The sequence below is a fragment of the Lissotriton helveticus genome, chromosome 5_1, assembly GCF_964261635.1.
Source record: "Lissotriton helveticus chromosome 5_1, aLisHel1.1, whole genome shotgun sequence".
Classification (NCBI taxonomy): Eukaryota; Metazoa; Chordata; class Amphibia; order Caudata; family Salamandridae; genus Lissotriton; species Lissotriton helveticus.
This window is the reverse complement of record NC_136065.1, coordinates 1,971,533,771-1,972,110,486: the sequence shown is the minus strand read 5'-3', so window position 1 is coordinate 1,972,110,486 and position 576,716 is coordinate 1,971,533,771. Positions and strand designations below refer to the sequence as shown.

General features: G+C 46.7%; 1 protein-coding gene across 3 annotated transcripts; it reads right to left on the bottom strand.

Moving 5' to 3' along the window:
- Positions 1–158,558: 158,558 nt before the first annotated feature.
- PPP1R1B (protein phosphatase 1 regulatory inhibitor subunit 1B) lies at positions 158,559–509,424 on the bottom strand. 3 transcript variants are annotated; one of them, XM_078645648.1, is made up of 8 exons: positions 507,897–509,417; positions 327,488–327,551; positions 243,781–243,803; positions 197,792–197,867; positions 192,508–192,702; positions 161,825–161,995; positions 161,041–161,211; positions 158,559–158,797 (listed from the first exon to the last, which is right to left on the bottom strand). In XM_078645648.1, exons 1-8 carry the CDS (start codon positions 507,975–507,977, stop codon positions 158,742–158,744), a joined length of 837 nt encoding a protein of 278 aa, XP_078501774.1. In that variant the 5' UTR covers positions 507,978–509,417; the 3' UTR covers positions 158,559–158,741. The 3 variants fall into 3 exon arrangements, with proteins under 3 accessions (XP_078501774.1, XP_078501777.1, XP_078501776.1); XM_078645651.1 differs by lacking the exon at positions 161,825–161,995 and having other exon boundaries at positions 507,897–509,424; XM_078645650.1 differs by lacking the exon at positions 161,041–161,211 and having other exon boundaries at positions 507,897–509,410.
- Positions 509,425–576,716: the final 67,292 nt, after the last annotated feature.

Genomic DNA, 576,716 nt, shown 5'->3' with positions numbered 1-576,716 from the left:
GGTTTAATTGCTCAGGCACTAGCGTCTACTAAGCCTGTATTACCTAGGCAGCATGTAATGTTTCCTTTGTGTCACTCAAGGTCATGAGGTTGTTACATGCCGCTTTTTTAGGTCTCGCCTGTCAATGCGCTTGCGCATTGAGCTTGCGAGAATATAGGGGCTTATCCAGAGCTTAACCATTCGGGCGATTTCATGCTGTGCCCGTGAAAAGCAAGCTCAATGCGAAAGCGCATTGACCGCAAAGCGCGTGCTCATTAAAGCCATCTGCCTCCCTCCCACAGGCATCCCCCAGCGTGCATTTCTCCTCCCCTAATTATTCACGGCCGGCCGGCCGTACTTTCACTTTCACGGCCGCCAGGCCGTGTCTCTCGTTTCTCCTCCCCCCTTCCCCCCTCCCCACAGCAATGCATTTCTCTTCCCCTAATTATTCACGGCCGGCCGGCCGTACTTTCACTTTCACGGCCGCCAGGCTGTGTCTCTCGTTTCTCCTCCCCCCCTTCCCTTTCTTTTAGTTATTCAACGTGGTTATGAATTCGTTCTACTTTTGTTGAGCATCGGCGATCCAATCAGATGAGCCAGTCCTGAAAACAGAAAATACAGCTTGTTTGTATTGAGTTTCAGTGCTTATTTTTTTTATTGCCGCTCGGCGCCAATGCTTGTTGTTTTATATTTACATATCAAATATTTTAAGGGCTCAACTTGTTTGCTCTTTTATTCCGTCTGCTTCTTGTTTCATCTCACTGTCTCCCTGCCCGCGCCTCTTCGAGCCTGCCTTTCCTCCCAACCTCGCCTCACCTCTACGCTGCCTGCCCACACATCCATCCCTCCCGCTGTGTTTTTGTTAATGAGCAGAATCTTAGGCAGTTCGCAGCCCCTGGCGCTCTCATCTGTCACACCAGGCCTTGCTACCGCCGTCATTGAGGCGCCTTGGACACCTTCACTGTTTACCCTGCTTCAAATCCATTACCGTTTGCTCCCCCCTCTTCTGCGACCCTGTGAACCAAATATTTTAAGGGCTCAACTTGTTTGCTCTTTCATTCCGTCTGCTTCTTGTTTCATCTCACTGTCTCCCTGCCCGCGCCTCTTCGCGCCTGCCTTTCCTCCCAACCTCTCCTCACCTCTACGCTGCCTGCCTCTCACTGTCCAAGCCGCGCTCAGCTTCTCCTCAGCTCATCTCCCGCTGCGCCGCCCTCATTTCCCCTCGCCTTTTCCATTCTGATACCCCACCACCATCCTTCCCTCCCTCCCTCTGTGTGCGCAGCAGTGTGCCACTGGGTGCGCCGCTGCCTCTTCTGTCAACACACATCCATCCCTCCCGCTGGGTTTTTGTTAATGAGCGGAATCTTAGGCAGTTCTCAGCCCCTGGTGATCTCATCTGTCACACCAGGCCTTGCTACCGCCGTCATTGAGGCGCCTTGGACACCTTCACTGTTTACCCTGCTTCGAATCCATTACCGTTTGCTCCCCCCTCTTCTGCGACCCTGTGAAGCCCGCGGTCTTTCCAGGCTGCATTCTTCTGGTCATGTTTATTACACGCCCCGTTCGTATGGACTCCAGTTCCGTTCTTCATTGCCGCGTGTAATGGCCTCTTTCTGGACAGTTTTCACCATTTTTTACTCACTAGCAGTTCAATGTTTAAAGTCAAAGCTTGCACCACACTCTGCACATCCGACAACAAATGTTAACGTAGAAAAACAAGCATTTTTTGTGCCTTCTTCTCCTCTGATTGTACTCGTTTTTCGTGCCTTCTGCTCCCCTGATTGCACTTGATTTTTCTTGCCTTTGGCTCCCCCCACTCCATCCATCCATCCCCCCACTCCATCCATCAATCCCCCACTCATCCATCCTTTGCCCCACTCCATCCATCCCACTCCATCCATCCATCCATCCATCCCACTCCATCCATCCACCCCCAACTCCATCCATCCCCCCACTCCATCCATCCATCCCCCCACTCCAACCTTCCATCCCCCCACTCCATCCATCCATCCATCCCCCTACTCCATCCATCCATCCCCCCCACTCCATCCATCCATCCCACTCCATCCATCCATCCCCCACTCCATCCATCCATCCATTCATACCCCCACTCCATCCATCCATTCATACCCCCACTCCATCCATCCATCCATCCCCCCACTCCATCCCCCCGCTCCATCCATCCATCCCCCCACTCCACCCATCCATCCATCCCCCCACTCCATCCATCCATCCATCCCACTCCATCCATCCATCCCACGCCATCCATCCATCCATCCACCCCACTTCATCCATTCATCTATCCACCCCACTCCATCCATCCCCCCACTCCATCCATCCATCCCCCCACTCCATCCATCCCACCCACTCCATCCATCCATCCATCCCCCCACTCCATCCATCCCCCCACTCCATCCATCCATCTCACTCCATCCATTCATCCATCCCCACCACTCCATCCATCCATCCCACTCCATCCATCCACCCCACTCCATCCATCCATCCATCTATCCCCCCCACTCCATCCATCCCCCCACTCCATCCATCCACCCCCCACTCCATCCATCCATCCATCCATCCATCCATCCATCCCCCAATCCATCCATCCATCCATCCCCCCACTCCATCCATCCATCCCCCCCCACTCCATCAATCCATCCATCCATCCCTCCACTCCATCCATCCATCCCCCCACTCCATCCATCCCCCCACTCCAACCATCCCTCCCCGCCCCAAACTCCATCCCTTCCCCGCCCCACACTCCATCCCTCCTCTGCCCCACACTCCATCCCTCCCCCACCCCACACTCCATCCCTCCCTCGGCCCACACTCCATCCCTCCCCCACACTCCATCCCTCGCCCACACACCATCCCTCGCCCACTATGCGCTACCACAGCATCACTGAACGCCACAGCATCACTCGTCGCCGCCACAACATCATTCAGAGCCACTACAGCATCAATCTGTGCAACCATTCAACAACAACTGATTCAAATATGTCCTCTCAATGTTTCAAACTTTATTACAAATGTCACACAAAAATGTTAATATTTCACTTCTGTTCTTGTATTTTCATCACAATAAAATACACTAAACATAATCTTCCAAAAAGTTATTTGCAAAAGTTTAAGCTGTTGCCATTATAAATTACAATAACTTTTATTTAAGTATTAAATATTGGAAAAATTACAACCCATTGTTATTTTTAATATTAATACATCTAAGTCATGTAAATACAACACATATTGCATTACAAATGCTATAGGTGTCACGTTTGCAAAGTTAACACTATTGGCATTGTAAATGACAAAGTTATTAATTTTGTTATTTTCAAAACAAAAACATAAATAAAAAATGTGTAATTTACAATACTAATACCTCTAACTTTACTAATGCGAGCCCTATTGCATTGCAAATGTATTATTTATAATATTTTTGAAAGATTGTGATTTGTCAGATCAATACATGTAAGACGGGAAACTAAACATGTACCTTTACTAATGCTATAGATGTAACATTTGCTACATTTATAACTATTGGCATTTCAAATAACAAAATTAATACTTTTATAATTTGCAAAACATAAACAAAAATTAAAAAAATATTTACATTTACCACACCAAGGGCCAGATGTAGGTAAATCGTATTTACCGATTCTTAAATACCGAATTTTACCGATTCGGTATTTAAGAATCGGTAAATATGAAGGGGTGAGATGTAGGTAATTTTTTAACTTGGAATACCGAATCAGAAACATTCGGTATTTACCGATTCGGTAAATACCGAATCGGTATTCCCTATTGATTCCTATGGGCTGTGAAGCCCATAGGAATCAATGGGAAATACCGATTCGGTATTTACCGAATCGGTAAATACCGAATGTTGCAAGGGTGCAGGGGGTGTCACTTTGACACCCTCTAGCACCCCGAATTCAGGCACGTGTGACATGTGGCACACAGACATGCCCTAGGGGCAGGTCTGTGTGTCACATGGCATAGGTGTGCATGCACAAAGGTGCATGCACACCTGGATTCAGTATTTTACCACCCAATTGAATTGGGTGGTAAAATACCGATTCTGTATGGCCTTTGGGACTCAGAAGAGTCCCACCTACATTTAGATTTACCGAATCGGTAAAATTACAGATTCGGTATTTTACAGATTCGGTAAATTTACCGAATCTGTAAAATGAATGCCCCTACATGCCGAAATCGGCCGTTACCGACCGGTATTTAGGCTCCTACATCTGGCCCCAAAAGCTCAAACTTTTCTATTGCGAGACCTATTGCATTTCCAATGCTTGTCTTATTGGCTGTTTTTCTTAGAGCCGTCCTGGCGTTCATGGTTATGCTTTATATCCACTACCATTATCGGAGGAATGAAGTTCATATTATACATTGAGGGCTCACTCTCGCTGATCCTTGGACGACTACAAGACCCGCCCACAATTTGAATAGCTACTTGGTGAGTAACATTGCTTCGGCATTGTATACAATGCCTTGATGTCTGAACAAGCTGAATGTTTGTACTGGCGGACAAATATAGACTTGGGTTCATGCATTCGGTTGTATGGAATCCAACATAGGTGGCACTCAAATAGATGGTATGTGGTTGTTTCATACTATTTATGCCACATGCTTTCTCTCCACAGATTATTATTACTGGTTCCTCTTGATGAAAAGTTCCTATGAACAATCATATGATCTGTCAATAACACAGATACACCGATACCGACCTCTACATCACGTTTTGAACATCTTATGTGAGTACTTGCCTCTGATAATCTTCATGTAATTTGAATGCTAGGGGGGTTTTCACCTTTGTGGTTAGATTGTACAATATATTCTTACCGGTGATTATATAATGTTTTACAGTTTGGGACATATCCAGTCTCTCACGGAAGAGCTGCTCTTCTGACCAGGCTCCTTCATTTTTCCTGGTCCTCAGATACTACTACAATAATAACTTTTTGAACCCTTCCTTTTGATGTAAGACACCTTAAACTCTCTGCCTTTAAATTATATGGCTATTAGCAAGTTTGGCGTCTTATAAATAACAGGCTTTCTTTCTTTGCTCTCTATCAACAATAAGAACTACCCAGCTCCAGCACCATTTTTGAAAGCGACGGATATAACGAATAGAACAGTTCAGCACGATCACATAAAGCTAGAACAGAACGGTATGTTTGTTTTTCTTCTATACCAAATGCACCCCCCCATTCTAGGTTGAAATTTTGGAATCTTATTGTTTGTTTCAACCTTACAGAAACTAAGGAATGACTCTCTTAAGCAAACTTCCTGCTCTTATCTGCTCCTTTATTCTCTCCTTACTTCTTAGACCCATCTTGTGCTCAGACCCAATTATCACCTTGTCTCATCTTTGCATTGTTAACTTAAAACTCTCCTTTGCAAATTGTTCTGTTAAACATGGACAGCAGCAAACAATTAGCTATGTTCCATAATATATGTGAAACTCTTCTTCGGTAAATGTGATTGACTAGCTCTTGATTCAATAACATTACTATCTCTTAGAATGAGACCTTGCACACAATTATGTTGCAGTGATTCATAATAATTCTGTTCTCGACACCTGGCTGAACATGGAATGTGTTTTTAATTGTATGTTTACATGTTTGTTTTTATGACAGCCCTGAAAAAGTCCCTAGTGGACGAAACGCTAATGTCCTGTGATGCCTACGATATTTAAGAAGCTCACCCGAAAAAAACAACATTAATTTACTCCTAGTGGGGTTTGTTTTCTTAACCTCCCAGTGCTATTAAAGAGCAGCATTTCTAGCGAACATGTTAAGAAAAAAACAACACGGTGAGATAAATATTTTTAAGTGTCAGGGAGCTCCTCTTATCTGCTTTCAACAGATTGTCACTGTTCTATCAGGAATGGCAGCCAGATGCGTCTCAAATCTCCATCTCCATACTTTATGAATTGCTTTTATAGTATGGAGAGAGCAGAACATCGGGCATGTTAATTAAAAAAAGCTTCTCTGACTTGAATTGAGAGAAACTGTGCTTGCAAACCATGCATATCCATCAGTGTTCTTTATTAAAAACAAAGTAGTACAACTAGTCTGTGTGTAATTGTAATTGCAATTATATATCGCTTACTACCCCTGATGAGGCGTCAAAGCTCTTTTCGGCTACTCTGGAACTCAAACAGTATTAGTGGTGAATTAGTATAGGGTAATTTGAAACAAATTGAGCAGTGAGCATGTGATCTGTTAATTGGTGTAGTGATGTCATATAGATCTTAGAACTGTGGCATGTAGTCATGACCACATCTAAAACATAAGGCATGTCAATATTCCTGGCATCACATCGTTGGTGACCGTGTAGTATCATACTCATGTTCTAGTTCTTGTTATGCCCTTTACTGCCCCTGCTCAGCCAGTGTGTTTGTGAGTGTGCTGAACGGAACGTTGGAGTGATGATGCGATTGGAATGTTGGGTGCCTGAGAGGTTGGAAGTGACAGTTGAGAATGGACTGAGCAGCATGCAGGCTGCTCCTGGTGGGGCTGCTTTACAAGATCGTTTCTACTTGTAACTATCTACAATTGAGGTGCCGGGTTTTTAGGAACCCGGTGGTGCCAGGGGGTAGCACCCGAAGACCTCTGAGTTCTCCCTTGTTCCGGACCACAGAAACAATGAGTCTTCTAGTTACCGTCAAAGATCAAGTTTTATTGGTAGCTACCAAGTAACACGTGTCCCAGAAGTACACCACACGGAGAGTAGGTTCTCGGGAGACTGTTCGTTTTTACAGAACTAGCCGTCTCCTTATATACAAAAATAATAGCTGCAAGCAAGAATTCCTGAGTTTATGATATGGCTATACACATATTTCTACAATAATACAAAGAGCGAAGTCATGTAAGCAAGCCCATACTTTAGATGTCCAGTTCGTTGATAGATTACCCAGTTAGGCCTGGAACTCCCATCAGATATCGATGAAACCTCAATAAAGAAAGGTACAACCCAGTCATAAAACTGGCCATAAACAAGGAACGTGGACAGGTGCATGTTTGCAGAAAGCATGGTCTGTATGTAGTGAATGGTTTGTGGAATGTTATGTATTGATGCTATCGCATTCGGCCACTGGGCGGGGAGCTGCTAAAACAGGTTTGGCTTAAGGCAATGGAGTCAGTTGGGACAGGTCAGGGGGAAGTCAGGGAAGGTGGACGTGTCCCTTTTGATCAAGCTCGACCTTTAATTGACTTAACATAAGGGCAAGATGCAAGATGGATGTCGTTCACAAAATGGAGTTTAAGGGATGGGGACGGAAATTACGATTTCGGGGTGTTGGCAACCCTCGATTGTGACGCAAATACATAGGAATGATGTCCTAATTATTATCGGTTCATAGACACCAAAATCGTCTTGGTACGTTGAGGTTTTGTGACACGGATATTGGACCTCGATATCGGGAGAACGGCAGGGTCCGGATTTTTAAGAACCACAGACCCTCCTTTTGCCCTCATATAAGGCAATAACTCATGCTAATCTGAGTCCAAATCGGTGTGAAGAAATTCGTGGAGATGTTGCTGTAGCATCATTCTGTTACTCAGCTCGTCCTGGGACACAGGCTTCCGTACACACGATGTAGCACAGAGGCCACATAGTACAGGAGCACACTGTATACACAGGCAAAACATGAACAGAAGTGCCAAGATCATCCCAATGAAGAACAAGGTTTTCCATCCCCAGGCAGTGATCAGCTCCCAGAACCACCCCAGCAGGGACCAATCCCCTTTCTCAACGTGAAGGGAACCAGATATTTCGTGTAGTTTGGAGATGGCCTGGTATACTGTCGGTGCGTTATCAGGGATGAAAATGCAACAACTGGATTGGATGACTCTACACACACCACCACGATCGGCGAGTATGATGTCTAAGGCAATTCGGTTCTGAAGGGTCATAAGTCGATCCGACTGAAGCTCGGTTGTCAGATTGCCAAGCGCTCCGGCCGTCGTAGTCACGGCGGATTCAACTATCCTCGATAACTGGCGAATATTTCTGCTGTTCACCATAGGCCCCCAAAATGGCAGAAAACCCTTTGCGAAGTCAGCGAATTCCTGACCCGCGGTGTCGTCTTTACTCACGACACCCCTAGCGGTCCTTGTCCGATGGTAATCTGCTCTGGCCGTGTAGGTGGGAGGCAGCAGAAATGAGATAAAACATGTACCTGAGAAGTCAGGGGGCAACCACGTGTAGGCTTGGTTGTGGCAAACGAAATACGTGCCTTTGGCTGGCAAAAGTATAGGGGAAGTTCGGGAAGCAAATACATATGTTTCCGTGCAAATGCTCTTTCCTAACTGTGCTGTGGGGTCCCTACCAATACCCTGTAAGCATAAGTGACCTCGGTGGGGCACTATCCAAACTGGGCGGGATTTCCTTGCTGCCTGGCTCTTGATCAGGTAAACCCCATGTTTAGTCACGTTCCAACGGGTGTAGGGACTGAGTTCATCTTTGGGTATTGTCAGGTATGTGTCGATATCCCTACTCATATTTCTTATCCCTGCAATTAGTGCCTTGTTACTGGAATCGCTCTCAGTGGAGCGGGTCGGGTATGGTTCTAGGGCGAATAGGAACATGGTCTGGAAAGCCCACAGAGAACCATAGTAACTGAATGGCAAAATGAAGTATGGGATCCCCTAATCGGTTGTGTGTGGCATGAGTCCGCATATCCAACAGTTTGATGTGTTCATTATGGACTGGTGTTGGTGTAGAAGCTGAATGAAAGAGTTGTTTACAAATTCGAGTCTTCGGGCAGACTCGTGTTCAGGTAGAGGGTGAAAGTAATGTGGAGAAATAGTGGGAGGAGGTGGTGTCTGGGTGTCATTCGAGAATGTAACTTTAAATACGAATAGAGTATAACCAGTAAAAAACACAAGTATGCTACATAACATTAAAACACATAGTATCAGGAATCTTCTTTTGGACAGTATCGTGCATAACTGTTTTCCGAAGTTCGTGAGTCTGATAGGTCTCTCTACCCTTGGAAACTCCATCCTCTAGTTGCTGCCCGCGGTGGTTGATTGATTCTCCCAGGGGGTGCGCTCTGCTCAGTCCGGGGTAACTCCCGTTGACCAATCAGAACCGTGGACCTAGAACTTCCCAGTTGCACTCCCCAGACTTCAACCGCGACCCTAGCAGCAGAACCGGATGGCGGTTCGAAAAATCAAAAATGAGCTAGTTCCCTTGGGGCGAGAGAGCTGAAAAATCTAAAAATAGTTCTTAGGGGAAAAGGAAATCACATTAGGTCAATCGTTTATTAGTCCCTTTGTTTAGACCGCAGGTCGTACCGTCGTTTCCCAGGTACGGTGTGGTCTTCAAACAGCGTCTCAGGTTCGGTAGTGTCCAATTACATAGATGGTGACACAAGTCCTTGTAAAATATGATCACTCTCCTTTTCGGTACTAGTTTCTTTCAAACGTGCATCGCTGAAAGGGATGAAGCGAGGTACGGATTCTGTCTCAGAGTCGGCAAGTCCTTTGTTGACCCACCGGTCGTATGGAAGGGGTAGAGGGACCCGTTTACAGTGGGTCCCATGTACCCAGTTCTTCTTGCCTTCCACCCGAACAGCAGATCTCGTTGAAAGCAGCACTAGGTGCGGTCCGGTCCACCTCGGCTGTCCGTTGTTGGTGCGCTGGAAATTTCGCACCAAAACCCACGAGCCGGGTTCGATGAGGTGACCTGGATCGTCAGAGGCTGGTGGAGAGGAACTGTGAACCTGTTGGTGTAAAACACGTAATTTAGTTGTCAATTCGCACAAATAGTCAAGCAGTACGGGGTGTTCTATCTCGCTTAGTTTCTTGGGTCTTGGCACGCCCCAGACGTTGGCTGGGCGGCCAAACACGATCTCATGGGGGCTAAGTCCTAATCTGGAGTGGACAGTCATCCTGGTTGATAAAAGTGCTAGAGGCAAGGCGTCAGGCCATTTAAGACCTGTACTGGCTTGGATCTTGGCTAGTTTGAGTTTTAGAGTGCCATTGTAGCACTCTACTAGTCCAGCTGATTGGGGGTGATTTGCAGCGTGGAATTTTTGGTGGATGCCTAAACACTCGCACACTCTCTTCATTACGCATCCTACGAATTCACTTCCGTTATCACTCCAGACAATTCTAGGCATACCGAACCTCGGGAAGAACTCTTTGACAAGGGCTTTGGCAGTTGATAAGGCGGTGTTGTCCTTAAGGGGGTACGCTTCCACCCACCTTGAAAAGGCGCAAACAACAACGAGCACGTACTTTAGATTGTTGCACCTCTCCATGTGGATGAAGTCGAGCTGCAAAACCTCGAACGGATACGTTGGAGGCGCAAAATGATCAGCTGGAGTTGGGGTTCCCCTACCGGGATTGTACCTCAAACACACCATACACTTTTCGACCACATTCTTTGCATATTTTGGGATATTGCTATTCTGCCATACTGGGGCCAATAGTTTACATATTCCTTTCGAACTGATGTGCGCAATTCCGTGTGCCATCGTTACTACTGCAAGTACGTATGCATTAGGTAATAGCCATCGCTGGTGTTCTGATAGCTCGACCCAACAACCATTCGCATCCAATCTACCTGTGCTTTCTCTCCATTCATTCACCTCGTTCTCAGTGGCCTCGGCTTGTATCGATTTTACGCTTTCAATGGTGTCCTCACACATTCCTACATCAGCAATCCATCTGGCGGGACCCATAACATACATCCGACTCATTGTGTTCCTTGCAGTTTCTTTCGCAACCTCATCTGCAAATGCATTCCCGCGGCCAACATCATCCTGAATCTTTTTGTGCGCACTGCATTTTATAATGGCGACTTGTAGGGGTAAGGTGAGTGACTCAAGGAGCTCATTGACTAGCTGGCCATGTTGTATCTTTGCACCATGGGTCGTAAGGAACCCACGTTCACGCCACAATCTCCCAAAACTGTGAGCCACACCAAAGGCATATTGGCTGTCAGTGTACACATTCACTCGCTTTCCTTTTGCCAACACACATGCCCTAGTAAGCGCAATCAGCTCTGCAGCTTGCGCAGAATTGTGGGAAACGCGTGCAGTCTCTACAATGGTGTGTAATGTCGTTACGGCATATGCTGTAGTCGTATCACCATTCGGCAACTTGAAACATGAACCATCAACCCATAAAGTATCATTGCATTCGGGAAGGGGAGTGTCCTGTAAGTCTACTCTCCCTTTTGTCTCTTCTTCTGTCCTGAAACAGCAGTCATGTTTGTCAACTTTGTCTGTCTCTGTTGGGATGGGTAATAACGTAGCAGGGTTGAGTATATCACACCTCTTTATGTGGATGTGACTTGCTAGCAGGGTAAGTTCGTAACTGGATAGTCGAGCGCTAGTAAGATGTTGTGTCTTTGTTCTATTTAGCAAAATGTCTACTGCATGCGGAACCATAACGATCAGAGTGTTATTCATGACTAATCCAGCAGACTGTCGAATGCAGACAGCTGCTGCGGCGGTTGCTCTCAGACAACTTGGCAGTGCCTTAGCCACAGGATCCAGAGTTGCCGAAAAATACGCGCATGGGCGCTGTTTGTCCCCAAAGAGTTGCGTTAAGACTGATAATGCACAACCTTCTTTTTCGTGGACATACAATGTAAAAGGCTTACTGTAGTTGGGGTTTCCCAACACAGGAGCCGAACACAATGCATCACGCAACTCGTGGAAACTCGTCTGACAATCTTCAGACCAAGGCATAGGATTAGGCGTGTCTTTGCGGAGTAGTGCCAGCAAGGGCTTGGCTAGTAGTGAGAAATTCGGTATCCATTGTCTACAGTACGATGTAATGCCCAAGAAGGCTCGAATCTCTCTCTGTGTCCTTGGGGTACTTAGTTCTGTAATTGCCTGTATTCTTTCTGGTGTCAGTCTCCTTCCCTCCTTCGATAAGATGTGACCTAGGTAGGTTACTTCTTGTCGACAAAATTGCAGTTTTGAAAGGGAGACTTTGTGCTTCATGTCACATAAGTGACGCAGTAGCGACAACGTAGCTTCCTTGCAAATCTCTTTAGTGTCTGCAGTGATCAGTAGATCGTCTACGTACTGGATCAAAGTTGACCCGTCTGGCAGCACAATTGTGTCTAGTTGTGTTTTCAGAGCCTGACTGAATATTGATGGGCTTTCGCAGTAGCCTTGAGGAGCGCATTTGAAGCGGAAGCTTCGTCCTCCTAAATTGAAGCCGAAAAGGTCTCTACTCTCTTCGGCGATCGGGATGCTGAAGAAAGCGTTCTTCAGGTCAATCACCGAGAACCAGTCTGCTGAAGCTGGAACCATTGTCAATAAGACGGTAATGTCGGGGACGACTGGAAACTGCGGGATAACCACCTTATTTACTTCTCGGAGGTCAATAACAAACCTATACACAGGGGGCTGTGAAGGATCAGTACGTTTTAAGACCGGTAAAACTGGACTGTTACAAACGTTCCCTGTTGTTTCTTCGATAACATCTTTATCGATCAAATCATAAATGATCGTTAACAATGCCTTCTCGCATTCGTTAGATATTTTGTATTGGGGAATACGTGGCAATCCGACGTTGGCTTTCAAAGTTATGACATATGGTGTTATCTCCAAACGACCTACATCATTGGAACCATTAGCCCACAGTATATCAGGAAGTGATGACAATTCGGTTGGAATGCCTTCTTTTGACAAGTACATTGGAGAAATGACTTTTTTCCCCAATGTAAGTTGTACTCCCGAGGGAGAGCAGTACAAAGTCGCATACAACCTCTTTAGCAAATCCAATCCCAACAAATTTTCACCGCAACCTGTTGTAAGAATGAGGGGTGTTTCTAATTCACAGGGGCCAACAGAAAGGGATATAGGACTAGAGATCGGGTTTCTAACAGGGGCGCCAGAGAAGCCTACTGAGACATTCATTTCGCCAGACAAAGGTGCGCCAGGAAGTTTTGAGTGCATAATAGAACTTTTTGTAGCACCAGTATCCAGCAGAAATGGCTCTGACACTCCTGAGGTAATTACCTCGACATAAGGTCCATCCTGATCTACTGGAACTGAAACAACTCCCTCTCTTTGTCCATGGCTGTCCTAGCGATCGTTACCCTCATTGTCGTGTTCGGTGTAGTAGTCGTCAGCATAGTACTGAGCTGACCTAGACGATGCGTTATTCTGTTGGTCAAAGCTATTCATGGAATTCTGAGGCGGAATAGATACTGTGTTCTGGGAGAAATTTCCACGGCCCCTACCTCTGGGGGCATGTTGAACACCTCTCCCTCTTACACCTGAAACACCGTTTAAGCGTCGCGCAAGAGCCGGGCAATTACTTTTAAAATGACCCTCTTCCTTGCAATACGCACATTGATTCGGGCCATACGGAACACGCTGATGGGAAGACTCATTTCCTTGCGCGTCTCTAGAATACTGCTTATTCTGTTGATAATTGGGCTGGCTAGCCATACGGGGCGGATAGGCCTGTTGGAGAAGAACTTTCGTTTTTAAATCTTTCGTCTTTTTGTCTGCCTTGTCTAGCTCGTCTTTGCGCCTGTTTTCGTAGTACTGAGCTGTTGCTAAAATCTGCGCTGACGTAGAGACAGCCCAAGCACTCTCTGAATCTTTTAGTTTAGCACACAGTTCGGAAACCAGATTGTGTACAAACTTGTCTACAAACAATCTTTGGCCACCCTCGGTAGCCATATCCTGACCACTATGATCACTGAAAGTTTCCTCAAATCTTGTGAAAAAGTCAGACACATTCTCGTCTTTCTTTTGCTTGCACGTAGAAAGCTTGTCCCAGTTCACGCGTACTTCAGGCATAATGGTCTTCATGTACGCAATAATTCTACCAGGAAGTCCAGCTATTAACGGCTCAGGCTTGAAACCACCGACTTGTCTAGCATCTGTAGTCGCAATGTTCGCCCACGAGTCACCTAATTCTTGGTCATGATCTGTATGACGTATCTTACTCCATAAAGGATGTGGAACAACGTTCCCAAACAACATGTCTATATCCGCTAAATTCATTATACATGAGCTTGCAGTTTGGGACAACTCCTTATAATACCCAGTCGGGTTTTTACGGGGATCGGGTAGTGTCTGTTTGAGTGCTAAAACTTCGGATCTTTTCCAGGGGACATGTACCCATACACGCTGGAAATGAGGCAGAACCGGTGGAACTGCAGTTGCGTCACCTTCCCTCCAGACCGGAGGAACCTCTCTCATGGGGTACTGTCTCGCTCTTTTCCTGCTAGATGTACCACTGTCAGAGGATGACCCAGAATTACCACCCGTACTTCGATGTGACAATAATATCTCAACTTCTTTTTCAACGTCGGGACCAACTATCATACCCTCCCCAAATTTAAATCGTACCCTACACAACTCTTGCTGGTTGCTCTTCTGACCATTATCTTCCAAATCCTCACACAGAAAAACACACATCTGCTCAAAGACGTATCTTTGCGTTGGTTCATCCCATTGACGGAAAACGTTCAAGACAGACTCTACATCATATCTTGCTGTGTCAATAGCCCAATTCCGTGCTAGCTTATTCAATGATTCTCTTTCCTGATAATCGGGCATTTGGCTTCGTGATTGTCTTCGTTCCGTGTTAGGGGTCGTTTTAGGCGACCGAAAAAGTGGTGAAGGAAGGTTAGTAACAATGCTGGCCATTTTGTGCCAGACGGAAGGTGAAAGTGGGGGAATAACTGGTGGTAGAACAGAGTCACGCAAAGTAGAAACAGAAACATTCGTAGAACGAGTATCAGAGAGACTAGAAGGTGCGCTAGGCGAAATTTTAGAAGGAACAGTAGGAGAAGTAGATGTGATCGGTGAGCCTTGAGGAGGCTGCACCAGAGAAACAGGAGCCAGCTGAAGAGCAGCTGGTGAGTGCTGTAAAGGAGCCTGTATAACAGCTACCAGAGGTGCAACTAAAGGTTGCGGAGGTGCTGTGGCATTTTGTGCATAGGGCGGTGGCGAATTTAATAAGTGGGACATTAATGGATCTTTCTCGGATCCTTTTTCTTGACCCTGTCCCTTATTTGGTAACATCGGGTAACATTTATCTACTGCTAGTTTCTTGCTCCTAAGCATTTGTTCGCTTTCCTGCTCTTCCTCGTTATCTCTGTATGCAACGGCAGCTTGCACCATCGACATATCTCTTTTATTTCTTTTTGCCAATTTTATTTCTTTCTGTTTGGCTTCTTTGCGCCATAAGCGGAAAGAGTCAAACATCGCCGGTCGGGCTTTCTTCTTGAACAGTTTGACCTCTAGGTTATCTAAAACTTCTGAGTCGAAACTACCGTATTGGGGCCATTTTAAGACACCATCCTTGCGGGTGTATTTTATCCATACTTCGTTATATGTTATAGGACCTACGCCGTGCTTTACATAGAGCTCATACGTTGGAGTTCCAATTGGAGGAACCGGACAAGAATCCTTTAATCGGGAGTCCTTACCACAACCAAGACACAACAAGTTTCCAAGTCTGCTAAAACCAGGCATCTTCGCTCACTAGTCTAGCTTCAAACTTCAAAGGATTATCTATTACGATATTTCTCGTGAATACACGAGTCCTTCGGCTTTGGGGCTTGCAAGTACCAAATCAAGACGTATCTCAAGGATACCAAAAACTAAGGACAAACTAAGGACTGGGAGACGCTCCACTTATACTTAACTGAAGTATTTGAAGATCTGTGACGTCGCTAGAAGACTCTTCTATCGTTTCGCTCTACCAAGGATCACTGGGTCCAAAACAAGGCGATAGTCAGGGCAGCAGTCCTTCGTAGCCGTCGGGACGCGGGGAACCTCGCAGCAAAGACCTTCGGAACCACGTCGACATACAGGGGTCGCTGAAGTGGCTGGCCGTCCTCCGGAATTTTCACACGAAGCTCCTCACGAACATCTGGCTTGGACCGTCACCGCTTGATATCGCCCCGAGTTGGGCGCCAACTGAGGTGCCGGGTTTTTAGGAACCCGGTGGTGCCAGGGGGTAGCACCCGAAGACCTCTGAGTTCTCCCTTGTTCCGGACCACAGAAACAACGAGTCTTCTAGTTACCGTCAAAGATCAAGTTTTATTGGTAGCTACCAAGTAACACGTGTCCCAGAAGTACACCACACGGAGAGTAGGTTCTCGGGAGACTGTTCGTTTTTACAGAACTAGCCGTCTCCTTATATACAAAAATAATAGCTGCAAGCAAGAATTCCTGAGTTTATGATATGGCTATACACATATTTCTACAATAATACAAAGAGCGAAGTCATGTAAGCAAGCCCATACTTTAGATGTCCAGTTCGTTGATAGATTACCCAGTTAGGCCTGGAACTCCCATCAGATATCGATGAAACCTCAATAAAGAATGGTACAACCCAGTCATAAAACTGGCCATAAACAAGGAACGTGGACAGGTGCATGTTTGCAGAAAGCATGGTCTGTATGTAGTGAATGGTTTGTGGAATGTTATGTATTGATGCTATCGCATTCGGCCACTGGGCGGGGAGCTGCTAAAACAGGTTTGGCTTAAGGCAATGGAGTCAGTTGGGACAGGTCAGGGGGAAGTCAGGGAAGGTGGACGTGTCCCTTTTGATCAAGCTCGACCTTTAATTGACTTAACATGAGGGCAAGATGCAAGATGGATGCCGTTCACAAAATGGAGTTTAAGGGATGGGGACGGAAATTACGATTTCGGGGTGTTGGCAACCCTCGATTGTGACGCAAATACATAGGAATGATGTCCTAATTATTATCGGTTCATAGACACCAAAATCGTCTTGGTACGTTGAGGTTTTGTGACACGGGTATTGGACCTCGATATCGGGAGAACGGCAGGGTCCGGATTTTTAAGAACCACACAATAAAGCTTCCTGAATTACATCTTACCTGTGTGGGACTCCACACTACATTTATTTGGTGACGAGTTGGTGACAAACCTACGTGATTGTTAGATGAATAAATCCAAGGAAATCCAGTGATGGAGAAGTTGTAGTTTATTGAAGTAAATACTCCACCCAACACACGAAGCGTCCGTCCCATAGAAAGCCCAACGGTGACTCCCAGTCATCGGTACAATGAGGTGAGGTGTTATAATGGCACACTTTTTGTTTATGAAGTCTTCAACATTAAGATAACACGCTAATGCTGTGTGAACCCCTTCTTTGATCACTTTGTTCCCCCTCTCCACCAAAACATTCGATGAAGGTGAGTACAAAGCGACTTTTAATTGCTTAATGTCTAATTCACTTAGGAATTTGCGCATTTTCTCAGATATGAAATGTGTTCTGTTGTCAGTGACGATCACTTTAGGGGCACCTTCCAAATTAAAATTTTTCCTTAAAAAGGAGATTGTAGAATCAGAGTCAGGAGCTTTTACAAATTCATAATACATCCATTTTGAATAGTAATCCACCAATAAAATGATATATCTATTTTCTTGATTCAAAACGGCCCAGAAAAATAAAGACCAATCTTCTCCCATGCAGCATGTGGAAATTCAGTTGGGTGCAGGGGAACTTTTAAAGTTTGCCAGTGTTTGTCCGACAGAAGATACTCGGGACAAGTATCAATCAATTTCCAAACTTGGTCGTCTAATGCCGGCCACCTGTAATGCTGTTTTATCCTCATGATGGTCTTAGTAACCCCTAAATGACCCTGGTGAGCTTCATTAATAATTGAAGAACGTAAATTTAATGTAGGAATAAACTTGTCACCCCTCCGAACAATTCCATTCTCAACGGAAAGTTCCTCAGAAATCTGCGCAAATCTGCGTAAATCTCCTTCTAAGCACCTAGGTTCAGGCCAACAATGTGTGGAATAATCGATAACCTTCTGTAGGATGACATCATCCTCGTAAGCAGATTTCCAATCTTTTTCAGACAGAACTGAACTCATCTCACACACAGCATCTACCACAGTAACACATTCAATATCCTCAGCTGAAACATCCTCATCATCATCTTTCACCATTGATAACCTTGAAAGGCAGTCTGCCCGAAAATTCTTTCCCCCTTGAATGTGTCTCACCTCGAAATGAAATTCTTGTAATTTGGACACGAGTCTCATCAATCTTGCAGACATACAAGCTGAATTTACTTTGTTAAAAATATAAATTAATGGCTTGTGGTCGGTAACCAGTTTGAATTTTCGACCCCAAATATACATTCTGAACTTTTGCACCGCACAGACACATGCTAGTGCCTCCCTTTCGATTTTACTGTACTTTTGCTCAAAAGGTTTGAGGGACCTAGAAGAGAAAGCCACGGTTTGCTCATGACCCCTCACTCTTTGAGTAAGTACGGCTCCAAGGCCTGACATGCTGGCATCAAATGTTATGACTGAAATACAATCCTCTCTAAAAACATGATGAGCTCGTGCGGACTCAATCATTTTCTTGACCTCACAGAAAACTTTGTCGAGTTCAGAAGACCAAACAAAACTATTACTGTTCCTTAACAACGTGCGTAAAGGTTCGACTAATTTGGAATAAGACGGAACGAATCTAGCATAATATTCTGCCAACCCAAGGAAGGACCGTAAGGAGTCCTTGTCCGTGGGGTGTTTGGCATCCTCAATGGCTCTTATAACCGAAAATTTTGGTTGAATCCCCAGATGAGAAACAGTGTGTCCCAAATATTCGAGCTCTTTAACTGCGAATTTACATTTGTCACTATGAACTGTCATGTTCTTTGACATCAAAATTGAAAGAACACGTCTTAAAATTATATTGTGTTCATCCAATGACTTTGCAAAAATTAGGATGTTGTCAAGAAATGCCTGAACCACCTTTACTTCATGAAAAAGAGAATCCATGAGCTTCAGGAAAATGCTTCCGGACGACGCCCGGCCAAATGGAAGACGTAAGAACTTGTATGCCCCAAAGGGAGTGATGAAAGTAGTTAACTCTTGGGACTCTTTTGATAATGCAACTTGATGGTATGCTGATTTCAAATCAATCAGCGAAAACCATTTAGCACCACCGAGATTTGCGAGCAATTCATGGATTTTGGGTAAGGGGTGGCAGTCTACGATGATATTTTTATTTAATGCGCGTAAGTCCGATCTCACCGGACTTTTTGCGCGACTACGATGGGGGCTCTCCACTGTGAAGAATTAACAGGTTCCATGATACCCTGCTCGCATAAATTCTTTAAGGAATCTTTTAATTCCCTCCTCACACTCAAAGGAACAGACCGTACTCTGTGAGCAACCGGTTGGGCCCCATGAATTAATCTGATCATTTGTTCAAAACCCAGTACACTGCCCATGGTGTCGGTAAACACTGACTTGAACTCAGACATAATCTGTTTAAGGTAATAGAATCAGACTCAAGCACGTTACACTCAATACTAGAGACTGGTAGTTCCCCAACTTTGATTGGATTTTCGTCCCCAGGAACTTAGGGGTCGATAAGGATTGCGGTGAATCCGCAACCTCCGGGCCGGCGGAAGCCACCGCCGGCCCAGAGGATGCGGATTCACCGCTGCGGCACAAGAAAAGACCCCCCGCCACATTAGGATGGCTGGGGGTCAACAGTCCACTGCTTTTCCGCCGCTGTCGCCTTCCGACCGTGGCGGAGAAGCTCTAATATGGTGGCGGTGTCTATCTGACACCGCCAGCCATATTAGGATACGTGTTCAAACATGCTTTTCCGTGGCGGTTTTTCCGCCTTGGAAAAGCATGTGGTCCTTTGCTTCTGGGGGCCCGCATGGGCCCCCAGAGGGAAGGGGGGTTGCACATGGGGGGTACCTATGGTACCCCCCTGCAGTTGCATGCACAAAGTGGCAGGCACCGCGCGGTGCCTGCCGCTTTGTGCATGTAAATGCAAAGCGTGCATTTTTAACCTTGCGGCGGGTGCTGCTTTAAGCAGCACCCGCCGCAAGGTTAAAGATACGGGATGTGACCGCCAGGGTGGCGGTCACATCCTAATTGCACCAGAGGGACCGCCGCTGCCCCTGCGGACGGTCCCTCCACCGGTCCGTCCGCCATCCTAATATGCCTATAAGTACAGGCCCATGCGTGCGAGATCTTTCCCTCCTACTATATTTTTCCCTTTCTCTGCAACGTAAATTTTAGTCATAGTTTCCCTTCCAAGACATTGAACTAACCCAGGGAAATACCCAATCATGTTAATGTCTTTTTCCCCAAATGCTTTGGGGTTTTTGTCAGACTGCAAAAGGTCAACTTTTCTTTCCCAGAAGTCATAAAAAGTTGTATCCCTCAATATAGTAAATGGGGATCCGGAGTCGGCCATTACCTGTAAAGGAACATTACCAGTTATTGCAGAACATAAAGGACCTTTTATAGAGTAGACTTCACCAATGCAATCTAACGTAACCACTATGTTGTTGAGGGAGTTGCTACAGTTATCAACATCAGAGTCAATATAGTTCACATTAGGGGTCTTCCTAGCATTTCTGCATACCCCCTGAAAATGTACCACTTTTTTACAAATTACACAACGTTTGTTGAGGGCAGGACAATTTGGAGAATTTCCTATGTGACTTTTAGATCCGCATCTATAGCAAAACATAGACTGTTTCTTTTGAGGAAACTTAACACTTCTGCTCTTTGTATTTACTGCACATATGGCGTTGTCCTGATCACAATCGGATGTATTAATCATGTAAATTCCGCTCTTTGCTGTACTTTACTTGAGAGTGTGGAGCCTTCAATGCTCAATGCAAGATCAATAACTTCGTTCAAAGAAGGATTTTTGCACCCTAAAATCCTCTCCTTGATTTTGAGGGATGCACAATTGAAAACAAACTGATCTCTGATATAATTATCGGATAGTGGGCCAAACTCACATGTGATTGACAAAACTCTTAGAGCAGAAATGTACTCCTCAACTTTCTCCTCCTCTTTCTGTTTCCTTGCATAAAAGTTATGACGCTCTAACATAATGTTTGGCTCCTCTGCAAACTGTCACCAGCATGAGAAGCAGGAGGAGGAATAGGTAGAACGCTTTGGAAAATTCTTTGCCCAGCTTGGCCAAGGCATCCAAAAAAGAATAGTGAATTTCCGTTCAGGTGACAATGCAACAGCGACAATAGCAACAAGGTGGTTTTTAAAAAGACCTAACCATTCCACATGATCTCGGGACTCCCAGGCTTGCTTAGAAAAGGGGGTGGTTGAGTAATTTGTTGCAACTGGTTATTAGACATAATATCAGATAAAACCACACAAACTCCTAGAAATTGACAAATAAAGCCTGTGAAAGTAAAGTGTGAACTTACAATTACAATTGTAATACAACATAAAAATGTTCACAACATGAAACTAAGTGTATGTGTTACTGATGAAAAGGCTGGCACCATTGCTGAGATCGATGAATTAATAAAATAATGAAATAAATGGAATCCCAAGCATGCGTATCGCTGTTGAATAGTGACACGCCGTGAACTAACTGAAATTCTAATCATAAGTCAAGCTACCGTATCGCTGCAGGATAGCGAGACGCAGGTCAAGCATTGCTATGATACTTGTGCAACGACGGATTTAAATTGTAAACCAAGCATGCGTATTGCTGTAACAAAACGCGTGTTTAAATCGTAAATTGAGAGTGTTTATTGTTGAAACAATACGTAGCTTTAAATTGTCGAGCGTGTGTATCGCTGTAGTAATGCGCTGGTAGGTGTTGACAAAATACACTGAATATTAGAAATGAAATGCAGATGTGTCGTTGGAACATCGCATTGCCAACACAGACTGAATAAAGTATCACTGCGATAAAATGTAACGCTGTAAAAACCAATCACAGTAAGGAACGAAGCTGAACCAATCAGCGTGGATGGAAAGTTAAAAGACGATTGGTTCCCTTAATTTATCGGAGGAGGTCACAAGCTGAAAGTATATCATTTTACTGGCCAATTACGAAGTGACTGTTAAAGTATTGAATGTGAAGGCCAGTAAACGGGCTTTTAAGAGTTAGCCAATTACGCTCAAGTAAACAGTTTGGGGCATGTTCAGTAGGCATATAGAAAATGCAGAAGCGCCATCTTCTAGTAAAGGGCCGCTCTACCTAACAGCGTAAGGGGAAGTGTTTTCCAGTGTTGCACATCGGCGTGAAGGCGGCGCCGAGGGGGCATCAGATTACAATCGTGGAAAACAGAGGACTCAAGCGAGATATAAATTCCCAAGCACTGAAAGCCGCCTGCTCAAAACGTAAATTAGGGATTTATCCCAATTAATAGTGTAACCGGAATACTTTTGCAAAAGAGTAAAGATATGCAACACCCAGTGGATGGAAAAACAGGGTCTGGCCAAATGGAGCAAGATATTGTCGGCGTAGAGGGAAATTTTATCCATCCAATCCACTGACCAATTGAGGCCCCTAATAAGGGGGTCCCCCTCTTAGCCAGATAGCCAAAGGCTCATGGGACAGGGCCTAGAGCAGAGGTAAAAGTTGACAACACAGAGTCCAGCATACAGTGTGCAGACCCACTTGGGATTTTACAGTGTAGTGGGTGTTCGGAACTTTGCAACTCACTGAAGTAATACTCCATGCACTACAGTTACCATCAGGCCACACTGGTGGCCACGCCCAGTGGGGCGGAGATAAATTGTCTACCTGCAGTGAACGGAAAAAGCTGGTTTCGAACATCACACCCGCAGCAGTCCATGTGCATTCACAGCACGAAACGCGTCGGAGAAGGGGAGGAGAAATCACGATAGTTGCAGCTGTGGCGGTTCCCTGTGCTTGCCTTCGTTGAAATAAAGGAGCAAGATTTGAACTCGGCTCTGTGGTGTCCTCTCTCAACAGGCAAAAAGGTGTTTGGATATATATATTTCGATTAATATTTGTGGCCTGCTCCGGCCACGAGGACAACCCCACTGCTCCCAAGCTGATCCGTGTGTCTTATGTTACAGGGCACAACAGCGGAACAACGTACCTGTTTGGTTTGGCACAAGTCGAGCATCAAGGAGGGCTGGCCCAGTCAACGACCCAACGGGAGCAGATAATGAAAGGAGAAAGAGAGCGATAATCACTATGAATGTTAATTGCGCTACAAGACTACGAGAACCACAGTGCTTAGCGAGCACACGCCCAGTGGGGCGGGATCAATACCTTTGAAAACGACCTGAATAATGGAAAGCGCGATCTTCTCTCCTTCAGATGCGCCACGGCACAGATGAAGGGAAACACTGTTCCGAAACGCGTATGGCGAAGATGGTGCGAAATTCACGTTGAGATGGACTATCTTTCCTTGCTGCTGACTCCCAAATAAAGAAGGTGAATGAAAACGTTGTGCGGGTGTCCTCATTGCGAGAGCAACCTTTTCGATTAATATATATATATTATATATATTATATATATATATATATATATACATATATATATAATATATATATATATATACTGCTGGAGCAAACTTCTTCACCAAAGAAGACACCGCACACCACTTTGAATAACGCTGATTTGTTTATTTTCCTGTAGGTTTCCCCACGGAGGAAAATAAACAAATCAGCGTTATTCAAAGTGGTGTGCGGTGTCTTCTTTGGTGAAGAAGTTTGCTCCAGCAATTTACAGCGAGGCTGTCCCAATCCTCGCCGCCAGCACCGACTTCCAGTCGCTCCCCCCGCTTGGGACATTTGCTCGAGATATATATATATACATATACACAAAATGCAAAGTGTAATGTTAGAGTAAGGTGAAAGTTCCACAAATACGTCAGCGAACACACATATGGATGATGTATATATTCAAGAGGAAGAAATTGTTTCAAATATGATCTATGGAAGACATCTACTTTTTTTTTTTTATAATTCTTTTCATTAAACACTTTCGACATATATCACAGAAATTACAGTCAGGCCAGCGACTACATCATTTTACATTATTGACATTTAAATAGCAGTAACAATCAGGATTAATGAGCTAAAGAAATCAAGGGGATTCTAGAGTGTCAGTAGCAACCTGTCGTCGATTTGGTGGGGCGCAAATGTCAACTCTAAAGTGGTTCCATGCTCCCCACACCCCACACCATTTACCAGGGCATTCTCTGGCCACATTGACCGACTTTTCCCTATACATAGTCCAGTCTAGATTGTCCTCCCATTTCCTTAGTTGGGGCGGTTGGAGCGCCCCCCATAGCTGTGCAATATTCCTTTTAGCGATCATGTATGCCAGGGTTACCCATTGCGTGGCATTGGTATTCAGATCTGTGGGTTCCCAAACGTTGAGGATACACCTTCGTGCCTCTGGTTGCAAGCTTACACCCAACACTTCCCGCAAGGTGTCATGTACGTGTCTTCAGTATGCTTGTATGTATTGACAGTCCCACAGTATGTGGAGAAACATCCCTGGTTCTCCACACCCTCTTTTACACTCTGCACTCTCTGTCTTTCCCATCTGGACCAGTCGAGGACCTGTCACATATGTTCTGTGGAGTATTTTGAGCTGTATTAACTGCTGGCTGGCCGGAATTGCTACCTCCCGTGGGGATGATATCGCCACCTGCCAGTCTTCCTCATCAAGTTCCAACCCATCACTATTCCGTTTCCCCTTGAGGCCCTGTAGCGGGTCTGCCATATTGTTAATTAGTTTCTTGTATATGAGGGAGAGGGTCTTTTCGGGGAGGTGCCCGTCCAATATTCTATCCTCCAGAGGGGAGGCTTCAGAGAGCGTGGCATTCCTCGGTACCTGGGAGAGTAAGGCATGTCGAACTTTGAGATATCTGGAATACTCTGTATCAGCCAAACCATGTTGTTTTTTCAGTGAGGCAAAGGAAAGGACCGTGCCCTCCACCTAGATGTCTTTTATCCGTGCGATCCCAATAATGTCCCACTTATCGAACCCCTTAGAACGCCAGAGGCTCCCAAGTTTCTCAGAGCCCCACAGCAGAGTGGCCAGAGTGAGTTTATTTTCCCATTGCATGTTTCGGTTAACTGCATGCCATACATGGGCGGCATGAGCTGTGGGTCCAGTCAGGGGAAATCTACGAGGCTTGGCATACAAGGCTCTATTATAGTCACCTCCAGGGAGCAGCCACCTGTCCATTGCATACCGCGGATCATCCGGGCAGCCGTAGATCCCATGATTAATAGCCGCAAGTTGGGACGCCCAATAATATTTCCGGAGGTCAGGAAGGCTGATCCCCCCGTCGCACCAATTGAGAGTCAGTTTAGAAAGCGCTATACGAGGTCTACCCTCCCAAAGAAATTGCCTATGGAGGCTCTCCACGTCTCTGAAATAGGACGCTGGGAACGGGTCCATCACGTTTTGGAGCGCGTATAAGAAGCGAGGCAGGGCCATCATTTTAAAGAGGACCGCTCTTCCTAACAGAGAAAGGGGAAGGGATCTCCAGTGCGTTACGTCTCTATTAAGGCGTTGCATGGGAGGATCCAACAAATCGGAGCCTCGAATCCAACGTCACGTAGATGCCGAGATATCGGAAGCCTTCGGGTACAATCTGAATTGGGCAGTTTAACGGAATTCTGGGTGGGTCCCCGTGGATGACATAGATCACTGACTTGGACCAATTGACAGTGAACCCCGAGTATCTCCTGAATATTGCCAATATGTCCAGGAGACCGATTAACGATGCTCTGGGGGATGTCACGTATAAAAGGATATCATCTGCATATAAAGATATCTTATCCTCCCATTCATGCGACCACCTCATTCCGCGGATTACCTGATCCTGTCTGATCCAGGCAGCTAAGGGTTCCAGAGCCAACGCAAAAAGAAGCAGTCACAGGGGGCATCCCTGGCGTGTCCCTCTCTTAAGCTGCAGATTTGCGGTTATTAACCACTACTCTGCCCTTAGGACCAATCCCTAGCTTATGTAAGACCGCAAATAAACAGGACCACTCGACCATGTCAAACGCCATGGTAGCGTCTAACGATATCACTGCGGCTGGTTCCTGTACGATGGGAACTCTGCCGAGCACTCCGTGCATTCCGCGCAGGTTAAGGGCCGTGTTTTGGTGAGGCATAAAGCCCGATTGATCAGGGTGCACCAGGGTGTTTATGACTTTGATCAAACGTGTTGCCAGCAATTTCGGGAGGACCTTAGGTTCCACATTCAATAGTGAAATTGGCCTGTATGAGGCGCAGCTGGTCTTGGGTTTGCCGTCCTTATATATTACCACTATATTGTCAACTCGTTGATCGTATGGGAGTATTCCTTTATCTTTACTTTCGAGCCACATAGCGCAGATATGGGGCACTAGTTTATTCAGGGTCAATTTGTATAATTTGTTGGGAATACCATTAGCTCCTGTTGCTTTCCCGTAGTTCACCCCCCCTAATTGCCTGCGCTACCTCATCATCTGTCAGTGGGGATTCCAAGTATTGGACATTTTCGTCCGAGAATGTGGGCAACCCTATGTCTCTGAGTAGCACACCTTTCTCCTCCTCGGTGCATCTCCCTGCCGAGCTATATACCCCTTGATAATAGTTCGCGAAAGTATCTGCAATTTCTTGCGGATCTGTTTTGGGATTGGAGTCTACTCCCTGCACCTCAGGCACCAATCGTGACGCCCACTCCCTCTGTCTAGCCACGCAATAAGTTTTCCAGATTTATCCCCATGCTCGTATATCCTACTTTGGACTTCTCTACTCTGTGCCCTGGCTCTATCCCTGGCAATGCTGTTGAACTCTTCTTGCCTCAGCTTAAGGAGGTGAAGCCTTTCTGGGGCTACTGTGTGGGCTAACTCTTCTTCCAGCCTCACCACCTCCTTCTCTGCCATCTCAAGATCTACCTGTCTTTCTTTCTTTTTCCCCACAACCAGGGAGAGAGTTTCTCCTCGGATGACTCTTTTGAAGGCCTCCCACAGGGTTTGTGTGGAATCCACTGTGCCCTCATTGTCCCGAAAGTAGTTGTCTGTGGCCTTGACAATGTTTTTCCTGATGGGCGGGTCCTTGAGGTACCAGGGGTTGAGAGGGGCCACCCTACCGACGCTCATTTTTCTAGCCCTATTCTTATCCACGCTGGGGAGTGATCTGATATGCCCCGACTTAAGTGCTTTACTTCCCGGATAGTCTGCGCCTGCATCGCCGCGACAAGGACATAATCTATGCAAGAGAGACTATCGTGCATGCTTGACACATGGGTGTACTGTGACCTAACTGGGTTCTGTGTCCTCCAGACTTCTACTAGCCCCGTTGTCTCTGGAAAGTTCTTTAACCAACTCAGTGTGGGCCTAAGTGCACGCGGCTGGTGGTGATCAAGTTCTCCTGACATTACTGCATTGTAGTCCCCCTCCCCATATCAAATGGCCTATTCGGAGTGAGGGGAAAATGGTGCTTATATCTTTTAAAGTGTGTGCCTGTAGGCCTGGTGGGGCGTAGACCGACATGAATGTGGCTATCTTCCCTTCCCATTGGCCCGACAGCACAATATATCTACCTCTCTTGTCTGCCCACGTTGCCTGTATAGCGAAGGGAAATGAGTTTTTGATCAATATGCCAACTCCTTGCGACCCAGAGGTGAATCCTGTATGAGCTACTAGTTTATACCCTCCTCTATGTAAAACCATACATTTGATCCCAACTAGGTGTGTTTCCTGTAGGAGGATTACATCTGGGGTGTGCCTTCTGATAAATTGGCTAATCATGCCCCTCTTAATCTTGTCACCCAGGACATTCACGTTCCAAATAAGCACTCTGACCCCAAACTCTTGTTTAGTGCACATCAATGCCTCTCTTGCAAGGTCGCAACCAAGCGACCCACCGCGAATGAGAGTCTAGCCCTGCGCTGCTGTTCATTAGTGTAGAAAAGAACAAATAACCAAACATAACTAGCATTGACACAAAACTCGATACAACCCCTACCCCCCACCCACCCTCCCTGCACCCCTGCACACGGCACACGCCCCACGCCCATCCCCAGATAGCAGAGTGCCTGTCGCCCTACACACAAAACTACAAAGCTACTAAAGGTAGTAAAGAAGGAGGATGCCGGCATCCCGTTCCCACCCCCCCAACACCGCACTCAATAAACTCAATTGTCCATCTGAGCTTACAAGACTAGGTACAGTTCCGGGCAGGTCTTGCCAGGCCATCGGCAGAGCGCTAACCCAATACCTGACAATATACAGACAGTCCATGCGGTTATACCCAGACTTAGTCCTGTGCTTCTGAAGCTTCCGCACCACCTCGGTCTCGGGACTCAGGGCCATCGGGGGGACGGCTGTCGACCCAGTCGGATACGACATCTGGGTTATCAAAGAACCATGCCCTTCCCCCGGCCTCCACCCTTAGACATGCCGGGAACATCATGGCATTCTTGACTGCCAGAAAGTTCCGGCGTTGATTCTGCACTAGTTAAGTAAAGTCCGGAAAGAAGGAGAGTGTGGCATTCTCGTACCGTAGGGGTCCTCCCTGACGGGCAGCCTGTAGGATAGCGTCTCTATCCCTAAAATTCAGCACCTTGGTGATCATGGGGTGCGGGGCGCTCCGGGCTTCGGTCTTCCCCTGGAACCCTGTTTGCACGCTCGATGGTAAAGAATTTTCCAATCACTTTGGGCTTGAGATGCTGGAGGATCAATTCTTCCACAAACAGGTCAGGGACCGGGCCTTCAGATTTTTCGGGCACTCTTAAGATTCGGATATTGTTGCGCCGAGCCCTCCCTTCATATTCATCCAGCTTACGCTCCACCAGGTCGTGAGATGATTTGAGTTCATGCACTTCCTGCTGTAGCTGCGCCACGTCATCCACCAAACTAGCAGTCTTGATGTCCAGAGATTTGACCTTTTCATTAACTTTAGTAAGGTCTACGCGTATGAGGTTGACCTCTATCGACACCGTGTCCAGCTTAGTGTCCAGCGCCTCCATTTTTTGCCCAAGGGAAGATTTAATTCCTTCTATTGCCACCATGATGTCAAGTAACGTCAAGTCCACCACCGGGCCCGCTGAATCTCCTCCGCCCGCTGTGTTGTGCCTCGAGTCGGATGGGGAACTTTTTGGCATCGAGTTGCGGTCCAACTTATTAGTCTGCACTTGCTTCAGCCCTTTCGATACCCTGGATGAGTGCCTCTCACTATCCAGTTTAGTCACCATAGCTTGATCCGCTCCCGCCGCTCACCAGTCTCAGTTCAAGGATTAATTGCAGGGTATATCTTTCCAACCCTACACGGGGCTCGTGCATAGGGCCGCCAGGCCACTGAGGATCGGTCTTGCGAGACTCGCCGGTGGGGGCCAGGGCAGACAACCACAGCCCGAATCTCTTGGCACTGGCACTTCCCCAGCGCAATATTTCCTCTGCCACCGGGGTGGGGGGGGGACCCCTCGGGCCTCTGCACCCCGACCTATGAGCTGTCAAAAGGCCTTTCAAGCTGTCCAGAGGCCCCCCCCGTGGGACCCCCTCACACAGAGCAAGGTCTGACTCCTGGCTTCTTCACCTCTCCTCGCACCAGCGACGGAGGGGGTCTCCAAGGACATGATCTCCGCTCACCCCGGTCCCCTCTCAGGGTGCAATCTGCCACCACTCCAGTCTCTCCCCAGCCTCCTCCGCCTCCGCGACGATTCCGACGGGCTCCGACACACGCCCGGTCGCCTCCAGATGGCAGCATGAGGGGATGGGGGCTCCTCCACCACAGTCTCCACTGCTCACCCCCCCCCCCCGCCGTTCACCTCCACCACTTCCTCTCGTCACTTCTTCCAGCGGGCAGACACGACCGGCGACTTCCGGTCCGGGCCTCCGCTGTTGTCGCACTTCCCTGCAGCCTCTTCTCCACTCCAGACCCCAGCTTCAGGCCCGGAGCAGGCCGGAATCGCACCACCTGTATCTCCGGCTTCCGACGTCCCCGGGGAGGTAGACTTGGCTCCAGATGCACTGCACACCTTCCGCAAACGATTTCCAAGCTCAGTTGGCCAGATAATTATCAGGATGTTGAGGCTGGGGGACGGTCCCGGCGGAGCCGAGAGCTTACGCGGCCATCTTGGTCAGGCGCGTAGCTCCTCCCACACCTCTACCTTTTTTACATCACGGATGAGAAAACAATTGCTCAAAGATGGGACAGATGGACACGAATATTTGAGCATTTTTTGAAAGCTACAAGCAAGAAATACATTGATGCTCAAGCTAAAGATCTACTACTTAATTTAGTGGGTGATGAAGTAGAAAATATACTTGTCACATTTTTGGATGCACATAAATATACATACAAAGGGATTATGAAAAGCTTAAATGAGAGGTTCGACCCACAAAGAAAACATAGATTTTGAAAGATACACTTTTAACATGACATGTCAGCAGGATAAGGAAACAATTGACGAATTTGTGACAAAATTGAGAAAGTCATGATCCTTGAATTTGATAAGTTCAGTAATGAGGAAGCGGTCAGATTTCGAATTATCCAAGGATGTAACTCAGTCGAATTCAGTAAAAACCTATTAGCAAAAATGTTTGATTTGTGGGCGTGGCCAAGCCACCGACCGACATTGCCATGCTGGCTTGAAGCTCCACCGTCATCCCATGATGTAGAGAGCGCCTGGGGACGATTCAGGCAGCTAATGAACAGGCGAATGAAGTGACGGAGATGGTGTTGGCAACTATCGGATGGCCCGCAAGCGGCGCGGTGTAGGCTAGCACCATAAGTAAACGCCCTCATGGATGCGACCTGGTTGGGGGAAGAGGAGCCGGAGACTTGTGTAGTGGGTGCAACTGCTCGCCGCAAGAAGCTGGAGCCGCAGGATGAGGACGCAACTGCAACAGGGCGTTGGGGGTAAGGAGCGGGGATGGGGGGGCTACCAGTACGCGCTACTTCCTCACTGATTGACACTCAGGTACATCCACGGAGGCCCCGCTGTGACAGGGACTGCGGTTGAGCCTGGGGACCGGCAAGCGGGCCGGATGCTGCGTGTGAATACCAGGCAGCCCCCACTCCCACCCTGCAGGATCGGCTGATTGGGCACACGGGGAGGCAGATACCACCTCTCCATGCAGTGACAATGCCCTAGGAGCCCCAAGTACGACTTGACTGCCACCCTTACCCCTGCACTGCAGCAGGGGGTGCACAGCTACCACACTGTGCAACAGCATTGGGCGACCCACTATCGACCTAGGAGCAACAGAAGGGGGGCTACCAGTGCACGCTGTCCATACTGCTCAACATCATCCAGGCACACTCCCGGAGGCCCTGCGGTGATAGGGGCCACGGGTATGCTTGGAGGCAGGCCGGGTGTGGCATGTGCATGCCTGGTGCCCCCCGCCTTTAGGACCGGAAAATTGGGCCCAATAAGAAGCAGCCATTGACTCTCCGTGATATAGCGACACTCGTGGGACCCCAGGAGTAGATCAACTGTCTCCCCTCCCCCTCTGGTGCAGCGGGGGCTCCGTCACTGCCATACACTACACAACTGCGATGGGCATTTAGTAACCAATTGTGTGTTGCGCCTACAGGGGTCCGGAGATCGAGTCAGGCCTGCATCGCAGGCCATACAGGGCCCAACATCAGTGGCATGGGTTGCAAAGACTCCGAGCAAAGCACCCTTTCCTTCAAGCCACCTGGAACCACTGCAACTACCAAGCTGGCAAGCATGGCGGAGGGAGGTAGATCCTCCACAGCTGAGATGGGGGTCCCGATGCCGTACTTACTGAATTGATTGGGATTCGGGCCCTGAATACCCGCTTTGATAGCTTAGATAAACTAATGGAGGCGATGGGGGCCCGGCTTGATAATCAGGAGGGTCGTTTAGCCACTGCAGAAGTTATAATATCAGACCTAGAGGATGGTATCGCACAGACCACCAGGCGACTGGAGCATATGGAGAAGCTTCTTAAAGCTGTTGCAGTAAAGAATGAGGATTTGGAAGCTCGGGGGCGCTGCAACAACGTTCAAATTATGGGTATGACCCGTATCTACGAATACAGGGTGGCTGGACCAGTTCGTGAAGACGCTACTCACTGATTTGGTTGGAGCGGAGTCCTTCACCGCCACATTGTAGTGGAGCAAGCACACCACATTCTTGGGCCGTGACCCAACTCTGGTTGCCCACCGAGGTCAATTATTGCACATCTGCTTAATTTTAGACATAGGGACACTGCTGTGAGAATGGCGCGGGAAAAGGGTAAGTTGGAGTAGCAGGGCTCTGCCATCTCCCTGTACCCGGATTTCACTGCCATGGTGCAGGAGGCGAGGAGGAAATATGCCGGGGCCAAGGCGAACCTTCGCAAGCTGGGTGTGCGGTACGGGATGCTATACTCCGCGAGGCTCAAGCTGGACGTGGATGGATGATCCTGTGTTTTCGATTCCCCTCAAGAGGCCCAGGAATTCTGCCAGAACTATTCCAAGTCGGGCCGGAAATGCAACACACCCTCCCCATTGCAATTGCAGAGTGTCCCGACCTCTGGTGCCAGCACGGATCTCTTTTCAACTAGCTGAATACAGTTGTTGTCCTATGTACATTATATAACAGATCAGAATCATGTGTATTTTGTACTGCCTGAATCAGACAGTTCTATATTCAAATTGGTTATCCTTTACCACTCCACCGGGATTGGATGTCATGCTTGTTTTTTCAATCGCTTAAGTGCCATTATAATGTGGTACGGGTGATGTGTTGCCACCCCTTATGTGCGGACGCACTACTTCGATTGGCATTGTATTGGTATTGTTGTTTTGTTTTTCATGCTTTAACTTAGTTGATTGGGGTTGGGGTTTTCCCCGTAAGTTTGCTATGGAGAGAGGAAGCAGGAGGAGGGGGTGTGGGTTGTTTCAAAGCTTACTGGTTACACAGCTCAGTGGATGTATTAAGTAACAGTGCAGGAACAGTAGTACAGATGCAGGTACTGGCAGAGATTGGGCTGTTAGGAAATGGCTAACAAAGTACAACCTGAAGCACAGATTGTATTAATGACTTGGAATGTAAAGGGCCTCAATAATACTTGCAAGTGCAGGTTGGTGCCTAATTACATGCAGCGTCATCATGTGGATGTTGCCTTTGTGCAAGAAACTCATTTGTACCCTTCCGCGAAATCAGCATTTGCAAGTGGCTGGGGAGCGCACCGTTACTACGCTGGATATAGCTCATATGCAAGGGCGATGGCGATATTGATACACAAAAGAGTACCATTCAGGGAGGTAGAAATGTACCAGGATCCTGGGGGGAGATTTCTCTGCTACCTGTTGGAACATTCCGTACTCTTTGTGAATGTGTATGTGCCAAATCTTGATGACCCTGAGTTCTTTGATTCCATTCACACGCACATCACACGCTTGGGGGCGGATCAAATTTGTTTGGGGAGAGATTTTAATTTATTGCTAGATCCAGTGCGTGCCAGCACCACGACACAAAACCAAGAGCTAGGAGGGCATTGCTAGATATTGTCGATCGCAATGGGCTGGTAGATACATAGAGATACAGAAACACCAGTCAGGACGGATTTACACACTACTGCGCACCATATAACACGTGCGCCTGACTAGATTACAGGTTCCTGTTGCCCTGGTTTGGCGCTGTGGGCTATTGGTATGACAACTCTCCCACGTACATTATCAGATCGGTTCCCCGATATGGCACTAAAAGATACAGGGGCATATGTAGGTAACTTCGAATTTGCGTTTCGGAAAATGCGATTTTTGGCGAATCGCACTTTCTGAATCGCAAAACCGGATGTAGGTAAAAAATCGCTATTTTTTAGCGATTCTCAAAAATTTTACAGATTTTTTGTGCAATTACTCAAATAGCGATTCCTTATTAGCGAATTCGCTAATAAGGAATCACAAAAACGGGAAAGAGCAATTCAGGTGCAGAATGATGACATCACAACCAGGAAGTGTGAGTCTCCATGCTGCACCTAATTGCCTGCACCTGTCCTAGAGTCAGTTGCTGGCTGAGAGACAGAGTGGAGGGATTGTGGAATTGGCTCTGACTTTAAACACTACAAAATGGAATCACTGGGTGCAGAAAAGCAAGGTGGAGAGAAGCAGACAGAAGAACAATCCAGAAAAAGGAAGCAGAAATTTTCTGAGAGGGAGTTGGAGGTATTAACAGAGGAGGTGTGGAGGCAACATGACCTTCTTTTTGGAAAAGCCTCACTTAGTGTGTCTGAAGCCAGAAAGAGGAAAATATGGGCAGACATCCAGGAAAAGGTAAATGCAATTGGCGTTACCCATCGTACCACCGATGACCTCAGGAAGCGGTGGTACGATATGAGACAAAGGTCCAAGGAGAGGGTGGCCAAGAGATTGGCAGAAGCCAAAGCAACTGGAGGTGGGAGCTCCACTACACCTGAGCTGACGCCCCTGGAGGAGTTGGTGGAAACAACCCTAATGCCTGAGGCAGTGATGGGCGTGGCTGACCTGGACAGCTCTGAAACCAGAGACACCACAGGAGGTAAGATGCATGCTAAAATCACCCAATGCATTGCCATCCCACCCAAACTCCAAAATCCACATGCATGAATAAGAGTCCGGTCCATGTTTTTTGTAATACCCAGTGAAGCATATTGGGAAATGTAGTCATAAGTTATGTAAATAGGGGCAGATACACATACAAAGGGTATATAGGGAACAGCTCCAATAGCAATATGCAAAGTACACAAAATAGACAAGCAGGCATGTAAATAGTGTTGTCATAAATATTTATTGAAAAAAAAGATAATTACACACAACTCATGAGTGATTTTTTTTTGGCAGATGGACCAACAACACAGGACACAGTTGCAGCAGTGGGAGAGTCAGCTTCAGCAGAGGACCAGGCAGGGCAGGAGAGCGAGGGTGCCACACGTGACACACCTTCTGTGCAAACCAAACGGCGCAAAATAGTACCTGCATTAATACATATGCAATCTGGGTCCACAGATGGTGAAGACGAAATACAGACTGATGCATCACCTAGCACAGCTCTGGGCAGATCCCAAACACCCACATCCAACATGACTGGTAGTGGAGCCAGACAGAGGGCACGCAACAACACCTGCAGTGCCACAACAGGTTCAGAGTCTGTTTTTGCTGGGCTGGAGGGCCAAATGTTACATGTGCAGCGCCTGCAAAGCAAAGGCATATCGTCAATTCAGCGTCAGCTGGCGCAACACAATCGGCACATATCCGAGGTGAGAGTTGGCATCAGACAAATTGCAACAGCAACAGAGGCACATTTAAATGAAGCTAGGATTTCTAGCCAGGCCCAGTTCAGGGACCAACGACGCTTAACAATACGGCTTGACCAATTTGCAAGGGCTGTGAGTCGCCAATCTACAGCCATATCCATGCTTTGTAGAAGAACAGTGAGCATGCAAAATGCAATGGCACACTGCTGTCAAGATGTTGCCAAGAGCCTGGTGCAGGTAACACATTCACTTGATCAGCTGCATGCTGCTGTAACTGGGGGGATTGTTACGCCAGGTAGCATAGACACTGATGGCCAATCAAGCAGAAGCACACCTACTCCACCGATATCATCAAAAAGGCGTAGGAGTGGCCATCAGGGCAGAGGTGTGGACAACAACACCGAAAATACAGAACAGGCTGACGGTGGTGCATCAGGACGTTCACGCCGTGGGTAAAGGAGCAGAATGCACAATGGTATGTTGTGAAGCAACACATCCCATGAGGACTTACGTTAATGACATTTGGGCACTGTGTGGAAATGAACAGGTGCAAATTTCAGACTTACAGTCACATTGTGTGACATTGCATATCCTGCATTTAAGGAAGTAACATTTTTTGTGATTAATAAACCTGGGCGTAGTTCGCGTAGTAGCGCTACGCGAAGCTACACGAAGTGCACTTCGCACTCCGCGAACTTCACGTAGCACTACGCGAATTGCGTAGTAGCATGTTCACACTGTGCAAGATGCATTTTCAATGATTGCACAGCGCGAACAAGCATCCAGCACTGTGCAATCATTGAAAACGGCATCTTGCACAGTGCGAGCTGTAGTTTTCTGCTGCTCGAGTAGATTTTTACTCGAGCAGCAGCTTTCTCAACGCGAACTGGTAGTTTCTCATCACGAGCGGTCGCGAGCATGCACGACCCCTCGCAATGAGAAACCTGACCTCCCCGCATTGAGAGTCTCACCAGGATGTCATTTTGCTTGCTCGCGGTCGCGAACATGACGTTGAGAACCGCGAACCAGCAAAAAATGACCACTGCACTACGCTGCGCTACGCGTGTTCGCACTGTGCTAGGCTACGCTCGCGTAGTGCGAAGTTGCGCAAACTTCGCAAACTACGCGAGCGTAGCGTAGTGCTTCGCCCAGGATTAGTGATTAACAAAATTGGGCATTGTGGTTTATTCTCTTACCTAGAGGTAGTTCTGTGTGATGTCATCACGTCGCATTCGCCCAGCAGCTGCCCCAGCTCCTCCTGCACGTCTGCATTGGGGGTCTGGTTCCTCCTCATCGGAAGTGTCGGAGTCAGTCAGATCCACTGGGGTGCCCTTCTTGATGGCTATATTGTGTAGCATAGCGCAGGCCACCACTATCTTGCAACATGTCTCTGGACTGTAATGTAGAGTGCCTCCACTCTTGTGGAGGCAGCGAAACGGCTTTTCAGGATTCCAAAAGTTCTCTCTATGGTGGCTCTTGTGGCTCTGTGGGCAATGTTGTATCTCCGCTCAGCAGCTGTGGTTGGATTCAGGTAGGGTGTGAGAATGTAGTCACGCACAGCATATTTACTGTCTCCTGCATGGAAGAAGAATGGTGAACTTTAGTGAGATGTTGAAGGTTGGAACATTTCATACTATTGTTTGTGTGTGCCATGTAATTACCTAGCAGGTATCCCTCTCCAAAATCGCCATTTGTAAGTCTACGATGTAAAGCACAGTGTCTAAAAATGAAGGAATCATGAGTGCTCCCTGGAAATTTAGATACGATATCGGTGATGAGATTTTTTGCATTGCAGACTACCTGGATGTTAATTGAATGGTATGATTTTCTGTTTCTGAAAACATACTCACTGTGTGATGGGGGGAAGAGTGCGACATGTGTTCCATCTACACAACCAATCACGTGGGGAAATTGGGCAATTTGATAAAAATCCTGTGTGGTTTGGTCAAGTTCCTGCTGTGTGTTTGGAATTTTGATGTGGGTGTGCATCCTCTGCATCATAGCATTGAGAAAAGAATGAAAGAAATGTGAAAGTGCGCTCTGGGACACCCCTCCCACTGTGGCAATTACCGCCTGGAAACTCCCTGACACTAGGAGGTGCAGTGAGCACACCACCTGTATGTGTGTGGGTATGGTGTGGGCCCTGTATGTGGGGTGCTCAAGCATGGGTGTAGCTCCTCTATCAGCTCCAGGATACTTTCTGGATACAGCCGGTAGTGCACATGGATGTCCTCCTCAGTGCGTTGGAAGAGGGTGATGCGTGTCTTGTAGATCCTCTCCTGGCGTCTCCTTCTTTCTTCAACCTGTCGGATGTGCAGCCTCCTGGCTATAACATAAAGCCCAGCCATTGTGAGAAGCCACTGAGGCATTATGGGCCACTTTATATAGGTTGCACCTGGTTACCACCTGATCTGAGTTGGTGGTAATTGAGAAGTGCAAAATTGCGATTTTCGTTGATTCGCAATTTGCGATTTTTACCTACATTTTGTGTGACGGTATTTGCGATTTTCGCAAATACTGCTACGCAGATTGCGGATTCGCAAATTTATTCGCAGAACCCATTTCTCCCAAATTTTGCGATTAGCAATTTTGCATGGAACATTTCTTACCTACATAGCATAACACACTTTTGCGTTCGCAAACACCAGTAATTCTGCGAATTACGGCATTTGTGAATCGCAAAAGCCTACCTACATATGCCCCACAGTCTTTGTTGCAGAACTATGTGCAGCGATCAGCGAATATATCACATTAAATGAGGAATCGTGATATCCAAAGCCACACTATGGGACACGTTCAAGGCATATGCTAGAGGAGAGTGCATATCAAAGAGAGTGGGGATCCTAGGAGACTGGAGGCGCTGTCCTGCCGACGGTCATTAAGCACGTTCAAGATGAACACGAATCTGAGGCTGCGGTTGAATTGGGAATGAGACTCGTAGGCTCATTTTACTTAGTTTTCGATCTAGTCCTTTCTAATATAAAGGGATGCGGTGAACTTTCAAGTTTCTAATGCCTTGCGCGAGGTTCCCGATGCCAATAAACCCCGTCAGTTGCCGAGAATTATTACGGTGGCTTATACGACCATAGGCTGTAATAGTTTTGGTGTGAAGCCCTTTTCTACTAAGGATAAAAAACAAAGTCAGGGTTTGAAGTCTGAAACGGACGTTCAGCCTACAGCCGCAAAGAAAAATTGGAACAGAAATAAAAAACAGGAGAAACAGCAACAGAAACAGTAGTCCCGTCCCCCATCACCAGTGCCTGCGTCTACTGAGCGCGTTTATGATTTGCGCGACCACACTACGATTAAGTCGCCTGATAGATTTCAGGTTCCTGATCAACGCTCTCCTTGTTCTTTAAAGGACACATCGGCCTCTTCGTCCGGTGGTGGAAACGGCGGCAGAGGTTGGGGTGGCCCGCAGAGTCGCGACCAGCCCCACCCGAAAGACGGAAAAGGCAAGCAGGGCGATTCTTCACAGAAAAGACCCCAGTTTCAGAAAAAGAAAGTTGCCGCTTTAGCAGCGAGATATGCCACAGATAGTGAGAACGCAGCTGTGGAATCAGATATGGGCGCTGACGTTGTTGGACAGCGCGTCGGAGATTACCATAGTGCAAGAGGCCCTGCGTCCACTACTGAAGGTGACAGTGACTGACCAATATGTTGTTGTAGAGACAGCTGATACTAGAGTAGCTCACCCTGATAGGCTTTTTGAAATTGTCCTTTTAATTGAAGGTGACATACAACGTACCATAAAAGGGGTATTTTGGGAAAATCTTACAACTACCTATGACATTTTGTTAGCGGAGGCTGACTGGCCCCCGCCTTTCGTTCTCACAGCTCCGAGAGGGGAGGAGGTGATCCTCCCTAGTTTCGCGCACACGGTCTCAAAGGAGCATGCGCTGAATTCTGCAGCAGAGTGGGCTAAAGCCCTTGTGCTGGCTCTGTACCGAACTCACTGTGTTTGGGATACATTTTCCCCACACCACGAGATTCCCTTACGGTCTATGCCACAGCCTCAATATCCTATACGGCGTGAAGCAAAGGCTTCCGCAGCGGAAATCCTTGAACAATTACAATTTCAAGGAGTAATTGAAACTTGTGTGTCACCGATGAATAACCCACTTTTTACTGTGACCAAGCCTGACGGTTTGTACCGTTTGGTATTGGATTACCGGCATTTAAACTCGCATTGCCATACTTGTGCAGTTTAGAATACCCACAGTTTAAAACCACACTTGACATATCCAATGTTTTTTTTGCTCACAATTTGTCAGGACTGAGTTCCAGTGGACCTGTTTTACCAGTGGCGGCAAACAATGCCAATTTAAACGCCTGGCCATGGGCTATAAGAATAGTCCAGGTGTGTTTGCTGCCCACATTGTCTCTCTTTTGGAGAGAGTTGACCCAGATGCGTGTTCGTATGTGGATGACATCTATCGAACTAACGAAATTTGGCCGCATCTGTGTCGCGTTTACCGCATTATTTGTAACTTTGCGGACTCCAGTTACAAATTCAACTTTGCAAAATCTCACATTGCTGAGTACAGTGTTGTTCCTGGGCTATGAGCTCAACAATGAAGGTCGAGGTTTAGCTCCTCACTTCTTGGAGAAATGCGCACAGTTACGCGCTCCTACGGCACTGAAAAAATTACAGTCCTTGCTGGGATTTGTAAATTTCGGGCGTACATATATTCCCGAATATGCCCAGCGTATCAAGCCATTGTATGCCTTGATACAACCTACTTTTACCAAATCGTGCTGGCTGCCTGAACATTCAGCCATTTTGCAATCTTTGTAGGCTGATCTTCTAGAATCTAAATTCTTACTGAGTCGTGATAACCACACCAACCTGGTGATAAGAATCATCCCTGGGGTAGTAGGTTTCACGTACTTACTTTTAACGAAGGTGACACAGTGCCTATCGCTTACAAGTCACACTTGTACACTTCGGCTGAAATGCGGTTTTCCACTGTGGAAAAAGTTTTAACAGCTGTGTAAATGGCGATTCTTAAAGAACTTGCACTGTCGCAGGGAAAACGCATGTTGGTTGTTACCCCGTATCCTGCACTAGAGGCAGTGATGAAAGCCAGTGTACCAAATTCTAAAGCTTTGCACCCACGGTGGATACAATGGGCTGCATCATTGACATCTCCGGATGTCACGTTTATTTTTGATGCCTCCTTGCAGTCACAAGAGTTTTTGCAGTATGAGTTTGTTCATCCGGTGCCATTGACTATGCGGCCTTTGGAGGATTTCCATTGTATCATTTACACCGATTGTTCAGCGCAAGTTGCACATGGGTATAAGCATGCATACGTCTCAGCTTGCACCATTGTGGTAGGTACCATGGTGAATGATGAATTCAAGTTCGATGTCCTACATACACAGACATTAGGGGACTGTACCGCACAATTGGCTGAGCCCCATGCTCTGATGCTTGCATTGGAGTACGCTGATCCTAGTGTGACTACTCTTATTGGGAGTGACTCTTATTACTGTGTCCAGTCTTACAATGAAAACCTGTTCTTTTGAATTCAGAATCATTTTCGTGATTCCAAGGGTAGCACGATAAAACATAAAATGATCTGGGTTCGAGTGGCTGAACTTAAAGAGCAGCTGCCACTCGCTTGTGTAATTCATACTCTCGGTCATCAACGTGTAAGAGTTCACGCTGTTGGCAATAGTTTGGCCGATGAGGCCGCAAAAACAGCAGTATCGACATATTTGGTTGCAGCAGTTACACGTTCCAAAAGTAAGATTGATGATGACACCTTGGCGGCTGTTGCCGCTACTGAGAAGGGAAGTAAATATCCTAAGGGGTTCCCTTCAAAGTATTCTTATCACTTAAGTCCTGATCAAGTTCCTTATGTGAAGATTCCGGAGGATGGTGAAAGATTGATTCCCAACGTGGACCGCAGGTCCACTCTGATTACAGCTGTCCACGAGGGTGTTGCGTGACCCCACCGACCTCAAAAACTTCCGCCCTATCTTGCTCCTCCCTTTTCCTGCCAAAGTCATCGAGAAGATCATCAACAGACAGCTTGCCGCCTTCCTCGAGACGAACGGATCCCTCGACCCCTCACAGTCCGGTTTCAGAGCCAACCACAGCACCGAGACCGCCCTCATCGCAGCCACCGACGACATCCGAGCCCTGCTCGACAACGGGGAATCAGCGGCACTCATCCTCCTGGACCTCTCTGCAGCGTTCGACACTGTCTGCCACCGCACCCTAGTCCAACGCCTCAGCAACACCGGCATTCAAGAGAAGGCACTGCAGTGGATCATCTCGTTCCTCGCCGGAAGAACACAGAGAGTCCGCCTCCCCCCGTTTCGATCCGAGGCCACCGAAGTCACCTGCGGCGTCCCGCAAGGATCTTCACTCAGCCCCACCCACTTCAACATGAGACCTCTTGCTGCCATCGCACGCCAACACAACCTCAACATCATCTCCTACGCCGACGACACCCAGCTGATCCTCTCCCTCACCACAGACCCAGACACCGCCAGAACCAGCCTACACGAAGGGATGAAAGACGTCGCCGAGTGGATGAAGAACAGCCGCCTGAAACTAAACTCAGACAAGACGGAAGTCCTCATCCTGGGACAATCACCCTCCGCTTGGGACGACTCCTGGTGGCCCCGAGCCCTGGGCACCGCTACCAAGCCAACAGACCACGCACGCAACCTAGGCTTCATCCTGGACTCCTCCCTCTCGATGACCAGACAAGTCAACGCCGTCTCCTCATCATGCTTCCACACCCTTCGCATGCTTCGCAAGATCTTCCGATGGATCCCGACCGAAACCAGGAAGATGGTCACCCAGGTGCTCGTAACCAGCCGACTGGACTACGGAAACACCCTCTACGCCGGAACCACAGCCAAGCTACAGAAAAGACTCCAACGCATCCAGAACGCCTCCGCCCGACTCATCCTGGACATCCCCCGACGCAGCCACATCTCCGGCCACCTGAAGGACCTGCACTGGCTCCCCGTCAACAAGAGGATCGCGTTCAGGCTCCTCACCCATGCACACAAGTCTCTCCACGACCTGGGCCCCGAGTACCTCAACGACCGCCTGACCTTCTACACGCCCACCCGCCAGCTGCGGTCCACCAGCCTCGCCCTCGCCGCCTTCCCACGCATCCGAAGAGCCACCGTCGGAGGCAGATCCTTCTCCTACCTGGCGGCCAAGACATGGAACTCCCTCCCCATCCACCTTCGGCTGACCCAGGACCACCTCGCTTTCAGGAGACAACTGAAGACCTGGCTGTTCGAGCAGTAACGGACCCCCTCCCCCAAGCGCCTTGAGACCCTTCCGGGTGAGTAGTGCGCTATACAAGTGTTATGATTGACTGATTGAATGTGACATTTGTCAGCAGATTAAGCCTTCGACTGCTACACGTCCGCCCCAGACACAGTTGTACATTTCTAATAGACAACTTGGTTGTGTTTATTTAGATCACTGCGGTCCTTTTTCCTCGTATACTGCGTATAAGTACATCTTAGTTGCAGTTGATTCTTGCACACGCTTTGTTTGGGTGTGGCCACACCGCAGCGCTGATTCGTGAACTATTATAAGAGACTTGCGTATCTTTATAGGAATTTTTGCCTGTGGTACCAAGTCTCTATGCACAGTTCTGTGTAGGAGCAGAATCCCTGCTACAATCTTATGGCCAGAATGTATGCTGGCCTTACTGCCCTCCTGAGACGCGGGGGTGCGTGCGGTGTGGGAGTGTGATCTTGGTCACCCCATCACCGACTCACAATGGAGCAGATGCTGTGCGCAAATCCGCCGAGTCTCTCCGAGTAACAGACAGAAACTGTTACATTTAAAATTTCTATGGAGGGCATGTAAATCACCAAGTGCGCTCTACCGCATAGACCTGTCTAGGTCACATTTACGCCCCATTTGCCGCTCTACGGATGCAGACTTCACACACCTTACATGGACATGTTCAAAGACAGGCAGTTTTTGGGCAGCAGTATTTGTGGAGATTTCCAAAATGATAGACTTTGCCATCACGCCCCTAATGGCGCTACTTGGATATACACACGACCTCCCCAGATCCAAACAACATTTTGTTGCTATTGCATTGCTTATTGCTAAGCAGGAAGTGGCCATGAACTGGGGCAGTAGGCGTACACCAACTGTCAGGTCATGGCTGTGCAGAATGACATACTGTAACACTAACAGCAACACTTATGCACAATTGCAGCCGCCCACGGCCAGACCCCTGGATATGTGGCAACCCCTGCACTTGTATTTACTGGACACACCAGACATTGCAGACACACCAGTGTCCTCATGACCTAGAAATGTAGCCCATGGGGCAGGGAGAGACGTATTAGAGGTAGATGAGGTATTGAATCAGTTGCAAATTGTTGATAATTGTGATACCGCCCTACTTCATCATCATGTAATTAGACTCCGGTGTTAACTTTATGTTTACACACCTGCACACTTTATAGTATTTTTATATATATGGATCATCTTGTACTGCACTGTATCTACTGTTTATCATGTTAAAATCAATAAAAAAAGTTTTAAAAAAAAGTATGATTAAAAAAACAAAATTCATATGGCATGCACTGACACACAAGCAAAGAAACATGCAAATGACATGGAACAAGGCAGAGTAAACCAATCATTCAATCAGGGAATTGTAAGTGCACTACTCACCCGCAAGGGTCTCAAGGCGTGGAGGGGAGGTAAGCAACTCTGTTCGGTCAAAGAGTCAGGTCTTGAGTGTCTTCCTGAAGACGATCAGGGAGGGGGCACATCTGATGTTGTTCGGGAGCTCCTTCAGGGTCTTGGCCACAATGTAGGAGAAGGCTCTTCCTCCTGTTCTGACTCTGCAGATGCGTGGTGTTTCAGAGAGGGTGAGGTTGGTGGATCTCAGGTTTCTTTTGGGTACGTGGAAGGAGATTCTCTCGTTGAGGTATTGGGGGCCGGTGTTGTGAAGGCATTTGTAGGCATGGGTGAGTATCTTGAAAGTAACTCTCTGTTCGACGGGGAGCGAGTGGAGGTTTCGTACGTGTTGCGTGATGTGTTCGTCTATAGGGATGCCAAGGACGAGTCTGGCTGTGATGTTCTGTATTGTCTGGAGCTTGCAGAGTGAAGACTTGTTGATCCCGGTGTAGAGGGTGTTTACATAGTCCAGTCTGCTGGTTATGAGTTCATGGGTGTTGGTCTTCCTTGACTCGGGGGAGATCCATTTGAAGGTCTTTCGCAGGATTCAGAGGGTGTTGAAGCAGCTGGAGGCGACGGCGTTGACTTGTCGGTTCATGGGGAGGGAGGAGTCGAGTATGATTCTGAGGTTTCGGGCGTGGTCCGTGGAGATCGGTGGTCTACCAAGGGTGGTAGGCCACCAGTTGTTGTCCCATGCTGATGGGGAGGTTCCGAGGTTGAGTACCTCTGTCTTCTCTGAGTTGGGCTTCAGGCAGCTGTTGCTCATCCATGATGTAATTTCCTGCATTCCTTCCTAGAAGTTGAGTTTGGTGGTGGGGTCCTTGGTGAGGAAGAGGATGAGCTGAGTGTCGTCGGCGTAGGACACCATGCTCAGGCCGTGCTGTCTGGTGATGGCAGCAAGTGGGGCCATGTATCTACATGAAAAGAGTCGGCCTGAGCAAAGATCCCTGGGGTACTCCGCAGTTCATTTCCGTGGGTTCGGAGAGGAGAGTAAAAGCTTTAGAACAAGTCAGGCAAATGAGCAAGAAGGAAAATACGAGTGAAATGGCCAAGAAGGATAACAGAAATGACAGTGAAGTGGATAAAACAGCAATTTCTTAAAAAAAATATGAAAGAGCATGTTATAGGGGTGGGTAACCATTTTTGCATACAAATATATGTCCAGCGATGGGGCAACAGTGCAAACAATGTGGAAGATTGAATCATTTTTCAAGTGTGTGCAGATTTAAAAGAAGAGATAATGGAAAACATGTAAACGTCAAGTCAAGAGAAATAAAAATTATATTAGGCAGATGGAAAGAGTAGATGACTTTTGCGGATGAAGTTGAACAAGAATGATTGTATTTAATAAAAGAAGAGAGTAAAGATGAAAAGATTAATTTGTTAAAAGAAGAGCATATTAAAAAAACAGCATCTGTTGACATTCTAGTGGGGTCCCAGAAAGTTCAGTTTGTTCTGCACAGCGGAGCAGCATGTAAAATCATGTGTGTAACTGAATATGATAAGATGCTGGAGAAACCACCCCTTGTTTCATCGACTATCAATTTTTTCAGAGGGGAGCAAAACGTCCTGTACCTTGTTTGGGGAAGTTGGAAGAAAATCTAACATATAGGGAAAAGTCTCTCAAAGAGAAAGTGCATGTATTAAAAGGAGAAACTGTAGGACCCTGTTTACTAAGCAATTTTACAGCTCAATTAATGGGACTGTTGGCCATGACATTTCACGTAACAGTGGAACAGCCCATATTGAAGGAGTTTGCTACTTTGACTGAGGGTCTTGGAAAGTTAAAAGGAAGAACCATTTCTCTAAGCATCAATGATAAAGTGAAACCTGTAGCACAGATGCATATGAGAGTCCCAATTCATATGCAAGACAAAGTTGAGCAAGAAATTAATTCACGATTTAAGCAAGATGTCATTGAGCCAGCAACTGGTCCAACTCCGTGGTTGTCTCCAATAGTAGTAGGGCCTAAAAAGAACACAATTGAGATTCGAATTTGTGCTGACATGAGAGTTGTGGGTAAATTATGATGCATTTTTATTGTTGTTAGAAAGGGGAAGATGTAGTGATGTCATATAGATGTTAGAACTGTGGCATGTAGTTATGACCACATCTAGAATGTAAGGCATGTGAATATTCCAGGCATCACACGGTTGGTGACTGTTATGTTGACAACAGGATGACTGCTCCGTGTTTCGAGGAATAAACAGTTTAACCTCAAATGGAAGTCTATGTTGTTACAATTGGATTGGAAAGAATAGTGTAGGAATCCAAGAGGTAAGGGTATAGAAAGTGTTTATTTTTAATTCATAGCAGCAGGAGGAGGTTTGGAATGAGGGGAGGAGGGAAGATACAGAGGGAAGGGGTGAGAAATGCTTTTTTGGGGATCATTTTAGTAGAATGGGGTTTGGGATGAGTCAGAGAGTGGAGATGAGGATATATTGAGAGAGGTATAGAGTGGGATACAGGGTAATGGTTGAAGTAATGCAATAAATACAAAGATTCATAAGCACATGGAATGAACACGTATAAGCAAGGCAGTACACCCAGACTCAAGTTGCACTTAACAAACTCAGACTTTCAAGCGCTGCTGCACTCCAAGCCAATCCACTTGTCCTTACACATTTTTTTAAATATTCAATAGTGAATCAATTGTAGGCGAATAGCCATGACAAAAATCCACTCATCTATGAAGTAACCCACATGCATGCCAAACACAGAACAACTTAACCATAAGCAACATGCACACCTGTTAAGCAGAACCAACAAACATTCATATACTCAAAAACACGATCACTATACACATCTGTACACTGGAATACACACACCCAAGTACACACACAGAATGTTTTAAATAGGTAAATGTCATGGGAAATGGTTAGAATACGCTAAAAAATCACAGCACTATTTGCTGCAGGACACTAAGACAAGGTCTTACAGCTGAACCCGGGGTGTTTTGTAGAGCTCAGAATTTACTGCACCATTGACATACTAAAATTAGCCTTAAATGGAATAAATGAAACTTCTAAGGCAGAGGTTTTTTTTCTCAACCCCTATATGGAGGAAGTGTTTGACTGAGTCCCACTAAGAGTGCTGCTGTATCGCAGTCTTGCAAAATATTGCTTGCTTTCTGAGGCTCCAGTAACTCTAGCGCCTCAATTGTACCGCCTAGAGTAGGGGTCTCCAACATTTTGCGTAATGAGAGCTGCTTCTGATCAGTGAAAAATCCATCAGACGCCTCCACTACCCAAGTTCCAGAAGGACCTCAAGACCTGGCTCTTTGACGGAACTCTGTAATCTTCCAGGAGCTGTGCGCCCCAACTTCTCCTAAGTTCCTTGAGACCCTTTTGGATGAATAGCTGTGCTCTACAAACCCATGATTGATTGACTGATTGTGAGCTACTGAAGGCCAAAAACTTGGTCATTGTTTCCAGACATTACCTCACCCAGCTTCACTAACTTTAAAACTATTGCCATTGAGCCTGCTACTATGGTTTGAAGACATTACTGTGACTAGGGGTACTATGATGGGGCTGCCATGTGTGTCAGTGAGTGCATGGTGCGTGGTGGGGTATGACATGACTGAATTAATGTGATCTATGTGTATGGGTGACTGAGAGCCTGTGTTGTGTGTACTTGTGACACAGGACAAACCTTTTGACATATGTGGCACTGTTACATGTACAACACAAACATACAACTTTTTCGGTTTTTAAATGGGAGAAATTTAAACTGCAGAAAAATGTTCCACAAAAATGTTTATTATAAAGAAAAATGTTCTGCACTTTAAATTTTTCGCCATTTAAAATAAATGGCTGTATTTTTCAGTTATAAATATGCTAACAGGAGCAAGATGCCTGTAGTGTGTAAATGCGACACTTTGAAATGGGGGAAAATTCAACTGAAGAGTTAATTTATGTTTATATGTATTACAAAAAAACTCATCATTTAAATTTTCTTCCTTTTCAAATTGTCTTTAGAAATAGCATGCATTTTACTCCAAGTGCCCTGTAGATATGATGCCTTATTCATAACAATAAAATACCGCAAAACAATCCTTAGCACTTAATTGGCTTAATTTAAAGTGGAGAAATACAATTAGACAATGTTTCCTACACATTTTTCTTAATTTCAATGTGTCCCATTTAAAGAAAATGACTGTTTTTTTAAATATAAATATGGCACTGTGTCTACCAGCCACAGGGAGCAATATGCCTGCTGTTTGTAAATGGACACTTTGAAAATGGAGGAATATAGAAGAGCAAACATAATCATTAAGTTAACTCTTCATTTTCATTTTCTATCATTTAAAAGCATCCAGAAACATGTTCTCATGCTCCAATATTGAGTTGAGAATTACTTTTATTTAGGAGTTCATTAAATACCTCAGTGCTTCAGTTCTGAACCTCTGTAACTCACCAGGGTCATAATTTTGAACACCGTGACTGTTTGTACCACGTCTTAGTTAGATGCATGCCCGTAGTTACGGGCTGTGGGATTTAATTGGGATCTCCTTTACCTGACTGATACCATTGTTTTTGTTTATACTGCTAATGCCTTCTTTTATGTGATTTGTGTGTAACTTTGTGAGCACTACTGTCATGTGATTATTTATTTTCATTTCATTAAATTTTGTATATTTTTTGCTATTTTGTAGGGGTATCGTTTTTCTATCATTGATTGTTTTTCAATTTTTCTTTATGTGATATAGTAATGATTTTTCCGTGTTTGAATTATCTAGTTTGTGTCTTGTGTAATGAGGAACTTGAACCCTTGTTAGGATTCTAGACATAAATCTGAGTGGAGCACTGCTCATTGTCAGGCTATGCTATCTGCAGCTTAATAATAGTGTAAAATAAACATAGCCTTTCCTTAACTTAACTTTAAAAAGAAAATGCAACATTTATTGCAGTTCTTAGTTAAAAATGAACTCAAGACTGGGAGCTGCTCTGAAGGTTTCTACAAGCTACGTGCAGCTCATGATCGACTGGTTGAAAACACCGGGTCTAGAGAGAGACAAGCCACTAAAAGCTAGGGGTGTGTTAAATGTGCGTAATTTGCTTTCGTGTAACTATGTGTAATTTTAGCTAAATTATGTGTAATGCAAATCTATCATTTAGAGCTATATTTTAGCCTGAAATAAGCCCTTGTGTCAATTTATGATAAGCAAACGCATTTCACTCTAAAAAGTGCAAAAACAAAAGCACTGAGAACAGCTGCTCGCGTTCTGTTAATCTAAGACAAAAACAAAAGGCAGTGAACCAAATCTAAAATCCACGCACACAACTGATATCTCCTAACAATAAATTTGTCTAATGAGATAGTTTCAAATATGTGCACTCACTGTAAGCACCCTCAGCCCTACGAATGCCATCCTACAATAGGTGAAAACAAAGCAACAGCAGTGCACCACTTCCACAGTCCCCATAGTTTCAAGTATATCCACAATGTTTTGGAGGTAGTAGAAACTCTTCTTTTTTATTATTGTGTCATCACTGTGTATCAAAAGGTTCAGCCAAAGCGTTTCATCAACTACATGTGGATTTCATCAGGGCTGTAATACGATAAAAACATATACTTATATGTATAAAAATACAAACAGAATACAGGACTAAACAACATTGACAAAATTAAACAAATAAAGAGAAAATATACAAACAATCTTGTGTCAACAACAATTCAACATAGTGGAGAAGTGTGGCTCAATGGTTAGAGCGGCAGACCCTGATGCAGAGGTCTAGCCCGGGACCAGGGTTCAATTCCTCGCCTAGGCGGGTCTTGGGCTCAAAATTTCCACGGACCTGATAATTCTCGCCTCGGTGCCTATTCCAATCATGGAGTCCCACTCTGCAACTCTGGTCAATAGCTTGCTTAATCTCCACAACGGCCCCCACAACGCTAAGGATGCCTGGCCTCCACCTTGGGGGTGTCCAGGAGTGGACACCTCACAGGGAAAGCCAGGATGGGTTCCACAGCGGTATTCGTACAAGCGCCTTGAGACCCTTGCGGGTGAGTAGTGCGCTATACAAGTATCAATTTTACATTTTAACATACAGTGTAGAGACCAAAAAGCCCAGACAAGCTAAAATACCGATATGTCGGTACAATAACACCTTCTATTTAGAAATGAGAATAGGTGATTTCTTCAAAGATTATTATAATCTCCCAAAGAGTGACAAATATAATACAATATAAAGTATTAAAAGTACAGAAATAGACAACATTAGAATGAGGAAGTCTAAAGAACACACACCACGGGGATTTTGCTAATCTGCTATGTGTTGCTGCTTCAGTGTCTCCAACTCAAGAGTTACCAGTAGGTGGTGAGGGGTAGATGGCCGTGATAGGGATCATCCAATGAGGAAGGGTAGAGATGTAAAAAGTTGGCGAAGTGGGAAAGGGTAGTGCCATTATGATGTATATGGCCAAGAAACAGAACGTACCACTTTGATACATACGACCAAGAATCGAAAGTTATCCGTTCTTGTTTGACCAAGGGGATATTGCGATTCCTTTCCACAGTAAATGGCGATGAGATATTAGTTTGTGGCAAGAGCCATCACATAAATTCTGGAATTTTGCGTAACAAGTGTACCATGAAATTCCTTAAATTATGTGTATTATGCTGGTGTAACTTACATTTCTCAAAGGTCTACTAAAAGCTTGAGCCATGCTAGAGATCCTCTTGGAACCTAAAGCCCAAACTGAGCCGAACTTTAATGTGGATTCTGTCTGCACCTCATGTGACAATAATTAAAAACAAAGCAGTAACATTTTTATGTAAAGTGGGCAAGAGATAGATACCCGTCTAGTGACTGAATTACACAATGTAAAACCAGACAATCTGGGCTCAATCCTGGTTTCCGCGCTTTACCGAACTGTATGATCCTGAGCAAATATTTAATTTCACAGAACCTGGTTTTCCTTCGTTATTAAATAGGAAAAGCACCTTCAAATAAGTGAGTTCCAAGTATGGGCTAGACAAAAATCTCTTGCTTGATTTAATAGACTGTAATGTTGCTTCATCTGTAATAAACCATGCCACAAGTACGGTACGCATGCCAACTCACTTGCCTTTTGGCAGTAGATGTTTGAAGCATTTTTGCAGTTGTAAATGGGCCGATTCACATAATGGGGTTGTTGGTGTCTGCAAGAATGCATTTTAGTATGTATTAATCCCAAGGTCCCTACTTTTGCAGCAGGTACATTGCCTCTTCTATTATATTTTTGTCTCTATTCTTTATTGACTTGTGCTCTAGCTGAGTATTTTTTAGTCCTGTTTTACTTCTAATACTGTTTGTGGCTACCCTGTCCGATCTTTTCTTCTTCTTTGACCAGGGGGCATATTAGCAAGGGCTGGCGATATAATTATTGCCGCTTTAGCATCCATTTTTGGGGAAAAGCGGCAAAAATTATATCACAATATCATCAAGGACACGCTAGCGCGTGTTTCCTTGATGTAAAGCCCTTTTATTCACAGCCTCGCCTCGCATCGCTAATGAGATGCAAAGAAGGCGTGGCTGTGAAAACAACACATGCTAATATCGTGTAGTCAGGTTCGCGATATTAACAAGGAGGTGCAGCAATAAAACAAATCGCGCTACCTCTGCCTTAACTCAGGAATTTAAAGTCAGTTAAATTCTTGACTAAGGCATACTTTTAATGGGAGATGGATTATGCTGATACGACCAAAGGGTTGTATCAGCAATGTTATCGCTGTTTTCAATGGAACATCGCTGGAAAACCAGTGATGTTCCATTGAAAACACTGCTACCGCTGAAATATTATCGTCATAGCGCTATGAGTTGTAAATATAGCTTTATCATAGCGATAACATTCAGCGATAGCCAGCGATAATATTTCTGTCGCTACGTACGGCCAGCGATAATTATCGCTGGCCGTTGATAATATGCCCCCAGATTTTTCTGATATCCTGGAAAATCTTATTGCTGAATTATTCTAAATCATTCTCATGTATTTGAGTAAATAACTGCATCACACTGATACTGTGAACATCTGTTCTACACTAACCCGTCTCCGTATTTGTAAAATCCTGGAGCAAAAACTGTCGAAGAGCATCCAAGAATCACAAGTCTCTCAGAAACCTTTAATACTGTTTAGTTTGAATCACTGTGTTCAGTTTGAAAGTGTTTGTAGGGAACTCTGTGTGATTGCCGTGGTGCTGAATGGACTGCATTGTTCTTCTTTAAGAGGATCTCTTTGACTTCACCTTTTTCATCTCTAGTAGACTCCGATAGGACAAAGAGATATCACCACCATTGCTGAGTTCCAGGTATTTATGACTCGTATCTTTGCTGGAAGTGAGTTCTATAATTTACCAACTTGAAAGACAAGAAAGTTCCATCTATGACTTTCTTCTTGTAAGGTTATACGATGAACTTGGGATTTAATCTGATATGCAATGTCTTCTTCTGAGTGTCTTTATAGTATCACCTATAAGAATCTTCTCACAACAGGGAGACTGTGAAGGCCTCTTAAGATGGGGATATGAGGTCTCATAGGTTTACATGCAGAAGTTGCCTTGCTGAGACGTTCCAAATTGATCTCACAAGGTGAGTCAATACATGTTCAATGAGCATTCTCTTCCAGAAGGTATTCATGAGCATGCCATTATAGCCACAATGGCGTCTGTGGCGTTATAGCTTCATCATGTGTGCCTGAACATTTGCGAAGAAGAAGCTGCTAGTCTGACGAAGCATCACTTTTAAAAACATTTTGCATCAGAATTTAGCTTGAGATTAGAAGCTCAATCACAGGATTGACTAAAGGATAAAAATTAGCAGGTATGAATAAAACATAAATGAGGGATGTGACAAACAGTGAGAAAGGTAGAGGTTAAAAGAGTGATTTCCCATTCTGCTTGTCTTATAGATATGTCCAATGTGTTGTCACTAAGGACCCCTGATGAGAGCCCATAGAGAAAACCACGAGGCTTGAAACGCGTCGGCAATGTTAATTTTTGATGATAAATAATTTGATGTACAAATAGATGATGACAATTGATGAATTCAGGACATGAGAAACGCAAAAGAAAAGATTGTGGCGTAGTTGTTGTACATACATGTCATATTTGTTTAGTGTTATAGTTATTTTGAAGTTTATGACATATTGGTATTGTATTATGTTTATGTTTATAATATCAAAGTAATGTCAATGTTATTCGTGGTGAATATTCTAAATGTTGTAAAAATATGTATGCTAAACAAACAGGATAGCCAGACAGATTTATTTTCAGATTTTTTGATCCCGCCCAGCCAATTAGTTCTGGAGGGTCATCTATTTTATTTTAGATTTTTTGTATTTTTAGAAAAACATAACCCAATCTCATTTGTATATATCATTAAAAAGACAATCCGCAAACAGTGAAAATATACATATAAACAAGTGAAGTGTGCGATAATGTACAAGTGCTATACAGGTGCTTAAAAATAAGTATTGTCAGTTGGTACAAGCGACACCAAAAACAGTAAATCAAATACCTAATGATCAATTCACATTAGAAACCAGTCCTTTATATTAAGTACAAATAGATAGGCGGACAACAGTTCAAAAATAATGCCTGCCTATCTGTCTAAGCCTAGGATAGGAAAAATAAATTAATGGGTTGCAAGACTAGGGAAAACACTGTATAGATTTGAACAACCCTAGTGGCACCCTTGTTCTGTTTCCAAGGCTCAGGGTCAACGCGTTTCGAACCACGACGTTATTACGGGTTCTCCTCAGGACATGGACTGGATGAAGCCCAAACTGCGAATGGCAGGAAATTGTCACTCTAAGACTGTTGCAGTGTAGTGGAGGGCCTCCCACGTGCCACGTTCTGTGTGGAAGGGCGTTATTAGCGCGAATTATTGGTCGATTGTCACATGGGACAATGATTTACAAGGAAAGTCCAGCGGGAGCCAACAGCTTTGTTGTGGACCCACGGCGTGGCTTAGGGAATTCCCATGCGCTTCAGTGTAGGTTAACTCGATTCGAGGGGCTCTTATTGCTGCTTGTTCAGCCTGAATTTACTGTGCGGCTGGAACGATCCGTTATCCTCACTCGCGGGCGACGTGTAGCATCGTGTAAAAATATGTATGTCATTCTGATATGTGTTTTTCTATAAGGATATGAGTTTCCTTACAGAATAAGAAATAGAGGTATTGAAAACGTTGGGTGGGGGGAGGAGCTACGCGAGCGTCCGTGATGGCCGCGTGAGCACAGAGCTCCCCAGACCTTCACCACTCTTTGCACCTCATCCTGACCAAATCCTGAATTTCTGGACAGCTCGTTGCTGAGGAACCTTAGCTGATGCCATAACTCTTTTCAAATTTTGATTTGGACTTTGGGAACCGTAACTGCTTCGTTTTGAACTTTTGAGGCCCGCCCGAAGGTGAGCCGGGGTCTTGGTGGACTGTAACGCCGGGACAGAGTTGAACAACATCGGCGGAGGGGTTGTCCCCCAGTCGCCCTGCCTCGACTTTCAGTTTCGCTTTCGATTTCTGGCGTTGTCAAACTGCGGACCAGCTCCCATCGGGATTCGGCCGGCTCGGTTGGCGTGTGCTCCTGGCTCCTTATGCAGTCGGGTTTGGCTGCGATTCTGCCTTGGTCGAGCGAGCCTTATTTTGTGGACTGTAGCTGCCTTGCCCGCTAGCGGCCATTTTCACCAGGTCCCACGGGTCCCTCCGGGGCGCATCTTCCAGCATGACTGCCAGGATCGACTTCGAGAAACGGAAGACTAAGACGCCCCTCCGAGGAGGCCCGGTCCAAACCAACGTTATGGACCGATACACTTTATCCAAAGGTTCTCCTGGTGGCACCAGTCAGCCCCCGGGGGACCCCAAGGACGATTCCATCGCCTCTACGGAGCTGTCTCTCCAGGATATCATGGGCGCCATTTCCAGTATTAAGGACACCATAGGCCAACAGTATGAGGCTCTTGCCAGTAAAATCGACACGGTGGCGATCGATATCACCCTGATCAGAGCTGACCTGGCTAAAACCAACGAGAAGGTGACATCGTTGGACCTTAAGACTACTAGCCTCACGGCTGATGTATCTGAGCTTCAGACCGAGACTGGCACGCTGAAATCTGCTGGTGATGTCCTGTCTCAACGGTTGGATGATTTTGAAAACAGGGCAAGGCGCAATAACATTCGCGTAATAGGTGTTCCAGAGGATTCCAGAGATCTCCCGACGGATCTCCTGGTCGAGGATCTTGTCCTGAACCATCTTTCCCCTTCTGGTCTGAACAAGTTCTTTGCAGTGGAATGTGCCCACCGCGTCCCGGGTGGTAAGCCCAAACTGGGCGCCCCTCCGAGGCCTATCATCGCAAAACTTTTTCATTACAGAAACCGTGATACTATCCTGCAGGCTTCGAGGGTGGGCGGCCCGGTGAAATTCGAGAATTCAACTGTCAACTTTTACCCGGACTTTACTCAGCTCGTCCAGAGGCAAAGGATGAGTTTTCAGGGGGTAAAGCGACGTCTTCGAGATCGGGGCCTGAAATATGCAATGCTTTTCCCTATTAGGCTTCGCGTGGAGTACGAGGAACGGATGCTTTTCTTTGACCGACCGGAACCTGTGAGTGACTGGCTGGACTCGCTGCCCGCCCGGAGCGATCGCACTGAGCACCCTGGTGGTGCCGAGGGTGGTGAGCCTCGCTAAAACTGATGACTCGGTCCCTCTTTCCAGATATTTGACTTTGGCCGGCTGGATTCTGGGGTTGTTAGATGTATGTTTCTAATTGCTGTTCTTCTTAGGGTGGCAGGGGAGAAGGGTCTCTTTCCTCCTCCGGGGTCTTTTTGTAGAATGGGATTGTTAGGGCGACAGGCACACTGCATGTTGGGGTGGCTATTTAGTCTATTGCAGGGGTGCAGGGAGGGGGTGTTGTAACGGGTGTTGGTGGGGGGGTGGGAAGGGGTGTTTGTAAGTTTGTTTTTCTTCCTCAAGGCGACGTATTGGTTTTTTTCACTTTTCGAATGCTCTGCTCTCTGTGGGGTGACTCATGCATTATCTGTTGGGGTGGGGGGTAGTGGGTTGAGGTTGATGTCTTGGAATGTCAATGGATTGGGAGACCGTATAAAACGGGGTGTAGTGCTGCAATATCTGCGTCGCTTGTCGCCTGACGTTGTACTTTTACAAGAGACGCATCTGGTGGGAAATGTGTGTCATGCCATGAATAGGTGGGGTTATCGGCTGGTTGCTCATTCGAGGTTTACCACTGGTTCTAGAGGGGTGGGCATTTTGGTGTGGTCTTCTCTCCCTTTCGAGATTGATGATGTGATACTTGACGGTAGAGGGCGCTACGCCGCCCTCGCTGGTAGGTGGGAGGGTAGGACCCTAACTCTGCTCACTGTGTACGTTCCACCGGGTCTCCAGACTTCTACCTTCTCTGATATTGGTTGCCTGTTACTGGAACTCCCTGAAGGTACCCTCCTCATGGGTGGGGACTTTAATGCGGTCCTGTCTGGCACTTTGGATCGTCACCCCCCCAGGGATATTCCTAATTCCCAGTCATGGCTACGTGGGTTCCTGGATACTTTTGGTCTGGTGGATTGCTGGAGACTGATGCATCCGACACAGAGTCAGTACACCTTTCACTCTGGGGCCCACGGGAGTCTTTCCAGACTTGATTACATTCTTATGCCCGCTGTCCAATCCTCTTCTGTCAGGGAAATTAAGCACTTGGCTCGGGGCATTTCCGATCACTCTCCATTGTGGTTCTGTATGGACACTGGGATGAATGTTGAGGGACGAGTTGCCCCTATTAATCCTTGGCATTTGCGTAATCCCAAAACCCGTAACAGTTTGGTAAAGTCCCTAGACCTCTATTTCCTGGAAAACGAAGGGTCTGTTTCTTCCTCTATTTCCCTATGGGAGGCCTTCAAGACTGTTATCCGTGGACAGGCCCTATCCCTCATTGCAGAAGCCAAGAAAGTTAGGAATCAGGCGGTGGTGTGTCTGGAGGATGAGCAATTGAGGTTGGAGGCTGACTTAGAATCCAGTGTCACCCAGGATAAACTCCACGCCCTTGCTCTGAAGCAGTTGGATTATAAATCTCTTGTTACTGATGCTGCCAAGTAGATGTCTAGGGAGCAACAGGGTAAATTGTATGATGTTGGGGATAAGGTGGGTAAACTGATTCTATGGCTTGATAAGAGGGAGAGAGCGAGTCGTGTGGTTCCTGTGATTCAGACTTTAGATGGTGTGACTGTGACTGACCCGAATGAGGTAGTGGAGTGTTTTGCGGCCTATTTTCGTGATGTGTACTCCCCGGTGTCTGACAGGGATGAGGAAGACTCTCATTTGTTGCTGTGCGACATTGCGTTGCCTTGCCTTTCTGAGGAAGATCGGAAGTGCATGAATGCCCCGCTGTCCGTGGATGAGATTGCAATAGCTATCCGTTCTCTCCGTTCGGGCAAGGCTATGGGCCCGAACGGCTTACCTATCGAACTGTACAAACTACGGCCTGATATAATTGCTCCGTATCCTCGTGATATGTTTTTGGAGTCTCGTGACCTGGGCACTCTCCCCTGTGACCAGCGTCTGGCAACGATCGTGGTCATTCCCAAGGAGGGTAAGCCTCGGGACCTTTGCTCTTCATACCGGCCCATTTCCCTGCTGAACGCGGAGCCTAAGGTTCTTGCTAAGGTCCCCGCTAACCGTCTGCTCTCTGTTATTTGCGACCTGATCCATCCGGATCAATCCGGTTTTATACCGCATCGTAACACTGCCCTCAATCTGAGGCGGCTGCATGGCGTTCTCGCGAGAGCTGGGTCTCTTTAGGAGCCGGCCATCTTGGCCTCCTTGGACGCCACGATGGCCTTTGATACGATCGAATGGCCTTATCTTTGGGCCGCCCTTGCGAAATTCGGTTTCGGTTCGGAATTTGTTGGATGGGTGCAACTTTTATACAAGGAACCGTTGGCGCAGGTTGTGGTCAACGGTCGGGTGTCCGCGCCCTTTGTTCTTGGGACGGGCACCAGACAGGGGTGCCCACTATCCCCCCTCCTTTTTGATCTGGCATTAGAACCGCTAGTGGCCTGGCTACGATGGGAGCCGTCGATTAAGGGCATCCGGTGGGCCCCCGAATTTGAAGACCGAGTTTCGTTGTATGCAGACGATATTCTTTTGTATCTCACTTCTCCTTGTAAGTCTCTCAACGTCTTGTTTGACGTCCTTTCTTCATTCGGTAGGAACTCCGGATTGATCATAAATTGGTCGAAATCCTGTGTCTACGCCATCTCGGGTGGCCTTCCCTCGTTGCCAAGTAGATTCCCCATTCAGATTTCTCGTTCTGGTTTCAGGTACTTAGGGATTTTTATATCACTGGATCGGGCTGCCCGCTATGAACATAATCTCCTTCCTCCTCTCCGTCGGTTGAGACTAGACGTGGCGCGGTGGCGTAAATTGCTGTTGTCGCCAATCGGCCGCGCCGCACTTTTTAAAATGATGTCTCTGCCTCGATTTCTATATGCTCTCCAGAATTCGTTTGACGTCATTCCTGCGAGCTACTTTCGGGAGGTGGAGGGCTTGCAGAGACGGCTCGTTTGGGACGGCCGTGCGCGAATTGCCCTCGTAAAACTGACTCTTCCCTGGTACGACGGGGGCATAGCGCTCCAGGATATCAGGCGGTATTATTGGGCCTCCCAGCTGTCCGCCATCAATCACGCATTGTATGCTCCCAGTCCGAACCCTGCTTTCGAGATGGACAGGTATCAACTGCCGGGCGGTGACTACAATAGGGCGCTCTACTCTCGGGCAGCGGGGAGGGATTTGACTGGACCAACTAGGATTGCGGTGCGTGTGTGGAAGGATGCGAATGCGGCCATGGGATGGTCCGATCGATTGACGCGAGCCACCCCTTTGTACGCGTCAGAAAAATTGGGAAGCCTCTGGACATCGAAGGGTTTTAAGAAATGGGACTTGATAGGTATAAGCAGGGTGGGCGACCTCTGGGTGAAGGGCGCGGTTAAGTCCTTTGCGGTCCTTCAGACGGAGTATGATTTGAGTGATAGAGAGTTCTTTAGGTACGCGCAGATCCGCCATGCTCTAACATCGGTCTTCGCCGCCGGCACTGACGTTCCTGAGTCCTCCCCGCTTGAGGACCGTGTTCTTGATGGTCACCTGCCCGATAGTACGATTTCGTTGATATATAAGAAGCTGATTAATGTTCGGGCTGATCTTCTTGTGCGTCTCAGGGTGGCCTGGACTGGGGACGGGCTGGAGTTGGATGACGAGGACTGGCAGTCGGCTGTGTCGTCCCCGAAGGAGGTCGCCATTCCGGCCCGTCTCCGTCTCGTCCAACTTAAAATTCTTCATCGGGTTTATGTTACTGGTCCTCGATTGGTTGCCATGGGCTTTTCCTTGGATGGGTTGTGTAAACGCGGGTGTGGTTCGAGTGCCACTTTCCTTCATATCATTTGGGAGTGCCGGGATGGGGCTGCATATTGGACTTGTGTGCATGCAGTAATGGAGTGTGTTACTGGGGTTGCCCTGCTGCCTGAGGCTCGGAGATGCTTGTTGAATGTGTGGGAGCCGAATGATTACAGCGTCGCTCAGACCCGGTGGGCGGCCCTCGGGAACATGATTGCGAAGAGAGACATTGCGCAGCGGTGGGGTTCCCGACAGGCCCCCTCCGTCTCTGTGTGGAAGGAGAATATGGACTGGTGTATGTTTCGGGAAAAGACCGTGTATTTGGCTAGGGGCAAACCTAAGGCATGGAATAAAGTCTGGAGTCAATGGAATGCTTATCGAGGAAACATTTGCACACCCCCACTGGATGACACTCTTGATCTTTCCCTGTCCCCCTGACTCGGCATTCCTGGATGACTCTATTTCTCTCCTGATTCACCAGCTTCCCCACTGACCCGCCCCCCGGCGGTTTCTGTCTATTTCCTGGTCATTTGTCCTTACTGTGGATCCCCCCCCCGTTGGAGCAGGCTTCATTTACCGTGGTTCCCGCATTGAGTTTGTTTGTTTGTTTCTTTCTTTTGTGTTTTTCTAAAAGCAAAATTATGATATCCTTAGTTCGTCCTGTGTTGCGGAGCCTTCCATACTGTATGTAACCAGGCCTCTGGGCCACCGACCGATACTTTCTGATGTTCGAACACGCTTAGGATAATTTAGAGGCCGGCCCCTATGGTTGTAGGCCCATACTTGTATCATATTGCTTTGCACAATAAAAATCTTAAAAAAAAAAAAAAAAAAACGTTGGGTGAATATATAACCCCATCACTAAAGGAATATAGTGTGGTTGCTTTTTTTCAAAGTAAGTAGGACATCAGGTTTTTTCGTGATTTTTGCATTTATAAACGGCCCTACCTGAGTCCTGTCTGTTGGGCCTGACCCCCTTCTTTGTTCAACTTTCTAAAAGTGGCTTTTTTAGAATTGTGACTTAAAATCAAACTTTACCATTAAAGACAGTTTTAAATTAAAAGATTTTACTTGACTTTGCTACCTGCTCCCATTTAAAAGGTGTGTTACAAAGAACAGGATTGGAACCCAAAAAAAGTCACTGGGACCTGGGTATATAAGTGTTATGGACAGAGGGGTCCCGGACTTAGACGAGCAGTTTATATACAATACAAAAGATTTCGGAGTAATTAAGAGAGAAAAACAACTAAAGAGGTACAATGTTTTTATGCACAAAAGCACCTATAGTAACCTATTCATGGTTATAAAATGTATCCAAAGAAAACATTGGCATATTCAAATTATTTTTACGCCCACATGTGAGGGGAGGGAAGTGCTGTGAGGGAGATCAGTGACCAAAAAGGGAAATAGAACATAGTATTCATTAATATACACAAAAAATCAATGTTCATATATACATACTTGAGGTGGTAACCTTAATTCGGTGCCACACAGAAAAATTGCAATTGTCAAATTATTTAACACAAAACCAAAAACTCCTAAATGGCTATACGAATCCTGAATAACATTAGGAGATGGTGGATACGTGAGACGTAGTCAACGTTTCGACCCTAAGGCGGTGTAGGGTGGATAGCCCTTACAAGATGGGTCTTCATCAGGACTGGGGGATGGGTGGGCAAACCTCCTAGGGTAAGTAGAATAAAGGAAAATAATCAACAAGGGATCTTTCCCCATAGACAGTCATAACGGGAGCACCCGTTACGCTAAACATTAAAAACAGACCTACATTACAGGAGGACTAGTATCATTAGACATTATTGACCGTTAAGTGAGAAAACTTTACCGGAGGTGGGAAGGCAAGAGAGTGTATTACCTTAAAAGAGGAGACCGTTAGTGAGAAAACTTTACCGGAGGTGGGAAGGCAAGAGAGTGTATTACCTTAAAAGAGGAGAATCTTGGTCTGGCTTCGAGTCTGTTCTGAAAACGAATCTTTTTCGGAAACGTGTCACCCAAGTTAGATTAGATCTACAAGGGAACCGTGATGGGGCATTAATAAACTGGTGCACCGAATTAAAACACACACAGACCCTGGGGTTGATCACATAGTTACCAGATAGCCACAATTCAGAGTCATGGCCGGTCGGGGTTGTTCGTACCACTAGAGATGGGGGAAAGGAGGACTAATCAGTGATGTTACAATCGAAAAACCGCCCTTGTTCTTACAGGTTAACGACTGGTCTCCGATAATTGTTAAATGGTAGCTTACCTCTTCGGATTATAATCTTCGTATTATTGGGGATTAGTCAGATTCTGAAGGCAGTATTCACGCGTCAGTCGTAACCAGGAAGTAACCTGGCGGGAGGCGTGGTTACGTTATATCCCGAAGTACTAGAAAGTGAAAAAAGACTTCCGTTGAGTTGCTAAGCAACATTATAAGCAATGCACCTCGTCGACAAACACGGGATGTTACCTGGTGTACTAGACAAAAGATTTGTCGAGGGGATGCACGGTAGTTGGGAAACATTGATAAATGGTACCCTAAATTAATGGTTATTGTTAATCAGGTAACTCCAGGATTGTTGAAAAATTGTTCGTTGGTAATTGCACTAGATTGTTATACCGACTAGTCCGGCCTAAATGAACCTTTTAAAATGAGGAGGTTGCTCCAGACAATTATCTCCCGTAATGAAGTATAAATACTTAGGACAGGTGTCAGGTAGATTATTGTGGTATAGCTATTACAGTAGATCGAAAAAAGGGCTGGTGTACCTAACAAACATGTTGGTAGAGACCATGACCACAGGCTACTATAGTTTAAAACAAGCATTTTTAACAGTAACATCCTACTCGAATAAATATATATATATATATACATACTTAGGACAGGTGTCAGGTAGATTATCGTGGTGTAGCTATTACAGTAGATCGAAAAAGGGCTGGTGTACCTAACAAGCATGTTGGTAAAGACCATGACCACAGGCTACTATAGTTTAAAACAAGCATTTTTAACAGTAACATCCTACTCAAATGAAAAAGGCAAGATATTTATAAAGAACTGATTTCAATTATTTGGTATTGTAGTTATTCATTGTGGGCTGACATATAGCGTACCTAACACACATGTTGGTAAAGACCGTGACCACAGACTGATATGTGTTAAACAAGGGATAAAACAGGAAAATTTTTCATTGATTATACAGTGTTGTGCAGGTACCTGCCCAACATGGTGGTAAAGATGCACATTTCCATATTATCATATTGGTGGCGACCATCAGATAAGTAGATAAAAAGTAAGAAGACAGCCAGATATAGAAAGATTTTGTTTCAGAGGTAGAAGGATTTATAGGACCGCCAGTTGTGAAAAACTACTCTCAGACTCATTCAGGCCATTGTGTACAGAGTCAAAAAATTCTATCCATTTTAGTTCTCTAACATTGTGGATAGGGGCAATACTTCCGCCTCTAGGGCCAAGTTTCACTTGTTCAAGTACAAGCCATTTAAGACTCTCAGGGAGATGGTTTTCTTTTATACAGTGTTCCACCATTGGCGCCCCATCCACTTTGCACCTGACCCGGCTGCAGTGTTGTAAAAAACGCATCTTGACACGTTGTTGAGTTTGCCCAACGTAGATTAGGTCACATGGGCAGACTATGCAGTACACCACATCAGAGGTGTTGCAGTTGGTATGTGCTTTCAATTTTACGCGCTGGTTTTTGAAGAGAAACTCCTTCGTTTGAATGGTGCAGGGACACGCCTTACAATTGCCACATTTGAAATGGCCCACAATAGGTGGAAGGTTCCAGAGTGAGGTGATGGTTGGGGTAGCTGGACATTCCAAGTATGAGCATACCACATGGTCGCGAATATTCTTTGCCTTCTTGAAGGAGTGCAACGGTGGGCTGTGGGAACCAAGATCTTCAGACACTATTGTCCAGTGTTTGTTCACCGCTTTTTTAATAGCATTACTCTTGGTTGAGAAAGTGGTTACACATATTAGACGTTGTTCTACATTTTCGGTTTGTTCCTTTGCTTGTAGAAGAGTCTCCCGAGGATTGAACCATGCTCTCTTGCGTGCCTTCTTCGTCAGACGCTTGGGGTAGCCACGTTCAATCAGGCGATCCATGAGAAATCCTGACTGTTCCATGTAATCCTCCTTTTTGCTGCAATTGCGGCGGATTCTAAGAAATTGGCCGAAGGGTAAGTTGTCCCTAAGACCCCTCGGATGATGGCTGGAGTACTGGAGCAAGGAGTTCCGTTTCGCTGGTTTCCTAAAAAGGGTTGTGTGTAAGACTTCATCTTCTGCAATAATGGAAAGGTCCAAAAAGTCTATTTTCGTCTTATCAAATTGCATGGTGAATTGAATATCCTGGGATTTACCATTGAGCCACTTAAAAAAATTGTTGATTTCAGTTTCAGTACCGGCCCAGATCAGGAGGATATCGTCAATGTACCGCATCCATAGTTGTATGTTAGATCTGAAGGGATTGGAATCATGGAGAATGAAGGTATGCTCAAAGGTGGACATGAAGATTATCGCCAGGTCAGGTGCATAGGCCGACCCCATAGCAACTCCTTTCGTCTGTAGGTAGAAACATTCCTGGAATATGAAGAAGTTCCGCATCATTGCGATTTTGAGCAGCAGGATGATAAATGCAGTAGGGACACGTAATGGTGCTTTCCGTCTATCCAGTGCCAAAGTAGCCACCACCAATGCTTCTTCCTGAGGGATACTGGTGTACAACGACACAATATCACAGGTGGCCAGGAATTCATCATTAGAGTTAAACGGACGTCCGTCCATTAAATTGATTGTGTGCATGGTGTCTCGTAAGTATGTATCTGTTTCTTCTGCTAGTGGCTTCAGAAGAAAGTCTATGTACCGGCATAAAGGTTCAAGTATTGAGCCACAACCAGACACAATAGGTCGTCCGGGCGGTTTTCGTAAGTCTTTATGTACTTTGGGCAATGTATATATAGTTGGAATTCGGGGATTCTTTTGGTTCAAAAATTGGTATTCATGGTCAGACAGGAAACCTTGTTCTAGCCCCTCTTTGGTGACTCTTAGGATCTCAGCTGCAAGCTCTTTAGATGGATCACAGGGTAGTTTCTTATAGCTGGTGCCATCATTCAGCTGCCTCATGATCTCTTCCTTGTAATTTTCCACATCCTGGACAACGATGGCTCCACCTTTGTCAGCAGGCTTGACTATGACATTCTTGTTGTCCCGGAGAGATGATAAGCCAAGTTTCTCAGCTTTGCTGATATTGTATTTCGTATACTTCTTCTCATTTAGGATTTTCTTTACATCACGTAAAACTAAGCTCTCATATGCCAGGATCCTTGGTGTCATCGCATAGGTTGGAGGGACGAAGGTAGATGGTATTCGAAGACCAGTGGCGGACATATTGGTCTGTGATGGTTTGTCTTTGAAAAAGTGTCGGAGTCTGATTTTTCTAAAAAAGTTGTGTAGTTTAGCTACCGTTGTGAAAACATTGGGTAGAGCGGTGGGTACAAATGATAAACCGCGACTGAGTATTTTAACTTCATCCTCCTTCAGCGTGTAAGAGGAGATGTTTATCACCGGGTTGCTCACTGCTCTCACCACCTGTAGTTCTTTCGACGGGTTGACCTCTCCCCGTGTTCCTCCTGGGGGAAGTGAACTTGTTTCACACCTCTTCCTCTCCCATTGTCCCAAGTCGGCTCCATATTCTGCTGACCCCTGCCAGTGCCTCTGTTCCAGTTGTTTCCTCTGCCTCGTGGTGGCCTCCATCCTCCCTGTCCTAAAAAAGGATTTGTTGGGTAGGATGGACCGTATTGGTCTTGATATCCGTAGGCTCCGCTGGGACCGGCCTGCTCAGAGTCTTCTCCGGAGCTATAGGATGAGTCAGAGAACGTGGTATAGTTGCGTCTGCCTCTGAACCCACCACGTCCACGGTTGGTGAATCTACCTTGGGAGTCTTGCCGATAGTATTCTTCTGTTAGATAGGGGTAAGTCTTCTTTTTGTCATACAGTCGCACGTCACGTGCAAGCTTCTCTAGTTTCTTCTTGATTGTAGTGGTTTCAAAATCCTGAAGTGTCGCAACTAATTTCGTCAAGGCTTCCTTTGAGTTGGTTAGAGTCGTATCTCCAGCAATTTCAGCTTTTAAATCAGTTATCTGTCTGGTGAGAATCTGAACTTGCTCAGCTGCCGTCTCGATTCCCAACACCATCCAGTGTCTTGAACAGTTATTTGCGACAAAACTGAACCCTTCCCTAAATTTCGGGATGTCCACAAAAATCGCAGGTTCTACCTTAACTTGCAGTCCAGTCGGAATAATGTTAGATTGTAGACACTGTGCCAGAAAATGTCCATGCAGTTTCGTTCTAATCAATTTTTTCTCTAGGCGTTCCAGCTTACTGATCTTGTCATTGAGTGTAAAGTCAATAGGTGGTATATTAGGAGAGAGGAAGTTGTTCGCAGGATCATGTAAAAGTTGTTGTATATAGTCCTCCGTGTAGGTGAGAATGTCTTTGTCTACCATTCTGTGTTAGCTCCAAAAGTCAAAATGTTTTCAAATTAAATATTTAAAGGGAAATGAACCTCGCAGACAGCGTCTGCTCGAAGTATGTTACAAAGAACAGGATTGGAACCCAAAAAAAGTCACTGGGACCTGGGTATATAAGTGTTATGGACAGAGGGGTCCTGGACTTAGAAGAGCAGTTTATATGCAATACAAAAGATTTCGGAGTAATTAAGAGAGAAAAACAACTAAAGAGGTACGATGTTTTTATTCACAAAAGCACCTATAGTAACCTATTCATGGTTATAAAATGTATCCAAAGAAAACATTGGCATATTCAAATTATTTTTATGCCCACATGTGAGGGGAGGGAAGTGCTGTGAGGGAGATCAGTGACCAAAAAGGGAAATAGAACATAGTATTCATTAATATACACAAAAAATCAATGTTCATATATACATACTTGAGGTGGTAACCTTAATTCGGTGCCACACAGAAAAATTGCAATTGTCAAATTATTTAACACAAAACCAAAAACTCCTAAATGGCTATGCGAATCCTGAATAACATTAGGAGATGGTGGATACGTGAGACGTAGTCAACGTTTCGACCCTAAGGCGGTGTAGGGTGGATAGCCCTTACAAGATGGGTCTTCATCAGGACTGGGGGATGGGTGGGCAAACCTCCTAGGGTAAGTAGAATAAAGGAAACTAATCAACAAGGGATCTTTCCCCATAGACAGTCATAACGGGAGCACCCGTTACGCTAAACATTAATAACAGACCTACATTACAGGAGGACTAGTATCATTAGACATTATTGACCGTTATGTGAGAAAACTTTACCGGAGGTGGGAAGGCAAGAGAGTGTATTACCTTAAAAGAGGAGAATCTTGGTCTGGCTTCGAGTCTGTTCTGAAAACGAATCTTTTTCGGAAACGTGTCACCCAAGTTAGATTAGATCTACAAGGGAACCGTGATGGGGCATTAATAAACTGGTGCACCGAATTAAAACACACACAGACCCTGGGGTTGATCACATAGTTACCAGATAGCCACAATTCAGAGTCATGGCCGGTCGGGGTTGTTCGTACCACTAGAGATGGGGGAAAGGAGGACTAATCAGTGATGTTACAATCGAAAAACCGCCCTTGTTCTTACAGGTTAACGACTGGTCTCCGATAATTGTTAAATGGTAGCTTACCTCTTCGGATTATAATCTTCGTATTATTGGGGATTAGTCAGATTCTGAAGGCAGTATTCACGCGTCAGTCGTAACCAGGAAGTAACCTGGCGGGAGGCGTGGTTACGTTATATCCCGAAGTACTAGAAAGTGAAAAAAGACTTCCGTTGAGTTGCTAAGCAACATTATAAGCAATGCACCTCGTCGACAAACACGGGATGTTACCTGGTGTACTAGACAAAAGATTTGTCGAGGGGATGCACGGTAGTTGGGAAACATTGATAAATGGTACCCTAAATTAATGGTTATTGTTAATCAGGTAACTCCAGGATTGTTGAAAAATTGTCCATTGGTAATTGCACTAGATTGTTATACCGACTAGTCCGGCCTAAATGAACCTTTTAAAATTAGGAGGGTGCTCCAGACAATTATCTCCCGTAATGAAGTATAAATACTTAGGACAGGTGTCAGGTAGATTATCGTGGTATAGCTATTACAGTAGATCGAAAAAAGGGCTGGTGTACCTAACAAACATGTTGGTAGAGACCATGACCACAGGCTACTATAGTTTAAAACAAGCTTTTTTAACAGTAACATCCTACTCGAATAAATATATATATATACATATTTAGGACAGGTGTCAGGTAGATTATCGTGGTGTAGCTATTACAGTAGATCGAAAAAGGGCTGGTGTACCTAACAAGCATGTTGGTAAAGACCATGACCACAGGCTACTATAGTTTAAAACAAGCATTTTTAACAGTAACATCCTACTCGAATGAAAAAGGCAAGATATTTATAAAGAACTGATTTCAATTATTTGGTATTGTAGTTGTTCGTTGTGGGCTGACATAGGTGTACCTAACACACATGTTGGTAAAGACCGTGACCACAGACTGATATGTGTTAAACAAGGGATAAAACAGGAACATTTTTCATTGATTATACAGTGTTGTGCAGGTACCTGCCCAACATGGTGGTAAAGATGCACATTTCCATATTATCATATTGGTGGCGACCATCAGATAAGTAGATAAAAAGTAAGAAGACAGCCAGATATAGAAAGATTTTGTTTCAGAGGTAGAAGGATTTATAGGACCGCCAGTTGTGAAAAACTACTCTCAGACTCATTCAGGCCATTGTGTACAGAGTCAAAAAATTCTATCCATTTTAGTTCTCTAACATTGTGGATAGGGGCAATACTTCCGCCTCTAGGGCCAAGTTTCACTTGTTCAAGTACAAGCCATTTAAGACTCTCAGGGAGATTGTTTTCTTTTATACAGTGTTCCACCATTGGCGCCCCATCCACTTTGCACCTGACCCGGCTGCAGTGTTGTAAAAAACGCATCTTGACACGTTGTTGAGTTTGCCCAACGTAGATTAGGTCACATGGGCAGACTATGCAGTACACCACATCAGAGGTATCACTTATTAAAGACAATAAGGTAACCCAATATTATCCTATGCGAGAGGCAGGCCTTGCAGTAGTGAAAATTAATGTAAATTTTTTTTACTACCAGGACATGTAAAAGTTAAACATACATGTACTACTTTTTTAATACAATGTACCCTGCCCTATGGGCTGTGTAGGGCTTACCGTGGGGGTGATATATCTACTATAAAGGAAGGTTTGGACTTGGCCAAAGGCTTATTTGGCCAGGCCAAAATAGCAGTCCAGACCTGCACACCAGGCTTCAATGGCATGCCTATCACATGTTTGAAAGGCTATGTAAGTGGGTGGCACAATTAGTGCTGCAGAGCCATCAGTAGCACTTAGCTTTACTAAGTTAAACAAGTAAATTAGAATGTGTAAATTGGGTGTATGCCATTTTCACCATGTTCCAAAGAGAGAGCACAAGCACTTTAGCACAGGTTAGTAGTGTGCAGGATCCTAAGGCCAACCAAAACAAATTCAGCAAAAACAAGACAAGTGAGGTAAAAATGTTTGGGCGCAGACCACCCTAAGGCTGACGTCTTACAGGAATCCTAGAATTAGGATGTGGACTGGTGTCACTTGCAGTTCACCATCCCTGTTATTATAGCCAATCCCAGAGGGTTCGAAAATGGCAATCTGTTTAATGAATATTAATTATGTATGCAGTTCTGCGACGCTCTGCTATTTGCTTTTGCACGGAACTATTTGTACATAGGTTTGTTCACAAAATACTATTTCATTCGAAAAAGTTGGTGCGCAAATTGCAACCAGATTTTGCTATTTGAATATCAGAACATCAGCCCCTAGAGACCTACCACTCTCTCCCAACAACGTACTGGCATTAAGGATCACGTTCTATGAGCGGGCATTAAAAATTGCAAGCTTCTTGAAATTTGAAGATGTGTTCTGCAAGGAATAAAACACTGCTCCCATTGTGTCGTTCAAAGTTCCCACTCTCCGCCGGTGTGGAGGGGGGTGTCCCAATTTGTAACTTCCCATATGGACTGACCTTGTTACATGGGCACTTACGCTGCATGTTATTTTAACACTTGTAAGCACTATTTCTTTAACTGTCCTCCAACAGCGGTGGCTCTCGGCTGTCCTCCAGCACCGCTCACCGCGCGCCTTTATTTATTTATTAATGGCCCGTATGCTTATTACTGGCTTACCTACAAACCCTTCCACCTCTGACACAGTATGCCCACACGTATTTGTTTATTTAATAACATTCCCATGTGCTTCATTTCGCTTGCCTCCTCTGATGCCTCCTCCTCCCCCCTGCTTATTATTTCAAGGAACCCACCTTTTAACAACACTCCTGCAGCACTCGCACTCAGCTGCTGCTCCTCCGTCTGGCTCCATACTTGATGTTGCAGGATTCTTTTTGGAGGCAGTATAATCATTTAGGCATATAAGGTTTGCTTTACATTATGTTAAGGCTGCGCGCCTTTTAACGACACTTAAGCAGCACTCTCGCTCAGATGCCGCTTGCTTCTCTCCTCGGATGCTTCCTCCTCCCCCAGCTTCTTATTTTTAGGAATGCACCTTTCAACCACAGGCAGATAAACAAAGAGTGCTGTATCTCCCCGTGCGGAGCCCTCCCTCCACCACCAGTCCATTGCATGTCATCACTCATTGTAATATGGCCAGGTTCCAGTGCATTATGGTAACCATGTTGTTCCTGCTTACATTCCACCTGCTTTTCTAAATCTTGTTTTTAACAGCAGTCCGCATGGCCCCGGAGGGCTCCAGACATGCTGCAACGCTGGGATTATTATCGCCCAACCCTTACCCCGTCCTTCCATAAAAATGGTGGCCATCCGCTTTAATTTAGTTATGCAGATCAGTGAGGCACTCCATGCTTTCTCTTTCTATGTATCAGCATTGGATTCTTGCACTGCCGGCACACAACAGTTGGGATTTGTTCTCCCCCTCCCCACACTGGCGGAGAGTGGGAACTTTGAACGACACAATGGGAGCAGTGTTTTATTCCTTGCAGAGATTAAAATAGGTTTGCTCTACATTCATTTAAGGCTGCAAGCCTTTTAACAACACTCTAGCAGCACTCGTGCTCAGCTGCCTTCGCTCCTCCCCTCTGCCTCTTATTTCAGGGAGGGCGCCTTTTAACATCATGCAGAAAGACAGGCAGTGCTGTATCTCCCCGTGAGGTGCCCTCCCTCCACCACCACTCCATTGCATCTCATCATTCATAGAGCCAATATCGGAAACACTCCTCAGTTCTCATACAGCAACATACATAAATAAACCACACAACACCTCTGTTAGTGGAGAAAATTGCTGCAGGTTTATTTGCATAACAAATATGCCAACATGGTGGGTCACTATAGCTTAGCACCCTTGATGTGCTGCTGCACTAAGTACCCTTCTGTACCTTGCAGACTCTGGATCGCCCTGTAACTCCTCCTGCAACACAAAACAATAAGTTTGATTCTTCCCCTACGTGGCCGCCTGGGCAGCCTTGGCATAGTGCCAATATCGGCAACACTTCTCAGTTCTCATACAACAACATACATAAATAAACCACAAGACACCTTTGTTAGTGGAGACAATTGCTTCAGGTTTATTTGCATAACAAATATGCCAACATAGTGGGTTATCTTACGGGCGATCCAAGGGCAAGCCAGTCCCTATGCCGCCTGCCCACCTGATGAGCCAAATTACACCGTGGCCGCCGCCAATCAGTGGTTACCAATATTGGGACCGCCAGTCCACACACTTACTCATGCCCCCCAAAAGGTGGGCGGAGCGTTCCAGGCAGACCCTGGTTGCTCAGCCCCACATCTGCCCGTAGGACTAACGGGGCATCGTCACTCTTCCAGGGTACAACCCTAAGACATCCCTGGGCATACTTGGCTTAGCACCCTTGTTGTGCTGCTGCATGTAGTACCCTCTGTAACTTGCAGACTCTGGATCGCCCTGTAACTCCTCCATAGCTCTGGGGATGGCCACCTTCACAACCAGGGCCCCCCACCAAGGTAGGCATCTTACCTACATCCTGCTGATTTCTGTGACTCTCCCAGGACCATCCAAAACAAGTCCAAGCCATTACTGGACCGGAGGACAGCCTGTCCCTTCTAAACAGGTGCCACCATCCTTTCTCAATTCCCTGTGGATTTCAGACTGATAAAACCAAAACCCCTCTGTTCAGGGATGGATGCATAACTTACACCGGGGGAATTTAATTCTGGCAGCAGGACCCTCCTACCCTGGAAAGTCAAATCCTTGCCTCCCAGCTTTCAGCCCCCAGTGATGTGAGGGGAGACACCCCCCCTGCCCGGGCCGCTGCTTCTACAGAAGCTGTTCCAATGTCTTCACAATTACACCACCCCTCCCAGGGTGGCTTATGGCCAGGTGTCCCCTAAATGCCTTGAGATTCCCATCGCCCCACCTGTTAGCCTGTCCTGCTAGTCTGCAACTCGGAGGGGGACCTAGTATCTGTGGTACCCGCCTCGCCCAGCACTTCATGTATATATGCCCAGGATGACCTCAAACAATTAGCTTGGTGTTGGTTCAATGTTAACATTGCCTGGCTGAAAAGCAATACCTTTGACAAGCCACTCCTGACAAGAAGTGCCAATGCGGGTGGAAGTAAGAGTAATCAAGCCCGCCTTCATTCCTCTCACCCAGTTATTTGTGTATAGCACTTGTCAGACTATGTCCCTCACATTACACCAGTCACCACCCCAGGTGATGCCTTGCTCTCCCAAACTTCTTTTAGTATATCAGGGAGCAGACAGGACAGTGTGGACCGGAGGGGAACCAAATGTATAGATACCTGCTCTTTCTTGAGTACTGGGAATGCCAAGTGTCCTTCAATACTTTGTAGCCTATTTGTGCTTAACCCAAGGGATTCCCCAAAATTGGCCCATAGCTCACTCGTTGGATGACAACTTCCACAACCTGCATTGCTGCCAGCCAAGGCTAAAGGGTGGGATAAATTGCCCATGTTATTGTTATGCAACTCAATGGTACCCGTTTCATCGATCTCAGAAGGACGAGATACTAAGTGGACCTACCAGGGTCTGAACTTGGAACCAGAGGTCGAACCCAAGCCCAGTTCTGCCGCTCCACACGCCTGTGAACCTGTATCCCAGGGCAGACTTCAGGCACCTAACCCATACTTGGACATGCCTGAGCTAAAGACACATGTAGCGGTTGCATGGTCAAAGGGGCAAGTGTCACACCCACCTTATCAGCCCCGTAGTTTGTGCGTTCGATGTGAGAATGTTCGAGGCCGAAATGACTACAAGTACCAGCATGCTAAGGGGCTGGCATATGGAGGATTGAGGCGGTTCATACAAAAGCAACTCCCTTCTAACAGGAAGGTGCTTGTCAATTAACCCGGAGTGTTTGGATGTGGCGGATGGTGTTCCCCGCCGGAATTCAGCTAGAAGACAGAAGCCTGTCGTATCTGGAACCTGTGAAGACCTTTCTACTCGGAAAAGACGTGGAATGTTCGCATCTAGCGATAAGTACTAAGCCGACCGGAGTGCGGGCCCGCCTCCGGCGTGTGTGTGTGTTTTTCGAGACTCTTTATCTTTTCCTGTGCAGATAGTACCTCGGTGCCGTGCAAACGCGTTTTGCTTTTGTTTTGGTATCACGAGTAAAAAAAAAAAGGATCTTGTAGAGAACGTGACTGAAGTGAAAGACGCGCTCTCTTTCTTTCCTTTTATAGTAATTACTCAGGACCCGTGTTTTGGAATCCTTATCAGAGGAAACTGTTTGTTTTTGGTTCATCGGACTAGGGAGCATTACGAGTAGGGCAGTGACTTGTGTTGTGCCTTATCAACCTGAACTGTTCTAAATAGACTTGCACTATTGTTGTTACCCTGCTATCAGGCGGCTTACTTGGACTGGCTTGTGTAACGGAGGAGTTACACATCTTTTTTCTTGGGATAGTATACCTTCTCATCGACAGCCTTTGTCTGCAAGAAAGCCTATGTTAGTATTTCCTGATTGGGTGGTGTGACACTCGGGTGAGTACACAGAGAAGCTTTTTGAGCTTTACCTTGACCCTCCCCTAAAAAAGGATTGAGATAACCTCTTGTTTGTCCTTCTTCTCTGCAGTGAGGACGTTCCTACTGATATCCCGTAGACCAGTTGCCTGTATTCAGAGGGATCCACAGAAAATCGTCCACCACCTTTTGTTATTTTTTCCACTTCCCTTTTTCCTATCTGGGCACGTATTCACACAGAGAGTTATTAGTTTCACTGTGGGGGTCGTGTTTAGGTGGTTCTGGGGGGTTTTGCTTCAAGCATTGTTTCTGCTGGTCGTCTGAACAAGGTTAGTGGCGAATTTTATGCTTGCGCTGCTGCCAGTCCTGACGGATTGACAAGCCCAAGTATACACGCCAGCCTAGACGATGGATATTGAGGTTGTGTTGGCCTCTTTGGTGGAAAGCATGGCGGCTTTGCAGCAAGAGGTGCACACGTCGAGAGATGAGAATCAGGTACTATATAAAGAAGTAGGCACCTTGCGGAGAGAGGTAGCTGGGTTCTCACGGAAGGGCACAGTGGGGAACCCCTACATTAAACCTGCTACATTGCCCCCTCCTGTTTCCTCTACACACACTCCTTCCTTGGGAGCTGAAGGGGGTGGGTTTTTTGCCCCTCTTCCTGTTGACCCTCCTTCTGCATCTTCCTGTGTAGACCCTGTTCATACAGTACATGTGGTACAAACTGTGGGGATTCCGTTGGCCCCTCCTGAACGCTTTTATGGGGACCCCAGGAAGTTTGAGACTTTTTTGAACCAGTGTAGATTACACTTCCTATGTAAACCTGGGGTGTTTCAAGATGACCCTGCAAAGACGGCATTTATGATGTCCTATATGGGTGGCAATGCCGCGAGTTGGACCATACCTCTGTTGGAGAAAAACGACCCAGTGTTGCACAGCTTTTCTGATTTTTGTTTGGAGCTGCGAAAACTATTTGATCGGAAATCTCATATGCTGACTCTCGACAGGGAACTGTTAACTTTACGTCAAGGTCCTCAGGATCTGTTGACATATATTACGTCGTTTAATCGGCTAGTGGTCGAAACCGACTGGCCTCCTGCAAAATAAATCTCTTTGTTCTACCAGGGTTTAAGAGGGGAACTCAAAGATGTTCTTGCACAAGTTGTACAACTTCCTGACACCTGCGAAGAACTTATAGATCTAACGGTTCAGTTGGATCATCGTCTTCTTGAGCGTAAAGGGGACAAAAGTAAAGGAGAAATTCGTCCTTTTTATCCTCGCTTTAAGAGTCCAACGGAGGAACGCCCTAAAGCTTCGGAAGGACCAGAACCCATGCAGATTGGAAGCATACGTGGTCCCCTTTCCCAGGAGGAGAAGGATAAGAGGCGTCGATTGAAACAATGCTTATATTGTGGCAAAGGAGGGCACTTCATTAAGGACTGTCGAGCAAGGAATGCATTACCCGGAAGATCTTTTGTGCCTCAAGTTCAGGCCCTTGTCCAGTCTGAAAAACCGGCGGAAAACTAGAAAACCCAAATCAGGAGGAGGTCTCTGCCTTGGGTTGTCAGTATCAAATGATCTCACCCTTCCTTGCCAATACGTTGCATCCTGCTGTAGCACATATGAATCTCAAGGTCATTCTATGGGTTACTGCTCAAAATGCTTTGGATATTGATGCATTAGTAGATTCTGGTGCTACTGGGAATTATATTGATCAAGAGTACGCCATGAGAATCGGATCACCTGCGAAAAGAAAGAAAAGCCTGAGCTGGTAAAGGCAGTTGATGGAACTGTTCTGTCTTCCGGTCCCGTGGCATACCATACATGTTCTATGTTGATGCAGACCAGCCAAAACCATCAAGAATATATCCAATTTGACATTATTGATGCTCCTCAATTTCGTCTTATTCTGGGCATGCCATGGTTGACTCTTCATGATTCCCTCATTAGTTGGGCAGCTCGTACCATTACCTTGTCATCCAAGTATTGCATGGAACACTGTGTTCAGGACACTCCTCTCGTCAACTCTCCTGTGATAACACCTTCAGTATGTTTGGCAACAGCATGTGTGCAGGAACAATTCTGTTGTGCTACAGTTCTTCCAGAAGAGTATAACGAATATCTACCTGTGTTCGATAAACAACAGGCTACTAACCTGCCTCCACATCGGGTATACGACTGCCGAATTGAACTAATGCCCGGAGCAGATATCCCGTGTAGTCGGGTCTATGCTATGACGGAGAAAGAATCACGATATCTACAAACTTATATCGAGGACAATCTTGCATCTGGCTTTATCAGACACTCGACATCACCAGCCTCCTCCCCTATGTTTTTTATTCCCAAGAAGGATTGTGCCGAATTAAGACCTTGTATTGATTATAGGGCTATAAATCGTGTGACCATCAAGAATCGATACCCTCTCTCCTTGATACCAGTACTCATGGACCAGCTGAAAGGAGCCTGTTTTTTCACCAAACTCGATCTTCGTGGAGCGTACCATTTGGTCCGAGTACAAAAAGGGGATGAGTGCAAAACCGCGTTTCGGACAAAGTTCGGGTTATTTGAATATAGGGTGATGCCTTTTGGGCTGTGTAACGCCCCTGCGGCGTTTCAGTTCTTTATGGACGAGGTCTTGCGAGGGTGTCTGGAAACCTATTGCGTCGTATACATAGACGACATTCTGGTCTATTCTTCTAATTCTACTCTTTTGGAACATGTCACTCATGTGAAAGCTGTGCTTGGCAGACTGCAGCAGCATTCGCTTTATGCAAAACTCGAGAAATGTCTGTTTAATGTTCAGGAAGTCAATTTCCTTGGATATGTGATCAATGCGCAAGGCTTCCAAATGGACATGAATAAAGTCGACGCGATCACGAATTGGGATACTCCTCGGAACGTTAAAGCTGTGCAGAGTTTTCTCGGTTTTGCGAACTACTATCGGAGATTTATCAAGGATTTCTCTAAAATAATACATCCGATCTCCAGCCTTTTGAGGAAGAATACCCCTTTTGTTTGGAGTCCAGAGGCTGCAGCATCGTTCCAGTTCCTAAAACAGCAGTTCACCCAGGCTCCTATCCTCCGTCATCCTGATCCTACATTGCCTTACATACTGGAAACGGATGCATCTCACTATGCAGTGGGAGGTGTGCTATCTCAACGACATCTTGTTACAGGCCAAATACATCCTGTTGCCTTTTTCTCAAAGAAGCTTATGCCTTGTGAAATCAATTATACCATCTCAGACAAGGAGCTTCTTGCTATTAAAAGAGCATGTGAGACATGGCGTCACTATCTCCTGGGTGCAGTGCATACAGTGGAAATCTATACGGACCATAGGAATCTGTTGTTCTTAAAGACTGCCAAGGCACTCACCCCTCGACAACTATGATGGACGTTGTTCTTTTCTGATTTTGATTTTATAATCAAGTATAAACCTGGGCCACAAAACAGGAAGGCGGATGCCCTTTCCCGTATGGGAGAAACGGAAGAACCAGAAGAATCTGATGTGGTTGAACCCCCTTTGATTCTAACGGAAAGGGACGACCCTCCTTCTTCAATAGCTCTACTGTCTTCACATAACTTTTTGGAAGACGTGAGGATTGCCCTAGCTAACATGAACTTGCTGGAATGGATCCAGGAAGATCCAGGACATCGTGTGGAAAAGGACGACCTTGCTTATCATAACACTGCCTTGTACGTACCAACTGAAGCATTACAACAACAAGTATTAGCCTGGACCCATGATTCCATGTTGGGAGGACATCTTGGAATGTATAAAACTATTGTGAGTGCGGAACGTTCCTTTTGGTGGCCCCGATTGCGAGAAGATGTTCGACATTATGTGAGGAATTGTTCAATTTGCGCACACGGAAAGGCCATCCATACTAGACCTGCGGGCCGTCTCAGACCTTTACCTATTCCTCCTCAACCCTGGCATACGCTCTCCATGGACTTTATAGTCGAAATGCCACCTTGTGATGAGATGACAGTGATCCTGGTTGTTGTGGATCATCTAACAAAGATGGGTCATTTTGTACCGTTGGCAGGACTGCCTACCTCTGTGGAACTGGCTGGGTTGTTTCTCCAACACATAGTAAGGGCTCATGGCATACCTTGTGTTTTGATTACGGACAGGGGAACTCAATTCACGTCTCATTTCTGGAAGGCTCTTTGTAAAACCCTGAACATTGATGCCCGTCTTTCCACCAGTTACCATCCCCAAACGGATGGTAAAACGGAACGTCTGAATCAGACATTAGAACAGTATCTTCGATGTTTCACTCTGCAAAATCATTTGGACTGGACTACGTTGTTATGGACGGCAGAATTCGCCTATAACAATGCTGTGCACACTACTTTGGGTTGTTCTCCTTTTTTTTGTCTCCATGGTCATCACCCCAATATACTCCCCTTTGACTGGCCTGTTCGTTCTCCTGTACCTAGCATTCACGAACACCATGCACATCTTAGAGCGGTGCTGATAGCGACAAAACACAGTCTGGCAGAAGCTCAGTCCGCACAGAAATGTTGTGCCGACAAGAGACGAACGATAGAACCAGACTATAAGGTGGGGGACAAGGTATGGCTTTCTACTAAACATCTTCATATCAAAGGGAATTCCAGGCTTAAACCTAAATATGTGGGTCCATACAGTATTGTTGAGGTTATAAATCCTGTGGCAGTGAAACTCTCTCTTCCTGATTCATGGCGGCTCCATCCCGTATTTCATGTTTCCCTCCTTCAGCCCTGCCTACCCAGTGTGAGACTTTCAGAGAAACCCCTTCCAGTTGAGGTGGACGGTATGGAGGAGTATGAAGTGCAGTCCATTCTTGATTCCAGATTGGTTAGGAGTAGGGTCCAGTATTTGGTGGAATGGGAAGGATATGGCCCTGAGGATAGGACATGGGAACCTGTGGGGAACATGAACTGTCCCGAGTTGATTGAGCGATTCCATGCCATGTATCCGGGTAAGCCGGGTCGACCGCCGGGTCGGCAGTCCTCGAGAGGGGGTTCTGTAGCGGTTGCATGGACAAAGGGGCGAGTGTCACACCCACCTTATCAGCCCCGTAGTTTGTGCGTTCGATGTGAGAATGTTCGAGGCCGAAATTACTAAAAGTACCAGCATGCTAAGGGGCTGGCATATGGAGGATTGAGGCGGTTCATACAAAAGCACCTCCCTTCTAACAGGAAGGTGCTTGTCAATTAACCCGGAGTGTTTGGATGTGGCGGATGGTGTTCCCCGCCGGAATTCAGCTAGAAGACAGAAGCCTGTCGTATCTGGAACCTGTGAAGACCTTTCTACTCGGAAAAGACGTGGAATGTTCGCATCTAGCGATAAGTACTAAGCCAACCGGAGTGCGGGCCCGCCTCCGGCGTGTGTGTGTGTTTTTCGAGACTCTTTATCTTTTCCTGTGCAGATAGTACCTCGGTGCCGTGCAAACGCGCTTTGCTTTTGTTTTGGTATCACGAGTAAAAAAAAAAAGGATCTTGTAGAGAACGCGACTGAAGTGAAAGACGCGCTCTCTTTCTTTCCTTTTATAGTAATTACTCAGGACCCGTGTTTTGGAATCCTTATCAGAGAAAACTGTTTGTTTTTGGTTCATCGGACTAGGGAGCATTACGAGTAGGGCAGTGACTTGTGTTGTGCTATATCAACCTGAACTGTTCTAAATAGACTTGCACTATTGTTACCCTGCTATCAGGCGGCTTACTTGGACTGGCTTGTGTAACGGAGGAGTTACACATCTTTTTTCTTGGGATAGTATACCTTCTCATCGACAGCCTTTGTCTGCAAGAAAGCCTATGTTAGTATTTCCTGATTGGGTGGTGTGACACTCGGGTGAGTACACAGAGAAGCTTTTTGAGCTTTACCTTGACCCTCCCCTAAAAAAGGATTGAGATAACCTCTTGTTTGTCCTTCTTCTCTGCAGTGAGGACGTTCCTACTGATATCCCGTAGACCAGTTGCCTGTATTCAAAGGGATCCACAGAAAATCGTCCACCACCTTTTGTTATTTTTTCCACTTCCCCTTTTCCTATCTGGGCACGTATTCACACAGAGAGTTATTAGTTTCACTGTGGGGGTCGTGTTTAGGTGGGACTGGGGGGTTTTGCTTCAAGCATCGTTTCTGCTGGTCGTCTGAACATGGTTAGTGGCGAATTTTATGCTTGCGCTACTGCCAGTCCTGACAACACACATCTAAAAGGCCTGACAACATGCTAACCACCAACATTGCAGTCTGAATGTTCGCTGACAACTGCCAAGGAAAATTCGCTTAACTGAAGCAGCTGGTAACATGCCATCAATTAATCAATTTAACCTTCTATGACTGCAAAATGTGCTCTCGTGGTTGTCCATATAAGTGCTCACTCCCATCCATATCAGTCCTAACCAGGCAACCAGCACCCTCATGGGACTGGCACACTCCCGCCCCAGCTGACAGAAAGAGCATATTCGTGTGTAGCCCATAACCTTATGTTTATCACTGACGGTGTACCAAGGTATGTTGAAACTCAGCTAGCTCTACTGCTAAGTGCGCATTGCACCATCACAGGTATGTCTTTGCCTATTCCGTGTCTGGCTGCAAAGTTTGATGACATTGCCAGCCCCAATCCCGGGCGAAATAGAAGGAAGCTAACTGCTACCCCTCTGAGCTGCTGCTGGTACTAATGATGGTACAAATAGCCTGTTGAAACTAAATATAATTCCCTTACTACAGTTGTGCAAGAACCCACCACTATTGTCTCTCCATGGTTCAATACCTTCCTGCTAATAATGATTTCCTTGAAGAATGTTGACAATTCTTATGTTCTGCAATGGAAGGACTGCAAGATCTAATGGGTTTCTTGTAAGGTACAGCCTAGTTCAACAACCACAAAATTACCACTTTATCGCCATGTTGCATGAGTAAGGCAACCTGTCAAAGTATCCAAACGCAACAAAGAATTCGAACCTTACAACGGACAGTAACCATAACTGGCCCTGAAGCAAGGCAAACAATGCTAGGGCAACTCAGCAGCCTCCCTCCAACTTTCATGTTGGCTACATGCTCAAAAGACTGGCAGCTGATAGCTCAGTCCCCCGTGTGACCCCTGCTTACCATCCTTGTAAGGGGTGGGCCTTCAGGAATACTTAGCATGCACCATTTCTCACCAGCGCCTTAAAAAGACCTTTGTCGTACTGCAGTTGCCTAATGATTCTGGCCCTGCACTAGAGGCCCTCACTTTGGCCTAGGATCAAAACAATTTACCAGTAACATTGCTTAGCATGGTGTGCTGCAAGGTTATGCCTCCTCAGTCATCGCATCCAGTTATGTAATCAACACGCATCACTCCCCCTACAGCAAGCAAGACTATGCACGCAAAGGCTCACATCATGAGTCACAGCCACTATGCCGGAAACTGACATGCTCACCACTGTTCCCTCTAGGGCGCGCGTGCGTGCGCGCGCAATGCTCCTGACCTCAGCGCGCACCACCTTGCGTGGAGCGCGCACTCGGTCAGGATGTCGCGCTGCCGGCAGCTTTGAAAAGAAGCGAGCGACGCTAATGCGGCGGAGCGGTCATGCCGGTAAGGAGGCGGGGGAGGGCTTGTGGCGCTTGCAGCTATGTGGGAGGGCGGGGCAGACTCTGGCCTTTTGTTTCATTATTGCTGCTAATCAGAGCCCCTTCACGGGCTCCGATTAACAGCAATGCTTAAACAAAAGGCCAGAGTCTGCCCCGCGCTTTCCTACCAAAAGCGTAGGCAGTTTCCAAACACACACTGTGTGCTGTGATCTTAGCCCCAAACAATGAAAGTCTTCTATCCTGTCCCTCCTTGGTGCATCACCTTGGCCTTCAATGACAGGGACCCTCCCGGGAACTTCCCAAGCCCCTTGTAGGCCCGACTGCCTCACTTGCTGCATCCTGCTGCAGGACAGTTGGGCAACTATATGCCAAGACTCACCTCAGGCGGCCACTTCAGTTTGCCCCACACCTAGCTCCTGCCGTGCTGCCAATCATCGTACCTCACAACTACTAACTCTGAGCTTGTGCAAGTGTGACAATACTGACTATACCAGGCCCCCAATGCTATGAGAATGGCTTGGGCAGCAGGTAATAGAATTTCAATGTCTATTGAGTTGATCGATGCCTGTTGATGTGGTCATCTCACACATAGACAGCGCCCTTGTGGCAGTCTGTCAGGGTGCCGGCGTTGAAAATTACGTGATGGTGCCACTTCCTTAAGACTCAGATATTGCATCATACGGAATATGTTGCAATAATCTGTATACATACTAGGAATGAAAAGATTAAGCATTCCCGCCCGCGCTGTGTCGGGGACCACGGATTGACCTCGCTGGAAAGGGTTACTACAGGGGACGCAACAGATGGGCAGCCGTGAAGAGGCTGCACAGTGGGCGGGGGAAGGCTTTTGTACCCTTGTCCCCCCCCACCCCACGGCCGGAAGTGATGTGGCCAGCTGAACCCCTGGTCCCTAGCCCAGGGAGCCTAGTCTGCTGACTCCTGTGCCTTCCTGTGGCACTAAGGTGGCCACCCTGTTGGAGGGTCCCCTATGTGGCCCAGCCTTGGCATTGTAATATGGCCAGGTTCCAGTACGTTATGGTAACCATGTTGTTCCTGCTTACATTTCACGTACTTTACTTAATCTTGTTTTTAACAGCAGTCCACACACATTCTCTTTACATGTATCAGTGTCTCTACTCTACGCCATTCTACGCTGTCCCACGCCACTTAATGCCACTCTACTCTACACCACTCCACACAGTGCCATTCCATGCCACTCTATAATGCCACTCTACTCTATTCTGCCCCACTTTACTCCTCATTGCTCTACTCCACACGACTCAACTCTACTCAGTGCCACTACACGTCACTCTACTGACACCACTCTATTCTAGACCACTCTTTTCTACACCACTCTATGCCACTCTACTATACACCTACCTGCTGCATACAATGCCACTCTCCACCACAGGAATTGCACCACTCTATGCTGCACCATTCTACTTTATGCCACATCATTCTATTCTATGCCACTCGCCACTCAACTCTGTGCCACTCCACTCCACTCTAGAGTACTCCACTCCACGCTACTCTAGAGTACTCCACTCCACGCTACCCTACTCAATGCCCCTACATTCTACTCCACCCACTCTATTCCACACTGCCCTACGCCTGTCTCCACCGTTCTGCTCTAAGCCACTCTACTTCACCCCACTCTAGACTACTCTACGCCCCTTCAGGCCGCTCCCCCCCACACAATGCCACTCTACTTTACTCCACTCTCCTCTACACCACTCCACTAACATTTAGCCTTGCGGAGCAGCAGCCACGCTACTGTACAACAGGGCTAAAAGACATTGGCAAAGGCAACAGCCTCACATAGGCGCGACCTATTGGCTTTGCCAATGCTTGTTACTGATGATTTCCCTCTTATCACAACATCCAATGCCTATTGCAAGCACAAATGCATGCAGAATTGTGAGACAACTTCAGATTCGAAAATGGGGGCACTTTTATATTCATGCCCAAGCCTAATTTCTGTCCCAGTCCGACACTGGGGAAGTAAACACAGGGCAATGCGCACGCGGGATGCACATTGGTGCATCACTGCAGCTACATGCTTTCTAAGAGTGTTTACCACGGAATGTGACACGGAGTGTGTAAACACTTCAACCGCAAGTGCAAAGTCTACTCCAGAGCGTCAGCTGATTAGCCTTGTGCTTGTAAACTGTTAGACCAGACACCAACAGAAGTAAACAACAAAATGTCTACTGTGCTAGAGGGATTTAAGCACTGTGGTCAGAGTATGCATGACTTCAGGCAGAGATTACCAGTTCATCCATGCCAACACACCCGATTGTCATGGGAGACCCCAGATTTTTTATGCTGAAAATGGCTTTTCTTTATCATTCTCCCACCTAAAATTGCCTCCACTTCAATGCATGTAAATGGGAAATCTAAGCTCTCCAGGTGTTTATTTGAAAATGTCCTTCTTTCCTGTCTCCAAATCTTGCATGTATGCAGCAATGGAACAATAAGGGGAGAGCATGGTTGAGAAATTGTATTGTTGTGAACTCCCAAGGAATAGAGGCACAAATGAATAAAGTGATTTGCTCATAATAATTGGGGCAAATGGGTTAGGCAGGAGGCAAATCCAGGATACCAGGGTCCACAACTAGGGTTGCCACATTTCATAGAAAAAAATACGGGCCGTTTATTACGTTTTGTTGTTCTGGAAGGGCCAAGAGCTGGTAGGTAAAAATATATTTGTGTAAAATTCTTGTAACATGGCAGAAATTCCTCTGTTTGGTTTCATAATAATTTAAAGAGTATTCAGACAGCTCTCAAATAATTTTTATAGCAATTTCTTCATGTGTTTGCTGTTCTAGGTTTTCATTTTAAAACCGGATTGCACAGCTTTTCCTATTTATTTTTACTGACATGGACATACATATACAGACCAGTAGTGCTTTGAATGGACAGGTACTTTCCGGTACTGAGTACCTGCACTTCTTTAATTTGAATGGAAGAGTACCTGCAGCTCTCATCACTGCTGCAATACATTTAATGGGAGAGTACTGGCACTTATCAGCACTGTTACAAATTAAATACATTTAATGAGAGAGTACCAGCACTTTTTAGGCGCAAACTGGCACTCGGGACAGTGAGTACCAGCACGTATATTTTTTCAGTGAAAGCTCGGTAGCCCTGCCTGGTAAATGACCATTTGGCACCCTATTCACTGCCTGCCATTAAACCTCTCTGAGCGCCACTCATTTGTCAAGCATAACCTGAAAAATAGACGCAGCCGATTGAGGTGCTGTATTCAGAGACGCCCGATCTATTTTGGTGGCCATCTTAGGGGAACTACTAGTTCACAGCGCTCTAGCGCTTCAGACTGCGGTATAAAGGCAGACGGTCATGACTCCGCGCAGCGGACGCGTTCAGCGGACGTGCCGTTGCCGCGCCGAAGTCGAGCCAAAGTCCAGCCCGTCTGCGCCCGTCCGCGCTGAGGATGGGCCAGGGCCCGGACATATCGCCCAGGTAAATGCTAAATATCAGCTGTCGAGAGATTATATATTATCCTTGAATACACAGTTTAAGCACTGCCATCAGGCTTTAAATGTGGACAGATGGGTAGGCCCTACCAACTGTCGTATATGTAAGCAGGTAGTGGAACCATACCAAAAGCCAATGGGGAAAGGTACATGTATAACACTAATGGGGGGTCTTATTAATGCACGCTCTATGTGCAAGAATGCACTACACATATATGACCTTATTCTTGAAAACAATCTTGACTGTTTGTTAGTCACGGAAAAATGGCTTAGAGATTGGTCCAACCCTGATATAGTGCATGCTTTACCTCCAGGCTTCCTAATTCAGAGGCTGGATAGACCATTACAGCGAGGTGGGGGGTTAGCTATTATCCATCGAGATTCCCTTACATGTACCACAATGGAATTACCGGACATCAAAGGAGCCGAAAGCCTCGGTTTTAGCATCCAGGCTCATGATTCCTTCACTTTTGCTGGGGCACTGATATATCGCCCTCCAGGACATCCGACACCGTTTTTGGAAAGTGTGGGGGAAGTCCTTAGTAATTTGACTATTAAATCCACCAATTTTACTTTACTGGGGGATTTAAATTTTCATCTGGACAACACTGGCAATCCCAATGTCTCCTGTTTCAGAGAGATTCTGCAGGTTCTGGGACTGACGATACATACGCTGGAACCTACCCATAAAGCAGGACACATACTGGACTGCATTAGCTCTAACCTGGACACATTGAAGGTAGAGCCCCCCTTGATGCAAACTTGGTCTGATCATAAATTCATTGCTTTCAGCCTTAGGGTAGATGAAAATAAGGCTATGAAGAGGATGGTATGTAACGTTTACAACGAAATTTTTACAACGCACTACCATTACAACGCAGGTATTACCACGCATACCATTACAACGCATTGCGCTGGGGGGCGCTCTAGGATAGGGAATAAGTTTAATTTTCTATCCAACACCTTCCCTAGTGTCCACGGGGACTGGAGTTGGAATAGAAAATTATACTTACCACTATCCAGCACCTCTAAGCGCTATGCGTTGTAATGGTATGCGTGGTAAAAACCACGTTGTAAAGGTATGCGTGGTAAAAGTATGCGTTGTAACGTCATACATCCGAAGAGGATAGTACCAAATGATGGGAAGCCCACGACATGCTGGGGAAAAATCATATCAGATCTTAGAAACTGGGTGAAGGAGAGTAAACCTTCCCTGTTAGGAAACACGACAATAGATAACCAGAGGTTCGAGGAGTGGATGAGTGCTATAGGAGATAGGTTGAAATCACGAGGCACTAAGTCTAGATCTAGGAAAGGGAAAAAATCTGCGCTCTGGTTCACGAGCACACTAAAACAAATGCTGGGAGAGTTAAGAATACTAGAGCGCAGATGGCGACACCATTACGATAGTAAGGAGCATGAGGAGTACAAAATAGCCAGGAGACGTTATCTCGCATCAATTAAGCGTGCCTAAGCCACCTATTACACAACTATGATCGAAGCCACTAAAGACAAGCAAAAGGAAATCTTTCATATCGTCAATAGTTTCAGGAATCCTAAAATCCTATCACAGGAAATCCCTCCGTCCCAGACTCTATGTGACGAAATAGCGGATTACTTTGAACAGAAAATACATAATCTTACGAAGGATTTCCCACAAGTCAAGCTGGGTGACTTAAAATCAAGGGACATTATAGATACTATAGATTCTCACTCAGCCTGCTGGAAGACTTTTGCCCCGATCAGCCTGGAGGATTCCTTCCAGGCCATATCTTCAATAAAGTCAGGATCACCGTTTGACCCCTGTCCACCTGTGCTGTTAAAAGCTATAATAGAGGAGGTCAATCCGGCGATAAATTCCATCATTAACTCGTCACTTCGGACGGGCGAGATCCCAGCTCACTGGAAAGTTGCAGCTGTAAGACCTATACAGAAAAAGGCGCTGAGGGATTCTACGATCCTTTCTAATCTGCGACCTATCTCGCTCCTCCCAGCCCTCTGTAAACTGGCAGAAGCCTGTGTTAATAAGTAGCTCACAGCTTTTTTGGAGGAGGAAAACATTCTTCATCCTAATCAACCTGGTTTCAGAGCACACAACTCTACAGAGTCTGCTCTGCTGTTTACAACAGAGACCATACGTACTGCACTGGATCAGGGCAAGAAGGCAGTCCTGATCCTAATAGATCTATCTGCAGCGTTTGACACAGTGTCCCATGCTATCTTGGTCCATTGTTTGGCCAGTGCTAGCATAGCGGGCACCGTGTTAGAGTGGCTCAAAAATGTCCTGACGCATAGGCGCCAGGTTACCACGTTAGGACATTTCAGTTCTGAGGAGAAGGAGCTGACGTCAGGGGTACCGCAAGGCTCGAGTCTGAGCCCTACTCTCTTCAACCTGTATATGGTCCCACTGATCAAACTAATATCCTCATTTGACATCAGCATAATAGCCTATGCTGATGATACGCAGCAAGTCCTAGTCCTAGATAAGGACAAGGATATGGCTAATGCTGAACAGACCCTGAAAGAGTGCTTGACAGCAACTTTCGCGTGGATGACAAATAACCATCTTAAATGTAACTCCGCCAAAACTGAAATTCTGCAGTTTGGTCTAAACAACTTCTTTTCTCTCCAGACATGTTGGCCAGAGGATGCAGAACTCCCGCCCAATATAATCGTGGCAGCACGAAATGTAGGGATTAAATTCGATGAGACCCTTTCGTTCAAACAGCAAGCAAGAGAAGTAGCTGGCTCATGTTTTAACATAATAAAGGGCCTCAGGAAATTCTTTGATCTACTTCCCCTGCCAGCCAGACGCACGGTTGCAGAAGCGCTAATTACATCTAAATTGGACTACTGCAATAGTCCGTATGTAGGGGCTAATAAATCGGCCCTACACAGGCTTCAGATGGTCCAACATGCTGCCGCTAGACTGGTGCTCAGATGGCCGTGGAAATCCTCGGCCTCTGCGGCACTGGATGCCCTTCACTGGCTACCAATTCAGAAACGCATTCTGTTTAAGGTTCTGACGATTGCCCATAGGGCCTTCTATAAGCAAGGCCCGCTGTACCTTAGAATTTTTTTTAGGCAGTACTATCTCTCCCGAGAACTTAGATCTGCCTCAGCCAACCTTATGATTGTCCCAAAATTCAGACTGTCGACCAAGGGAGGAAAATCCCTGGCAGTGATAGGTGCAAAGGCATGGAACAAACTGCATTACCAACTCCGTTCGATCAGCCCCGAAAAAATCTTTAGGAAAGTCCTGAAGACTTGGATCTACAGCCTCGCTGACTCAACATGCAAAGCAATTATCTGATTTTCCCTCTGGGAGGGGACAGTATAGCTGCGAACAGCTTGCGGCTATGGGAGTAAATGCGCCAAGATGCTCCTTGGAGTGGTAGTGCGCTATACAAATGCCTCTCACATCACACATCGCATTAGACGCTGTCCTAAACTCACAGGTGACTCCGATGCCAGTTCACCTGATGCGCCTGACACTGCCCCAACACTGCTGGACTTACAGAAAAAGTCCTGCCTTGTATGTGACAGATTGACTCTCCCCCAGTCCTACCACCTTTCAATTGTAGGCTTTCCTGATATGAATGACTTGGTATCGGATATTAACAAGTCAATGGCATTATTTTCTCTCAGAGGCTCGAAATGGCAGCCAGCGGGCACCTCTGTCCATGGAGCGGAATGCACAGAACTTGTCCTCTGCATGAAAATAGGCGCCAGGGCAGACAATTCTAAGGACCACAAAATAGACAAAAAACGGTTTCCTAAAAGGAAGGTGGTGGGCATGCCAGAAGATGCCCTAGCGCGTGGCTTTCCCTAGGAGAACAGAACCAGCAAGGTGAGGCAGTTAATTGGGGGGTAGTGGGTCAGGGGGAGACTTGGGTGGTCTCACACAACAGGAAAATAAGGTACATAAAGGGAAAGGAGAGAGAGAGAACGAGAAGGAAGCAGGTTGGGTGTGACAACAGCTAGGGCCCCACCTGGAACTTACACAGTCAGGGGCCACAAACAAACTGTGAGCTAAGAGATTACACTGTGGCCTGGGCAAGAGGGCGAAGCCCAAGAGGGTTGCTAGCATAGATGCCAGGCTATAAGGTCCGAAGGAGCCAGGCCCCCAGAAATGTGTTAATGGATCGTTAATTCTAGCCTGCAAGCTAAGGAAGGAGACAGAGGTGCTCACTTTTACTGTGAGTCAAAGAGGAGGGATCTGGGGATGTGATAGCAAACAAAGGCACAAGGAACTCACTTTGTCTTTATTCATGGTGCACTATTTCCTGGTGCTACCTGCTTTATGAGTAGGCTCCCGGTTTTATGGTAATTATTTTTTTGACATTTCCATCTGTATTTATCCATATTTATTTTTTGTCAACTTTATCTGTATTTATCCATATTTATTATGGGTTGTGTGAAAAAATTAAGCTGAAACTGGTATATTTTCACATTTATTTAACCAATAAATATGCAGTCATGCTTGAATGCCTGTCAGGTTTCAGTGTGTTCAACACCTGCAGAAGATGCACTTTTATGAAAATATGCTTTTTTCAGTATCAGTCTTGTGCAAAGCTACTGCTGTTTAAGCCTCTTTACTAAAATGCCTTTCTTTGTAACCACTTTACCTATCAATCCACACAGTTATTGGCATGGCAGTCCTGGAAATGTGTATTTAGAATCACTCAAATAGCACCAATTTCCGCATAATCCACATTAAAATATATACAGACAAGAAAAGAAATGGTTTTCTGTCTGTATTTATCTGTAAAAATCAGTAAAAACGGAAAACAGAGTGAGCCACTGAAGGTGTAAAACAGGGTCAGGAATGCTAAAGGTGCCTGTGTAGAGGTGTATATAGTTTAATTGTATAGCCATCTCTTACTCTAATCAGATCACTAGCACGGAATCAGACTGAGGGACAGTTTTATGGTTTTGCATATGCTAGTAGTTTTGAACAGCACTGCAGGTCCCTTTATTTTATTTTAAATGATCTAGTCTCCTTAAGTAGTTACTGCACTCAGTTGTCCAATCTGAGATTTTGTGTAAAGATGTGGTCCTGAGTTTATCTGCATTTTATTGACATATCATTCTCTCACACAGTTCTTCCCACACACACTACATGCACAATCTCTCATAATATGCACATTGCATCCCATTCACTCATAACATTTGTTTACAAAGTGAGCTTCTCACAAAAAACATCCTTTCACCTGCCAACTCCCACCTTACAGACATTGCACTGCATCAGCTCATGCATTGCACAGTTCTGAGATCCTTGGAGCTGCCTCAGTGGTGGCTGCGGAGCAGGAGCACACACTGTGCTCACTGCTCGCCTGCCCCTCGCTCCACCGAGCAAGCTGAGGCGGCCCAGTTGCTACCTAGTAGGCAAGGGTTCTGGGTTGCCACCCAGACTCCAGACAGGTAATAGACAGGATCATGGCTGTCAGATAATGTCCCCCCAGCTCTGGGCAGCAGGGGTTAAAGTGCATTAAAATAAGTATGGGAGCTGTGTTGCTGTGCACAATGAGGACAGGGTCAAAGGCGTGGTTGGAAAAGCAAATCAGGTAACTGTATATAAAATAAGGCACACCTTAAATAAAAAATAAATGCAAGTTAAGCTAATGAGTGAGAAATGTAATATCGGACTTTATGAAACCTCTATTAGTTAATGCCCTTTAGACGTCAGTGTCTGTTACCCGAGAGCCACTGAAATGAATCTTGGTTGGAGTAGTGGAGAGTAGTTAAGGACGTAACACAGGCCCCCGCAGCCTATGCGGCACAGGGGGACCACCAAACCTTCAGGGGGCCCCTATTCATTCCAAGGGCAATACAATCTATGCACTATGGGAGACACATGCCCCTCACCACATTTTACAGGGGGGAGGCGCATACATTTGCATCATATACCTAAAAACAGTGACTTGTGTATGTTTAGTGCTAAGAGATCCTAGTCTTTGATTGAAAGCATTACTAATATTTAATTCATTATTTTAAATTTGCAGTATACACAGTATAAGATAAGATAGGGTCATAGAAAATGCAAAAAGTTTTAGATTTTAGTAATACACAGACTGCGCATAGTTACATTTTGTTTATAACTGTCCTTTAAAAGCACACACTTCACAGCTCAGCTGGTAACTTCCTTGCAATACCACTCAAAGAGAATAAATGTGTGTCATCTAGAAGCTTCAAGTGGTTCCATTAATTAAAGCCGATAACTCATCCTCCAAGCACTCTTTACATTTGCAGATTGACCAGTTTGCTCACGTCTACATTTCTTTCAGGCAAGCAGGCACCCTGGCAAGAAGGCGTGTTTACTTTTTTGCCCCTCTCTCGGTTTCACAACACAGGAGACTCCCTGCCTTACACTGCAACTGAAGCATTTCAGCGGTCGGAATGAATGTGTTTTCACAAAAAGTAGGGGGAATCTTTAAATAAAAAAAAAGTAAGGGCACGTGCCCCCCCCCCCTCCGATCCCCACCCACCTCAACTACTGCTGGGCAGAGAGCGAAGAGGTAGACGGTCGGGCATGTCACCCTGCTGCTCGGGCACTGAGATGGCACGTTTCATGTATGCTTTCGCCTCATAGCATGGCACAAGGGGGTGGGGTGCTGTAAGTGGCACAGCATTGCGGTCACAGAGACGCTTGATAAGGAACTTACTCTATAGGAGTGATTCGAGGGGCACGCGTGCCGTGCACCACGAGAGGTGATGTTGCCACCCCCTCCCCTCTGGGGTGTGCATAGACCGGAAACTGCACGTGCGCCGTTCCTGCGATTGCACTCAGTGCAGATTCACAGATGGCACAGGGCACTATAGGCACACCCACACCCCGTCGTTTGCCTTCCCTCGAGGCACGTAGTAGCCCTCGCTCTCACGACCCTTCCTTCAGTCTTCTGTTCGCAGAGGTTAGAAGCAGACTAAGGGTGGTATAAACGCTATACACAAGTTCCCCAGATTGCTTCATGGCCTCAGTAGCACCACGTTCGTTTCGAGTCACGTGTTCCACTGTAACCTAGTCCAAGTTGTTCTGTGAGGAGGACTGGACTTTAATTTTCCAGACTGAAATGGGAATGTTAATGAATGCATACGACTCAAGCATGATGACCCCGATACCGTGGGATCATACCACAGCCTGAGCACACGCCCCTTGCCTGAGATGACATTCAAGCCATGAACCCGTAATGTGCGGAGTCAGGATGGCCTCTCACCCCAGGTACAGAGTAATGTCTGCAAGTGTGTATTTGATGAGAGTGTTTACAGTGGATGGAAATAGACGCGCTGGCAGTACGTCACCAGCATCACGGGTTAAAGGCAAACATTCCAATAGTTCAGGCCAGGACACAGCAGCCAGTGACAGTGCTTTGTGGGACGGCTGTGCGTAATGCGTGCGGAGCGGCACCTTCACGCCACAGGTGGTAGGGGCGTTCAACTCGCTGCTCGTAGGCTCAGGAAGAGACGATCTAGGTCACTGTGTTCACCTTTCTCATTACAGGCCCTAGGAGAAACCATCAGCACAAAGGGCACACGTAAACAAGCATCTACAATGCAATAGGCCTTGCATTGGGAGAGTTATAGCTATAGGCGTTGTAAATGACTATGCCTTTTATTTATGTGTTTTGAAAACCTGCAAGTGGTGCGCAAACATTTAAGTAGGCGGGGTCTGAGCACCGGCAGTTATTTTCAGGGGGCCTCGAAACGGGTCTCTATCAGGCTCTATTTTCGGGCCTTGCAAAGGTAGTCCGTTTTCTTCTTTTTTTTTTACTTGGACTACAGGAAGAGCATGCATATCAATGTGCGCATGCTCATTTTGCTCCCAACTTTTTGCTTCTCTTGTTGCCGCCAACCGGACCCCTTACCGCTGCCCTGCTGGTTCTCGTAGGCCAAGGCAGGGACTGCTGTTGCCTCTCTCGGCTGCCGCCGCCATTGCCGCCATCACCGCGCTAAGTAACGAGCGGAGACTACACCTCCCAGAAGCCTTCTGTGATACGGACCAATGCTTCACAGCATAGCGCCAGGAGGTGCTCAAAAACCTCTTAGGCCTCCCTCAGCGCGGGACTTTTTGCTTCTCTTGTTGCCGCCAACCGGACCCCATACCGCTGCCCTGCTGGTTCTCGCAGGCCAAGGCGGGGACTGCTGTTGCCTCTCGCGCCCGCTGCCGCCTTTACCGCCATCACCGCGCCAAGTAACGGGCGGAGACTACACCTCCCAGAAGCCTTCAGTGGCGCTGACCAACACGTCACAGCATAGCGCCTAGGAGGCGCTCAAAAACCTCTGAGGCCTCCCCCAGCGCGGGACACGTGCGGGCGTGCCTGGGCGCTGCCTGGGCAAAGCCCGGGCCAAGGGCGGGCCCGTTCGCGCCCGTCAGAGCCCAGAGGAGGCCGGGCTGGGCCACCCTATTGACATTTTGCTGCAGAGAATTGTAAGAATTATATTCTCTTTTGGGGTTTGTTTTTAAGTTAGTCTGTTTTTTTGTAATTGCGTGGCATTGAGGCCCTTAAATATGAGTAAAAGAAAGGTTGGGATAGGGTGGTGGGCACATTAGATGCTTTTTTAAATAGAGCAGAATCTGTCCTAATGCATGAGATCCAGGCAACTGAGCGAAGGCTCTCACTGGAACCTGTACCTTCTCGGGGAGGCTCTTTGCCCTGTGCCCAGATACCCCAACCATCGTCGCGTAACGAATTAGAACCAGCTTGTGACATAACACCTCCTAGCTTGACACGTGAGGAGATTCTGACCCCCACAATGGGCACCCCGCAAATCCAGTGTAGCACACAGAGCCCTGCTATGGTAATGACTAGGGGGAAGAAAACAATGTGGGGACTAGGGGCCAAACCACCTACTAATAAAAGGAAAGGTCGAAGTATAAAACAAAACTCATTGGCTGCCATTAACGAATCTAGTAGAGTACATGTTTTTGGGAAGTCGGGTGTCACTATCTCGGATGTTAATCCTGTTGTTAACCCAACATCAATTTTATTAACTTCCCAACCCAAGCAGGTAACTTGTACCAATATTCAGTTCAATCCAGAGGAATTGTGCTCACTAATAAGAGAACAAATAGCAGCCCTCATTGAACCAATTTCCAAGAGATTAGACTCAGTTGATGAAAGGCTTAATAAGATCGAACAATGTCTTTCATGTAGTAATCAAAGGAACATCGTCCAACCTACTATCCATGCCAAAGAGGGGGGTCCAAAGTAACACCCTAGGGGTTGTACCTAGCACGCAGCTTGGAAATTCGGTAAATGCCCAAACAAGTCGTGGTTTAGTACAACCGGTGATAAGTCCAGCCTGCATCTCCACCTCTAGTGCTAACAATGGTACCCCTGCAGTGTTGGTGCAGCAAAGTGGGGACGAAGATAATAGAAGGAGACAAGTTGATCAGGGTACAGAATGGGATTCTAACGTGCTACCCAGTCTCCATCTTCCCCCTGAAGCTACGCCCTACACGGTTGTTTTAGCCAATGTGCCCCCACTTCCAATGGGGACCCGTGAGCAATGGTCAACGCTCAAAAATAAGGCTCTCCACTGTGAGTAAAAAGACAGGCATTAGACACCAACTATTTGACAAATTCAAAATGGTGCAACAAATTCATTGGGTAGACCACTCACATAAATCTATGGCTGGTGCCTGTGTGGTACTGAGCTTTAGGTCCCCCTCCTTGGTTCAATATATTCTAGAGATGGCTGGACACTACCCCCCTGCAGTAGAGGAAATTAGATTACTTCCCCTAGGATTTTTTTACAATCCACAGAGGATGCCTAGATACAAAGAAGTGAGGGCCCCCAACGGTGGTTACAACCAGTTCAATTACCCGGTACAAACTAATAATCGGTTCGAGTTACTATAAACCCTCGAAGATATTGACTGACTGAGAGGGAGGGACAGCATACCGTGGTTTTGTAGGTAGTGGGGTTAAAAAGGTGGTTGAAGGGAACCAAGCCAATTGTCTTGGTAACATGTTAGGAAGTGAGAGTGTACCTCCATGTGTCACGCTGATAGTTGGCACAAGGATTGCCCGTTTGGGTAGTGAACCGAGGGATATTCCCACTAAACTTGTCGCCCAACCCCACTCAAGAACGCCTCTATCAGTTGATGGGAATGTAGAGGAGGGTTTGTCAAGTTTTGTGATTAAAGGCCCTAGTTCCTCGAAGCCATGTATGACACTATCCTCCTGGAACATAGCGGGATTAGAAACAAAAACAATGTCCACAGACTGGTCATCATATATAGAGTTTACTGATGTGTGGGCTTTCCAGGAGACATGGTCTGTAGAAGGAGTCTTTCATTTAGGCTATTTAAACTTTTTTAAAGCAGCGACCAGGGGTCCGAGGGGTCATCCAGTTAGTGGGTTGACTTGTTGGGTGAGACAAATAGAGGGGATAAGGGTGGATGAGCTAATGATTGATAGCCCGGATATAATGGCCATACGGGTCAGTTCATCTAAAGGGCTAGACATAACAATATTTAATGTTTATTCGCGGGGTCAACCGAGTGGCAGGAGTTCAAACATCATTACAATTCTTGAAAGTCATTTGATTTCTGATGTAAACACCAGCAACCTGATCATTGCTGGGGATTTCAATACTTGTTTCGAACCCCTGGATTTCGAAGATGGTAGGCTGAGTGTAGATGTGGATGCATTATGGGGCATCCCTCATTTGGACCTCCAACCAATAAGGAAATGGTCTGAGGCCACCCTCCAATTGACGGGGCTTTGCCTGGAAAGGGGCCTGAGGGCAGCCAATGGGAGGACGCAGTCTGATAGGCAGGGTGCAAAGACATTTGACAATAGAAGAACTGGTAGTCGTATAGATTACATTCTTGTCAATGTGGAACTATGGCCATCAGTTCTAGATATGGAGGTTCAGACGAGGCCAGAAAGTGATCACAAGCCTCTGGTTTTACAAATTAACAATAGAAGCTTTTGTAGCTTCTTACCGAGGGAAAACGAAATAACCTCTGAAATGGTAACTATTGCCAATGATCTAAGATGGGTTCGGTGGGCAAGGGAAGCCAATATTGATATAACGTTACACAGATTAGGGCCATGGTCTCTGGTTCCTTGATGACACTCTCTGATTGTAAGTCTCAGGAGGAGTTAAACGCCACGCTATTGGGTGTCCACAATGAACTCTTCATGGGTTTGAAAAAGTTTTTCATTAAAGAAAACTCCCGCAAAAAGAGTAGACCCCTGAAGCCAAGTTCATGGTACAATAGCACCTGTAGAAAGGCTTACAAAGCCCTTGTGGAAGCCATTAGGTCGAGGTCACAGCGTGACATCAAACAGTGTAGAGCTAACTATAAAGCTTCACAGAGATTAGCTAAGAGAGAGTGGGACAAAGAAAGATGGAAGGACCTGTTACAGGCATGTAATGAGAGAAACATGACCCAGTTTTGGCAACTACTTAAATGGGGGAATAGTCCGCAGCAACAGATCCTGTGTAACTATGTCGAACCTGAACAATGGGTGACGTTTTTTAAAGCTCAGTTTAAGGCAGCAAATAGTAGCGATGAAATAGCCCCTCTTATTTTATCTGAAGAGCCATTGAAGTTTACATGCAGCGAGGTGGAGTCTGTGTTTAAAATAGTCACGAGTGGCAGGGCCCCGGGGCCAGACTGCATCCCTGCAGATCTGTTCAAACAAAATCAAGACCTGTGGGTCCCATACATAAAGCTATAGCAAACGCCATAGTTAGTGGTGCCCCGCTCCCAGCATCCTGGTCTGGTGCAGAGATCATACCGATCTATAAGAAGGGGGATCACTCTGCACATGCAAACTACAGACCCATCAGTCTAATTGACGCTGTTCAAAAGATAGTAGCGAGATTAGTACTAGGGAGGGTACTGGGATGGATGACCAGAGGTGACATTCTAACACCCTTACAGGCAGGGTTTCGGTCCCATACAGGAACCCTTGATCAGGCCTTTAGATTTGTGTTAATTTATTGGAAAGAGGTGGCTTTAGGTGGGGGCTTTCTTTTCGCGGCATTTGTGGATTTAAAATCCGCATTTGATCTCGTTCCAGGGGAGAAACTGTGGAGGGCACTATTGAAAATGGGGATGCCCCAATGTTTGGTTGCCATTCTGGTCAAACTACATGAACACACTTATGCGCAGGTCCGTTGGGGTAAACCAGGTGAGACCACAGAAGGGTTTAATGTCAGCAAAGGGGTTCGCCAGGCTGCTTGCTGGCTCCCACCCTGTTTTCTTTATTTATACATGGGGTGGTCCAGTACTTCGCAAACCACCCAACTGATGCGCCAATGCTTGCTGGCATGAAAGTTCCACTGCTCATGGTCGCGGACGACACCTTGCTTATATCCAAAACGAGACAGGGGCTGCAGTTGGCACTGTCTCGTTTTGAGGTGTTCTGCCGCGAACATGAGCTTGTGGTAAACATAGGGAAGACAAAGTTTATGGTGCTCCATAGGTCCAAGCCAGTTAAAGCGAGTGTTTATATGGATGGTGTCTTACTGGAGCAAACAGATGTCTTTACCTACTTGGGTGTTACATTTAATGATAAATTGAGTTGGAAGCCCCAAGTTGAAATGCTAGCGCTAAAGCACGCCCAGCTGGCCGGTGCCCTGGTTAAGGAGCATAGGTTGTCTCTAACTAAACCTATAGCCCCTATTGTTAAGATATATACAACCAAAATCTGCCCCGCCATATTATATGGTGCTGAAATGTGGGTTTTTTGTAATTGATCTCCACTTTCTTTAGCCCGAAATAAGTTCATGAGATTGTTAATAGGTTTGCCGCAATCGTCCCCCCTAATACCACTGTTTCTCGACCTTGGCTGCTACGCACTTGAAGATGTAGCTCGCTACAGACCACTGGCATTTTGGAGGCGTCTTTGGATCACCCCAGAACTTTCCCTGTATGCTAAGGCCCTACTGGGAGTGAGGGGCTGAGTCGATCATATAAGATCCCATGGTTGACTGCAACTAGGTCCCTGCTGACTGATATGGGGATGAGGAATCTATGGGAACACCCAGAGGCTGCGGAATTTCCCTCGAAAAGGTCCTATAGAGCAGCATACTGGGAGTTGGTCAAAATTAAGAGATTCTCCTCCCATATCAGCCAGTCACTGTCAAGAGACTTCCTTGAGATAAAGGACGAATCATACTTGGAAGGTTACTGGGATCTCATTACGAAGCCTCAGGACCGTAAACTGTATCACCAGTTCAGGATAGGCACATTACCCCTACAATGGTTTACAAGCAAATGGAATCCTGTTAGTAGTGCTAAGTGTGTATTTTGCCATGATCTTAGCAAAAATATTGATAATTTTTTATTTGTATGCCCTGCATACCATCAGTCGAGGAGTATCTGGCTGAAACCAGTATGTTTGTCTATGAACACAAGATCGGCAATGGTTGCAAGGAGGATATTGAAAACTGATACTTCCGACCTTGTTGTAATTGGTGTAACAAAGTTTTTGAGCTGGGCGTGGGCCTTACGTTATAAAATGGGGGGGCAAAGTAGTTGTGTAATGATCAAAGATGGGCCTTTTAAACAGTGGACGGAGTTGGAATAGTAATACTTAGTTTGTTTTAGAGGATTATTCAACCTTTGTAAATAATGGTTGAAAGATTGAGGGCCAGATGTAGGTCGGTCGGTAACGGCCGAAAATCGGTATTTTCGGCCGTTACCGACCGGTATATGGGTGACAGGTATGTAGGGGGCATTATTTTAACGAATCGGTAAAATTACCGAATCGGTAATTTTACCGATTCGGTAAAATAAAAATCGGTAAATTTACCGATTCTGAGGCACCGAGATGTAGGTGGGACTCTTCAGAGTCCCAGAGGCCTTACAGAATCGGTATTTTACCATCAAATCTAATTTGATGGTAAAATACTGATTACGGTGTGCATGCACATGTGTGCATGCACACCTATCCCATGTGACAGGCAGACCTGCCCTTAGGGCATGTATGCCTGCCACATGGCACCCGAGCCTGTTTTGGGGGTGCCTGAGGGTGTCAAAGTGACACCCCCTGCACCCTTGTGCAAATCGATATTTACCGATTCTGTAATTACAGAATCGGTATTGCCCATTGATTCCTATGGGCTTCACAGCCCATAGGAATCAATAGGAAATACCGATTCGGTATTTCCAGATTCGGTAAATACCGATTCTTAAAGATTCGGTATTTACACATCTGGAAATACCTACATCTCCCCCCTTCATATTTACCACTTCTTAAATACCGAATCGGTAAAATTCGGTATTTAAGAAGTGGTAAATAAGAATTACCTACATCGGGCCCTGAGTCTTTTGCTGTTATATATTTAATTCTTTTTAAGATACTTTTTAATATGTATATATATATATATATACATTTATTTATTAATCATGGTTGATGTGGTATAGTATTACGTTTTAGATTTTTAGTACGATGGTGCATTTTAAAGTGGATGAAATCTGTATTAATTTTTTTGATACTTGTCTTTTATGATGAAAAATCGCAATAAAGACTTAATGAACTGAACTGAACTGAACTGAGTAGTGGAGTTCAAGGCATGACGTCATACCAGGTGTGCTGCATTGTAATCCTTTAAAGAGAGCCATTTTCTCTCAGGATTTCCCTTCTCATTTTGCAGTTAGTAGCAGCCATTGACAAAGCCAATAGTCCTGACTTGTAGGTATTATGTTACTTGTTGTATCATATATCTGGATGCAATGACAGAGACAGCAAAATACAAGTCGGGCGGCACACTATGCTAATGACAGATTTTTGGCTTATGTGTTTTAAGCCATGCCCTTAATTACATAGGCCATGGCCCTTCGAGAGACTCCCCAGTTTTTTTAGCCCACTTAAAGCCCCCTTATAGTTTTTGCTTACTAGAAGCAAGGCTGGCAGTAAAAGAGATGTAGTTACTGCAGGGGCGTAACACAGGCCCCCTCAGCCCCCGCAGTGTGGGGGGGCCCAAAGCTCCAGATGGCCCCCTCAGCACAGCACTGGGGCTGCAGAGCTCCTGACTGAGCCCAGAGGGGGCCCCTTTAAGTGCCTTGCAGGGAGGCCCCCTCGAGTTTCGTTATGTCAGTGAGTTACTGGCAGCATTGCAAATGCTTCTTATTGCTATGGAAATTCTTAATTGCCCTTTTCAATCAATCAATCAACCAATTAGGGAATTGTGAGGAGCGCTACTCACCCGTGGAGGTCTCAAGGCGCTGGGGGGAGGAGGGAGGGGTGCAGCTCCTAGTTAGCCGAACAGCCAGGTCTTGAGGCTGTTCCTGAAGGTGTGCAGTGTGGGGGAGAGTCTGACCTTTTAGGTCCTGTTGCTGCAATCATGCAATAATTCCAACTTTTTCTATTTTAGCATTCTTTGTGTCCAGCTAGAAAGGGCAGGTTAACAACGAGAAAGGGCTGGGCTGTTATCTGCACACAAAAGTGCCCCACTTTGCCTTGTAGTGAGTCTAGTGTGGGTTCCTTGGTTTGCATTGCCAGCATAGGCTCCTAAACATTCATTTTTAACTCTGCCCTAAAAACACGCAGGTATCAGCTTAACGCTGAGAGGGAAATAAATCATTAGTATTTCTTACCAGTACATTATGCACCTTTTTGCAGGCCCTTCGAAACCTAACAGTGCCACTTATTTGTGTGGAGAAAGACTTGCCTGTGACACAGCACAGATGTTTCCTTCTGCAAGTTCTCAAGTAGCAACAAGTTTCTTCCTAAAATTGGTCAGGTGGTTGGGATGGACAAAGGGACATGAATGTAAATGAGCACATGGGTGAAGAAAAATGAGCAAATCTATATATATATATATTTAAGGTATGCAGATGTGGAGTCAAGATTAGTAAACCTATTCTTACCTGAATGCACTTACCTGTCAATATTTTGTCTGCCAATATTCTGTCCTCGATTTGTTTTGTACCACGATGTTCTCGGGGTCAGTACTACAACGCAGTGGGTAAAGCAAGGGCATGACTGGGAAGTGGATTAGGGTGGGAGCTTTAGGAGGGATATTAGTAGCAGAGGGTGCAGTTTGGTTTATTAAACAAAGAAGCAACTTCAATGCCACACAAAGGTTTTGCTTTCATCTTTCTAGTGGGGATTAGGAGTCTGAGGGTGGGCTGAAAATTTTAAGTCAATGGGGCTAGGCTGGAGGTGGAATACATTTGATAAGGAAGTTAAAGAAGTTAGAGTGGCGGGCACACTTTTAAGGGTAGCTGTTCAAGATTTTGATTGTGTCTCCATTGGAGGTAGTTCCAAAGAAAGGAGAAGGAAGTTCAGGGTTACACACCATTTGTCCTGGCCAAATTGTGTTTTTGATTAACAGCTTTATTGCATATTAGGATATGTTGGTTACATTTTCTGGTGTGGATAATGTGGTACGTTTGGCTGAAGTTGCAGGAAAGTCTCAGAGATTCTGAAATGTGACACTCTGCTTGTTGTTTGGTGTTGATTCATCTGGTTGGTTTCTAGTTTTTGGGTATGCAATTTGTAGGGAAGATTATTGTTAACACATATTGCCAATAGCTCGTTCCATGTTGTGTCATTATTTTAAACATTCAGTACGTTACTGCAGTAGGTTTTCTAATTTGCATTATGAATTTGCATAGTTATGCACTATTTGTAGGATGGATGTTTTCTTTGTGAATAAGATTAGAAGTGAGGAGTATGACGTGGCTTTGACGCTCTTTCAGGATTTGATGGGTAAACTAGGAGTGCGTTTGGCACAGGAAAGGATTGAGATGCTGATTTCTTGTATTGTGCTTAAGCTTAAGTTTTGATTAAGTTAGGTTGGGGATTTAGAGCCTGATTCATGAAAACCGGAATCTGCGATTTCCCAATTGCGATTAACTGCGAATCGCAATTTAGAAATCGCAGATCGGCATTCATGATTTTTTCCGATTAAAAAAAGCGATTCGCACGCGGCCGCAAAAAGCGTTAGCGAGTGTAAAAAATCGCATAATAATCGCTATTTACGGCAACATCCGTGTAGGATTTGCGATATGGCAAATAGCGATATCGCTAATTGCGAAATCGCTAATACGCGTGATCGGGAAAACGGGAAGTCGCTTTTCGAGCACAGTGATGACATCACAACCAGGAAGCAGCCAGTTCCCACCCCCATTCACCACAGTGAGGCAGACCTCGAGGTAGCAACTGAGTCAGCTCCTGCAAGGACACCTGCAAACTTGGAATACCACACCCAATCTCACTGCAGCAATGGCAGAGGAGGCTGTGCCAGGGCCCAACAACACCGGGCGCAAGAGAAAACTGAAGTTCTCCGAACAGGAGTTGGAGCACCCCATCGAAGGAGTGGTAGAGAACCACTCCAAACTGTTTGGGAAAGAGTCAAGGAGGGTGCCTGAGCAGGAGAAGCGGAGAATATGGCTCGGGATAGCGGCCACAGTGAACTCCGTGGGCGTGGCAGACAGGTCACTGGATGAACTAAAGAAGAAGTGGTACGACCTCCGAGGTCGTGCCAAGGAGAGGGTTGCCGAGAGGCTGGGAGAGTCCCTGGCCACTGGAGGGGGAGGACCTACAGTCCCTCCAAACACCGCCATGGAGGACCGCGTCGAGGACACGTTGGAGTCCGAGGCGTGCATTGGGGTCATCAGATTGGACTCATCCCGCCCCACCCAAGAGAGCCAAGGTAAGTGGCATGCGACTGCGACCCTGTCCCCTATGAATGGCCATTACCCTAAAGCCTCCCATAATGTTCCAAAGTCATGCCATCGGTGCACATTAGGTAATGCCCTAAAGCATTGTGGGACATGTAGTGTGACCACAATGTACAAGTACCCCAATGCAGCCAGACAGGTTCCAAAGTACGCAATGCCACAGCCAGTCAGGGAATGCCATCCAGCATGCATGTAGCAACTGCACGTGTGACAGATACATGCAACTAATGGACGTCCACTTCCCCTCACAGGTGGCGCAGACAGCAGCGACAGTGACAGGCTGCTCATCGATGAGCAACCACAGGATGCGGAGGAGGTGCCGTCACAAACACATCCAGCACCAACAGGCGCTGCACCAACCCCTGCAGCCAGGCCCACAGCATCAGCGCCAGCACCAACAGGTGCTGCACCAACCCCTGCAGCCAGGCCCACAGCATCAGCGCCAGCACCAACAGGCGCTGCACCAACCCCTGCAGCCAGGCCCACAGCATCAGCGCCAGCACCAACAGGCGCTGCACCAACACCTGCAGCCAGGCCCACAGCAGCTGGAGCCTCCACATCTGCTCCAGCGACAGCGGTGACACAGCGCCCACCCAATGTGGGCAGCCAGCAGAGCAGGCATGGCAGGGCTCGCCTGCAAAACAATGCACGCAGCGGCAGGAGGGGGATGGAAGTGCGATTGCCGAGCATGAGCATAGAGCGTAGAATGCTACGCATTCACCAGATGCAGGCACACCGGCAAGGGGCCATACAGATGCAGCTGCATAATATTGGCCGCAATGTGGCAGGTGTGGGGGAGAGGATGGACCGCATGACGGCAGCCATGGCAGGTGTGGGGGAGAGGATGGACCGCATGAATGCTGCCATGGAGGCCAACACTGCTGCGCTAATATCACAGCGCAACACCGGGCGCCGCCACCACCGGCAGCTACTGACGCGGCTGTCGTCATACACCAGGTCTAACTACGTGATCGACAATGCGACATCCCAGCTATCGCGACGGTCCCTGGCGCAGCAGCAGCAGCTAATCCAATGCTGCGAGGATGTGGCCAGAGTATTAGAACACCTCACCACTGCCGTTATTGCACTCCACCCCCCTGTACCTGGCAATGTCGGGGGGGACGATGCCAGCGAGGGCACCTCAAGTGTGAGCAGCCAGTCTGCCTCACAGGTAGCGGTGTTATGACATAGCACCAGGCCCACTGCAGGGTCACGTGCGGTGGCAGAGGAGGAGCCGGAGAGGCGCTTGGGTGATTCGCGCCGGAGGCGCTCCTGACTAACATGTACTTTTACAGGCACAGGCTGACACTATAAGCCTGCCCTGTGTTTTGGACGCAGCAGTATGGGGCAATACTGATTGCATAGGAAGGATGGCAACTTGCACTATTATTGTGAATCAAACAATAATATTTATTCTTGCATCATACATTGGCGTCCTGTCATTATTTCCATTTGCATGCAATTGTGATTTGTTGGGTGAGGGGAGTGGGTGCACTAGAAACTGTTCATTGTGATGTGGTTGCGGCGTCTGTGGCCTTCAGCTGGGTTCTCCCCGCGTGCATGATGCCCATGTGCAGGTGGCCGGTCGTCCCCTTCCGACTCACTGCCAGAGATGTCTACAGGTATCCTGCGCCTGGTAGCAATGTTGTGTAGTATTGCACAGACAGCCACAATGCGGCAGCACACATCAGGACTGTAGTACATGGCCCCACCTGTCTTGTGCAGTATGCGGAATCTGCTCTTCAGTAGCCCAAAAGTCCTTTTAATGCAATTCCTTGTCCGTATGTGTGCAACATTGTAACGCCGTTGCTGTGGTGTAGCAGGGTTGAGGTATGGGGTGAGGAGGTATTCACGGAGGGCGTAGCCACTGTCACCTGAATGAGAGGAGCAGAGGGTGAGTGCCTGTGCAGCGCAGCTACTTCATCGCAATGTGACATTGTGGACAAAGTGTACTTACCAAGTAGGTGTCCTTCCCCAAAGTCTCCCCTGGCCAGTCGTGTGTGGAGGCCGCTGTGCCGGAATATGAATGAGTCATGGGTACTCCCTGGGTACTGTGCCACTATGTCCGTGATGTATGTCTTAGCATTGCAGACCATCTGGATGTTGAGGGAGTGGTAGGACTTGCGATTGCGGTACATGTACTCCGTTGCAGATGGTGGGCAGATGGCGATGTGGGTACAGTCAATGCATCCTATCACATGTGGGAAATGGGCAACATTGTAGAATTGTAGCTTGGTCGAATCCAAATCCTGTTGGCTGGTGGGAAATGTGATGTGTTGGTGTAGCTGGGTCAGCATTGCGTCAAGGAAACTCCTTAGGCAGCGGGACATGGTGGGCTGGGATATCCCCCCAGCAACCGCTACTATCCCCTGGAAGCTCCCAGAGGCCAGGAGATGCAGGCTACACAATACCTGGACATGTGTAGGCACGGCATTGGTCCGCCTTGTTGGGTGCTGCATCAGGGGGTCAAGGTCCTGTATTAGCTGGATTATCATTTCCCCATTCAGGCGGTACTTAGCATATATTTGCTCTCTGGTTTGGCCCAGCAGGGTGACCCGCTGGCGGAATATCCTGTCCTGGATTCTGCGTCTCCTCCGTGCTGCTCGCTGTAGCCTTCGCCGCCTGACCACCATGTACATTCCTGGCATTGTGAGACTCCAAATGCTGCTGCTGATTCTCCTTATGTGTGTTTGGTCAGGCCTGCACCTGTTACTGATTGGCCAACGGTTTTTCCCCAAAAAATTTCAATGGCTTTTATGGTTACCACCTGCTTTGGGTTGTCCTTAATTTGCGCCTCGCAAACAGCGATTTTGGGGATTTTCGCTATTTGCGAATTTTCATGATTACCGATTGCGAGTGTATAGCGAATTTGCAATTTTTTTCGCAGTTTCCGTGGTTTGTCGCATTTTCCGATTCTATTTGCGGATTCGCTATTATGTGTTTGCAATTTCGCTATTGTCGTGGTGAATGCCGATTGGGGAAATTGCGGCCGCAATAGCATTTTCGCAGCTATTGCGAGCGCAATTTTGCTTGATGAATCAGTCGGTTAGTTTCCCAAAGGTGAGGTGTTGTTGTTAATAACAGAGGCTTTGTCCAAGAGAAGCTAGTGCCGAAAAAGTTGCAGCATTTGATGGGATATTTGAATTTTATGGCACGACACGGAGCCCATATTATGCAAATCTCCTTTATTACCACAGCTCAGTAGCAACAATTGAAGAATACAGAACTTCAATGAACATTCTGAGTAAGAATAAAGTTCCTTAGAAACCATCTCTCATCCTTCTTTGTTGCTGCTGCTCAGAAAGATAAGTAGCTCTTCCTTATCCTCTGACTCACTTCACTAATTACCTTTTCTTTCATAATATATTTACCTTATAAGGGTACTACTACATTGGGAACCTCTCCCTACAAGCTTTACTGTATGTTTTATTAATTATTACATGTTTTATGTTTTATTTTTTCAATATAACCTCGAGTATCTATGATATGCTTATAATGCTTTCCCACTCTTGGTAATCGATTTCCTTTCACCCTTCACAATGCCCCTCTCCGGTTCTATTTCGGACTGGTTTCAATGCTTGTTACTGTTTTCATCCCGTTACATTTTGAATATATGCGCGCGCCGCACGAGGATCACGATTAAAAACGCTCACCTCCGTGGTTCTTCCAACCCCCCTCGGTCCACTCCATCTCCGATTACAAGGATTTTACTTTTAATCGCCATCCGTCTCCCTTTTTCTCACTAATTTCCTGACCCCTCATTAACATTACTCGAGAGGGGCCGGATTAGAGAAATTGTCCTTGGCAACGGCTGACGCACGCGTAGTGCGTGCGTGACGGCCATTTTAGGCGATTGGGCACTTCCTATGCAATTCCTATTAGACGGCCATTTTAAAACGTTGGGATCACTTACTGTCTCGATCGAGTGACAGTTTGTCCCCACACATAACCTCGTATTTCAAGAATCAACAGCGTTTTTACTGCAGAAGACCTAATAATCGAACTACTTGACATTTAGTCTCCATATCATAATATAATAATAATAATAATAATCCACATTTGTAAAGCGCACAATCACCCGTAAGGGTCTCTAAGCGCTGGGGGCCGTCGGGAAGATTAAGCAAGCTATTGCCCAGAGTCACATGGTGCTGGGCTAACCTGCCGCCGGAGCCGGGGATCGAACCCTGATCCCCAGATTCCAGCGTCAGTCGCCCTGGCCGCGGCGCCACACCTCTCCATATCATTAAGTGAACATAATACTATACTAACTCCTCAACTCGGGTAAGACCTTACCATGTCAGACCCTATCCCTAATATTGAGGGACATCTAGAAAAACTAGTTAACAAGGCCTTTGAGAAGGTCCTTGATTCGATTGATGAAAATATTAACAAAAGGCTTGAGGCCTTACAATCCCCCCGCCCTTCTACTAGCGGTACTCAGTCAGGAGAGTTAAGGCTCCCAAAAAACAGGCAATTGGAGGTAAAGAACGGAAAGACTCAAAAAACCTAAGACCACCTCCGCCCCTTCACGCCCTCGTGGTGGTGACAAAAAGGGTGCCTCAGGCACCCCATTCGGGCAAAATGAATGCCCAGAGCCCCCTATTAATATTGATACCGAGGATAGTTCGGATCCAGAAATAGATCTATCCTATTCATCTGAATTTAATACCGACGAAGATGAATCTCAAAAAAGGGGAACAGGGAGCTCAGACGGGACACCTAAGGTCCCAGACAAAAATATGGCCCTATTAGACCCTTTTGGAGACCCTATGTTCGAACCACTCTTGATTAAACACCCTCTGTCCCCCGAGTGGGCTCCTTCCCAACATGTAGGTGATTACCTCTCATTCTGGCTACGAAGGGAGATCCCACAAGAAGTCAGGGCAAGACTCCGCTCAGAATGTCCCAGACCCTCCCTACCTAATAAAATAACCACAACCCCTGAACTTGACCCCAAAGTGGTGGCTTTTATTTCTAAGACCTCTCGAGACCGTAGAAAGGGACTAGATAAAGGCCTTAGGTCCTGCCAAGACCGTCTACTAGACTCAATTGGCCCTATAACAAACATTTTTGAGATGGCGGAAACAGCTTATCTGGAGGACCGACAAGTCGACCCTAAAGAATTAAGAGAGTGGGTCCAAAGGGCTACATGTCTAATTGGTAATGCCAATACGGCCTTATCTATAGAGAGAAGAAAAGGAATCCTATTCAAGATCGACCCTAAACTAATTGAGTTAGCAAAAAACGATGGGGGTCAAACTACTCAAGGTTTTCTTTTTGGGGAAGAATTCATAAAAGATATGGCCAGATACGTGGGAGCATTTAGCTCTATTCAAAAGTCACAAAAAGATATAAAGAGAGTATTCCAAGATCGTGTTTTTACACGGGCCGGGAGAATGCGGGGTCGTTTTCCCGGCCGAGGAAACTCAAACTCAAGACCCTTCATGTCTGGTGGTGGTGGCAGATTCAACTCCAACAACTCCAACAACTATGGACAATTTTATCCCCAGAGACAAAGACCCCGTGGAAGAAACTTCAGAGGCGAGAGGAGACAACGCTCTTTCTCTTCAGGTAAGAACCTTACCAGACCCTTCAGATACCCCTCCAAAGGTGGGAGGGAGACTACTCCAATTTGCTGGAAACTGGAATTTGGTGACCAAAGACCCATGGGTACTCAATACAGTAAAGGGTTACAAAATAGATTTTATAAACACTACCTTTCAGAGAAAACCCCCAAGAGAGATAACATTCTCTGGCAAGGACAAGACGTTAGTCTCTCAAGAAGTTCAAGAACTCTTTAAAAAAGGCGCAATCATCGAGAGTTTTTCTGTGGGTTTCCTCAGCAATATATTCCTGGTGGAAAAGAAAAACAAAGAACAAAGACCAGTGATAAATCTGAAAGAACTAAACCAATGGGCTGTCTATCAGCATTTCAAAATGGAGGGAATTCACCTCCTAAGAGACGTATTAAGAAAAGGAGACTGGTTGACGAGACTCGACCTAAAAGACGCATACCTAACGATACCTATTTGGAAACCCCATCAAAGGTTTCTTCAATTTACAATGGGAAGGCCATCTATACAAATTTTGTAGCCTCCCTTTCGGCCTCTCATCCTCCCCCTGGTGTTTCACCAAAGTACTTCGACCCGTCGCGACTTGGTTGAGACAAAGGGGAGTGAGGATGATTATTTATCTCGACGATATCCTTATAATGGCACAGTCAAAAAAGACTGTCTCGTTTCATACAGATCTCGCGATACGCCTTTTGCAACACCTCGGTTTTGTCATAAATCTAAAAAAGTCTTGTATAATTCCTTCTCAACAAACCCAGTTCCTAGGTTTCTTGGTAGACTTTATCAAGACAGAACTCCGTCTTCCCAGCGACAAAGTAAGGAAAGTGAGAAAAGAACTGAGAAAAACACTTCTTTTGAAAGTTTTTCCCCTGAGATATCTAGCGAAAATCCTGGGCCTTCTTTCCTCCACAATTCAAGCCATATTCCCAGGACCCCTACATTATCGGGCTCTACAGAGACTGAAATCGAGACACTTGAGATCCAACGGATCGTACTCTCAACTAATCTCATTAGACCAAGAATCGAAAACCGAACTACTTTAGAGGCTCAAGAATTTAGAAGCATGGAATGGGAAAGCCATTTTCGGAGAACTACCAGATTTAATAATAGAATCAGATGCGAGTTTAGAAGGCTGGGGTGCAAGATGCGGGAGCTTATCAACAGGGGGTCGCTGGACCCAACAAGAAAAAGAATTGCATATCAATTGCTTAGAGTTACTAGCAGGTTCATTTGCGGTTACGTTGTTTTACTCAAGATTCAATGAAATGCTGCGTAACTTTACGAATGGACAATGTGTCCGCAGTCCGCTATGTCAGCAAACTGGGCGGCCCTCACTCCAAAGATTTGACAGACTTAGCGAAGGGCCTATGGAACTACTGTTTGAACAAAGGTATTTCAGTTGTTGCGGAACATATTCCCGGACTGAAAAACGAAGTTGCCGATTGGCATTCCAGAAATTTCAGGGACTCCAGCAACTGGAGATTGAACAGAGATGTGTTTCTAACCATCCAATCGAGATGGGGCCCATTCAAAACAGACCTATTTGCGGACCGTATAAACACCCATCTGAAACAATTCTTCAGTTGGAGGCCAGACCCTCAGGCCACGAAAGTAGATGCCTTTCTACAAGACTGGACAAACCTAGCGCCTTATGCCTTTCCCCCCTTTTCAATGCTCCCTCGCCTTCTCCTTCATGCTCGACGTTACAAACAGAGCATGGTCGTGATAGCCCCTCTCTGGAGATCCCAGGCGTGGTTTCCTATCATTCTGGAAATGAGCATAGATTTTCCAATTTTAATTCCTTCCTTCACGGAAATCCTCCTAGATCTAGAAGGTCATACGCATCCCCTTGTAGAGCAGGGCCTTCTAATTCTGACGGCATGGAAGATTTCAGGAGACAATGGAAAGTCCCTGGACTTTCGTCAAATGCTTTCAGACTCATTTCAGAATCATGGGCATCTGGCACAAGAAAAGCTTATAGATTGGCATGGAACAGATGGGTTTGCTGGTGCATTCAACGATGTTACGATCCCATTTCAACTGATCTAGTCAATGTTATCAATTATCTTTCGGATCTTTTTACTTCAGGTCTGTCTTACAGAACTGTTAACGTTTATAGATCCGCGATCTCAGCCAGTCATTCTTTAATTAATGGAATATCAGTTGGACAAAATCTTCTTACTAAAAAGATAATGAGAAGCATGAGGGTTATAAACCCTCCTGGCCCTAAATATACCACACTGTGGGACGTCACTCTTGTTCATAGGACTTTATCGGCATGGGGAGATAATTCTTCTCTATCTTTTAAACGCATCTCTTTTAAAATTACTGTTTTATTATGTCTAGTATCTTTTCGTAGAACTGACGTTAAAGCTTTAGACATTTCAAGTAGGGCTTTTCAACCCGAAGGAGTTTGGTTTTACCTTAAGAAAAGAACAAAGACCATGTCCTCTTCAATTTTCTATCCCTTTTTCTCTGCGAATGATAGACTCAAATGTGGTCAAATGTTTGAAGGAGTATGAAAAAAGAACAAAACATCTAAGAATGAATGAATTACAACTGCTAATTTCTTATAGATCTCCTCATAAGGGAGTCTCTTCCCCAACTTTAGCCAGGTGGGTTAAAAATGTTATGTATGAAAGTGGTGTTGATATTTCCATTTTTGGTGCTCATTGCTTAAGAGGTGCTTCAGCCTCAAAAGCTTTCTGTTTAGGAGGAGGGTTACAAGACATCCTTAGGGCTGCAGATTGGTCAAATGATAGTATGTTTAGAGCATGTTATTTCAAACCAATACCTAATGTGATTGATAATGTTCTTATTGCACTTTAAACTTGCATAATATGGCCTCTGTGTCGTGCCATAAAATTGAGATTTTTCACAGCCTGCTGGGCAGAAAATCTGGATTTTAATAAGGACACGGAGGCTAATATTATCCCACCTCTTTCTTCAAACCCTCCCATTTATATGATTTTACGATGTTTATTCTTTTCTTTCAGAATAACCTCGTTCTGGATTTTTGGTTATGGAGTTTGGATCTTCAACTTTTGATCCTCAAGTTTATCTCACGTTGATCTTTCTTTGCAGTTTGAACAAAGAAGGATGAGAAATGGTTTCTAAGGAACTTTATTCTTACTCAGAATGTTCATTGAAGTTCTGTATTCTTCAATTGCTGCTACTGAGCTGTGGTAATAAAGGAGATTTGCATAATATTAGCCTCCGTGTCCTTAATAAAATCCAGATTTTCTGCCCAGCAGGCTGTGAAAAATCTAAATTTTGCTTGCAAATGGGTGAAGGCCGGTCGGACTTTTTGTACAAGAATGGGTTTGGCTCAGGTAGTTCTGCCACTTCATAGGTTAAAACTGAAAGAAGTGGAGAAGGCAGACCTGCAGGTATGTGTTGCGTTTATGTGGTATTTCAATGGTGCCACCATGTGGCCACTGGCGAAAGCAGAGTTGAGTTAGCAAATATATTTTTATGCAGCTGGAGCAGGGGGGTTTGGCTTTACTGGCAGAGAAATTGGAATAGTGGCCAGAAAATTAGTTGAAGCAAGAGCGAGGTATAACAATTTTAGAGTATTTGGTGTTGTATGGCGCCATGCTTCTATGGGATAAAATAATGACAAACTAGAAGGCAACTTCTGTTGTGGAGTTATTGAGCAGGCAGATGCCAAGGTAAGAGAAGATTTTGAGGGTGTTTGTAGTAAATACTCAGTAGACTTCCAGTGCACAATAACAGGTTTAATCCACAGAGATACAGCAGGACATCTTCAAAAGGAGCTGGCCAGGCACAAACTGTCTCAACCTAGAATGTCAGGAAGAGACCAGAGCTACCTACATTCTGGAACATATGAAGTAAGGCTAAAGGAGAGGAAAGCATGGAAACAAAGGTAGAAATAATATACAACACATCTTCTCTCGTTGAAAACAAAAGCAAAACAAGGAACAACAATAAAATGAAAGCAAAAAGAAGAACAGAGCAAACAGAAATAAGCCAGGAAAACAATATGAAAGCTAATAGAAGAAGGGAAATTAAAGTTAGCTAGAAGAAAGCTAATAGAAGAAGGGAAATGAAAGCTAGCTAGAAGAAGGGAACACATCTCGGTTCATTAAACATAAATCAATCACAACAATAATCATTAAGATACAGTGGAGGTCTACGAGACCTTTGACACCTTGAAGAAGACTGAGAAGGGCTAGGATCGGGAGAAAGGACCGACTGGTCAGAAACCTCACTTCTGTCAGGAGCATCACCCCCACCATCTCTTCTTCCAGAAACCTGAACAGAATTGAAAGAGGGAGAAGCACGGGAAGGAATGAACATGTAACCAGAACAATCATCCCCAGAATCACGCTGAACCTGGACAGGACGAGAACTAGAGACCATAGAATCAGTCTTGTGAACTTTCCTTGTTAAGTCAGACTGTAGTACTAAACCCTTAAGCCAAGAAGGAGTCAACTTGGTGCTAGGAACCCTACCCCTCATGAGTTCAAAGGGAGACTTGAGTTGAGAACCATGAAGAGTAGTACAATAGGCATAAACCATTTCACTTACAAGACCCGAAACAGAAGCACCTTTAGAGACAGCCATCTGAATGGTACCTTTGACCAACCTATTTAAGCGTTCACATAAACCATTCCCTTGGGGATTATAGAGAGAAGTTCTATGATGAGAAATTCCACACTCAGTAAGGAAGGTGCGCATGTTATGTGAAACTAACTGCGTGCCATTGTCTGTAATCATTACATTAGGAAATCCTTCTAAGAAAAATAGGGATCTTAGATGTTTGATGGTAGAATCAGTGGTGATAGCCTTCAAAAACTCGACAGACAACCATTTAGAAAAGCAATCCACCACAACAACAGCAAACCTCTGGGACATAGGTAATTCATTCATAGGACCTATAAAATCCAGACAAATGGTATGCCACGGAACTGGACAAAATTGAAGCTCACCAAAGTGAGAACCAGCAAAAATTTTCAACCTCTTCTCTCCCACCTTACATGTAGGACAATCCTCAACCCAGGAAGAGACCGAGGAGTCCATTCCAGGCCACCAAAAGTTCAACTTAAGTCTCTGTTGCGTTAAAGTTTGGCCAAGATGGCCCTCATGCGCTATGGCAATAAGCTTAGACCTTAAGTCAGCAGGAGGAACAAATTTGTCACCACGCATTATGACATTGTCCTCACAGACAGACAGATCATCAATGATCTTTAAAAAAGGACGAACAGAGACATGTACACAACTTTCCCTCCTCGAACCCAATTTAACTAATTGGATAACTTCTTGCAGAACACTGTCCTTAGACATAGCTTCCAACCAATCAGCACGTGAAAAAGAACTCTCACCAAGAAAAAGAACATCGTTAATCCAAGCAATATTTTCTTCAGCACCCTCGAGACTGAAGTCACCATTAGACTGAATATTAGTAGGTACAGCAAGTCTGGACAGGCAATCTGCTTGGAAGTTTTTACAACCCTGGATATGAGATATGTCGAAGTGATACTCCTGAAGTTTAGAGGCCAACCTGGCCAACCTTGGGGAACTGCAGGCTGTACCACCAGGGGAAAGAATTCGGATAAGAGGTTTCGGATCAGTCTTTAGATTAAAACGCGTACCCCACAAGTAGGTGCGAAAATGGTGAGCGCCCCAAGCAGCGGCCAAAGCCTCTTTCTCAATGACGGAGTAATTCCGTTCACATTGAGAAAGAGTGCGGGAAGCGAAGGCAATGGGCTTTTCCCCATCTCTATGTGTTTGCACAAGAACAGCGCCCAGACCACTTGCACTTGCATCAACCAACAAAGTAGAGACCTTGTTGGTATCAAAAGGCGCAAGAACTTTCGCGCTGCAGATGGCAACTTTGATGTCAATAAAACAGAGTTCAAGCTCGGGCCCCCAAACAAACTTACAACCTTTCTTTAACAAAGCTCTCAAAGGTAAAGTTCTTTCGGAAAATTTCTCAACAAATTTAGAATAATATTCAATCAATCCCATGAAAGAACGTAATTGGTCCTTATCAGCAGGACAAGGGGCAGAACGTATAGCCTCAAGAAGATCTTTCTTTGGTTTTACTCCGCTAGACGATATCTCATGACCTAGATATTCAATGTCTTGAACAAGGAAAGACCACTTCTCCCTACGCAAGGTAAGGCCAGTGTCCCAAATCCTGTGTAAAACATTTTTCAGAACATGATTATGATCGGCCACCGAATTTCCAAAAATCAAGATATCGTCCTGAAAGAACACTACATTCTTTAGCCCCTTGAAAATTTCAGTAACTAACCTTTGAAAAACACTCGCCGCCGATATCAAGCCAAAGGGAAGGCGAGTGAACTGGAAAATTCCCTCCGGAGTGATAAAGGCGGTAAGGTGCTTTGAGGATTCGTGAAGCTTGACCTGATGGTAAGCACTCTTCAGGTCTAGCTTAGAAAAATACCTCGCTCCCTGAAGAGTAGACACCATCTCGGAAATATTAGGTAAGGGAAATGTGTCAGCAACGATACACTTATTCAATGCCCTGAGGTCAACGCAGAACCTCAATTTTCCATCAGCTTTTTTAGAAATGACGACCGGAGAAACCCACGCTGATGCTTCCGTGGGTTCTATCACTCCAGACTGAAGCATTTCATCAATCAACACTTTCACATCCTCATGAATGGAAATGGGAACCCTTCTCACACTGTGCTGTACAGGTAGGCTATTCTTCTTAAGTCTAATGAGATGGGAATACCCTCTCAGCTCACCAAGTTCTTCTTTGAATACAGAACTAAAGTCATTAAGAATGCTTTCAAGAGAATCATCTTCCACAACCATAATTTGATTTTTTGCTCTGGGGTTGATCACAATGTATAAATCGTACTGACGTACCCAACCAAGGATGGGAGGACCATCAATAGAGACGTACACCTTACCAAATGTAGATCTCTTCTCAAAACAAATCTTAGACTCAAAGAAACCAAGAATTTCGATCTTTTGACCGTTGAAACCCTTTGGTGAAATATCACTCTCTTTCAAGCTTAAACCATCCCAAAAAGTGTCAAAGATGAATTTAGGAATGATGGTATGACTCGACCCTGTGTCCACCATCAATGACACTTCATGAGAGTCAATCTTGAAAACAGCTTTTGGTCTGTTCTGTCTTGGATCCTCGCTAACTACATCAACCTCATCCACAACCAAGAGCCTTTCAGCCTCAGTTGTACTTTTGCAATCATAGTCATCCACAGTAGCAAGTCTTTGCTTATGCTTGGCTTTACACATCTTTGAGAAGTGTCCAATTCTGCCACACTTGAGACACTCCTTGTTTGCAGCGAAGCAAAACCTTGCGTTGGAAGACTGACCATTGCTTCCACACCTATTGCATAACTTGTTGGTAGTGAAGCTTTTCTTTGGTGGAATTCTTGGTTTATTTTTTACCACAGCAATATTGTCGCCTCCACAATGTTCACATTCCGCAGCACTTTTCCTATCGGAAACTACAGAGACTTCTTGCTGAGGACTCAATTTATGAGAATCCAGAACCTTCATACATTTGCTAGATTCTTCAATGACTTTTGCCAAGTCAATGGCATCCTTTAATGAAGGATTCTTTGCCGCCCATAGTCTCTCCTGAATCTTTTTACTGGAGCATTGGACAATCAGCTGATCCCTTATAAGTTTGTCGTTCATGGCACCGAACTTACATTTAATAGACAACTCTCTGAGTCGAGCCACAAAGTCATCTATTGACTCTGACTCCTTTTGAAGCTGAGTGTAGAACTTGTAACGGTTCATGACTAGATTCTCCTGCTTTGAGAATCTGACTTCGAGCCTTGCTACAGCCTCCTTAAATTCATCATCCATATGCTGACCGTCAGCTCTCAAAACTATTGGCAAAAATCTGAAAACTCTCTGCCCTTCTTTGCCAAGAGTGCTCAAAAGAATAGCTTTTTTTTTTTGCGGAAAATTCTTGTCCATCAAGTGCCTCAAGGTAATTGTCGAACATAATATACCAATCCTCCCAAGGTATCTCCGGGATACCAGGTTCAGGTAGAAATTGTGGTGGTAAGGTAACAAGGATCTGTTGCGCCATGTTAAATGAAGTCAAGTCAATGGAAAACAAAATGCTAGAACAGACGCAGTATTCAGAAAACAACTGTTGTTAATATGAAAGCATACCTGAAAAATATTAGGTTACATCAAGTAAATTGTTGTCCTCACGAAGTTGCAGTGATCTGTTTTGAAGTAAACTGGCACATAGAGAGATTGCAGCTCTCTCGAGTGAAGTGACAAAATCAAAATGGCAGCCACGATGATCCAATCGAAAACGTGGCATGGAGTAGGCAGAAAATAGTAAATAAAGAGTTAAGATGGCCGCCACAAAAGGAGGAATCAAAGCGAGGCTTGGAACGCATGCAGAAGAGGCTTGAAACGCATGCACAGGGGACACGGTACTAGCGCGATGACATCACTATAATGAAGAAGGCAATGACGTAGTGACCAGCACCTAGCAACAGGAGCGGTTGCGGGTGCGCTCGCGCTAGAACAACAAGGCTACTCACAATTTGGTGTAAATTCTTAAAATGAAGGCTGGTACAGGATAGGAGTTAAGGATGCAAGGCTGCACACGATGGGTTCTTTGTCTTTCGAAGATGAGTGGCTGTAACGCTGGCACAAAATTAACGATACTCCAAAAATGAAGAAAACATCTTGGAATCGTCGGAAGTCGAGGGGAGTACTACTGACCAGCTGCAAAACGTCGCCAAAATTGTAGTAAATACTCAGTAGACTTCCAGTGCACAATAACAGGTTTAATCCACAGAGATACAGCAGGACATCTTCAAAAGGAGCTGGCCAGGAACAAACTGTCTCAACCTAGAATGTCAGGAAGAGACCAGAGCTACCTACATTCTGAAACATATGAAGTAAGGCTAAAGGAGAGGAAAGCATGGAAACAAAGGTAGGAATAATATACAACAGTGTTGCGGTTGATTGTTGATAGTTGGTTGTATGACACACATTCGTATCAGGTGCTGCGCCTTCGAGGGGTGGAGAATGACATTGAGGATGCTTTGTCCTGTGCATTGTTGGAGATTACATGGATTGGTGCTGGGAGCCATTAGTCTTATGAGCACTAGGGGAATATTGCTGCAGCAGTGAATTGAGAGATAATCAACGGACTCCACGAGAAGGACTTACAAGCAGGTGTTGGGGGAATGTTTGGCATGTGGGGTAGTGAAATGAGAGGGGTGTGTATGGGTGTTGAAATGTGACGATATTGGGTAATTTGTTTTATGTTACAGTTGATTGACAAAGGATTGTCATCTGTCACAATAGCAACGAAGTTTTTGTGGTTACGAGCCCACAGTGAGAGTCAAGAAGAGGAAAAAGTTAGAGCATGTTTACCAGAAAATGCCTTCAAGAGGTTGGATTTGAGGGAACTGACCCAACAATGATGGAATTGATCTTAATTTGGGTTGCGTTTGTCAGGTTGCTTTCAAGAGAAAAGCAAATCTCCAGACTAACACTTATCAGCAATACACAGAACCAACTATAGACCCTGATATGTGTCCTTGTATAGAGAGAAGGTCACCGTTCTCAATACATACATTGATTTAGATGAAGACCCTTGTGATGCGTTTGGGTAGATTGGAATTCCCATATGGAATTAAGCTCTAACTAACAATAGTCTGGTGTTATTGCCCCTGGTTTTCCCAGATGCGGGAACAACGCTGGCTGGAAAAACCAGCCAGAAAAATAACTTTAGGTCTCAGCTGCAACAGTTCCCAGGTCATGTCCCTATGCCGCGCCCGACCTTCTTGTCTGGCACAGGAGGGCATGCAAGGCACTTTTCCTATTCACAGACACGCCATATTCATATACACAGTGCCATGTATTAGTACTCTTAACCTATGCACTCATATATTTCATAATTTCATTATTAAATACTTTGCAAAATTATAGAATTTACACCAAGGAGATTTGTAGTGCTTCCAGTACCTGTGCTTTATGCTTAGTAAAACCAGGTCTGCACAATTATTCCCCTGCCATGGGGTTTAACTAATAATTGCATGGTATTGGCAGGATCTTACAGCACAGTACCGACAATTATGGGTACAGTGTCAGCACCCCTACAGGACTGTGCCACTTGTACCAAGGGCCATATATATGGACAGGTGTAGTTTCTTAGCCACTTAGCGTAGGAGCCAAAATCATGTATATATTGGGGTGTCCACTTCACTGATTAAAGAACTCAGAAGAGACCAACGGTATGTAGGGGAAGGGTGCCTGGCAATTTTCCGATTGAGAATCTCAGGATAGACCATCCGTGTAGAGGGAGAGGGGTGCTGTCTTCTCTGATTAAATACCACCTGCGTACAGACAAGGGGAACCCACTTTTCTGATTATGGGGAGGTCGTTCCAGGACTTGGCGACGAGGTAGGAGAATGAGCATCCTCCACTGTTGAGTCGGCGGGTGTGCGGAGTGTGAAGCAAGGGCAAGAGAGGCCGAGCTCAGGTGTCTGGGTGGTTGTTAGAAGTTCAGGTGGTGGTTGATGTATGCTGGTCCTTGGTCATGGAGGGCCTTGTAGACATGTGTCAGCATTTTGAATCTTCACCTTTTCTGGATGGGTAACCAGTGGAGGTTCCAGAGGTGGGGGTGATGTTGGTCCTGGTAGCTATTTTCTGTATCTAATGGAGTCTCTTCAGGATTTGGGTGGTGGGTCCTGTGTAGAGTGCTTTGCCGTATTCCAGCCAGCTGGTGACTAGGGCTTGAGTTACAGCTTATTTATAGAAGGGTGCGCATACTTACGATTAAAATCCTTGTGAGTGACCATCTGGATACAGGAATGTTCATTTCTCTAAATATACACCTTGGAATCGGAAGAGACATCTGTATAGAGATCTTGGGAGAAACTATGTCTAAGTAAGAAACTAAGTTTAAAGTAGGATGTTTATCTTACAAATTAAACAAGTGGGCAAGGCCGTCCATGTGGAGCGGTGCTCGCTTTTTTAATTGCATACCATGGTAGAAAACTGTGATATCTCAATCAATACTCGGTGCACCTAAGGTTTCTTTCCTGTGTCCTCTTCTCAGTCTTCCGTTCCACAGTCTGTGAGCCAAGCTCAACTGAGATGCAGCCCAGGTACTTCACATAAACTCACCCCAAACCCTGCTTTAGGTACATCCCAAGTCCTCCTTCCAGGTGCACCTCAAGTTTTTCCTGCTTGGGGTCCCCTGTCTATCCTCTGACCATGGTTCAGGAAGAGAGAATTGTTTCTGACCGCTCCAATGCACGTCGATGCATTGTTGCCCAAGAAATTTCCAGATGTGGGTACCGTGGCCTTCAATAATTCACAAGTGCTGGGAAAGAGGGGTCTATGCCATGCGTGGGCATGCTTGGCAGAAAAGTTACCTTTGAGTGTTCAGTGCCAGGTCCATGGTGTTGAGAATTTTGGTACTTTTGATCCATTCCAGCTGACTCCTGGCACAAACCAGCAACCCACCTGCAGGCTACAGGCACACAATGGTGAACTTATTTGGCCTGCCCAGAACTAGAAATAACTCACCTGAGCATGTGCAGTCTACTGGGTTTGGCTCCAGGGCTGCAGTGGATTTTAAGAGATGACACTACAGAACTTGCCTACCCAATAGGGTATCTCGTTGTCCGGCCATGGACTGCGGCTATGAGCCTGCGTTGGCCCCATTCCGACAGCTGGAAGTTACCTGCTCACCTTTCTTAGTACTTTGTTTGCTTAAGCTTGTCTTGATTTCTGAAGGATCTTCGGCTTTCTCACCCCTTACCGAGTCTTAGCTTTCTTGTCCCTGCTTGTCAGGCTTACAGTTCCCTATCAAATAATCACCTGAGCTTAAACCAACCTGGTACTGGAATATGACATTAAGGAAGGGGTGGTCTAGGTGCTTTACCAAAGATGTTAACTCTTTTGTCATTTTCTCTGTTTCATGACAACTCAAACTTTGTGTTTGTGAACACCCACGTATGGACCCACGCAGAACCAGACTCACAAGCGTGCGCCCGGTGCTACAGCAGATGTTACTGAACACAAGTGTATTTGAAAAGGCCATCAGCGGTAATCTGCTACCGCCGGGCATCAGCACAGCTATTACAACCATGGGATAGCTGCAGGCTGTTGCCTAGCCAGAAGTGATGTTGCACTTAACTTGACATTGCGCATCCCTAGGCTGCACCCTACCTAAAGAGTCGGGTCACATCTCTGGGCCAAAAATGGGGCTTGGCACACACCTCTGAATCACAGCTTGCCCTATGAAGACTTTGCACATGGCAGGCCGCTGCATCACCAGAGAGCATTGAGCACATCCCAGTAATGCAGCATTCCTAGAACCGACCTTGCACATGCCAGGCCGCTGCATCACTAGAGAGCATTGAGCACATCCCTGTAATGCACCGTACCTAGGAGCGACCTTGCACATCCGAGGCCGCTGCATCACCAGAGAGCATTGAGCACATAATGCTGCATACCTAAGAGCGACCTTGCACTTGCCAAGCCGCTGCATCACTAGAGAGCATTGAGCACATCCCTGTAATGTACCGTACATAGGAGAGACCTTGCACGTGCGAGGCCGCTGCATCACCAGAGAGCATTGAGCACATAATGCTGCATACCTAGGAGCGACCTTGCACATGCGAGGCTGCTGCATCACCAGAGAGCATTGAGCACATAATGCTGCATACCTAGGAGCGACCATGCACATGCAAGGCCATTTTATCACCAGAGAGCATTGAGCACATCCCAGGAAGGCAGCCTAAATAGGTGCAACCTTGCACATGCCAGGCCGCTGCATCTCCAGAGAGCACTGAGCACAACCCAGTAATACAGCATGCCCAGGTGCAACCTTGCACATTCGAGGATGCTGAATCACCAGAGAGCATTGAGCACATCCCAGTAATACAGCGTACCTGGAAGCGACCTTGCACATGCCAGGCCGCTGCATCTCCAGAGAGCACAACCCAGTAATACAGCATGCCTAAGAGTGACCTTGCACATCGAAGGAAACGATCTGTTGCATGACACGCAATCTGGGTTCCGTGCAAATTTTAGCACGGAACCGGCTCTTCTCGAGGTCACGGATGCCATCAGGGAAGCACTCGACTCTAGGGGAAGAGCCATGTTGGTAATGCTAGATTTGTCGGCGGCTTTCGACACCGTTCCTCACGATCGCCTCCTTGTAAGACTCTGGGAGAGCGGCATCTGGGGAACGGTGTGGAATTGGCTTAAATCTTTTCTGGCCGACCGCCGGCAAACGATCTGGGCGCCCCCTTTCTCCGCTGATATGGCTCCACTAGAGGTAGGGGTTCCGCAAGGCTCCATTCTTAGCCCCATGCTATTTAACATCTTTATGGCCCCTCTGGCGGTAGTCGCGGAGTCTTTTGGCGCCCAGATCGTATCTTATGCCGATGACACCCAGCTCCTATTCACTTGTGATAGGGGCGGGTCATTCGACGGCGTACAGATTAGGGATTGCCTTGGTGCAGTCTTTGAGTGGTTCAGGTGTAATGGATTAAAGTGCAATTCCGATAAGTCGGAGCTGCTCTTTTTTGGATGCACCTGTGAACCAGATTGGAAAGCTTGGTGGCCACAAGACTTGTTTCCTCCTGATAATGTGTCCCTCAAGGCTAAAAACTTGGGAGTGATTGTGGACAGTGAACTGTCCTTTGGGCCACACATTTCGTGCCTTTCAGGTAAATGCTTTGGCATTTTACGGATGCTGAGGAAGTTTCTTCCTCTAGTGTCTTTCCCGCATAGGAAGATTGTTGTTCAGGCCTTGATCGGATCTCGACTGGACTATGCAAACGCTCTTTTTCTGGGTCTACCAAAATATCTTTTGACCCGTTTGCAAGTAGTCCAGAACTCGGCAGCCCGTGCTATCTACGGGCTCCCGAGACGAGCAGGTGCCACTGTCCTACTGAACACCTTACACTGGCTACCGATCGCTAAAAGGATTCTTTTCAAGTGCTTGACTTTTGCCTTTAAAGCTCTACAAGGCTCTGGCCCCAAGTACATAAGGAAACGCCTCTCCCGATATGTACCCGGCAGGTCTCTGAGATCATCTTGTTCATCCAAAATGGCGGTCCCGGCTATCAGGCGTGCAAGGATGGGAGGTCGATCTTTCCGCTACTTAGTCCCGAAGGAGTTGAATGAACTACCACTTTCTCTCAGACAGGCTCCCAGTCTCCTGGCTTTTAGAAAAGAGCTTAAAACGTGGCTTTTTACTAAATAAACCTGTTACTTTTTCTGCTGTCTGATTTTTAGTTGTTATGTTGCTGTCTTGCTTGCTGTTTTTCTTCGCCAAAGCGCCGGGATGCTCCTCGGAGTAGCCGAGCGCTATAGAAGAAATAAATTAACATAACATAACATAACATAACACATGCGAGGATGCTGAATCACCAGAGAGCATTGAGCATATCCCAGTAATACAGCGTGCCCAGGAGCGACCTTGCACATGCGAGGATGCTGAATCACCAGAGTGCATTGAGCACATCCCAGTAATACAGCGTACCTGGAAGCGACCTTGCACATGCGAGGCGGCTGCACCACCAGAGAGCATTGTGCTCTTCCCAGTAATACCGCAGACTTAGGGCCAACCTTGCACATGCGAGGCATCTGCATCACCTGAGAGCATAGAGCATATTCCAGTAATGCAGCGTACTTAGCAGCGACTTTGCACATGCCAGGCCGCTGCATCACCAGAGAGCATTGAGCACATCCCATGGAGGCAGCCTGCTTAGGAGAGTATTTATACTGCCAAGACTGTAGTCCTCCTGCCAAATTTATATGCAGGTAGACCTTAGGTTTACTCACAGCAGAGATTACTCCATCTCCACCGTGATTGAACTCTCCCAACAGCACTAGGTGTGAGGGCCATCTGAGGTAGACCTTTAATTCGGCCCACCTAATTTTGATGGTTGGAATTAGCGGTCAGATTTCAGGAAAACCATGGTGGTGAGGGGTAAGCCTGGGCATAGTTCACAGAGTTTTGCTACGCGGAACTCCGTGAACTTACAAAACAACTCAGCGAAGTTCCGCGAGTAGCGGAGTGCAGTGCAAACTGCAGTTTGTGCTAGTATTCCTGCCGCTCGGGTAGAAATTCTACCCGAGCGGCACAGCTCCCCCTTGCAAACTTACTATTCGCGATCCCGAACTTACCGTTTGCGATCGCGAGCAGGGAAAAAACTCAGCTGCACATCGCAAAGTGGAGCTTTCTGCACTCCGTGGAGTGCAGAGGCCAGAAAACTCCGCGAACGGAGCGAAGTTCAGTGCCCAGGCCTAGTTAGGGGCAGTAAAAATTGCTAAGCGCTCACCATGCCATGGGGCCGGCCTCCCCTGGTGAGGGGAGCATTTGCTTTTTTACTTTCAAAAAGAAAATTCTGCTTCATGATTTCTTTCTTGAAAAAACCAAGAAAACAATTTGGTGCACAGCTCCGCCACTTTGACAGAGCTGCCCACCAAACTGTAAACAAAACTGACAGGAACCTCTGTGACGTTGGTTCCTGCCAGTGCTTTATAAATGACAGCCAACTTGGTGGTCATTTCCATATATGTGGTGGGCGGCCCTTCAGACAGTGCGATGGAGTAATTTACTCCGTCTCCCTGATGGAGTAACAGGCCGTCTGCCAAAAAATAAATCAGGCCCTTAGTTGTATTGGGATTCCATAGGCGTATATCCAGAGTCCCTGGTGCTTTTTTTTGCCCAGGCAAGATGGGTGCTTGCCTGTTCTTCTAAAGATTGTCAACAACAATGATCATGCCCATACCCAACAGCTATTACCGATTAAAAAAAGATGGATAAACCGCCCTAAAACACTCAATTCTGGGGTGAATGTTGAGGTGAGGTGGACACAAAGTGGGTGCTCGTAATCAAAATAATGTGTCGTGTTTTGACCATGGGCATACAGCAATAATAAAAGGTTGTATTTTATGTCAGCAAATGACCATAAATTGGAAGCAACCATAATGATTACTGTCAGTTACAAACTACTACAAACACTGTGCCATGGGTTTCTCTACATACCTACTTAAGTGATAGAGGACTTTTTAAAAACCTTTCTGGCCATAGGGTTGTTCACTCAAAACTCCATGGCAGCCACTTCAAATGATCAATCAATCAATCAGAACATTTGTATAGCGCACTACTCACCCGGAGGGTCTCAAGGCGCTGGGGGGGGGGGGGTCCGCTACTGCTCGAACAGCCAGGTCTTGAGCTGCTTCCTGAAGGCGAGGTGGTCCTGGGTCAGGCGGAGGTGAGTCGGGAGGGAGTTCCAAGTCTTGGCGGCCAGGTAGGAGAAGGCCCTTCCTCCTGTGGTGGCTCTTCGGATGCGGGGGACGGCGGCGAGGGCGTGGCTGGTCGATCGAAGCTGGCGCGTGGGAGCGTAGAAGTTGAGGCGGCTGTTGATGTATCCTGGTCCTTGGTTGTGTAGGGCTTTGTGTGCGTGGGTGAGGAGCCGGAAGGTGATTCTCTTGTTGACCGGGAGCCAGTGCAGGTCTCTCAGGTGTCCGGAGATGTGGCTGCGGCGGGGGATGTCCAGGATGAGTCGTGCTGAGGTGTTCTGGATCCGCTGGAGTCTCTTCTGGAGTTTGGCGGTGGTGCCGGCGTAGAGGGAGTTGCCGTAGTCCAGCCGGCTGGTGACGAGGGCCTGGGTGACCGTCTTCCTGGTTTCGGTGGGGATCCATCGGAAGATCTTGCGTAGCATTCGCAGGATGTTGAAGCACGACGAGGAGACGGCGTTGACTTGTCTGGTCATGGAGAGGGAGGAGTCCAGGATGAAGCCCAGGTTGCGTGCGTGGTCAGTTGGTTTGGGTGCGCTGCCCAGGGTGGGGGGCCACCAGGAGTCGTCCCAGGCGGAGGGTGAGGATCCCAGGATGAGGACTTCCGTCTTGTCCGAGTTCAGTTTCAGGCGGCTGTTCAACATCCATTTGGCTACGTCTGTCATCCCTTCGTGCAGGTTGGCTCTGGTGGTGGCGGGGTCGTTGGTGAGGGAGAGGATCAGCTGGGTGTCGTCTGCGTAGGGGATGATGTTCAGGTTGTGCTGGCGTGCGATGGCTGCGAGGGGGCTCATGTAGACGTTGAAGAGAGTTGGGCTGAGCGAGGAGCCTTGAGGGACGCCGCAGATGACTTCGGTGGCTTCCGATCTGAACAGGGGGAGGCGGACTCTCTGTGTCCTTCCGGCGAGGAAGGAGGTGATCCACTCCAGTGCCTTCTCCTGGATTCCGACGTTGCTGAGGCGCTGTACTAGGGTGCGGTGGCAGACAGTGTCGAAGGCCGCGGAGAGGTCCAGGAGGATGAGGGCCGCTGTTTCTCCGTTGTCGAGCAGGGCTCGGATGTCATCTGTAGCTGCGATCAGGGCGGTCTCGGTGCTGTGGTTGGCCCGGAATCCAGACTGCGAGAGGTCGAGGGAGCCATTCGTCTCGAGGAAGGCGGCCAGTTGCTTGTTGACGGTCTTCTCGATGACTTTGGCTGGAAACGGGAGCAGCGAGATGGGGCGGTAGTTCTTGAGGTCGGTAGGGTCTGCTGATGGTTTCTTGAGTAGAGCGCTGAGTTCGGCGTGCTTCCAGCTCTCCGGGAAGGTGGCGCTGTCGAAGGAGGTGTTGATGATGTCCCGCAGGTGGGGTGCGATGACAGCGTCGGCCTTGTTGAAGACGTGGTGAGGGCAGGGGTCTGTTGGAGATCCGGAGTGGATGGAGTTCATCGTGCGGATGGTGTCTTCGGTGCTGATCGGGGTCCAGGCGCGGAGGGTGGCGGTGGGGGGGCGGTGGTTCGGTCGTGGCGTGCGTTGGTTGAGTGCTGAAGCTGTTGTGTATGTCCGCGATCTTGTTGTGGAAGTAGGAGGCGAGGGAGTTGCAGAGGTCTTGCGAAGGGGTGATGTCGTTGTTTCCGGCGTTGGGGTTGGAGAGCTCTTTCACGATGTTGAAGAGTTCCTTGCAGTTGTGTGCGTTGTTGTCCAGTCGTTCCTTGAATGCGGTTTTCTTGGTGGCGCGGATCAGCTGGTGGTATTTTCGGGTGGCGAGCTTGAGGGCAGTCATGTTGTCCGGTGTTGGGTCTCTGCACCAGGTTTTCTCGAGTGCTCTGCAGTTCTTCTTGGAGCTCTTGAGTTCGTCGTTAAACCATGGGGCTTTCTTGCTGCCGGGTCTGCTCGGCTGGGTCTTCAGAGGGGCGAGGTCGTCTGCGCAGTCGCTGATCCATTTCGTGAGGTTGGTGGCCGCTTGGCTGGGGTTCGTTGTGCTGGTGGGAGGGTTCTTGCTCAGGGAAGTAGTGAGCTGGTCTGCAGTGATCTTGTTCCAGCTTCTGCGGGGAGCCTGTTGCTGGAGATGGTGGAGCGTGGTCCTTCTGTAGCTGAAGTGGACGCAGCTGTGGTCCGTCCATTGGAGTCCCGTGGCGTGGCTGAAGGCGATGTCCTTGCTGGAAGAGAAGATCGGGTCGAGTGTGTGTCCGGCGTAGTGGGTGGGGGTGGTCACCAGTTGCTTGAGTCCGAGGTTGGCGAGGTTGTCCAGCAGGGTGGTGGTGTTGCGGTCGTTGTTGTTCTCCAGGTGGAAGTTGAGGTCTCCGAGGAGGATGTAGTCGGTTGAGGGGAGGGCGAGCGGGCTGACGAAGTCGGCGATGTCCTCGCTGAATTGTGCGCGTTGTCCCGGGGGTCTGTAGATGAGGGTGCCTCTGAGGGTGGTCTTGGGGTTGACGTGGATCTGGAAGTGCAGGTGTTCGGCGGGTGCGAGGTTGTCGTCGGTGTTGGTCGTGATGCGGATGGAGTTCCTGTGGATGATGGCGATGCCTCCTCCTGTCTGGTTGACGCGGTCCCTCCGGATGATCTTGTAGCCGTCCGGGATGGCGATGGCGATGTATCGGGCGCTGAGGAGGCGTTCATCCAGGTTTCCGTGAGGAAGGCGACGTCTGGGTCTGTGGTGTCGAGCAGGTTCCAAAGCTCGACGGCGTGTCTGTGGACGGAGCGGGTGTTGAGCAGGATGCACTTCAGGTGGGTGCTGCTGGAGTTCGGCTTGGTGGGTGCTGGTGTAGCGTGGGTCCGGTTGCAGGTGAGCTTGCAGGAGTGGCAGCTGAAGGGTCCGTGGGTGCGTCTCGGTGTGGCTCGGTAGCAGCGCGGGGTTCGGCCGGTGTTGAGAGCGTTGAGTTCGTTGGAGTCGTAGGTTCGTCTGGTCGGCTTCCGGCGGTGGGGGCCAGGGGTCCTGGCACTGGGCGCGGTCCAGGCGCCGACGGGCGCAGACGGGCTTACCTTTGGCGCACCTTCGGCGCTCAATCGGTGCTCCCGCTGCGCGCGTCCGCTGCGCGGTCGCTCAAGGGGCGTCATAAGAAGGGGGATGGGAGGGCGGGTCTGCTGGGCTGGGCGAGCGTCCGGGCCAATGGGCCGGTGGTGGGCGGGGCCGCAGGGGCCAGCGGCGGGAAAAGTGGCGAGCGGCCGGCTCCGCTGTGGCTGGGCCGCTCGGGGGTGCTGGGGGGGCGGCGGTGGCGGCAGGCAGGCGGCAGGCAGGCAGGCAGGAGGCTGGCAAGGAGGCTGGCTAGCAGGGCAGCAGGCGAGTGAGGGGGGTGACCCGGCCTCGAGAGGCACAGTGGTCACTGTTGACCACACTAAGCATTACTCCTTGCTCTTAACATATATGAAACAGTGATCATTTATAATCTGAAGACTATAAGGTGGCTGTTGTTACTCGTAAAGTTTGCAATGACATAACTATTACACCTTATCTATATTCTTTTTTTATGTATACGAAATAATAACCTTCACATTTATTGGATACCAAGATGAATTCTCCCCGTCTTGTTGCCTCGGAGACCCACATGATAACAATATGTGATTTCATGACGCTGCATATAAGACATTAGACACACTGGCACTAGGGAACAGGGCCGGTTGCACAGCAAATGTGAGTCCTCCTACTTAAACAAGCATTGGCAAAGCCAATAGATTTCACCTGGGTGATAGCTATTGGCTTACCCAATGTCTTTTAGCATTTTGTACATCAGTGTGGCTGCTGTTGAGCATGGCTAAAAGTTAGTGGTGTAGAGGAGCATGACCCAGAGTAGTGTAGAGTAGAGTAGAGTGGAGTGTCAAGTAGAGTGCCATAGAGTGGAGTGGTGTAGAGTAGAGTGGCGTAGAGTAGATTGGCAGAGAGTGGAGTGGCATAGAGTGTCATAGAATACAGTGGCATAGAGTGCCGGTGACTGGAGTGGAGTGGCACAGACTGCCATAGAGCAGAGTAGCATAGAGTTGATTGGTTTAGAGTAACGTGGTGTACAGTAGAGTGGTGTGGAGTGGCATGGAGTAGCATGTTGTGTTGTGGAGTAGAGTGGCGCAGAGTTGAGTGGAGTTGTATAAAGTGGAGTGGTGTAGAGTGGATTGGCTGTAGGTAGAGTGGTTTTGCGTGGAGTGGAGTAGAGTGGAGTGGAGTGAAGTGGCATGGCGTAGAATAGAGTGGCATATAGTAGAGTGGTGTCAAATGGAAATGGAGTAGAGTGGAATGAAGTGGTGTAAAGTAGAGTGGGGTAGAGTGGAGTGATGTGGAGTGGCGTAGAGTGATGTAAACTAGAGTGGCATTGAGCAGAGAGGCGTAGAGTGGAGTGGCATTAAATATCACAGAGAAGAGTGGCGGAGAGTGGTTTAGAGTGGAGTGAAGTGGGGTAGAGTAGAGCGGAGTGTTGTGGACTAGAGTGACATAGAGAAGAGTGGAGTGTCATAGTGCGTAGTGGTATAAAGTGGCATAGAGTGGAGTAGCGTAGAGTGGCGAAAAGTAGTACAGTATGTTATGACTTGTCAGGAGAATAGTAGAAAGTTGGGGTGATCATTTTAACCCTGATGCTGATGTGGTACAGTTCCGCGGTGTGACAGTTGGAAGTGCAGCCTTAGGAGTCGAAAGCGGTGGCTTCATGTATTGTATTTAATTCTCAATAAACGCTGCCTTAAGCTCACTCTTACCTGTGTCCTGGATCATTTGCTACAACATAGATTGACAATCAGGAGAAGCCATCCCACAGAATCCATGCAGCTGAGTTGATGAAGAGGTGAATGGCCACTCTAAAGTTTTTCCAAGCCTTCATATTGGTGGTTGATGAGCCCCATAATCCAAGGTGAACAGAGGGAGTGTGAAATAGGACCTGCCAAAGTAAGCTACATTACTCCGCTTTAAAATACTTTTATGCCGCTTCTACTTCTACGATCTCATCAGGGCCTCCGAAGTTGCTCTTGAGCCTAGGGGGAGCGGAAAAGGGCGCAGTGCTTTTCCTGCATGGTGCCTGCTCAAACAACAAACTCTCTCGGGAGAGACGTCTGTGGCTCCAAGGAGATTGAGTTGATTGCTATGGTTAGCAGGGTGGAAGGTGTGCAAAAGAAAATAAAAAAATATATTTTCTCCAAAAATGTTTTAAACTTCTAGACTTCCGGGCAGGGGATGTGGTATGAATGAAAAAAAATAATTTTGTACAGAAGGGTGATGCTAGTTATGGGGAACCGGTTACAGTGGAAAAGGTGTGTGGTAATGCTGTGAGGGTTGGGGGAGCCATTAGAGGAATATGGGTGAAGGTGCGGATAGATATGGTGGGTCCCTTTCATTTTCTACCCCATCACCAGTGCTATGCGTTTGTAATGATATATTATTATAGTATATGGCCAGAAGTATGGTTTGTTTGGTCTCCTACTGCAGATCAGGTGGTGTTATTTGTGAGAGACATTTTCATGAGAGAAGTATTCCCAGAAAATATCTTCTCCGATAATGGGGTTCAATTTGAGAATGCTAACATGGAAAAATGTCTAAAACATTCTGGTGTTAAACATTTAAGGAGTTTGCTCTATCATCCTCAAACCAATGGTATGGTGGAAAGGATGAAAGGATTGTGGAATGCATCAGTTGAGCTAAGAACAATTGGTATCACATTGAGAAAGCTGTGAAATCAGTGCTTTGGTTTTGTGTTACAACTCCTCATTTTCTCACCGAGGTGTCTGCTTTGAGCTGCTATGAGGTTGTCAACCCACGTCAATGCTTTATCCTGCCTGGGTATCTAGAACTGTTTGCGTCAAATTTGTTAGGAATGTGGACCATGAAGCTATGCTTAGCAGGGTGGAAGGTGTTCAGAAGAAAATAAAAGAAAGATACAATCCCAATTTTTTTTCTAAACTTCCAGATTTCTGGGCAGGGGATGTGGTTGAGTGAGAGACCAATTTAGGGAAGAACAGCATGCTAGTTATGGTGAACCAGTTATGGTGGGAAAAGTGTGTGGTAATGCTGTGGGTGTGGCCATTTGTAGAATATGGGGAAAGTGATGAAGGTGTGTGTTAGACCCGGCTTCCTGGGCACCAGGGCACTCAGGGGTAACTGCGCTCCAATCGCATCAACTGGAGGGTTCCCTCACTGGTGTCCTGGGGTCTCAGTACTCAGGGACCCAAAACTGGATAATCAAGTACTCCTCTCCAGCACTTGACTCTCTCAGGGTAGCGAGACAGAGCAGTCCAAGGCTTACTCAAGGAGGTGAGGTGGGGTTAGACATTCAGAATACAGTGTAAACCGTATCACCAGCTAATAAACTCAATGTCCAGTCAGTGCTTTACTTTTTATAAAAGAAAAGTACTTTAATACACACAAGATAATTATACTACACATAAAACTAGGATAAACAGTGAAAACCATATGTCTCTACAACCCTCTGGGACAGAGTTCTGATCCCAAACAGTATTATAGCGCCTAGACGCCAAGCACTATTAAAACACAGTTAACATGAAAACACACAGTAAGCATTGCATATTACAGATTATGTTACACAGGGCTGCTCTCATTCACTAGAGCCTTGATACCAAACTTTGGATTGAAAGGATATAGTTTCATCACATGATGTGAAGTCAAATGTTCTTGATCAGCCCCATAACCCCCCACCCAAAGCAATAGAAGTGCCCTCCCGTTGTAAGTGAGGACACCGCTCTAGTGGTGTCAGGGATCTGATCACAGGTGCCTGATGTCTTGGCACAGTTTACTGGAGTCCCACTAGTCCAGTAGCCACTGGCTAGCTGTAGGAGGGTAGTGGCTGGACAGTTCCCCTTTATACCTTTAGAGATCACAAAAAGAAAGGTGGAGGCCTGCTTCACTGGCCTCTATTCCCAGTTACTGCTTGTACAGGCTCCCACAGCGCAAGGGAGGAGCCTAGAGGGGATTCGATCTCACCTTCAAAGACTAGAATCAAGCTTCCTCCTCTCTGGCTCTCGTCATGTGCTGCAAGCTTCTTTCCACCAGCTTTTCTTGATGTGCCGTAAGCTTCTTTCCACACCTTGGGTGATGTGCCGCAAGCTTCCTTTCCACACCTTGGGCAGATGTCTGTTATTTCCTTGGTCCAAAGAGCAGGCTCCCCCAAGCCTCACAGAACAGCTGGTCCTTAATGTTGCTGATGCTTTCCTTCCAGACGCAGTGAACAGAGTCTTATCTCCTGCCTTCACACTGCGGGTCATGCCTGGCTACCATCAGAGGGCTCTGGTTTGGCCACCTCTTCCGTCATAGACCAGTCTTTGAACAACAGCTGACCACTCAGGCCAGACTTTTATCACCTCTGATTGATATGCTCATCCAATCAGAGGGTCTGCTACTTTTGCATCCTGAATACACCTCCAATCGCAAACCATTCACCGCGTGTTCAATGCATGGGTAAAGCATGTACCAGGCCCCGTTCTGGTATCAGGCTGTGCAACTTTCTAGAGAGGAATTTTAATTAACTCCAGCCCAGGAGGCCCTGACCAGTGCGGGAGGGTCCTCTCCACACAGTTAGTGCAGCTAAACCCAGATAAGAGCTGAGTGTCTCCCCCAGCCCACCAGGCCTTTCCAATGAAATAGGGAGGGGCACAGGGGAGCTGGGATGTCCAACAGAACAGCTCGCATTCCTCACACTGTCTTAAATCACCATTATTCCCCTGTACACCCACGGGCTCTCAACCATACATCAGTCAGACAAAGGCAACAGGACCACAGGCATGGCAAACTGCACAGACTTAGTCAGGAGGGTGCCTAGGGACTCACCCCTCCTGACTATAGATGTATTGCTGCCACCACTGTCAGTCTACCACAGCCTTAATAGAGAGGGCAGTAGCTACTCTCTGAAAAATAGAGGTGCACTAGGCATGCCCCCTTGACCTTAGAACCAAGCTCCAGGGTCTCAATTCATGTAAACAGGGAGAACCTCAGTGGACATGCATGATTGTCATGCTCACTCAGGTAGGGATCTAGAAACTATACAGTAGCTTTTGAGCAACTTGCCTGGAGATTAGCATAAGGCAGGGGAAGCACTCTCTCCAGAGACATGCAGGAGACTTCCCGTCTCAACATATTCCCTCCCCAGATCAGAATAGCCGGTACTTACTTCCCAGTGGTAGAAGACCGATCATCTGATTGGATAAACCGGCGGGAAAGTCCATCTGCATTACCGTGCTGTAAGCACAGTAAAATCTAGTCCCTGCAGAGATATGGACCACCTGAGCAACTTTGGGTTCTCCCCCTCCATTGCCATGAGCCACTTGAGGGGCTTGTGATCTGTCTGAACCACAAACCTTGCACCAAACAAGTAAGGCCTGAATCTTCTAAGGGCCCACACAATGGCAAAGCATTCTTTTTCATCTGCAGACCAGTTCTGCTCCCTGGGGAGTAGTCAGCGGCTGATAAAGGCCACTGGATGCTCCCTTCCCTTTTCATTGAGCTGGGCAAGAACTGCCCCAACTCCCTTGTCTGAAGCATCTGTCTGCACAATGAAGGTCTGACTGTAATCAGAGGCCTTCAACACAGGTGCATTGCATAGTGCAGCCTTCAATCCATTAAATGCCTTCTGACACTCTTCAGTCCAGATCACCTTCCTGGTCTGCTTCTTAGCAGGCAGGGTGTCCCCTGTGTCTGTGTCAAGTGCACAGACAGGCGTCAGCCAAGGGGTACGCGAAAAGAGACGGAACAATCTCCCCAGCAGCTCTTTACACTACACCTGCTGTTCAGGTGTCAGTTCAGAGGCAAGCTTAACTCCCTTAAATGAAACATCCTTCTCATCACCTTGCAATAAGTCAGGGGGAGACTCACTCTCCTCTTCCAACTCTTCAGCCATTGCAAGTAAAGAAACCGTGTCATTCCTGGGAAGAGACACCACCCTCCCTAAGTTTACCTCCACAACTGGTAGGGGAACAAAGGGGGCCTTCATCGGGCCACCAGACATGCTGTTGGCCTGACAGACCAGACAGGTATGGCAAAACTTCTCCACATCCTGACCAACTCCTGGCCAGTAAAACAGAGGTGCTAACCTGTCCTTTGCAATTTTGATGGCCCAGTGCCCAGCTAGGGGTACTTGAAGGGCTGGCTGCAGCAGGAAATTCCTGTGCACCTGAGGAACCACCAACCTTTTGCTGGCTCCTGGCTCTGGGCCAGCAGGCTCACTGTAAAGGAGTCCATCTTCCCAAGCCACCTTGTGCTTTCCGACTACTCCAGTGGAGACCTGCTGCTCAGCAGTCGTCCGCAGGCCAACAAGTGTAGGACACTCAGCCTGTGCCTTACAAAACTCCTCACGGGACGGTCCTCCTGCCACAAGCAGCCCCTGCAGCTCTGGCAGGGACCCAGACTCCAACACCTTATCCGCCTCTGGATGCTCATCCTCCTCTCCAACCGGAGCAGGAGGTGCAGACACCAGGACAGGTGCCTTCTCAGAATCTGCCCTTAGTTCTTGTTCTGGCCTGTTCCCCTCTAGTGTCTCTTCCACTAGAGTGGTCCCCACTTCACTAGGAAGCAGTTTTTCAGTCTGTGCCCTAGGGACCACAGCTGATGAAATCCAGGCCATATAGGCCTCAGGGCCTGGTACTAACCAGGGTTCAACAAGATCATTCCCCAGAAAGCACCCAGTACCCTGCTTCTCTCGCACCCCAACATTGACCATGGCCTTCTTGCCATTCACCCCTACCTGCACTCTAGCAAGAGGGTACTCCATGTCATCACCACTAGCTACAAGTCCATACCCCTTGGAACCAGGAATGATCTCTTCAGGTTTGAGATATTTGCGTTCAACCATAGTCCTGTGGGCACCAATATCCCTCATGGCAGGAACCTTCCTTCCATTGATACTTGCCACACTCATATACCCCGTTGAGTTAGGGTGAATATGCTTAAGGGCTTCTGGGTCAAGTTCCCAGATGTCCCTGGTGACTAAGTTAAACTCACTTGGGCCTCCCTTAATGTCTGCCCCCACTGAAAGCACACTTGCTATCACGGGTACCACTGGCACCACGTCCTTCACTGGGCAGTCTGGCTTTAAGTGTCCCTCTCGGTGGCACTTATAGCATTTAATCCCCTTCGGAGTAAAATGACCCTTTCCTCCTTTCCCCTTCTGGTACTGACTAGAGGCCCCATTCCCCTTAGACTCTTGTCTTGACTGAAAGCCTTGGGAACTGTTCTGGCACTTACCCTCTGGTTTAGGGCCAGCTTGCTGGGAGTTCTCCCCGTTGGGCTTGGAAAGGGGTTGCCCCTGCCCCCTGTTCACTCTGTTGGCAAGCCACTTATCTGCCATCACTGCAAGTTTCTCAGGATCCCTCTCAAGAAGGTCAAACAGATACTGTCTGAGTGGGACAGAGCACCCCTCCCGGAGACGCTCTGCAATCATCACCTGATTTATGGGCTGGTAATCATTTGCTTCCATCCCTCTCACCCACTCATTCAAGTCTCTCGCTATGTCATGGACTCAATTCTCAAAAGGAACCCACTCTGCCTCTTGTTCTCACGGAACGTCTGCAAGTACTGGGCTGGTTTCAACCCAAACCGCCTAATCAAAGCATCCTTCATGCACTCATATGTCAGACTGTCTTTTTCAGGCATTCTTTCAATCACTTCAGTCCCTTCCCGAGGGAGGCGACTCAGTAAAGTTGCTGCTTTGGACTGACCATTAAGACCTTGAGACTTACATGCTAGATGAAAGGCATGCATCCAACTGAGAATATCAGTGCAAGGGACATACATGTGTATCAATTCTTTAGGTACCTTAGTGGTATTTTCCTTTCCCTGGGACTTTGAAGTGGATTCACCATCCACAGAGCTAAGCCCTCTATCAGCTGTTAACTTGAGCTTCTCTTTCTCCAGGGCTATCCGCTCTTTCTCCAATTCCCTATCCTTCTCTTTCTCCTGTCTCTCCCTTTCTTTCTCCAGCATCTCCCTTTCCCTCTCCTTCTCTTTCTCCTGTCTCTCCCTTTCTTTCCCCAGCCTCTCCCTTTCCCTATCCTTCTCTTTCCAAGCCCACTCTTCCTGTCTGACCCTTCGCTGCTCCTCTTCTGCCTGGCGGGCCATCCTTAGCTTTTCCCTTTCAAACACTCTTACTTTCTCCTTTGCTAAATCCTTAGCTTCCTGGAGTTTCAGCTGAAGTTTAAGGGTCTCTGCTAGCTCAGTCCCTCCTAAGGAGGCGAATCCTGGGGCAGGGGGAAAGGTAGCCCTGGAGATAGGGGAGGTGAAAGTCTAGGGGCAGGTTTAGGGGAATACCTAGGGAAAGCATAGGGGAAACCCTTGGGGCTGGTACAGGAGAAGCCTGCACTGACTGACTTGGCAGGCTTGTGGTAACAGTGCTCTCCAACTGTTGCACAACAGTGACCTCTTGCTCAAAGCATTGTGTCATGTGGCTAATCAAGTGCTCCCTGTCCTTAGACCTTGGGACCTTCCACCCCCTTTCAGCACACATCTGCTTTAATTGCTCCACAGTCAAGTTCTGCAGTTCCAATTCCTCTCCAATGTTATCTGCCATTTTACATATAGCTTATGGATATCTGCTGGAATTATCAACTGGCCTCAGTGTCTACTGAGCCTGAAGTCTAGTGATCCCTCACCGCTTGCCACTAATGTTAGACCCGACTTCCTGGGCACCAGGGCATTCAGAGGTAACTGCGCTCCAATCGCATCAACTGGAGTGTTCCCTCACTGGTGTCCTGGGGCCTCAGTACTAAGGGACCCAAAACTGGATAACCAAGTACTCCTCCCCAGCACTTGACTCTCTCAGGGTAGTGAGACAGAGCAGTCCAAGGCTTACTCAAGGAGGTGAGGTGGGGTTAGACATTAAGAATACAGTGTAAACAGTACCACCAGCTGATAAACTCAATGTCCAGTCAGTGCTTTACTTTTTTATAAAAGAAAGGTACTTTAATGCACACAAGATAATTATACTACACATAAAACTAGGATAAACAGTGAAAGCCAGATGTCTCTACAACCCTCTGGGACAGAGTTCTGACCCCAAACAGTATTATAGCGCCTAAACGCCAAGCACTATAAAAACACAGTTAACATAAAAACACACAGTAAGCATTGCATATTACAGATCATGTTACACAGGGCTGCTCTCATTCACTAGAGCCTTGATACCAAACTTTGGATTGAAAGGATATAGTTTCAGCATATGATGTGAAGTCAAATGTTCTTGATCCGCCCCATAACCCCTCACCCAAAGCAACAGAAATGCCCTCCCGTTGTAAGTGAGGACACCGCTCTAGTGGTGTCAGGGATCTGATCACAGGTGCCTGATGTCTTGGCACAGTTTACTGGAGTCCCACTAGTCCAGTAGCCACTGGCTAGCTGTAGGAGGGTAGTGGCTGGACAGAGTGCCAGTTCACCCTGATACCCTCAGAGATCACAAAAGGAAAGGTGGGGGCCTGCTTCACTGGCCTCTATTTCCAGTTACTGCTTAAACAGGCTCCCACAGCACAAGGGAGGAGCCTAGAGGGTATTTGATCTCACCTTCAAAGACTAAAATCAAGCTTCCTCCTCTCTGGCTCTCGTCATGTGCTGCAAGCTTCTTTCCACCAGCTTTTATTGATGTGCCGCAAGCTTCTTTCCACACCTTGGGTTATGTGCCGCAAGCTTCCTTTCCACACCTTGGGTGATGTGCCGCAAGCTTCCTTTCCACACCTTAGGCAGCTGTCTGTAATTTCCTTGGTCCAAAGAGCAGGCTCCCCCAAGCCTCACAGAACAGCTGGTCCTTAATGTTGCTGACGCCTTCCTTCCAGACGCAGTGAACAGAGTCTTATCTCCTTCCTTCACACTGCGGGTCGCGCCTGGCTACCATCAGAGGGCTCTGGTTTGGCCGCCTCTTCCGTCATAGACCAGTCTTTGAACAACAGCTGACCACTCAGGCCAGACTTTTATCACCTCTGATTGATAGGCTCATCCAATCAGAGGGTCTGCTACTTTTGCATCCAGAATAGACCTCCAATCACAAACCATTCACCGCGTGTTCAATGCATGGGTAAAGCATGTACAGGTCCCGTTCTGGTATCAGGCTGTGCAACTCCCTAGAGAGGAATTTTAATTAACTCCAGCTTTTGAGCAACTTGCCTGGAGATTAGCATAAGGCAGGGGAAGCACTCTCTCCAGAGACATGCAGGAGACTTCCCGTCCCAACAGTGTGGGACAAGAGTCCAGGCTTGACCTCAAACTTGGTTCCTGAGGATTTGGTTTCCTCACTGTCAGGAGGAGCCCGGATGGGAGTCCCCTCATGTCTGTCCCGGTGCTCGGCCCATAACCATGATGGAAAACGAGACGGGCATGTACAGGGTTAACAAGATGCTCACACGCTCTCCCTTAAAGGATGACGTATTGAGGCCGGAGGAGACGGCCCAATCAAAGACAGGAGAGGCAGTGAAAAGAGGCAATCCCGCGAGAGGACGGGGAAGGAAAGAAGCAGAAGTGGATGAAACGGCGGAAAGCGGCGGCAAGAAATAGGAAGACACCCAGGAGGAAGATTCCGGGATGTGGGAGAGTCAAGAAGAAGCAGAGGAAGGAACGCTTTGGTATCGCTTTGTTCGCCCTAAGTTTGCAGGGTATGTCCAGATGTGGGTCCCTTGCTCACTTTGCCACTGGATTCAAGCTAGCTTGGCTGATGACGGCTGATTAGCCAGAGACCGGTCCCAGGATGCTTGTTTCCGGTCTAGGGAAGACATGGCTTGGGAGTTCGGGCTGGACTGTTCCCATGAGGCACAGGGTCAGACGGATTTGCATATGGCCATGTCTGAACTGGGGTGGTGGAGTGAGCTAAAGAATGATGATGTATTAAACCCAGATTAGTTGACTGGGGGTGAGTGTTTGATTTGCTCCAACGCTCTGTCCATCATCCCCTTTGGTATCGCTTTGTTTGGCCTAAGTTGGCAGGGTATACCCAGACGTGGGTCCCTTGCTCGCTTTCCCATTGGATTTAAGCTAGCTTGGCTGATGACGGCTGATTAGCCAGAAACCGGTCCCAGGATGCTTGTTTCCTGTCCAGGGAAGACATGGCTTGGCAGTTCGGGCTGGACTGTTCCCATGAGGCACAGGGTTAGACTCATTTGCATATGACCATGTCTGAACTGGGGTGGTGGAGTGAGCTAAAGAATGGTGATGGGTTAAACCCAGATCAGTTGACTGGGGGTGAGTGTTTGATTTGCTCCAACGCTCTGTCCATCATCCCCTTTGGTATCGCTTTGTTCGGCCTAAGTTGGCAGGGTATACCCAGACGTGGGTCCCTTGCTCACTTTGCCATTGGATTCAAGCTAGCCTGGCTGATGACGGCTGATTAGCCAGAAACCGGTCCCAGGATGCTTGTTTCCTGTCCAGGGAAGACATGGCTTGGCAGTTCGGGCTGGACTGTTCCCATGAGGCACAGGGTCAGACTGATTTGCATATGACCATGTCTGAACTGGGGTGGTGGAGTGAGCTAAAGAATGGTGATGGATTAAACCCAGATCAGTTGACTGGGGGTGAGTGTTTGATTTGCTCCAACGCTCCGTCCATCACCCCCTTTGGTATCACCTAATTCGGAGTGGCAAGCTTAGGACCGCAGGAACATCAGCACAGCGGTGTTCTATCTATACTCTGCCGGTTCATGGAACTCTATGTGGAATCACGTGGAGTTTTTCAGTAACTCAGTGGAATTCTCTGGAGTGAAACTCTGCGAGCTCCGCCCATGCCTATTTATTTCTCTAACTTATCTCTACTATATATACTACAATAACAGCCCTTAAATGTTACAGTAACTAGAGACGCTTCCCTCCATATCTCCTTCTATGGAGCAGCACACTGTGAACAGTGCTAATTTTGATGATCTGAAACAGATAAAGGCTAGAGAAGGCCCTGCAAAGATTTGACACTATAACCTATAGTTTAATGGCAATTTTGTGCAGCAGGGACTGAAACTACCGAGCTGCTTTGTTCTAGATGCAAATAATGACATCAGATCTCACAAACAGAATATCACCATCCCAATGGCTACCTTTACAGCAAAGCTCCCTGAAACAGACACTTGCATATTTAGAAATGAAACATACTGGGATGAACATTTGAATCAAAATACGTAACATGAGAACAATAACAGATTGAAGTGCATTGGCAGAGATGTGTTTGTGTCTCTGTACATTGGTTGGGATTTAGAGAGGGCGTCGAGTGTAAAGACAATAGGCATTCCTGTGATCCCATGTTAGATGATGTCACCTCGGGTTGAGGCATATTCACCTGATGACCCACGTAAGTACATTCATAGCATGCCTGGAAGATTACAATCCTAATCTGACTCAGAACATGTTCTAAGGTGATTAATTCATAGATCTTGGACTATATATAAACTCCTCTTATATTTATGGTATTTTGCAGTATGCTTCAACTTCTTCCTATTTCCTCTTGCTCCCCCTCCCCATCGATGTTACCTCTACCATCCATGTCAATCCCCACACCACCCAGTTGCATCACTATGCTGTTAGGTGTTTTCCCCTCCTTGCAGCTGGTAAAGCGAAATAAGACCTGGTGCACTATTATGCTTATATATGTATCTGTCATTGTTCTCTATAAAGCACCTTAATGCCTATTTGGTGGGAACAGCGCTATATAACGCTGTTAAATCCTCATATTGCAGAGGATGCTTTAGATGGTGGAGCTGCATCAGGCACTCCAGAGGGCCCAAAGAAGAGAGTGCTGTAAATCAAGAACATCAACACAGAATCAAGGACCACTCCTAGCCATGAATTTTCTCGTAATTGTATGTATGCCGCACATAGGATTATTCAATGTGCTTTACAGTGTTACTTTTTTATATTTGAAATATTTATTTCACAATAATTTTAAATCATTGCAAAAAGATACCAATAAAATCACTACAAAAGCGTATGTCAAAAATTCCTTATTCTAAATAGGTGTTAGCCTTTCAATGAATTCAGATAAATTAGTCATATTTAAAACTAGGTCCAAAAGTTTTAAATCACAGCCAATTAGTTGAGGATCAGATCGACTAAGGCTTACATTTACTGCTATAGTGAAATTCCCGAGTTTTAAGTGCAAAAAGGGCTCCCTTAAAAAATTCTGCATTAGAACAAGCAACTCATCCCAGATGTAATAGGTTGAAATAATGATTCCTGGTCAGTCTTGCAGAGGCGACATGTGGTGTCCACCTCTTTGATATTTACTGATGATAAATGGATCAACAATAGCGACTAATTTCACGATTGTTTTGTAAATCAGGTTTAGTAGGAATTAATCCCTATTGGGAACCCGTCTCTCAATACAGTTTATATATCCAGATTAACACAGAGCTATTCAGGTAATCCTGAAATAACCTTCAACCCCAACCCCTCTTCTGAATGGGCACCAAAAAAGTTCCTCATCAACTATCTGGGACTGTGCCTGTTTTCAAACAGTGCGCGTATAATGGTGTTAAAGTACCTGCCCATTAATCTATATTGCCTTTGAAGAACACCATGGGTAGCCCGTATGGGGCGAGTGCTCCGTCCTTGCATATATTCTTTAGGTTGGATTTTTTTTTCGGTTTTAGAAATCGCAAACCTCCTGCTGATTGGGGATTGGATTTGAGAGAACCATTGCTTATTCCATATAGACTTTTTATATACGATGCCCATTTTTGCATTGGTACACTGCTTATATCAACCCTTTTGTCTCCCGAAAGTAATTTGTTTACGTATGTTGAATATTTCCGATGATATTGTACTTGACATGCATTGTGCAGCCATCTTCCTCCCTTCTCTTTGCATTTTGGTTCCCAGATTATTTTCCTTTTTAGAGCTCTTCTTTTTCTTATTTCGTCTCTTAAATTGTGATCAAATTTCCTATATTTGGCTTTATTGATGAACTGATTACACATTTTCTTTAGCGACTTAATTTTACTTGAAAATATAATTTCTGCTATACCATCATTTTGAAATCTTGGTATGACGTCACCCGTCAAGCTTTCCAGTAGGACGGACATGCTCCCTTGTCACCAGTCCTTATTATTTACTTTGCCCTTCCATCGAGCAGTGAACACTATTTTCTACAAATGTTTACCATTATGCTGGTTCTCTAATGACCATCTTATTGTCTTCAGGGAGCTGACTCCTGCAACATTGACTGTTAGGGATTATTTTGTAGTTGAGATGACTAATATTGACTTTGATATGCTCAGGTAAATGGTCACTGTCTTGAACCGGAGGAATTTTGAATTCATCTATTATGTTAAATTTGTCCACTGAGACCAATATATGGTCCAATACAGCAGGTCTATTTGGGGAAAAGTGTGTGCCTTGCTAATCTACAAGTTAAAATTTGCAGACCCAGCAGATTGAGGGGGGGACATAAATGTTATGCCCAGGCTATCCAATCTTGGAGTAGGGGTAGCTGAATGGGGAGTCCTCCTATATTATTTATCCAAAGACGTCCCTCTTATTAGATCCTCTCCACAGAACAAGTTTAAGTTAAAGTAAATAATAAAAGGCTGCTAGCGTGTTCCCATTTTAGCTTACGTTAGTTCTCCGGGATTGACTGCACTATCATCTTCTTGCTCACTGCAAATGAATGTCATTGAATGTTATAAATAACCATAGTTTTATTAAGCTTATATAGTCAATTATGTTAGGGAAGTCGATTTTTAAAGATAAAATGAAACTGACATTTGGTCCCATTCAGGTAAGATTATGTTGCATATTATTTTTTGATGCATAGTGTAGTGAGGGCTGGGCCTTACTTACGCACATTACTATGTTAGCATAGGCTTATTAGTAGTTTAAACACCATTTTACCTTTTTGCCTCTTTTGCACACGACACTATATGTAACTGTTGTTGTAAGTTAGGCTACTTGAATCGCTTCACATGAGAATGGCTTGTTTTCAACGTTCTTAGACTTACAGCTCGACCTTAGTCTGCACAGTGAGTGCTGAAGCCTCCAAGGTTATCAAAACAATGTTCGGTGTTGTTCGGGCTGATCGACTCATGCACTAGACTAAGCATGGGCGCAAAATCCGTTCCGATCTTGCGGATTTTCGGCAAATTCGCAATCCCCGAATTCCCGCGAATTTGACGAAAATCCGCAAATCCGCGAGCGGAATGGATCCGGGGGGCAAAAGTTCAAGCTTCAAGCTTGTAACTATTTTAGAATGGCGCCGGCAAGCTGCCAGCGCCATTCTAAAATAGTTACTAAGTTAGCTTCAACAGGAAGCACTAATACAAGTAGGTGCTCGAGTTTAACTGAATTCGAGCACCTGCTTTATTTTATCTATTATTGCTTCCTGATGAAGCTAACGTAGTAACTATTTTAGAATGGCGCTGGCAGCTTGCCGGCGCCATTCTAAAATAAAACAGGAGAGGGGCAGAGGGCAGAAGGGCACAACAATGAGTGTGGCAGAGGGCAGAAGGGCACAACAACGAGTGGGGCAGAGGGCAGAAAGGCACAACAATGAGTGAGGCAGAGGGCAGAGTGGCACAACAACGAGTGGGGCAGAGGGCAGAAGGGCACAACAACGAGCGGTCTCGCATAAACAAAACCCCGCGAACACGCAAAGCGCCCCGCGAACACGCAAATCGCCCCGCGAACACGCAAGGCGCCCCACAAACACGCAAAAATGAAAAAATCCGCAAATTCGCACGAATTCGCAAATTTTGCGGATTGCGAATTCGCAAATCCGCAAATTCGCGGATTGCGAATTCGCAAAATTCGCCCATACTTACACTAGACATAACATGCACGCAGCTGCATCTAGCTGAAAATCTGGCGTCTTTAATATCACACTGCATGCATGATTTAGGCACTCTGAAGAAAGCCCGTTTCCAGAGAGACATAGAGCTATTGCAGATCCTGATGTGATTCACTTCTGCTGATCTTGGAGGTATGGGGTCCCCTATACAAGCCTAAGAGATCTTCTACATTTTATAAAACATAGTTCCTAGCTAGGGAGGGTGTTATACTAGGTGCTATATATCCTGTTCCCACCATTGTTATAATATGATTTCTCCTTTTGTGTTTTATGGAATTGTAACAATGCTGATCGTATTATTTTTAATCATATGTCTGCTTATGCTCGCAAAAATACTGCATCTTAGAGCACGACGTTAAAATAAATATTTTAAACTTTATCGTGTCTCTTTATTACCCATGTTGTGGACTGGTATGAGAATATAACGAAAGAGTGTTCTTGATACCCACCATTCCTGAGAGTAACCTAAGTCACATGTTCTGGGTTGTCTAATCATTGGTACCTTTGCTATAGGACGAAGAGCTAATGTGACACTGATGCTAGTCGGTTAGGGGTTCTAGGTACTGAGGTGAGTTTTTTGGTACACCACAGATATTCCATGAGGTAATGAGCAGCGTAGACAGGTCATGATTATCTTTTACCTGCTCAGAATCCATAGCCAGTTTTCCTCTATGTTTTGATTTGGAATGCTCACACTCCTCCAATTTATTCCTTTATTACCCACTATTGATAAGCTGTTAACCTCTTTACGCAGATTACTTCCCTTGGCCCCAGCCAGGGCTTTAAGTGGGCCGGGTCTCAAGGGGTCGGAGCACCGGCAGTTTTTTTAAGGGGGCATCGAAACGGGTCTCTATCGGGCTCTGTTTTGTGCCATGGCACCAGCGGTCCGTTTTTTCCCCAGACGGCAGTGACAGCAGCCACCTCGATGTGTGTGTGGTGAGCGTTGCAGAGGAAGGGAAATCCTTTAGAGAGTAATTTTCTCTCTGCATTTCCCTTCTCTTTTTTAAACTAAGGAGCACTACCATCATCGTGGTGTCACCAGGGCATTATATGGAAGTGTTTTCAATATTATAAACAAGCCATAGTTGCTGCTTATTTATCATATTCAACTAGTAGTAACTTGTAGGTATGATGTGACTTGTTATATCATATTTGGACGCAATGACAGGAACAGCAAAATACAAGTCGGGCGGCACACTTAGCTTACGTGGTTTTAAGCCACGCCCTTAATTACATTGACCACGCCCATTTGAGAGACCCCCCAGTTTTTTCATCCCACTTAAAGCGCTGGCCCCAGCAATGTGGGACATGTTTGACCTATGATTTTTCTTGTACTAGTGCATCCCCTATTATATGTGGGTATCTTTCAGTCTGTAATATATTTATATCAATTCAGATTGTTTGCCCAAACTCATTTTCCAATGTATTAGTGAATAAAGGATACTTTTGCCTCGTTTGCTTCACCGTTCCTTGTAGCTATAAATACAACCGAGGTATTATATTTTGAACCAAAGTGTGATAATGCTTCAAAACTTTAATGAGATTCCTCTATTTAATATATCCACATAGATCCCGGAAGAATAATCAGTTTGCCTAAAAGTCCCTCTGAGTGGGTAACCATGGAGGGATCTTGTTGCATTGTCTCCGTTGCTATGGCGACACTGCTGTGTGACAGGGTGTTTTTGATATAAATAGAGATTGAGATGGATTTTTTCCTTCTGTAGCAACTGTATTGGAATGACAGAATACTATTTCTTTTTAGTTGGCTCCTTCAATTTCTGATGACTTTAAACTGAAAGTGAATTCATTCTCTCAGTTTTGTCTGTGTTGTGCTCTCCTATTTTTACCTTTCTTTTCTTTGAGCAGGAAATATGGGAAATGTTTTGATTGGCACAGAAGGATGGAGACCCTGAACTGTGACAGTAGAATGTGTCTTTTTGTTCAGTTTTTTTGTCTCTTTTTTTTTATAGCAGCGTCATGTGATGTGGATAAATAAACATGATCCATAGTGTTAGTGTGTTGAGGTGCTCTGTGGACAACTGTTTCTTTCAGTTCATTTGTTTCCTGTACTTGATGTGTTATCAAGAGAGGTGGTTGCCTGGGCATCACAGGTATAGTCTTCATGTTGGTTGTGACTGGTCTTTCTGTGTTTTTCTTTGGTTGTCCTTATTGCCTTGACATTTTTCTTGGCCCCTCACCTATTTTCATTTTTTGTTTAAAGTCTATGAGTAAGGTGCACAGTGTCTCCGGGAGAGTGGCTAGTTTATTTAAGAGCATGGAGCAGGCAGAGAGGAAGTCATAGCAGCCCCCCACTCTACGGGCTGCATTTATGGGGTTTTGGCGTAGGGCAGCGCAGCAAGTCACCTTGCTGCTCTGCCCTATTACGCTGAAGTGAAAGGGCAGGAATGCACTGTATTTATCCTAGTGCATTCCTGTTCTTTCCCCCTGTGCTGGTGCAAATGTTTCAGACTAGCGCTAATGCAGGCACCCTTGCACCAGTATGCCTGTATTGTCGGCAGGATTGTTATTGTGTAGGAAGGGACACAATCCTGCACAAAAATAATCCGAACTGCATTCACCTCGTTCTATGTGTGCTGCAGAATGAAGTACACATAGAAAGAGGAAAAAACGAGGAGAAATAGAGACATTTCTCCTCATTACGCCTCATCTTGGGAGGCATATGATTTTTATGCAATCCCAAATTTACAAGTATTTGTAAATCTGGGAATATGTAAAAAAAAACACGGGGGTTGCACAGCAATGCCCATGGAATGCCTCCCTACGATTTGCACTGCGCTGACTTACTCAAGATCTATGAGATCACTCAAAGCCATGCAAGGTGGATTTCGTGGCTACATGGATCTGGCTCAGATCCTTGTGTCATGCATGTGCAACTTTGCGCGGTGAAACGTGACACAAAGCTCCCATAAATAGGCTCCTATGTCTTTAGAGATGCTCTTATTACTAGTTGTCATCTCTGTTTCCAGATTACAGACCTCAGAAACTGGTATGCTATTGTCCATGTTGCTGCTACTAAACATTTCAATGTTGTCTTGTAAGAGCAGCAGCAGCGACAAGCTTGTTCCCCAAGTGTATTATTCGGGCTAAAGTCACTGGGATCTGAGACTTTAGACTGAGAGACTTTAGACTCCACAGATTGATATCACATGCCGTTGGATCCTTCGGTGGTATAGCAGTGGCGGCTGGTGGATTTTATAAGTGGTGAGGCTGGCATAGCGGACCTTCAGGTTTTTGGGCCCTGGTGCCACTGCACCTGCTGCAGTTATGGGCTTCTTGCCATCATAGAAGATACCATTAGATTAGTAGCAGTAGAAGTCCCCAATCGTCACCTCTTGCAGGTAGATGTTGCTGTGGTCTATATGTTGTGTGCTGGAAAATATATTTGGACTTTTTTAATAGCAGAACTGCAAGTATAAGTATAGAACTGTGCAACAAAACACCAAAACTTGTCGAGCTGCTCTTGCATGACTTTGAAGTGCCTGAGAGCTATCTGCTGTGCAGCGCACAGTGTTGGGGCATGTTTGTTACATGGCTGCACCAGTGCAGGCAGTTTCTATTTATATATACATATACTTTACATGGGCACCCTGGCAGTAACACTCAAGGTTGTATTTGTTTCTCTTGGGGGGGGGTGTGGGGTGGATACAGGAGATTAAGTGATTTGCCCAGAATCACAGGAGGCTGAGCAGTCGCAAGGACTCGAATCTAGTTGAAGGCAGCTCTGGCACTTTGTATCTCATTTGGGATTTGGTGTTTAAATGGGAGTTGAGGGATTCCAAATATTCATATGTGAAATAACATATAAACACATATTCCATACTGATAATACTAAAGGTCAGAGAAAAAATAGCTCCCCCTCTTTTACCCCAATCAACATTTGGCAGCAGCAGTAGCACAACCCTAAATCCGACCCTGCTTTACAGTACACATGATTTGGCAGGGCAGGGATTTAGCTTGCGGGATGCTTTAGGGAGCCTAGTGGTCCACTGAGGTAGGTGCAGACAAACAACTGTCTCCTGAGGCAGCCGTCCCGTTCTGCTTCAGAACAGTCTCACAGTCATAGGCGGCGCTATGAAAATAATGACCTGAAGTTTTCCAAAACACTGCTTTTTTGTCTTTTTATAGTGCACCAACATAAACGATTTAAAAAATCACAAACAACTGTAGCGCTTTAGGCAAACCTCAGAACATTATTTTTTATGCTACAACCTCAAAACATTAGCTCACAGGGTACTGTATAGTGGACCCTGGCGTAGGCAAATAAAATGAGAATGTGGCGGTTTCATTTTCTGTGAAAGTTAATACAACATTTTAAACATGAACAATGATGCCCCAAACACCATGTACATTCAGGGCAGTGCCGATTGCAGCATGCACTAGGCCCAAGCTTGGAGACCTGACTGCTCTGAAAAGTACCTGCTTTACGCACCGATTCAATCCTCTTGGCAGCACTTGGTGATGAGACAGCACGTGAGGTAGGGGAGTCACTTCAGATGGCTGAAGTCTGCCTGTGGTTTTTGGGGGTGCCGTGAGCTGGATTATGTGTCAAGCAGCACTGTAGGAGGGACAGACAGGGACTCGGTAGGGTGCTTCCTGGGCAGACAGCACTCTGCAGTGCAGCAGATAGAGAACACTTGGTGTTCCCGCCTTGTACACTGGTTCCTTCCTCGACGTACACCCAGGATCGGTTCATCTGCCCAGCACAACAGTAAACGTGCACTGTCTGACAACAAAACCACCAGTGCAGACAGGACAGCAGGACTAACATGGTTCACAAACATTAACCAATGACATGGACACACTACTCTGGAGAGTATAGAAGACACGCTTCACCGTTAATAAAGCACACAACTCCAAACACCGGACCGCCATTTCCTGTCTAATAACAGCATTTATGCACGCATGACGTCCACGCACGGCACCTCATTGGAGAAGGAGTTTCTTCAATATACAAAGGGCGCTTTCCTAAAGGAGCTTCACTATTGTTCTACAAACGAAGATTGTATGTGACCACAAATGTACATTGCGCATTAATCAGTGGTAACGTGATGGCTATTTTCATTTTTTTTTTTTACTTGTTACCTGAGTCTTGGTATGGTAGACACAAATGACGTGGAGAGAAGTAGTCAGAATCGATTTCTGCGGGGACTTTGAGGTTCGCAGCAACCTGTTTCCTTTTATCATGCAGACAGGTCACTTCGTGGACAGCCAGCCTCGTGTTCACTGTAAACCTCTTCCAGAGTGGGGTGGGGTCATGGAGGCTTGTTCCCACCCCACGCTGTGACGAGTTAGGAAATGGGTGGGGTGCAGTGCTACACCCTCGCTGATTGACAAACAGACTTCGAAACCCAGGGCTTTTGCTTAAAGCGCCCAGGCTGTTTTCAATCAGCGAGGCTGTAGTGCGTCATAAGGGGGCAGTGGCTCACAGTGTTATCCGCCACCGAGGATCAGGGCTGAAACCAGGTAAGCCCTCCAAATCCTGCGACGGCACATGCGCTTTAGCACATGTGTCTATATTGAAAGTACCCGAGTTTGCCTGACCCTCGTCACACTCTTTTTAAGTTTAACGGATTAACTGTTTGTTAAAAATAAATAAATAAGAAGGCAATTGATGCAGACATTGAAGTGGGGGCGGAGCCCTGCCGCCCTAATGAAGAAACCGCCGCTGCTTAAGGCCCAGTGTATATATCCCAAATTGCTCCATGATTGAAGGAAGGATGACAACATGGTCTCATTGTTCACTCGATACACACCAAAGATCCACCCATCACTCCCGCCACCACCTCACATGATAACCACACCCCTCAACAGACCCTGCTCAACTGGATCCCATTCACCACAGATGATACCCTCAAAACCATGAAGAGTATTCACTCCAAAGCCCCCTTGGACATCTGTCCGTACCACGTCTTCCACAGAGCCGCCACTGCCTTCACCCGAACTATGCCACACCATCAACTGCTCCATCAAAACCTCCACCTTCCTCAATGACTGGAAACACGCCAAGATCAACCCAGTGCTGAAGAAACCGTCAGCTGACCTGACAGACTTCAAGAACCTCAGACCCATCTCCTCTTCACAGCCAAGGTCATCAAAAAAGCCATCAAGGCCTAACTCTCCGAGTTCATTTAAGCCAATCACGTCCTGGACTCCTCTCAATCTGGCTTCCAAAGCAACCACAACACCAAGACCACCCTCCTCTCTGCCAACAGCAACATCCTCTCCCTCCTCAACTGGGAGAAACAGAAGTCCTCCTCCTCCTCGAACTTTGGCCACCTTCGACGCGTCTCCCATTGTACCCTAATCACGAGACTCCACGACGCCGGCATCCACAACAAAGCCATGGGCTGGATCTATTCCTTCCTCACCAGTAGAAGACAGAGAATCAGACTTCCCGTGTTCCTCTCGGAACCCACAGAAATCAGCTGCGGAGTGCCTCATGTCTCTTCCTTGAGTCCCACGCTTCTCAACAACTACATGGCCCCACTTGCCAGCATCGTCAGGAGCCACAGACTCAGCATCGTAACCTACACCGAGAACACACAGCTGATTCTCTCCCTCACTAACAAGCCCACGTTCACCAGAAACAATTTCCACAGTCGGATGAAGGCTGTCGCTACCTGGATGAGAGACAGCCATCTCAAGTTCAACTCTGACAAGACTGAAGTCCTCATCCTGGGGCCCAACACATAAGTCTGTGTAGACTCATGGTGGCCCCTGAGCTACGAACACCCACCTACACACCCACTGACCACGCACGAAAATCTTGGCATCATACTGGACTCCTCGCTTACCATGAACCCCTAGGTCAATGCCTTCATCTCATCATACTTCCACACTCTTCACCTGCTTCGGAAGCCCTGCAGATGAATCCCCACTGAGGCCAGGAAGACGGTCACCCATGCACTCATAAGCAGCAGACTCAATTACTGCAATGCACTCTACAAAGGAACCACCTAGAAATTCCTCAGATAACTTCAGAACGTTCAGAATGCCGCAACAAGACTGGTCCTCAACATCCCCCACCACAGCCACATCTCCGAACACCTACGAGAATTCCACTGGCTCCCAGTCAACAACAGAGTCAGCCTCAAGCTCCTCACACACACCTACCAAGCCCTTCACTACCCCGGACCCGCATACCTGAACCACTGCCTCCTATTTCACGTCAGTTGGGCGGACACTTCGCTCAGCCCAACTGGCCCTCTCCACCATCCCTCGTATCCGCAAGACCAGGACTAGAGGAAGATCATTCCTCTACCTCGCCTCTATATCCTGGAATGCCATGCCTCTCCACCTCAGGCTCTCCCCGTGTCTGAAACAATTCAGTAAGGATCTCAAAACCGGGATCTTCGAGTGAACCACAGGGCCCAGTCGGACCTGCACCCCAGACCCCCTCAGCGCCTTGAGACCCTCACGGGTGAGTAGCCACACTTAACAAGTACTGATTGATTGATTGATTAATTGATTGACCAGCAAGAAAATTGAGACCCCCCTTCCAGCAGCACCTTATTTTGAAATTTGAAAAAGTGAGAATAGGGGTCGTACGCTCTCAGTGATCATCCTGAAAGCCTGGAACAACATGCAAATCCATTTGAAATCGCAAACTGATTTACTTAGGTTAAAAAAACAATTCAAAACATATTTGTTCAACCTCGAAATGTACTTTAGAATACAGCCCATATGATACACTTCATTTTGTCTATCCTTTTCGCTTCTTTTCTTAATGATTACCATCACCATGTAGAGCTGGGATACCGGGGTCGGACTGGCCATATCAGGCACCGGGCGTTTCCCCGGTGGGCTGCCAGGGTGGGGGCTGGCTTTGGGCCCCTGCGGGCCGTTTTGGCAGCGTATCTGCAATATCAGCCCTGTAACAAAGTCGACTGAAACCGGCCCTGGCAAACAGCTCGGCTGTCCCCCACAACCCCCCGGGGGGAGGTGGATGAGCACTTTGCCAGGGCCGGTTTTGGTTCTCAGTCCAGCCCTGTGGGATACCTCAAGGTCTGATTTTGCACTATACAAATCCAAACTCATCATCATCAAAGTATTCTGATGCAAGCCCTTAGGAGAAATGCCTGTTTTTTGTATGTGACATTGTTGCGGATTTGTAGGGACCAGTTGCCCTGCTGTTTATTGATACGATTGGGCTTGAAGTTTGCTTCTTTACTGTGTTGTGGTGGACGCCACCTCTCCTTTTATTGGTACCAAGTGCACCTCAGGTAGGATGCAGAAAGGGTCACTTGAGCCTCCGGGGTCTTTCAAGAGTGTACATAGCACACCTTTTACATGCTCCCTCTTCTGTTAGCCGCTGTACAGTGTCTGTTTACTGATACATATAAGGGGCATTAGCACACCAATAAATCAAGTTTACAATTTTAGAGAGAAAAGTTATACATGCCAATGGACCTGATTCAGGCAGGAAAGATCCGATTTTTAAAGCCAAAATGGCTTTATTTTGGCAGCCGCCCATCTGAAATTGCCTCTGCTTCAATAGAAGTCATGGGGAAAATACCTTCCCTTGATTTGTTTTTCAAAATCTCCCACTTTGCTGTTCTAAAATGTTGGCATGTATGAAAAGGTTTTGCCAATGTGCGGCATCTACAAATGGAGGTATTCTCCAGTCTTCTTCTATGTACTGATCAACATGACCTTATGCTGCCATTTTAATAATATATCATTCGGCCCAACCCTGCTTGTTATAGCTGTGTCTTGCTGGGCCCACAAGCTGAACCGGGAGACGGAACCACCTTCACACCACCACTCCCCATCCTATGTCGTGCCTCCAAACAGCATCCCCCAACTCCCATCATGGCCCCCCATAGCCCACCTGTAGCCTTCACTGTCAGCGATAGCTGGAGGGCTAGAGCCAGGGCTGGAATGGCTGTACCAGGATTCTGGCACTTTCCCAGGAAGCTTGAAGGGTGAGGGCTGAATTTGCAATGGTGGGGGTCGGTTTTGTTACTGCGGGCCGGTTTTGCAGTGGTACTGCAATATTGCCCCCCAGTAACAAAAACAGCAAGCAGGAGTTTGCAGCCTCTCAGGGCAAGGCAGTGCTTACCCAGTGGTTGGTCTAAGAAAATTGCCAGGATGGCTGTGGGTACCCAGTCTAGCCCTGTCCAGACCAGGCAATGGAAGCAGTACGGGCAGAATTCCTCCTGAGGGCATGCATATGTGGGCAGCCGAAATGTGTGCTACCTTTCTGGGGGAGTAGACCAGGCGAAGAATGAGCGCTCGCAGCCGCAGCCCCCAGCTCACATCCGATTCTCCCTCGGTTTCACGTCAACATATCAACACCACCAACCTGCTTTGTAATTTACTTGTAAATAATGAACCAAGTAATACTGTTAAACACATTGAAAAATGTGCACATGTGGCATTTAAAATTATGGTGTATTAATCCATGACTGTAGGCGGCCCTTGATTTTATGCTGATGGAACTGATCCCTCCCTATGAGCCCTACGTGGATCAGACACATATTTATTGCAAGTCAAGAAGATAGCAGTGAGCAGTGATCTGTTGAGGGGTGGTGTTGTGGTTGACTCTTCCCTCTTCTTCTATCCCTCTATTATCCTATTCAATCCAACTAACAGACCCACATGATCACTGCTCAAATTAACTCATATTTCTCTATACTAATCCACCACTAATCCTTTTGGGTTCCGGAGTATCGTGTTACTTGCCAAAAAGCGCTCTGGTGCCATTTCAGGGATAGATAGTAAGTGCTATATAAATACAATTATAATTACTCCATGCTTGGTGGCCCCACCCTCTCACCAGCATGCCTCTCTGACCACATAGAGCAAGCCTCTCTTTCAGCATGGGCTGTGTGCGTCCCTGTGCATAGCAGCCCTTACACACCTTGCATTCATGTGGGTCTCGGCTCTCTTTCGGCTGCCTCCACCTACCCGTCCTAAGCGCTACGAGGCCTCAGGGTAGAAGTGTGCTCTATAAAACCCCATTTCATTTCATTTAATTTCATTTCATTCATTTCAATTCTTTCACCATGTGACTTTGGTGCCTTGCACACATAAGGATCACGTCATTTCTTTCCATGTGCCTGAGTGTCTCTGCATACGCTGAGGTTATGGGCTCAAAATCATCAGGTGCATGGATGTACCTGCACACACAGGAGCTCGAAGTAAGGTCAATTATTTAGCATACATTTTTATTATTCTCTCTATAGAGGATGTCAGCATAAAAATAATCAATACGATAACGTTTGTTCATACATACACTTACATGTTGTAAAAAAGTTAAGGAGAATAGCAGAGAAAGAGGAGTTTCAAAGCAGGTATTAGTTTGATTTAAAACAAAGTGATATTTGAATCTAGCTTATGATAGTAGTCTAAAGAAAACTGATGTTTAATTTTCTGTTGTATATTAAAATATGGAACTTGCACTTACTGACATAGTTCTCATGTGAAGAAAGCCTCCCATCAGCTATTATTTTTCTCTCTTAACCCATTCCCATTTACCCTTGGGTATTCTTGTTACACACTGAACTTGTGTGGGCCTGGAGCACCTTCTGGAAAAGTTGGAGCAAGCCTCGTTGTATTCATGGTGTTTCCGCAGAACAAACAGCTCTGATAAGACCTCAGAGTTCATGGCAATATCCACACGGTCAGTGCCCGAACTGAAGCTGATACTGAGTGCAGAGGTGCCACAGACGACTTGATAGAGGATGCAGGGTACAAGACTCTTACCGCTGTTGTGGTTAGGTGTTGATGGGCATCACGTCATCAGGGGCGGCTCTAGGCTCATGGCGGCCCTGGGCAGGGAGCGTAGGTAGGGGGCCCCGGAAGAGGGGGTCTGGGCGGGGCGGACCGCGGAGACCAGTAAAGAGGGGGGGGGTCAGGGTGTTTGGAAGTGGAACAGAGCTGGAGGCCGCCAAATCCCTGCCAGGGGCCGCCACGCAAATATGTATCCATCCTCAGAGAATTATTATATTAAGGATATATATTGGTGTGGTGGCCCCTGCGGTTTGGTGGCCCTGAGCAGGTGCACAGCTTGCACATGCCTAAGGCCGCCTCTGACGTCATTGTTACATGGAGGCACGCTAGTGCAGATCGGACCAGTGCAGCATACTACATCAGCCAGGACCCGACTCGAACTGGTGACCTGGTGAGAAGACCCCATTTGCCTTGCCAGCCACCCGAACTTGAGGGGTGGTCTACTCCATGTGGTGTAATGGCCAGAGCTACCGACTTTGGAGCTGGGGAACCAGTGTTGAGTCTCGGCGTCAGCTCAGCATCCTGTGACTCCAGGCAAATCACTTAGGGCCAGATGTATGATGCTTTTTAGCGTGCGAAAACCGGTCTTAGACCTGTTTGCGCACGCTAAAAAGCATGGGCCCATGTACAAACAGTATTTTGCGACCCGCAAATAAATTACGACTCGCAAAATAGTGTTTTGCGACTCGCTATTAGGAAGGGGCATTCCATTCCTAATAGCGACTGCAAAGCTATGTACCAATGTTTTGCGACCGCAATTGCGGTCGCAAAAAGCTTGCAAATTACCACCTAGTTCAAGTAGATGGTAATGTATTCGCAAATAGTAAGGGGGTCCCCAGGCGACTCCTTCCCCTTTGCAAATGCATGCAATGTTACTTTTTTAATAGCAGGCAGTGGTACCAGGGACCACCTCCCTGCCCTTAAAAAATTCAACAAAAACGTTTCATTTAAAAAAAAAAAAATGCATCCCGTTTTCCTTTTAGGAAAAAAGGCTGCAGTAAAAAAAAAAAAAGAGCTGCTTTATATAAAAGCAGTCCCAGACATGGTGGTATGCTGAGCCCAGCAGGCCACCATCCCTGGGAGGGCCTGTCATTCCCAAGGGCTTGCAAATTGCGAGAGGCTCATTAATATTCATGAGCCTCGCAATTTGCGACCCCATTGGGGAGTGCAAACACTGTTAAACACACTGTTGTACATGCCAAATTGCGCCTCACAAATTGCGAGTCGCAAATGCAATGCAATTTGCAAGGCGCTATTTGGCAGGTCGTACATCTAGCCCTTAACATCCTTGTGCCAACCAAAAATGAATGTGTCCTTGTGCAATGTATGTGGTGCTCATGTAAAGCACTCCAATATATTCAGGTCGAATTCAAGCTATACAAAACTGCAAAGAAAAAAAATACACCCCTTAGCACATGTCTATCTGACCACTGGATCTGTGGACAGTGATTTTAGTGTTGTAACTAGGAAATAATGATCCAGGTTCTGTATATGAGGATTTGATGCTGATGCTATCTGTCTGGGGGCATCCTCACTGGGATTTCAATAAATATGAACACTCATAAAGCCACCCACATCATTCTGAGAGTCTAGACTATTGGAATTATAATTTATATTTGAAAGAGATTTAATGAGGACAGCATTAAACACAGCTACACAGTTGGATTTCACATTAAGCATATTTGCATATTTACATTGCATTGTACTTATTGGCTCAATCAGACACATGCAGAGGAATGGATTTGTCTAGAATCGCGATTTTTAATGAAATACCCAGATTTGATTCTAAATATGCATCTTAACCCCGTGCCTACTTCAGCATCATTCATATGCACCTGTTTTAGCGAGGTGTCAAAGGTCATGAGCCAGTGACGCGGGCAACAAAAAAGTATCTTCTTCCAGAGTACCAAAAGTCTGTGCATCCGCCATGAGTTGTTCATCAGTTTGGAGAAAGAAACTCTTCACCACTCAAATATGTCTTTCTCTGGGACAAGTGGCCCAAGACCAGGTTGGGATAAGTTTAGCCTTTATGGACCAGACCCACAATTTATACATGGCAAATGAAAGGGTCTGAGCTAACAAGACACTGGCCTACTTAGATAGTCTGGCCTTGAAGAAAATCCCAGAAGTGGCAGTGGGACAACTAGGAGCCCCCAGTATAGATGGGGAGATCAGGAAGGCACTCGCTTCATTTCCCAATGGGAAAACTCCTGGTACGAATGGCATGCCAGTTAAATATTTCCAGACAGATGCTACTGTGCTGGTACCCAGATGCTAAAGCTCTATACTACAGCTTGGGAGAAGGGTAGCCTGTCTAATACCACCAACGAAGCACTAATAATCTGTATACCCAAGCAGCGGGGACAGGGCACATGATATCTCGCTCTACGCAGATGACATGCTACTATTTTGAGGAATGCGGAAGAAGGGTCGCACCCACAACTGGGTATCTGGAGGAGTTTGGTAGGTTGTTGGCCGAAGACATGTGCGTTCCCCTTGAATCAGCCCACACAGTTGTGCCTGGGAGTGCTAGCCTCATGGCGACTTCATCTGGGAGCACAGACATTTAAATAGTTGGAGGTGAGGATATATTGCAGACCTGATTACCTCTTGGGTGGCATTTGGGTTCCGCAATGAGGTATTTGAGAGGCAGTCGCTGAGGCTGTCGGTGATGTGCAGAGTGGCCCTGGTCAAAATGATGTTGCTTCCAAGGCTGCTACACTACTTTAATCATCCACTCATCTGGGTGGCAGAATATTGGTTCATGGCCCTGGAAGCTCTCCCTAGGGGCTGTGAACTGGCATAGGGCGGCTCTAAGTACCCTCCAGCTGCTGCTAGCAGACTGTGCTTTGGGGCTGCCTACCATGATCTGTATAACCTTGTTAGCACGGATGCAATGGATAGCCAGGTGGCTAGACAGTGGGCTCACACAGGGATTGGGTCAGATGGAAACAGCAGTAGCCAGGGGCGATGTGATGGCACACCGCCTGGACCCAATATGGGGGATAATTGTGCCAAATGCCTTGAAGGTTGTGGCTCTAAAATGGTGGGTAAGTAAGATGGGTGTTAAAAACTAGATCAAGACCGCTGTATGCGCCAACTATTCCACTGATAGGGTTCTAAGGTGGCTGAAGTTATTATACAACCCCTACACTGATTTACTGGACAGAAGATGGGCTGCCGAAGACTGGCAATCACTCCTTTTAATCAGATTTTTAGATGACTTTGGACTTACAGCCTTCCAACTCCTGACCTACAGGGCTATAATTCAAAATATTAAACTCAGCTGGGCCTCTTTTATTAGTGAACCTGGCACTCACATACTTTTACAATTAACCCCTCCCATGCTGGTGACGGAACCGCTCCATCACCAGCCTCGGACGCGCTGTGCTGATGACGGAGCGGTTCCGTCACGGTCCGCTCGGCGCGCCTGCGCGACGCTGATTCCGTGCCTGCGCTGGACGTTCTGTTGAGCGGGCGGAACCGCTCCGTCATCAGCACAGTTTGCCCTAGGGGTTAATATTCACTGCAGGGAAGAATCATAAGCTAGTACCTTGGTTTTACAGGTCGCCAATGAAAATGACCACATCCGAGCTGTCGTGGTCCAAAGCGGAGTGGGACACAGTCAGAGTAGGGTGTTCTGTGGCAAAGAATGGATGGTCTTAGCACTCACCCAGGAGGTCTTCATTAATTTGTGACTTACATATCCCCAAGTACACACAATTTAATACGCTGGATGGAAGACATCAAATGCCCCAAATGTGCTCACCATAACGCTGATTAATGTCACGTGGTATGGATGTTCAGTCATTTTGGAAGAGGGTAACTGAAAAGCTAGGTGTTCCTGCTGTGTTTTGCACCTGAAAACTAAAAAGGCTGTGAAGAGATTCCTAGATCTAGCATTAGCAGTAGTTAGCAAATGTAAAGCTATAACCAGGGCCACTGGAATTAAGTGATTGCGCGGCCGGGCGATTTTCACATATTTCTGGATTTACAGCATTCACCACATAATCCATTATCTGCAGAACAAAAAAAAAACGTTTCTAGCTAAAACGGTTCAAAACGTATTGAAAATGCAGTGACACCTTTCTGTTGCTTACTGCTATATTTAGGTGTTAAACTGTTACAAATGAGGTGCAACCAATGCCCATAAAATTTGCCCTTTCTTGCCACATCATTTACTCAACCTTGCTGCATAATTTGGCCTCGTCCTGCCGCATAATACTAGTGGCCCTAGCTATAACTCCTCCCCGATAGACAAATGGCAGAGCAACGTAGGTGGGCCAAGTCTGAAAGCCTTGCACTACATGCGGAAGAGGAGCGCATCCTCCCTAGAAGACTGATGACCCATTGATAGGACCAGTCCACTGGCATTTTTATAACCATGGAGCTTCAGGACAAGGTGGGCCAGGGGCAGAGAGAGTGACTGTAATTGCATCACCCTCCCCAAACCCTGCTATACCATCTAATAAAGGCTTGTCCCGGACATACTGCTTGGTTTGTTATAGGCTAAGGAATCAACATTAGTTGTATTTAGTTGTTAGAATGGGTCGACTACAGTTCATTTGTTGGTACACATAACCTGTGCCTCTTTGGTTGCCTTATCTCATTGCCTAATCCATAGGCCTCGCCTGGTTGCCCAATCTGAGCAGATTCAAACAATTTATCTGAAAAAGGTTATGTTATTATGGCACTGCAGAAAAACCCAAAACCAATAAACAGATTTACAAAAACTTTCAGACAGAAACAACTTTGTAACATGGGTGCCTAGGGTTGCTAAACATCTTTGAGGAATGCCTTTCTGCTGTCTGTGATAGTTGAACATCTCTGAGAGATGTCTGAAGTAGGTAACCATCATTAAGAGTGGGCACTGGGGCGACTTTGAGTAACAAGGTCTTGCTTAATGTGACCCTGTGTTCAGATTATAGCCTCTGCTTCTGTCTCCTGGGCTGAAATCGATGGACAGCGGCAGCTGGGAGCGGTGTGGTGGTGCGAGGAGTTACACAGAGGAGGCAGTGTTTGTATGTGACATCCATCTACAAGCACTGTGAGCAGTCTCATCTACACGTGACACCATAGAAAAGGAGGAAAGGTGAAAAAAGGAACAGCACAAATAACCGTGCAAAGATACAAATGAATAATAAAAACACAGACAGAACACTAGGTGTATTTCATGATGTTCGAAAATCTTATTCTTTGAGAACCTCTATGGCACATTGTAGAAGTGTAGTGCTGCACTGCCCTCTCGTGGTCATATGATATATTGACAGCGTTTCATATTTACTTGTTGCACATACAGCGGGCTCACAAATCTGTTACAATGCGCATCAATTTCTGCATCTCTTTTAATCACCCGGATAGAGCAGCGCTTCGGAGACACTGTGCTATAAGCAAACTATGAATGAATAAATAAAGCTGGAGTCGGCCGTGGCGTGCCAGGTGCTGTAATATTGCACACATTAGCTCTACATCGGCAGCAGCTCACATACAAGTGATCAGTAATGCACAGTGAGGCTCCGGCTGAGATCCAGGATAGGCCACGTCTATTCAGCTATTCATCCGTCAGGGCCGCACGGCTGCAGGGTCACGGGATCTGCTTGTAGGCTTCATGTTAAGGCCGCGTGGGGCCCTGTGCAGGCGGCTCTAGGGGCGCCTTCTCGCCAGGACCTGGAACACATCAGTTACATAGTGAGCCAAAGCCAGACGGCCGCACACATATACATCTGGCAATGCACTCCAGCCATGCCCTGCAGCTGCAGCTACTAATAAAGCACAGACACCCGCAAAACACACAGCTCACCCAATGTCCGGCTTCCCAAGATTCCAGGGTCCGCGCATCAGTAGCTCATCCAGTCCAGATTGTATTTTTGCATTTCTGTGATTTGTAATCCTGTTAGGCTCATTTTAAGTTCAGGACTTTGTCAGAGGCCAAGCAAAAACCTGCACTATATGTGCTACCTGCAAATGAACCTGGGAAACTTGAGAGATCTTGAGAGATCTGCACTCCACACCAAGGGGTATATTTACGAGAGGCTTGTTTTGCGTTTGCACCACGCAATGTGGTAGATGCGCGACAGATCGCCATGACAGATTTATGAAGCCACGCAAAGCCACTTTGCGTGGCTCTGAGTGGCTTAAAAAATCTCGAGTAGCGTGATGCAATGCAAATCTCTGCCTCTCCCATGGGTTTTGACCTATTCCCAGATTTTCATGAATGTGTAAACCTGGGAATGCACCAAAATCTTACACCTTCCCTGGGGAGGCGTAACAAGGCAAAATATTTTTATTTATCCTCATTACCTCCTCTTTCCATAGGTGCTGCATTATGCAGCACACATGGAAAGAGGAATTTGCCTCCTGGGATTGTTTTTGTTCCTGCACAAAAACAATCCGGTCTGCAATGCAGGCACCATTGTACCATGGTGCAAGGTTGCCTGTGATGGCGCTTGGCAGCCAAAATGGCACTAGCGCAGTGAGAAGGACAGGAATGCATTGCATTCTTTTGAATATGCCACATTCCTGCCCTTTCCCTCTCACGCAGGGCAGCGCTGCGTGACTTTTTGTAAATGTGCCCCTTTTTAGCACAAATACACTCACACAAAGCTCTCCAAATGCAGCTCAGTCTTGAACTGCCGTGCTCTGCAATTACAGTAATGGTCCTACACTGCTCAGTCGATGCACCTCACTCACGACCAGTATCCTTCTGCTATTCCATTAGGAAAATCCGCACAGTGCACCCCACTGCAATTCAGCCTTGAACCTCAGTATCCTTTCAGTTTCAGCAAACCCACTCCACTGCACACACCCTCTCAATGCATCTCAGTTCCAGTACGCTGCACCCCTTGCTATTTCAGAACTGGGACTCAGCTCTGCCAACACACCTCTATCCTGGCATGCAGCACACTCATAGTGGTCTGCCAATGAACTTCACAATAGCAGCATCCATGCTGTCCCAGTTCTGTGACATAAAGATCGCCCTGCAACACCCTCTGCTTTTCCATTACTGATTGTCACACACAGCTCTGCTGCGCACTTCAGTTCTGACCTGCAGCGCTACTACTAAAGGGTGACCTACTATTCCTAGACAGACGTCTGCATTCCTCTGCCAGTTCATGTTAGTCCCATCGGGGCCTATTTACGAGAATGTCACACAGTGCAGCGCAGCAAGTCACCTTGCTGTGCTGCACTGCTTGACAGGAAAAGGGCTGAAGTGTGCTGTATTTAAGGCAATACGGCGCATTCCTGCCTTTTCCCTCTGCCGGTGCCCTTTTGATAGACGAGTGCCAATGCAGGTATCCTTGCACTATGGTCTAAAGGTGCCTGTGTTGCATGCAGGAATGTTTTTGTGCAGGAAGTGGTACATTCCTGCACAAAAACAATCCTCAGAGGAATTCTCCTATGTTTGGTACAGATTGCATAGAAAGAGGAAATAACAAGGAGAAATAAAGATATGTTTTCCTCGTTACGCCTCCCCTGGGAAGGTGCATCCTTTGATGCTTTCCCAGGTCTACCAGTTCTGGTAAATCAGGGAATGCGCCAAAAACCATGGGCGTTGAGTGGAAACATCCACGCAAAGCCCATGGAACACCTTCCTAGGCCAGAGTAAGACAACGCAGTGATTTGGGCTGTGTTGCCTCACTCCAAATTTATGGAGCCACTCAGGACCATGCACAGTGGCCTTACGTGGCTTCTAAAATCACACGTAAGGTTTGCGTTGATCTTGAACCATGTAACGTGGTGCAAGAGCGACGCAAACCAGCTCATACATAGGCCCCATCATATAGTTCTTCTCTCACTACCGTTTTAGCTCTAAGGCTAATACACAGCTCAACAGCGTGCTCTGGTTTACTCCTGGGAGGCCTCACCCTACCCACCGCGCTCGTGCATCCACTTCATCCCCTTGTTTTCACCTCTCTCAGCGCTTTGTTTTGTGTCCTTCATTCCTTCTGTGTCCAGCTGGCTCTCCTCTGGGTCTGTGCACTTTGAGGCCTCTTGTTCACAAGCTTCTAGGCGCTTGGCCTCATTCAGCACGATGCGGTCCGTGTATTGTTCTAGTCTGCTGAGCACGGCATACTCCTCATCTGTAAGGGGATGCAAACAACCTTTATTCATTCATTTACTCATAGTGGACCCAGCATATCAAAGCATTTACTCCTCCACAAAGTGCTGCTAGTCAGATATGTCAATAAAACTTGAAAGGCACTTACGAGCTCTTTCAAATAGCCGGGAAATGTGACACCACAGTAGTGTTACACTCTTCCTGTGTCTCACCATAAGCCTAAGTGCCTTCTGTGGTTACTGACTGCCACTGTTTATTACTATTACCAAGATGGAAGCTGTGAAAGACCGTCGTAGCTGTGCAAATGATAGTGCCTGGAGACCCTCTTGGATTAGTGCGCTATACAAATCAACATAACATAACATAGCTGAGCATGGGGGGATGGGCAGCCATGCAAAGGGGCCTTGCGTGGTTTCTTAAATCGCATGTAATGTTTGCGTCAATCTTAAACCACGTAACATGGTGCAAGAGCGACGCAAACCAGCTTATAAATAGGCCCTATTGTATAGTCCTTCTCTCTCTACTGTTTTAGCGCTAAGGCTAATACACAGCTCAACAGTGTGCTCTGGTTTACTCCTGGGAGGCCTCACCCTACCCACCGCGCTCGTGCACCCACTTCATCCCCTTGTTTTCACCTCTCTCAGCGGCCTGTTTTGTGTCCTTCGTTCCTTCTGTGTCCAGCTGACTTTCCTTTGGGTCTGTGCACTTTGAGGCCTCTTGTTCACAAGCTTCTAGGCGCTTGGCCTCATTCAGCATGAGGCGGTCCGTGTATTGTTCTAGTCTGCTGAGCACGGCATACTCATCATCTGTAAGGGGATGCAAACAACCTTTATTCATTCATTTACTCATATTGGACCCAGCATATCAAATCATTTACCCCTCCACAAAGTGCTACTAGTCAGATATGCCAATGAAACTTGCAAGGCGCTTACGAGCACTTTCAAATAGCCGGGAAATGTGACACCACAGTAGTGTTAGACTCTTCCTGCCGTAGTCGCGGACTTTGAAGGTCTAAGCAGTCTCTGTGCACGCCTGGGGATCTTGACCACATACCCTGCTCACCTGGACACTGAGAAATTTTTCCTGACATTGGAGCTGATTGCTGCGAGGTGGTTGATGGAGCGGGACTGCGAGTCCCAGCAGTCTCAGCGGCGCTCCATCGGCCGTACCTGGTGATTCTCCCCCCCCCCGCCTCCCAGGACCTTATCACGACTCGCGGCCCCCGCTTTGCGGGAGCCGCTCATAGTCGCGGGCTTTGAAGGTCTAAGCAGTCTCTGTGCACGCCTGGGGATCTTGACCACATACCCTGCTCACCTGGACACTGAGAAATTGTTCCTGACATTGGGGCTGATTGCTGCGAGGTGGTTGACGGAGCGGGACTGCGAGTCCCAGCAGTCTCAGCGGCGCTCCATCTGCCGCACCTGGCGACTCTTCCCGCCCCCGCCTCTTCCTACTTAACCATGCCCAAACCCGCGATACGCAGGACGTGCGCGGGCAGCGCCGGGCGAAGACCGGGCCAAGGGCGGGCCCGTTTAAGCCCGTTAGAGACCATGTAAGACCGGACCGGGCCCCCTCTCTAAGCCTGTCCACTATACGTTTCATTAACGAACAGTATGTATGCTCCACTCCTCTATTGACATATATTGAATTTGTTTATGAATACAAGTCTTAATTTGGGATTGTATATTGTGATTACCCTAGTATCATGACTAGACGAGGAAGTAGGAGCAAAACAGCTGCAGAAGGGGCTCAGATAGTAGGCCCCATAGACAACTTTCTCATAAGGGCGAATTCCTTCATAGATCAAGGTATTTCCGACCTGGAACGTAGAGTGTCCCAAGACCTAGCTTTGGCTTTGGCAAAAAGATCTTCCTTGGGCCACTTTGCGACCGTCAGAACCCCCGAGCAGGTCAGGAAGCCCCCCCCGATAGAAGCCCGTGCTGATGTGCATAGCCTACCAAATGTGGTGGACTTATCAGCATCAAAACTTCTGTCTGACTCCCAAATAAGTCTGGAACTGGAAAACCCCCCAGATTTATCTATGCTCACTACACCAGAGCTGACGAGACAACTGAGGGGAAATAGGGAGGGCGCTGTAAGGAAAAAAAGGGACAAACGGAAAAATACTAGGGCCAAGAAGACACATGAGCTACCGAAAAACCAGGCGGAGAATTCAAACCGAACTACACAGAAAGGGGAAAAAACAGGAATATTGAGCCACTAAATCCTGTAACAAGCGAGTTCTTGGGAAATGAAAGCACTGAGGCATTGATTAATACGGAAGGGGGAGAAAACGATAAAGTGGTAGATAATCAACTTTTAATAAAAATGGGAGAGGTATTTAAATCTTACTTTTCCCCGATAGAATCCAGACTACAGCATGTTGAAAAACAGTTAGCTGAATTAAGTACTCTCTCAAAAAGAAAAAATCCATTAACTCCTGGGATACCAAAGACTGGGGGAAATAAACTAATTTCTGATAAATCAGCGGGCCTACAAGTAACAAAAACTGCGGCTGCAGGACCAAATGTAACATCGAAAACCCCTGCAGCAGCAGAGAAGAAAACTGCAGATAACCCCAAGGAATCCACTGCGCAGGTCAGGATGGTTAGTAATACCCCCAAAGTACCTGATACAGATGTCAATAGGGATTCTCATAGGGGAGCCCCCAATAGTAGACTCGCCTTTAATCTCCCCCCCCCCCTTGCCCCCCCCCGAGGCTAGTGCCTTTGTGGTGGTGATGACTGACGTTCCGGAGTTGCTAAACCCTATAGAGGAACCTACCTGGGCATTAAAGAACAAGGTCCAATATTGGCTTAATAAGAACCGACCATTACCACTCTACTGGTCGAGTAAGATCCTAATGGTTCGCAGGGCTCCCTGGGTGGGGCATGGAAGGAAATCAATTCAGGGTGACTGCGTTCTAGTCAATTTTAAGGATCCACGCACTGGCATAGACACAAAACGACTCTCTTTTTTCTATCCCTCTGTGACCCGTAATGATTTAGTCAATGAAGAGAACTGGCATAGAGTAGGCCACCGAGACCTAGGAAGAGAGTGGGAGGACTGGGGAGGTAATCCTACCAGATATCCTACCAGGGAGCCAGTCTACAGGGATATTTGGAGAGGAATCCCAACTATAAACAGGTATAGCTGTCTGGAGATGGTTGATTGACCACCAACGTCAAAGGGTCCTTTGAATGGTGGTCGGGCGCATGTTGACCGCATTTCACCACAGGGTGGGAGAGTTAATACCAGACAGGTAGAATCGGTTCCATTGGTTGCAGATAATAACTCAATAGTAGCGATTCCGAGCGTGAGTGACATGACCCAGTTGAAAGTAACAATACCCCTGGGGGAAGTAGATAGCCGGGCTGAGGGTTACCCTTTCCGCCTGATCTCATGGAATATAGCTGGTCTTTCACGGAGGTTAGAGGACCCGGTATGGTTAAAATTTGTCGAATCTTTCGATATAATCTCCCTCCAGGAGACTTGGAGCAGAGGGGACCCTGGCCTGGATGGTTACCAAATTTTCAATGTTTGTGCCGAACCCTCACATGTTGGAAGAGCCAAGGGCGGCCTTATGACAGCTATTTCTGTAAAGCATAATATGATAAAAACTGTCACACTGGTGGAATCTCCCTGGTACCAACTGTTTATGATTAAGGACTTATTCTTAGTGCCTTTGCTTTTAATTATTGGTATTATAACATATTCGATACCCATGTTACAGTGGTTATTGAAAAATTACAGGACGAGATTGTTAAAGTAACCAATACCTTATTTCCTCTTTTTATTATGTGGGTAGGAGATTTTAATTGTAGTTTGTGTAAATTTAGTGGTTCCAGAGTCTGTGGTCTAGTAGATCTAAGCGACCAGCCATTGGCACATTTTAAGCACTCAAAACAAGGAGAGGCTTTAAATAATATCATAACGATTAATGACCTTTGTGCCCTGGATATGTCCAACTTTTCAAGATTTCTGAGTATACCTACTTTCCATGGTACAGGAGGTCAGATGAGCGTAATTGATTTTGCTCTGGTCTCTAGAAATTATATTCATCTTATCAATATTTTCAGATTGAGGCAAATCCAGCTAGTGATCATAACCCCCTAATTCTGAGTCTGTGTCCCGTTTTTAAGAGAGCTCAGACCGTGGCCCACCCAATCAAATTTAGTCAGAACCAGGGGGTCACCTTAAAGTGGGATAAGGTAGATGCAAGCCATCTAGAGGCGGAGATTTTTAAAACAAACAAAGAAAGGATAGATGCCTGCTTAACCCCCTCTAATGAGCCGGATCTAATAATTAAGAACTTTGAGGCTCTTCTGGGTAATGTGGCCCCTTACCTCCTAAAAATTGTGGGAGGGAAAAAAGGAAATGCTTGTAAATGGTTTGATGCAGAATGTTCTAGAGCACAATCTAGACTAACAAAGGCATTACACCAAGTTCCACGGGATAGGGAGTTAGTTAGAAGGTCAAGGAAAATGTACAGAGATGCTATTATTAAGCGTAAATCAGATTTAAAGAAAAAGGCATGGGATGATTTAGGAAAAGCCTCAGAACTAAAGGACAGCCGACTCTTTTGGGAGGTAATAAATCATCCTTTTTTAAGAAGCGAAGAGAAGGATAACATGCTGGTCCATATCCCAGGGTACACCTGGGAAGTACATTATGGGAAAAGTTTTAATCCAAAAGGGGCGCCCCTGCCAATTGCTAATGAGGGGATCTGTGATTTCAATTTGGAGTCAGCGAATATGCTTTGCCTCTCATGGTCCCTTTCAGAGGTTGAGGCCACACTAAGAAAAGGCACTCCATTAAAGGCCCCAGGGCCGGACTCAGTCCCTTTGGACCTCTTTAAACATAATATAGAGGTGTGGGCACCACTCCTATTACTCTTGTTCAGAGCAGTTGTGGTAGGATGCATTCCGACTTCCTGGCAAGAGGCGGTAGTGGTTCTGATATTTAAAAAGGGCAACAAATGCGACCCCTGTTGTTACAGACCAATATCGTTAATAGATGCGTCTTGTAAACTGATGGGTAGGGTGATTTTGGCTCGCTTGGAAACCTGGGCTGAGTCAACAGGTATTACTGTGGATTCCCAATACGGGTTTAGGCGGGGAAAAGGAACCACTGAGCAGTGTCTAAATTTGGCTCTAATCTTGGGTAAGTACATGAGGGCTAAGCGTGGTTGTATCCACTTGGCCTTCATGGACTTATCCAGTGCCTTTGACACTGTATGTAGAAATAAATTGTGGCAAATGATGGAGTCCATGGGGTTTGAAGAATCGTTGGTCACCCTCCTCCACAGACTGCATGCTGCTACAACAGTAAGGATCAGATTTGGCCCTGCCGGGGAGAAGAGAAAGTCCATTCCATCGACTGAAGGTGTCTGCCAGGGGTGTATACTGGCCCCTTTTCTGTTCCTGGTGTACACCAATGGTCTGGAAGCCTGTCTGTTGGAAAGTTGTGTAGATTTTCCCCAGGTTAACAGTAAACAGTAAACGGATACCGATGTTATCTTATGCAGATGACACGGTGCTAATGACCCTAACTGCCAACAGCATGCAAACTTGTTTGAATGCTTTTGAAACTTTTATGCAAGGATTAGATCTAAGGGTCAATTTCACAAAGTCCTTCACCATGGTCTGCGGCCCAATAGGGGTAAAATCTCGCAGGCTTATGGTGAAGGACTCAATTATTGTGAAAGTTGATCATTTTAATTACCTGGGGAATTTATTCAATAAAACCTTGAGTTGGGATCCTCTAATATCAGCCCGTGCAAAAGGCTACCCAATCCATAGAGGCCGTTTTTCGCTTCTCAAGTAAATTGGGTCAGAAGCCGGTTGCAGAACTAAAATCCTTATATAAAGCAAAATGCATTCCTGTTGCAACATACGGCGCGGGCGTGTGGGGTACACAATCCTGTAATAAAATCCAGATCATGGAAAATAAGTTTATAAAGCGCCTCTTATCTGTCCCATCTGGTACCTCAAACATCTTCTGCCATACTGAGGTGGGTCTTGATTTTGTGAGTGACATTATCCATGTCTCCCCCTTGCTGCTTTGGAGCAAGGTTTGGAGTTCTGAAGAATTGAAACTGACAAAGGAAATATTGCAAGATTGCCTCAAGCTTGAGTATTCTGCGAAGATCCCTTGGTTATTATATGTTAGGGAAACCTTTCATAAGATAGGCTTGGGTCATATTTACTTAAATCCCGAAACTGTTGGTAGGGAGACCAAGTTAATAATTAAAGAGGCCTATCGCACCAGGTTAGGCATGTTGAGAAATAGCGAGAGCGTGGTACATGATAGGGGATGGTTGCAGCAGCAGCCTTACCTTTCATATATTGCGCATATCTAATGGCGCTTTTATTTGACTAGGTTTCGCCTTAACAAATTGCATTTCCTATTTGCTTTTCCAAAGCAAGTGGGTTGGTGTGAGAGACTACCCCCTTGCCCCTCTAATAACAAAGTCTCACAAAACACTGTCCATCTTGTTCTTTTTTGTACTTTGTACAAAGATCCAAGAAATCGATTTATTAGGCCTGTTTTGTTAACCCTTGGATCCCGCTATTACAAAGAGGGATACGAATACTTACTCTCACTATCAACTCCAGCCATATGTAGTGCTGTGCTTAGTTTTATTAGACTGGCGCTCACCATCAGAAACCGATATTGATTATCATCATGAATATTTTTTTATCTATATCTATGAAATCAGCGTGTAGATTGATATCCCTATGGATTGCACATGCACTTTATAAAATCTCTCTTTTTAATATATGTGACCTTTTAACTTACATGTATCCTAAATGTATTGCAAATCAAATTTATGGATATATAATATGTTTATGGATGTCAACATAACTGTATGGTCCTTTTAAATTATTTGTGTAATTTGTAATGTTTCTTTTAATCTGTTTATACTTTTATGATTCTATTTTTGATCGAAATAAAGTTTATTGACTGACTCTTCCTGTGCCTCACCATAAGCATAAGTGCCTTCTGTGGTTACTGACTGCCACTGTTTATTACCATTACCAAGATGGAAGCTGTGAAAGACCGACTTAGCTGTGCAATATATAGTGCCTGGAGACCCTCTCGGATTAGTGCGCTATACAAATCAACATAACATAACATAGCTGAGCATGGGGGAATTGGCAGCAGCAGTCTCTCACCATGCCCCTTTCACAATATGCCATATGTTTGGTCTGGTTACCTCTGTCTTCTCCTCAGGGGAGGGGACTTCTGTCCCTTGCAGGCCTGTGTCTCTGTTGGTAAGGGTTCACAGGAGGAATCTTGCTTCTTTAATAGCAATGAGAAAGGATATCTGTGAATCGTTATAAAAGGCAAATTTGACCTTGCTTCATACATATGGTGCAGTGTATGAATTGGCTGTGTCACATCACCAACACTGGGCTTGTGCAGGCCCAGTCAGTGAATAACTGACCCTGTCTCTACAATCAACTCCATGCAGCTGTGACTGCTTAAGCCACTTTCTGCCCAACCAGAGACACACTGAAGACCCCATCACAGGGCATGCACCAGCAACATCAATATCTGTGTCTGCACACCACGCATAACTACACCTCTGCGAACCATGTGCGCTCACTTCCAATGAGAGCGGCAGCCGTGACCACACAGCACTTCACTAGACACTGCACGTACATTTACACCTCTGAGAACCTTATGCACCCACTTCCAATGATAGCGGCAGCCGTGACTGTATATCAAGTCACATCACTAAACACTGCACGTACGCTACACGTAGATTTACACGTACATTTACACCTCTGAGAACCATATGTACTCACTTCCAATGATAGTGGAGGCCGGGACTGCACACCACAATTAACTGCACTGCTCGTACATTTACTCCTCTGCGATCCTTGTGCACTCACTTCCAATGATAGCGGCAGCCATGACTACCCATCACATCACTAGACACTGCACATACACTTACACCTCTGAGCAGTGCTTTAAATCGAAACAAATAAGTACAGGTACTCATTAAATTGAGCTAGGGGTGTGGAAGTGGGCGGGGTTAGAGGCGGGGTGAGACATGATGATACAAAAACACTTCTGTTGAGTATTCATTTTGTCCTTGATAGTTGTCTCAAACTTTTCATATGCGCAGAGAAGGGCATATATACCAATTGCACGACAATCCAAAACATGTGAGAAATGTATCAATATAAACAATATGTGCTAACTAGTTATACAAAATGAATGCCAAATACCACATGTTAATGTTTCCTTGTTTTGTAATATTTGTAGCTTCTTAATGTCATACTGTTCCTACTTACTTGCATTTGGCGCAATTCTTTTATATTCAAGAGTGCACACACCTACACACAAAACAAGTATTCCACGCATTTCTTTTCAAATACCTCCTGAGTGTCCCGATTCTCCTCGGCTCTGATTTCATTTCTCTCTCACACACAAACATACACACAAACAAGCAGACAAACACTCTCTATCAGTCTTCACATCTCTAACCTCTCGATCCCGCCTCCTCACTTCTCTCCCATTTGTATCTAACTCCGTCCCACTCGCTTTACCCCAATTGCATCCTGTCATTCTCTACCATCACTCTCTCTATTTCTCAGTACCTCTCTTACTCTTTCCATAGCTGTCTCAATCTTTTCCCCCTCTCTGTCTGCACTTACCCCTTCTGTCTATCTTTTCCCCTTTAAACTCTTCTCTGCTTCTTCTATCTTGGCCCCTTCACTCTTCACCTTCTCTCACCCCATTATCCGTCCTCTCCCCTCAGCAGAAGGCCCCACGGTCGGCAAGCTTTCAGTGGCAGATAGTGAGCACTGCTGGGTTGTGAGCATGTGCAGAGTCCAGCATGGAAGAGGCCAGGGGCAGAACAATACTGGCCTCTGATGGGAAGGTCAGTAGACCACCTCTCACCTCACCTGGGCATGAGGGAGTCCGCCTAGGTAATCCCCACCACCTCATCCCCGACCATAATGGACTCAAAGTCACAGAAGGCAAGCAGAGAATGTCCCATACACTATCTAACAAGATGTCCCAGCATGGAGGCTCAGCATGGGGCTGTTGAGGACAAAGAGAGCTTTCATCTGGGTGGGGAGAGAGCAGAGGCCCACTTGCCGCAGCAGCAGGCTTCCAGCAGGCCGTTCAGGCCCCACCGTGCCGCTTGCCACAGCTTAATAATACAGACAAATGGAAAAACAGCAAATACGCTGCTAAAAAAAAGGGACACAGCTGGCCATCTGCACCGGCCCAGTGCCCTCCTTATCAATTCAACCCTGAGTACTGGTACTCTCCTTGGCAGTTGAGAAGTGCTGGTACTCAGCTTGGTAAAAATAAGAAGTGCCAGTACTCAGCACTCAGTACCGGTGAGTACCGACCCATTTAAAGCACTGCCTCTGAGAACCATTTGCATTCACTTCCAATGATAGCGGCAGCGCTGACTACACATCACATCACATCACATCACATCACTAGACACTGCACATACGCTGCACGTACATTTACACTTCTGAGAACCATATGTACTCACTTCCAATGATAGCGGCAGCTGTGAGTGCCCACCACTAGTTACTGCACTGCACGCACATTTACACCTCTGCGATCCTTGTGCACACACTTCTGATGATAGCGGCAGCCGTGACTACACATCACTTCGGCAGGCATCATGCTGATGAAGTGCTGACACAGCTCAGTCTTGGACCCTCCTATGCAACACTGGCTGATGACATATGTTATCCCATGGCACCCCATGTGCCATATTTACCACAAGACCTACCTCCAAGCAATGTACAAGCTCATCAGCAATCTCCTCCAGCATGCCTGTGATTTCTCACCACCATCAGACAACATCGAATCCAAGCCCCAGGACACTGTCTGCCCTTTATGATCACACCTCAAAATCAGCAGCCAAACTTCTTTACCGCCCTACAACACCGAGTTCCAAATCTGCACAATATCCTGCACCTACCGAGTGTTCTTCTGTATGCATTTTGAAATCAGAGACTTCCCAGGGGCTACTTCTCAGGTGCCATGGTCAGTGAGCACCCCAAAGAGCGGGTCCTTTTTTCCAAAGGAAGTGACACCTCTTGCGAACTATGGGCGACTGTTTGTTTGGTGGCAGTTTTGATGGAGATGAGAGTACCGCCTTCTTGTGAGACCTAGCAGCCACATGCAAAATCTAATATGGTCATAGGACGCCAGTGGCAACTTTTGACATATCTGTCCGAGTGTGTGGGTCCCAGGCAGTCCTTAATTTCAGCAAGTGGTTTCAGGTGCATGGCACAAGCACTTAATTCTCAACACCAGCACGTATGACAGTTTGCCACATGGTGGCACTGTGTATCTAATTTAGAGATGAACACAACAGTTGTTTATGAATTATATATACATTCAAAATGGCTAATAGGTGCCAATATCCGTTCTTATAGCTTTGGGTGTCCTGGAATAAACTGAATTGTCACACTTGTAGGAGTGTGATGGTCAGTAGTTACATTGATGCTGTCATTGGCAGGGCTGACAGGTGCTATAGGTGTTGCAATCTGCAGCAGCCTCCTGACAGGGCCCTGGCTCTTATTGTTTTACAAATTAAGCACTACTCCCAGGCGATTCCATTTTGTCTTGCATGTGCATATCTACAGTGCGTGCCTGAGTTACTGCGTTCCCCTTTGCAGGACGATCTCTTTGCTTTATCGTGATTGTAGATTCTAGAGATATCAGTCCTCACAGTTTCTGATCCATTGGACTCTAAAAAATTTGGCCTGAAGGCTGGGCGGTCGACCTCGAATCTGGGGAACCGGGTTCGAGTCTCTGCAATGACGCTTAAAATCCTGTGATTCTGGGCAAATCACTTAATCTCCCTGCGCCTAACAAAAATGAAAGTGTCCTCATGTAATGCAACTGGTGCTATGTAAAGCGCTCTGATAACCTGTACCGGGTCAAGTTTGCGCTATATAAAACTCTGTAAAATCAAACAAACAAACAAACAAAAAAAGTAGCATTCAGACACGATCTCATTATGCTGACCAGTACCCCTAAAACTGACCACAAGCTCCCAGAAGCCTGCGGCCCAAAACAAATAATCAGCTATTACATGCCAGAGCGAAAAAGCTAGCCAATTTTGTTTCCCTAGTAAGCCCAACTGGCAACCAACAGCCAAGGGTGTATGCTACCCAAGTATAGAAAACAAAATATTGTCTGACAGAACTATTGCGTTCTATATATCATTTGCAAAAATATTTTCGCATTAGAGTTAATAACAGAAAATCCACACCCACTTTGACGATATTTTTGTACACTATATTTAGGCCATCATATTTCTGTCAGACGATAATGTTAACACTATTTTGACATACAAGCAGCCAAGGGAAGATTCAGGACACGGAGAGACTTCGAGAACCATGGACTGCAAAACATTGTGCCAACACCCAAGTCTCTCCTACAAGTTTGTCTTTCCCGGTTGGTGGACTTTCCTACACTTTTGGTCCAAACAGTGCTTAAATTGTGCCAGTGGTTTCCGTTGCTAGGCACTGGCGTTTAACTGTCAACACTGGAACATATGACAGCTGCCACGTGGTGGAGCTGTTTATGTCATTTAGAGATGAGCAGGACAACAGATATTTATTAATTCAATATTTGTTGAAAAATTGCTATTACTAGCCGCCCAACTCATTCTTATAGATTTGAGTCAAAATTGTCACACTGGTAGCAGTGTGATGGTTAGTAGTTGTGCAGGTAGTATCACTGGCAGCACTGTCAGTGGCAATGGGTGGTGCAAGCTGCTATGGCCTCCTGACGAGGGCCCTGGTTCTTATTGTTTTACAAATTAAGCACTGGTTCAAACACAGGAGCCAAACATGCTGAGTTCACCTGAATTTCTACTAGACTGTTGTAGAGTGGAATGGACCCTACAAATACTGTGCGATCCTGTACTGGCTGGATATCTGGTAGTAAGTGCAAGTACCTGAGCCCCTCTGAAGTGCTAGAGAATTTGACCCCTTAGGCAAAAATGAGGGTGAGTTTAGCCTCCTAGATTAACATTGAATTACTCTAGTGATCACATGTTGGTGCTTGAATGTGCCAAGTACTTTGGGTTTTCACTATTGTGTTTTATTTCAAGAGTTCAATTGTTCTATTAATGTATTAAGATGAGTTATATCGTCACCTCTGGCTGACTTCTGATGTTTACTGAGTTTGAGCACCCATATAATAAAGTGTCCACCACCCAATCAGAGCTGCCACTAAAAAGTCAAGGAAAGCAAGGGGAGACTTGGGTATTATTACTGAGGGTGGTAGACCAGTGAGAGAAAAGCAGGGGCCAATGCCAATGTATGATTGGCGAGTGTCATGGCATGTATGTGGAGTGGTGGTGGGAAGCCACTAGCTGGGTTTCCAAACTTGTGTTCCTCTGTAATTGTTTGGTCTATGCAGACAAAAATGGGAGCTCTTTTATAGTGCAGTTTAGTGTGAAGGAAGAGTCTGAGGTCGCTCTTAGAATGTGTCTGCAGCATGTGCTGTTTTGGGATGGGAGTCAGTGGAGTCACCTGTTTCCTCTGTTTGAGTCCTAATGTGGCGTAGCCTCCCCCCGCCTCATCAAGGCACCACACGCCTGTACTGGCTGTCCTTACAAAAGTTTCAGAACCCACCGTCCTTACTAGTGTTGCTAGAGACCTGTGGGCCTTGATATAAAGTGCATGCATTTATAAAGGTGGCTCAGTGATAGAACACTCGCTGCTGAGGTATGCAGTGATCGACAGTTCAACAATCCCAGTAAGACTGACTCAGCCTTCCACTCCTCTGAGGTCATTAAATTGAATACCATTACATGAGGTAATAGTACAACTTGTACGTTACAGCACTTAGAAGTGTGGTAGGAGGCACTGTATAAAATACATTGGTATTGTTATTATGATTTTTGGACTTGGCCCTGCTGGCAGGGTCATCCTGGAACTTTTTGCCTTTCCCCCTAGCCTTTTTGCTGTTATGGAATAGATGGTTTCAGGATTCTGAACACTTTGCCTGGTTAGCAGTGCAAAGTGTGTGCGTTGTCTACCTCACACAGGCTCAATTTAGAAACCCCATGGTAGAAACTGTATATTCCATGTGTGGTGTGCCTGAACTGAAAATAATGAATGCTGCGCAATGGTGTGCAGAGGTTTATTTTCACCAGTGAAGGAAATGTCACTTTTAAAATGGACGCCATTGCTGTGTGCTCTGTGCCGCCTGCCTGCAGTGGGTTGGCGGTCTTGTGTTTGAAGTGACAGGGTGCCCTACACCTCCACCACAGTGACTGTTGGGACTGGAACTGCCAGGAGCCTTCTAGAAGGTTCTAGCCCTTTCTGGTAGGTGGGGTGAGGGGGGTATACATAGGGGGGCTCTGCCTCCATGTGCTCAGATGGAGCGTGGACTTAATTGAGAGGGGACACTCTGCCAGGAGGTACAGCCACAAGGCCCTGTGCCCATCTGTGCCCCTCTGCTGTCCACGGGGCTAGTGAGAGACTCTGCTGGAGTGGAGACTGCTGTGCTAGCAGGATTGCCATTGTAATGTAGGATGACTATTTCTAGGACCTGCTGCTTCATGTCTGGTGTGCTGCCCTACTGCCTGCTGATCTTGCCCTGCATTAACTGTCTCCTGGCCCCTAGCGCCTCATGAGCGCTATATTCCACTCGCTAGAGAAGAGGGGTTGAAGCCTGTAGCGCTATTCTGTGGGACCCTGACTACATTCCTGGGACCTAGCGCCTAGTGAGCGCTACCACTGTGCCTAGAAGGAAGTGAGGAGCGTGGGCACTAGTTCCTATATTGCCAGGAGAGAGGCGCTATCTGATAGTCCCTGGAGCGTTACATTCGACTCAGGACTTTTCCAGACTGGTTGCAGGAAGAAAGGAGCTAGCGCCTGCAGCGTTGTGCAGCCAAAGCGCTACTAGGAAACCCTGGCATGTGAGGTGCCCCCCTGCCTGCTTGCTAAAAGCAGGCGCCCACCCCGCATGATATAGCTCGCTCGCAGCTGCTCCCCGCCTCATTGATGTCTTTAAAAACAGCGGGTGCCCAGCTACGCACGTTAAGCTTGCCGCAAGAAAAAGAAGAGAGCCGCCGCGTGGCCCGGGAGAACTGCCTATTGCAAACTACAGCGGGAGCCTACCCCGCTTTATGCGTTATGGGAAACAGCGGGTGCCCACCCCGCGTGGTGCTTCATGTAGGAGGGAGCCTACCCCTCATTGCCGCGCAGAGGAATCGCCGATGATCACCGCACGGGCTCCCCTGCTCACGTCGGGGGAGCCGTGCTGCGATTGGCACTGGTGGGAGCACCTTAAGGAAGACCCGCCACGGAGGAAGCCAGAAGTGAGGTGGTGGTGGTACGCTATCTGATAGTCCCAGGAGCGTTACATTCGACTCAGGACTTTTCCAGACTGGTTGCAGGAAGAAAGGAGCTAGCGCCTGCAGCGTTGTGCAGCCAAAGCACTACTAGGAAACCCTGGCGTGTGAGGTGCCCCCCTGCCTACTTGCTAAAAGCAGGAGCCCACCCCGTATGATATAGCTCACTCGCGGCTGCTGCCCGCCTCATTGATGTCTTTAAAAACAGCGGGTGCCCAGCCCGCACGTTAAGCTTGCCGCAAGAAAAAGAAGAGAGCCGCCGCGCGGCCCGGGAGAACTGCCTATTGCAAACTACAGCGGGAGTCTACCCCGCTTTATGCGTTATGGGAAACAGCGGGTGACCACCCCGCGTGGTGCTTTATGTAGGTGGGAGCCTACCCCTCATTGCCGCGCAGAGGAATCGCCGATGATCACTGCACGGGCTCCCCTGCTGAAGTCGGGGGAGCCGTGCTGCGATTGGCACTGGCGTGAGCGCCTTAAGGAAGACCCGCCACGGAGGAAGCCAGAAGTGAGGCGGTGGTGGTGCAGGGCTCTCGTGAGCTGATGGGAGCCCCGTGTCTGTAAAGGGGCAAGGCGGGAGCCTACCCCGCGCTGGCAGATGGGCCAAAAGTCGACTGAGACTTCGCTCCCTAGGTGGGGCTGCCTGTGTCCCAGTGAGGGAAGGAGAGCCCCCTGCGTGCCTCCTGCACCACACTGAAGTCCCGGGTCCCGGGTGAAGTCAGGAGAAGCTGCTCCAATGCGAGGGAGCAGAGCGAAGAACCGAGGAGTCCTGCCCCAGACGGTGAGTGGGGCTCCTGGGTGGTCCTTGGTGGCGGTGCCTGTGCAAGGCACAGAGTCTGAGCGGCCCGTCTGGCAGCGGGTCACTCCAACAAGGGGCTCAGGCTTCCAGTGGTTGGGGGGGTGTCGGGGCACATTGCCGGTGCCCGCCCCCCTGTGCCAGAGCTTGACACAGCTGCCCCACCAGACAGTGGGCAGCTGCAACAAAGGCATTTTTTTGGTTCACGAGTCCCAGAGGGGCTCCCAACCGCCAGCACTTGTGGTTGGGCCACAGCTGCACCGCCGAAGCGGGCAGCTGCACCACGGGGGCATTTGGGATTTGAGAGTCCCAGAAGGGGGATTACACAATGCCAGTACTTATTTTGTTACAGCCGCGACGTGGGGCACGATACTACTTCCGAAATCCCAGTGGGGGGGCATTTTTGAGTACTGAGTCCCAAAGGGGGGCTCCAACGTGTCCAGTACCGATTTACTTACCACAGGTGTCCCGCCAGGGATTACGTTGTTATGAAGGAGGACCCAATGATGCCTAATGTACTTGTAAGGTATCCATGCCCAGGTGTTTAGGCCCATGTGCCTCGCGCTGAGATGATACCTAATGGGTTTCTATGTTCACAGGTCTATGCCTACTGCAGATGTTCTTGCCTAATGCTCTATGTTACTGACAATGTTTTCCCCTAAGGCTGACTACTGATGGTTATGCATGCACTGTTTGTATGGTAAACAGACATAATATCGAATCCAAAATATCGTTTGGACAAAATATCGAGTAAAAAATATAGAGTAGCCAAAATATCGACCAGACATAATATAGACTACAAAAATATCGAGTAATATCGATAATAATAGCCAAAATATCGAATCAAAAATATAGACTAGACATAATATCGACTAGATAGAAAATAAGGTAAGTTTTTAATATTTTTTAATAATTGTGTAATATAAATCTGTAGCGGGTTGTGGGTTTATAGGGGAATAGGGTGGGAAGTAATTTAATCATAATTAATTAATCATGTAATGTAATTGTAATTGTTAATTAATTAATAAATGTTAATTAATTAAACTCTAACTGGTAATTAATTATAATAGAATAATTGATAAATAAATAATTTCTAGTGCATTATTTTCTATAGCGGGTTGTGGGTTTATAGGGGAATAGGGTGGGAAGTAATTTAATTATAATTAATTAAATATGTACAATAATAATTATTGTTAATTAAGTATTAATTTGTAAACAATTGTAAAATAATTGGTCATTAATTTTAATTGATTAATTGATAAAAAAAAGTTTTTTAGTACATTGTTTTATATAGCGGGTTGTGGGTTTATAGGGGAATAGGGTGGGAGGTAATTTAATTAGAATTAATTAATTATGTAAATAATTATAATTGTTAAATAATTAATATTTGCTAATTAAATAAAATATAATTGGTAATTAATTATAATTGAATAATTGATAAAAAAATTATTTTTAGTAAATAATTTTCTGTAGTGGGTTGTGGGTTTTTAGGGGAATAGGGTGGGAAGTAATTTAATTATAATTAATTAAATATGTAAATTAATTATAACTGTTAATTAATTATTAATTGTTAATTAAATAAAATATAATTGGTAATACAAATTAATTGGTATTGGTAAATAATTTTAATTGCTATTTATATTCTATTAATTATATATATATATGAAGTATTTACTTTCCCTACTGTTGCACCCACTGGAGTGGGAATAGTAATTTTTAACCTTACGCTATCCAACGCTTTCCCTACTGTTGCACCCAATGGAGTGGGAATAGTAATTTTTACCCCTACGCTATCCAACGCTTTCCCTACTGTTGCACTCTCTGGAGTGGAAATAGTAATTTTAACCCCTACGCTATCCAGCGCTTTCCCTACAGTTGCACCCACTGGAGTGGGAATAGTAATTTTTACCCCTACGCTATCCAGCGCTTTCCCTACTGTTGCACCCACTGGAGTGGGAATAGTAATTTTTACCCCTACGCTATTCAGTGCTTTCCCTACTGTTGCACTCTTTGGAGTGGGAATAGTAATTTTAACCCCTACGCTATCCAGCGCTTTCCCTACTGTTGCACCCACTGGAGTGGGAATAGTAATTTTTACCCCTACGCTATCAATCGCTTTCCCTACTGTTGCACCCACTGGAGTGGGAATAGTAATTTTTACCCCTACGCTATCCAGTGCTTTCCCTACTGTTGCACTCTTTGGAGTGGGAATAGTAATTTTAACCCCTACGCTATCCAGCGCTTTCCCTACTGTTGCACCCACTGGAGTGGGAATAGTAATTTTTACCCCTACGCTATCCAGCGCTTTCCCTACTGTTGCACCCACTGGAGTGGGAATAGTAATTTTTACCCCTACGCTATCCAACGCTTTCCCTACTGTTGCACCCACTGGAGTGGGAATAGTAATTTTTACCCCTACGCTGTCCAACGCTTTCCCTACTCTTGCACCCACTGGAGTGGGAATAGTAATTTTTACCCCTACGCTGTCCAACGCTTTCCCTACTGTTGCACCCACTGGAGTGGGAATAGTAATTTTTACCCCTACGCTATCCAACGCTTTCCCTACTCTTGCACCCACTGGAGTGGGAATAGTAATTTTTACCCCTACGCTATCCAACGATCTCCCTAATTTAGCACCCACTGGAGTGGTTACATTAAATTTAAACCTTTTGCTATGCTACAGTAAATTTATTATATATGTTATATTAATTAATATGTATTTATATATATATGTATTAATTTTTTTATATATATTTTTTAAAGTTACATTAATTATTTAATAATGTTACATGTATTTAATAATGTTAATAATGTTTATATTAAATATATTTATTAATATATTAGTTGTAATTTAATTTAAAGGCATATAAATATGTATTTATATATATATATGTATTATATTTTTTATATTTTTTTTAAAGTTACATTCAATATTTAATAATGTTACATTTCTTTAATAAATTTAATAATGTTTATATTAAATATATTTATTATTATAATACTTTTCAAATTATTTTAAAGACATATAAAAAAAACGATATTTTGACAGTCTATATTTTTAATACTCGATATTTTAAACTCGATATTTTTGTACTTACCTTTGTAAAGATAGGAACTCGATATTATGTCCCTCGATATTTTTTCCTCGATATTTTAGGTACTCGATATTTTGGTAGTCGATATAATTTCAGTGATCCGTTTGTATACCTACTGCATTGATGATGGTAACGCTTTTCCCCTAATGCCTACATGGCAGGTTTTCAGTTTAGGCCTAATGCTTTCATGCCTAATGGTTCCATGCCAACCAGATGCCACCTGTTAATGTATTTACATGCCTGACACTATTGTGGTGATGCTTATGTTCACCCCCAATGCGTGTCGCAATGTTGCTATGCGCAGGGTATACCAGTAGGAATTGACTGGTTACAGTTATCATTGCTGATGGACTTTCCATTTATTCTTTCTTTGTACTTGTGATGATTCGGGCAGCGGCCCGATTGGCCCTGCCGTGTAAATAGTCCCCCTGTAGACTGCTACCCAGTGCCAGTTGGCACAGTGGTACAACTGTGATTGCCTTATGACGTGTTCTGCATAATACATATGCTGTTTTTTCACCTAACCTGGTGTGGGCTCTTTTTGTAGTGTGCCTAGTGTGTCACCTGTGGGTGTGCTGCGCAGATGCTTTACACAATGCCTCCGAGTTTAGCCCACCCGCTCCGCACCACGCTACCCCGTTTCTAACAACAATAATATGCATGGGACATATCAAGATTAAGTCAACAGCGGGCAACTGGTGAAGAGGTATTCTGCTGCTGTAAAAATGTGCTTGTTCTCTTGAACCTGAGTAGGTTTGTCCAACATGTTTACCATCCATAGTTTGCAGTTCCCTTGTCTCATGATAGCTGTGAAGCTGGTGTTGTTCCCAATCCATTGTTTAAAGTGTTTGCCCCCCAGCCCATATACCATGGGTCTGGTTGCTCCCCAGTTAACAAACATGTTGGATTGGTGGCTTGGGAGACCATCTCTTCTGTCCTACCTGCACCCTATTTTATTTTTCTTTCTTTGGCGATCACCTCTCCTATAGCCCAAGGCTAAATGTTGGAACCCGGGTTTCATAGACACCTAAGTGCTTAAGTGAAAATGTGCATTGCATGACGTAGACGAGTGGGCGATCGCTGAGGAAATACATATGAAACTTAGTTGCAGGGATAACAAGCTGCAGGAGGACTTGGAAACCTGGGCTGCACTTCCAGACACTAAGCACACAGAACAAGAGGTGGAGGATGGGCGGAATGTGCAGTCTCGGGGCAAAGTGTCCCTCTGGACGCAGGATCACAACCAGTGGGTTGGGGAACGACTGTGGCCGCCCTGAGCCCTTGATGGCAACAGGATGGTGGGGGGAAGATGGGGATTATGGGATCAGATGGCTACTGAATGCTTCAAAGCACAATAGCTTTCTGCCAAGTGACGAATAGTTTCAGAAAGAGAGACAAGGATAGGATTAGTCAAAAATGGGACTTGGCTTGCAGCCAGGGGTAATTGATGTCGTTGTAAGATATCGACTCTGCAGGAGGATCAACAGAGTTAAAGTACCAATACCTTTTCTTTATTTTCTTTATTGTTTCTAATGTTTAAATCATTGTTACGTTCTCTATTGAAGGAATGCAATGTACACACGTATAATGGGGATGTGATACAATGTACTGCATGGTACGCTGATAAATATTCAATGAACAGATGTTTAAAAAGAAAATGTGCATTATAGAACAGTAGTAACACAAAGGCTACTTTGCTTGCAACACACAATAAGAACAGTATCACATGCCTCACACCAGAAACTCAAAAATAATCTTTTTGCATTTAGCATCCAAGTCCTTCATTCTATTAAACGACCTCCTCTATCTGGTGATAGCACACACCTCTGTCATCGTAATGCAGTCTCGACTGCTGCCTTCTGAAAGTCAGGGTCTTCTCTTGAACAAGGTTGGCAAAGAGCTTCCCAAACACAAGCTCTTCAAAACAAAAAAACACTGTTTTCAATTCAAGCAAAGCACCGGCCACGGCTTGTTCCTCTGCCTAGTTTAGTTATGGTATTTTCAGCGCTGGGATGCCCGTTGGCTAGCTAGGCACTTTAGAAGTGCCTTGAATAGAATAGAATGGAATGGAATAGAATAGTAGATTGTCCTTCGCACAAAGTCACAAATTTGAAAGGCTTTGGGCCATTCCCCCTACAGCTTTAGACCAATGGACTGGTCAGTCTTTAGTGCCACACACCACACAATCAGTAGTCATCTGAAATGTCCATCAACTCCCCCCTCAACCAAACCGGAGTGTGCCAGTCATTCAGGCTGCTGATGCCAAACCTGTGCTTGGATAAATCCTGACGAACCAATCACAGCCGCGCTTTCTGCTGCCTGCTTGTGCATGCTCCAGTCACATACAAGAGTCCTTGCGTCTTGACCCTTGAACACCCCACAAAAGATGCCAGCAATAACATTAAAGTTTACCTGGATAAGAATGATATGATGCTGAGTTAACTTATCCCTGGGGTGATCAGGAAACCAATCACGGAACTGGCCTGAAGTCTGAACTCCCTTCTTGCCTCCCGGTGGTGACTGAAGGGGTATGGCCTTGCGAGGCCTGATGGGGGCACCAAGGTTGGGCAGTGCACATAAAGTTGCTGATTCATAAATTAGTGCATAAAAAAGTATGGGGACTGTGATCCTGAGTGTTACGGGGTGGGGTCAGGGACATGGCTACAGACAACAAAATGTGCTGTACCTATTTCATTGGCCTTTCACCTACAGGCAACTGTTAAAAATGTAAGATACGTAACTTAAATGACAAATAAAGGCAAGCTAAACCATTCTGTAAGAAATGCAGTGCTCTGATGGAAAAGCTCCATTGGTTAATGCACCACTGCAGATGTCTGGAGTGAATTCGGAGGGTCAATAGATTCCCCATACAGTGTAACACTATTCCCCAGTGCACCTACTTGGTGCACTGAGGAACAGGAACATATGTGTTTATCATGCTATATGGTCAAGGACTGTGACAGAAACTTCTCTGAATATGTAAGCCATTATTTTAAGTCGGTTTAAGATAAAAACGACTGCTTTCAAAATGTATATTATTAATACGCAATTAGTGCAGATTTACTTGTAAAAGTGTCCATTGTAAGAAAGCACTCCGGATTCCTGGTAGCACTATGTAGCACCCCAACAGCAATCTACTATGTACTTATCAGAACCTCTATCTTCACAGTCCAGAAGACGGGGGGCCACTACGTACTTTTTAGCTTGAGGAAACTCAAGGTAAGCATTAAACGTTCAGAAACGGTACATTTTTATTTTAAATTATATGAATTGTTTTGAAAGAAAGAAATCAAGAAAGCTTGAGGGAGGCGTCACCCCAAAAAGATTCTACCGATTTTCACCTCTGGGAAGAAAGAGAAGGCAGGGTCAAAGAGCAGACGAGTGCTCTCCCAGGGCCAGGGGTTGAGGGGAGGGCTGGATCAGACCGCCTCGAATGCTCCCTTCACACCAGGCCTTCCCGCTGTGTCAGCCGTGTTAGGCAGTGGCTCCAAGTGCCAGCGCCAGGTGAGCATCTGTCAGGCCCCAGTGAAGGCGTCAACGCGCGCCCTGTCAAGAGTTCAGAGACCTCGCGTGCCACCTCGTCAGGGGCGCTGACAGTGTGCTTGACAAGGCGCGAGCGGGCGGGAAACGTGTCAGCTCCTTCGACGCGCCAGCTGGGAGCAGCCAGGGCCTCTCCCTGCCACACGATGGCGCTGCCGGCTTCCTTAAGCACTGGTTGGGCTTTTGGGGCGAAAGCTCAAAGGGGATTTGGGAAGGTGGGGGGAGAGAGAGAGATAACTACGTGCTCTAACGCACACAACATGGGCAATTTATAAAAGCAATATCATACGGTTAATCATCCATCTAGCGCATTACTACAGTATCACAGGCCCTAGGTGTTGGAAATAATAGATTATACCCCATGTATTGCTACTCAGTTTACCAAACCTCGGAAGGATGGCAGGCTCATTTGGCCTTCTAGTTAATTAAACGGATGCCCGACTGCGGATGTCAGTGGCCAGCATTTAAATCACTCACCCAGCTTCCCTGCACCATAGCTGAGAGTGAAATGAAGCCCTGTTCCACAGTGGAACAAAATTGAAGCTTTTTGGGGGCAACCCGCCTGGGGCAGTAAGTACCTCGTCTGATTTGGGCAGGTGGCGCAGTCCACGAGACTGCAGAACGGGATTGGTTCTGGGGTGGGGCAACAGGTATGACTTTGGAACTTTTGGGCCACCAGCCACCATTTTATAGAGGTTGACATGGTGGCTGGTGTAGAGGCAGGACATCCTTTTTGGTCCCGTCCGCCCCCTGATTTTTTATTAGGTGGTTTATGGGGTCATGGGCAGGTTGATTGGTTGGGTCAGGTGCACAGGGGAGGAGTTCTATACATATATGGGTTTTGTCACTGATGAAGCAGATATGAGTTGGCAGTTTGCTGCAATGTTTTAATCATTTTGATCGGTTTTATTGCCTGTTGGGGTGGACAGAGCAGTTACGTTGGGGGATGGGAGTAAGTTGACACTTGCACAAGGCAGGAAGTTAAAATTTTGCAGTGTTATGAAGTAAATAACATTCAAGATGTAGGCAGTGTAGAGAGCCACCCGGCCTCTCACCTACATTGTTACAACACACACACATGCACGCCTTCACCCTCGGGACGGGCACGCCCGAGGTATATATTAAAAGGCGGAAGACCGCTCGGGGTCTTTCCGGCATACCCTACTAGTGCTGTGTGTGTGTCCCATTCCTTAATTAGCGCTGCGCGCGAGGCCCTGACCTCGCCCCACCACACTGGCGACGAGGCCGGTTCTACTCCTACGTGTGCCTGGCCGCCCTGCCGGAGCTGTCCGCTCCTCACCTGTCGTCTGCTGCCGGCCGCCCCTGCTCAGCTGTTCTCCCGGGCCGCGAAGCTCGTCCGCCGGCCTGCTGTGCCTGCTTGAAGTCAGCTCCCCGCCCACGCGCCTCCCTGATCGGAGCGCGTTCAGCTGGCGGGAGCCGCCCGGTGAGTGCCTCGCCCCGCGGCCTTTGCCCGGCCCCCGCGCTGCTCATGCTGCCGTCTGCGGGTTTGTCCCGCTCCGCATCCAGCGCGAGTGCGCTTCATTGGCGTGCTGCCCCGGAGGGGGAGGGGTGAACAGGGGAGACGCTGCACGTCAGCCCCGAGGCAGGAACACGTGGTGCCTCCAACGCGTGTCTGGCCCTCTGCTGCTTCCTGCCGTGTCCTGCGCGCCTGGGCTCTCACTAAGAGCAGGTGGGGGATATTGAAGTCTGCTACCACGCAAAGGAAGGAAAAGAATAAAAACATAAGGGAGAAAGGCAAATACAATAACTTCACGGTGGACCATTGCACGTCAATACACAGGGGTCAGCAGTGCCATCAAGCATTGGCAAATGCAACTGTTCCATCATTTTGCACGTCTATACACAGTGATCAACAGTGCCATCAAGCATTGGCAAGTGCAACTGTTCTATCGTTGCTCACCATCCTAACTCCGTCCCACGCCACGTGGCCCGCGCAGGTGGGGTGTGATCCAAGGGAAGGGTCGACATCATGAACGACGCCGCCACAGGGGGTGCGCCCACGTGGACGGCCGCACATACCGCCACGCCACGCCCACCTCCACGGCGCGGAGTAGACACTCGCATAGTCAGCCATGCCCACACTGGAGTGGCCCCGCTTCCGCCGTTCAGCGAGACTGCGGACCCAGCAACTGCGGCGCCGAGATGGAAAGCGTGGCTGGGGCGTTTGAACCTCTACTTTAGAGGCACCAGAGAGACAGATAACACAGTGAAAAGATCACTTCTGATCCTGTATGGGGGCCCAGAAATCTATGACCTATTCGAGTCTCTCCCGAACAACGGCGAGGACGATGACTATGAAGCGGCGTTGGCCGCGCTGAACACCCACTTTGACCCCCAGGTCAACACAGACTATGAGAAGTTCAAGTTTAAGCGGGCGTGGCAAACTGAGGCCGAATCAGTGGACATGTATCATGCGAGGCTGCGCCGGCTGGCCAGCAGCTGCCCGTTTACAGAACCACGTGAGGAAATCAGGGACCAGATCATCGTAGGTTGCAAATCAAAACTTCTAAGGAAGCTCATCCTCAGACAACCGGGCATCACGTTGGATGCCATTCTCGTCCTTGCCCGCTCCCATGAACTGTCGGATTCCAGAGCAGACGAAATGGAGCTGGCGCTCCGGTCCCCCATAGCCCCGCAAGCCGCGCCCAAAATGGCGCCCATCAAGGAGGAAACTGTTGACGCGATACAGAGGAGACCGGCGGGAGGTAGAGCTCGACAGTGGCAGACCCGGGATGCTCAGTGCGCCTACTGTGGGGGAGACCATGCAGCGACCGCTGTGTGCAATGCGAAAGGAAAGACGTGCTCGAAGTGCGGCAGACTCAACCATTTTGCCGTGGTGTGCCAAGGAGGACGATACAGGCCCAACGCCCAAAGGGCGCGAGGCGGGTATGGATCTCGGTCGATGACATCCAGAGTGAGACAGCTGTCGCTGGAACAAGAACACCCGCCGCCTGACACGAAGGCCCAAGAACGGAAGCCGTATTATGAGGACGAGGAAGACGATGAGGTGTATGTAGTATCCTATGTTAGCAGGATATCCACCCGGAAGAGACCACCACCCATGTGCACGATCTCGGTGGAAGGGTCGGAGATCAGGGCACTGATTGACACCGGAGCCTCCGTGAATGTCATGGACTCTGACCAGTATGAACAGATGTCGCCTAAACCCACACTAGCCCCGACGAACGCTCGGATATACACTTATGGAGGCACCGAACCCATGCCGCTACGCGGCGTCATCAGCACCACCATTCGTAATGGGGAGTACACAACGGAGGCCCGGTTCCATGTAACTGAGGGTAAGAAAGGGACACTACTCAGCTGCAACACAGCAGAAGACCTCGGGCTGGTCTTCTTCGCCAACCAAGTCCACCAATCACACGCTGATACCATACTAGGAGACGTCCCTGCGCTCTTCAGCGGCCTCGGAAAGCTCAAAGACAAGAAGATCAAACAGCACATAGACACCACCATCCGTCCCGTCGCCTTGCGTCACAGAAGAGTGCCGTTTAACCTCCGCGCGCAGGTCGAAGAGGAGCTGAAGAAGCTCGAAGACCTCGATGTCATCGAGAAGGTGTCGGGACCGACTCCGTGGGTGTCTCCACTGGTGGTTGCCCCGAAGCCCAAGCAGCCTGGTGCCATCAGGTTGTGCGTCGACATGAGGCTGCCAAACACTGCAGTGAAAAGGGAGCGCCACATCACGCCCACCATGGACGACATCGTCGCCAACCTCAACGGGGCGAAATGGTTCTCTAAACTTGATCTCAACGCGGGTTACCACCAGTTGGAACTTGATCAGAACAGCCGATACATCACGACTTTCTCCACACATGTCGGGCTCCGGAGATACAAGAGGTTAAGTTTTGGAGTGTCATCGGCGGCCGAAGTGTTTCAGAATGCAATAAGGGAAGTTCTGTCCGGGCTGAGTGGGGTCATCAACTTGAGCGACGACATTCTGATCTATTCGAACACGCTGGAGGAACACCATGCCCATCTGAGGGCCACCTTACAGAGGTTACAGGAACATGGACTAACCCTCCACAGGGAAAAGTGTTCGTTCTACCAAGAAGCGGTGGACTTCTTTGGCTACCGGTTCACGCGCGAAGGGCTCCGGGTTGACCCGAAGAAGGCGGAAGCGATCCAAAATGCCAGCACGCCCAGAAACCCCACCGAGGTGAGAAGCTTCCTCGGGATGGCCACGTACTGTGGCCGATTTATACCTAACTTGGCCGACTTGGCCGAGCCCCTCCGCGCACTCACTAGACAGGACCATGAATGGGAATGGACTGGCGCGGCAAACCAAGCATTCCAGGAAATCAAGGCGAGCCTTCTGGACAAGGCCACGATGGCTTACTTCCAGCCATGCAGGAAGACCGAACTGGTCGTGGACGCCAGCCCCGTGGGTCTCGGCGCCGTTCTACTGCAGGAATATGGCCAGAACGACTGGAAACCTGTCGCCTATGCGAGCAAGGCTCTCACGGACACTGAAACGCGATATGCTCAAATCGAGCGAGAGGCGCTGGCCATCAAGTGGACCTGCCAACATTTCCACTTGTATCTCTGTGGCCAACCCTTCACCATCGTGACCGACCACAAGCCACTCCTGCCCCTGTTCGCTGGGTCCTCCAGGCTTGCCCCACCGCGGATTGAACGATGGGCCGTACAGCTACAAGGCTACAATTTCACCCTAGTCTTCCGGCCCGGCGCCCACAATCCAGCGGACTATCTATCCAGGCATCCGGATGTCACCAGAAAAGCAATCCCACTGGCGGATAGCCCGTTGGTGGAAGCATTCGTCCACATGGTGTCCGTGGCTGCCTGCCCGGAGACCCTCACCCTGCAGGAGATGGGAAGAGCCACAGCTGAAGATGAGACTCTGACCCGCGTCAAGACTGCCCTGGACACTGGAAGCTGGACGAGGTTTCTGGAAGGAGCTCAAGGACTTCGTCCGGAGGTTAGTCATGCCCGACAACAGCTATGGCAAATCCGCCATGAATTGAGCGTCGGCGATGAAGGAGTTGTACTGAGAGGGCACCTCATTGTGGTGCCAGCAAGCCTCCAACAACAGACCCTCGTGATCGCTCACACGGGCCACCAAGGAACAGCCAAAACAAAGGCCAGACTACGCAGCAAAGTATGGTTCCCGGCCATGGATCGCATGGTGGATGAGATGGTGCGCTCGTGCCATGCCTGCACAATCACGGGGTCGGACCCGGCCCCAGCCCCAGTCATCACTGAAGAAGCGGCGACAGCGCCCTGGACCCAGCTGAGCATAGACTTCGGGAGTTTCCCGGATGGCCGACACACGCTGGTTGTCGTGGATTCCTTTTCAAAATTCCCCGTCGTGGAACTGCTCTCCTCCACAGCATTTGGACCGGTCAAGAAAGCGTTGGACCACGTCTTTGCCACCATGGGACTTCCGGAGGAGGTGAAGTCGGACAATGGACCACCTTTTCAAGGGCGAGAGTTCCAAACGTACCTGGAGAGTCTAGGGATAAAGCACCGCAAGATCACACCGTTGTGGCCGCAAGCAAACGGCGAAGTGGAGAGGCTCATGCGGACTCTCAACAGGGCGCTCCGCATCGCCGTCAACGATGGCAGAGATCCGGAAGCTGCGTTAGACCAATTCCTGAGTGCATACCGACAGACCCCGCATAGCACCACTCACTGCGCACCGGCACATGTCCTGTTCAAAAGAGCACCAAGAGGCAACATCCCTGCGTCCTCTACCTGGACCCCGGAAGAGAGAGATGGTGATGCCATCCAGGCCAGGAGAACGATCACGAACCAGAAAGCAAGCGAAAAAAGACATGCCAGATACCCAGGGTTGCAAGAAGGAGACATCGTTGTGGTACAAGATCGGCACCCTGGGTGGAAATTTAGAACCCCGTTCGAACCAGAGAGATGGGTCGTGGAGAGGGTTCAAGGAACAATGGTGACGGCCCGCCTCGGCCAACAGACTGTCACACGGAATGTATCTTGTTTCAAACGAGTAGGAGTGCCGGATGGCACTCCCCAGGAAGCCGATGAAACCATCGATGTCGGCGCAGATGGTCCGGATGATGGAAGAACAGGGGCCCAAAACTCCGTACCCCTCCCGAGCTGTGACCAGCCAGGAGAAGACAGGCGTCACCTTGGTGTGCCCCGAAGTGAAACAACTGGGGGCACTTCTTCTTCCCGAGATGAAACAACAACCCCGGCCGGGGCTGTTGAGTCTCCTGCCCGGACCAACCACAGATACCAGCTGCGGCCCCATCCGGGGCCAAGCCAAAGACTTCGAGACTTTATATGCACTTCCCCATAGCTATTATGTGGAGATAGTTTATATGTGAACTAAATTGAAGGAGGGATGTAGAGAGCCACCCGGCCTCTCACCTACATTGTTACAACACACACACATGCACGCCTTCACCCTCGGGACGGGCACGCCCCGAGGTATATATTAAAAGGCGGAAGACCGCTCGGGGTCTTTCCGGCATACCCTACTAGTGCTGTGTGTGTGTCCCATTCCTTAATTAGCGCTGCGCGCGAGGCCCTGACCTCGCCCCACCACAGGCAGTAGGCACAGTGACAGACAGTTGAGTTTGGGGAGTTGTGGGTGGTACTTAGGGACAGGAGTAGGTGGGGAGGAAGGTGAATAATGATGTATAGTGAGATGTTTAGTTATTATGGCAAATTGACCTAGAGTTCTATCTCGGTGTGTGTGGTTTTTTTTGGGGGGGCGGGGAGATATTTGCACCTTGCAAATTAAAGAAGCCGTTTTTACACTACAGGTTGTCATTGGTCTGTCCTGCGCCCTCTTGCTCAATTATTTTGTATTCCTGAGGTGGAAGGAGAAGAGCTGGCCCTAATTATAGCCACAGTCCACTTCCGGTCCGACTGATGAGATAGTGGACTTTGGGTAGCCATGGCCAGTAGTAGCACACACCTGGCTCTCTGCCACTTATGTTATCTCTTATCGTGCATCAGGGGCATTGAAACTGACCTTACTAGCTTGGGATGTCCGAGGGGGAAATCAAGGTAAATTCTGTTCCCTTCAGTTGCGATGCAAAGCACTAGGATGTACCCGACAGAAGCACATAGCTCCTAGGGGTGGGCGATAAATTACACTCTGCCAACAGAATTCGCAGAGTTTTGCCCACTCCGCATTATGCTTGTAACAGGTAGTTCTGGCAAAACTCCGCTATATGGTGGAGTTTTTTCTCGCACATCACTCATCAACTTTAAATTGGTGAGCGAGAATTAGCATCCCCTTGTGCACTTTTCAGGCACTAGGATGGCACACTGTGAGATTTTTTCAACGAGGGTGGTCACGGGCAAATGTGAGAAATCTGCCACTCGAGTAGAAAATGTACTCGAGCAGCTGCAAAGAAGCAGCACCCCCTGGCGCGCTGTGTAGTGTCGCTCGCACTGATTTTGCTGTGCAAAACACGCTCCTAGCATTAAAAATCAGCGCAACATGCTGATTCCACTCGCTCGCAGAACTCCACAGAATCTTGTGGAGTTTTTATCTAACTTCACGGAATTCCATGGAGTGAAACACTGTGAGCTCCTCCAACCCCTCGTAGCTGCCAATGTACGAGGCAGGAGCTCCAGTCGGGGGAATTTCAGGTGCATACCGAGCACTGCACCTGGGGGTAGGGCAGCTGGAAGATGCCTAATCATCCCAGAAACCACCAAAAGACTGGAACGCTGAAGGTGTTTGCTGTTTTCAAGCACTAAGTACACCAGAAGTGAACAACTCAACCTTCCTCCTTTTTGGAACCATCATGTGAGGTTGAATTTACTGGCAGCTGACAGCAGGAAGCAGCCCCAGGCAGCCTCCCTCCACTCCCCAAAGCCAATCTGCAATGGTGGCATTGTGATTGGCTAGGACGCCTTCTGCACAGGCGTCTATGGGGAGGCCGTTTTCTCCTTGCAGACTGCATGAAGCCTACATGGAGAAAAAGGGAGAGTGTGCACAACTGGTTTGGTCGGACCTGGGGCCGACCAAATAGTCAGTGCCCTCAACATTGGGCTAGCCACTCCTCCCAGACCCGCCCACCCGCTCCCCCCAATCAAACGGTTCTTCTGCTTTCTCGCAGTGCGAGAAGCACAAACATAAAATGGTATTTACCATTTAATGTTTCTTCTCGCATTGCGAGAAAGCAGTGAGGCGACGCACCGACGCCCACGTGGAGGTCCCGCCCCACCTTAATGCGGACAGGTCTTTAGAAGGAGATAGGCTCTTCTAGGCTATGCAGGGGCTGCAGCTCTGGAGGGAACTGAACCTTTGCTTAAGTCATGCACTGTGTCACTCTGTCACTGACATAAACAAAACAATGGTCCTAGACTATTGATTAGATTGACTTAATCCACATTTTTTGAAATTAGAAATGCGACTCAATCTGCATTTATAGAACCGAGCTACATGGGAGAAAAGGTTATTGAGTAGGCAATGAACACCATAACCACATTTCAAATTTATATTTATCAAAAAACAAAATGACACAGTTATTTACATTGTCAAGAAAAATGAAACTAATACACGGCGCAAAGACTAGAAAAGCTTTAGTCAAGGGTGAAAAAGGGGGTGCTCAAGTGAAAAGAAAGAAATACAATAGCAGGAATGATATACGTTTCTAATATTTACAAAATGCAACGGTCAAGCGGTATTATTCCCGCTCCTTAAATAGGCCTGTCCAAATTGTTCAAGGAAAGCAATGGGGTGGAGGGGGGCAAAAGGGGTACAGGCACATAAATTAAAAAGTGTCGACGTTTCGACCCTGGTGCTCTAGGGAGTTTTGCTTCCTCGGCTGCGGGTCTTCATCAGGACGTGGGGGAAATGGGGGAGACCTGGCCGTGATCACACTTGTTGTCTGGATCAGCCACCTGGGATATGAGAATGGGGTAAGTTTTAAAAGGTGTTCATTTTCATTGGATGTAATTTCATATGGGTTGATGGGTACATTACCAATGACAGCTAGTCGGGTGCGACTCCCTCCAAGCTGGCTAGGATTCACCTGTCAGGTAAATACAAAGGGGGGACACGAGTGAGAGCCCATCTCCCAAGGGCTACAAACTATTAGGTATCTAGTCCACCTCCAAAGACACGTGAACTCACCTAGTTCAGGTTCAGGTTCAAGGGAGTCGCACCCGACTAGCTGTCATTGGTAATGTGTTTTGTGGATTAAGTCAATCTAATCAATAGTCTAGGACCATTGTTTTGTTTATATCATTAATACCCAGGTCCTTTGATTTTATGGGTGTTACCCCATTGATTTAATGGACTCTGTCACTGACGTCATGCTCTCTTGTCCCCTGGTATCTCACTTTTGAAATGCTCTCACTCAAGGTAAGTGTTGAAGTGTGTGACAAACAAAACCCATATATTTGAGAAACCAAGCCGGGTGCAGATGCTTAATTATAACAGAATCTTACAGAAAATGCATTAGTGTCCAGAAACAGCGCCCTCGAACAGGTCTTTACTCAAGGCGCTGCTTCCGTCTCCAGACTCACCGGGGGTCTCCAGCAGTGTGTCGCCCTCCGACGTATCATCGTCCTCTGGCTCGGGTTCCTCGTTTAGCGGCTCGGGGTCCACGTCCGGGGGTTCCTCGTCCTCATCGAGGGTTTCGGGGTCCTCCTCGGCCGTCTCGCTGTTGCCCCCTCGTGAGCTGATGGAATCCAGGTGGGACTGAACGATCCGCTGGACAGCTTCAAACAAAGCATCATTAAATGAGGAGGCGGCCAGACATCGGACCCAATGGTAACCGCAAGGCCCTCGGGCACCTCACCACCCCCTAATCGCTGTGTCAGGGATTACCCCTTAATCTGGAGCTTTCTCCAGTGCTTCCCGCCCATTGTAAGTGCATTCTGTTTTTCAACATGAGCAGAGCTACTGGAATTAGGAGGCAGCATCAGACGAAATCATAAACCGGGGTTGACTGAATTATATGGTAAGAAATGGCAAATTAGGTGGCATCATGAGCCATACTCTGTAGCTATAATACTTAACTGTATTGTAATTTTTACACATGTTAAGCACAGTCCAAGCATAAATTACTCCTCATTAGTATTAGTTTAATGCCCAATTACAGCAATCAGCAACTGAAAGGGAACCAGTTAAGCTCGCCAAAGCGTCTGTCACTGCACAACAGTACACAGGGCAGCGTTTTTAATAACTTTCGATTCGTTTGAGCTAGAAAAAAAAATTGGATTAAAATTTACAAATGATGCATCCCATGATGGTTTATGTGGCAAGTGCCACAATTCCATAATTATATGGAAATTGTAGTGGCTGCAGAATCACATAATTCCAGTGACCTTGACCATGAGTGACATCGCTTTCTCTATTCCCTCTGGATGCAGGTAGCCCGGTCATACCAAACCTGCCTGTTGTTGAGCGGTCACTGTCAGGGCTGGTGACGCCCAGCCTGCCGCTCTCTTGTCCCTGGAGTTTATCTGCAGAATAGCTCCTTGAGGGTCCAGCTTTGGTAAGTACCTGTTACCCATTCCATCTGTGCCCACACCTGTTCCATATGCATCTAGTGACCAGAGGGTGTCAGAAGGAACTGGAAGCCTACTGCCCCACTCTACCTCTGACCCCAGGTCAGCAGAGTTGTATTGGTGCCGCCTGGTCCCTGACCTATGACCCCAGACCGTCTGTAATATGCTGTCAGTTTGTGGTACTATTGGACCAGCCCAACCCCTTCCTCTGGCCAGAGTTACACTGGATCAGACCCATCTTGACCTCTGATCCAAAGTAACCTGTGGCATTTCACCCAAACCATCCTGACCTCAGAATCAAACTCACCTATGCATGTTGGACCAGCACCATCAGACACCAGGTGGCATATGCCACGGCAACAGCCCCTCCTACCCATTTGACTCTCTGGGCCTCCTGTAATGTGGACTGGCCACATCACTGCCCTCTAAGCCCTGGCCACATGGTACCGTACCAAGTCACGCCCCCTTTCCTCCAGTTCGCTGGACACCTATGACAGTACGCCTGCCACAGACTTACCCTCTCACCCCCCAGGTCATCGATGATACTGGATCAGTCTAACCCTGACCCTCTGACATCAGACCCACCATGTGTTATTAGTAGGGCTCACAGTTTTAAGTTTTTACTGATTTTTACAGATAAATATAGACAGAAAACTATTTATTTTCATGACCGTATTTATTTTTAAATACAGATTAATACCGAAAATAGGCCTTCTTTGGATGTTTTTTGTTCCTACTGTCAATCGTGAGTGCCAGGTCTGTAGCTGTACAGATTAAGAGGTGGGGGGGATGGAAATTTAAATAAATGAGAAAAAATACCCACTGTAGCTTCATTTATTTATACAGTAAACTCAAAATAAAAATGGATAAATATAGAAAAAAATAGCAAAAAAAATATGGATAAATAAAGATGAAAATGTTAAAAAATAAGTACCATAAAACTGGGAGTCCTAGTTATGAGCCAGAGATCCAAGGACACCTGTGACATTTCACAATCAGCAACCCTGTCCTTTGCCCCAGGGCAGCAGACTGGTATTAAGCTATGACCTGGGGTCTCTTGTTTTTAAAGGACCAGTCCCACACTTGACCTCTGATCCCAGGTTTCCTCTGTGGTATTGGGCCTTGACCCCAGGTCCCCTGCGACAATGGACCCCATTGCCAACCAACAGTTTGAGCCCAGCAGGTATCTCCTGGAAACCCGCACAGAGTCACCAGATCATTTCCACCCAAAATAGTCAGTCAGGAAGTCAGAAGCGAAAAGAAGCCTATCGAGAAAGTTTGAGGAAAACGGAAAAAGATATATTTAAAAAAAAGGGAAAGAGCGGGCAAGGGGAGATATAGAGTGAAGGGAAAAGGAGGAGTGGGATAGGCAAGAGGAGTGATAGAGGGGACAGAGACAGGAAGAAGGGAGGGAAGAGAGGCGAAGGAGGAGACCAAGAGTAAGAAAGTGAGAGGCATGGGAAGAAATGGAAGGGTAGGTGTGGAGAACAAGAGGGGGAAGAGGAAGAAAAGAGAGGGGATGGAACAGAGTGAAAGGGAAGATGCAAGAGAAAGATATAGGTGGAGACGGAAGGGGGCAGAGAGAGAAAAATGGAAAACGATAGAGGTGGGCGAGTCAACAAATTAACAGGGAGATCTGAGCCTGAGCTGATCCGAGCCAAAGGTCTGACTTGGCTCTAAGAGCATGCATGTGCATGAGCCGAGACTTGAAAATATTTGGCATGCACATGATGCAACAAACATAATGTTTGATATATGATAAGGTGTCTTCAAACTTCAAAAAGATGTATTTTTTGACACACGGATGAGTTTCACCTTAGTACATCAGACTATATACCTGCATTGAGAAGCATTTATTAAATATGAGAGTTATTAAACTTGAACTGAGAAACATTCCTGACGCTACCCTGATGACAATGCAATGGAAGAGGTGTGGCGCTGCGGCTGGGCAGACTGACTCCGGAATCCGGGGATCACGGTTCGATCCCCGGCACTGGTGGCAGATTAGCCCAGCACCATGTGACTCTGGGCAATAGCTCGCTTAAGCGCCTAGAGACCCTTAAGGGTGATTGTGCGCTTTACAAATGTGGATTATTATTATTATTATAATGCTCTTAGTGAACTATGAGGCAAGTTGTCATGTGTACCCTATACTTGACCTTTATTTTTTAATATAGATGAAGAAACATTGATGTAGGCTATTAAATGAAACACACAAGGTTTTTGCACACTGCACACCCTAAATTCACTTATTTGAAGGTGCTCTCAAGTGTCATAATAAACAAAATGGAGTCTTGGTGAAATTTAAGTATTTCCCTTGGATCACACTTTCTTGTCAAGCAGGGAAGCCAGGATTGATTCCAGATTTTCCAGTTTCACACTGCAATATAGCCAATGCAAAGGTATCTCTTTCGCAGAGCAAACATGCAGAATCCACATTTGTTTTGGCAGTTTAAGATAGCCAATCACAACAGACTCAGACTATGACATACTGATTATTTTTTAGGTTCCACAATTCCAAGTTTCTGTGAGCCCTCAAATTTGGTACAAAATAACACTGACTAATATCAATAATATATTCATGTTCCAGTCTCTTCATTACATTCACAAGCCCACGCTTCTCCACATCAGTAAAAATCACATTTTCTTAATATTAATACAGCCGGTAAAAGTCACAGTATTTTTGCCATCAACACAGCCAACACGCGTTTCGTTATAATGGCGTATTCGCCTCTGACTTCATCAGGGCTTGAAACGTTTAAAGCGGTTTCCTTGTAGTCAACGCCAGATAAACACCTGGAAGGAGAACTTTCCTGCTGGCTCGCTAAACCGTTTTGTTGAGAAACTCTTCCCTGTACCGAATGTGATATGTTATAAGATTAGATGTGACTACGGGAATACCACTTCTAACGTTTCAAGCCCTGATGCAGTTAGAGGGAAATAAAGAGACTAGAACAGGAAAATATTATTGAATTTGAACAGTGTTATTTGGTAAAATATCGGAGTGCTCAGGGTAACTTGGAATTTTGGAACCATTAGATTTTGAAAGCGTTGTTAGGTGGCCTTCCCTCACCCTTGAGCACCAAGTTCTCTGTGATATATATATATATATATATATATATATATATATACACTTTTATCTTTTTGACTCACGAGTGCACCTTCGTGTCTGGCCACCTTGCGTTGGATTAATTTATTTTTTAGGTCTAGGGAAATTTGCTGGAATTCACAGTATGTTTGGCCAATGCCGGGATTCTAACCTAGTTCCCCCTGGTGCATGGTCGGCAACAATATCTACTAGGCCATGTCACAACACATAAAGCTCGGCTTGTTTTGGGCTTGAGGTTCCAAGAGGACTACGAGCTCAACTAGAGCCAGGCATAAGGCCCGAGCCTGGCTCGAGCTTACAGTGGCTCGTCCACCTCTAGAAAACAATGGGGCATGAGGAAATGGGTAAAAAGTGAACATAAAGGAAACACCAGGAGAAGAGTGAAAACAGGAAAAGGGGGGAGGCAAAGAGAAGTGTTGAGAGAAAAAATGGGGAGAACACGGACAGGAGGTGGAGAAGAAGGGAAATAGGGGTATTGCTGAGTGGAAGGTGGAAGATTGCAATTGCTTGGGACCTTCTGGACTTGACACAAAGACTCAAAATAAATGCCCAGTTCCCAAGTCAATGTGGAGAGAGAGGGACTAAAATACACCTCGGGAGATTAAGGGGCGACAGCGCCAGACCAGCAGCTCAATATTTCCATTATAAACTGAAAAAGCACATTACACATAAGCGATTTGTTTTCAGGCCCAGACCCCGCGGCCTCCGCTTCCCTGCCAGGTACGCGCTCCCTGCAGTCTGGGCTTCGGGCCCATCGAGGCGCCACGCCCCCGGGGTTATTGCAAGGATATTAACTATTTCCAGGAAGGTTCGATTCGATTCCAGGAAGAGTCCCGAGGCCTCTGTCTCTGTCGACATTCTCCTTGTGAACACCCCTTTTGTGTTTTTCGCCAACATCTGTTTGGCCCCCAGACTAGGCACTGTCTGTGCCCTGCCCCTGTCCATCCATAGTCCCTGCGGGCCCCCTGTCTGCGTGCGTGACCCTCGTGCTTTCCCGAGGCCGCTGTACCTGGAGACAGGCGGGCGTCCTCTGTGCCTCTGGCTCGTGCCCTCTCTGCTCCCGTACGAGCACGTTGAGCCCCCCTGTATATTGAATGTAATTCGCCCCCCCCCCAATCCTCCCCCCGGGGTTTACTCTTTATACTCACAGGAGTGGGGTCCAAGCAGCGTCACAGCAGAACTCCTTACCTTTCAGAGAGGGCGGGACGTAGCCGCAGGTGCCGGGACGCTTGGATTTCAGAAGGTGTCCTTCTCCGACGGACCTCTAAGAGACAGGGAGAGAAAAGGGGACAGAGAGAGGGGACACGGAGACTGTAGGTAACAGGTGTGTCAATCTAGAGCAACGTCACAGGGGCCTGTGCGGGTAATAGGGACAGGCGCAGAAATCTAGAGACAAGCACAGCAATCCACAGATAGACCTTACCAGGTGTGAGAGAGAGGTCTGCACAGGTAACAGGGACAGGTGCATCAATCTACCGATAGACTTTACCAGGTGTGAGAGAGAGGACTGTGCGTTTAAGAGAGACAGGTGCGTCAATCTACAGATTGACTTTACCAGGTGAGAGAGAGAGAGTGAGAGGACTGTGCAGGTAACAGTGACAGGTGCATCAATCTACGGATAGAATTACCAGGTGTAAGAGAGAGGACTGCGCAGGTAAGAGGGACAGGTGAATCAATCTACAGATAGACTTTACAAGGTATGAGGGACAAAACTGTGCAGGTAACATTGACAGGTGCCTCAATCTACAGATAGACTTTACAAGGTATGAGGGACAAAACTGTGCAGGTAACATTGACAGGTGCCTCAATCTACAGATAGACTTTACCAAGTGACAGAGAGAGAGGACTGTGCAGGTAACAGGGACAGGTGTGGCGATCTGCAGATAGACTTTACCAGGTGCGAGAGAGAGGACTGCGCAGGTAACAGGGACCGGTGCATCAATCTACAGAGAGACTTTACCAGGTGTGATAGAGAGGACTGTGCATTTAAGAGAGACAGGTGCGTCAATCTACAGATAGACTTTACCAGGTGAGAGAGAGAGAGAGGGAGAGGACTGTGCAGGTAACAGTGACAGGTGCATCAATCTACAGATAGAATTACCAGGTGTAAGAGAGAGGACTGCGCAGGTAACAGGGACAGGTGCGGCAATCTACAGATCGACTTTACCAGGTGTGAGAGAGAGGACTGTGCAGAAAACAGAGACAGGTGCATCAATCTACAGATAGACTTTACCAGGTGTGAGAGAGAGGGCTGCGCAGGTAACAGAGATAGTGTGGCAATCTACAGATAAACGTTACCAGGTGTGAGAGAGACAGGACTGTGCAGGTACCGGAGACAGGTGCATCAATCTACAGAGAGACTTTCCCAGGTGTGAAAGAGAGAGAGAGAGAGTCCAGTGCAGGTAACAAGAACTGGTGCATCGTCTGTAAACCAACTTTATCAGGGACGCAAGGTGTGAGGGAGGGGGTTGAGCAGGTAACAGAGACAGATGTGTCAATCTAGAGAAACGTTACAGGGGCCTGTGCAGGTAACAGGGATAGGTACTGCAATCTACAGGTAGACTTGACCAGGTGTGAGAGAGAGGACTGTGCAGGTGGGTGCGGCAATCGGTGCACAGTCAAAATATCGATTCCTAATTATCGAATTACATTAATATCACGGTTAAATATCGAAGGTGAAGAATATCGAGGTCAAGAATATCGTTGGACAGAATATCGACCGTAAGGTAAGTAATATCGAATTATTTTGTATTGATGTAAGTAATATCGAAGTTAGTAATATCGATACCAATTATATCGATGTTACTAATTTCGATGTTACTAATATCGATATTTGTTTGTTGTTATGTATTTTATTATGTATTTTATATGTATGTGTTATATGGTTTTTTTAAAGTATTTTATTTGTTTTAAATTATATTTGTACTATTTTTTGTATATTAAAATTTTTATTTTTAATTTAATTTTATGTTTTAGTACTGGAGCGGGTTGTGGGTTTATAGGGGAATAGGGTGGGAAGTAATTTAATTATAGTAAAGTAATTATTAATTTTTAATAATTGTAATTTAATTGTAATTAATTTTTGCGTTTAAGTTCTGTAGCGGGTTGTGGGTTTATAGGGGAATTGGGTGGGAAGTAATTTAATTGTAATTAAGTAATTATTTATTTTTTATTGGTATTGATATTTTTTATTTCTAATTAATTATTAATTGCTAAATAATTATTTTAATTGCTAATTAATTTTGTTTATTGGTACTTAAGGTTTGTAATTTGTAATTACATTTTGTAATTGGCAATTAATTTTTTTAATTGGTAATTAAGGTTTTTAATTGGAAATTACATTTTTTAATTGGCAATTCGTTTTTTTAATTGGTAATTAATTTTTTACAATTGGTAATTAATATTTTTAATTGTTAATGACTTTTTATTAATTGGAAATTTATTTTATTAATTGGTAATTAATTTTTCATGAACAATGTTTTTTATTTAAAAATAAATGTATTGTTTACCGTTTTTAATTGTTAATCAATTTTTATTTATCAATATGTTTTTTGTTTTTATAAATATTTTAGTGTTCAATATTTATTATTTGGTAATTTATATTTATTAATTCATATTTATTGGTATTTATTGTTAATTTAGTGTTAATTCATTATTACATTTTAAATATGTTTTTAGTAATTATTAATGGGTATTTGCAAATGATGTAGAGTTATTTAAAAATAAAATGTTAAAATATTTTATTTACAACAATTATTTATAAGTATGTTATATTTAACTTCTACGCTATCCAATGCTTTCCCTACTGTTGCACTCTCTGGAGTGGGAATAGTAATTTTTACCCCTACGCTATCCAACGCTTTCCCTACCGTTGCACTCTTCGGAGTGGGAATAGTAATTTTTACCCCTACGCTATCCAACGCTTTCCCTACTGTTGCACTCTCTGGAGTTGGAATAGTAATTTTTACCCCTACGCTATCCAATGCTTTCCCTACTGTTGCACTCTCTGGAGTTGGAATAGTAATTTTTACCTCTACGCTATCCAATGTTTTCCCTACTGTTGCACTCTCTGGAGTGTGAATAGTAATTTTTAGCCCTACGCTATCCAACGCTTTCCCTACTGTTGCACTCCCTGGAGTTGGAATAGTAATTTTTACCCCTACGCTATTCAACGCTTTCCCTACAGTTGCACTTTTTGGAGTTGGAATAGTAATTTTTACCCCTACGCTATACAATGTTTTCCCTGCTGTTGCACTCTCTGGAGTTGGAATAGTAATTTTTACCTCTACGCTATACAACGGTTTTTCTACTGTTTTTTTTTTACTTATGGATTTTGAATAGTATTTTTATTTATTTAGTTATTTAATTTTTTTTGTATAAATTTAGATAATGTAGTATATAATTAATTTAAAAAATATTAAAGGTATATATATATTTTTTAATTTATTAAACCTAATTCTTTACTTTTTATTTATGTTTTTGTTTGTAAATGTATTTGTAATTAATAATATTTTTTATTAATGTATATATTATTAAAATATTTATTACAACTTATTAAGTATGTATATATTATATATTTTATGTATATGTTTAATTAATGTATTATTATTATATATGTATTATTTATTAATTGTAAACATTATTTGATATTTTAAATTATGTTTGTTTTATTTATTAGTTATTTACTTTATTTTACATTGACATTTTTACAGAAAAAAACCCGATATTTTTAACATCGATATTTTTAACATCTATGTATTTTTTTCGATATTTTTGTACTTACCATGTTGTAGATAGGATGTCGATATTCTTGCCTTCGATATTTCTGCATCAATATTCCTGTAGGTCGATAGTTTGTAGGTCGATATTTTGACAGTGAGTCGCGGCAATCCACAGATAAACTTGACCAGGTGTGAGAGAGAGGACTTTGTAGGTAACAGAGACAGGTACTGCAATCTACAGGTAGACTTTACCAGGTGTGAGAGAGTACTGTGCAGGTAACAGAGACTGGTGCATCAATCTACAGATACATAGACTTTACCAGGTGTGAGAGAGAGGACTGCACAGGCTACAGGGACAGATGAATCAATCTACAGATAGACTTTACCAGGTGTGAGAGAGAGGACTGCACAGGTAACAGGGACAGATTAATCTATCTACAGATAGACTTTACCAGGTGTGAGAGAGAGTACTGTGCAGGTAACAGGGACAGACAAATCAATCTACCTTTAGACTTTACCAGGTGTGAGAGAGAGAGAGGACTGTGCAGGTAACAGGAACAGGTGTGTCAATCTAACAGGGACAGATGATTCAACCTACAGATAGACTTTACCAGGTGTGAGAGAGAGGACTGTGCAAGTAACAGGGACAGGTGCGGCAATCCACAGATAGACTTTACTAGGTGTGAGGGGGAGGACTGCACAGGTAACAGGGACAGATTAATCAATCTACAGACAGACTTTACCAGGTGTGAGAGAGAGTACTGTGCAGGTAACAGGGACAGGTGCGGCAATCTACAGATAAAAACTTTACCAGGTGTGTGAGACAGGACTGTGCAGGTAACAGGGACAGGTGTGTCAATCTACAGATAGACTTTACCAGTGTTGGAATTCAGCAATTTATGTACTTTGTGAACGTTGTGTTAGGTTAGCATTTATAAGGCTATGTTAGTAGCAGCCGTCACGCCTACTGTGCCCCACTTAGTTTTACTTGTTATACAAGTTTAAGTTGGCGTTTGCGGATCCATTCCGCAGTTCGTAGGCCATGTTACACTGTGACTATATTGAACGCCAATTATCTGTATTGCTTGCCTCAGCAGAAGACTGTGTTCAACTATTTTTTTCTCTCATGTTGAGGGTTGGATTCCGACTTACTAATGCCTCTGCATGCCTATCCTTCTCCATAGCTCTGCTCCCACGTTAGGAGGAGCCGAGACCTAGCAAGGCAACCTTGAGATAGTGATATTGTGTACCCATCTCGGTTGTTTATGAACGGCTTAAGTCTGTAACTTTCCACTGAAGGTGTGGTTGGGGGTTGTCGGAAGAATGATTATGCATTACCAAGAGTTGGGGAATCAGTCACCTCGACAGCCATCCCTGGATGCTGGTCAGATTGGGCTCCACTGCAGTGTATTTTACTAATTAACAATTGATTGTATTCTCTACTGTCTGACTGACTCTTCACTTGTTTAGAAGGCTATGAGGTGGTCGTAAGTGACCTGGGTGACCCTAATCGGGTCATTTCCTTCAGTTGGCGCCCGAACTGGAACTCCATCGGGTGAGTGGCCCATCTCTCGCCCGTGGACGGGTGGAGAGGATGGGGCTGTGCTGGGTCAGAAGGACAGATCGGGGATCCCCGCTTGATTGAGCCTAGTTCTAGCAGTTGCTCCGCCTGTCTGATCAGGCGATGCCTCGCCCAGTGACCACCCTGGCTGAGGTCCTAAAAGGCAAAACCCTTGGATCGGACAGTTTGGTCAGAAGAGTGGGCAGTGGAGAATAACTTTACTTGACCAATGTACACCAGGTGAATTTGTTTTGTCTTGTGATAAATATGGCGCCATCTTGAGTCCTAGCTTATTAGAACTTGGTGGGTCTGCGGATCTTTGAGATACAGGATGTTTGCGAACACTCTGCCAGGCCACTTGTTGAATTTGGTCTATTCTTGAAAAGGCATGGGACTATAGCCTATCTTATTGTCTTGGTACAGTCTTCGGACTACCTAGTACGGTTTTCGGATTATCTTGGCATTTGGCGTTTGGTATTATATTTGTACAGTGTAGACAGTGCATGTGTCTTATATTAAGATGCCTTGAGTACATTAGGATGTTTTTGATTTCGGTGTTGTTCTACTGAGGCTAGATTAGAAGAGAGGCAACCTGCCCCATCCAGAAGGCCCACCAAATTATCGATGTATACGTCAAGTAGGGTATGGGCCTTATTATAATTAGCACGCTGTGGCATAAGTATACGAGGGACAATGCATACATGCAGTGGCCAGCCAACAGGTACATTTGATGAACGAAAATTGAGTTTCCTGCAGGATAAATTGTTTGCTATAAGAAGTAGGTAGTCTATGTTTGACAATCTCCAGGTGTGGCAGAAGGAAGCGAAGCAGCAATGTATGAGAGCGGAGAAGGATGCCTGGAGGGGGAAGGTGCAGACAGTGACGCAGAAAGCCATGGCCTACGATAGAGAGAAAATAGAGAAGGGTATAGAATGTGCAGATAGGAAGTTTCGCTTAGAGAGTGATAAATGTCGCTCGGGAAGAAGATGATGTCTTTGTGGAGGAGCTCTTAGATACCCAATCCCCACCTCCTTATGCCCCGCAGAGGGTGTACCCCATTGTTCCAACGTCTCAGCCTCCAGACTCTGCTCTTGCTATCGATGGTCTTCCTGTCTCTGGCTCGGCTGCTCTGACCTCGGCCCCACCTGCTTCCTCCCAGTCTCTGCAAGCTGCAGGTGCGGGGAGCGCGTTCTCCTGTTATGTCTGAAGGCCCTATACATGTTGTCTCACCTACTCTCACCCCTTCTTTGCAGCCTTTGCTATCGCTGATACCTGTTTCGTCATCTGCTCTGTCCCCCTCCACTATTTAATCTCCGGTACTGCTGAGTGCTGGGATGCCTGTACGTGGAGTGGATGAAGGAAATTGGGCAGCAGCACGAGAACCAATGGGGAGGGTGTTGATGAGATCTGATGTGGGAAATGAGGAGAAAAGAATGGTGGCTGATCAGGCTGCGCAGTACAATATGGCAGGAGAGTACGGGGTGTTTGGATGAGGATGGGTGCTGGAGTGATCTGTCTGGGAAGCAAAGACGGATGATGCCTAATGCATATGTTCTTCCTGTTGTCACTATGGCACATGGCCCAGCCCACATTAGCAGAAAAGGAATATGTAAGGTGCTGGATCCTTTATGGCAGAATGACAATATCCATAATGTAGCCGCTCATCTGGTGAAGCACTGTATGATCTGTATGACACACAATCGTGGAAAGGGCACCCCCATACCCAATGGCAACGTTGCACCGCCTTCCTTCCCTTCTGAGGTTCTCCAAATGGATTTCTTCTAAATAGAACGAGTGAATAATTTGAAATATGTATTGGTTGTGGTTTGTGCGTTCAGTAAATGGATTGAAGCCTACCCCAATAACAAGAACACAGCCTTGGCGGCGGCGAAGGCACTCTTGAAAGAGCTCTTCTCGTGGTTTGGTTTTCCACGTTTGATCTGGAGTGACAACGGAAGTCACTTCAATTCAAAGGTTATCCAACTGGTGTGCGATGGTCTACACATTAATCAGAAGTTTCATGCAGCAAACCACCCTCATTCAGCAGGTTTGGTTGAGAAGTACAATGGTACTCTCAAGCTGAAGCTAGCGAAGATAAAGGAAAGTACAGGATTGCAGTGGACAGATGCACTACCCTTGGCTTTGTTATCCACCAGGGCGACAGCGCATTCTAGAACAGGGTTGTCCCCATACGAAATGGTTTTTTGCCACCCTGCAAATGTATGGGGTGTTCCACGCCCCAACATTTCTCGGAGAGAGAATACCGCTTGCTTGTGGATTATCTCTATGAGTTTACGTTCTATCCACCAACAGATTCAGGAGATGTTACGGCCAGTACCTGAGGGGCCCGGGCATCAGCTGCAGCCTGGTGACTTCGTAATGATCCACAACTTCCAGAGGAAGAGTTGTCTGGAGCTCGCTGGAAGGGGCCTCTCCAAGTCCTTCTTGCCACCTGGACCGCAGTCAAAGTGGAGGGTCAGAGGCATTGGATTCATGCCACGCACTGCAGCCAGATCCCCCTCCCACTTCTCTCTGATCGCTGGGTACTTGAAGACATCGGAGACCATGAGGCTGAAAGGGTACCTCGCTTCACTCCCCTCTCTGATGCCCGAGTGAGTTGGGCATAGACAGAGGAAGAGAGAGATGCTGTTTTGCAGGAAGCAATACCTTCAGAGATCAGGCCTTCCCAAGAGCCATTCCCGTCTAACTGAACAGCAATTGAGTCTCATTCCCCTTCCGCTCCTGAGTTTCAGGTTCTTTTCCATGACAACACTGTGCGTAGAGTTGCCCAGTACAATTTGCTTCCCCGACGGAAGGACAGTGTACTGGAGAGAAAGTTAGAAGAATAGGGATGGACTTCATGGAAGATGAATAGGGCGTGGGTACCCTGTCTAAGGTGCCAGTGCTAGAATAGGGTAAAGAAGAGTGGTGCACTGCCCTAGACACTGGACAGGATAAGTTGAGGGGGTTTTCTCAGAAGGGAAGGTTCCCTATCTTGAACGAAGAGGACTGTTCTATGCTATGACTATAACTCAGTCTGACTATGAGACTGTGTTAGAGTATTTAGTAGAACATTAACACTAGGACAACCTGCCCTAGACAGAATCTGCACTACCTTGATTCACTCCTGCCGAGTGAAAATTATTTTTAGCACAATTTAATAAATCAATCAAACTAACATTTTACAAATAAACCATAAGTGAAAAACTGCCGAATCGGAAAACATTTGTTAAAAGATGATTCATCCAACGTGGTACATTGCTTCTTTTATTCAGAGCACTGTTGCTTGAACTTCATAAATTATAAATGGCGTGGATTACAAGCTTGTCAGTAGCAAATGCCAATGCATTGCGGGTGCTGTTTGCACCCTTCTTCAGGGGAAATCTAGAAAGCATATTACGAACTCAATACTGGTACTACATATCAATGTAAAGACTTAACATTCATCGGAGGGGATTTTTTAACATACGTGGTCCGTGTCAGATGCAACAAAAAAATTAGAGTGACAGTAGGTTTGTCAGAGTCAGAGTTTAAAACATGGCCATGTGAGGTGTAAAACGAATCTCTAAAGAAGTGAGCAGACAGAAAACCGATTCTAAAGTGCCATCTAAAGACGCCAAACCAATGTGTGCTTGTTAGTAAAGGCGGTCTCATCATGCGTGTCCTTTCAAAGACTTAAAAGTCAATAAAACTATTTGCGTCATTATACCTGCACTAACAGGCTTTTCTGGTTGACTGAGACTTTTTGCAGCAGACCTCATTACATTAGAGGTGAGAGCATTCACAGGACTTTTCATTGCCAGATAAACGGCATTTGAGTATCTCGTAAGGTTTCAATGTTTGTTACTCTTACATTTCAGATTTTTTATTTGGCGCACAACCTTGCGAGTTTTGTTCAGCCACACTTTTCAGGTATTTTTTAGTTTTATTGACTTTTAAGTCATTGAAAGGACACGAATACTGAACATGTCTTGCAACTACATGATTATTTAGCTCTGTTAGTAGAAAGAGAAAATGTGAACTGTGATTATTCTTTTTTGCTCATAATTGTAAAGATCTTTACCTGATAGCACTAATAAAGTTTAGCCTTATATATGCTAAAAAGAGGGTCTGTTGGAATTCAGCAATGTATGTACTTTCATCTGCGTTGTGTTAGGTTAGCATTTATAAGGCTATGATAGTAGCAGCCGCCACGCTTACGGTACCACACTGAGATTTCCTTGCTCTACAAGCTTAAGTTAGCGTTTGCGGCTCCATTTCGCAATTCGTAGGCCATGTTACACTGTGACTGGATTGAACTCCAATTATCTGTATTGCTTGCCTCATAGAAGACTGTGTTCAGCTATTTTGTTTCTCTCATGTCCAAGGTCGGAGTCCGACTTACTAATGAATAGGCCATTCTGCCTCTGCATGCCTATCCTTCTCCATAGCCCTGCTCTCACTTTAGGAGGAGCCAAGACCTAGCAAGGCAACATTGAGATAGTGATAGTGTGTACCCATCTCGCAGGTGGTAGCCCATCCTTCTGTGCCTTCTTTGTTCATGAACGGCACAAGCCGGTAACTTTCCACTGGGGGTGTGGTTCGGGGTTGTCGGAAGAATGATTATGTGTTACCAAGTGTTGGGGAGTCAGTCCCCTCGACAGTCATCCCTGGATGCTGGTCCGATTGGGCTCCGCTGCAATGTATTTTACTACTAAACGATTGTTTGTATTCTCTACTGACTGACCAACACTTCACTTGTTTGGAAGGCTATGAGGTGGTCGTAAGTGACGTGGGTGACCATAATCGGGTCATTTGTTTCACGAGGGGGAGGACTGTGCAGGTAACAGGGACAGGTGAATCAATCTACAGATAGATTTTATTAGGTGTGAGAGAGAGGACTCCGCAGGTAACAGGGACAGGTGCGGCAATCTACAGATAGACTTTACCAGGTGTAAGAGAGAGGACTGTGCAGGTAACAGGGACTGACCCGTCAATCTTCAGATAGACTTTACCAGGTGTGAGAGAGAGGACTGCGCAGGTAAGAGGGACAGGTGAATCAATCTACAGATAGACTTTACAAGGTATGAGGGACAAAACTGTGCAGGTAACATTGACAGGTGCATCAATCTACAGATAGACTTTACCAAGTGAGAGAGAGAGAGGACTGTGCAGGTAACAGGGACAGGTGTGGCGATCTGCAGATAGACTTTACCAGGTGCGAGAGAGAGGACTGTGCAGGAAACAGAGACAGGTTCAGCAATCTACAGATAGACTTTACCAGGTGTAAGAGAGAGGACTGTGCAGGTAACAGGGACTGACCCGTCAATCTTCAGATAGACTTTACCAGGTGTGAGAGAGAGGACTGCGCAGGTAAGAGGGACAGGTGAATCAATCTACAGATAGACTTTACAAGGTATGAGGGACAAAACTGTGCTGGTAATATTGACAGGTGCATCAATCTACAGATAGACTTTACCAAGTGAGAGAGAGAGAGGACTGTGCAGGTAACAGGGACAGGTGTGGCGATCTGCAGATAGACTTTACCAGGTGCGAGAGAGAGGACTGTGCTGGAAACAGAGACAGGTGCAGCAATCTACAGATAGACTTTACTAGGTGTGTGAGAGAGAGGACTGTGTAGGTAACAGGGACAGCGCATCAATCTAAAGATTGACTTTACCAGGTGTAAGAGAGAGGACTGTGCAGGTAACAGGGACTGACCCGTCAATCTTCAGATAGACTTTACCAGGTGTGAGAGAGAGGACTGCGCAGGTAAGAGGGACAGGTGAATCAACCTAAAGATAGACTTTACAAGGTATGAGGGACAAAACTGTGCAGGTAACATTGACAGGTGCATCAATCTACAGATAGACTTTACCAAGTGAGAGAGAGAGAGGACTGTGCAGGTAACAGGGACAGGTGTGGCGATCTGCAGATAGACTTTACCAGGTGCGAGAGAGAGGACTGTGCAGGAAACAGAGACAGGTTCAGCAATCTACAGATAGACTTTACCAGGTGTAAGAGAGAGGACTGTGCAGGTAACAGGGACAGGTGCGGAAATCTACAGAATGACTTTACCAGGTGTGAGAGAGAGGACTGCGCATGTAGGAGAGACAGGTGCGTCAATCTACAGATAGACTTTACCAGGTGTGAGAGAGAGGACTGCACAGGTAACAGAGACAGGTGAATCAATCTACAGATAGACTTTACCAGGTGTAAGAAAGAGGCCTGTGCAGGAAACAGGGACAGGTGCGGCAATCAACAGATAGACTTTACCAGGTATGAGCGAGAGGCTTGTGCAGGAAACAAGGACAGGCGTATAATCTAAAGATTGACTTTACCAGATGTGAAAGAGAGGACTGTGCGGGGAAACAGATACAGAAGCAGCAATCTACAGATAGACTTTACCAGGTGTGAGAGAGAGGACTGCGCAAGTAACAGGGACAGGTGCATCAATCCACAGATAGACTTTACTAGGTGTGAGAGAGAGAGGACTGTGCATGTAGGAGAGACAGGTGCGGCTATCTACAGATTGACTTTACTGGGTATGAGAGAGAGGACTGCGCTGGTTACAGAAAGAGGTCCAGCAATCTAGAGACAGATCAGACATCTACAGATAGACTTTACCAGGTGTGAGGGAGGGTGGCTGAGCAGGTAAAAGATACAGGTGCATCAACCTCCAGATAGACTTTACAAAGTGAGAGAGAGAGAAGATTGTGCAGATAACACTGGCATGTGAATCAATGTACAGATAGATAGACTTTACCAGGTGTGAGATAGAGGACTATACAGGTAACACAGGAAGAGGTGCACCAGTCTATAAACCCTCATTACTGGGGTATTCAGGTGTGAGAGAGGGGACCATGCAGGTAAAACAGGAACAGGTGCACCAGTCTAGAAACTAACACTACCAGGGATATTCAGGTGTAAGAGCGGACTGACTGTGCAGGTAAGACAGGGACAGGTGCATCAGTCTATAAACCCTCATTACTGGGGTATTCAGGTGTGAGAGAGGGGACCATGCAGGTAACAAAGGGACAGGTGCTTCAGTCTACAAACCCTCATTACCAGGGATATTCAGGTGTGAGAGAAGGGATCATGCAGGTAAAACAGGGACGGGTGCATAAGTCTATAAACCCTCATTACCGGGGATTTCAGGTGTGACAAAGGAGGCTGTGCAGGTAACCATCGGACTGGGGCATCAGTCTATAAACCCTCATTACCAGTGACATTCAGGTGAGAGAGAGAGGCCTGTGCAGGTAACAGAGGGACAGGTGCAGCAGTATATAAACCCTCATTACCAGGGATATTCAGGTGTGAGAGAGGGGACTGTGCAGGTAACACAGGGACAGGTGCACCACTCTATAAAGCCTCATTACCAGGGATATTCAGGTGTGAGAGAGGGGACTGTGCAGGTAACACATGGACAGGTGCATCAATCTATAAACCCTCATTACCAGGGATATTCAGGTGTGAGAGGGGGGACAGTGCAGGTAACACTGGGACATGTGCACCAGTCTATAAACCCTCATTACCAGGGATATTCAGGTGTGAGAGGGGGGACAGTGCAGGTAACACTGGGACATGTGCACCAGTCTATAAACCCTCATTACCGGGGGTATTCAGGTGTGAGAGAGGGGGATCTGCAGGTAACACTGGGACAGGTGCATCAGTCTATAAACCCTCATTACCAGGGACATTCAGGTGTGAGAGAGGGCTGTGCAGGTAACACAGCGACAGGTGCACCACTCTATAAACGCTCATTACTGGGGAAATTCAGGTGTGAGAGAGGGCTGTGCAGGTAATATAGGGACAGGTGCATCAGTATATAAACCCTCATTGCCAGAGATATTTAGGTGTGAAAAAGAGGGACGGAGCAGATAACATAGCCACGTACATCAATCGATAGACAGACATTATCAGGAACATGAGGTGTGACAGAGCAGACTGCAGGTAACACAGGGGCAAGTGCTACAGACTGTAAACCCTCATTACCGGGGGTATTCAGGTGTGAGAGAGGGTGCCGTACAGGTAACTTATGGACATGTGCACCAATCAATACACTGACATTACCAGTGATATACAGGTGTGAGAGGGGACAGGAACAGATGCATCAGTCTAGAAACCAACCTTTCCGGAGACGTGCAGGTGTGAGAGAATGCCGTACAGGTAACACTAAGGTAGGTGCTTTAGTCTATAAACCCTCATTACCGTGGGTATTCAGCTGTGAGAGAGTGGGCTATGCAGGTAACACAGTGACAGGCACACCACTCTATAAACCCTCATTACCAGGGATATTCAGGTGTGAGAGGGGACTGTACATGTGAGACAGGGACAGGTGCAGCAGTCGAGAAACCCTCATTACCAGGGATATTCAGGTGTGAGGGAGGAGGCTGTGCAGGTAACACTGAGACAGGTGCATCGGTCTATAAACCCTCATTACTGGGGATATCCAGGTGTGCCAGAGCAGACGGTGCAGGAAATACAGGGTCAGGTGCACCAGTCTATAAACCGCCATTACCGGGGATTTTCAGGTGTGAGAGAGGGGGCTGTGCAGGTAATACAGTGACAGGCGCACCAGGTGTGAGATAGAGGACTGTACAGGTAACACAGGGACAGGTGCACCAGACTGTAAACCCTCATTACCGGGGTATTTGGGTGTGAGAGAGGGTGCCGTAGAGATAACATACGCACAGGTGCACCAGTCGATACACTGACATCACCAGTGATATTCAGGTGTGAGAAAGGGGACTCTGCAGGTAACACAGTGGCAGGTGCATCAGTCGATACACTGACATCACCAGTGATATTCAGGTGTGAGAAAGGGGACTCTGCAGGTAACACAGGGGCAGGTGCATCAGTCTATAAACCTTCATTAGGGGGATATTCAGGTGTGAGAGAGGGCACTGTGCAGTAACTTAGCCACATGCATCAATCGATAGACGGACATTATCAGGAACATGAGGTGTGAAAGTGGACTGTGCAGGTAACACAGGGACAAGTGCTACAGACTGTAAACCCTCATTACCGGGGATATTCAGGTGTGAGAGAGAGGCCTGTGCAGGGAACACAGGGACAGGTGTACCAGTCTATAAACCCTCGTTACCAGGGATATTCAGGTGTGAGGTGGGACTATGAAGGTAACACAGAGACCGGTGCACCAGTCTATAAACCCTCGTTACCAGGGATATTCAGGTGTGAGAGAGGGCATTGTGCAGGTAACATAGCCTTGTGCATCAATCGATAGACAGACATTATCAGGTACATGAGGTGTGATAGCGGACTGTGCAGGTAACACAGGGACAACTGCAACAGACTGTAAACCCTCATTACCGGGGTATACAGGTGTGAGAAAGGAGACCGTGCAGGTAACACATGGACAGGTGCACCAATCAATACACTGACATGACCTTATATATTCAGGTGTGAGCGGGGACAGGAACAGATGCATCAGTCTAGAAACCAACATTTCCGGAGACGTACAGGTGTGAGAGGGGGCCGTACAGGTAACACTAAGGTAGGTGCATTCGTCTATAAACCCTCATTACTGTGGATATTCAGGTGTGAGAGAGGGAGCTGTGCAGGTAACACAGGGACGGGTGCATCAGTCTATAAACCCTCATTACTGGGGATATTCAGGTGATAGAGAGGAGACTGTGCAGGTAACACTGGGACGGGTGCACCAGGTGTGAGATAGAGGACTGTACAGGTAACACAGGGACAGGGGAACCAGTCTATAAACCTTCATTACTGGTGGTATTCAGGTGTGAGGCAGGGTACCATGCAGGTGAAACAGGAACAGGTGCACCAGGTGTGAGAGAAGGGGCAGTGCAGGTAACAAAGGGACGGGTGCACCAGTCTTTAAACCCTCATTACCGGGGATATTCAGGTGTGAGGGAGGGGGCTGTGCAGGTAATACAGGGGCAGGCGCACCAGTGTATAAACCCCCATTACCAGGGACATTCAGGTGTGAAAGAAGGCTCTGTGCAGGTAACAAATGAGCCGGCACATCAGCCTGTACTGACCGTAAGGGAGCTGCGCTCTCCCTGCACGGTAGGCAGCATGAAGGGGCGGGGAGTCCCCCCGACCCGAGGGGCTTGGTTCCCTGGACACAGAGTGCAGACATTTGATTTTTAGGTGAAGTTGTGGCTGCAGAGAGGCCAGGTTCCCCTGAGGCCGCCCGGATTAGCTCGCCGGTGGCTGGCCGTGGAACAGAGCCCGGCTCTCTCTGGAACATTCCAGTCCAGTATGAATGCACACTTGTTTAACTCCCACTCCTGAATTGTGAAATTGTGCTCTCACCCACTCTCCCTCGCATGGGGGATTTAAAGAGCCGCCCCCCCGGCCTCGCCCCAGTCCCTCTCAGTCTGGGGCTTTGTTTCTCTCCCGTTTGCACGTGAAAGTCCTGTATTTGGAGATGGGGGTGGTGCCTACAGGGCTGGGGTGGGAGCCAGCCAACCTCGCCATTGAATCGACGTAGCCAAGTGCCAGGTCTTGTGAGCACAGAAGACAGTTAACATTATTATTGTGAGTTTTACTTATAAGCTATATACCACCAAACATAGAATTGTGAAAAGAACATAGAGAACTCTTCACGCATCCTTTCCACAAGCTATAGGTTAACTGCGCTTATGTATTACTTAAAGTGACAGCGTTTAAAACAAGCTTGGCTGGTAGCATAAAAACAGCGGTTTTTCAATATGTAAAACAAATGTTCTGAGTTGAAAGTCACAGCGCCTCATTTATAAGCCCCTTGTGCCACTGGTGTGTAACTTTTTGAAATGTTCCGTGGTGCAGGAGCCTACTCCATTTTTACGAGGCAGAACTAAGCCACTTTTTTTGGCTTAATGCTGCCTTGTAAATATTGTTCTCTTCAACAGTTTTCTGCATTAAAGGGTAGTGCAATGGGTGTTGCTGGGGGCGTTCCAAGCAACGTCCATGGCTTTTTGACATTGCCCCAGAATTACGAGAAATTGTAACTCCGAGGCAGCTCCAAAAACCTTACGCCTCCCCAGGAGAGGAGTAAGGGAGGCACAACGAGGAGAAATATCTTTATTTCACCTCGTTTTTCCTTTTTCTATGTGTGCTGCAGCACACATAGAAAGAGGAAAAATGTATCCCTTCCTGCAAAAAAACAATCAACTCCGCAACGCAGGCACCTTTGCACCATGGTACAAAGGTGTCTGCGTTGGCACACGGCAGCCCATTATGCACCAGGGCAGGTGAAAAGCACAGGAATGCGCCATGTCAGATAGATATGGCGCATTCCTTTTTTTTTTTTTAAATTCTTTTTATTGTTGCATCAGCAGTATCACCGCCAAAGAAAAAGGTAGACAGACGGCAGGGCGTCAACATTCCGCCCTATCCGCCAGGAACGCAACTTTTCTCAGTAGTTACATCATGTCATATTCTGCAGTAATAGATTCGCATTCAAACTAGCAAGAGTAAGAACAAATAAACCAAAACCCAACAGAATCCCAGGAACAGCCGCCCGCCACCCCTCCACACCCCCCCCCACCCCCTGGTCCCCACCCTCTCTCGGCATATCTCATCCGACAATCTCGCACACAAGAACAGGTATTAATGTAGGCACATGACACTCATGGGTCCCCACTGTGCACACCATCTCGTCCAGGTGTTCCCCTCCCACAGTTGACTAGTCCACAGGTCTCAATCTAGTCCATGGAATTGTCTCCATTTAGCCCATATTCTCCTGAATTTTCGGGGGCAGCCCCGTGCACGATAAGTAACTCTCTCCGCCGCCATGTAGAGATCTAATCCCCTCCGCCATTCTTCCATGTTCGGCTTTCCGGGCGCTCCCCAGCATCGTGCGATGTCTCTTTTTGCTACTACTAAGGCCAGTACCAGAAAGATAGTCAAGGGGCGGGGCAGGTCCACCTCTGTGATTGTACCCAACAATGCCAGTCTAGGGTCACGTGGCAGGGCCACCTCCAATACATCCTCCAGTTCCCGGAACACCTCCTCCCAGTATTCTTGAATTATTTCACATCCCCATAGTGTATGGAAGAAATCACCCGTGTGTCGATGGCATCTAAGGCATGTTGTGTCTGGTATTCTACCCATTTTAAAGAGACGTACCCTATCAAAGTAAGATCTGTGCAATATTTTGAATTGTATGAGGCGGAGTCTGGATTTAATAGCTACCTCCCGGGGGTGCATGAGGGCGAGTTCCCAGTCTAGATCCTCCATGTCCCCCACATCCGCCTCCCATCTATCTCGCAGGGCTTGCAGGTCACCCAGCATATTGTTGGTTAGATTCTTATACGTTAGGGATATCGCCCCACCCTGTATCTGTTCCTGCAGCAGTCTACCCTCCAGTGGTGCGTAGTCTGGGAGATCTGCCAGTACAATGTTTTGTGCGTTCCATGCATGTTTCAGTTGTAAGTATTTGTAGTACTGAGTGTTGTGTAGGCCAAATTCTGTTTTTAGTGTCGGGAAGGTCTTCAACTCCCCTTTTGCAATCACGTCCCCTACCGTGGAGATGCCTATGTCATCCCACCTCCTAAAACCTTTCAGTTTATTCAGTTCTCCCAGCCACTTGCAGCACCATAGTGGTGTCTGACGAGTGACCCTCTTGTCCCAACCCATTCTTTTCGTCGCCCTACGCCACGCTGTCAACGTTATCTTAGTGGCGGGAAGGAAGTGCTGGCCTACCGCTTCCCCATAGAGGTAATGCAATATAGATTTGTGTGACCATTGAGACCTTTCCAGCGCATAGGTGGGGTGATCGGCTGCCGCATGGAGCCACTCGTTGATCGGGGCGAGGTGCTCCGCCCAATAGTACGCCTCCAGGTTGGGAAGCGAGATACCCCCGCTATATTGGTGGCGCTGCAACGTGGTGAGGGCCACACGAGGTTGTTTTCCCAGCCACAGGAAGGCGCGCAGGTCCGCATGTATTTTAGTCAGAGTCGCCAATGGTAGGGGATAATACTCATTCTGGAGTGCATAGAGAAACTTGGGTAGTAGGACCATTTTATATAGTGCGGCACGACCCAATAGGGTGAGCGGGAGTTGCCTCCATCTGTCCATTTCTGACCTTGTTTCCACCATTATCCTAGCCACGTTTGCAGTGTAGGAGCGTGCCTTATCTAGCGTTATATATACGCCCAGGTATTGGAATCCGTCCGTCGTATGAATAAGCTGTCCCGGAAGGCACTCATGACGCTCTTTGCCGTGTGGGTCATAAAGGACCGATTTGTGCCAATTGATCGTGTGTCCCGCCCTCGCCCCGAATTCGCCTAGCTCCCCGAACAGTGCTGGAATCGTCCTGCCCGGGTCGGTCACGAACAATAGTACGTCGTCGGCATACAGAGATATTTTTTCCTGTGTACCGTCAATAGTACCCCATCTAAAACCTCTGATATCCCGATTCTGTCTAATCCGTGTCGCTAAAATCTCAATCGTAAGGGTAAACAGGAGGGGGGATAATGGACAGCCCTGGCGCGTACCCCTACCAATGGGGAACTCACGGGACAACCTTCCATTGATCCGCACTCTCGCCTTCGGGTTAGAATACAGGAGCCGGACCCACTGCATGTATTTGGGACCTATCCCAAAACGTCGGAGGGTCTCCATCAGGAAGGGCCAGTGGACTGCATCAAATGCCTTCTCCGCATCCAATGAGAGGAACCAGTGGGGTTCACTCCTCTCACGGACCTCCTGTAGCCAGTTGTGGGTGCGACGGAGATTCAATTTGGTCGCCCTATCCGGAAGGAAACCGGACTGGTCCATATGCACCAACTCCGATATCACCTGTCGTAACCGTCTAGCCAGGACAGTGGCCAGTACCTTCGTCTCCGTATTCAGGAGGGAAATTGGGCGGTAGGAGGAGCAGTCGTTTTTGGGCTTGCCCTCTTTGTAGATTGGGACAATAGTGGCCAAGACCAGGTCCGGGGGTAAACTCCCTGCCTGGTATGCGTCCGTGAAGAGGTTTTTCACGTGTCGCTGTAACAGATCCGCCGCACGTTTAAAAAATTCAGCCGGGAAGCCATTGGGCCCGGGAGTCTTCCCCGGTTTCAACGCCGTCACGGCTTCAGAGATTTCGTCCAGCGTCAGATCCGCCTCCAGGGCTGCAGTAGCCTCCGCGGATAGCGTCGGCAGCTCCACATCACCTAAGTAGCGTTGGGCGTCCTCACAGTCGCCCAGGTCCCTAGCCCTGTAGAAGTCCTCGTAATAGGTCGCGAAGGCCTCGGCTATGTCTCTATCCGTGTGTACCTGCCTGTTTCCTGTTAACGAGATCTTATCCACCCATCTCGCTGCAGTTTCCCTCCTACTCAGCCAGGCTAAAAGTTTGCCCGACTTGTCACCGACATCATATAGTCGATGCAACGTCGCCAGTGCCTGAGTGCGCGCCTCATCCGTGACTAATTCCCTGTAACGTCTCTGTGCGTCAATCAATTTCCTGAGGCGGGCCTCAGTCCTGTGCTGGTGATACTCCGTTTCTAAATTTAAAATAGAGACCTCTTCACTCTCTACCTGACCCTGGCGCGACCTCCTAGCCTCTCCCAGCCTGGTTTGAATGCGGTCTCTTAGGACTGGTTTCATAGCCTCCCAGAGGGTAACACCAGAGTCCACCGAGCCCTCATTTTCGGCCATGTACACCCGTATGTCCGCACGCACGCCCTTAAGTATTTCCGGGGTTTGGATGTCCCACGCCGCTAATCGCCATTGTGACTGCCTCATCCCTTTGTCTCGTCCCACCTGCACTAATAGGGGGGAGTGGTCGGAGATCCCCCGCGCCTTGTATTCTGCTAGGTCTCCAACCGTGATATCCTGCCTAGACATAAAAACATAATCCAACCTGGAGAAGACCTTGTGTGCCCCGGAGTAAAAGGAATAGGCTACCTGTGTTGGATGGAGCCAACGCCATACGTCGGTGAGGCCGAGGGTATTCATCTGCCGGGCTAGGGCGGTTGTGGAACCCATTGGGTGTGAAGTCCCCGATCTATCCTGTGTGGTGCACATGACATCATTAAAGTCCCCCCCCATTACCTGAGTTGTGTCAGCCGTGTCCAGTAGGATAGTGGCAACCGCCTTCAGTGTGTGAGCCTGCAGCTTGGGTGGGGCGTACACTGATATTATCGTGAACCTACGTTTTTTCCACAACCCCTGGACTCCCGCATATGTGCCCTGAGGGTCCAACCAGGTGCGTGTAATCGTGAATGGCGCAGATTTTTTTATAAGGATCGCCACCCCCCTGGAGTCTGCCGTGTATCCTGCATGTGCCAGGACAGTGTACCTTCCCCGCGCAATAAATGCGCACTGGTTCCCTCTAAGGTGTGTTTCCTGGAGGAGGATGACGTCTGGTGTCAGTCGTCTGAGGTACGCATTAACTAAACCTCTTTTAATTTTCGACCCCAGGCCGTTCACATTCCAGCTTAGCACCGTGAACCCTGTGTCACCCGTGGGTGTAGCGTCTAGTGTACTTGCCATTGTGTTGCTCTGAACCTTCCCTGTGTGGGACCGTGACTTAGGGATGTCAGCAACTGTGGACTGGCGTGTCTCTGCTGTTCCTGAACGTGTTTCCCCCTCCCCCCCATAACCTTTGTGGACCCCAACCGGGGGTAATACAAGAACCAGTTCCCCTCAGCTCCCCCCTCCCCACCTCCCTCCCCTTCCAGTTGCATCCCAACCCGGGCCTGAACTATCCAAGGGAGAAGGTCTGTCGCCCTCCCGCACATCCCTCCCCACGCTAAACAAGAACTAACACTGAGAACTTAAAGAACAGTAGGGGGGTGCGTGTCAACTTGCTTGCTCCGTGCCGCCGAGACTTCATCATCTCCGATCCCCCATCAGCCCAATTCACGAATGTGAGTCCTGAGTGTCCGTATTCATCCCTTGGCTTGAAGACTCTTGTTCCATTTGTTGGATTACCGTGACCAGCGGGTGATCTGAGTTGTCCATTGGTATGTCTCCTTCTCCTCCAGACATTTGGGCTTCCGAGTCCTCTACCTCATCGCCTTCGGATCTGGTTCTATTCCTCAGGCAGCTGAATCTCGAGCCCACCACCAAGTCATTGCTTGGGGACGCCGACCTGTTGCCTCTTTCACCCTCCTTGTCTCGCGTGCGGTATGGTGTCGCCGGGGCTTTCTTCTGCGTCCTCCGCGCACCCCTTCGCTGTGGTTTCGGCACCTCCCAGAGAGGCCCCTCACGGATCGTCTTGTCCAGAGCAGCTCGGCCAGCCGCCTCTCTGCTGTTCAGAATGGGCCTCTCTTCGAGCCACTGCCACACATCTTCCGGGTGGGCAAAGAAGATTGATTTGTCTTTATATATAACCCTGAGTTTGGCAGGGAAGAGGAGCATGTAAGAAATGTTCAAAGACCTCAGCTTCGCCTTGACCGGGTCGAACAAGCGCCGCTGCTTCGAGACCTCCTGACTGTAATCTGGAAAAATCATGATGGAGGTATTCTCCAGACGGATTTCCCCCAGCTTCCTGGCTTCGCGGAGGATCAAGTCTCTGTCCGCGTAGTTCAAAAAGCGCGCTATGACAGGTCTCGGCCGCGCTCCCTCCGGAGGTTTGGCGAGGAGCGCCCTATGCGCCCTCTCGATGATGAAGCACTGGGAGAATCGTGCCGCCGGGAAGGTAGTTTTCAGCCAGTCCAGGAGAAAGGCGGACATGTTCCCATCCTCAATCCCTTCTCTAAAGCCCACAAAGCGAAGGTTATTGCGCCTGGATCGATTTTCGGCATCATCCACCTTCCACAGCAGTAGGCGATGAGAGGCCTGCAATTCCGCCATATCCTTCTTAAGCGTTGTAATCGCCTCCTCATTGTCGGTCAAGCGAGATTCGGTCACCGTAACCCTCTCGGACAAGTTTCGGAAGTCCTGCCGCAGTAGCGTCACCTCGGATCTCACCTCTCCAATCTTTGTTTCCAGGGCCGTCCGAGATGCCTGAATATCGGTTCTGGACGCTTGAATGGCCTCCAGCAGCATGGCCGTGTCGTTGCGTGCGCCGTTCTGCTGTGATTGCTGTGCCGCCCCGGACCGCGTTGCGGTGAAGTCGTCCATGGGGCCCCGTTTCGAGGGCCCGGAGGTCCGGTCACCTTTCCCCATGTTGATATCGCGCCTCTCTGGGTCCTGCGGCGCAGATGTGCCCAGCCCCGGGCAGCGTGTGGCAGTACAGTCCCTCCGGGCGGCCCCGTTTGCAGAGACTCTCCCGCGGGCCCCCCGGCACCTCTCTCGCCTCAGTCCTAAGGGTCCCCTGGCTGCTCACCGTGGTCTGGTGGTCGTCGTGTGGGGGATGGGGTCGCACAGGCAGGACCTCTCCCGGGGCCCCAGCAGACTGCCTCCTCACCGGGGGGATCTAGGTCTCCTCTCTCCAGCAGTGGCCTTCAGGCTGGGTGACAAAGCAGCCCGGCCGCCATGTTGGTAAAGGCGGGCACCGAGTGCAAGTCAGAGGCAGACTTCCGGCTCCTGCGTGGTCGGCTCTCGGCTCCTGTGCCCCGGGCTCACCTCCGTCGCGGTCTGTCTGCGTCTCCCTGGTCGTCCGCCACTTGGGGTTGGTCGCGGCGGGGGCTCCTCGTCTGTCTCGTCCGCTTCACACTCTGTCGGTCGCCATCTTGGTGTAGGCGGCCGGTCGGCTTCGCCCGCCTCGGATCACCCTCCTCTCACCGGCGGCAGAATCCCGGTCCCGCCTGGTCGCCAGGGGGGGGGCGGGGGTCCCGGCGCCCCCAGTAGCCGGGCACTGCGGGGCAGGATTGAAAGGTGAGGCACTAGGGGCGCCGCGTTACACCGCGCGCCGCGGTCGTCAGCATGGCCGCCGGGAGGCTTCTGGTGTTGAAATGTCCGGCACTCGGCAGAGACAGCTCCGCGCTATCGCTTGGGGGATTCCGCCAGGTATCAGGACGTCGGTCCTCCGTTGTGGCATGAGTTAGGGCCCGTGGGCGATCTGAATCGTCGGATAATCGTGCTGCTCGGCCGGAGCTCCGGCAAGGCACGTCTAGTCGGCCATGTTGCTGGCCACGCCCCCAGATATGGCGCATTCCTGACCTTTTCTTTTGCTGTAGGTTAGCGCAGCAGGAAGGCCTGTGGCGCTGCCCTATGGCAAAAACTCATAAATGAAGCCCAAAATGTTTTGGTGGCAGTGCTCTGAACTCATTTATGAGGCCCCTTGCGGCACCAGTACTTCACTTTTTTTACATTCCGGTGGCGCAATGAGCTCTGCATTTTTACAAGGCCATGTAAAGCCACTTACATGGTTTTTCATGGCCTTGTAAATATGTGGCCCTTTCAAGCAGAAAACTCTGAAAGGGGTGTTCCATAGATGCTGCTGTGGGTGTTCCCACACAACATCCATGAAATCTAAAGCATTTCCAGTCTATCGAGAAATTGTAAACCTGGCAATGCATCAGAACCTAACGCCAGCCAAGGGTGGCGTTAGGAAGGTGCAACGAGGAGAAATGTTTTCATTTCTCCTCCTTTCTTTCCTTTTTCTATGTGTGCAGAATGCAGCACACATAGAAAGAGGAAATCAACTGAATGGATTGGTCTTGTGCAGGTAGATGTCACAAAATCAATCAGCCCCGCAATGCAGGCTCCCTTGCACCATGATTCCAGGGTGCCTGCGTTGGAGCACGGCAGCCCATTGTGCAGGAGCGGCCTGCGCAGGTAAATTCGGTGGGACCGGGTGGGGGAGGATTTGACAGACAACAATGAAGGAAAATTAGATAAACAAATCATTTTCCCTCGTCGCCATCTGTCAAATCCCTCCTCCACAAGGCCGCACCACTCTTAGATGAATGGGCTTCTTCTGCGGTTGTGCCCTGGCACTGGGGAAAAGGACAAGAATGCACTGTATCTTATAGATATGGTCCATTCCTGCCCTTTTCGTTTGAGGTAGGGCAGCGCAGCTAGATTCCTTGCGTTGCTGCTCTGCTCCAAAACCTCATAAATGAGGCCCTGAATCTGTATTTGCATATTCAACAGAAACTTTTAGCCTTACAATCATCCTATTGAGCGCCTAAGACGGTCCTTCAGAAAGAAGACATCTGGTAATACGTAAAGGTGGGGAGGAAAGTGTTTCCTCAGCTCTTCTGTGGCTCTTCCATGCCCTTCTCCTCGGTTCACAGTACAGAAGACATTCCAGGCCGGAGGTGTAGAGAGCCATCCGGCTCTTTCTATACTATGTATCCCTGTCACCACCCATCGTGACCAGGCTCGGTCCGAGGGTATAAATAAACGGGCCCAGGTCGCTCGTGACCTTCGGCCGCCTTTGGCCGAGAACGCAGTACAGTGTGTGTGCATACCTTACTTATCCCTCTGCGAAGGCCCACTGCATCTCCGAGGCCTGTGCGCCTGCCCGAGGCCACCCGGTGGCCATCAGGAGGGCGGGCCCTTAGTCACGGAGGGCCACCCCGCCCCTAGCCAGCAAGGGTCAGCCACCCCCCCTCAGGGCAGAGTCACCTGGTGGGGAGTGGGCGGGCCAGTGACGCACGTCCGGGGGCGGCAGGTAGGAAGAAGGTATATCTCCCCCTCGGGCCACCTCGGTGGTCTCTTTGCCGCCCCGGACGTCGCGTGAACACGTCAGGACACTCTTTTGTCTCGCCTCTGGTCGCGTCCAGAGGTCCGGTCTTGCGTCGAGACGATGTTTTTCGGTGTTATGGCTCGCGTTGCCTGCGGTGAGTGAGGGGGCTTTTGGGGTGGGCCACGTTCCTACGGGGAAGCGGTGCAAGCATTTTGCTTTGGTCACTGATGCGGCTTGGTGGTTAGCCTCCTGGCACCCAGCCCCTCCCCCCCCCCTCCGCTTCGTCCGTCCCCCCCCCCCCCCTCGTTGGTTTAGCTTCCCGCATTCTCCCTCGGGGTGCGGGCGGGTCCGGGGAGCCCCACGTGGTGGGCCGGTCGGTGGGGTATTGGCTTTCCGGTGATCGCGTGTCCTAATGGATGAGGCGTTCGACTGCAGGCTTGAGGGTTGGCGGTTCGAGTCCCCATGTGGTCTGGACTTTTCAGCTGCAGCAATTGTAACTTTGGCAGCCTGATGCCGCTCCCCCGGCTGATCCTCCCCGGCCATCTCGGGTGTGGCCTCAGGGTAGGGTAAGCGTGTTTCCCTTGCGAACGCTTAGCCATGCTCTTTGCATCCGGCGCATCTGAGTGCTTCGTACCGGTGTCCTGAGCCAGATGTTTATTCCCGTAGTCCACTCGGGCCGGGGTGGTGATCGTGGTTTATTTATGATTTGTCTTATAGCTCCCCGTTGTCCACGTGTGTGCCTGGGTGCAGTGCCTTCGAGTACTAGGCGGTTGTGTGGGATTCCTATTCCAATATGTAAATTCATTTTGAGAGGAATATGGCAAAGGGTTAGTGCATGCCCTGTGATGCGCGGGCTTTCAGGCATACGCTAAGACAGTTTCAATGGATGTATTCATGTTGATGGGGGAAGATGTGAGTGATCAGCCATTTGATCCGCATCGTCAATAAGCATGTATTGTGTCATTTTCCATTTAACAAGAAATGCCATCGTTCATTCTAAGTGTTTTCTTGTGATCGCTTCTGACTAGGGTTCGAGAAGGCTTAAGGAGGAGAAGTGTGGCTCAATGGTTAGAGCGGCAGACCCTGATGCAGAGGTCTGGCCCGGGACCAGGGTTCGATTCCCGCCTCGGCGGGTCTTGGGCTCAATTTCCCCGGACCTGATAATTCTCGCCTCGGTGCCTAGTCTAATCATGGGTCCCACTCTGTGACTCTGGGCAATAGCTTGCTTAATCTCCACTATGGCCCCAGCAGCGCTGTGGATGCCTGGCTTCACCTTGGGGGTGCCCAGGAGTGGACATTTCACAGGAAAGCCAGGATGGGTTCCGCAGCGGTATGAATACAGCGCTACGAGGCCTCCGGGTAGAAGTGCGCTATATAAAATACAAACATTTACATTTACATTAATGTGGTCCCAGGGTGGGGCGGCATTTGTGACTGGGGCTTGTGGAGATATGAGTGTGCTGTCCTCTTATACACCAGTTCTGCCGAGCTGACCGGCGGTCGTGGCGTCCATCTCATGCATCTGTGGGCTGAGAGGCGTTTTGCTCGCATGAGCGCTAGGTTTCTATGCGCTTTCTTGGTTTCAAGGCCCAGATGTATGTTGTGGCTTGCTATAATTGCGTGATTGTTAAGTTTTATGGTGGTTTGGGTCTCATGGCGCCTCATTGGTGCCTCAGGGCCCAGATATCCGTTGTTGCCTGCTATGATTAAGAGGCGCGATTACTAATGCAGCCGTCTGTTCTAGTGTCCGCCGCTACTCTATGCCTTCTGACGGAAATCACTACGCCTTGCTACTTAATCGGGATATCCGTACGGCGGGGTGATAGTGTGCACTCGCTGTTTGGGAGCAAAATGTGAAAAACCGTCAATGTTCCTCGTGAATCGCTGCCGCCCGGTTTCTTGCTTGCTTACCTGTGCGATGTTTGTGACTGCATAGGGAGCCTCGAGGGGCTCATTTCCGGTCTCGGCGCAGCTCGGGGATTCGGCTTTGGTTCCGCAACATATTCGGCGGGCTTACCGGTGCCTCCGCGGGGCACTTGTCCTTGTCAGTAGGTTGGTGGCGCAGGGAATATGGAGACCGGCATCGCAGTTCTAAGGCAAAGAGACTCGAGTTCGATTCCGGGCGGTGGCGGGCAGATACACCACCAATTGACACCAAAATTATGTCAATTAGTAAATGGTAGCAAAGGCATTACATAATTATTTTTCAACATTCCGGCGCCACGGTTTGGTATGGCTGCGCGTCTTGCGTCCCCCGTCGAACATAGTGTTTTACAGAACTGCCCCCCCCCCCCCCGGCCAATCCTTGGCGCGCCCGTCCTGGTGGTCGACCCCTCCCCCCCCCAGCAGTATCAGTATTTCGTTGGGGAATGGAGGTGAGGTGTATTCGGTGTGCTGCTTTCATCCGGCTTGGGTGTTCCTTTCAGACCTGGTCATATTTTGCGCATGTGCCGCTACGCATAGTTGTTAGTATTATCAGATGGGGTCATAGTCGGGTTTAGTCTTCTTCCCTTGCAAGTACAGCGCTTTGTTGTCTTCTGGCTTCCGTATATTAGTCTCGCCATATTTATACCGTCCCAGACAAGCAGGGATTAGGGGTGGGTATTGTATCGTACGGAGTACAGTATCGTCGTGTAATTGGAAAGGGAGTTCGCTGCAATTTCAGCACCGCTGCAAATCATTTATGGAGATTGCCGCACCTCTAAGGAGCACTCGGGTACTCAGTTGTTCGAGTACCGGTACTTGCTTATTTCTTTATGCACGATACATAGGTACGCATGCATGTCTGTTTACGCCACCCTGCTAAAAGAAAATGGATTCGCCCGCAGCCTTTAGAATGCTGCTGAGAGGGTTTTTGGAGAGCAAAATATATTATCTCATAAGGGCGGTTCGAGTCTCTGTAAACTTCCTGGTGTACACCTTCATTGCGCATCCAAGTCTTTGTATTCTCACATCTGCTGAGGCACATGCTTGATCCATACACGAGTTCCTTCTCCCGCCTCTCGTGCGTGCAGGTCCTCTTTTCAGTATAATTATGGTTGAGTATTTGCAGTTGTTAGGAACGACGTCCGGGAACACTGACTTGCGCCGGATATATGGATTGTCTTCTTGCTTAATTATTTCTTCCTATCGAGGCAGGTTGTTAGTGTACCGCAGCTGTATATAGCTTTGGCTGTGGGTGGGAGGAGGCGATGTCCTTATGAAATCTTCGGCGTGTTTTCCATGATAGGTTCGGCAAGCGCCTTTCAACGCCCTCGGTAGCTATGGGATGGGAATTAAAGAGAAACCCACATGCTACATTTTCAAATGCGGAATCTTCGAGCTCTCGGCATGAATACTCATGGGCCTGAGCAATTTCCCCCCCTTTTATTAAAGTTATAGTTGGCTGGAAATGTATGTTCTTTCCGGTGTTCATAATTTTCTATTGCACATACGAGTGGTCATCGCCGCACTCCCATATCGACGATTGGCCTTGTATTTAGGCGGCAGATGGCGGTACATGATTAGTTAGTCTGTGCATCTGAGTACAGGTTTTTGTCAATTGCCCAATTATAGGTGTACCTTCGCATTCTCATAACGCGCTTCCCAGTCAGGGCAGGGTAGCATAAAGTCCCGGAGCCTACAGCGGCAGGTGTCGCAAGGGTCTTTCCATTGTAATTTGCAAGCTTAGGCGGCGTGGACTTTGCCTGATGGGGTCGGTGCACTTCAGTAGAAGTCACATGCGCACTGTATATGATGGGTAGGTGCAGGCATGGCGTGGTTGTTCTCTTTCTATCTCAGCAGGTCTGCGGTACACGATGCGATATGCGTTTTTGTGTAGGTGTATCCTAGTTCCCGTGGCACGGCCAGAATGAAACCTTCGCCTGGACATGTCTGCGGCTCCTAGGGCTGCGCACTGTAGTATGCCAAAACATTGAGGGGTGGGCATCCCATCAGTCTGGCGCTGTTTTCAGTAGTTTTGCACTTGCATGTTTCTAGTCTAAGAAAACTACAGTAGTCCAGGTGCTGCTGTCCCAGTCTTTTATGCGTCAACTAGTCACGTCGCACTTGTTCCATGCATGGCAGGGAATGGTGTTGTGTCCTTTCGGCTGTTGTCAGGATTTAAAAAGGCAAGTAACCGTTTAACCATACGGGACCTGGGTGAGTCATAATATTTGAACAAAGGGGTTCCCTTGGTGGATCTGGATTTACCTACGATGTAGTTAGTTACTTGACCCAACCATTGTCATTCCATATTCCAGCGTACCTTTGCTGGGATAATATTCTAGTGCCCTTATCATCCCAGTGTCAGTCTGATATACAGAGACTCTAAGTCACGGACATTAATAGTACTCATGTCTTCGTTCAGAGTTGTTCATTTGTCATGAAGTCGCTGGTGTCTCTAATTATGTTGGCTGTTCTGTGCAGAAATGACGGGACGGCTAGGTGGGTTACAATCTTGGTGGGGGTTCCTCTATGTTTCCCTCCCTATCATACACCAACAGAGCAGTGCCTATCACTTTCCATAGCCCTTCTCAAGTATGCTATTTTGTGTTTGATGGTTCCATCTAACATTATCTCATATTGAGATAGTGCCGCGACTGTCAGAATAGAATGTACGTAGACTAAAACAGTTTGGAATCAGTGTGCCAAAGGTGCTAATTTTCAGTCACTTCTTATGCAATTTGGCGTCTTGTGCGTCGGTTGTATTACAGAAGGGCAGGCACCCCGTGATTACACGTTTGTGTGCTATGGGGAGCCTCGAGCCGCGTATTGTGACTCTTTTGGTTGTGTGGAAAGTAATATTGCCCCTTAATATTATACATATGACAGACTCCTGTGGCGCTCTTTGGGTGGGGCCCTCATTTTTGAATATCATCTGACTGCACTGTCAGGGAAGGGTATTAGTATATGGGAGTCTATCTTGAAGTGCCAAAATTAGAAGAGTAGCAAATCCTAGGTCTAGCCCTAAGCTAATAGGACTTGTATAACCATGCACATATCATCCTGGGGCCTTACCGAGTGGTAGAGTTAGTCTTGCTTTGTACATTCCCGAGACCTGCACTGTTTTAACATAACCTGGGAAGATAGGTCACATGACAATGGTCAATTTGCTCGTCCTTCATACTGCTGTCGTCTGTCTGTTCTTCCAAGGCTCTGGTATCTGGAAGGCAGCCTACCCGCTGCGCCATCAGTTCGGGAGCTCCTGCTGCCTCCCAGTAGTATGTAGGGTCTACAGCCTGCAGTGTCAATCAGTTCACGTACTAGTGGAGCAACTGCAACCACTGCCTGAGCCTGGACTGCCAATAATACCTATAGTAGTGGGCCCCCCAGCAAACTCTCTATATAGAATTGCTCAGGAATTGAAGTAACAGCGGTATGAAGACACAGAATGTCTGCTGGTGGCCCAGCCCCCCCCTTTTGTTTTCACTATTGGGTGGTGGCTTGCACGATGGGCTCCTATCAGGAACTGGACTCACTGTTTCTCGCTCTAGGTTAGCGTGGTTGGGCTCCCCTGCCTTGTGTTCCTACAGCCTTGTGTTGAACAGGAGTATCCGCTGGTTTCCTTGTGCTCCTCCCTAGGTGAGAAGATGGCCTGAGGTTTGTTAGCGCCAATTTTGGGGAGCCCCTTGGTTCAGCTTTTAAATCCCTCTCGGCGGGGGTCGTAATGCAACTTTATATACAAGCTATTCTTGAGGTAGCAGGGTTGAGCTGCCGCCAGGTCTAGGGGGCATGTGATACCAGCTGTTTACCTTGGCTAGCCTGTATATAAAATGTAAGTCCACCTCGCAAGTTATACTAAATTATGCTTGCGCACTGAAATATCCCTCGGTACATGCTTGAGTATAGTGGCACAAGCATTCCCTAAGCACAGTTACAGTTGAATTTGGAGAACTGCGCTTCGGCAGAAGTTATACGTTACGGGGTGTAGTCTGCGGATGCTTTGTGTGAAGGTGTGTGGTGGGGTCTCAGTGGTATGCGCTGGTTCGCCCATTGCTTAGATTCGGGAGTGACATCAGCAGGGGAGGCCCCCTCATCTCGGGGCTCTTTCCAGGGGTCTGATCCCTCGAACCTGGGATAGTCTACACTATGGCTGTAGAGGGTTTGTCACGGGGGTATATGCTCATTAGTGTCAGAGGGGCTTTTGGTCAGCAGGCATGTCATGATGCAGGTCGGGATCTTAAGTGTGCACTTGGTTCCAGTCCCTGCAACCCCTGGGTGGTGGTCGTAAGTCTACCTTACAGACAAGCTATCTTGAGGTAGCATGGCCTAAGCTGTCCAGACTAAAACCCGAGAGGGCAGGTGATGCCTGCTGTTAATACCTTTCAATCTGTATTGGCACATGCAAGGACATCGTCCTAGTTATATAGTATGATATGTTTATCCCTTCTATGCCTCTGTGCTCTTTGACTATAGCAGTACAAGCGTTATCGTAAGCACACTGTCCTATGTTATGCGGAGAGTGGCGTTACAGCAGTAGTTGTAACTTAGCTGGGTGTAGCCTGCTGGCGCTTGTCGTGAAGGGTGTTTGAGTTTCATGGCTTGTGCTGGAACGCCTATTAATTGATACGAAGCGCCTTCAGCAGTAGGGGCCACTCATCTTCACTTTGTCACTTACCTGGTAGTATGACTACACGACCCGGGGATGGTTACACTAATGTTGTAAAGGAGTAAGACCCGGGGTAGCTGCAGATTAGTGGCAGAAGGGCCTGGGTTTCTTCAGGCATGTATTTCATGTCAGGATCAGGTCTCTGGTGGGGCGCTAAGTTGTGCCAAGCAATTGTAAGGTCTAGGAAGTAAAGCACAGCGCCATGAAGAAATTTTCCCAAACGGAGGGGCGGGGTTTCTTCAAACTTGAAACGATTTAGGACAAAGTCTAAGGCTATTTTGAGGCGGATTGGGTTCATCTCACGCCTGTGGGCGTTGACCTATTCCTCCTCTATTTAAAAGAGGCTCTCTGAGCAAAGGTTGCAGGTAAAGGTAGTAGCGTTGGTGGGGGGCCCGTGTGGCGGCGGGGACCATCGCACGGGCTGTGGCGGAGTTACAGGGCAATCCGGAAACAGAGAGGTGCAACACAGTACTTCAGCGGGCACATAGGGGTGCCAGAGCCTAACCTAGAACCTCATGGGAGGCTAGGAATCCGAGTCGGCGCCCCAGTAGTCCTTCGGGCGGTTGTGGGCCTGTGCAACCGGGGGTGGCTTAGATACGCCTCGCAAGGGGCGTGAGTAGTATTACCATAATGGTCAGCAGCTGGGTGGTTCGCCACGGCGCTGATTGGCTCAGCAGGCGGGCAGGTGGCGAGAATGCGGCCTGCCCTTGGATTGCCCGTAAGATAACCCACCGTGATTACATAATGTTGTATGTAACAATAAACCTGCAGCAAATTTTCCCAATCTTAACAATAGTGTCTTTGTGTTATTTGCGGGATGATGGTTATGTTGGGGGCGGGGGGTTCCTGTGGCCCTGAAGTGACTATGCGCCTGCCCGAGGCCACCCGGTGGCCATCAGGAGGGCGGGCCCTTAGTCACGGAGGGCCGCCCCGCCCCTAGCCAGCAAGGGTCAGCCACCCCCCCTCAGGGCAGAGTCGCCTGGTGGGGAGTGGGCGGGCCAGTGACGCACGTCCGGGGGCGGCAGGTAGGAAGAAGGTATATCTCCACCTCGGGCCACCTCGGTGGTCTCTTTGCCGCCCCGGACGTCGCGTGAACACGTCAGGACACTCTTTCCCTCCCTACCGCTTACCCAAGAGTGTCAGCTAAGGGGGGGGGCTCCGGAGGGAGTTTTAATGTGTTTCCTTTTTCGTTGCAGGCGGAGTTACAGGGCAATCCGGAAACAGAGAGGTGCAACACAGTACTTCAGCGGGCACATAGGGGTGCCAGAGCCTAACCTAGAACCTCATGGGAGGCTAGGAATCTGAGTCGGCGCCCCAGTAGTCCTTCGGGCGGTTGTGGGCCTGTGCAACCGGGGGTGGCTTAGATACGCCCCGCAAGGGGCGTGAGTAGTATTACCATAATGGTCAGCAGCTGGGTGGTTCGCCACGGCGCTGATTGGCTCAGCAGGCGGGCAGGTGGCGAGAATGCGGCCTGCCCTTGGATTGCCCGTAAGATAACCCACCGTGATTACATAATGTTGTATGCAACAATAAACCTGCAGCAAATTTTCCCAATCTTAACAATAGTGTCTTTGTGTTATTTGCGGGATGATGGTTATGTTGGGGGCGGGGGGTTCCTGTGGCCCTGAAGTGACTATGCGCTACACTGGCGATGAGGAGAGCACGAATCCTCGCTCCCTCTCTGACAGGCACAGTCAGGGACTGGCCGTTGCGTGCACCGGGAAATCCCCCGGTGCGCCGCACAGGTAGGGGCCGGTTTTGGGCCTGTGGGGGCCGGTTTTGGGCCCGTGGGGGCCGGTTTTGTTACAGGGCTGTTTATGCAGCATAGCTGCAAAATCGGCCCTGCAACAAAATCGGCCGAAAACCGGCCCCGGCACAGAGCTCAGACCTCCCCCCCGGGGGCCGGCAGAGCACTTTGCTGGGGCCGGTTTTGGTTCCCAGCCCGACCCTGAGCACAGTCTGGCATGCTCCAGACACGCCACACTGCCTTTGGAAGGATTGGCACCCCCGCCTGAGCTCCTCTGGCATCGTTGCCTTGATCTGGCACCCCGCTGGGGGAATCCTGTGCGGCTACGAGGAAAATTTACCCATCCCGGGCCACACGGTGAAGTGCCTGTGACTCAGAGCAGAAGAGCTCCACAACAAAGGCAAGTCACTCCAGGGGCCGGGTCTGTACGAGACGCTCTGCGCGGGACGGGACCTTCAAGATTCCAACATGCAGCCCAGCTCCTGCTGATCTAAGGCCGGGGAAGAAACGCAGGCCCCACCCGACCAGCCACAAGGGCGAAGAGAAATGCCAGTAAGACTGGGCCAGAACGAAATCTACAGACCACAGCCTGACCCAGGAGCACCACCAGCAGGTACCCATGGCCCCAACACAAGGGCAAATCAGCCTTAAGGCCCAGGGAAGGAGTGCCACAGGACAACACAGGTCAGGAGCAAGAAGAGATCCAGGCTCCCACTCTGGGGTGGTGAAGACACAGCAACACTTCGCCCATAGCACGTAGAGCCACACGCCCCACAGGAAGGGACAAGCATCTGCACACTATGATACACCCACCACCACCACCACAGCCGCAGGCTAAAGCGCAGCCGACACCATATTCACACGCATTTTTGACCTCTATACCCACCTTCAGCCAGCTCGCTGACCCCGCCACTGCCACGCCCAGATGGAAGCTTTGTGTGGGTTGTCTAAATAACTACTTTACAGGGACCCGAGAGACAAATTGGCAGTAAAATGGTCACTGTTGATGCCTTTTGGCGGCGACAAACTTTATGAATTGTTCGAGATGCTGCCCATGAATATGATGCAGCCATCACAGCTCTCAACTGATACTTTGACCCCCAAATGAAACCGGATTAGGAGCGGTTCAAGCTGAGCCAAGCCTGGCAAACGGAGGCAGAAACTGTAGACATGTTCTACGCCCGACTGAAGAAGTTGGCGCGCACGTGCACAAAAATTTACCAGACAAGGGAAATTAGCGTGCAGATTATCCAAGGGTGCAAGTCTGTCAGGCTGACCCTGGTTGAAATCCTCATCCTAGCCCGCTCCCATGAGCTGTCACACAGACGGGAGGAAGAGATGGAGACCGCCGAGTTCGCAACACTCCGACTGCTCCGACACAGGAAATGGTCCACGTCAAGGAAGAGATAGTAGAGGCCGTACAACGGTGGCCCAGACTTGGACCTGGACAAGGATGAGCCACCGTGAGTCAGCCCAGTGGAAAATGTGGGCATTGCGGTTTTGACCACAAATCGCAAGACCGATGCCCAGCGAGTGAACAGACATACTCGAAATGCAGCAAGGCCAAATATTATGCCAGCGTCTGTGGAAGTGGGGGAGGATGGTCCCGAGGAGGCGCATCCAGACGGCCCATGACCCTATGACACCTAACGCTCGAAGACAACGAAACCGCAGAAGCACCAAAAGAACAGGGAGCCACTGCCTACTACGAAGACAACAACAACACCTTTGTCATTTCATTTGCGGGACAGCCAGGCCGCAAGAAGCGCCACCTTCTGATGTGCGATATACAAGTCAACGGGACCTCAGTGCATGCACTGATAGATATTGGTGCATCTGTAAATGTAATGGACTGTGACCAGTATGACAGATTGGCGCCCAAGCCGCCCCATGCACACAGTTCAGCCAAAATCTACACCTATGTAGAGACAGAACCCATACCGCTACTAGGAGTTATTGAGGTCGACGTCTCAAGTTCAGAATACTTCGTGAAGACAAGATTCCACGTTACTGATGGGAAAAAGGGAATGCTGCTGAGGTGTCACACCGCGGAAGACTTAGTGCTGGTGTTTTTTGCCAAACAGGTGCACGACACCCATGCAGAGGACATCTTGAGTGAATTCCCACAACTCTTCCAGGGTTTGGGCAGACTGAAGGGGCACCAAGTAAAACTGCACATCGACAAAGCCATCAAACCGAGAGCGCTTCGACACCAGCTCATTCCATGTCATCTCTGCCTCTTGTGGAAAAAGAGCTGTAAGACCAGGAAAACTTGGGGGTCATTGAAAAGGTGTCAGGACCCAACCTGTGGGTGTTCCCGTTGGTGGTCGCGCCGAAGCCGAAACATCCCGGTGCCATTCGGCTATGTGTCGACATGAGGCCCCCTAATCAGGCCATCTGGAGAGAGAGGCATGTGACACCAACAATGGATTACATCGTGACGGATTTGAATGGGGCACAATGTTTCTCCAACCTTGGCTTGAACTCTGAGTGCCACCAGTTGGAGTTGTCTCTCGAAAGTCACTACATAACCACCTTTTTAATGCATGTCGGCATCCAACGGTCAAACGGCTCAGCTTCGGTGTCTACTCCGCTGCAGAGGTGTACCAGTACTCCATCAAAGAAACACTCTCAGGCCTGGTCGGAGTGATAAATCTAAGTGACGAAATCCTGATATACTCCCAGAGTCTGAGGGACACCAAGTCCAGGTGAGAGCGACCCTGCAAAGACTGGCGGACTGTGGTTTACCCTGCAGAAGAAGAAATGCGCCTACTATCAAGGGTCGATAGACTTCTTTGGGAACGTCTTTTCCCGAGATGGACTCAGTGTTGACCCACGGAAGGCGGAGGCCATCAGGAATGCCCTGGTTCCCCAAAATCCAACAGAAATCTGGAGTTTCCTCGGTATGGTGACATACTGCGGGAGGTTTATCCAAACCTGGCCACACTCTCGAAACTAATGTGCCAGCTGACCAAGATGGGCACGCCCTGGGAATGGGGCTGTCATGGCTAGGCGCAGATAGGCTATTGAAGTAGGAACACTTTACACTGTATGAATGCAAGCAATGGGATAACTACATCTCCCAGAATCCTTGTGTGAGGAGATAGGTCATGTGACCCGTCTACATAAGCTCCTCACACACCTTATTCGCTGCTTGTCACTCGAGGATTCCAGACGGCTTGAGAGAGAATGCTACAGATTCAGGCTTCTATGCCTTCCTGACTTTTAAACTTGGATTCTTTCTTGTTTATTGCCTCGATTCTGCTGTGGAAGCAAAACTGCAAACCACTCGACGAGGCTATCAACCGCGGTGGGCGGTTATGGACTTTAGTCACTGACCGCCTTTCCTACGGCTGGTAATGGCTTCCTGAGGCGCGGTGTTACATTTCTACTCATGGGAAGTACCACGTAGGGGAAGGGATTAATTAGCATCTCACTTTTCCCGCTGTATTCGGCTATAAGGTTAGTGATAACCGTACTCTGTACATTGACAGGGGCCCCAAAGAGGAATCAGTATTCTCGAACATCAAGAAAGCTCTTCTGAACCAGACAACCAAGGCATACTTTCACCCTAAGAAGAAAACAGAACTCGTGTTGGATCCCACCCCATAGGGCTCGGACGGTCCTTTTGCAGGAGAATGGCAAGGGAATTTGTGGCCTGGTCACCTACGCAAGTCGGGCCCTATCCCAGACTGAAACGCGGTATGCCCAAATCAAGCGAGAGGCCCTACCTATAAGGTGGGCATGCCAACACTTTCACCTGTACCTCTGCGGCCATCCATTCCGAGTGGTGACTGACCACAAACCTCAGCTGCCACTGTTCAATGGATCAGCATGCCTGGCACCGCCAAGAATAGAAAGGTGGCAATAGCAGAAGAACCCTGCCTCACACCCTGGACGAAGATTAGTATCGACTTCAGGAGTTTCCCGGACGGGCGGCATAGCTCTCACGGTTAGCACAAATGTTAGTGGAACAAAGGTTCATTTGTTACCTATAGCTCGAGGCTACGTCGATACTTCTGACAGCTATCGACGCAGCCTTGAGCTATAGGTTACTAATAAACCTTTGCTCCACTATCACAGATACATCCGCCACCTTTGACCAAAGGTTACAGTGAAACCATGGCCTACTCACCACAAACATTTATGCTAACCGTGAGAGCCTCTAAGGCCCACACCACCACATTCTAGCCCGAAGATTTCTCTCTGTCACCGGTGCCATCTCCCCCCTTTTGGTCCTGATGAAGACCCCACTTCCAAGACGTTAAATCTGCTGGTTCCCATAGGATCGAACGTCGACATAATCCTTTTGTTTATATCAAACTTTGAGGACAGAGAATTTATATCTGCATCTTTCGTTTTTGTCCGTTGATGTATTGTGAATATTTTCCACTGTGACTATCTCTTTTGTACCACTATTTACCCGAGTCCAGTGGTCTATCGGGTTACCCCATTGACACATAACCCCTTCTCTTTCAGTGACACCTGCCAGCAGTGTATTTTTACCCTTAGTCCCCATTGCCTGCACTGCATGAGCTCGCTGCTCCCTGCTGGTACTAGCACATATAATCACCATAGCAGGCACTGAATGAGCTACCTGCTGGTACTTGCCCATAGAATCACAATAGCTGGCCCTGAATGAGCTCCCTGCTGGTACTAGCACATAGGATTACCATAACAGGCACTGAATGAGCTCCCTGCTGGAACTAGGACATAGACTATCTGGGTGCAGGTACCTACATAAAGCTGAACGCGACAAAAACAGAATCCCACCTGCTCTCTAAGAGCGCCAACCAAACTCCGTTTGAAGTTGGCTCTGACTTGAATTTGGACGGCTTCATCACATAGCTGACAGCCCATGAGAAATGTTTTGTTTTTGCCCCAGACACAGATGTCTCCTTCACGGCAAGGCATCAGCTCTCCCTGCTGGAAAAGGTGAAACTTCCTATCTCAACCTGACTTCAGAGCAACAGTGCAATGGTGTGTCGTCTTGCATCTGAATGGAGGAACACTTTAGTCAATCAATCAAGATTTACATTGCATGGCTAATCACCCCATAGGATATCCAAGTCGCGGAGGCTTATTCAAACTGCCAGGTCCTGAGGGCCAATCGGAATTCAGGAAGTGAGGTGATGGTCCGGAGTTGCCTGGTGAGACTGTTCCGGGTCTTTGCTGCGATGTGCGAGAAGGAGCTTCCTACACTACTGCTTAGGCAGAGACGGGGAGCATGGGCATGTGAGAAGGATGCGGACAATAGTCTTCTCGACGGTTAGTGGAAGTTCGGAAAGGCATCTTACGTACTGCAACACGTCTCAACAAACCAATTTGCATATAGCCAGGTTCTGAACTGGGATGGTGCAGTGAGCTAAAAAACGATGATGGATCAAGCCCTGATCTGTTGACTGGGTAGGAGTGTTCTGATTAACTCAGATACTCTGTCCATCACCACCCCCTTTTTGAAATATTTTGGCCACCACAAGTGTGGAAGGGTATGCTCAGACATGAGTCCCTTGCTCACTGCACCATCAGGATTCAAGCAAGCCGGGCCGAAGACGGCTGTAATGCCAGAAACCGGTCCCCGGAAGCTTGTTTCCTTTCCAGTGAAGAATTGGCTTGGTAGTTTGGTCTGCCCTGTTCCCATGATGCACTGGGCCAGGGACAGACTAATTTGCATATAGCCAGGTTCTGAACTGGGATGGTGCAGTGAGCTAAAAAACGATGATGGATCAAGCCCTGATCTGTTGACTGGGTAGGAGTGTTCTGATTAACTCAGATACTCTGTCCATCACCACCCCCTTTTTGAAATATTTTGGCCACCACAAGTGTGGAAGGGTATGCTCAGACATGAGTCCCTTGCTCACTGCACCATCAGGATTCAAGCAAGCTGGGCCGAAGACGGCTGTAATGCCAGAAACCGGTCCCCGGAAGCTTGTTTCCTTTCCAGTGAAGAATTGGCTTGGTAGTTTGGTCTGCCCTGTTCCCATGATGCACTGGGCCAGGGACAGACTAATTTGCATATAGCCAGGTTCTGAACTGGGATGGTGCAGTGAGCTAAAAAACGATGATGGATCAAGCCCTGATCTGTTGACTGGGTAGGAGTGTTCTGATTAACTCAGATACTCTGTCCATCACCACCCCCTTTTTGAAATATTTTGGCCACCACAAGTGTGGAAGGGTATGCTCAGACATGAGTCTCTTGCTCACTGCACCATCAGGATTCAAGCAAGCCGGGCCGAAGACGGCTGTAATGCCAGAAACCGGTCCCCGGAAGCTTGTTTCCTTTCCAGTGAAGAATTGGCTTGGTAGTTTGGTCTGCCCTGTTCCCATGATGCACTGGGCCAGGGACAGACTAATTTGCATATAGCCAGGTTCTGAACTGGGATGGTGCAGTGAGCTAAAAAACGATGATGGATCAAGCCCTGATCTGTTGACTGGGTATGAGTGTTCTGATTAACTCAGATACTCTGTCCATCACCACCCCCTTTTTGAAATAAAAATGGAACTAGGACATAGACTATCTGGGTGCAGGTACCTACCTAAAGCTGAACGCGACAAAAACAGAATCCCACCTGCTCTCTAAGAGCGCCAACCAAACTCCGTTTGAAGTTGGCTCTGACTTGAATTTGGACGGCTTCATCACATAGCTGACAGCCCATGAGAAATGTTTTGTTTTTGCCCCAGACACAGATGTCTCCTTCACGGCAATCAAGATTTACATTGCATGGCTAATCACCCCATAGGATATCCAAGTCGCGGAGGCTTATTCAAACTGCCAGGTCCTGAGGGCCAATCGGAATTCAGGAAGTGAGGTGATGGTCCGGAGTTGCCTGGTGAGACTGTTCCGGGTCTTTGCTGCGATGTGCGAGAAGGAGCTTCCTACACTACTGCTTAGGCAGAGACGGGGAGCATGGGCATGTGAGAAGGATGCGGACAATAGTCTTCTCGACGGTTAGTGGAAGTTCGGAAAGGCATCTTACGCACTGCAACACGTCTCAACAAGGGCTTGAAGAAGCGAGACCTCATACCAAGTACCCTGAGAGAACTACATTGGCCACATCATCCTCAAGACCAGTTGTCACCAGGAACTGTAACTCCTGCATGCCAGGATGGTTGATGTGGACCACGCCACACCAGGATCCAGGACCTCACTCTACTGGAGATGATGTGCACAGGGAGAAGACCAGAATGCATACCACCCCCAACTATACCCCCAAAATGGGGAGCAACAACATCCCCATCAGCAACAGAACAGCTCCTCTCATTCTGCAATCCAAGGAGAAACTGAAGACGCATGTTCTCAAAGAACACTACCGCTCTACACGAGCGGGAAGTACACATCATCGGCCTTATTGTAGATGATCCTGAATCGTATCTCAGGGAACTTCCCTGCTGTCCAGTGATCCGTTGCTTTTCAGCTAGGTTTGCACTATATAAATACCACTGCATAGACTTTCAGAATAATGTTCGAGCCATGCGCATAGTGACATGGTTTTAATGTGATGGGAAGATTACACATTTAGAACAAGTGAAGGGGCTGATAGTGACTTTTTCTTTCAGTAGAGGTTGATCTTATAAAACAATCTATATGTGTGTGAATATGTTAATGTTGCACACACACACTTCATCATGGTAGGTGGCCCCACCAGTTCATTGATGGCTCCTTTAAGTCATTTTAGAGACGTCACTGCTCTCCCAAAAGGCAGCTCAATGCAGCAGAGCCAGCCTTGACGGATGTCACAGAGGCCAAGAAGAGAGGACTATTCCTCAACCTAGTAGGGGACGAGATAGAGGACTTACTAGTGACACTGCCAAAGGATGAAATCGCCACCTATGATCAGCTAATAAAGTGCCTAACAGCAAAGTTCGATCCGCAAAGGAATGTAGACTTTGAGCGATACAGCTTCATGATCGCCTTCCAGCAAGCAGATGAGTCACTAGATGACTTGGCGACAAGGCTGCGCAAATTAGTCACACATTGTGAATTTGACAAGTTCGACAATGAGCAAGCCATCAGACTAAGGATCATTGAGGGCTGTCGCGACATAGAATTCCGGGCAAGAGTGCTGAAGGAACCAATATCGTTGGAAAACATCCTAGCGCTAGGGAGAGCGGAAGCGAGAGCGAATGCCCATGCAAAAGAAATGGAACGAGGCAAAGCAAGAGGCGGAGAACAGATACAACGAATGACAAACAACCGCTCAGGAAACTGGAGGAAAGACAGAAATGACCAGGCCACAAAGAAGCAGCCAGAGGGAACATGCTACAAATGTGGACTAGAATTCCCACACAGAGGACAATGCCCAGCGTTTGGCCAGACCTGCAGAAAATGCAACGGAAGAAACCACTACGCCAGTGTATGCCAAGGGACGCAATTCAGAAGCGACCGAGGAAGACCAGGAAGAACGCGAATGCCAATGAGCAGACACATCAGGCACGTAGAAGCGGGAGTGAGAAACTCATCCGCAGAAACAGGTAGCTACCTGCTGGTCATCATCGATGAGTATTCGAGGTTCCCCATAGTGAGGCCGGTATCATCGACATCAGCAAACGCAACACTGCCAGTGCTAGATGACGTTTTTGCAGCGTGGGGCTCCCCTCAAACTCTGAAAACGGACAATGGCCCACCATTCTCAGGAGAGGAATTCAAGAGATTCATGGCGTACCTCGGAATACATCACAGACGGATAACACCGTTGTGGCCACAAGCAAATGGGATGGCGGAGTGGTTCATGGGTACCATCAAGAAGGCGGTACAAAGGGCAAAACTGACCCAGATATCAATAGGACAGGCCCTCTGCCAAGTGCTAAGAGACTATCGGAACACCCCACACAGTTCCACGGGACGGTGCCCCGCTGAGTTGGTGTTAGGGCGAGTGAGCAGAACAAGACTGCCGCAAGTCAAAGAAGGGGAGAAGGAAGAACACAAGGACATTGCCACAAGAGACAAAGAACAGAAAGCCAAAATGAAGAAATACGCTGACCAAAGAAGACACGCAACCGGCAGCAAGCTAAAAGAAGGGGACACAGTGCTCGTGAAGCAACGGCAGGTGAGAAAGTCAGAGAGTCCTTTCTCAAAAGATCCCATGACAGTGACCAAAGTGAACGGGCCGATGATCACAGCGTCTGCCGGTCAGCACCACATCACAAGAAACAGCTCCCACTTCAAAGAGCTCAAAACAAAAGAAGAAGACAAGACAAAGCAGGAGCTGACAGCTGCCACACCACCGGCCGAACTGCCAACAGACGGAGGAGACCAGCGACCGAGACGGGAGTGCAAAAAGACAAAGAGACTGATCGAAGAGATGTGAAGAGGTCAAGATGCGGGAACAGACAGGCGGGAGGCGGAAACAATGTCTCTCTCTCTCTCTCTCTCTCTCTCTCTCTCTCTCTCTCTCTCTATCTCTCTCTCTCTTGTCTCTATTGGTTGTTGTTCACGACAAAGGGGGAGATGTAGTGCCCAGGAGATGGCACTAGGACCCTGCGAACTCGGGGCTGGGGACAGGGGACACCGGACACCACATCCGGTCAGGGGAGGGTACCAGAGGGCAGATTGGGCTAGGACCTCGGGGCAAGAGGTCGCCGACATGCAGAGCTATATACGAGATCCTATAATGCAATAAAGGTACCTGTAAGAAGAGCTGGCGTCCTGTGTGCATTCCTGGGGCTAGGAACACGACAAATACTTACCCAGGAACTTGCAAAAATCTGCATAGAACATAAAATATTGTTTTGCTTTTCACCTACAGTTCCATCCTATGAAGATCTCTAGGGGAAAGCTGTAGAGTTATATGGAAAGGAAACGTGTCCAACTGAAGGGTCGCCATTTGTGATCATTATGGCAAATATACAAAGGATGCTATGTTATTTAATTTCAATTAAAGAAGGTTAAACAAACTTTAACTAATTAGAGTTTATCTCACTATGTTTATATACATCTTGCCAAAGCTGTTGTGCATGCTTCTAGATCAAGTCCCAAAGTGGACAATGCACACTCACCTCTGTACCATGGTGTGAGACTCAATGTTTCACAAGGATGCTTCTTTGCGTGGGGAAGACAGCAGCTGCAGGCCAATCTTAGTAGATATGACTGTGCCTGTGTTTCCCCCGTGCAATACAGCACAATGGAGCTAATTTCGATGCTGTACTGCTTTGCATCAACAATTAGTATACCAGGGTCTGAGTTATTTACTTTGAATTTTCTCTTGAACCTAGAAAAGCTCGCCTCACTGCAATAATAGTAGGTGCAGGTGATGCCGAGTTAAATAGGGATATTTAGATTAATATGTGTGTCTTTGCTGTCGAGGCCAGCCATTTACTTCTGAAGGATTCTGGACCTTTTGGATTTTGGGCATGATTCAGAATTTATCAGACTGTACTCAGTCCGTCAGAGAGGTGAAGGACATTTCCCCCGCCATTTTGACAGAATAATGTCAGTCAAATTTAGAGATGGCTGCTGGCCCAGTGGTCACCTCTGTACACTGAAAGGACTCACTCTCATGGCAGTTCCTTCCAATATACACACAGTTTGCTGGACTGCCGCCATCTTTTTTTGACAGCCCTCACTAAATTTTTCCAAAGTTTCTGTTTTTCTGAAACAAACTCCCAAAGTGGGAGTATATTTCAGAAAAGTATCAAACTAATGGCCTCCACTCCCTTGGAGATTTCTCCAAGGTTGTTGTGGGTAATTATTCTTGTTTTTCTGTCCCACACCACCAGGTGTTACCTGGTAGTGACAGACAAGAAAAAAAATACATTATTCCATCCACATTAAAAACGGTGTGCAGTGCAATGCACCACACATTCCCCCTGCTATGCTGCTAAAGACAGTAACAACAAAACTACTAACCATCACACTCCTACAAGTGTGATAATTCAGACAATTTCATGACCTCTAAGCTATAAGAATGGCTTGGGCGGCAGGTAATAGTCATGTTTAATGTGTATTACATTAATAATTAACTGTAGTTGCCATCTATAAATTAGCCAGACGATTGTGGTAGACTGTCACAAGCGTGGGTTTTGACAATGAAGTGGTTGCGACGAGCACTGGAAACCAACTGCTCAAATTAAGCAATGCCATTGCTGCAACATGGATTAGCCAAGTTATTACGTTGCCTTATTGCATGAAGTATTACCATTATCATTTAGCCTTTCTTTTTTTGTATTCATCCATTTAGATCTCCCGTGCATAGAAGAGGTGTTGATCCACCGCACTCTTCTCCACTGGGGCATGGCAATCAATGGGCAGTGATAGAGCTGGTAATAAGGGATTGTGGGACTATGTTTAGGAGATTAGGTATTCACGCCGTAGACAAGGTCCTCACACTTTACTAGTAAGACCTACACTTGATGTTTAAATGTTCAGTTCAATTACACAATTGCCAGGCGTATTTCCACAATCACCCTTGCTAAGTTTCTGAGACTAGTGACTAGTTGGTCCAGTCCAGGTTTTTTCTTTGAATTCTGGTATTTGTAGTCTTGATTATTCCATTAAATCAGGGACTACAAGTCCTAGAATTCAATCCTGGACTTGAGCAGTTCATCACACAGGGACCTGGGAAACCTGGCAGCTCTGCACAATATGTATTTGAAAGTTGTATTCATTATACCTGTAGTGACCCTTTGCAATACCTATCTAAACAAAAATCCTTCCAAGGGCATTGCCTAATGTTACACTATGGAACTAATACTGTCTGAGCATATGGGTGCCTATGGGAGACTATGGGTCAGAGTTCATGAAAGCACTGGGGTTAAGGATGAAGGGCAAGTGCTGCTCCTGTGAAACCCCATTGACGATGACAGGAGCAGGCCATGCATGCTCGGGTGACATCAGGACCAAGGGAAAGGTGATTGCTAATAGGGAAGCACAGGTGAGCTGAGGGAGCCTTAGACAAATGGACGTAGATTAAGAGTGAACAATGGTACGGCTGATACCTGAGACTTTTCCTCTTCTTCACACGGCGCAGTCTATTCTACACCTGATCTCAGTAAAGAAGCATTGGCAACGGTAATATGTCAAGCGTTTGTAACCTATTGGCTTTGCCAATGCTTTAGCCTGCGGTAGATAATCCCAGATCCAGGTTTCAACTGTACCTAAACAGAAAGGAACTTGCAAAAGCATTTTTTTTAAAGTGGTTGTGGGGAGCAAAGGGTGCAGAAGTAACAAGCGACACAGGGAGTGGAAGCAACTCGGGGGAGCACAGCTGATTTGACAAAAGGAACATGGAGGCACAGGTGAGAGTAAGCAACATAGAGGCTGGGGTGGAGGGAAGCAAAACAAAGGGCGTTGGTGGGGGTGCCTGACAGCATAGAGACAGAGCAATGTGGAGTACTGGGAGGAGCAACCAAGTGAAAGAGAGCAACATGGAGTGGGTGGGGAAGAAGCACATGAGCGAGAAAGCAGCGGGGTGGGAGTACACAAGGCGAGCGCAACATGGAGAGGCAGGGAGAAGAGCATCAGCAACAGAGAGCAAAACAGAGCGCAAGGGAAAGAAGTGCACGAGAGAGACAGCTTGGAAACACATGCACTCTCCATGGAGTGCTTAACTCAAAAGAAAAAACTAGTTCTTGAAAAGCAAGCAGTGAAAGCGTAGGTAAACAGGCTGTGCTCCATGGGAGGGATAAACACAAGATTGACAAGCTTGCCACAAATAAGAAGCAGGCAAAGAAGACAAAAGTTTCTGTAGTTTTCCCCTTTTTCCTGCCCTCAAGTCGTTTGCAGCCAATAGCCTGTTGTAGAGCTAAAGGGGGTGGGGCGGGGGAGGATGGATCCCACTGAATTCAGAAAAGGTCAAGGGGAGCGTGTTATCATCACCTCTGCCAGCACTAGCAGTTTGGTGAATGGGAGACAATGTTTGTAAGGTCACAGTGAAGCTTTTAGTGCGGAAGTGGGGAGTGCACCTGCCCCTGAGAGCCAGAGACGGGACAGCGTGTGCCAGCTGATAGCATCACCTTCCTTCGCAGCCACTTATCACATGTAAAATCAGAGCAGAACCCGTGGAACATTTACGGGCGCGGGACCGGAAGCTTCCATCCAGGAACAGCGGGTCAGGGGTCAGGCACAGCAGGCACACTCGGGGTATCGGTCAGCCACTCACCTGGAAGGATGTCGCGTCCTCTTCTGCAAGAGAAAGGGAGCGGGAGAGGGAGGGAGAGCAGGGGAGGGTGAAGCGAGAAATGAAATAGGAGCAGAGATAAGGGAAGACAGCGGGCAGAGGAGAAACAAATGCATATATGGATAATGAGAGCGAAAGTATAGAAACAGAGAAGGAGAAAGAAGATAGAGAAGCAGAGAGGCGGCCAGACGTTTAGAGAGTAATGGGGATGAGTGAGGGCGAGAGGGAGGCAGAAAAAAATGAAAGGAACAGGAGTACGGAGGGGTAAATAGAAAAGAAAGTGAAGATACAGGGAGCGAGGAAGTAAGATTAAGGGAGAGAAACAGAGGCGAGAGAGCGAGCAGGCACAGAGAGGGGGGGGGGGGGCAGAGAAAAACGCGTGTTACTTGAATAAATAAATAAAGCTGATTAAACATCATTCCACAGCGTCTAAATCACGAACCTTTAACCCGGATTAGCATTTGGCAGCAGGTCAGAATCAGGGCGCACGAGCAGGGACTGGTGTGGGCCTCAGCACTAGGGTCACGCGATACTGCAGGCCCGAGTGGAGGTGCTCTGGCAGAGCTGTGACTCAGTACCAGCAGGCCAGAGCAGAGGTGCTCTGGCAGAGCTGTGACTCAGTACCTGCAGGCCAGAGCAGAGGTGCTCTGGCAGAGCTGTGACTCAGTACCTGCAGGCCAGAGCAGAGGTGCTCTGGGAGAGCCGTGTCTGTGTACCTGCAGGCCAGAGTGGAGGTGCTCTGGGAGAGCCGTTTCGGTGTACCTGCAGCTCAGAGTGGAGGTGCTCTGGCAGAGCTGTGACTCAGTACCTGCAGGCCAGAGCAGAGGTGCTCTGGAAGAGCCGTGTCTGTGTACCTGCAGGCCAGAGTGGAGGTGCTCTGGAAGAGCCGTGTCTGTGTACCTGCAGGCCAGAGTGGAGGTGCTCTGGCAGAGCTGTGACTCAGAACCTGCAGGCCAGAGTGGAGGTGCTCTGGCAGAGCTGTGACTCAGTACCTGCAGGCCAGAGTGGAGGTGCTCTGGGAGGGCCGTTTTTGTGTACCTGCAGGCCAGAGTGGAGGTGCTCTGGCAGAGCCGTGACTCAGTACCTGCAGGCCAGAGCAGAGGTGCTCTGGCAGAGCCATATCTCAGTACCTGCAGGCCAGAGTGGAGGTGCTCTGGCAGAGCCGTGACTTAGTACCTGCAGGCCAGAGTGGAGGTGCTCTGGCAGAGCCGTGACTCAGTACCTGCAGGCCAGAGTGGAGGTGCTCTGGGAGAGCCGTTTTTGTGTACCTGCAGGCCAGAGTGGAGGTGCTCTGGCAGAGCCGTGACTCAGTTCCTGCAAGCCAGAGCAGAGGTGCTCTGGCAGAGGCGTGACTCAGTACCTGCAGGCCAGAGTGGAGGTGCTCTGGCAGAGCCGTGACTCAGTACCTGCAGACCAGAGTGGAGGTGCTCTGGGAGAGCTCTGTCTGAGTACCTGCAGGCCAGAGTGGAGGTGCTCTGGGAGAGCTCTGTCTGAGTACCTGCAGGCCAGAGTGGAGGTGCTCTGGCAGAGCCGTGACTCAGTACCTGCAGGCTAGAGTGGAGGTACTCTGGCAGAGCTATGTCTGAATACCTGCAGGTAGAGTGGAGGTGCTCTGACAGAGCTGCGACTCAGTACCTGCAGGCCAGTGTGGAGGTACTCTGGCAGAGCCGTGACTCAGTACCTGCAGGCCAGAGTGGAGGTGCTCTGGCAGAGCCGTGTCTGTGTACCTGCAGGCCAGAGTAGAGGTGTTTTGGGAGAGCTCTGTCAATTCAATTCAATTTTTATTTATTATGATTTGGAATTCCAAAGAATTCCACATAAAAGTACATCTTAAAAAAACATAATTTCGTCTAAAAACACAAATAAGCAAATCAGTAACAGCCGTTCTAGAGGTTTTCCAGTGCCCGAAGGGGTGAACCTTGAGTAATCAGATTGCCATACATGAATTTCTTACACACTTATACAGAGTTATAAACTACTTCTATCATAAAACATTCCAAATTAAAACTTGTTGTAAAGTACAGAAGTTTAGCAGCAAAACAAGGATTTAAGGTGCTTAAGATCCTAAAAGATGAGTTACTAGCAGCAGGAAAAAATTACTAAAGTGCACATGCTTAATTTCAAACACAGAAAAACGGCCTAAGACCGAAGAGTAAAAAACAGTGCAAATTCTCAGTGCATACGTATTAAACATTTCATGAAGTACACAATGATTTAGCAGCAACTCAAATTTAATAAAGTGCTTGAGATCCTTGAGAATAAGTAAGTAGCAGCAGCAAAAGTTCATAAAAGTGCAAATGCTTAATTGTAAACAAAGTAAATCGGCCTTAAAGACCGAAGAGACAAGAAAGTGCACATGCTCAGTACATACATATTCAGACAAATCTTACGACATTAGTATATATTTAAAAATTGTTTAAAAAAGCTAAAAAATTTAAAACACATGAGCTCAGATGGGGGGTACAGCAGACAATTCCGGGCCTCTTCTGCTGTGGTAATGTTATACTCTAAAAAACAATTCCTCAGCTATCTACGACATGTTGATTGTAATGCGGGACAAACGAATAAAAAATGATTCAGGTCTTGTATACAAAAATTACATAAATGCCAATACCTTTCATGTCTAGGAATACCCTCCCAGGCTCCTGTTAAAACTCTTAGAGGTAGTAAACTCAATCTCAGTAACAGAATCACTCTGCGCGCTCCATGTTTAAGGTTCCATAAAACATAAGGTCGAGGTTTTTTGGCCATACTGCTCCCCACTATAAAATCAATATTTCTATTCTCCAAGCACATTTTAATATCTCTTTCATGAGAAACCCCGTAGATTGTCTTCTTAATTATAGTTTTCAAAGCCCTTTTGCAAAGAACTGCAGCCCCATCTTTATCTAAACCAAACGTTGCTAATGCCTTTAAATTATTTCTAAAAATAGCACTTTTTTCTTTCATATTTACAAATATTTCTCTGGACAATGCTAGCTGAAGCTGGTTCTCAGAGCTATTTAACGATGCATTACACCATCTTAAACATGCGGCCATTGAGAGCACATAAGTGGGAAGTAGACCAAATTCGAGCCTAAGCGCTGCAATAGGCGCAGCGCGATTCAAATTGCATATTTGGCGCCAAATTTGCCCTTCCACTTTCTCGAATTTGTTCCACCTATCTATTGTTTCACTAGCGTAGTTCAGGGTTGGTGGGATCTTTATTTTATAGACCAATATAATGTGTGAGAAATGTCTTTTCCCACAGTGTGTATACAGGCGGTTAATTGCCAATGCTTGTGAGATTGCCATGCCTTTGCAATGATCCATGTGCCTGTTAACTGAGCACCTGTTTGTAAATATTTTTCCTAAATATGGATAAAATGTTACTACTTTCAATTTCTCATTTCCCAAGAACCAATTCAATTTTTTTCTGACCTTCCATCCTTGATAGCTAAAAATCATGACTTTACTCTTTAAAATATTTATTTGTAAGTAATACTCTTCTGTATACCCAATTAGCTCGGGAAGTCGTCTTTGCAGTCCAATTGGGGTCAAATCCATTATTATGGCATCATCTGCATATAACAGACAGCTTAGCTCTATGTTTTCTAATTTAGGGGAGAGCTCTGTCTGAATACCTGCAGGCCAGAGTGGAGGTGCTCTGGCAGAGCTGTGACTCAGTACCTGCAGGCCAGAGTGGAGGTGCTCTGGCAGAGACGTGACTCAGTGCCTGCAGGCCAGAGTGGAGGTGCTCTGGCAGAGCCGCGACTCAGTACCTGCAGGCCAGAGTTGAGGTGCTCTGGGAGAGCTCTGTCTGAGTACCTGCAGGCTAGAGTGGAGGTACTCTAGCAGAGCTCTGTCTGAATACCTGCAGGCCAGAGTGGAGGTGCTCTGGCAGAGCCGTGGCTCAGTACCTGCAGGTCAGAGTGGAGGTGCTCTGGCAGAGGCGTGACTCAGTACCTGCAGGCCAGAATGGAGGTGCTCTGGCAGAGTCGTGACTCAGTACCTGCAGACCAGAGTGGAGGTGCTCTGGGAGAGCTATGTCTGAGTACCTGCAGGCCAGAGTGGAGGTGCTCTGGCAGAGCCCTGTCGGAGTACCTACAGGCCAGAATGGAGGTGTTCTGGCAGAGCTCTCTCTGAGTACCTGCAGGCCAGTATGGAGGTGCTCTGGCAGAGCCGTGCCTGAGTACCTGCAGGCAGTGGTATAGCTACTGGGCGGTCCACCCCAGGCGGCACTATTTTGGGGGCGGCCAGCCGGCGGCAGCGGCGAGGCACAGGTGGCCCACCACCCGTGGTTAGCCCTGGATTTATAGGGGGGGACAGTACAGTGATGACAGTACTCCTGGCCACCCCTACGTGTGTGGCGGCCGGCGGCTGTCGCTGAGTTTTACCACATCACACATGTGCGTAAGTGCAAGCGCACCTGCTTGCAAATGCATGCTGCACCACCTACCATAGTGGTGGTGCAGCACGCGGCACATGTGAATGTGGGTCACAGGGCCGTCATTCTTGTAGAACTCAAAAGCGCTCCCAATGATGGCCCTGGGAATCATTTTTAGCAAGCTCTCACTCTCCAGCAGTGACGCGCACGTGGCGCACTTTCAGGCACGTCACCACCACACGCATGAGTGGACACACTCAGCCATTATGAGGGGACAGTAATGAAACAGAGGCAGGCCCTTGATCACAACGCTCGTTATGTCCTTATCGTTACCACGAAAGCTGCGCTCAGCGACATTGAAGCGATTAAGCTCCTACCGCTTCCAAATGCAAGCGCGTAAAGTAAACACCATGTATCACGAAGGGCGAACACAGGTGAGCGCTACTGCTTTCCAGTGCTTTCCACGAATTTAACCTCCTCTGTGCGCTGAGCCCCAAACCTTCACAGTCCTATGCTTGAGTCTCTCGTCAGTTTTTTCTTCCCTTTCTGGGATATGTAGTCCTGCGGATCCTATTATACAACAAGGACTGCAAGTTCCAAAAATGCAAAGAAAAACCCAAGACGGGATGAGTAACTCATGCATGCAGAACATTCCAGCTCCGCTGCAGCTGCGTGGACGTTCACACAAGTCGCACACACAATATCACTATACATTTTCTGTTGGGTGGCTGGGGGTGGGGGAGTGCAGGTGTACCAATATTCTGTTGTGTATTATATGACATACAAATGTTTTGGGCCTGGAACCATTGCACAACAAAAATGCACACTGTACTTCTGTACTTGTATTTTTTAGGTTTCGCCCTGGCGTTGCAACTGCGTAGCAGTTGCTCCGCCCAGGGCGAAATCTCATGATCCTACATATGGGCTTTGGTCCCGCCTCTGTCTCCCATTGGCTAGCTCCATAAATGGAGGCTAGCCATTGGGAGACAGAGGCTATCAATCACGCTTTCCCCTGAAAACGCGATTCGGGGGCGTTTCTCTGTCTTTTTTTAAGTCCCGCCCCTTTGTCCTGGGCCGCGCAGTGATTGGCTGCCGGCCCGGGACACCCCCGTGACGTCATTACCCGGGCCGCGCTGTGATTGGCTGACGGCCCGGGACTGGCTGACTTTCCACTGACCTTGAGAAAACAAAAACGTAGGCATATATATTTATCTTCTCATTAATTTGTCTTTGTGTTTAACGTTTAGAGAAATGTCTAATTTAATGGCTGGTTTACCCCATTGCTTAATTTAGCATTTCAGTCAAGAAAATAAAGGTCACGTCTTTCCCCCACAATTACACTGCAAACGGACCTTACATAACCACTTCTGAACCAATGGAGTTTGCAGAAACATATTCTGTTGAGTATGAGGACTCATTGTCAAATTGGATTGGTTTTAGGAATTCTTTCGCGCGATTGGTTATAGTTAGCGTTGGTAGTTGCTCATTGGCTCCAGGGCTCAACATGTTTTGCCTGGCCTATGATTTGCTGCCGAAGTTCTTGTCGCCTGTTCATTGGCGGTGAGGTACACTCCTACTATAAGTCCCCGCACACGCCTTCTGTCAGTGGGGCACCACCTGCTCTCCGCGTGACGTAAATGAGTCCCTTTAATTAAACCCGAGGCTGCTGCTGCTGCGTATAAGCGCTTGGCACGAGCCCCAGCCAGTCTGTCCTAGTGATCCTGCGACACGGTACCGAGGCCAGAGCCAGCCGGAGTCTCCAATTGCTAGAGTGAAGGCGATCATAGTAGGTGAGCAGACTCTTTCAAGGGGGACTCTGTGGTACCCGCCGCTCCGTTCTGCGTGACGCGCGCCATCTCGTGGCGGTGTTCCTTCCCGCCGCTGCATTGTTGTGTGAAAGTATGTTCCACGCTAGCGGGCTTAGTTCGTCAAAGCTCGGGATGCGGTTTGTTTCAGACCTCCCGAGTCGACATGGCCGAGGCACTCGGAATATTTTAGGAGATCGGAGGTCCCGTGGGGACTGGGGCGCGGTATCGAGTGTCCGCCGCCCCCCGGCGGTGTCCGCGTGCTGCGTACAAATGACGACTGGGCTTCCGAGGTGTGGCGCGCAGGTCTGTGGAGGAGGGGCAGAGCAGCACCGGGCTGTCCCTGGGGTGCGCGAGCTCTCACTCCCAGCAAAGCACAGAGGCACCAGCAGGCCGAGCTAGGAACTTCATGCACGGCCGGGGAGGGCACAGGCTCGCGGCCGGGATTGTGCGCTGTCTTTACACACGGATGCTGCTGGACTCCGAGCTGAGGTGCTAGGCTCGCACACCCGGATTTGCACTTTGGAATTATGCCGGGCTCTCTGGGTTCATTGGAGCGGCGCTTCGAGGAGGTAATTGTCTGTTTTGAAGTATGGAGGGAGGCGAAGCGCTGTTTACGTCCAGCCAGGCGCCCCCGACCTGAAGCCTCTGCAAATGAAAAGTTTTGGAAAGAAAAAGAAAATGCGTGTGTGCCACCACAGTGGAGTCCCTAAGTAACTGCTTGTTTAATGTTCCTTTGGGTAATGTCCGCGCTATATAAAAATGCCCTAAATAAATAAATACTGCTGTGCTGGTCCTTTCGGATCTCCGACCCTGCTGCCTCTCCCCTAGTACCTGCGGAAGTCGTTCCTGTCCGTTGCAAAGCCATAAGCTGTCTTTGAGCTGGAGGGGCGCAGTGTGCTCTGGGCCAGTGGTTTTGTGTTACCTGTTTTCGTTACTTTTGGTAGATGTGTGTGTGTGTTTGGTGCGTGTGTTTAGTTTGTATTTGGTGTTTTGCCATACGTGTCTTGTATGCTAAACTGCATTGGTGCACCTTTGAAAGTTTATAATTGTGTTCAATGTATGTTTTGAGTATGTGCACATGTCTTTTTGATATGTACATGTCTATGTGACATGAGTGTTCCGTGTGTCGAATGTATGCATTATGTATGAGTGATTGGTTCTGCTTCTATCGCTGTGATTTGTGTTACATATGTTTGTAAGTTTTTGTTTGTGTTTTGTGGTTGTGTGCCTACCCCGAATGCACAGGAGTTTGTATTGTTATAGGCGTGCATGGTTTGATTGCTGTATGTGTGTGCTTCGGTGAAGTATTTCTGTAATTGTGTTTTGGGCTCACACGTCCTTTTGAGTGTGTGTACTTTGAGTGTGCGTGTTTACGTGAATGTTGGGTGTTCATGCTGGTGTTGTGCTGTTTGAGCGCCTTGCTTCTGTGGCCCTGTTTGTGTGTGCGTGTGTGTGTATTTGGCAGAGAAAGTGACGCGGGAGCAGGGATGAGGTGTGCCTCGGCCCAGGGGCAGCAGAGCTGGCCTTGTTTCTGGCCCTGCAGTCCCCTCGACACCACCCCAGAGCTGACATTATTGCAGGCATTATACGTGTAATTGGGTTTGCTCGGTCCATCTCAATGGGTTTAAGGAAACGTGATAACAAGGACACAATGGATTGCTCATGGAGTGGACCTGGGAACTTTAAGATTAGTGACAGGGGTAATAGGCATCACGCTTTGATTTCATTCCCCTGCAGGCAATGACACTTTGGGAGCTCGTGGTTAACTCCCATGTGTTAATTTGCTTCACACCTTATTTTCGCAAGGGAAACAGACCCTGCAGCTCACACACAAGATTTGGTTTAGTTTATGTTTGCTTCAGTGAGTATGTTAATGGGAGGCCGAATATGCCAGACCACCTAGCTAGAGTGGTGTACGCATTATTCACACATTCAATCTCTAATACACTTGTGCATTCTTCCACAAATGCGCACAGACACACACTTAAACGAGTGCACATGCACGAACACACACATACATTTTGGTTTATGATTGCATAGATGAGCAGGAGAATGAGTTGCTGACATTTGTTGCATATTGACACTAGCCCTTCAAGGCTTTTTGCACACTATCTCTCTCTTTCACACACTTACCCTCACACATGCACGCACCACTTTCAACACATTGCCACAGATACAAACATATGCATTCTGACATTCACTTGCTTTCACTCACACATGCAGTAAACATTGTTTCTGGTCCATGATTGCCTCAGAGGGCATGATGAAAAAATCCTTGCAGACCAACGAACTAGAGTGGCACATACATGTTCATGCCTTGTGGATCCATGCATATGCACACTCACTCACATGCGCACATTCATACACACTCGTGAACGTTCATTCACACAATGATCATGCACACACACCCGTGCACATGTGCATACTCACGTGCACACGCCCACACACACCTACAAACACACACACCATCACTCAGGGAGCTCCTAATTGAATGTGAGCATTACGTGTCAGCAATACACACGTGCACACACACACACACACACCTACAAAACACACACCATCACTCAGGGAGCTCCTAATTGAATGTGAGCATTGCATGTCAGCAATACACACGTGCACACACACACACCTACAAAACACACACCATCACTCAGGGAGCTCCTAATTGTCAGCAAGCTCTTTAATGACTGCAACTTAAGGCAGGGTTTTTGGTCCTTTGATAAGAAGGAGGTTAGTTATTATTAATCATTTTTACTGTTTGAGAGAGATTAAGCTATTGGCATTGTAAATGGCAATGCCATTTATTTATCTGTTTTCAAAACCAACACATAAATAAAAAAATTGTCATTTACAATGCCAATAGCTCTAACTTTTACAAAGGCGAAACCGTTGCATTGTAAATGCTTGTTTCTTGTGTAGTGGAAAACTGCTAAAGTGTACAGCCCTCTCCATAAATATGTTTGTATTTCCTTCCCAGTTGTCTCTCTTTAGAAAAATGGTACTGATCTTTAGACCACTATTTGGCATTCTTTGATTAGTACGTGGGAACTTTATTGTAGGAAAAAAACAGATGTTTCAGGCAACAGCTCAAAACGGTCCTGTTTAGGGAGGCTTTGGACACGGTTTAACCCCCTTGCCTTGCAATGTTATGTAACCGTTCTAACCATTCATGGTGTGTGCCATCATGGCCTGTGATGTCACAATGCATGACACCACACGTGGCATCACAGTAAGTGACATCACATGTCATGAGTGCATTTAAGCGCATTATGAGATTTAACAAATTAGATTTTGCTTTGGGGTTTTTGTGCTAAAAAAGTGGCGCAATCCCAGTGTAAAATCTGGGCATCAACTAATTTTACACATTTTTAAAAACTCTGCCACAACAAACTTGGCAACGTGGAGGAGCATGTAGGTAGATCTGTTATGCTTAATTGGTTACAAAGTCTCTGTTTTCTAATATTTTTATGGGGTTAAGACATGTGCTGCGGAGGTGCCCAGTAAATATCAGAGAATAATAATCGGTGAGATAGCACAGGAGGTTAAAGTATTTCTTGGAGAGATTTCTGTTTTGTGTAGTCCCAGATCTGACTCAAAGTAGTATAGAAGGTTAATGTGTCTGCAAAGCATGCAATATGTAGGTGACAGAATTATTATTATTTTTTTAATGTAGCTAGGTAAGTGGGTTACTGCTTTGAACACAGATGCTTTTGTTTAAGCTGACGAGCTTCTGGATGACGCACCTGTGTGCCGGTTAGGCATCAAGGCCTGTGACGGTTGCTTGGCGGCCTTCTTTTCCACCCCAACTATGTTCTCTACTGATGAGGGAAGATATCCCGAAACCCGGGCCATGTCTCGGGTCTAGAGATCTTCACAACAACAAGTACTTACTTGCACCTACTGTGGTGAACCACTTATGAACTATACGTACCAGAATCCTTAGGGGCGATCCGGAGGAGGGGCTAGCGGTGTGCGATCCATTGCGGTTGATTCTACAGATTCTTTTGTTACTTGCAGTTCATAAATAGTAAGCCTTTTAATAACGCACAGTGAGCTATGCAGGATATGCGACTGCTACACCTTTTAACCTTCACTGACTCATGCAACACATCTTGTACACTGATTTACACACTTGCATGATTTATTGTCAATCTGTATCTTATGTAAATCGGCCTGACACCATGTATTGGGATGCGTAGCGCTAAAAAAGAAATAAAATAATGTTATTTAAATTGAGTGTAAAAACTGGGACAGGCAAACACATCTGACATTCTTACATTCATGCACTTACATAAAGGGACCTAACAATGTCAAAAGCCTGCCTCTATTAAGTACCTGTGAAGAGATAACAAGCTGTGTGCTTTTGTCTCCTTCCATTGCATTTACATTACAGGGTGAGGTTCCAGGCCACTCGATCAAAAAGGTCGTGCGCCTTGGCAGCGTGTTCTCTGGGAGCTGGGAGAGGCTAGTGTTGGGCATGCAGCACCCCTGCTCTAACCTTTGCTTTCTTCTGCATTGGAATAGAGAGGGTGTTGTAACTTAAACCCTGCCAATCCACCTGTGCTGCTCGCCCTCCTTTCCCCCCCAGAAAACCCCCTCCCCAGCTACCGGCCATGTTTGGCAATCTGACGGATAGCCCCAGGCACCAGAAGCTCTAGCTACACCACTGCCTGCAGGCAGAGTGGAGGTGCTCTGGCAGAGCTGTGTCCGAGTACCTGCAGGCAGAGTGGAGGTGCTCTGGCAGAGCCGTGTCTGAGTACCTGCAGGCCAGAGTGGAGGTGCTCTGGCAGAGCCGTGTCGGAGTACCTGCAGGCCAGAGTGGAGGGGCTCTGGCAGAGCTATGACTCAGTACCTGCAGGCTAGTGTGGCGGTGCTCTGGCAGAGGTGTGACTCAGTGCCTGCAGGCCAGAGTGGAGGTGCTCTGGCAGAGCTCTGCCTGAGTACCTGCAGGCAGAGCGGAGGTCATCTGGCAGAGCTGTGACTCGATCAAAAGGGTCGTCATTACTCAGTTGAGTACGTGCGCCTTGGCAGCGGGTGTTCTCTGGGAGCTGGGAGAGGTTAGCATCTCTGCTCTGACCTTTGCTTTCTCTTGCATTGGAATAGAGAGTGGTGTTGTAACTTAAACCCTGCCAATCCACCCACGCTGCTCGCCGTCCTACGCCACTGCCTGCAGGCAGAGTGGAGGTGCTCTGGCAGAGCCGTGTCCGAGTACCTGCAGGCAGAGTGGAGGTGCTCTGGCAGAGCTGTGTCTGAGTACCTGCAGGCCAAAGTGGATGTGCTCTGGCAGAGCTCTGTCTGAGTACCTGCAGGCCAGAGTGGAGGTGCTCTTGCAGAGCTCTGTCTGAGTACCTGCAGGCCAGAGTGGATGTGCTCTGGCAGAGCTCTGTCTGAGTACCTGCAGGCCAGAGTGGATGTGCTCTGGCAGAGCTCTGCCTGAGTACCTGCAGGCCAGAGTGGATGTGCTCTGGCAGAGCTCTGCCTGAGTACCTGCAGGCAGAGCGGAGGTGCTCTGACAGAGCTGTGACTCGATCAAAAGGGTCGTCGTTACTCAGTTGAGTACGTGCGCCTTGGCAGCGGGTGTTCTCTGGGAGCTGGGAGAGGCTAGTGTTGGGCATGCAGCATCTCTGCTCTGACCTTTGCTTTCTCTTGCATTGGAATAGAGAGTGGCGTTGTAACTTAAACCCTGCCAATCCACCCACGCTGCTCGCCGTCCTTTCCCCCCAGAAAACCCCCTCCCCCCCGCTACTGCCCATGGGTGTCAATTGGAGGGATAGCCCCAGGCACCAAAAGCTCTAGCTACGCCACTGCCTGCAGGCAGAGTGGAGGTGCTCTGGCAGAGCTTTGTCTGAGTACCTGCAGGCCAGAGTGGAGGTTCTCTGGCAGAGCTGTGTCTGATTACCTGAAGGCAGAGTGGAAGTGCTCTGGCAGAGCTGTGTCTGAGTACCTGCAGGCAGAGTGGAGGTGCTCTGGCAGAGCTTTGTCTGAGTACCTGCAGGCCAGAGTGGAGGTGCTCTGGCAGAGCTTTGTCTGAGTACCTGCAGGCCAGAGTGGAGGTTCTCTGGCAGAGCTGTGTCTGATTACCTGCAGGCAGAGTGGAGGTGCTCTGGCAGAGCTGTGTTCGAGTACCTGCAAGCCAGAGTGGAGGTGCTCTGGCAGAGTTGTGTTCTACCTGCAAGCCAGAGTGGAAGTGCTCTGGCAGAGCCCTGTCTGAGTACCTGCAGGCCAGAGTGGAGGTGCCCTGGGTTCCCTGTTTGAGTACCTGCAGGCCAGAGTGGAGGTGCCCTGGGTTCCCTGTCTGAGTACCTGCAGGTCAGTATGGAGGTGCTCTGGCAGAGCCGTGTCGGAGTACCTGCAGGCCAGAGTGGAGGTGCTCTGGCAGAGCTGTGACTCAGTACCTGCAGGCCAGAGTGGAGGTGCTCTGGCAGAGCTGTGACTCAGTACCTCTAGCTCAGCGTGGAGGTGCTCTGGCAGAGCTGTGACTCAGTACCTGCAGGCCAGAGTGGAGGTGCTCTGTGAGAGCCAGAGTGGAGGTCCTCTGGCAGAGCTCTGTCTGAGTACCTGCAGGCCAGAGTGGAGGTGCTCTGGTAGAGCTGTGACTGAGTACCTGCAGGCAAGAGTGGAGGTGCTCTAGCAGAGCTGTGTCTGAGTACCTGCAGCCCAAAGAGAAGGTGCTCTGGCAGAGCTGTGACTCAGTACCTGCAGGCTAGAGTAGAGGTGATATGTCAGAGCCGTGACTCAGGACTTGCAGGCCAGAGTGGAGGTGCTCTGGCAGAGCCGTGTCTGAGTACCTGCAGGCCAGAGTGGAGGTGCTCTGGCAGAACTGTGTCGGAGTACCTGCAGGCCAGAGTGGAGGTGCTCTGGCAGAGCTGTGGCTCAGTTCCTGCAGGCTAGAGAGGAGGTGCTCTGGCAGAGCTGTGGCTCAGTTCCTGCAGGCTAGAGAGGAGGCGCTCTGGCAGAGCTGTGGCTCAGTACCTGCAGGCCAGAGTGGAGGTGCTCTGGCAGAGCTGTGGCTCAGTACCTGCAGGCCAGAGTTGAGGTGCTCTGGCAGAGCTGTGACTCAGTACCTGCAGGCCAGAGTGGAGGTGCTCTGGCAGAGCTGTGACTCAGTACCTGCAGGCCAGAGTGGAGGTGCCCTGGCAGAGCAGTGTCTGTTTACCTGCAGGCCAGAGCGGAGGTGCTCTGGCAGAGCCATATCTCAGTACCTACAGGCCAGAGTGGAGGTGCTGTGGCAGAGCCGTGTCTGAGTACCTGCAGGCCAGAGTGGAGGTGCTCTGGAAGAGCCATATCTCAGTACCTGCAGGCCAGAGTGGAGGTGCCCCAGGAGAGCCGTGTCTGAGTACCTGCAGGCCAGCGTGGAAGTTCTCTGGTAGAGCCTTGTCTGAGTACCTGCAGGCCAGTGTGGAGGTACTCTGGCAGAGCCGTGTCTGAGTACCATTTTAAGTGAAGCGTTGTGTGCTCATGATCTCGGTGGAAGGTTCAGTACTAGATCAACGGGGTTCTGTATATTGTGGTGCATTGGAGGAGCTCTGGTTTATCAGGGGTTGTAACATGGGTATGTTTGAGGTTCATTGGTAGAGCTCTCTATGGGTCCAAGTGCTGGGATAGCATGAGGGCCAAAGGTCAGAAATTAAGTACACCTGCAAAGCTGTGTATGGGCCCCAGTACTGGCAGCGAGGGCTGCACCTCAGGCTTGCAGGACACTAGTAAGAGCTGTGGGTCAGTCGAATACTGGAGTAGTACTGAGTGGTGCCTAGCGGGTCAGGATGGAGGGAAGCAGGACTAGACCAATAAGCGGTGGCAAAGCCAATAGGTTATGTCTTTATCATGTGAGTGCTGAGCTATTGTTTTTGCCAATGTCTGTCTGTAAAATATTGCAAAAACAACAAGATGATGGACGGAGTGCTGAAACTTTTCAACCCCTCAACCCCAGTCACAGATCTGGGTTTAATCCATTGTTCTTTTGCTCACTAGACAACCCTAGTTTGGACCCAGCCATATGCAAATCAGTCTTGACCCTGCTCCTCATGTGTTCTTTTGCTTTGTAGAGTAGTGTATAAAAGTTTTAAAGAAACATTTCAGCATACTGGAGTAAAAGCAAACACATTTTTTAATGTGTCTCAAAAATGAACATTGAATTCAATATTTTCAAGCTGTATAGAAGGCATAGTTTATTTTTCAGATACTTTCACACAGTAAATTCTGAACATATTTTAAAAAGAATAAGCAAATTATCTAATATAAAAGGAAACACTTGCCAAGCCCTAATTTACTTTCCACAGGATTCTGACATTTGATCCTCTGTAGTAGTCCAGGGAGCAGATTTATGAGGCTCCAGGAGAAGTGTCATTCTGAGTACACCCACTGCCTTAGACAGACCCCAGCTGGTCCCTCACCCAATGCCATAAAGGCCTTTGTATGTCAAGGCTTGTGCTTCCGTGCAATATGGGAAATGCAGGAAATAAAACAAAAACAACCCTTAAAGTCTGCTCTTCAGCCAGTCCCCAGGCAAAATATCTCTGTTGCTGTGCTTTCACAGAACAACTAGAATGGGAGCAGTACAGCGTGGGAGGCGCATTTCATAGGGAAAGCTGCTCACGCGTGAGAGAAATAGAAAACACGTCCCCTCCCAATGTGAGCAGTGGAAGGATGTAAGTTAGCCAATTAAAAGGATCGTAAAAAGGGTATTATCCGGAGGTGGGACAAATACTAGAAGAGGGAGGTGAGCCATCAATTAAGAAGCAAACAACTGAGAGTGACACTAAAACCAACCAAAGGGAAGCAATGGGTGGGCTGTAAGCCCAGTGTAAGTTCACAATAATTCAATCGCAACCAGACAACTTGCACTGTCTGTTTAGGCGAGACCTAAACAGGGTGCGACATATGGCTTAAGTACAGCAGCAGAGGTGTGTATGTTTGCACCAGTGTTAAACTATCAAGAAGAGAGCTAAAGACACCCCAGGGCAGGCCCTTATGAGCATATTATTCAGAAATCCAAGCACACAGTGACACAATAACAGATACAGCTCCCAAAGGAACACAGGCAAACATCAGTATTGAAAAAAGGATGTAGACAGGCACAGAAAAACACCAAGAGATGGAGTAAATAGAGACTATAAGAATGTTGCCCCAGAGGGAGTCAAGTCCACATTTACTTTTGTGATTGATTACAGCTAGTAACCATGCATGCACCACCTACAACCGGATATAGGCCTACCTCAAGTGTTCATTTTCGGAGAGTGATGGAAGATCAGAGTGGCTCATATTATTATTTTTTTATTTTTTTATTTTTTATTAAACATGGCATGGTGCGAAACATACCACAATATCAATTAGGGTTAGCGGATGCACAGTCTCGTTGTTTGGTCCTACCAGCTGTCTACCTGTAATGGTATTCACAACAATGCTCTTAGTTTTCCTCTAAATTTACGTCAGTTGTAGATTTCCAGGAGTACTTCAAAATGCATAATGTAGAGGTGTGGCGCCGCGGCCAGGGTGACTGACTCCGGAATCTGGGGATCACGGTTCTATCCCCGGCACCGGCGGCAGATTAGCCCAGCACCATGTGACTCTGGGCAATAGCTTGCTTAATCTTCCCGACGGCCCCCAGCGCCTAGAGACCCTTACGGGTGATTGTGCGCTTTACAAATGTGGATTTACTCGGGCACAGTTTTCAGTTGGTTGAGAATTGGGCAAGATTGAGTGGTGCAGCAATAAGCTTTTTTCACCTGTAATTGTTTTTGGTTTGCCATGGGAAATTACATTCCCTATGGAGCAACCCTATCCCTGACTCACTCGTAAAGGTCTCATCATGAGGTGCCTGAGGTTGGGGGGAAGGCAATACCAATTTCAGCAGGGATACCCCCCGCCCCCTCCAAAACCCCAGATTTTCCGAGTTTAGGCCCTGGAATGGGCAATAATCATGTGCAATACAATACCAGATAGAGAAAAGAGGGTCCAAGGGATATTTACAGACCTGCGCGGATAAACCCCCTATCCACATATGACAACAACCACAGAACAACTAGAATGGGACAACAACCACTAAATACAAATGGAGAGAATCTCATTCTCTGATGAGAATCTATTCTTTTAAATGAAATTCTTTCCATTTGTATTTACCTCCTGTTTTATGCACTTTTGTCTGTTGGTCTAAATTAAAAAAAAAAAAACTTTTTTATTCTAGACCCGTGGATTTGTGGTTTTTGTCAATAATCATGTGCACCTGGGACCAACACTGTCATGTAATTTTCTGCACGGGCCTTTACGGATTGCGGGGGCCAAGCAAGAGAGTGGATGGGCTTGGTATGTTCTTCAGTGGCTGGAGGGATCAATGAGTGTCCTCTATGCTGTTGGATGCCGTCAGGTGAGGGCTAGCAAAAACCTCTCTTTCATCTGTTGGCACAAAGCCCCTGTGGTTTTACCAGGTTTCTTTTGCACCTGGTAAATTTAGGCCTAGTATTCCCGAACCCGGTCAAGTAGGAATCAGCTTGGAGTCATCTCCCATTGAGATACAGTTTAGACCAGTGGGTTATTAAAATTGACCCCTTCTGAATCATTATTGGAATCTGGGGACCCTAATGAAATCATTAATGGAATCCAAGGACCCTGGCCGAAGCATTTTTGATGATTTGAACTACAAAACAACTTAAAGAATATAGAAAAAGGCATTCATAAAACAAATACACAAATTATTAAATACTTTACTTAATTCACAAACAATGAAAAAAATCGAACTCGTAATTTAAGATTGGAGTTTTTCTAAATTCATTCGTGGACGCTCATAATTCATACTATATTCTGTTTGCTACACTTGCACTGATCCCACGAATATGAGGATACTAACTTAATTTTTAGCCTCCATTTCCAAATCCATTCACCTTTACAGACGTGTTAACATTCTTAATTTTAGATAGTGCTTCTTTATTTATATACACTTTATTCATCTGTTAATACCATTGTCTTTTCTAAGCAGTCGCGGACCCCTAGCATAGGCTTGGCGGATCCCAGTAGTACCTGGACCACAGGTTACGAACCACTGGATTAGACCAGCTTGGAATGAGGGCCTGAATATGGGGGTGGTTCTTACCCTTTACATCATGAAAAGTACCATCCACCTTATTTCCTTTCACAGTTGTGTTTTTTCCTACATTTCCCGGACTGGGAGCTCCCGCCAAATAGTTCCTGCCAATTTCTTAGTCGTGCATGTTCATTTCAGAATTCTGGGCCATCCTCCCAACTTTCATCTCATAATGGCTACATTCGTGTCACATCACTTGTGATTAAGGGCCTTCATGATGGAATATTTTTCGCATTCCGAAGTACTGAAGCTGCACCACGCGCTCTGAAACTACTGGAATGTAATACACAGTGCTATATCAACTCCCACAATAACTTAAATAAATACATAGGTAAACTAGGATAGGGACACATAAAGGGTGTCTCTTTTGTGTCCCTCTCCTTGCCAAGAGAGTAGTCTGAATTAGAAAGTCAACCAGATCACCTTTGGTGGATAACTGCAATTATGATCTGTGTAAAGGGATCACTTTGGAGACTCCTATGTTCAATTATAAAGTAGGTATGAATGTATCTGGAATGGTTTTGAAGGCCTTTTTGTCTGTCTTGTTTTATGTCTTATGTGAAAGAGTTACATATGCCTTATGCTAATTCAGCCTTACTTGTCATTTAATTCAATGTATGGTCCTTCTATGTAGCTATAGTGTCATGGTAGCGTTGCCACTGATGTGCATCGCAGAGGTGATTTGATTTTGGCTATTTATTGCATAATTGCTAGTAATATTGTCATAAAATAATTAAAAAGATGGGGTATTTGGACAACTTTCAGGGAATACGAACTAATTAATGTAGTCCATGTACTATTTTCATTGAAAAAAATCAAGACCTACCTGGAAGAGGGACGTTCAGTCTACAAAGAGGATAAAGCAAAATGTCATATAAACAAGATTTAAGAGGAAACAAAGTAGGGCAGGGGTGTTGGAAAGTGCCCCCTTTAGCATGGTTATCTCCCCACTTTTTGCCTGATATCTGATGCACCTTGACTGTGTGTGCACTGGGTCTCTGTCAATCAGGTTCCCAGTGCCTGTGTTTTTTCCCAAAACGGTACCTTTATTTTCACAATTGACACACCTTTGGCTCACCTGTAAGTCCCTTGTAAAGCGTACCAGTGGTACCCAGGGCTTTGTGACAGGGAGAGGGCTGCAGCATGTATTGTGCCACCATCAGAGACACCTAACCAAACACATGCGCTCTGCTATTAAAGACTGTAAGGCAGATTTATGAGGCCCTTGCGCCTCTTTGCGCCGCAATTGCGTCACTTTATTTGACGCAACGGCGGCGCAAACAATGCGCCCTATTTACTACGTGACGCATCTGCGCCATAAGGAGGCGTTCCTGCGCAGGGGGGGGGGGGGGGGCGTTCCTGCGCAGGAACGCCTCCTGAAAGTGGCTGAGTGAAATCTATAAGATTTCACTCAGTCACTTTCAGGCCAATGCTGCGTCAAAACCCTGCGCCTGCTTGAAGCAGGCGTAGGTCTTGACGCAGCATTGTGAAGATGGGGCACCCCCGAGCCTTACTGGAGCTGCGTCGCGCTTACGACACAACTCCAGCAATGCGCCACCTTTACGGCACAGATGCGTCACGCATCTGTGCCGTTTTTGCCCCATGGTGCACCGCATTCTAAATGCGGCGCACCATGGGTGGCGGAGCTCTGGCGCACTGTGGCGCACATTAACTGGCGCATCCCTGGGGATGCGCCAGTTAACATAAATCTGCCCCTGTGTGTTTTAATGCAGACAAACCTTAAGAGTCGAGATGGCACACATTCCTGTGTGCCATGCACACCAACCACTGCCTGTAGCATAGCTAAGTCACCCCTCTAATGACTTAGTTGGCAGGGAGAAAAAAGATAGAGACATTGATAAAAAGAGACAATTGGATACAGCGTAGGAGAGAGATGGAAACAAACAGAGAGAGAGAGAGGGTAGAGAGAGTGAATGAGAGAGTGAAAAAGAAAATAGAAATAAGAAGGAAGAAAGCTGGATAGAAAAAGAGATAGCAATGTAAAGGGACAGAAAGAGAGTGATGGGAAAGAAGAAACAGGGACAGAGAAATAAAGAGACAGCAAGAAAGTAGAGGTGAAGAGAAAGAGAATGAGGGATGGTGGGAGAATGTTAGAAATAGAACAAGCACTTAATGAGAGGGAGAGAGACAGATAAAGAGTAAGACCAAGGGTGAGAGAGAGGGGGAAGAGAGAGAGGAGAGAGAGAAGGAGAGGGGAGAGTGAGGCACTCAGACAGACATACATCCAGAGTTTGAAGTTACATTTGGCGTCCAGCCCGCACCCAAGATTGCACCAACTGTTATTACTAGTCCAAGAGAAAACATGTACCTGCTGTTCTGTAAACAAATGCTGAAGGTCCACAGAAATGTCCCCAGCCGGGCCTACCGAGGGAGCTGAGCTATCGAAACATCCTCTACTGCTTGATATCTAGAAACAAGCCAGCAAACATCTGGCTGCACACCAGCAAAAGCAACAACCAAGCTTTCAACTTCAAAGATGTGCAAACTCAGCAAAACGAGGCAACTCCACTGGTCAAGGAAGAAGAGCTCCAAACACCCGAGGCTGAAGTCTAACCAAGAGAAACAAGACTCGAAATCTGCTCTCCATGAAGCCAAGCAAAGGTTTATAACCAATGGGACTATCAGCCGCGGGCACAATGCACCGAGAAGTGCACCGACTGCCATACAGGAGCTGAACATCAGCAGAAAACCTCCTCACCAGGGTCAGTGAGCACAGGCTAGAGATGAACGCAGGCAGCTAATGACAAAGGGTAGAGCCTGTGGTCACGCGCTGGGAACAGAAACAGGCACAGCCACATCTGTGGATCCAACACAGGCAGCTAATGACAAAGGGTAGAGTCTCTGGTCACAGGCTGGAAATAAAAACAGGCACAGCCACATCTGTGGATCTAACACAGGCAGCTAATGACAAAGGGTAGAGTCTCTGGTCACAGGCTGGATTTGTAACAGGCATAAACACACCTGGGAATCCCACATAGGCAGCTAATGACAAAGGGTGGAGTCTGTGATCACAGGCTTGAGATGGAAACAGCATGAACCACAGCTGTGGATTTAACACAGGCAGCTAATGACAAAAGGTAGAGTCTGTGGCCAGAGGCTGGATTAGAAACAGGCACAGACACACCTGTGGATCTAACACAGGCATCTAAAGACACAGGGTAGAGTATGTGATCACAGGCTAGAGATAGAAACAGGAAGAACCACAACTGTGTATTTAACACAGGCAGCTAATGACAAAGGGTAGAGCTTGTGGTCACGTGCTAGGAATAGAAACAGACACAGTCACATCTGTTGATCCAACACAGGCAGCTAATGACAAAGGGTAGAGTCTCTGGTCACAGGCTGGATTAGAAACAGGCACAGACACATCTGGGAATCCCACACAGGCAGCTAATGACAAAGGGTAGAGCATGTGGTCACGCGCTGGGAATAGAAACAGGCACAGCCACATTTGTTGATCTAACACAGGCAGCTAATGACAAAGGGTAGAGTCTCTGGTCACAGGCTGGAAATAAAAACAGGCACAGCCACCTCTGTGGATCTAACACAGGCAGCTAATGACAAAGGGTAGAGTCTCTGGTCACAGGCTGGATTTGAAACAGGCATAGACACACCTGGGAATCCCACACAGGCAGCTAATGACAAAGGGTGGAGTCTGTGATCACAGGCTAGAGATGGAAACAGGATGAACCACAGCTGTGGATCTAACACAGGCAGCTAATGACAATGTCTGTGATTACAGGATAGAGATAGAAACAGGAAGAACCACACCTGTGGATTTAACACAGGCAGCTAATGACAAAGGGTAGAGTCTGTGGGCAGAGGCTGGATTAGAAACAGGCACAGACACACCTGTGGATCTAACACAGGCATCTAAAGACACAGGGAAGAGTCTGTGATCACAGGCTAGAGATGGAAACAGGCAGAACCACAGCTGTGGATCTAACACAGGTAGCTAATAACATAGGGTAGAGTCTGTGATCACAGGCTAGAGGTGAGCGAGGCACAGCAACATCTGGGAATCCTACACATGCAGCTAATGAAAAAGTGCAGGGTTACTGTTAACAGCCTAGAGATGGAAAGAGGCTGATCGCATGTGTAGACGCAACACAAGCAATTAACGACAAAGGGTCAAGGATTGAAGGCCGAGAAGAACACAGGTTAATCATCTCCTAAATATAACGCATATGCCCAGAGCCCCTGTTTGTGCAGGGGTCGTAATTCGGTGGTATTTACTGCAGCCGGTAATTACAGGCCACAACCGACAGCTCAATATTTTTCATTTCGGTACGCCAAACCTTCCAGAATTTTATACATGGAAAAATGTACGGTGTTTACTCTAAAGTGGGCTATTTGATGCAGTCCGCACCAACATCCATATATTATTCCCAAAAACCTCTGAATATACAGTAATTTTCACTCCCAAAAAATTCTGAACACCTTAGGCCTGATCCACGGAGGTAAACATACACTTTTATGTTACGATTGTTTGCTATTCACAAAGGTATTTTACTGGTAGTATCTTTACAGCTGCAGAGTCTCCACACACAAAAAGATAGGACAGTCCTAATATGTTTGAGCTATTTTACTAATTCACATGACAGGAACTGTTCACACAAGCAAAGTCAAAGGCTCCAGCTAGGAGACAAATTCTCTCAAACATCAGTACAATTGAATTGGTGTCTAGAGAGTGGAGGGTTCCTGAGACCTGATGCATGCCTTACATTAGTGCCCAGCCTTTAAAGGTACTAGGAAAAGGAGACTGACTTAGATCCTATTGTTAACTGATTTATTCTGCACAAAGAACAATATAATTTTGCTTTCGGCAGGAAAGATACTGTCTTCAGCGGGGATTGATCATAGTGCAAGGCTCTGCACCATTTACTCCTCAGACAGTCATCCCTTGCTGCATATGGTTAAGGCCCCTTCTTCTCCTATTTTAGGCCATTCGGGGCTAAAGACCTGATCTGTTGATTATGAAAGGTTATGTTAAAAGCAGAAGGCTCAGGGTCAGACGGGCCTGTAGGGCGATCTTGCAATGCCAGATGGGCTGGTCGGACAGGTCAGCGTGTGGGCCGGGTTTTGGCTGTTTTTGGTCTGTTTTATGGGTTAGTGGGGCAATTTTCACAGATTTTACTAATATCACCGCAAACGTTGCCTGCAACAAGCATAAAGCACAAAGTCAACAGTAGAGATACAGGGTTTTCGTAAATAGGAAGATGTGACGTTCTGCTAATATACGTCGGTGTCTATGTATGAAAAAAGTTAAGTATGGCGCTACCAGGGAAGGTGAGACCCTTACAACCACTTACTCTGTCTACACTGTTACCAAACTTTGAAAAACACCTATACAGTGTGCCCTTACAAGTTAAAAAGCGGACCTGATTTGCTACTGTAGGTCACCTTTTTTTAGCCATCTAATTCGCTAATGCAGGACATTCTAATTTGTGCCATCCTTGCCAACATAGACAGTTACGGACTCTTTTGCCATTTTTACAGCACAATATTTAAGCATAGGATTAGCTAGGGTCATCCACATCGAGCTGAATAATCTCAAAAGCCTTTAACCACTCCAGGCACAGTATTACAGCTTTGGATTGGTAAAACACCTTACAAGCCAACCAGGAATGAATAAAACCAAAATCCAACAGATGTGCTTTGCTCTTATTAGAGCTCATAACAGAGGTATAGCTCTTTCTAGACACAAGGGCATGCCCAAAATAAGTCAATACAGACCCTTTCAGGCTTAGAGCTGTGCATTTACACTCTGCTTTCAGGCATGACAGCATACAGCACAGGCCAATGGATCAGTAAACTTCAGGCATTGGCTTTCTCTACTATCTAAGTGACAAACCTTGTCCTATCATATGTGCACATCTGCCTGATTTTAGGTTCCAGTTCCAGGACTGGTGAACCAGTTCTTAAGTTTTCCATTTTCTTCCTTTCCAGAACCCCTTTCAGTTTTCTTCTTCACCTCTTTTTATTTACATTTTTAGAGCATACTAAAATTACCCAGATGGTTCTACTGGGCGGCTAGCTTGCGCCTCATTTAGTTTGGAGTACACTAAGTCCCACGTGGCCACCGCAACAAAACCAGTTAACCATCATGGTATGATAGCGTGCCATTGCTTTACCATTCCAAGATGGTCAACATGTTGGTTCTAAATGTAGCAACAATACACTATATGCAAAACTATTGGAAAATGATCCATCAATGCCTTGCTTAATTTTATATGTGATTGCAAGCATATGAACACTATATTTTGGTGGCAAAATAGTTTCTGTTTTCTACTTTTATTTTTTTATCTTGCACATGTTGTTGAGTTTATGTGTTTTATTGTGGTTGTGTCAGTGGGGGAATGCAGGAAAAAGTTGGTGAATTGATTCATGACTCAGGAGTGCACAGATGAGTAGCAGAGATCATGTTTGATCGCTTACTGAATGCCTAAACGCATCAATGACTGAAGAGGCACTTTAATTGATGAGTGAGACGTACTGGCATTTCCAATGTTTTTTTTATTTTTTACAGTCCACAGTCTATTGTCAACAGCACTGTCATAGGTGATGTCATTAGCAATGTCACGAAAATTTTAATTTGCGATGTCATGAGTGAGGTCATTTACCAAAGCACGAGTGATGCCATTTGTAAAGTCATGAACAGTGCGTGATGGAGGCACGAGTTATGGTTAATTTACTTGCCCATAACTGCAGAATTTCAGTGATTTTTAGGGGGTTCTGTTTTGTAACCATAACTGCACTTTAACTTTGGCTTTTCAGTGAATGAACACGTACATAATATGTATCTATAAATAAATAAATACAGTGGCAGTCGACATTGTAATTCTAGTTAGGCCAGGATTTCAATAGAAGAGGATTTTTTGTTTCTTTAATAACGTTGGCGCCGTTTGATGAATCTGCACTAAACTTTCCCAAAACAACGTCCATCCACTTTGGCACCTTCGTGGAATGTTTTGCACTGATCTCTCAAGCTTGGGCTAAGAAAAAGGAGGTGTTCCAAAAGTGTTATTTTTCATGCCCAATGGGAAACTTTGCTCTCCTATACAGAAAAAATGGCTGAACGGAATGACACCAAATTTGGTGAAAACTTAGATCCATGCTCAGAAAATGTGCTTTTTGTAGTTTGGTGTGAATTCGTTCAGCTGCCTTTATCACATTTGCAATTTAAGAGAGACTCAGGTTGGGCATTAAGGGGTTACCTCGCTATAATAGTTAGGTATATCTGTACGGTTGGTATTGCGGGAGTCCTGCAGTACCACAAAATTAAATGAAATAGCTGCTTTTGATCTGGCAAGGGAGCTTTTTCTCTCATCAACCATTTCGGTGGCTGCTGTACCCCTCCTGCTCCCATGGACATAAATTATATGACTGGATGGCTGCAACATTGAACAAAATGTTGTAACTGCCATTAGAGGACTCGGGACTTATTCGCTGAGTAGTGGATTTGTAGAAAAAAGGCCACAAAGGGTGAGCTGACCCTGACCCCCCCCCCAAGGCTCATGTGGAGGGTCCATTCGGACTCCCGCGCCAGTAATACATTTAAAAAGAAGGTGAAGATGTTGTTGGTAGAATAAGGGTATTAAAGTGGGACTCAATGCAGCCCCTGTAGGTACCACAGTACCAAAGGAGTAGTGTATTTCTGAAATAATAATAAAAAAAGAAATGCCATACACATCGGTTGTTTCCTGCTCCCTGGCAGTTGGGTGCAGCGTCTGGCCTGGGGCTATGCCTTAGACCTAACCCCCACTGTGCCTGGCTGAATGATATACTCTAACGTTTAGACACAGACATACAGACAACATAAATGTGTATTCTATTTTTTTAATGGTCTAACAAAAACGTTCTTGGGATGATTTTAAAAATGCGTGGTAGTTTTTTCTACAGTTTTTTAATTTTTTTGTGGGGTTCCATGAAAAAAATAGGGCATCTGAACTTGGATCCCAAAAGCAAATAACTCTTGCGCTCCAGTTAGCAGGCATTCTGAGCTTGTTGCAAGCATGGGAACTCTGCTCTTCATAGGAAATATCAATACAGTAATCGGTGTCGCACAAGCCATATTGGAGTACAAAGGATTGATAGTCCTCTGTGTTGCCAGGGCCTGCAGCTGAAGATGAAGCTTCCTCTTCCTGTCTCTTCGTGGCAGCATTCAATTGGTGATTGTGCCATACTTTTTGGTGCTTCCTCATACGTGACATGCCAAAGGAGTGCTTCTTGCCAGTACTTTGCTAAATTCTGCGTAGTCCCACGTGACTACTTTAGCAGACACTTTCTTCTATCCAGTTGATACTAAAAAAAGAATTGCCAGGTGATTCTCATGTGGTCTTTGGCTGCTCCTCCCACTACTTGGGATCCTGTGATGGCGTCTATATACAGTTCCCAGTCGCAGTCACCACTGGGTAGTTATAGTTTGACCCTGTTTACATAGGAAATTGAGTTTTTGGTTTGCTAGTAACTTTGGTGGAATTTGATGAATCTTTCCCAAAAATGTCATATCCACCATAGCTCCTTCCTAGAACATTTTGAAGTGATTCGTCAAGCAGGGCTGAGAAAAAGGGGGAATCCCAAAATGTGTTTGACACATGCAATTTTCCAAATGAAAATTGAACAGCGATTCAGAAAAAACACAGCTGAAACGAATTACACCAAATCTTGCAAAGAGCTAGATCTTTAACCAGAAAGCTTGTTTTGTGTGATTTGGTGTAAATCCAGTCTGTGTTTTTTTGAGAAATCAAAGTTCAAAATCTATGTATATTTTACAGTGCAGTACAACTGGAGATCCACTCTGAAGATCTGAAGTGCCTCAAGCTCAAACCACACAACCTGATTGGCTGACCACAACCAAAGAAAATGTTGTGACTGCCATGTTACTAATCAGAGGCTCGGTCCCTTTGTCTGAAAAACAAATTTAGAAAAAAAGCATAAGGGGTCAGGGTAGGGGTACCCAGACTCCCCAGTGTGGGTGGGATCCCAGTAGGCCCCTTGAAGTGCAAATAAAAAAATATTTGTTTTTGTGGTGCAGTAGATCCACGGAGTTGCCGCAGCACCCAGCGTAGCCGCATGTGATGCTATGGCAGAACGATAGATCAACAGAGCTCTAAAAAAAGAAATTGGCCTTGGGCACCGGCAGAGCATAACATAACATGTGTATTTATAAAGCACATGTTCACCCATAGGGTATCTTGGTGCTGAATAACAGATATTCATAATTTCCCAAACTCAATGGTACTCATTTTGTCTACCTCAGAAAGATGAAAGGCTGAGTGGACTCGCTGGGATTTGAACCTGTGACCATGAAGTCAAACACACATTAGCCCACTAAGGCACCAGACCTGGCATAGGGCAAAGGGCTTGGCCAAAGGCCATGCCAGGCGCAAGGTTGACTGCCCACAGAGGATTGGGCACAAGCCCTGCTCACAATGTCACATTGCGCATGGCTGAAGGCCAGGCCAGGTGCAAGTGTGTCTGCCCACAGGGTCGGCAGGTCCTACATGCAAAGTTACGCAGCGCACAGCTGGTATAGTAAGGTATGTTTTTAAAACACTGTTTTATGTTAAAAAAAAAAACAGTTAAGAATACCAAAGCCAAAGTTGAAAAGTGCTGTGGTAATAATAACTTACTTTATATTAAAAAGAACTTAGAAATTCACTCAAACAAACAAAGGTTAAAGTGACATTATAATAACAAACACCATACAGAAGGAGCGCCAATGTAATCAAAATGTTGACAATTAAATATTGAAGTCCGTGAATAATCCAATTCCAATGCAAGCTTCTTTTTTTAATGACTGAGTCCAGTCCTTTATTGATATATGGCGATTGTTATTTATTCATCTTTCTTTTCATTCAGAAGATTCTTCAAAAGGACATATTACAAAATGAATAAAAAAAATGCACAATGCACACTCCACAATTATATATGTTTGGGTGGGCCGGGCCACCCGGGGCACCCGACAGCTATGTGTGACTTTGGGGACTGGGGGCTGAGGGCTGAGGCACTTGGCCCCCACAGCACTGCCAGCATCAAAGCCAGCATCCATCCTGGGTCGGGGTGGGAGCCAGCAATCATTTTTTTTTGTGGGTGTCCTGGTCCAACCTTGGACACCCACGATATTGTAAACCATCGGGTGCCATGGGAGGAGATCCATAGCACTCACAGCCCCACTAGTTCCCCAGCTAGCACCCAGACTGTATGCTGACAGGAGACGGCTACACTGTTTCTGTTCCTACCTGGCAGGAACAAAACTATTTTCCCTGCTCTGGAGAGCACGGGAAGACAGTTAGCTTTGTGTTCTCTAATTTATTTATTTCAATTATTTAATCAGCCAATGTGTCAGCCCCCAGGGCCACAACCCACACCGATGCAGGATTTTAACTAGGCTCACTGTTTTCCGTTTTTACGGATTTTCACGAAAAAAAACAGACAGAATATAATGTGTTTCCTGTCTGCATTTATTTTGAAAATTCTTCTGCTTTTAAGTGACTCTCCATGCTGCTTTTTATGAATTATAGCCAAACAGCTAAGCAGACAGACAGCTTGGGAAATGAAAAAACAGGATGAAATTTCTTTAAATAATAGCATGTGTCAATATACATTTGTGGTATAATACAAGTATTTACCAGTGAATGTATTGTTATGTAATATTTAGCAGCTTAAATAGCTAAAACACAATTGACATCAAAATATGAGTGCGCGTCTGTCAGTTAAATAAATACAGTTTTACAACTTAATTTATACGCAAAACACAAAATAAATATGGATAAATACAGATAAAATGGCCAAAACATAAATATGGATAAATACAGATGGAAATGTTGAAAAAAATTAATACCATAAAACCAGGAGCCCTACATATAACTTTTTAGATTTTACTGTGGTACCGCAGTACTACTGAGATACCTTCAAAGCTGAGTTTTGCTACTAAACTTGTGAACTACCCAGAGTTCTCTGCTTCTTTTTTCTGCACTCTAAGCCTGAAAGAGTATTGGTTTGACTTATACTGAATGCTCCCTTGTGTCTGGACAAAGTTAAACATCTCTGAAGAGCTATAATGATGCGAAATATGTATCACGGGCTGCTTTTAGTCATTCCAGGTTTGCTTGGATGGTATTTTATCAATCCAAAACTGTAATACTGTGCCTGGAGTGGTAACAGGCTATTGTCATTTTGCAGCTCGGCGTGGATGGCACTGTGCTATCTTATGCTTAAAGACTTTGCTGTAGAAATGGCAAACATCGTTGTCCCTTTCTAGCTCAGTGTGGATGGCACTGTGCTAATCCTATGCACAAAAACATTGCCAGAAAAACAGATGTTTGAGGTGAGCAGATTCAGAGTGCCGCTATACAGGAGCTGCTCTCCACCTACGCCTAAAAAAGGGTATTGAAACACATGTCAGGGGTTGCTTTAATTCATCCCAGAGTTCTCTGCTTCTTTTTTGCATAAGAGAGAGAGGAAAGAAGAGATAGGAAGAGATAGAAAGAGAAAGTCGAAAGAGAATGAGCATAAGAGAGATCGATAGAGAAACAAATTGAAAGATTGAGAATCAGTGTTAAACAGAAAAAAGGAGAGAAACAAAGAGCGTGCGATTAAAAGCCACACAGAGTCGGGCAAACAGAAAAACATTTAGATATATGTTCAGTGATAAGCACAGTGTAAAAAAGCATTGCCAATAGGTTTAGCATTGCCCGTCACACTTTTGGGTTTCTCAATGCTTGTTTTGGCATTGTTTTTGCAAAACTTTATTGTTGTGGAAGGTGCTGTGCCACAACAGGATAAAATGACATTGGCTAAAAGCAAAAAAAAATTTGGGCTGAAAAAAAGCACACATTGCCCTAGTAGTCCCTGCCATTTAAGAGGACTACTTTGTGTGTGGATGTGCTCTTTGCAAAACGAAAGAATGATTTTACTCACAGTGAAGCTAGCCAATGGCTGCAGTGGGCTGACCCAAATTTGTATGACACAATAACAGACCACTGAATGAAGAGGGCTGGCCAAAAGTCTCCAGAAATAATTATATAACACATCATTTGAATATGATCAAGAGGTTTGGCTAAAGCCAGATCTAAAGGAAAATGAATCAATACAGTAAATAAGCACCAGAGAGAGTTATAGTAGATTGATTTTGACTCATAAGGTAATATAATATTCAGTATTTGTGAGAGCACTGATTTATCCAGAAAATCCATTGGAGGATATTCCTCTAACATAAGGATAGGATAGTATGTGATAAAAAATTCCTCTATTTGATTTTCATATTATTATTACCAGCACAATGAACACCCCCCTCCCCCTCCACCCCCATACCATTATCACCATGTTTAACACCGGCCTGCACAAACAGCATTTACCAGGTTTCCCACATTAAAGCTAGTCCAGTTGGTTTAGCCAATACTTGTTTTGTGCTGTAGATAATTCATCTTTTTGGTTGGTCGAAGGGGCAGTGTTTGCTATTGAAAGTCCAGCTCTGGCTCAAACCCAGTTCTAACCCCTATCTTTAGAAGTTATGCTGCTACCGTAAGACATAAACTTAATAAGGGCACCGTTGGTCCAAGCTACCAGGAGCTGGTCTGGCACAACCAGAGATGATAAAACTGGCCATTAGTCACTCCCAATGCAGGAGCCAAGGCAGAGGAGTCCCTCGTTTGTTTCTCCTCAAAGAATGATCGCTCTTGACATCATCAGTTGGCGCCTAGAACTGCACCACATTGCGGCCCCCGGGGAAAGTGAAGGTCGCAGACCAGTCTTCTCCCGGGGTTTTCGCGCAATAAACGGAAGGACAAGGTGGAGGGCGGGACTATAGGGGTTAAAGGAAGGGTTGGGATTGGGAGGGCATATAAGGTGTCAGGAGAGGAAGATCCGGCCTCTTCCTGACACCTGAGCACCACCGGGAGGATGTTTTAAGTTTGTTAGGTCAGTCTTTAGTGGAGGCCGATTTGTCAATCGGCTGGTAGGCAAAGGGTTAGCATTTTGTCGTGTCTGTGCTAGAGAGAGGATCTCCGTGGAGATTCCCCCGGGGAGTCTTTCGGCACGGCGGGTGGTTTTGCTACGATCTGCGTGCGTAGCCCGAGGAGGCCGGGTGGAGAGGTCACGGCGGGCGTGTCCAGCAGGCGCAGACCCTGGCCTGGAAGTAATTTGTGCACGTGCGGGGGATGGTCGGGGGCCGCTGCGGGGTTTGGTTCGCAAGGAGGAGCCGCCACCATACACGTTGGAAGTGGCAGGTAGGGAAGGGGCACCTTGTTCGGGGAGCGTGCGGGGGACCCCCGCTGCGCACACGCGCCTGTGGTTTTCATTTACTGATGCTTTCCCCGTGATTCGTTGCATGCCGCCTTCGCCCGCGGGGGTGGGGGAGGGGGCTGGATCCAGTGAGGGAGGCTGCCGGGGGCCCCGTAGCGGGGGTTAGGGGTGTGTTTTTCCCCTTCATCCTCAGTTCTGGGGGATGGAGGGGGCTAGACTCTGGGTGCCGGGGTGGGGGGCGGAGGGCGTGATCGGGTCCAGATTAGGCATCGGGGTAAGTTTTGGCCGTAGCTGTTCCTCGTCTTTCGGTGGCATTCCATTAATTACTTCAGATAGGGGCTCCTTAATTTTGTTGCGGGCATTCCTTTAACCGTGGTTAGGTAGTGGATGGTGGGGCATATTTTAATGACGATGCCCGGAGCCGGCAGTGGTTCCGCAGGTCCCTATCTTTTTCTGCAGCGAGGTGGAGCTATGGGCCCATGCATTCTGGGAACCCACACTATGTTAGTTGGTCATGGTGCACTGGAGACAGCTGGGGGTCCGGGGACGGGTCCCTGTGGAGTTTGTAGGTGGCACTGTGAAGGGGATACGGGAAAAGTGTGAGGGACTGCCAGGACGGCACGAGGCCCGGTGGTGTTTGGGCCCACCTGGTTGTGGTGACCCGGTGGGGGGGCGAACTAAGGCCAGTGGTCGAGCACGGCAGTAGGTGTGATACCAGCGGCGCGCACAACGGCCTACAAAAGCTGGCCAGAAGCAGTAGGGGGTCCGCGGCGGCCTGCCCTCCGTCGGGGGATTTGCGCAGCGACCAATACAGCTTTCTTATCCAGACATGTATAAGAGTTGGCATGGTTGTTGTGGGAGAAGTGGTGGGGTCGGCTGGCGTGGTTGTGAAGGGCGAAGTGGGCTCTGGGGGTGGTGTGTGATGGGGATGTTGGGTTGAATGGAAGTTGTTGCGAGAAGGTCTGGGGCCGATTGGTCTGCTACATGGGGGGGACATGGTAACTGGACTGTTTCCTTTTGTCACAGGGGTCAAGTGCGGCCAAGGAAGGACCTGCGGGCACAGCCACTGTGGGCATGGCGCCTACGAACAAAGGGATGATGTGCTGGATTAACCCTTAGGTACGCGTTTACAGCTGAGGCCTGGGGAAGCAGAAAGCTTTTGCGGGGATCCCGGCAGTTCAGCTGCGATGCGCTGCGAGTGTGGGGGAGGGTTTGTGGGGTTACAAGTGCGGCTGCGGCAGGAGTCATGATGGGAACCCAGTGTTGGGTGGCATGAGCCAGAGAGGATACAATGGCAACGGGGATAACAAGGGTGGCCGGTCGGCTCACAAGCGGTCATTTGGTGGCGTGGCATTGGCTTCCATATGTTGGTGGGGCTCAGGGGTTGGACACTTACACTGGCAGCGGGGGGAGTGTTTACGCAAGATACGGACACTACCCTCAACATGACGTGCTGGCGAGCTTGGCAGCGTCACGTGGGTGCAAGGTTGGAGCAGAGAACGGTAGGGGCGTAGCGCTCGATGCTCCTGGGGTGGAAGCCAGGTTTTTTGGTGTACGATGTAGGAGGAGGAATGCTTCACATCATGGCTCAGCGGATGCGCGGGGAGGGGCTTGTCAGATGGGCTATCCACACAAGGGTAGGGGGCTGGTTGTGACAGGCTATACCAGAGGTGAGGGTGCTACACAGGGGTTTTCATTGGGTGAACGTAATATGGTGACGGGCGACTGACGCGTCGGCAGGGGCGGGGTGTTTTTGGCGGGAATGTTTTTTGGGAGAGTAGGTTTTTTTGGCGGGAACGAGGAGATTCCGAAGATGTGACAGAGGTGTGCCCGGACATTAGGGCAGTGGGGGCCGGCTGTAGCAGTGTTATTGGTGTCGGTTTGTTCGGGGGCAAGGGTGTGTGTGGAAAGATCACAAGGTATTGAGAGTGGAGGAAGTTGGGGGGAAGGAGACGTTTTTTTCGAAAGGGGGGAGGCATTTCTCCTGGTCTTTATTGGCCTTGTGCATAAGCAAGCTGTTTTGTAGCAGGACTGGTCTGGCGGAGGCGTGTGGTTCTTGGGTGCTCGGGGGCGGCAACAGCTGTGGTGTCATAGGGTGGGTCCTGGGGGGGCTGCTGACCCGGGGTGACAGGAGTACAGTGCGGTGTCTGTGGCGAAATAGGTACTGGGGGCATGGGGTTTGCTTTGCAGAGGTGTTTAGGTCGACTGCAATAAGAGGGCTGGGGAACACCATGCATTTCTTGCAGGACTAATTTTTCTTTTTCTACCATAGGATCTGGAAGTAGAGCGGGAGCCAGGGCAGTCGCCTGAATGGGGTGGCCTTTTCTCCCGGCATTTGGACAACTCAGGGGGCGTACTAGCGGGTGTGCAGACATTACTGGTGCAGGGACCACGATCATTGGGCGGTGAATTGATGGGAGAACCAGTTGAATAAAATTTGTGGGGGGATGTTTGTTGCCAGTATGGTTGACATTGGGCCGTAGGAAATATGAGGTTGCTCCGATCTGAGACTTGCAGGGGAGAATTGTGCTGGGATATGTCAGGTCTGGCGTTATCCTGGGATGCTTGGCCGGGGATGTGTTTCCAGGGAGTGGAGCATGGGGCATCCTGGTGACGTGCATGGATTGTGCTTGGTAGAGGACGGGTTTGGGGGGTTATGGATTTGGAGGTCCAGGCCATGGCGCAATGGTGAGAAATGGTTTGAGGGAAATTGAAAGGGGGGTTCTTTTTTCGAGGGGGGGCACCTGTCTCGGTACAAGAATGGTCAGGGACTGTTCCTCACTTACATTGGGACACAGTGCAGGTGGTGGATGGTCATCCACAGGTGGGGTACCTCACAGGGACGAACTTTGACCCAAGAATGTCTGTGTATGGGATACAGACCCAGGTGGTGAACAGTCGTTCGCTGCCTGTAGTGGGATCCATGGTTAATAGACAAAGCAGAAAGATATGAGACAAATTACAGATTACCATGCAGGAGTTTGATTCTTAACACGGTCCAAAGTTTGTTCACATTGAACCTCTATGATCATCTGGGGATCACGACACGCTATTGAATACTTCTGTCGTCAGGCACTTCTAAGGTTATACAGGCCGTAGAGAGGCGATGCAATTACACAGACGGGAAACGAATTTACATGCTACTCAGCGTTGGGGGCCACCCCCCCTTTTTTATGGCCAACGGAGCGGTCTAAAACTGTTGTTGTTTATCAAGGGACGCAAAGGATGGACGTTCAAGAGGTGGATGATCGTTCACCTTGAAAGGGGGGGCACCTTGGGTGACCAATGGATGGATCAGGAAAGGTGCTGGTTTTGCTGGTCATGGGTATAAGGGTGGACTGTCGTTCACCGCAAGGTGGGCATTTGTCCTGGGTCAAGGATTGGGCCCGGATAAGGTTGCATATACATGGGAGTCAGGTCCAGGGGATGCCTGGTTGTTCAGGGCGAGGGAGGTGTCTGTTTGCGGACAGGCAATGGCCCGGCAAGGTTACCGGTTTCCATGGGATGCAGGCCAGGTGGTGGATGGCCGTTCGCCATGAGAGGGGGGGCACCTTTTTCGGTCAAAGGATTGGGCCGGGGCAGGTTGCTGTTTTATACGGGCATTGGTCCAGGAGGTGGATGGTCGTTCACCGCATTGGAGGGTGCCGTTTACGGTGGGCAGTGGCCCCTTGGGATGTTATTTACTTACCCGGCATGCAGAGACAGGTGGGAGGATGGACTATCGCTGAGTTGAGAGCATCTTTTCTTGTTGGGGTTTTGTCCTGAGAATGTTTATGACTTGCGGGGGTCGCATGTTTAGGTGGATGGTCGTTCACCAGGTGCTGCAGAATGGGGCAGCCTTTAGGCGCACAGGACTGAAGGGCACGTGGGTCCGTGTTGGATAGGGCACCTTTCGCGAGTCACGTTTGTACCAAGGATGGTACTTTGTGCAGGACACAGGGTGTGGTGGTGGTTGGTCGTCCACGAGGAGGCCGCTGGGTAGGCTAGCAGGATGCGAAAGGTGCACAGGACAGAGGGGGGGGGGTAGGGCAGGTGACCGTCCTACGGGGGTTCCCTGGTTGGCGGTACTTTGGAGGGGTGGGGAGTCACATACGGGCGGATCCACCCCTCGGGTGGGGGGAGAACGGTACACAGGTGACTGATAGTGGGGCACAGGAGGCTATGAGCAATGAAGGCAAAGTCAACAGAGGATGATGGGAGGGCAAGTGAAGGTGAGAATGGGGAAAGGAAGGAGGTTATCGAGTGAATGGGTGAAGAGTCAAACAGGTGAGATGGTTTTGAAAAGGCAGAATGGAGAATGCGTGTGTATGGGATGGAAACGTATATTTAGGCTATCCGGTTTTAGGTTTAAACCTAAATTAACTGATAAAACCCCACTGAAAGAGAAATAGCCCTCACCAGTGAAAACATATAAACACTGAATAAACACCGGCACAACCACAAACTAAATGCCATTCAAAGAAAGGAAAAAGAGAGTGAGTCATTTTTTTCTTCCTGAAGGGGCCAATACAATGTTACTTTGTTATATAAGCTAGCAGTAAGAAAGACTGGGCTAACATTATTCTGCTTGAGTTTTGTTGTTTAGGGATATCACTAAAATATTGTTTTCTTCCTTTTGCTTTTTTCAGTTTTGTTGTCTTTAGTCTAAAGATGCAGGATTTAGAAGCATGTTTTAGGTTTTGTTTAATTATTTTATAAACTGTACAGAATCAGGAAATATCAAAATCATATTTGATATTTTAGCTTTGGTTTTGATTCTTTTAATGATCGGTAAAATGGCTGGTTTCATAAGAATCTTTCCTAATGTGTTATCACATTTACCCACAGAGAGTGGGTAAAACCCTTAAGACCCCAGTTTCTAGTGAGTCAGTACTGATAGTAGGTGAATTGCCAACACCTCAGGCTTTAAAATATTCAATGCAGGGTTGTTGGACTTTGGCCCTTAGGGCAGGTTCACCCCGAGACTTTTTGCTTGAAATGGTGACCTGGAGATGGTGATTTTTGGATTCTGCGCACTTTCACTGTGTCCCAGTGGAAAGTGCGTGCGCACTCTGAGTGCATGTGCTGAGCTAGGCCTGCCCGCCCATAGGAATGCATGGGGAATGTATGTGTCCCTGGCAGTTCCTGATGCGTGGGGTGTACAGGCTTGAGTCTGGTATGTGTGAACTCGTGAGAGTGAATGCTGTGAGATGGTGTATGCAGCATGTATGTGTCTAGTAGCGAAGCGCCATTTCTAGACATGGCTGTACGTGTGCTGTGAGGGTGCTGGCGTGTGATTGGCTGCTGGCTGGCATGCCAGGCTCCAGGAAGTCTGGATGGGTCTGCCCGGTGGTGAGTGGGAGATTAGCATGAGTGATGTGTGGGAGGAGTGTACCTGTGTCCTGGATGGGCTGGGTTTTCCCCACACAATGCTGGCTCCGCCCCCCTGTGGTGTGTCTAATGACCCAAGCCCTGCCAGTGAATAGAGAGGGTGGTTGAGGTAAACAGAGTACTCAAGAACCAGCTGCGACTGGTTCCGCCCCCACTCTGCACCCTTGAACAAAGGAATGCACTGTATAAAAATGGGGCTGTGTCCCCACTGAAGTTGTTCTGCTTTTGGATCCTGCCAGAGGGGGCTGTTGCTGCTGCTGGGGCCAGGAGGACCGCCACTTGGGGTGTCTCCCTGCCTGGAGACCCAGTGTGCTGGCTCTGGTCCAGCCTTGCCCCCCCTGCCTGCCTCCAGCCCCTGCTGGAGCCTTGTCCTGTCCTCCAGTGCTGGGGAGCACTGAGGACTCCTTGCCTGCAGCCTGAGAGCGCTGCTCTCTGCCCTTTAGCGCTGTGGAGTGCTGAAATCGCCTGCCTAGCACTTGAAAGCGCTGGATTTTGGCCATAGCGCTGTGAGCGCTGTGATTTGCCCTGTAGGCGCTTGGGAGCGCCTACCCTTCGTTTCAAGCGCTGCTAGCGCTGGGTGTGCACAGCCGGTGCCCACCCGGCATCAAATTGCCCCGTGTGGCGATTTGGCGGCGCGGGTGCCACCCCGCTCATTGCCGCTTCGTTGTGCCCGTTGTTGTGGATTCACGAGGGAGCCCACTCCTCGGATCCTGGGAAGCCGCCTGCCTGCCTAGGAAGCGGGCCGCCGCGCTGCCCGCGGCGACCTGGAAGTGGTTGGGAGTCCGTCCAATCCTAGCGCGGCCCAGGAGAGGCCGACCGGAAGTCCCGCCTCCATTACCGAGCCGGGAAGAGAGAAGCTGCCGGCCGGATCCCCGAGGCTCCCCGAGTGGAGAGGAGAGCCCCGGGACCAGAGGGAGAGACCCGCCTTCGCTGGAACCCAGCGCGAAGCCGGTGAGTGTGGCAGTGCTGGAGGGAGGGGCGCCGGGACACATTGTCGGTGTCCGCCCCCCCCCCTCTTTCTCGTAGCGCGAGATAGCGCTACAGTGCGGAGTGAAGCCACGAGGGCTTCAAGAGAGCATCTCTTTGTTTTGAGCCTGAGGGCTCAGGGGGCACCTTAGTGTTGCAGCAACGAGAGGCTCCAAAGCGCCGCAGTGGTTTGGCGAGCCAGAGAGGCTCAGAGCGCCCTAAGTGTTCCTGGGTCCCCAGAGAAGGACCCCACAGCCCAGCGAGGCTGCACCTTTGTTGCTGGAGCCCTGAGAGGCTCCAGCCTGCCTTTTGCTTTGCGAGCCCTGAGAGGCTCGAGTGCCCATTTCTTGTGAAGAGCCTGAGAGAGGCTCAGGGCGCCATTTCTTGTCTGGAGCCCAGTGAGGCCCCACAGTGCCACAGTGGTGGTTCTTGAGCCCAGAGAGGCTCCAACGTTGCCCTAACTTTCCCTGAACCAGTTGCCCAGCACTTTGTGGGCAACTGCTACGTTTAGGCCCTGACATTGGGACACAGGGACTGTCACAGGTGGTGACTGATCTAAGTTTTGCGCAATGTTATTGCTGCACCTCTGAATGTATTGTTTATGCGTCATGTGCCTTTACACCTCTGAATGAATGTTATGCATTGCATCATGTGTTTTCCTCTTACACCCCTACAGGTATTGTGATACATAGGTGGTTGTTTTCTCCCTAGTACAGGTGGTGCTAGTGAGGTCCTGGTTACCAGTAATTACTGGTGGTGTGCTATTTTGTGCTATATTCTATGTACTAAGTGCTATTTCTGAAAGTGCTACTTCTGATTCCTGACAGTGGTCCAGATGGCCCTGTCTTGTACATATCCCTTGTAAATTCTGCCCGTGCCTCTGGCACATTGTAAAGTGTGTGTTTTATCTAATGTGTTTTGGTGTAATACAAAGGCTATTTTTATATAACCTTGTGTGGAGTTTCCTTTGTGGTGGGCCTTTGGTTGTTGTTGCTGGGGTGCGTGCGCAAATACTTAGCCTACATCGCCTCCAAGTTTAGCCTTGCTGCTCGCGCCACGTTACCTAGAGGGTGAGTAGGGGTTATCTTGGCGTGTAACTCCCTTGCCCTGACTTGGGTGTGGTGGTCTCTGACTGACTTTGGCGAAAGCCCTGGCCAGCCGGGGATCCCATTTCCAACATTGGCGGCAAGCGGTGGGATAAGGATTTGTGTTTGCGTTGTACCTTAGTAGTAACTGGCCATACCACAAAACTCTGCATTTAGATGACCACATTTTTGGGGATTGTATTGTTTTGGAAGTTTCATTATTTTCTTCTCCTGAAGAGTGTCATTTGATTGTGTTCAGTACATTTGTCCCCCGCCCTGCTTCCAGAGTTTGGTACCTGTGTCGCTTTTGGTCAGGTTGAGAAGTCAGGGGTGGTAGAAACTGCCTTACCGATCCGAGGGGAGGGTGTGTGTGGATGAATGGTGTGTTTTCCTGGACGCATGAGTATGAGTTCTCTTTGATAAGGAGATTGTTGAAGTTTTGGAATTGTGTCCTCTTACTTCAGATTGTTCAGTCCCCTGTGTTGCACGTGTCTGTGATCATCTTGCCAAGATGGAGTCTGCTTTTAATGTCTGGGGTCTGTTTTTGCATGAACTGAGAGAGTTTTGCGAAGAGAGAGACATTGCAGTGAATGAGTCAGACACCCAGTCCCAACTTAGGGGTAACCTAATCCAATGGCAGAAGGAGGACTGGGAGCGTGAGCACAGTGAGGAGAGGGCCCTGGTCTCACACCATGAGGGTGGTGGGGCAGAGGGGAGCCCTGAAGAGTCTGAGGAGGAGGAAGAAGATGACAGCACAGGGACGCCAGCAGAGAGTGAGGACCCCATAGATAGGGAGTCCCTTGCTGGGTCCAGTTTAGGAGGCAGCGCCTCATCCCTTTCCCTGTCCCCAGAGGAGCTGGAAGATAGGAGGAGAGAAAGGGAGCACCAGCTGGCTTTAGAGAAGCTCAGGTTGGAGCATGCCCAGGCTATGGCACAGCTGGGCATTAGAAAGCAACAGCTGGAGGTTAAGAAGCAACAGCTGGAGACCGAGAGGGTCTTAGCGCAGGACAGGATAGAGGAGGCTGAGGGGGCCGCCACCAGAGGCAAAGTAGCTCTAGAGGGTAGACTATCCCCTGCGCGCAGTGTTGAGTGTCTGGATCCCCCAGGGAGGGTTGGGTCCAGTGGTGGCAGCTATTTAAATCACAGTGTAGAAATTCCCAGTTCCCAGAGTATGGTTCCTGTTTCCCCAGAGGAGGAGAATAGGTTGAGGTTTAGGAACCTTAGGAAACCGTCTCACCAGTCTTGGGTAGACTTTGAGGATGACTGTTGTGGAGCACTGTGGGCTTGGGTAGAGGTTCACACTGACTCTGATTTTGAAGTCTTGTTTGATCTTATTGTCCAAGAGCAGGTGCTCAGTGGTTGTTCGCCAGAGTTGCGCCAACACCTGTTGCAATTTGGATTTACTGATCCAGAGTTACTGGCAAGGGAAGCAGACCGCTGGGAGAAGGCCAGAGGTTCTCTAGAGTCCCTAGTGAGTGACTCCAAAAGTAGTGGTTCAGGTATCCTCCAGCCCAGCGTGGTGGAGGAGGCTCAGTGTAGCCCAGCTAGGTCCCAGGATAGCGAGGGGGGTGTAGGGGCTCACTGCCTGGCTCAGTGGAGCAGGAGTGAGGGGGAGACCGAGGTTCCCCAGATGCCCGAAGCCCTGCCTCAGGACTTGGATGGTTTCTTGAGGGAACACCAGGTTGGGGACCTAGGCTGTCCTGTTAGTCCACTTGAGGAAGATCTCCTAGTGAGTAGAGGACCTGGAGCGTCTGTAACCAGAGCTCCTATGGTTCTAGAGGCTGGCAGTACCGCTCCGGTAGGGAGGGTACAGGAGTCCAGAGTGAGGAGTGATTGGGGGAGTTCCCCAGTGGAAGGACCAGTGGGTCAGGGACTACCCAGTTGGGCTAGGTTCCCGTGTAGTGACCATGGTAACACCACTTCTGGTCTGGGGGATCGTCACGCACTGTCAGGTGGACAGAGGGCGGGAGATCTGCGCCAGACAGACAATCACACAACAGATGTGTCATTTGTTAGCCTCAGGGGGATTGTGTGTGAGTCCCCAGAAGTCCTGGAGTGCCAGGCAACTGTTCCACCGAAGGTTTTAGACCAGAGGTTGGAAGGCCAGGTTCAGGATCGGCCTGACCTGAAGGGTAGGACGACTGTAACCAGTGTCCTGACCGGTTCTTCGTCCAGAGGAACTTCTCCAGGTGGGAGAGGGCAGACCTCTGGAAGGGGGTGCAGAGGGTGGGAGAGCCCACCTCTGACCCCGGTGCAACCTGAGTGGATAAGTCCTGGGTTGGAATGGCGTTCTAGGGGTACCCCTCGCAGAGGGAGGAGGAACCCTAGGAGAAGAGGTAGGGGGAGGAGAGCCTTCCCCGAGACTCCTGGTCCGCCTGAGGTTGTAGGCCCTAGGCTGGAGTACCAGTGGCAGTCTAGTCCTGCCTTGCAGACAGGAAGAGTGGAGAATGGCTCCTATTTGCCAGGGGTTACTACCCCCCCGCTCTGCGAATTGGCATGGACCAGTGGCACCTGGGTGGCCCAGGGCCTGGTCCTGGCCGCGGACAACTTGGGAGTACCAGTGGGGTAGCCCAGTTGGTCCAGACAGTGTGTTTAGAGGGAATCCCATGGGTTCACCGTGGCGTAGAACAGGAGGGTGTCCCTGCAGTTGCGGGCCTGCGTCCGTGTTCTATCGCCCCAAGCAGGGAAGTCCATCACGGTGGTGATTGGTCTCCCCTGCGTTTTGGCTGGAAGGGGGTTATGTTGGACTTTGGCCCTTAGGGCAGGTTCACCCCGAGACTTTTTGCTTGAAATGGTGACCTGGAGATGGTGATTTTTGGATTCTGCGCACTTTCACTGTGTCCCAGTGGAAAGTGCGTGCGCACTCTGAGTGCATGTGCTGAGCTAGGCCTGCCCGCCCATAGGAATGCATGGGGAATGTATGTGTCCCTGGCAGTTCCTGATGCGTGGGGTGTACAGGCTTGAGTCTGGTATGTGTGAACTCGTGAGAGTGAATGCTGCGAGATGGTGTATGCAGCATGTATGTGTCTAGTAGCGAAGCGCCATTTCTAGACATGGCTGTACGTGTGCTGTGAGGGTGCTGGCGTGTGATTGGCTGGAGCTGGCTGGCATGCCAGGCTCCAGGAAGTCTGGATGGGTCTGCCCGGTGGTGAGTGGGAGATTAGCATGAGTGATGTGTGGGAGGAGTGTACCTGTGTCCTGGATGGGCTGGGTTTTCCCCACACAATGCTGGCTCCGCCCCCCTGTGGTGTGTCTAATGACCCAAGCCCTGCCAGTGAATAGAGAGGGTGGTTGAGGTAAACAGAGTACTCAAGAACCAGCTGCGACTGGTTCCGCCCCCACTCTGCACCCTTGAACAAAGGAATGCACTGTATAAAAATGGGGCTGTGTCCCCACTGAAGTTGTTCTGCTTTTGGATCCTGCCAGAGGGGGCTGTTGCTGCTGCTGGGGCCAGGAGGACCGCCACTTGGGGTGTCTCCCTGCCTGGAGACCCAGTGTGCTGGCTCTGGCCCAGCCTTGCCCCCCCTGCCTGCCTCCAGCCCCTGCTGGAGCCTTGTCCTGTCCTCCAGTGCTGGGGAGCACTGAGGACTCCTTGCCTGCAGCCTGAGAGCGCTGCTCTCTGCCCTTTAGCGCTGTGGAGCGCTGAAATCGCCTGCCTAGCGCTTGAAAGCGCTGGATTTTGGCCATAGCGCTGTGAGCGCTGTGATTTGTCCTGTAGGCGCTTGGGAGCGCCTACCCTTCGTTTCTAGCGCTGCTAGCGCTGGGTGTGCACAGCCGGTGCCCACCCGGCATCAAATTGCCCCGTGTGGCGATTTGGCGGCGCGGGTGCCACCCCGCTCATTGCCGCTTCGTTGTGCCCGTTGTTGTGGATTCACGAGGGAGCCCACTCCTCGGATCCTGGGAAGCCGCCTGCCTGCCTAGGAAGCGGGCCGCCGCGCTGCCCGCGGCGACCCGGAAGTGGTTGGGAGTCCGTCCAATCCTAGCGCGGCCCAGGAGAGGCCGACCGGAAGTCCCGCCTCCATTACCGAGCCGGGAAGAGAGAAGCTGCCGGCCGGATCCCCGAGGCTCCCCGAGTGGAGAGGAGAGCCCCGGGACCAGAGGGAGAGACCCGCCTTCGCTGGAACCCAGCGCGAAGCCGGTGAGTGTGGCAGTGCTGGAGGGAGGGGCGCCGGGACACATTGTCGGTGTCCGCCCCCCCCCCCCTCTTTCTCGTAGCGCGAGATAGCGCTACAGTGCGGAGTGAAGCCACGAGGGCTTCAAGAGAGCATCTCTTTGTTTTGAGCCTGAGGGCTCAGGGGGCACCTTAGTGTTGGAGCAACGAGAGGCTCCAAAGCGCCGCAGTGGTTTGGCGAGCCAGAGAGGCTCAGAGCGCCCTAAGTGTTCCTGGGTCCCCAGAGAAGGACCCTACAGCCCAGCGAGGCTGCACCTTTGTTGCTGGAGCCCTGAGAGGCTCCAGCCTGCCTTTTGCTTTGCGAGCCCTGAGAGGCTCGAGTGCCCATTTCTTGTGAAGAGCCTGAGAGAGGCTCAGGGCGCCATTTCTTGTCTGGAGCCCAGTGAGGCCCCACAGTGCCACAGTGGTGGTTCTTGAGCCCAGAGAGGCTCCAACGTTGCCCTAACTTTCCCTGAACCAGTTGCCCAGCACTTTGTGGGCAACTGCTACGTTTAGGCCCTGACATTGGGACACAGGGACTGTCACAGGTGGTGACTGATCTAAGTTTTGCGCAATGTTATTGCTGCACCTCTGAATGTATTGTTTATGCGTCATGTGCCTTTACACCTCTGAATGAATGTTATGCATTGCATCATGTGTTTTCCTCTTACACCCCTACAGGTATTGTGATACATAGGTGGTTGTTTTCTCCCTAGTACAGGTGGTGCTAGTGCGGTCCTGGTTACCAGTAATTACTGGTGGTGTGCTATTTTGTGCTATATTCTATGTACTAAGTGCTATTTCTGAAAGTGCTACTTCTGATTCCTGACAGTGGTCCAGATGGCCCTGTCTTGTACATATCCCTTGTAAATTCTGCCCGTGCCTCTGGCACATTGTAAAGTGTGTGTTTTATCTAATGTGTTTTGGTGTAATACAAAGGCTATTTTTATATAACCTTGTGTGGAGTTTCCTTTGTGGTGGGCCTTTGGTTGTTGTTGCTGGGGTGCGTGCGCAAATACTTAGCCTACATCGCCTCCAAGTTTAGCCTTGCTGCTCGCGCCACGTTACCTAGAGGGTGAGTAGGGGTTATCTTGGCGTGTAACTCCCTTGCCCTGACTTGGGTGTGGTGGTCTCTGACTGACTTTGGCGAAAGCCCTGGCCAGCCGGGGATCCCATTTCCAACAAGGGTACAATGACAAGTATATGTGAAAAGAGAGCACTATCACCAAGCATCTCGAATAGTGGTGAAAACTTGACACCAGACTTTTTGAAAACATGAAATGCAGTGTCACTTGGAATGCTTTGCAAAAAAAGGTTCTTTCCAAGTTCAACAAAGATTGGAGTGATATTGTTCGTATTTGCAGTGATTCCTGGTATGTATATGAACATTTTGTGTGAAGACCTGTTAAAATTGATACCTGAGCTGAAGTGCTTCCCTGCAAGAGATCCTTGCCACTTGTTAGATGGTATGCTGAAAGCATCTTTATAATCTTCAGACTTAATAAGGAATGCTGTTGACTTTTAGTCCATTTTGGTGCACTGTTTTTTTTTTTTTTTTTTTATTGTTCATCATCAAAGCAAAATGTCATATATCATATTTCGTAATTACACAGACGGAATTAATTTATTTTAGAACTTCTTATCCAGAAAAAGAAGACCCAAAGAATCAATATTTACAGTATTGCATAAGATAGCACAAGAAAAAAAAAATAAGATAAGATAAGAATTTCTCAGCAGAGTACATCCTTTTTACGACCATGCAGCAGGTACAACCCTAACCTCCTTCCAACCTCTGCTTCCATTCTGCTATTGGAGTCCAGATACGGCTCCCCAGCTGTTTAGCTTTCCGGCCCTTTTTCTCGTATGATGCTTTCTCATAATCATATGTAGCTAGAAGCCGCAAAATCCATTGTTGGAAAGTTGGCGGGTTTGGATCTTTCCATAAATGTAAATGTAAATTGATACTTGTATAGCGCACTACTCACCCGCAAGGGTCTCAAGGCACTTGTACGAATACCGCTGTGGAACCCATCCTGGCTTTCCCTGTGAGGTGTCCACTCCTGGGCACCCCCAAGGTGGAGGCCAGGCATCCTTAGCGTTGTGGGGGCCATTGTGGAGATTAAGCAAGCTATTGCCCAGAGTTGCAGAGTGGGACTCCATGATTGGAATAGGCACCGAGGCGAGAATTATCAGGTCCGTGGAATTTTGAGCCCAAGACCCGCCGAGGCAGGGAATTGAACCCTGGTCCTGGGTTAGACCTCTGCATCAGGGTCTGCCGCTCTAACCATTGAGCCACACTTCTCCACCTATATCTTGCTTATTGCCATTGCTAAGAAAATACATTCTTGATGGTCTACTGAGATACCCTCCTTAACTACACCCAATATCATTAATTCATCAGTTAAATGTACTGTGATCCCTAATGTTCTACTTAGAAACTGTTCTAATGACTGTTTGAATGGATCCAAACCTAGGCAGGAGGCGAACATGTGTACTGTGTCAGCTTTGTCGCTTTGACATCGTGGGAAGGTTGTACCATTTGTTACCCCCCAACGCGCTATTCTATGTGGGGTATAATAAAGCTCATGAATAGTTTTGAAACATTGCGCCTGAAGATTCGCTACCTTTAGTACCGTATTGCCCAGTTTAAGAGAACTTTCAAACTCGCCCCCTTCTAAATTTAGCTTCCCTCGCCATTTTTCAGCAACTTTCCCCTGATCATCCTCAGAATACTGACTCAGCTCTTCATATATATAAGAGACTATGCATCCCTCCTCACACCGTACAAGTTCCATAACATCCTCTCTATTAAATACCATATTACCTCCATGTTTTTTTAATAGGGCAGACCTGATCTGCAAGTACTTAAAAATTATCTTCGTTCTAGATGGTATAAGTGCTGTGCTTTAACAAATGTAATTATGCCAGTGGGATCTACAAGATCCCCTATAGTTTTAATGCTGAGCCCCTCCCACCGTTTCATTACGTTATCATGGAATACCATCGGTAGCGAGGGATTCTTAAATAATGGAGTATAGTAATTCATCCTGCCAATGCCTAGTCTTTTCCGGACCGAGGTCCATACTGACATTGCAGCCCCTAGTGTCTTAAAGTTTACTTTTTTATAGTAATTTGCTTCATTGTAAGTTAAAAGCCAGCCGTTAGCCATAGTTGTTATAAGCTCATAAGTGTCAGGGATACCCTCACTACCTCTCCACTTGTCTTCAATAATTCCCCCCAAAAGGCCTCTTGCATATTGAAGAACTGATGCCCAATAATATACCCTGAAGTCAGGCACTGTCAGACCCCCCGTTCTTTAGACAAAGACATACATTTTATAGCTCTACGCGTTCTACCTTTTGCCCAGATGAACCGATTCGCGACTCCTTCCATCTCTTTGAACCAAATCCCGTTAAACCTTAATGGGATCGTCCTAAAAAGATATAACATTTTAGGTAGGAATAACATTTTTATTATACTGCAGCGGCCTAATATTGTCAAATGTAGGTTGTTCATTTTGTCCATATCTTTTCTTGCCTTCTTAAGCACTGGGGTAAGGTTCTTCTCCACTAAGTTCGCTAAATCTGCCGTTATCGTTATACCCAAATAGACCGCTGAGTCTGTCACTCTTTGATCTGCCCATGTAATTTTTCTATTTACCACAATTTGTGTCTTCCCTTGATTCAGCTTTTTACCCTGATAATAGCCAGAAAATATCTGCCTCCAGTTCTATTTCTACCATCGCCGACATTGGTTCAGGTGATGTAATCGCCAAATCATCGGCATAACCTAAGATTTTGGTCTTATGCCCATTTAATATTACCGGTAAGATGTTTCTATTACAGTCTATTCTTCTTATAAAGGAGTCGATATAGAAAGCGAAGAGTAACGGGGAGCAGGGACAACCCTGCTGTGTCCCTCGTCCGATGTTTATTCCTCCACTTACCTCACCCATTACTCTTAGTCTTATCTTAGGATCTATATATAATGCTTGCAGAGCCTTGATACACCCCTTACCTACATTAGCTCTCTCTAGTGCAGCCCATAAGAAGCCCCACGAGACCCTATCAAAGGCCTTTTCGGCGTCTAATAAGATGAGGGCCATAGGGTGTCGTGAGGCTGCCGTACCATCGAAGATCGTACGGCAGCCTCACGAGACGGGGGTTCCCTGGTTGGTGGTACTTTGGAGGGGTGGGGAGTCACATACGGGCGGATCCACCCCTCGGGTTGGGGGAGAACGGTACACAGGTGACTGATAGTGGGGCATGGGAGGCAATGAGCAATGAAGGCAAAGTCAACAGAGGATGCTTGGAGGGCAAGTGAAGGTGAGAATGAGGAAAGGAAGGAGGTTATCAAGTGAATGGGTGAAGAGTCAAACAGGTGAGATGGTTTTGAAAAGGCAGAATGGAGAATGCATGGGTATGGGATGGAAACGTATATAGGCTATCCGGTTTTAGGTTTAAACCTATAATAACTGATAAAACCCCACTGAAAGAGAAATAGTCCTCACCAGTGAAAACATATAAACACTGAATAAACACCTGCACAACCGCAAACTAAATGCCATTCAAAGAAAGGAAAAAGAAAGTGAGTCATTTTTTTCTTCCTGAAGGGTCCAATACAATGTAACTTTGTTATATAAGCTAGCAGTAAGAAAGACTGGGCTAACATTATTCTGCTTGAGTTTTGTTGTTTAGGGATATCACTAAAATATTGTTTTCTTCCTTTTGCTTTTTTCAGTTTTGTTGTCTTTGGTCTAAAGATGCAGGATTTAGAAGCATGTTTTAGGTTTTGTTTAATTATTTTATAAACTGTAGAGAATCAGGAAATATCAAAATCATATTTGATATTTTAGCTTTGGTTTTGGTTCTTTTACTGATCGGTAAAATGGCTGGTTTCATAAGAATCTTTCCTAATGTGTTATCACATTTACCCACAGAGAGTGGATAAAAACCCTTAAGACCCCAGTTTCTAGTGAGTCAGTACTGATAGTAGGTGAATTGCCAACACCTCAGGCTTTAAAATATTCAATGCAGGGTACAATGACAAGTATATGTGAAAAGAGAGCACTATCACCAAGCATCTCGAATAGTGGTGAAAACTTGACACCAGACTTTTTGAAAACATGAAAAGCAGTGTCACTTGGAATGCTTTGCAAAAAAAAGGTTCTTTCCAAGTTCAACAAAGATTGGAGTGATATTGTTCGTATTTGCAGTGATTCCTACTATGTATATGAACATTTTGTGTGATGACCTGTCAAAATTGATACCTGAGCTGAAGTGCTTCCCTGCAAGAGATCCTTGCCACTTGTTAGATGGTATGCTGAAAGCATCTTTATAATCTTCAGACTTAATAAGGAATGCTGTTGACTTTTAGTCCATTTTGGTGCACTGTTTTCTTATACACAGGAACTAAAATGCAGATATTTATCATTTCCTGCTTTGTGTGGCCTCAAAGAAAGAGTCATCCCAACTATGTACATTAGCTGATGGTTCTCAGTCCAAGTGGCTATGAATGCTATATTATCCATGTGGCAAACATTTACAAAATTTTTACTGAGTGATGATGCCAAAGGCAAGAAATGTGAGGATCTTTGGTCGCATATTAATAGTGATGTGAAAAAAGTATACTCTACTGCATTCTTTGATTTTTACAGGTAAACATAACTGCTGTAGTGGATATATTTAAAAAAGTTCTAGATCCCTTCCGTAAAGATGAATTTCCTCTGTAGTTTAAAAAATGCTGCTTCATTTTTGACCGCTTCAATAACTCTGTGGGCATAAGGACCCAGCTCAATGCAATTGTTGCAGTCCTTGCCTTGAAAATCGCAATCTTCAAGTACACCAGTATTGGCTTAGAAAGCTATGTTAGTGGCCAGGGTTAACAAATTGTGTACTGGCTGTTTTGGCATTGCCCTTCTCAAGAGCCAATGTTGATAGGGCCTTTTAACGGAAGTTTACATAGTAAGGAAAGAGCGAGCACACATAACCAAGGCTCACTGAATAAGTATTGTATGGTGTACTTCAAAAAGTTTAATTAGCAAAAATCTATTTGGATCTCATATAAACTATACGTACAGTGGCTATATACCATGCTCTATCAGTGCAGAAAGCAAACAATAAAAAATGCAAAACGTTGCATAAACACCGGAAAAACACTGTTTCTGTTGTTTTTAATGACGCAAAAATGTGTAACCACTGATAACTACTGTATTTTTAACGTATTGCAATCACTTGAAAACACTGAAAAAACCCCACCAGAATTGACCAAAAATAGAAACTGAAAACAGGAAAGCATACGTATATTTCATGCATTGATGTACTGTTAATAAGTCTAAATGATTGCAACCTTGTCCTAATAAAATGGCCTTTTACGCTTCAAGTAACAGCGTGGAGTGGAGTTATTGCGCGATGCGGCCCTGGGGGAAGTGAAGGTCGCAGACCAGTCTTCCCCCGGAGTTTTCGCGCAATACACAGATGGACAAGGTGGAGGGCGGGACTATAGGGGTTAAAGGAAGGGGTGGAATTGGGAGGGCATGTAAGGTGTCAGGAGAGGAAGATCCGGCCTCTTCCTGACACCTGAGCACCATCCGGAGGATGTTTTAAGTTTGTCCACCCGCCCACCCTACAGGTTTTCAGGGAAGGACTTGGGGTGGTTTTAAGGCCTGGGGTGCCAGTTTAGGGCAGGTTGCGGAGCAGAGGCGTTACGGTACTTTGGAGGGGTGGGGAGTCACATACGGGCCGATCCACCCCTCGGGTGGGGGGAGAACGGTACACAGGTGACTGATAGTGGGGCACGGGAGGCAATGAGCAATGAAGGCAAAGTCAACAGAGGATGCTTGGAGGGCAAGTGAAGGTGAGAATGGGGAAAGGAAGTAGGTTATCGAGTGAATGTGTGAAGAGTCAAACAGGTGAGATGGTTTTGAAAACGCAGAATGGAGAATGCGTGGGTATGGGATGGAAACGTATATTTCATGCATTGATGTACTGTTAATAAGTCTAAATGATTGCAACCTTGTCCTAATAAAATGGCCTTTTACGCTTCAAGTAACAGCGTGGAGCGTAGTTATTGCGCAAAAGGCTTCATGAGGCGAGGGGTTGGTCTCTTTTTCTCTCCGCCGCGTACCGGGATTCATCATGCTACATCAACACCCACCCACTCACGGAAGAAGGCAGAGTTGGCTGAATTTCTTGCAGAAGAAAGAGGGGCCTACCCAAAATGTTTGACTAGTTTACTGAACACACACCCTGGAGGAGTATTGATTTATATGATCACTGGGCAGGCAGGAGGGGGGACTGACCTGCTGGTGGTCCTGAACCTCTCTGCCTTACCCCGGGATGCCTGAAATTGAACATTTCGGGGGGGTCTGCCTGGTGACAGGTACCCTGGCACGGCAATGGTGTAACAAACCCTGAGGGCCCCCACCTGCAAAGTACATGGAGGGCACCCCCTCCGGCCACACTCAGGAGCTCTCCAGCCAAGGTACCGTGCTGAGGGAGCCCCCTGAAGCTTGGGCCCCCGCACCGCAGGTGGCTACAGGGTCTTTTTTACGCCACTGCAGCAGGGTGAATGCACTAGGCAGTGCCCTGGAGTAGGTGTTTGTATGGAATTATGGATATACCTCTGAGTGACGGAGGGGAAGTTGCCACCATTAACCCGGGACGCCCTTCATTGAGGGCGTGGGCGATGGATAAGGAAAGGAGCCTGCTGGCAAGACCTGGAACACCCTCCCGACCGACCTTCGCCTGACCCAAGACCACCTCTCCTTCAGGAAGAAGCTCAAGACCTGGCTGTTCGAGCAGTAGCGGCACCCCACCCCCCCCCCCCAAGCGCCTTGAGACCCTCCGGGTGAGTAGTGCGCTCTATAAATGCCTTGATTGATTGATTGATTGGCACTTTTGCGTCCTGAAGAGTTGCGCTGCTATTGAAGGTGGAGTCGAATGGTGCATTGCTTGCACAATCTTTCCGCTGTTTGGCATTTTATGTACTTTCGTCTCATAATAATAATTATGTCTTTGCTGCTTACATTCTGTATTCTCATAACAATAATGTTATTATTTCACCGATATCAAGTGCAGGTGTGCATAAAAGGCTACGCCCTTGGTTATACCACACTAATCACAGCTGTCTCTCGCCTTGAGAGTTGTTTTAGTGGGGAGCAGCGACTTGCAGGTGGTGAGCGCACTCACGACCAGTGCTTGAGCGAGCAGACACTCACTGCTTTTCAGTAATGCACTTTTGCTTTCACCTCCACAACTACCAGCACTGACAGCACAGCAGAACACTGCAAACACAGTGAACCCTCCGATGCCTGTCCGTGTCCAGTCGGCTCACAGCTGCTGGGCTCCAGCTGCTAGAAGCAGCATCGCTCCAGATAGGCGCCTCCCTGAACCTTTGAAGTGTGTTTGGCTGAAATATCCCCTCTCCCTGCACCTTTGACCTGTGGCCCAGAGTATAAACACATTAGTACCCAGCAGATGGCCCACTAACCCCTATTACATAGCAATTCCTTTCAGATGTTAAAAGTGCTGGCATGGATTCTGTCCTGAGAAACGATTCATTGCTCTATTGCTGTGGACAGCTAATCGGAGAGTCTTTCTTTAACATGTGAGGAGCGGGCTGCAGGAATATGATTGGCGCAGAGCCCTCGATCTATCCGTGAATACCGAGGGGCAGATTTACAAGCCCCTTGCGACACATTTACGCTGCTGTTGCGTCACTTCTGTGACGCAGCAGCGGCGTAAACCATGCGCCATGTTGCGCCTTATTTGCAAAGTGACGCATCTAGGGAGATGCGTCACGTTGTAAAGCCCTGCGCCACATTAAACCTGCGTCAGGTTTAATGTATAGAGGGTGGGCGTACCCTTGGAAAAAGGCTCGGAAAATTGACGCAGTGAAATCTACAAGATTTCACGGAGTCACTTTTCTGACGCCGCTGCACCCAAACCCTGTGCCTGCTTCAAGCAGATGTAAGGCGTGATGCAGCATGTTAGGTATGGGCAGCCCCTCAGCATTGCTGGAGTTGCGTTGCGCTTGCGAGACGACTACAGCAATGCGCCGCCCTTATGCCATCAGATGTGTCACGCATCTGTTTATCCTTGCACCACGATGCGCCACATTGTGTCAATGCGGCGCATCTGTGGTGGCGCAACAGTAAACTTGCGTGACGCATCTTACCAGGCGCATCCCTGCTGATTTGCAGGGATGCGCCAGTCCTTGTAAATCTGCCCCGAGTGACTGACTGCATTCATACAGCGCTCACCTCACAGACTCTATGCGCTGTTTCTCAGCTGCACAACTTTTTACAGAATCCAGCATTTCAGCGCACTATTTAGCAAATGTGTATGCATTTTATTTCTTTAAAATCTATGCTGACAAATTCAGGTAGAGTGAGGGGCAGGGAGCAGGTTAACATGCACAGGGGCCTGGGGTCAAACAGCCAGTTTTGGAAAGGGCAGTTAATATTCACTTATTTGAATTTGGTTGCTCTATGGACCTTTTAAGGCTGAAATGCTGAATGGGCCTGAGGTGAGATAATAAATATCATCTTTAGGTGTACAGAGAATTGTGTAGCATGCTAAGGCTGTGAGCAAACTATCAGGATTCAATTGTTACCTGTAGGTTACATGGAGCCCGGGTAGCAGTCATATCAACTCTTAGACAGCGCCAGGGCTGGAAAACGATGGGGCTGGAAAGATATTTAAGTGGTGTGATGTAAAAATCGACTAAACAAAAATAACTGACAAAATTAGCTTACTGTTTGAAGTACGATCCCCCTTTTTTTCTGAGTCCTCCGTTAGCATGGGGAGCACAGCAGTTAGTGTCTTCTATGCAGTGCTTAACCCCTACCGCGCTACCGCGTTTTCCCGCTGTGCGCTGAAAATAAAAAAATGGCTTGTTTATGACAAAGCCAGCTCGTCATCCGCGTAGCGCAGGTAACGCCCATGACGAGCTGGCTTTGTCATCAGCACTGAACGGGTTAATTTGTAAAATATGAAGTGCAGGTGCTGAAATGTTTGTCGGAGGCCACACCCACTTTTTTCTGGCTCCACCCACTCTCTTAACTGGCTCCACCCACTCTTGTTTTTTTTATAGCTGCTTCCACCATGTTGCCAGACCTCATGCATCATGTCCATATGGGTAAACCACAAACAACACCCTTTAAACCATGCTCTACAAGGGGGGCAAGGGAGGGGACAAGGGCCTGATGCAAATTAAGGTACTTCACAATCTCCCTCGGGTTATGAAGACCAATATAAATATTACATGTGAACCACACAGAAAGCACTTCATCACAATACTTATGCATTGCATTCACCAATGGTTGTTACACTTTGTATAAAGCCGTATATTGAACATCTTCTGCCATCTTGCATACACCTTTGCTGGGAGTTTATACTTTCTACATAAGCGTTATTGCCTGGAATGCCTTTTTTTTTTACTAATGCCCTCTTGTGATCTTTATTCAGTAATACCGCCTAGTAGTTCAGTTTGTTTGTTTTACCGTTTGTTTCGCATTTACACAAAAGCTTAATTATACTTATTGAAATGAAGAAAGATACCAGTTTAACCCTCAGAAACGCCGCGGTAAGAAAGCGCTATGCAAATACTGTTGTTGAACTAAGTTGTTGTGCAGTCACAGTGTCCTCCTGGTGCTTGTGAAAGGCACGGCCCTGCGCTCTATATCTGTAAATAATGTAATTGGGAATATATCTATCATACAAAGCCTGCTGAGGATGTTTAATAAAAATAGGTTTAAATAAAAATACATTTCCTGGGGGACAGTTTATAAAAGAGATACATACTGCTTTCATACAGAGACTCAGTGTGGCTTCGAGGCATAGCCCTTGGTGCATACACCGGTCGGTGGTGTAACGCAAAAGGATTCACCCCGCCCCTCCCCCAGAATGTGACGATTCTTCGATGATGAGAGATGACGTTGGTTCCATGTGCGAGTGCGTGGCTGTGACTTATTAGACACTCTTACTTCAGCTATCTGAAATCATATGAACAGTACTGAAGTACTGTATTGCTCTAACTCTTCTGTCCCTGGCTCAGACTGCCAGCCAGCTAGTAGTGTCTTCTTTATACTCAACCAAATAAGATAACACACTGAGCATCGTGCCTGGCTATCGTCGTCCATCTGCCTGTTTTATTGCTGCCTCTGTTGCTTTTCAAAAGGCACCACGCACAAACACGTGTTTACAATAACAAAAGTATCCATACAGCTAAAAATACAATTTGGCCTCAACGTTTATAATATGAAATCAATGTGTCCACTTTCTGTTTCTGACCAACCGTCCAATAAGTTAGCTATATTTTGAATCCTACTGACTGCACTGCGTGCTCAGTTGTAACTTTGCTGCCTGCCTGCTGCAGCTTGCTACCAGGGCCAGGCCGCAGTCTGCAGTGCACACACTGCAGTACTTGCTGCACTCAGTGCCACGACGCGACGTCACGCCACCACTCCGGCACCAGACCCCGTCACGCCAGTTGCACAGCAGGCAGCAGCAGCACAGCCCAGGTCTGCCCTCGCCCCTTCGGCTTCATGACCTTGGTCGTTGGTCGGGCCGGGCTAACTTAATGTGGACAGTGACTCGAGTGGACTCGTCGTGGCGTGCATGGGGAGCTGCCGCTGTAACTGCGCAGCGCGGTTATGCTAAGGCGTGGCTGAGGGCAGGCAGAGCCAATGTGAAAAAGAAATCTGCGCGCGCTACCGCGTGCACAGTCCCCGGCCAGCCCCTACCCCCATCAGAACCTCCAGGCTCTATCCCCGCCTCACCAACTGAACTTCCGCAGCCCGCCCACCCAGTCACTGGCAAACAGAAACTATCAACAACTCCATAATGATGAAAAACGAAACTTCACACATTATTTAATTTTATATATATTTTATTTATTATTCAATTGTATTTATATTCTCTGCGCCTATGGTATATTGTATCATTAATTTTAGGGCACTTCGAGGTCATTTCCAGCATTAACGATGATGTTGTGGAGTGAACTTAATTTCAGGGCAATAAATATTCTCTCATTGTAGGAGAACAATTTTGGTGGGACGGGCGGAATATGTTTCAGAGGGAATTAATTCTAAGTCGCGTCAGTCGTTAAACGTTGCACTGCTTGTGCCTGCCAGTTCATTATGCGGCGGTGACTGACTGAGACTCTCTGAGCAATTTCAGGCATTAAATGGCGTTGTTGACTCCGTGTCAGGGTAGGGACAGGCCAGCCTGGGTATAATAATGTAGTTAGTCACGCACAAGTAACTAGCGGGAGCACCGGAGCAGGCAGGCAGCGCTGAGTGCACAGTGCAAGTGCAGTGTGAAGAAGACGCCGCGGCCGTGCCGGTGAGTGTTGACAATGCATCTGAGTCTGACTCTGACTGTACACACGCATGCTGCAGGGGCCGGGCGGGCCTGTGTGGCTGGCTGCACGAGAGTGTGTGAGACAGAAAGGGTACAACAACAGAGAGAGTACAATCAACAATAAAGAAGGTATATTTACATGATCATCAATGTGGGTGTGAGCAGATTCATAGACCCGGCCCTGACATTTAAGTGCCGGTGCTAAGCACCGGATAGCACCGGCACAAATTAAGCACTGAAGGAGGCCAAGAGTACTAGAAAAATAGCCAATCACAACGCTGCTTTCATGGTCTGTGTTTCAACACAAAGCTTGAAATGAAGACAAGGCGGTACCAAGGATGGAGTAACAAGAATATTAACGAATTAGAAGCCAGCATTTACGAAGGGCAATGACACAAGCCAATGACAAATATGGGGGAGAGTGGGCGGGGCTTCTATTCCATACTCAATTACAGGATGGCTCGCAGAGCAGCGCAGGCGCTGCCCAGGCTCAAGCTAAAGAAGCAATGCAGATAATACGTTAGGTGTAGCTCTCAAGAAGAAGTGTTTAAAAGACTGTGGATTCTGTCTCATTAAAGCACGAAAGCCAAGGGTGGCACGCTTCATCATAGGGCTCCTCCTCACACGGGCATCGAGGGAGGGTGCCAGTGTAGGCTCAGACCCTCATAAAGGGGAGCTCTTTAAGTGTCGTTGTTGGAAGAGGATCCTCTATGAGGAGTGGTGCCGGTATTAAATCAGATTGGCTTACGCAGAGAATAAATGAAATAAAGAGAATCGGAAAAACCTCATGTAAAGCGCTCTGATACCTTTGGATCTAGCCAGCGCTATATCAAACTCATCAAATAAATAAATAAAAGCTACCTCCTAGTAGACTCCAATTGTTATCCTTGCCTGAGTGGCTAGGTAGTATAAGATGAGATGGGTCTACATTTTCCTCCATTTTCTATACCTTCAATCGAGAGGTGTTTAGGTATTCTTCAGGCACAACCCCATCTTCACTAACAGTACTTGTCTTGTGAATCGAAATAATGATTGGAAAAAAATGATACCTAACAAGTGGGAATCTATTCTGGTTAGTGTCCACGGGCTGCCGAACCTCTGATTGAACAGAAATAAGAAGCAAAAGGAATCCACAATTGGAAATAATATATAGAGCAATGCCTGCCGTTACGCTTCCAAGACATATACTTGTGACACAAAAAGTGAAAAAGTGAATCCCACAGTGTCAAACACCGTCCTATTCTTGAGAATGGGGCAGCGTTCTTACCCACATTGAGTTAGGCTGGGTGGCTCCAGAAGAGGCATGAGCAATCTAGGCCATGGGTCTCCAACCTTGTGTGTAATAGGAGCTACTTAGGTGCAATTAAAATCATTGCAAGCTACTAATATTATTAGTGTTGTCATAGTGACCACATCGGTCAAGATTACATGTGTGGCCACCCGATGCAAGATTACCCTCATCGATCACCTATGCGTCAGGCAGGGTTGCCAGCAGGAATGTAAAAAAGGCTTATCTGTTTGGAGTGCCTCTAAGTAGGTAATGTTGAAAGTTGGGCTGAGACCGTCAACATTATCGGCGCCCTCTTGCTCTCCTTAAACCTTTTTGTGCGCGTAAAACAGCCGCCATTTTGAACACCATGGTTTCCCTGCTCTCGCCGAGAGCCAGCGCGCCTCTCTCCCCCTCCTAGCTTCGCCGGCATCCCCCGCATACTGACAACCCCCCTGCCTGCACCTGCCGCGAATCATAAAACCCCTCTTCAGCGCTGCTCTGCCCCGGGCCCTCGTCCTGTTCTCAGCGCTACACCTCCCCTCTTCCCATTTATGATCCCCGGCCCTTTGATGCAAACCCCTTTTTCCCGTGTGCCCGTTCGTCCTCCTCGTTCCCAGGCCGACACCCAGCTCTGCCGATACCATTCCTTGCCCCTCCCCGTACAATAGAAAGCTTCCCCCACCAAAGGATCCCCGGGTTGATCAAAGTCCCCACTCCATGAGATCCGATCAAACCCCCCACATTCCGTGAATCGGCGGAATATCCAGCTGCGCGATACTCATCACCTGTTGTGACTAGGGTGGGGACTTCAACTGTAAATGTGTGTGGGAACGGGCCCAAAGGGGAGTTCCGGGAATGTCTTTTCCATACATCAAAGCTTTAACATGAATATGTAATCTGCAATAAAGTCATAAAACAGTGTATAAGAGGCCAGGCCTCAGAAATGTAGCTAGAGCACCTCAGAACGATACCTTCTGTCCGTTTCGTTGTGTTCTCCTCCGGAGAGAATAAAAATCTTGTTTCCTGCCTTCCAGTCTCCAGCGCCTGCCTCTTCAATAGTTTAACTTCTTTGTGGGTTCAAGAGGCGACACCGCCGGGCAATACTTAAGGATCGTATATTCTGGTTGGTAGTGCCACCCCTTTTTTTCAACAATTGGCGTCCCAAGCGTGGGGCCCATCAGCGACCCATGGATCCAGTGGGAGAGGTCCTGACGACAAAGTGAACGACTGCAACGATCGGGAACGCGTCTGTCCGATAGACCCTCGTCTGACAGCCGATCATCCGAACTTCACTGGTTCTGAACAGACCTCTCTCGAGCGATCTGCGGTCCTGACTGGGAACCATAAGGAGTGCCGCGAGGATAACGGAGAAGAGAGGACGATCGGGCGCTGGATTCGGAAGACAAGAAACTGTCCATGCGGTCCGGGTAAGGTCGTGTAATCACGACAAGTTGCGAAATGATTGCTTGATTGCTTGATTGTTTAAAAATACTAGTATTGCTCTTTTTATTTATTTGGAGATTCACTGTCTGCAAACGGAGAAACAACGGGCTCTCTCTTTGCAAGCAGTGGAGGATAGGTAGGGCAGCAGCCGTGCTTATTTTTTTCTCCCCCACTCAATAATTACTTGAAACTGAACTGTTGTTCGCAAAACTATTGTTTCCTGGAGATTCCCTGTCTGCAAACAGGGAAGAGACCACCCTTTTTGCAGACAGTGAAAAGGGTAGGTAACGCAGATCTTTGCGGACCTACTCATTCTCCCCATTGTTATTTATTGGTCTTTTGTTATTTTGATCCATGAGGTATTCACTGCCTGCAAACAACGTAGAATAGAAATATTCTGTCCAGTCTTTGCACCTAGTGATAAGATAAGCAGTGCTGACTTTTTAGTCCCTCGTTACGAGCCGTCATGTCTGTCTTCTCCCCACTGATTAGTAGCCTGTTTAGCCCGGACCGCTTATTAGAGATGGACCATCCAGCCCCACTGGAAGGCACCCCTAATAAGGACATGTTCATGAAGCATGGATTGACCGCTATAGCCTATAGTAAACTATGGCATAAATATACGAAAAAGGGTCAAGAAAGTCAGTGGCCCCTGATAGGATCCTTCGATGATGATAAAATAAAAACGCTAGAAACTGCCCTGGGTAAAAACAAGACAACACCCACTATGCTTGACAGTTTCGGCATGTGGCGAAAAGAAACTGAACAACGTAAAAAGAAAACTGAGAGTAGGCTGGAAAAAGAGCTGCGAAAAGCAGCCCACCTAGCTGCCCAGAACTTAGAAAAAGAGATAAAGGAAAGAGAGAAAGCTAAACAGAAACTAGAAATGGAAACGCCAAGCCAGTGTCCGGTTAGAACTCCCTCCATGCTCTACCCTGATTTACCCTCGAAACAACGAGCCAATGAGGACCTGCTGTTAGGTCCTCCTATCATCTACATGCCCCCTCCATATGCCCCTTCTCAACCCTTGGCGCAGCACGCGCCACCCCCAGGTACAAACGAAGGTACCGCCACAGCGTCGGCCCCAATGGCCTCTGTGCCGGCCGAACCCCTTGTATTAAAACCCGCATCAACAACAACGTTAGACGACCATGAGACACGAGGGGCTGGCCCTGCAAGAACAAACAGACTAGACAAAGATGAGCGAGCGGGGATCGACAAAATAGCAAGGACACTGGTAGAAAGGAAGGATGATGAAGAGTACATCACAGATATGTTCAGCTCGTATACAGGGAGTCGCAGACGACATTTTACCGTACGACTGTGTTATCATGTCTTGAATGCATACGAGGACCGATATCGAGACAAAGGTCCCGAGAGCCTAAGGACTCTGTACCGGAAGGTCGATATCGGGGATGAGGGCGAGTGTGATGTGTCGGACCTCCTTACGCGTACGCTTGAGGTTTTCCGCCACCTCACTGAACGAAAGCCGGGAGCTAAATCCGCAACCTCCGTAGTGACCGAACCACCAACCGAGCAATCTAACACCATGATGCCGATACGAGAGGCTGCCCCTTACTGGGTTCCTCCTCGGGGTACAGGGACTCACGATGATGCAAACAACCAAGATGCGAAGGGAAGGGTAGTGTACAACTGGGTCTACCAGCCATGGGACCGGCAAGAGATACTGACATTCCGGAAATCTCTACCCGACCTACGTAAAAACCCCACTGCCTTCTATACTGAATTGGGTACAGCCCTGGGCTCAACGATTATGACCCTGGCTGACATCGACTTGTTCTTCGGGTTATGTCTACCAGCTGATGTGTGGAAGCAAATCCGGAAAGTCGACCACCTTGAGCTGTTTGGACATACCTGGTCACAACTCGATGACCTGGATAAACAACGGGGACCAGGACAAAAGCCTTTGAAATCCATTCTAGACCTCCCAGATAAAATCGTAGAGAAATTAAAAACCCTAATCCCAGAAAAGAAAGTGGACTGGTCGATAGTAACAGCCTGTCGCCAAAAACCCCAGGAGGATGTATCGGAATACTTCTCCCGGTTTGAAACGGTGTTCTCCGATTACAGCGGCCAGGACATGACCACTGCAACCGGACACCATCTGTTTGTCCAGAATTATGTTAAGGGCCTATCATCGGAAATCTCCCAGAAACTACAGGCCAGCGAGAGTAGTTGGGCAGCCTCCAAACCTACAGCGATTCTCCAAATGGCCCAATATTATGAGCATCAGAAAAATGAAAACGATAGGGCGACAGAGAAAAAGAAGAAGGACTTAAAAGAGAGGGTGATGATTGCCAAACTGCAAGGGGTGACTATAGGACGAGACCAATACCGGGGAAACTACCAGACAAACGTCCTTAAGACTACATTTCCCCAGGACCGCACTCTGACTTCCTACAGTGGACGCACAGACCTTAGAGAAAACCAGTGCGCTTTCTGCAAAGGGACTGGCCATTGGAAATCCCAGTGCCCAGTTCTTCTGGAAATGATCAGAAACAAAGACCCCAGGGATGTAGCAAACGGACCGAGACCTAAGGGACAACAACGAGGGCCCCCAAATGACGCGACTAACGACAGATCAAGCAGACCAAATACGTTCGATCGACCCAGGCAGAACCAATATCAACAATCTGACTATGACGACACTCACACCTTCGCATAGGACAGCCAAGGGCGAGGGAGGGATCCAGTCGAGCTCTATGTTGACCAGCAGGGCCCTTATGTCACTGCTAAGGTCCTGGGTACCAAGTCTCCATTTCTGGTAGACACTGGCGCAACACGTAGTGCGTTATCTAAACGACTGATTCCAAGGGCACCCTTGTCTGGCTCACTCATAACATCGACAGGTTTCGATGGAACGCCCTCCACCAACCCTTTGTCTGCCCCGATTCTCTTTGACGTAGAAAACAACACCACCGACACCACGTTCTTGCTTTCCTCCAATAGCCCTGACGCCATCATGGGACTTGACTTACTGAAACACTTCCGAGCGACGATCAGGTGTTCTCAAGATGGAGTTCGAGTGTTTCTTTACGACAACCCCGTTCTGCTTAGACATTGCTCTCCCCGGCACATGTTTTCCATCACCGACGTTGACGCGTCCCTGCTTGACACTCTACCTCCGTATCTGTGGGCCAAAGCGGATTCGGACGTAGGGCGTATGTTAATTGACCCAGTGCACATTACTGTCCGACCAGACGCAACACTCCCAAAACTCCCACAATATCGGATATCGCCAGAGGGCGAGAAGGCATTGGTAATGATTATCCAGTCACTGATAGACGCAGGAGTGGTAGAGGAAGTGGTTAGCAACGTTTGCAACAGCCCTATCTTGCCCATTATCAAGAAGCAGGGAGAGGGAGATGAGAAAGCATACCGTTTTATCATCGACCTCCGAGAGATCAACAAAGTGGTGGTACCCCAGTACCCTGTGGTCTCAGACATCACCACCATCCTGACTTTGATTCCATCCACTGCCACCACCTTTTCCGTCATCGACCTCAAGAACGCATTCTTCTCCATCCCCATCCACCCAGACAGCCGATATCTCTTCGGCTTTACCCTAAAAGCCCGCTCATATAGGTTTTGCCGAGCGCCTCAAGGCTACACGGAAAGCCCTAGCATTTACAGCCAGGCCCTCAAAAGACAACTAGACCAAGTCCAGTTACCCGACGGAGTGGTGTTGGTACAATATGTCGATGACATCCTTTTGGCAGCCGACACCACCCCTCTAGCGGTTACCGCCACCATTCAACTCTTGCACTTCCTAGCGGAAAATGGCCACAAGGTCTCCAAGAAGAAGTTGCAATTCTGCCTACCCCAGGTCACTTACCTAGGCCACCTTTTGTCCAAAGATGGAAAATAAACTCACCCCTAATCGAATCCAAATCATTCTAGATACCCCTGTCCCTAAGACCCAGAAGCAGGTTCGCTCCCTATTAGGCCTCACCTCCTTCTGCCGACAATGGTTACCAAACTTCAGCCTCGTTGTAAAACCACTGCTTTCTCTGCTAAACAAAGACGTCCCTCTCCCACTCCCTTGGACCCCTGAGTGTCAAACTTCCTTCACGGAACTGCGAGATGCCCTTTGCTCAGCCCCTGTCCTAGGTACCCCTGATTACAAAAAGCCCTTCTCCCTTTACACTCACGAAAGGGAGGGGTGCGCTTTATCTGTCCTGACCCAGGCCATCGGCCCTAAGCAACGACCGTGCGCTTACTTCTCTGCCACTCTTGACCCTGTCGCCAGAGCCTTGCCTGCCTGCCTTCGAGCTGTAGCTGCTGCTGCAATCTCTATCCGACAGAGTGAGGGGATTGTACTCTCGAATTCCCTCACGGTACTGGTACCCCATGCAGTCGACACCCTCCTGAACCAAACCAAGACGCAACATCTGACGAGTGCACGACTGACTGGATACGAACTGACCTTGCTTGCCCCCCATATCACCCTGAAAAGATGCACCACACTGAACCCAGCAACTCTGTTACCCTTGCCAGAGAACGATCCCAATGTGCACGCCGTACATGACTGCGTGACTCTTACGGACGAACAGACCAGGAGTAGGGTCGATCTCAGAGACACGGCTTTCCCTGACCCCGACGGGGAGCTGTGGGTGGACGGTTCTTGCATCAAACTCTCCGATGGTACCACTTCCGCTGCCTATGCAGTCACCACGGCTCGAACTGTAGTAGAAACAGCCCGCATCACCCAGCGATCTGCCCAGGCAGCGGAACTGATTGCTTTGACGCGAGCCTGCATCCTGGCAACAGGAACCACAGCGAACATTTACACCGACAGCCAGTATGCCTTCGGGGTGGTTCACCATTTTGGGCTCCTCTGGAGGGAGAGAGGATTCTTGACCTCACACGGCACACCCATTTTGCACGGGGATTTAGTCTCCGCCTTAATCGAAGCTGTCCTCCTCCCCAACAAACTTGCCGTTATCAAATGCCAGGCACACAAGAAAGTGACAGACATTATTGGACAGGGAAATGCACTAGCCGACATCACCGCCCGAACGACAGCTGAAAATAGAACGACAACACGTATGTACGTGACCAGGTCACAAGCAGAAAACTGGACTGACGCCAAGGACACAATTAGAGACATACAAACGGCTAGCACACAACACGAATTGACTGAATGGACACGGGTGGGATTGAAAGACGATGAAGGCTGCTGGCGGACAAAAGACACGAACAGATGGTTGCTACCTGATTCATACTTGATTCCCATATTAACCATGGCACACTCCCCTGCCCACATAGGATCAGCCCCCATGATCGAACTTGTCTCCAGGGTTTGGCACAATGACAAGATCCCAGATTCCGCCAAACGCCTGGTCCAACAATGCTTAATATGCCTGCAACACAACCCCGGGAAAGGAACTGTAGTACCCCGGGGGGGATTTGGGGTCCCAAACCACCCATTTGAAGTCCTGCAGATGGACTACATCCAGCTAGACAGATGCCAAGGCTTGAAATATGTGCTCGTCGTGGTGTGCGCATTTAGCAAGTGGGTGGAAGCATATCCAACCCGTGACAACACCGCTATGGCCACTGCAAAGGTTCTGTTAAAGGAGTTTTTCCCCCGTTATGGCCTCTGTCGTGTTTTATGGAGTGATAATGGCCCCCACTTCGTAGCCAAAGTTATCCAGCTCATCCTAAATGGGCTGGGTATTGAACAGAAATTCCACGCAGTCTTCCACCCTCAATCTGCTGGGCTTGTCGAACGACACAATGCCACACTAAAGCTTAAACTGGCCAAAATAGTGGCTACCACGGGCCTGAAATGGCCAGACGCCCTCCCATTGGCATTGCTATCGATGCGCTCTACCCCCACCCGACATCACTTAACCCCTTATGAAGTTGTCTTCGGTCGACCCATGAGCGTCTGGTCTGCCCCGAAACCAACTTCCATTCATGACGTTCCGGACGTCCTAATGTCTGATTATCTGTACAAATTGACTGAAACTTTGTCTGTCCTTCATCAGCAGGTGCAGCAGGCCCTCCCCGATGCTTCCAGGGGTCCGGGTCACGCCATCCAGCCGGGGGACTTCGTGCTGATCTGAAATTTTCAGCGATCAAAGAGTTTGGAACCCCGGTGGACGGGCCCCTGGCAAGTGCTGATCACCACTCGGACCGCACTTCGAGTGGAGGGGAAGAAACACTGGCTGCACGCTCATCACTGCAAAAAGGTCTCTCCAGCCCTGGCCACGACAGACACCGTCAACACCCAAGAAGAGCTCCTGAACCAGGACCGACCATCGTTGAACTGCTATCCTGATACTGAGACACTTGAACTTTCAAAACATCCTGACCCCACTGTGCCATCTCGAGAAGGGTATTTCCTGCGTCGAAAGGAGGGAGCTTCGGCTAAGTAGGCCACGGACTAGGTTAAAGGATCTCAGAACGGTGACCCAAACTACCAAGGGTTACCTGGAGAGAAGCTAAAACTAAGTCTGTGGTCCTGCCCACTACCGAGCACCTTGAAAACGAAGATGATGGAAGCGCCAGATAAGAAGATGATGGAAGCGCCAAACAAGAAGCCGACGGGGACAGCAGGAAATACCCACTACAGAAATCCGAGAACAGACAGACTCCATAGCTCAAAGACAATTGCACTCTTCATCACAATCCTCTTCTGTTTTCTCCTCATGACCACGCTCTGGATTTTGGAAGAACATGCACCTGCTCACGAAACATTCCTAACCACTGCTCAGCCTACCACCATGAAGGACCATTATCTAATTTCGCTCTCTCCTCAATTAAGAGAGAGGCGAAAGGAGTTTTGGAACAACTCTTTCGTGCAGCTACTTCACCAGCACAATCTTGCCACCAATACCACCAACTGCTGGATCTGTGGGTTGCTACCCCATGCCACTGGACATTCAATACCATTCATCCCTTCACCCTTCTCTGTCCACGGCTCCTGCCTTGCTTGGCTGATCCTCCTGCAAGAAAGCTATACGGGCAATGCCACCTCCAGCAGAACTGCAACACATTCTTCTCACGGGGCCGGGCGAAACAAGACAAAGACACACTTCTGCCCGCTGACCCCCAGCGACTCGATCCAAATGGACATCCCGGCTAAAGAACGAATCGAAATGCAGGTGTTCAACAATCCAACCAGACCCACCTTCTCCTATCTGCGGAAACGAACGGCTGCCACTCTGACTGTGGCCTTGTCGGTCATCAACGTCACAGGCCACATGTGTGTAGAAGGACTTGGGACACAGCTGGTGGGTCGCAGCGCTTGCCGCTTTACCAGAACTTTGGATTCCACGGATCCACCTTCCTTTGTGTCATCCCCAAACATGTATTTCATCTGCGGCACGAAGGCCTATACCTGGCTCCCCAAAGGCTGGGGGGGCACTTGCTACATCTCCTTCGTCCTTCCTCCGACTTATGTAGCCCCAGCGAATCACCACAGGCAAAAACGAGCCAAAGACATTGAACAAGCCGACTCAACAGGGGCGCAGTTCCTCGATGCTATGAAAGGACTCGTCCCCCTCTGGGGCCCGATGGCAAACAGCCGTGCCATCCGACATTTGACTCGGGCAGTCGAGACGACCATGAACATCACAGCGGGCATCTTTGCCAACAACACTGCCGAGCTCCAAGCGGTCCGTTTGGTGGCTCTTCAGAACCGCCTCGTTCTAGATGTGGTTCTGGCGGACCGTGGAGGAGCATGCCGCATAATTGGGTCCAGCTGTTGCACATACATACCGGACAACTCACCCTCAGTGTACAAAGCCATCGAACATCTTCACAGACTCTCTTCGGAAGTTCACCAAGAGCAAGAAGAATGGTCGCTTGGTGGTTGGTTCTGGGACACCGTCAAAAGCTGGGGCTGGAGACTGCTCACCATTATCATGATTCCCGTAGTTGTAATATGTGGCCTGTGCTTGGGAATTCAATGTCTGCCACCTATGTGTTCTTTATGTGCGAGTTGTATTTTTCCCAAAACTGTGGACTTTGGAAGCGAACACATGAGAGCATTGTATGATACCGAAGTTAGGAATTTGATGAAAATTGACATTGAGTAAAGCAAGTTGGCTAGATATGTTGAAAAGGGGGGACTGTTGAAAGTTGGGCTGAGACCGTCAACATTATCGGCGCCCTCTTGCTCTCCTTAAACCTTTTTGTGCGCGTAAAACAGCCGCCATTTTGAACACCATGGTTTCCCTGCTCTCGCCGAGAGCCAGCGCGCCTCTCTCCCCCTCCTAGCTTCGCCGGCATCCCCCGCATACTGACAACCCCCCTGCCTGCACCTGCCGCGAATCATAAAACCCCTCTTCAGCGCTGCTCTGCCCCGGGCCCTCGTCCTGTTCTCAGCGCTACACCTCCCCTCTTCCCATTTATGATCCCCGGCCCTTTGATGCAAACCCCTTTTTCCCGTGTGCCCGTTCGTCCTCCTCGTTCCCAGGCCGACACCCAGCTCTGCCGATACCATTCCTTGCCCCTCCCCGTACAATAGAAAGCTTCCCCCACCAAAGGATCCCCGGGTTGATCAAAGCCCCCACTCCATGAGATCCGATCAAACCCCCCACATTCCGTGAATCGGCGGAATATCCAGCTGCGCGATACTCATCACCTGTTGTGACTAGGGTGGGGACTTCAACTGTAAATGTGTGTGGGAACGGGCCCAAAGGGGAGTTCCGGGAATGTCTTTTCCATACATCAAAGCTTTAACATGAATATGTAATCTGCAATAAAGTCATAAAACAGTGTATAAGAGGCCAGGCCTCAGAAATGTAGCTAGAGCACCTCAGAACGATACCTTCTGTCCGTTTCGTTGTGTTCTCCTCCGGAGAGAATAAAAATCTTGTTTCCTGCCTTCCAGTCTCCAGCGCCTGCCTCTTCAATAGTTTAACTTCTTTGTGGGTTCAAGAGGCGACACCGCCGGGCAATACTTAAGGATCGTATATTCTGGTTGGTAGTGCCACCCCTTTTTTTCAACAGTAATACATGGCAGCCACAGCGCAGAGACCTTGGCGTAAAAGTAATATTAGTAATAAGCCTCCCCACATGATTATTCACTCAAAAATCAGCTTTAAATATATTTAGCAACTAAGCCATTTTTCTCCAAACATCAGCTTATGAGAACTGAAAATACACATATTTTCATCTTGAATACACAGTTTTGGTGTACATATATTAATTTACCCAAGCCAAAGGTTACAATTTAGTGGGCTGGTTTGAACATAGGAGAGCTACTTACAGGTAGATGGAGAGCTACCAGTAGCTCACAAGCTACTAATTGGTGAAGCCTTATCTAGGTTGTCAAAACATATATTGGGTTCTGAATAGAATGAGTATTCAATTCAATAAAAAATTTTGAAATAAAAAAAAACAAACATATATTGGGTTAACCTGGTCTTATGTGGTAAATGGAAGAGATGGGGTACTCATGAGAATGCGTTGTAAACTTAAATATATTAACATAAAAAAGTCAGGTCAAGATCATTCTGCAAACATGGTTATAAAGCTAGTGGTGGTAAAGCTGTCAAAAACTAGCTTTAAGGATGTAATCCCACCTGCTTAACCCCTTCCATGCTCATGACGGAACGGTTCCGTCATCAGCGTCGGTGCTCCGGTGCTGATGACGGTACATTTCCGTCATGAGTCAATGTGATTTATGACCCTTCAGCACTGCAGCGAAATTCGCGTAGCACTGAAGAGGTTAAGGGAGAGCATGTATGTGGTACTCATGCTGAGGTGGTAACAGACTCGCTAGTTGTAACCAGTGCTTAATTTATAAAAAAAATAGGTGCCAGGGCTCTCGTCAGGTGGCCACTGTGGATTGCACCACACATTGCCCCTGCCAGCAGGACCAATGATAGTAACAACACAACTATTAATCATCACACTAATACAGGTGTGACAATTCAGACTATTCCAGGCCCCAAAAGCTATAAGAATGATTTGGGCTGCAGGTAATAGTCATTGTTAGTGTATAATGAATTAATAATGGACTCTTCTCTAAATTAGCCAGACAGCGCCACCATGTGGCAGACTGTCACAAGCGCTGGTGTTGCCAATTAGGTGCCGGTGCTGAGCACCGGAAACCACTGGCACAAATTAAGAACTGGTTGTAAATTTATAAGGGCAGTGTAGGAAACAGTTTTAACAGAAAGATGAGAGGCATTACAATCTTTAAGAGACGCTTCAATGTACAATGATATTCCATTCACTCCATGTAAGCAGAAAAATTATTTCTTTTGTTTTCTTTAAAAACAAGTAGGAACAGTCGAGTTTCACCCTACAAGGGCTTCTTAAGGGCTGTAAGTATATATAAAAGTGTACATGTGTATACCCATTTAAAACTGAATATAAAGCAACAATAAGTATGTATTTAATCATTGACACATAACTCATGAATATACCAGGAGCAACTAAAGAGACCAAGTTGGAAGAAAACCAACAGTGAGAAACGGAAGAAAACCTAAAAGTGCAAATTCATGTGCCATTAAAAGAATGTAATCCACAATTTTAAAAGTAAAAAAATAATCAAAATAAATCAGTAGTTAAAATCACATACGTTACACACAACTATTCAATGTATAAGTGTGGAGTAGTTCAATATGAAACAAAGTGGTACTGTGTGCAGAAAGAGATTAGGGGACAGAGTTAACTTATACTCAAAAAGTGTCAAACAGTAGCCTACCCAGACAGTCACCAAACCAGAAACATGGTCGAAGAGCTAGACCATCATACACCTTGAGAAGTGAAAAAATCCATCTCAACAAGGGCTTACCAATGTATTGAGTTTTCACTGTATTTGAATCCCAAAAGGAAATGCCAGTACTCTGCCGCACATTAGACTGCTTCTTCGTCCTTCAGGGAATAAATGTCCATCATGTATCCAAAGTGGTAACTTAAGCATGGAATCCCATTGAGTGAGTGCAGTTTACTAGTACCTAACATTGAGAATACATATTCTCTGTGAAAAATTCCAACACCACATATCCATGTGAGGGGTCTTCCAAGTGAAAAGCCCCCAACGCATTTATCGTAAACACTAGCAGCGAAGTTCTCCACACACACTACTTCTGATGAGCATGAAGAACTGGGTTCTCAAGTACCCAGCGGCGCCAGGGACACGCCCGAAGTCCTCTGGATTCCCTTGCCTTGGTATACAGAGACACGGAATACTTCTAGGTGGCGTCAGAGATCAAATTTATTAGCTGCAGCTAGTAGCAGAAATCCCAGCAATACAACACGGTGTACAACTCAAGAAACTGCTCAACTTTACAAAGCAAGTCATCCCTTTTTATGCCAAACATTATGCTTCAGGCAAACATTCCTTGTTTACAGTTTAACCAATCACATGTTTCTACAACAAAAGTATTGCATGACGGTAAAACCCACTTTTCAGTTGCCATGATCAATCATGATCAATCATCGGTCAAACCCAACATTCTTCTTTAGACAGGTCAAACGAACCCATAATAAAAAAGGCCACAGCCCAATCATAAATAGACCATAAAGAAAGAAGCAGAAACAGGTGAGAGTAAGATAAAGCATATTTGTGTGCAGTAAAACTTTGCGATGTCCTGTGCTCTGATCCTTAATCTAGATCAGCTAAAGGGCAGGAACTGGTTTAACGAGGTCAGCTTCAGGCAACAGGGTCAGTTCACTCAGGTCAAACAGGAGTCAGCACGAACTGGAGCTAAGGTATACATGTCCTTAAAAAGACTAGTTCAGCCACAGTCATCAGCCTATGTGAGGGCAATCACAAAATGGCTGCCATACACAAAATGGAACCCAAGGGTTCAGAATGAAATCCCTAAATACGTAGTGAATCCATCGGTCTAACATGACGAAAACACTCATACTTGCCGCACTAACTAGTTACGGTTCGCTAATATCAAATTCGTAACGAAACCATGCCATTTATAAAACGGGTTCAGAATTCACGGAACCACAAGCAGAGCAATCACCAAACAAAAGCGTTGGTAAATTACACTGTGAATCAGAGACACCGTTGACCATGGTTAAACCTAGCAGCATATCCCTTAGCGAGTGTCTGTAACACCGAGGTGGCAACATGCAAGCCAGAGGAGCGCGTAAACTGTGAAAATGTAACAGCATTCCTTCAACTGTTGAGTTGTAATCAAATCAATTGTCACCACCCATACATCTCCCAAAGTTTCAATTCCTCTGTTGGCTACTAAAAAGTCAAGATATATATTTTAGGATGCGTGCGGCGATTAACCAAATGAGTTTAAAAGTTTCCCTAATACTTATCAGACGGATTACTGAGTTTAATCCACTCTCGCCTGAATAGAGCGTATCAGAGAACAAACTTAAGTCAACCATCTTATTAAAACAACCCTCACCCGATTTAAACAACCAAAGAACAAACATTACTCTACTACCAACTATGCTACTGTAGAAAAGTAGGATCTGCTTCTCATGGTTACCCCCACTTTTTGCTTGATGTCTCACTGTTTTTGACTAGTCTGACTGGGATCCTGTTAATCAGGACCCCAGTCTATCTGCTTTATCCCTTAACTTGACATACATGTACTTTGGTACACTCCAGGTTGGATACTGGGGCACCATTATCAGGCCCTAGTATATGGTACCCATGTCCCCAGGGCATAGGTACCCCAGAGGCCTCCCATGCCTGAAGCATGTATTATGCCTCCTATGAGAGGCCAAGCAAAATGGAACTCTAGGTTTGCTACTGCAGCCTGTGTAAGATGGTGCTTGCACCACTTACTTTAGATATAGGTTCACAATATCTAATGGTCACTACACTTAAAACTTATAAGTCACCCCTATAGCAGGCCTTAACAATTCTGCAGGCAGGGTGCTGGGTGTTATGTGAGAGGGTACCCCTGCCTGAGCAGAGCCTCCCTGCAGCCTTTGGAGACCATTCTCCCGGGTTGTCTGTGACTCAGCCGGACATATAGATAGAGGTGCATTATAACCTTGCGGTAAATGCTTTCTCGAAAACAGCTGCATTGAAACATATCATGTTTGGTATTAAACACCTTGGAATCATACCTCCCACACCGGTAGCTGGTGTGGGAGATATGATTCCACCCTTTTGAAGCAAGCTTTGTGGGGTCACTGGTCTATCCGGTGCCAGCCTTCCCGACCCGGAAAGCACAAAATGAATGCTGCCGACCAGAGACACATTTCTGCCCTTCTGCTGCTGAACCAAGCTCGAACAGAGGAAGAACAGAGGAAGACAGCACAATAGGCATCCTGTCACAGGGAGGTATGACCACCTCCCAGATAAGATTTAGTGTATTTAGTCTGGGTGAGTGCACTCTGAGAGTGTCTGAAAGCCTGCACCTGGGGCACATTTGGTGTCCCTGTCCATAGTCACCCCTCTATCCTGCCCCTCCCCTAGGAGGGTCCCCTGAATCTGTCCAACCCTCTCCCATGGGTGCAATAGGGATTACCTGTCTGTAAGACTTTAGATTTTAATTGGACAATATTCTACAAGAAGAAACCACTGACTGTCGATCGTCTGGACACCTTGGGCTTTGCTGGACCTCGACTGGGCTCAACTTCGTCCCCCTTTCCATTTGAAACTTAGTTTGTGCCTTTGCTCCATACAGGCTCTGTGCAGGACCTGTGGTGGGTTTCTGAAGGTCTCTGAAGTCAATCTGCCCTCTTGCCGAGTTTGAGGCCAATATCCCTCATGGGGACAGCATAACCCGAACCCCTGTGCATTGCATCCATTTGCGGTTGCATTTGCTTGTTGGTGATGCCCGAGCTAGTGTATTAGACTCTGTGTAGTCCTGACCCTGAGCAGCATTTGCACTAAAGAACTCTGGCCTCCTTGCAGCGAGTACTCCATGGGCTGGTGCTTTGGAATCTTGCTCTAGGTCCCCTCACGAATCCTGGTCATTTGGTCTGTGGGTCCTCCTGAGGGTCACCTTGATTTTTTTTGGTCTTTCCTGGTTGCTCCAGGTGTGCCCTCACTTCCCATTGCTTTGTGAGTCCCCTGGACCTTGCTGGTCCACACCGCAACCTGTTTGACCTTCCTGCATGGGTTGCTTTTGGGAAGGCTTGTTGGTGCTCCTGCCGGATACTGACCCTTCAGCACTCAACATCCTTCGTGGAACAGCTCGCATCCGGCTCCTGGTTGTCCTCGATAACCCCTGGTCCTCGTAGCTGCAGAGTCAAGCATCCCTTCTTCGCTCTTGAAGCACCTGACATCGGTGGGCATTTGTCTACCGAGCCCCTGGTCACTCTGAAATGACCCAGACTCTATCCCCTCTGCTTTCAGGTACCTTCCTTCTAGAATCCAGGCTTGGATTCCACCTGACCCTTTTCACCTTCATGGCAGCAGTACTTCTTCACATCCTTCCATAGAAAACGACTGAGGTTTCCGACACCACTTCAGACCTAAGCACCCAGCTCCCATGGGATAGGTTACTCTGGTACTATGGTATCCACGGGTGGGGTGGCCCTTTAACCTCTTAAGTTCTAATGGGTTTGCTTGAAGTCCCCCCAGAAGGGTCCTTAAACTTTAACTTTCCAACCGCGACTTTCCCATAGAGTTGTACGGAGCACTCGGTCGTGTTTCCTCATTGCACCCGTCCTCTATGGGCTCCCTGTGTCATCACCTTGGGTGGTTCCTTGGGGTCCCATTGATTCTACATACACTAGGCACTGTCTCTAGTCAAGTCGTGATTGTTATACCACTATTTTAGTATATGGTTTGGTCTCCCCCTGGAGCCCACTGTGTATTGTGCTACTTACAACTATTCTATTGATCTTGTATTGTGTGCTTTGTGTTCTATCCTCGTGTAGAGGATAGTAGACAGAGTTATATTAATAAATACATATTTTTATATAACTGCTGTGTGGTTCTCCTTCATTTAGTCATTCAGGAGGTGGTATTCTGGTAAAACAAACCGTTTTACATTCCTTCAAGATTAAGCCTGAAGGCTGATCTCCACAACTACCACTAGGATAGCTTTCTAAAGGTTATCTTTGACCTCATACATCTTAAGGGTCGTGTGGACTGGTACAGGGTGCCCACTTTAACTAGTGGACAGCATACACCAGCCCACCTTCTCAGACCTACCCCATAGCCGATCTGTAGTGACGCAATCAGTACGCATAAAGCAATACTTTGAAAACGTACTTACAAATGTTCGTATCGGGTTAGTCCTAAGTCAAAGAATTCATCAAACTCTTCCTACTTCCCTACTTTTCTTAAGGCATTTCCAGCTACCGGAAGTGGCTAGGTGTCAGTGTGTGAATTCACCGCAAAACTAGACAGCAAACAACACTACCACCGTGACGTATTCAGTGTAGAAAGCGGTTAACAATAACAAACTTATTACAACATGTAATCAAACCCAACAAGCGAGTGATTAAGAATTGAATTTGGTTAGTGGGGCTTTGTCCTTTCTCAGTCTGTACCTTCACTGTATGAATGCACTCTGTGAGCCTCATAGTTACATAATGATACCATGCTAGGTTTATGGATGTAAAGTTCCAAATCTGGTGGTTCCATACATTGCCAAGTCAAATGAGAAGTTTGGGTGTTAAAGCAGCCATCTTGCTGCTACCTTGTTGCTTCAGATGCCTGGTCTACCATGCTGTCTGAGAGGAAGAGGAGACAGCGGCCTGTGTTTTATAACAGGTGTCTTACTGGTGGGCTGTAGGCAGTGGTATTTGTATCACATGCTTTCAACAAAAAGAGTTTAACTATAAAACAGGTGTTGCATACCCTCTGATGGTAGGCATCATTATGAAGCAAATGGTGGAGCAGAATAAAGTGAAGTGTAGTAAGGGAATTGCGGGATTGGCAGTTCTATAGTCCATCCCGGGGGCTGGAAGGTGGGATGTTGTGTGGTGCGTATGTGGTTATTCAAAGAACTTTCTAATGAACAATCACACTGAAGATGATGCCCATGGTAGTCATATCCGTAGAGCTGCATGTTGCCGCAAGATTCTGCACCAAACCCCCATTGATGGGGATGAGTGCATGTAAAATGAGGAGGATACAGGTAGAAGTTAGTAACACATGGGCACTGAATGTGTATATGACATATGGCACTCGAGCATCAACACTGATATATGTTGCTAGGAAAACCTGCATGGTACCCTGATGATGCTACCGCTGTAGGGCTATCCAGGGTATAGCCTCAATTAATCCCACCATGTGGGTTTTTATTTTAAAGATCAACATAGTTGCTTCAACAGGAGCAAATAGGATCTCTGATTAGGCGGGCTTCAGTGCTTGGGTTTGTCAATGATAGTCCACATGAAATCATATTCATGATGTCCTAGAGGTGGCGTGTTATGATTAACCCTGGGCATAGCTGGTGTAGCCGGACTATGCTGAGGTCCACGGAGTTGGGAACAAACTCTGCTTCGCTCCCCTCGCCACCCACCTCCACTCCCAGACGACGAGGAAGAGGAGAGTAGTCAGGGGACGCCACAGTACAGGTAAGAGTTTTTTGTTTTAGTTTTCATTAATGTCTAATTAATTGTTAATAGGGGGTAGAGGCGGGGGCTGGCCAACTCCGCTCTGCTGCCTACTCCGCGTTCTCCGCGTAACGTGGAGTAGGCAAATCTCCGCACACTCCACGGAGTTCTCCACCCATGCCTAGTTAATATTTTATGTTACTCCGATGTTCTAATTTCATAATCCTTATTTTTTAAGTGGTCATTACCTACATATCGTAGATCACCTGGGCACGTGGTCAGAAAAACTGACTCTCTCACTCATAAATTATTCTGTGCATCTCCCAGGCTGTGTACAGTCTTAAATCTAATCGTGCCTCTGGTGCAGTGAACTGCAAACACAAAACTGGCCACATGGTAAGGATCTGTGACCTAGGGTAAATGCCATAATTATGTCTGGTAATCAGCAGGACTGTTCTTAGGGCTGATGTTGTGTGGACCAAGAGATCTTTCAGCTTCTGACTGCATTCAAAGGCAAAAAGTTATTTTTTTTAAGACATGGGTTCAGTGTGGCGAGTTTTGCCAACCGTTCCTGTCCACTACCAGATAGCTAATTCCTGCTAAATGGTCTGCAGCAAACATTAATTGACCTTGCCTTGAGGCAAACCATTGTCCTCTCAGTCAGAGGTGTAAGCTCTCTCAGCCAAGGATGTGTATTTTTGCCCCAGAGGAATGAGTGGCAAACCTGGTTTTAAGCCATCTCTGACTAGGGGAGCCTGAAGCACATTTGTACAAGTTACGTTTCCGCTTTAGTTAACAAAAATCTGACTTCACCATTAAATCCGATTTAAAAAACTAACTAAGCAGGAAATCACTTTGAAGCATTGTGGCCACCATACAACGTGCATAGATATTCATTTCTATAGTCAGAGGTGCGTAAAAAGACAATTGCACCACCTTTATCTGCTGGTTTAAGTGTGTTCTCAGGATCATTGGCAAGGTTATTGACAATCCTCATTTCTTCATTGGATAGATTTAAACAGCTGCAGCAACCATCTCTAAAGGTGATGGTGGTGAAGACCATGAAGTTGTGAACAGCCTCTATCTTCTGGGACAAACCATCAAGAACAACTGGGCAGATTTACAAGCTCCTTGCGCCTCTTTTACGCCGCCATTGCGTCACTATGGTGATGCAGCAGCGGCGCAAAAGATGCGCCATGCTGTGGGGTATTTACAACGTGACGCATCTGGGGGATGCGTCATGTTGTAAAGCCCTGCGCATGAAGTAGGTGTTCCTGCGCAGGGGGGGGGGGGGCGTTCCGACGCAGGAACACCTTCCAAAAGTGGCTGAGTGAAATCTACAAGATTTCACTCAGTCACTTTTGAGCCCATGCTGCGTCAAAACCCTGCGCCTGCTTGAAGCAGGCGTAAGGATTGATGCAGCATTGTGAAGATAGGGCCCCCCCAGAGCATTGCTGGAGCTGCGTCGCGCTTGCGACGCAACTCCAGCAATGCGCCGCCTTTACGGCACAGATGCGTCACGCATCTGTGCCATTTTTGCCCCATGGTGCGCCGCATTGTAAATGCAGCGCATTCATGGTGGCAGAGCCGTGGCGCACAATAACTGGCACATCCCTGCTGATATGCAGGGATGCGCCAGTTATTGTGAATCTGCCCCAAAGTTTCTAGCAGTCAAGACGTATGTCGCAGATTATCATTGGGCAGAACAGCAATGAAAGATATGGAAAACAATTTTAAATGTACTGATGTAAAGTATCCAAGTATAAAGGTCAGAATTGTACAAGACAAGGTATTCCCAACAAGAGTCTTCCAAGAATGGACAGCCAGGAAAACAAGCAGAGCTATCCATCATCAAATCAAGTGAGAACCTTACTCGAAGCATGGATGCCAGATTGAAACACACATAAATCGTATATAACCATTTGCCCGGAAAAGACTGTGATGCTTGAAAAAAAAAAGAGGACGACCAGCAGCAAGGAGGATGGATTCAGTCACAACAGCAACAAAAGTGCATTCCGGAAACGGTCTATCTATGTGGTCGCCAGGAGTTGTTATCGACTTGGTAGCACCAGAGAAGAAAAAACTCCCTGTCCCACCAGTGCTGCACCCAGGCATGTCATAGGAAGGTTTCCACATTGTATCAATTATGTCTGGCACCTCTGCCCCATTGACTGGAATGTCAAAGGCTATTTGTAAACAATACATTAAAAGACCCACTAAATGCCAATGTTCCCAGGGTTAACTTGAGTGCAATCACATCGAATAGCAAAAGACAGACATAACAAATCCAGCTTCTTGTGTGTAAACACAATACACATAGTTGCAATTCAGCCCCAACGATACTAGCAGCTCCTAATTGTTGCTGTGTCCTATTTTCACTGCTCCTTTCAGTAGTCTTTAAATCAACAGTTTTATTGTTCTTTCAACATATAACAATGGGTGAGCTTTGAGTTCCTTGGGTCATGTTTAGAGTGTCATGCTGTATATGTTTTTTTGCATTTTTTAAACATAGCGCACAGTTGGCCCAAAGGCATCAGAGCACTTTACATGAGCACCAGAGTACACTACACAAGTTCAGGTTTTGTTATTTTCTCTTTTTTTAGACACAGGGAGTTTGAGTGATTTGCCCAGAAACACAATGTGGAGCTGACTCCAGGATTCAAACCTGATTCCCCAGTTCTAAAAGTCGGCAGATCTGGCCCTTACGCCACATCTCCTCCTCCTCCTCCTCCCCCCTCCTCACCTATGTTGGACTTACTGGAACATTCCACCTTCTAGACTAAACTTTGACTGCTAGATTGGCTACATCTGAAAAGTCAGTGTCCTAAAGAGAGTAAATTAGGGAGTAAATTGAGTAATCGATTCGCTTGCAATATTTTTGGTGGCTCTAGGATGAGAATACCCACCACCAATATTACCTGGTAATCACTGACAGCCTCATGTCCCTGTGAAAATGCCTCACACCAGTGTTTGTTAAGGACAGGTGTAATTGGGAGCTCTGTAGATGTCGCAGTACTGGTTTATGGAGGGGATGGTGGTTGAGAAACAGATCCAATTCAGGAGTTCACTTTGCATTCTGGTACTTGCTGTTTTATTTTGTCCATAATACCTGTAAGACTGTTGGTACTGGAAGCCATTGCCATGCATACATACATCTCTGTCAAGCAAGGGCATGCCATGCAATCTACCACACATATACATACGCCAGTCTTACCTATAAACCAACATGGGTATTCACTAAAAACTCTTTTTTAAGTGTTTACATTCACCTTACTTTGGAGCATACCCACTAACACCAATGAAAGCATGTTATTTAGAAGCAGACGCAGATTCTGGCTTCCAAGGGAAGCCTTAGAACTGCGCTGAACCAAAATACTGACTTCTGAATATCAACCCATGACATAACCACACATGCCAGGGATCAAGTCATTGGGCGACCCGGCCTAGTCACACATGCCAACCACTGCGTGCCCATACCACTGAACTTAGACCCACAAGCGCTCCCCGCTCCATCAGCTACCAAAACGCCCACTAGGACCCACATCTCGAACCAATCTAGACCCTCTAACACTCATCCTGCACTAGCTATCAGAAGTGCCCCCAAACCCCTATCCTCCTGCCCGCGTAATCCTCCCGTACTACGGACTGTTGAAATGCCTATGAGGGCCCAGAGCACCTCCTTGGACACGTCCAATAGGGCCCTGAACTACGGACTAGTTAACCTCACCACTAAGCGACCAACCAATCAGACAGAATCGCTCCCTCCCTTTCGACCCCCTGTCCGCAAGGTCTTTCCTCTCGTAGGGGCGATCGACCTAGCCCCCAACACTCTGACCGAACCGCTCATCTGAAACTGACCCGTGGCCCGCCACGTCTCACCTCCAAGTCACCAGTACACCCTATCAGAATCGCTCCCTTGCAACTGGCCTGCCTGAACGCACCTCTCTTAGAGATATTGATATTCTTCACCACAGAGCCACCGAATTAACCCTAAGAATTCATAAGTCCATACTGGACCTAAAGCACCTCCTTCACATCACTGAACTTTCTCAAATCTCCGGCTCTCGCAGAACACAACTCTCATTCCCCGCCAAGCCACTCCTTCACCCTTTCCCACTATCCCTAAGACACTTACGCCCCCTCAAGCAACCCTGCCACCTCTCAGAGGAAGAAATCATTGTGCTCCTCCAGACCTACAAACCCACCCCTGGCACGCTTATCCTGCCAGACCTCACGGAAAAAGAAGTGGCTGACCTCCTCATTAGCTACGAGTCTGCCTTGACAACCCCATGCCCCTCAATCCTGAGAAAAGAACACCCTATCCGCTCGGTGGCAACCAACCCCAACAGATCTGCCACTCTCCGGGTCAGAGGGGTGGTCAATAGCAACCTAGCTAGAGTCCCCATCTCTGCATCTACCCCTAATGCTCAATCCTACCCTTCCTTAACCGGCCTCCTAATAAAATGCCGATCAGCAGTAAAGCATGCATCTGATGTCGCCGACCTCATCCTTAGACATAAATCGGACTTAGCGATCCTGACGGAATCTTGACTCAAGGAATCTTCCTCGCCCTACCTAGACCTCGTAGTCCCACCCAATTACAACATCGTAAGGATGGAGAGGCACTGAAAGAAAAAAGGGGGTGGCATTGCCTGCATCTACCGCTCTAACCTCCTGGTTACGTAACTGCCGGTAGTCCCTACAGACTTCTGCGAATACCTGGCACTCTCCGTCTCCAACAACACCTCTCAATTGTGCAAACTTCACATATTTTACCACCCCCCAGGCAAGAATGACACCTCCATGGACCTCCTCATGGAAATCATCACAGCCAAGGTCTCTCCAAACTCTAATGACATTTTCCTTGGTGACTTCAACTTACACTGGAACGATCCCAAGGACCCTCAGTTCAATGCCATCAGTGACTTCTTAGCCGACCTAGCCCTTAACCAAGCCTGTTCTCTTCCTACTCACTCGAAAGGTGCCACTCTAGACTGGATCATTGCTAAGGAATCAGCGGTCAAAATTATCTCTATTGACCCATGTGATTGGTCAGACCACCGCGCCATCACCTTCCTCCTGCCCAGCTCTCACAAGGCATGGACAGCGCAATTCGTGATTCCCAAACGTTGGATCTAGACACCAAGAACCTCGAACATGGGAAACTAGCAGTGCCTTGGTGGACCTATCTCCCCTTTCCCCTCAGTGCACCTCAGTCGACAACCTAGTGGATAACTACTCCTCAACCATATCAGACATTCTCGATGACCTGGCACCACTGGAATTAAAGAACCCAGATCAAGGACAGGAATCCCTGGTTCAGCGGATCCCTCAACAAGGAGAGGCGATCCCTTGGACAGACTGAACGAAACTGGAAGCAACACCCATCAGCAGCCCATCTAAAACTTCTCCAGCAGGCCAGAAATGCTTATAACAAGAAAATACTTAACTCTAAAAAAGAATTCTTCAAAACGAAAACCAATCCAACAAACTAGCGAAAACCACCGAGGAAACACCCAAACCCTTAAAATCAAGCGAATCATTTTCTTCCTTCTTCTGCGACAAAATCTCTGCCCTAGAAAATGAACTTAAATCCGCAACTCACCGCCAAAATCAAAATCTACCAGATCCTCTTCCTCTCCAGGCGCTATCTTCCCAAACCTCACCCAAACATCTAGCGCACTGGTCCAACTTTAAATTTTATGACGAACACTCTATCTCAAAAATTCTCGCCTCCTTAAACCCGTAACAACCACTTCAATGATCCTCTCCCCTCTAACTGCCTAGCAACCGCCTCGCAGGCTATCATTCCCTCCTGGACCAGAATAATCAATGCCTCCCTCCAACAGGGCTGTATTCCTGACTCACTCAAGGCTGGCCAAGTTGTCGCTATACTAAAAAAATCTACCTTGGACCCTGCTTCCGCTGAGAATTACAGACCCATGTCCGACATCCCACTCCTTGACAAAGTTCTAGAAAAATGTGTACAACGCAGCTGAGCCTACACCTTAATAACGTCCACCTGCTAGATGACATCCAATCTGGTTTCAGACCTGGACACAGCACAGAAACCACCCTCCTCCACATCGTGGATGACGCCCTCCAAGCCCTCGACCAAGGCAAAACCTGTGTCCTAATCCTCCTAGACCTATCTTCTGCCTTTGTTACGGTTAACCACGAAATCCTCCTTGAATGACTCAAACTCAGGTTGGGGTTAGATGGCACCATTCTTGAATGGTTTAGATCCTTCCTCAAAAACCGCTCTCAGAGAGTCCTCATCAACGGCAATCTTTCCGTCCCCTCTCCGGTCACGGTTGGAGTTCCCCAAGGATCAACCCTCTCCCCTACCCTCTTCAATCTTTACCTCGAACCACTCACAGAGGTTTTACGTTCCGCCAATATCTCCTACCTTATGTACACAGACGATACATAAATCTATATCAAAATCTCCACCCCTGAGGATGAGGCACTAAAGCTGACAGTCCATTGGCTCACCGCCAACCAGCTTAAACTCAATGCAAATAAAACTGAATTTCTCCTAATCTCCCCACGCAAAACCAACCCGGAGATCCAGGAATGGATCAAGAGCATCACAGCACTAAATTGCCCTACAACCATTGTAGACTTTGCGAAATCCCTTGGCATAACCCTCGACAGCAGCCTGAACATGCGCGGCCATATAAATTCAATGGCGAGACGGCCAGGTTCCACCTGAGCTACCTAAGAAACCTAAAACCCTTCCTTGAGGTTTCCGACCTCAAAACGGCAATCCAGGCTCTAGTCATTTCCAGACTAGAATATGGATGCTCCACTCTTGCAGGGCTACCTAAGAACTCCCTGGCCCCACTGAAAAGCTGCCTCAACACCCCTGCCAGACTCCTAACTGGCTCAAAGAAATTTTATCACATTTCTCCCCACCTCAAAACTCTGAACTGGCTTCCCCTAGAGGCCAGAATCCAATTCTAACTGGCCTGCATCACTCACAAAGCTCTCTACTCCAATTTCCCTTCTTTGCTCACCCATAAACTTGTGATATCAGGAGGAGTCAGAAACTCCTGATCTGACAAAGATCTATTGCTGCAACCAGCCCGCTTCTGCAAGAAAAAAACCTACAATCGGGCCTTCTCTGGGGCCGCTCCAAGAATCTGGAACTCCCTGCTACCTGCCATTAGAAGACTTCCGTCCTTGGCACACTTTAAAATGGAAACCCAAACCTTCTTAAAGGGCAAATACCTCATCTTATGACTACATCGCAATCACCGGAGCAACTTGTTTCCATCTTCCACCTTGACATCATCCTGCAAAGGACACCTAATACTGCACCCCTGGATATCCCACCCAAGAGTGGAGGCTGCAGGCCTTCTGTCATAAGTTTCTTCCTATTGCTATCTTTTTATATTGCTTGTAGCCTGGACTTTAAACTGCATGCTTTTTTTTCACAATGTATAATGTATCCTCGATCTTACCTTAAACTGCGTGCTTCTCTTGTATAATGTATAATGTATTCCCCAATACATTATACCAACTGTTCTCCTCCCTTCCTAATGCTTTGTATGCCACCTTCAAACCTGTAAAGCACTCTGAAACCCTCACTGGTTCGCACTCTATAAAACCTTAAAATAAATAATAAATAAATAAATAAACAATATCAAGAACAGGATATCAAAAACCTCTGTATCGTCAAGGTATGTTTATACAGGTAAGTACTGATGTACTCTTTGTACCTTCACGTGTAGGTATCTTGATGATATGCGTCATCAAGGTATGCAGAAGTGATGCTAAAGGGGCCATCTATCATAGAGATAGAAATAGTTCTCCTTCCTCATTCTCTAACAATCACTAAGAACAAGCATTCTAGAATGTTGCTCTGTCGGATGATGTCAGCTAGGGCGTTGAGATGTACTGGGACATCATTTATTGGATGGCCGCTTTAAGAGTAGTATATCTACACTTCCTTATATGTACATACCTTAATAATATAGTAGTGGTCAATATCCTACACTCCATATTGTTAAAGGTCAATATTGTGCCATTGAATATTGTGTCATACGTTCTCTTGGAATCGTCTGGAAAGTGGCCATGGGACTACCATATGTCCAGGTGTGCCATAGCAGAGACTTCATAGCACTAGATTATGTGTTATATAGATGGCAGTAATTATATAACAAAGAATAAATTGCAACCAGGATGAGCTACTCTTCAGCCTCGGAATAAAACATTTTAGCAAGGACTCTGGTCTTTGTAGGGGGTAGGTGGTAATGCCTGAGAAAGTAGCACAGGATAGATTTCTAGCTTTCTAGCGCCAGGACACCCCTGTGTTAGGGGTAGCTGTCGCACTTAATAAATCACAGTATTATTTCTTACTATAAAGGTGTCCCATGTTGGGTGTCATTGATTTATCCAAATGGTACACGCTAGAAAGGTTCTGATATAAATTGCTGTACTCAATGTTGTTCTAAATCTTGGGGGCCCACCACCCTGGGTTCGCTGTAAAAGATGTGTACTCAAAATCGGAGAGGCACACCAAAGCATGGAATGAACCCTTATTTTTCATTCATGATGTAGATAAACTTCACAATCCAAATTTCAATAAGCTGATCCGGATTCACTAAGTGATGCTCATAAATAGCCCAAAAGCACTAAGGCAGTTTATTGCAAAATAGTGATCTTTATTTTATCTTTGTAACATTAATATGAAACACTGAAAACATGTTTCGTCCCAGATACAAAAGGAATTCTTCAGGGACTAGTTTTTGATCTGATCCTAATCTTTTCGTCATAACAGTATATTTTGGCAATGTGTTGAGTGTTGAATGCTTTGGTGTGCCTATTTTGTGTACAAACACTTTATCTAGCCATATCTCCGACTATAGGCTCAATTATGAATCTGGCAGCCCACGAACCGACAACCTTGTGGGGTCGCTGCGGCGGCGGTCTCCCTACCGCCATATTGCCATTAGGGTGTCTGGACCGCCAGTGCCTCGCAGCAGTCGCCAGGGAACCACAGTTCCCTGGCGGTGTTGAGGCATCAATATGCTTGCCGGCAACATCGCGGTCCCACCAAGCATATTAGGAGTTTCCTCTCTGTCATGGTTATCCCTCCTCCATAAAAACCCTGACAGAGAGTAAACAAAGAGCCCCCTTATGCCTCTGCGCCCTGTGGATGCATACGGGGGATGTGAATGCACACCAGTTCCTGCATGGCATGGATTTTTCAGTCTATTCAGGAACTGCTTTTGGAGTCGCCATTGTGGTGCGCATTTTTAGAGGAACCGCTGTGGGAATGCCAAACATTAGTCCGCCAGACAGGAGTAAACTCCTAATCTGACAGGCGGCCTGACAGCGGCTTTGACGGTACGGCGGCGGGGCGGACCTGGCGCCGCACCTCCGAAGTCGTAATCAGGCCCTATGTGTCCTGATACTTGTAATTTAGCTTTTTGTCAGACTGCAAGTTACTGAAAGCAAAGAAACGTGAGATGCAGGTGAGCGCCACATGCCTGGCATGGGGCAACCCACCTCAACTAAGAGCAGTACCTGTAAATGGAAGCCAAGGCAGAAAAAAGGTCGAATGGTGTGGTGGGGAGCTCTCTGCCGAGGAGGGTATTGACCAGAGTGATTGTGGACATGGGAGATTTGGTGCAGAAAGCACATTTAAAGAGAATACGAAATAATCCTTTGGCACATGCAAGGGGTAATGGCAAGAACAAGCCCAAATGCCCAGACTGCAGAAATCAGCATGTACACCATATATTCTTAAAATTACAATAAATGATGCGACCTTTGGCCACACCTTTAACAGTTCTGCCATGCCCCGACCCATACCCCCTCACCCCCCAGTTTGGTGAATACCTGTGCTTCTCTTTTCTTTGACTGGGGTATTAGGTGGATAAACAAATATACAGACAGGCAGACTTACAGATAGATAGGTAGCCTTAATGAACAAGTGCATAGCTGGATGGAAAGGCAGTGAGAGGGTGTAATGAATGGACTGACAGAGAGAGACAATGAAACAGAGACGGCCATGTTGAAACAGGCATAACGTTCTCATGGGTGCACACAGGACACGCTTTACAAGATGGCGCATCTCACCTGGAGAGACGGGGTCCCCGGGTGCTCTGAACAAGGTGGCTGGGGTGGGTCTGCGTCTTCTGATCTGTTGGGAGAAAAGAGCACGCGATCATCAGAGGAGGCAGCACAGTCATGAACCTGCACATTTAAAGCGGCCATCAAGTGAACGATGTCGAACTGCAGATCAACACCCCAGCCAGCCTCATCAACGAAGCAAAATATAGCGCCCACTATTGTTCATTGTTAAAAATGCAACACTGAAAAGAGAGAACTGCTTTCTGTACACTGGAAGGCCCCTTTAGGAGGTCTATCATAATTCTGTTAGGATTTGAAAATATATTTACCTCATTTAATGTTAGTTATGCAATTTATCTTTGAGCAAACATCTCTCAAATTTGTTCAACCATCAAAGACACTTCTTGCCCTGTTTTAGGTGTGTTTATATGATGTAGTCATATGACTGTTTACAAGTAAAGAAGCGGTGTGGCAAGACGAAAATAATATTTATGTAATTGGAAGATGGATCATTGAGCCGAATGCTTTCCACTGACAAGTGCGGTGATGAGTTCGAACCCTGGCAAGGTGACTCAGTTTTCCATCCTTCCAGGAGGGTAAACTTTATCCATTACAACAGGTAATAGCAACATCAGTAAATTACAGCTCTTAGAAAGGGCAGAGGTGTAGCATTTAGCACAATATGGAAAGTTATTATTATACCTTATTCGTTTAATAAAGGTTAACATGGTACCTCCCATGCCTCCCATGTTAATGGAGTTTCATTCATCCCCTAGATACGGAACTTCAGTGGAGTCCCCCACCATCAATACCCTTGTGCACTCCAGTCGGGTTTCACCCATCCGGATCTATAGTCTAATACACCGTCCCTTATCAGTACCATAATACACTTCAATGGAGTCTCACCATCCCTTATCAATAGCCTAATGCACTTCAATGCAGTCTCACCATATCTTATCAATAGCCTAATACACTTCAATGGAGCCTCACCATACCTTATTAATAGCCTAATAAACTTCAATGGAGTCCTGGCCATCTCTCATCAATAGCCTAATACACTTCAATGGAGTCTCACTGTCTCTTATCAATAGCCTAATACACTTGAATGGAGTGCCGCCCATCCCTTATCTATAGGCTAATACACTTCGAAGGAGTGTCACCCGTCCCTTATCAATGGCCTAATACACTTCAATAGAGCCTCACTATACGTTATCAATAGCCTAATACACTTCAATGGAGTCTGACCATACCTCATCAATAGCCTAATACACTTCAATAGAGTCCCACCCATCTCTTATCAATAGCCTAAAATACGTCAATGGAGTCTCACCGTCCCTTATCATTAGCTTAATACACTTCAATGGAGTCTCACCGTCCCTTATCAATAGCCTAATACACTTCAATTGAGTCTCACCGTCCCATATCAGTAGCATAATACACATCAATGGAGCCTCACCGTCCCTTATCAGTAGCCTAACAAACTTAAATGGAGTCCCACCCATCTCTTATCAATAGCCTAATACACTTCAATGCAGTCCCACCCATCTCTTATCATTAGCCTAATACACTTCTATGGAGTTCCACCCATCTCTTATCAATAGCCTAATACACTTCAATGGAGTCCCGCCCATCCCTCATTAATATCCTAATACACTTCAATGGAGTGTCACCCATCTCTTATCAATCGCCTAATACACTTCAATAGAGCCTCACTATACGTTACCAATAGCCTAATACACTTCAATGGAGTCTCACTGTCTCTTATCAATGGCCTAATACACTTCAATAGAGCCTCACTATACGTTATCAATAGCCTAATACACTTCAATGGAGTCTGACCATACCTCATCAATAGCCTAATACACTTCAATAGAGTCCCACCCATCTCTTATCAATAGCCTAAAATACGTCAATGAAGTCTCACCGTCCCTTATCATTAGCTTAATACACTTCAATGGAGTCTCACCGTCCCTTATCAATAGCCTAATACACTTCAATTGAGTCTCACCGTCCCTTATCAGTAGCATAATACACGTCAATGGAGCCTCACCGTCCCTTAACAGTAGCCTAACAAACTTAAATGGAGTCCCACCCATCTCTTATCAATAGCCTAATACACTTCAATGCAGTCCCACCCATCTCTTATCATTAGCCTAATACACTTCTATGGAGTTCCACCCATCTCTTATCAATAGCCTAATACACTTCAATGGAGTCCCGCCCATCTCTCATTAATATCCTAATACACTTCAATGGAGTGTCACCCATCTCTTATCAATCGCCTAATACACTTCAATTGAGTCCCACCCATCTCTTATCAATAGCCTAATACACTTCAATGGAGTCTCACTGTCTCTTATCAATAGCCTAATACACTTCAATGGAGCCTCACCATAACTTATCAATAGCCTAATACACTTCAATGGAGCCCCACCATAACTTATCAATAGCCTAATACACTTCAATGAAGTCCAGCCATCGCTTATCAATAGCCTAATACACTTCAATGGAGTCTCACCGTCCCTTATCAATAGGCTAATACACTTCAATGGAGCCTCACCGTCCCTTATCAATAGCCTAACACACTTTAATGGAGTCCCACCCAACTCTTATCAATAGCCTAATACACTTCAATGGAGTTCCACCCATCTCTTATCAATAGCCTAATACACTTCAATGAAGTGACACCCATCTCTTATCAATAGCCTAATACAAATCAAATCAAAAAAGTCTTTATTCGATATTTTTCAATCATAAAAGACACGAATACAATACATGCAATGTCATAAAATACCATTAAAAATGTGGATTCCTTATTTAAAAAAATATCATTAAAAATGCATTTTTCGTTAAAAACAAACGATTCTGTATAAAAGTTAATATCATTAGATGATGGTAAACAAGTAATCACTAGGATTATTATATCCTTAGAATTTAGAATTTTAAAAACATCAGTAAAGAGAACAAATTGGCCATGGAGAAACAGTACACACAGGAGACACCATACCATATATATAGAACAGCTAATTATTGCGGAGTGGTAGCTGTTGTAACCTCCAGGCTAATTCTTTTAACCCCTTGGCCGCTGTGGTAATTCCGCCGTGGCGCTGGGGGGGGGGGAGGAGGGGTTGCACGGTGCCGCCATGTTTGTGACAGAACCACTCCGTCACGAGCCACGGGCGGGCTGTGCTTATGATGGAGTGGTTCCGTCACGGCTCCGCCCGCACAGGTGGCGAATCAGTGCCGCGTGGGTGGAGTGGCCGCGGCATGACGGAACCACTTCGTCATGAGCACACGCCACCCGTGGCTCGTGACGGAGTAGTTCCGTCACAAGCATGGAAGGGGTTAAGGGCCCATGTCCAACTCAAAAACTTCGCCATTGCTATAACTACATATTCGCGTGTATCTGTTTTCAGGATACGCAGCGCTGTTTGGCATGATCTTGTGCCAAAGTTTAAACAGATCATCTTGAGCCATTTGTGTCGACGGCCCTTGTATGCTGGACACACAAACAGTATGTGGGCTATGGACTCTTTCATCGTTAAGCACGTGGGGCATTTGGTGTCTAAAGCATTATGCCAATTTGACGTGAAAGATTTCATAGGGAGGGTACCAACTCTAAATTGATGATATAGTTTCCTGTCACAAGGTCTTGCGATAAAATCCCAATATGCTTCAGGCCTCAATTCATACTTATGTTCTAGAAAAATGCCTGTCAGGGAAGTACTGCTCACCAGTGACATGGACTTAAGATTGACCATGTCCCTATGTAGTGCTTTATAATCCTTTTTAGATGGAAACAGGTTACCTACTGGGTCCTCCCACAAATGGCTGAGACCCATAACAAAATAAAGTGCCCTTGATCTTTTGCAGCCACTTAATTTTTGTTGACATGTCTGCTTCTCTAATATGCTTCACTGTATTTGCATATGGTAATAACTCCAGTGTTGTCCATAATCGTCTCCAGTAGGGCAAGAGTCTAAAACCCGCAACCTCCTCAAATGAGGTACATCCCAAGTCTAAAAGTAATGGTTTAAGGGGAGTCGATTGAGGAAGACCGGTTAGGGATATCAAGAACTTATTTCGTGCAAGAACTAGGGGAGTTAGATTTTCAAAGCCCCAAAGCTCTGCACCATAGATTATCGATGCCCTGATTTTACCTTTGTAGATCGTTAGAGCAGGCCCTACCGGTTTAGTGTGGGAAAGTCGATGCTCTTTCAGTAGGGCACCTGCTAATTGGTTGTGCCTGAGGACTAGTAGATCTATCTGGGGCTTCCAGTTCATCCTCTTACCCATTGTTACACCCAGATATGTAAATGTGTCAGTTTGCTCCAAAGAAACCTTGTTCATAACTACTCTGCCTTTCACTATTTTCTGTTTATGCAACACCATGAACTTTGTCTTATCGACATTTACTACTAGCTCATAGTCATTGCAAAAAACTGTAAATCTGTCCAGGGCACGTTGCAGATCTGATTGAGTTTTGGACAGAATTAAGGTATCATCTGCAAACATTAATAGTGGTACCTTTGAGCCGACAATAGTGGGAGCATCGGTTGGATAGTCAGTACAGTATATAATGACCTTGTTTATGAATAAGGGAAAGAGAGTAGGGGCCAAAATGCACCCTTGTTGTACCCCCTTGTTTACTGGAAAGTGATCTGTTAACCCGCCCTGTTGTCCCCACCGTACCTGGGCATAGTTAGACTCAGGCAGTTTAATAAAAATTAGTAGGAACTCAAGAGGCATCCCTGCTTCCTTTAATGTGTCCCATAGCTTGTGTCGGGGGACCAAATCAAACGCTGATTTTAGGTCTATAAATGCCGCGTAAAGAGTCCCCCCAGCTAAAATCACAGTACTCCAGTAGATCATCATAAACCTGAAAACTTGGTCGATAGTGCTAACATGAGGGTGAAAACCCGCTTGAAAAGTGGATAGAATGTCATGAACATCTATCCATGTGTTAGCTATACTCAATATACAAAAGAGTTCTATGTTGTTCCTCTCTCAAAGGAGGAGGGAAAGACAGAAGTAGCTGTGCGTAGAAGCCAAACGTAAGGTCCTCACTGTGCCTCAATGAGGGAATCCTGGGCATGGGGATCCTTTTGTTGGATCATAATGCCCTCACACACTCATTACAGGTGTCATGCTTCATCATCTGGGCTGCTTCTTGTTGGGGCGGCGATGCAATCCCCAACGGGCTCCCTAAGAAGGGGCTCTTTGTCGGAGATCTTCTATCCAACTGCCGTATGATGAGTGCGGGTGTGGGGCCAACAAGTGTAGATGCTATGTTGTGAATTAAAATATCAAAGTGCCTTGTGTCTGGTGGTACAGTTGACCTTTCAATTCGAAGAAGTTTTCTGTAAGTGCCAAGGTGGCACAGTCAATTACAAAGCTAGGCGGGGTAGGTGATGTCCAATTAATTTTACTTAGATCCTCCTCTATCACCTCTAGGGTGGCCCTCTGTGGAATATTCGTGTATAGGGCTTCCACATCTAAGGTGATGAGGAAATCTATCTCATTGGCTCTTGGGAATTCAGTGATTAAACGAAGGATATCGGTGGTGTCCTTGAGGTAGGATGGAATAGTTTTAACCAGAGGTTGAAGAAAATGGTCACAAAATTGTGAGAGGGGTTCCAATATAGAATTGATGCCTGAAACGATAGGTCTACCTGGTACTGGGCTTACTCCTTTGTGGATTTTAGATAGGTTGTAGAAATAAGGGATTTTAGGATCCTTCTTGATCAGAAAGGATGCTTCCTTTTTGCTCAACCAACCTTGAGTTTCAGCTGAAGTCACCATGGAACATTGTGAGTGTTAATGAACATCTATATCTATGTTATTTCTTTGTCCTTTAAATGCCTCTTTCTCCCCTACAGGTAGATCCAGGCAGGTTGAAGATAACGTAGGGTAAACTTGTTACCTGTTTTAACAATTTTTTTGTTGTTGTAGATAGCATATATATTTTTTCACAGTCCTGAAGAATTGCAGGGTTAATACACCTAAGAGCGAGAAACATGTTGACCAACACACTTTAACAGGAGCACATAGACCCACAGAGTTGTACATGATAGCGCCCTGTTGCACTTCTTTTAACTAGGACAGGAGACCCCCAGAATAGAATTTGCTCATTTAAGGTACTCCCAGCCCTATTTTAATTCACCACATAGCATCTACACTTGTTGGCCCCACACCAGCACTCATCTTACGGCAGTTGGATAGAAGATCTCCGACAAAGAGCCCCTTCCTAGGGAGCCCGTTGGGGATTGCACCGCCGCCCCAACGAGGAGCAGCCCAGATCATGAAGCATGACACCTGTAATGGGTGTGTGAGGGCATTATGATCCAACAAAAGGATCCCCACGTCCAGGATCCCCTCATTGAGGCACAGTGAGGACCTTACGTTTGGCTTCTATGCACAGCTACTTCTGTCTTTCCCTCCTTCTTTGAGAGAGGAACAACATAGAACTCTTTTGTATATTGCGTTTGTTGAGGCACACCCTATGTTGGACCTCCCCACTTCTCCTAAAAGTGGGAAATAGCCTCTTGTCCCTACCCTTTGTTCTTAACTATACTCAACACAAGCCTGGCCATAATTTTATGTATTGTGTCAATTAGGCTTATTGGCCTGTAATTACTTGGGCTTTCGCGGTCCCCTTTTTAGGTCTCGCCTAGCGATACAGCGCCATACGCTGATCGCGTAAGCGAGACTTATTGTTGCCGGGTAGCTTAGCGAAGTGGGACAGGAGAGGTGCACGAGCGTGTAAATACATTGGAGACAATGGCTGTGTCCGCGCGCTTTAGGAGACATGGGCTGTGAATGTGCGCGTCTCTTCTCGCGCTCCCCCGCGCTTTCACGAGCGAGGGCATCTGGACAGCCCATGTGCACGCTCACGGTGTCTTGTTATATGTTCTAATGAGCCGTTTTGTGTCTTCCAGGGGTTGTAGTTTTCATAGCACTGTGATGGTGTTAGTCGGTTATAGCTGGTGCATGCATATTCCACCACACCCTCTGTATATTTTTTTGTAGTTTGGACTTTTTCCTGCATCGTACACTGCCTCCATGCCAAGCTCGTCTCGGGAGCGGCACGTCCAGGCCCAGGAGGCGGGGCGGGCCAGACCCAGGAGGCGGCAGCTCTCCTCCTCGGCTCTTGAGCTTCCTGTCGCCGGAGCAGCGGTGGAGTCCCAAGGACCGTGCCAGCCCCCATCGCCAAGATGCCAGACTTCATGGCAGTGCTCTCAGGCTTCTGCGTCATCTTCACGGTCGGCAAGTCCACCACAGACCTGCGAGTGTCCCAACCCCGGCGGCAGCTCCCACTCACCCGCGAGGCCCCGGCGCACTGATATGAGGTGCACATGTTTGCTTGAATAGCCATTTATTTATTTATTTATTTATGCGTTTTTATATAGCGCGGACTTTACCCGAAGGCGTCAGAGCGCTTCACAATAGGAACAGTAATGATACATGAGGAGAAAATTAACAGTGAACAAATTACAAAAGCAGACGTTAAGTTACATGTGGTAAAAGTGACAATTGTGAGCAAACAAAATACATGAGGTAGCAAACAGTGCATTACAGGAGGAAAAAGTGACAAGTGTGCAGGTTACAAGAGAAAACAAAGTACAATTAGAGGTATAATACTGCAATATATGCTAGACACTCAGGCACAAGAACATACGTTACGTAGACAATGGTGGCAAGTGTGCAAGTATCAAAAGCAAACAAAATGTGAGAGGTAGCAAACAGTGTGTTACAAGAGAAAAGTGGCTTGTGCATGTTACAAAAGGCTGACTTATTGTGATGTGACTAAATGTAAGGTGAAGAGAAGAGAGCTCACCGTTGACCTAGGCATTGTGTAGGAGAAGGTTAATTTGAAGCTGTAGGTTAGGAGAGAAGACTATATACTATTGTTTGTTACTTGAAGGTAAGCTCCCTCCCGCCTCACCCCCCCCCCCCCCCCCGCGACAACCCCAGTTCCAACCCCTCCCTCCGTACTAAATGCCGGCCCGACTGCAGATTATGAGATCCATGTGTTAAGTGAGGTAATTAGACTGTGGCAGTTACATACCAACAGTGGCTCCCCATTGTGGTTACTAGAACAAGGAAGGAGGGGATGCATGGGGAAGGGGCACAAGAGGAAGGTCATTGTTACAAATAAATCTAGTTTTAACCTCAAGCAAGTGGTTTTACACCTGCGGACACTTCAGGCTTGGAGTCAGTCAGAGTCGGATTACATTTAGGAAACGCAGCGTTTTTTTACCACACGCTATAATGCTCATATACTACAAACACACCTTTAATCAGCACTGACATCCTTGTACCCTTTACAAACACCACTGAGCACTGATTACGTCCACATAGTTAAACAAGCATTTACAATGCAATGGTTTCGCCTTTGGAAAAGTTAGAGCTTTTGGCATTGTAAATGACAAAATTTGTATTTATGTGTTGGTTTTGAAAACAAATAAATAAATGGCATTGTCATTTACATTGCCATTAGCTTAATCTCTCGCAAATGTGAGACCTATTGTACCCTACGGACGAGCTCAGCAGACAGCAATTACTACCACACACACACACCCAGAGCCACACACACCCAGAGACAGCCAGACACACACACCCAGAGCCACACACACACACCCAGAGCCAGCCACACACACACACACCCAGAGCCAGCCACACACACACACACACCCAGAGCCACACACACACACACACACCCACCCAGAGCCACACACACACACACCCACCCAGAGCCACACTCACCCACACTCAGGAGAGCAAGCACAGCGAGGGGGCAGGGAAGCAAGCACAGCGAGGGGGCAGGGAAGCAAGCACAGCGAGGGGGCAGGGAAGCAAGCACAGCCAGGTGGCAGGGAAGCAAGCACAGCCAGGTGGCAGGGAAGCAAGCACAACCAGGTGGCAGGGAAGCAAGCACAACCAGGGGAAGGGGAACCAGGGGAAGGGGAACCAGGGGAATGGGAACCAGGGTAAGGGGAACCAGGGGGCGGGGGAGCAACCCACCGAGAGCCACACACACCCACCGAGAGCCACACACACCCACCCAGAGTCACACACACACACTCAGGAGAGCAAGCAGAGCCAGGGGGCGGGGAAGCAAGCACAGCCAGGGGGCGGGGCAGCAAGCACAGCCAGGGGGCGGGGCAGCAAGCACAGCCAGGGGGCAGGGGAGAAAGCACAGCCAGGGGGCAGGGAAGAAAGCACAGCCAGGGGGCAGGGAAGAAAGCACAGCCAGGGGGCAGGGAAGAAAGCACAGCCAGGGGGCAGGGAAGAAAGCACAGCCAGGGGGCAGGGAAGAAAGCACAGCCAGGGGGCAGGGAAGAAAGCACAGCCAGGGGGCAGGGAAGCAAGCACAGCCATGTTTCCAGTGCATGGCTATTCTGAACAAACCACACGTGAGGGTGTTACCATCATAAATTGATTACTGCAAATATTCCTCTCATAAATGTATAGCTGCTAGCTCCAGTAATGTGGATGCATATAAATGTTGATATCTTTTAAAAGGAAAAATGTATACAATTAATTTTTAACTGTTTTGAATTATTCCTTGATCAATTCGTACTGTGATAACTACTTGTACTTTTATGCATTTACTAAATGCGAATAAAGTTATTTGACTGATTGACTCAGTTCGTCATCCCACCTTTGTACCAGCGTCAGAGAAGGACTCGACATTACCTTTAATACGTAGCTCACACCTGTGACACACCTGGCACATTTCCTCCTTGCCTAGTTAAAATGCTCCCTAAAAGTCCATAATGCGCCACATGATGTCATGACGTGAAACTCAGGGCAACATGTTGCACACCCAAGTCTGTTCCATGCCAAACACAGCGATGTGAGCATCAGAACCATAACATTTGGTGACATTTTGTTCTAATGCCATGCTAGGTACCATGTACGCATTTTAATGCACACTGTTCCATGGAGCTGCCAACCACAATGACATGCTCAGCCCATTCCAACTCCTTAAGGATCCTCAGCAGAGGCCTGGTTTCCCTTATGCCAACTCCAAAAGTTCACTTCATCCTGTTTTGATGCCAAGTCACGCTAAACAAATGCCACGGTGTCATGATGCCAGCCCCAGAGTCACCTTCATCACATACCAGCCGGTCCTGTGGCTATTCCAAGTGACACAATCTTAACACCAACCGCAAAGACACCATCAGCACATGCCCCTTATGCCAGCCACGCAGACATTCAGCCCATACCAGCCTACTCTCATGTCAAACCCAGAAAACACTCTTCGTATGCCATTCCTCGTTAATGCCAACCTCAGAGTAACACTCAGCATGTGGCTTCCTACCTTATGGCAACTGGAAAGACACATTCAGCATGTAATGCCTACCTCAGAGGAATACCCAGGACATGCCATGGTGCCCTCATTCACACCCATGCCTACTTTGGGCATGCCATCTTAACTTAATGACAACTCATGAAAGCACTTGGTACATTCCATCCTCTCCTTTAAACACCTCTGAACTCTGCCAGGTGGCCATGATGCCAAACCCAGGGTTACATTCTGCACATGATGCGAGCCTGTCTTAATGACAACCTCTGAGGGCACGATCACGACATGCCACTCTGCCCCCCTTACATCTTGCTCAAAGTCACCCACAACACATTGTACATCCCGGATGCCACTGGAGAGGCAGTTCAGAGTCGCCAAACAAGCACCTCCTGACAGTAGTGCCCCGGGCCGCCACCCGCCATCAGCTGCCCCCTTACCGGTCTGGGCGCGCAGCACAGGATCCCAAAGGTGAGCCAGAGCAGGGCACGCTGCGGCGGTGGGCGCCAGGGTGCCATGGTGGCGCACCCTCCCGCGCTGGACAGGACGCCGCCTGTCGGCCGGAACTATCCCTTGCTCTCCGGATTCCCCAACCAGGTTATGCTCCCTACGACAGCCCTGCAGCGGCGAGAAGCCCTCCTGACGTTATCTGATGCTGGGGTAGGGGACCCTCTTCCACACAAGGCACCTCAGACTCCAGCCATGCTGTCTCCGCTCTGCACCGCAGGGTTCAAATCCCTCCCGGACTCACACGCCCCGCTCTGGCAGGCAGTCAGTCAGCGGCGCGCCACGCCACAGCAACTCCACGCTGTGCTCGTGGCCAGGGGCAGCGGAGTGCTCGAGGAAGCGCCGTGACTAAAGGCAGGCCCAGGCTGATCCTTACCTGATCGCTGCTGCCCTCCTCCTTGCTGCCGGTACGGATTTGCGGTGGGGGCGGGCACCACAATGTGCCCCGCGCCCCCTCCGCTCCACCCTCGTCAGGCTCCTCTCCGGTCTCCCTCCAGGCATGGGAGACCGGCAACACCGACAAAGGCTTCCCCCAGGCAGGGGGAAGCGGCAAACAGCAAGGCTTCCCTTTCCCTCCCCCGGGCTGCGGGTGCGGGACTTCCGGCCGGCCGCGAAGGGATTGGCCGGCCGGCCAGGTACTTCCGGGTCGCCGCGGGCAGCGCGGCGGCCCTCGCTAGGCAGGCAGGCGGGCAGAAATCGCGAGGTGGGCACTCGCTGGTGGCGTGAGAGGACACGGACGGCGGGAGGGGGCGGGAGAGGACACGAACGGCGGGAGGGGGGCGGGAGAGGACACGAACGGCGGGAGGGGGGCGGGAGAGGACACGGACGGCGGGAGGGGGCGGGAGAGGACACGGACGGCGGGAAACGTGCACAGGACAGCAAGGGCGGCGGAAAGGCACACGGAGGGGGCGGGAATGGACAGCGCATCTGAATTCACTTTCAGTGAAAGGGGAGGGAACGGGAAAAAACGTAACTCCGCCCTGGGAAAAAATCTCCGGAACGCCCCCGAATCTGGTGCAGCCTTGATGGACAGATCCGGCACTCAATGGCTAGCCTCCATTTATGGAGCTAACCAATGAGAGCCGGGGGACGTTCCAGGAGTCCTTATTGACGACATAGGATTTCACCTGCGCTGAAGAGCTGCGCAGAGCGCAGCCTTCGGCAGGCGAAACCCAAAAAACACATCGCACTCGACAAGCTTATACCCGCACCCAACGCCCTAGTTTAAAAAAAGGGATGTTATTGTGCCACCAGACACGCACGCAGCCCGGTATGCCAGTCCGCGGAGCTCTGTTCTATAAACAGGCAGTGGGAACCAACCGAGCACTTGCGTGTGTCATGTTTCCATATGGTCACTTGCACATCTAGGAGGTGTTTGAGAAGAGGCGAACTCCCAGTGTGCACACATGTAAAGAGGCTAGCTCCTGATGTGAGCTTGTGTGAGAACAGGCAGGGTATCCATGTGCACACATGGATACCAAGTTTCCAGTGTCCGCGTGTGTGAGAAGAGACAAGCTCCCAGTGTGCATGCGTTGGGAATAAGCAAGCTTCCAGTGTGCACACGTGTGAGAAGAGGCAAAATACTGATGTGCTGGCATGTGAGAAGTGGTAAGCTTAGGTGTGCACATGTATGAGTACAGGCGAGCTTCCAGTGTGCACACGTGTGAGAAGAGGCGTGCTCCGGTATGCACACTTGTGAGGAGAGGTGTGCACATGTGTGAGAAAGCTGTGGTATGAAGAAAGAGGTTAGGTCGAGAGAGGAAAAGGTGAGGTAGACTGAGGTCAACAGCTTTATTTATAGCACAACACCTGACAGTTTTAGTCACTTTAAGACGGGCCCCTGGAATAAGGGAGCACTGGGCTTGCCCACTTTGCCCATGCATCAGCATCTCTGATTGGAAGGATGCCACGAGGACAGTCTGTAGAGTGTGTCAGGTTGCAAATTACATGCAATATGCGGTGTGTCTGCTGTATACAGAGGTTTAGCTTCAGGTGGGCGCGGGTGTTTGAGGTGTGGCACCCATTAATATTGCTTTATTAAACACAGTGCAGTGCGACAATCATGTTATGCGCCACTACATTCAAATGTCACCAGCCGCCACTGCTCAACACCTATCCCTTATACACCTACATTCTAGTATATCAGACTTCGTTTGCGGGCAACCCACTTTCTCAATTTAATTCACTTTATTATCTGTGCACCGTTTCACGTCGCTGGTATACTATCTCAGACGTTTTGGGGGCGGGGTACAAGACAAGATAACTCAGCGAGTTAAGCGCTTGTTGATGACATCTAGTGTAACCTGCAAGTGATAAAGCGAAAGAGACCTACTCAGCCTTCCATCAATGTTTTTTTAAGTGCATAGAAGGTACAACTGCAGTATGAAGCGCTATGTGCAAAACTAGTCATTGTGTTTGCACACGTGAAATCAAAGTGAAGGCTCACAAAGGAACCCATAACCATGTTGAGACTCCATTACCAGTGCCTTAGTATTGAGTGTTCGTTTTGGCACGCATTTAATAACGAGATCCTGCGGTATACGATATATTAATATATAATGCCATTTGCGAATTTCCCTATTGAAATGGGGAATAACACTCAGCTACATAACATGTGTATTTGTAAACATAACATGTGTGACAGCGCTCATTCACTAAATGACGTTTATTTCAATATGCACCTCGTGTTTACCATCTTTCGGTACTCCAACCACACACTTTAGAATATAGTACCTACAACAGTGGGTATATCCGTTCCCAAATGCGAGTCCCGTTGGCTCTTTATAAGACGCCATAGTCGATTGTTTTTTGATGCATGACTTCTTACAAAAACACTAACAAGCAAGCTTCATGAGCATGAACGCCGTTTTTATATAGCTTTAAGCATGGATTCACCATTACTACACAACATCATGATATTGTTGAATCATTATGAGGTTCTCTTTGGGACTTTTTTATAAACCACTTCATTCTAAACGTGTGATCATTACTCCATATAGTTAAGACTCACGTTTACGAATAACAATGTTGCTTATGCGTGTCTATGGATTGAAAATAATCACACATCGACACTTAACGTATGATCGCCTTTAAAAATTATGTTTGAGCTATTGGCATTGCTAATTAATGCAACACCAATAGCTCAAACTTGAATAATGCGAGACCTATTGCATTGCAAATGCTTGTTTATATATTGGTATTATTTCTGTGCCAGGATTCGGGTATGGGGGCACCTCTGGACAGGGTATTGGATAAGGTATGAATAGATTTAAGCCAATTCTTTCTATCATGTTTAAATATATTGGCCTGGATACAATCCAGGCCGGGGGCCCTTCCTGTAGGAACAGCGTCCAATGCTCTTTCGATCTCCCCTATACCAAAGGTTAGAACATTGTCAGAGGCTATTTCAGGGTAATGAATAGGGGTGCCTACTGTGGCAGCAAATTGGGCCAGGTAGTGCAAGACCCAATGTTCTGGTGCCACATTGTTGACTGGTACAAGCCCTATATCTCCATTACCCCATTTAACTGTTTGCCAAAAATTCTGCCAGTTTCCCCCATTACTTGCGTGCAACAAATTGTTCCATCTATTTTCATCGAAACTCTTCTTTGCTGTGCGTTGCACTTTATTGTATTCTGACCGTACATTTTTAGCCTCCTGTGGTACTCCCGACCTGATTGCTTGGGAGAGGTGCCTAAATGCTGTCCTACATGCCCCGGTATACGATTTTGCTGACTTTTGGGTTACATGCCTGGTGGATCTTTTATTCTTGGTAAAATAGACTTTCAGCTTGGCAAAAAGGTCCTCACCGTCCCTTATCAATAGCCTAACACACTTCCATGGAGTCCCACCCATCTCTTATCAATAGCCTAATACACTTCAATGGAGTGTCATCCATCTATTGTCTCTAGCCTAGTACCCTCCCTTCAATAGAGTATCCATCAACTCTCATCAATAGCCTAACACACTTTAATGCAGCCTCCCCTTTCCTTATTAATAATCTACTACATTTCAATTGAGCCTCACACCCCCTCATCAATAGCCTTGTGCACTCCAACGGAGCCTCATTACCCATACCTATAATCTACTGCACGAGCCTAGTATGCTTTAATCAATTATCGCCCTTCCCTTATCAATAATTTGCTATACTTCAGTTAAGTTTCACACTCCCCTATTAATAGCATAGTACACTGCGGTGGAGTCTCACCCTTCTCCATCGGTAGTCTACTGCACACCAACGGAGTCTCACCCATCTATAGTCTACTCCACATTAATGAATTCCCACTCATCAATAGTCTACTGAGTTTACATTGAGTCTCACCCATTCCTAATTATTCCATTTCAATGAAGTCCCAACCATACCTCATCAGTACATTACTATATGTCAGTGGAGTCTCACCAATCCCTCATCAGTACATTACTATATGTCGGTGGAGTCTCACCCATCCGTCATCAGTACATTACTCCACTTCGTTGGGGTCTCACCAATCCCTCATCAGTACATTACTACATGTCGGTAGAGTCTCTCCCATCCCTCATCAGTAAATTATTACATGTCGGTGGAGTCTCACCCATTCCTCATCAGTACATTTACATGTTGGTGGAGTCTCACTCATCCCTCATCAGTACAATAGTACTTGTTGGTGGAGTCTCACTCATTCCTCATCAGTAAATTACTATATGTCAGTAGAGTCTCATCCATCCCTCATCAGTACATTACTATATGTCGATGGAGTCTCACCAATCCCTCATCAGTACATGACTACATTTCTTTGTAGTCTCACCGATCCCTCATCAGTACATTACTACATATCGATGGAGTCTCACCAATCCCTCATCAGTACATGACTACATTTCTTTGTGGTCTCACCCATCCCTCATCAGTACATGACTACATTTCTTTGTGGTCTCACCCATCCCTCATCAGTACATTACTACATTTCTTTGTAGTCTCACCCATCCCTCATCAGTACATTACTACATGTCGGTGGAGTCTCACCAGTCCCTCATCAGTACATTGCTACATTTCTTTGTAGTCTCACCCATCCCTCATCAGTACATTACTACATTTCTTTGTAGTCTCACTCATCCCTCATCAGTACATTGCTACATTTCTTTGTAGTCTCACCCATCCCTCATCAGAACATTACTACATGTCGGTGGAGTCTCACCCATCCCTCATCAGTACATTACTAAATTTCTTTGTAGTCTCACCCATCCCTCATCAGTACATTACTACATTTCTTTGTAGTCTCACCCATCCCTCATCAGTACATTACTACATTTCTTTGTAGTCTCACCCATCCCTCATCAGTACATTACTGCATTTCTTTGTAGTCTCACTCATCCCTCATCAGTACATTGCTACATTTCTTTGTAGTCTCACCCATCCCTCATCAGTACATGACTACATTTCTTTGTGGTCTCACCCATCCCTCATCAGTACATTGCTACATTTCTTTGTAGTCTCACCCATCCCTCATCAGTACATTGCTACATTTCTTTGTAGTCTCACCCATCCCTCATCAGTACATTACTATATGTCGGTGGAGTCTCACCCATCCCTCATCAGTACATTATTAAATTTCTTTGTAGTCTCACCTATCCCTCATCAGTACATTACTACATTTCTTTGTAGTCTCACCCATCCCTCATCAGTACATTACTACATTTCTTTGTAGTCTCACTCATCCCTCATCAGTACATTGCTACATTTCTTTGTAGTCTCACCCATCCCTCATCAGTACATTGCTACATTTCTTTGTAGTCTCACCCATCCCTCATCAGTACATTACTATATGTCGGTGGAGTCTCACCCATCCCTCATCAGTACATTATTAAATTTCTTTGTAGTCTCACCTATCCCTCATCAGTACATTACTACATTTCTTTGTAGTCTCACCCATCCCTCATCAGTACATTACTACATGTCGGTGGAGTCTCACCAGTCCCTCATCAGTACATTACTACATTTCTTTGTAGTCTCACCCATCCCTCATCAGTACATTGCTACATTTCATTGTAGTCTCAACCATCCCTCATCAGTACATTGCTACATTTCTTTGTAGTCTCACCCATCCCTCATCAGTATATTACTACATGTCGGTGGAGTCTCACCCATCCCTCATCAGTACATTACTACATTTCTTTGTAGTCTCACCCATCCCTCATCAGTACATTACTACATTTCTTTGTAGTCTCACCCATCCCTCATCAGTACATTACTACATGTCGGTGGAGTCTCACCAGTCCCTCATCAGTACATTACTACATTTCTTTGTAGTCTCACCCATCCCTCATCAGTACATTACTACATTTCTTTGTAGTCTCACCCATCCCTCATCAGTACATTACTACATTTCTTTGTAGTCTCACTCATCCCTCATCAGTACATTGCTACATTTCTTTGTAGTCTCACCCATCCCTCATCAGTATATTACTACATGTCGGTGGAGTCTCACCCATCCCTCATCAGTACATTACTACATTTCTTTGTAGTCTCACCCATCCCTCATCAGTACATTGCTACATTTCTTTGTAGTCTCAACCATCCCTCATCAGTACATTACTATATGTCGGTGGAGTCTCACCCATCCCTCATCAGTACATTATTAAATTTCTTTGTAGTCTCACCTATCCCTCATCAGTACATTACTACATTTCTTTGTAGTCTCAACCATCCCTCATCAGTATATTGCTACATTTCTTTGTAGTCTCAACCATCCCTCATCAGTACATTACTACATTTCTTTGTAGTCTCAACCATCCCTCATCAGTATATTATTACATGTCGGTGGAGTCTCACCCATCCCTCATCAGTACATTACTACATTTCTTTGTAGTCTCAACCATCCCTCATCAGTACATTGCTACATTTCTTTGTAGTCTCAACCATCCCTCGTCAGTACATGACTACATTTCTTTGTAGTCTCACCCATCCCTCATCAGTACATTACTACATGTCTTTGTAGTCTCACCCATCCCTCATCAGTACATTACTACATTTCTTTGTAGTCTCACCCATCCCTCATCAGTACATTACTACATTTCTTTGTAGTCTCACCCATCCCTCATCAGTACATTACTACATGTCGGTGGAGTCTCACCAGTCCCTCATCAGTACATTACTACATTTCTTTGTAGTCTCACCCATCCCTCATCAGTACATTACTACATTTCTTTGTAGTCTCACCCATCCCTCATCAGTACATTCCTACATTTCTTTGTAGTCTCACTCATCCCTCATCAGTACATTGCTACATTTCTTTGTAGTCTCACCCATCCCTCATCAGTATATTACTACATGTCGGTGGAGTCTCACCCATCCCTCATCAGTACATTACTACATTTCTTTGTAGTCTCACCCATCCCTCATCAGTACATTGCTACATTTCTTTGTAGTCTCAACCATCCCTCATCAGTACATTACTATATGTCGGTGGAGTCTCACCCATCCCTCATCAGTACATTATTAAATTTCTTTGTAGTCTCACCTATCCCTCATCAGTACATTACTACATTTCTTTGTAGTCTCAACCATCCCTCATCAGTATATTGCTACATTTCTTTGTAGTCTCAACCATCCCTCATCAGTACATTACTACATTTCTTTGTAGTCTCAACCATCCCTCATCAGTATATTATTACATGTCGGTGGAGTCTCACCCATCCCTCATCAGTACATTACTACATTTCTTTGTAGTCTCAACCATCCCTCATCAGTACATTGCTACATTTCTTTGTAGTCTCAACCATCCCTCGTCAGTACATGACTACATTTCTTTGTAGTCTCACCCATCCCTCATCAGTACATTACTACATGTCTTTGTAGTCTCACCCATCCCTCATCAGTACATTACTACATTTCTTTGTAGTCTCACCCATCCCTCATCAGTACATTGCTACATTTCATTGTAGTCTCAACCATCCCTCATCAGTACATTACTACATGTCGGTGGAGTCTCACCCATCCCTCATCAGTACATGACTACATTTCTTTGTAGTCTCACCCATCCCTCATCAGTACATTACTACATGTCTTTGTAGTCTCACCCATCCCTCATCAGTACATTACTACATTTCTTTGTAGTCTCACCCATCCCTCATCAGTACATTGCTACATTTCATTGTAGTCTCAACCATCCCTCATCAGTACATTACTACATGTCGGTGGAGTCTCACCAATCCCTCATCAGTACATTACTACATTTCTTTGTAGTCTCACCCATCCCTCATCAGTACATTGCTACATTTCATTGTAGTCTCACCCATCCCTCATCAGTACATTACTACATGTCGGTGGAGTCTCACCCATCCCTCGTCAGTACATTACTACATGTCGGTGGAGTCTCACCCATCCCTCATCAGTACATTGCTACATTTCTGTGTAGTCTCCCCCATCCCTCATCAGTAGTTAAGTGCACTTCTAGCCAGTGTCACTCATCCCTGGTTTCATTCTATCAGTGAGGTCTCACACATGTCCTAGCTCTGCCCTTCTGCCGTTCTATAGGCCTCCGCCTTTTCTATGGCACTGCATCCATACTCCTGTTTCCCACTCATGGCCATCAGTCCCACGCACCAGTCAACAATGGACTCACACCATCAATCCCCACTCACACTCAATCAAGTCCCACTTACTGCCCTAGAGGGCTTCACATAATTCATCGGGGTTCGAATTTCCCCCTTACTCTCTGCATGCACTGCACGGGAGTGTAAGGGAATGACGTTACTGGCCTCGTGCGTCAGAGGAGACTCTACTCTCTGCGCATCACGAGCCTCGTGCAAGACACTGGGGTCTCTCTCATCCTCGGTCACTGCACACTGGGGTCTCTCTCATTCTCGGTCACTGGTTCGAAGAAGCTGCACGCGTTCCCCGTGACGGCTCTCATGTGTCAGTGGCCCTCGTTCATTCCTCATTCACTCATCATCGGTTATTCCCTATTTACTCGTCCTCACTCATTTCCTTTTTCTCCCCCTACGCACTTGAAATGAGCCACACTCACTCCCCGCCATCTTGCAAGTTAACCGGACCACACTTCGATGGAGGGGCAGTCATCGCGCGGGAGTTCATTCTTCCCCCTTTAAAGGCCCTATGCGTTTGCCTGCGCAGCAGTCATTCCCTGCCACTTGTTTCTCACTTTAGAATGCGGCCTCGCTCGCTGACTTCAATCGAGTTGATAACATCCCAAGAATTTACGCAAAGTCCCCAAATCCCCTGATCCTGGCCTCATTTTAATTAAATAATTTATAAACCAGTAAAACCCCCTGCCGTGGCCATGTCCTGGAAGCTAACAAAACAACATTCCGTACTTTTTAATTCAGCGCGAGCCTGGGAGGGCGTGCGTCGCGTGTTATTGTGGAATTCCTCACACCAAACCACCTAAGGTAGCAGCAGTAACACAAGAGTAATCTACATTAACAATAGCAACACCAACTAAAGTTAACAGCCCTGTCACCCACCACCTAAGATAACACGAGTACCTTCAATACCCAAGTTAAATCCAACATTATCAATCACATCCCAGGTTAACCTGAATACAAACTCAACTATCAACAACAACCGAAGTTAACCCTACGGCAAACAGCAATACAAATGAACTCTATGATCACAACAATCCAAAGTAGCATTTCTTTCAGATGTAACCCCTCGATACACCTACAACAACATAAAACAAATAACTTTACCAACTTAAGATAACACCTCAACCAACAACTGCACAAGACAAAATTTGGACCAATAACATACCCCTCAGCAACAGCAATAGAAACGTTTCCCACCAATTTCTCTACGAATGAACTAGACGAAAGACATCAACCAAAACAAAACCAACACCTTCCCGGCTTAACATAAGTACCAGAAACAAACCATCTTAATACGACTATCAACAACACAAGTAAACTCAACTGCAATGAACAACAGAGCAACCCCTCTGCTACTAACAATACAGCATAATACTTTTACTAACTACAAACCAACTTCACAACGCAAAGCAACATATCTGCCAACACCTACCCTAGTTACCTCTACTATTGGCAATGGTCAGAATTCATAGCAGGACCAACATTAACATTCGTTCTTCACTACCTCTTTCAAAACTATCAACCGACACAAACACTTTTTCCAATAACTCAAACGATCATCGTCACCAACATGCAGGCCTCAAACAATGGGTCAGCAACATTAACAAACACTTTCACTACTTGCCAACTCAACAAGCATTTACAATGCAACGGTTTCGCCTTTGGAGAAGTTAGAGCTATTGGCATTGTAAATGACAAAATTTGTATTTATGTGTTGGTTTTGAAAACAGATAAATAAATGGCATTGTCATTTACATTGCCAATAGCTTAATATCTCGCAAATGTGAGAACTATTGTACCCTACGGACAAGCTCAGCAGACAGCAATTACTACCACACACACACCCAGACCCACACACCCAGAGCCAGCCACACCCAGAGCCCCCCCCCCACACACACACACACACACTGGAGCAGTCACACACACACACACACACTGGAGCAGTCACACACACACACACACACTGGAGCAGTCACACACACACACACTGGCGCAGTCACACACACACACACACACTGGAGCAGTCACACACACACACTGGAGCAGTCACATACACACACACACACTGGAGCAGTCACACACACACACACACACTGGAGCAGTCACACACACACACACACTGGAGCAGTCACACACACACACACACACTGGAGCAGTCACACACACACACACACTGGAGCAGTCACACACACACACACACACTGGAGCAGTCACACACACACACACACTGGAGCAGTCACACACACACACTGGAGCAGTCACATACACACACACACACTGGAGCAGTCACACACACACACACACACTGGAGCAGTCACACACACACACACACTGGAGCAGTCACACACACACACACACACTGGAGCAGTCACACACACACACACACTGGAGCAGTCACACACACACACACACACTGGAGCAGTCACACACACACACACACTGGAGCAGTCACACACACACACACACACTGGAGCAGTCACATACACACACACACACTGGAGCAGTCACACACACACACACACTGGAGCAGTCACACACACACACACACTGGAGCAGTCACACACACACACACACACTGGAGCAGTCACACACACACACACACTGGAGCAGTCACACACACACACACTGGCACAGTCACACACACACACTGGAGCAGTCACATACACACACACACACTGGAGCAGTCACATATATACACAGAGGAGACAGAGTAGGGAATGTTGTCCTGTTGAGTGCACGGGTAATGTTGCCTAAACTGGCAGTCCTTGCTACACATTTTCTTTTTCTTCTTTAAAGATTAATAACATTACTGATGCTATACCAGGGTACCAGCCCCTTAAAGCCTGTACATGGGTGTATAAGAGGACAGATTACATTCAATTCCTCCCAGCATATGAAAAGCACCAGTACAAAATGCATTCCCCTTTGCCGTTTGAGTTGTAAAGCAAACACAAATTTACACAGGGATCATAATGTCCTTGGAATAAAAGCTAATTAACAATTTGTCCAGTTGCTACACGCCCCTCCTACACTAGAATTAGGTTGGAAGCTTAGCTTTTGGGAGGCCCTGGTTTCATGTCAGTGCCACAAACAGAGGATTAATACTGTTCCCTTGCACTTTTAACATATATTTTCTCTAGGCTCAAGAAGGTGCTCTAAGTGCTAGCTCCGCACATTTTATCTTACCTTAAACACCAGGGCCAGTCCTAGAGGTCTGGAAGATATATTGTTGTTTGAGACCTTTCAAATGAAAGAGGAACACATTGTACAGCCCTATAGGGAGGCGAGCAAGCCCTCAACGAGCACACAAATGAGGACTAACGAACTGAAGTTTGCACTGGGATAGCCTTATGACTATGCAGCCACACTGGCCAGAAAAACAGGATTACAACTTTGCCGACTTTGCTCTGTCCTATTGCAACCCTATACAATGTAAAACTTTGGGGGAAAAGCTTAACAGTGACTTTCCAGTCTGAGAAGGACTAACAGGATCCTCCTCCTGAACCAAGGTCTTAAGAGTAGAGAACAAATTGCCCTTCCTAACCCCCACTGTACTGAGCATTGAATCTGAGACCAATAGGCATAGGTGCTGGTTTAGCGTGACAAGTGTCCTGTTCCCCTAACCACAGAGTACTGGATCACTAGTGCTGCTTAAACTCTAGTTTGGGAACTAGCTACTGGGAGCCTGATAGAAAAAAAATAATCTTCTGATAAAGGTTAGATCTCGGTTAGATTCAAATGGCGAGTTATCGGATAATTAATTATTGGCACCATTTCTCAGATTCTCAGTGGGTCTCACAACCATTAATTTGCCTCCTTTAGCCCGCAAAAAAGGATTAGGAATTAAGGCACATGGCAGAGATCAAGGTTCATATATCGTTCTATCCTGTGCGATACCTTGTTGTATTGACAGAACATTGTAAACACAGTCCACAGCAATACAATTGAAACTAGGGAGTTAATGAAACCAGATCAAGACTACCAAACCTTTATAAAAGAAGCTGTACACATACTTGTAATCGGAATTACAGCGCTTTATCATATAAGCAGAACATTTTTTGTTTAGGAATATGTGATAATTAAATTATCCTCCTTTCCAAAATGTGCATTTAAAAATGTCTTCTTTTTGAAAGCCAGAGAGCTCCGCCAGGAAATTGTACCTATGTAGTATAAATACTATGGCATGCAATATCAGAGTTTAAAACCCTCTGCTGTGTACAGCCTTCTGGATGGAGTAAGTTAGCCTGCCTTCAGCACCGGTTATGAAATGTACAATGCAATAACACCAGAGGTTCTTGGGCACCGAGAACAGTTACCAAAGACCGCCCTATGTTTCAGTTAAAAAAAAGCACCACAGTGCCACTTAAAATGAGCCGCTTACAAATTACGTTTCTACAATCACTCTGCTTTGAATATTAGGCAGCACAATGTTTACTTGGAGGCTTGTAGCTGGCGTGCCAACAATCGCGTGATGGCGGCTTGTGGTAAGGGTCAGGGCTCAGGGGGCGCCGTATCACGTACTTGATGCGAGGAAGCAGGCCGATCCGCAAGACGAGTACAACTTGGTTGCAGATGCGGTGGCTGAAACAAACAAGCCATTCTGCTTTAGAAGGCACTAAAATGACTAGAATTAAACCAAGCAGAAACAAACAAGCCATTTTGCTTTAGAAGGCACTATGGTGACTCGAATTAAACCAAGCAGAATACCCGTTCCCTGTACAGAGTAATTCAACAAATACGTTATTGACCAGGAGACCAGTCTACCAGATTGGATTGAATAACAGAGATTGCGAGGTCTGCTAAAGTTCCAAGCACAACACGGACTCAGCTGAGTCTGTACTTGGAAGGGTGATCGAGATCTGTGCTCCAGTGTGAATTCAACAGGAGACCGCAGGTGTACAAGAGCCCAAGTGTGGCTAAAGATATCATCGGGAACCGAAACAAGTCAGGTCCCGGGCCGGCAGCCAATCACAGCGCGGCCCGGGAATGACGTCACGGGGGTGTCCCGGGCTGGCAGCCAATGACAGCGCGGCCCGGGACAAAGGGGCGGGACTTAAAAAAAGTCCCAGAAACGCCCCCGAATCGCGTTTTCTGGAGAAAGCGTGATTGGCAGCCTCTGTCTCCCAATGGCTAGCCTCCATTTATGGAGCTAGCCAATGGTAGACAGAGGCTGAACCAAAGTACATATGTAGAATCATGAGGTTTCGCCGTGGGCGGGGCAACTGCTACGCAGTTGCCAACGCCCAGGGCGAAACCTAAAAACTATCAAAAACAACCCAACCATCGTCTAACTTTTTAAGTTGTAATCAAGTAAATAATCTTTATTTCGGTTGTACAAAACCATAAAAGATATACAGTTGTAATATCCTTATACAGTTTCATCTACTTCAAAAAATACACACACCCAAGTTTAAGTTGAACTGTCTGTAAAATGCGGTGAGCATTTTGGTGATGGTATTTCGAAGTGTGGCTTCTTTGGAGACACCACACATAGAAAGCCAATGGTACACAAATACAAGTTTCTGTTGGTTGTTACTTAGAAGAATAAGGGGTTGTAACGGATGATGAATGAAGACAGTATGTCCAACACACACATACACAACCCAACACCACACATCCTTACATAACATACATTATAAACTAGGTGGCCTGGAGTATCAGGAGTCAAAGGTGGTATAGAGTTAGACATGTCAGGTTAGAGGAGACTAGCAGTTAGAGAAAGGACATTTGAGGGTGACCTTGAAGCAGTTAGGGAGGGTGAGGCCCTGGGACCAAGAGAGAGATTGTTATGATATAAGAAGTTTGAGTTAGGAAGAGAGTCTGAGCTCCAGAGAGTGAGGAGGTGATGCTCTACTGAGCTCAGAGGTGGGGTGGGCGAATTACCGGAAGGAGAGTCAGACGGTGGTGAGATATTGGCTGCTTACGCAAGGAGAGTACATGGGCTGCCATGATTTTGATGCAGGAGGTGAAGGGATCTTTAAGGCTCATTAACAAACAGTTCAAAGGCATAGATCAACTCTCAGGAAAACAACAGATCAAGAATCGTTAGCAAATGTAAAAGCAATCAAGATATCTGGTTCTGAAGATTTTCCCTGTAGAGAATGTAGAGTCATTCTTAGCTCAATTACCATGAGACAATCATGAGTTTAATCATCACAGAGATTATAGGAAAATCCAAATAAGGATATCATGTCAAAGAGAAAGCAAGTACAGAGGGGTGAATGAGGACACCATGGAAAGGAGCAAGAACAGTTAGAGAGTTTGTAGGAGAAGTAATTAATGGCAGTGCTAGCAATCCCCTGAGATCAAAGCATGTTTAATAAGATTAAGCTGTCAAATGCATCGAAGGCAGCCGAGAGGTTGAGGGGGATAAGTACAGGAGAGAGGCAGTTGTGAGGAGTTGGACGTCAGTGCATAGAAAGTAATACAAAGACTTTACACAAGTAAGGGGTTGTGAGATAGGACCATAGTTTGAGTGAGAACGAGGATCAGCAGGGCTTCCTAATGGAGTGGTAAACACACTTTGGATTCAAAACATTAAAGCTAGATGCCAGAGGTGAAGGTTTGACTAAGGAGGTGGTAAGGAAATAAGGATACATAGGCAGAGGGCAAACAGTTTGATCATTTAAGAACAGACTGGGTCTGAGGGCGCCCAGGAGGGATTCACAGGTTTGAATATGAGGATTTATTCACTCAATTATGTGGTAGTGAAGGAAATGAAGGTGGTAGAATGAACTTGTAGAGTGGAAAAGTGAAAGAGGGATATGATATGAAATATATATATAGAGCGCAAACTAATGCCCTGAGACATCTAGGCGCCACCCACACTGAGAGAAGTGCCTGCAAAAGAAGAGTAGCCACAAAAGGGAAGAGAAAAGGAACAACCTATGTTGCTGAATAAAAAGGGAGGAGGGCGGGCTAAGAGAGTGCGGAGAGAGATGGTGGAGTTAAGAATACAAATATTCAGTGAAGTCATCGGCTGCGAGAGTTGAGTGGGTGATAGTTGTTCCAGGGAAGCAATGAGCAACGACTGGATGGTAAGGGATAGCAACTTTCGATTTTACTGGTACGATGAGGTTAGGCTTTGGCTAGAAGAAGGACAGTGGTATGAGGGCTGATTGAATGTTAGTATTCCGAGATCAAGTGTTTTTTCCTCTGTTGGATAAGGGAGTGTGTGAAGCAGATGGGTCAAATGCATGTAGAGAGTGGCACATTGTCAGTTCGAGAGGTTAACTGGGTTGTGCAGATGGAGTAGCGAAACCTTTGCAAAAGAGTATCATGTTCTGAGCTTGACTCATAAGTTGGAGAGCCCTAAGTTTGAGATTCATGCTATGAGTTTGTTGAGAGGGGATAAGATGGGGAGTTGTTCTAAAAGCAAGTTAATGTCATCAAAGGGTGGCTGGACAAGACTGGGAGGCACAGACTAGAAGTCTCTATGCTTTAAAAGGAGTGGCTACAATTAGTCTTTCAAGCATTGGTGTAGGAGAGGCAGAGAATATGACTGAATGACTTAACAAAGATGATTTCAAGTGAAGACCATCTCCTCTATCGATGAAGGGCCATGAAGTGGCTACGTAGAGCAGCAGGAGCAGGGCCGGACTGACCATAGCGGGCACCAGGCCTTTCCCTGGTGGGCCAGAGGGGTGGGGGCCGGTTTTGAGGCTGTGGGGGGCAGTTTTGTCACTGGGGGCTGGTTTTGCAGCACCAGCTCTAATAACAGTCCACCACATAGTTGGTGCAGTTTTCTAAAGTTTGAGATGAGCACAACAAGTGTGTTTAATAAGTCAAAATACATAAAAATGGTCTGTATTGTATCACTTGTAGGAGTGGGATGGTTAGTAGTTGTGTTGGTACTGTTATTGGCAGTGCTGGCAGGGGCAATGTGTGGTGCAAGCTGCAGTAGCCTCCCGAGAAGGATCCTGGAACTTACAAATTAGGCACTGACGATTATCCTGGGAGACCAGGAACTCTAGAGGGGGAAGCAGAGTCTGAGTAAAGTGATGCCTTATGAGGGGATCACCTGTGCTCCTGTTCTGTCGCTCGGTCAGTGCGTGGTCATGATATAGTATAAATGACCAAACAGACTATGCATTTATGATCAGGGTCAGTAGAATTAGGCAGTAAAGGAGGACCACATTATGTGGTGGTGGGCAAAATTATGCAGCAACAAAAGGCAAATTATGCAGCATAATGTAGCACAATCTATTACAATATTATTTTCTTAGTTTGTCATTTCAACACCTAATAATACTGTCTTGGGAAAAGTTGCTGTAAGTAATACCAGATTGACACCTAAATACAGCATCAGCAACTGAAAGGTCGCCTGTTAACATTTGAAAAGGATTTGTGAATATGTAGAAGCACGTTTTGACGCTTTTCTTTAGTAACGTTTGAGCCTCATGAATTAGTCCATTATTCTTTCAGCTCTTACTCTGAACAAGATACTCCACCAGAGGGGGGTGATGATGGTGGTGTAGGACATTGTGATTTCCCCTCTTCTTATGATGATGGCAGTTTTCATATGGATTTACAAGACGGCAGCGGGTTGGATACCTCGAGTGATGCGGGCTGGACTTGCCACTTGGACCACCGACTGAAGAGACTGCTTCATTTATGCTTGTGGGCCGACGGCAGCTGAGGTCCTTGATATGCAGCTGCCCTCTGTTAAGTTCAAAACCAATGTCCTTACAGAAATTCCTCAACCTGGGCTTGTGATGTCTGAGCCCTTGCTCCCCTTCAACATGGCCCTCACTGATACTTTATGGGCACTTGGTCAAGCCCCTTGTCCTGCCCACCCCTGAATAGGCAGGTGGTCAGACATCACAGATGGGAAACAGGTGACCCTAATTTTCTCACTAAGAATCCTTCTGCAGGACGCCGAGTGGTTTTGGTTTCAAACAGTATGCTTAATCCCAAGTCTTTCCCCACTTCTCCACTAGATAGGGAGACCAAGAGGATTGAGGCATTTGGAAAATGAATGTTCCCTGCAGCCAGCATGGCACTGAGCTCAAATAATGCAGCTTGTTTCCTAGTCTGCTATACACATGCCTGCTGGGCCAGCCAGATCTTGCCAGCATGCCCAGAAGTCTTTAGGGCCTCTCCGGCTCAAACAATTCATGATGGGCAGGACCTGGGCAAGTCAGAAATTCGTCCTGCCTAGATACTATGGGCTGCTTGGGGAGGAGATGGTGCTCTCTTCCTGGGGAGGGCGTTTGGCACCAGCGTTGGACTCCACCACCACACGTGGATGCATTACATTTTTTTTAGTGTATAAACCTCTTTCATGAAGATGCCCTTAACGGCTTAAGCATTTTTGGTGAATTCGCTGATTCTGCCATAGAGCATTTTAAGGACAGTAGTGCTGTGGAATGCTCCCTGTGACTGTTGACTCACACCAACCTGTTCCCACATCAGGTTAGAAAATTCCAGGGGGCTGACCAAGAGACATTGTCAATTGCCCACCCACTGCAGCAGTCACTGCCATCCTTTCAAGGCTGAGGACTGGGGTCTCACAGGCAGCGCGCAGGCCTGCGGGTGCCCCATTCTTCCCAGTTCTTCTCCCCAGCAGCAACAGCCTCTAAGCTGCTTCAGTTTGCCTTTAGCGGTACATACCCATGCAAAAGGATACTCACAACCACCCTGCATATTCAGTGGGATTCAGTGGGGTCACCTCTGCCCATTCAGGTCAGCATTTATTTTGCTACTAGGAGGCATTTCACACCTATTCAAGGCTAATTACAGGTTGGGAGAAGCTGGAGAGCCAATGCAAATTAGCCTCCATGATCTTCATGGAGGGAAAGGGTAACCTTCTAAAAGTTATTTTTACTTAATATTTATGAAATATCTGACTTCACAATAGATTTGCGTTTTCATGAACTATTAGAAATGTTTTTTTAATTATTTTTGTAGCTGGTCAAATCCCCAAAATGCAGTATTAGTATTTTAAGGTATTACTTTGGTTTTCTACAAAGAACAGATAGGCCTGCCACCATGTAAGTCACTGTAAAAGCATGTTACCATTACATTTCTACACATCCTACTTTGAAATACTAAGCTCTACTGCACACGGAGGCACTTTTGCTACTGACCCTGCAAACCACCAGTATTTCCAGGAGCCCATACCCAGTATTTCCAGGAGCCCATACCTAGAACTCGCCGCCTGGGACACCGGAACATTGCTGAAGGACTGCGGGCTACCGGGTGAGTGCGGTCAGCGGGGCTGCGAGCGTGCAGGGGACTCCATTGCCCAGGAGTCCCTGCAAGACCATTTCCCAACTTCCGGTCCGCTCTCCCTGCTGCCGCCCCCCGCTCCCAGCGGTCTTTAAAAACCTCTTCCACCTTTTCATCAGCGGGACGCTCTACTGCACACGGAGGCACTTTTGCTACTGACCCTGCAAACCACCAGTATTTCCAGGAGCCCATACCCAGTATTTCCAGGAGCCCATACCTAGAACTCGCCGCACCCGCTCCGCGGGTGCCGCTTCGCCGCCTGGGACACCGGAACATTGCTGAAGGACTGCGGGCTACCGGGTGAGTGCGGTCAGCGGGGCTGCGAGCGTGCAGGGGACTCCATTGCCCAGGAGTCCCTGCAAGACCATTTCCCAACTTCCGGTCCGCTCTCCCTGCTGCCGCCCCCCGCTTTGTACTCGACCTCCTATTTATAGACTTAGCACTCCCGCAGCGCGGGACGCAGCCCGGGCGAAGACAGGGCAAAGACTGGGCCGTTTGAGGCCGTTCGAGGACAAAGAGGACTGGGCTGGGCCACGCCCCTTGGTTGGTGCGTTGTACAGTTTTACTAGTTTTATATTCACATATTTAATTATTTATTGGGTTTTAACTATTCTGTACAATGTGCTCACGGGGCAGTCGGAGTAAAACCCTTATGGCTGCCAGTAATTCCAACCGAACACTGGATGATTTTTTAGTTAAAACTAATTTAGCCATAGATGAGGAAATACACAAAATGCAGCACAGGGTCTCATTGGATCTTGAAGCTGCACGAAGACTATCTGTGCACCTAGCTAGTACCAGAAAATCCTCTCTGGGGAATATTGCTTCTGCACGTACCCCAGAGCATATAGCAGGTCCTCAGCCTTTGCTGGTTACGGCGGACATCCACCCAACCCCTCCCATCACCTCTCCAACATTCTCTTTTATCCCCATACCCACTTTGTCGGAACAAATTAAGGATTCTGTTACATTAACTTGCACGCCAGGTACTTTGTATTCCCCTAAAATTAATCAACCCACAAAGTCTGTTAGGGCCAGAAAAGCAGCAATCCTTAAAAAAAAATGTATCGCTAGGGCGATACATGCACGGAAAAAAGCAAAAATTGCTAGATCGCAATTTTTCAATAGTAGAAGGGCATTAGTATCTCTGGGGCCAAAGGATGCTAGTACGACAACTAACACAGGTATTTTGGGTGGGACAGCCACTGTGGATTTAAACGGCTCAGTGGATATGGGTATTATGGTTGCCTCCCCAGAGTTGAATAGAACAGATGATCATGTGGGGCAGGTATGTGGAACATCGATTGATAGAGGGGAAGATGAAGATTTTTTGAAAATGGTTTGGGCCACGTTAAAACAACTACTAACCCCTTTAGAACTGAGGCTTTCTCGTATAGAGAACAACTTGTTGGAAATGGACAGGACAATAGTAACCCTGGCCACTCTAAGCCTGAAGGATATGGACGCAAAAATCTCTCGTGGGACTGAATCACCTCTTCAGGTAAAAGAATCAACACGGGGGGCGTGGCTTGGCGGCGATGTGAGCGGACGTGTGCCTGCGGAGCTCCCGCTGCCGTTGGGCCTATCATCAGCTATTAAGGCGGATTTCGGGGGTCCGGATTCACCACCCTCCTCCCTGGTACCCCTGACCAGCTGGGCACCGCATCTGGCCGCAGGAAACCTCTGCGATCCGCCTGTGCGCCGGCGGGAACGGGCGGCCGACTCCCTGAGAGGAAGTTCACCGGGTCCGTCCGCCATCTTGGGTCCGCGGAGGAGGCGACCCGCAGCGGTGCTTTGGAGGCCCTGAGGCTGCCGGCGATCCCTACCCGGAGCGACCCCCGCCCTTCCCGCACTGCCTCTCAGCGGCGATCTCACCTGTGCCGCAGCGGTAAGGAGGGGTGACGGAGAGGGGGCCCCGGAGCGGCTTGCGGTTCTGAGGCAACCATCCCCCGCGCTGCAAAGAGTGGGGCGGTGAAGCGGCGGAATCTGGACTCAGGCCCCAGGGTGGGTCGGAGACTTTGCTAGCCTCCAGCGGACTGCCTGGAGAGCCCGGCCCTGCAGAGCCGAGGCGGGAAGCGGAGGGGACGACCAGTACGGCGGACTACGGCTGGGGGTGCCCCCGGGGCACTTTGGAGAGCGGACGTCGCCTGCCTTCAGGGAGGCGCCGGATCAGCGCGCTTTCGCGGCGGTTCTTCCCTAGGAGGTGAAAGCGGGCCTGGGGCAACTGTGTGTGTCCCTTCCTGGTGCTGGCCCCCTCTGGAGGACTAGGAGCCCCCGCTGGAGGAACGCGAGGGGACCTGCTGCTAGACCTGCTGCTATACCTGGCTGGACGTGCATAGGGGGCGGAGAAGCTGTGGCCTAGGGCTCCCTGGACTGTCTGCTGTGCCACGTGGGGTGTGCTGTTGCGAGGCCGGGGCCCCTGAGTACGAGTCTGTGCGCGGGTGCCTTCTGCCGCCTCCCTTTGCGCTTTGCGCTTTCGCCCGAGCAGCCTGCGGCGGACGAGGCCCCTGACGCGGCTTGGAAGACGCCCTGTAGCCCACGCAAAGGATGACGCGCACGAACAGGACCAACAGGGCGGACTCTGCACCGGCCTCCAAGGGAAACCCGGTGACGGCCATGTGGGGCAAAGCGGGAGCGCCGGCGGCCAGTGGTGGCCCACCTGCGGAGATTGCGGATTCCCCCCCGGTCACACAGGCGTTCATGGCCGCCTTCATGACCGACCTTAAGACGGAGATCGGGTCCCTGCGGTCGGAGGTCCACTCGTGTGTCACGGAACTTCGGAAAGACGTCACAGACTTGGGGGACCGTGTGGACAGCCTGGAGAGGACAGCGGACACGCGCACCGAGGACCAGGAACAACTATGGCAGCGTCTAACGGCCCTGGAGCAACAGAACATTGAACTCCAAATCAAGCAGGAGGATTTGGAGAACCGGGGCAGGCGGAACAACCTCCGCATCCGTGGCGTGCCGCTCGGAGAAGAAGGGGAGGACATGATGGACTTTGTGGCGCAACTCCTCCACGAGGTGCGGGGCGACGAGGACGTATCACCCCCCACACTGGACCGGGCTCATCGAGTGGCGGCGCCTGCAGGGAGATCGGGGCTCCTCCCTGACATCATCACGAGGGTGCATTTTTTTGTGGAGAAGGAGGAGATTTGGAAGCGTGCTAGGGACAAACCGGACCTGCAATACAAGGGCCACAGGATCCAGATCTTTCAGGATTTGGCGCCCAACACCTTGAAGAGGCGACGCGCTTTCCGCCCAGTGACGGAGAAACTGCGGTCCCTGAACATCTCGTATCAGTGGGGCCACCCCTTTGCACTTATCTTTCAATGGGAGGGTAGGCGTAAATCCCTGCGATCCTACGATGAGGCGGCGCGACTCCTCAACATTGCAGGCTCTCCACCGGGGACCCCCTCCAGGCGCCCTCCGAGCAAGAGGACACAGCTTACCCCGGACTGGACCACGGTGCCGAGGAGACAGCGTGCGACACCTGCTGACGTACCAACAACGAGCCAAGCCAGGCAGGAGGTCATTGCCCACATTAGAGCGCTGGAAGAGGCGGAGATCGACCGTGCAGACCGCTCGCCTACGGGACGGTCCTCCACACCGTGAGATGGACAGCATACCTAAGTCGCTCTACCTGAGGTACTGTTCTCTTATCCCCCTCCGGAGGGCGGGGATGGTTGTGGGACGGGAGGGGGGTGGCTTGGACTCCTGAACTCCTTTTGCCGGGCCTAGGAGGGTGGGGGCTCCATACCCTCTAGTGTTCCCGGCCAGCCATGTCCCACCGAGGCTGTCTCCTGGGGAGTGACATCCCGATGGACATTCAAACCCGAGGGTGTAGGATGCCCTACTGCGGAGACAGTGCACTTTGGCCCAGTTGGCCTAGTCTTTGCGGCCTAGGCCGTTGGTCCTTCAGATTGCTGAATGTTTGGCTTTCTTGTTCGACTTTCCTTTTTCTCTTTTTTCTATCTTTTCTTCCTTTCTCTGTTTGCTATGGGGGACAGGGGGTGGAGGTTGGGGCGGAGGGCGGGGGTGGGCCCTCTGGGTGGGGCTCTGGGATGGTGGGTGCTCTGCTGCGCGTAGCTCTGCGTACTGACCTTGGGGACCTCCATGATGGCGAGTGATTCGGCCAGACCCCTTAAGATTTTATCACTCAATGTTAAGGGCCTTAACTCGCCCAATAAGCGTCAACAGCTCTGGCATTACTTCCTGCAGCATGACCCGGACATCATTTTCATTCAGGAGACCCACCTTCTCCAGGCAGATACAAAACGCATGGCGCACCCTAGATACCCCCTCCAATTCTGGGCTTCGGCAGATACGAAAACAGCTGGGGTGGCGGTTTTGTGCAAAGCTGGCATCAGGCGGGGCACTGACAAGCTCTTCCGGGATGGTGACGGACGCTTCCTCAAGGTTTCGGTCGAGGTAGGCTCTCGCCGTCTTACGTTGTGCAATGTGTATGCGCCCAACCTGGCACAGGATCGCTTCATTCGGGACCTCTTACATGCTCACGTCCTTCGGGGCGGACCCTCGCTCATCTTAGGGGGCGACCTTAATTTGGTGTGGTGCCCTGCGCTGGACCGGAGTGCGGGCTCCTTTCATGGATCGGGGGCGATGTCCTCAGCGCTGCGTAAACAGTTGGGCGACTTGGGTCTCTTCGACGCTTGGCGCTACTTCTTCCCCGACAAACGGGACTACTCTTTTTATTCGAGTGCGCATCGCTCTTATTCCCGCATCGATCACTTGTTCGTATCGCATGACCTGATATGTGATGTGGTGGATGTGGACATGTCGGACATTTCCATCTCGGACCATGCGCACGTGGAGTTACGCCTCCGTGACCTGCGGAGTGGTCCCCCCAGGGAACGAAAGTGGCGCCTGCCCCCTCACCTCCTCAGAGATACTGCGGCGGTAGATGACATCCGCACGGCCATCGCCTCCTACTTTGAGTTTAACGATCTGCCGGAAACGCCGTTCCCGGTAGTGTGGGACGCCTTCAAGGCTACTATTCGGGGTCATATCACTTCTCTTGAGATAGCGAGAGCGCGAGAAAGACGGGCAGTGGAGGAGGGCCTGGTGGTGGCCTTGAGGGAGGCGGAGGCGCGACACCAAGAGGGGTCCACTCTGAAAGCGCGGAGGCATCTGGCGAACCTGCGGGGGCAATTGCGCATGCTACGTGCGAACCGTGCGGAGAAATCTCTATTAGCATTAAAGCGCGTACATTTTGACGGTGGGGACAAGGTGGGGAAGCTTCTGGCGAGACGTCTGAGGGTCAAGGCGGCCAGATCCCACATAGCGAACGTGCTGCTCCCGGACGGGTCTCGGGCAACGGCGATGGAGGCTAAACTGCAGGCGTTCAGGGACTATTACACCTCCTTGTACACGGCAGATCCAGCCGGCGCTACCCCGCCGGAGGAGGTCCTGGAACACTACGGCGGGACGCGCTTGCATCCCGACGTGGCGGGTAGGTTGGAGGAGCCGCTTTCACTTACCGAGGTGACTGAGGCCATCAAGGATCTGAACTTGGGGAAGACGCCGGGCCCTGACGGCCTACCGCTTTCTTTTTACCGGATCTTCCGGGAGCAGCTAGGTCCTTACCTCCTCAGGCTTTTTGCTTCCTTCGATGGTGGCCAGGGTCCCTCCCCGGACATGGGGATGGCGGAAATAGCTCTAATCCCTAAGCCTGGGAAAGATCCGGCGCTTTGCTCGTCATATCGCCCGATTGCGCTGCTCAATACTGATTTTAAAATTTACACGAAGATGCTGGCCAAGAGACTTGACCCCCACATGCCGGAACTCGTGGACCCTGATCAGGTGGGCTTCATCCGGGGCCGCCAAGGGGCAGACAACGTGCGGAGATTGGCACACTTGGTAGGGAAGGTGCATCATTGGCACATTCCGGCGTGCCTCCTGTCACTAGACGCTGAGAAGGCGTTTGACCGCGTGGATTGGGGGTTCCTCCAGGCGGTCCTCTGCAGGATAGGTCTCGGCCCAAGGATGGTAGCCAGGATCATGGCACCTTATGTGGAGCCGAGGGCAAGGGTCAGGGTGAATGGGAGGTTGACAGATCCGTTTGCCATTGGCAGAGGGACACGGCAGGGCTGCCCTCTCTCGCCATTGCTGTTCGCCCTGGCGATTGAACCACTGGCGGACCTGATCAGGCGACACCCGGACATCTGCGGCGTCCAGATGGGGGGGCAGACCCATAAGGTGGCGTTATACGCAGACGACCTTATCCTCACTCTAACGGAACCGCAACGGTCCTTGCCGGCGCTTCATGAGGTGCTCTGTTCCTTCGAAGGCGCCTCAGGTTTAAAAATTAATCACGATAAATCGTGGGTGCTTAACCTCACGATCCCTCCGACCGAGGTTCCCCCCCTGGAGGTGCTGTGCCCCTACCGGTGGACGGACCAGCATATCCGATACCTCGGCCTCTCCCTGACTCCCTCTTTGAACGGCTGGTCGGCACTCAACTGGGCGGAATGCCGCAAATCAGTTCTCGCTGACCTGCAACGGTGGAAACCTCTTACCCCCTCGTGGCTGGGCAGATTGAATGCGGTCAAAATGTCTATCCTGCCCAAACTACTCTACCTGTTCCAATGCCTTCCTACGCCCATCCCTCTGCTGAAGATTAGAGCCTTGCAAAGGGACTGTACTAAATTCATCTGGGGGGGCAAGAGACCCCGCTTCTCCCAGACACTCCTCATGGCCCCGCGGGATCGTGGAGGGCTGGGATGCCCAAATCTGGTGGACTATTACTGGGCCACCCACTTGCGGTTTGTCATTGAATGGGGTGTTCGACGGAGTGAGAAGGGGTGGCTGCATCTGGACCGGGCGGTCACGGGTCGCACGATCTGGAACCTCGCTTGGACCCATAGGGCGGGAAGGGCCCCTAGCGCTTATTTGGCGGTTCCCACTAGAACGGTCCTGGACGTGTGGGACAGGGTGGCGGTGCGAAGGGGCCTGACGACTTTCCCCTCACCCCACACCCCCATAGAGGATAATCCGTGGTTCCCGCCGGCTAATCACACTACCGCCTTTCGCAGGTGGACGCGTGAAGACTGCAAAGTCCTTACGGATCTCTTTGACGGCAGCTCCATTAAGTCCTTTGGCCATTGTAGAGAGGAGTTCCATCTTCCCCCAGAGGCTGAATTACAGTTTCTGCAGTTGCGTCACTGGGCCCTGTCGGATGCGATGTACCCGGGGGCCACTCGGGCCTTCACCCCATTCGAGAAGCTGGCCCGCTCCGGTGCGGGCGCGAAGGGCCTTATATCAAAAATTTATCAGATTCTGCAACATCCTTCCGCACCCCCTGCACACCCGTATCAACGTCGTTGGCAGGAGACTCTAGGTGCTGATATTGACCAGGCGCAGTGGACCCGCCTCTGGAGGGATGTTCCTAAGGTGTACCGCAGTGTGCCGCAACAGGAAAATGCGTACAAGGTAATGACGCTGTGGTATTATACGCCCCAACGACTGCACAAGATGTTTCCCTCTGTGTCGCCCGGTTGTTGGAGATGCGATCATGTGCCAGGTGACTTCATGCACATTTGGTGGACCTGCCCAGTAATCGCTATCTTTTGGAAGGAGGTGTTGAGCCACATTCGGGGGGTGCTGGGATTTCCCCTGCCTGATGCTGCTAGCACGATACTGCTGGGACTCAAGCCTGTTGACCTGCTGGCCCTGACCCGCAGTGATTGGACCTTAGCGATGCAAATGTTGGGTGCCGCCAGGCAACTTATTGCTCTATACTGGAAGAAGGTGGAGGCCCCCCCTCTAGCTGTGTGGTTCGGCAGACTGTGGCATGTCATTACTATGGAATTGCTCTCGGCCAGGCTGCAGTCTCGCACGACCCGCTTTGAAAAGGTTTGGAGGCCACTAGTGGCTTACCTTTGCAGGAGCGAATTCGCTAGGAATATGCCCCCATCGCTGCGAGCATTGCAATTGGTGGAAGATGCGGCGCTCCCCTATGCTCCTCGCAATTTGTAACGCCCCCACTGCAGCGACTGTCTCCTCTACTTCCGCCCTACTCCTCCCCTGCTCTTCTTCTCTTCACCTTCTAACCTCTGCTTTCCTCTTTTGACGGCCTTCTCTTGGGCCTCTGGTTGACTGTTGGGCCCCTGAGGCCGGTTACTTGTTTCTGTTTGATATGTTTGCATTTGCCCGCTCCGCGGGAAGATTTGTGAGGCGGGGTATCACTGGGGTGTGCCGGGCAGCGCTTTTTGACCCCCTTCTTGATCGACTTCGTGGGATCTTGCTGGACTTTGATGTGCAGATCGATGAGTGCGATTGGACGTTCCGATTTATGCAAACTTCGCACCACGAATTCTTTCACGCGGCCGGCCCCATGAGGGTTGTAGGCTTATCGCTGTGTCACTGTGACCCTTTTCTTATGTGTGTCTCGAACTGAGGCTTAATAAACAGAAGTTGAAATAAAAGAATCAACACCCTCACCATTACCCGTACAAATATCACATAATATAGCTACGCCCGTACCAATGGTTAAACCTATACCAAAGCCACGTACTACTACTATTGTAAATCAGACTGTTTCAACCCCTATTTCCGTCGCTCCAAAAATATGTCCTTTGCCAAACCCGGCCCTTAAGCAGAACTTAAATCCACGAGCTAATACACAAAACCCTATAAGGCAAAACACTATAAAGCAAGCCCAAAATTTTCAGCGGCCATCTAATCGCCCTAACTTCCGTGGAGGTTTTATTGACCTTCCACCTGAAGCTGGGCCCTATGTTATCATATTAGCTGGAGTTCCCGAGTTGGATCAACACTCTCAGGAGAACCACCACTCTTTGAAAAATAAAGTCATTTATTGGCTCAATTCTAATGCACAGCTTCCTGCTCAGCAAAGAAGCAGTGTATTAATGGTTAGAAGAGTGCCGTGGATAGGTCTTACACCTAAGTCACTAGTAGGCGACTGTATAGTGGTTACCTTTGCTGATCCTCACACAGCACAGCACTTATGTGCATTGCCTTCGTATGAAGTCAATCCCACAATAGTCCTGAGACCCCTTACTTTCTTTTATCCTCCAAGAAATCATTATGCTAAGGAAGATCCATGGACTACTGTCCATAATACCAGACGGACAACAAACAGGCCCGATAGGTATAATCAGCATAATTGGTGGCAAGGGGCACCTAATACCAACATGCTCGGTTGCCCACAGGAAGTGGTGGGGTGGTTCCCGAATAATATTCCTTTGAGAAACCGTTTTGATCCACTAGTGGGCATGGATGAGCAAGACTGACCATCACAAAATTCTAATGGTAATGTCCTGATAGTAGAAGAGCACAGCCAGAGGGAGAAGGGAGAAAGTCGTAACGATAACTTATGGGAGAATGTTCCCATGGGTGACGGTCGTGCTTCTAACTCCCAAGCCCCTCAGGTTGGCATTAACACTGAAAGCGTACTAAGTCCAACTATCCTAGTACAAAACTCGGAAATATTACCTGTGTCAGTCAGAAAGGACCAAAGTGAATCAAGGACTAGCCTAATTTCTTGGAACGTTGCTGGGCTTGCCTCAAAACTGGAGGATGAGGCATGGTTAGATTTTGTGGGTATCTGTGACATTTTGTGTTTCCAGGAAACATGGAGCCGTTCTACTCAGAACATTGAGGGCTTCTGTGCCCTTAACACACTAGCGGTACCTTCACAGGCGGGTAGGGCTAAGGGTGGTCTGTTGACTGCAACTTCACTAAAACTGTGTAAACTTGTAATCACTAAGGTAGTCGACACAGTATGGTTTCAAGTGTCGATGTTGGTGAACTTGTTCCCTGAACCACTGTTATTAATTAATTGGTACTATAACATCTTTGATAGCAGCGAGATAACCGTTATGTTGAAGTTGGAGAAAGCCATAGCCAGGGCACGCCTCGAGCATCCCCTACTCTTTGTCATCTGGGTGGGTGATTTTAATTGTTCATTATGCACCCATGGGGACTCGAAGGTGTGTGGTCTGAGAGATTCTCATGATTTTCCTTTGGCTCATTTTAAACATACACCCCAGGGGGACGCCTTAAATAATATCATTATTTTAAATGATTTATTCATAGTAGAACCCTGGGTTGGCCCAGATTTGGCTCCAATACCAACTTTTCAGGGAAGTAGAGGTTCAACGAGTTTCATTGATTTTGCAATTATTTCCAGTGGGTACGCTCATTATGTGGACAAACTGGAGGTGATTGCAAATGCCGCCAGTGACCATAACCCTTTGATCCTATCCCTCCTGTGTCCTGTTAAACCCAAACATTCTGTTTGGGAACAACCTATAAAGTTTAACAGAAATCAAGGTATCACTCTTAAGTGGGGCAAAATAGACGCAGCAGGTCTTGAGCACGAAATAATAAATGGATATAGCACAGAATATGATGCTTGTTTATCATCAACAGCCAACCCAGAAAAAGTTATAGGGAACTTTGAGTTATTATGTGGGCATGTAGCCGAACGGCTCACAAAACCAATGGGGAAAAATGGAAGGTTAGGGCCCAGATGGTTTGATGCCGCATGCTCGGCAACAAACAGATCCCTGAAAGTGGCATTAAATCAAAAACCAAGGGATATAGATTTAGTTAGGGCGTCTAGATTGGCCTATAAAGAAGCCATTAGAATAAGGAAGATGGAATTAAAAAATAGAGCTTGGGAAGATTTAGAAAAGGCCTCAGAACTAAAGGATAATAGGCTTTTCTGGGAAGTAATAAATCGTCCACTTTTCATAAATAATAGTAAGGACGATATTGTGATGCAGATTGCATGTGAAACATGGGAATCACATTTTGGGGATATTTTTAATCCTCATGGAATTTTATTTAATGAACCCCTAATAGGAGACCCCGGGGACTTTGTGGTCTCTGAATCCTCCATGTCCCTGAGTTTATCGTTTTCCGTGCAAGAAGTGGAAGATGCCCTGTCTAAGGGTATATCACTAAAAGCCCCCGGTCCTGATCTAGTCCCACTGGACTTTTTTAAACACAACATTAAGATTTGGGCTCCACTTTTGTTAAATGTATTTAGAGCTGTTGTCATTTGGCGTATTCCAACGTCATGGAAGGAGGCAGTAGTGGTGCCGATTTTTAAGAAAGGCAATAGATCTGACCCCCGGTGCTATCGCCCTATTTCACTCATTGATGCGTCATGTAAAATACTGGGCAGGGTCATATTAGCTAGACTAGAAACATGGGCAGACTCGGTGGGCCTTATTGTGGATTCCCAATATGGGTTCAGAAAAGGCAAAGGCACCGTAGAACAGTGCCTAAACCTGGCTTTGATTATAGGGAAATACATGAAGGCAATGAACTCTTCCATCCATCTTGCCTTCATGGATCTCTCAAGTGCATTCGACACTGTTTGTCGAAGCAAGCTGTGGAAAATGATGGAGGCTATGGGTTTCGAAGAACCTCTGGTTCACTTGCTCCGTAGACTTAATGAAGCAACCACTGTAGCCATTAGATTTGGGCCAGGGGGAGAAAAAACTAAATCCATTCCCTCGACTGAGGGCGTCCGTCAGGGATGTATTTTAGCTCCCTTTTTGTTTTTAGTTTATACTAATGGGCTGGAAAAATATCTGTTGGATCACTGCCATGATTTTCCCAAGGTCAATGGTAGGAGCATACCGATGCTTTCATATGCCGATGACACGGTACTAATGACACTTACAGGCAACAGTATGCAGCATTGTCTCGATGCCTTTCATAATTTTATGTTGGACCTAGACCTGAAGGTTAATTTTACCAAATCATTTGCCATGGTCTGTGGCCCAAAGGGCACAAAATCCAGAAAGTTTGTAGTAAATAATGCTATCATTGAAAAGGTTGAAAATTTTACCTACTTGGGAAACCTTTTCAATAACAAACTAAGCTGGGCCCCGTTAATGAAGACTCGGGTTCAGGGTGCTAGTCGCGCTGTTGAAGGTCTGTTCCGTTTTTGTGGGAAGTTGGGTCAAAAACCTGTTGAACATTTAAAAACCTTGTACAAAGCAAAATGTTTGTCGGTAGCCACCTATGGGGCAGGGGTTTGGGGAATTGAGAGCCCTGATGCAATACAAATCATGGAGAACAAATTTTTAAAGCGTGTATTGGCTATTCCATCAAGTACTTCAAACAAATTTGCACACGAGGAGATAGGTCTGAACTATGTGAGTGACATTATTCACCTTTCCCCCTTATTATTATGGGGTAAAATATGGCTGTCAGAGGACCTTCAACTGTCCAGAGATATCCTTCGGGATTGTTTAAAATTGACAAATATGAATAAGATCCCGTGGTTACACTATGTTAATATAAAACTTCACAAAATAGGCCTGGGTGAGATTTTTGATAACCCCGAAAAAATTCGGGGAGATATTAAATCTGTTATCAAGACAAGTTATTGGAAATCCCCACTTGTGCATTTTTTGGTTAGCCCTAATGCTTTTAAGGTTACTTTGCAGCATCAGTTTTATTTAACCTTCACAAATCATGTGCAATGGCGATTCTATTTGACACGGTTTAGGTTACACATTTTGCACTTTCTTTTTGCGTTTCCTAAACAAGGGAGTTGGTGTGAGAGACTGCCCCCGTGTCCTTGTAACAACAGAGTTAGCCAAAGCACTATGCATTTTGTTCTCTTCTGCCCCATATATAAGGATCCGAGAATTAGGTTCATCAAGCCGATCCTAAAGGAAAAGGTACCATGCTACTACAAAGAAGGTTATGACCATTTGATAACTTTGTCCACACCTGATATTTGTTGTGCTATGTTAAATTTTATACGGGTGTCACTTTTGATTAGGAAACGGTATGGTTAAATTTGCTCCCACAATTTTCTTTGTAGGCCATGTATTTTTTGTTTATGATTTTTTATAGGTATTAGGAAACTACGATTGACTAAACGTAATTTGATTGAAAGACTATTGGTTTAAACTGTGATTACATTAACTAACGTTTTTTTTTTACCCCACCAATTTAGTGGTATAGTCTTAAATGGTTTTCGAAATGAAATCTAAATCATGTTTTAAAATGTATTGTTTTGACTTTTATGATTCTTATCTGAGTCGAATAAAGTTTTTGAAACGAAACGAAATACTAAGCACCTTGTCTTGTGAGCTACAAGGCGTACATAGGGGTGACTTGTTAATGTTTAAAAGGGACATTTTGACATGTCAAATTGCAGTTTTTACACTGCTTCATTCAGGCTACTATGGTAGGCCCGTAGCCATGATAGCACTGCCAATGTAGGAAATTCCACAATAGGTGCTACAGGCCACTACTGGCAATTAACTTCCAGGCCCTGGGTACACCTTGTACCATATATTAGGGACTTCTAGGAAGTTTAATATGCCAATTAGGAGTTTGTTAATTTAACCTTGATTAAAGAGAGAACAAAGGCACTTCATTACTGGTTAACAGGGGTAAAACCAGCAAAAATACAGGGTCCAGCAAAAGGTGAAAAATCTAGGGTGACCAAGCAGAAACAGCATATTTCCTACATGCATAGAGCTAGCTCAAGTTCAGTACCTTAGCGATTCCGGGGATGGGATCATTGAGTCAAGATGGGCGGATCTCTTTGCCCCCGATATTCTGATGTCATGTAATGCAATAAGAGCCAAATTTACAAACATTTGGTACCAAAGTCCAAGAAACTCATAGTGCAATGCAAATATATGCACAAACGTACTGGGTTCGGGTGGGGGTCGCCCTTGTATGAACGTCACACTCAGTGCCATCACTAATCCTGGGTTTTTTACCCTTAAGTAATTATCATCGGTGTATTACTCGAACGAGCTAAATAGGAGCAAAAAAAAGACTCCAACAACCAGAATGCACTAGGCTGGCACATGAAAGACAGTGACCGTGATGGCATTGAGTGAGGCACGCAGGGGCTCCAGTGACGTACATTTTCACTAACCACTCAGGGATGCCATGCCCTTCAAAGTCTAAGCCCTTCCCACCCAGCATCACTACCTATGTGTATCATGCAGACATCACCCCTTGCGTTTCCCAGAGATACCCTCTGGTCTCATATCCTACACCCCCATATTGTCTCTCTGTTGCACTGTTCAGAGCACACCTCCCTTCCAACCTCCGGGCCCTCTCCACCCAGGCCTCTTCCCGCGCCCTGAACAAGGAGGCTTTGCTGCCCTTCCCGGCCGAGACCTCCCCCGCCGCCCCCAGGCCCAGCTCACGCACACACGACCTCCTTGTACTTGAGGCAGCGCCTGGAGCCGGCTCTGTTGATACAGGGCGGCGGGCCGCTGATAAGCGCTACAGCTGACCTTGAGGTCTCGGATGTTCGACGTCACTCCTCGCAGGCGGGGAATGAGGGGAGAAACAGGAGTATGACGAGCGCCTAGCGAGAGCTCCCCTTGCTCGTGGTGAGTGTGAGGTATTTAGCAGTTTCTGTTTGAAGGATTCGACGAGAGAAAGACCCCTGAAAGCAGTGACAACGTAAAATGGTGCCCCCCCCCCTTGTGAAGAGTTGCCCCTGAGTCTCAAATATCTCACATATGTTGATTGGCCTCCTTGGGTGGAGTGGGGCCCCTAGAGGGATCAGGGACCCCCTGCGCTGCAGGTTCCTGCGTTTGGCGTCTGGATGAAAGGCTGAGCCCCTCTGAAGAAGGATGAGCCCCCCTGAACATTGCTAGAAACATGAATCCTGAGGCTTACATGCAGGGTCGAATCAGATAGCTAAAAATGTGGCCCAAATTTGCAAATCAGGGCGGGTGTGTACTTGGAAAGACAAGATGTGTAGGTGTATGGGAGACTGCATGCATGTGTGCTTGCTTCATGCAATGTTTGTGGTAATATAAAAAGTCAACAATAAAAACCGGCGCCCCACACCATAATACAGGCCCACAAACAGTTAAACACCACATGCACTGATCTGTCTGACCAGCCCTTTTGGCACTGCTAAAGTGCCCAATAGGCCAGTCCAACCCTGCTTCGTGCTTATGGTGACATCACTGGTGGTGGGTAAGGGGCAGGTAGCAGAGAAGACAGACCAGCCTGTGGTGTTAAATGGAATGAACACATGGGTCCTTGAGTACAGGAAACAATCTCTGCGGCTTCGCCTAGATGACTTTAGGTTTCGGCAGGCGGTCACCGGTCCAGGTTCTCCAGGCCTCTGGCTTTTGTTCTCCTGGAGCGCACTGGACAGGTTCCTGTTAGAGGAGTGTGTTACATGTTGTTGGGATACTTCAAGGCTTCTGCCTCGAGCCAGACACCACTGAAAGGTGTCCTCTGTGCCTCTCCTACCAGATACCCGCTTGTTGAGCCAGGCCACACTTTAGGCCACTGGATCCCAGTTTTCTTGGTCTTCTCTTGTTGCAGTCAGAAGACTCTGGCATGATGTTGACAGTAAGTTTCTCCCAGAGGGTCTGGTTTCCTACTTGTAAAGTTTCACTCCAGGTTTCTGAATGTGGGCGGGCCGCCCCTGCCCATCCGGCGGAGCCTCTTCCTGGACTCTCTTTTCTCCTCATTAGAATCAGATCTGAGGAGGGGTCTTAAGAGAGGTTACTGTTGATCCTTCTCTTTTGGTTGCTCTTCTGGCATCATACAGACGTCTGCTTCTTCTGTCCTTCTCCTTCTGAGGTCCTTCCAGACTCTGGGAGGTCTCAGGGTGGCGGACCTCTTCTGGTTCTCAACTCAATTTTTTCTTTGGGGTAAATTCTGGGTCTAGAGCCTCCCAGGCCTCAGGACCTCCCCAGGTGACACCCTGTGAGGATATAGAAAGGGGCCAGTCGGACCTCTTTGGGTTCTCCACAGGTTTTTCATACAGGGGTATAATCAGGTCTACAGCTTCTCACTAACCGCTCGGTCACTCCCCTGCTGCGCTGCTTCCTTCTGACCCAGCTTCTTGTGGCCGGGACCACAGGCGTGTGATTTCCGGTTCTACAGCCACATATGTAGACTTGTCCCAGTGACTGGTACTCGGTCACAGTGGGGCAGGGTCTACAAAGTGATTTGTTACAGAAGACACAATGATTGCATCAGCTGGTCGGGAGAACCAGAATCAGTAGGAATAGTGCCCAAGTTCTTCCTTCTGTCCAGTGCTTAATTTGAGCTGGTGGTCTCCAGCACTCAGCACCAGCGCTAAAATGTAAACACCGGCACTTATGACAGTTTACCACATGATGGCGCTATTTGTCTAATATAGAGATGAGCACAAAAGGTAATTCAATACACCATAAAATGGCTATTACTTGCCTTCCAAGCCATTCCTACAGCTTTGGGGGCTTGGAATAGTCTGAATTTTCACAATTGTTGGGTTTCATGATTAGTAGTTGTGTTGGTTTTATCATAGATGGCGCTGACAGGAGCTATGGGCAGGCTTCAGTGGACTCCTTTCCAGTGCCCCAGCACTTATTTTTTCACAAATTAACCACTGCCTCCATCAAACATGTTTGTACTCATCTGGATCCCTCTGGACCATTTCCTCTCCCCCTTTCACCTCCAGAGCTTAAAAAAGATGGCTTTTTCTGTGAACTTCAACAGCATCTTAGCTTTTATTCTACATTTCCCTTGTTTTGCTTGCTTTCTGTAAGTGGGCATCTTTCTAAGCCAATCCAAGTGAAGGTATCATTTTCCCAGGGGCGGCTCCTCCACTAAGGCAGAGGAGCGTCGCCCAACTACTCTCAAAGCAGGAAAATAGCCTTGTTATTATTTGAATTTGAATTTAAAAACATTTATATAGCGCACTTTTACCATGCGGTTTCTTGGCGCTGTTGGATTGTGAGGAAGCAGGCAGGAGCGGAGGGGGATTTAAGCATTGTAGGCTCGGGAAAAGAGGAGAGTTTTGAGGCCCTTCCTGAACTCGATATAGGAAGATGACATACGGAGTTCCGAGGGAAGGGAGTTCCAAAACGCAGGAGCAAGCACTGCGAGTTTCGTACCGCCAGTCTTTTTCTTGCTGAAGCGGGGAATGGTTAACAGAGCCTGATGAGTAGACCTAAGCTCTCGTCCAGGTATGTAGGGGGTGATGGCAGAACAAATAAATTCCGGGGCGGTGCCCATTTTGGCCTGAAAAGTGGTACAACCAAGCTTGAACAGGGCACGCTCTTTCACCGGCAGCCAGTGCAAGGCCTGCAATAGGGGGGTGACTCGATGGTATTTGGGCAGGCCGTGAATCAGGCGGGCAGCCTGGTTCTGCACCAGCTGCAAACGGCGAATGGCGTAAGCTGGAGCGCCGTTATAAATGATGTTCCCATAATCGAGGCGCGAAAGCACCATAGCCATCACTATAATTTTTAGGGCGGGTAAAGAAAAAAAACGAGAGATCTTCCTGATGATTCGGAGGGAAAAGAAACAGGAGGAAACAACCGAATTAACCTGAGAGTGAACAGAAAGTGAGGGATCCAAGAAGATGCCGAGGGTCTTGACCTTGGGGACTGGGAGCGGGGGAACACCAAGTGAGGAGGGCCAGTGAGAAGGGGACCAGGGACTGCAACCACCTCTGGTCAAGACTAACTCCGTCTTGTCCGGGTTGAGTTTGAGGTGGTTGCAGTTCATCCAGTCTTGGATGAGCAGCATGACAGATTGGACATTTGAAGCGGAGGAGGAAGAGTGGGAAAGGGTAAAAATTAGCTGGAGGTCATCGGCGTAATTGAACACCGTGACCTCAAGCTGCTGTAACATAAAAATAAGGGGGTAAATGTATAAATTAAACAAAAGAGGGGAGAGGGAGGAACCTTGGGGGACTCCACATACAACCTTACGAGAGGCAGCGGTGAAACCGGCAAGGTGGACAGCCTGAGCCCTATCACTCAGGAAGGACTTAAGCCACGCGAGGGCCAGGCCCTCTATGCCCGCCGCCTTGACACGGGTGAGGAGGATGGAGTGGTCCACCGTGTCAAAAGCGGCGGATAGATCTAAAAGAATGAGGGCCTGGGGGAGGTTGGTATCAATGCCCTCGCGTAGGCTGTCCATCACTGAGATCACTACCTTCTCCGTAGAGTGGAGGGGGCGAAAGCCCGCCTGCCGGGGGGAGAGGCAGTGGTTGGTTTCCACGTAGGTACTCAGGATGCTGGTTACATAGGTCTCAAGAACCTTGGCCAAGTAAGGTAGAAGGGAGATGGGACGGTAATTGGAAGGGGTTGAGGGGTCGGCACCGGGTTTTTTAAGGATAGGGATGACTGCCGCAAATTTATGGGCAGTGGGAACCACTCCAGATTTGAGTGAGTCGTTTAAAAGTGTGAGGGGGGGGTAGGACAGTGTAGGAAGACTTCTCGCAAAATGCGGGCAGGGGCAAAGTCTAGGGGGGAACCTGACTTTACCTTTTGGAGCAGGGGAAAAAGTGTAGCTGTGGTCAGAGGGGGAAAGGAAGTGAATTTGGAAGTAGTGGCGGGAGGGGAGGGATTGATGAAAGCAGGGGAAGGGGGAGAGATATTAGCCTTGATTTTTGCGACCTTATCAACGAAGAAATCGTTGAGGGAGTCGCAGAGCGGTTGAGAAGGAGGGATCAAGGCCGTGGCTCTGTTAGATGAGGCAAGCTCATGTACTGTGGCAAAAATCTCTTTAGATTGAGATTCAGCTGCTAGTATCCTGTTTGAATAAAACAGGGTCTTGGCATCAAGTATGCTTTGTTTATATACTTTGAGCACAGAAAGGTAGATGGTTTTTTTGCCGGGGCAATATTCTCTTCTCCAGGCACGCTCCGCTCTGCGTGCGGCTAATTTCTTCTCCTTAAGGTCGGGGGTAAACCAGCGATTGGCAGCATGGGCACGCTTCACCGTGATCCGTCTCAGGGGAGCAAAGTCGTCGCCTGCCCGGGTCAACCAGCCATCGATGGTAGTCAGCTGGTCCGGGGCGGCGAGGCCTGAGAGGTCAGGGCAGGAGTAGGCTAGGGATGAGCAGAAAGATGGCATGTCAGCCTTACCCCATTTTCTAGCCCAGGTGTTCTTGGAAAGAGGAAGTTTAGGCGCTGGGGCTAACGCGAGAGAGAAGGAGATAAAAAAATGGTCCGACCAAGAGCAAGGGGAGATGACAGGGGGAGTAGTGGGGATATTTAGGGTCCAAACCTGGTCAAGCAAGTGGCCATGAACATGGGTGGGGCTGTGGACGAGGGGAGAAAAGTTAAGACTGGTCATAAGGCAGGTAAATTCTTTAGAGAGGGGGCTTTCAGCGGGATGGTTAGGCCAAAAATTAAAGTCACCCAACACCAACACTGAAGAGTTGTTAATAACCAGTGTGGCGAGGATGTCCTGAAGGCAAGAGACAAAGTTGGAAGTTGCGTGAGGGGGTCGGTAAATGAGAACAGCAGTAAGGGGGGTCGAGTGAGAGCTAGCACGAATTATTAGGCAGTCTACCTCAGGGATAGGAGGAGAGGGGAGTATTTGAAAGTGGGAGTCAGTATGTGTTATCAAAGCTACTCCGCCGCCTCTCCTGCCCTCCGGGCGATCCGCTCGAATGATGGAATATGAGGGAGGGAGTGCGGCTAGAACGTTGGGAAGGGAGTCTGCCTTGAGCCAGGTCTCTGTTAAGAACAAGAGGTCCGGGTTGTGGGTGTCAAGAAAGTCATATAGCTCATGCTGATGGCTGACAGCGGATCTGGTGTTGAGGAGCGTGGCAGTGATATTATAAGACGGCGTGTGGGGAACAGACGAGAGGGAATGAATGGGAGCGGCGGCCCAAGGCCGAGGGAAACAACTTTGGATGGGGGCGGGTGGAGCAGCGGGGGGGCTCGTACGGAGATTAAAGTGTTGTAGTGAGTTAGACACAGTAGGACTGATGGTGCCAGAGATCCAATGAGAGAGGAGCTCAGAGGAGGTATATGACAACGGGAGGGCATAAGGAGGTGCCCCCTGCCGCGGACGGGCGCAGACGGGCAGGACTCTGGCTTGACTCCGGCGAGCCTACGGCGCGCCCGCTGCGCTCGTCCGCTGCGCTGACACATGGGGGACGTTTAAGTAGAGGAGCAGCGTGGGGGGAGTGGCGTGGGTGGGGTCGGGCGAACCAGCCCGATCCAAGATGGCGGCCACTACCGCTAGGCGCCTGAGGTGGAATCAGCTGCCAGCCAGCCCCGCTGGGCCCCTGAAAAAGCAAGGTGAGGATTAGGGGGTACCTGTTAATTTTCAATACAGGTTAGGCAATAAAATCAGGCAATTTAAAAACAAGTGCGTGTCACCGCGTTTAGTCGGCGTGACAGCGCGATAAAATAACTTAAAAGCTCAGTCGCAGCCCTCAGCTCCTGCAAGCAAGCCCACTGCCACCGGGCTGCTCGCAATCGCTGGGGAGACTGGGAATCACTCCTAAGTAGAGGAGCAGCGTGGGGGGAGTGGCGTGGGTGGGGTCGGGCGAACCAGCCCGATCCAAGATGGCGGCCACTACCGCTAGGCGCCTGAGGTGGAATCAGCTGCCAGCCAGCCCCGCTGGGCCCCTGAAAAAGCAAGGTGAGGATTAGGGGGTACCTGTTAATTTTCAATACAGGTTAGGCAATAAAATCAGGCAATTTAAAAACAAGTGCGTGTCACCGCGTTTAGTCGGCGTGACAGCGCGATAAAATAACTTAAAAGCTCAGTCGCAGCCCTCAGCTCCTGCAAGCAAGCCCACTGCCACCGGGCTGCTCGCAATCGCTGGGGAGACTGGGAATCACTCCTAAGTAGAGGAGCAGCGTGGGGGGAGTGGCGTGGGTGGGGTCGGGCGAACCAGCCCGATCCAAGATGGCGGCCACTACCGCTAGGCGCCTGAGGTGGAATCAGCTGCTAGCCAGCCCCGCTGGGCCCCTGAAAAAGCAAGGTGAGGATTAGGGGGTACCTGTTAATTTTCAATACAGGTTAGGCAATAAAATCAGGCAATTTAAAAACAAGTGCGTGTCACCGCGTTTAGTCGGCGTGACAGCGCGATAAAATAACTTAAAAGCTCAGTCGCAGCCCTCAGCTCCTGCAAGCAAGCCCACTGCCACCGGGCTGCTCGCAATCGCTGGGGAGACTGGGAATCACTCCTAAGTAGAGGAGCAGCGTGGGGGGAGTGGCGTGGGTGGGGTCGGGCGAACCAGCCCGATCCACGATGGCGGCCACTACCGCTAGGCGCCTGAGGTGGAATCAGCTGCCAGCCAGCCCCGCTGGGCCCCTGAAAAAGCAAGGTGAGGATTAGGGGGTACCTGTTAATTTTCAATACAGGTTAGGCAATAAAATCAGGCAATTTAAAAACAAGTGCGTGTCACCGCGTTTAGTCGGCGTGACAGCGCGATAAAATAACTTAAAAGCTCAGTCGCAGCCCTCAGCTCCTGCAAGCAAGCCCACTGCCACCGGGCTGCTCGCAATCCTTCATCCTTCCTTATCATTATATTTTCCCTCTACAGACCTGCGTTAGGGCGAGGCGGGACTTGGGTCTCAGGGGGAGGAGTGGTGGTACACAAAGTGTGAATGACAGTTTGTCTGGCCGTCTTGGGCTGGTCAAACAGTTATGCACACTTTGCAAGTTCCCCGCCAGGCTGTAATACACAGGGGGAGCATGCAGAGGTTCCCTGTCCCCGTCTGAACGCTGAACCACGGCGCTCAGACCTATCAGAGCGCTGCATTGCAGAGTTTTGATTGGCTTTGGGGAGCCTGTGTGCTTCCGGGAACGAAGGGGAGGAGAAGGTGGTCGTGAGAAGGGACCGAAGCTGAGGAGACATGGTGGCTGTGAAAAGGTAAGTGTTTCTTTATTTTATTTTTTTGGTTCCCTGCCCCTGTTCCCCCACCCCGCAACCCCCTTTCCCTGCTAGACTCCACTGTATTTTCCATTTCATTAGAGTGTTTTTTTCCTTGCCTCAGATTGGTTGTCCGAGAGTAGCCTCATCATTTAGCTCACAGCATCCACGGTTCTGAGCGTGTGGCTCCTACCCTGCAACTTTCCCTTTGGGTGAATTCTTTGCAAACGCGTTTATTAAGCAGGGTTGGCCCTGAAACGGTCGAAAGCCTCACACGGGGCTAATTTAAGAAGCAGTTTTCATTGAAAGTAAGTTGATTCAACAAATAGTTCCCAAAGGTAAATAAAGTAAAAAAAATGAGCAAAAGGGGTTAAATCTCTGCGGTAAAATAAACTTTCACTGCACATACGTGCCTGTAGGCATGCCAACATAAATTCAAGTCAAACAGCCCCTTTCAGTCTTCGCAACGTGTTGTACAGTAGGGTTGCGTGCCAACATTTTTAAAGCCAAACTTGAACAATGCTGCATTAATCTCTGTTAAGACCCAAAGGCTATGGGGGGCTTACTTGCTAACGCCGTGTGATCACAAAGAGGCGACAGGTCATTTAGACAGTCGCAACCTATGAACAAAGTTAACTCCAAAAATGTCACCAACTTAGGCCTAATGATGACATTGCAAAAACCATATCAGATGGCATGCAGAAGAGAGGAAACAACAAAGGAAGACATCATGAGAAATAACTGACATAAAAAAACAAGCATTAGCAAAGCCAATCAGTCTCACCTATGAAACCTATTAGCTTTGTTTATGTTTTTAACCCTGTTGAACAGCATCGCGGCTGCTGTGCACCATGGTGAAAAAGAAAGACCTAATGACTCAACTGTTATATCATTTTGTAGGCACATGCATGCGTTCAACACACATGCATGTATTTACACGGGGTGCTGTTTTGTCCAAAATGGAGAGATAACTTAAAATTAAAAAAAAAATAGTGCAAAAGCCCTGTTTTAAAATGGAGCTCGAAGCACTTTAAAAATAAATAAATAATGATTGAGCTGGTTGTAGGAGTGGGCGGAGTGAAGCAAAACAGTGGGCGGGGAGAAGCAACAAGTGGGAGAGAACATTGGCGAAAAAGAGCAACGTGGAGCGAGGGTTGCAAACGCACACGGTAAAAGAGAGCAACGTGGAGAGTGGGAGACAGAGAAACATGGTGAAAGCGAGCAACATAGGGTGTGGGGGCAAAAGCATAAGTGCGTGAGATGAACCCAAGTTTGGGTGGTTTGAGAAAACCACACAGACAGACAGAGCGAGGAGGGATACAAGCACACGAGGGAGAGAGCTTGAAATCACATGCACGCTCATGGAGTGTGTTAGACCTGTCAGCCCTAGGGTGGTCTTTCCCGGTGATTTTTTGCCCTTGCCTCATTTTTCCCACCTACTTTTTGCTGGCCCTTAGGTCTTCGGGCACCTTCTCATAGCTAATCTGTGTTAGGGTGCAGGTGCTCTCTACTTTCAACATGGCTGCCACTGGCCCCTGCTACTGCAGCGTGGTCTTTTTAGTGTAGCACCCTAGTTGCCAGGAGCAGGCTGGGTCCCCATACATTGTTGCAACACCAGCCACCCAGCCCCTGTCCATAGTTAGAGTGGGGAAGCTCCTGGAACCTTCCAGAAGGAAGGCGGACCTGACTTTTCCCGCCTTAGAGAGTGGTCACCTGACCTGGGCATATATAAGCCAGGGAGGGAACTTTTTCTAGTCAGTTGGGGCTTCACTGACCTGGGGAACCCACGCAGGAGTTTTAGGCGGGAGGGCCTAGTGAGGAACCTATGCTACTGGGTGTGACAGGATCTAGGTGCTGCCTCTTAAGCTGGGTGAGGTGTCCAAAGCTAGCCCCCTGATCTGGCCCAGTGGTAGGGAACCCCAGGGCCCACATGCAGTGACTGAGGAGAAATTCTTCAAGCCTTCAACTCATCCCCCCCCCTTTCTTCAACCGCAAGAAACAAGCAACTAAGGGCGCAGAACCATCCAAGCGCCAAGAAACCTACTTCCTGAGACCAGGTACTGGACTGAGCTGCCCTGCGCATCCCCTGCCTTCAGCTGGGCCTACCTGTCTCCCCCTGACTGAACTGTGTGACAAGAGCTATAATTTTCCCCCATCCTGCCTGCAGTTCTGACTGACTAACTTGTGCAGCGCTGTAATCTGCCCTCCTGCCCAGCGCTGTGTCAGAGGCTGCCTGCCCTGTCAGGGATCGTCGAAATTGCCTCCCTGCCCTGCCGGCACCTAGCGCTGAGAAGCACCCCCAAGAGCTGTACCTGACTGCCTGAGGAGGCCCCACGTCACCGCGGCATCAGCGCCGCCCACGCGACGCCTTTGAGGCGCTGCCGGCCTGCCCTGGGGTTGCCCGCCTTCGCGCTGTGCTCAGCGCCGAGTTTAACCCCCCTCGGCGGCCCTCGATGCCAGGAGAGGGCCGCTGCCTTGAATCTGACAGGCCGCGCTAGGCCTGAAGCCGCCTTGGGCCCACATCACGTGACGGGGGGGAAGCGCCGCCGTGTCATCGGCCGCGCCCCCCACCCAAGCCGCGCAGCTATTGGCTGCCGGAGACGAGCCCCTGCCTGTGAAGCTCAGTACCCGGCGAAGTTTTGATTGCCGCGGAGGGGGGTGGAGGACCACAAGAGCCCCCTCCGCCTACTGCGCATCACGCCAGATAACCCCCTGGGGTGCCCAAGAACCACCACTGCCCCCCTTTGCCGCCGAGGCCCGAGTGAGAGCCCCCGCCTCGTCCCCAGCGCCGGTGCCTTGAAGCTGCGTCGGCACTGCGCTGGGTCGAGTGAGGCCTCGAGAGGGTCAGAGCGCCCTCTCCCTCCCTGAGAACCACGCAAGGGCCCCGGAAGGCCGAAGAAGTGAGGTAACCCCCTGGGGAGGAGGGCGGTAGGCCGAGTGAGGCCCGAGGTCGCCCCTCCCCCGGGGTGAACTGTGACTGGGCCCTGTTGGCCCCTTTCTGAATGTGCCTCATTGCATTGTTTTACCTACAGATTTACCAGCCTGAATTATTCTTCGTGAATCATATTTACAAGCCTGAATTATTCTTCGTGAGCCATATTTACACGCCCGGAAGGGTTAAAGTGTACCATGTTTACAGGCCTGTTAGAAGAGAGGGAGAGTCACTTCACTGAACTGAATTTTCTTGCAGAGGTGGACTTCCATAACATTCTGTTGGTCTGATCTGGGTCGCAGCCGACCCGTATTCACAAGAAGAAAGGCTTGTCACAAATGACTAAAGGCTGTGTTCTTTAAAGTTCTTTGTTAGACTGATAAGTACTTGCTGATATGTTTTATTCCTTCTTGGAAAAGCGTCCATGAGAGGTTTGATGTGCTATTTGGATGCATTATAATTGTCGCTTCTTGTAGGATCCTCCAGGTTTATACCATTACCCCTTTGCCTGTCAAAGAGTCTGACGTGACAGGCGGGGTTAGTTAATGTTTTACGACATAGATGAGCTGGCTGTAATGTTAATGAAAAGCCTTAATGAAATGCTTACTCTTCACAGGAAATGCAACCTGTACGTGATACATGAAATGTCTTAATGAAATGCTTATCTGGAATGCTAGTGAATTATTAATGCCTTGCTCTAATTGAAAGTCTATATAAAAGATCTTGATTTTTCAAATACAACATCTGGTGTGGTCTCCATTATTGCGCCACTGTGTGTTTCATTGGATGTGTGTGTTAAGTAGCTACTTTACACATAAGCCCCTGGCCGCCTTCCTGCTCGAGCCATGCTACCCCCCAAAGAACTGGCGGTCCCAGTTCTTACAGGGTGCCTAAACAAAAAGAAAAAAACTCATCAGGGGCGGCTCTTCCGCTAAGGCGGAGGAGCGACTCCCCACTGCTCTGTGAGAAGGTCAAAAAGGAAAAAATAAAATGATAATAACCCATTGTTATTATTATTTTATTTTTCTTTTGTTGTTCAGCTAGTTAGTGGCTGGGCAGGGCTGGCTGTTACAGGAGCAGGGGGAGGAGTGGTGAGCACTCTGTAAGTGTGCATGACGGTTTGGCCGGCCGTCTAGGGCCCACCAAATAGTCAGGCGCACTTTGGATGTTCTCCACCAGGCTGTATTCCACAGCCTGGTGAAGAACATGCCCAGCCTCCCAGTCCCTCTCTCTGCACCGAACCACAATGCTCAGACCAATCACAATGCTGCTATCAGCAGCGTCATGATTGGCTAAGGGTGTCTGGAAGCCTGGGTGCTTCCTGTTCCTTCCTCCTGCCCCTGGAGTCCTGGAAGCGGGTGAAGAGGGCAAAGAGGCGGCAGCTGGAAGGCAGGTAAGAAGTAAGTTGTAATTATTTTTCATTCCCCCATGACCTGCCCCTCCCCCTACTGCCATTAAGTAGCAGCCGCCACTGAAACTCATGGAGTGCTTAAACTAAAAGCGAGCAGAGGAAGCACAGAAGTCATCCAATCACAGACATGACTAAAGAGGCTATGCTTCATGTCAGAGACAAACTCAATACTGACGAAAAAAGTCTAATAAGAAGCTGGCAAATGAGATTGACAGGAAAGAAACTAAGGGTAAGTACTGTGTGGGATCCAATCACCTGTATGTTTTTGGTGAGCCCACAATATCTTTTGCAACCTGTGCTTTATGGAAGACCTGACCTAATAATAACCTTTTCAGGTGGATAACAAAACACACAGAAAAAGTAAATATAGCCAGATTTGATATCAAGAAAAGCAAAAATTAAGAAACTAAGGTTAGTTAAATGAAGAAACTAAAATGCATCTCTTGCCAAGTTAGTATTCATGCTGACCAGCAGAAAATAGTCACTCACTGTTTTAATAAAACATATACAGTGGTCCTTGCAGGCGACGATAGTGTTGTACTTAATTTCCTCCAGGATAAATATACTAAACTAATTTCATGAATTGTGTTAATTTTTCACTGGCAGACTATCCTCCATCTCAATAGGTCCCAAATAAATACATTGTATGTGTGTATATATATATATATATATATATATATATATATATATATATATATATATATATATATATATATATATATATGTATATATATACATATATATACATTTATATATCAAAGCTCCGCAAGTTGCCCTTGCTTGAACAGCACGCTGCACAGATTGTAGGTTCATGCCTTTATTCGAGGTATGGAAAGCGTCCTTGCTGCCTTCCAATGTCGTGTGACAGCTGCTCCATCCCTTTGTACCGACGCGTTTCAAAGGCAGTTCCTTCTTCTTCAAAGGTAAGGCAATGGCAGTTTCGGTCTCTGTTCCACATTAAATAATGTTATATTACCCGCCCCCTGATGGGCTCCTCCTATGAGCGTAGGGCATTCTGGGAACAGAAGTTTCCGAAATTTTCCGGCTTTTAATAGCGGCAAATTATCCTGTCCAATACGAAAGGCTCGCAGATGAGCCTCGGCAAGCAGGGCCCCTCCTAAATCCTTTCTCCGTGCTCCACCATAAGCGGCTACGTTGGATACCTGCCAGGTGGCCCCCTGTCTTCTCGGGGTGGTGCGCGTTCGACGGTAAGGCTCCCGTCATAATATCAAAGCTCCACAAGTTGCCCTTGCTTGAACAGCACGCTGCACAGATTGTAGGTTCATGCCTTTATTCGAGGTATGGAAAGCGTCCTGGCTGCCTTCCAATGTCGTGTGACAGCTGCTCCATCCCTTTGTACAGACGCGTTTCGAAGGCAGTTCCTTCTTCTTCAAAGGTAAGGCAATGGCAGTTTCGGTCTCTGTTCCACATTAAATAATGTTATATTCCCCGCCCCCTGATGGGCTCCTCCTATGAGCGTAGGGCATTCTGGGAACAGAAGTTTCCGAAATTTTCCGGCTTTTAATAGCGGCAAATTATCCTGTCCAATACGAAAGGCTCGCAGATGAGCCTCGGCAAGCAGGGCCCCTCCTAAATCCTTTCTCCGTGCTCCACCATAAGCGGCTACGTTGGATACCTGCCAGGTGGCCCCCTGTCTTCTCGGGGTGGTGCGCGTTCGACGGTAAGGCTCCCGTCATAATATCAAAGCTCAGCAAGTTGCCCTTGCTTGAACAGCACGCTGCACAGATTGTAGGTTCATGCCTTTATTCGAGGTATGGAAAGCGTCCTGGCTGCCTTCCAATGTCGTGTGACAGCTGCTCCATCCCTTTGTACCGACGCATTTCGAAGGCAGTTCCTTCTTCTTCAAAGGTAAGGCAATGGCAGTTTCGGTCTCTGTTCCACATTAAATAATGTTATATTCCCCGCCCCCTGATGGGCTCCTCCTATGAGCGTAGGGCATTCTGGGAACAGAAGTTTCCGAAATTTTCCGGCTTTTAATAGCAGCAAATTATCCTGTCCAATACGAAAGGCTCGCAGATGAGCCTCGGCAAGCAGGGCCCCTCCTAAATCCTTTCTCCGTGCTCCACCATAAGCGGCTACGTTGGATACCTGCCAGGTGGCCCCCTGTCTTCTCGGGGTGGTGCGCGTTCGACGGTAAGGCTCCCGTCATAATATCAAAGCTCCGCAAGTTGCCCTTGCTTGAACAGCACGCTGCACAGATTGTAGGTTCATGCCTTTATTCGAGGTATGGAAAGCGTCCTGGCTGCCTTCCAATGTCGTGTGACAGCTGCTCCATCCCTTTGTACCGACGCGTTTCGAAGGCAGTTCCTTCTTCTTCAAAGGTAAGGCAATGGCAGTTTCGGTCTCTGTTCCACATTAAATAATGTTATATTCCCCGCCCCCTGATGGGCTCCTCCTATGAGCGTAGGGCATTCTGGGAACAGAAGTTTCAGAAATTATCCGGCTTTTAATAGCGGCAAATTATCCTGTCCAATACGAAAGGCTCGCAGATGAGCCTCGGCAAGCAGGGCCCCTCCTAAATCCTTTCTCCGTGCTCCACCATAAGCGGCTACGTTGGATACCTGCCAGGTGGCCCCCTGTCTTCTCGGGGTGGTGCGCGTTCGACGGTAAGGCTCCCGTCATAATATCAAAGCTCCGCAAGTTGCCCTTGCTTGAACAGCACGCTGCACAGATTGTAGGTTCATGCCTTTATTCGAGGTATGGAAAGCGTCCTGGCTGCCTTCCAATGTCGTGTGACAGCTGCTCCATCCCTTTGTACCGACGCGTTTCGAAGGCAGTTCCTTCTTCTTCAAAGGTAAGGCAATGGCAGTTTCGGTCTCTGTTCCACATTAAATAATGTTATATTCCCCGCCCCCTGATGGGCTCCTCCTATGAGCGTAGGGCATTCTGGGAACAGAAGTTTCCGAAATTTTCCGGCTTTTAATAGCGGCAAATTATCCTGTCCAATACGAAAGGCTCGCAGATGAGCCTCGGCAAGCAGGGCCCCTCCTAAATCCTTTCTCCGTGCTCCACCATAAGCGGCTACGTTGGATACCTGCCAGGTGGCCCCCTGTCTTCTCGGGGCTCCGGTAAGGCTCCGGTCATTATGACGGGAGCCTTACCGTCGAACGCGCACCACCCCGAGAAGACAGGGGGCCACCTGGCAGGTATCCAACGTAGCCGCTTATGGTGGAGCACGGAGAAAGGATTTAGGAGGGGCCCTGCTTGCCGAGGCTCATCTGCGAGCCTTTCGTATTGGACAGGATAATTTGCCGCTATTGAAAGCCGGAAAATTTCGGAAACTTCTGTTCCCAGAATGCCCTACGCTCATAGGAGGAGCCCATCAGGGAGCGGGGAATATAACATTATTTAATGTGGAACAGAGACCGAAACTGCCATTGCCTTACCTCTGAAGAAGAAGGAACTGCCTTCGAAACGCGTCGGTACAAAGGGATGGAGCAGCTGTCACACGACATTGGAAGGCAGCCATGACGCTTTCCATACCTCGAATAAAGGCATGAACCTACAATCTGTGCAGCGTGCTGTTCAAGCAAGGGCAACTTGCGGAGCTTTGATATTATGACGGGAGCCTTACCGTCGAACGCGCACCACCCCGAGAAGACAGGGGGCCACCTGGCAGGTATCCAACGTAGCCGCTTATGGTGGAGCACGGAGAAAGGATTTAGGAGGGGCCCTGCTTGCCGAGGCTCATCTGCGAGCCTTTCGTATTGGACAGGATAATTTGCCGCTATTGAAAGCCGGAAAATTTCGGAAACTTCTGTTCCCAGAATGCCCTACGCTCATAGGAGGAGCCCATCAGGGGGCGGGGAATATAACATTATTTAATGTGGAACAGAGACCGAAACTGCCATTGCCTTACCTCTGAAGAAGAAGGAACTGTCTTCGAAACGCGTCGGTACAAAGGGATGGAGCAGCTGTCACACGACATTGGAAGGCAGCCAGGACGCTTTCCATACCTCGAAGAAAGGCATGAACCTACAATCTGTGCAGCGTGCTGTTCAAGCAAGGGCAACTTGCGGAGCTTTGATATTATGACGGGAGCCTTACCGTCGAACGCGCACCACCCCGAGAAGACAGGGGGCCACCTGGCAGGTATCCAACGTAGCCGCTTATGGTGGAGCACGGAGAAAGGATTTAGGAGGGGCCCTGCTTGCCGAGGCTCATCTGCGAGCCTTTCGTATTGGACAGGATAATTTGCCGCTATTGAAAGCCGGACAATTTCGGAAACTTCTGTTCCCAGAATGCCCTACGCTCATAGGACGAGCCCATCAGGGGGCGGGGAATATAACATTATTTAATGTGGAACAGAGACCGAAACTGCCATTGCCTTACCTCTGAAGAAGAAGGAACTGCCTTCGAAACGCGTCGGTACAAAGGGATGGAGCAGCTGTCACACGACATTGGAAGGCAGCCAGGACGCTTTCCATACCTCGAATAAAGGCATGAACCTACAATCTGTGCAGCGTGCTGTTCAAGCAAGGGCATTTTGCGGAGCTTTGATACATTTATATATATATATATATATATATATCAGACACGTCAAAACCAGCGTATTCCTTCCTTGTTTTGTAGAAAAGAACCACACAGGAGCCGGTGCCTCTATCAAAGTGCAGGTTTAATCCAGACACAACGTCCTATGCGTTTCGGAGTAAAACTACTCCTTCATCCCGGGCAAAATTTGTGCAAAACCCGAACCCAGTACGTTTGGGCAAAATTTGTGCATTTCAACAAGGATAATAAAGTAAAATAATGTGTCACGTGTCACGTGATACAACAACATAAACAAAATACTTAGTACTCATACTTCCTTCAATTAAACATATCGTGTTGAACAATGTGTATTATTCATTTAGCATATTGTATGTTCTTTTTTGCGAGTGACAGATTGCTAGCATCATACTTAACCTTTCGAAAACCCAAGTCATTACGCGATCAGCTGTGTAGCAATATGATCCCAACCCCAAGAAAAGACAATGCGGTTAAAGGCTTTTTCACTTGTAACCAATGCAAGGCCTGTAAATTCAGTAGTAGCATTAAATCCTTGAAATTTCATGACAATGAGGCTCCATGGGTTATACAAAAACACCTTAATTGCAATACCGAATATGTCATCTACACCCTCAAATGTCCATGTCCAAAATATTATATTGGGAGCACCATCCACAAAGGTAAAAAAAGAGTGTTAGAGCACTTAAGGGCAATCAGTAAGAACGATAAAACCTATCCGGTAGCCCGACATTTTCATGAGTACCACAAAAGCAATGCCAACCTTGTCAAATTTGCAGCTATTGATTGTGTTTCTCCCAATATGAGGGGAGGGAATAGACTGCTGGAACTCAGGAAGCTTGAGTCCAAATTCATTATCAGATTCAACACCATGGTGCCCCATGGGTTGAATATGGACGAAGAACTGTCAGTGCATTTACATTGAATTAAATTTTATTAATTGTAATGAATGTTGCTGCTATTATTCTGCTTGATGTTTTTTAGAATTTTGTGCGTTTTCTTCAAAAAACCACCTTTTTGGCGATGAAGATTTTAACAGGACTTTATCTTATCTTCCTAGATGTTACCGCTGTATGTACAAGAGTGAGTGATGAAAGGCTACCCTGCTGCCCAAGATTATCAGCCCACTGGGGCAAGATTTTGTTCGACCCAATCACAACTTGAATTTATGAACTATTAAGTGCCCTATATGAGCAGTTTTGGCCCACATGGGCAATACCTTCAGTCGTTTATTGGTTATATATAAGTTCTCCAGTTATACATGGAGTATGGTTTCTGATACAATGAAACACTGTGGATGACACCACGTAAATTCCATTCGTAGTATGGCAAAATTATTTAGCTCAAGCGTTTAACAGGCTGATGAAACATTTTGTCTTTTGAGACCGAGGGTTCGAGTCTCGTGTTTGCCGATCATGGTTCATTTTACTTTATTTCAGTAAAAGCACTGGGCAATGACAGTATCAATACTAAATGTTGTTGAATTAGTATGAAACCGATGGGTATAATTTTGTTAAAGACCAAACATGCGAACTGAAGTACTTAATTAATTTTGCAAACACACGGGTCGTCAGCACTATTTTTGAGTATGATGCTAGCAATCTGTCACTCGCAAAAAAGAACATACAATATGCTAAATGAATAATACACATTGTTCAACACGATATGTTTAATTGAAGGAAGTATGAGTACTAAGTATTTTGTTTATGTTGTTGTATCACGTGACACAATATTTCACTTTATTATCCTTGTTGAAATGCACAAATTTTGCCCGGGATGAAGGAGTAGTTTTACTCCGATACGCGTAGGACGTTGTGTCTGGATTAAACCTGCACTTTGATAGAGGCCACGGCTCCTGTGTGGTTCTTTTCTACAAAACAAGGAAGGAATACGCTGGTTTTGACGTGTCTGATTTAAGGGGGTGGCTACCTCTGCCGTGAGCCCGCCGACACTGAGGCTTGGGAACAGCTACAACTCTGTGTTTATATATATATATATATATATATATGTACATATATACATATATAAAATTAGGCTTACCATTAAATGATTTCTATCTATCTATCGACCTATCTATCGACCTATCTTTATATATCTGTGACCGACAAACTTCCTGCATTAGTCGAGATCACATCTATCTCGCAGGGTTGGTCCCGTGACCAAGAACAACCAGGGTTGTTCGAAACGCGTTATCCTCAGTCGTTTGTTGTGCTGTAAATAAACATTGGATAAGGATTATGGGCTCGTCTGGATTCTATTAAGCTGACTGGAATTCTGTAGTTTCATATATATATATATATATATATATATATACATATATATATATATATATATATTCAAAAAGTTCGAAAATCAACTCAGCATCCGCTTACGCTGACAACGAAAGTTGAGAAAAGCCACAGACTTCGTGCTCTCGTTTCCAGTGTTATTTATTTGTGAATAACAGCCCACCAGTCGCCATATATATATATATGTACGTATATAAAATTAGGCTTACCATTAAATGATTTCTATCTATCTATCGACCTATCTATCGACCTATCTTTATGTATCCGTGACCGACAAACTTCCTGCATTAGTCGAGATCACATCTATCTCGCGGAGTTGGTCCCGGGCCCAACGGGCCCAGGACCCGTCATCTATGAAGCAATTTACTCACTTGCAGAAAATATGACCAGAGGCCAACTAGCAGCCTTGGAATGATTAAATAAAGCAAACTCCTTTGTCATTAAACCATTGGACAAAGGGGGAAAAGTGGTGCTGTGGGATGTGAAGAAATACACAGCAGAAGCTAAAAGACAATTGGATTTTTCTGGCAATTATATGAAAACCAGTGCTACTCAGTATTGTCTAACAAATGATTTGATCCACAGTATGTTGGCCAGTTGGCATGAGAGGGGTATTTTAAACCTGGATGAATTATTGTTTTTGACTGTCAAGAAACCCAGGACACCATGTTTTTATATGTTGCCCAAGGTACACAAACACAATACAAACGCACCCGGTAGGCTTATTATATCAGCCAAGAATAGTCTCCTGGAAAACACTTCCATATATCTTGACATTTTTTTTATTCCCATATGTATGCAGTGTTCATTCATACTGTTGTGATAGCATGGATTTCATCTTATAAATCTCTGATATCCCATGGAAATCTAGTTATATTTTTGCAACAGTTGATGTGGTTTCCCTCTGCACCTGCATTAAGCATGAATTGGGTCCGAAAGCATGTAGGTAGTTTTTTCAGGGACAGAACATTAGCAACATATGACCATGCCATGTCTCTCATTTAGATGCTACAGTTTTGGCTGGAGCATAGTTATTTTCTGCTTGGCAATCAATGGTATAAACAGGTAACCGGAACAGCCATGGGAAGTTGCTTCGCACCAAGTTGTGCCTGCATGTTTATGGGTTGGTGGGAGTCTGAATACATTTGGTCGGAAGAATTTGAGGAACATTCACAACATCTGGACTTGTGGACACGTTACAAAGACAATATTTTTCTGATATGGGATGGCCCATAATAAAAGCTGGATACGTTTCTTGAAAAGATATCTGAGAATGATCTGATTTGAAGTTCACCAGTAAAAGTAACAAAAGTAGGATAGACCTTTTGGATATCATAGTGGAGGTTCAGGATGAGATACAGACTAAACTACTTAGGAAGGCAACTACAGGAAACAGTGTTTTACATGCCACAGTCATCATCCCACAAAACTCAAATGGAGCATCCCCTATGGGGAGCTCCTGAGAGCGAAAAGGAATTGTAGTACACCAGAAGCTTATAATACTGAGGAGAAAAGGATGGTGTATAGATTTTTGATGAGAGGATACAAACACAAGGTGGTTGAGACAGCAAGACTGAAAGTGAGGGGAGTGAACAGGAATAGTCTTCTTAAACCTAAATCAAAGGAATAGTCTTCTTAAACCTAAATCAAAGGGAGGAAAGAACCAGGAAGTCAGACTGATTACAACATTTAACTCCAAATCTGCACCAGTTCATACAATTGCAAGAAACATTGGCATTTACTGAGGTCTGACTCCACTATTGGGAAGGTATTCAGCCCCAGTCCACATATAACATACTGCAGATACACACCTATGAAGAGATTGGACGCATACAAGGGAACACATGGTTGAGGGAACTTCTGGATTTCCACAAATGTGGGAAGTGTTAAGCATGTGCGCACAGTGTCAACGTGAAAATGGTGTCTTTACCAAATGGCATGAAACAGAAGACAAGGCAATTTATGAATTGCAACAGCGATTTTGTGGTGTATGTTTTGATCTGTGTTTATGGCTTACGATATGTGGGTAGCACAATCTTTCCAGTGAAAAAAAGAATATTGAAACATCTAAGGGCAATCAGGAAACAATTATGTTACCTATTCTATAGCTAGACATTGCAACATGTTTCATGGTCCAAACACTACTGAAGGTTTTAAGATCTCTTTCTTGGTATTGATAGGATTCCGGCACGAACGAGATGGGGAGGTAGAGAAGGAGCTCTGAGAAGGTTAGAGTCTGAGTACATTACTCGCATCACAAATAAACATCCGGGTGGCCTCAACCAGGATGAGGAGCTCCATGTACATTTGGGCTAAGAAGCTAAAAAATTGTGGCCTGCAATCCCAGTGGCTGTGGCCTCCCTCAGGGGGGTTTCTTCAGTTGTATATGAATTAGGTATAGGTATTTTTGTTCTAGCAAGTCTTCCTTTGAAGAACACCATTCAGTGTTGATCCTTTTTATCCATAGCAGGATTTCCAAATTAACCCATTATGTACGCTATTGTGATGCAGTTGTTGTACATAATAGGTGGTTACCTTGAGAATAGTGAATAAATGGCCTCTGATGTTACCAGTGAGGTACTGTTCTTGCGGGAAGAATCACTTATGATTCTGGGTCACTGGACCGGGATGAGTTTTAATACATAATTTCAGCCACTTGCCTATAGTAGTTTGCTCAGGAACACAAATCAGTAAGTCACTTGACTGTAAATTGCAGTACGTACACTGGTTTTGTTTACTGTGATAATAGAATACTGTGTTAGTATTATTTATTTTTGATCCCTTAATTTTTTTTCATGTTTAACATTAGTTGCAACACAGTAAAATAGTTTGGTAATATGATGCTTAGTGCTATTCAGCACTATTTTATGTTTTTTTTCACATTTGTAAACAAGTCTTTATTTTGGATTGAAATACATGCAGGAAAAGTATTCTGAAAGGCTTTCCACTATGTTTGTGCACTGGTATGTATTGTTTTCTGAAGTAAATAGGGTGCAGTTCAACACTTTCTTTTATGCTTTGACAAAGACCTTAGTGGTCAAAAAGCGCCAGCTGAAATAAATTTGTAAGGAATCACCGTGGACTGCGGGCATTCTTGCTAGCACTCCGGCGCAAGCTAATTGTTTCATATGTGTGTGTATATATATATCAGGCACTCTTTCTAGACATCACTATTGAGACTTGCCAGGGGAAGCTACAGACCAAACTTTTTAGGAAGCCAACGGCAGGAAATACAGTGCTCCATGCCAGCAGCCATCATCCCGCCCATCTCATTCGCAGCATCCCTTATGGGGAGATGCTGCGTATTAGGAGGCTATGTAGCACTGATGCCCAATGTAACCTAGCTCAGGAGGCTAGTAAGATTAGATTTCTGGCTAGGGGCTACAAGAGGAGCTAGATTGATAAAGCGATGCGTAAGGCTAATGCTTTCCCCCGCATTCAGACCCTGGAACGTAAGCAAAACCCCAAGGAAGCCAAAGAACAATCGGGGAGACTGATTTGGGCTTACAATAGGCAACATGGCGTACTTAGAAAAATTGTAACTAAGTATTGGGACCTCATTAGATGTGACCCCATCATTGGAGGTAAAATGCCAGCCAAGCCCTTAATCACCTTTAGAAAAGCATACTCTATGCAGGACGCATTGGTTAAACCTAGTCCTGAGGTGGGAACACATAAGAACTGGCTTGACAAAAGCAAGGGCTTTAGAAAATGCTCTAGCTGTAAGGCCTGCTTCCATGGAGTCAATAAATCTGAATACATTGTTCCCTTTTCTGCTACTCCACGCAAGATTAATAAACAGCTAACTTGCAAAAGTGAATACGTTGTGTATGTGCTGGAGTGTCCTTGTGGCCTGCGGTATATTGGTAGTACCAAGCTACAGGTTCACAAGAGGATACTCCAGCACATACGTGCCATCAACATTAATGACTCCACGTATCCAGTAGCACGCCATTTTAAAGAGTGGCACAATAACAACAGTGCACTATTGAAATACTATGCCATTGACTCTGTAGGTCCCCTTAGAAGAGGAGGAGATAGAGAGAGTTTGCTAAGAAAATTGGAGACCAGATATATCTTGGAGATGGATAGTAAAGCCCCAGGAGGTCTCAATTCCACAGAGGATTTTTACACCTGCCTATGAACTCCACTCTCCTTCTCGTTATCGGGTTGGCGTTGGCATTAGATTACAGGGTCTCAATGTTTATTGTCTCTATTTATGTATAGCAGAAAGTGCACAGGTGGGGCCATAAACTGTTTTAAGATCATAGGTCCCACACTTGATATGCTAAGTCGACAACACAGCCAAATATCATAGCCTAGGACTAGGTTATGCTTTGGAAATGAAAGAATATGGCAAAGAGGAAAGTAAAAAACAAAGGTGTGTCACTTATCACTATTCACCGACACAGGTTGGATTATCACATGCTCTATTACTAGGCTGGTCAAGTGACGATATTACCATCGTTCTACTTTTCTTGGAGGCTGCGATAATGTATTTAAACAGTTATTATCTCCTCCAAGATTCAGTCACAATGGTACTAAATTTCATATGTGCACTTTATAAAGTTATACATTAGGTTGTTTCTCAATCATTGGTTTAATTGCACTCATGCATTTTTAACTTTTGTATGGCTATCTTATCGGGCTTTTATATATTTATGAAATTTGTTCAAATATTTAGTCATTGCGGATTTATTGTGTATGTATATAGGAATGAAATCTATTTGCTGAGTAATATTATTTTCTGTAAATAGATGCCATTAATTAATTTGATTGTACACATGATCAATACCATGTCGAGACACGTTTGTGTGCACATGTATAGTCTGTCAAATTGGGATTCTCCCTTAATTTGGTGAACAGCCGTCTAGTATGTCATCTATGTCCATCATTGTATGGTAGCAGCATGTGATTTTGGCAGCCAATCACGGTTTAAAGTTTTCTGCACTTGCACTTTAAATTTTGCCCTCCCTCCCCCAAGCGTCATGTGACCAAGGCCTCTGTGTAGGCCGAAACGTTATGCCGAGGTGGGCCTTCCACGTTACTGCACTTTGGGTCTTCCTCTCTTCTTCTGCGCCGCTGGTATCCAGAGATTGGGCTCCTGGCGAGAGAATGCTGAGATTGTGTCTATATATATATATATATATATATATATATATACACATATATTTAGATAGATAGATAGATAGTTATATATATATATATATATATATATATATATATATATATATATATATATATATATATATATATATATATATACATATATGGTTCTCTCACTGCATCAAGGATAGCAGTAAGAAATTATGGACATATTATATCAGTTAACGGTAAGGTGAAATTTAGGGTTATGGGGTGGATAGTGGTAAAGGGTGATAACAGTCATTTTAGGGTTTGGGGTGGAGAGTGGTAAAGGTATTTTTAGGGTTTATGGGTGGGTTGTGGTAAAGGCAGGTTAAGAGTCAAATGTAAAAAAACTAAGAGGGATTCGTGGGTTCCCTCAATAAAAAATACATTTAAGATTAAAATGTAAATTATATTGAACTGTGAATCACTGCAATGTATTGGTAGATTTCCCAAAGAAATAACAAAAGTATGCCCAGGTGTCTTCTTTTGTGTTAGAGGTAAGCAATTCATTATCAGGTTAAGAACTTTAAAAGCAGGCAGAACGTAGAAACAGAAAACATTTTGACAATTTATATATTTGACTGTCCTTTCTGGTCCCTGGTGAAGCTGCAAATGTGCCTGGGAGGTTTTTTGGCATGCTATAAAGATAATACCATGCTCTCTTCACTTGCTATTTGACCAATAAATCTTAGCAGTTGTAAAAATAAAATGACAGCTCTGCAGTTCTGCATCAGCAAAAATAAAGAAAAAAGGCTTTTTTGCTTGTGCCAAACAGCAACAGCCAAAAAAAAAAAGTAAACAGCACAATGAAGTCTGTGTGAGCACCTTGTGATGTTGTGCTAATGGTATTATTTTTACGAACTTCACTTCAAGATCTTTTAGTAACATGACACTCTCAAAAACAGACATAACACCAGCATTGAATGATATATTAAAACTGGACATTTATTTCCTTATTTTTCTGTGAAACATACATGGACGAAAAGACTATAGCTATTTGCCAACTCTTCTCCTTAAAAGCCCTATCCCCTAGTTTAAAAAATGCATAACTCCATTTGGAGACTTCAAACATGGAAGCAAGATGATATCTTTCCCCGACTTCAAATACAAATATTTATGCAACATGGACTGCACTGGGCGGGGGGAGGGGGTGGTAAGTGCCCCAGAGGGTACTCAGCGCATTAGGAAGAAAACACATGCATTTCAATGGAGAGCTGAAGGAAAAAAGAAAGAATTACTTCCCTAAAGTGAGCAGTGGAAGGATATGTCAGGCAATTAGAGAGATGGTAAATAGGTTGCGCTCCAGTGGGGTTGGAGGAGAACAAACACAAGATTGACAAGGAAAGCCATTGAATAAGAAGCAAGCAAATGAGCGTGACAATACAGCCCATCCGTGGTAAGCAGTAGGCTGTCTGTAAGTCCCTATAATGTCTTGGTAAGCCCACAATATGTGTTTTGCAACAAGACAGTTGTGATCAATGTAATAAGTAAAAGCAGTAAAATCCTGTATTTTTCTACTTTTGATAGATAAACCTAAAATAGGAAACACATGAAGAAATAACTTAAAGGTGTTTAGGAGTTGTCCAAGTAATTTCTAAGTGCTTATTAACCAATAATACAGATAATTTTACACCAATTCTTTTTCACCACCCAGTTCTTTGCCTTTCCAGAACAACAAACATGAAACAATTGACCAGTATATTTTTCTGAAAAAAGTGGCAACCCTACAGCATAGTGACATTTGGCTATGCCTTAAAACCACTGCACAGCTCTCCGAACTTTGTTGGCAATTCTCTTCCTGCTCATGGACCTGATTTTCACCTCTTAGTAGTCCAAACAAACTGATATTCACTTCTTAGAAGTCCAACCACAACTCCCTCCAAAACAAATAGACTGATACCGATAAATCTGTACGTGAAGCATGTGTACAGTAAGGGGAGGGTAGATGCGAGTGCCTCAGCGGCACTTCCCTTGTAGTTGGGCCAGGCACGCGGAGTGTTCTGTACCTTCAGCAGAACCTCAGACTGGTAGATCCGCGGAAGACACTGACACTTTTCAATATTTATATTTAAAGCACCAGCAAAGCCTTTGTTATTAAAAAAAAAAGAAATGTCCCTGACACCCTGAGAGTTTTATATCAGTACATGAGGGTCAATTATTTGCTTTCATGTTCAGGTACACCACGTTTTCCACACTCTTCTAATCAATAAAAATCACATTGGGATCTCTGCCCTAAATATGGTGGATGGTTTGAGGTACTTTGACCAACAGTAACATTTCTGACGGTTTGTTGGTCAAAGGTTTCCACAGCGTAAGTCCTGCCGTTGGAGGCATGATGCTTCCACCGACTCTAAGCGAGGCAGGGGAACAGCAAGTTCGGCAGATGGGACATTGAGTGCTCCGTCCATCAAACAATAAATAAGGCCCTTCTCCCCCAGAGAACAAGTGGTACATATGCTTTCGAGCTCTTGGTGACTCACTGTAATGAAGGCGGTGGTGAACGAGCAGCTGACGGAAGCTGAAAGGCCATAGTTTGTACGGGCAAATAAATTGATGATAGGTCTCAACATATCATGCAGAGTGTGCACTAAACTAATAAATAAGAGATAAATGAGGTGTACTGTGGTAAAAGTAGATTTGTAACACTGCCCAGAGGATTAAAAAAAATGTCCAACCTATGGCAGGCTCTGACTACTGTTGAGAAAGAGCTTTTGCAGTAAAAATGCCCACACTCTGCATGTTTATGAGAGATGTCAGGTTCGTCATAAGTGAGACCTAAAGTCGAAATGGCTCTGGCACCTTGTGGGTCAATAATTTTATTGAACCAATTATGGCAGCTGGGGAAACTGGTGCTGCGCCACCAGTTGCCACTATATTCAAAGAACAAGTTGCCCACCTCCAATCACCATCTGCTCATTGGTTATACATTAAGGACCTTAAACACACAAGCGAGAGGCAACAAAACAAAGTGTACACACAGACAATGTGTACAAGAAACAATGAGGATAAGATTAGTAGGTCCTTTTGCTTTGTATACATGTGTTAGATGCTGAGAATGTGACATATTGTATGGACCTGCCGAGCACGGCTAGGATGATTTGACTCCAGAGTTTTGAATGCGTAACTTCAACCCGTACTATAGGAGTTTTGATTTTCAAGCTTTGATGTAGACAAACTCGTTCCTAAAAGAGTACACATCGAAAATTGGTTGTTCCTTGCAATGTTGTTTACGCAGTTCAGCTGATAATAACTTTCTACATAAAGCTGCCCTGAGGAAGCCTAATTGCTAAGGCGAAACGCATTGGCTGTCCTTGTGCTTTTTGGAAGAAGAACATGAATAAAATACGGATACAAACAAGAAGGACCCAATAGTCTTATCCTCGTTGCTTCTTGTATACATTTTCTTTGTGTACACCTTGTTTTGTTGCCTCTCGGTTGTGTGTTTAATGGGTCAATACCTTCTTTGTCTTTCTGAGGGTTTGTGGGGGTTCAATGGAAGGCTTGATGATCTATGTGGAACCTGGCACCAATCAGTGGTAATGATTACAGGTTCATAGGAAGCTCTGCAGTTCTTTCAGAGTACTGGGGCGGGGCCAAGTCTTAACGGTTTCTACTTTTCAGTGAGGTATCTAGACTATGTATTCCACGGACTTCACACCTCCAGGAGATCTAGAACTTTAAGCAGCTGAGCTTTATGCTCTGACAATGTGTCTTGAAATACAATGATGTCATCGTGGTTTACTAGTACTTCCAGGAGATTCATGCCTTTCACAGTTCTCTCTTTGAACCTGTGGAAGGTGTTGAAGTTTTACTCAGTGGGCGTGCTGATTCTGTTGTTTCTTAGTTCTTCCTCACCCACTACGTACTGGTTGTATCCACTCTGGTGCCTTAATTACTGAGAGCCTGTGGCTCCCAGTGATGTGGTCAAGGACTTCATCCACTTTTGGTACTGGGTACTGATCTGTGATGCAATGTTTAAGCATGTGGTCATCTGTGCACATGGGCACATCATTATTCCTGGTATGGGCCACTAGGATTAGAGCGATGAACATATGTCTTCTCTCATCTTTGACAGCTGCAATGCATCAGGACCTCTATCTGAAGGGTTTTTCATCCATAAGGCAAATGTTGAGCTCTGCTTCTTTGATTCTCCCGCATCCCACTTGCATGGCCCTCCTGATCAGCTTTTGTTGTAGGCTTCTTTAGCTGTCCCAGGCATCAGGCAGGGTCTGAGAAGTTCAAGAGGTTGGTCTCAAACTTCAGTTTCTCCCCTGTCAATGTGATGCTCTGGCCAGAAGGTAGGTCTGAGCTCTCATTGTTTCTAGCTTCAGATTGGCCCCACCAGTGATGAGTGCACTCTGTGCCAATGGATAACAAGGATCTCTTCTCTAGGATACCCCTGGTAGATTGTCTCTTCGTGGAGGTAGACTGATTATTGTCGGGCAACTACCAGCATAGAGTCAACTTTGTGTACCATTTGTCGTACCCCCTATCCACCACTGAGATTGTCACTGCTTCTCCTGTGCACAGGGAAACTTCTCCCACAGGTCCTGATTCTTTGCTGGAGCAGGTGTATCTGCATAACGTGGGTCCAGCCACATTGGACATTATTTGGAGAGTTCACTGTACCTGGCAGAGTAGGTTGCGAGGAGACACTTCGACTTACCTTTGAAGGGGGCATATTAGTGCAAGGGTAGTCACTTGTTAGTGTATTTTAGCTGTCATTTTCAGTAGGCATGCTTGCAGCATTTATAACAAGAACATAAGCTTTCTCCTGCTCCAGAGATATCTTGTACTGACAGGGTTCACTTTTTGGTAAGTCTTATTCTTCTTCAAAGTTTCTGGTGACACAGCTTGTAGATGGTGGCTCTTGGTGAAACTACAGTTGGCGTCACAGTTTTCTTCCCTAAATGTGAAACGTTTTAACTGACATCGGAGAGGCTACCAACTAGGACGTTGCTGTAATTTACCTGTGGCTCTAGAGCATAGGGTATCTGACAGATTTCTGACACTTGGACCACATTAGCTTGGTTGAGGCACATAGGGAATTACCTTTCTTTTCCACATCGGAAACAAAATGGAAACCATGCTGCTCGCTTCTTCAAGGGTTTCTTCTTAATATCACTGAACCCGTCCTCTGAGTCACGCCTGGTTTGATCCTAGGAGCCTGCCTCTAGGCCTTGGGCTCTATGCCATGGGCCGTTGGGGGGTGGCTGACTTTCAGGACACCCCCTGCTATTGAACTTCCTCTACTGTCTTTCCTAAGTCTTCTCCTTGCTACTCATGGGGTTCACTTTGTCATTTGCGTGACCTAAACTTTGTCAGTCTTGGGAGGCTCTGGGACAGAGGCAATAACTTCAGCTGTACACATGTATGGATTGGAAGTTGTGTGAGATGCCACAGTCTTTGATATAGGGCTTTATGAAAGTCTCTTGAATACTTAGTCCCTTCTCCTTGGCTCCATGGGACCACTCTCCCTCCAGTTGGACTTCATCTAGCCAGACATAGAAAGATTCCACTGCCCAGGGAACTGACTGCATCCCTGAAAACAAAGGTAGACGATGGTCCATCACCCATGAAATGCACCAACCTATTGATAGTCTCTCGCAACGTGGTCAGGAAAGGGGGGGTAATCAGCTGCCTCAGCAACTTCTCATGGTATGGCTACTGCTACAGTCTTAAAACACCAACCCTTGTTGTCACCCACCCTAGTAGCTCCATCCTTATGTCCTCCACTGTCAGTAAAGTAGCATGTGTTGTAGGGGCCTGCTGGACTAGCCATGAGGGCTCATAATTGTGGAATCAGCTATCTAAGGGCTGGAAATTGCATTGAACCACTTAGTCAACTACCGGGTTTCAACGTATGTCTTGTACGCCAAGTCCCTCTAAGAGTGCAAGGTGGGATACACTTTAATATCATGCATCCATTCAGATTCCTGCTTCAGTACATGGCACAATGTATTGCCACTCCTTCCTGCCTCACTACAGGGCACGTGGGAAACCAAAAGTGTTAGACCTGACACCTTTGGCGTGGTTCTTCCCCCATCTTTTTGCCTCTGACTCATGTATTTTTGATGCTGTGCTGGATTTCGTTTTTGCTGGTTTAGATGTTTTGGACACTCTGCCACTGCTGATCAGTGCCAGAGTGTAAGTGCTACCTCTGTAAATTGTCATATTAATTGAATATACCTGATTGGCATATTTGCATCACCGTGAAGTCCCTAGTAAAGTGCGCTATGTGTGCCAGGGATGGTGATGACAGATGCTACTAGTGGGCCTGCAGCGCAGATTGCGCCACCCACATGAGTAGCCCTAAAGTGGTGACTCAGGCCTGCCAGCGCAGGGCCTGTGTGCAGTCAGTGACTGCCATGTCCGCCTGGCCAGTGTCCCCACTGGCTGGGCCTAACCCTTCCCTGTCTGTGCACATCAGTCACCCCTATCGAAGGCTCAAGGTACCCCCCTGGGCAGGGTGCAGTGTATGGATAAGGTAGAGCATGTACTAGTGCAGGTCACATGCTCTGGTAGTGGGCAGCAGCCATTTTTGTGCGCTCACTGCTGTAAGGTTTTCTTGCTCCATAGAGTAACATGGAGGAGGCTGGTCCCATGAGATACCAGCCTATCTCCCCATAGGAACAAGATGGGACATGAGTGAAAGATATCCCTGAACTCAGAATTTATACACACATCTTTTAGTGAAGGTTGTTTTTAAATCCTGTGTTGGAGAATAGCACTTTTAGAAAGTGGCTGTTCTCTTGTCTAAACCTTTCTGTGTGCCTGGGTTTGTGGAATGCCTGTCTGGTCTGGGTGTGACGGGGGCTGCAGAACCCCCGGAGGAGGGGGTCGGAGTCCGCCCGGGGATCAAAGGCCACATCTGCTGCCAGGGAGGTGGGAGGAGATAGCGCCTGACAGTGCCGGGCTGTGCTTGCCTGCCCACCATGCTGGCTCTCCCTCCTGCCGGCCAACTGACACCTCTGACCCTGAAGCTGACAGGAAGAAGAAAACCAGAAACACCTCAGTGCTCCGCAACCCCCAGAACTGGTTTAGACCGGGCCCAGGGCTCCCTTGCACAAAGACTTCAAAGGACTTCAAAGACTTTGAGGGGTATAAGGAAAGGACCTCTGACTACAGAAGTTTAGATTAAAAAATTCTACAATCAAGAAGGAACCTCTGCTGGAAGAAGGACTGCTGGAGAACTAAAGGAAGATTGCCTTGCTGTGTGTTCTAAGGGCTGACCTGCTCTGCCGTGCAACTGAAAGCTGAGGAGGAGAAAGGGACTTTGCTGTGTGCTGTGACCCTACCTGCTTGAAACTGCCAAGACTTTGCTGTGTGCTGTGTCTACAAACTTGAATCTCCAAGGGCCTGAGAGGAGCTGGCCCCCTGTCTGCAACCCAGGGACATAAAGGTTGCCCAAGGACTACAAGACTCTGCTGTGCCCCCCTGAAGCTGCTGTGTGGCGAGGAGATCGTGAAGCCCTGTAAGCTGTCTGCTTAGCGCACTGGCTGCTCTCTACTTGGAGCGAGGGCGCCGCGCTGACCCAGCCTGCTGGGTGGCCGAGATCGACGTGTTCATCGACACGTGTGGGGAGACCAGATACTTGTGGCCCCTCCCCGTGCAGGGCGCACTGAAAACAACTGTGGGCTGCTTCACCGCCGCTGCCCGGGGGCCAGGAATATCTCCAGAAGCTTGCCGATCGTTGGGGAGCTGAAGCGGCGAAGAACGAAGCCGCCGCGCTCCCATTGGCTAAGGGAGCCGAGCCCCCTCACCAATGCCGGGACGGGATAGGCCCGTGCGTCGCAGCGTCATCAGTGTTATTGTGCCGTCATTGGCTGAGGAGCGGAGCGTCATCGGGAGCCTGTCCCGGGAGCCGCACTGCCATTGGCTGACTCCCGGGTGTGCAGAGAGGCTCGCCCCAAACGCCGCGACCGGATTTGTCCCCGTCCTCGGGACCCCTGGGAGTGCTGCGCGATCACCGCCGGACCCGGGAAGAAGTGGCCGGTCCCCGCCGAGTGATCCAGAGAGGTGCTCGAGCCCCCGGCCTGCCGTCTCTGCTCCCCGCCGCTCCCCGAAGGACTGGGAGCGGGCGGAGAGCCTGCTGAGACCGGCCGGGTCCGAGCGCGAGTGAGCGCCTGCCAGCAGAGGGCGCCTGAGTGAGGAAGAGGTGCCGTATGAGGGAAAAGGAGTTCCCCGAACCTCGGGTGAGACGCGCTTGTAGCGCTTAGGAGTTCTAGCAGTAGGGGCTGATTCCTGTGGCCCATTCTTTTGGATTAACATTGTGTTTACTGCTCGTTTTTAGAGCTTACATCAAAGAACTCAGTATCCCTCGTTTTTGGGTATTGAGGAAGCCAGAGACTTGAGACTATCGTTTTTATACAGAAACTTTCTGATTAAGTACAACCATTAAGATTAAGAGCAACATTCTATTAATGAAGTGATTCTTGTGCCACTGCTTTATTTACCTTGCTGAAACTAGATAAAGTTATATATTTTTATAAAATATACTTACCTGTGTGGTCTCAGTTTGTGGTGGATTGGGGATTATTGTTGTGTTAAGTGCAAATGTTATCCACATTGCCTCTGTTTAGCCTAGACTGCTCGTGCCAAGCTACCTAGAGGGTGAGAAGGGGTTATCTCAGAGGGTTATTCCTTCACCCTGACTAGAAGCAAGGGTCCCTATTTGGTCTAAGGTACTTACCTCTGCCAACTAGAGACCCCCGGTTCTAACAAAAAGTAAATATGAAGTCAGTCAGTCCTTACATTTACCAAGTTAGGCTGTCTCATTTTAAGATGTTCAAACCTCTCCCACCTTCTAATCCAGAAAACAGACTTCCACCTTATTCAGCAAGCCATATTCTTAAAAGAGCTGATACATGCTCACTATCTCAAGAGATTCACAAATGACAGCAGATCTTTCTTCACCCCAATGCTTAATTTGTAAAAACAAATTTGTGCCAGGACCCTCATCAAAGGGCCACTGCAGCTCGTACCACCCACTGCTCCTGCCAGCACTACTATCACACCCCTACAAGTGTGACTGTTCAGAATATTCCAGGCACCTTAAGCTATAAGAAAGGCTGGGGCTGCAGGTATTAATCATTTTTTATTGATTTTGAATTATTGACAACAGTTGTTGTGCTCATCTTTAGATTAAACAGGCAGCGCCACCATGTGGCAGACTGTCATAAGTGCTGGTGTTGACAATTAAGTCAGGGTGCTGAGCACCAGAAATAACTGGCTCAAATTAAACACTGCTCCATCCGTTTTAAACTTGCTGCCTATTGAAAGGAACCAATTGTCCTTGCTGACTGGCTTAAAAAATTGCTGAAGACTTATCTCTTCTAGATTATAGACCTGCATCCAAGTGGACCTTCTCGAGTAGTGTCTCTTATGGATGCAGAAGATCAGTTGCAGTTCTCCCAGCAAATGAAGCCCTTCATCGCTCTTTCCCTTCAAGCTTCAACCAGCAATGTCGCGGATGCGGAACAGCCTGCACTCCTGTATTTAATTCAAATCATGTTATGTTTCAGGACAGTCAGCTTGTTTGCATTTCAAATTAAAACATTGATGAGTTTGTTTTGCTTCTTAGCATCTTTGAGAAAAGGTCAGGAAAGTTGCCAAACAAGGATATTAAAGATGGAGAGAACCAACATCTTTACAAGGCTGATTCTGGCAACAAAAGCAAAATGCATGCATGACACCCTCTAGATGTCATTTTTGATTTGGTTCATCGGTGTATTCAAATTTGTTGGAAGTATGTCATCACATTTCGAAATGATATCTGTTCCCAAATAACTTGTCTTTGATTTGGCATGAAATCTGGTTCTTCCTCATTATTCACAGTTTTGTCAATATTGACCTTAAAACCTGAATTTTTTCTAAACACATCTACTAATCCTTTTAATGTGAGAAGAGATTCTCAAAGATCCAATGTGTACACTTAGCTGAGGGTTGCACAACTGGGTGGTTCACTTAAAACACGTGATCGTATTGCTCATGAGAAAGTTACAATATGTATATATTGAAAAGGAGGAGAGATAAGGGACATCTTTGTTTTGTTTCCTGTAGGAATGAAAATTGCTTACTTATCTCTTCATTAACCAATACTGTTGCCTGAGTGTTTTCGTAACCTGATTAACGAGCAAGGTTAGAGGTACTATTAAAGCCCATTCTAGCCATCAACCCCCAGAGGTACTTTCATCTCACTGTCGAATGCTTGTTTTGTTGCAGGGATTCTGCACATATACAGAACTATGCACTGGAAAATGGGCCCTCAGTGAACAGGGGTGTACCAACCTACCACATTAGTACCCAAAATCCCAAACCAACCAGCTATAGTGTCTCATTCGTTCTCCATCTACAGCAGAGGTCTTCAAACTTTTGGATGCCGAGACCCTCTTGTCAACATTTTCAGACGTAAGGACCCTCTCCAGACAAACATTTCTAGAACTTGATACTCCTCATTATCTATAACCATACACACCCCCAGTTCCCACAGAAAATCATTTTTACAGTGGGGAAATATTATTTAACAGTGTTTAGCAAGTCAAAGGTTTATGGGTGACAAATCAACAGTAAAAACAGTCCACCAGACCATAAAACAGGCCAGCAAGCAGCCACAAAAAGCCCACACACTGACCTGCCTGGCCACCCCTTTGGGCACTGCCAGACTGTCCTGTAGGCAGGGCTACTGGAATTATGAGGCAAGGGAGGACCACATTTTGTGGCAGTTTTAAACTTGTACAGGCCGAGCTGTATAAGTGTTTTGCAAGGAATGGGAAACTGCATGCATTTGTGCTTGCTGCAGACAATATTTGTGGTCATAGCACAGAAATTAACAGTAAAAACAGTCCACCAAACCATACAACAGGCGAGCAAGCAGCAAAAAAATAAAAGCCCACACACTGACCTGAGAGGCCATCCCTTTGGGCACTGCCAGCCTGCCCTAAAGGCTGGGCTACTGGAATTATGAGACAGGGGAGGGCCAAATTATGCAGGAGGTTTGATTGGGTTGTGTGGAAAGAAAATGTAAATAATGCTATGTGATGCAGCATATTTTGGGATAGTTTTGCGTCATTATTTTGAAATTTTTTAAACACGGTAACACTAAGCAAAGATTTCACTTCATCAGTACCAGTTTATAACTAAAATACAGCAATAAACAACAGAAAGATGTCTAGTCATCCTTTGTGAAGGGCCTTCCACTCCATAGTGTCGCCACATTAGAAGCTCACCTGGCCCTGGCCGGGAGCAGCGCGGGTCCCTTAAAACACTGGCGGTCTTGTGCAGAGTTAAGCAGTTCACACACACTTCTTTCCTCCCACCCCATCCCCTTTATCCCTCTCTCCCTTTGCAGGCCATTTTCTTTCACCCCTTTCTACAACTTCTGAACTCTCCCCATTCAACCTATCACTGCACCTTTAATCATCTCTCGCTGTTCTGTTTTTTCAATCCCCTCATCTCTAACAGTCTCTCTTATTTATTTCATTGCCTCCCTGGCCCCATCTCCTCTCTCAACCCTCAGCACTTCTCATTCACCTCAAGTCTCTCCCTTCAAATTTCTACCTTATCTATTTGTATCTTACACTCCTCCAGTCCTGCCATTCATCGATCCCATCTCTCCTTTGTTCTTCCACACCTTCTTGAACTAACGTTCCTCTCTCCTGTTACCTCAGTACCCACCCCAGTACTCCCTCTATTCCCCTTTCGCTGCTCTCCCTCACCCACGCCGCAACAAATTCTCTTTATACTTCATGGATCACCTCTCAGCTATCTTCTCTCTTTAAAATGGTAGCTCTCCTCTCTGCCTTCACCTTTCTCTCACACTCACCTGTCCTCTTGTGTTTCCGCACATCCTTCGCCACTTCACATTTCTCTTCATCCCTGACCTCTTAAATTGAATTCTCTGACCCCCTTGCTGCACTCCTCACTTCTCTCATCTGTCTTCTCTCATCTGTCTTCTCCCATCCTGTCTCTTCTCACCCTCATCTCGCCTCACCTCTCACATCTTCCCCTCTCACCCCTCCCACATCTCTCACCTTGCCTCTCCTCACTTTGCTCATATCTTCCACCCCTTCTCTCCAGTCCCCTCTCACACCTGCATCCCGCCTCTCACCTCTAGCTCCACACCTCTCTACTTGCCTCCCAATCGGCCTCGCATACCCCCATCTCCTGTCAGTTAAAGTATGTCTGGCCCTGTCTTTCAATACCTAATAATCACACACAGACAGTGCCTTGTCGGTCCAGGCTCCTCAACTTCATACCTACAGTGTTATTCCCCCTTCAAACCCTCCTCTGACCCAACCAAGCACATTGTCCTTCTGTCAGCTGCAAGATGGCAGTGCCATTTCTAAAGGAGGAAGAGCACCTGCAGCCTTCACCACAGCCGCACTGGCCCAACCCTGCCTCAGGAAGTAAGTAAAAGGCACACCCCTAGCACACAACATGTGACACGGCTGGTTGGATTCTCCTTATTTTCATATGTTGAATACTTAATGATAACACATGATTGAGTTTTGTTAAGAATGGCTAGTTTTGTGTTCAAAAAACCTTTTTTGTTTTCGTGAATTCGGCTAGCAGCATCTCTTTAAATTTATTTTCCAAATTTGGAATTGGCAATTCCTGCAGAAACTCATTGATTATTTCTATGGAGACCTGGTTAGATGTCTGGTAAATATCCTTATAATGTTTAAGAAACACCTCACCTATTAGTGGTGTGGTTTTTACGCGAGTATTAGTTTTTTTATCCTGAATGCATTCGACTCTATTTCGAACTTGCTTTTCCTTTGCTTGCCAAGCTAGTAATCTTCCCGTATACTCGCTATCTTCATAGCTTGTTTGAAGATACAACCTACTTGCCATATCCCCTAGCTCATAGTAGAATTCCCTCATCTTTGTTTTTGCATTTAGCACTTCTTGTTTGTTATGCGAGGTCCTGTTTCTGAAATATTCTTGATTTGCATGGGCCAGTTTATTTTCTATTACCATTCCCTCCTCCCTGTTAGCCTTTTGTTTTAATATCTCCTTTGAGGTGATTATGCCTCTCAGTTGAGCCTTAAAAGCATCCCAAATAATGTTAATTGAGGCAGAATCCTTATTTATAGCGAAGAAGGAACTGATCGCCTTCTCTAAATCTGCACACCACTGCTTATCCGCTAAGTTAATAATACCACCTTCTTGATGGTTCTTCATCTTTCTTCCCTAGAAGGTTTTCCATCTCAATGAGGGCATGATCTGGGAAGGCATTCGCTCTATGTTTATATTTATTGACTTCCAAGTTATGTGAGGTTAGGAAAAAGTCTAGCCTTGATGACGAGTCATATTTCGCCGAATTACAAGAGTACTCACGCTTGATCGGATTGTTGAGCCGCCAGTTATCTAAAATATCTAAATCTGCCTTACAACCCAACAATGCGGTGGCTACTTGTGGTTTATTTTGCCTTCGATCTTTTTTTGTGGAATCAACCACAGGAGTTTGCAAAATTATAATCACCTCCCCATATGATCTGACCAGGTATACCAGACAGTGCTTGTTTTAACTGTAAAATGGGGAGTGGATCATCAATGACTGGTGCGTAGATTGTAGCAAGTATCACATTTGTGTTATTTATTTTGCCATGTACGAATGTCCATCTACCTCTTGTATCTGAATGGGATGCTTCGACATGGAAATGGACATGCTTGCCTATGTAGATGCTCACACCCCTCTGAGCTGCCCCCGACACAGCTGTGCAATGAAAACCCGCCCAGCTTTTAAACATTTTACTAGCATCTGCTATTGCTCGTAGATGTGTCTCTTGTAAAAAGATCACATCTGGGTGGTGACTTTTTAGCCAACTTTCTATTGCACAAGTTCTACGCCTATTGTTTAAACCGTTCACATTCAGAGACAGAATTGAGAGTTTCTTCCTATTCATTGTCTCAGAAATGGAAAATGATAGCCTATTTTATTCACACACCCAAGAAATCCCACCTAAATTACAGCTTATGCTATATGTGCAAAATGCATTTCTAAAGTGCAACTTAGGCAAACTTGCCAAAGTGCATAGGTAAGTCGCCGCTCAATTTGTTCACTTTTGTTCAATTTCTTCTCACCAGTAGGGCAGTAGTGGACTCAAATACCGGCCAATAAATTGTGCAAATTGTGCAAATTACGCAAGTCTACCATATTGCATATGACAATTGTGCAAATCATAAGATAAAGTGCAAGTCACGCATTTAGACCAGTATACTACAGTACAGTATGTATCAATTGTGCAAGAGGCTAAAGTGCAAAGTCGAGCAGCTATTAGACCAAAGTGCATAGACAGGTCACCGCTTAATTTGTTCGATTTCTTCTCTCCAATAAGGCAATAATGGACTAAAATATGGGCCTTTAAATTGTGCAAATTACGCAAGTCTACCATATCGGATATGACAATTGTGCAAATCATACGATAAAGTGCAGGTCACGCATTTAGAGCAGTATACTACAGTACGGTTTGTATCAGTTGTGCAAAAAGCTATTTGGAGTGCAAAGTCGAGCAGCTATTAGACCAAGTAAACCAATATGCTACAATACACATTATATCAAATATGTAAAATAAAACACTAAAGTACATTAAAGTTCAGTATTCAATGTGCAATGCAATATGTGCAATATGTCAATTATATAAGACAACATCTTTTGCTTGGCAACATTACAAATCGTTTTCCTTAACTTACTCAAAAAAGGAGAAATATTTCTGTCTATGAACTCTCTTTTTTTAACTGCTTCACCCCCACCACCTCCCCCCATCCCACCCTCCCTGGAAGAAGGAAACCCCCAACATGTCCCACTATCCTTCCCTCTGAATTGGATGTGGTTATCAGCTCTTTGCCCAACTGTAAAGCTACCGGAGAGGATGGGTTTCGTGCAGAATTGTTTAAAGCATTATCTACAGCACTCTGTCGTGAATTTTTAAGACTAGCAAATTATTTATTACAAGGAGGTGATCCACCTCTATATTTTCGAACGGCAGTAGTGGTCAGTATTTTAAAAAAAGATAAAAATAGTGAAAATGTGAATTCCTATAGGCCAATAAGCCTTTTAAATACTGACTATAACATTTTTACTAAACTTCTTGCCAATAGGCTAAATAAGATGGTGGGATCACTTATCGGGACAGATCAGTGCGGTTTTCTAGCAGGGAGACAGCTTTATACTAATACAATTTTTTTATTAGAGGCACTTGATTTTTTTTTATATCAATAAGGTTAAGGCACAGGTCTGGTTTTTAGATGCCGAAAAAGCATTTAATCTTGTTTCTTGGAACTGTTTTTTTATAATTTTAGAAAAGTTTGGCTTTCCAAGTAATTTTATAATCTTATTAGAACAGCTCTACAAGAATTCCCAGGCACACATTTTAATTAATTCTGCTAATATAGAACCATGCCAAATAAATAGAGACACCAGACAAGGCTGTCCCCTTTCCCCGATTTTATTCGCTCTATTTATCGAGCCTTTAGCAATCGTGATTAGGGAAAAAGGAGCTCATACGGTCCAGGTCCAAGGAATGACGAATATAAAATTATACGCTGACAACATCGTTCTTTTCTTGGACCCAAAGATAGATACTCAGGCGGAAGTTATGAGAATCTCGCAGACTTTGAAAGAATAGGGGGTTATAAGATCAATAAGACCAACACTGAAATAATATTATGTAACTGCGAGGTGAACTCTCTTTTACCAGAATTCAGACAGACATATAATACCAGCCCAAAGAGGTATCTAGGGATCTATGTAACTGAGAAAGTAGAAGATCTTTTTTCTCTAAATTACATCCCATTGTCGAAAAATGTGCCCTCTCAGTTAATGCGATTGTATCAGCTGCCACTATCAATATTAGGCCGAGCTGCCTTAATACAGATGTCTATTCTTCCGTTATTTAATTTTCTCTTTAGCGCAGCACCATGTGCAATACAGGCTTCTTTTTTTAAAGAAATAGACAGTATGTTCTCCTCTTTTCTATGAACAAATAAGATACCAAGATTGGCACTCAGCACTTTAAACCATCCTGTAGCAGAAGCAGGACTATCTTTACCAAATATTAGAGATTATTATTATGCAGCATTCGCACATCATAGTTTTTGATTTTTCTTCCTCAAGAGGCAGATAATTTTTTATGAAAAAGATTTTAAGGGGACATAACATAACAGACCACACATGAGTTACGAAGTACCCCAAAAACGTATGTTATAAGGCCTTGCAAAGGATACATAAACAAAAATCTCAGCTTTTAACACGCTACGATATTTTAAGATTTAATATCTCAACTAGGCTCTCAAATCTATTTATGGAGGAAATAAGTCTGCTAGAGACTAACATATTAAGCCTTTGGGAAGAAAATGGATAAGTTCAGATCCAGGATTTCGCAAGGGGGAATTTTTGGAAAACCTGGGCGGAGATTGAAACAGGGCTGCAACAGTCAAGTACAATTTTAAAATGGTCATTCATTAGATTAAAACCCATTTTAGAACAGCTAGACATGGAAAACCTGTATTATAAAACTACTATTAGTGAAGCCCTTAATTCCCCCATACAGCGGAAAATCAGTAATTGGATTGCAATCTTCAATGACAATATCTCTCTCTCTATATATGAAAAAGTGAGGGATAGATAGTTTAACATAGTTTAATAAGTTAAACATAGCTTAACATAGCTATATTTAGAGGGACAAATTTCAATCGCATGGAATACTATTCAGAATGGTTTATATATAGAACACCCTCTTTTCTTCATAAAATATACCCACAGACAGAAGACAAATGCTTTCGCTTTCGCTCTGCAGAGAAAGGAACCTGGACACATATCATCTGGGAGTGCCCAAAAATCCAGAGCTTTCGGAAGGAGATCGAGAAATATCTTAAAATCATAATTGATCCCCTCATTTGTATTGAAAATCCATTTCAGTTCTGGGCTGCTCCTCTGCTATCCCTGTTCACAATGAGGGTTTATTTATTGCAGCTTTAATAGCAAGATCTCTAATCCTACAACTCTGGAGAACAGAGAAAGAACTCACTTTTTATGCTTGGAGGGCCAAATTAACAAGAGTGCAAGAAATTGGAAAAGAAATACGCAATTAGATCAGGGTCTGTAAAAAACATATGAGAAATATTGGAGTGTGTTTGAAATATAGGAGACTGTATCGCAGTCGGTATAAAAGGACAGAACATATGTACTCATCCGGGTATAGCACTCTGCACCTTACTTTAAGGTCCATAATTTCCCTCTGCTCTCTTGTCAAATTTGATATAAAATGATAGGGTTCGTATATGGATATGCATCTCGAATCTGCACACTGCACTTTAACTTATTAGGATCTCTCTGCATCATAGGCATATTGTAATTATATTGCTGAGCATTTAGAAATCAATATTTATCATACTGTAATATTCTGTACTGTAGACTTAACCTAATCTTTCCTTTTGAAATTTTGTAATACGTAGCTATATATGATATTATTGTATGCTGTAATGTTTATGAACTCTCAATAAAAATTTTTTTTTAAAACAAAACAAAAACTTTTTTGTTTGAAAAGATTGTTCTTTCCAGTGGCGCAGGAGGGAGTCTGGCTGCCTCCCTAGGGGACTATGAAGCACAGATGGAAGTGTCAGATTGAAAAGCATGTGGGATAACATTGCAATAAAAATCAAATAACAGATATCAGTAAGTAAAACTCATGCTATTTACCAAATGTAAATGGCTTGGTAGATGCCTCTGGGACAGTGCACAGTGGGGTTTTAAGGTGTGTAGGGAGTTGTCGGGGAGAACTGAGCTGATTACTGTAATTGATAACAGAAAGTGCCCTGTACAGGTGAGCAACGCCCATTTGGCTCAAAGGGCTACAGCTCCACCCCCCCTCCAATTCCCGTTGTGCTGCAACAGCTTACCAGGCACACACACAGACAGTTTTGAGCTGTTGTGGTCTGGCATCCGGCTCACTGCAGCCTCACCTGAGTACTTCAAAGGTCTTTAAAAGACCATTTACTTGTTAACAAGGCTATGTTGTTCTTTTGCCCCTTCTTAGAGCACCTGCATCTTCAATCTGCTAATTGCTAGAAGAATTACCGCCCCCCTTGAAGGTTTGATTACCGCCCCCCCCCCAACTTGACTCTAGTTGCGCCTCTGTCCCTGCATGCACACTACCAGGGAAGCAAGTACACAGAGAAGTGTGACCTACACAGGGATTTCCATTTGCACATAGTGCATTTACCTCTGGGGTCTGGTCCTTAGCTTTTGTTAAGAATAGCTAATTTTGTCTTCGAAAACCCCTTTTGTTTCAAAGATTGGTCTTTCTGGTGGCGCAGGTGCGAATCTGACTGCCTCCCCCCTTCCTCCCCTCCCCCTCTAACTTCACCCTACCACAGAGCCCGGGATGGCCTATGTGGGCTTTCCCCTAGCTAAAACGAGGGTCAGAGTACGGCAACAGATAACAGCGAGGGCAGAGCAGAGGAATTTCAAAGACAGCAGTAGGGAAAGGGCGGGCAAGAAAATAAAGGAGTGTTTTGGATTCCAGTTCCAGGCAGAAATGCAACCGGGAATGTGTGACCCCTAATCTATGACTCCACGGCTCCCCTTTGGGTCGTGCCCCACAGATTGAAGACCCCTGATCTAAAGCGAAGCTACCAATGATTAAACAACCCAGAACACGTCACTCTCTCTTGGGAATCGGGGGAGCCAGACTACTCTTTTGCTCACTCACTCATGCTTGTCCACAATGCGAGTAATCAGAGATGCTATATAGTTTAAAATGTTTATTTTAACTAACACGCTCTATGGTACAGTACACGTGCCGTTACTAGCAGCAAAATGCATAAACACAATATAGTCAGCATTGTCGCAATTCCATAGAATACAAACGGGGATATCATTTTATGAAGACAGTGCAAAAGGACTAAGAAACCTAACCACCCTCCCCGTGGTAAGTAATAGTTTATTATAAAAAAAGTAGACCTCTAGGCTTTGTCAGCAGACCCCATATTTCAAGGCCTAGATGAAAGGTTCACATCACAGAACAAGCAAAGCTCTTCTCTCTGGAAAGGTGTCTCTCCAAGTGTGTCAAAAGAAACATGTTTAGCTTGCAATATTAAAGCACACGATTTCCAGTAGTGCAGCTGTGGGTAGGATGTTATGTCTAGGTGTGAGGGACTGACTAGAACAGAATAACAAGGGGCATTGTTCATCAACCTTGTACATCGTGTGCAGACTAAACCTCAGAGCATAGCAGAGAACGCGAAAAGCAGACAGATCTCATGTGAAAGGTGCACAAACAGAGTCTTGCGAAATATATGCTTGAAGTGTCGTGCGCAAAAGCAGCCTCATGGCAGCGAAGCTCATGCTAATTTAGCAAATGTCGACAATGGACCAATAAGCTATACTACAGTTTTAGGGTCTTTTTTGGGTAGTTAGGATAGTCCCTGTTCTTAATTTCTCAGGGACCTTTTGTCTGTTGTCTTCTGTGGGTATTAGATTTTTTGAAGATGATCTACAATGTCCAACCCGGATTTGTGTGACCTTCCTGCCAAAAATCGCAAGATTCAATTCAACTGGTCCTTTTTTATTGTTAGGTTCCCCACCTACTCTGATTCCCTTCTTTCTGGTTTTTCCTAGTGAAGCCATTGGTTCGTGTCTTTTTCTAGTCCTATCTTCTTAATAAGCAATAACATGGGGCCTTCTCCAATATTTGCTGTAGGAAAGTGGAATAGTATTTGAGGTGCACAAGTATCCGGCTCAAAGGATAAGGCACAGAATGCTAGCTGTCACACTTTTCAATAGATTATTTAAAAATAGAAAAATAATGAGTATTTTTTAAAGCATGCTGGAAAGAATTTGTTTAATCACAAGGTAGATCGAATGTTATCTCCTACAGATTTAATTGCTAAGAGAGAGTACATTTGGTAACTGTTGACCTCGTATCGTTCCAAAGTGAAGTCTGACTCATTGCAAAGTCCAGTTTCGAAAGAGGATGTTAATAAACCACCGTAAAAACTTTCCGTTCGATAATGCATATTTGTACCTTTAACTTTTAATCTTGTTCTTTTTCTCCACGTTTAAATTGTACTATTGTTTCATCTATATTATTATATTTATTTATGTAATTATAAGCCTATAATGTATAAAATCGATAATTAATAGATTATGTATATGTTAATTCCGTTTCATCATATTTATAATACTGGCACCCATTGTTCTTCCTCCCCTTTCCCCTTTCTTCCCCAAACATACATTTCTTAAGTTGCCTAACATTATAGTTGTCTGTATTAATGATAATTTTCTTAGGAGTTCACAAAAGTACTCAATGTTGTTATACAATGTATCATCTAATTTAATTTAACTAATTTAAGACAACTTGTTTGCTCAAATGCTATTAAATAAATCTTTGCAAAAAAGGCCCACCCTAACATTGTGCAACCTTTAGACATCTGTGGGGACTCTTACATGGTAAGGGCATGAGAGGTAATTATTAATCCGAACACCATTAAATATTACAGATGAACTCCTCAATGTGTGAGGCAATGACCATTCCTACCCGGCCTCTCTGCAGCACGTGAGGCCATTGGCCAGCACACACGTATGTGGTGTCTGATGCAATGCCTGCTACCCCTGGGCCTAGTCCTTTCTCACTGGAGAAACCCCATAGGTTAATTCAGGCCACTTCTTTGTCTAACAAGGTTTGAGTGTCACACTGAATCTCTTCAACCTATACCTGACACTGCTGTATCACATCCTTGCTACTTAGGATATATGCTGTTGACACTTAGATTATTATTTTATTATTAATTTAGTTTAGAAAGCGCACAAATCACCCCGGGAGAGGTATCTCGGCGCTGTGCAGCGCATAGACAGATAATCAAACTAATTAGGCCATAAATAGCGTTTTAAGAAGTTTTCTACTTTAAAAAAAACCTGAGATTTCTACTTTCCACTTCAATTTGAACATGAGGTCACAAGCTAAAAAGTGGTTAATTGCCTAAATGGTATAGTGGAACGGACTATGCCTAATTTTTACGAAATCACACAATTTTATTATGAGATTGGTTTTACCTGTGCCCTTCTCATGGACTGAATAAATGATAACTCCCAGAAGCAGTACAGACAGTGCGCTCCTCTCCATCTTCCGCACAAATGCTGCCCTCAAGATTGCTAAGCATCCGCTAAACTAGTCTGGTGCTGTCCTTCGATTACTGTAACTTCAACACAAAATTGCTCTAGTGCTTGTCGTGCATCTTGCTTTGAACACGCGGAAAACCCGAAAGAACCCAGGACCACGCTGTCTGGGTTATATTCGGCCTTATAGACCACGGTCAGGTCAGAATTCTCTGAAGCTCTGTACTGGTTCCATCAAAGAGAAAGACAATTGAAGACAATGAGTATTATTCACAGTGGGATCCAGGGCCATGCTTCAGTGCACCCATCTGAAATCTTCCAATCTTGCCTTCCTGCCAGGGATCTGAGATCAACCACCTTGAACATATAGACTGTCTGCCAGCCGCTTTGCAGCAGTGGCCAGACCTGATCTTCCAAGGCTCAGCCTTCTGAGACCTGCCAAGGACACATTCTTCTACTTGGCTTTGTACCAGTGTGAGAGCGGTCATGTTCTGGGCCAACGCTTGCTAGAAACCGTCTAACTCAAACTTTGTCTTTCTGCTTTTCATATGCAAACAATACACACCATGATGCCAGGGCAAACACCGTGCCAGGGATCCATACCTTTATGCTAAAGATGCCCACAATCTGCCTATAATAGGCAGTGTAAGGACTCTGTCATGCCAAGTATGGCCATCACAATACCAAGGATGCCCGCAGTATAACTAAGATGGCCAACATTATGTTAGAAGTGGTTACATTCATGCCAGGGATGTCCATAATAACCACAAATGGCACCATTATGCAAGGGATGGGTCCTGTCTCGCCGCCACTGAGCCCGTGCATTTTTTAACTGATCTGTCATTTATTTACCTCCCCCTCTTCCCTACACCTGTGCATTGACAGCATAGCGATTCTACTGCTTCGACACCCTATGACTTTGTGATGACAACTGCACTAACACTGACAACATCTGGTTCTACTTTGTAGGGCATCCTCGGATACCACTGATAGCAACAGCAGACCCTGGCTAGAAGACGATGAAGAGCATCCTCAGATACCACTGATAACACCTGGTCCTTTAGGAGGACATTAAAAAGCATCACCAGGCCCTACAAGCAAACATTGAAGAGTGTCCTTGGATACCACCAATAATGACAACCAACTCTGCAGGAAGACAGTGAACAGCATCTTCAGATACCACTGACGACAACATCTGGTTCTACTTTGAAGAGCATCCTTGGACAGCACCAGTTCTGACATCAGATCCTACATAAAGCCAGTGAAAAGGGCCCTTAGCTACTACATATTTCACTAGGCCTTAGAGGGCACAGCATAGAAGACCCCGAGACCACTTCCGTATTGACACCAGGATTACCAGGAACACAGTGGCAGAATATGGGAGAATCAGCCCCAGAAACTGACGCCTTAGAGGAGGTTGCATGAGAGTGCCCTCGGAACCCACATACACTGATACTAGGGGAGAGACAGAGGAAAAGTGCTTTCAAAGACTATAGAAACTGCAATAAGGCTTGCAAGGGAGAATGAAAGAACATACTCAGATAGTTACTGACATCAGATCCTACAGGACTACAGCAGACGAGTGTCTCCAGACACAGTAGAAGCACAGTTACAAACAACACAGCTACTGACAACAGCCCCTGCAGAGGGCAACGTGAGAGCATCCTCCTACATCGGATCGTGGCCCCGGGAACTAAGGGGCAAACTCATTAATCACAGATGGTGGCACTAGGCCAGCTACAGGCATTAGGTCCTTGCAAGGACAGCCGGAGTGCACCCAGAGATAGTGGTAGATCCAGACACAGCCCAGCTGGAGGACGCCATCTTACCCTGCCAGATACATACGCTAGAGGGACAGTGGAAGGCAAGGTATAGACTGTCGCTAGGATCCGTCGGGGCGCGGCCAGCAGAAGGGTATCCGAGAGATACTCACAGCGTGCAGGAGAGGACAGCAGTAGGGCCATGAATGCAAGAGCAGGAAGGCACCCTAACAGGGCACTGGATACTGATGCGGGGTCTTAAAGGGACAGCGGTTGTACCCTGAGACACCGCCTGATTCCACAGACACTTCCAGGCAATGAAACTAGGTACTCAGGGGGCGAAATATCTGGTTCTGACAGTGGGGTCCCAGAGAGACATGTGGGCACTGCCAGATGCTGATTTTTGACACAGATGTGTGAGAGCAGGATGCCAACCTCATACACACCTACTTCTAACACATTCCTCAAGGAGGACCGCAGGAGACCCCTAAAACACACCTTGTTATACAGTGATGCCTCAAAGTAGACCGCAGAAGCACCCTAAGACACATTTAGACCATCCAGACTTCGGCGAGCTCACCCCTGGTGGAGGACCACCCCGTTATTTTGAGACCCAGACCTGCGTGGTGGAGAGCTGTTCAGTGGATGAATGTCAAGCAGAGCAGGTTACTGAACACTTGCCATGTTGGTAACAAACGTTTGTAAAACATATTCTTAAGGCAATGGTCTGGCATGCAGGTGGTTTATTTCCTACACTGGCCCTTTAATGTTTCCTTGCTCGTGATCAAAGGGCCCTGCCAGGGAAATCCAGTGACAGTCGCGCCCTGCCCTATATAGAAGGAGTGACCATCTCTGGGACCCGGCCACCCTGGGGACGTCAGGTTGAGGGTATCTAATAGCAGCGCCATCCACAGCTCCCCCTAATGGACAGCATGCGCTTTCCCCACTTCTATGGAAGGGGGAACCGTGAGTTTGGAGGGAGAGGCATCTGTTTTTGGCAGTCTTGGAACTCAAAATGACCCTGACACTATGCTCTTCAGGGGTGCTGGTAGTGAGGGACGCACGCTGTATAGTTTTATCAATAAATCTGCATGCCAGTGCGAATTGTGTTGCCATTTCAGTGGAACATGTACTGCCTGTAAATAACAGTGTGCTACCACATCAAGCTTTAGTAATATTTGCAACAGTGTACTCCAAAATGCACCTTCGACTACATACCACACCCTTACCACTCTGCTGCTGAATGGGCGTGGCTCATTTGCTGTATTTGTTCTTAGTAACGCCTATGTTTTTTGCAATGAAATTAAATTAGAGAGCCCACGGTAACCACCCAAAGGGGCATCCTGCCACTGCTCATCCTAATGGGGTGAGGAGCCATGCCCCTCGCCTCTTGGACACTGTAAAGAATGTCTGTCAAGGTGAGTAAAGGTCAGACTGAAAGACACTCTTTATTTTTAGGTCAGGCAGCCAGGAGATAGGCATGCGCTAAATGCGCAGGCTCCTGGATGGCTGACTTTTGCCGGGCTGAAGAAGTCAGCTATGGTGGGTGTGACATCTTCAGCCTGGCAAAGCACCTCAAGGTCCTCACTGTCATGTCGAGCGGGAGTGACACCCCGTCACAGAGTGGGGTGGAGTCAGCAGTCTCACGTGCCCCATAGCACTTTGTTATGAGTGAGGGACTTCCCTCAAGGCAGAAGTCTGAACCCTTCTTTGACCTTCGAGGCTTGGGACTGCAGCAACTTGATGACGGAATATTAGGTCACTATCAAACTTCATTGTAAGGTTCTTGCAACATCCGTGGGAGAAGGTGGCCTAGCAAGTCCAAGGAGCCAAAAGTCTATAAATCAGAACCGATTTTTGATCCCAAAATAGAAGATTTCAGTTTTCTCGGTATTACACTTCAGATGGTTCAAATTCATCTAATGACTTGAGTGAGACAATTCTTGAATTTTAATAACGAGCTAAAAGCGTTCTTGTCTAATGACAGGATCAATTAGGTGTCATCAGCATTTGAAATAGTAGAGACTCCCAAGGAATTCATAAGAGCTATCAACTGAGACATTTATACATTAAACACGGTAGGGATGAGCCCTTCGGTACCCCATGCTTCAATACGTTTCTCCTTAATATCAACTGAGACATTTATACATTAAACGCGGTCGGGATGAGTCCTTGGGGACCCATGCTTCAACACTTTTCCCCTTAACATAAAGTGGTCCATCGTGAAAACCTGCTTCCTGTTTGTCAGAAAAGATTGAACTTACGCCCAAGCACAGCCCCGATTTCTGATAGCACCAAGGCTGTAATAAAATATTGTGCGACTGCGTATCGAAAGATGCCGATAAGTCGAGCAGAATTAAGACAGCGTTATCACCATCACCATTATCAAGCGTAATTTTTATAGACACAGAGACTGCAAGGAAAACAGATTCAGTGGAATGTCGTGGTCTAAAAAAACTGGACTGGAGACTATGCAAAAGCTGAGACAACTCCAAATAATCAACAAGTTGTGAGTTAACTAGCTTTTCCAATATTTTAGCTGGGGCAGGGAGCAGGGAAATAGGTCTAAACTTCGTCAGGATCTACAGTTGGCTACTTTAACTTCCATTTATCAGGCACTGAGGCTAATATTAATGACGGCTTTATAATGAAATTCTGAAATTGTTTTAAGGTTCGCAGTGGCCTTCCTGAAAACAGAAAGAGGGCAGAGATTGATAGGCGTGCCTAAATTACACCGCTGGATAGCAGACTCGGATTGTTGTAAGGTAATAGGCTTTAACTCAGTAAATGTAGAGTTTAAGGTAGTCCTCGCAACTTCTTAAGGGTTGGCTTGCTAACGTTAAGCCCGGCTTGTATGGCTTCAATCTTCTGTTCAAAGAATTCTGACAGACTATTGCACATTCCAGAGAAGGTTTACTATACGTTGAGCAAGCTTTAGGGTAAAGGAAGCCTTTGGCGATTTGAAAGACCGCTCATGGTCCATTTTTGCCAGTTCTTCTTTAGTAGTGACATACTGTTCTTTGCTTCCTTAATTCATTCATGATAGCTTATAACAGATGATTCATAAATAGATAGCTAGATCCCCATTTCCGTTCAAGCCTTTTATAGGCTAATCTTTCTTTAGCCAGGGAAGGATAGAACCAGGGGGTGGGAGATCTCCGGCTCTTCTGTCCAAGGGAGCTCTGCGGGCCTAGATCACCTAAGGCATCAAGGAGCCAACTATTAAAATGATCCAGGTCCGTATCTAACTCCCCCATTGTAGTTAGTGGGGAGAAGGCCAACTGGTGGAATTGACTCGTGCCTTGTATTTTACTCCACTGACGATGGCTATTAGCATCACTGGCTACACTCCTGCTTCTCATTATGTTGGAATCAACTGCGTTCCTAAAACGGATAAACATATGATCGGACCACACCTGAAATTCAGGTTGGTCAAATGGGAGATAATGAAAACTAGTGAAGATTAGGTCCAAGGTGTGGCAAGCAAAATGCATGGGACTAGTAACCTGTTGGGAAAGATTGAAGATTGTTAGATTGCCTATTATAGTCGAGGTTGATAAATTCATTCCATTGTCAACATGACAATTAAAATCGCCTAAGACAGTAAAGTTTGCATGCTGTAACCAATGAGGAGTAAAGTCATCTCCTAATGAGTCGAGTAAGTTTAAAATTTGTCTTGGGACGATAGATCAAAAAAACAGAAAAGAACAATGTTGGGTGGTTCGGAGACAGAAACAAAGGCTCCCTCCAACTGATCTGAATAGAACACTGTGCAATGCAAAAAGTTGTGAAGGATAACTGAGCGGCCCCCTCCTCTAGCTCCATTTCTATCAAGATGATGAATGTAATATGCAGCTGGAATGACATTTGCTATATCCAAGTTTAAGGAGTCATTTACCCAGCTCTCGGTAAGGAACAGGAAGTCTGGGTTCTTATCGACTAGTAAGTTATACATTTTCAAAGCATGCTCGGGGAGGGTCCATACATTCATGAGCCCAACCCGTAACCCAGGGCTGATATTAAAGCCACTTAGAGAGTTTAGTTGAGTTTAGCTTCCTGTTAATCCCCTCATAGATGGAGATGTTACTAGTCTCAAAATTAAGAAATAAAAATGTTTGCCTTTTAGGCAAGATATAGCTCCCACTACTTTTATAATTTCTAGGTTGGTCCCACATCGAGGACTCTCATCTGAGTTCTTGGTCCCTGTGGGTGGTACTTGGGAGGGTGGGTACAAGCTCGGTCAGTACTGGCAGCATGACTGGCGCTGGATGCGGAACAGATAATGATAGGCAAAGACGGGCTTGGCTTTGGTGTGCTGGTGGCACCCCTCTATGCGAGGCCACAGTGCGTCTGCACGCCAGGTCTACTTATGAGCATAATGCTCCACCACGCTCCCCACCTCTCCAAATACCACTAGACCACTAGCCTGCCCCAAGGTGGTGCCCCGTAATGGAACAAAAATGGCTGCAGAAAGGCGCTCAATAGCCGGAAAACCAAACCAGGTGATGGAGCAAAATAAGACACCATGATATCATCACACATTAAAACATAGCATCGAAGGCATTCAATAGGAAAATAAAAATGTTAAAACTGGCAGAATAAGTGAATGCATTTTAGCCCCTTCCAACTCTCCAAAGTGCAGCATGCGAGAAACAGAAAAGCAATGGGACTCTGGCTTAATGCTGCTTCCCTTTCAGAGGCGCAGCCTGGCATTTGTCTCTCTAGCCCTGTACCTTCAGTGATGTAACATTGACGGCAGCATTCGCACTCCGAAAATTGTTCCAGCACCCTTGCAAAAGTGGACTACACATTAGGTCGCTTAAGGAGCAGCAGCGCTGAGCCAGAGTGGGTCACGCGCCAGCCCGGGCCCCATGATATCCCAGTAGACCGGATGCACAACTTGCCTTAGCTCAGCTGTGTCCCTGTGAGGCTGGGATAGAGTGGGTTACATGCCAGCCGACCCTGGTCCTGAAAACAGGGTCAGCTCCTTCGTTGAAACGGAGGAGCGTCGCCCCAATTAAAGTCCGCCCTCAAAGCAGCAGAGATCAAAAATAAAATGGTGGTTCATTACCATTTACTTTTCATCCCTGTCCCAAGCCAAGCTTCAGGGCGAGGGTCGGTCCACTGCTGACTGACAGCAGCAGGGAGGAGGGAGGGCTATCTAATGCGCTCATTAAAGTGTGTAAATCTTTTTGGCCGGCCGTCTTACAACAGCCACACATGAACACTTTAAACCTCTCAACCGGGTTGAGAGTCAGTGCAGGCCTCCAGTGCGCTGGGGGCGGCGAGTGACGCTGCTCCTCCAATCAGAGCTCTGCTCACATGCTGCATGTGAGCAACGCCAGGATTGGGCAATGGAGTCCCAGCATCCGGTTCCAGTTCCTGCAAAGAAGAGAGCCGGAGCAAGGACATCATGTTAGGTAAGATTTAAAAATTTGTTATCATACTTTGCCCGGGCCCTCGCCTCACCCCCCATAACTGCCAGCCGCCACCTCCTGAAAACGCTGGGGCGGTGCAATTTAGGGACACATAGTCATTGACAGTAATTGTGAAGGAGCAGGACTGGGAAAGCTGGGGCAGTATTGGTCACATGCCGTGCTAGTGCCTCTGACTAGCCAGTGAGGCTGGGGCAAAGTCACTCACGTAGCCATGCCTGTCTGGATTTATCTATAGGCCAACCGTCTTCAGACAGGGATGTCAGAACATTTCTCTTCCTAGTGTTCATTAACAAGTAATGGTGGAAAGTGGGGGGTGGGACGGACTTTACTAGAGTTGTGCTTCCGGTGGCTGCTCCTATAACTTGGAAGGGAAGCCTCTTCTGTGTTTGTATTTACTACATAGCTCTGGCAACACTCAGTGCACGGCACCTGCACACCAGAACCAAACTGCTGAAAATACACTGGCAGCGTCCGATATGTTTCTTTTACGTTCAGCACCTGAATTCTACCTAGCTGACCAACCCTCTATTCCACTCACTGTCAAGTATTTACCCCTATGTTATGTTATCTTATGTTATACAGATTTGTAAGCACACTATCACTTGGGAGGGTATCCTGGAGCTGAGCAGTTGCGAGTCTAGGGCATAGTGGGACTACTCGAAAAGCCAGGTCTTCTGCTTTTGCGGAATTCAAGAAGTGAGAAAGGGCCGCTCTGTGTAGCTGCGGGTCATTCCATGCTTTAGGAGAGATGTAGGAGAAAGCTCAACCACCAAGTTTGGTTATCCGCCTGTGAGGGATGTGTGCAATGTAAGAGTCTGGATGAGTGGAGGTGTCTGGAAGGTTTGAGAAAGCAGGTGTGATAGTTGAGGTATGCTAGAACAGTGTTATGTAGTGCTTTGAAAGTTTGAGTGAGGAGTTTGTGAATTGTGCTTGTTTGTGAACTGAGAGCCAATGGAACTCCTTCAGGTGGGGTGTAAAGTGAGTGTGGTGTGGGAGGCTGAGAGCGATTCTGGCCTCTCATACGCACCACCTTCTTTCTGCGCACTAGATACCTCGTCAGGGATAGAAGGCGCTATATAGATGCACTTACAACACAATCTTTACCTCTCTCAGACTCAGCACCTGATTGAGTCCTTCCCCAATGAATAGCATTGCTAATGGTGTCAATAAGTGTGTGCGGAGGTTTGGAGTTTCCCGCCTTTGCTACATCACCACACTCAATATGTATTCAAGTCAAGGTTCCCCCTCTGTGTGTGTTCTGATGAGGTCACACTGGACAGCTGAGTGACCACTCACAGCATGAGTTGCAGTGTGTAGGCGGTTGCAGGTGATGGGCACCAGCACTCATTTTGGGGACCATAACTTAATTTTCATCATCAGACTTTGACCCAGAGCAAGAGAGAGGCAAAGGGAGAAAGAAGGAGGAAGAGAGCGAGGGGGAAACAGTCACAAAAGGAGAACGTTTGGTGAAAAGGAACCTGCAAGAGTGAGATAAAGAGAAAGGGGGTGGAGGATGATGGAGGGAAGAGGCAGTGTCAGGCTTTTGAGAAACTCTTTGGTTCCTTCGCCCTGCACTTATTTTAAATATAATTATTATTACTATTATTGTTATTTTCAAATAAAGCCCTGATTGGTGGCCTGCGTGGGATGGTGAGTGCGGTGTGGATTACGCTATTGAAGTTAAGGTCTTGTGAGAAGTCTGGAGCCTGTGATCCTGGACAAACATGGCTGCCGTTTCGGCTAGAGGTTTATTCTTCCGAGTTCGATAGATGAAGATGCTTTGACTATATTTAATCTAGCATTTATCTCTCTCCTCCTTTACTTGTCCTTATTTTTTGGCATTCAGGTTTAGTTTGCAGTTTTTTCCCCCATAACCCCTTGCGAGTCAGACACAGCTGTATAAATTCTGGCGCCAGGGCTCTCACTCAGAGGTGGTGATATGAAATTGGACTGAAGGAATGCTGCCTGTGGTGTTGCACATTAGTCTCCAGGGTTTATTTGTGATTACTTAAATATGAATGTAGGCTGCGCACACCTCGCTGAGAGCAAAGGGGCGCTGTGCATTGAAAATTAGGGTGCAGGAAGTGGGGGGGGGATCCGTTAAGAATACGATGGAGAACTTAGCCTGGGTGGTGTGGGAAGGGGAGGGAAGGGAGTCCTCGGTCGCTCCTGGTGATGTGGGGAGGGAAGGGAGTCCTCGGTCGCCCCTGGTGATGGGGGAGCAAAGGAAGTCCTCGGTTGCCCCTGGAAGGGAGTCCTCGGTCACCCCTGGTGGTGTGGGGAGGGAAAAGAGTCCTCAACCGCCCCCAGGGCCGGACTGGGAACCAAAACCGGCCCAGGCAAACTGCTCAGTCGGCCCTCCCTGGGGGAGGTGGGGTGCAGCCGAGAAGTTTCTGAGGGCCGGTTTTGGCCGATTTTGTTACAGGGGGCTGATATTATCGACCCCGGCCCAAAACCGGCCCCCACCCTAGCGGCCCACCAGGGAAACGCCATGTGCCCGCTATGGCCAGTCCTGCCTGGTTGCCCCGGTGATGGAGGAGGGAAAGGAGTCCTCGGTCGCCCCTAATGGTGTGGGGAGGGAAGTCCTCGTTGGCCCCTGGGACAAGAGCAAAGAAGTCTCGTGTGGGTTGAGATGCGTCTCTTCAGGTCTTTCCTAAGTGCAGGAGAAGTATCTGCCCGGCAGCTGCATGTGAAGTCTTGACGCCCAGATTCTTTCAGTCCGGTCTGGTGGTGTATGCTGCTCGTTACTGTTCTGTACGCACCAGGTCTTGATCTATACCTGCCTGTAAGAACCTGAGTCTTCTCGCTGTCACCCTGTGATTTTCAACTCACTGCCAGACCCAGATTCCACTCACTGTCACTTTCTGATTTCTAATTCACTGACAGACCCTATTCTATTCTATTCTATTCTATTCTATTCTATTCTATAAGTCTTATATAGCGCATAGCTACCCAAAGGCCTCTCAGCCCTAGAACAGTCAGAGAAGAGCTCACAAATCATATTAACCAGCTCTCAAACAGAACTAGTTACTATAGAACCACGTTTTCAAGGTCTTACAGAATGTGAGTTGATTGGACAGCAGCCGTAGTACTTGCAAAGGAAGAGTGTTCCAAAGTCTGGGGGTCCGGTGGGAGAAAGAACAGCCACCCCAAGGGAATCTGCTAAACTTGGGTTCCTGCTGTAAGTGTGTAGAAGAGGATCTTAGTAGCCTTCCAGGGGTGTAGGGTATAGCTAGCAGTCTTAATGAGAAGGGGCCTTTCTTTCAAAGTGACCTGTGCATAATGCAGAGCCTTAAACTGGACCCTCGATTGGGAGCCCGTGGAAGTCCTCTAAGGCCGTTCTTACAGATCGGGCCTAGGGACATTCATAGGAAGCCGAGCGGTGTCAGTCTGCGTGATCTGTAGTCTCTTTACTACATAGCCAGGGGATACCGCTTACTGTCACCCCCTGATTTCTAACTCACTGCTAGTGTTAGGACTCGATAGCATTGACATGCGAGGTTATGAAGCTCTTTTTACCCGGCCCCTATTTCCCACCAACAGACTCTTCAGAGACGCTCCCTAACCAGTGAAAAGAGGCACGGCAGAACGTAGCCTTTGCTTGGCTTACTGTTCCGGTACCACGCCCCCACCTTTTCACTTCCTGATTCCTGGCGCGAGGTTTGGCGGCGTCTTGCTGAGTCTCCATGTGCCTGTGGACCTTACTCAGCTCCTGCACCCTCATTCCTTGGTCCCTTCTATTTCCTGGATGGGTGTTCGTGAGTGAGAGTGTTCTTTGCCGAACTACGGCATTTCCTGTTATTATACGCGAGAGTTGCTCGCGACCTCCCTTGCTTTACTCACGCATTTAGCGGGCGTTCTTTTGCTCGTATCTTGTTTCTGGCTTCGCTTGTATGAATGTAATACCTGGCGAGTTTCTTTGTTTGTTGAAACCCTTCCTGAGAGTGTGAGCGCTCCGCCCTTGTTTTCCCTTGAGGGCCGGGTGTCTCACCTCGTGTGTGTGTGCACTGCTCCGCTGTTTCAGCCCTCATCAGCCGGCCGGTGCTCCTCACATTCCCCATTTCTTTTTTGTGTTTTTTACATTGGTCTGGTGTGTATGTCCCTCGAGAGGTCTATGCCCCACTACTCGTGGCTCCTCATATTGGCTACTATTCCTTGACTTCCTCGAGAGAGCCTGCCTAAACTACAATTGGGGTAAGCACACTTGTATGATCACGCATGTCAATGATTCCTGCTTAAAGGTTAGTGAAGGAATGATCTATGTGTACTGCATATTTTGTTTTCTAGCCTGGACATCCACCTACGACTATTCCTGCTGTACCCTGCCTAGCCCCCCCCTCGTATGAGGAGAGTGGTGGACACTCCTAGGGTAAATTGCCTCATTAGGGGACAGTAGACAAGAGTGTGTGTCTCATTTCACGTTCTTGCTTCTGTGCCTTGGAGGTGTGGGGATTCTTCTTCACTCCCGTGGAATATTGGTTACCAACCTGACAGAAAGCCAAGCCCACGAATTTACATTCCCCTGAGTGAAGATGAATCCTGACCCATCGGTACTCTCTGTAGAACTCCAAGCTCAGTCAATAGAGAATATCACAGCCGCCTTAGTAACCCCCCAGAAGATTGTGCTTCCTTCATTGATCTAGTAGTCAAACTAGAACATCGTTTGCATGAAAGGAAGGGAGAAAGAACTCGAGCCATGGTACCTAGGGTTTTCCTACCTAAAACCGAGAAACCAGTCCCTAAAGATGCACCTGAACCTATGCAAATTGGGGGTATGCGAGGTCCATTATCTGCCGAGGAAAAAGACAAACGGCGCAAATTAAACTTATGCTTGTACTGCGGAAAGAGTGGGCATTATGCTAGAGAGTGTCCAGTCCGTCCTAAAACATCCAGACAAACCGCTAGCAGTGTTTCCAGTTCGGAAAACTAGCAAGCTTGAGGAATAGAGAGGTCACTTCCCCAAGCTGCATCCCTCACCAGATCTCCACCAATAAAATACATGTAGTCAAACATTTCACCTTACCCATTACTCTCACGTACAGTGGTAAAAAACAATACACCATGTCTGTCCTTCTCGATTCCGGAGCTACAGGAAACTTCTTTGATATCAAACTTGCTAACCAGTTGGGCATACCTTTTGTTGCTAAATCTCAGCCCGAATCCATCTGGGCCGTGGATGGGTCGGAATTGTCGTCAGGTATGATCAGTTATCAGACCCCGCCTGTGATCATTGTCTTTAATAATGGACATTCCGAAAGACTTGTTTTTGATCTCATAGACGCTCCCAATTTTGGGGTTATTTTAGGAGTCCCATGGTTGCAAATACACAACCCAGTTATAGACTGAGTTCAAAGAACAGTGACATTGAACTGCCACTATTGTAAAACACAGTGCTATGGCGAAGCCCAAGAAAACGAACTTCCCTTATACTGTGCTGTTCAAACAGGACAAGATTTGAAAGTGCCTGATCAATATGTAGAATTCGCAGAGGTGTTCAATGAACAGGAAGCAACAAAATTACCTCCTCATAGGAGTTACGATTGCCGAATAGACCTAATCCCTGGCGCAGATCTACCAAGTAGTCGAATTTATGCTTTAACACCCGCAGAAAATGAGTATCTAAAAAACTATTTGGATGACATGTTAGAGAAAGGCTTTATTAGACCCTCTACTTCGCCTGCATCATCTCCTTTGTTTTTTATTGATAAACGAGAAGGAGGGCTCAGGGCATGCCTGGACTATAGAGCCTTGAATAAAATAACGATAAAAAACAAGTATCCACTACCTCTGATTCCAGTACTACTTGAACAAATAAAGGGTGCCAAAATCTTTACGAAGATAGATCTCAGAGGGGCTTACCATTTAATACGCGTCAAACAGGGCGATGAATGAAAGATCGCATTCCGCACAAACTATGGGCTCTATGAGTATTGTGTAATGCCATTCGGGCTGTGCAATGCACCAGCTGCATTCCAGTACTTCATTAATGACATCTTGCGTGAATACATTGACATCTTTGTTATTGTCTACATTGACGATATTCTTATATTCTCACAGACCGAGAAGGATCACGTAGAACACGTGAGTAAGATCCTTAGCAAGTTAAAGGAAAATCAGTTATTTGCTAAACTGGACAAGAGCTTGTTCCACACCACAGAAGTGGATTTCTTGGGTTTTACCATCAAACCTACTGGTCTGCAAATGGATCCCAAGAAAATTGAGGCCTTGGTAAATTGGAAAAGTCCTACTTCCGTGAAGGAAATTCAATCATTCCTCGGATTCGCCAACTTTTATCGGCGGTTTATCAATCATTTTTCTGAGATCATAGCTCCGATAACCAGACTCCTGAAAAAAGGTGTACCTTTTCAATGGTCCGTTGAAGCAGAAAAAGCCTTTTGTGACCTAAAAGCTCAGTTCACTTCTGCTCCTATCCTTCATCACGCCGACAACACTCAACCTTTTTTTGTAGAGGCGGATGCCTCACAATATGCTGTGGGAGGTGTACTATCACAGAGAGACCCGGAGACAGGACACATGCATCCTATAGCATATTTTTCCAAGACACTTTTACCAGCAGAGAGAAATTACACTATAGGAGAAAGAGAATTGTTAGCTATCAAGCTATCCTTTCAAGAGTGGAGACATCATTTACTAGGATCTCCCCATGTTGTCACCATATATTCTGACCACAAGAACCTTCAGTTCTTTAAATCAGCTAGAGCTCTCACGCCCAGGCAAATGCGATGGTTATTATTCTTCAGTGAATACGATTTTATCATCACTTATCGGCCTGGGATACAACAAGGAAAAGCAGATGCCTTGTCTAGACTAGGTCATGAACAACACACGGAACAAGAACAACCCTGTTTCATAATACCTGAGAATAAGATCCTAGGAGTGGGCGATAAAGATCATACCCTTCTGGAACAAATCAAACAACTACTTTTGGATGTATCACAGGAAGAGTGGTTGAATAATCCCTTGCATTCCATTAGAGATGGGTTGTTTTACCATGACAACCAAGTGTTTGTTCCTGCTGCGGAGTTGAGACAGACTATTATCAGTTGGTGTCATAACAGTACATTGGCAGGACATCCAGGCGTTAAAAAAACCCATGATTTATGTAGTAGGTGGTTCTGGTGGGAGTCTATGACCAAAGATGTGGCAGCATATGTTCAAGCTTGCTCCACTTGCGCTCGCCAAAAGGCGTCTCATTGCGCTCCCACTGGACTCCTAAAAAACATAGCCATTCCTCCCCAGCCCTGGCACACAATTAGCATGGATTTCATGACAGACTTGCCCTCTTGTCAAGGTTTTACCACAATCTACGTAGTGGTTGATTTACTGTCCAAAATGGGTCATTTCATTCCTTTGAAAACTATACCGTCCTCCAAAGAACTAGCTTCTGTCTTTTTGAATGAAATCGTCAAATTACATGGTTTACCTTCGGTCATTATATCAGACAGGGGTCCACAGTTTGTCTCAAAGTTCTGGAGAGGGTTGTGTTCCCAGTTGGGGATAGACCACAGATTATCCACTGCATACCACCCTCAAACGGATGGACAAACAGAAAGGACTAATCAAACATTAGAACAATTTTTGCGCTGTTTGTTGACATCCCTCCCATCCACCTGGGTTCAAGCCTTACCCTTGGCAGAATTCGCCTACAATAATTCTACCCATTCTGCTACCAAGACATCCCCTTTTTATTTTGTCCAGGCCCAACACCCTAGAATGATCCCTATCGATATTCCTTCCACAGATACCTCAATACCCTCTCTTGAGGAACATCATGCCCAAATCAAGTCAGTATGGGAAAAATCCAAGACAGAGTTAAGTAAGGCCAAGGAAGCTATGAAAAGACAAGCGGATAAACACAGAAGACCCGAACCCATGTACACAATAGGAGAGAAGGTGTGGTTGTCCACTAGAAACCTAAAGATGGAAGGTTCTAAAAAATTCCAACCTAGGTTCATAGGTTCCTTCCCCATTGAAAAAATCATCACCCCTGTCACCCTAAAGTTGACCCTACCCCCGTGCATGAAAATACATCCTGTGTTCCACAGCTCTTTGTTAAAGGCCTATATCCCTTCTAATGTCCCAGACCACCCTCCTCCACCTGTACGAATAGATGGCGAAGAAGAATACGAAGTAAACAAAATACTTGATTCCCGTAACAGAAGAGGCAAATTACAGTACCTAATAGATTGGGTAGGATACCCCCCAGAGGACAGGTCATGGGAATCTGCTGAAAACATTCATGCCGCCCGATTGATTCAACGATTCCACAGACTCCATCCCGCTAAGCCTGGTCCCATGAATAGGCCTTTGGGGAGGGGTACTGTTAGGACTCGATAGCATTGACATGCGAGGTTATGAAGCTCTGCTCTTTTTACCCGGCCCCTATTTCCCACCAACAGACTCTTCAGAGACGCTCCCTAACCAGTGAAAAGAGGCACGGCAGAACGTAGCCTTTGCTTGGCTTACTGTTCTGGTACCACGCCCCCACCTTTTCACTTCCTGATTCCTGGCGCGAGGTTTGGCGGCGTCTTGCTGAGTCTCCGTGTGCCTGTGGACCTTACTCAGCTCCTGCACCCTCATTCCTTGGTCCCTTCTATTTCCTGGATGGGTGTTCGTGAGTGAGAGTGTTCTTTGCCGAACTACGGCATTTCCTGTTATTATACGCGAGAGTTGCTCGCGACCTCCCTTGCTTTACTCACGCATTTAGCGGGCGTTCCTTTGCTCGTATCTTGTTTCTGGCTTCGCTTGTATGAATGTAATACCTGGCGAGTTTCTTTGTTTGTTGAAACCCTTCCTGAGAGTGTGAGCGCTTCGCCCTTGTTTTCCCTTGCGGGCCGGGTGTCTCACCTCGTGTGTGTGTGCACTGCTCCGCTGTTTCAGCCCTCAGCAGCCGGCCGATGCTCCTCACATTCCCCATTTCTTTTTTGTGTTTTTTACATTGGTCTGGTGTGTATGTCCCTCGAGAGGTCTATGCCCCACTACTCGTGGCTCCTCATATTGGCTACTATTCCTTGACTTCCTCGAGAGAGCCTGCCTAAACTACAATTGGGGTAAGCACACTTGTATGATCACGCATGTCAATGATTCCTGCTTAAAGGTTAGTGAAGGAATGATCTATGTGTACTGCATATTTTGTTTTCTAGCCTGGACATCCACCTACGACTATTCCTGTTGTACCCTGCCTAGCCCCCCCTTCGTATGAGGAGAGTGGTGGACACTCCTAGGGTAAATTCCCTCATACTTTTAGGGGACAGTAGACAAGAGTGTGTGTCTCATTTCACGTTCTTGCTTCTGTGCCTTGGAGGTGTGGGGATTCTTCTTCACTCCCGTGGAATATTGGTTATCAACCTGACAGCTAGGCCATGATTCCACTCACTGTGACTGTCCCCCTCTAATTTCTAACTCGCTGTCAGGCCATGATTCCACTCACTGTGACTGTCCCCCTCTGGTTTCTAACTCACTGCCAAGCCATGATTCTACTCACTGTGACTGTCCCCCTCACTCACTGTGACTGTCCCCCTCGGATTACTAACTCACTGCCAGGCCATGATTCCACTCACTGTGACTGTCCCCCTCTGATTACTAACTCACTGCCAAGCCATGATTCCACTCACTGTGACTGTCCCCCTCTGATTTTTAACTCACTGCTAGGCCATGATTCCACTCACCCCTTGACCCCTTGATTTTTGCCTCCATTCCAGGCCCTGATTGTGCTCACTCCTGGTTACTAACTCCTTACAGGACGTGATTGCGCTCACTGTTATCTCCTGATTTCTAGCTCCGTGTCAGGCTCTGTTTCTGGTCACTGACACCCTCTCCTCCTGAACTCTCATTCAGAGCCCGTTCACTGTAACCACTCACTGCCAGGTCCTGGTTCAGCTCACTCTCCCTCTGTGCAATTCCCAATACTGTAGACCAGGGCTCGAGTCGGGGTACCACATGGGTGGACAGCGTCCCCCCACTTATTTTACCGGGGGGACGCCGTGCCCCCTGCTAAACAACTCGACTTCACTCTTTGGCCTCTCTGGGACGAGATCGGAGCTCACAGCATGCTGCACACGCGCTGGCTTCTCAGATGCAATTGCATCTAAGGGGTGAGCGACGGGAGGCAATGAGCCCGATGGTGCAAGCCAACTTTCGTGACGTTACTTCCTATTGTGACGTCACTTCCGGAGACAGCGTCCACCAACTTTTTGTTTTAGGACTTGTGCCCTGCTGTAGACAATAAATAAGACACCAGGTGGTATCCACTCACTGTCACTCCCTGATTTCTAACTCACTTCGAGGCCCAGTCACCTCTCGCTGTCTGTCCCAGATTTCTAAAACTCTCAGTCTCACAGTCCTCTCACTGTCACTCCCTGTTTTCTAACTCACTCTCAGGCTGTCACAATTGAAGGTTCACTAACCTCAATGGCCGGATACAACAGGAGCGATGCTAATATACCAATGCCCCTTCCACGGTAAAACCTGTGAGTCTATTCATAGAACTCTACAGAGAAACACCGTAGCCGGGGAAGGGGTAAAAAGGGACAAAGGAAACAAAAACGTTGGTGCAGTAAATCAATCAGGCGTGCAACACAGGGGAGATAGCAATCTTCGCTTCTCTAGGCGCCCTTGAAGTCCTGCATATAACGAGAACAAACATATTGTAAGTGACCCCTCCCTTCCCTCATGTATGAGATATCAATGTAGCATGAGACGGCTAACTACACACTTACATTACATACTGCCCCACTTGCTCCAAGCAAAAACAGTTCAAAATAGAAAAAATAAGAAAAGAAAACAAAAGGGTCTAATAGTTTCTCATGTTCCTGGAATCCTCCAGGAATACACAGAGTATCCTTCCAAGTTAATATCCAAAACGTTTTGAGGACAAAGGAAATTGTACTTAGCTGCCCTTCTCTACGATAGTGTATGCAGGTGAAGTCTTTTAATCACAACATGCAATCCTGCTTCACTCCTTTTCCTCAAACGGCAATATCGAGGAGATGATGGTGCTTGACTGTGATTACTTCATGATATGCAACCCATCAATTCCTTTCCGCAGTTAACCATACGGAAAAAGTATAATGTTCTGTCCCTCGTCGGGCACCCAAACAGTCCAAAATCCAATGAAGTCACCAACGCACCTTCGCGCTGATGCGAATGAAAAGGCACGCAATAAACTGCTGAAATATCCAAACGCGCTCCGGCGCTTAATTCATGAACACAACAAAGCACTTGTTCAATATAACGGAAGTCACACGCGCACAGCGCGATAGAGAAAAAAGTCTCGAACAGCAAAACAGAATCCTGGGGAATGTACAAACAATACTCGGCAGCGTGAAAATCCAGGAAGTCCACAGGTGACAAGCACCGGGGAAAGGGAGTAACAGGTTTAGATAGGAAAACACAAGAAAGAAAGGTAGGATAAAACGGCAGGCATTCTGGGAGATGTAGTATATCCTTGCTCTGGCATTTTCTACCATGTATTTTCTACCATGTAATCGTGACAGAACCCCCTCACTACGTCCGACGTCTCGGCGGACCACCAGGCTTGCCAGGATGAAAGACATGGAAACGCCGTAGGAGACGCGGACACCGCAAATTACACTTGGGTTCCCATGTACGTTCCTCAGGGCCATACCCCTTCCATCCCACTAGATACTGTACTCCAGCTCTCACCCTCCTAGAATCTAAGATTTTCTCAACCTCGTATTCATCCTCACCATCCACTTCAATCGGGACTGTTCTCACAGGCACTCTCGACCCAGGGAGGCAAGGCTTGAGAAGGGATACATGGAATACTGGATGTATCCGCCACAGGGAAGGAATCTTCAACTCCATAGCTACAGGGTTGATAATCCTAACAATGGAATAGGGACCCACGAATTTAGGCTGAAGACGTGTATTACCCTTAATCCTCAAATGTTTAGTACACAACCAAACCCTGTCCCCCAACTGATAAATCGGCTCAGGAATTCTCTTCCTATCGGCATTAGCTTTGTCCCTGGCCCTGGCTGCCTCCAAGTGTGCTTCAGCTTCCACTAAGACCTGTTTCAAGTGTGTATGGTGTTCTTGAATAGTGGGATTAACCGAAGTTCCAGGTAATTCCAGTGGCATCATATTGGGATGACAACCATTAATGCAAAAGAATGGGGAACAACCTAGGGACGAGTGCTCAGCGTTAATTTATGCGAACTCTGCAGTCCATAGTAATGTTCTCCATTCTTCGCCATGTTGCAGTGTGAAACATCTCAGATATTGCTCTAAGGTTTGATTTAACCTCTCTGTTTGCCCATCGTCTGAGGGTGGTAGCTGGTCGAGAGTCTAGCGTCTATTTTCAGGATGGCACACAAGGCCTTCTAAAATTTAGACGTGAATTGGGATCCCCTATCGGTGATGATAATGGAAGGGATACCGTGTAATCTCACTACGTTTTGTAGCACTACCATAGCCAATTCACCTGAAGTGGGGAGTTTCTGTAACGCTATAAAATTTTAGTCAGATGGTCCACCACCACCAGAATAGTAGTATTACCATGGCTGAGAGGCATTTCAACGATGAAGTCCATAGAAATGGTGTGCCACGGAGCAGGAGGAGTGGGTATAGGCCTAAGTAGACCACTAGGCCTTTGATGTGAAGGTTTAGCTTGAGTACAAACAGAACATTCCGAAACATACTTTTCAGTGTCTCGTCTCATAGAGTCCCACCAGAAATATCTCGATAATGTTTGTAACGTTTTCTGTTGTCCTAAATGCCCACCCAAGACTGAGTCATGAGTCCATTCAAGAACCTGTTGTTGCAACTCCCCATTTGGCACATAAAGCTGTTTATCATAAAACAACAATCTGTCCTTGCTTGTATGATGGATGGGATTCAAAGCGATCCATGCATTGGTGTCCTGCGATTCCAGCTGTGTCTTCACTGCATCCAGAAAATCTGTGCTCGAGACAACTGCCACTTGTTCTCTCAAAAAAGATGACTCTGGCAGTATAGAGGGAGGTTCTTGAATATCCGTAGTCTGTTCCAATGAATTTGGAAGAATCCGGGATAAAGCATCTGCCTTGCCATTCTGAGGCCCTAGTCGAAATTTAATCAAAAAATCATAATCAGCAAAAAACAAAGACCACCGCAGTTGTCTCGGGGTTAAAGCTCTGGCACTTTTCAAAAAGAGTAAATTTCGATGATCCGTATAGATCACTACCGTGTGTCTAGCCCCCATTAAATGATGTCTCCATTCTTCGCAGCCTTTCTTTATAGCCAATAGCTCTTTGTCCGTTATGCTATAGTTGACCTCGCTGGTAGTCAGTTTTCTAGAATAGAAAGCTACCGGGTGAAGTTGTCCCGTGTCTGGATGCCTTTGGGACAATATGCCTTCCACAGCATAGTATGAAGCATCAGTCTCCATCAGAAACGGTTGACTTACATCCGGATGGCGTAAAATGGGAGCACTCATGAATTCAGCTTTCAATGTTTGAAATGCTTGTTCGGCTGACTCATTCCATAGAAAGGTATCTCCTTTTCTAAGCAGAAGCGTCAATGGCTGGATGATAATAGAGAACCCTTGGATGAATCTCCTATAAAAATTTGCAAAGCCGAGGAAGCTCTGGAGAGATTTCACACAGGAAGGGGATTCCCACTCCACAATCGCTTGGATTTTCTTCTGATCCATGCACAACTCTCGAGGACCAATAACATATCCAAGAAAGTCAACTTCTGATGTATGGAACTGACATTTGTCCATTTTGGCATACAGGGCGTGTTGTTGTAGCCGGTCCAGTACCACCTGCACATGAGCATGATGTTCTCTCAAGGTCTTTGAATATATTAGGATGTCATCTATATAGACCATACAAGAGACATCCAATAGCCCACGTAAAACATCATCCATAAAATATTGGAAGGCAGCAGGGGTGTTACATAAACCGAATGGCATCACAAGATATTCAAATAGCCCAAATTTCGTGCGGAACGCAGTTTTCCATTCGTCCCCTTTTCTTTCCCGGACAAGATGGTATGCGCCTCTAAGGTCCAACTTGGTAAATATCGTAGCTCCTTTCAACTGGTCCAGTAGGACTGGGATCAACGGCAACGGGTACCTGTTCTTCCTTGTCACCCTGTTAATAGCACGATAATCAATGCACGTTCTCAATCCGCCTTCGCGTTTCGGAATGAAAAACAAAGGCGAAGAGGCAGGGGAGGAGGATGGTCGAATAAACCCATTTTTTAACATCTTCTCCAAGTATTGCTGAAGATAGGTGTTCTCAGTCTCTGTCAAGGCATATATTCTACTACAAGGAATACTGGATCCAGGTTCAATGTCTATCACACAATCGTAATCCCGATGCGGAGGTAGCTGACTGGCTTCTTGTTCACAAAACACATTCTGATACTGTCGATATTCCTCAGGCAAGGTGGATGTAACACATACCGTGGGAGTACAACAAGCACTGGCCAGTAACTTGGCCGGACTGTCTTCTTGGGCTTTGTCCTGTAAATAAGCTTGAGTACAATGTTCCACGCAATACGATGAAGTCAACTCGATGGTACGCGCTGCCCATTTCACCAACGGATCATGCAGCATAAGCCATGGCATTCCCAATATCAGTTGGAAAGTAGGAGCATCAATTAAATCGAACTGATTATATTCGCAATGAGTTGAACCAGTTTTCATCAATATTCGAAGAGTATGGAAGGTCACAGGACCCGACGTCAAATCCGTACCATCGACAGCTTTCACAGGTTCAGGTATAGCCTTCTGAATACATGGTACCCCAATGCTTTGGGCATATGTACGATCCATAAAATTGCCAGTAGCGCCAGAATCCAATAAAGCGTGTACCAGCACCGGATCAACCACTGCCCATTCCAAAGTCACACAAACGTTCATATGGGGTGCCGTGTTTTGCATCGTATTTCCCAAAGCAGGAAAGACCTCTTTATCATAAACACTCAAACAAGGGGTCTCCAACTTGTCTGAGCATTCTCGTTTCCCGACGTTTCTGGTTGACGTTCCACCACCAACACCTTACTGGAATCCTTCCCTTCCTTGTACCTAACATTGGATTTAGCTTTACAGTCTTTAATATAGTGACCCGACTTTCCACAATACATACACAACTGATGTAAGCGCCGTCATTTCCGTTCTTCTGTACTTAAAGGTCCACGTACCCCACTGATCTGCATGGGTTCGCTTCCATCACTGGAGTGAGATGTTTCTATGGCAGTTGGTTTAGGTCTAGGAAGAAAGAACTTGCCATCATAACACTGTTTATCCCCCTTCCTTTCTTGTAGGCGGTGATCCAGCTGAACAGTGAGATCTATCAACTCCTCGCATGTAGTGGGCAAATGGACTACTTGAGCGAGGACGTCCTTGATTTCACCTCTCAGACCTTGGTAATACAATGAGACTCTCTTCTCTATTGGCCACTCTGTTTCAACCACCAATCTATTAAAGTTGGTAATGTACGATAATAAATCAAGAGAGCCTTGTTTTAGGGTAATCAATTCTCTATCTAAAGATAGGAGATGAGCTCTCCTATCAAACAATTTGCGCATCTCATCGCAAAATGCAGTAAAGTCATTTAGGACCGGGTCATTCCTCTCAATTAACGTAAATGACCAACTAGCAGCGTTCCCCCTAGATACGACATCATAAAGGCCGTTTTAGTTTGATCATCGGGAAAGACAGCGGGTTTACACATGAAGTGCAACTTACACTGTCCTAGAAATATACCAAACTTCTTAGGATCCCCTAGGTATCTCTCAGGGGGTGCTAATGGCAACCTATGTGGCTGTATCACTTGAACCACAGATGTACCCACTGCGCCATCTCTTGCAGGAGAACCAACGGAGGAGGAAGGAGGAGGCAAGGTCCAACCCCTAATATATGGTTGCCCTCCACTACTAGTAGGCACTGTACGTGACATTCCAGCTATCTCAGTCCTCATGATCTCCATCTCATTCCTCATCTCATGATTTTCCCCTTGTACTGCATCTACCTCTACTCTCAAAGCTGTCATGGTTTCTAGCAATGCAGTGAGCACTGCGTTCGTATCCATCGCTCAGGTTGTAAATCAGCTTGGGCTTGTCACTCTGTCACAATTGAAGGTTCACTAACCTCAATGGCCGGATACAACAGGAGCGATGCTAATATACCAATGCCCCTTCCACGGTAAAACCTGTGAGTCTATTCATAGAACTCTACAGAGAAACACCGTAGCCGGGGTAAAAAGGGACAAAGGAAACAAAAACGTTGGTGCAGTAAATCAATCAGGCGTGCAACACAGGGGAGATAGCAATCTTCGCTTCTCTAGGCGCCCTTGAAGTCCTGCATATAACGACAACAAACATATTGTAAGTGACCCCTCCCTTCCCTCATGTATGAGATATCAATGTAGCATGAGAAGGCACACTTACATTACATACTGCCCCACTTGCTCCAAGCAAAAACAGTGCAAAATAGAAAAAATAAGAAAAGAAAACAAAAGGGTCTAATAGTTTCTCATGTTCCTGGAATCCTCCAGGAATACACAGCGTATCCTTCGAAGTTAATATCCAAAACGTTTTGAGGACAAAGGAAATTGTACTTAGCTGCCCTTCTCTACGATAGTGTATGCAGGTGAAGTCTTTTAATCACAACATGCAATCCTGCTCCACTCCTTTTCCTCAAACAGCAATATCGAGGAGACGATGGTGCTTGACTGTCATTACTTCATGATATGCAACCCATCAATTCCTTTCCGCAGTTAACTATACGGAAAAAGTATAATGTTCTGTCCCTCGTCGGGCACCCAAACAATCCAAAATCCAATGAAGTCACCAACGCGCCTTCGCGCTGATGCGAATAAAAAGGCACGCAATAAACTGCTGAAATATCCAAACGCGCTCCGGCGCTTAATTCATGAACACAACAAAGCACTTGTTCAATATAACGGAAGTCACACGCGCACAGCGCGATAGAGAAAAAAGTCTCGAACAGCAAAACAGAATCCTGGGGAATGTACAAACAATACTCGGCAGCGTGAAAATCCAGGAAGTCCACAGGTTACAAGCACCGGGGAAAGGGAGTAACAGGTTTAGATAGGAAAACACAAGAAAGAAAGGTAGGACAAAACGGCAGGCATTCTGGGAGATGTAGTATATCCTTGCTCTGGCATTTTCTACCATGTATTTTCTACCATGTAATCGTGACACAGGCCCAGTCACCGCTCACTGTCCGTCCCAGATTTCTAAAACTCTCACAGTCCTCTCACTGTCACTCCCTGTTTTCTAACTCACTCTCAGGCCCAGTCACCTCTCACTGTCCATCCCGGATTTTATAAAACTCTCTCAGTCTCACAGTCCTCTCACTGTCACTCCCTGATTCCTAACTCAGTAAAGAAGTGTGGCTCAATGGTTAGAGCGGCAGACCCTGATGCAGTAGTCTGGCCGGGACCAGGGTTCAATTCCCGCCTCGGCGTGTCTCAGGCTCAATTTCCTCGGACCCGATAATTCTCGCCTCGGTGCCTATTCTAATCATGAGTCCCACTCTGCACCTCTGGGCAATAGCTTGCTTAATCTCTACAACGGCCCCAACAACGCTGAGGATGTCTGACTTCACCTTGGGGGGTACCCAGGAGTGGGCTCCTCACAGGGAAAGGCCAGGAAGGGTTCCTCGGCGGTATTCGCACAAGCGCCGAGATGCCTAAGGGAAGTCGTGCGCTATACAAGTGTGTAATCATTTCATTTCAACTCACTCTCAGGCCCAGACACCTCTCACTGTCCGTCCCGGATTTCTGATTTACTCTCAGGTCCAGACACCTCTCACTGTCATCCCCTGCTTTCTAACTCACTCTCAGGCCCAGACACCTCTCACTGTCCGTCCCGGATTTCTGATTTACTCTCAAGTCCAGACACTTCTCACTGTCAGCCCCTGATTTCTAACTCACTCTGAAGCCCAGACACCTCTCACTGTCCGTCCCAGATTTCTGATTTACTCTCAAGTCCATACACTTCTCACTGTCAGCCCCTGCTTTCTAACTCACTCTCAGGCCCAGACACCTCTCACTGTCCATCCCGGATTTCTGATTTACTCTCAAGTCCAGACACTTCTCACTGTCAGCCCCTGATTTCTAACTCACTCTGAGGCCCAGACACCTCTCACTGTCCGTCCCGGATTTCTGATTTACTCTCAAGTTCAGACACTTCTCACTGTCAGCCCCTGCTTTCTAACTCACTCTGAGGCCCAGACACCTCTCACTGTCTGTCCCAGATTTTTGATTTACTCTCAGGTCCAGACACCTCTCACTGTCAGCCCCTGATTTCTAACTCACTCTCAGGCCCAGTCACCGCTCACTGTCCGTCCCAGATTTCTAAAACTCTCGCAGTCCTCTCACTGTCACTCCCTGATTTCTAACTCACTCTCAGGCCCAGACATCTCTCACTGTCCGTCCCGGATTTCTGATTTACTGTCAAGTCCAGACACCTCACTGTCACTCCCTGATTTCTAACTCACTCTCAGGCCCAGACACCTCTCACTGTCTGTCCCAGATTTTTGATTTACTCTCAGGTCCAGACACCTCTCACTGTCAGCCCCTGATTTCTAACTCACTCTCAGGCCCAGTCACCGCTCACTGTCCGTCCCAGATTTCTAAAACTCTCGCAGTCCTCTCACTGTCACTCCCTGATTTCTAACTCACTCTCAGGCCCAGACATCTCTCACTGTCCGTCCCGGATTTCTGATTTACTGTCAAGTCCAGACACCACACTGTCACTCCCTGATTTCTAACTCACTCTCAGGCCCAGACACCTCTCACTGTCTGTCCCAGATTTTTGATTTACTCTCAGGTCCAGACACCTCTCACTGTCAGCCCCTGATTTCTAACTCACTCTCAGGCCCAGACACCTCTCACTGTCCGTCCCGGATTTGTAAAACTCTCTCAGTCTCACAGTCCTCTCACTGTCACTCCCTGATTTCTAACTCACTCTCGGGCCCAGAAACCTCTCACTGCCCGTCCCGGATTTCTGATTTACTCTCAAGTCCTCCAGACACTTCTCACTGTCAGCCCCTGATTTCTAGCCCTCTTTCACGCTTGCTCGCCTCTCCATGATTTATAAACGACTGTCTTGCTCTGACTCCATGATCAGGCCCATACCCCTGTCCCTATCAGATACGGCCCATTCCTGTCCTTTTGCCCAGCGCAGGCGCACAATGGGCTGCCAGGTGCCAATTTGCAGGAATTATTGTTTTTGAGCAGGAGAGGACACGTTACTGCACAAAAACAATCACAAGAGTCTTTTTCCTCTATCTATATGTGCTGCAAAATGCAGTAAACATAGGAAAAGGGAAAACAAGGAGAAATAAAGGTATTTCTCCTTGTTGCGCCTCCCTTATGCCTACCCTATGGAGGCGTAGTGTTTTTTGCGTATTCCCAGGTTACAAAATCTCGTACATCTGGGATGGTCAGGGTTTAACCTGGCAACACCTACCGTAACGCCGATGGCACACCAACCTCTCGCAGGGTGAGGCAACACAGCAACTTGCTCTGCGTTGCCGCAGTCCATATCTACAAGGCCATGTAAAGCCATGCAGGGTGACTTTACGCAGCCTTGTAGATATAGCCCTTTAGTGTGCGCCACCGGACCGTCACTAAAAGTGAAGTTGCAGAGGCACACAGGGCCTTGTAAATGAGGTCCATAGTATTTAACTCTTGACAGGCCCTAAGCGCAGCTATCTGCAATCCAACGCAACCTGCCCGACCCCACATCTTTCGACGACAAAACCTTGTAAATGATGCCCTGTGTTTCTAGATGTTACTGTCACATAATTGATCTACTGGTCACACGCTAAGGCGTAGCAAACAGGCACATTACACCTACGATTATCTCACTGGGCTGCACCAGAGGGGCGGACAGTGAACGTACTGTCTGGTATCTGTGAAGTCGCAGAAATGTCACTGAGATTGTACTCACATTGTGTCCGGTGTCACAGCGGGGCATCTTGAGGTTAGATGTGCTGGTGTAACAAGGGGTGGTTTGATTGTCCCAGATGTGGCTGTACATCTCATTGTGTATGGTGCCACTGAGGGAGGCATTGTTATTTTACAGCCACGGTCTGAGATTTCAAGGAGAGGTGATGGGGACATTGTGGTTGTGCATTTTATTGTCTGTGGGGTTACCTGGTGGGGGTGGGGTTCGAACTTGTACAGTCTATGGTCTGTGATGTCGGGTCAAGTTTGGGAACAATGCGATTGCCCAGTCCAGTCTCTGTGATGTCATAGAAGGGCCCATTGTAGCGGAGCGTTCCTCTGTGACATCATAGAAGAGTAGACACACTGCTGTTGCATAGCCCATTGTTTGTGACGTCATAGAAGGGCACATTGTAGCATAGCGTTCCTCTGTGACATCAAAGATGGGTGGACACACTGCTGTTGCATAGCCCATTGTTTGTGACGTCATAGAAGGGCACATTGTAGCATAGCGTTCCTCTGTGACATCAAAGAGGGGTGGACACACTGCTGTTGCATAGCCCATTGTTTGTGACGTCATAGAAGGGCACATTGTAGCATAGCGTTCCTCTGTGACATTATAGAAGAGTAGACACACTGCTGTTGCATAGCCCATTGTTTGTGACGTCATAAAAGGGCACATTGTAGCATAGCGTTCCTCTGTGACATCAAAGAGGGGTAGACACACAGCTGCTGCATAGCCCATTGTTTGTGATGTCATAGAAGGCCAGCTTGTAGTGGTGCACATCCTTGTGATGTCATGGGGGGGGTGCAGGCATGTTGTACAGCCCATCGTCTGTGAGGTCATAAAAGGGCCCTTTGTTGCTGTCCGTACCTTTTGTGATGTCATAGATGGGCGGGCACACAGGGGCTGTAAAGCCTCGTGTTTTAATCTCTCAGGAGGGGACAGTGTAACTGACACATCACAGAGTGACACACTGAGGTTGTACAATCTAGTCTCCGTGAATCTGTGAAGAGCTCAGCGTGATTGTTTACCCTTTTGTCTATAATGTCATGGAGGTACAAATTGAGGTTGTACATCCCGTTGCTTGTGATGCCGTAGAGAGGCACGTTGTGCTTCTGTTGTCTGTGCTCTCTTAGTAAGGATTGAAGTGGTTGCACATTGCAGTGTCTGTGGTGTTACAGACTATTACACTTTGGCTGCACATTCCTCGGATGTCATGTAGGGGAATATTGTGATTGTCCTACCCCTGGTCAGTGGTGCCATGGGACGGAACATTGTGGTTGCATTAAGCCCCCTTCAAAGTAATGCTGCAGAATGACAGGTTGCAGTAGGGTATTCCTTCGTGATGTCATTGAAGAATACGCACATTCTAGTTGCACATTCTACTGTCTTGGATGCCATCGAAGAGCATGTTGTTAGGGAATATGCCTTTGTGATGTCATAAAAGAACGGGCATATTCTGGTTGTACATTCCGCTGCCTGTGATGTCGTAGACTGGCACGTTGTATTCGGGCGTTCTTTTATGATGTCATAGAGGGTAAGGTATCTAGGCCTGACGGCGAGTTACAAATCAAGGAGCTGAACTTGAGAGAGACAAAAGCATGACAATGGCATATAAATCCGTGGGTGACATTATCATGGCACAGTACCCCATGGCCTGCGATGCCACAGAGTGACATATTATGGTTGAACTCTCTATTGTCTGTGATGTTATAGAATGCCTGGCGCATTGTAGTTGTGCATTCCATTCTCTCTGAAGCTTTCGAGGGTCATTCTTTCTGATCCCTTAGAGGCGTGCACTGTGGTTGTTTATGCCAATCTGTTGTCGCTTTCTCTAGTGCCACATAGGCCCATTCTCTTCAAGGCACTAGAGGGGCGCACTGTATTTGTTCATGCCAATCTGTTGTCGCTTTCTCTGGGTCCACAGAAGCCCATTCTCTTCGAAGGGATAGAGGGGCGCACTGTGGTTGTTCATGCCAATCTGTTGTCGCTTTCTGTGGTACCACATAGGCTCATTCTCTTTGACTCACTAGAGGGGTGCACTGTGGTTGTTCATGCCAATCTGCTCTCACTATTTCTGGTGCCACAGAGGCCCATTCGGTGGAGTGCTGTTAGACCTGATACTTTTCAGGTAGTGTTTCCCTAAACTTTTTGCTTTTTCCACCTGGGTTTTGCTGATTCTCTTGTAGGGGCGTTAGGGCTCTGGGCACTTTCCCACTGTAAATGCAGCATGGTAGTGGGCATGCCCTTCCTACACACGTTAGGAAGTGGTGCTCACCTGATGTTTTAAAACATGTGTCTGGCCTGCTATTGCAGGTCTGTGAGGGCGCAATTGCACTTCTGCTCAGGCTGGCCTTAATAAACCATCGGCCGCTCCTGAGGGGACCTTTCACTACCATTAGAGCGCCGCAAGGGTAAGTCTCAAGGTGTGAAGCGAGTGGTAGGTGAAAGGCAGGACAGGTACTTGTGTGTTCCTTGCCAGGTAGATAAGAATACCCATGTGTATTTTCACTGCCTATGAGGTTTGCTCTTCCCATAGGTTAACATGGGGGAATGGTTGAAATCACATTAAACTGCAGTAGTGGCTTACAGTGGAGATGCTTCTTAATGTTTCCTATCATTGGATTCACAGTGACAACCCCTCTCCTGTGGTAAAGGTGGTTTTATCATTACTAGCTTAGAAATGCCATTTTTAGGAAGTGGGAATGGCTCTGCTCTAAAACCCTTTGTGTGTCTTTTAGTTTGACTTTAGCCCACACTGGAGGCTGGGGGAGCACATCTGTGCATTCCCCACTGACAACCATAAACACTTGGCATGCAACTGGAATTACAAACCTCTGCCATTTGAGGACATTTCTGGATAGATTGGAGGGAGAGGTTTTGACACTTGGCCTCTCTGCCTCATGGCAATTTAGGGGAGACATCTGTGGTTTATAGGGAGACCTTCTGAACCAGCCCCACTTCAAAGGCACACTCCAGTATAGCTGCTGGTGCCATACTTCAGCAGGGCAGAGATACACTTGTGGGGAAGTGGGACAGGAGACCCTGAAACTGCGTGGTACACACTGCCAGAGTTATCTGTTGTGCACAAATAGGATTACTGCAATTGAAAGGGCCTGTGCATCCTTCCTGAATAGTGGCTGGCCTGGGCAGACTACCTGCTGCTGTGTGGCACCCTGAAGTGTGGTCTCCAAGGGCTTGTCGAGCTTGCCCTCTTGTTATATCTGTAGTTACTGTGATATATAGTTGGAGTGTTGAATTCATGCATTAGTGTTGTGCTGTGTATTTGGACTTTATTGTTCAATAGGTTTTGTGTTCATTTAACTGCATGGAGTGTTCCATGATGTTGTGGTGTTCTGGAACTTGGTCTCCTGGTCAGTTGCTGTAAAATGTTGTATCCTACAGTCCTATGCTAGTATTGTGTTGCTCAATAAAGCAACTTCTTTTTATAAAAATATGCATCTTTGTTACAATGGTGACGAGTTATGGAGGGGGACCAGCTACTAGAACTGCTGCATCCCAGATGTGGTACTACCTCCATTGAGCCCAAGATTATTTCCTACGAGTGTACCTTATTTGTGGTACCGCTGCAAGGACCTCGCTTCGTGGGGCTTGATGGTTCTTTTTCGGCTTTTCTCTGACTTTGTGAGCGGGTTTCATGGTTTTTTCTTCATTTTAGGTGTTTTTGATACCACTCACGCACTCTTGCCGCAAACCGACGAGCCACGAGCACGAAGAAACTGTCACGTGCTCCAACTGCAAGGCATTATTCTGGGTCTTTCCCAGCGGATGCAAAATTTATGACGTATGTGTCTTGGCAACCAAACGCTACCCAGCGTTTACGGCATTGTCATGTTGCATAACGTTAAATGCGCATTCCTTCCACGTACGGCCATCTTCCGTATTTGACACAGTGTTTACATCTCAATCGTGTTCAGCTACAAGAAGCCTTGCGCGTAGACGCATGTACGCTGGTTAGCTGATTTTCAAGAAATACGGACTGCTGCGGGTTTCAAGCTATTGAGAAAACGGAGGGTTGAGAGATCGTTGCTATCATTTGAGGAAGTCTGGAGTATGGTTAATGACCTTCTACAAATTTACATCGTGTTTCATGTACTTTTGTGGAATTCAAAATAAACATTGCCATAGAATTCTGGAGTGCTCCATTTCATCGTGCTGGTGTGCTTTTTTGGCTTTTGACGATTATTTGAACTTTTTGAGGCTCTTGACAATTATTTCTGGGCCAATCGGGTTGGTTCTGCATTTTTTGTTGCTTTGGTATCGTTGTTGAGTGTTTGTTCTCCATATACATTTTCATCAGAGTACTGTCTTGTCTTGTCAGTTACAATGCAATTCGATCCCCCTGCCAAATATCTGCAGAGTTGGGTGAACCTCCTATCCCATGGACCAGATGGAAGGAGGAGTTTATTACATATCTAAAGTCCATCGATGGGGAAAAAAACATATTATTAAACAGTTTGGGTTCGTAGGGGCAAGTGATTTTTAGAACCCTGCCAACTGTTGATGGTCAAGGATACAGAAATGTATTTGACGAGGCCATTTAAGACTGGGGAATTGTTTTAAACCTACGACCAGCGTTGCACTCAATCGATTAAAATGTTACACTTGTGCACAAGAAAATTAGACATTTAATGAATTCCTCACAGGGTTGCACTCGCTTTTGACTAATTGTAATTTCGGTCCAATCACTGATGAGATGATCAGGGAACAAGTTATAGTTCAAGTTAAAAACAAGAAAGTTCAAGAACTGTTATGGGTTTTGGCGTATCCTGAATTTACAGATGGCTATCACTACTGCTAAAGCTCTAGAACAATCTGAGAGGTGGATGAAGTCGTTAAGTAAGAATGATAAAAGTGCAGAGGGTATGTGTAGTGTGAGTTTGGTGGATATGAAAGGTGTTAGTCAACTTTCTATGAATTCACGTCGCAATAGTCATTCGAGAAATGCTAGTGATATCGGGGAGGTAACCAGACATTCAGAAGAGGAGAAAGGGTTGTCCATTGTTTTAGGTGTGGAAGCACAAGTCATATTGCCTCGTCACCTCAGTGTCCTGCATTAGGCAAGGAGTGCAGGAAATGTTGGCGTATAGGTCATTTTACAAGAGTGTGCAAGGATGCTAAAACATTTGCTAGTGCTACACGGAATAGAGATAAGGTTTCATGTGTGAGTGATGGGTGGGACCACAGAGGTGAGGGTGAAGGTAATAGTGGTATAATTTTTTCTATTGAGGGAAGTGGTGATGATTCGGAGGCGGATGGATTGGAAATTCAAGTAGCGAAGAGACCACCCAAATGTTGTATCCAAGTATTGCGAGTTGATTTAGAGTTGATGGTTAATTCGGGATCGCCTTGGACTATTATTACTAAAGAATATTGTGTGCAACTATCGAGGAAAATAATGGGTTTGAAATCTCTCAAAGAGTCTGATATTATTGCAGAACGTTTTGATGGTTCTAGAATCGATATAGTGGGTTATCAGGAGCTGACTATTGAGTTTAAATGGAGGTTGCTGAGTATTAATTTGTATGTGGCTGTCGAATATGTGAATGTGTTGGGGTGGAAGGATCAAGGGAAATTGGGCATTATCCTTAACCAGAGGAGTAAGGACCCTGTGTTGTTGCTGTCTGATGGAGAACAAAAGGAAGAAATAATTCAGTAGTTTTCCAATGTTTTTGATGGTAAATTGAGAAAGTGAAAAAGGTTCAGTAATCGTATTAAAGTAAAAGCCAATGTTGTGCCTGTAAAACAGAAGTTGAGAGGTGTACCAGTGAATGTCAGGCAAGAGTTGAAAGGGGTATTGGAAGGATTGGTCAACAAAGGGATAGTAGAAGAGGTGGAATCATCTGAATGGATATCCTCCATTGTTTTGGCTTGCAAACCAGACAAAAGCCTCAGGCTGTGAGTAGACCCGAGGGCCCTAAATGCTAATTTAGTTGTAGATTGTCACCCTCGACTGAATATAAATGAAGTGTTGAGTATTCTTGAAGGGGCCTAGTTTTTTTCCCACTTTGGATCGTCGCTCAGCGTATCATGAAATTGAACTCACAGTGGAATCTAAACAATTAATTGTATTCCTTACATCCCAGGGGTTATTTCAGTTTAAAAGTATACCATTTGGACTTACATTGGCATCTTCTTTGTTCCAGAGAGTAATGGTCCACATTTTGAAAGACGTAGACAAATATGTAAGATGCTTTCAGGATGATAGCCTGATATTTTTTCAGAATAACGAAGAGCACAAACGACATGTGATGGCGGTATGTAAATTGTTGGAACATCATAGATTAACACTTAAGGGTGAGAAATGTTTTTTTTCCGTGATTCTGTGGAGTACCTGGGGCACACTGTGTCGAGCAGCGGGGCTTGTCAAAAAAAGCCATTGGTGGATGCGATTTTAAATTCTCCTGCTAATAAGTAAAAATTGTTATCTTTTGCTGGACTATGTGAGTATTATAGTAAGTTCAAAAAGGGCTTTGCGACCAAAATGGAGCCACTCCGGGAACTTATAAGGTGTAAAGCAGAGTTTGTGTGGACAGACAAAAAACAGGTTCCTTTCGAGCAGATCAAAAAGGAGATTGCCTGTGCACCTACTTTAAGACCATATTGTATAAATAAGATCTGTTGTAACAGTTGATGCGAGCTTGTATGGTATTGGAGGGGTTTTGGGTCAAAGGAGTGGTAAAAGTGAGTGGGATGTAGCCTTTGGAATGGTACTGCTCGAATTGCCAGACTTACCTCTAGGTTGCAAGAGTGTGATTTTGGGGTGGAATTTGTTACGGGCAAGTGTTATGTTTCAGCAGTATGTTTGTCCAGATTACCTTGTTGTGCTGAGTGTGAAAAGGAATGTGATGAGGTGGAAATGGTTGCAAGTGTGAAGGATTTGGTGGATGTAGAGTTTGCTGGTTTACCAGAAGAGTTATGGAAAAGACAGATGAAAGGAGAAGAAGTTTTGCAGGTTATTAAAACATATATATTAGAAGGATGGCCTAAAGAGAAGAGAGTTCCCTCTCAAGCACAACCATTTTTCAAAGTTTCAGAAGCATTTATTATGGAAGGTGAGATTTTATTTAAAGGGAGGAAGTGTGTCCCTCCTGCTGGAATGCAAAGAAGGATACTAAAATTGGCTCATAAAGGACATCAGGGTATGTCTTCCATGAAGAAACTTGCCAGATCTACGTTTTGGTGGCCCGGGTTGGACGTAATGGTAGACCACGTGGTAAGAGACTGTGAAGAGTGAGTGAACAGAGATAAGATTCTCAGAGTTGCCCCAAATCCGCTTAAACCGGTTCTATGGGCAGCAGCGCCTTGGGAGAAAGTAGCTTTTGATATATCAGGCCCTTTTAATAAGCTACCTCAGGAAGCGAGATTTTCTCTGGTAATGATGGATTATCATGCAAAGTGGCCAGAAGTTAAGTTTGTGTCGCAGGCAACTCCTAAAATAGTTATTGAATTTTTTGGTGAAATATTTTTTGGGGACGTTTGTCCTGAAGAGATGGTTATGGACAATGGGGTGCAACACAAGTCTAATGATGTGGAAGAATTGTTGGTTATGCATGGTACTAGGCACATTACCACGTCATTATATGAACCACAAGAGAATGGGCAGGCTGAGCGCTTTAATAAGGTACTCAAGGAGAGTGTTGTGGTAGGGTTAAGTTCAGGTGTTGATTTGAAAAAAGCACTTAGGGAGAAACTTTAAATGTACTGAATTACTCCTCAATCGGTTACTGAGGTCATTCCTTTCTGTTTGTTGAAAGGGAGGGATCCTGTTTCCAACCTGTGTCCATGGTGGATAAAGAAGAAGGTTAATAAAATGGGTGTGGTGGATTTGGAAAATGTGGTAGAGAGGGTGATGCTGAAACAAGAAAGAAGGAAAGCAAGGTATGACAGGAAATGGAAGGTGAGAGAGCCCTTTTATGCTGTGGGAGATTGGGTAAGAAAACTCAAAACCGGTTTTGTGTCTAAGGGAGATTCCAAGTATGGTAGGCCCATCTAAGTGATAAAAGTATTCAAGAAAAGCTTGGTTACACAGGCCGGCAAAGTGTGGAATGTTCACAGAGTGGTCAAGTGTTAAGGTGTAAACAAAATGAGTGTTAAATTTTCTTTGGTTTTATGTTTTGATATTCTAGTTTGAATTGTGTATTAATAATGTGTTAAAGCTTGTTAAAGTGGGGAATATGTTATATATGTAGTTGCTGTGATATATAGTAGGATTGTTGAATACATGCATTAGTGGTGTGCTTTGTATTACTACTTTTGTGCTCAATAGGTTTGGTTCTCATTTAACTACATGGAGTGTTCCATGATGTTGCGGTGTTCTGAAACTTAGGTCTCCTGGTCAGTTGCTGGAAAACAATGCTTCCTACAGTCCTGTACTAGTACTGTGTTGCTCAATAACTTTCTTATTTTTATATAAACATGCATCTTCATTACACCCCTGTTCTTTTGGAGGTCTCAGGGAATTCAAAGATCTCCTATGAGGGACCCACACCATCTACTTGTGACATCTGGAGAGCGGTGACCTCTTGAGTGCTCACATTGTCTGCTAGATCCCAGCTGGTAGCTCGGCGTGAATGTGGAACTTAGAATTGTGTTTGGAGACCGGATTGCCTTGTGAGGAGCCCCCGAAATCTTGCCCGCATCTAAGGCATGTGGCCAGTGCATAATGAGGAAATCGGCACGCATAAGCATCTTGGTGGTGGTGGTGAGCGATTCACCGGTCAAGCAGAGAAGTATACAACCTCAAATATGGACCTATATTTCTTTTAGCATTGAATAAATCTTAAAATATTAGAAGCGGATGCCAAAGAGGAAAGTTTCACAATATTATGAAAACATATATGTTTATTATTTTTTTAGAAAAATATTTCATTAAAAGAACTTACATGCATCTGTACAACTTAACATTTTATCGTCAGTCAGAAATACATCACTTTTATATACATATTTTTTCTCCACAAAAAACGATGAGATTCTGAAGCTGAAAGTGTGCCCTCTAATAGTAGCTATTTTTACCACTCATACTTGCATACTTGTAAATCAATCATACCATTCCTATTTGTAAGAAAAACAACCTATCAACACAGACTCAAATACTAACTGAAGCACAACATAGAACAAACATAAGTGACAGCTCTAAGGTGTGTTAAGTTGGGAACTCAAAGAACCAGATGATAAAGTTCTGATGGTGTTGGTGGAGTTGACCAGAAAGTATCCACAACAAGTAGATGTTAGGCCGACGTACGTTTCGGTGAATGTCACCTTCCTCAGGGCCAAGAACAGTGTGAGCAAAAAAACATAAATATTTATAGAATTACAAATGGAGGGCAAAGTGCAATTTTCTGTAAAAGTAAACAAAGAAAGACATATATAAATATCATTGTTACTGGTTTGTTTTGACATTTGCAGATCAGTGGCATCGGCTATGTACAAAGTTTCATTAATTTACATTGTATTAGTACTCATAGCTATAGTTGGTACCCTGTGCCCATTTTAATTATAAGTGGTCATAGGGTTCTGGTCGAGAGAGGAAAAGGGGAAAGACAGAGGAAACCCAGAGAGAGTGGTGTTATGCCGAGCAAAGTAATTTCCCATAGCGATGAATCACCTAATGTGCTCAGAAAGGCAAACTCCAGTGCTTGAAAAGATGTGTTACTCAAATTATATTGTGTCGTACTGACATAAAGGGGATGAATTTACCTATGATTAGGGTACTGCAAGTACCGGTTTGGGTAAGTAATATCTTTAGGGTATGAGCTCAGTTTCCAGATTGGACATCCCTTTAAGAATATTAATTGCGGTTCCTGTCGGGTGATGGAGTCAGGAGACTGTTGCACGTGCGAAGTGAATTCTATAAGGGTGGAGGGGTAAGAGCAGTCAGTTAAGTATCTGTGTAGTTCAAAGGATATCATAAAATGAAAAACCACAGAGAGATATAGTTACCTGATGGTTACTGATTTCAGAGGTGTTATTTTCTGCGGTATTACTTTTTTGACATTTTGTTTATCTGAATGTAAAAAGACAAAGAGTTAGGTGTACTAGGCATGTTAATACTAGTTTTTAGAGCATAGGGCGTTTTTGATAAAGAGATTGAGAGGGAGCGTGCATATATTACTAATTGGAGCACTATGGAGATTGCGTTGGGAGTTACATATGGGGGAGCCCAGTTGTGTGAATATCGGCGAAAATATTTCATCTAAATACGTCACTCATGCGGCTATTAGACCTCAAGGTCTAATTTTAGCGCGCCACCAATGGTGTGGGTGTTTAATTCTCAAAATGTGAGATATAAACGAAAGGACGGCCGAATTCAGTTACATGCCTCACCTTTTTCAAATATGCCGTCGTCGAGACTGGGGGTTCCTGGATTGCAGCCCAACAACAGGGGTCCGTAGGACCAACAACAGAAGCTTTGCAACTAGCCTGAAGGTTGAAAAATTAAAAACAAAAACAAGAACGAGATCAGTAGACTAAAAGCAACCCCATCATTAGAAGATGCAAAGAAAACACTCCAGGAAATAAACGAAGAAATAGAAGAATTTGACACATACCTCATCAAAAAGAAAGCAGACAAACTAAGAAAAGATGTCCGCTGGTTTGCACAAGAGAAAATTTACCCCTATCTGAAAAAGGACTTCTATACTCAGCATCAAGAAGACCCAGCAGGAGACACTAGATCATATGATCAAACTTACCATAACTCGGGATACAACAAAAGAGTACGATTCCAAACCTTTTCCAATACTAACTCCTCAGACTCAGAGCAAGAGGGAATGATGACAGAAGAAGATTATGACTATGGCTACCCCAACCATAACCAAAGAGGCCAACCCACTGGAAGAACAAATCGAGGCCCACACCAGCCTTTTTTATCGAGAGGCAGAGGACGAGGCAGATCTCGATATCCAACAGCGAACCAAAATCAATATCAACAATCGAATCAATACCAACAACCGAACCCTCCACATCGTCAGCCATATGTTCAAACAAGACGGCAACAATATTGGAAACAATAGGAAACCGGGACAACATGTCCATACCCATATTTAATCTCTCATCACACAACTTATCCTCAGAAGAAGTGAGAATACTCAGCAAAGGCCTGTCATATGTCCCCAGTACTGGAGCAAATAGATTCCAAATCCATCAAGACATCTTTTCATTCTTTAGGAAAATCAGACTAAAGAAATATTTTGACAATATGGAAACAAGAGAGGAAGATGAAAACCAATCAGGATGCAAACCTCCGTCCACATTTACCCCCAGTTTGGACATGCTGGGACCAGAAGTGGCAATCTTTGAAAAAAGTGTACTTAACGAACTGGAAAGAGTCTTAAAATACATCCCATTGCCCCAACCGAATCTGGAAAAAGAAGAAAGAGAAGCGCTGACATCCCTGCAAAACAATCATGACATCACAATAAAGCCTTGTGACAAAGCAGGAGGAATTGTGGTTATGAACACGAACCAATATGCAGATAAAATCAATCAGATGCTGAAAGTAGAAGAGCATTACAAAAGAGCAAGCAAACGTTCTTTTACCATCTTAGCAGAAGAGATAAAAAAAACAGTTTCCAACGCCTTCATTGATGGGCATATCTGCCAAAAAGAAATGGACTACCTTATCAACATAAATCCAGTGGTTCCTGCAATTTATGGTGTTCCAAAAACACATAAGAACACGTTGGATCCACCTCTGAGACCAATAGTTGCCTCCATTAACTCAAGCACGGAACCCCTTTCGAAATATCTAGATTCTTTTTTGTGTCCTTTGACCACCACGTATGCCTCGTATATCAAAGACACCGGACATATGATCAAAGTCCTAGAACACTCTCCATTCAACAACACTACTCAGCTTCTTGTCACCTGCGATATAGAATCGTTATATACAAACATCCCTCAGAATAAAGCCATTGAATCTGTAGCCACGCTCCTAGCAAGAACACCTGGATCTAGACCTGACACCTTTATTCTGGAATGTTTAAGAATAGTCTTACAGAACAACTTTTTCGAATTCAGAGATGACATCTACCATCAAATCAAGGGCGTCAGTATGGGGGCCTCTTGTGCCCCCAGCATAGCCAACATCTATATGGGTGAATTTGAACGCAAAAATATTTTCAATGAAATTGCGCCTTTCTTTGAAAACATTTCCAGATGGCACAGATTTATAGACGATGTCTTTTTTATTTGGACGGGAACAGAAGATCTGCTACAAGAATTTATCGAATGGCTCAATCTGGCAGACAAAAACTTGAGATTCACGCACAATTTTTCCTCGAGTAAAGTGGAATTTTTGGATATATGGATACGACACACTGAAGGAGAACTGACAGTCGACCTATATCGCAAACCCACAGCCAAAAACACCATACTGGCACATGGCAGTTACCACCCAAACTGCCAAAAAGATTCAATCCCATTCGGGGAATTTTTGAGAATAAAAAGAAACTGCACAACAATGAAAGATTTTATGACACATGCCAATCAACTAACAGAACGCCTACTGGCTAGAGGATACTCTAGACGTCTCATTCGCAACTCTATGAAGAGAGCGAAATATTATGACAGAAACGCACTGCTAAATCCAACACCAAAACCTCAGGAACAGAAACTAGTATGTGTCCTTAACCATTCCACCGTCAACAATAAGATCAGAAAAGTGATCTATAACAACTGGAAGATCCTAAACACCAATGACCACGAAGGCAAACTAGACAAACCAATTCTAGCGTTCAGAAGGAACCAAAATCTCCGTGATAAGCTGGTGCACAGCAGGTGGAACACAAAAGAAAAGAACATACAGAAAACCATTGATGGTAAGCCTTTACCAAAAGGCAACCACAAATGTGGTAGCTGCCATGCATGCGACCAGGTTATTGGTGGTGACAAATGGACCTATGGTCAAAAACAAGGACATCTAAAAGAAATGACCAATTGCAGAACGACGAATGTCATTTACCTCATCAAGTGTCCGTGTGATATTGGATATGTGGGAGAAACATCCAGAGAAGTCCGCACTAGACTCTCAGAGCACAAGTCGGCCATTAGAACACAAAAAACAAATGCCCCTATGGTATCCCATTTTGTTCAATATGGCCACAATGAAAAAGACCTACGTTGGCAGATCCTGGAGCATGTGCACACACCGCCGGGAAAGGATCCAACTTTTTTCCGCAAAAAGCGTGAAACCTTTTGGATTCACCTTTTGGAGACAGTTCGATTTGGCCACAATGAAGAAATTTCCTGGATAGTCACACTATGAGAACGTTTCTGGTGTCTTTTCTTCAAATTGAGTTACAAATTAACACACCTTTGCCTTGGTGTGTACTCTCCGTTGAAAACACTATATTGCGATATGCCACAATTCCTAACTGCTCTTACTATAACATAGCCAGTAATCCCTGAAAAGAACAGATCACAATGTAATCCAATTCTCTGACTGTTCTCCCTTGCACTAACCTTTTATCAAAGTCCACTCCAATATGGCCGCTACAGCATAGGCCGGCCAGCCCAAAGTCCGTCATCTACAACACTGCCTCTTTCGAGTGGCAACACAGTATGAGTCCTACCTCCATATCGCTCACTCGTCAATTGTGGCCAATCTGTGGTTGGTATTTAAACCCCTATCCGGGACTTGCACTAGCGTCTGCAGGTGGGACACGTCCCCAGAACCCCCGGTCGAGAGTGTAGATCTGTGAGAGCCAGGTAAGACCACTTTGAAATTCTGCCGTATTCGCGCCGTGCCTGACTCCGACGGCTACATCGCAGAAAGATTATGTTAGTCTTTTTTAATCACTCGCACGCCGGCATCTGCACATAGCCACCATACTCAGCCCTAGCCATGGGTAGCACCCCCTAGTCTCGTGCTCAACGGTCTCTAGGCTACCGCCAAACCATTTGTATCGAGTTAAGCAATTATATCCTGCTCGCGCAAACTGGTATTCCAACTAGCGGGTCGCGTTAATAACATGCCAGAAACTAGCCAGCCGAACCTTTAAACTACACGAAGGACATCGGGCACTTCTCTAATTGCCACCAATGCTCTTTAGCTCAGCCATAGCTAGGCGCGACCACTATCGGCCAGCTGAACTGATCTCGTTCTTGTTTTTGTTTTTAATTTTTCAACCTTCAGGCTAGTTGCAAAGCTTCTGTTGTTGGTCCTACGGACCCCTGTTGTTGGGCTGCAATCCAGGAACCCCCAGTCTCGACGACGGCATATTTGAAAAAGGTGAGGCATGTAACTGAATTCGGCCGTCCTTTCGTTTATATCTCACATTTTGAGAATTAAACACCCACACCATTGGTGGCGCGCTAAAATTAGACCTTGAGGTCTAATAGCCGCATGAGTGACGTATTTAGATGAAATATTTTCGCCGATATTCACACAACTGGGCTCCCCCATATGTAACTCCCAACGCAATCTCCATAGTGCTCCAATTAGTAATATATGCACGCTCCCTCTCAATCTCTTTATCAAAAACGCCCTATGCTCTAAAAACTAGTATTAACATGCCTAGTACACCTAACTCTTTGTCTTTTTACATTCAGATAAACAAAATGTCAAAAAAGTAATACCGCAGAAAATAACACCTCTGAAATCAGTAACCATCAGGTAACTATATCTCTCTGTGGTTTTTCATTTTATGATATCCTTTGAACTACACAGATACTTAACTGACTGCTCTTACCCCTCCACCCTTATAGAATTCACTTCGCACGTGCAACAGTCTCCTGACTCCATCACCCGACAGGAACCGCAATTAATATTCTTAAAGGGATGTCCAATCTGGAAACTGAGCTCATACCCTAAAGATATTACTTACCCAAACCGGTACTTGCAGTACCCTAATCATAGGTAAATTCATCCCCTTTATGTCAGTACGACACAATATAATTTGAGTAACACATCTTTTCAAGCACTGGAGTTTGCCTTTCTGAGCACATTAGGTGATTCATCGCTATGGGAAATTACTTTGCTCGGCATAACACCACTCTCTCTGGGTTTCCTCTGTCTTTCCCCTTTTCCTCTCTCGACCAGAACCCTATGACCACTTATAATTAAAATGGGCACAGGGTACCAACTATAGCTATGAGTACTAATACAATGTAAATTAATGAAACTTTGTACATAGCCGATGCCACTGATCTGCAAATGTCAAAACAAACCAGTAACAATGATATTTATATATGTCTTTCTTTGTTTACTTTTACAGAAAATTGCACTTTGCCCTCCATTTGTAATTCTATAAATATTTATGTTTTTTTGCTCACACTGTTCTTGGCCCTGAGGAAGGTGACATTCACCGAAACGTACGTCGGCCTAACATCTACTTGTTGTGGATACTTTCTGGTCAACTCCACCAACACCATCAGAACTTTATCATCTGGTTCTTTGAGTTCCCAACTTAACACACCTTAGAGCTGTCACTTATGTTTGTTCTATGTTGTGCTTCAGTTAGTATTTGAGTCTGTGTTGATAGGTTGTTTTTCTTACAAATAGGAATGGTATGATTGATTTACAAGTATGCAAGTATGAGTGGTAAAAATAGCTACTATTAGAGGGCACACTTTCAGCTTCAGAATCTCATCGTTTTTTGTGGAGAAAAAATATGTATATAAAAGTGATGTATTTCTGACTGACGATAAAATGTTAAGTTGTACAGATGCATGTAAGTTCTTTTAATGAAATATTTTTCTAAAAAAATAATAAACATATATGTTTTCATAATATTGTGAAACTTTCCTCTTTGGCATCCGCTTCTAATATTTTAAGATTTATTCAATGCTAAAAGAAATATAGGTCCATATTTGAGGTTGTATACTTCTCTGCTTGGTTTGTTTCTCCCCCCTCGGGACCTGAAATTAATTGGGAGTACTCTTTCTTACCACATTTCTCAACAGTTTTTACTGTAGAGTTTGTTCTTTTCTAGATTCACGCGTCTCATAGCACATATTTATTTTGGTCGAGGCCAATCTGCTCTATATACTTTCTGTCAAGCACATTTCCCTTCATTCTTCACCACTTTGGTGGTATCACACCCCCTTTATCCAAACCCTAAAACCATGGACAATTTAAAAACCTTTGGCTTCTCTGATGAAGATTTCCTAACTATGATGGACCAAATCACAGGAGGCAATAGGACCAACACCACCAGTGCCCCCAGTACTAATACAGACTGGTTAAAACTTGTAAACCTCAAAAAGAAAGCCAAGCGAATGGAGTCACACGCTTTCTTTATGGGTGAATACTTGAAAGCAGGGGCAATCCCTATAGGGCTTAGAGTCAGAAATATGCCGGCCCTCTTTGTAGAAGTTCGCAGCTTCTTAGAGCGCTGGTCCCTTATAGCAAATCGCTGCTCACGCGACTGGATGCTCCTTATCATCAACACTGTAAAAGAAATGCTAGGAACACTACAAAAGGAGATCCTTGATCTGGAAGAGAGACTAAAAGCAAACCCATCATTAGAAGATGCAAAGAAAACACTCCAGGAAATAAACGAAGAAATAGAAGAATTTGACACATACCTCATCAAAAAGAAAGCAGACAAACTAAGAAAAGATGTCCGCTGGTTTGCACAAGAGAAAATTTACCCCTATCTGAAAAAGGACTTCTATACTCAGCATCAAGAAGACCCAGCAGGAGACACTAGATCATATGATCAAACTTACCATAACTCGGGATACAACAAAAGAGTACGATTCCAAACCTTTTCCAATACTAACTCCTCAGACTCAGAGCAAGAGGGAATGATGACAGAAGAAGATTATGACTATGGCTACCCCAACCATAACCAAAGAGGCCAACCCACTGGAAGAACAAATCGAGGCCCACACCAGCCTTTTTTATCGAGAGGCAGAGGACGAGGCAGATCTCGATATCCAACAGCGAACCAAAATCAATATCAACAATCGAATCAATACCAACAACCGAACCCTCCACATCGTCAGCCATATGTTCAAACAAGACGGCAACAATATTGGAAACAATAGGAAACCGGGACAACATGTCCATACCCATATTTAATCTCTCATCACACAACTTATCCTCAGAAGAAGTGAGAATACTCAGCAAAGGCCTGTCATATGTCCCCAGTACTGGAGCAAATAGATTCCAAATCCATCAAGACATCTTTTCATTCTTTAGGAAAATCAGACTAAAGAAATATTTTGACAATATGGAAACAAGAGAGGAAGATGAAAACCAATCAGGATGCAAACCTCCGTCCACATTTACCCCCAGTTTGGACATGCTGGGACCAGAAGTGGCAATCTTTGAAAAAAGTGTACTTAACGAACTGGAAAGAGTCTTAAAATACATCCCATTGCCCCAACCGAATCTGGAAAAAGAAGAAAGAGAAGCGCTGACATCCCTGCAAAACAATCATGACATCACAATAAAGCCTTGTGACAAAGCAGGAGGAATTGTGGTTATGAACACGAACCAATATGCAGATAAAATCAATCAGATGCTGAAAGTAGAAGAGCATTACAAAAGAGCAAGCAAACGTTCTTTTACCATCTTAGCAGAAGAGATAAAAAAAACAGTTTCCAACGCCTTCATTGATGGGCATATCTGCCAAAAAGAAATGGACTACCTTATCAACATAAATCCAGTGGTTCCTGCAATTTATGGTGTTCCAAAAACACATAAGAACACGTTGGATCCACCTCTGAGACCAATAGTTGCCTCCATTAACTCAAGCACGGAACCCCTTTCGAAATATCTAGATTCTTTTTTGTGTCCTTTGACCACCACGTATGCCTCGTATATCAAAGACACCGGACATATGATCAAAGTCCTAGAACACTCTCCATTCAACAACACTACTCAGCTTCTTGTCACCTGCGATATAGAATCGTTATATACAAACATCCCTCAGAATAAAGCCATTGAATCTGTAGCCACGCTCCTAGCAAGAACACCTGGATCTAGACCTGACACCTTTATTCTGGAATGTTTAAGAATAGTCTTACAGAACAACTTTTTCGAATTCAGAGATGACATCTACCATCAAATCAAGGGCGTCAGTATGGGGGCCTCTTGTGCCCCCAGCATAGCCAACATCTATATGGGTGAATTTGAACGCAAAAATATTTTCAATGAAATTGCGCCTTTCTTTGAAAACATTTCCAGATGGCACAGATTTATAGACGATGTCTTTTTTATTTGGACGGGAACAGAAGATCTGCTACAAGAATTTATCGAATGGCTCAATCTGGCAGACAAAAACTTGAGATTCACGCACAATTTTTCCTCGAGTAAAGTGGAATTTTTGGATATATGGATACGACACACTGAAGGAGAACTGACAGTCGACCTATATCGCAAACCCACAGCCAAAAACACCATACTGGCACATGGCAGTTACCACCCAAACTGCCAAAAAGATTCAATCCCATTCGGGGAATTTTTGAGAATAAAAAGAAACTGCACAACAATGAAAGATTTTATGACACATGCCAATCAACTAACAGAACGCCTACTGGCTAGAGGATACTCTAGACGTCTCATTCGCAACTCTATGAAGAGAGCGAAATATTATGACAGAAACGCACTGCTAAATCCAACACCAAAACCTCAGGAACAGAAACTAGTATGTGTCCTTAACCATTCCACCGTCAACAATAAGATCAGAAAAGTGATCTATAACAACTGGAAGATCCTAAACACCAATGACCACGAAGGCAAACTAGACAAACCAATTCTAGCGTTCAGAAGGAACCAAAATCTCCGTGATAAGCTGGTGCACAGCAGGTGGAACACAAAAGAAAAGAACATACAGAAAACCATTGATGGTAAGCCTTTACCAAAAGGCAACCACAAATGTGGTAGCTGCCATGCATGCGACCAGGTTATTGGTGGTGACAAATGGACCTATGGTCAAAAACAAGGACATCTAAAAGAAATGACCAATTGCAGAACGACGAATGTCATTTACCTCATCAAGTGTCCGTGTGATATTGGATATGTGGGAGAAACATCCAGAGAAGTCCGCACTAGACTCTCAGAGCACAAGTCGGCCATTAGAACACAAAAAACAAATGCCCCTATGGTATCCCATTTTGTTCAATATGGCCACAATGAAAAAGACCTACGTTGGCAGATCCTGGAGCATGTGCACACACCGCCGGGAAAGGATCCAACTTTTTTCCGCAAAAAGCGTGAAACCTTTTGGATTCACCTTTTGGAGACAGTTCGATTTGGCCACAATGAAGAAATTTCCTGGATAGTCACACTATGAGAACGTTTCTGGTGTCTTTTCTTCAAATTGAGTTACAAATTAACACACCTTTGCCTTGGTGTGTACTCTCCGTTGAAAACACTATATTGCGATATGCCACAATTCCTAACTGCTCTTACTATAACATAGCCAGTAATCCCTGAAAAGAACAGATCACAATGTAATCCAATTCTCTGACTGTTCTCCCTTGCACTAACCTTTTATCAAAGTCCACTCCAATATGGCCGCTACAGCATAGGCCGGCCAGCCCAAAGTCCGTCATCTACAACACTGCCTCTTTCGAGTGGCAACACAGTATGAGTCCTACCTCCATATCGCTCACTCGTCAATTGTGGCCAATCTGTGGTTGGTATTTAAACCCCTATCCGGGACTTGCACTAGCGTCTGCAGGTGGGACACGTCCCCAGAACCCCCGGTCGAGAGTGTAGATCTGTGAGAGCCAGGTAAGACCACTTTGAAATTCTGCCGTATTCGCGCCGTGCCTGACTCCGACGGCTACATCGCAGAAAGATTATGTTAGTCTTTTTTAATCACTCGCACGCCGGCATCTGCACATAGCCACCATACTCAGCCCTAGCCATGGGTAGCACCCCCTAGTCTCGTGCTCAACGGTCTCTAGGCTACCGCCAAACCATTTGTATCGAGTTAAGCAATTATATCCTGCTCGCGCAAACTGGTATTCCAACTAGCGGGTCGCGTTAATAACATGCCAGAAACTAGCCAGCCGAACCTTTAAACTACACGAAGGACATCGGGCACTTCTCTAATTGCCACCAATGCTCTTTAGCTCAGCCATAGCTAGGCGCGACCACTATCGGCCAGCTGAACTGATCTCGTTCTTGTTTTTGTTTTTAATTTTTCAACCTTCAGGCTAGTTGCAAAGCTTCTGTTGTTGGTCCTACGGACCCCTGTTGTTGGGCTGCAATCCAGGAACCCCCAGTCTCGACGACGGCATATTTGAAAAAGGTGAGGCATGTAACTGAATTCGGCCGTCCTTTCGTTTATATCTCACATTTTGAGAATTAAACACCCACACCATTGGTGGCGCGCTAAAATTAGACCTTGAGGTCTAATAGCCGCATGAGTGACGTATTTAGATGAAATATTTTCGCCGATATTCACACAACTGGGCTCCCCCATATGTAACTCCCAACGCAATCTCCATAGTGCTCCAATTAGTAATATATGCACGCTCCCTCTCAATCTCTTTATCAAAAACGCCCTATGCTCTAAAAACTAGTATTAACATGCCTAGTACACCTAACTCTTTGTCTTTTTACATTCAGATAAACAAAATGTCAAAAAAGTAATACCGCAGAAAATAACACCTCTGAAATCAGTAACCATCAGGTAACTATATCTCTCTGTGGTTTTTCATTTTATGATATCCTTTGAACTACACAGATACTTAACTGACTGCTCTTACCCCTCCACCCTTATAGAATTCACTTCGCACGTGCAACAGTCTCCTGACTCCATCACCCGACAGGAACCGCAATTAATATTCTTAAAGGGATGTCCAATCTGGAAACTGAGCTCATACCCTAAAGATATTACTTACCCAAACCGGTACTTGCAGTACCCTAATCATAGGTAAATTCATCCCCTTTATGTCAGTACGACACAATATAATTTGAGTAACACATCTTTTCAAGCACTGGAGTTTGCCTTTCTGAGCACATTAGGTGATTCATCGCTATGGGAAATTACTTTGCTCGGCATAACACCACTCTCTCTGGGTTTCCTCTGTCTTTCCCCTTTTCCTCTCTCGACCAGAACCCTATGACCACTTATAATTAAAATGGGCACAGGGTACCAACTATAGCTATGAGTACTAATACAATGTAAATTAATGAAACTTTGTACATAGCCGATGCCACTGATCTGCAAATGTCAAAACAAACCAGTAACAATGATATTTATATATGTCTTTCTTTGTTTACTTTTACAGAAAATTGCACTTTGCCCTCCATTTGTAATTCTATAAATATTTATGTTTTTTTGCTCACACTGTTCTTGGCCCTGAGGAAGGTGACATTCACCGAAACGTACGTCGGCCTAACATCTACTTGTTGTGGATACTTTCTGGTCAACTCCACCAACACCATCAGAACTTTATCATCTGGTTCTTTGAGTTCCCAACTTAACACACCTTAGAGCTGTCACTTATGTTTGTTCTATGTTGTGCTTCAGTTAGTATTTGAGTCTGTGTTGATAGGTTGTTTTTCTTACAAATAGGAATGGTATGATTGATTTACAAGTATGCAAGTATGAGTGGTAAAAATAGCTACTATTAGAGGGCACACTTTCAGCTTCAGAATCTCATCGTTTTTTGTGGAGAAAAAATATGTATATAAAAGTGATGTATTTCTGACTGACGATAAAATGTTAAGTTGTACAGATGCATGTAAGTTCTTTTAATGAAATATTTTTCTAAAAAAATAATAAACATATATGTTTTCATAATATTGTGAAACTTTCCTCTTTGGCATCCGCTTCTAATATTTTAAGATTTATTCAATGCTAAAAGAAATATAGGTCCATATTTGAGGTTGTATACTTCTCTGCTTGGTTTGTTTCTCCCCCCTCGGGACCTGAAATTAATTGGGAGTACTCTTTCTTACCACATTTCTCAACAGTTTTTACTGTAGAGTTTGTTCTTTTCTAGATTCACGCGTCTCATAGCACATATTTATTTTGGTCGAGGCCAATCTGCTCTATATACTTTCTGTCAAGCACATTTCCCTTCATTCTTCACCACTTTGGTGGTATCACACCCCCTTTATCCAAACCCTAAAACCATGGACAATTTAAAAACCTTTGGCTTCTCTGATGAAGATTTCCTAACTATGATGGACCAAATCACAGGAGGCAATAGGACCAACACCACCAGTGCCCCCAGTACTAATACAGACTGGTTAAAACTTGTAAACCTCAAAAAGAAAGCCAAGCGAATGGAGTCACACGCTTTCTTTATGGGTGAATACTTGAAAGCAGGGGCAATCCCTATAGGGCTTAGAGTCAGAAATATGCCGGCCCTCTTTGTAGAAGTTCGCAGCTTCTTAGAGCGCTGGTCCCTTATAGCAAATCGCTGCTCACGCGACTGGATGCTCCTTATCATCAACACTGTAAAAGAAATGCTAGGAACACTACAAAAGGAGATCCTTGATCTGGAAGAGAGACTAAAAGCAAACCCATCATTAGAAGATGCAAAGAAAACACTCCAGGAAATAAACGAAGAAATAGAAGAATTTGACACATACCTCATCAAAAAGAAAGCAGACAAACTAAGAAAAGATGTCCGCTGGTTTGCACAAGAGAAAATTTACCCCTATCTGAAAAAGGACTTCTATACTCAGCATCAAGAAGACCCAGCAGGAGACACTAGATCATATGATCAAACTTACCATAACTCGGGATACAACAAAAGAGTACGATTCCAAACCTTTTCCAATACTAACTCCTCAGACTCAGAGCAAGAGGGAATGATGACAGAAGAAGATTATGACTATGGCTACCCCAACCATAACCAAAGAGGCCAACCCACTGGAAGAACAAATCGAGGCCCACACCAGCCTTTTTTATCGAGAGGCAGAGGACGAGGCAGATCTCGATATCCAACAGCGAACCAAAATCAATATCAACAATCGAATCAATACCAACAACCGAACCCTCCACATCGTCAGCCATATGTTCAAACAAGACGGCAACAATATTGGAAACAATAGGAAACCGGGACAACATGTCCATACCCATATTTAATCTCTCATCACACAACTTATCCTCAGAAGAAGTGAGAATACTCAGCAAAGGCCTGTCATATGTCCCCAGTACTGGAGCAAATAGATTCCAAATCCATCAAGACATCTTTTCATTCTTTAGGAAAATCAGACTAAAGAAATATTTTGACAATATGGAAACAAGAGAGGAAGATGAAAACCAATCAGGATGCAAACCTCCGTCCACATTTACCCCCAGTTTGGACATGCTGGGACCAGAAGTGGCAATCTTTGAAAAAAGTGTACTTAACGAACTGGAAAGAGTCTTAAAATACATCCCATTGCCCCAACCGAATCTGGAAAAAGAAGAAAGAGAAGCGCTGACATCCCTGCAAAACAATCATGACATCACAATAAAGCCTTGTGACAAAGCAGGAGGAATTGTGGTTATGAACACGAACCAATATGCAGATAAAATCAATCAGATGCTGAAAGTAGAAGAGCATTACAAAAGAGCAAGCAAACGTTCTTTTACCATCTTAGCAGAAGAGATAAAAAAAACAGTTTCCAACGCCTTCATTGATGGGCATATCTGCCAAAAAGAAATGGACTACCTTATCAACATAAATCCAGTGGTTCCTGCAATTTATGGTGTTCCAAAAACACATAAGAACACGTTGGATCCACCTCTGAGACCAATAGTTGCCTCCATTAACTCAAGCACGGAACCCCTTTCGAAATATCTAGATTCTTTTTTGTGTCCTTTGACCACCACGTATGCCTCGTATATCAAAGACACCGGACATATGATCAAAGTCCTAGAACACTCTCCATTCAACAACACTACTCAGCTTCTTGTCACCTGCGATATAGAATCGTTATATACAAACATCCCTCAGAATAAAGCCATTGAATCTGTAGCCACGCTCCTAGCAAGAACACCTGGATCTAGACCTGACACCTTTATTCTGGAATGTTTAAGAATAGTCTTACAGAACAACTTTTTCGAATTCAGAGATGACATCTACCATCAAATCAAGGGCGTCAGTATGGGGGCCTCTTGTGCCCCCAGCATAGCCAACATCTATATGGGTGAATTTGAACGCAAAAATATTTTCAATGAAATTGCGCCTTTCTTTGAAAACATTTCCAGATGGCACAGATTTATAGACGATGTCTTTTTTATTTGGACGGGAACAGAAGATCTGCTACAAGAATTTATCGAATGGCTCAATCTGGCAGACAAAAACTTGAGATTCACGCACAATTTTTCCTCGAGTAAAGTGGAATTTTTGGATATATGGATACGACACACTGAAGGAGAACTGACAGTCGACCTATATCGCAAACCCACAGCCAAAAACACCATACTGGCACATGGCAGTTACCACCCAAACTGCCAAAAAGATTCAATCCCATTCGGGGAATTTTTGAGAATAAAAAGAAACTGCACAACAATGAAAGATTTTATGACACATGCCAATCAACTAACAGAACGCCTACTGGCTAGAGGATACTCTAGACGTCTCATTCGCAACTCTATGAAGAGAGCGAAATATTATGACAGAAACGCACTGCTAAATCCAACACCAAAACCTCAGGAACAGAAACTAGTATGTGTCCTTAACCATTCCACCGTCAACAATAAGATCAGAAAAGTGATCTATAACAACTGGAAGATCCTAAACACCAATGACCACGAAGGCAAACTAGACAAACCAATTCTAGCGTTCAGAAGGAACCAAAATCTCCGTGATAAGCTGGTGCACAGCAGGTGGAACACAAAAGAAAAGAACATACAGAAAACCATTGATGGTAAGCCTTTACCAAAAGGCAACCACAAATGTGGTAGCTGCCATGCATGCGACCAGGTTATTGGTGGTGACAAATGGACCTATGGTCAAAAACAAGGACATCTAAAAGAAATGACCAATTGCAGAACGACGAATGTCATTTACCTCATCAAGTGTCCGTGTGATATTGGATATGTGGGAGAAACATCCAGAGAAGTCCGCACTAGACTCTCAGAGCACAAGTCGGCCATTAGAACACAAAAAACAAATGCCCCTATGGTATCCCATTTTGTTCAATATGGCCACAATGAAAAAGACCTACGTTGGCAGATCCTGGAGCATGTGCACACACCGCCGGGAAAGGATCCAACTTTTTTCCGCAAAAAGCGTGAAACCTTTTGGATTCACCTTTTGGAGACAGTTCGATTTGGCCACAATGAAGAAATTTCCTGGATAGTCACACTATGAGAACGTTTCTGGTGTCTTTTCTTCAAATTGAGTTACAAATTAACACACCTTTGCCTTGGTGTGTACTCTCCGTTGAAAACACTATATTGCGATATGCCACAATTCCTAACTGCTCTTACTATAACATAGCCAGTAATCCCTGAAAAGAACAGATCACAATGTAATCCAATTCTCTGACTGTTCTCCCTTGCACTAACCTTTTATCAAAGTCCACTCCAATATGGCCGCTACAGCATAGGCCGGCCAGCCCAAAGTCCGTCATCTACAACACTGCCTCTTTCGAGTGGCAACACAGTATGAGTCCTACCTCCATATCGCTCACTCGTCAATTGTGGCCAATCTGTGGTTGGTATTTAAACCCCTATCCGGGACTTGCACTAGCGTCTGCAGGTGGGACACGTCCCCAGAACCCCCGGTCGAGAGTGTAGATCTGTGAGAGCCAGGTAAGACCACTTTGAAATTCTGCCGTATTCGCGCCGTGCCTGACTCCGACGGCTACATCGCAGAAAGATTATGTTAGTCTTTTTTAATCACTCGCACGCCGGCATCTGCACATAGCCACCATACTCAGCCCTAGCCATGGGTAGCACCCCCTAGTCTCGTGCTCAACGGTCTCTAGGCTACCGCCAAACCATTTGTATCGAGTTAAGCAATTATATCCTGCTCGCGCAAACTGGTATTCCAACTAGCGGGTCGCGTTAATAACATGCCAGAAACTAGCCAGCCGAACCTTTAAACTACACGAAGGACATCGGGCACTTCTCTAATTGCCACCAATGCTCTTTAGCTCAGCCATAGCTAGGCGCGACCACTATCGGCCAGCTGAACTGATCTCGTTCTTGTTTTTGTTTTTAATTTTTCAACCTTCAGGCTAGTTGCAAAGCTTCTGTTGTTGGTCCTACGGACCCCTGTTGTTGGGCTGCAATCCAGGAACCCCCAGTCTCGACGACGGCATATTTGAAAAAGGTGAGGCATGTAACTGAATTCGGCCGTCCTTTCGTTTATATCTCACATTTTGAGAATTAAACACCCACACCATTGGTGGCGCGCTAAAATTAGACCTTGAGGTCTAATAGCCGCATGAGTGACGTATTTAGATGAAATATTTTCGCCGATATTCACACAACTGGGCTCCCCCATATGTAACTCCCAACGCAATCTCCATAGTGCTCCAATTAGTAATATATGCACGCTCCCTCTCAATCTCTTTATCAAAAACGCCCTATGCTCTAAAAACTAGTATTAACATGCCTAGTACACCTAACTCTTTGTCTTTTTACATTCAGATAAACAAAATGTCAAAAAAGTAATACCGCAGAAAATAACACCTCTGAAATCAGTAACCATCAGGTAACTATATCTCTCTGTGGTTTTTCATTTTATGATATCCTTTGAACTACACAGATACTTAACTGACTGCTCTTACCCCTCCACCCTTATAGAATTCACTTCGCACGTGCAACAGTCTCCTGACTCCATCACCCGACAGGAACCGCAATTAATATTCTTAAAGGGATGTCCAATCTGGAAACTGAGCTCATACCCTAAAGATATTACTTACCCAAACCGGTACTTGCAGTACCCTAATCATAGGTAAATTCATCCCCTTTATGTCAGTACGACACAATATAATTTGAGTAACACATCTTTTCAAGCACTGGAGTTTGCCTTTCTGAGCACATTAGGTGATTCATCGCTATGGGAAATTACTTTGCTCGGCATAACACCACTCTCTCTGGGTTTCCTCTGTCTTTCCCCTTTTCCTCTCTCGACCAGAACCCTATGACCACTTATAATTAAAATGGGCACAGGGTACCAACTATAGCTATGAGTACTAATACAATGTAAATTAATGAAACTTTGTACATAGCCGATGCCACTGATCTGCAAATGTCAAAACAAACCAGTAACAATGATATTTATATATGTCTTTCTTTGTTTACTTTTACAGAAAATTGCACTTTGCCCTCCATTTGTAATTCTATAAATATTTATGTTTTTTTGCTCACACTGTTCTTGGCCCTGAGGAAGGTGACATTCACCGAAACGTACGTCGGCCTAACATCTACTTGTTGTGGATACTTTCTGGTCAACTCCACCAACACCATCAGAACTTTATCATCTGGTTCTTTGAGTTCCCAACTTAACACACCTTAGAGCTGTCACTTATGTTTGTTCTATGTTGTGCTTCAGTTAGTATTTGAGTCTGTGTTGATAGGTTGTTTTTCTTACAAATAGGAATGGTATGATTGATTTACAAGTATGCAAGTATGAGTGGTAAAAATAGCTACTATTAGAGGGCACACTTTCAGCTTCAGAATCTCATCGTTTTTTGTGGAGAAAAAATATGTATATAAAAGTGATGTATTTCTGACTGACGATAAAATGTTAAGTTGTACAGATGCATGTAAGTTCTTTTAATGAAATATTTTTCTAAAAAAATAATAAACATATATGTTTTCATAATATTGTGAAACTTTCCTCTTTGGCATCCGCTTCTAATATTTTAAGATTTATTCAATGCTAAAAGAAATATAGGTCCATATTTGAGGTTGTATACTTCTCTGCTTGGTTTGTTTCTCCCCCCTCGGGACCTGAAATTAATTGGGAGTACTCTTTCTTACCACATTTCTCAACAGTTTTTACTGTAGAGCGATTCACCGGTTGCAGGATCCAGAATGGCCTGCTTTGCCGACCATGCCACATCTCTCTTGGGTGACTGAAAGCTCATTGCGTGCGGTGTCTGATCACAGGTTGTGACCCTCGGAGTTTGAGGCATAAACATAGTAGTGCCTTATTGTACCTTGTGAGGCATTACTGAACTTGTGCCTATGTATGTGTGACCAGAATTGTGCAGTGCGACCCATATCAAAATGACCTGATAGGGGGCCTTCTTCCAAGGGGCTCCCCTGCTTCATTCTCCATTTACGATTGTTCCCTTTATGGCCCTGAGCACGGCAGACCACCTGCCCTCTCCTCACCCGGCCCCCGACGACATAGTGTTGCCAGGTAGTATTGTCCTGCTCAAGCTTGGGTAGGAAGAGTGGCTGACTGGGTTGAAGGACCGCTTCTGAAAGTGATCGGAAGCAGGTAAAGAGACTATGTGACCCACCCCCATGCTTCACATAATTAGGAAGGTCCCAGAAGGCCCTTGTGGAATCTTTTTGAGTTACTGACTATTGCCCTAAGCCCGCTTCTGCTCCACATCCTGTGGGTGAACGTCCCGAGTGTCTGCCAAGCCCCCATTTGACGTCTGACTTCTAGTTAGTCCTGCCACCTACCCCCACCTTCCCTAGGACCTTGACTAATTGTGACTTCAGCGCCAAATGCAGCCTAGTATCCAATGGGGGGGGGGCTGGTTATCTACCATCTGGGGGCGTAGGACAGTCGGAGTGAGCTGGAGGTTGGAAGGAGGCTTAGGCCACGGAGTCCGCAGTGTGCTATCAATTGACCTGCTGGGTATCAGTTGCACCACATTATGGTGCAGAGTGTGTATGTATGCCAGCATGTTCCGTACGGACCTGCCTGATATCCACTGCACCGCGTATTGGTGCAGAGTGATTGTGTGTGTGGGAGTGACAGTCTGTGGATCACCTGTGATTCACTACAATGGCCGGCGGTCTTGCCTTGAACGTTGATTTCTTGCCAGAAGAGCACTATGGTTGACATTGGTTTTACCCATGTGGCCTGGCCTGCGGTGCTGCACTTTTTAATGTTATAATTCCTTGTATGTACACATTTCTGATATTATTGTGACCAGGGGTGCACCTGATAACTGTGTGGTATTGAATTATAAGAATTGCTGGGTTGTGCCTGGGATTGACAACGTGTTGCACTGCATAAGGTTGCTGGGGGAGGGGTGAAGCAGGGCGGGTGAGTTACAATAGGATCTGTTCCAAGTGTGCATATTATTGATGTCATTTCAACCCAATTGGGCCTAGTATTGCTAGTAATATTTCCAAATATGATTTATGCCCCAAAACACGTTCATGTTGTGTTGGTTATTGTGTGTGTTGAATAAAAACCTCATTTACATACATCAAGTGTGAAGTCTGTTTTGTGACGCTCAAGGTATTTACCGTGAGTGAGTGAGTGAGTGCTCTGCCAATGCTTTACACATTATCTATGTTAAGCCTGACTGCCCAGTGCCAAGCTACCCAAGTGTGAGAGCAGGCTATACAGTGTGTGTAATCACTGCCCCTGACGGGAGTGGTAGATTCTGCCTGGCTGGGGCGTCGCCTCAACCAACCAGCAAACAGGCACATTACACCTACGATTATCTCACTGTGCTGCACCAGAGGGGCGGACAGTGAACGTACTGTCTGGTATCTGTGAAGTCGCAGAAATGTCACTGAGATTGTACTCACATTGTGTCCGGTGTCACAGCGGGGCATCTTGAGGTTGGATGTGCTGGTGTAACAAGGGGTGGTTTGATTGTTCCAGATGTGGCTGTACATCTCATTGTGTATGGTGCCACTGAGGGAGGCATTGTTATTTTACAGCCACGGTCTGAGATTTCAAGGAGAGGTGATGGGGACATTGTGGTTGTGCATTTTATTGTCTGTGGGGTTACCTGGTGGGGGTGGGGTTCGAACTTGTACAGTCTATGGTCTGTGATGTCGGGTCAAGTTTGGGAACAATGCGATTGCCCAGTCCAGTCTCTGTGATGTCATAGAAGGGCCCATTGTAGCGGAGCGTTCCTCTGTGACATCATAGAAGAGTAGACACACTGCTGTTGCATAGCCCATTGTTTGTGACGTCATAGAAGGGCACATTGTAGCATAGCGTTCCTCTGTGACATCAAAGATGGGTGGACACACTGCTGTTGCATAGCCCATTGTTTGTGACGTCATAGAAGGGCACATTGTAGCATAGCGTTCCTCTGTGACATTATAGAAGAGTAGACACACTGCTGTTGCATAGCCCATTGTTTGTGACGTCATAAAAGGGCACATTGTAGCATAGCGTTCCTCTGTGACATCAAAGAGGGGTAGACACACAGCTGCTGCATAGCCCATTGTTTGTGATGTCATAGAAGGCCAGCTTGTAGTGGTGCACATCCTTGTGATGTCATGGGGGGGGTGCAGGCATGTTGTACAGCCCATCGTCTGTGAGGTCATAAAAGGGCCCTTTGTTGCTGTCCGTACCTTTGTGATGTCATAGATGGGCGGGCACACAGGGGCTGTAAAGCCTCGTGTTTTAATCTCTCAGGAGGGGACAGTGTAACTGACACATCACAGAGTGACACACTGAGGTTGTACAATCTAGTCTCCGTGAATCTGTGAAGAGCTCAGCGTGATTGTTTACCCTTTTGTCTATAATGTCATGGAGGTACAAATTGAGGTTGTACATCCCGTTGCTTGTGATGCCGTAGAGAGGCACGTTGTGCTTCTGTTGTCTGTGCTCTCTTAGTAAGGATTGAAGTGGTTGCACATTGCAGTGTCTGTGGTGTTACAGACTATTACACTTTGGCTGCACATTCCTCGGATGTCATGTAGGGGAATATTGTGATTGTCCTACCCCTGGTCAGTGGTGCCATGGGACGGGACATTGTGGTTGCATTAAGCCCCCTTCAAAGTAATGCTGCAGAATGACAGGTTGCAGTAGGGTATTCCTTCGTGATGTCATTGAAGAATACGCACATTCTAGTTGCACATTCTACTGTCTTGGATGCCATCGAAGAGCATGTTGTTAGGGAATATGCCTTTGTGATGTCATAAAAGAACGGGCATATTCTGGTTGTACATTCCGCTGCCTGTGATGTCGTAGACTGGCACGTTGTATTCGGGCGTTCTTTTATGATGTCATAGAGGGTAAGGTATCTAGGCCTGACGGCGAGTTACAAATCAAGTAGCTGAACTCGAGAGAGACAAAAGCGTGACAATGGGATATAAATCCGTGGGTGGCATTATCATGGCACAGTACCCCATGGCCTGCGATGCCACAGAGTGACATATTATGGTTGAACTCTCTATTGTCTGTGATGTTATAGAATGCCTGGCGCATTGTAGTTGTGCATTCCATTCTCTCTGATGCTTTCGAGGGTCATTCTTTCTGATCCCTTAGAGGCGTGCACTGTGGTTGTTTATGCCAATCTGTTGTCGCTTTCTCTAGTGCCACATAGGCCCATTCTCTTCAAGGCACTAGAGGGGCGCACTGTATTTGTTCATGCCAATCTGTTGTCGCTTTCTCTAGTGCCACATAGGCCCATTCTCTTCAAGGCACTAGAGGGGCGCACTGTATTTGTTCATGCCAATCTGTTGTCGCTTTCTCTAGTGCCACATAGGCCCATTCTCTTCAAGGCACTAGAGGGGCGCACTGTATTTGTTCATGCCAATCTGTTGTCGCTTTCTCTGGGTCCACAGAAGCCCATTCTCTTCGAAGGGATAGAGGGGCGCACTGTGGTTGTTCATGCCAATCTGTTGTCGCTTTCTGTGGTACCACAGAGGCTCATTCTCTTTGACTCACTAGAGGGGTGCACTGTGGTTGTTCATGCCAATCTGCTCTCACTATTTCTGGTGCCACAGAGGCCCATTCGGTGGAGTGCTGTTAGACCTGATACTTTTCAGGTAGTGTTTCCCTAAACTTTTTGCTTTTTCCACCTGGGTTTTGCTGATTCTCTTGTAGAGGCGTTAGGGCTCTGGGCACTTTCCCACTGTAAATGCAGCATAGTAGTGGGCATGCCCTTCCTACACACGTTAGGAAGTGGTGCTCACCTGATGTTTTAAAACATGTGTCTGGCCTGCTATTGCAGGTCTGTGAGGGCGCAATTGCACTTCTGCTCAGGCTGGCCTTTATAAACCATCGGCCGCTCCTGAGGGGACCTTTCACTACCATTAGAGCGCCGCAAGGGTAAGTCTCAAGGTGTGAAGCGAGTGGTAGGTGAAAGGCAGGGCAGGTACTTGTGTGTTCCTTGCCAGGTAGATAAGAATACCCATGTGTATTTTCACTGCCTATGAGGTTTGCTCTTCCCATAGGTTAACATGGGGGAATGGTTGAAATCACATTAAACTGCAGTAGTGGCTTACAGTGGAGATGCTTCATAATGTTTCCTATCATTGGATTCACAGTGACAACCCCTCTCCTGTGGTAAAGGTGGTTTTATCATTACTAGCTTAGAAATGCCATTTTTAGGAAGTGGGAATGGCTCTGCTCTAAAACCCTTTGTGTGTCTTTTAGTTTGACTTTAGCCCACACTGGAGGCTGGGGGAGCACATCTGTGCATTCCCCACTGACAACCATAAACACTTGGCATGCAACTGGAATTACAAACCTCTGCCATTTGAGGACATTTCTGGATAGATTGGAGGGAGAGGTTTTGACACTTGGCCTCTCTGCCTCATGGCAATTTAGGGGAGACATCTGTGGTTTATAGGGAGACCTTCTGAACCAGCCCCACTTCAAAGGCACACTCCAGTATAACTGCTGGTGCCATACTTCAGCAGGGCAGAGATACACTTGTGGGGAAGTGGGACAGGAGACCCTGAAACTGCGTGGTACACACTGCCAGAGTTATCTGTTGTGCACAAATAGGATTACTGCAATTGAAAGGGCCTGTGCATCCTTCCTGAATAGTGGCTGGCCTGGGCAGACTACCTGCTGCTGTGTGGCACCCTGAAGTGTGGTCTCCAAGGGCTTGTCGAGCTTGCCCTCTTGTTATATCTGTAGTTACTGTGATATATAGTTGGAGTGTTGAATTCATGCATTAGTGTTGTGCTTTGTATTTGGACTTTATTGTTCAATAGGTTTTGTGTTCATTTAACTGCATGGAGTGTTCCATGATGTTGTGGTGTTCTGGAACTTGGTCTCCTGGTCAGTTGCTGTAAAATGTTGTATCCTACAGTCCTATGCTAGTATTGTGTTGCTCAATAAAGCAACTTCTTTTTATAAAAATATGCATCTTTGTTACAATGGTGACGAGTTATGGAGGGGGACCAGCTACTAGAACTGCTGCATCCCAGATGTGGTACTACCTCCATTGAGCCCAAGATTATTTCCTACGAGTGTACCTTATTTGTGGTACCGCTGCAAGGACCTCGCTTCGTGGGGCTTGATGGTTCTTTTTCGGCTTTTCTCTGACTTTGTGAGCGGGTTTCATGGTTTTTTCTTCGTTTTAGGTGTTTTTGATACCACTCACGTACTCTTGCCGCAAACCGACGAGCCACGAGCACGAAGAAACTGTCACGTGCTCCAACTGCAAGGCATTATTCTGGGTCTTTCCCAGCGGATGCAAAATTTATGACGTATGTGTCTTGGCAACCAAACGCTACCCAGCGTTTACGGCATTGTAATGTTGCATAACGTTAAATGCGCATTCCTTCCACGTACGGCCATCTTCCGTATTTGACACAGTGTTTACATCTCAATCGTGTTCAGCTACAAGAAGCCTTGCGCGTAGACGCATGTACGCTGGTTAGCTGATTTTCAAGAAATACGGACTGCTGCAGGTTTCAAGCTATTGAGAAAACGGAGGGTTGAGAGATCGTTGCTATCATTTGAGGAAGTCTGGAGTATGGTTAATGACCTTCTACAAATTTACATTGTGTTTCATGTACTTTTGTGGAATTCAAAATAAACATTGCCATAGAATTCTGGAGTGCTCCATTTCATCGTGCTGGTGTGCTTTTTTGGCTTTTGACGATTATTTGAACTTTTTGAGGCTCTTGACAATTATTTCTGGGCCAATCGGGTTGGTTCTGCATTTTTTGTTGCTTTGGTATCGTTGTTGAGTGTTTGTTCTCCATATACATTTTCATCAGAGTACTGTCTTGTCTTGTCAGTTACAATGCAATTCGATCCCCCTGCCAAATATCTGCAGAGTTGGGTGAACCTCCTATCCCATGGACCAGATGGAAGGAGGAGTTTATTACATATCTAAAGTCCATCGATGGGGAAAAAAACATATTATTAAATTGTTTGGGTTCGTAGGGGCAAGTGATTTTTAGAACCCTGCCAACTGTTGATGGTCAAGGATACAGAAATGTATTTGACGAGGCCATTTAAGACTGGGGAATCGTTTTAAACCTACGACCAGCGTTGCACTCAATCGATTAAAATGTTACACTTGTGCACAAGAAAATTAGACATTTAATGAATTCCTCACAGGGTTGCACTCGCTTTTGACTAATTGTAATTTCGGTCCAATCACTGATGAGATGATCAGGGAACAAGTTATAGTTCAAGTTAAAAACAAGAAAGTTCAAGAACTGTTATGGGTTTTGGCGTATCCTGAATTTACAGATGGCTATCACTACTGCTAAAGCTCTAGAACAATCTGAGAGGTGGATGAAGTCGTTAAGTAAGAATGATAAAAGTGCAGAGGGTATGTGTAGTGTGAGTTTGGTGGATATGAAAGGTGTTAGTCAACTTTCTATGAATTCACGTCGCAATAGTCATTCGAGAAATGCTAGTGATATCGGGGAGGTAACCAGACATTCAGAAGAGGAGAAAGGGTTGTCCATTGTTTTAGGTGTGGAAGCACAAGTCATATTGCCTCGTCACCTCAGTGTCCTGCATTAGGCAAGGAGTGCAGGAAATGTTGGCGTATAGGTCATTTTACAAGAGTGTGCAAGGATGCTAAAACATTTGCTAGTGCTACACGGAATAGAGATAAGGTTTCATGTGTGAGTGTTGGGTGGGACCACAGAGGTGAGGGTGAAGGTAATAGTGGTATAATTTTTTCTATTGAGGGAAGTGGTGATGATTCGGAGGCGGATGGATTGGAAATTCAAGTAGCGAAGAGACCACCCAAATGTTGTATCCAAGTATTGCGAGTTGATTTAGAGTTGATGGTTAATTCGGGATCGCCTTGGACTATTATTACTAAAGAATATTGTGTGCAACTATCGAGGAAAATAATGGGTTTGAAATCTCTCAAAGAGTCTGATATTATTGCAGAACGTTTTGATGGTTCTAGAATCGATATAGTGGGTTATCAGGAGCTGACTATTGAGTTTAAATGGAGGTTGCTGAGTATTAATTTGTATGTGGCTGTCGAATATGTGAATGTGTTGGGGTGGAAGGATCAAGGGAAATTGGGCATTATCCTTAACCAGAGGAGTAAGGACCCTGTGTTGTTGCTGTCTGATGGAGAACAAAAGGAAGAAATAATTCAGTAGTTTTCCAATGTTTTTGGTGGTAAATTGAGAAAGTGAAAAAGGTTCAGTAATCGTATTAAAGTAAAAGCCAATGTTGTGCCTGTAAAACAGAAGTTGAGAGGTGTACCAGTGAATGTCAGGCAAGAGTTGAAAGGGGTATTGGAAGGATTGGTCAACAAAGGGATAGTAGAAGAGGTGGAATCATCTGAATGGATATCCTCCATTGTTTTGGCTTGCAAACCAGACAAAAGCCTCAGGCTGTGAGTAGACCCGAGGGCCCTAAATGCTAATTTAGTTGTAGATTGTCACCCTCGACTGAATATAAATGAAGTGTTGAGTATTCTTGAAGGGGCCTAGTTTTTTTTTCACTTTGGATCGTCGCTCAGCGTATCATCAAATTGAACTCACAGTGGAATCTAAACAATTAATTGTATTCCTTACATCCCAGGGGTTATTTCAGTTTAAAAGTATACCATTTGGACTTACATTGGCATCTTCTTTGTTCCAGAGAGTAATGGTCCACATTTTGAAAGACGTAGACAAATATGTAAGATGCTTTCAGGATGATAGCCTGATATTTTTTCAGAATAACGAAGAGCACAAACGACATGTGATGGCGGTATGTAAATTGTTGGAACATCATAGATTAACACTTAAGGGTGAGAAACGTTTTTTTTTCCGTGATTCTGTGGAGTACCTGGGGCACACTGTGTTGAGCAGCGGGGCTTGTCCAAAAAAGCCATTGGTGGATGCGATTTTAAATTCTCCTGCTAATAAGTAAAAATTGTTATCTTTTGCTGGACTATGTGAGTATTATAGTAAGTTCAAAAAGGGCTTTGCGACCAAAATGGAGCCACTCCGGGAACTTATAAGGTGTAAAGCAGAGTTTGTGTGGACAGACAAAAAACAGGTTCCTTTCGAGCAGATCAAAAAGGAGATTGCCTGTGCACCTACTTTAAGACCATATTGTATAAATAAGATCTGTTGTAACAGTTGATGCGAGCTTGTATGGTATTGGAGGGGTTTTGGGTCAAAGGAGTGGTAAAAGTGAGTGGGATGTAGCCTTTGGAATGGTACTGCTCGAATTGCCAGACTTACCTCTAGGTTGCAAGAGTGTGATTTTGGGGTGGAATTTGTTACGGGCAAGTGTTATGTTTCAGCAGTATGTTTGTCCAGATTACCTTGTTGTGCTGAGTGTGAAAAGGAATGTGATGAGGTGGAAATGGTTGCAAGTGTGAAGGATTTGGTGGATGTAGAGTTTGCTGGTTTACCAGAAGAGTTATGGAAAAGACAGATGAAAGGAGAAGAAGTTTTGCAGGTTATTAAAACATATATATTGGAAGGATGGCCTAAAGAGAAGAGAGTTCCCTCTCAAGCACAACCATTTTTCAAAGTTTCAGAAGCATTTATTATGGAAGGTGAGATTTTATTTAAAGGGAGGAAGTGTGTCCCTCCTGCTGGAATGCAAAGAAGGATACTAAAATTGGCTCATAAAGGACATCAGGGTATGTCTTCCATAAAGAAACTTGCCAGATCTACGTTTTGGTGGCCCGGGTTGGACGTAATGGTAGACCACGTGGTAAGAGACTGTGAAGAGTGAGTGAACAGAGATAAGATTCTCAGAGTTGCCCCAAATCCGCTTAAACCGGTTCTATGGGCAGCAGCGCCTTGGGAGAAAGTAGCTTTTGATATATCAGGCCCTTTTAATAAGCTACCTCAGGAAGCGAGATTTTCTCTGGTAATGATAGATTATCATGCAAAGTGACCAGAAGTTAAGTTTGTGTCGCAGGCAACTCCTAAAATAGTTATTGAATTTTTTGGTGAAATATTTTTTGGGGACGTTTGTCCTGAAGAGATGGTTATGGACAATGGGGTGCAACACAAGTCTAATGATGTGGAAGAATTGTTGGTTATACATGGTACTAGGCACATTACCACGTCATTATATGAACCACAAGAGAATGGGCAGGCTGAGCGCTTTAATAAGGTACTCAAGGAGAGTGTTGTGGTAGGGTTAAGTTCAGGTGTTGATTTGAAAAAAGCACTTAGGGAGAAACTTTGGATGTACTGAATTACTCCTCAATCGGTTACTGAGGTCATTCCTTTCCGTTTGTTGAAAGGGAGGGATCCTGTTTCCAACCTGTGTCCATGGTGGATAAAGAAGAAGGTTAATAAAATGGGTGTGGTGGATTTGGAAAATGTGGTAGAGAGGGTGATGCTGAAACAAGAAAGAAGGAAAGCAAGGTATGACAGGAAATGGAAGGTGAGAGAGCCCTTTTCTGCTGTGGGAGATTGGGTAAGAAAACTCAAAACCGGTTTTGTGTCTAAGGGAGATTCCAAGTATGGTAGGCCCATCTAAGTGATAAAAGTATTCAAGAAAAGCTTGGTTACACAGGCCGGCAAAGTGTGGAATGTTCACAGAGTGGTCAAGTGTTAAGGTGTAAACAAAATGAGTGTTAAATTTTCTTTGGTTTTATGTTTTGATATTCTAGTTTGAATTGTGTATTAATAATGTGTTAAAGCTTGTTAAAGTGGGGAATATGTTATATATGTAGTTGCTGTGATATATAGTAGGATTGTTGAATACATGCATTAGTGGTGTGCTTTGTATTACTACTTTTGTGCTCAATAGGTTTGGTTCTCATTTAACTACATGGAGTGTTCCATGATGTTGCGGTGTTCTGAAACTTAGGTCTCCTGGTCAGTTGCTGGAAAACAATGCATCCTACAGTCCTGTACTAGTACTGTGTTGCTCAATAACTTTCTTATTTTTATATAAACATGCATCTTCATTACACCCCTGTTCTTTTGGAGGTCTCAGGGAATTCAAAGATCTCCTATGAGGGACCCACACCATCTACTTGTGACATCTGGAGAGCGGTGACCTCTTGAGTGCTCACATTGTCTGCTGGATCCCAGCTGGTAGCTCGGTGTGAATGTGGAACTTAGAATTGTGTTTGGAGACCGGATTGCCTTGTGAGGAGCCCCCGAAATCTTGCCCGCATCTAAGGCATGTGGCCAGCGCATAATGAGGAAATCGGCACGCATAAGCATCTTGGTGGTGGTGGTGAGCGATTCACCGGTTGCAGGATCCAGAATGGCCCGCTTTGCCGACCATGCCACATCTCTCTTGGGTGACTGAAAGCTCATTGCGTGCGGTGTCTGATCACAGGTTGTGACCCTCGGAGTTTGAGGCATAAACATAGTAGTGCCTTATTGTACCTTGTGAGGCATTACTGAACTTGTGCCTATGTATGTGTGACCAGAATTGTGCAGTGCGACCCATATCAAAATGACCTGATAGGGGGCCTTCTTCCAAGGGGCTCCCCTGCTTCATTCTCCATTTACGATTGTTCCCTTTATGGCCCTGAGCACGGCAGACCACCTACCCTCTCCTCACCCGGCCCCCGACGACATAGTGTTGCCAGGTAGTATTGTCCTGCTCAAGCTTGGGTAGGAAGAGTGGCTGACTGGGTTGAAGGACCGCTTCTGAAAGTGATCGGAAGCAGGTAAAGAGACTATGTGACCCACCCCCATGCTTCATATAATTAGGCAGGTCCCAGAAGGCCCTTGTGGAACCTTTTTGAGTTACTGACTATTGCCCTAAGCCCGCTTCTGCTCCACATCCTGTGGGTGAACGTCCCGATTGTCTGCCAAGCCCCCATTTGACGTCTGACTTCTAGTTAGTCCTGCCACCTACCCCCACCTTCCCTAGGACCTTGACTAATTGTGACTTCAGCGCCAAATGCAGCCTAGTATCCAATGGGGGGGGGGGGCTGGTTATCTACCATCTGCGGGCGTAGGACAGTCGGAGTGAGCTGGAGGTTGGAAGGAGGCTTAGGCCACGGAGTCCGCAGTGTGCTATCAATTGACCTGCTGGGTATCAGTTGCACCACATTATGGTGCAGAGTGTGTATGTATGCCAGCATGTTCCGTACGGACCTGCCTGATATCCACTGCACCGCGTATTGGTGCAGAGTGATTGTGTGTGTGGGAGTGACAGTCTGTGGATCACCTGTGATTCACTACAATGGCCGGCGGTCTTGCCTTGAACGTTGATTTCTTGCCAGAAGAGCACTATGGTTGACATTGGTTTTACCCATGTGGCCTGGCCTGCGGTGCTGCACTTTTTAATGTTATAATTCCTTGTATGTACACATTTCTGATATTATTGTGACCAGGGGTGCACCTGATAACTGTGTGGTATTGAATTATAAGAATTGCTGGGTTGTGCCTGGGATTGACAACGTGTTGCACTGCATAAGGTTGCTGGGGGAGGGGTGAAGCAGGGCGGGTGAGTTACAATAGGATCTGTTCCAAGTGTGCATATTATTGATGTCATTTCAACCCAATTGGGCCTAGTATTGCTAGTAATATTTCCAAATATGATTTATGCCCAAAACACGTTCATGTTGTGTTGGTTATTGTGTGTGTTGAATAAAAACCTCATTTACATACATCAAGTGTGAAGTCTGTTTTGTGACGCTCAAGGTATTTACCGTGAGTGAGTGAGTGAGTGAGTGAGTGCTGTGCCAATGCTTTACACATTATCTATGTTAAGCCTGACTGCCCAGTGCCAAGCTACCCAAGTGTGAGAGCAGGCTATACAGTGTGTGTAATCACTGCCCCTTACGGGAGTGGTAGATTCTGCCTGGCTGGGGCGTCGCCTCAACCAACCAGCAAACAGGCACATTACACCTACGATTATCTCACTGTTCTGCACCAGAGGGGCGGACAGTGAACGTACTGTCTGGTATCTGTGAAGTCGCAGAAATGTCACTGAGATTGTACTCACATTGTGTCCGGTGTCACAGCGGGGCATCTTGAGGTTGGATGTGCTGGTGTAACAAGGGGTGGTTTGATTGTCCCAGATGTGGCTGTACATCTCATTGTGTATGGTGCCACTGAGGGAGGCATTGTTATTTTACAGCCACGGTCTGAGATTTCAAGGAGAGGTGATGGGGACATTGTGGTTGTGCATTTTATTGTCTGTGGGGTTACCTGGTGGGGGTGGGGTTCGAACTTGTACAGTCTATGGTCTGTGATGTCGGGTCAAGTTTGGGAACAATGCGATTGCCCAGTCCTGTCTCTGTGATGTCATAGAAGGGCCCATTGTAGCGGAGCGTTCCTCTGTGACATCATAGAAGAGTAGACACACTGCTGTTGCATAGCCCATTGTTTGTGACGTCATAGAAGGCCACATTGTAGCATAGCGTTCCTCTGTGACATCAAAGATGGGTGGACACACTGCTGTTGCATAGCCCATTGTTTGTGACGTCATAGAAGGGCACATTGTAGCATAGCGTTCCTCTGTGACATTATAGAAGAGTAGACACACTGCTGTTGCATAGCCCATTGTTTGTGACGTCATAAAAGGGCACATTGTAGCATAGCGTTCCTCTGTGACATCAAAGAGGGGTAGACACACAGCTGCTGCATAGCCCATTGTTTGTGATGTCATAGAAGGCCAGCTTGTAGTGGTGCACATCCTTGTGATGTCATGGGGGGGGTGCAGGCATGTTGTACAGCCCATCGTCTGTGAGGTCATAAAAGGGCCCTTTGTTGCTGTCCGTACCTTTGTGATGTCATAGATGGGCGGGCACACAGGGGCTGTAAAGCCTCGTGTTTTAATCTCTCAGGAGGGGACAGTGTAACTGACACATCACAGAGTGACACACTGAGGTTGTACAATCTAGTCTCCGTGAATCTGTGAAGAGCTCAGCGTGATTGTTTACCCTTTTGTCTATAATGTCATGGAGGTACAAATTGAGGTTGTACATCCCGTTGCTTGTGATGCCGTAGAGAGGCACGTTGTGCTTCTGTTGTCTGTGCTCTCTTAGTAAGGATTGAAGTGGTTGCACATTGCAGTATCTGTGGTGTTACAGACTATTACACTTTGGCTGCACATTCCTCGGATGTCATGTAGGGGAATATTGTGATTGTCCTACCCCTGGTCAGTGGTGCCATGGGACGGGACATTGTGGTTGCATTAAGCCCCCTTCAAAGTAATGCTGCAGAATGACAGGTTGCAGTAGGGTATTCCTTCGTGATGTCATTGAAGAATACGCACATTCTAGTTGCACATTCTACTGTCTTGGATGCCATCGAAGAGCATGTTGTTAGGGAATATGCCTTTGTGATGTCATAAAAGAACGGGCATATTCTGGTAGTACATTCCGCTGCCCGTGATGTCGTAGACTGGCACGTTGTATTCGGGCGTTCTTTTATGATGTCATAGAGGGTAAGGTATCTAGGCCTGACGGCGAGTTACAAATCAAGGAGCTGAACTTGAGAGAGACAAAAGCATGACAATGGCATATAAATCCGTGGGTGACATTATCATGGCACAGTACCCCATGGCCTGCGATGCCACAGAGTGACATATTATGGTTGAACTCTCTATTGTCTGTGATGTTATAGAATGCCTGGCGCATTGTAGTTGTGCATTCCATTCTCTCTGATGCTTTCGAGGGTCATTCTTTCTGATCCCTTAGAGGCGTGCACTGTGGTTGTTTATGCCAATCTGTTGTCGCTTTCTCTAGTGCCACATAGGCCTATTCTCTTCAAGGCACTAGAGGGGCGCACTGTATTTGTTCATGCCAATCTGTTGTCGCTTTCTCTAGTGCCACATAGGCCCATTCTCTTCAAGGCACTAGAGGGGCGCACTGTATTTGTTCATGCCAATCTGTTGTCGCTTTCTCTGGGTCCACAGAAGCCCATTCTCTTCGAAGGGATAGAGGGGCGCACTGTGGTTGTTCATGCCAATCTGTTGTCGCTTTCTGTGGTACCACAGAGGCTCATTCTCTTTGACTCACTAGAGGGGTGCACTGTGGTTGTTCATGCCAATCTGCTCTCACTATTTCTGGTGCCACAGAGGCCCATTCGGTGGAGTGCTGTTAGACCTGATACTTTTCAGGTAGTGTTTCCCTAAACTTTTTGCTTTTTCCACCTGGGTTTTGCTGATTCTCTTGTAGAGGCGTTAGGGCTCTGGGCACTTTCCCACTGTAAATGCAGCATGGTAGTGGGCATGCCCTTCCTACACACGTTAGGAAGTGGTGCTCACCTGATGTTTTAAAACATGTGTCTGGCCTGCTATTGCAGGTCTGTGAGGGCGCAATTGTACTTCTGCTCAGGCTGGCCTTTATAAACCATCGGCCGCTCCTGAGGGGACCTTTCACTACCATTAGAGCGCCGTAAGGGTAAGTCTCAAGGTGTGAAGCGAGTGGTAGGTGAAAGGCAGGGCAGGTACTTGTGTGTTCCTTGCCAGGTAGATAAGAATACCCATGTGTATTTTCACTGCCTATGAGGTTTGCTCTTCCCATTGGTTAACATGGGGGAATGGTTGAAATCACATTAAACTGCAGTAGTGGCTTACAGTGGAGATGCTTCATAATGTTTCCTATCATTGGATTCACAGTGACAACCCCTCTCCTGTGGTAAAGGTGGTTTTATCATTACTAGCTTAGAAATGCCATTTTTAGGAAGTGGGAATGGCTCTGCTCTAAAACCCTTTGTGTGTCTTTTAGTTTGACTTTAGCCCACACTGGAGGCTGGGGGAGCACATCTGTGCATTCCCCACTGACAACCATAAACACTTGGCATGCAACTGGAATTACAAACCTCTGCCATTTGAGGACATTTCTGGATAGATTGGAGGGAGAGGTTTTGACACTTGGCCTCTCTGCCTCATGGCAATTTAGGGGAGACATCTGTGGTTTATAGGGAGACCTTCTGAACCAGCCTCACTTCAAAGGCACACTCCAGTATAACTGCTGGTGCCATACTTCAGCAGGGCAGAGATACACTTGTGGGGAAGTGGGACAGGAGACCCTGAAACTGCGTGGTACACACTGCCAGAGTTATCTGTTGTGCACAAATAGGATTCCTGCAATTGAAAGGGCCTGTGCATCCTTCCTGAATAGTGGCTGGCCTGGGCAGACTACCTGCTGCTGTGTGGCACCCTGAAGTGTGGTCTCCAAGGGCTTGTCGAGCTTGCCCTCTTGTTATATCTGTAGTTACTGTGATATATAGTTGGAGTGTTGAATTCATGCATTAGTGTTGTGCTTTGTATTTGGACTTTATTGTTCAATAGGTTTTGTGTTCATTTAACTGCATGGAGTGTTCCATGATGTTGTGGTGTTCTGGAACTTGGTCTCCTGGTCAGTTGCTGTAAAATGTTGTATCCTACAGTCCTATGCTAGTATTGTGTTGCTCAATAAAGCAACTTCTTTTTATAAAAATATGCATCTTTGTTACAATGGTGACGAGTTATGGAGGGGGACCAGCTACTAGAACTGCTGCATCCCAGATGTGGTACTACCTCCATTGAGCCCAAGATTATTTCCTACGAGTGTACCTTATTTGTGGTACCGCTGCAAGGACCTCGCTTCGTGGGGCTTGATGGTTCTTTTTCGGCTTTTCTCTGACTTTGTGAGCGGGTTTCATGGTTTTTTCTTCGTTTTAGGTGTTTTTGATACCACTCACGCACTCTTGCCGCAAACCGACGAGCCACAAGCACGAAGAAACTGTCACATGCTCCAACTGCAAGGCATTATTCTGGGTCTTTCCCAGCGGATGCAAAATTTATGACGTATGTGTCTTGGCAACCAAACGCTACCCAGCGTTTACGGCATTGTCATGTTGCATAACGTTAAATGCGCATTCCTTCCACGTACGGCCATCTTCCGTATTTGACACAGTGTTTACATCTCAATCGTGTTCAGCTACAAGAAGCCTTGCGCGTAGACGCATGTACGCTGGTTAGCTGATTTTCAAGAAATACGGACTGCTGCAGGTTTCAAGCTATTGAGAAAACGGAGGGTTGAGAGATCGTTGCTATCATTTGAGGAAGTCTGGAGTATGGTTAATGACCTTCTACAAATTTACATCGTGTTTCATGTACTTTTGTGGAATTCAAAATAAACATTGCCATAGAATTCTGGAGTGCTCCATTTCATCGTGCTGGTGTGCTTTTGTGGCTTTTGACGATTATTTGAACTTTTTGAGGCTCTTGACAATTATTTCTGGGCCAATCTGCATTTTTTGTTGCTTTGGTATCGTTGTTGAGTGTTTGTTCTCCATATACATTTTCATCAGAGTACTGTCTTGTCTTGTCAGTTACAATGCAATTCGATCCCCCTGCCAAATATCTGCAGAGTTGGGTGAACCTCCTATCCTTTGGACCAGATGGAAGGAGGAGTTTATTACATATCTAAAGTCCATCGATGGGGAAAAAAACATATTATTAAATTGTTTGGGTTCGTAGGGGCAAGTGATTTTTAGAACCCTGCCAACTGTTGATGGTCAAGGATACAGAAATGTATTTGACGAGGCCATTTAAGACTGGGGAATCGTTTTAAACCTACGACCAGCGTTGCACTCAATCGATTAAAATGTTACACTTGTGCACAAGAAAATTAGACATTTAATGAATTCCTCACAGGGTTGCACTCGCTTTTGACTAATTGTAATTTCGGTCCAATCACTGATGAGATGATCAGGGAACAAGTTATAGTTCAAGTTAAAAACAAGAAAGTTCAAGAACTGTTATGGGTTTTGGCGTATCCTGAATTTACAGATGGCTATCACTACTGCTAAAGCTCTAGAACAATCTGAGAGGTGGATGAAGTCGTTAAGTAAGAATGATAAAAGTGCAGAGGGTATGTGTAGTGTGAGTTTGGTGGATATGAAAGGTGTTAGTCAACTTTCTATGAATTCACGTCGCAATAGTCATTCGAGAAATGCTAGTGATATCGGGGAGGTAACCAGACATTCAGAAGAGGAGAAAGGGTTGTCCATTGTTTTAGGTGTGGAAGCACAAGTCATATTGCCTCGTCACCTCAGTGTCCTGCATTAGGCAAGGAGTGCAGGAAATGTTGGCGTATAGGTCATTTTACAAGAGTGTGCAAGGATGCTAAAACATTTGCTAGTGCTACACGGAATAGAGATAAGGTTTCATGTGTGAGTGATGGGTGGGACCACAGAGGTGAGGGTGAAGGTAATAGTGGTATAATTTTTTCTATTGAGGGAAGTGGTGATGATTCGGAGGCGGATGGATTGGAAATTCAAGTAGCGAAGAGACCACCCAAATGTTGTATCCAAGTATTGCGAGTTGATTTATAGTTGATGGTTAATTCGGGATCGCCTTGGACTATTATTACTAAAGAATATTGTGTGCAACTATCGAGGAAAATAATGGGTTTGAAATCTCTCAAAGAGTCTGATATTATTGCAGAACGTTTTGATGGTTCTAGAATCGATATAGTGGGTTATCAGGAGCTGACTATTGAGCTCAAATGGAGGTTGCTGAGTATTAATTTGTATGTGGCTGTCGAATATGTGAATGTGTTGGGGTGGAAGGATCAAGGGAAATTGGGCATTATCCTTAACCAGAGGAGTAAGGACCCTGTGTTGTTGCTGTCTGATGGAGAACAAAAGGAAGAAATAATTCAGTAGTTTTCCAATGTTTTTGATGGTAAATTGAGAAAGTGAAAAAGGTTCAGTAATCGTATTAAAGTAAAAGCCAATGTTGTGCCTGTAAAACAGAAGTTGAGAGGTGTACCAGTGAATGTCAGGCAAGAGTTGAAAGGGGTATTGGAAGGATTGGTCAACAAAGGGATAGTAGAAGAGGTGGAATCATCTGAATGGATATCCTCCATTGTTTTGGCTTGCAAACCAGACAAAAGCCTCAGGCTGTGAGTAGACCCGAGGGCCCTAAATGCTAATTTAGTTGTAGATTGTCACCCTCGACTGAATATAAATGAAGTGTTGAGTATTCTTGAAGGGGCCTAGTTTTTTTTTCACTTTGGATCGTCGCTCAGCGTATCATCAAATTGAACTCACAGTGGAATCTAAACAATTAATTGTATTCCTTACATCCCAGGGGTTATTTCAGTTTAAAAGTATACCATTTGGACTTACATTGGCATCTTCTTTGTTCCAGAGAGTAATGGTCCACATTTTGAAAGACGTAGACAAATATGTAAGATGCTTTCAGGATGATAGCCTGATATTTTTTCAGAATAACGAAGAGCACAAACGACATGTGATGGCGGTATGTAAATTGTTGGAACATCATAGATTAACACTTAAGGGTGAGAAATGTTTTTTTTCCTTGATTCTGTGGAGTACCTGGGGCACACTGTGTCGAGCAGCGGGGCTTGTCCAAAAAAGCCATTGGTGGATGCGATTTTAAATTCTCCTGCTAATAAGTAAAAATTGTTATCTTTTGCTGGACTATGTGAGTATTATAGTACGTTCAAAAAGGGCTTTGCGACCAAAATGGAGCCACTCCGGGAACTTATAAGGTGTAAAGCAGAGTTTGTGTGGACAGACAAAAAACAGGTTCCTTTCGAGCAGATCAAAAAGGAGATTGCCTGTGCACCTACTTTAAGACCATATTGTATAAATAAGATCTGTTGTAACAGTTGATGCGAGCTTGTATGGTATTGGAGGGGTTTGGGGTCAAAGGAGTGGTAAAAGTGAGTGGGATGTAGCCTTTGGAATGGTACTTCTCGAATTGCCAGACTTACCTCTAGGTTGCAAGAGTGTGATTTTGGGGTGGAATTTGTTACGGGCAAGTGTTATGTTTCAGCAGTATGTTTGTCCAGATTACCTTGTTGTGCTGAGTGTGAAAAGGAATGTGATGAGGTGGAAATGGTTGCAAGTGTGAAGGATTTGGTGGATGTAGAGTTTGCTGGTTTACCAGAAGAGTTATGGAAAAGACAGATGAAAGGAGAAGAAGTTTTGCAGGTTATTAAAACATATATATTGGAAGGATGGCCTAAAGAGAAGAGAGTTCCCTCTCAAGCACAACCATTTTTCAAAGTTTCAGAAGCATTTATTATGGAAGGTGAGATTTTATTTAAAGGGAGGAAGTGTGTCCCTCCTGCTGGAATGCAAAGAAGGATACTAAAATTGGCTCATAAAGGACATCAGGGTATGTCTTCCATGAAGAAACTTGCCAGATCTACGTTTTGGTGGCCCGGGTTGGACGTAATGGTAGACCACGTGGTAAGAGACTGTGAAGAGTGAGTGAACAGAGATAAGATTCTCAGAGTTGCCCCAAATCCGCTTAAACCGGTTCTATGGGCAGCAGCGCCTTGGGAGAAAGTAGCTTTTGATATATCAGGCCCTTTTAATAAGCTACCTCAGGAAGCGAGATTTTCTCTGGTAATGATGGATTATCATGCAAAGTGGCCAGAAGTTAAGTTTGTGTCGCAGGCAACTCCTAAAATAGTTATTGAATTTTTTGGTGCAATATTTTTTGGGGACGTTTGTCCTGAAGAGATGGTTATGGACAATGGGGTGCAACACAAGTCTAATGATGTGGAAGAATTGTTGGTTATGCATGGTACTAGGCACATTACCACGTCATTATATGAACCACAAGAGAATGGGCAGGCTGAGCGCTTTAATAAGGTACTCAAGGAGAGTGTTGTGGTAGGGTTAAGTTCAGGTGTTGATTTGAAAAAAGCACTTAGGGAGAAACTTTGGATGTACTGAATTACTCCTCAATCGGTTACTGAGGTCATTCCTTTCTGTTTGTTGAAAGGGAGGGATCCTGTTTCCAACCTGTGTCCATGGTGGATAAAGAAGAAGGTTAATAAAATGGGTGTGGTGGATTTGGAAAATGTGGTAGAGAGGGTGATGCTGAAACAAGAAAGAAGGAAAGCAAGGTATTACAGGAAATGGAAGGTGAGAGAGCCCTTTTCTGCTGTGGGAGATTGGGTAAGAAAACTCAAAACCGGTTTTGTGTCTAAGGGAGATTCCAAGTATGGTAGGCCCATCTAAGTGATAAAAGTATTCAAGAAAAGCTTGGTTACACAGGCCGGCAAAGTGTGGAATGTTCACAGAGTGGTCAAGTGTTAAGGTGTAAACAAAATGAGTGTTAAATTTTCTTTGGTTTTATGTTTTGATATTCTAGTTTGAATTGTGTATTAATAATGTGTTAAAGCTTGTTAAAGCGGGGAATATGTTATATATGTAGCTGCTGTGATATATAGTAGGATTGTTGAATACATGCATTAGTGGTGTGCTTTGTATTACTACTTTTGTGCTCAATAGGTTTGGTTCTCATTTAACTACATGGAGTGTTCCATGATGTTGCGGTGTTCTGAAACTTAGGTCTCCTGGTCAGTTGCTGGAAAACAATGCATCCTACAGTCCTGTACTAGTACTGTGTTGCTCAATAACTTTCTTATTTTTATATAAACATGCATCTTCATTACACCCCTGTTCTTTTGGAGGTCTCAGGGAATTCAAAGATCTCCTATGAGGGACCCACACCATCTACTTGTGACATCTGGAGAGCGGTGACTTCTTGAGTGCTCACATTGTCTGCTGGATCCCAGCTGGTAGCTCGGCGTGAATGTGGAACTTAGAATTGTGTTTGGAGACCGGATTGCCTTGTGAGGAGCCCCCGAAATCTTGCCCGCATCTAAGGCATGTGGCCAGTGCATAATGAGGAAATCGGCACGCATAAGCATCTTGGTGGTGGTGGTGAGCGATTCACCGGTTGCAGGATCCAGAATGGCCCGCTTTGCCGACCATGCCACATCTCTCTTGGGTGACTGAAAGCTCATTGCGTGCGGTGTCTGATCACAGGTTGTGACCCTCGGAGTTTGAGGCATAAACATAGTAGTGCCTTATTGTACCTTGTGAGGCATTACTGAACTTGTGCCTATGTATGTGTGACCAGAATTGTGCAGTGCGACCCATATCAAAATGACCTGATAGGGGGCCTTCTTCCAAGGGGCTCCCCTGCTTCATTCTCCATTTACGATTGTTCCCTTTATGGCCCTGAGCACGGCAGACCACCTGCCCTCTCCTCACCCGGCCCCCGACGACATAGTGTTGCCAGGTAGTATTGTCCTGCTCAAGCTTGGGTAGGAAGAGTGGCTGACTGGGTTGAAGGACCGCTTCTGAAAGTGATCGGAAGCAGGTAAAGAGACTATGTGACCCACCCCCATGCTTCACATAATTAGGCAGGTTCCAGAAGGCCCTTGTGGAACCTTTTTGAGTTACTGACTATTGCCCTAAGCCCGCTTCTGCTCCACATCCTGTGGGTGAACGTCCCGAGTGTCTGCCAAGCCCCCATTTGACGTCTGACTTCTAGTTAGTCCTGCCACCTACCCCCACCTTCCCTAGGACCTTGACTAATTGTGACTTCAGCGCCAAATGCAGCCTAGTATCCAATGGGGGGGGGGGGGCTGGTTATATACCATCTGGGGGCGTAGGACAGTCGGAGTGAGCTGGAGGTTGGAAGGAGGCTTAGGCCGCAGTGTGCTATCAATTGACCTGCTGGGTATCAGTTGCACCACATTATGGTGCAGAGTGTGTATGTATGCCAGCATGTTCCGTACGGACCTGCCTGATATCCACTGCACCGCGTATTGGTGCAGAGTGATTGTGTGTGTGGGAGTGACAGTCTGTGGATCGCCTGTGATTCACTACAATGGCCGGCGGTCTTGCCTTGAACGTTGATTTCTTGCCAGAAGAGCACTATGGTTGACATTGGTTTTACCCATGTGGCCTGGCCTGCGGTGCTGCACTTTTTAATGTTATAATTCCTTGTATGTACCCATTTCTGATAATATTGTGACCAGGGGTGCACCTGATAACTGTGTGGTATTGAATTATAAGAATTGCTGGGTTGTGCCTGGGATTGACAACGTGTTGCACTGCATAAGGTTGCTGGGGGAGGGGTGAAGGAGGGCGGGTGAGTTACAATAGGATCTGTTCCAAGTGTGCATATTATTGATGTCATTTCAACCCAATTGGGCCTAGTATTGCTAGTAATATTTCCAAATATGATTTATGCCCCAAAACACGTTCATGTTGTGTTGGTTATTGTGTGTGTTGAATAAAAACCTCATTTACATACATCAAGTGTGAAGTCTGTTTTGTGACGCTCAAGGTATTTACCGTGAGTGAGTGAGTGAGTGAGTGAGTGCTGTGCCAATGCTTTACACATTATCTATGTTAAGCCTGACTGCCCAGTGCCAAGCTACCCAAGTGTGAGAGCAGGCTATACAGTGTGTGTACTCACTGCCCCTGACGGGAGTGGTAGATTCTGCCTGGCTGGGGCGTCGCCTCAACCAACCAGCAAACAGGCACATTACACCTACGATTATCTCACTGTGCTGCACCAGAGGGGCGGACAGTGAACGTACTGTCTGGTATCTGTGAAGTCGCAGAAATGTCACTGAGATTGTACTCACATTGTGTCCGGTGTCACAGCGGGGCATCTTGAGGTTGGATGTGCTGGTGTAACAAGGGGTGGTTTGATTGTCCCAGATGTGGCTGTACATCTCATTGTGTATGGTGCCACTGAGTGAGGCATTGTTATTTTACAGCCACGGTCTGAGATTTCAAGGAGAGGTGATGGGGACATTGTGGTTGTGCATTTTATTGTCTGTGGGGTTACCTGGTGGGGGTGGGGTTCGAACTTGTACAGTCTATGATCTGTGATGTCGGGTCAAGTTTGGGAACAATGCGATTGCCCAGTCCAGTCTCTGTGATGTCATAGAAGGGCCCATTGTAGCGGAGCGTTCCTCTGTGACATCATAGAAGAGTAGACACACTGCTGTTGCATAGCCCATTGTTTGTGACGTCATAGAAGGGCACATTGTAGCATAGCGTTCCTCTGTGACATCAAAGATGGGTGGACACACTGCTGTTGCATAGCCCATTGTTTGTGACGTCATAGAAGGGCACATTGTAGCATAGCGTTCCTCTGTGACATTATAGAAGAGTAGACACACTGCTGTTGCATAGCCCATTGTTTGTGACGTCATAAAAGGGCACATTGTAGCTTAGCGTTCCTCTGTGACATCAAAGAGGGGTAGACACACAGCTGCTGCATAGCCCATTGTTTGTGATGTCATAGAAGGCCAGCTTGTAGTGGTGCACATCCTTGTGATGTCATGGGGGGTGCAGGCATGTTGTACAGCCCATCGTCTGTGAGGTCATAAAAGGGCCCTTTGTTGCTGTCCGTACCTTTGTGATGTCATAGATGGGCGGGCACACAGGGGTTGTAAAGCCTCGTGTTTTAATCTCTCAGGAGGGGACAGTGTAACTGACATCACAGAGTGACACACTGAGGTTGTACAATCTAGTCTCCGTGAATCTGTGAAGAGCTCAGCGTGATTGTTTACCATTTTGTCTATAATGTCATGGAGGTACAAATTGAGGTTGTACATCCCGTTGCTTGTGATGCCGTAGAGAGGCACGTTGTGCTTCTGTTGTCTGTGCTCTCTTAGTAAGGATTGAAGTGGTTGCACATTGCAGTGTCTGTGGTGTTACAGACTATTACACTTTGGCTGCACATTCCTCGGATGTCATGTAGGGGAATATTGTGATTGTCCTACCCCTGGTCAGTGGTGCCATGGGACGGGACATTGTGGTTGCATTAAGCCCCCTTCAAAGTAATGCTGCAGAATGACAGGTTGCAGTAGGGTATTCCTTCGTGATGTCATTGAAGAATACGCACATTCTAGTTGCACATTCTACTGTCTTGGATGCCATCGAAGAGCATGTTGTTAGGGAATATGCCTTTGTGATGTCATAAAAGAACGGGCATATTCTGGTTGTACATTCCGCTGCCTGTGATGTCATAGACTGGCACGTTGTATTTGGGCGTTCTTTTATGATGTCATAGAGAGTAAGGTATCTAGGCCTGACGGCGAGTTACCAATCAAGGAGCTGAACTTGAGAGAGACAAAAGCATGACAATGGCACATAAATCCGTGGGTGACATTATCATGGCACAGTACCCCATGGCCTGCGATGCCACAGAGTGACATATTATGGTTGAACTCTCTATTGTCTGTGATGTTGTAGAATGCCTGGCGCATTGTAGTTGTGCATTCCATTCTCTCTGATGCTTTCGAGGGTCATTCTTTCTGATCCCTTAGAGGCGTGCACTGTGGTTGTTTATGCCAATCTGTTGTCACTTTCTCTAGTGCCACATAGTCCCATTCTCTTCAAGGCACTAGAGGGGCGCACTGTATTTGTTCATGCCAATCTGTTGTCGCTTTCTCTAGTGCCACATAGGCCCATTCTCTTCAAGGCACTAGAGGGGCGCACTGTATTTGTTCATGCCAATCTGTTGTCGCTTTCTCTGGGTCCACAGAAGCCCATTCTCTTCGAAGGGATAGAGGGGCGCACTGTGGTTGTTCATGCCAATCTGTTGTCGCTTTCTGTGGTACCACAGAGGCTCATTCTCTTTGACTCACTAGAGGGGTGCACTGTGGTTGTTCATGCCAATCTGCTCTCACTATTTCTGGTGCCACAGAGGCCCATTCGGTGGAGTGCTGTTAGACCTGATACTTTTCAGGTAGTGTTTCCCTAAACTTTTTGCTTTTTCCACCTGGGTTTTGCTGATTCTCTTGTAGAGGCGTTAGGGCTCTGGGCACTTTCCCACTGTAAATGCAGCATAGTAGTGGGCATGCCCTTCCTACACACGTTAGGAAGTGGAGCTCACCTGATGTTTTAAAACATGTGTCTGGCCTGCTATTGCAGGTCTGTGAGGGCGCAATTGCACTTCTGCTCAGGCTGGCCTTTATAAACCATCGGCCGCTCCTGAGGGGACCTTTCACTACCATTAGAGCGCCGCAAGGGTAAGTCTCAAGGTGTGAAGCGAGTGGTAGGTGAAAGGCAGGGCAGGTACTTGTGTGTTCCTTGCCAGGTAGATAAGAATACCCATGTGTATTTTCACTGCCTATGAGGTTTGCTCTTCCCATAGGTTAACATGGGGGAATGGTTGAAATCACATTAAACTGCAGTAGTGGCTTACAGTGGAGATGCTTCTTAATGTTTCCTATCATTGGATTCACAGTGACAACCCCTCTCCTGTGGTAAAGGTGGTTTTATCATTACTAGCTTAGAAATGCCATTTTTAGGAAGTGGGAATGGCTCTGCTCTAAAACCCTTTGTGTGTCTTTTAGTTTGACTTTAGCCCACACTGGAGGCTGGGGGAGCACATCTGTGCATTCCCCACTGACAACCATAAACACTTGGCATGCAACTGGAATTACAAACCTCTGCCATTTGAGGACATTTCTGGATAGATTAGAGGGAGAGGTTTTGACACTTGGCCTCTCTGCCTCATGGCAATTTAGGGGAGACATCTGTGGTTTATAGGGAGACCTTCTGAACCAGCCCCACTTCAAAGGCACACTCCAGTATAACTGCTGGTGCCATACTTCAGCAGGGCAGAGATACACTTGTGGGGAAGTGGGACAGGAGACCCTGAAACTGCGTGGTACACACTGCCAGAGTTATCTGTTGTGCACAAATAGGATTACTGCAATTGAAAGGGCCTGTGCATCCTTCCTGAATAGTGGCTGGCCTGGGCAGACTACCTGCTGCTGTGTGGCACCCTGAAGTGTGGTCTCCAAGGGCTTGTCGAGCTTGCCCTCTTGTTATATCTGTAGTTACTGTGATATATAGTTGGAGTGTTGAATTCATGCATTAGTGTTGTGCTTTGTATTTGGACTTTATTGTTCAATAGGTTTTGTGTTCATTTAACTGCATGGAGTGTTCCATGATGTTGTGGTGTTCTGGAACTTGGTCTCCTGGTCAGTTGCTGTAAAATGTTGTATCCTACAGTCCTATGCTAGTATTGTGTTGCTCAATAAAGCAACTTCTTTTTATAAAAATATGCATCTTTGTTACAATGGTGACGAGTTATAGAGGGGGACCAGCTACTAGAACTGCTGCATCCCAGATGTGGTACTACCTCCATTGAGCCCAAGATTATTTCCTACGAGTGTACCTTATTTGTGGTACCGCTGCAAGGACCTCGCTTCGTGGGGCTTGATGGTTCTTTTTCGGCTTTTCTCTGACTTTGTGAGCGGGTTTCATGGTTTTTTCTTCATTTTAGGTGTTTTTGATACCACTCACGCACTCTTGCCGCAAACCGACGAGCCACGAGCACGAAGAAACTGTCACGTGCTCCAACTGCAAGGCATTATTCTGGGTCTTTCCCAGCGGATGCAAAATTTATGACGTATGTGTCTTGGCAACCAAACGCTACCCAGCGTTTACGGCATTGTCATGTTGCATAACGTTAAATGCGCATTCCTTCCACGTACGGCCATCTTCCGTATTTGACACAGTGTTTACATCTCAATCGTGTTCAGCTACAAGAAGCCTTGCGCGTAGACGCATGTACGCTGGTTAGCTGATTTTCAAGAAATACGGACTGCTGCAGGTTTCAAGCTATTGAGAAAACGGAGGGTTGAGAGATCGTTGCTATCATTTGAGGAAGTCTGGAGTATGGTTAATGACCTTCTACAAATTTACATCGTGTTTCATGTACTTTTGTGGAATTCAAAATAAACATTGCCATAGAATTCTGGAGTGCTCCATTTCATCGTGCTGGTGTGCTTTTTTGGCTTTTGACGATTATTTGAACTTTTTGAGGCTCTTGACAATTATTTCTGGGCCAATCGGGTTGGTTCTGCATTTTTTGTTGCTTTGGTATCGTTGTTCAGTGTTTGTTCTCCATATACATTTTCATCAGAGTACTGTCTTGTCTTGTCAGTTACAAAGCAATTCGATCCCCCTGCCAAATATCTGCAGAGTTAGGTGAACCTCCTATCCCATGGACCAGATGGAAGGAGGAGTTTATTACATATCTAAAGTCCATCGATGGGGAAAAACACATATTATTAAATTGTTTGGGTTCGTAGGGGCAAGTGATTTTTAGAACCCTGCCAACTGTTGATGGTCAAGGATACAGAAATGTATTTGACGAGGCCATTTAAGACTGGGGAATCGTTTTAAACCTACGACCAGCGTTGCACTCAATCGATTAAAATGTTACACTTGTGCACAAGAAAATTAGACATTTAATGAATTCCTCACAGGGTTGCACTCGCTTTTGACTAATTGTAATTTCGGTCCAATCACTGATGAGATGATCAGGGAACAAGTTATAGTTCAAGTTAAAAACAAGAAAGTTCAAGAACTGTTATGGGTTTTGGCGTATCCTGAATTTACAGATGGCTATCACTACTGCTAAAGCTCTAGAACAATCTGAGAGGTGGATGAAGTCGTTAAGTAAGAATGATAAAAGTGCAGAGGGTATGTGTAGTGTGAGTTTGGTGGATATGAAAGGTGTTAGTCAACTTTCTATGAATTCACGTCGCAATAGTCATTCGAGAAATGCTAGTGATATCGGGGAGGTAACCAGACATTCAGAAGAGGAGAAAGGGTTGTCAATTGTTTTAGGTGTGGAAGCACAAGTCATATTGCCTCGTCACCTCAGTGTCCTGCATTAGGCAAGGAGTGCAGGAAATGTTGGCGTATAGGTCATTTTACAAGAGTGTGCAAGGATGCTAAAACATTTGCTAGTGCTACACGGAATAGAGATAAGGTTTCATGTGTGAGTGATGGGTGGGACCACAGAGGGGAGGGTGAAGGTAATAGTGGTATAATTTTTTCTATTGAGGGAAGTGGTGATGATTCGGAGGCGGATGGATTGGAAATTCAAGTAGCGAAGAGACCACCCAAATGTTGTATCCAAGTATTGCGAGTTGATTTAGAGTTGATGGTTAATCCGGGATCGCCTTGGACTATTATTACTAAAGAATATTGTGTGCAACTATCGAGGAAAATAATGGGTTTGAAATCTCTCAAAGAGTCTGATATTATTGCAGAACGTTTTGATGGTTCTAGAATCGATATAGTGGGTTATCAGGAGCTGACTATTGAGTTCAAATGGAGGTTGCTGAGTATTAATTTGTATGTGGCTGTCGAATATGTGAATGTGTTGGGGTGGAAGGATCAAGGGAAATTGGGCATTATCCTTAACCAGAGGAGTAAGGACCCTGTGTTGTTGCTGTCTGATGGAGAACAAAAGGAAGAAATAATTCAGTAGTTTTCCAATGTTTTTGATGGTAAATTGAGAAAGTGAAAAAGGTTCAGTAATCGTATTAAAGTAAAAGCCAATGTTGTGCCTGTAAAACAGAAGTTGAGAGGTGTACCAGTGAATGTCAGGCAAGAGTTGAAAGGGGTATTGGAAGGATTGGTCAACAAAGGGATAGTAGAAGAGGTGGAATCATCTGAATGGATATCCTCCATTGTTTTGGCTTGCAAACCAGACAAAAGCCTCAGGCTGTGAGTAGACCCGAGGGCCCTAAATGCTAATTTAGTTGTAGATTGTCACCCTCGACTGAATATAAATGAAGTGTTGAGTATTCTTGAAGGGGCCTAGTTTTTTTTTCACTTTGGATCGTCGCTCAGCGTATCATCAAATTGAACTCACAGTGGAATCTAAACAATTAATTGTATTCCTTACATCCCAGGGGTTATTTCAGTTTAAAAGTATACCATTTGGACTTACATTGGCATCTTCTTTGTTCCAGAGAGTAATGGTCCACATTTTGAAAGATGTAGACAAATATGTAAGATGCTTTCAGGATGATAGCCTGATATTTTTTCAGAATAACGAAGAGCACAAACGACATGTGATGGCGGTATGTAAATTGTTGGAACATCATAGATTAACACTTAAGGGTGAGAAATGTTTTTTTCCGTGATTCTGTGGAGTACCTGGGGCACACTGTGTCGAGCAGCGGGGCTTGTCCAAAAAAGCCATTGGTGGATGCGATTTTAAATTCTCCTGCTAATAAGTAAAAATTGTTATCTTTTGCTGGACTATGTGAGTATTATAGTAAGTTCAAAAAGGGCTTTGCGACCAAAATGGAGCCACTCCGGGAACGTATAAGGTGTAAAGCAGAGTTTGTGTGGACAGACAAAAAACAGGTTCCTTTCGAGCAGATCAAAAAGGAGATTGCCTGTGCATCTACTTTAAGACCATATTGTATAAATAAGATCTGTTGTAACAGTTGATGCGAGCTTGTATGGTATTGGAGGGGTTTTGGGTCAAAGGAGTGGTAAAAGTGAGTGGGATGTAGCCTTTGGAATGGTACTGCTCGAATTGCCAGACTTACCTCTAGGTTGCAAGAGTGTGATTTTGGGGTGGAATTTGTTACGGCAAGTGTTATGTTTCAGCAGTATGTTTGTCCAGATTACCTTGTTGTGCTGAGTGTGAAAAGGAATGTGATGAGGTGGAAATGGTTGCAAGTGTGAAGGATTTGGTGGATGTAGAGTTTGCTGGTTTACCAGAAGAGTTATGGAAAAGACAGATGAAAGGAGAAGAAGTTTTGCAGGTTATTAAAACATATATATTGGAAGGATGGCCTAAAGAGAAGAGAGTTCCCTCTCAAGCACAACCATTTTTCAAAGTTTCAGAAGCATTTATTATGGAAGGTGAGATTTTATTTAAAGGGAGGAAGTGTGTCCCTCCTGCTGGAATGCAAAGAAGGATACTAAAATTGGCTCATAAAGGACATCAGGGTATGTCTTCCATGAAGAAACTTGCCAGATCTACGTTTTGGTGGCCCGGGTTGGACGTAATGGTAGACCACGTGGTAAGAGACTGTGAAGAGTGAGTGAACAGAGATAAGATTCTCAGAGTTGCCCCAAATCCGCTTAAACTGGTTCTATGGGCAGCAGCGCCTTGGGAGAAAGTAGCTTTTGATATATCAGGCCCTTTTAATAAGCTACCTCAGGAAGCGAGATTTTCTCTGGTAATGATGGATTATCATGCAAAGTGGCCAGAAGTTAAGTTTGTGTCGCAGGCAACTCCTAAAATAGTTATTGAATTTTTTGGTGCAATATTTTTTGGGGACGTTTGTCCTGAAGAGATGGTTATGGACAATGGGGTGCAACACAAGTCTAATGATGTGGAAGAATTGTTGGTTATGCATGGTACTAGGCACATTACCACGTCATTATATGAACCACAAGAGAATGGGCAGGCTGAGCGCTTTAATAAGGTACTCAAGGAGAGTGTTGTGGTAGGGTTAAGTTCAGGTGTTGATTTGAAAAAAGCACTTAGGGAGAAACTTTGGATGTACTGAATTACTCCTCAATCGGTTACTGAGGTCATTCCTTTCCGTTTGTTGAAAGGGAGGGATCCTGTTTCCAACCTGTGTCCATGGTGGATAAAGAAGAAGGTTAATAAAATGGGTGTGGTGGATTTGGAAAATGTGGTAGAGAGGGTGATGCTGAAACAAGAAAGAAGGAAAGCAAGGTATGACAGGAAATGGAAGGTGAGAGAGCCCTTTTCTGCTGTGGGAGATTGGGTAAGAAAACTCAAAACCGGTTTTGTGTCTAAGGGAGATTCCAAGTATGGTAGGCCCATCTAAGTGATAAAAGTATTCAAGAAAAGCTTGGTTACACAGGCCAGCAAAGTGGGGAATGTTCACAGAGTGGTCAAGTGTTAAGGTGTAAACAAAATGAGTGTTAAATTTTCTTTGGTTTTATGTTTTGATATTCTAGTTTGAATTGTGTATTAATAATGTGTTAAAGCTTGTTAAAGTGGGGAATATGTTATATATGTAGTTGCTGTGATATATAGTAGGATTGTTGAATACATGCATTAGTGGTGTGCTTTGTATTACTACTTTTGTGCTCAATAGGTTTGGTTCTCATTTAACTACATGGAGTGTTCCATGATGTTGCGGTGTTCTGAAACTTAGGTCTCCTGGTCAGTTGCTGGAAAACAATGCATCCTACAGTCCTGTACTAGTACTGTGTTGCTCAATAACTTTCTTATTTTTATATAAACATGCATCTTCATTACACCCCTGTTCTTTTGGAGGTCTCAGGGAATTCAAAGATCTCCTATGAGGGACCCACACCATCTACTTGTGACATCTGGAGAGCGGTGACCTCTTGAGTGCTCACATTGTCTGCTGGATCCCAGCTGGTAGCTCGGCGCGAATGTGGAACTTAGAATTGTGTTTGGAGACCGGATTGCCTTGTGAGGAGCCCCCGAAATCTTGCCCGCATCTAAGGCATGTGGCCAGTGCATAATGAGGAAATCGGCACGCATAAGCATCTTGGTGGTGGTGGTGAGCGATTCACCGGTTGCAGGATCCAGAATGGCCCGCTTTGCCGACCATGCCACATCTCTCTTGGGTGACTGAAAGCTCATTGCGTGTGGTGTCTGATCACAGGTTGTGACCCTCGGAGTTTGAGGCATAAACATAGTAGTGCCTTATTGTACCTTGTGAGGCATTACTGAACTTGTGCCTATGTATGTGTGACCAGAATTGTGCAGTGCGACCCATATCAAAATGACCTGATAGGGGGCCTTCTTCCAAGGGGCTCCCCTGCTTCATTCTCCATTTACGATTGTTCCCTTTATGGCCCTGAGCAGGGCAGACCACCTGCCCTCTCCTCACCCGGCCCCCGACGACATAGTGTTGCCAGGTAGTATTGTCCTGCTCAAGCTTGGGTAGGAAGAGTGGCTGACTGGGTTGAAGGACCGCTTCTGAAAGTGATCGGAAGCAGGTAAAGAGACTATGTGACCCACCCCCATGCTTCACATAATTAGGCAGGTTCCAGAAGGCCCTTGTGGAACCTTTTTGAGTTACTGACTATTGCCCTAAGCCCGCTTCTGCTCCACATCCTGTGGGTGAACGTCCCGAGTGTCTGCCAAGCCCCCATTTGACGTCTGACTTCTAGTTAGTCCTGCCACCTACCCCCACCTTCCCTAGGACCTTGACTAATTGTGACTTCAGCGCCAAATGCAGCTTAGTATCCAATGGGGGCGGGGGCTGGTTATCTACCATCTGGGGGCGTAGGACAGTCGGAGTGAGCTGGAGGTTGGAAGGAGGCTTAGGCCACGGAGTCCGCAGTGTGCTATCAATTGACCTGCTGGGTACCAGTTGCACCACATTATGGTGCAGAGTGTGTATGTATGCCAGCATGTTCCGTACGGACCTGCCTGATATCCACTGCACCGCGTATTGGTGCAGAGTGATTGTGTGTGTGGGAGTGACAGTCTGTGGATCACCTGTGATTCACTACAATGGCCGGCGGTCTTGCCTTGAACGTTGATTTCTTGCCAGAAGAGCACTATGGTTGACATTGGTTTTACCCATGTGGCCTGGCCTGCGGTGCTGCACTTTTTAATGTTATAATTCCTTGTATGTACACATTTCTGATATTATTGTGACCAGGGGTGCACCTGATAACTGTGTGGTATTGAATTATAAGAATTGCTGGGTTGTGCCTGGGATTGACAACGTGTTGCACTGCATAAGGTTGCTGGGGGAGGGGTGAAGGAGGGCGGGTGAGTTACAATAGGATCTGTTCCAAGTGTGCATATTATTGATGTCATTTCAACCCAATTGGGCCTAGTATTGCTAGTAATATTTCCAAATATGATTTATGCCCCAAAACACGTTCATGTTGTGTTGGTTATTGTGTGTGTTGAATAAAAACCTCATTTACATACATCAAGTGTGAAGTCTGTTTTGTGACGCTCAAGGTATTTACCGTGAGTGAGTGAGTGCTGTGCCAATGCTTTACACATTATCTATGTTAAGCCTGACTGCCCAGTGCCAAGCTACCCAAGTGTGAGAGCAGGCTATACAGTGTGTGTAATCACTGCCCCTGACGGGAGTGGTAGATTCTGCCTGGCTGGGGCGTCGCCTCAACCAACCAGAATGCCAGTTCCAACAGGCGAATTGTGGTTGTTCATGTCAATCTGCTGTCACTTTCTCTGGGGCCACAGCTGCCCATTCCCTTTGATATGGTAGAGGGGCATGCTGTGGTTGTTCATGCCAATCTGTTGTCCCTTTCCCTGGGGCCACAGAGACCCCTCTCGTTGACGCACTGCAGCTGTCCATGCCGCTATATTGTCACTCTCTTGAATATCAAGGATACATTCTGATAGTTCATACCATTTTATTGCCATTGTCTGTGATGTCATAGAGGGTAACATTGTAATTCTTCATGTCAGTCCATTGCTAACTGACGTCATAGAAGCGTAAGCTACACATTCCACTCAGGAGTTCAGACCGCACTGCACATTTAAACAGCACTTCCAATACGGTGTGCCTAGTGTCTGAAAGAGTGAGCAGGCTGTGCACAGGGAGGCGGCCACAACATAACACTGCCCCCATTCTGGGAAATTAACCTGCTTCGGCTCTGTGGTCTGCAGACTATGACCCGCTGTCATGGAAAAGATGAGCAGGGGGGGGGGGGATGTGGCGTGCCTTTTGAGTCTTAAGGTTTTTGACTTTTATGGAATGCATGAGGTGGGATTGGCTGTTAAAAAGACTATCAGCTAGATTCATCATTGGAAAATGGGTTCGCAAAGGGCCAGATTCTGAGAATCTGGCCCTTTGCAAGCGCAATTTTTGCATTTGGGATTCATCATCCCAAATGCAAAAATCGCTAATAGCGAAATCGCATATTTGTGAGGAATTGCATTTAAGGAATCTCTATTTGAGATTCCTTAAATGCAATTCATTAACCATTTTTTATTTGCGAATTCGCTATTTCTGGCCGCTATTTACCGCAAAGTCTGACTTCGTTGTAAATAGCGAAAACTTAGAAAAATGCACTTTAGGGCATTTTTCTAAGTGGTATGTTACACACACACATGTCCTTTGGACATGTGTGTGCGCAACATCAGGCTAAATTTACATTTATGGGGTGCCACAGGGTGTCCTTTGGACGCCCGTGGCACCCTTGAAATCGCATCCTTATTTGAGATTAGCAAATTGCTAATCGCAAATAAGGAATGACTCCCCATTCATTCCTATTGGGCCCATAGGAATGAATGGGGAGTCATTCCTCATTTGCGATTAGCAATTTGCTAATCGCAAATAAGGAAGCTGTAGGATTCGCTAAATAAATTGTGATTTGTACATGATTCCCGTTTTGCGAGTCTGTAATAGCGATTCCTTATGAATCGCTATTACAGACTCGCAAAATGGGACTTTGATGAATCTAGGTGTATGGGTCATATTTACGAGCCCCTTTGCAAAACTCTTGCAACACGCAACGTGTTTCAACAGTGACGCAATTTAAAAGCGGGATTTATGAAGCCACGCAGGACCACTTTGCATGGCCCCGAGTGGCTTCATAAATCTCGAGTGAAGCAATGTTGCATTACTCTGCACCAGGGAGGCGCTTCCCTGGGTGGAGCGCGGGTGTTCCCACGCACATCCATGGATTTTGACGCATTTCCAGATTTACCAGAGGAGGTAGACCTGGCAATGCGCCAAAAACATATGCCCGCCAAGGTGAGGAGTAGAGAGGAGAAATATGTCTGCAAGACACATGGAGAGAGAAAAAAGCCTCATGGGAATTTTTTTGTACAGGAAGGTGCCCCTCCTGCACAAAATCAATCCTCCTTACAATGCAGGCACCCTTGCACCACGGTGCAGGCATGTGCCTGCATTGGTGCTAGGCAGTCAAAAGGGTGCCAGCACAGGGGAATAGACAGGCATGCACCGTATTGACTTAAATACAACACATTCCTGTCCTTTCCCTGTAACGCAGGGACACCCACACTCCACCCACGGAAACGCCTCCCTGGTGCAGAGTAACACAACGCACTGATTTGCGCTCTGTTTCTTTACTTGATGGTTATGAAGCCACTCAGGTAGGGTGACAAGGCGTCCCCGTTTTGCCAGGACGGTCCCTGTTTTTAACCAGCTGTCCCAGCAAATTTCAAGAAATTTAGCTCATGTCCCCGTTTTTGGAGAGGGTCGACTGAAAACGGTGGGAGGTGTTTTTTATGTTTTACAAAGCAGGGATAGTTAGCAGTTGTTTCAAGAAAGCAATTTAATTAACAGGCAAGCTACTGGGCTTAAAAATTGCATTTTATGTATGTTCTTAATGCCTGTTCTGGAATTCTCTGCTGAGGAGCGCTCTCATCGCTTGAAGTAAAATGGTAGTCCTTCTTCTATGTTTGTGAAATGTCCCTGTTTTTTACTTTAAAATTCTGGTCACCCTACACTCAGGCCCATGCAAGGGGTTGTACGACATTACAACGCATGGTTTTACCACGCATGCCTTTACATCGCAGTTTTTACAACGCATGCTGTTACAACGCATAGCGTTAAGGGGTGCTGGATAGTGAATAGTTGAATTTACTATTCCAACTCCAGTCCCCGTGGATAGTAGGGAAGGTGTTGGATAGTAAATTAAATCTATTCCCTATCCTAGAGCGCCTCCCAGCGTTATGCGTTGTAACAGTTGCGTCGTAAAGGCACTGCGTGGTAAAAGTTGCGTTGTAAAGGATGTTTACCGTATCTGTCCATGGGGTGAAAACGTGATCAGGCACCAAACAGGAATAAATGTGCGCTCTCAACCGACCTTTCTCAGAAACAGGGAGGGACAGGTATTTACTTTAAATGAAAGTGTCGGGTACCGGGACAGTCCCTAAAAAACCTGTCTGGGCAAAGTCGAGACTTCTGGTCACTCTACCTCACTGCGCTCATCATGTCTCTGAGTGAGTGCTGCGCCTGCGCTTACGCCCTCTCAAGGCGCTGTTCATCACGTCTCTGAGTGAGTAGAGTTACCGTCCTTAAGCCCCATCAAGAATCAAGACGCTCATTACGCCTCTGAGTTCTTCCATCCTGACCTTGCCTCTTCACGGCGCTCATGTGTCACCCCTCGCTTCTCCCGTCGGAAGGAGCCCTCAAGGCGCTCGTCATCACGCCCCTGAGTGAGCACTGCTCATCGCACCCCTGAGTGAGTGCTGCTACCGTCGGCATGTCCCATCACAGCGCTGATCACGCCCCTGAGAGAGTGCTTTTCCCGTGGGCGTACCCCTCGCGGCGCTCATGCTGGTAAGTGCTGCCCCGCGCTTGCCACTAAGGGGGCTGGGGGAGGGGTTACGTGCGCCCCTGCTTTGCAGGGGTGCCCCTCAAAACGTCAAGGGGCTCCATCCAGCCCAAAGCCAATCATATCACTGAGATATGGGAGACTATGGGCCCCCTCTTCACATTCTTTGTGTGTAGGGTGGTCATTTTGCGGTACGTCCCCAGTTGCCAATGTGCAGCAGCAGCCATCCCATGCCCCGTTCATCATGTTGCCCTTGGCTAAGGGCATCCCTGTGCCACTGCTGCCCCCTCGTGACTCTTGTCACTGAGAGGGCGATCATCGGTGACAGTGCCAGTGCCTATCTCAAATAAATGCCCCCACCCTAAGTCTGAGGGGTGCACCCTAGATTTTCACCCAAGCTGACTAAGTCACAGCGCCGAGCACCGCCTCAGATGCACCCGGCCCCAGCCGGTGCAGCACCTGGTCATGTGTTTTGTGTCAGTGTGTGAACAGGGAGGGCGCCCGGTGTGCTCCTGTGCACTTTCACACCTTCACCTGTGGAAAAACAAAACTTCCGAAAACACGTGACAGTTACAGCCCGGGCCTTACCATTTCCACGGAGCGGGCATCGAGCTGGGTGGGCGGCGCGGACACCGCGAAGTGGATCTTCTTCCGGTCCTTGCGTTCCATCCTCCGGGCCGGGTGGGGTTGGGTCTCTTTCTGTCACTGACTGATGTCCCCGACTCTCTCGGTCTATGTATCTTCCTGGCTATCGCGCTCTACCTGCGTCTGCCTCTTCCTGGTGTCTCAAGCTATCCCCGCCTGTCCCAGAGCGCTTCGATCTGTCTGTACCTGCCACTGTCTGACCCTGTCCTTATTTTCCTGCCCCACGCATCTCTCTCTTTTTCTCACTCCACATATATTTATGTCCGTTACCTACTCCCACCTTCTTTCTCCAGTCTCACCCTCCTCGGCTCTCTAACGCCCTCTCTGTCCCTATCTGAGCCTGTCTCTCACATTCACACTCATGAACTCTGTCGATTCCTAAGCCATCTCCCATCCACCGCCCCTGGACTCCCCTTCTTTCTTGCGTTCTCTCTCAGTCTCTGAAACTCTTTCCCCTGGCGGTCTCTGTCCTTCTGGGCGTCTCTAAATCTTCCGTGAGTTCTTCCTGCCTCGGTGTCTCGGGTGAGGGACACCGTCCTTCAAGGATTAAGGTCAGTCCCGCGTGGTAAAGGTAGTCTCTCCCAGGGGGACCCGTTTGGGGTAGTTCCAGGAGGCTTGGTCGGGTGGCCCAGGTAGGTCCTGCCGGTGCCGGCTAGAGAGGACGGTCCAGGTGTGTCCTGCCGGTGCCGGCTAGAGAGGACGGTCCAGGTGGGTCCTGCCGGTACGGGCTAGAGAGGACGGTCCAGGTGGGCCCTGAAGGCGGTGATCCTGCTGGGATCGTAGAGCCGGGACTAGCTCTCGACAAGTCCCACAGCCGCCCGGTAGGTGCTGTAGGATAGGGTCCCCTCTGAGGGTCCGGTCGGAGGGAGCTGCAGGGTTCAGGTCTGGGTGTGTCCTGCACGAGACAGTGCTCCCGTAGGGTCCTTGGGGACAGAGTCCAGGTAGGTCCCGCAGGAGGTACTGCAGGGTAGGAAGCAGGGGGGTCGTGCAGAAGAGGGTCGCGTCCGAGGGACAGGCTGTGGAGCTGCTGGACAGCGTCCAGGTAGGGTCAGCGCGTCCTGCAGGGTAGGAAGCAGGGGTGTAGAGCAGAAGAGGGTCCCGTCGGAGGGATCAGACCGGCTATGGTGCCGCAGGATAGCGTCCAGGTGGTTTCAGAGAGTCCTGCAGGAGGTGCTGCAGGGTAGGAAGCAGGGGGGTCGTGCCGGAGGCTGGTTGGTAAGTTTCACCCCAGAGCTGCCGTCCCTTGTGGCTGCAGCCTCGCTCTCTGCGCACCGATACAGCATGCCCCGGCCCTGCAGGTCCACCAGCACTCCGCCCCTTCTGTGTCCGCCCTCCTGCCCAGCCCGGCCTCCTGTGACCCGGGGAGGGAGCTCGGCCCGGCCGGGGACAGTCCCTGGAAAAACTTGTGTCGCTCCTGAGGTGCTGCCAGCAGCTGTGGCTTTGGCAACTCCCGCCCCCGCCCGACGGCTTCTACTTCTTTCGTGCTGCAGGAGAGAAAGCATCTCCCAGGTGGGAAGGTGAGAGTGATGCTGCGGGAGGAGAGGAGGGGAGGGGGAAAGCAGAGAGGGACGAACCCACGAAGAATTATTACGGGGCACGTGAAGAGAGGAGATAAGCTGGCACGAGTCAGCAGGGAGAAGGAAGGAAGACTGAGGGAGAAAAGGCGGGAGACAAGGAAGGGAGGAAGAAATAAAGGAATGGGAGTTGAGGAATAAAGGAATGGGAAACAAGGAACGGAGGAAGGAATAAAGGAACGGGAGACAAGGAACGAGGAAGGAATAAGGGAACGAGAGACAAGGAACGAGGAAGGAATAAGGGAACGAGAGACAAGGAACGAGGAAGGAATAAGGGAACGAGAGACAAGGAACGAGGAAGTAATTTGGGAACGGGAGACAAAGCGACGAGGAAAGAATACAGGAACAGGAGACAAGGAATGGAGGAAGGAATGGGAGATAAAGAACGGAGGAAGGAATAAAGGATTCGGAGACAAACGAGGACGGAGTGGTAGGACGAAGAAATAAATAAAGAGTGTGCGTGAGAGAAATGTTAAGAAAGGAGCGGCTACAGAAAGTGAACTACGAACAGGAGGGGCACAAAGTACGGAGGAGAAAGAGGCAAGAGAGAAGAGAAGAGATGGAGGGTGGAGATTGCAAGAGAGAGGCGGCGAGAGGATGAACAGAAAGGGAAGAAAAAAGGCCCGTACACACAACACACCCAAGACCCTTACAGCTGTAGACCAACAGTGATCGGACCCTTCTTCAGCAAGTCCATGGAAAGAGCAGACTTCCTCAAAATCTCTCACAGACCATAGAAGACAATCAGATCTCAGATCACCAAATAGGATTCCACCCCGGAAGAGGCACTGAACCAACCCTAATCCCCATTTGGGAAGATCTAAAAAGGAGGGTGATAAAAATGGTGAAGCAACACTGCTGCTTCCGGACCTCTCAGCAGCCTTCCACAAGGTCCACCTGATACCTCACTGCTCAGGCGCAAGGAAATTGGCATAGAAGACATCATCCTTAGCTGCATTTGTTCTTACATACAAAACAGGACTGATAAGGGCCCATATCGCCCCTTACACAGCAAAACCTTACAACAGAAAAACAGGAGCTCCACGCGGAACTATCACCTCAATCCCGCTGTCCACTTGCTACATGAATCCACTCCCGAGCTGATCAATAGCTTTCAATTTACATGTTACAATTAAGTCGATGATGTACAGATAATACTGAATATGGTAAACCCTAAGAACACAGGAACATCAAAGCGTTCTAGTTACCTCAAAGCAGTAGCATAATGGATGTCTAGCAAGAACCTCAAAGTAAATGCTTCAAAAACAGAACTACTCACCAGAGGTGACTGGAAAAACATATAATGGGGTACGAAACCATAGAGTTATCATGGGCTCACTACTCATAATGAAAGCCCAGTGAATAGACTATCCAAATCTTTCTTCTTCACCATGAGTATGCTTTGATGTATCGTTCCACACCTCAGATTCCCTCAAAAGGTTCAAGCAACTATTTCATCCTCTCAAAATTTAACTACTGATAGAGCGCGCGAGGTCACCCAACCAATAATTTCGCCGCTTCCTGCTTCGGGCCCATATATTTCAATTCACCATATACATTGACCGGGTGACTTCACGGGCTGCTACCAATTTGTGTGAATTTCCCTACTGTTATTCCTCAGCGTACCCGACTTACCATCCACCGACACGGGTACCTATGACCACAATGGATCAGGAAGCTAGCTGTAAAGGAAAGGCAGCAAAATACAATTCAAATTGACCTTCAATACCTTTGTAAAATGACCACGGACAACTGGAAGTTTAAAGTCTTTATCTAAAGTTCGTTCTCAGTAAGCATTAGATTTACAAGGATAAGACAATCGATAATCAAGATAATGAAAAGTACATAACTATAGAGAAATAAAGTCAGGGTAATCATGGAAATGCTAATATGGGATGCAACAGGAAACGCTATGCATTTAGGGCAAAAGTTCTTTGGACAGTTTAAGAAAGGCCGTTCTAGACCATATCAGGAAATGACAAAATGCAATGCAAAATATGATTTCTAACAGGTAGGGTAACATGGGAAACGTTATGGAAATATGCAATGACTTTACGTTTCAATAATTTGCGGCAAAAGCATGGAAAAATCAACATATGCAAAGGTGTGTCTTTATTGAAGCAAAAGACAGAAAATAGAAAGGTGCAGTTTCAGGAGATTCGGAGTAATATTTACCTAGACTGGTGTGGAAACCAAACCCTGGCCACGGGTCAGTTAAGGACAGGAAACCCTCAAGGAAGGATACCCCTCAAAGGACAGCAGGTGCAGAATGGACACCCAGGACAGGACAGGAAACCCTCAGGACAGGACCAGCACCCGCAGTTCGGAAGCAACGCCTGCGCTCCACCCTCTCTGCAGCTATCGATCAAGACCCCGATTGGGTCAGCGAACTCCCAGCAAAGTGCTCCGCCAGCACTTTAAGGTTTAGTAAAACCTTAGTCTATGGTCAATTTCAGACAGAGTGCTCTGCAGCTCTCTGTATCTTCAGTCACCTATTGAGTGCGATGGGTCAGTGACAGGTCAGCTAAACCAGACAAGTCAGACAATTTCCCTAGGTGAACCCAGGGTAGATATACAGTTTGGGGACGGTGTACCACCCCCCCAATGTTGCAAAGTGTCAGAATCCCTCATTTTGGATTGGTCCTAAGATAGGATTTGGGTAACACACCAATCAGAACACACTATTTCGATGCCTACTTTGCATCTCTGGGTACCGCCTAGCGAGATTGGGGTTCTCATGAGAAAGTCCAGGGAAATACAATGACAAATTAACATTGTTTCAGAATAGGGACACATGACTCCGTCCTGCTGAGTTCGCAGGTCAGTTCTCAGGAGCATCTTGCCCATCCCTGCCAGCTGGCTGAGTTCCACCAGCCAAGGTTGACTTCTCCCCAGACGGACGGTCCTGCGCAGAAAGGACCTCCAAGATGGCTTTCGGCTCAGTCAGACCCCCATTTCCCGCGGTACATAAAAAGTAAGCGAGAACAAATTAATACATAGAAATAACGTTATGAAAACACATCATTGGTTTTGTACTTTCAACTTATCACCAAAAATTATACTTATGCAGTCTAAATGTTAGCTACATATACACAGGCACAAGAGCAATGGCACGAGCAGTACCACGTTATTGCCAAAGCTATGTATTACGCATGCGCAACTATTTCCCTCCAAACCTGCAAACACGTCAGGACACGTGAGTGTGACTGACGCATGCGCAGAAGCTATTTCAAAGCAGCGGCCATTTTATTGACTCGAATTAATCGTATTAGAAATACACATGTGCAAGCTTCATTTACCTCGTTTAAACATGAAATAAAGGTTAGTAAGACGTACAACTTATTACTTGGTTACACATGGGCGAGGTTCATGACTACAGCAAGTCGCAAATGCGAAGCTTTGCTTCATCAATCCCCTCTTTGATGATATTTACTATCATCACAAAATAAATGGAACCAGATGCCAACTTATCACACCTTATACAGCTCTATCTCTTCCAGCAAGCTATTCAGCTTTTCTCTCTCATTTTTGGTAGGGTGAGAATTCTTCACCCTTTTGTATATCTGATTATTCATTTCCTCTAATTCAAGTTCATTCACACTTCGTTTCACTCCTCTCGCATTCACTTGATGCTTTCGGGTGTGCTTACGGCATTTGCAACAGACAAATATGAAGAATAGGATAAGACCTATAATTCCAATTGGCATCAGTACCTTAAACAATAAGCTTTTACCTAAGCTAGCAAACCAATGACCTACATTTGAGAGACCATCTACCAGTCTCTTCCAGGCACTGTCAACCTCGAGTGGTTTGAGTTCCCTTTCCAAATTAGTAATGTTTTTCACGTATCTTTTGAGCTGTACACTTTTGTCCGGAATATAAGTGCAACAATGTTGCGCCTTCAACATCCGGCAGACTCCGCCCTCTTTTGCTAATAAGGTGTCAAGAGCAAGTCTGTTCTGCAAAACCATTGATCTGATCGCAACCATTTCGGTGTTGACCAGCAGAAATCCATGAGCTGTGTCAGTAGACAGCACATCCACTATAGTGGACAATTTGCAAATTCTGTGAGTGTTCAGAACCACTCCCACTCCAGGTATCAGTGCACTGAAAATACTACCCATTATTTCACCTATGCTTTCTCTTTTACTACGCACTAAGCCATTAGTATTTTCACTGCTTCCAGCAACTTTGTTCACATGGTATATTTTCGGGAAGACAATGCCAAAGTAGCAGCTTCCATACCAGTGATCCGGCAATTTGAAATAAGCCTTGTCCCCACAAATATAATAAATTCCAGGAAACACAGGCTCTGACCCATTTTTGAAACCCCAACCTCCAATTACCTTGTAATTATGTTCACATTCACTGGAACCAATGAAAATGTTATTATAGTAGCTAGTCTTCTCGCGGTGAAGACATAGCTTTCCTTTCTTTTCAAAATCCAGCAACAGAGCAGGACCCGCTCCACCATTTGAGGTGCCTTCCATGTTCTCAGCCCATTTTGGCCTTTTCTGAGTTTCGTCATCTGCCTTTCTTTTTAGGTCTCGCCTGTCGATGCGCATGCGCATCGAGCAAGCGAGACTATAGGGGCTCATCCAGACTTTATCTAACTTGCAAGGAATCGTGGCGATTCCTTGCAGTGCCCGTGACTTTTAAGCTCAATGCGCATGTGCATTGAGCTTAAAAGCGCGTGCACATGCACCCAGCCGCCTACTCTCTCTCTCAGCCTTCCCACAACTCCGCCCCCTCACTACTTGATTGCACGGCCGCTAGGCCGTGCCTCCCCTACTCTCCTCCCCCCTCCTCCTCTCCTCCCATGCCTGCCTGCCTCAACTCTCCGCCTCCCGCCCCCTCCCCCTGCACGGCCGCTAGGCCGTGCCTCCCCTACTCTCCTCCCCCCTCCTCCTCTCCTCCCATGCCTGCCTGCCTCAACTCTCCGCCTCCCGCCCCCTCCCCCTGCACGGCCGCTAGGCCGTGCCTCCCCTACTCTCCTCCCCCCTCCTCCTCTCCTCCCATGCCTGCCTGCCTCAACTCTCCGCCTCCCGCCCCCTCCCCCTAGTTGAGCCTTGTGACGCTTACTCACATCGGAGTCGAATGTCCAGTAAAAACGAAGGAAAGACTGATTGAGGAAGCGATGAAGAAATACTGGGTGAAAAAATCAGGCACCCGAAGCTTTGTCCTTTTATAATGACAGGTCTAATATGTGCTGAAATTGGAAAAAAAGCCATAAGATGTGATTTGTGTTCGATCAGCAGTATAACTAATCAAAGTTAAATCGCACGGAGGCACACTTGCTAACGAGAAAAATTCATTAACAAATACGTATGAGTAAGCATTGCATAGCAAATAAACAATTACTCAGGCATAATCAAGAGCAGGCGTTTTCCCCCAAAGAACTGAAACACCAGAAATCGATATCTTGCCGTTCAGGGACTTCGAGAGATAAATTGTGGTGGTTCCAATATGGCCGCTCGGCTGTAGCAATCGGAGACTTGAGTAACACAGTCCACTCTCTATGTTTACTAGAGGCGCCAATTTCAGTTTTTTTTAAAACCGTACTGGAACCTCTGCAGCTGTTATATTAAGGGAGCAGAAAACGTCTATTCAGGTAACATGGGGAGAGGTGTGCAGCCGATGTGTTGGGTTGAGTTGACACCAGGGAATGCAGGCACAGGAGTCGCCTCGATCGTACTGCAAACATACACGAATTTAGGGATTCTTAGTCATCCAGTGGTATAAAGCTGTCATTTGCCAATAACAGTTTTGTCAGTGGCAACTTCGTTTTTGCAATCGCTTGGACATAGAAAACCGGCCCCATGTCACAACGGTTTCCGGTAGTTCTACGGTGACCAGATGTTCGCAACTAAATCATCGGCAATGTTAATCGTTTTGGCTTGAGTTGTACATGAAAATACAAACTTGCTCTATTGCCTCTGACTGTTCGTGTCTCTATTCTGGGCTGCTACTGTCGCGTGATTTTCTTTTAATTTCTTCTAATCTTTTTAACACTTAGTTCTGACCACGTCCAGTGGAATAGATGTGCTGATCAAATATTTCTCTGTGATTAACAGGTTTGCATTCCTGGCTTGACTTTTATCTCATGTGGCAGGGAGCGCACTGCAGACACCACGCCACGCAACGCCACTCATCCACGCAACGCCACTCATCCACGCAACGCCACTCACCCACGCAACGCCACTCACCCACGCAACGCCACTCACCCACGCAACGCCACTCACCCACGCAACGCCACTCACCCACGCAACGCCACTCACCCACGCAACGCCACTCACCCACCGCCACTCACTCAATGCCACTCACCCACGCAACGCCACTCATCCACGCAACGCCACTCATCCACGCAACGCCACTCATCCACGCAACGCCACTCACCCACGCAACGCCACACACCCACGCAACGCCACTCACCCACGCAACGCCACTCACCCACGCAACGCCACTCACCCACGCAACGCCAAGTAACCAAAAACATTTCCATGACAAAAAGGAGTCTCTGGCCCTTAATCCACCCACCATATGCAAGCGTTTTCATCAGCATAGCATATAGCATATCTACTAGTGATTTTTAGTTAAAGCTTTTACAAATGTTTATTGCTTTTTTGATTTGTAATTCTTTAGCATTGGCTACAAAAAATAAAAATGCAAAAGATTTACAACAAAAAACCCATAAACAATTCTAAATGCACTAACTCTAACGCTGCGAGACCTATTGCATTTCCAATGCTTGTTATTTTTATTCTCCTTTTCTCTGCCATGTTCAGGAACATCTTTTCCTGCTCACGCAAAGAACAGGTCAAGTTATCTCTGTGTGCGTCACCTATGTCTATATTACCTATAGTCAGAAAGTATTCGCCCATATAGCGAGTAACGTCACTTTTAGTATGTACAGGATTCAAGTTCCCACGTATAGGAAGTTCAGAAAAAATCACGTCATTGTTTGAGTAATAGTACTGTAACGGTCCTCTTTTGTAAAATAAGCTAGCTAAAATGCTACAGGAAATTCCATAGGTCAGGGGCAGGTTATGGTATGTCACGCCTTCAGCTACAGAGGTAGGTAGCTTCATGCAGACATAGCAATCTTCAATTTCCATAGTCTCTACATAGTGTATTAACAAGTTTGCGAAAACATTTAAATGCGTTCTATTCTTTACTCCATGATAATGTAGTCCTCCCTCATCTGATGCTTCTAGATCTCGTTTTGTTTGTCTGAGTGCTTTCTCATGTATTGCTACACTTTGTGTTGTTAGTTCTTCAGTCTCAGTATTTACAATCTCAGTAGGGTCAATATTAGTATTTTTGCTCACCGCAAAAGGAATGAAAACTGTTAGTCCTATCCAGAGTAATATCAGTATAACTATACTACATACACATACCTTGCAGCATGTTTTGCAACGACTGCAACTAGGTCTACCATTCACGTTTGAATCAGACATTTTGGCTCAGAAGAAGTTTCTCAACCTCTTTGTGTCTTTACACCAGTAGCTTACTTTGTGCAAATTCACGGTGGCTCGTCCTCTTCTTCGGCAGAGTACTCAGCGACTGGCTCTCCGTCGCTCTCGTCAGTTATATCAAGATCTTCAAATTCTTCTAAAACGAGCGTCCATTCAGGAGACTTGTACTTTTTGTTTTGTCTTTTTATTCGATCACTCCTTCTCTTGGAAGTATCTTCTGGTTGTTCTGCTATGCGAGCACTTCTTCTTTCTTCTGCATGTTTTTCTTCTACTGTTTTTATTCTTAGTCTCAATTTCTTTATGTATCCAGGCTCAATGTGCTTTCTTTTCTTAAGTCTTTTGGTTGGTACCGAGACTTCGTTTTCTTCTCTTGCCCTCTTGTTTTCATTAGTTTGTGGCAATTCTGTTTCAGTTTCTTCCCCTTCTATCTGACTAGTTCCAGGGCTAGCATCTATTTCTTCTGCCTGGTTACTAATCTGGCCTTGTTCAGGACAGTTTTGCGTTTGTTTTTCAAAAGTCTCTGTTTCTGTTTCCTGAACACGTTCTTCTAATCCTATCTGATCCTGTTCAAGCACTTCAATCTCTTGATTTTCTTCTGCTCGAACTATTACGCTATGTCTAGTCTGTCCCTTCTCGACATCAGGAGTCAGTGGAGGAGTATCAATCACTTGTTCTGTCCCTGTCTGACCTTCTCCTTCCTCAGTTTTGATGTGAATCTCAAGATCCTGAGGTTCTTCGCCTGTGCCTTGCTTTTCCTCTCTAGTCCACTCTCTACCTTCACAAAGTCGCTCTCTTGTTCGAATGGGGTCTTCGGTGAGATCAATCAATGGTATCCACTCCTCTGGCCATATGCTCGGCAGCTCGTCTTCAGCTACTTCTGGCTCAGTTTCTTGGACCCCTTCAGCAGGCTGGACTCTGGGTAGTTCGTCATCAACTATTCCTGGGCCAACGTCTGCTGATCCTGCAGCTTGACTGGTACTGGGCTGTACGTCGTCAGCTACTTCTGGTCTGGCTCCTGCAGAGTCCTCTGCTGGACGCCCTTCTTCTTCAGGCCCTTCGTCTGGTAATACCTTCTGGGTGTGGCTGGCGTGTATCCAATGTGGAACCCCTGCACACTTTACTGCTGTGGTTGTTACCAGGATCACCTGACGCTTCTCTCCCCACCTTGGCTCCAGGCAGCTCTTCCGAGTATGCTTCTTTATCTTGACCCAGTCCCCCGGGACCAGTTTGTGGAGAGGAGTCGTTGGATTGAGGATGGCGTCTTCTCCGATCTGGCGAGAGATAGAACGCACTTGGTCACTTAATCTCTTGCAGTATTCAAGCACCAAATCATCAGTAATACTCAACAGTTTGCTTCCTGGTACCCATGCTTGTCTCATCACTCTTCCCATCAGGATTTCATGGGGACTTAGGCCTGTCTTGCGGTCGGGAACACTTCGGAGTCCCATCAGGACCAGGGGCAGGGCCTTCACCCAGGTCATGCCAGATGCATCACACAGTTTTGCTAGTCTGTTTTTGATAGTTCCATTTATTTGTTCCACTATTCCAGAAGCCTCTGGACGGTACGCACAGTGAAGCTTTTGTGTGATTCCAAAGGCCTTACAGAGTTCGTCGATTACATCATTCTGAAAATGTCGGCCTCTATCTGATTCAATAGTGACTGGAACCCCAAACCTAGGTATCAGTTCTTTTAGTAAACACTTAGCTACTGTCAGCGCGTCATTTTGGGGAGTAGGGAAAGCTTCCACCCACTTCGAAAATAGGCAGACCATGACAAGGACATATCGCTTCCCTTCACAACGTGGCATGGTGATGAAATCAACTTGTATTCTCACAAAGGGACCCCCTGACCTCCCAATTTTTCCCAGTTCCACCGAAGTTCTTTTGCCAGCGTTCATTCTTTGACATGGCAGGCACCTCTGGCAGAGGGACTCTGCTACTTTCCTGAACTTTTTACTGTACCAAGTCTGTTGGAACACTAGAATCATGGCGTCCCTACCAATGTGTGATCCTTCATGTATCAATCTCGCCATTGTGCCAAGTAAGTGTCTAGGTAACACAGGCATACCAGTTGGGCCCAAGATGACACCATCCACACGTCTTGGTCTACACCCGTCTTCCTTCCACTTCTCTCTCTCTTGCCAAGGTGCCGCCTGCTGCCACTCTTTCACTTCATCCCATGTAGGCACCTCTTCAAACACTTGAAGTTGGCAGCTGGTTCCGGGCCCCCCTCGTTTTGGATTTATGATATATCGATCTCTGGCGCATCATTGGGCCACTCGATCAGCAAAATCATTTCCCAGTGATACAGTGTCCATGCCCTTCTTATGAGCAACACATTTTACCACTGCCAGTTCCTTTGGTAACTGGATTGCCTCTAAAAGGTCTTGAACAACCTTTCCATTTCGAATAGGGGTACCTGATGAAGTCAGGAACTCCCTCTGTAGCCACAACTGGCCAAAGTCATGCACAACTCCATAACAGTACTGACTGTCAGTATACCCTGTTATGCTTAAGTTTTTCCCAATTTTGCAAGCTTTTATCATAGCAATCAATTCGGCTACTTGTGCAGACTTTACGTCAAATAGATAACCTGCTTCTTCAATTTTGGTTAAGGAGACTACCGCATAGGCGGCACTCAGGCCTCCATGCTCATGTCTTAGACATGAACCATCCACAAATAATTCTAAGTCATGTTTAGGCAAAGGTGTTTCTTTAATGTCTGGGCGTGGTTTGGTGCTGAATTCTGTTAAATCAATACAATTATGCTCATCATCCACCCCATCTTTCATATCCATTGGATCGGGGAGCAACGTGGCGGGGTTCAGAATACTGCACCTGACAATGTTTACATTTGCAGCACCCACAAGAATCCTCTCGTATTTAGTCAGCCGACTAGGGGTGAGGTACTGAGTTTTCGTTCTGGTCAGTAAAATTACCACTCCATGTGGAACATACACAGTTACAGGATGTCCCATGACAATGGACTCACTCTGCTCTAAACTTGCGCAGGTAGCAGCTACTGCTTTCAGACATCCTGGTAATCCAGCAGCCACTGGATCCAGGGTGGCAGAGAAATATGCCACAGGCCTTCTGGTTGTGCCATGTTCTTGTGTTAGGACTGACAACGCGCAATTATCGCGAGTGTCACAGAATAGGGCAAATTCCTTAGAATAGTCTGGCATTCCCAACGCAGGGGCTGTACACAGACAATCCCGTAGTTTTGTGAAGGCTGTTAAGCTTTCATCATCCCATTGTACCACATCCGGTGTTCCTCTCTTGGTCATTTTTATCAAGGGCCTAGCTAGGACTGCAAATCCCAGAATCCATTGCCTGCAGTATCCTATCACTCCCAGGAACATTCTGATCTCTTTCTGAGTACTAGGTAACTGCATCTTTTGAATTATTCTCACTCTTTCTGACGTTACCTTTCTGACACCTTTCTCTATCTGGTGCCCCAGATATTTCACTGAATTTGTACAGAACTGTAATTTCTCAGGGGCCACTTTATGTCCCTTCTCACTCAGGTGATTCAGTAGGGCAATGGTGTCAATCACACAATCCCTATGACTTTTAGACGCCACCAAGAGGTCGTCAATGTATTGCACTAGGACAGAGTTTCCAGGTAAGACCAAAGTTTCCAAACATTTTTTCAAGATCTGATTAAAGATAGAGGGGCTCTCTGTGTACCCTTGGGGGACCCTGTTCCAGACATACACGTGACCATTGAAGGCAAATGAGAAAAGAAATTTGCTATCCGGATGCAAGGGAATGGAAAAGAATGCATGACACAGGTCTATCACAGTGAACCACTCAGCATCCCAGGGAATCTGATACAGAATCACTGCTGGGTTCGGGACAATAGGGCAGTAGGGGACCACTATCTTGTTTACTTTTCGTAGGTCCTGCACTACTCTGTACTTGCCACTAGGCTTCTTGATGCCCATAATCGGTGAGTTACAGGGGCTACTCAATACTTCCTGTATGATGTTTCCTTCTAGCAATTTCTGTATTTCTAGGGTAACACCTGCTCTCACTTCAGCATTCATTCTGTAGGGTTTAGTATTGGGGTATACTGCATTATCCTTGATTGCTATCTGTATGGGGTCCACGTTTTTCATTAACCCTACATCCTTCCCAGTAAAGTCCCATACTTCTGGCTTCACTGCTTCTTGGAGTTCTTTGGGCAAATCCTGCATAGTCATTCGTTTAATCTCTGAGTCAGGTCTGATTAGCATTAATTTATAGATGCCATCTTCATCTGGGGTCTGAATTTCAACTCCCTTTGGTGTGCAAAAGATGGTACAGTTCATTTTGCACAGCAAATCACGTTCCAGTAAATTCACTGGACTGGTGTCACAAACGACAAATCTATGCATTTCCTTAAAGTTTCCAATTGATATCTCCATTGGTTTGGTAACAGGAGTACTAATCAATTGATTAGATACACCCACTACTTGGATGGCTTCTCCCGAGAGGGGTAGGTTTGGAACGTTCACTGTTCTCACAGTAGAACGGGTAGCACCAGTGTCCAACAGAAAAGTGACATCATTTCCGTCAACCTTTCCTTCAATGTATGGTCCGGACTGGTCTACCGGCAAGGAGGCGCCAAGTACGCACTCCTCGTCCTCCCCTCTCAGGCCCCGTCAGTACTGGTCATCACAAAGGAAGGTATCATTTAGCAAATACTGCGAAGTTGCTGCATTTCTGTTCTCATTGCTTTCCCAGACTTCTACCTCATCACCCTCTGTGGATTTTCCCTTATACACTTGCTTTGGAGCTCGGGGCACCTGAATCGTTTTTACCTGTGGTTGAGTCTTTCTGGGTTTTTCTTTCTGCGTCTGTGGAGTTAAATCAGGTGTTTTGGGGTTATCGTCAGGCAAATAAGGACACTCGTTTCGCCAGTGTCCAATTTCTCCGCACTGGTGACAGGGAAATTTCTTCATAGCCTCTTCTCTGCTCATTTTGGGCCGGGGCTTACCTCCTCCCCCACCCCCATGACCTTGGTTCTGAGTGTTTTTGGCCATGTTACTCAATTGTTTTTCCTGCTGTTCTGCGAGCTTCACTTGAGCCCACATAACCTTCTCCTTGAGAGCCTTTTTCTTTTCTGCCATCTCGTCCTCACAGTATTTTGCATACCGTAGGACCTCGTCTACCTTTTTGGTATGCCAACAGATTTTATTATCCTTTATCCACTGACAAATTTCGGGTCTTAAACCGTTTACAAACCTGTAAATGAAATGCGTCATATCCTTCATCTCGATGTTATCTATACCACTGTAGGTTTTAAACACCTGCAACAGCCTTTCATAATAGGAGTGTACTGTCTCGTCTCTTTCCTGCGTCGTTCTATCTATCCTGGTCCAATCAGTTTCCTTTGCGGGCACCTTATTTTTCAAATGCTGAATTACTTGTTCATATTTTTTCATCACTTCAATCTTCGGCTCCCCTGTGTTAGAGTCCCTCGGGTACTCCTCACTAGGCCAGGCTATGGCTATTTTACACTCGGTCCATAGATCTACCGGGACCACAATATCGAAAAATCCATCCAGGTCTTTCCACAGGCATTTTTGCACCTTTACGAACCTTTCCACCTGCCGGTACCAGTCAACTGGCTTTTCGCGCAATTTTGGGAAATCGTTAGTAAAGGACACAATATCCTGTCTGGACCATGGAACGTGCACATACCTCCCACCTGGTACTTCACGCATGGGGCATAACTGTTCGGGCTTGTCTACTTCTCTCAAAGCGAACTCAGGGGTCGCTTGTCTGGATCGAGCCTCATCTTTCTTTCGAGCCCACCTGCTTTTCCATTTTTCCACATCTCCCCATTTTTGCAAAATTGCTAGCAACTCTTTAATCTGCAACTTTTTCCCTGACACATTCAAGTTCTCTATATCTTTGTCTGAGAATTCAGCTCTGTAGGGTTTTTGCAAGGGCTTGGACCTTGAAATATCTACCCCCATACTAGCTGCAGTGTCTGTCAGCTTTTCGTGGAGCACTCTGGTACTTCTGGTAAGGCTTTTACACATAAACAGCAACTCTTCTTCAGAGTAGGTATTTAATCTGTCTAATCCCACATTTCCTGCCATTAATTCCTCTATTTCTACCCTCAGTTTGTAGAGGTCTAAAGGTTTCGTTTGCGGAGTCTGTCTTTCTAATTCACGACTCCAATTTTCAATTTCCTCCGGAGTTACCAGAGAGACACTCCTAGTACCTGACGTTGATTCTAATTTAATTTCTTTCGCATTAAAAGGATTATGCCTCTTCTGCATTCCCTTCCCGGTCTGTTTGTTTGGCAGGTCCAAGAACACAACTTCGGACTCGCACTCACTGGACTGATCGTCTATCAGTAGGGGCTCCTGCCTTGGTGGGGCCATGATTGGGTTAATAACTGGAGGGTTTGGGCTTCCCTGATTATTCCCATACAACGGAACCACTGGTCCAATTGTTACTGGAATAGTCAGAGCCTCAGGACTGGTATTTAACTGGGAGATTTTCTGAATTATTTCTGTTCTCTGTCTAGCTAGGACCTCTTGCTCCCTTTCATCTAGTATTCTTCCTAATGTTCGGTCAGGTATTATCTGTGGGGTCAGGTGAGGGGTAAAACTCGGGGCAGTAGGATGCGTTTCACTTGGTCCTCCACCATAATTTGGTTTTGGGAACAAAGTTCCCATGCCAAATGACCTGCGCTCCCCCTCATATGGAGGCTGTAAAAAGGGCATTCCTGAACTTAATGGGTTTTCTTCGTTTTCATAAAGATGTCTGGGGGACAAGACTCTCTTGCTGGAATATTTTTCCTCCGGGCTTACGGGCACTCTAGGATATATATCTCTTACCTCCGCGGGTCCGGGATTCTCAAAATAGGGCGGTATCTGACAACCTCCCCCCCTACTTAGGGTTCTGTCCTCCTCTTTAATAGATGGACGCTGGGGATTTTCTCCTGCACTGGAAGGTCGGGCTCCCTCATTATAAGGGGGCGGACTTCTCGTAAAGATGTCATCTAATAATTCATCGTCTGACTCCCCAAGAGCTCCCCAATGCTTACACTTTTCTGTCTTTTTCTCTTCCCCCGAAGGGGTACATGCTGGCATCATGGGAAACAGACCTTCAACAATCATGCTCTGTCTCCACTGTTTCATCTTTTTATCCCTGGTCTCTTGTTTCAGCCTTGGGTACCACTTGGTCAGACCTTTGTCCATTCGGGGTTTCTCTCTTTCGAAAGCCTCAATCTCCCATTCCTCTAATGCCTCATACTGCATTAGTCTCGGTCTGGGATGTAATTCATTCATTCGGGTTCTCAAATTAAATAAAATCCTACCATTGAAAGTACCGTCTAACGGAAAAGCCAATATTCCGTCATCTTTTGTGTACTTTACCCAATTTTCCAACCACACACAGGTATTGTACCCTCGATCAAACATCATGAAAGAGGCGGGAGTATTGGGTGGTGGGACAATAACGCCCTCTCTTGATTTAATCGGTTTGTCCGTTTTGAAGTAATTCTTTACCTTATTTACAAGAGACATTTTTCTCTTTGTTCCGTACATAATATCGTATCTATTGGCTTTCCACTGATCCCTTTCAAACCCTTGGCTTCTTGGGTCGGGTCTAGTCTCTGGATAATACGAGTGCCACATACGATTTCTACGCTTAACTTTGTTTACAAAGTTACCTCCAATCAGAATGCGCCTTGCAATTCCGTGCGACCAATGGGGTGCACGCGTTCAAATAGTTTCGACCAATGGGTGCGCGGCCCCTTCGTGAGACAGTTCTCACGCTTCGGCGCTCACCCCTCCTTCACAATTCCAGCCCCGCTACCCGCCCGCTGTTTCTACCAATCCCAGCGCGGCACGGAGTGACGTCAGAGACGCTTCGCGGCTGACTCCCTCCCTTCACAAGGTAACGGAAACTTTCTTTCTTTCTAAAGTGCTAGTGCTTGGTTATTTTACAACGAATACACATTCGCCACAGTGCTCAAGTGTCTAGACAGAAAAAGAGTTTTGTTTTACTGCAAGTAAACTACTTCCATTTACTTTTCATACGCTGCGGGTAGATCTCTTCCGCCTACCCTTCACTCTAGCATCAGTGAACCTGTTATTTCCCTAAACTCATCCACTTCTCTGGGATATATCCGAGTCTAAGGTTTCCCAGCGGACCCCTCTGCTTTCACCCAAGCTCCGATGAACCTGCTACTCTTCCGATGTGACCCTTACTAGGTTACGCCACTATTGGAATTTTGCCAATGAACCTCGTTACTGACATTTATTCACACACGTATTCAGAAAAAACCCTAGTTAGTGCTTCCCGGTTGTACCTAACCTGCACCTAACTTTCCTTGAGCCTGCGACCTCAAGGCAAATGGATTCTATTCACCACTTTGCCATTCAATTCCCCGGGGAGTTCGGACAACATTGAACGAGACGGTTTACAAATGCATGGATTAATACATATAACAATATAAGAACAAGAATAACAATGATAAAACAATTCATAAATTTCAAAGCAGCGTATTCTCAAGAGAATGATCAGGTCCCTCGGAACAGCCGCTCTTGTAGCAGCATTAATATACTAGCAGCTACCGACTTGACTAGACTAACTAGTCCTACCTAACCTTTAACTAGTCCCTAACCATACCTCTGCTACCAGAAAAACTGATAGAGCGCGCGAGGTCACCCAACCAATAATTTCGCCGCTTCCGGCTTCTGGCCCATATATTTCAATTCACCATATACATTGACCGGGTGACTTCACGGGCTGCTACCAATTTGTGTGAATTTCCCTACTGTTATTCCTCAGCGTACCCGACTTACCATCCACCGACACGGGTACCTATGACCACAATGGATCAGGGAGCTAGCTGTAAAGGAAAGGCAGCAAAATACAATTCAAATTGACCTTCAATACCTTTGTAAAATGACCACGGACAACTGGAAGTTTAAAGTCTTTATCTAAAGTTCGTTCTCAGTAAGCATTAGATTTACAAGGATAAGACAATCGATAATCAAGATAATGAAAAGTACATAACTATAGAGAAATAAAGTCAGGGTAATCATGGAAATGCTAATATGAGATGCAACAGGAAACGCTATGCATTTAGGGCAAAAGTTCTTTGGACAGTTTAAGAAAGGCCGTTCTAGACCATATCAGGAAATGACAAAATGCAATGCAAAATATGATTTCTAACAGGTAGGGTAACATGGGAAACGTTATGGAAATATGCAATGACTTTACGTTTCAATAATTTGCGGCAAAAGCATGGAAAAATCAACATATGCAAAGGTGTGTCTTTATTGAAGCAAAAGACAGAAAATAGAAAGGTGCAGTTTCAGGAGATTCGGAGTAATATTTACCTAGACTGGTGTGGAAACCAAACCCTGGCCACGGGTCAGTTAAGGACAGGAAACCCTCAAGGAAGGATACCCCTCAAAGGACAGCAGGTGCAGAATGGACACCCAGGACAGGACAGGAAACCCTCAGGACAGGACCAGCACCCGCAGTTCGGAAGCAACGCCTGCGCTCCACCCTCTCTGCAGCTATCGATCAAGACCCCGATTGGGTCAGCGAACTCCCAGCAAAGTGCTCCGCCAGCACTTTAAGGTTTAGTAAAACCTTAGTCTATGGTCAATTTCAGACAGAGTGCTCTGCAGCTCTCTGTATCTTCAGTCACCTATTGAGTGCGATGGGTCAGTGACAGGTCAGCTAAACCAGACAAGTCAGACAATTTCCCTAGGTGAACCCAGGGTAGATATACAGTTACGGTGTACCACCCCCCCAATGTTGCAAAGTGTCAGAATCCCTCAATTTGGATTGATCCTAAGATAGGATTTGGGTAACACACCAATCAGAACACACTATTTCGATACCTACTTTGCATCTCTGGGTACCGCCTAGCGAGATTGGGGTTCTCATGAGAAAGTCCAGGGAAATACAATGACAAATTAACATTGTTTCAGAATAGGGACACATGACTCCGTCCTGCTGAGTTCGCAGGTCAGTTCTCAGGAGCATCTTGCCCATCCCTGCCAGCTGGCTGAGTTCCACCAGCCAAGGTTGACTTCTCCCCAGACGGACGGTCCTGCGCAGAAAGGACCTCCAAGATGGCTTTCGGCTCAGTCAGACCCCCATTTCCCGCGGTACATAAAAAGTAAGCGAGAACAAATTAATACATAGAAATAACGTTATGAAAACACATCATTGGTTTTGTACTTTCAACTTATCACCAAAAATTATACTTATGCAGTCTAAATGTTAGCTACATATACACAGGCACAAGAGCAATGGCACGAGCAGTACCACGTTATTGCCAAAGCTATGTATTACGCATGCGCAACTATTTCCCTCCAAACCTGCAAACACGTCAGGACACGTGAGTGTGACTGACGCATGCGCAGAAGCTATTTCAAAGCAGCGGCCATTTTATTGACTCGAATTAATCGTATTAGAAATACACATGTGCAAGCTTCATTTACCTCGTTTAAACATGAAATAAAGGTTAGTAAGACGTACAACTTATTACTTGGTTACACATGGGCGAGGTTCATGACTACAGCAAAGTCGCAAATGCGAAGCTTTGCTTCATCACTACAATAAACAGAGTTTACCAAGGCTCCCCACTTGCCATCAACAAAAGACTGCAGAGAATTAGGAACGCTGCAGCAAGACTACTCAACTCCTCTCTCACCATGAACCTCCAGATCAACACTGTGTCCTCCACATGCTTCAACACCCTCCGCATACTCTGCAAGACCTTCAAATGGATCCGCCCTCAACTCCTGGAAGACCATCACCCAGGCACTCATCACCAGCCGGCTGGACATCGGAAACACGTTCTACTCCGAAATCAACAAAACTCTCCTTTGCAAAACTCCAGACCGTCCAGAATGCTGCAGCCAGACTTGTCCTCAGCTTCCCACGACGTGACCACATCACCCAGCACCTCCACGACCTCCACCAGCTCCCTATCAAAAAGAGAGTAAACTTCAAACTGCTCACACACGCCTACAAAGCCCTCCATAACACTGGACCCCAATATCTCAATGAAAGAATCTCCTTCCACGTCGCCCAAGAGAAACCTCCGCTCCGCTGAACTAGCCCTTGCCAAGGTCCTCTGCATCCACAGAGCATGAACGGGGGGCAGATCCTTCTCCTGCATCGCGGCCAAGACCTGGAATAAACTAGCTCTCAGCATCAGACGAAGCCCAACACTGCAAATCTTCAGAAAAGACCTCAAGGCCTGGCTCTTCGTATGACCTCGAAGCTGCCCGAAAACCCACCCCCACCCCAGCGCCTTGAGACCCTCACGGGTGAGTAGTGTGCTCCAAAAATCCAAGATTGATTGAAAATCCCTGATTGTTTGACTACTACTACATGTAAATATTCAATATCTCTTACTTCCTATCCTGAAAAGTCTACAGTGACTACCACCGCAAGAAGATCCTCATTCCAGCTGCTGTGCATCACTCACAGGGCAATAAACCCAACACAGGTAATATACACGGCAAAGGGCCTGGATTCATTCAGAAAAGAAAATCACCAAATGGTCCCATCAGAGAAGCTTATGCTGGAGGTTAGCAGTACCACAGCTATTAATTCCACCGCACAGGAGAAAAAACATTGAAGGCATTTCCTACTCTGTACACAATTCCAAATTATGAAACTCCCGCCCACCAACGATAAGAGCAACCGAGGACCAACTGAGTTCAGAGAATGATTAAGATCTGGCTATTCCCAGTATAACCACTAGAAAACACCCAAAGGACTAACCCGCAAAAAGTGAGTCACATGAAAATAACAAAAATACATCTAATGACACCAAAGTGCAAGAAGAAACCTTTTCTCCCCAAAGGTAAGAGCGAAAGAGCCACTGAGGACTACCCTACATATCAGAAGAAGGTCTAAGAGCAAGCTATCCCACCATAACTACCAGAAAGGATGCTAGGCCTCATTTGCAAAAAATGAAAAGGTAAAAGGCAAGTACCACCTGCTCTATTGCTCTGTCTAGAGTAGCCGCTCTCCATAGAGCTCTTCACCCACCACGGAAAACTAAGTAACTCACACCCTCTAAAATCAGCACCACATACATCTAAAAGATAACTGCTCCAGATTATTCTACATGATTTGTAAAAATGGCACCCAGCATGATCCCTTGATACCAAATCTGTCTTTCCACTGGATTCTCCTTCGTCTCTGCGTATCACATGTGCCTATGAATCTCTTTCCCTCGCTCTCCTTAGCATGTGATCCGCTATTACTTCCCTCATGTGTGCGGAGGAATCTTTCTCCCTTCATTCTCCTTAGCAGGCGGTCTGCCACCAGGGTGTGCATCACCTCTCTCAACATACTATAACACCTAATTTTGGATGCACCTGAAAAACACTATTGCAAAATAGGCACCTTTGGAGCTACATCTAGCTCCTATTAAGGGGGCAGATCTCTCTCCTTCCTGGGTCCTTCTCTCTGGAACAAGCGTCCACTGACTCTCAGGTGCATTAAGGGGACACGTGTTTGAAAAAAACTTAAAACCTGGCTTTTCTCATGCCCCTAGTTCTGTCCTTCTTTCTTCTTGCTGACGATCCCTCTGCAGTAGCGCCAGGACGCTCTTCGGAGTAACAAATCTTATACATAGACACATAGGCATTTATCTACCACAAAGAACTAGAGTTAATAAGCGCATAAGGTGATTTCCTTAGAGCACAGGGTCAATCTCGATAACCAACTATTAACTAAAAATAACCACTGGATTAACCATTAACATTGGGACCCAGAGTAGCATACTACTCGCCGCAAAGTACTTGAAGGCCTCATCAGGGGTGGTAAGCACTAAATAAATGCAATTACAATACAATGCATAGATACAAAGGGGAATAGTAGACAGACCAAGAGCGATGAGGGAAGAGCCAATGTAGAAGGGTGAGTGGAAGAGATTGAGGGTAGTGAAGAAAGTAAAGGGTGGAAAAGGTGGATCTGGGAAGAGAAGGGGTGAGGGAAGTTGAGAGATAAGGAAGGATGTCTACAAAGAAAGGAGAGAGAAGGAGAAATATGAGATGGAAGGGGTAAAGGCATAGTTGAGCTGAAAGATGGGAATCCAAGTAGGAAATGCGGAAAGAAGTTCAAATGAGGGAAGATAAGACTAGGGACAGATGGAGAGTGAGCAGAAGCTGGGAGGGTTGGATAAAAAGTGAAGGGAAAAGATAGAAGATGTAAAAAAAAAAAGGATTGCCTGAGTGAGGATGTGAGAGAAAGCTGGGAAACAAAGTGACAGAAGGCAAGGTAAGATGCTAAAATAGATGGTAAAGGGATTGTGAACGAGTGGAGAAGTAGAGAGGAAGTAAGGAGAGAAAGGAAAGGTAGCAAAGGAGTAGGGCACATGCGAACAGAAGGAATGAGAATGAGTGAACGAGATTAGGAGGAAATAGAAGGAGAGAAAGTGACCTAGGATCCCAGGGATTGGAGAAGGGTAGGTGTGTAGCTGTAGCACGGAAGGAGAAGAGAGACCCTGGTTAGAGTTAACATCGCTGGCAGAACTGGACAGGACTGGTCTTTTTACTAGTTTCTGCACAGTAGGAGCTGTCTACTGGAGTCTCCTATTTAAAGTGGTCTCCCAGTCCCTGAACTCAAGTCCATCCCTTCATTCATGTGGGATGTGGATGGCGCTTGCATGCATGTAGTATAATGACCATGGTGCACGGAATGTAATGGGCTATTTGTATAGCGCGACTGTCACTTCGAGGAGCATCCTGGCGCTGAACGGAACCCAGAACAGGAGGCTTAGCTGGTTAACTGCTTGCGGTAAGAGGGAGACATCATATCAGGGTTTTGCAAAGGGCGTCAGATGCAGAGAAAATCCATGTTTTTAGAGCTTTCCCTGAGGCCTTAGTAGTGCATCAGACTCTTAGGCCTGGAGTATACGCGACAGTGGGATTTTCTGAAGTGGATGGAAAGTCTTTGGGCCTTTCCTGCTCCATTTCTCCCCTGAAGTCTTAGGCCTCTCCCTCCGGTGGTTAACCTCTAAGTTAAATGGGGAAGCCTTTCTGTTCTTTATGCCATGGCTTTGAGTCTCCCATGATGGGAAGCTCCCGGCTCCAGCACAGTTTCCTTCTAATACCCGAAAACAACAGTATAGCTCGATTACTTTTGGAAAACTAAGCAAAAGGCAAGTTTATCCAAAACTGGTTGGGCCCTTGGAATAAGCAAACTATGCCTGCAAACTTGGTAAAGTATGTTGTAGAACCTACCAGCCAATGTGTCGGAATTTCTCTGCTCCAAAATCCAGGGTCTCAATCCAGTGGAGAGTGAGAAACTCTTTTGAGCTTCAGGGTGGGATTTGCGGACTTCCAACTCCCATTCACCGGGTTCGTAAATATGAATGTTGAAGTTCTGCAACCTGACAGTAGATGAGCTGCCTTTAGCCTGCCTTAAGGAAAGTCCAAACTTAAACCAAAGAAGCATCTAGATTTAGAGGTGTATATTTCAGGTATAATAATCCCGGCCATGTGAACAAACCCTAAAGATTGTCCAGCCATAAAATCAATTTGCAAAATTGTAGCATGAGAGGTAAGTTTCCCAAATGTTGAAGTGTTAAGGGCAAAAACAACATATTTTTAGATCACTTTTAATCTGGGTGAAGTTGTTTTACAAAATATTGACAGTGTCAATGGTGCACAGCGCGAGCTTCCCTCTGATGTTGGGTCACTTAATGGTTTTGAAGTCCCCTTGATGAAAGATTCAGGTGCATACCTTACAGTTGCATCTGAACATGAATATGACAACACATTTAAAGGGAAAAGTAAAACTAATGCAACTAGATGTCAGACAAAGTAGTTATGGTGGGAAACCAATTGAGTTATTGGGCTATTTCAATATTGTTATTAATTTCAGAAGGAACACCAGGAAAGGGGAAGTATATGTTCCTTTAGTGAAGGACACAGTGATAAACTTGAGGCACCAGTAACAACTTGGAATGTCACTCAATCCCAATGCATTTCTACAAGGAATGATCAACAAAGTGATTACTATGAATGACCGGTTTCAAAAATGTTCGTTAAAGGTTATTCTGAATTTTTTTCCTAGGAATATTGGGTGGGTTTAAGGGTATATTCAAGAGGTTTTCTTTAAAAAAGACAAATGCCTATTCAGTTGCGTGCAAAGTCAGGCTTATACCAATCAGTGTCAGAGATGCTGTAAAGGCTGAGCTACAACAGCTGTGAAAAGGAGATGATTTGTGAACCCCTGTAAGCCACCGAATGGTTAACCATTGTAGTTATAGTGGAGGAGGGTAAGGGAGAGATTAGGCTATGTATTAATGTATGATCATTGAACAAAAGAGTTGTGAAGGGCAGATTTCCCTTGCCTAGCATACGTGGGATGGTGTTAATGATTTCGGCGTATTATTACGTGAGACTGATGAAGATTCCATGAATTTGACATAATTTATCACTCCATTTGACACTTTTCACTTTGATCGAATGTCATTCCAATGTTCTTTCACTGCATCTGTATTCAAAAGCAACATGCCAATCATAATGGATAAATTACTTAGAGATACGTTTTTCCAGGATGACATCTTAGTTTATGGCGATACACTCCAACAGCACACAGATAAAAAGAAAAAAGTCTTGAATATTTTGAAAAATCATGGCATGCAATGAAAACCACAAAATGCAGATTTGAATGCTTAGAACTGAGAAATCTAGGACATACTATATTCTGAAAAAGGGGTTTGTCCAATTGAAAAAGCAATCAAAACCAGAAAAGATTTACCAATACCACGAAAGAAAGAACACATTCAAACTTGTTTTGGTATAACAGAACTTTATTTGAGGTTCCCTTCTGATGTGTGTCAGCAAAACATTCAATACTTGTTCTTTACTCAAAAAGGGGCCTTTTTGGAGTGGAATGATTGTAAGGGTGAGTTTGAGGACTCATCAGTTTGTTGCAGCACCTGAACTCCAAAGTTTGGTTACACTTTGGGTCCACGCCTACCTTGTAAATTAATTACTGGGGTTAGTGACGTTGGTTTGGAAGCTGTTTTAAAACAACCACAGCATGTTGTTTCTAGAGCATTATAAGGGCCAGTATGCAAATATTCTGCTATAGAAAAAAAACTCTGGTGGTATTTAAGGCAGTGAAAATATTCAGGCAGCTTTTATGGGGTGTTTGGTTGATGGTGTAGTATGACCACAAACCTCTGCAAGAAAACTGTTGTAAGAAATGTCTGGATGCCTTCACAGACTTGTACATAGGCTGAGGCATTACAAAGTTATAATTTGTCAGCAAACTACATGCCTGATGTCTTAAATAGAGCAGCAGATTTTCTCTTAAAGTTGGTTCCCAGTAAAACTTTATTCGATTAATATGATAGCGAGTGGTGGAATTGTCATTATAAGAATGTTTTATAATGAGGAGTTCAAGACTGGGTCACCCTTCAAATGTGAGGTCGCATCTTATGGTTTTGGTGTATTGATTGTCATCAAGGGCTGACCGAGGCCAAGGAAAATTAGGATATAGTTATTGGTGACCTGGGATAGACTTAATGGTAGAAAAAGGGATACATGAGTGTGTTGACTGTAGTGCAAGTGATAAGTCCAAAAAGATCAGGACACATTCAATGGGCTGTGGAGAAATTTCAAAGGAGCCGTGGGAGGAAACAGATCTCAAAATACAGAGGCCTCCTACGTTTGTCTCCAATCCATTTTATATTGTGAGGGTGAAGGATAGTATTCTAGGTACCTGAAGTTGCTCTAGTTATAGCCAGTTCTACACATGCGTCTTTGAGTGATGCATGTGTTTGCCTGAGAAAGTAATGCAAAGGTTCTCATAAAAAAGGCAATCTACTGTAAGATGGAGGACTTTTTAAAAAGAGAAGAACTTTGCACAAGAGGTGATTGTTATATAAGCCTCAATCTAATGGAATGGTTGAGAGGTTTAATAGAACCCTGAAAACAGCAAAATAAAGAACAACTAAGTTACAAATGATCCCGGACCTGCTTGTATGATCACAGATTGATAATTAAAGCACATGGGGGCAGAATTTCCATGTTCAAAATGAATTCAAAGGAGTTTACATAAATTCTTTTTTAAGTACCAGGTCCAGTCCCTTTCCAGGATCTCAAATATAAACCATTGCCTTCTATTTTTCGTTGGGAAGGCTGACTACCCTAGCATCATTACATTTCCTCGGTGTGGCAACATTGGGCCTGATTTTAAGAGCAGGCAAAATCACCGTGGGAATGGACTGCAGTGCAGCCCGGTCAATTCCCTGCCCCCCACCTGGCCCCCTCTACCACACTCCACACCCAACTTCCTCCACACCCGCACTGGCCCCCGTACACTGCTCAGAGCAGGTGGTAAATGTGGCTTTCAAACCACACATAATTTGGCATTGAGGCCAATGAAACTGGATCCATACATTAACTCTCCATTCCTTGGAGTGTCATTTGTAATATTAGTAAAATGTATGCGGTGATACCGTAAATTCCAGCCCTGGAATCTCCGCACACATCAACTCTTGACTTATAATCGGGGCCATAGCCGTGTGTCCGAGTAAAATAGCTGAGAGGGGATATTAACACATTAATATCACACCATCTTAATAAAGAGAGAAACATGGCCACGCTGCTATTGATAAATCTCGCACATCAGGGTCAAGGCCCTAACCTTATTACAAACAACTCTGGGATGTTTTATCAACTGCCCTGGATGGACCAATGGGCAGTGTTAGTAACCATTGCATGTTTACACAGTTGCTCATCACATACATTGATAATAGAGTCGCTCTGCAGTTATCAACTGGGGAATTAAAAGATGCTTTCAATGCACTAACCTGAAGATTGAAAAGTAACGGTTTGTATTTCAATATCTTGAATTTGTATGTCGGAAAGCGTCCCGCGGCATGTCTGAGTAAGGCTCTGTTGTGAGTTGGCAGGAAGCTTCTTAATTTACTTTAATAAACACCTTCAGCACATGAGATCGTTTGGACCAGATCTTTAGCACATTTATAAAATGTAGAAATATACGTCTAGCAGCAGCCAAAACGGTGGTACAGAACCTGTCTCAAACAATATGGATTTTCAAGGTTTACAGGGCTTGAACACCTGGACACAGCCTTGGTTAAAGGCCGTGTTTGAATACCTGTAACACTTCTACAATCATTAAAGACTGTGGGTATGGTGAGGGAGTTGTGTCAAAGTGGATAACTGGTGCACACACGCATGTGCAAGCAAACACGCGCCCTAGATACAGGTCTCGGCAACCAAGGGTATCACGACACTCAGTTGTGGAAGTAGTCACACACTTTATCTTTCTATCCCTCTGACATCAGTCTAGAACAGACAATTGATGAATGTGGAATGTTGAGAGAGGCTATGGCCCAGGGTAGGTTGTCTACCTTCAGGGGCATCTTCTGTGCTTTGAATATGTCTGCAGGAAGGGTGCCAAATACTGTGAGATTCTCATACTTGACTTCGCCTAGAGTTTGAGATGCCTAAGACAGAATGAGATGAACATCTCAAGAATTCATACATTGATTGACATAAGAAACTGACAAAGGAAATGTTTGAGCAATTGCCTAAGAAATTGTAGGTGGAGATGGTTGATGACTAATGAGACACCCGCCATCGTGGCTTGATGGAGCAAATGGCGACACATAGCCTTCTGGAACATGAATTTTAATCATTCTAGAAATGTATGTTTTATGGCCACTGCTCCACCTGCTGTGGGGCAGGCTTCAAAGTGTGTGGATTATGGCATCTGTTGGGGCAGGAATTAAGAGAGTTCAGTTAAGGTTTTGGGTCTTAGGAACATGGAGCAGATTTTCAACACTCCTGGACCGGGGATTTTATAAAGGGCAATGGTAGGAAATCCCTCTATTGTTTAGTGCATTCAGAGACTAGTCATACATGTTCAGACTTGCTTCTGGAAAAGTTTTAGAAATGCAAATATGCAGAATTAGCTGGGTGCCACGTGGGTTCCAAGTACAGGGGCTGAGGGCATCAGACGCACCTTTACAAAACTGGTAACACAAAGGGTTTGGTGCAGTAGAAAGCATCCATGGTGGGAGGTGGGATTGGGTATTAGTTCATTGCAAGGGTTCCTGCATCTCTGAACACACTGAGAGTGAAGCTTTGAGATGCTAACAGTTTGTTCCCTATAATTATATTATATTATTATTATTATTATTATATATTATTATATTATATTATTATTATATTATTATATAGTGGGTCCCATTCAAACCATAGATCAATGCACCGTCACACACTCACTTTGAGGGTTAAAAGTTATAGCAATATGTAAGAGTGGCGATAAATGAGGGAGGACCCGCCTGGGACATGTTTGAACAAGCCCAGGAAGGAGTTTAGAGATTGTTCATCTGTGCAATGTGTAAAATGGCATAAGAGAAAGGATCCTGTTTGACCTTACACCTTCTGGGGGCTGGGAGCCTAGTTTGAGTAACCAGCCTCAGACCTCTGATCCTCTTCTTCGAGAAAGACCTAACACCAGTGGAGGAGCACCGCACCCTACGGCGCTTAGCATCAGGCTGGTTCGATTGAGCTGACCTCCGAGGAACAGTTGAAAATACTATTCTTCTATGTCTGTTTCCCTAAACTATTCACTTGTTCGCTCTATGGTCCTTCAAAAGAGGTTTATTGATGGTCAGCTTGTGCACAACCTGAGAAAAGACATCTTTGGGGTGCGATATGGCTACCTCAAAAAAAATATTATTCAGTGGGAGGGCATCAGTCACCCACTCAGGAAGTGACTGGGTCATGACCTAGAAAGGTGTGACTAGCGGTGATCCTTGGTCTGGGGGTGTGGTGGGTCCAGAAGATGGGTCTTAAAACAGAAGTGGGTGGGACAGTTTTTAGGTCTTGCATCAGACAGCACATGCTTTGTTGTTGTGAAAACCATATTGTGGGCTAAGAAGATACAGAGACTTAGAGCCGGCCCATTGTGTGCCATTGGTTGGTTTTTCTGTGACTCTTATTTGCCTGCTTCTTATTCATGTCCCAGCTTGTCAGTTTTATGTTTGACCCTCTCATAGAGCATAGCCTATTTACAATCTCTTTTCATGGGCTTCATTCTATGCTTCCACTGCTTCCTTTTCAAACACTACTTTTTTATAGATTAAGCACTCCGTAGGAGGGCATGTTTTGTCCAGCGGTCTCCTTTGTGTACTTCTCTCACTTTGAACTCAATATTGCTCTCTGTCATCTGTGTTCTTTTACCCACCTCCTTCCATGATACTCTCTCCCTTCTCCCCACCTCCTTCCATGTTACTCTCGCCCTTGTGTACTCCCCCGCTGGTTTCTCACCATGTGCTTCACCCCTGCCTGCTCCGTTGCTCTTTTTCCTGTTGATTTTACTCCCCACCTCGCGCTTTGTGTTGCTTCCTCGCGCCTATGCTCTCCTCTCTCACCCATTGCTTCTCGTCCCCACTTCTGTACTCCCTTGTTGTCTCCTCGCCCGTGTGTTTCTCTTCCGCTCGCTCCACGTTGCTCTCTCGCCCATTGCATCTCCTCCCGACCAGTGTCTGGTGTGTTGCTGTGTCCCACATCGCCCCCGGTTACTACAGTCTCTGTGGTTTACACCTCCCCTCCATTGATTGCCCCATTTCTTGCCTCCCCCTCTGCTTTAACAATTATATATATATATGCTTTTCCACATTTTTTTCCCTTTTAGTTACTACTTGGATCAGAAGCCAATCCGAAAACAAGCATTGGCAAAGCCAATAGGTTTCACCTATGGAGAGCTACTGCCAATGTGTTTTGCTGATACATGCAGAAAGAAAAAAAAGAAAAAGCTGATCTGAAACAATAAAAAGAAAGTGAAGCAATGCAGATGCAAGCGGGAAAACAAATGCTGATCAGAAACAATAAAAAGAAAGTGAAGCAATGCTGAGGCATGCAGAAAAAAAGGGTTTCACCTAAAACAGTTACTGCCGAAAATAAGTTCTCCGAAGCACAAGTACAGAGCTAATTGTGATACAATGGCAAAGTGAAAAGCAATGCCGATCTGAGAAGATAAAAAGCAAGTGACTTCAATGCCGAAATTAAATGATAAATCATAGTGTTAATAGAGGCAGAAGCGGAGGGGCACAAATTAAACTAAAGTAATTAGTACTTTGTCCGTGCTGCAGAAAAGTGAAAGGAAGTAATGTCAGACATATGGTGGCCAATTAGAATGTAGCTACAGTGACTGACAATCAAGCCTGCAAATGGTAATTGATGGAGGGGCTCCAAGCCCTTTACTGCATACAGTAGGCCTCGCAGCAACAGAGCATGCACGCTGTTAGGCGAGAGCTAGAAAGCACACATGCATAGTGTGTGTGCTCACAAAATGATAGCCAAGTGGAAAAGGCTTATATTTTTTAATCTTTAGCAGTGCTGCACATCATTGGGGATACAATGCAAAGGAGTGGTAGAGAGTGCATGGCCAATATCAATCAATCAATCAATCAATCAATCAGAGCATTTGCAAAGCGCGCTACTCACCCGTGAGGGTCTCAAGGATCTAGGGGGTGGGGTGGGGGGGTGCTGCTACTGCTCGAATAGCCAGGTTTTGACTAGTCTTCTGAAGGTTATCAGGTCCTGGGTCTGCTGTAGGAGGATGGGGTGGGTGTTCCAGGTATTGGCCGCGAGGTGGGAGAACGATCTGCCGCTGGAGATCATTCTTCGGATGCAGGGGACAGTGGCGAGGGCGAGGTCAGCGGACTGGAGCTGGCGGTTGGGGGTGTAGAAGGTGAGTCGTCTGTTGAGGTATGCTGGTCCGGTGTTCTGGAGTGCCTTGTGTGGGTGGGTGAAGAGCTTGAAGGTGATCATCTTGTTGACGGGGAGCCAGTGCTGGTCTCTCAGGTAGGGTGTGATGTGGCTGTGGCGAGGGATGTCGGGGATCAGGCATGCAGAGGCGTTCTGAATGCGTTGTAGTCGTTTCAGGAGTTTGGCCGAGGCTCCTGCCTAGAGGGCGTTTCCGTAGTCCAATCTGCTGCTCATGAGGGCCTGGGTGACCATCCTTATGGTTTTGATGGGGATCCACCTGTAGATCTTGCGGAGCATGAGGAGGGTGTTGAAGCAGGACGAGACCGCATTGACCTGCCCCCCAGGTTGCGTGTGTGGTCGGTGGGTGTTGGTGCTGTTCCCAGTGCGGTAGGCCACCAGGAGTAGTCCCAGGTCAAGGGGTTGGAGCTGAGGATGAGGAATTCTGTCTTGTCCGAGTTTAGCTTCAGTCAGCTGTTCTTCATCCACTCGGCGATGGCTTTCATTCCTTCGTGGAGGTTGGTTTTGGCAGTGAGGGGGTCCTTGGTGAGGGAGAGGATCAGCTGGGTGTCATCGGCATAAGAGATGATGTTGAGGTCGTGCAGTTGGGCGACATAGGCAAGCCGTGTCATATAGATGTTGAACAATGTCTGGCTGAGAGATGAGCCCTGGGGTATGCCGCAGATGATCTCAGTGGCTTCGGAGCAGAAAGGGGGGAGGCGGACGCTCTGGGTTCTACCGGAGAGGAAGGAGGTGGTCCAGTCCAGAGCCTTGTCACGGATTCCAGTGTCGTGGAGGCGTGTGCGTAGGGTGCGGTGGCAGACAGTGTCGAAGGCGGCTGACAGGTCCAGGAGGTTGAGGGCTGTGGTTTCGCCATTGTCCAGCCGGGCCATGATATCATCGGTGGCGGCGATAAGGGCAGTTTCAGTGCTGTGGTTGCTGCAGAAACCCGGACTGGGACGGGTCCAGGATGCTGTTCTCCTTGAGGTAGCGGGTCAGTTGTCTGTTGACAGTCTCCTCGATGATCCTCACCAGGAATGGGAGCAGGGAGATGGGTCGGAAGTTCTCGAGGTCTTTAGGGTCGGCCTTAGGTTTTTTGAGTAAGGCGTTGATCTCGGCGTGCTTCCAGCTCTTCGAGAAGGTCGCTGTCTCGAAGGAGATGTTGATGGCTTTCCGGAGGTGGGGTGCCATGGTGGTGCTGGCTTTGTTGAAGATGTGGTGTGGGCATGGGTTTGACGGTAATCCGGAGTGATGGTGTTCATGATTTTATCAGTTTCTTCTGGTCTTGGTGTTGGTCATCATATTTAATCCCTAATCCAATTTCATGTCTCGCGCAAAATGACAACAGTACCCTGGAAGAGTGTTCACTAAGACATTGTTTGAGCAGGGAGGCTACTGTCTTTTAAGTTGCTACACAGGAGCAGGTGCCAAGGTTGGGTAAACCAGTTTGGGGCCAGCCACACCCCAAGAACATTCTTTTTCGAGGGTCAATGTTGGGTAGACTACGGTTGGCTCCTCGAGGAGTGGACATGTGCGTTCCTTGGAAGCTAGCGGTGCCCAACTTTGGAGGCAACAGTCACAGTGGCCTGCACTAAGTTTGGCTTCCCATTCGGGGATCTCCCTTCACCATTCCAAAAAGACCTGAACTCATTAGGGCACCTCTGCTTAGAACTATGCAACATTCCCTGATGCTCTCTGTCCTGTTCCAGTTTTCATGTTTGATACTGTGTTGTGAGGCAAACAAGCTTACAATCATGCAAAGAAGTCTAGCCTCATTCCAGAGTATCTATCCACTGTGGGCTGTCAGCAGACAACCTACAGGAGATAGAGCTTGACCTCCACAGCTATCAGGGGGGCACCTCCCTGCATCAATGTTGGAGAACTCAACTACTTGCCACCCGCCCCCTTCCTGAAATCCAGATACCACTGAACATCTGGCCCTCTGTTGGCCAAGGAGGTAGAAAGTTATTGTTAAGGGAAGAATGAGGTTGAGATTTTCCTTATTTTTTTATTTTAGACATACTTTTGCAAAATAAATCTTCTCACGTGCCACAACAGTATGAAAGTGTTTATTGGCAAAACAAAAACAGGCTGCGGAACACAGAGTAAATTGGCCAGGGGTTCCCTTGAAAATGGCCATGGGAGACAAGTTTGACGAGTGTAGGCAAGACTCACGTTTATATTCTACTAAAGGCGAGTGTCTAGTAGAGGTCACATGAGGGTTTCACTCTAAGGCTCTGAGCTGATACCTCTACCTGAGCTCACGAGAGCGACCTTTACCAGTAGCAAAAATTTAAACTGTTTTCGACTAGACAAGCTATTCTAATATTCCTCGTCATCACAGCCAGATTGCAAGGGCCCTCTCCCGTGGGCAATGTTTAGGGTTGGACTGGCTTATCGTGTAGTCTAGCACTGCCAGCTTGGCCGGCTTAAAAGAGCCAGTATGTGAGCTGTGTTTTTGGTAATGACCCCCCAAAAAATTTACCCATTGGCATTTTCAAGGTGTTCCACCTGGCAGTGCCAGAATGCCCGAAGGACCAGTCCAACCATCGCAGTATAAGCCGCAACAAGAAAACATGGCTGAATCAGGTTGCAGTCACACTAATACAGACACATGCATCGAACATTTTTCACACTACATACCTATTTTCTTTCTGCATTTGATGCTGTGGACAGCACATCCATTTTGTTGTGAGCCGTTAGCTGTGCATCAGCTGAGCATACTCACTGCCATCACAGGATAACCTTCCCTGGCTCTGATAGAGAGCTACGAAAGAACCATTCCGATGGATATCCTGCCCAGAGATTCCCTGGGCCGAGGCCAGTTGTCCCCGCTTGTGGAGGGCTGACGTAGAATAGATCTCTAGAATCCACCATGGAGAGGCGTGAGGTGAATGGTCGACAGCGAGGAGTGATGGTGAGGTGATCTTCTGACTGCTAGGAGTGAAAGTGACATGGTCAGGTGACAGCGACAGCGAGGAGTGAAGGTGACGTGGTCAGGTGACAGCGAGGAGTAAAGGTGGTGTGGTCAGGTGACAGCGACAGCGAGGAGTGAAGGTGATGTGGTCGGGTGACAGCGAGGAGTGAAGGTGGGGTGACTGCGAGGAGTGAAGGTGAGGTGATGGGATGACTGCGAGGAGTGAAGGTGACACTAAGGAGTGAAAGTAGGGTAACAGCGAGGAGTGAAGGTGAGGTGGTCCGGTGACAGCGAGGAGTGAAGGTGAGGTGGTTGGGTGACAGCGAGGAGTGAAGGTGGGGTGACAGCGAGGAGTGAAGGTGAGTTGGTCCGGTGACAGCGAGGAGTGAAGGTGAGGAGATCGGTTGACTGCGAGGAGTGAAGGTGACACTAAGGAGTGAAAGTGAGGTGGTAGGGTAACAGTAAGGATTGAATGTGAAGTGGTCGGGTGACAGCAAGGAGTGAAGGTGATGTAGTCGGGTGACAGCGAAGAGTGAAGGTGAGGTGATCAGGTGACTGCGAGGAGTGAAGGTGAGGTGGTGGGGTGACTGCGAGGAGTGTAGGTGACAGTGAAGAGTGAAAGTAAGGTGGTTGTGGGACAGTGTGGAGTGTATGTGAGGTGATCGGGTGACTGCGAGGGATGAAGGTGAGGTGATTGGGTGACAACGAGGAGTGATGGTGACACTGAGGATTGAAAGTGAGGTGGTAGGGTAACAGCGAGGAGTGAAGGTGGGGTGATCGGGTGGCTGCAAGGAGTGAAGGTGAGGTAATTGGGTGACTGCGAGGAGTGAAGGTGAGGTGGTGTGGTGACAGCCAGGAATGAAGGTGAGGTGGTCGGTGACTGTGAGGAGTATAGGTGACAGTAAAGAGTGAAAGTAAGGTGGTTGCAGAACAGTGTGGAGTGTATGTGAGGTGATCAGCCGACAGCGAGGAGTGATGGTGAGGTGATCAGGTGATTGTGAGGAGTGAAGGCAAAGTGGTCGGGTGACAGCGAGGAGTGAAGGTGACACTGAGGAGTGAAAGTGAGGTGGCATGGTAACAGTGAGGAGTGAATTTGAGGTGGTCAGGTGACAGCGAGGAGTGAAGGTGAGGTGATCGGGTGAGTTCGAGGAGTGAAGGTGAGGTGGTCAGGTGACAGCAAGGACTGAAGGGTAGGTGATCGGAGACTGCGAGGAGTGAAAGTGAAGTGGTCAGGTGACAGCGAGGAGTGAAGGAGACACTGAGGAGTGAAAGTGAGGTGGTAGCGTAACATCGAGGAGTGACGGTGAGGTGGTCGGGTGACAGCGAGGAGCGAAGGTGACACTGAGGAGTGAAAGTGAGGTGGTAGCATAACAGCAAGGAGTGAAGGTGAGCTGATTGGGTGAGTGCAAGGAGTGAAGGTGATGTGGTTGGTGACAGTGAGGAGTGAAGGTGAGGTGCTCGGGTGACTGCAAGGAGTGTAGGTGACAGTGAAGAGTGAAAGTAAGGTGGTTGCGGAACAGTGTGAAGTGGATGTGAGGTGATCGGGTGAAAGCGAGAAGTGATAGTGAGGTGATCAGGTGACTGTGAGGAGTGAAGGTCACATGAACAGGTGACAACGAGGAATGAAGGTGAGGTGGTGGGGTGACTGCGAGGAGTGAAGGATAACCTGCCCTGGCTCTGATAGAGAGCTAAGAAATTACCATTCCGGCGGATTTCCTGCCCAGAGGTTCCCTGGACCGAGGCCAGCTGTCCCCGCTTGTGGAGAGCTGACGTAGAATAGATCTCTAGAATCCACCATTAATAGGCGTGAGGTGAAGGGTCGACAGCGAGGAGTGATGGTGAGGTGATCCTCTGACTGCTAGGAGTGAAGGTGACGTGGTCAGGCGACAGCGAGGAGTGAAGGTGGGGTCACTGCAAAGAGTGAAGGTGAAGTGATCGGGTGACTGCGAGGAGTGAAGGTGACACTGAGGAGTGAAAGTGAGGTGGTAGGGTAACAGCGAGGAGTGAAGGGGAGGTGGTCCGGTGACTCCGAGGAGTGAAGGTGACACAGGAGTGAAAGTGAGGTGGTAGGGTAACAGCGAGGATTGAAGGTGAAGTGGTCGGGTGACAGCGAGGAGTGAAGGTGGCATGGTCAGGTGACAGCGAGGACTGAAGGTAACATAGTCAGTGACAGCGAGGAGGGAAGGTGACATGGTCAGGTGACAGCGAGGATTGAAGGTGAGGTGGTCGGATGACAGCGAGGAGTGAAGGTGAGGTGATCAGGTGACTGCGAGGAGTGAAGGTGAGGTGGTGGGGTGACTGTGAGGAGTGTAGGTGACAGTGTGGAGTGTATGTGAGGTGATCAGGTGACTGCGAGGAGTGAAGGTGAGGTGATCAGGTCACTGGGAGGAGTGAAGGTGACGTGGTCAGGTGACAGCGAGGAGTGAAGGTGAGGTGGTGGGGTGACTGCGAGGAGTGAAGGTGAGGTGATCGGGTCACTGTGAGGAGGAGTGAAGGTGACATGGTCAGGTGACAGCGAGGAGTGAAGGTGAGGTGGTGGGGTGACTGCGAGGAGTGAAGGTGAGGTGATCGGGTGATTGCGAGGAGTGAAGGTGAAGCAGTCGGGTGACAGCGAGGAGTGAAGTTGACACTGAGGAGTGAAAGTGAGGTGGTAGGGTAACAGCGAAGAGTGGAGGCGAGGTGGTCGGGTGACAGCGAGGAGTGAAAGTGAGGTGATTGGATGACAGCGAGGAGTGAAGGTGAGGTGATTGGGTGACTGCGAGGAGTGAAGGTGAAGAGGTCCCTGAGCCCCGCGCTGTTCAATGTCTATATGAGTCCTTTGGCAGAGATTGTTTGTCCATTCGGCATACAAATCATTACCTATGCTGATGACACACAGCTCGTGGTGGTATTAAACCATCCAGAGAAGTAATCTAGCGGCCTAGCAAGCTCCCTAGAGGAGTTAGCCAAATGGATGGAACTCTCTTACCTAAAAACTCAATAGGGACAAGACCGAGCTTATGCTCCTCTGTAACTCTTCTTTTAATCCCGAGCTACTTTGGCCTAAATGCCTTGGCCCAGCTCCAGATCCTAAAGACTAGATCAAAAGCCTTGGCATTTGGCTGGACCTCTCCCTTAGCTTCAACTACCAGGTGGCAAAACTATCGGCCACTTGCTATGGCCTGCTGAGGATGCCATGCAAAATACTCCCTCTTCTCCCATTTCAGGCAAAAAGAATCATGGTCCAGGTTCTCATTCTACACCGCTTGAACTATGGGAATGCCCTTTATTTAGGAGCCCCTCAATCCACTACACACAAGCTACAGATCATTCAAAACTGCGCTGCATGCCTGCTCCTCCAGACCCCTTACAGACAATCCGCAAAACCAGCACTGAGGAGCCTTCACTGGCTGCCTGTTAGGGAGAGAATCCAATTTAAAGCCATGTGTATTGCTCACAAGGCCTTTTGGAGGATTGGCCCAGCAATCAGCCGATCTATGATAATTCCTTACCAACCAAGCAGAAACCTCTGTCGGCGTCCTCTTCCCTCGCCCTACTCCCAAGAATAAAGAGAGCTAGATGTGGTGGGCGCACCTTTTCCTATAACTCCGTAAAGCTATGGAACGCTTTCCCCCACATACATACTGGTGGAACGGAACCTAATCTGCTGCCTTTTCGTAAACTCCTAAAAACACTGCTCTTTAATAACTGCACTTAGCTACAGGACCATCTCAGTCTGTCCGTGTTCGTCTGCAACACTAGGATGCCTCAGGGTAGCTATCGCGCTATATAAATGTTATTTTCATTTCATTTCGGGTGACAGCCAGGTGTGATGGTGACACTGAGGAGTGAATGTGAGGTGGTCGGGTGACAGTGAGGAGTTAAGGTGAGGTGATCGGGTGACAGCGTGGAGTGAAGGTGACGTGGTCGGGTGACTGCGAGGAGTGTGGGTGACAGTGAAGAGTGAAAGTAAGGTGGTTGCGGGACAGAGTGGAGTGTATGTGAGGTGATCGGGTGACTGCGAGGGGTGAAGGTGAGGTGATCGAGTGACAGCGAAGAGTGAAGGTGATATGGCGGAGTGCCAGCGAGGAGGAAAGTTGAAGCGTGGCATGGGAAGGGTCATGGTTGTGGGATAGCATAGAGTAGGTGATGAGAGGTTGCCTGAGAAAAGGAGTGATGGAGAAGTGATGTAAAGAAACAGAGATTGGCAGGTGGAGGGTGAGAGGGAGCAGGAAAGTTCCCGAGACAGCAGGATGAGTTAAGAGGTTGCGAGGTAGAGAGATAGTGCATAGTCCTGGCGAAGTGGGGAAGGCGAGGTGGGTTAAGGACATGTACGTAGTGATGCGAGGTGTAAGATACAGGGAGAAGGAGAGGTTAAAGTGTGAAGAAGGAGAGAGATGTGAGGGACGGGGAAGTTGAGGTGCCCGCGCGACATGGAGTTGATGAGGCGAAGGTGACGTAGACAGAAGGCGTGGTGGTGGCTGACAGAGATACAACATGGTGATCCAATTGACCTAGAAACACTTTTTTTGTAAAAGTTAAACAGAGATGCAAACCTAAAATTATGCGAAAAAATACACAGCATCGCATAAGTCCAGTGGCCCTGCAGATGAGAAACTGCGACCTGTGTAGTTAGTATTCATTAGGTAGGTCAGTTTTCGACCCATTACGATTCCTAATTTCACAAACTGACCTATTAGTACATAGGTCAGTTTGCAAAGTAAGTTACTGGTTGCAAATAGTCGATGCACAATGTGCGACTGCTCTTTGCAACCAGGTTTGTAATACATCTGGCTTCTGATGGAGGGTGGCAGGGTGGGATGTAGGTGAGGCAGACGGGAATGAGCCAGGTCAGTGGGTGGCATAAACGGTGAAGGGGGTGAACAATTAAAGGTGAGATGGAAATGCGATAGGGAGGAGGGAGAGTGAGGGGTGAAAATATGAAGAGCGAAGATGGGTAGAGAGAGGTCACAAGAAAATATTTTAGGGATGACAGAGAGGTCATGTTCGGTGGTGGGTGAAAGAAAGAGAGAGGAATGTACGGGTGCGAGAAAGGGAAGTGGGTGAATTTTGATTAGAGACGCAACAGCTCTCCTTTCCCGAAAGGATTCCAGCTTTCCTGCACATTCTCCTGCCCCCCCCCCCCTTGCAGGCGAGGTGACAATTCTGCATCGTTTTGTCCCAAACCTCCTCCCTCGGCACTGGAGCGCGCGAGGCAGTTCCTGCTGGGGGCCCAGGAGGGCCCTTGAATTATTTATCGCCTCCAGCCAGGGGGGCACTTGCATTAATGAGCCGAGCGAGGGGCACGGACCACACATGAAAGGGGCCCTCCACTAATTAACTATTTCACACGGGAGGAGGTCAAGGGGTCGAGGGCTCCAGGTTTGTATGTTTTGGGAGGTGATGGGGGCAGGGATGCTGCTTTGGCGGAGGTGGAATCCCGTATTTTCTCTAAAGGATGTCGTGTAGCGCGTGGCTCCGGATGCCTATTTTTATCTGCGCACCTCTGTGTGGGAGCGCGTGTGGGCACGTGAGAGGGCTTGTCGTAGATGAAGGCGCTTCTATTATGCAAATGATCTTGAATTGTCTCCTTTACCCCAGGATGTACAGAGTTCTGTTGCTTCCAAGACATGTTATCGAAACTTAAACACCAATACATATACATCAACGTGTACATTGGTGTATAATACATCCGTCTGCATAAGGGTTTATGTTTATGCTCTACTGTGCATGTATATGTGTACTATTACGGATGTAGGTGTCTCTGTGCACGTGGGATGAAAAAACTGGAGGGGCTTCCAAAGGGCGTGGCCAATGTAATTAAGGGCGTGGCTTAAAACACATAAACTAAAAATCTGCGCTTAGCATAGTGTGCTGCCCGACTTGTATTTTGCCGTTTCCGTCATTGCATCCAGATATATGATACAACAAAGGCCCCCCGCGGTGCGGGGGGGCCCCCTAGCTCCAAGGGGCCCCCTCGGCACTGCACTCTGGCCGAGAGCTCCTGATTGAGCCCGGAGGGGGCCCCCCAAGTAATACCTAAATCAAGTCACGACTATTGGCTTTTTCAATGGTTGTTAGTTGCATAAGATAAAGAAGCAGCAACTATGGCTTGTATATACTATTGAAAAAGCTTCCACTTAAAGCCCTGGTGACCCCAGGACAATGTTGCTGCTCCTGAGTTTCAAAAGGAGAAGGGAAATCCAGAGAGAAAATTACTCTCTTTAAAGGATTTCCCTTTCCCTACAACGCTCACCTGGCATGACGTCATGCCGTAACTTCTCCACTGGTGAGAAGTGAGCAGTGTGAGCAGCGCATGTCGATGTGCCTGCTATCAGTGCAGTCCGGAAAAAAACTGACCGCCTGTCCCAGGGCTCAAAACAGAGCCCGATAGAGACCCGTTTCGAGGCCTCTTTTAAATAACTGCCGGTGCTCAGCAACGGTGAGACCCGGCCCACTTAACGCGTCGGTGCATATGTCATCGAACATGGAAGGGTATGTGTGTATGTGTCACTGGCGTAACGAAAAGTGAGGGGGCCTACCTACACGGTAGGCCCCCTCCGGGCTCAATCAGGAGCTCTCCGGCCACAGTGCAGTGCCGAGGGGGCCCCTTGGAGCTAGAGGCCCCCCGCACCGCGGGGGCTGCGTGGGCCTGTGTTACGCCCCTGGTATGTGCCTGGACTGTGAATGGCAGCTCTCATGCACGCACACAGGTGTGTGCTGGACGGCACTGTGTGACAGGAAGACCTTGTTTGCATGTATTGAGACGAAAGTCCTGTGCATGGCTTGGAACACTGTGCCACCCCGCCTGGGTTGCCTTTCCGGATCAGGCCTTGTGTGTTTTCTCCATCATCAGAACTGTGCTGTGTTGACAGAGGGCCGCCCATAGGTTAGCTATATTCTGATTGAGCGTGGCTACTGCCCCCTGATGCCTGGCTGATGACTGCAGGTGGTGGCAGATGTTAGTGGTCCATGGGTACAGGCCTTTCACCTTCTCTCCGGCGAAGACTACGTGCTGGTTGTCACCACTCCATTTCCCATAAGTAGATCCCTTGCCTTCCTCATGTGTGGGGGCGTTTGCGCGTTGTGTGTGTATGGGTGATGTGCAGTTTACCTGCGTTTCGGTAGCGTTGGGCTCCAGTTGGAGCAGGTCCCCCGCTCCAGCTCCCCCGCAGCCTCTGCCTCGCGTGGGCTCCCTCGCTTCAGCTCCACTCTGTTCTGCTCAGCCCCATAATAGGGCTTTGTTCTTTCAGCTGGTGTAATACTCTCTCTGCTTTCCGTCCCTGTTTGTATCTCTTATTTCTTGTTCATTGCCCTTTTCACTGTGGTAGCCTTAGCTTACTTTATTTATATCGCTGTTCTGCTGTTGTTGTAACCTTTTATTCCTTGTGCACTGCTGTTTCTCAATGCTGTAACCTTTTCAATGCTGTAGCCTAATATATTGTATCTGTATCCATTCTACTGTTTTGTCTCTGCCCTGATGCTCGCTTGTCTTTTTCCGCTGCTGCCACCGATTTTATCTTCCTGCTTCCCTCCTCTTACTAACCCTGCCCAGTGCCCCTCCCAGAACCTACTTAATGGAGGCCACAGTGCGACCGCGAAGCAGGTGTGCTGCTAGTATGCCAAAGGTAAGCCTGCCTGCACCTGTCCGTGCCTGGACCATGTCCAGCGCCCGGAACCCTGGATCTCCTGCCTCCTGCAGCTACCCCAGCGACGAGCTCATAGGCTTGGACCACCGAAACCACTACAACAACTGCTGATACACCTCTCCATGCTCAACAGTAGGACATTTCTTGTTCTGCCACTGTCTCTTCTCCTGCTCACGCAACAGTCACCACCACTCCAACCACAACTGCGTCTGGACATCTCCACTGCCTCCTGCTTAATGCACGATCACTCTGCAAACACGCCACTGAGATCTGGGATACCATCTATCCCTCACCCCTGATGTTGTTTTCCTCACCAAGACCTGGATCAACCCTTTATCTACACTCAACAGCAACACAGCCCTGCCCAATGGCTAGAAGATAGCACACCGGACCTCATCACCTAACACAGAGGTGGAATCACCATCATCCACAAAGAAACCTTCCACTGCACCACCACCACCGCAGATGACACCACCCTGATCATGGAACACCTCAACTTTCAACTCAAAACATATAGCAAAACCAACGTCAGAGACACCCTTGCCTGCAGACCTCCAGGACCATACCCCAGCTTCTGCAACACCATCCCCTAATTGATTGCATAACAAGCCATTAACACCAAACACTACATCTTCCTCTGAGACCCCAATTTTCAAGAACATTAGCCTCATTCAACTAGTGACCAATCCCACACACAAGGCAGGACACACGCTCAACACTCTTTTTACAGCCAGCAGCAGAGTCAAGCCATGTCACCAAGCACACCTGGATGGACCATCCAATAGTCCACTTCACCATCACAACAACCCCCAGCACCTCACACCGCAGCTAGATCAAAATCTCCAAAAGTCAATGGACCACCGCCCTCAACACTTCCCACTCTGACACCACAACCAACCTTGAACAGGCTGTCAAGAACTTCACTGCCTGGACCAACAACTGCGCCAATAGAGTAGCCCCCATCAAACCCACCAAACTCAAGACCTCCACCAAACATGCCAGTTGGTACACCCCAGAACTGAGAACCACGAAACCCAACTGCAAGCAACTAGAAAGGAAATGGAGCTCCAGCAAGGAGCACTCAGACCCCACCACCTTCAAAACTTCGCTCAACCACTACCCTCAACTCCTGAAAGAGACGAAAAAGAATGCCCTATCCGACTGCATCAAATCCAGCTCCAACCACAGCAAAGAGCTCTTCAGCATCATCAAGGAGTTCTCCAACCCCTCAGCAACCAGAAATATCATCACCCCTTCCCAAGAACTGCGTGACACCCTGGTGGACGTCTTCGGTGAAAGCATCTCTACTATCTACAAACACTTCAAACCCCAACCTGACGCCTTCAACATCCTCCACTTCCTGACTTTCACAGACGCTTACTCTGACCACCTGATCACTGCTTGGGACCAGCTCACCACACAGCACCATAGCCATTGTGCACTCCATCAACTCAGGAGCACCCACGGACCCTTGTCCCCAACGCATGTTCAACCACGGATATAGAACCGTCAGCAACAAGCTCACCTCCATCTTCAACACAATCATCGCCTCACCTTCCCAGAAGAATGGAAACATGCTGAAGTCAAACCCTCCAAAAGAAACCCATCCAGGAACCCCAAAAATCTCAAGAACTGCCAGCCCATATCTCCGCTCCCCTTTCCCATCAAAGTCCTCGAAAAAGGCCATCAACTGCTAACTCATTGAATATCTATAAAACAACGATCTACTGGACTCATCCCAATTGGGATTCCATACGAACCACAGCACATAAGCCACCCTGTTCGCAACCAATGATGACATCAGAACCCTCCTGGAGCGGGGAGAAGGCTCCTCAACCTCTCAGTAGCCTTCAACACCGTGTCCCACCACACCCTGATCAAGAAGTTTCATCAGATCAGAATAAAGAAGCGCCCTCAAATTGATCGCATCCTTCCTCACTGGAAGAACTCAGAGAATCTGCCAACCATCTTTCACTCCGGAACCCAAGAACATAATCTGCGGCAACCCTCAAGGTTCATCACTCACCCTACTCCGTTCAACATCTAAATGACCCCCAGCCAACATCGTCAGAGTCCATGGACTGAACATCATATCCTAGGCAGACGACACATGGCTCATATTCTCTCTATCGGAAGACCCTTCCTCCACAAGGGCCAACTTTCACCTGTGCATGACCAACATTGCCTACTGGTTGCATAACAACTGCCTCAAACTCAAAATGTACAAAACAGAAGCACTGAACTTTGGAAAATACACCTACCCGTGGAATGACTACTGGTGGCTTGCTGAACTAGGACCCTCACTCACTTCAAATGACCATGCCCTTAACCTTAGCATCATCCTGAACAACAAACTCACCATGAGAAACCAGATCAGCGTAGCCTCTTCTCCCTGCTTCTTCACTCTTTTTCATACTGCAAATGATCTCAAATGGTTTCAAGTCAGCACCAAACGTATATCACTCAAGCACTCGTCACTAATTACATGGATTATGGCAACACACTCTATGAAGGAATTGCCCCACACCTCCTGAAGACACTGCAGACCATACAGAACTCAGAGGCCAGACTCGTCCTCGACCTCCCCAAACAGAACCACATCATCACACAACGCAATAAACTCCACTGGCTCCCCACCCACAAGAGATGTCAATTCAAGTTGTTGACGCACACCTACAAAGCCCTCCACAATCAAGGACCAGCACACATCAACCACCGGCTGAGCTTCACCAACCCTCCAGACATCTGCGCTCTGCCTCCAATATCCTTGCACACACCCACGTATCCGCTGAAGAAACAGTGGAGGATGCTCCTTTTCCTACCTCGCCGCAAAGTCCTGGAACAGCCTCCCCTCCACCTCCGGACCTCACCCTCTCCAGGAATTCAAATAGGGACTCAAGACCTGGCTGTTGAACTGATTCAACCTGAACAGCTAGGAACTCAGCACCTGGATACCCTAGCTGGTGATAAGCAGAGCTCTATAAATCCTAATTGCTTGACTGACTTGGACCTCGTATCATTGTCACACATGATGGTTCTCTATTTGCAGGCACCCCTTTTCCAGGAAGAAAAGGTCAGTCTTCACCCACTCCTAGCTCTGTCTGAGATATATTAGATCTGCTGGTTGGCAAGATCTTGCAGCATCATGCATCTGTCTTTATAGGTTATGCTCCCTTCCTCATCTTCATGTTGCTGGTGGTCACCTCGCAATGATGACATGCTCTGTGCTCAGTCTGGTTCTAGCTCAGGGCCACTGCAATCATGTGGCACAGGAGGACCGGCTTATGCACCTAACTAAATTATGTGGTAAGAAAAGCCAAATTATGCGGCATAATGTGGCATATTTTGTGATCATATTACCTCATCTTTGTCATTTTTCCACATGCTTACACTATCTGGGCAAAGGTTTCATCTCGTTAGTACCTGTTTCACACACAATAAGCACCAGAAAAGTGACCAGTGAAACTTTGTGTAGGGCCTTCCATTGCATTTTTTGTAAATTTTGATCTGCTTGAGCTAGAAACAATATTTGTTAAATTATGCAGATTATGCAGCAGCTGATAGATTGTGTAGCAAATCGATACGTTTAAAATGTTGCAGCTGTAAAATTGCATAATTCCAGTGGCCCAGCTCTAGATACATAAAACCACCTTGACCACTTTAAACGTATGTGACTCCGTGCACCAGAAGCCAAATACAACTGACCATAAAGAAGAGGATGTACTTCTCCTAGATTGAAGGAACGTTTTAACTTGTTTTAAAAAGGCTCATCTTTGGTTGGCGCTGGTCTTTTGCCTTGGTGACCCTCCTTGAGCTTGACTCCTGTACCCAATTTGCACCTCTATGGCATTCTTCGCACATAAAGGTTTTGCCAAGAGCTGAATTTCTGCCATTTGCTACTTCCTCTCGAGGTTGGGCTCTTGCCTTGCTTCCTCAAGGAACCTCGGATGTTGTCAGCTGTGGGGAGAAACCTACCTGCATGCGCGAAATAAGATAGACTGTGTGTGCTGGTAAAATCATGGTAACAAATGAGGTAATACCATCACAAAATGTGCTGCATTGAACCGTAAAATTTACCTTTTCTTGCGCATAATTTAGACAACCCTGATGCATAATTTGATACTCTCATGCCACATAATTCCAAGAGCCCTGATGTAGTCAGGTTGGGCCCAGTAAAGATCACCGTTGCTAGGTGACCACCAGCCCTGATTCCAAAAAGATCTGCATGAGTATGGCTGATGACAGACTATATGGTGTCAGAAATTAACATTAATGTAGTTTTCAAAAACGTTTTTGACCAAACTCTGGGGCATATTAACAAGGGGTTTGTGCCACTGGAACGTCACTTTTACTGACATTCCGGTGGCACACTGCCCTGCTCCATATTTACAAACTGACGTTAACCCACTTTTGGTGGCTTAACGCGCTCTTGTAAATATGGTATCCTTTCATGCAGTTTTCTGCATGAAAGGGTCATACAACGGGTGTTGTTGCTGTGGGCGTTCTGCCTCAATACTCATTGCTGTTGGTCGCAGCCCCAGATTTACAAGGATCTGTAAATCTGAGGCAGCGACAAAACTAACACCATGTAAAAGCAGTGGTGCAATGAAATACTTTTATTTCTCCTCGTTTTTGCTTTTTCTATGTGTGCTGCAGTCTGCAGCACACTTAGAAAGAGCAAAACACCATTTTGAATGCAGCACAAATAGAAGTAGCAAATCGCCCTTATTGATTGTTGATGTGCAGGAAGGGACACCTTCCTGCACATCAACAATTATCCCTGCAACACAGGCACCCTTGCACTATGGTGCTAGAGTGCCTGCGTTGGCGCTAGGCAGCTATTTATAGCACCAGAGCTAAGGGAAATACAGGGATGTGCCATATTCTTGAAAATACGGCACATCCCTGCATTTTGGAAATGGCGAGCGCCACGCTGCCAAATTTGGCTCAGCGCCACACTGCACCATTTCATTGTAAATATGACCCTCTGTGACTTGTTTCCTGCTTGGAATTGTATTTGCAGTGGCGTTGGAGTATTTTTCTGAATGGGGTGCTGGCCTTTGACAACACTACTCACAAATATCATAGGAGTTACTAATGCCTGTGTGACTGAGCAAATAAGTTCAGCTGGGAGTCTTCTGGGAGGCTCAGAGAAATGTTTGTAAACATGGGGTCAAATGTTCCAAGTCATAGAGCATTATCCCTAATAGGTTGTTTAAAATATAAGTTGTAAAGTTAGTAGTTTAGTTTAGTTTATTAGTCAATTAAAACCATAAACAAAATCACACGGTTAAAAAGTACGTAACGAATAAAGAGTAAAATGGATGTAAAATAGGTATGTCATACAGCTAGTACAACCTCGACTCTTCACGCTACATACCATTTGCTTTCTTCAACTTTTCTGCCTAGAAATTTTAATCAGGATACCAACACTTATCTATGTTGGATAAAAAGTGACTAAACAAGAATTGCTTGTTACCCTAATGTATAAAAAAGCAAGCTTTTTGCACAGATAACTAAAATGTCTCTTAAGTGCAATAATATATATAATTAAAATGCCTATAAGCGGTACTAAGAAAGATAAAAATACGGTGCCAGATGGACTGTGAAACCCACTGTTAAAAAACAATTATACAAATATTCACATCATTAAAAATACAGAAATAGATAAAGTAGTTATCTGAGTCTAATGGGATAGGGAACTACTAGTTTCAGTCCCTAGCAGCCAGTCCTTCACAGTTACAGTGCGTGCTCGGTTACCATTAAGGGTTTCCGAGTTATCACAATATAGAATTTCATTCAGGGGCCACCTCCAGATTACACATCACATATCCTGTTAGCTGATCATTTTCTTAAAACCGATCAATAACTGAGTCAGTCTAATGTTCAGCATGGTGTTGATTGGGTCCATGGATTCTACCAGTGCATGCCTGCAGGACCTAATTCCCCGTTCAAGGAACTCCCGTCTTAATAGAACTCTTCGTTGAACCATCAAAGAGGGACAAACACAGATGATGTGAATCAGAGATTCAGGCCCCTGGTGGCATGGACAGCAAGACTGGTCTTCACTTTGACATCCTCCATTTTGGCATGAGGTCTAGCGTGGGTATTTCTACAAATCTTAGGACCAAAAACGACTGTTTGATCTTCCGCAGGTAAGGCGCAGCTAGCAAGGCTGATTCCCTTAAACTGGAATATGATTTCAACACTAGTCACCCGTGGCGACGTTTTGACAGGGTATCTTTGTCTGCCATCCAACTTTGCAATTTTGGAGATTTATTTACGAGCTTCTTAAAGATTTGCCCAGAGATATTAGAGTTCCAGAGGTCACCCAGATCAAGAGTTTTAATATTGTTTTCTAAAAATTTCTTGTAAGCACAGTTACCCCTTTGCAAGTTAATTTCAGTCCAGACTAGATTTGCCAGAGTGTTTTCTGCTGCTGTTCGCAAGTTATAACATAGCTTTATGAACGCCGCCAGCCTAGCGAGTGTCTGTTTTGTAAGAAGAAATTCTAGCCGGATTTGCACCGGAGAAGCCGACTTGGGGAGCCTAAAAATGTGTTTATATGCTCTTATCAGTTTTTATAACAAAAGAGCATCATCACCCAACATACTCTCCATTCCATATGCAAGGGTTGGCAACAGTTTGGCTTTCAGAACTGATCCCATGGGCTTTAGATCGTGACCTTTAATAGATCTGGCCAGTGACAAGAAGCCGTAATTAAGGGCCTGCGCTTTCGCCCTAATCGCCTTCTTCTGGAAAACAAAGGAGGAATTTGCGTCTATTTTCACTCCTAGGTATACGTAGAGTTTGACCTCCTCAATTTTGTTTCCGTTAATAACCCATTTTCAATTTGTCTAGACGGGACAATTGCACGCCATCACACTTGTTTTTGAAAAATGTATTTCCAGGCCGTTCTTTTCAGTGTAAGCTCCCAGAGTGTTGAGCAGTATTTGGAGTTCTATTTGCGTGTTGCTGAACAACACCAGGTCATCTGCATAGAGGATATGTGACAATTGTTTACCTCCTACAGATGGAGCGTGGGCAATCTGTTCGTCAAGCTCAGTGTAAAGATCTTCCAAAAATAAGTTAAAAAGGAAGGGGGCTAGGACACAGCCTTGTTTTACGCCTAAAGTTGTTTGGACCTTCCTTGATACGCAAGAGCCATCTCCGATTTTGATTTTGACCCAGGTGTCGGAATATACAAGTCTAATTGCTTTTAGGATGCTCGATGGGATGACCCATTGCTGAAGCTTAGCCCATAATTTGTCAACAAAACACAAGTAAAGAGGTGTCCTGGTTGCATTCGCTCTAATCCTGATTAGGCTCAGGGCCATAAGATTGATTAAAGTACCTTGGCCCCTGTGGAAGCCAGTTTGATTTAGGGGAATTCTTCCAATGCCATGTGCCCAGAATTCCAGATCGTGGAGTACTAACGTTGAAAAATATTTTAACTCAACAACCATCAGTGCTATTAGCCTATAGTTGTTTTTTGAAAATGGGATGAAGGATGGAGCCCCTCCAGCTATAGGGAATAACGTTGTTTTCCCTTTTTTTTTAAATTTATTTTTATTTTTTAGAATCAGAAGCAGCATAAGACAAACAAAGGTAAATTTAAACAGTAAATAAAAAGGGAACAAAACAAAACAGTTAATGAAAAAAAGGAATAAAAAGCTTCAAGAATAGATACATTATACATACATTTGAGAACTGTGGCGCTGAATACTGAGACTAGGAGCTACTAAAAAGCATAAGAACAGAGAAATTATAGCAGAACTAACAAACAGAATCTTGTATAAATCACCCAATTCCACTAGGGATTATCCCAGCTTTCCATTTCGAGACTGGCAGCCAGGTGCCTCCCCTCGTAGCCTTGCTTTAAAGCCTCTAGTAGCAAATGTGGCCGATTCGTAGCTGTACACCGCTAGAAAACGGGCTAACCACATCTGAAAGCTAGGTGGGGAAGCTTCCTTCCAACGGGCGGACAAAATTAACCTCAGTACCGCTGTGCCAATAAACAACAATCTTTCTTCAGTTTTTGAAAGTTTTAAAGAGTTGTCAAAACCTAAAACAAATAGGGTACCAGACTCGGGAAGTTTATGACAAAATAATTTTCCCCAAAAAGAAGCGATCATACTTTTTATAACAATGAGCTCTGAACAGTTGCTAAACATATGGGCAAGAGTCGCGGGTCCTTGTGAACATCGCGGACACAAATCACTCTCTCTTTTGCCCCACGCAAAAAGTCTGGCCGGGGTAAAATAGAGATCGAATACTGTCTTGAAAAGTTGTGCTTTTAGGTTACTGGCCATAAATAATTTATGGCTCAACTCCAAGACTCTGTCTATATCAACGTCTGGATTATTAAGTTTCGCCGCCCATTTGGTTTCCGTTTGTTCTATATCGTCCTGTGTTTCAGTCAAAAGGGTGTCATAAAAAGTTCCTATCCTAGCATTTGGTCTTGCCATTACCTCGATTATTTCAACTTTTGAAAAACACATTGTAGACCCTTTAGCTCTTAGCTTAGCGAACACTTGAGCAAACTTAAGAAAGTCCCCATTAGAGAGACCATATTTAATTTTTAAATCCATAAAAACAGTGTCAAAACCTTTTAACAAAAACTCGTTAACAGTTCTAATACCCAGCCTTTCCCATTTCCTTGCAGTAGAATCAAAATCAAGACCATGTGTAATACTAGAATGCCACAGAGGTGTATAACGGTTGATTTTCCCAATATGCATGTGTTTGGCTACTTTATCCCAAATTCTGCAGGCGCTAATTAGGATTTCTCCCTTAAACTTCTTATAATGATTTGCCTCAGTCCTTCTTAATAATAAGCCTTTAGCATCCTGGCCAAGTAAGAGCTCATAAATTGAAGGAATTGACGCTGTATCGGTCCGACTTTCTTCAGTCGAACGTAAAACCATAGGGGTAAGCTGTTTAAGGAATGCTGCCCAGTGGTAGAAAATCATGTTGGGTAAAGTAAGCCCACCCCTATCCAATGGAAGAGACAGAAAAGAATGAGATCGCCTAATCTTTCCATGTTGCCACACAAATTTGGACATGAGGGCGTTAATCAATGTTAAAACTTTAGGTTCAACAGCTAAAGGAATAGCACAAAATAAATATAGGCATCTAGGCAAGACATTCATTTTCAGATAATTGACCCTGCCTATAATGGAGAGGTAGAGACCGTTTACCCTATCCAAATCACTCTTTATCTTTTCCAGGAGCGGATCAAAATTAAGCTTCACTACAAGCTTAGTATTAGAGCAGATGGCTACTCCAAGATAAGTAGCTGTCTTGGCTCTTCTTTGATCTGGACAAACAATATTATCGGTGCATAAGATAACAGTCTTTCCTCTATTAAGGGAATACCCCGAGCAATTACCATATTCTATGGCCACTCGCTCAATTTCGCGAATCGCCTCGATCGGGTCAGGTGTTAAAAACGCGATGTCATCAGCATAAGCTAACACTTTTGTCTCAAATTGGTTACAGAGCACTGGTTTAATAATATTACTTTCTAAAAATTTGAGAATTAGGGGATTGATATAGAGAGCGAAGAGCAGGGGCGAACAGGGACATCCCTGCCTTGTGCCTCTTGCAATATTAATATAACCAGATTCCGAACCTAACATTAGGAGTTTTGCTTTGGGACGTAGATACATTGACTTGATAGATTTCACAAATTTAGGGCCAAAATTAGTACGTGCCATGGCTACCCACAAGAAGTTCCATGAAACACGATTAAAGGCTTTCTCAGCATCAAGTAGGATCATTGACATGTGGCCCCCCGTGACGGACATGGCATCGAATAGGGCAATAGCCCGGTGGGTATGGTCGGTAGTCCCCTTGCCCTGGACGAAGCCATGCTGCCACGGAGAGACCAGATGCTCAATGACCCTACTGAGTCTAACAGCCATCACCTTTGTGTATAGTTTAGAGTCCGAATTAATCAAGGATATTGGGCGATAGGATGTCAATTGCTCGGGTGGTTTCCCCCTCTTTGGGAAAACAATAATGCTAGCCTCGTCCCAGGAATCTGTAGGAACACCATTACACTGAACCCCCAGAAATAAATCATATAAAAGGGGACATAATTGATGACCAAGAATTTTATAAAGATCAATCGGCAATCTGTCTGGGCCAGCGGCCTTGCCAGATGCTAAAAGCGATAATGCAGACTCTACCTCAGCTAGCGTGATTTCACTTTCTAACTCTTCCCTGGTGGTATCATCTAGTAAACTAACAGCCCCCGAGTTATTAAGGAGGTTCGCCAGAAAGCAATCAATATCCTTTTCGGTGGCAACAACTTCTTCTGAATACAGCTTTTGGTAGTATTTTTGAAATTGAAGGATGATATCAACTGCTTGCGTGAAGGTCTGCCCACCGTCTACAATTGTGGACATGTTATTTGTTACTTTTTTTGACGGGTTCGGAGTGCAAGCTGCTTGCCCACCTTTTCACCGCTTTCATAAACCTTCCTCCTGTGAGCTCTATAGGTTTGGGCAGCTTTCTGGCTAAGTTTAGTATTTAACTCAGCCTTTATGACCGCTACCTGGAGCATCTGGCTACTAGCATCTTTACCCTGTGCGATTAAAGAAGTGTGGTCTCCCTCAGCTTTAGCCAGCGCTGACACCAGTAACTCATGGTCTTTTCTTGATTTGGTTCTGGCGAAATTCTGAAAGCTAATAATCTCCCCCCTTAAGGCGGATTTGTAGGAATCCCACACTGTATTTCTGGAGGCGCTAAACCAATTTATATTAAAGAACTCTTCTGTCCAATTTTTAATATGGGTGATAAACTCATGATTGGACAAGAGTTTTCTATTGAATGACCAGGACCGCCGTTGTGTGTATTGCGAATCGGCTGTGATCCCAAGAATAAGTGCATTATGATCGGAAATTATTTTCGGGGGTTTGTTAATTATTGCTTGCGGTGCTAGGTCTCCGGAGACGAACATGTCATCAATCCGAACTTGTTTTTGGTGGGGATGTGAGAAATAAGTATAGCCGGGGTCATGAGCATTGTTTTGCAGCCACACATCAATTAAACCATAGCTACCCAATAATCTTTTAACAGCTTGATACACCCTTGGTTTATGACCAACGTATTTCTGTTTGGAGGCAGTGTTACACAACAACGGTATAAGTGATATGTTAAAATCGCCACACAAAACTAGTGGGCCCTGCCAGGTGGCCAATTCAGCTTCAAGTACCTCAAATATTGTTGGATCGTCGTGGCTTGACCCATATAGGGTGCAGATAGTAATACCACAAGCGAGTTTAACAATAGCCCATCTACCCTGGGGATCTGAGAGATGACGTACTCCTAAGCCAAGAGTTGTTTTGGCTAGGACTGCTACGCCCCTTATGTTCGAAGATTGTGTAGAGGCTATCAATAAATTATACCCCTTCAGATTCAGCCATGATCTCATAACCCATGGGACATGAGTCTCCTGAAGACAAAGTATATCAACAGGATTTAATTTCAATAGCTCAGCCATTTGCCGTCGTTTATCCCCAGATAAGAGCCCACCAACATTCCAAGTTTGGACACTTAATCTACCCATTACTTATAGGAAAAGATAGTAAGATCACTTTAAACAAATACAATTTCAATTTAGGACGTAGCTCCAGCTCAGGTTCTTTTCCGTTTATTATCCCCTTACATAAGCCTCTTGCTGACAAAACTGGTTATTTTTTTGTGCTTTTTCTCCCCCCCAACCCACCCCCACTCCCCCTTCACTACCACCCTCCCCACCCTACCCCCACACACTCCCTTGCAACCCCAACCCCAAACAGTAGGCAATCAGACTCGACCAGAGTCTGGGTGATGCAGTTACAGCACAACATCTAAGCTACCGCCATCTAATGTGCAAAAAAATGGAATAATAAATGAATACCCAGAAAAGGGAAAAAAGAGACCACACATACTACCAAAATACAATTAAGTGTTAAATGACAGCCCTATAATGTTTCCATGCCTCCCACCATAACCATATCATAACCATATCGTAATTAAATGTCTGCATTTATCAAAAATTGGAGCTAACCAAGCCGGTTAGTCAAACCGAAGATCATTGAAAAGAAACGTGAGTAAACAATCCTCATTAACATGAATCATTTCTGAGTCAGTTCATCGAGATATCCCTTTGCTTTGATTTCGGAATGAAAGAATTTTGTGTGACCACCCAGTACAATTTTAAGCTTCGCAGGGTTGTTTAAGTATGCTTGGGCACCTTTATCTTGGAACGGTTTGATCAGAGAGCGGAGCCGCCACTGTCTCTCCACAGTTGCGTGGCAAAAGTCTGGTCTTGTGAAATAAGAGAGCCCATTATATACCAACTTATGGTCTGGTCTCGCTTTCTCAGCCACCGTCTGACTTAACAAAATATTTCCAAAATAAACTAAAATGGCTCGGGGATACACCCCGGGTTTAGGTGGCAGGTTAAAAGGCATCCGGTGGGCACGTTGGATTTCGGCATCCCAATTCCAGTTCTTGAGTTCAGGCATAGACTCTCTGAATAGTTTTATTACAAAGGCTCGTGCATCCTCCCCCTCCATTTTCTCCGGAATTCCCAGGATACGCAAATTGTTACATCGCTGCCGATTTTCAAAATCCTCCAGCTTCCATTTGATGTCTATGAGTTCGGCTTCCTGAAGTTTAATTCGCTCAGAGTTCAGAGTGGCCTCTTTCTCATTCGTCATAACCCTGGCTTCCATCTCGGTGACTCTTTCACCTACCAGGTTGCAGGACTTGGAGAGTTTCCTGACAACTCCTTGCATTTTACGAAGTGCAGCCCGGGATCTTTTACTGTCCAGAGCTGTCTCTTCCCTATGTGCTGCAATAGCCTGTAAAATGATTTCCACTGCAGAGTGCGATATCTCCGAGGTACCTGAGTTTGTAGGGACCTCCCCCAGATGTAACAACGGATTCGAAATGGAGTGATTATCGGCCGGACCACACTGTTTATGTCTGGATGTTGATTTGGGTTCGGCTCTAACAGTATTAGCGTTCAAGCTCTCCTCACAGTAGCTGTCCTCAGAAGAACTAAGCAGAGGTTCCAATTCAGACTCTTCATCTTCCGAGCCCTCTATAGAATCGCAGTCATCCGACCATTCTCCCACAACATTGACTCCATTCTCATCAGAAAAAGAGTAAAACTCGCTAGGCTCTTTATCCTTCTCCTCAAGTAGATGAACCTTTGAAGAGCTTTCCCCTGACATATGTGCGTATAACACTTGATTCCCAACCATCGGGCCAAAGTTGTCAGTGGGTTGGATGGGTGGGGGTGAGCTTGGGGGCCCAACAGATATGGCTGGTATAGGTATAATCGGCAGTCCCGTAGGTATCACCTGTGTTGAATGCTCTACCCCAAGCGAAGTTACTTCACCTTGTACCCCCAACACATTTTACCCTGCCCCTGAAAACGACATACAGCGCCCCTCCAGTTCTTGAACCTCACCAACACCACCAACACCACCAAGACCACCAACAGAGATCCCACCAGGTGTAATGGATTGGGGAGATTGGGCAGATTGGGCAGACTCAGCTGCTTCGGTGCTACTTACAGTTATGGTGACTGTTGGGGGGGTTGCCCTAGGGCCGTAGTAGTAGAAGTAGTAGTAGAAGTAGAGGTAGCTCCAACCATAGAGTTAATAGTGGTAATCAGCTGAGGCTCAGGCTCAGGTATTGCTGTGGGAGCCCCAGAGTTACAAATGTTTACTCCCGGACTATGCATTCTTTCCTCGTTTGCGGGGCTGTTCAAAATGTCTTGGGTAGCCTCCTTTCCAAGGTCTTTCTGCGATCTGCTCTGCGCTCCCTTTTTTAGAAACAAGTCCAATATAGTGCCCCCGGTGGTACTCAATTTTCTTCTAGCGGCATGGGCGTCTTGTCTCGCGGAGTGTTCTGAGGAGGCTTGTTGTTTTCTAGTCTTGGGCTTCCCTGTATTGGAAAGGGAATTGCCTCCTTCATCATCGTCCAGTGATTCCTCCTGTTGTTGCCGCTCAGCCTCTTTGCAAAGAATTCTGGCAGCCTTCGCTACCCGCGCTCTAGACGCCGCAGCTGAGGCAGCAGTTTTCGGGGGCATAATTACTGCAGGATCCAATAGCTCCGCAGTAAGCACACGAGCGACAAAAATGAAATTATAACACTGCCCCCCGTTAAGCAATCGGAGGATACAGTGTAGCCGCTGTAGTATAGCCGCGGCCGTGGTTGCTGTGATTGTGGTTGTTGTGGCTGCGAAGGTGGGCGGAATCCTTTCGGAGGAACCGGAGCCGGAGCTGTTGCTGGAGCTGCCGCACAAGGAAGCCGATAGGTTGCGGCACTGCGGTACAGGGTCAGCGGCTGTCCCGTGATACTGAGAGAGCAAGGGATTTGTGGCTGATCTTTCGAGACCCCCAGAACCACACCGCCTACAAACCACAGTAAGACCAGTTGATGCCAAGTAAAGTGGCGGGCGGAATTTTTCATCCCCGTGATTAACAAAGGAGTAATCGCTTAGTTTAGTTCGAAGTTCACACACGGGAACGAAGCGTAGTGGAGCAGAGCCATGTCTCTCCCCCCTTCTCCCTTCCCTGGAACGAGGAGCGGAGCTCAGGCGTAGTGCTGCTACGTGGTCTACAGGCAGACCGCCATCTTGCTCGCCTGGTCTTCGAATAACGTTGTTTTCCAAATTCAAATTGAACATTGATTCTAGAAAAACAGCCAATTTTTGGGAAAGATGTTTGAATAAAGCCTGTGGTAACCCATTTGGACCTGGGGCACAGTCGGCCGGGACTTTTTGATGACCATCTCTACTTCAGCCGCTGTAATTTTCCGCTGTACCTGAGTGGTTTTATTTGGGCAGAATGTACTAGCAGAATGAATCAGATCACTCTTAAAATGTGACTTTAAATAATTTACCCAGTCTATCTCACTGATATTGGCATTCTTTGCAGCTGCAGAGCCTTTTTCATTCCGATTTATAATATACCAAAATCTTTTCGAATCATGCGTTTTGGAGGCATGTTGTGCCTGGGCCCATAGTGTTTTCCTGTTTTGCTTGTTTATAGTTCCAGATCTCTTTTTTTAGCTGCCGTCTTTCATTACGGAACTGTTGTAGTAGGTAAGGGTCTCCTGGATATTGGCGTACTTGCCGAAAGAGTCTGCCTCTTTCCTTTCTCATGTTCCGAATTTGAACAGGCAGAATTAACGATTTGCCATGAACAAGTCGAATTCCTTTCTTGTGACTCCTCTCAATTTGGGTTTTAGTCGTATTATTAGCAAAGGTCTCCCAAGTCGCTATTGGATTGAGCTCACATTGGGTTAGGTTCTGTAGACTTGTGACCTCGTTCTGTGCTAATGACTTGATGGAGCCAGGGCTCCACTTCAGGCGTTTCAGATTTTCTGAGTATGTTTCTCCAAAAAATTTACTAAAAACCTCACGTTTGCCCAGGGTTGTGTTCACCTTGATTACTTGAGGGTTGTGGTCACTTTCCACACGATGGCATATCCTATAATCACAGACCTGATGGTAAAGGGGCATTGAAACAAGGGTATAGTCTATGATTGAGACCGTGTCACCTCAAACCCTTGACCAGCCAGGTGGAATATCAGATGGTTTTCGGACATTTAATACCAGCAGGCCGAATAGTTCACAGGCTTTTATGAGTTCCTCACCTGAGTTGTCTCTCCGTAAGATTGATGGCATTGCTTGTTCTGGGAGAAGGCCCACTGCGTCGCTACGTTTTTCGGAAGGAAAATGAAAAAGGTTGAGGTTAAAGTCACCGGAAACTAGCCATTGTGCTTTGTTGTGGCTAACTTTTAACTGGGATATAGGAGCTGCTATTCTCCTTGAAGATATGGCTTTCTGCTTTGAATTGATGTACAGATTTGCGATGATAATTGATTCCTTGTGGTTACTGTCCCGACCTTCCAGATTTATTCCCAGCATATTTGGGTCGCCACATACACTTCCACTGTTTCAAGAATTATGTTTGTATTTATATAAATTGCCAGACCCCCTTTTTCCCTCCCATATGCACTCTTTCTTTCAGCTAATTTTATGTATCCCTTGTAGCCAATGAGAGGGATAGACGACTGCGTCCAAGTTTCTTGGAACATTAAGATATCAAAGGTTCGCAGGAAACCTGTGAAACCTGGGTCTGAAAGTTTTGTCTGTAAGCTGTTAATGTTCCATGTGTACACTTCCAGGCCGCTCTGAATTATTTTTGGTGGACTTCCCTCGCATCAGTCTTGGGCATTCCCGGCTTGAGACAACGCCCTACGGTAACTAATTCCGAGAGGATTGCTGCTCATTAGTTGTAACTAATCTTTTTGGCCGCTCAGCAGTAGTATCATTAGTTACTCTAACAGACATTTTGGTGAGATCTAAGTCTGATTAGTGATAGACTGCAGGGGAGGTCCTTCCGCCAGCTCCTCTTAATATAGACGCAGTGGGCCCCGGCTGCTCACTTGATAATGACCCTGCGAGCAATATGTGGGGATATCTATCTCCATGATAGGCTGTTACTTCGATAACCCAAACCTTTAGATGCTTTTTCTTTTCCAGAATCACAGCTGAAAGCACAGAGGATGAGAAGGTGACTAAAGTCAGATCCGCAAGCTGACATCTTCTTGCAGGCAGACACTGAATAGAAAAAATGTCATCAGACTTTACATTGTAAAGATAGTAGATTAAGCATATTAATGATTCAAGTATGTCAACTATCTTGAATGCCACTAAGTAAGAGTCGCAAAGCTTCAAAAATATGTATATGCCCTCTAGAACATTGTGTGCCCTATTGACATGCTGGATACCAATAAGACAATGTTTACCAGCTGAACCAGTGCAAAACAGAAACACAACAGAGCAAGAGAAGTATTACCTATATGCCCAGGTAAATGCTGCCGCCAGTAACACTATGCAGCATTGGCTATACCTGTCCATTCACAGTGATGCTGGAAAAGTTTTCAGAATGGGGGTGCTGCCATCAATATTACATCACTGAACTTATAGGGATAGTGAACAATCCAAGCCTCATTCAAAGAAAAAGTGTAGCTAATGAGCCACGCCCATTCAGTAGTAGGGTGGTAAGTCTGTAGTGGTGCATTTTGGAGCATAGTGTTACAACTATATTAGTAAAGCATGGTGTGGTAGCACATTGTCATTTACAGACAGCATATGTTCCATTGATATGGCCCAATATTCCAATTTTTTATACAGCAGCATGGAAGAGATATAGGATTCTGAGTTAGAAGTATCTTCTCCCGGTATATACAGGGACTGAGCTTGGAGTAACTTCCCACATTTAAGATTTTATACCTAAAGTATCTTTCTCTAAAGCATCTCAGGCTATGACCTTGAAGTAACCCCCTCTGGCACATTTACAACTTTGAGCATGAAGAAACCTTCTTTGATACATACAAAGCTCTGTATTTGATGGTACTAACTCTGGTACATATTGAACTATGAACTTGAAGTTACTTTCTCTGGTATATATAAGGCTATGTGCTCGAAGTAACTTCCCCAGATACATGCAAGGCTCTGTGCTTGAAGTCACCCTCCTTGATACATGCAAGGCTCTGTGCCCGAAGTAACCCTTGCTGGTTCATGCAGGGGTGTGTGCATGAAGTAACTTTCTCTGGCACATGCAAGGCTCTGTGCATGAAGTAACTCTCTGGTCCATACAAGGCTCTGTGCTTGTAGTAACACTCTCTGGTCCATGCAAGGCTCTGTGCTTGAAGTAAATCTCTGGTATATGCAAGGCTCTGTGCCTGAAGTAATGCTCTCTGGTCCATGCAAGGCTCTGTGCTTGAAGTAACACTCCCTGGTCCATGCAAGGCTCTGTGCTTGAAGTAACACGCTCTGGTCCATGCAAGGCTCTGTGCTTGTAGTAATCCTCTCTGGTCCATGCAACGCTCTATGCATGTGGTCGCTCTCACTGGTACCTGCAAGGCTCTGTGCTTGAAGTAACTCTCTCTAGTCCATGCAAAGCTATGTGCTTGTAGTAACTCTCTCTGGTACATGCAAGGCTCTGTGCTTGAAGTTACTCTCTCTGGTCCATGCACGGCTTTGTGCTTCAAGGAACCCTCTCTGGTCCAAGCAAGGCTCTGTGCTCGAACTAACTCTCCCTGCACATGCAAGGCCCTGTGCATGTAGTAACTGTCTATGGTCCATGCAAGGCTCTATGCTTGAAGTAACCCTCCCTGGTTCATGCAAGTCTCTGTGCTCGAAGTAATCCTCTCTGGTCCATGCAAGGGTCTGTGCTTGAAGTAACACTCTCTGGTACATGTAAGGCTCTGTGCTCGAAGTAATTCTCTCTGGAGCACGCAAGGCTCTGTGCTTGAAGTAACTCTCTGTTCCATGCAAGGTGATGTGCTTGAAGTAAGTATCTCTGGTACATGCAGGGTTCTGTGCTCGAAGTAACCCTCTCTGGTCCTTGCAAGGCTCTGTGCTCGAAGTAACCCTCTCTGGTCCATGCAAGGGTCTGTGCTTGAAGTAACTCCCTGGTACATGCAAGGCTCTGTGCTTGAAGTAACTCTCTCTTCTACATGCGGAGCTCTATGCTTGAAGTAACTCTCCCTGGTATATGCAAGGCTCTGTGCTTGAAATAACTCCCTGGTACATGCAAGGCTCTGTGCTTGAAGTATCTCGCTCCGGTCCATGCAGGGCTCTGTGCTTTAACCACATCGATGCTATGTATTTTCCCCTCCTGTGCTGAGATTTACTTATTCCCATGTTTCATGACGAGCTGGGCTCGTCATGAGCGTGCGAGGAGGCTACCTCATGACGAGCCCAGCTCGTCATGAGCGTGGAAGGGGTTAAGTAACTCTCCCTGGTACATGCAAGGCTCTGAGCTTGTAGTAACTCTCCCTGGTACATGCAGGGCTCTGTGCTTTAAGTAACTCTCCCTGGTACATGCAAGGCTCTGAGCTTGTAGTAACTCTCCATGGTACATGCAAGGCTCTGTGCTTGAAGTTATGTTATGTTATGTTATTGGCATTTGTAATGCGCGCAGCTGCTCCAGCGAAGGAGCGTCCCGGCGCCCGACAAGGTAGCCACACAACATAACTAGGGAACAAATTAATTTAAAGATTCAGATTTTAACAGAGCTAAGGAAACAAGAGGGTCTTAATGGCCCTGCGAAAGGGAAACAGGATTGCAAGGGTCCGAATTTCGCAAGGCAGTGCATTCCACAAAGCAGCAGCCCGCACCTTGAAGGAACGTCCCCCAGCGCGACTACGTTTAAAACGTGGAATTACTGCCAGTTCATGATCCGAGGAGCGGAGGGAGCGGCCAGGGATATAGGGGCACAAGAGATTATGCAGTATTGGGGCAGAAGGGCCTTTTAAGATCTTAAAAGCCAAACAAAGCACCTTGAAGTGAATCCGCTGCCTGACCGGCAGCCAGTGGAGAGCACACAAGGTGCGAGAGACCGAGCAGAACCTAGGATGGCCTACAACTGCTCTGGCTGCTGCGTTTTGCACTCGCTGGAGACGAGTCAGCTCGGCCTGATTTAACCCTATAAAAAGGGAGCTGGCATAGTCTAGCCGAGCCAGTACCGTCGCCTGAACCACAAGTTGTCGGGTTGCGGAATCAAAATATTTGAGTGCAGGTCTCAGATTGCGCAGAATGCCAAAGCAGGAGGCCGCCGTCCTTTTGGTATGGTCAACAAAACTGAGTAATGGGTCCAACCACACCCCCAGATTTTTTATCTCCGAAACCGGAGTGGGGGTGGGACCCAACTCAGAGGGCCACCAGGTATCTCCCCAGAGATCCGTCCGTTTGCCGAAGACCATCACCTCTGTTTTTTTGGCATTCAGTTGGAGACAGTTGGACGTCATCCAACTGGCCACCGCCCGAAGTCCGTCCCTGAAACGTGGGGCCTCCACCTCGGGATCCCCGCTGATCGTGACCGCTAGCTGAGTGTCATCTGCGTATGACACCATAGTCAAACCGCAGAGCTTCATAACCTCAGCCAGCGGCCTCACGTAGAGATTGAACAACGTGGGACTCAGCGAGGAACCCTGCGGGACCCCAAGAGACAGAGGATGGAATTTGGACTGGTAGGGCGGGGCAGCCACACAGAAGGACCGATCCGCTAGAAACGACCGGAACCACTGGAGTGCAGTACCAGTCACACCTACCTCCTCAAGGCGCTGCAGGAGGATCTCATGCGAGACAGTGTCAAAGGCGGCGCTCAGGTCTAACAAAACAAGCGCCGCCGTTTGACCTGCATCAAGCACTGCTCTCAAATGCTCGACCATAAAAAGGAGAGCTGTCTCCGTACTGTGACCAGCTCGAAAACCGTTCTGCATATCATCCAGAGCGTTGGTACGCGACAGATGGTCAGTGAGGGCGGTGTTAACATGCACCTCCGCGAGTTTGGCTGGCCACGGGAGAAGTGAGATGGGTCGGTAGTTCTCCGATTTACTGGGGTCGAGAGATGGCTTCTTCAAAATGGGCATTACTACTGCCTGCTTCCACTTCGGAGGCACCCGGCCAGATGTGAGCGAGGTGTTAATCAAATCGCGGACTGGGTGAGAGAGTGTCGAGTCTCTAAACATTGCTGGCTTGAGCGGATCTGTCGGAGACCCAGATTTGACTTGGAGAGCCAAAATCTTAAAAGTCTCCGGAGTAAGAGAGGGGAAAGAGTCTAGCACCACCTGTCCAGGCACAGTATGCGACCCAGCGCCGGCCTGCACATCCGCAGGAAAGGCTCTGTAGATAGTATGAACCTTCTCCAGAAAGAAAGCCGCCAACGTTTCACAGTGAGCATTAGAGCTGATGGTATCAGAAGCGGGCTTTTTTGCCACAAGGTCCTTAAGAGCCTTATATATGGTTTTAACCGGATTCGAGCTGTTGCGAAATTCCAGAGCATAAAAAGCGGCCCGGGCTCTGCAAACAGCTCGATGATAGATCTTGACAGTAGCCATATAGAAGGTTTTTTTGCTCTGATCGTACGTTCTCCGCCAGTCTCTCTCTGCACGTCTGCAGGAACTTTTCAGTGCGCGCAGAGTACCATTATACCAGGGGCTGGGATCACGAGGTCCGCACTTACTCGATATCATCGGGATAAGGGAGTCAAGGGCCCTGGTTACCCATTCGCAGAAATGGTCATAACCAGATTCCACATCCTCCACCAAGCCCAATGGGTCTTCCGTAAGAAGGCGGTGAAAGTCTTCCAACTTTAATTTGTTCCAGCGTCGCCTGGGCAAAACTCGCAGCAGGTGCTTAAAAGGAGCCTCTGACAATGGGCATTGAATCGCCACCAACGAATGGTCTGTCCAGGGCATGGGAAGGGAGGGGGCTACCTTTATCCCCGCTAAGTTTGAAAAGAAGGGGTCCAGAATATGTCCCCCAACATGGGTGGGATCCGAGACCAGTTGGACCAATTGAAGGGCCTCAAGATCGGCCCCCATCCTGCCCATTGAGGGTAAGGCCATGGTGTCAAAATGGAGGTTCAAGTCTCCAATGATGGAAAAGTTGGCACACCCTAATGCCAGTGAACTGACTGCCTCAGGGAGAGCCTCTCGAAATGCCACCTCGCTGCCCGGCGGGCGGTAAATAAGCAGCCCTGTGAAGGTAAAATGAGATGTTACAGAAACCTTAAACAGGGCTCTTTCACAGCCCGCGATATTTTGAACTCTCCAGATACATGGGTAGCAAGATTTTACAGCAAGCGCTACTCCTCCGCCCCTGGAAGGGCGATTAAGCGTATAGGTGGAATACTCAGAGGGAACCGCCAGGTTAAGGACAGCTGTGTCGGAGTCCTGGAGCCAGGTCTCTGTCATACAAAATATGTCAGGAGGTTCCTTGCCCATAAGGTCGGCTATGTCCTGATGGTGTTTGACTAACGACCTTACGTTCAGGTTCCAGATGGTAATATGGTCCAAGGGGCTGCTACTACCAATAGTAGACTTTGCTCCAATAGCCCCCAATAGGGAGGGTGCTTCAAGCAGCCACCTGCCGCACGCGCACCGATAAGGGCCACACAAAGGGTAAACACGGGCTCCGTCGCAAAGTGGCAGACGGTGGTTGACAGACAAAAGGGCTTCCCTGGTATAGCTGAGCATCGTGCATAGGTGTAAAGGAACAGAGTCACCACCGGACCAGCGCGACCGAGCGCGGACGGGCGCAGACGGGCAGGACTCTGGCACGACTCAGGCTAAGTGAAGGCGTCACCGCTGCGCGATACCGCTGCGCGGGGCGGGGAGCTTTAAGTAGCTGCCCCCGAGTGTCTCCTGCGCACTAGAGCGCTCGCCAATCGTGCCACCTAAACACCACTCCACTCCACTCCAAGATGGCGGCCAAAGTCCAAACAAATCCCTCCCAGGACCCGGACCCGCTCAAGCGGCGGTGTCAAACAATTAGAATGCCGGTAAGTGGGCGCCTAAAATCAGGGAATAATAACTAATGATAACACAAATATTTAAACAGGTTTAGGTTAAAATCGCCTTAGCAAATAGAAAGCGCGACGCGCTTGAGCAGTAACTCTCTCTGGTTTATGCAAGGCTCTGCCCTAGAAGTAAGTATATCTGGTACATGCAAGGCTCTGTGCTTGAAGTAACTCTTTCTGGTCCATGCAGGGCTCTGTGCTTCAAGTAACTCCCCCTGGTACGTGCAAGGCTCTGTGGTCGAAGTAACTCTTTCTTGTACATGCGGAGCTCTGTGCTTGAAGTATCTCGCTCCGGTCCATGGAAGGCTCTGTGCTTAAAGTAACTCTCCCTGGTACATGCAAGGCTCTGCACTTGAAGTAAGTATCTCTGGTACATGAAAGGCTCTGTGCTTGAAGTAACTCTCCCTGTTACATGCAGGGCTCTGTGCTTAAAGTAACTTTCTCTGGTTCATGCAAGGCTCTGCGCTTGAAATAAGTATCTCTGGTACATGAAAGGCTCTGTGCTTGAAGTAACTATCTCAAGTCAATGCAAGGCTCTGTGCTTGAAGTAACTCTCCTTGGTTCATGCAAGGTTCTGTGCTTGTAGTAACTCTCCCTGGTACGTGCAAGGCTCTGTGCTCGAAGCTACTCTCTCTGGTTCATGCAAGGCTCTGCGCTTGCAGTGAGTATCTCTGGTACATGAAAGGCTCTGTGCTTGAAGTAACTCTCTCCGGCCCATGCAAGGCTCTGTGCTCGAAGTAACCCTTGCTGGTTCATGCAGGGGTCTGTGCACGAAGTAACCTTCTCTTACACGTGCAAGGCTCTGTGCATGAAGTAACTCTCTGGTCCATACAAAGCTCTGTGCTTGAAGTAACTCTCTCTGCTACATGCAGGGCTCTGTGCTTGAAGTAACTCTCTCCGGTCCATGCATGGCTCTGTGCTTGAAGTAACACTCCCTGGTACATGCAAGGCTCTGTGCTTGAAGTATCTCTTTATGGTGCATGCAAGGCTCTGTGCTTGAAGTAACTCTCTCCAGTCCATGCAAGGCTCTGTGCTCGAAGTATCTCTCTCCGGTCCATGCACGGTTCTGTGCTTGAAGTATCTCTTTATGGTGCATGAAAGGCTCTGTGCTTGAAGTAACTCTCTCCAGTCCATGCAAGGCTCTGTGCTTGAAGTAACTCTCTGGTCTATGCAAGGCACTGTGCTTGAAGTATCTCTCTTTGGTGCATGAAAGGATCTGTACTTGAAGTGATTAATGCTGGTCCATGCAAGGCTCTGTGCTTGAAGTAACTCTCTGGTCCATGTAAGGCTCGGTGCTTGAAGTAACTCTCTCCGGTCCATGCAAGGTTCTGAGCTTGAAGTAATTCTCTTCAGTCCATGCAAGGCTCTGTGAGTGAAGTAACTCTCTCCGGTCCATGCAAGGTTCTGTGCGTGAAGTAACTCTTTCCGGTCCATGCAAGGCTATGTGCGTGAAGTAACTCTCTCCGGTCCATGCAAGGCTCTGTGCTTGAAGTAACTCTCTGGTCTATGCAAGGCACTGTGCTTGAAGTATCTCTCTTTGGTGCATGAAAGGATCTGTACTTGAAGTGATTAATGCTGGTCCATGCAAGGCTCTGTGCTTGAAGTAACTCTCCGGTCCATGTAAGGCTCGGTGCTTGAAGTAAATCTCTCCAGTCCATGCAAGGTTCTGTGCTTGAAGTAATTCTCTCTGGTCCATGCAAGGCTCTGTGCTTGATGTAACTCTCCGGTCCATGTAAGGCTCGGTGCTTGAAGTAACTCTCTCCGGTCCATGCAAGGCTCTGTGCTTGAAGTAACTCTCTCCGGTCCATGCAAGGCTCTGTGCTTGAAGTAACTCTCTCCGGTCCATGCAAGGTTCTGAGCTTGAAGTAATTCTCTCCAGTCCATGCAAGGCTCGGTGCGTGAAGTAACTTTCTCCGGTCCATGCAAGGCTCTGTGCTTGAAGTAACTCTCCGGTCCATGTAAGGCTCGGTGCTTGAAGTAACTCTCTCCGGTCCATGCAAGGTTCTGAGCTTGAAGTAATTCTCTCCAGTCCATGCAAGGCCCTGTGCGTGAAGTAACTCTCTCCGGTCCATGCAAGGCTCTGTGCGTGAAGTAACTCTCTCTGGTCCATGCAAGGCTCTTTGCTTGAAGTAACTCTCTCCGGTCCATGCAAGGTTCTGAGCTTGAAGTAATTCTCTTCAGTCCATGCAAGGCTCTGTGAGTGAAGTAACTCTCTCCGGTCCATGCAAGGCTCTGTGCGTGAAGTAACTCTTTCCGGTCCATGCAAGGCTCTGTGCGTGAAGTAACTCTCTCCGGTCCATGCAAGGCTCTGTGGTTGAAGTAACTCTCTGGTCTATGCAAGGCACTGTGCTTGAAGTATCTCTCTTTGGTGCATGAAAGGATCTGTACTTGAAGTGATTAATGCTGGTCCATGCAAGGCTCTGTGCTTGATGTAACTCTCCGGTCCATGTAAGGCTCGGTGCTTGAAGTAAATCTCTCCAGTCCATGCAAGGTTCTGTGCTTGAAGTAATTCTCTCCGGTCCATGCAAGGCTCTGTGCTTGATGTAACTCTCCGGTCCATGTAAGGCTCGGTGCTTGAAGTAACTCTCTCCGGTCCATGCAAGGCTCTGTGCTTGAAGTAACTCTCTCCGGTCCATGCAAGGCTCTGTGCTTGAAGTAACTCTCTCCGGTCCATGCAAGGTTCTGAGCTTGAAGTAATTCTCTCCAGTCCATGCAAGGCTCGGTGCGTGAAGTAACTTTCTCCGGTCCATGCAAGGCTCTGTGCTTGAAGTAACTCTCCGGTCCATGTAAGGCTCGGTGCTTGAAGTAACTCTCTCCGGTCCATGCAAGGTTCTGAGCTTGAAGTAATTCTCTTCAGTCCATGCAAGGCCCTGTGCGTGAAGTAACTCTCTCCGGTCCATGCAAGGCTCTGTGCGTGAAGTAACTCTTTCCGGTCCATGCAAGGCTCTGTGCGTGAAGTAACTCTCTCTGGTCCATGCAAGGCTCTGTGCTTGAAGTAACTCTCTGGTCTATGCAAGGCACTGTGCTTGAAGTATCTCTCTTTGGTGCATGAAAGGATCTGTACTTGAAGTGATTAATGCTGGTCCATGCAAGGCTCTGTGCTTGATGTAACTCTCCGGTCCATGTAAGGCTCGGTGCTTGAAGTAAATCTCTCCAGTCCATGCAAGGTTCTGTGCTTGAAGTAATTCTCTCCGGTCCATGCAAGGCTCTGTGCTTGATGTAACTCTCCGGTCCATGTAAGGCTCGGTGCTTGAAGTAACTCTCTCCGGTCCATGCAAGGCTCTGTGCTTGAAGTAACTCTCTCCGGTCCATGCAAGGCTCTGTGCTTGAAGTAACTCTCCGGTCCATGTAAGGCTCGGTGCTTGAAGTAACTCTCTCCGGTCCATGCAAGGCTCTGTGCTTGAAGTAACTCTCTCCGGTCCATGCAAGGCTCTGTGCTTGAAGTAACTCTCTCCGGTCCATGCAAGGTTCTGAGCTTGAAGTAATTCTCTCCAGTCCATGCAAGGCTCGGTGCGTGAAGTAACTTTCTCCGGTCCATGCAAGGCTCTGTGCTTGAAGTAACTCTCCGGTCCATGTAAGGCTCGGTGCTTGAAGTAACTCTCTCCGGTCCATGCAAGGTTCTGAGCTTGAAGTAATTCTCTCCAGTCCATGCAAGGCTCTGTGCGTGAAGTAACTCTCTCCGGTCCATGCAAGGCTCTGTGCGTGAAGTAACTCTCTCTGGTCCATGCAAGGCTCTTTGCTTGAAGTAACTCTCTCCGGTCCATGCAAGGTTCTGAGCTTGAAGTAATTCTCTTCAGTCCATGCAAGGCTCTGTGAGTGAAGTAACTCTCTCCGGTCCATGCAAGGCTCTGTGCGTGAAGTAACTCTTTCCGGTCCATGCAAGGCTCTGTGCGTGAAGTAACTCTCTCCGGTCCATGCAAGCTCTCTCCGGTCCATGCACGGTTCTGTGCTTGAAGTAACTCTCTCCGGTCCATGCAAGGCTCTTTGCATGAAGTAACTCTCCTGTCCATGCAAGGCTCTGTGCTTGAAGTAACTCTCTCCAGTCCATGCAAGGCTCTGTGCGTGAAGTAACTCTTTCCGGTCCATGCAAGGCTCTGTGCTTGAAGTAACTCTCTCCGTTCCATGCTCGGTTCTGTGCTTGAAGTAACTCTCTCCGGTCCATGCAAGGCTCTGTGCTTGAAGTAACTCTCCGGTCCATGTAAGGCTCTGTGCATGAAGTAACTCTCTCCAGTCCATGCAAGGTTCTGTGCTTGAAGTAATTCTCTCCAGTCCATGCAAGGTTCTGAGCTTGAAGTAATTCTCTCCGGTCCATGCAAGGTTCTGTGCTTGAAGTAATTCTCTCCAGTCCATGCAAGGCTCTGTGCTTGAAGTAACTCTCTCCGGTCTATGCAAGGTTCTGTGCTTGAAGTAACTCTCTCCGGTCCATGCAAGGTTCTGAGCTTGAAGTAATTCTCTCCGGTCCATGCCAGGTTCTGTGCTTGAAGTAATTCTCTCCAGTCCATGCAAGGCTCTGTGCTTGAAGTAACTCTCTCCGGTCTATGCAAGGTTCTGTGCGTGAAGTAACTCTCTCCGGTCCATGCAAGGCTCTGTGCTTGAAGTAACTCTCTCCGGTCTATGCAAGGTTCTGTGCTTGAAGTAACTCTCTCCGGTCCATGCAAGGTTCTGTGCTTGAAGTAATTCTCTCCAGTCCATGCAAGGCTCTGTGCGTGAAGTAACTCTCTCCGGTCCATGCAAGGCTCTGTGCGTGAAGTAACTCTCTCTGGTCCATGCAAGGCTCTTTGCTTGATGTAACTCTCCGGTCCATTTAAGGCTCTGTGCTTGAAGTAACACTCTTCAGTCCATGCAAGCCTCTGTGCTTGAAGTAACTCTCTCCGGTCCATGCAAGGCTCTGTGCTTGAAGTAACTCTCTCCGGTCCATGCAAGGCTCTGTGCTTGAATTAACTATCTCTGTGCATGAAGTAACTCTCTGGTCCATACAAGACTCTGTGCTTGAAGTAACTCTGTGGTCAATGCAAGGCTCTGTGCC

Excerpts from the sequence above, each read along its gene's own strand:
- PPP1R1B (XM_078645648.1), bottom strand. The coding sequence starts at position 507,977 with ATGGAACGCAAGGACCGGAAGAAGATCCACTTCGCGGTGTCCGCGCCG. Across the intron at positions 192,703-197,791 it reads CGTCCCGCCCTCTCTGAAAG|CTGTCCAGCGGATCGTTCAG; the intron begins GTAAGGAGTTCT and ends CTTTGTTTGAAG. Across the intron at positions 161,212-161,824 it reads AAAACAGGCCGCTGAGAGAG|ATGAGGAGTATGCCGTGCTC; the intron begins GTGAAAACAAGG and ends ATCCCCTTACAG.